The sequence below is a fragment of the Hypanus sabinus genome, chromosome X2 (assembly GCF_030144855.1).
Source record: "Hypanus sabinus isolate sHypSab1 chromosome X2, sHypSab1.hap1, whole genome shotgun sequence".
Taxonomy (NCBI): domain Eukaryota; kingdom Metazoa; phylum Chordata; class Chondrichthyes; order Myliobatiformes; family Dasyatidae; genus Hypanus; species Hypanus sabinus.
The window spans coordinates 12,470,985-13,047,700 of NC_082739.1; the positions used below are offsets into that span (position 1 = coordinate 12,470,985).

General features: G+C 40.8%; 10 protein-coding genes and 2 long non-coding RNA genes across 24 annotated transcripts in view; 7 read left to right on the top strand and 5 right to left on the bottom strand.

Moving 5' to 3' along the window:
• Positions 1-2,774: 2,774 nt before the first annotated feature.
• Positions 2,775-14,760, bottom strand: LOC132385288 (C-X-C chemokine receptor type 5). Its single transcript, XM_059957309.1, has 2 exons — positions 14,602-14,760; positions 2,775-5,357 (listed from the first exon to the last, which is right to left on the bottom strand). The coding sequence occupies exons 1-2, from the start codon at positions 14,629-14,631 to the stop codon at positions 4,308-4,310; spliced, it is 1,080 nt and encodes a 359-aa protein (XP_059813292.1). The 5' UTR covers positions 14,632-14,760; the 3' UTR covers positions 2,775-4,307.
• Positions 14,761-47,325: 32,565 nt separating this feature from the next.
• LOC132385146 (uncharacterized) lies at positions 47,326-52,455 on the bottom strand. Its single transcript, XR_009509095.1, has 3 exons — positions 51,912-52,455; positions 50,756-50,802; positions 47,326-48,539 (listed from the first exon to the last, which is right to left on the bottom strand). It is a non-coding gene; the product is annotated as an uncharacterized LOC132385146 (long non-coding RNA).
• A 106-nt stretch (positions 52,456-52,561) lies between these two features.
• Positions 52,562-91,942, top strand: ddx6 (DEAD (Asp-Glu-Ala-Asp) box helicase 6). 2 transcript variants are annotated; one of them, XM_059956960.1, is made up of 14 exons: positions 52,562-52,672; positions 58,925-59,425; positions 62,261-62,324; positions 63,298-63,402; positions 63,917-64,046; positions 65,360-65,506; positions 68,309-68,403; positions 76,830-76,952; positions 80,332-80,460; positions 81,040-81,156; positions 81,587-81,650; positions 84,407-84,508; positions 84,872-85,062; positions 86,992-91,942. In XM_059956960.1, exons 2-13 carry the CDS (start codon positions 59,217-59,219, stop codon positions 85,045-85,047), a joined length of 1,461 nt encoding a protein of 486 aa, XP_059812943.1. In that variant the 5' UTR covers positions 52,562-52,672; positions 58,925-59,216; the 3' UTR covers positions 85,048-85,062; positions 86,992-91,942. The 2 variants fall into 2 exon arrangements, with proteins under 2 accessions (XP_059812943.1, XP_059812942.1); XM_059956959.1 differs by having other exon boundaries at positions 52,602-52,708.
• Positions 91,943-98,061: 6,119 nt separating this feature from the next.
• treh (trehalase (brush-border membrane glycoprotein)) lies at positions 98,062-149,313 on the top strand. 4 transcript variants are annotated; one of them, XM_059956964.1, is made up of 16 exons: positions 98,063-98,357; positions 110,958-111,058; positions 113,260-113,407; positions 115,515-115,602; positions 116,836-116,936; positions 120,248-120,340; positions 124,039-124,155; positions 126,895-127,017; positions 127,823-127,872; positions 128,502-128,702; positions 130,157-130,383; positions 131,141-131,252; positions 135,238-135,350; positions 136,415-136,468; positions 140,545-140,772; positions 148,843-149,313. In XM_059956964.1, the coding sequence occupies exons 1-16, from the start codon at positions 98,272-98,274 to the stop codon at positions 148,984-148,986; spliced, it is 1,986 nt and encodes a 661-aa protein (XP_059812947.1). In that variant the 5' UTR covers positions 98,063-98,271; the 3' UTR covers positions 148,987-149,313. The 4 variants fall into 4 exon arrangements, with proteins under 4 accessions (XP_059812946.1, XP_059812947.1, XP_059812949.1 ...); XM_059956963.1 differs by lacking the exon at positions 148,843-149,313 and having other exon boundaries at positions 98,062-98,357; positions 140,545-141,262; XM_059956966.1 differs by lacking the exon at positions 148,843-149,313 and having other exon boundaries at positions 98,065-98,357; positions 140,541-140,766.
• Positions 149,314-150,879: 1,566 nt separating this feature from the next.
• hyou1 (hypoxia up-regulated 1) lies at positions 150,880-193,431 on the top strand. Its single transcript, XM_059956961.1, has 25 exons — positions 150,880-151,114; positions 156,366-156,455; positions 157,440-157,533; positions 157,616-157,694; positions 158,475-158,629; positions 158,972-159,048; positions 159,974-160,155; positions 160,851-160,966; positions 162,439-162,625; positions 162,978-163,112; positions 163,531-163,613; positions 164,913-165,045; positions 165,493-165,677; positions 168,997-169,135; positions 169,509-169,569; positions 170,553-170,635; positions 172,056-172,229; positions 172,684-172,862; positions 173,206-173,293; positions 175,417-175,539; positions 185,441-185,574; positions 185,977-186,061; positions 186,640-186,913; positions 187,344-187,463; positions 189,610-193,431. Exons 2-25 carry the CDS (start codon positions 156,383-156,385, stop codon positions 189,663-189,665), a joined length of 3,015 nt encoding a protein of 1,004 aa, XP_059812944.1. The 5' UTR covers positions 150,880-151,114; positions 156,366-156,382; the 3' UTR covers positions 189,666-193,431.
• LOC132385150 (uncharacterized) lies at positions 162,434-196,696 on the bottom strand. Its single transcript, XR_009509098.1, has 3 exons — positions 196,593-196,696; positions 162,649-162,720; positions 162,434-162,562 (listed from the first exon to the last, which is right to left on the bottom strand). It is a non-coding gene; the product is annotated as an uncharacterized LOC132385150 (long non-coding RNA).
• Positions 196,489-222,435, top strand: vps11 (VPS11 core subunit of CORVET and HOPS complexes). Its single transcript, XM_059956962.1, has 16 exons — positions 196,489-196,838; positions 197,611-197,759; positions 203,234-203,372; positions 203,706-203,869; positions 205,162-205,406; positions 206,383-206,584; positions 207,642-207,793; positions 208,528-208,714; positions 212,180-212,323; positions 213,064-213,261; positions 214,931-215,092; positions 215,742-215,881; positions 216,944-217,146; positions 220,602-220,773; positions 221,480-221,702; positions 222,179-222,435. Exons 1-16 carry the CDS (start codon positions 196,691-196,693, stop codon positions 222,344-222,346), a joined length of 2,796 nt encoding a protein of 931 aa, XP_059812945.1. The 5' UTR covers positions 196,489-196,690; the 3' UTR covers positions 222,347-222,435.
• A 6,854-nt stretch (positions 222,436-229,289) lies between these two features.
• On the top strand, positions 229,290-257,222 carry ift46 (intraflagellar transport 46 homolog (Chlamydomonas)). Of its 6 annotated transcripts, none has more exons than XM_059956968.1 (12): positions 229,290-229,425; positions 231,189-231,285; positions 236,227-236,315; positions 243,754-243,881; positions 245,907-245,981; positions 248,825-248,918; positions 249,254-249,382; positions 251,534-251,652; positions 253,567-253,633; positions 253,733-253,793; positions 255,761-255,846; positions 257,003-257,222. In XM_059956968.1, exons 1-12 carry the CDS (start codon positions 229,396-229,398, stop codon positions 257,093-257,095), a joined length of 1,068 nt encoding a protein of 355 aa, XP_059812951.1. In that variant the 5' UTR covers positions 229,290-229,395; the 3' UTR covers positions 257,096-257,222. The 6 variants fall into 6 exon arrangements, with proteins under 6 accessions (XP_059812951.1, XP_059812953.1, XP_059812956.1 ...); XM_059956970.1 differs by having other exon boundaries at positions 229,291-229,425; positions 243,769-243,881; XM_059956973.1 differs by having other exon boundaries at positions 229,404-229,542.
• A 147-nt stretch (positions 257,223-257,369) lies between these two features.
• LOC132385153 (hepatic and glial cell adhesion molecule-like) lies at positions 257,370-289,455 on the top strand. Of its 2 annotated transcripts, XM_059956975.1 has the most exons (7): positions 257,370-264,410; positions 272,450-272,555; positions 280,202-280,507; positions 281,090-281,353; positions 285,259-285,387; positions 287,344-287,378; positions 287,612-289,455. In XM_059956975.1, the coding sequence occupies exons 2-7, from the start codon at positions 272,492-272,494 to the stop codon at positions 287,771-287,773; spliced, it is 960 nt and encodes a 319-aa protein (XP_059812958.1). In that variant the 5' UTR covers positions 257,370-264,410; positions 272,450-272,491; the 3' UTR covers positions 287,774-289,455. The 2 variants fall into 2 exon arrangements, with proteins under 2 accessions (XP_059812958.1, XP_059812957.1); XM_059956974.1 differs by lacking the exon at positions 257,370-264,410 and having other exon boundaries at positions 271,976-272,555.
• A 163-nt stretch (positions 289,456-289,618) lies between these two features.
• Positions 289,619-317,334, bottom strand: ccdc153 (coiled-coil domain containing 153). Its single transcript, XM_059956976.1, has 7 exons — positions 317,254-317,334; positions 310,758-310,834; positions 307,165-307,230; positions 301,316-301,435; positions 296,073-296,165; positions 292,799-292,929; positions 289,619-289,892 (listed from the first exon to the last, which is right to left on the bottom strand). Exons 1-7 carry the CDS (start codon positions 317,265-317,267, stop codon positions 289,764-289,766), a joined length of 630 nt encoding a protein of 209 aa, XP_059812959.1. The 5' UTR covers positions 317,268-317,334; the 3' UTR covers positions 289,619-289,763.
• Positions 317,335-317,586: 252 nt separating this feature from the next.
• On the top strand, positions 317,587-467,716 carry cbl (Cbl proto-oncogene, E3 ubiquitin protein ligase). The gene is made up of 16 exons (XM_059956967.1): positions 317,587-317,745; positions 360,102-360,349; positions 396,260-396,406; positions 403,498-403,654; positions 422,314-422,435; positions 424,925-425,062; positions 428,627-428,714; positions 432,347-432,478; positions 439,709-439,909; positions 446,472-446,603; positions 452,710-453,090; positions 455,047-455,141; positions 457,363-457,524; positions 457,881-457,975; positions 458,417-458,611; positions 459,671-467,716. Exons 1-16 carry the CDS (start codon positions 317,590-317,592, stop codon positions 459,937-459,939), a joined length of 2,718 nt encoding a protein of 905 aa, XP_059812950.1. The 5' UTR covers positions 317,587-317,589; the 3' UTR covers positions 459,940-467,716.
• A 16,904-nt stretch (positions 467,717-484,620) lies between these two features.
• LOC132385156 (cell surface glycoprotein MUC18-like) overlaps positions 484,621-576,716 on the bottom strand; it is a 149,905-nt gene continuing 57,809 nt past the window's right edge. Inside the window, exons 2-16 of one of the 3 annotated variants that reach the window (XM_059956977.1) lie at positions 526,008-526,135; positions 519,202-519,415; positions 511,822-511,892; positions 510,556-510,652; positions 508,715-508,897; positions 504,502-504,623; positions 502,727-502,895; positions 498,337-498,461; positions 497,222-497,360; positions 496,479-496,600; positions 495,692-495,827; positions 495,289-495,327; positions 491,062-491,206; positions 490,050-490,167; positions 484,621-488,221 (exon numbers count right to left, since the gene is read on the bottom strand). In XM_059956977.1, the coding sequence (XP_059812960.1) occupies positions 488,189-488,221; positions 490,050-490,167; positions 491,062-491,206; positions 495,289-495,327; positions 495,692-495,827; positions 496,479-496,600; positions 497,222-497,360; positions 498,337-498,461; positions 502,727-502,895; positions 504,502-504,623; positions 508,715-508,897; positions 510,556-510,652; positions 511,822-511,892; positions 519,202-519,415; positions 526,008-526,135 (1,841 nt within the window). In that variant the 3' untranslated portion in view covers positions 484,621-488,188. Of the gene's footprint in view, positions 488,227-490,049; positions 490,168-491,061; positions 491,207-495,288; positions 495,328-495,691; positions 495,828-496,478; positions 496,601-497,221; positions 497,361-498,336; positions 498,462-502,726; positions 502,896-504,501; positions 504,624-508,714; positions 508,898-510,555; positions 510,653-511,821; positions 511,893-519,201; positions 519,416-526,007; positions 526,136-576,716 lie in introns of all 3 variants that reach the window. The other 2 variants (XM_059956978.1, XM_059956980.1) reach the window with 2 other exon arrangements.

Sequence of the window (576,716 nt, forward strand, 5' to 3'; positions counted from 1 at the left end):
ACTTGAATCATAAGACACCTCCTGCCCCATCTCTGAAATATTCTACATTCCCTCTTTGGCCTTACTAGCCATTCTAAAGTTATAAACTTAAAGTGTCTTGATCCCAAGACACTGCCTACAAACAAGAATACTAAGGCTGAAAAGATTAATTTATGAGGACAAATTGCATTGACTTGACCTCACTTCTTTGAGTAAATAAGATTGATTGTGTATGTCATTGTTTAAGATGATTAAAAGAAAATATAGAAATGAGATGTTATTTGCGCTTCTAAGATCAATTCGGTATGTCATTGTTCAAGATGATTAAAAGAAAATATTGAATAGATATGTTATTTGCGCTTATAGGAGGCACAACCATAAATCAGGAAACACATCGTCATACAGCGTACAAACAGTTGTGAAAATCTTGAACTTGTCAATACAAGGCATCAAATGCAAGCTTTAAAACTGCGACAATCTTTGTTAAGCAAAAGTTTAAAATATTACAAAATCAAGGCAGATAACAGGTAATAAACCATTATCCAATTGAATGCTTAAAACTGCTCAAGGATCTGAATATATTTCTCCTGTATGTTTGATAAGCAGAGGGAAGAGACACAGTCATCCCTGGGGTGCTATGCATTACTCTTGATTTTACTTAGAGATGAAGCACAGTAACAGGCCTGCACCACCCAATTACACCCACCCATGTGACCAATTAACAAATTAACTTGTATGTCTTTGGAATGTGGAAGGAAAGCGGACCACTCAGAGGAAATCCACATGATCACAAAGAGAAAGTACAAACTCTCTCAGATGGCGACAGTAAGTGATCCCAGGTCGAAGGTGCTGTAATAGTTTTACAGTAACCAGTATGCTACCATGCCGCACAGTCTTTCAGAATGACTCAGATCACTTGTAAATAGATTACACGTTCACAGTTCAGTGAGGAAGGTGTTGACCATTATCACAGTCCCATAGGGAGTAGTGGTGAAAAATACCCCTTGGTATTTTTTCCCCTGTGATAGACCAAGAAAATAATCCTATGGAGATGCTTTTTCACATCTGCTGGAGATAATTTCTTCTATAATCAGTATAAAGTTGGAATCAGTCAGAAAACAGAGCATTTATAAACACAAGAGGTTCTGCAAATGCTAGAAATCCAGAGTGACACACAGAAAATGCTGGAGGAACTCAGCAGGTCAGGCAGCAGAGTATATTTGTTTTCTTGTATAAAGAGGGAGGTTTAATTAGTAATCTCAGAGCTAAAGGATCTTCCCTGGAAGAATGAGCACAGCACTGAGTTTGATAGTGACATAATTATATCCAAAATTACATATTTAAATTTAACTAAAATCAATTTAATATAAATAAGAGAGCAAGTTGGCTGAAGTGGATTGAAAAAAGTAGGCTATAAAGAAATATTTAAAAGTTCTTAAAATTACTTTTCATTGCAAAATATTAGCTTCATTGCAAAACACAGTGATTAAAGAAATTAAAGTTGGTATTAAATCAAAAGTTGTCATATGATTTTGCAAAGTAGTGAGTCTAAGTATTGGTAGGATTTTTTTTAAAAGATGTTTTTCTGGCCATTTATCTTTTGGGAAATGTGGGCATCACTTCAACATTATCCATCCCCAACTACCCCAGACAGATAGCTTGCCAGACCACTTCAGACACACTTTAAAAGTCATCCATGTTGTTGTGGAGTCTCCCATAGACAGTGTAAGGATGGCAGATTTCCTCCCTCGACGACACTAGTGAAACGGGTGAATGGGTTGTTAGATGGAGACACGGAATGCAGGTGCTGGAATTTGAAGCAGCACACAAGTTGCTGACAGAACTCAAAGGATCAGGCAGTATCTATGGTGAGAATTGGGTAGTTTACATTTCAGGTCCAGATGGAGGGTCTTACCCAAAACATCGACTGTCCATTCCCTTCCACAGAAGCTTCCTGACCCGCTAAGTTCATCCCAAATCTTTTGGGTTGGACAGATTGTCAGTTATAGATATTTTAAAAAGAGTATGGAGGGAGTCATATAAGTATAAAAGAAAGCATGGAGGCAGAGGAATTTTGATGGAGAAAAAACTGAGATGCATAGCTGCTGCCTGGCCTGCTGTGTTCCACCAGCATTTTGTGTGTGTTGTTTGAGATGATTAACAGGCATTTTAATCAATATTCACAGCTGAGGACACAGAAACATTTCACATTTAGCAGGGCACTGAAGGGCTAATAAAAGTAATTAGTATTTATCATGAAATAGTGCAAGAAACACTAATGAGATATAAATCTAACAAATGCCCCGCTCCCGATAGCTTGTATGTTAGGGTTAAGATACTGGATGTATTGATTATGATCAAACAAAATTCATTGGATTCTAGAAAAGCTCGAGTGGAATGAAAAACTGTATCTATAGCACATGTATTCAAAAAGGGGGGGATGAAACAGGGAATCATGGGCCAGTCATCTTGGGACAATGCTTGCAAAAATGCTCAAGTTCTTTTTTCAGGAACTGGAGTAACAGGTTATTTAGAGAAAACTTAATTCTGCTGTTAACTTGCTTTTGTGAGAGGGAACATAATCAATGTTTGGACTTCAGCTTTCTTCTGTATTAATATCTTGAAGATTTAAAGAAAGAAACCAAATATAAAGTATTTAAATTTATTCACAATATACAGGTGGTAAAGTAATCTGCAAGGACATAGAAGTATTGACAGGTTATGTCACTGACCAGATAAAGTAGAATGTGAGGTTACCATTTTGATTGGAAGAATAAGAAAAAACATTTTTTAAAGGAGGAAAATATTTTCGAATTTCCTTTGTATATGGATGACAAGTCTATACAAAAATGCAGCAAGCAATTAGCAAAACTAATGGCAATGAAGTCTTTATTGCAAGATCTAGAATATAACAATAAGGAAGTCCTGGTACAACTGTAACATACCTTAGGGCAGACCACACCTGGTGAATTTTCTAAGCTTTATCATTTTATCAGGAAGTATGTAATGTAGTCCAACAAAGATTTGCAAGGTAGATTCCAAGTATGAAAGGACTATCACATGAAGAGAAATCACTGTCTCAAAAGGACATTTTATAAAAGTTCAGTATATTTATGGTATGTAGGTGTTGATGACAAGACCTACATCTATCACCCATTTCTAACTGTCCTAAAGAAAATAGAAGAGAGCTCTATTTGCTATTGAATAGAGAATATCTAGCGATGAAGAAAGAATGGTGAAATATTTCTAAGTGACGGAGGAGAACTTAATGGTGATGCTCACATTCACCTGTTGGGTCTTTCCATCCTCGTGGAATAGGCAGCAAGGTAGTCTAACAGCAAGGCAGCTAACAGAGTAGCAACACATTTTGCCGATGATACATAATTCCACCACGTAGGTCAAAATGGTGGGAGTGAAAGGGTAAATAGTAAATAAGGTTATGAGTCAAGCATACTGATGATCTTGGTGCCAGACTTCTTGAATGTTGTTAGAGGAACATTCATCCAGGTAAGTGGAGAGTCATAACAGTAATGCCATTCAGTGTCAAGGTTAAGTGCTTGGATTCTCTTTCATTGGAGATTTTAATTTCATTGTCACTGTGTTCATGCCTGAATACTACCAAGCTCTTAATTCACAGAAGCATATGCTGTTTCATTTTTGACAGTATTGTAAATTCAATTGAATAGTAATCAGTGCATAGCCCCACTTCTTAAACTATGAAAGTATAAAAGTAATTTGCCCCAAGGAACTCTTCGCCAATATCCAGCATCTGAGATGATTGACTTGAACAACCACATCCACCCTCCTTTAGTGCAAAATGCGACTTTCACTAATGAATCTCTATGCAAGCCACCGCCTCATCCTCGTATCTAGCAAAAACATCAATATCTGTTCAGTCCTGCTTGATAGTTACAATGCCAAAATAAAGAGTCGATGAAACAACAAAAAGAAACTGGGCTCTTCCTTCCTTTGCAGTTCTGATGAAAGGTCTCAGCCCAAAATGCCGACTTTCCATAGATGCTGCCTGACCTGCTGAGTTCTTCCAGTATTTTGTGTGTGTTACTCTGGATTTCCAGCATCTGCAGAATCTCTTGTGTTTTTGAAAATAACTTCCCTGGCTTTGTATTTCTAATTCCCCAAGCAACATTTTGTGTTTTTTATTACTTTATTAACTTGACTTTTCTTGATTTTTATAACCCTAACCCTAGAATTAAGTTGGCATCTATTTGCCAAAGATCAGCTCTTGCTACTTATTCCCATAACACTTAAAATATTGTGAAATATTTTCTATATAGCCCCGCACCCCTGCATTACCTTGTTTATGTTATTTAAAGAGTGGACCAGTAAGTAGTATTGTCAAAAACAGAGCTGCTCCTATTTCTCTCAGTTTGCTTCTTTTGAAGGTAGTTTACCAAAGTTGCTTGTCTGATGCAGCACAGTTCTCTGAGAACTTTCAAGATGTCACTCCTGAATTTTGCCCCAATAAACACATAAAGGACTGGGTTCAGGCAGCTGTGCATGAATCCGGTGCTCTCTGATACCATGATGGTAAACTTGAGGTTTTTGTAGAAGCTGCAATCTGTAGTAAACACATCCAGGTTGCGCAAAGTCTTTATGAATTTTGCCACGTTGTAGGGGGCCCAACAAATGCAAAACATCACAGTGACTATTACCACCATTTTAATGGCCTTGTGTCTCCCAAAGTTCTGGGTCTTGTACAATGTTTTGATTATCTTTGCATAGCAATAACACATGATTGTGAGTGGCAAGGTAAAGCCAATTCCATGGTATAAAAATTGTTCAGCCAGAAGCCAGTCATGGGCCCTAGCTGATATGTAGTTGCATTTGGTTTCATTTTCATTATTCGTAGAATCAATCTGTAAGAAAACTAAATTAGGAATTTGTAGAAAGAAACCTGTCACCCAAACAATGGAGCAGACCAGGTGGACATACTTGGCTCTGCGATTTTTATGTGTCTGAATTGCATAGACAATTGCCAAGTAGCGATCAATGCTGATGCATGCCAGCAATAGGCTGTTGCAAAAGAAATTGAGTTTGTGGATAGAAGTTAGAAGTTTGCAAAGGAATGTACCAAACAACCATCCAAAAATACCCTCAAGTGCAAAGAAGGGCAGGACCAGGACCAGGAGGAGGTCAGCGACTGCCAGGTGTAGTAAATAACTGTCAGTTGGAGATCTTGAATTCTTGTAACGCAACAATATCAGCAACACCAGACTGTTTCCAATGACCCCTAACAGGAAGACCAGGAAATAACATACTGGTACAATAATCTTATGGAAATACTGTGGAGTTTCATCTAATTCTGAACAGTAAGTATCGCCATAATCCATTGTGGTCCCATCATCTGTGTAGTTGAACTAAAAGGAATAAAAAGACACAAATAATGACATTTAAAATTGGTTCTGAAAGTATTTGGTTTATTAATCTGAATATCAAATAAATTATTGCACAAGTATTGCCTCATTCCCTTTTTCCTTGATTTGATTATTTAATGAGTAGTTCTACAGATGTACTGTGGAGAGCATTCTAACAGTGTGCATCACCGTCTGGTATGGGGAGGGTGAGGGAGGACTACTGCATAGGATCAAAGTAAGCTGCAGAGAGTTGTAAAATTAGTCAGCTCCATCTTGGGCACTAGCCTCTGTACTACAGTCAGGACATCTTCAAGGAGCAGTACCTCAGAAAGGTGACGCCCATCATTAAGGACCCCTCATCAACTGGGACATGCCCTCTTCTCATCGTTACCATCGGGAAGAAAGTACAGAAGCCTGAAGAGACACACTCAATGACTCAGAAACATCTTCTTGCCCTCTCCCATCTGATTTCTGAATGGACATTGAACCCATGATCATTACTTCACTACTTTTTTATTTCCATTTTTGCACTACTTATGTAACTACTTAATATACATATATATTTACTGTAATTCAGTTTTCTTTTCTCTATGTTTATCATGTACTGCTGCTGCAAAGTTAACAAATTTCACAACATATGCCAGTGATATTAAATCTGATTCTGATGAGAGGTTGTCTACATGAAATGTTAATTCTCCTTCACCCTTCATATAGGCTACCTGTTCTGCAAATACTTCCAAGTTTTTATGTTTTCATTTTTGTAAGTATCTCAGACCTCTTGGTTTGTGAGGTACTATTTTAGAGAAGAACAGGACAAATGGCCCTTGTGAATTTTAGTGAAGAAGGAGGCATTCAGTCAGTATTCCAAAATACAATCATTCTACTTACAAGTGCAACTGTGTAGAAGTTGAGTGAAAGTATGGTCAAGGCACCCACAAACCAAGAGCTTAATGTACCACCTGAATAGCAGTCCAAGTTTCTTAAAGCTACAGAATCACGTGCCCACAGAAGAAACATCCCATCTCTCTCCTTGCTCTTGCAGAAGCATGGCTCAAGGACAACATCCCGTGAAACCATCAATCTTCAAGCCATGACACTCAGGGACTTGTGCTGATATTATTTTGTAACTGTCATGCTATTGTAACTATATGAGCTGTGTATGTACTGTGATTTGCACCTTGGCCCGAGAGGAAAGCTGTCTTCTTTAGCTATATACATGTGTACTGTTGAATGACAATTAAACTTGAACTTGAAATCATTGCTCTTTGTAAGTGTACTCATGATTAGTTCCATCTTTAACTAAAATCCTGTAATTTTTTTTGTTCTCAAGAACTCCTCTTTGAAATGAATTACAGTATCATCTTCCAATGTCTAGATTATTCTAGATCGCAACAAATCTTGAATAAAAACAATAACTTGGTTTCTCCCCCTCCCCCCATATAAGAGTGAAGAGAAACCTGTTATCATCATGAAAATGTCTTTTAAGTGATGCTTTTACTTCTTCTGTTCTAAGATCTTTTGCAAAACCTATTCTCAAAACTGAAGTCTTTCGTCCTTGGTAACATACAGAGGAAAAAGCTCTCTGCCTTTGCATCCTTCCTTTTACACAATACTCCTCTTCATGATGTATGCCTAATTATTCATGATTAGGAACAAGAGAAAATCTGCAGATGCTGGAAATCTGAGCAACACACACACACTGCTGGAGGAACTGCTGAGTTCCTCCAGTATTTTGTGTGTGTTATTCATTATTAGGGTCTAGAACAACCACTTTGTCTATGTCATCCATGTTATCATTACAAGAACTGATAAATAATGTTTTTAAGCAAATTTTGTACTTGCTGGGCACTTTTATGGATTTGAATGCATTGACATAAAGACTTTGCATCTAGAAATGTCAAAATACTTTGTATATTATGTTACCCTTCATTAATCAACCTCTCATAATAGCCTTCATACTGTTCTGTGATAAGTTCATTCCAGTAAGTTTCTGCACTATCTATAACTTTGTTAAGTTTCTCATCCAGTCCAAATTTTATGATGGACAGCGCAGAGTTAAAGCTCGTAGAGATGCTGTAACACAACTCCAGCTATGGATACTGACTATGAGGAGTTTGTACTTTCTCGCTGTGATACAGGGTTTTCTTTGGATTCTCCTGTTTCGTGCACCAGACAAAATGTGTGCATACTACTAGGTGTCAACACGAGGAAATCTGCAGACTGTACTTCTTCCTATAGATGCTGCCTGGCCTGCTGTGTTCCACCAGCATTTTGTGTGTGACACTACTAGCTGTATTAGTCCCTTAAGGTTGTTTGTAACCGGGGGGGGGGGGGTAGTAATGGGGACAAGCTCCCACTATCTATTAAATGTTCCCAGTGGCATCAGCTTGCTCTCCATATCCAGGCTTGTGTATCCAGACAGCTAGTACGCAATATCCATGGTCAACTTTGACCAGATGAGGCCCTCACTCACTAGATGTATTGGCTGCAGCAAATTGTCCCTCATAAGTAGGAGCATAATAGAATCAGGGTGCAGTTGATGAGAATGTGGAGAGAATAAACTATGATTAACATCTGGCACAGATTTGGTGAGCCAATGATCCTCTTTCCATGGTCTATAAATCTGAGTTTCCTACCACATCCTATGGTTCACGCAACAGCGCCAACATGCAAGACACTACCGATCTTATCAAAAATGATTGTTTTTCCAGGATTAAGCTATAATTTGTGGAGAAGATTCACCATTTCAGGTCAGTATAGAGTAAGTACCTATGTCTGACCCTTAGAATATTCAAATAGATGGAAGCTAGTCAAGATTCAAGTCACCATGACTACTAAATTAGATTATGTTGGTCTCTGTTTGAACTTAATTTTCCTTCCTTAACAGTCTTCGCAGCAAAAATCTGTCAATGTCAGTTTGCTTTTGGGGTTAAGGGACAGAGTTGCATTGTCCTTTTATGTGAACTACATTTTCCAGGAAGAAACTTGAATAGCTTACCTTTACTTTCATGATTCCCAAGTTTTGGGTTGACCCCTGAAGACAAAGTTTCTTGGCTTAAGCATTTTAATTTGATTGGTTCTTTAATCTTCTATACTCATGAAAAAACATAGTCTGTGACATCAAAGATTCAAAGATTTGCCGGGTGGGGGTTGGAAAGATAATAAGTTCACCTTTTGTTATGATTCAAGAGATGTGGGCTTTGCCAGCTGAACCATATTTCATTGCCCATCTATAATTGCCTCTGAGGTGATGGTGAACTGCTCTCTTGAATGGCTGCAGTTCCTGAGGTGTCAGGATGCCCACGATGCTGTTGGAAGGGAGTTTCAAGACTTGAACTCAGCGATACACTTCAGGATGGTGTGGGGCTTTGAGAGCAACTTCCAGGTAGTGGTATGCCCATGCATTGCTTCTAACTGGTGGAGATCATGAGTTTGGAATGTGCTGTCTTGGTAAATTGCTGGAGTGTATCTGGTATAAACTGCAGTTTTGGTGGTGAAGTGAGTGAAAGGTTATGGGGATGGCATGCCTCTCAAGCAGGCTGCTATGGTGTTAAACTTCTTGAGTGTAGTTGAAGGAGCACTCATCCAGACAAGTGGGGAGTATTCTATTATAATCCTGATATGCTGTTGTTTCTTTTCACACCTGTGGCACATCGGGCGGCTTTTTTTGCTGTTTCCTTAACATTCAAATGCTTTTTTTTACGAGGCCAAGTTGCTAGCTCAATGGTGGAAAACATGCAAGGGGTGGCTGGATTCAAACCCGGGACTATTTGCTCAAAGTCCAAGCTAATGCCACTCCACCACCTGCCGGCAACCCTGACTTGAGCCTTGCAGAAACTGGACAGACTTTAGGGAGCTAGCAGGCCAGTTACATGCCACAGGGTTCTTGCTTACCTGTTCTGGGCACAGTCTAATCAAAAGATGCTATGGATTTAACTCTGGCATTGCTGGAGCCAACAGCGGTTGTATCAAACTTCACACAAGGAAACAGACAAACCACATTATCATCAGGTGTCTACTACGGACTTTAGAGGGAACGGAAACCATGCTATTGTCCCAAAGGACTGAAAAAAACTGTTCGAGATTCTAATTGAAATTAGCTGAACCAAAAATCTGCTATTTTAAGAGTTTCTAATTTGATAATGTTGTAGTTTTCAGACCTCTTGTTATTTGTTTCCTAAACCATCATTATGTGGAGTTGCTTTGGCATTTTGAAAATGATTTGTTGTAGTCATTAAAAGGGCCAAGTTTGAACATTTTGAGCCGTTGTGATCTCACACTGAAATTGCTTTCACCACAATATAGAATATATACTCCACCTGAGCTTCACAATATATGTAAATCAGTGGTTACAAAAGGAATATCATAGCAAGAATTCAACATTACTCCATGAAATGTTTTTGATATGGAATGGTTGAGGAACATTTGATTTACTGGTGAAAATACTAAATCAAAATGTTGAAGGAGATGTATGACTAAGGGGTATGCAGCACAGGGGCATTTGCTTGGGAATGATATAGGGCTTAAGAAGTCTGTAGAGCTCAAGGCTCTGAGTAAATACTACTAATGTTGTCTTCGCAAAGTCTTTCCAAAAACACTGGAAGGATTATTGAACTAATTCCAGTGTCCTCTCTCTGGTCAACATCCCTGTACTGTTCACTGCATTCAGTCAACTCTGTTGGACAGGCCATATCATTCACATGTCTGACACTAGACTTCTGGAAGAAATACCTTATTTTAAGCTCTGTCTCAGGATGAGATTACCAAATAATAGAGAGAAAGATTCAAGAATTAATCAAGATCCACAAATGATTAAAATATTAAATTCAAATTAAATTGCAAGTATTTTTTCCATTAGATAAAATTTTCAAATCATAATGGGTATATATATTTAAGCCAGGCTTAAATTGCATCTGGCTCCTTTCTGCATGTCACTGCAACTGCACTGAGGTCCATGGTGCATCTGCTAGTGAAGCAGGAGGCACAGTACATGCTGAAGTCTGGAATTAGCTGAGAGCTGGAGATTTCCTAACCACCAACTGTCGGTGAGGTTGGTCTGGCCCAATAATTTTTGGTGCTCAAAGACCACCAATATCACTACTAGCTGTAGTATTTTGGGTTCTTGAATGAGATCTTGTTGTAAGGTTTCAACCTTAAAACATCGACAATTCCTTTCCTCTCACAGATGCTGCTTGACCCGTTGAGTTCCTTCAACAGATTGCTTATTGCTTATCCATGCTCCCTACTCTCGATATCTCCCACCATTCTGTCAAATTTCAGCCAGATCATTGGGCCACACTGACCTCACCGACAGTTGGTGGTTTGGAAATCTCCAGCTCTCAGCTAATTCCAGACTTCAGCATGTACTGTGCCTCCTGCTTCACTAGCAGATGCACCATGGACCTCAGTGCAGTTGCAGTGACATGCAGAGAGGAGCCAGATGCAATTTGAACCTGGCCTCTCATCTTTATGCCCGTTTTAACTTTAGCATTTCATTGAATGGAAAAGATAATTACAAAAAAATTAATTTAATATATTAATTATTTGCAGATTTTAATGATTTTTTATTTATCTTACATTGTAGAAGTTAAAATTTAGTTATTTGAATTTTTAATAAATAACATAATTGTATCTCTATTATGGACATTTAACAAATGATTCAAAGGTCTTTAATGGAGGTGAGTGTGTAGGAGAATTAATGAGATGGCTGCAGACCATACCAGCTTAGACCAACCCCAACCACAAGTTGCAAACTCAAGTGATTGATAGTAGTCCCATGCCTAGACACTGTATAACAACCATCATATAACCTCCAGGCAGCTAACCATTGCATATACACTGACTACTTTATAAGGTACCCCTTATAAAATGGCCACTGAGTGTATAAGGTAAAGGTGAAACTGTCACTGGTTCACCTATACCGCCTGGCACTGAAGCTTGACTCTATAAAATAATTACCTTACTTTTGGTAGAGATAAGAAATAGTATAAGAATACTCTAAACTTTAGATTAGGGAACAGTTGTTGCAGGATGACCGGTTGATGTCAGATTGTAGTAAACAAACTTTGTTCTGAACGTAAATGTTGGATTCTGTGTGAAATCTTTCTGTCTTCAGTGAGCCTCAATGGTACAGCTTTGGTAGCAGCTGTGAGGTGTCAGGTTCCTTGGCCTTCCGCAAGCAGTAAAGGTAAGTGCGGGCAGGCTGACATTGTGCCTGATTGCTCTGTGCAGCCAGCTACTACAGACATAAACAAGCCTAATGCATTATGTTGAGTTCCATAAGGTATGTCTTCAGCTAACAATCTGTTATGAGGGACTTTTGCAAGTAACATCCTAAGAGGTAACAACCAAAGATCCAAACTCTCAAATGTCCCTTTAGTTACCTGTATTAATTCAAAATTTAAAAATTCAATCAGGTTCAGCAGGCATAATCTATTTTTATAAAAACCCATGTTGGCTCCCTCTGATCAACTGAGATGTTCAGCTACCTCATTTATAATTCCTGGTTTATCTCCATCATTTTTTTAAAAGTGAAGCAACTTGCTTAATTTTCCAGTTTACTGAACAATTCCAGAATTAAAACAAGGACCATTATGGTTACAGCATCTGCAAAATCATATCCAAATTCTTTAAAATTCTGGGTTAAACACTAACTAAAATAGTATACTTTGGACCCCAGCAGAGAAAAGGTTTTATTTTATAACTGATATGTGCAATGAGATAGGAGTAATTAGTGATCTGATAACAAAGGAAAAAAATCCTTTGGTAAGGTGGGATTAAAACATGACAGAATTTCATATTCAGTTTGAGAGTCATAAACTGATCTCTAAATCTAGGATCCAAAACTTAGATAAAGCTATTGCATTTGGCAGGAAAGAAGAAAGAATTAAAGTGACTTGGGGAATTAGTTTGAAAAGTATTGCAGTAGATATACAGTGGAAGATGTTTAAAGAAATATATAATTATGTTCAATAAAGATAAATGCAAAGTATAATGATTTAAAGTGTTCTTTATGATCCCCATTAGAGCAGAATTAGGCCATTCAGCCCATCAAGTCTGCACTGCCATTTGATCATAACTGATATATTTTCCCTCTCAACCCTATTGCCCTATCTTCTTCCCATAACCTTTGATGTCCTTACTAATCAAGAACAAATCAGCCTCCACTTTAAATATATCCAATGTCTTGGCCTTCACAGCTGTCTTTGGCAATAAATTCCACAGATTCACCACCCTAAATGTAGATAGGTTAGCTGAACCAGGTGGACTACATCCCAGCATTCTGAAAGAGGTAGTTGAAGAGATTGTGTAGGGATTAGTACTGATCTTTTAAGAATCACTAGATTCAGAATAGTTTCCTTAGGACTAGAAAATTGCAAATGCCATTGCACACTTAAAGAAAGGTGGGAGGCAAAAGGTAGGAGATTAATGTTTTCTCAGTATCTGCCATGTCCTTTCTCTAATGTAAATACTAATACAATACACTCTGTGGCCACTTTATTAGGTACACCTGCTCGTTAATGAAAATATCTAATCAGCCAATACTGTAGCAGCAACTCAATGCATAAAAGCATACAGACATGGTCAAGAGGTTCAGTTATTGTTCAGATCAAACATTAGCATGAGAAAGAAATGTGATCTAAGTGACTTTGTCTGTGGAATGATTGTTGGTGCCAGACAGGGTGGTTTGAGTACCTCAGAAATTGATCTCTTAGGATTTTCACACACAACAGTCTGTAGAGTTTGCAGAGAATGGTGTGAGAAACAAAAAACATCCAGTGAACGGCAGCTCTGTGGGTGAAAAGCCTTGTTAATAATAGAGGTCTGATGCGAATGGCCAGACTGATTCAAACTAACAGGAAGGTGACAGTAACTCAAATAACCACATGTTACAACAGTGGGGTGCAGAGGTACATCTCTGAACACACAGGACATCAGAGAACCTTGAAACAGATAGGCTACAGCAGCGGAAGACCACACCCAATTCCACTCCTGTGGCCACTTTATTAGCTACACTCCTGTATCTAATAAAGTGGTCACTGAGTGTACAGTGTACATGATTGCTTTACAGCACCAATAATCTCAAATTGGGGGTTGATCCTCGTCAATGTCTACAAGGAGTTTGTGCGTTTTCCTTGCGACTGTATGGGTTTCCTTTGGGTGCTCCAGCTTCCTCATACATTCCGAAGATCTATGTGAGTAGGTTAATGAGTTGTGAGCATGTTATCTTGGCACCAGAAGTGTGGTGACATTTGCAGGCAGCCCCTGGTGCGATCTCGGACTGTATCAGTCATTGATGCAAAATAACACATTTATTTCACTGTATGTTTCAATGTACATATGACAAATACTGCTAATCTTTTAATATAATCAATCAATATATTTTTAAAAGTAAGGTTTGCTGAAACTTAAAAAGCCAGTGTAGATATGTTTGGAGCATTTTGAGTAGGCTGAGTTGAAATAAGGGCAATCTTGGTGACAGAGTTGATATAAGATCAAAAGCTCATACCTGCAAAACAACATGCGATTTGTATTTGTACTGAAAAGGAGTTACATAATAATGTATAGATTCATCACACCTATCTAGCAGCGCAAATATATAATGTAAGGGATAGATTTGAATAATACAGTAGTGAACCAATACTGTAGTGAATCTGTGGAATCTGTTGCCATAGGCAGCTGTAGAAGCCAAGTCATTAAGTATATTTAAGACAGAGGTTGATAGATTCTTGATTAGTCAGGGCATGAAGAGATATGGGCAGAAGGCAAGAGATTGGGGCTGAGAGAGAAATCTGCCCATCTAAATTCCATTGAGTTGTTCCACTTGTATAAAAGTATATTAATATAGCCAGTTGGGGAGTTCAAATATGAACCTCTTACTACCAATGTTCCAACATACCAATCAAAATTTTAAAGTCTGGCATTTGATCAAATAACTGAATGGGGGATAAAACCATAAAGAATACACCATTCTGAAAAATATTTAGATCGTTAGTCGGTTACCAAAACCATCATCTCTTATCAAATAGAGAAAACAGTTACTTAAGTAAATTGCAGCTTGCAGAATCTAATCGTTTCACTTTGCATGTTACGACATCTAATGCTTTTGTTTCCCTTTTAAACCAGCTATACTGTAAGAATCGGGTTTGAAAGTTAAGATAAAAAGACAAGCAGAACTTTATTTTTCCACATCTTATTATGAATACCCTTCATCACAGCCCAGTAAAAGAAAACAAGGAATACTTACATCTTCAAGGGAAAGTTCAATATTCATCATTTTAGGCAGTTATATCAAAGCACACAGCTTTATTGTAGAGACGGTATGTTGCCAGTGAGTTTCATTAATATATTGATGGCACCTTTGAGCATGGAGAACTGCTACCCAAATGGTAAAAGCTAATAGCTGGTCTTTTTTTTTAACTCAATTGACATCCTTCCTGTTTGACAAATTTAAATACTGTGAATTTTTCCCTTTTCTATTCCTTGATTTACATAAAGTATGTATACTACAGCTAATCACCTCTGTCAGCAATTGATTAAGGCAGATAATACGACTTCAAACTATATCAAAACATTTTATTGCCAATGAGATTCTCCTGATAGCAGTAGCAGGTACGTAATGGAACTCATTGTTAACAACATGTTAACAATCTACTAAGAAAATAATTTTATAAAAAATTGGGCTGAATTAACAAAAGTAAGTGAAAGGAAATCCATGTTTGACAAATTTGAGAGAGATTTTTGAGCAATGACATGGATGAACCAGTTGATGTGTGTATGGATTTTCCAAAGGGCCTTTGATCAAGAGTATCAAAACAAATTATTAAATAAAATTATATTGGTTAATGAACAGAAAACCAATCAGGAATAAAGTGGTCATTTTTGGCTTGAGAAGCCGTGGCTGGTGGTGTGTTGCCGCAAGTAGTGCTGAGACCCAATCAGTTTCAATTACCTGTGTGCGGGAATTGTGCACAATGGAACTAAATTTACTAATGATACAAATCTAAATGGCAGTGTGAGCTCTGAAAAGAATGTAGAAAGTTTAGGACAGAGATAGGATAAATAAATAGGCACGGACAAAGCAACACACACAAAATGCTGCAGGAACTCAGCAGGTCAGGCAGCATCCATGGAAAAAAATACAGTTGATGTTTCAGGCCGAGGCCCTTCGTTAGGACTGGAGAAAAAAATAAAAGGAGTAGAGTTAGAAGCTGGGGGAGGGGAGAGAGAAACACAAGGTGATAGGTGAAACCTGGAAAGTTGGGGGGGATGAAGTAAAGAGCTGGGAAGTCGATCAGTGAAAGAGATACAGGGCTGGAGAAGGGGGAGTCTGATAGAAGAGGACAGAAGGCCATGGAAGAAAGAAAAAGGGGGGGGAGCACCAGAGGGAGTTGATGGGCAGGCAAGGAGATAAGGTGAGAGAGAGGAAAGGGGATGGGGAATGGTGAATGGTGGGGCATTACTGGAAGTTTGAGAAATTGATGTTCTTGCCATCAGGTTGGAGGCTACCCAAACAGAATATAAAGTGTTGTTCCTCCAACCTGAATGTGGCCTCATCGCGACAGTACAGGAGGCCATGGATTGACGTATCAGAATGGGAATGGGAAGTGGAATTAAAATAGGTGTCTACTGGGAGATCCCACTTCCCAAGGGCAAGACAGATAGAATACAATGTGGGGGAAATGTGAGGTTGGCCATTTTGATATTAAAAAAATAGAAGTGTTAAGTTTAATTTTAAATTATAAGAGATCCTATGTGGCCTGTAAGAAAATTGGTGAAAAAAATTGAGTCTTAATAACAAACACCAATAGAACTACTGGATTCTTATTAAAAAGCCATCTAGTTCGCTAATGTCCTTAAGGGCAAAGAATCTGATATTCTTATCCAGTATGGCCTATGTGTAGCTCTGAAAATGGCCTAGTTAGACACTTAGTTCATGGCAGTTAGGGATGGGTAATAAATGCAGGCATTGCCTGTTGATGTCCAGATCTTAAAAACGGAACATTAAAAATGGTCATTATTTTAGGAGTTGAATATAAGAGTGAAAACATCTTGCTCGTTATTTAAAGTGAGGTCACATCTGGAATACTGCATACAAGTATAGTTTGACTACAAATAGAAGAACATATTAGTGATAGAGGGAATGCAGTAACTATTCAGCAGATTGATTCCTGAGATTTTATATGAGGAGTGGCCTATGCTCTCTTGTGTTTAAAAGAATAAATGGAGGTTCTTAAAGGGCTTGACAGGATAGATCTGGGGAGAATATTTTCCCTGCATCAGCTGTTCCTTGCATCTGTAATCGGATCCTCGACCTCCTAACCGGAAGACCACAATCTGTGCAGATTGTGATATCCTCTTTGCTGACGATCCACACTGGTGCACCTCAGGGGTGTGTGCTTAGCCCACTGCTCTACTCTCTGTATACACATGACTGTGTGGCTAGGCATAGCTCAAATACCATCTACAAATTTGCTGACGTTACAACCATTGTTGGTAGAATCTCAGGTGGTGATGAGAGGGTGTACAGGAGTGAGATACGTCAACTAGTGGAATGATGCTGCAGTAACAACCTGGCACTTAATATCAGTAAGACGAAAGAGCTGATTGTGGACTTCAGGAAGGGTAAGACGAAGGAGCACATAACAATCCTCATAGAGGGATCAGAAGTGGAGAGAGTGAGCAGCTTCAAGTTCCTGGGTGTCAAGATCTCTGAGGATCTAACCCGGTCCCAACATATCGATGTAGTCATAAAGAGGGCAAGTCAGCAGCTATACTTTATTAGGAGTTTGAAGCAATTTGGCATGTCAGCAAATACACTCAAAATCTTCTATAGATGTACTGTGGAGAGCATTCTGACAGGCTGCATCACTGTCTGGTATGGAGGGGCTACTGCACAGGACCAAAAGAAGCTGCAGAAGGTTGTAAATCTAATCGACTCCATCTTGGGCACTAGCCTACAAAGTACCCAGGACATCTTTAGGGAGCGGTGTCTCAGAAAGGCAGCATCCATTATTAAGGACCTCCAACACCCAGAGCATGCCCTTTTCTCACTGTTACCATCAGGTAGAAGGTACAGAAGCCTGAAGGCACACACTCAGCGATTCAGGAACAGCTTCTTCCCTCTGCCATCTGATTCCTAAATGGACTTTGAAGCTTTGGACACTACCTCACTTTTTTAATATACAGTATATCCATTTTTGCGCATTTTAAATAATCTATTCAATATACGTAATTGATTTACTTGTTTATTTATTATTGTGTTTTTGTATTTATTATTATTTTTTTCTCTCTCTGCTATATTATTTATTACATTGAACTGCTGCTGCTAAGTTAACAAATTTCACGTCACATGCCGGTGATAATAAACCTGATTCTGATTCTGATGTTCAGAATGAAAGGTCATAGTCCTCAAAATTTTGGGTTGTCATATGCACAGAGATTATCAAAATGTTTCACTAGATTCTGGAATTGTCTACCTAAAAAGGCTGTAGATGCCCACTCCCTTAGAAGATTCAAGACAGACAACAGTATATTTTTAAATGTTAAGATCAATGGATAAGGGGTTAATCCAGTAAAGTGGTACGTGGGTAGAAGGTGGGTAGAACTTGAAACATCAGCCATCCATTTCCCTCTATAGTGTTATCTGAGCTGCTGAGTTCCTCCAGTGCTTTGGGTGTTGTTCCAGATTCCATTTTCTGCAACCTCTTGTGTCTATGGTTAGAAGAATTCATAGAAACATTTCGAATGTTCAAATGTTGAAAGGGTTGGACAGAGTAGATGTGGAATGGCTGTTTCCCTTGGTGGGTGAGTTCAGGACAAGAGGTCACAGTCTTAGAATTAGAGGGTACCCATGTAAAACAGAGGTGAGGAGAAATTTTTTTAGCCAGAGGGTCATGGATTTATGGAATTCATTGCCACTTACAGCTGTGGAGGCCCAATCATTTAAGGTTTTTAAGGAGGAGATTGACAGGTATCTGATCAGTCAGGGTATCAAGGGATATGGGGAAAAAAGCCGGAAATTGGAACTAGACAGGAGAATAGTTTAGCTCATGGTGGAGTGGCGGAGCGGACTCGATGGGCCGAATGGCCTACTTCTGCTCCTTTGTCTTGTGATCTTGTGAAAATTGTGATCTTATTAAATGGTAGAGCAAGCATTTATTTCACCTGCTCCTGTGCGTTGCTAATAAAACTCAAATAATCCATTTTCTTTTCAAATACCACAAATGAAAAAGGAGAAATTTACCCTACATTAAGGAAATACCTCATGATTAAACATTTGAGGTATGGGAAAAAAAACCGATAGCTTGACTGAATGTACACAGATGGGGACTATGTGGAACAGCCTGGTCAGAAAAATTGCAGAAGAGAAAGTGAAAATCGATTGGAAGTTGAAGAGAGAATTGGATAGTTGCCTGCCAGAATAACACTGGACAACAAAGATTTAGCTTCCTGAGTACTTTTGTTGTAGCTTGTGGTTTATGGGGAAAATTACCATGAAATTTCCCTATCATTCGCCATTGTTTTGAAATAACTGACAGCATATTGGTTATTTCCATTCATAATTTATGTCAGAATAACTGATGCCAAAATTAAGGAAGACTTTTTTCTTGGTCCACAAATCAAACAGATCATCAATAATAGGCAATTTGAAGAACTTCTAGTGGGACTGGAGAAAATCACAAGGAAAGTATTCAAGAATGTTGTGGAAAATTTTCTTGCAACTACAGAGCACCAATCTACATTCAGCTGGTTGACAACATGCTTCATGCATACAAAAGCATGAAGTGTAACATGTCACTAAAGATTCACTTTCTGTATTCCCATTTAGACTTCTTCCCCACAAATCTTGGCACTGTCAGTGATGACCATGGCGAAAGGTTTCACCAGGACATTGCAGTCATGGAGAAACAGTATCAGGGTAACTGGAATCCATCACTGCTGGCTGGTAATTGCTTCACATACTGAGTACAAATGAAAATTCTGAACAAAACATTTTTAGCTTAGTTGAACTATTGCAAAGTGTCAGCATCATTATGTAATTAAATGCAATATATTCAATAAAAGTTAATTTCTTGTTTCTCCAAATTCCTACGTGATACAAGTAGTCTGAAATTATATTTGTGTTCAGTTTCATGCAGTCTATCATAAATAAAAACAATTTCTGAGGAAGCAACACTTTTGGAAAAAAATTGTTGTTCAGTGTAATTGACTGAGAAATAATGAATAAACTAATAAAATGGGCAGACAAGCACACCAGGAGCAAAGATGCCAAAACCTGCACTACCTTGGATCGTTTGAGGTTATTATAGCCACCAGAACTCAGTGAATATCCAACTGAAAGATACTGTCCTAAAATGAAATCCAGAAAGGATGTTTTTGACAGTGCATTGATAAAAATTAGTGAGGGTTGACAGGGACATGCAAAATTTCTTTAGCCTCTTAAGGGAGTAGAAGCATTGATGAGCTTTCTTGACCATGGTTGTACCATGACAGGCTATTGGTGATGTTCACTCCTGGGAACTTGAAGCTCTTAACTTTCTCGACTTCAACACCATTGATGTAGAGGGAGCATTTGCACTACCCTGCTTCCTGAAATTAATGATCATCCCTTTTATTTTGCTGACAGTCAGAGAAAGCTTGTTCTCATGACACCACGTTACCAAGTTCTGAGTTCTCTAACTGGCTGCATCACTGTCTGGTATGGGGGATGGGAGTTGGCTACAACACAAGATCAAAAGAAGCTGCAGAAAGTTGTAAAGTCAGTCAGCTCCATCATGGGCACTAACCTCCATAGTATCCAAGACATCTTCAAGGAGCGTTGACTCAAAAAGACGGCATCCATCATTAAGATCTCCCATCACCCAGGTCATGCCTTGTTCTCGTTGTTACCATCAGGGAGGAGGTACAGAAGCCTGAAGGCACACACTCAACAATTTGGGAACAGCTTCTTCCCCTCTGCCAGCTGATTTCTGAATGGACATTGAACCCATCACTACTATTTTATTTCTATTTTTGCACTACTTATTTAATTTAACTACTTTATATATGTACACACAGATACTTACTGTAATTCACATTTTTTCTCTTATTATTTATTGCATTGTATTGCTATTATAAAGACAACTAATTTCACGGCATACACCAGTGATATTAAAGCTGATTCTGATTCCTTCCTGTACTCTGACTCATTGTTATTTGAGATACAGCTCACTGCAGCGGTATCATCTGCAAACTTGTAGGTGGAGTTGAAGCAGAATCTGGCAACACAATCATGAGTGTACAGGGTGCAGAGTAAGGGGATGAGGACTTAACCTTGTGGTGCCAGTGTTGAGGGCAATTGTGGCAGAGGCATTGCTGCCTATACTTACTGAACACAATTTGCTGGTCACAATCATTCCACAACTATTAAGCCCAATCAATCAAGAAGGCTATAAGGTTTAATGATGACAAAAAAAAATTCTAGAAATGTTCAGCAAGTCAGACAGCATCTGTGGAAGGAGAAAGAAAGTTAACATTTCAGACTAATGGGTCACAATGTCATGATATCTATTCAATTATCCTTTTTCAGTTGTTGTCTATTGTGGGTTACCTACAAAGGTTTCCTGCTTCAGATCTGAGGAGCATATATCAGGTGAGCAGACTAATTCCTCGATAAGAGAGAGAACTGGTCTAGATAAATGTGATGTCAGGCAAATGCCGGGTACCAGAAGTTTGAACTTGTCAACAGGGACTGCACTTAAAACCAAGACAATTTTCAGACAATCTTGATTAATTAATTGCAGGTCCTGATGAAGGGTCTCATATTGAAATGTTGACTGTTTACTCCCATCCATAGATGCTACCTGACCTGCTGAGTCCCTCCAGCACATTGTGTGTACAGCTCTAGATTTCCAGCATCTGCAGTACCTCTTGTGTCTTCAAATTGCTTTCTTGTAATACCAGCCAAAACTGGGTCAGTAACAAGGGCATGAGCTTATCTCCACAATAATATGCAACAAATTTTCTCAACTGAAAATGATATTGCCTGCAGTGCGCTGTGAGTGTACTCGTTGTATTTACAAGGCATGTACAATACTTCCAGCTTACATTGTTGCAGGACTTAACCTAATATACAGTACAGCATATTGTTTTAGTTTTCAGAGTTTCCTCAAGGTGGCAGGAAAGAGAGCACTGAACTACACACAGTCTGATATGACAAGGAGTCAGGGCCCATCTGCAGAGCAGGAGGAAGTGGCGGCACAGGCTACAATGGCAGAAAATCATCCTGCAGCACAAACCATTAAACAGCACTACTTCAGGTAACCGTAACACAAAAGAACAGATTAGATTGGAAAAGTGTGTTTCACAAGGGAGATGCCTGACACTGCTGGGCTGCAGTCAAAAAGATTCAAGTTTATTTAGCACATGTACATTAAAGCATAAATGTGTCATTTGCAATAACAATCGAGTCACCCGAGGGTGTGCTGGGGCAGCCCATAAGTGTTGTCACATGTTCTGGCATCAAAGTAACATGCTCACAATGCTCAACAGAACAATACAAAACACAAGCAGCAAATCAACAAGCCCAATTCCTCCCTCCCATCCACGCACGTACACAGGACCAGCCTTCAGCCATCAGCCTCCGTGAAGGTCAAACCCAGTCAGTGATGCTGACCAGTGAAGTCAGGTGAGCACCAAGATATAGAAGGAGAACTTACTCGGAAATTAGTACACATTATGATGAATCTGATCCAAAAGGCAGCGTTCTAAGATGCTGTGGAAATGTGAGGATCTAAATTTTGTGATAACACTATAAGATGCCAAGCATCAGACTGGCAGTCAATGTTTAATTCCTTGCAATTTACCTACTGTCTATTACTCAGAAATCATCGTTTGGAGAAGATACATCCAAAAGTGAGTTCCTTTTTCAGAGATGTTTTAGCAGCAGTAGGATTGAGTGTGGGCATCAAAAGTATGACTGTAGGTCGATTGTTGGGCAAATTGGGCTGCATTGTCAGAGGGTAGATGCAATTTTGAAAGAGGTTATTTCCTGATTAAGTGAAACAAAGACTATATGCAGCTGCCCCCTAAGGTTTTAAATCAGGATGTTGTTACTTACCCTTTAGACTTCATGGGATGGCTCTGTTATTTTGAATTGCTGTGATTCTAAATATCCATTAGAGTATTTTGCTGCAAGCATTTTTAAGTTGATCATTTGATTAGTCTCTGGAAGAGCTGCTAGGCATGAAGGTACTTAGTCTCTGAGATGAACTAACAATGTAGCGGGGGTTAAGTTAAAAAGGAAGGACACTGTATAGACAATGAGAAATAATATGAATATTTATCTAAGACTTCACAGTGATTATAATTGGCCTAATTCATTTGCCTTCTTTTATGAGCTGTTACAAAGTCAAGCTGAAATTAAGAACCAAGTTGAGAGCTTCAGCCTATTACTTAGCGGGAGCGGGGGGGGGGGGGAAGTATGTGTTCATTATATAAGTAACTTTATGGAAATCATTAGTAGTTGCAGTATGTTCAAATCATAAAATTTGCATGAATGTACTGAATTACATGTTCTAAAATGATTCCTTTGATCTTATCAAGGCTTACATGGCCAGTGCTTTGAGAATAAGGGGAGGAAGGGGTAAGTAATACAAGATTTCTGAGAATCTTTGGAGGATCAAATACTGCCTTATAGCACATTTATAAAGCCTGGCATACGGCTCTTACTGCTGAGGGTGTGTGGACTAAATGACTCTTTGCCCTTATCATCTTCTTGCCACAGCTGCTTGTTGTCATTCTGATGTGTGTCTTGGCTGCTAGTCCACCCTTGCTCCACTTTAGCAGACAACAGCTGAGCTTGTATGATGGTCAAATTATGCACTGTACAGCAAACCAAAGCAAAGAATGTAATCTAACTGCACAGTTCTATAGATCTACAGGCAATAAAAACCATGAGTGGCACGGTAGTGCAATAGCTTTATAGCGCTAGCAATAACCAATCGGGGTTCAACTCCTGCTGCTGTCTGTAAGAGTTTGTGCATTCTCTCAGTGACCACATGGGTTTCCTCCAAGTGCTCTGGTTTCCTCTCACATTCCAAAGACATAAAGTTAGGGTTAGTGAGTTATGGGCAATGGAAGTGTGGCAACACTTGCGGGCTGCCCCCAGTGTAATCCTTGTTGAGTTGATTTGACACAAACAACACATTTCACTGTATGTTTTGCTGTACATGTGACAAATAAATTTAATCTCTCATCTTTAAATCTCATTTGAGCAGCATTATTCCAATGTTCACTAAGCTCCTGGAGGCAGTTGTAGCTTGGGCATTTAATGTATATTTAGATGTGAATAAAGTGATCAGCCATTTGAGCAAATGACTCTCCAAAACCCCCAAAATCGGGCCTTTGGGCAGCTATGTAAGGATGAATGATTGATGGGAACTGCCAACATACCTAAAATTAACCTGCTGACTGATGGAGAAGTATAAGTCTAGACTTGTGGAGTAGAGAGTGTTGAATACCAGCCATTAACAAACTGTAAAATACATCATATAGACAGTATTGGACAAAATAATCCTGACAATGGAGTTCAAAGCGAGGATTAGCCTGACCTCAACTGTGAGAGCAATGCATGTATGTGCATGAGTCTGTACTGAAGATCTTATGAAGTCACAGGTGAGTACTGCCTTAGGCATAGATGTTAATCCTCTAAATCAGGGGTTCCCAACCTTTTTTTATGCCATAGACCAATACCATTCCTCCAAGAGGACCACAACCTTGTTGTTGGGTTTGGAGGCTTGCATGCCTCAATGATTCAGACAGCTCTGTTGGCTGGAGTCAAGGCTTTATGCTTTGGCTCTTGGTAGGGTCACCCATGTCAACCTGTTCAAAGGGTAGAAGCTAGACTAATAGTGGTCCACCAGTCCTCCAGGTTCAGGGGTTCAGCTCAGGGCTAACAACCCTGACTGGACAAACAAAATTGTTATGGAAACAGTAATGAAGAATCCTTCTACATCTAAGTGCGATGGTATTCCTGAATCTCCACTCAGGACTTGCATGGCTGACGGCAGTGAAAACTGAGAGGAAGCTACTGACACAATGAAGGAAGCCCTGAACACCGCCAGAGATTGAGGACCTTTGTTGCTGCCCTAAATGCCAGAGGCGTAATGGGCAGTAAGTAAGTACCAATACCATTAAGCAAGGGGTCCATGGATCCCAAGTTGGGATCCTCTGCTCTAAACCGTGGATGACAGCATGGCTCTCAGTGAAACCTTGATAGATAAGGTATTGACCTTTCATGTGCCTCCTGTGGTGTGATTATTGTGAGCATGCTGTAGTGTCTTTTTTTATACCTCTTATCATTCATGAAGTGAGTTGGCTATTGCATGCCAGCTTTGACCGCAGCAGATGCAAACAAAAGCCAGGTTTCTCTGTGACCTGTGAATACATGCAGTGTAACAGTCTGACCATCAATGGTGATTTAATGTAACTGGCCCATTAGATTAGATTAGATACAATTTTATTGTTGTTGTGCCGAGTACAGATACAAAGCCAACGAAATGCAGTTAGCATCTAACCAGAAATGCAAAGAATAGTGTTATTTACAAAATAACTGCGAATAAAAAGTAAATGCTACAGCACACAAATATAAAAGTACTGAGACAGTACAATATGGGTGGAATACTGCTTAGCGCTGTGATGTGAGGTTCAGCAGGGTCACAGCCTCAGGGAAGAAGCTCTTCCTGTGCCTGCTGGTGCAGGAGCGGATGCTCCTGTAGCACCTACTGGATGGGAGGAGAGTAAAAAGTCCATGGTTAGGGTGAGATGCATCCTTGATAATGCTTTTCGCCCTGCCCAGGCAGTGTTTATGGTAGATGTTCTCAATGGTGGGTAATTGAGTGCCGATAATCCGCTGGGCAGTTTTCACCACACGCTGGGGTGCTTTGAGATCCGATACGGGACAATGCCATACCACACTGAGATGCAGTTTGTGAGTATGCTCTCAATGGTACAGCGGTAAAGGTCCGTCAGTATCCTGGTGAGCTGGTGAGGTGAGCTGTCTTGATGCTCTGCAGGAAATAAAGGCACTGTTGTGCCTTTTTGATCAGAATGGAAGAGTTCAGGGACCAGGTGAGATCCTTGGAAATGTGGACACCAAGGAATTTGAAGCTTGATACACGCTCCACTACAGTTCCATTGATGTCGATGGGGACATGAGTGTGACAGCTCTGTTGATGTAGATGGGGACATGAGTGTGGCTCCTAGCATGACTGAAGTCCACAATGATCTCCTTGGTCTTCTGGGTGTTAAGGGCCAGGTTGTTGTCGGCACACCACACAGCCAGGTGCTGGACCTCATTCCTGTAGGCCGTCTCATCATCCCCTCTGATCAGGCCAACCACCATGGTGTCGTCTGCAAACCTGATTATGGAGTTAGAACCATGTACAGGAATGCAGTCATAGGTGAAAAGGGAGCATAGAAGAGGGCTCAGCACACAGCCTTAAGGCACACTGGTGCTCAGGGTGAGAGTAGAGGAGGAGAGGTTGTCTAACTTAACAGGTTGGGGTCTGTTAGTCAGAAAGTCCAAGGTCTAATTGCAGAGGAATGAGCTGATACCAAGCTGGTGAAGTTTAGCGATCAGCTTGGAGGGGATCACAGTATTGAATGCCGAACTAAAGTCAATGAACAGCATTCTGACGTAAGAGTTGGGGCTGTCCAGGTGGGTCAGGGCAGACTGAAGTGCCGTGGAGATGGCGTCCTCTGTTGACCTGTTGGTGCAATAGGCAAATTGATGGGGGTCCAGTGTAGTGGGCAGACAGGATTTCAGATGTGATGGAACCAGTCTCTCAGAGCACTTTGCAATAATGGGGGTGAGTGCAAATGGGCGGAAGTCATTCAGGCCCGTGGCAGTGGAATGCTTCAGCACTGGCACAATGGTGGCCAGGGACAGATTGAAAATGTCCGTGAAGACCCCAGCCAACTGCCCTGCACAGACTCTGAACACACGGCCAGGTATTCCATCCAGACCAGCTGCCTTCCCTACATTCACCCTGCTCAGGGTGGCGCACACATCAGAGGTGGAAAGTGAGAGAGGCAGTTCACCAGGTGGACGATCCACTTTGAGGGTGACTTCCTTGTTCCCTTAGTCAAAGCGAGCGTAGAAGTAATTGAGCTCATCAGGGAGGGAAGCAGAGCTGGGAGGGGGCACAGTACTAGGTGGTTTGAAATCTGTAATGACCTGTATGCCATGCCACATGTGCTGGGGGTCCAAGGAGTTGAAATGCTCCTTGATTCTCTGTTTGTATATGTGTTTAGCCTGAGGGATTCCCCTCCTCAGGTATCATTCTTCAAGATTCAAGATTGTTTAATACAGTAATTGTTACTCCAGATCCAATGTAGCATATAAAAAACACACTAAGATAAAGAACACGATAAAAAAAAGCTATAAAAACACAAGGTAGCTTATATACATAGATGGATTGTATGTACTGTAAATAAGGTGACACTAGGTACAGGAGAGTCTCTACATAAGACGACTGACAGGAAATGATAAAATAGTGGTGGTGAAGGATGTGGTGGGGTGGGTTAGTGGGTAAAGCTGTTGATTCGCCTTGCTGCTCAGGGAATGTAACTATTTTTGAGTCTATAGCCATTAGTGAGACTTGGTTGCAGGAGAGGCAGGGCTGGCAGCTCAGTATTCCAGGGTTCCATTGTTTTGGACATGATAGCGTGGGAGTGATTAATTGGGGAGGGGTGGTGTTACTAGTCAGGGAAAATGTCATGGCAGTGCTCAGGCAGGACAGACTGGAGAACTCACTAAGTGAGCCATTAAGGGTTAAACTGAGGAATAAGAAACGTCTGACCACTTTAATGGAGCCCAAATACCAGCTATTACTAGGGCTCAAGTGATTTTATAAAATTTGGGCTCAAATTTTCACACTTCTTCTTTGGGTCGTTACTGTTGGTGCCGTAAACAGTCCTTCGACATCGAGAAGGAACCCAAACTTGGCGTCAGTGTTGTGCAAACGAGCAAATCTTTCCTCCATTTCTCTGTGAAGACGATCGAGTGTTCCCTTCATGACTCTTACCATTTCCTTAGCTGTTAATCCAGCATCTCTCAGGTTCTCATCAGCCATTCATTTCTTTTGTCTCTGACATCTTTCAACTTCAATATTCCATTCTTCACAAAGACCGACTCCTTCTTCGAGTGACTCACTGACCAACATTTATCTTTCATCATAAAAATGATCTCGGAGGGCTTTCAAATCCAGGGCATCATCGTGGAAGTTCATTCTAGGATCCAGCAGCCTCTTTTGAATACAGTCAATGTGAATGAGTACTTTGTTCCAAAATTCTAGCAAAATCAGAAAATCGTAATTCAACATGTGGTTGAACAGCTGCCTTGCATCACTTCTTGTTTCACTGGTCTCGTTTTCATTGTCTATCATGTCCTGAAGAACTTGAAGTATCTCCTCAAGGTACTCGTTGATGGGCTTCACTGCTTCTGTCCTTGCACTCTACCTGGTTTCAGACTCTGACTTAACAACCACAGGCAAGTCGCTTTTGAGTTTTTCCCAGCACTGTGTTGAACAAGAGAAAAACACGTAGAGAGCTTCGATGGTTCCAAAAAAACAAGACCATCATTGTATCCTGCTTGGTTGCATGTACAGCCACCAAGTTGAGTGAGTGATTGTCGCAATTCACAAACACTGACAGGTTGTTTTTCTCACTTATTCTTTGATGAACACCACTTCTGTGTCCAGCCATCACAGCAGCGTTGTCATAGCACTGTGGACAAGCTTGAAGCTTCATTTCGTCCTTCTCTAGCTGTTTCAAGATGTCTTCAACCAAGCTTTCAGCATCCTTCTGGCTTATCTAGATAAAACCAAGGAAGGACTCTCCAACACAGACTGTTTTCCTCTCAAAATCAACTTCCACATACCTCACTACTTCTGACATCTGCTCACGGTGTGCCTGATCAGGAGTTGAGTTGAACATGAGACCATAGTACTTGGCTTTATGAATGCTTCTCAGTAAACTCTGGCAAACAGTGGATGCCATCATGTGGATGAATCCGTTCTGGATACCCAGTGAAAGATAAGACGTGGATCCAGGATAATTTTCCAAATGAGTGAGGTGTTCTTTTATGACAGGGTCAAAGATGGCCAGTAGTTTCAGTAAGCCAAGGAAATTTCCCACATTGGAGTCATCCTGTGGGATGTCATCCTTAAGTGACTCCCTGTGTCCTCGCAAAGCCAGATTCTGAGTTGCAAGGAATTTTATGCAGTGAAGGATTCTCATCAAGATATCATGCCACCTCTGCTTTTCCTTCTCAATCTGTGGCTAAAAAAAACAACATCAATAACTCCTCTATTTCCAGCTAAATTTCTTTCCATTTCTTTCCACTATGTGAAGCATTCCTGATAATTCTTGGCATTTTCATGAACATTAATCCTTTCAGGTGCTTTCCACTGGTTGAATCCACTTTCCTGCTCCAATGAGGATTGATGGTCTGACCAGGAATAGAGAAGACAACAGATACAAAATGCAAACTTTTTAGAAAGAAAATAGACCAGCCATGAGTGAGCCACTTCCTCACCACGACCATTTCCCAGTTTCCTCTTGAACCAAGTTTTGTTCATTGAGCGGTTATTTGTTGGTAGGAAAGGCCCCTCAACGTTCTGGAAATGCTTCAAACCCAGCAATATTATTTCTGTTCTCAATGTGTCAGGCAGAACTGCTTTTCCAGTATCCTTGTTGAACTTCAGAAGTCCAATGTCATGCTGTTCAATCACTTCTGGTATGACAGTTCGAAGCTCTTTGACACCATCCAGTTCACTAGGTTCAGTATCATCAAATTCAATCTCGTCAGGTAAAATCTCATCAATAAACTCCACATCACCACCACCACCATCGTCTTCCCCTCCTGTCATGTCCACGTTCTCTGTGGCAGCCTCACTCTTAATCTCGTCATACTTGGATTTATCTGACTTGACTTTCTCCTCAGCTTGTGATGCATTTGTACTTGATCCACCTTCGGATTCCAACAAACTTGTAGCAGGTGCAGGCGACTCCATGGAACGTGTCAAACTACTTGTTCTGGGCTTTTCAAAGAAGGGCATGAAGAACCTGCTCGACTTCTTGACTTCCTCTGCCTCCAACTTTCGTCTCTTCCGTCCTTCAGCTCCACTCTCCTTCTTCTTCGTGAAGAAACGTTTCATGGTCTTCTTACACAATGCTCTGAAATAAGGCTGTCCTCGTGATGATAATCAAAGACAGATCATACATCTGAAGAAAATTCTTTTTTCACTATCTGAGGATGGCTTGTCTGTCTTTAATAGAAACTGCTCAGTGGCGTCCCCCTTCAAGTGGTGCCCAGGGTAAGTGCCATACCTTCCATACCTTAGATATGTCACTGGATACTTGATCTAGTAAGGAATGAGACAGGGCAAGTGACTGAAGTTTGTGTAGGGGAACATTTTGCATCTAGTGAGATAGGACCAAAGTAAATATTGAAAAAGATTGGTCTGATTTGCTGGTTGTGCTTCTAAATTGGAGAAAGGCTAATTTTGATGGTATCAGAAATGATCTGGCAAGTGTGGATTGGGACAGGCTGTTTTCTGGCAAAGGTGTACTTGGTAAGTGGGAGGCCTTCAAAAGTGAAATTTTGAGAGTACAGTGTCTATATGTGCCTGTCAGAATAAAAGGCAAGGACAACAGGTTTAGGGAACCTTAGTTTTCAAGAGATATTGAGACCCCGGTTAAGAAAAAAAAGGAGGTCCATAGCAGGTATGGGCAGGTAGGAACAAATCATGTACTCAAGGAGTATAAGAAATCAGGAGATCTGAAAGAAGACATGAGGTTGCTCTAACAGACAAGGTGAAGGAGAATCTTAAGGGCTTCTGTAGATATGTTGAGAGCAAAAGGACTGCAAGGGACAAAATTGGTCCTCTGGAAGATCAGAATGGTAATCTATGCATGGAGCCAAAAGAGATAGGAGAGATCGTAAATGGATTTTTTGCATCTGTATTTACTCAGGAGTCTAAGGGTATAGACCCTACACAGAGTCTATAGGAGTGAGGCAAAGCAGCAGCGAGGTCATTGACTCTATAAGGATTACAGAGAAGATGTTTGCTGTCTTGAGGCAAATTAGGGTGGATAAATCTCAGACCCTGTGGGAGCCAAGTGCAGAAATTGCTTGAGACCTTGCAGAGATATTTAAGTCATCCTCAGCAACAGGTGAGGTATCAGATGATTGGAGAATAGCCGATGTTGTTCCACTTTTTAAAAAAGAATAAACCAGGAAATTATAGGCCTGACATCAGCAGTGGGAAGGTTATTGGAATGTATTCTGAGGGACCGGATATATGAATATTTCAATAGACATGGACTGATTAGGGATAATCAGCATGGCTTTGTGTCAGGTAGGTAATCTCTAACCGATTTTATAGAGTTTTTCTAGGAAGTTGTCAGGAAAATTGATGAAGGCAAGGCAGTGGATTTTGCCTACATGGACTTCAGCAAGGCATTTGGCAAGGTCCCGCATGTGAGGTTGGTCAAGAAGGTTCAGTCGCTTGACATTCAAGATGAGGTAGTAAATTGGATTAGATATTGACTTTGCAGGAGAAGCAAGAGGGTGGTAGTAGATAGTTGCATCTCTGACTGGAGGCCTGTGACTACTGGAGCGCCACGGGGATTGGTGCTGGGTCCATTGTTTGTCATCTATATCAACAATTTGGATGATAATATGGTTAACTGGATCAGCAAATTTGTGAATGATACCAAGCTTGGGGGTGTAGTAGATGGTGAGGAAGACTATCAAAGCTTACAGTGGGATCTGGACCAGCTGGAAAAATAGGTTGAAAAATGGCAGATGAAATTTAATGCAGACTAGTGCAAGATTTTGCACTTTGGGTGGACCAGCCAGGGTAGGTCTTACACAGTGAGCGGTACGGCACTAAGGAATGTGCTAGAACAGAAGGATACGTGACTCCCTTGTCCATCCCTCCATTTCCACTGATTTCCCTCCTGGCACTTACCCTTGCAAGTGGAACAAATGCTACACCTGCCCCTACACCTCCTCCCTTACCACCATTCAGGGCCCCAAACAGTCTCTCCAGGTGAGGCAACACCACCTGTGAATCTGTTGGGGTCATATACTGTGTTTGCGCTCCTGGTGTGGCCTCTTGTATATCGGTGAGACCTGACGTAAATTGGGAGACCGCTTCGCTGAGCATCTACGCTTTATCTGCCAGAACAAACGGGATCTCCCAATGGCCAATCATTTTAATTCCACTTCCCATTCCGATTCTGATATGTCCATCCATGGCCTCCTTCACTGCTGGTATAAGTCCACACTTAGGTTGGAGGAGCAACACTTTATATTCCATTTGAGTAGCCTTCAACCTGATGGCATGAACATAGATTTCTCAAACTTCTGGTAATACTTCCCCACCCTCTTGTCCCTCTCTCATATTACCTCCTTGCCTGCCCATCACCTCTCTCTGGTGCTCTTCCCCCTCTTCTTCTTTCTCCCATGGCCTTCTGTCTTTTTCATCAATCAACTTCCTAGTTCTTTGATTCATTCCTCCCCCTCCAAGTTTCACATATCCATGGCGTTTCTCTCTCTCTCTCTCTCTCTCTCTCTCTCTCTCTCTCTCTCTCTCTCTCTCTCCTCCCCTCCCCCCTTTCAAATCTACTCCTCAGCTTTTTTTCTCCAGTCCTGCCGAAGGGTTTCGGCTCAAAACGTCATCTGTACCTTTTTCCATAGATGCTGCCTGGCCTGCTCAGTTCCTGCAGCATTTTGTATGTGTTGCTCGGATTTTCAGTATCTGCAGATTTTCTCTTGTTTGAGGAAGGATATACTGGCTTTGGAAGCGCTGTAGTTTGATTCCATAGATGAGGTGATTAGACTATGAGGAGAGACTGAGTCACCAGGGACTGTCACAGGAATTCAGAAGAATGAGAGGAGATCTTATAGAAACATATAAAATTATGAAAGAGATAGATAACATAGAGGCAGGAAAGTTGTTTCCACTGGTAGGTGAGACTAGAACCAGGGGACATAGCCTCAAGATTTGGGGGAGTGGATTTAGGACAGAGATGAGGAGGAACTGCTTTTCCCAGAGGGTGGTGAATCTGTGGAATTCTCTGCCCAATGAAGCAGTGGAGGCTACCTCATTAAATATATTTAAGACAAGGTTGGATAGATTTTTGCATAGTAGGAGAATTAAGGGTTATAAGGAAAAGACAGGTAGGTGGAGATGAGTCCATGGCCAGATCATCCATGATCTTATTCAATGGCAGAGCAGGCTCAACAGGCCAGATGGCCAACTCCTGCTCCTAGTTCTTATGTTCTTCTGCTATGTTGAAGTTGTATGATACATTGGTGTGGCATAATTTGGAGTATTGGGTCCAGTTTGGTCACCTACATACAGGAATGATATCAATAAGATTGTAAGATTACTGAGTACAGAGAAAATTTACAAGGATGTTGCTGGGACTGGAGGACCTGAGTTATAAGGAAAGATTGAAGAGGTTAGAACTCTACTCCCAGGAACATAGAAGATTGAGATGAGATTTGATAGAGGTATACAAAATTATGAGGGGTCTAGGTCGGGTAAATGTAAGCAGGCTTTTTCCACTGAGGTTCGGTGAGACCACAAATAGAGGTAATGGGTTAAGGGTGAAAGCTGAAATGTTTAAGAGGAATATGAGAAGGAACTTCTTCACTCAGAGTGCGGTGAGAGTGTGGAATCAGCTGCCAGTGGAAGTGTTGGATGTGATTTCAATTTCAACATTTGACAGAAGTTTGGACGGGTACATGGATGGGAAGGTTATGGAAGGCTATGGTCCTATGCAGGTCAATGTAACTCGGCTGGTTAAATGGTTTGACACAGACTAGATGGGCTGGAGAGCCCATTATCATGCTGTAGTTTTCTATGACTCTATGGTGGTCTTGGCGTGGATGCTATGTAACCTCCTCCCCGATGGGAGTGGGACAAGCACTTGATGAGCAGGGCGAGTGGCATCCCTCATAATGTTTCTGGCCCTTTTCCGGCAACTTTTCTGTATCTATGTTTTTGTCGGTGGGTGGGCTGGTGCCTGTGATGCGTTGGGCAGTTTGACTACCCGTTGTTGAGCCTTCCTAACTACCACACTGCAGCTTCAGTACCCTGCAGTGACGCAGCATGCTAGGATGCTCTCCGCTACGCACCTGTAGAATGACGCGAGCATAGATGTTACAGTTCAATTCTCTTCAATCTCCTCAGAAATGAGAGGTTTTGATGAGCTTCTTTCATAGTGTTGGATATGTTCTGGGACCATGAGAGGTTGTGCAAGGTGTCCACTCCCAGGGGTTTGAAACTACTTGCAGTTTCCACTGTAAGGAGGATGTGAGTGGTGCGAGTTCTCCTGAAGTCGATAGCCATCTCCTTTGTCTACGTTCTTGACTTGTCATTGACAGTAAAATCTGAATCATTTGAGAGTGAATGATCAATACCATTTTTCAGATGTGCAGAAGTATCACTGATTTTGAATTTTGACATTATCTGACTGCTGAGAGTTAAGTTTGATGCTGGAAGAAGGCAAATATAAAAATCTTACCCAAATCAATGACTAGTGCTAAGACATTGTACAGTAACATCTCTACAATACTTATAATTTTCTCATTATGCAAACAATTTTTTGAAACATATAAGTTTTTAACTGCATCATAAAAGAGGAAAGAGGAGGGGAAATTCTTCAATGGGCACTGGGGGACTGAAGGTGCAGCTGCAACAGAGTGGTCATGATAATCCAGGGTATACAATAGTCCACAACGAAAGGAATGCAGAAAACTTGCATGCTTGTAAGGTAAAATATTTCAGAGGTGGAAAAGGCCAAAACCAAGTGATTTGTAATTTTAAAATTGAGGGCAAACCTTGAACTAGAGTAGGCTAATGTGTAATAAAAATTGAGAATGCTGAAATTTTTAGGTTAGATACTAGCTACAGAGAGCAAAGAAAATGAAGTAAAGATTTCTGTACAATTGTTCTCTTTACCCTTTTAAGACCAGTGTAAATATTGTAAATAATGAATCTCCAGTAGCACTATGAAATATAAATGTGGTTAACAAAGAATTGTGAGCTGGGTATACTCATTATATTACTGTCTGTAGGAAATTTAATTTCACAAAAATGCTCAAGAAAAAAATCATTTTGTCACCCCCTTGTGGATACACAGTTTTTTCACAGTTGAGAGAAATTAAGTATCTTAATTTACATAACATTTTTTGAAATACAAGAAGATGACTTAACATTAAATATTTTCTTTTTGCCCTCTTCCTTATCATACAATTCTTTTCCATGTCATAGGATGAGTTTATGTGGGTTATCCAGCAAATGATAAGGAGCTATAAAAGAGCTGTTTGCATTTTGAAGTATTCTCTTTGCACTAACCAGCTGAAATATAAAGCATCAACAAAGTAAAGCAGAACAAAACCTGAATAAAAGCAACTAATCATTAACTTGCATTGGAAAACAAGACTCTCCAATAACAAATACAGGTACACATACATACCCATATACATGCAGTGCCTGCTTGTAATTCCAAGCACATACTGCCATTTTGACATACATGACACCAGATAATGATCAAGGTGAAAAACTCAACAAATTTTCTCCTGATTGTCCTACAGTATGTTTCCCATTGTTATTCTTTTTCTTGTGCATGAGCAGTGAGTACAGTATTGGCAATTAAGTGTACTTTGTTACAGAACAATGCAAATCAGGAACTGTGTTTAAATTTGCAAATTCATTTCACATCTGATTAATAGGTGGGAATCTGAATATATTGATGATCAGCTGAACAGAAAGGTGATAAACAGAATTCAGTCCACAGAAGTGAGAGGTAATGCATTTGGAGAGAGCAAATATGCAAAGGAATACTTAATAATTGGCCCAATTCTGCACGCACCTTCTGTTGAGAAGGTGCCTGTGTTGTAAAGTTCCTATCCAATAAATCTGTTTCTTCTGCCAAAGTAAAGATCTTGTCCAAGACCTGTAGAATCATGGGAAATTATCAGACAGATTTAGCTTGCTGTGTATCTTCTCCACTTTTGATTAGTAATTAGATCTCAACTTATGTTACATGATAAAGTTCAAGTCATTATGGCTGACTTGTGAACAAGACAAACAACAATTTAAAAAGGGATACTTGTTCTTATCAATTCAGGAATGTGCAAAAACAGAAGCTATTATGGGTTTTTTCAATACACATCCCTCTTTGCATGGCAGTTCGTTGTTCTATTTGAGAGAAGTGAATGGTCTGAATTGCAACATTTGTTACAGAACCTCCAAGAGGACCACGACCTTGTCGTAGGGTGTCTTAGTGACCCAGAGAGCTTTGTTGGCTGGAGTCAGAGCTTTGGCTTTGGCTCTTGGAATGGTCACCCATGCCAAACAGGTCAAAGGGTAGAGGCCAGACTAAGAGTTGTCCGTTGCTCCTTCAGGTTTGGAGATTCAGCTCAGGGCTGACAGCCCTGACTGGTCAAAATAAAAATTGCTACGAAACAGCAATGTAGAATCCTTCTACATTTGTGTGTGACTGAGGACCCTGAACTACATCCGGGGCAAAATAGAGAGGATGATCAAGGACAGAGATAGAAGAACTTCATTGCTGCCCTAAACACCAGCAGTGTAACAGGCAGAGGGTAAATATTTATACAGAAATAAATGAGCCTGGAGCCAGATGTTAGGTAGGCAGATGCCAAGCTTGGGAGAGACTGAGAAGGTCAGAAATCTCAAAAATGATTCTTAGTATAAAGTAGGTAGGTTAGAGGGAATAGAGTGATTAATTGTGCCATCATGAGGCACTTACTGTATGAAAAGGGATTTACAGGATTTATAAGGCCCTCCAAAAATAAAGTAGAAAATGAAGATTTTGCAATATTGAGCAAAGTTTTCCATGATTAACTATCCAAACTTGCGGGTTGACTTTGTAGTAAGGAAGGCAAATGTAATATTAGCATCAATTTCGAAAGGACTAGAATATAAAAGCAAGGATGTAATTCTGAGGCTTTATAAGGCATTGGTCAGACTGTACTTGGAGTATTGTGAGTAGTTTTGGGCCTCATATCTAAGAAAGAATGTGTTAGCATTGGAGAGGGCCCAGAGGAGATTTGCGATAATAATCCCAGGAATGAAAGGGTTAACGAATGAGGAGCGTCTAATGGCTGTGGTCCTTTATTCACTCGAGTTTCAAAGACTGAGGGAATCTCATTGAAACCTACTGAATACTGAAAGACCTAGATCGAATGGACGTGGAGAGGATGTTTCCAATAGTGGGAGAGTCTAGGACTAGAGGGCACAGCATCAGAATAGAAAAATATCCCTTAAGAACAGAGGTGAGGAGGAATTTCTTTAGCCATTGAATCTGTGGAATTCATTGCCACAGATGGCTGTGGGTGCCATGTTATTAGGTATATTTAAAGCAAAAGTTGATTGGTACTTGATTAGTAAGGGCGACAAAGGTTACAGGGAGAAGGCAGGAGAATGGGGTTGAGAGAGAAATAAATCAGCCATGGGCTGAATGGCCTAATTCAGCTCCTACGATTTTTATGTGGGATTGTGACACATACAGCTGGAGCTGGCTAATCACCAGCATTGTGTATAATTTATTTCACCACTGAAATGATCTTTGGATAATTTGAAAATAATATGTGAATATCTATTTCCCTGCACTGATTTGCATAATGACACCGTTGTGTTTTAGCTTGACTGATCTGAGAGCCTACTGCCACACACGAGTTCCTCGTTTCTTCTAATGTCTTGAGTGTACTGAAGAGGAACTACTGAGATCAGATTAAAAAATGAACATTTCAACTAATTAATTGGCAAGTAAAGGCAACAAGAGTCTTAAGACTGTTGCTACAATCGTGACTTTTTATTTTCTAAATTAAGGATGAGACTGAGTCAGAAATCCTCAAAACTGTATTTATGCCTCACACACAGATTCTAATCTGTGGACGGGGTTGTTCACTCATTTATAGAACCCATCTAATGATTTGTCTCATTAGCTTACTAGCCAAGTGGTTAAGGTGGCAGCTGTGCCTCGGGAAATAGTTCTCTTGAATCAAATGACTGTAAATTTTAGTCTTGCTGTGGTGCCTTGAATTAATAATCCTGCATAATCAGAAATAATATATTTATCCTCTTTATAGTTGTTAAAATGAGGGTTCATACTGAAGAACTATTTCAAAGAGCATTAAAGTTATCCACCAACCTACTTATATATAAAATCATTTTCATACTACAGTAACTTGTTGTCTTTTATGTTATCAAGCTGAGTGCAATTTAAAACTAATTTATCACTCCAAATGCCATTTCCAATTCAGGTTATTTATTGTATGTGTTCTTTAATGTCTGTTTAATGTTTAAGGATGGACAGCAGAGTTTTTGCTGGCGATCAGACCAATAATCATCGTTCAAATCACTGGAAAAGTGCAGATTAACTAATTATCGAACTAATGTTTGTGTGACTTTGCTTGGAGTTGCCAATTCTATTTGAATAGCTTCCTCAAGTCCACTGCATCATTCTATTGTGAATCTTCTGAATCCCAGCATCATCACTATAGCAGCTCGGCCACCAGTTACCTTTATCCTAATTTCAGAAATGACTTCTCTAAATCTCTTCATCTTTGAATTTCTCCCTTTTTTGTGTCACTAAGTAAAATAGTTCATTTCTGACCATGCATTGAAACATAGAGTGAAATGAGTTGTTTTTGTGTCAACAACCAATAAAGCCCAAAGTTGTGCTGGGTGGCCTGCAAGAGTCACCATGCTTCCAGTGCCAACATTGTGTGCCCACGTCACTGGAGCCCAAGGGAAACCTACACAGTCATGGGAAGTACATAAAAAACTCCTTATAGGTGGCAGGAATTGGACCACAATCTTCTGATTATAAATGACACACTTCACTATAGTTTCAATGTACATGTGACAAATAAAGCCAATCCTTAATCTTTAATCTTCATCTGGTCACTTTATCCACACGTCCTAAAATGAAAACAATTAACACTGAAATACATGGCGGGCCAGGTAGCATCTCTGAGTGAGGAAAACAGACCTGATGTCAGGTCAAAGGCATGTCATCAGATTTGTAAGAAGGAAGGTATAACAGTTTTTTAGCATTTATACAAGTACAAAATTGGTATCTATTACTATGAAAGTGGTAATATGGTATTTAGAAATTAATAGCAAGAATTAGCAAATACATGAATTTGCTAATGAATACATGAATACAAAGGGAAATGATGTTTGACAAATTGCTGCAACTTTTTTGAGGTTGCAACTAGTAGAATAGATAGTTACTTACTGCCTGATATGCCGTTGGTGTTTAGTGCAGCAATGAAGGTCCTCCATTTCTGGCAGTGTTCAGGGCTTCCTTCACTGTGTCAGTAGCTTCCTCTCAGTTTTCACTGCTGTCAGCCATGCAAATCCTGGGTGGAGACTCAGGAATACCATCACACTCAGATGTAGAAGGATTCTTCATTGCTGTTTCCGTAACAGTTTTGTTTTACCAGTCAGGGTTGTTAGCCCTGAGCTGAACCCCCGAACCTGGAGAACTGGTGGACCACTCTTAGTTTGTCCTCTAGCCTTTGACCTGTTTGGCAAGGGTGACCCTACCATAAAGCCCTGACATCAGCAAACATAGTTCTCCGGGTCATTCAGGCACACAAGCCTCCAAACCACACCAAGGTTGTGGACATCTTGGAGGAGTAGAATAGATAAGGATGAATTAATGTGCTACATGTTGACTTTTAGGTATTTGATAATGTAACACACAAAAAAATTTTAAACACATTTAGAATATATGGTATTGGAGGTAATATACTGGAATAATTTATAGTTAGTTAATGGACAAAAAAAAACCCCATAGAGTGTGAATAAACAAGTTACTTCTGGGTTGGGAAGCAATGAATAATGAAGTGCTGCAGGAATTGCTGCTGGGCCCCAATCAGTATCAATGCTCTGGATGAGGGCTTTAAATCTATCCAAGTTTGCAGATGATCCAAAGCTGTTTGCAAGGAAGATCCGATAGACTTCAGGAAGATGAAAGTTAATAAGTAAGGATATAGTGGCAGGAATATAAAGTGGCGAAATGTGAAGTCATACACTTAGACAGGAAAAGTAGGAAAGTGGAGTATTTTTTTAAATGGCTGAAGAATGTTGTTGATGTTCGGGGAACCTGAGTTCCTTGAACATAAATTGCTCAGTTAACAGGGAGATAATGCAAACAATTAGAAAAGAAAAAGGTATGATGGCTTTTATTATAATAGGACTTGACTGTAAGAATGGAAACATATTGTTCCAAAACAATTGATTCCCCAGAGATCATATCTGAAAATGTTTTGAATTGGAAATAGTTTCCCTATATTCCAGATATTCTTTGATTAAGAATGATGTAGTAAAGGTTCACTAGTTTGATTCTTGGGATGGTACATTTGACACATAAAGAAGAGATTAAATAGGCTGAGTCCATGACTGGGACATCTAGAATCAGGTGACACAATCTAAAGTAAGAGGTCAGCCTCTGAGGATAGAGACTAGATGGTGAATGTGGAGGTTCAGTACATTAAGACAGACATCAATAGGTTTTTAGAAATTAGGAAATAAAGGGACATCGGGTTAGTGCAGGCACTAAGAGATCAGTAGCTTATTCTTCCAATTCTTATGTGCTTCAGAGACAAGGAAAGATGTAGGTGGTGAGCACAGTGGGTAAGGGAAAGAGAGAATGAAAAAAGAATTAATATGGGACTCATTTAGTTTGATTTACTCCTGTTAAATGTCTTTGGATATTCTACCACATTAGAGACACAACAATGGTATGCTGCTTAACATTACCCACAGAGTGCTGACTATAGTGTTATCAGTCTTCAGTCTGAACTGTAGCAGATGCATACTCACGACACTTTAAAAAAGACATCTGTTCATGCTGTGTGCTCGTGGCGGGAACCTAGTGCAAATGTCTACCCTCCATGCTATGGCTCACTGCTGTTCAAGGAATCTGGGTACTTGAGTGTAAACTTGTGCTCTTCAAGCAAGCACAGTTTAGTACGAAGAGGCTGCCTATGAGGGCTGATGTTGGGCAGGCTAGGATAAGCAATGTGCTCTTCAGAGCTGAGATAAGGAGCTTGCAGCTGCATCTGGCAAAAAGAATGAGAATCAGGTTTATTATTGCTGTCACATGTTGTGAAACTTGTTTTGTGGCAGCAGTACAATGCAATACATTAAAATACTTTAAATTGCAATAAGAATAGATAAAAATAAAAGAAATAATGCAAAAAGAAAGCAAAATAGTGAGGTCGTATTGATGGACTCATTAACCATTCAGAAATCTGATGGCAAAGGGGGGAAGAAGCTGTTCCTAAAATGTTGAGTGCATGTCTTCAGGCTCCTGTACCTCCTCTTTGAAGGTAACAATCAGAAGAGGGCATTCCTGTGTTGAGTCTGTACAACTGCATATCGATTAAATAAAAGCACTTATGTGAAGGGGAGGTTAACTGGTATATTCACTTTGCAGTGAAAGAGAGAACAACAGATCAATGCACATGGGTAAGTTATTAGTCAATAATTAGCGCGAAGGGGAGTCATTGCACTAAGAGAAATAGATCCATTATTACATTTCCTCTCCCTTTAGATTAATGTAACATAAAACTATTTGTAACAAAACAATCAATTTCCCTTCAACAAACCATATTCAAATAAGCATGCTTTCTCAATAACAGTCCACTACTAACTTAACTATACTAAGGATCCAGTCTTTTGGGTGGTGCTTTGTTTCTTTCAGGACAGCACTTTTGGACCTGTAGCATGGCATCAGGTTTGGCCAGTGTCTTGTCAAAGACAACTTTCACTGTTACAGGTGTCCTGTTGCTGTCAGAGACATGATCATCACTGAGAGGTAGGTCTAGTGGCTATAATGTGTCCGTCTTGTTGGATGCAGTTGACTTAGGTATGTTCCTCAGCTGAGCATCCAGATAATGGTCCACATAATGTCTCCATGTACAATCTCCAGCATCCACTGTATACATCAGCGGTCCAGTTCTTGTAGCTATCCTACCAGGCGTCCACTTGTCTTCTCAGTAATCACACGCTAGGACTTCCTGTCCAGCCTTGAAGCTCCTTGCTGATTTATTTGGCAACCAGATGAATTGCTTATTCTGTACTTCCCTCTGTAGATCTGGTTTCAGGAGGTCTATATGAGATCTCAGATTCCTGCTCATGAACAGGTGTTTGATTTGTCGTCACATGAACAGAGTTCCGATACACAAAAAGGAAGTTGTCCACCTTGTGCTGTAGAGGAACGTCCTCCTTGTCCATTGCTAAGACTTCTTGAAGGTTTGGACAAATCTTTCAGCCAACCCTTTTGTTGCTGGGTGGTGAGGAACTGACTTGAAATGTCTGATGCCATTTTTCTTCATGAACAGTCTGAATTCTTCTGACGTGTATTGTGGTCCGCTGTCACTCACAATTTGTTCTGGTAAGCCACTTCTGGAGAAGATTGTCCTCAGAGTGGAAACAAAATTGAGTTCCAAACTTGCCATCAGTTGTTGCAGGGCTTACATGCTATAATGGACAAGATGAAGTCTCACAGCATTGCAGACAATGGGACATCACATCCCTTCCTGATGAGCATAATACATTCTATGCCTATCACGATAGCTCTAATACAGCAGAACCTATAGTCAACATAAGGTCGGTCTTCCAGGTAGTGAACCTGTGGAAAGCATCTGTCCCAGAATGTAACCCTGGCTGTGTCCTTAGCCCTTGCACTGATCAACTGTTGAGAGTACCTCCTTGCTTCAATCTGGGATTTCTATCTGCTTTAAGAAGACCACTATCATCCTGGTACCTACCTAGGAAAAATAAGGTAACATGTCTTAATGATTACTGCCTGGTGACTACCATCATGAAGTGATTCAGAAGGCCAGTCATGCATGCATTAACTCCAGCCTTCCAGCCAACCTCAACCCATTCCAATTTACCTACCACCAAAGCAAGTCCACATCAGATGCCATCTCCCTGGCACTACACTCACAACTGTAATGCAGGATTTCAATATGCAAGGGGATTGGGAAAATCAGGTTGGTGTTGGATTGCAAAAGAGAGAATTTGTTGAATGACTATGAGATTGCAAATGTCACTCTACTCTTTAAGAAGGGAGGAAGGCAAAAGAAAGGAAATTATAGGCCAGTTAGCCTAACCTCAGTGGTTGGGAAAGCATTAGTCCAATATTAAGGACAAGGTTTCAGGGTACTTAGAGATTAATGATAAAATATGTCAAAGTCAGCATGGTTTCTGTGAAGGGAAATCTTGCCTGACAAATCTGTTAGAATTCTTCAAGGAAGTAACAAGCAGGGTAGACAAAGGAGAGGTAGTGGATGTCATTTACTTAGATTTTCAGAAGACATTTGATAAGGTGCTTCACATGAGGCTGCTTAACAAGATAAAATCCTATGGTGTTACAGGAAAGAGACTGGCCTGGTTAGCGGTATGGCTGACAGGCAGGAGACAGCAAGTGGGAATAAAGGGGAGCTTTTCTGGTTGGCTGCCCGTGACTAGTGGTGCTCCTCAGGGGTCAGTATTGGGACCACTACTTTTCACATTGTTTGTCAATGATTAAGAAAGTGGAATTGATAGCTTTGTGGCAAAGTTTGTGGATGATATGAAGGTAAGTGGAGGGGTAGGTAGTGCTGAGGAAGCAACACGATTGCAGAAGGATATAGACAAATTGGAAAAATGGGCAAAAAGTGGCAGATTGAATACTGTTGTAAAATGTATGATAATGCATTTTGGTTGAGGAACAATAGTGCGAACTATTATCTAAATGGGGCGAAAATTCAAACATCAGAGGTGCAAAGGGACTTAGGAGTCCTCTTACAAGATACCCAGAAGGTTAATTTACAGGTTCAGTCTGTGGTAAGAAGGCAAATGCAATGTTGGCATTTATTTCAAGGGGAATAGAATATAAAAGCAAGGAGATAATGCTGAGGCTTTGTAAGACACTAGTCAGGCCGCACTTGAAGTACTGTCAACAGCTTTGGGCCCCATATCTCAGAAAGGATGTGTTGTCATTGGAGGGAGTCCAGAGGAGGTCCATGCAGATGATTCTGGGAATGAATGGTTTAACATATGAGGAGCGTTTGACAGCTTTGGGCCTGTACTCACTGGAACCTAGAAGAATGTGTGGGGATCTCATTGAAACCTACCGAATGTTGAAAGGACTGGATAGGGTGGATGTAGAGAGGATGTTTCCTCTGGTAGGGGTATCCAGAACTAGAGGGCACAGCCTCAAAATTGAGGGGCAACCTTTTAGAACAGAAGTAAGGAGGAATTTTTTTTTAGCCAAAGGGTGGTGAATCTGTGAAATGCTCTGCCACAGACTGCGGTGGAGGCCAGGTCTGTGGGTATATTCAAAGCAGAAGTTGATAGATTCCTGATTGGTCAGGGCATCTAGGGATATGGTGAGAGGGCAGGTGTATGGAATTGAATGGGATCTACTATCAGCTATGATGAAATAGCAGAGAGGACTCAATGGGCTGAATGGCCTAATTCTGTTCCTATGTCTTATGGTCTACACTCTTCTCTGGAGCATCTGGAGATTAAAGACACCCATATCAGACTACTGTTTATTGACTATTTTTCCATCTTCAATACTAGAACTCCAAGTAAACTCATCACCAAACTCCTAGACCTGGGACTCAGCACTTCCTTTGCAATTGGATCCTTAACTTCCTGACCAACAGTCCACAGTCAGTAAGGATAGGCAGCAACACCTCCGCCACAGTTATCCTCAACACTGGTGCTCCACGACGTTGCATCCTCAGCCTCTTACTCTACCCCCTGTACACTCATGACTGCATGGCCAGATTCTGCTCTGACTCCAGCTCCAAGTTTCCAGATGATACCACTGTGGTGGGCTGAATCACAAATAACGATGAGATGGAGCACAGGAAGGAGATAGAGAGTCTGGTGATGTGGTGTCATGACAACAATCTTTCCCTCAATGTCAGCAAAGCAAAACAGCTGGTCATTGACTTCAGGAAGGAGTGTGGTGCACATGCTCATGTCTGCATCAACAGTGCTGAGATCCAGAGGATTGAGAGCTTCAAGTTCCTTGGACTGAGTATCACCAATAGCCGCTTCTCCCCGTCAATATTGACACAACAGCCAAGAAAGCTCACCAATGCCTGACCTTCACCAATTTTTATCAATATGCTATGGAAAGCATCCTATCTGGATGCATTCTGGTTTGGTATGGCAACTGTTCTGCTTGTGACTGCAATAAACTATAGAGAGGTGTGGACACAACTTAGAACATCATGGAAATCAGCCTCCCTTCCATGAGTCTATCGACATTTATTGCTCTTTTGGTAAAGCAGCCAGCAACTCTGGACATTCTTCTTGCTTCTCCTATCAAGCAAATGATACAAAAGCCTGAAAGCATATACCACCATGGTCAAGGACAGCTTACATAATAGGATTATTGCACAGCTCCTAGTATGATAAAGTGAACTCTTGACCTTACAATCTACCTTGTTACAACCTTGCATCTTATTGCCAATCTGCACTACACTTACTCTGTAACTGTAACATTTTATTCTGCACTCTATTATTGTTGCACTTTGTATTACCTCAATGCACTGTTGTAATGAATTGATATGTATGAACAGCAAGACAGGTTTTTCATTGTACCTCAGCCATAAACTATTTTTACCAATCTGTACACATATGGGCTGAATACTTACAGCCATAGAGTCAGTAGAAAAACATTCCCTTTAGCCCATGCTGAAACCATTTAAACTGCATACTCCCATTGTCCAGCACTGGGACCATAGCCCTCCATACCACTACCATCCATGTCCTGTACCTATTCATACTTCTCTTAAACATTGAAATTGAGCTTACATGTACCATTTGTGCTGGCAGCTCATTCCACGTGTTCACAACTCTCTGAGTGAAGAAGTTTCCTTTCATGTTCCCCTTAAACGTTTCACCTTTCACCTTTAACTCATGACCCCTGGTTGTAGTCCCACTGAACCTCAGTGGAAAAAGCCTGCTTGCATTTACCCTATCTAAACACCTCATAATTTTGTATATCTCTATCAAATCTCCCCTCAATCTTCTACATTCTAGGGAATAAAGTCCTAACCTATTCAATCTTTCCTAAGAACTCAGGTCCCCAAGTCCCAGCAAAATCCTTGTAAATTTTCTCTGCATTCTTTCAATCTTATTTACATCTTTCCTGTAGGTAGGTGACCAAAACTGCACACGATACTCCAAATTAGGCCTCACCAACTTCTTATCCAACTTCAACATAATATCCCATCACCTGTACTCAATACAGTGATTTATGAGGGCTAATGTGCCAAAAGCTTTCTTTACGACCCTATCTACCTGTGCTGCCACTTTCAATGAATTATGAATCTGTATTCCCAGATCCATTTGTTTTACCACATTCTTCAGTGCCTCAGGCTTGTTATTCAGATTGTCAGAGTGGCGTGGTACACATTGGTTGCTCTAGTATCACGTATACATGTACAGCTCAAATCTGAAAACATGAAAGGAGGCATCACTCTGTATTATTTTCAATCACAACCTGTTCAATTAATTCAGGCTCAGGTTTCTGAATAGATTCCTTGCTAGCCTCTGTCAATTACTGAGCATTTATAGAAACTTGACTTCTGTATGTCTGATAAACCAAGCTTATTTTTTGATGATCCATTTAAAATATTGGACAGATATATATTTGAGTTTCATTGTCATGGGGTTCCAATATGAGGATTGGAAATTAAAAAAAAAACAAAGTTTGAACCCTGTTTAGATATGGGTTCAGCAATGGGGAAAAAAGCAGCATAAAGATGATGAAGAAGAAAAAATACTCAAATTGGAGGGAAATGGTTGGTAGTTTCTCACAATGATCTCTGTTGGGATCTCAACAATTTAATATATTTATCAGTGCCTTAGATAAGAATAATGCAAAGATTGGTAGCATTGTAAAAAGAGTAGAAGGAAGCATAAAATTATAGAGATGCTGGCAAATTAAATATGAGTTTTGATAAGAATTTGATTGACTTTTTTGAAGAAGTAACCAAGAAGTTCGATGAAGGCAGGGTGATAGACATAATCCATATAGACTTCAATAAAGTATTTCATAAGCTTCCACATGGTAGATTGTAATTGAAGATAAGATAGTATGGGATTCAGAGAGAGTTAGCTAATTGCAATTTCTCTCTTTGCTCTGCTCTAGATCATCTGGACAACAGGAACATACATGACAGGCTGTTGTCTGTTGACTAGAGCTTAGCATTCAAGGCACTCATTCCATCCAAAATTATCAACAGGCTCTAAAACCTGGGCCTCTACCTTACGCTGCAAATCAATCCTTGACTTCCTCATTGACAGACCTCAGTCAGTGAGGACTAGTAAAAACATCTCTTCATCGCTGATTATCGAAACAGGTGGACTTAAAGGCTGTGCTTAGCCCCCTGCTATATAAGACCATAAGACATAGGAGCAGAATATACCCTATACACACATGACTGTGTGGTCAGATACAGCTCCAATGCTATATACATATTTACTAACTTGCCACTGTTGTTGGAGCAAACTGCAGGTAGTATTGAGTCAGCTTACAGCAGTGAGATAGGACACCTGGTTGAGTGGAGTTTCAACAACAGAATCAGATTCAGATTCACTATCACTGACATATGACATGAAACCTGTTGGTTTGCAGCAGCAATACAATTCAAAGACATAAAAATTGATAAATTATAAAAATAAATTATGCAAAAAAGGCAATAATGAGGTAGTGTTCATAGATCATTCAGATATTTAATGGGTGAGGGGAAGAAGCGGTTTCGGAATCATTGAGTGTAGATTTTCAGGCTCCTGTACTTCCTCCCCAATAGTAGTAATAAGAAGAGAGCATGTTTTGGATGGTGAGGGTCCTTAGTGATGGATGCTATTCTTGAAGATATCTGCAATGGTGGGAAGGGTATGCCCATAATGGAGCAGAGTGAGTCTATGACCCCCTGCAGCCTCTTGCAATCCTATGCATTAGAGCCTCCATACCAAACTGCAGTGCAACCAGTTAGAATGCTCCCTACTGTACATATATAGACATTTTTAAGTCTTTTGGTAATATACTGAATCTCCTCAAACTTCTTATGAGACAGAGCTTCTGGCATGCCTTCTTCATGATCGCATCCATGTATTGGACCCTGGACAGGTCCTCTGAGATGTTGACGCACAGGATCTTAAAGCTGCTCACACTTTCCAACACTGACCCTTCAATGCCCTGACTGATGAAGGTCAGTGTGCCGAAAGCCTACTTCACCATCCTGTCTATCTGCAATGCCATTTTCAGGGAACCACATACTTGTGCTGCACAGTCTCTCTGTTCTACAACAATCCTCAAAGACTCATCATTGCTGTAAAAGTCCTATCCTCATTTGTATTCCCAAAATATGAACACCTTACACGAATCTGAATTAAACCTGATTATTATGCCTCAGCCCATGTACCTGTCTAAGAGAAAATGGCTCAGGCAGGTACATTAACAACATGGGCCTGTTCAGCTGAAGGATTTGTTTCTGTGCTGTATGACTATGAAAAAAAATGGAAGCAAACATGAAGCAAAACATTAAAGAATATGAATTTTTTTAAACATGAAAAGGTGGGAATGGCGTTAACTAAATAGAAATTCCATGTACACAATCATTGAACTGGTACAAAAATGAAGAAGGGTATTGGCTAATGGAAACCAAGCATGAGGTTTTTGCTACAGCTCCACAAAATCCTTTTCAGATCACATGTGGGAGAAGTTAGCAACAGCTTCATCGTTTTGGATCACATGAAATGCAGAACCTCTCCACAAAAAAGTACATATAAATACCAAACATAATCGTAAGTATGAAGCTAATACATTTTAAGGGCGTTAGGAAATACAGAAGTGTTCGGAACATTCGGTTTAGAATGACAAAATAATTATCCTGGCTTGCTTTGCATGGAAGTGGGCAGAGCAATGCTTTAACTTTAACACGGGTGTTTTCATTGGTCCGTAACGCTGCTGTTGCTGGGGCCAGAGAGGAATTAGTCTCCGCTGATTGGTCCTGCACTCAGCCGTGCGCGAATGATGGCTCTGTTCACAGGCGAACTGCTGGTGTTGGAAACAAATAGGGATAATCGTTACATCGGAACTCTGTGGGAAGTGAGAAAGGGTGTGACGGCTCGGAACTCCCCGAGAAAAGGAGGGATTTATTACAGGGAAATATGGGACGTTTGAGTTGGGACGGAAGATGAAGGGATTTTTGTCACAGTGATTCACTTCTGCAAGGTTAGAGTTACTATCAACTTGTTCCAGACTATTTTTTCTTGCAATAATTATCAGATGATTCCTAGTGATGCTTTACCAACAATTTGAATAATCATAGTTAGCTAATTTTCCGTGCTGTCCGTGTTTTTCATGAACCTAGTGCTTGCAATGGGACCCGTTACTTGATTATTCTCGTTCTGTTATCAAATTACAGCAAATTTCAATTTAACTCTTCCCCCTTTAAGGTTCGTAATCTTCTCCTAGGTCATGATTCTATTACTGCCTCACATGCAGATATTTGCCATTCAAATATGCCTTACTCATATTTAATCGGTTCTCTTTAATAAACCGCATTTTCAATAGCCCAGGTGTTTTCTGTCTGTTACTATGTTGACCGCAGCATTATAACTGATGCTCAATCTCTGGAAACATTTGACATTAAAGATGTCTGCAGGTATATGCTATCCAGCCAAACGCCTCTCAAAATCTCGCAACCCATTGCAAACTCCCATGAAAATGGACCAATTCTCAACGTAACAGTCATAAACAGGATACTCAGGCAGTATACTAAATTTACTAAAAATTACAATGCGCATCGAACAATGTACAACTAGATTTGGATGACGTGTTCTATACCTCAGATTACTGAGGAATGCATCTTTCACTTTAAGTATGATCTAGTTGCCGGAGAGCCTGAAACAAGGAACATTAATTCACGTTTTGTCATATTTATGACAAGTTTTATGACAAAAAGCAAGTGATACAAACTTGCTTTTTCTAAAATTGTTAGGGAAAGGGGATAACTTATTTTCACTTCATTTTGAAGATGGTTGAGAGGAATATGGGATTTGCAGACTCTTCCACAAATATAGGCCAGCTGTTGCTGTGGTATAGAGACTGCTAGAAGAAGCTACTGATCCATCAGCAATCTCCACTCCTGATGGCATGGAGTTAATCGCATCCTGATCTACTTTGGTGGCAAAAGTCCTGACCTGCTTCCTTGCTGTCATCAGTTCAGGGTTAAACCCTCGTCGAAAATTTCTGGAAAGTTCATCCAGTCAAGGTTTCAATCCAAAACGTCAACAATACTTTTCCTCCCTCAGATCCTGCTTGAGTCATTGAGTTCTTCCAGCAGAGTAGTTTGTTACTAAGGAATGATGTTGACTGGCATTTTGAGACCAACTTTTACCTTTTGTAAATACACGGTTGCATCTCAATCTGCCTTTTCATGGCTCATCATTCATAAAATCCATGGGTATGTGTTCCACATTGAGACTTAAAAGAGCTTTTCAGAAGTCTGAGAATAGCATTAGGAAAAACAAATGGTTGAAGATGAAGGGCTCTCCCAAAATTCCCTAAAATGGTTGAATTACCTTGATGTTGCATGGAGGCTTACAAGCTACCAGTGATTCATGACAGTTAACATTTTCAGTATACTAAACATGATTGATCATTCATCCTAAGCATTGCAGGTGCTTATTTACCAGTTCTTGTTTTCTGTATTGTATACATCAAAGTTGCTCACTTACTGAACATAGATCAGTTTCTCAGCTCCTTCTGGCATTTAGTCAGTCATCAGGACCATCAAGCAGTATGCTATAGCAATTATAGAACTAATTTATGAACAGGAGAATAAGAGTTGTACATGTGCCTACAGTACCTAGATAAGGTAAAAAAATTTCAATGCTCCTCTGCTACCCACTTTGGTGGAATATGGAAGAAATGGTGTGTTAGATGAAATACATGCTACACATGGTACTAAATTTTCCTATTATCATTGACAAACGTAAGCATTGGTCCCCACAAAGCTGAACTTCTTGTATCAAATCATTTTCTGCTAGGTACAGGTAACCTGAACCTTCCCCACCAAAGGTTTTTGAACTCACTTCAAGAGTTGGTATCATTTTCATCCCATTACCATTTGGTTCTAAAAGAGATGGTTGTATTATTACAGACAGCGGAGGAAATGGCTCTAACCGTGTCAGAAAGTCTGAAAATGAGTTGCGACTCTGTCAAAGCCAAGTCAAAATCAAAGTAAATTTATTATCAAAGTCCCTTACCATATACTATTTTGAGATCCATTTTCTTGCAGGCATTCACAGTAGAGCTAAAGAAATACAATAGAATTTATGAAAAACTACACATATCAAAGACTAATAAACAAGCAATGCGCAAAAGAAGGCAAGTTATGGGAATAGAAATACTAAGAATATGAGCTGTAGGGTCCTTAAAAGTGAATCTGAAAGTTGTGGAATCAGTTCAGCATTGTGGTGAGAGAAGTTATCCACACCATTGTAGGAGCTTGAAGGTTCTAGGGTAGTGGATAGCAATATTCTTCAACCTCTTTTAATCACTGGGCCACACCATTAAAACACTTTTGAGATAGGATGAGATAATCTAAAGGAGAGAATGTTCATTTCATCCATCAGTATCCTGAACCAGCATGTATAACTTCTCTCACCTCAACACTGAACTGATGGACTCACTAACCAATGGACCCACTTTCAACTCATGTTCTCAATATTATTTATTTATTTATTTATTATTATTTGCTTTTTTTGTATTGCAATTTGTCTTTTTTTCACATTGGTTGTCAATCTTAGTGTGCAGTTTTTCATTGATTGCATTGTATTTTTTTGTTCTACTGTGAATGCCTGCAAGAAAATGAATCTCAGAAAGTGAATGGTGACATATACATACTTAGATAATAAAGTTACTTTGAACTAGTTTCACCTTTGAATATTGTACTGGAGACTGCAGTTCAGTTTGAGAATGGCTGTGTTCAATCAAGCAAAGCCTACTCTAGAACATGTAGTGTTACTGTAGAAACTCACAGTTCACACAACTTCAAATGATAATCACTTTTTTGAAGTATAATTACTGTGGTAATGCAGCTAACAGAGCATCCAATGTGTACAAACCAAACCACCTAGGAGAGCAATATGATAATGAACTGTGTTATATTTAGGAAAAAAATCTTTACATGGGGCTTTTTTGCCAAGAACATTTTACATGCATTTATGTAGTTCTGAAGTGTGGTCATGAAGGTAATAGAGGAAATGTGACAATCAATACGCACAAAACAAGTTCCCACAAATAATAATATGCTTACAAAACATTTTGAGGGTGTCATAATTAGCCCACACACCCAAGCATTCCTACAGGCAAATTCCCAAATTAACATCGAAACTCCCTCAAGAATTGCAATAGTTTTACCTTGGAAATTTCTTCCCAAGGCTGTAGAATGAGACTTGAATATAAAACTCAAAATCTTGAATAAGACTGGCGTGTTGTCCATTTAAGCAGACAGTGTACATGCACACAAGGAAAATACCCCAGAGGTTTTTTTAGATCTTTGTCACAGCACTGTCAAATCATTCCCATGCTGAGCATACAGGCTTTATGCTCAGACAACCTTAAAAGTGACTTGTTTATCAGGTATTTCCTCAAATGGAATGGACAATATGTACAAATTAAGTCTCCAACGCTTCGCAGACCTTAAAGTGGAACAACCAGGAGAGGGCGCGAACACAGAACAGTAAGGCAACTAACGACCAGAAGCAGAGAGGAGAAATAAACAGAATAAACAGAAACAAACCGCGCGGAAGAGGGGGGAGAATAAGACAGAGAAGGAGAGAAACACATAACTGAAAATAATAATAATACAATCTGGCCTTATCAGGGAAAAAGTCAGTACAGTATACATCTAGCTTGACGAAATGGCAGTCACGTGACATTCCCCGTTCTCCCTCCCCCCTGCACTAAACTTAAATTAAATTCGAAATTGCCTCCATTTTAGTATAGCTTGTAGTTAATTTGTGGAGTTTCGTGAGGTAACGATGGTTTTGTAACCGGGCGCGATGGCTTTAATAATTGATGTGATATATTCAATGCTCCCTTGATGACGTTAGGGGGGTTGAGGGAAAGACGCCATATTGGAATCGGGCAGAGCTGTGAGACAAAAAAAGAGAGTAAATGTAAGGCAAATCGGAGCGAAATCGCCGCCATCTCGGGTTTGTTTTTAAGTATTTTCTCTTAAATTCTTCTGATGAAGCATTAGGTCTAAGGATATGCCTTTATTTTTGAGAACAGCACTTCCCCGGCTTTTATTTATAAAGCTGCGTAGGAAGTTGATTATTTTTTCTTCTCTTCCGTTGGTGCAAGGCCCAAAAGTCTTTCGCGTTTTTTTAAATGCGTATTCAGTCGTGTTTTAAATGTCATTTTGTGTTTAAGGTTATTCCCAATGACGTTCTTCGTAGTTTTTTTTTGGTAAATACCTTAAAAATTATTGTTAATTTCTACTAAGTTTCTGTCCTGGGTACATGGTAGAGAAATGTTTGGGTTTGTGCCGTCTCCTTCCCTCCGAAGTGACAGGACACGTAAGGAAGCCCAGAGAGATGTGTTGTAAATATTGCCCCATTTACCCCGGGACTCTTCCCCACACCATAATCCCGGACATGCTTCGTTCTCTGTCCGTTTTCCAATAGAACTGGTTGTTTTTCTGTGTCTATATTTTCAACCGCGTTTCTGTTTACACTTTGAAGCTGTGTTTTCTAATCCAGTCTTAATTTCCGCCTCTGTCACCAATGTGACGTGTAATGTGTTTTGCGTATAAAATCGCCATTTTTAAAATAAACTTAATTGGAGGAGGTACTGTAGTTTGTAACTATTAATTGCTTAATTTTAAGCTATTGGGTAATTGTTTACTTTAAAGTAGGGTTAACGTAGCATGTAATAATTACGCTCTGCTTGGTATTCGCTATATATTTAATCATTTAAATTCGCATTCTTGAAGGATATAAGAAGTTTTACAATTTTAATCTCATTTATCAACGTTTGTTTTTATTGTAAAATATGCATTTTAACCAATGGATTCATGGGAATATATTGGAATGAAGTAATATAAACTTTATAAAATCTTACATGTAGTTATGTTGGGGAAGAAATGCCTCAATCAATTCCCTGTCTCCTTTTTGATTCCTCCTTTATAAAGTATGTATTTAGTCTGGGTGGCGTTTTAGTTTTGATGAAGATCCTCCTGTATTATTTTCTGTAGATTCTCATTCAAAATCAATTGTTTTTATTTCTTCCGTCTAATGTACAGTTTCAGTGTGGTGGGTGGGAGAAATTCATTAGAACTGGAGCCCTTCTGAAATTTGGTAGGTTGATTTTGTATGGTGATCATATGAACACTTATCAGTAGAACTTGCTGCAGTTGTTTTGATTGGCATTAATGAATTGTGCTTCCGTGCAGTAGAAGTTTAGAGCAGGTTTTTATAACGTTGAGTTTCTTCATAATTAAATTTGACAACTCAAACTTTTGTAAGACAAATATTTCGGTGGGTGAGTTAAGTGGCCAGTAGGAATCTTACAAAATACCTGCCAGTTATCCATTTTAAATGTCATTATGAATGCTGATTATATTGTGATGTAATAAGTTATAATGCGCCACTGTACCGTCTTCAAGGTAAAAAGATGAAGGGTTTTTTTAAAAATTCCCAATGAAAGGTCGATCTCTCTCTTCTTTCTCCCCCCCCCCCCCCTCCCCCGATGCTGTCGGCGGATGCTGCCAGAGCAAGGTTTAATCGACACGGATTATAGATTTGGACTCTAATTCGGGTTTAGGATGTGTTCTAGTTCCAGTTCTGGTCGCTCTTTTTCTTGTTACTATTAGGCGATTTTCTTTTTAAATCGGGACGGCCTCCAGAGAACGAACACACTGAGCTGAACTGTACTAAAACATATCTTTTGACACTGTTTTATATTCTCTGTTTTCCTTTTTTTTCCGTTGGTACGTTTTTTTGCGCGTGAAAGGGGATTGACGTTTTCTTTGAACGGGGTGGTTCTTTGTTTCGTCACTGAGGAAGACGAATTTCAGGGTTGTAATCTGCATATATTAATTTTTTTTGCATCTTTGGTATGAGTCGTCCAGCCTCTTTAAATGATTAGATCTGGAACGTCTGTCTAGATATGTCAATACACAGAAACATAGAAAATAGGTGCAGGAGTAGGCCCTTCTGCCCTTCGAGCTTGCACCGCCATTCAGTATGATCATGGCTGATCATCCAACTCAGAAACCTGTACCTGCTTTCTCTCCCTACCCCCTGACCCCTTTAGTTACACTTGTTTCTATATTGTCATTTGTTTCCATTTCAGCGATGCAGTCCTAATCACAATTTTCTAGTTGCCAGTATGGAGAAAACTTGTAAGAATGTACATTTGGGTGGAATGAAATTCTGTTTTTTTTGGAAAGTGTCACTTTCCAAAGTTGATTTCCTTGATTATACCTGAAAATGTATGGAGTTGAATATGCTTAGTGACTGATCTCTACAGTCCTCTTAAGCAGTTCCAAAAAATCATTGTTCTCTGGATGGAAATTCTTCTAATTTTTTTCTATAAAATGAAGTTTTAATTTCCACACTAAAATCAAAGTTCCGCCTGCATTGAAATACATCAGTGCAAAGTTCTTAACTGCACTGGTTTACCCATTTGACATTTTGTGTGCTTTAATTTAGAAAGATTGTAGAGTTGGTTTCAATAATTCAAATGTTTACATGCAGTAAGACCAACAAATGGGGAAGTAATTAAGTTTATTTAAGCATTTTTTTGGGCAATAATCGTAATCCAGTTGGATCTGATAGAATCAAATACCCTGTGTAATTTACTCTCTCACACTTATCTGGTTGTAAGTTTGTAGTTGCTAGCCTTTGAGCTTATTGCCATGAAAAAATGCTGGCTGGGAAAACTATAGCAAAGAAACATGATTAATGAAATCATGGGATCTTTGCAATCTGTTAATGTGCAGAATTCACTGGAATTCTCTACCAATGGTCCACACAGGGCAGTGTCTGAGCCCTGTATTTTGACTCAGAAGCTGGACTGCCCACTCTGGCCCACACAGGAAGCCTTTCCATGGTATGCCATGGTAATGATTTGTGTCAGATTCCTGGGATATCAGCATGCAACAGTAGCAAAGTTGGAGGTTTATGCAAAGGAGCAAAGGAAAATGCTTAATGGCTGTTTGTCTGACAGAAAGGCACTGCTCACATCCTGGAAAACCAACCTGACCACTAAACAAGCTACCACTGGTGTTACAGGCTACAACAGATAAAATGGATGTTAACTGAAAAGGAATCTAGCAGTAGTAGGCTCAACATTCTTTGGGATGAATTCAGAATCATTTACAGGGTGTGCAGTAAATTTGTTCCCAGTAAAATAATGAAATTGAAATCTAGATCCCTTAACTACGAAGTTTGTAGGTAGTATGATGAGGCAAGGTAGCAAGCTTTTGATAGAAATCGTGGAAGAGCATAGAAAGTGTTAACATTTTAAAAAGGAAATTAGGAAAGAGTTCTGAAAGAAATCTTGGCAAACGTGATTGAGAAAAATTTTTTAAAAATCTTTTTTAGTACATAACTGGTAATGTGCATGGCCAATTAGGGTTTCAAAGGAGATTATGGAAGATGTGTATCCAGTTTTTAATATTTTGTAATGGATTTTTGAGAAGGGGATTATCCTGCTTTGTCTTTAATTTCTCTTCAACTGTGATTATAATATTCACTTTAAAGGCAGTTTATCGCCTTCTGAAAAAGTGTAAATTGCCATACCCAGTTTGACTACATCACAGGCTTTAAAAAGAAAGGAAATAGCAGGGGCTAGCACTACATTTTTTAAACCTTTGTGGCTGCAGGATTTGTACAGAAAGATTAGTGGATTGATAGTATGATATTGTTTTTAAAAAGAAAAAACAAATAATTGCCTCCCAGTTGCTTTAAATTTGGCATATTATTGAAATCCATTCTAAGGAACGACATGCACCTTTATTTTGAAGAGGGCAGATCTGCAACGAAAACGATGTGCTTTATAAGTGAAGATCAATTTTAGTTTTTTGATGCCAAGGAGGGTAGATTGGAATTAGTGGTCTATGTGAATTTCAGCAAGGCTTTGAAGTGACCAATGTAGCAAGTTAGTAAACTATTGGCAATTGGTAGGAGTTAAAGAATAATACTTGATTTTGAGATCTTTTTTTAATATATCAATGAATTGGACAAAACAGTTGGTGCACAGTGAGGATGAAAGCTTTAGACTGCAGGAAAATTTAAATGATTTGTTTGGTTGCACAGAAAGGCAGCAAATGAAATTTAATCACAACCAGAATGAGTTAATGTATACAGGTGAAGCAAGGATGTTGAGTGATAGTGTCCAGTTTCCTTTGTTCCTTTATGTATAGAGATCCTGTTAATAAGGTAGGTAGTGGAAGGGGTATGCAGAAACTCAAGAAAATCTGCAGATGATGGAAATCCAGCCCAAAATGTGGACTGTACTTTTTTTTCCCCCCATAGATGCTGCCTGGCCTGCTGAGTTCCTCCAGCATTTTGTATGTATTGAAGGGGTATGCAGATTGCTTTCCTCGTATTTTGCCCTGCAGTTGTCAGTTTTCATTTTTGTTTGTTATAAATTGAATTCTATTTTTTGTCTGTTTTTGTCTATAATTTTCAGATAAATTGCTTGGAAACATTAATATTTATAAAGTTAATTTTAAAATGGAGATAGTTGGATATATTCTTGGGTCCTTTTAACTGCATTCGTGCTAATAATGTAATCTTATCTAACTTTGACATTGTGGATGTTCCAACAATCGATCAATGTTAAATCATAGACGCACTCACTGGTCTTTAAGCCTAACAATTTCTGACTACATTATGCAATATAACTTTGTTTTTTGATTGATTTGTGAGAAACCACAAGCTTGGTTAGAATAAGAGAGGCAAACTGAAGGAGGCTATAAAATCCCTTGTCTGACTTGTTATTCAATAAAATCATGGCTTATGACAATACAAAGATTGCAGATGCTAGAATCTCAAGCAGAAAATAAGCTGCTGAAGGAACTCAGTGGTTGAGCAGCATCTATGCAGGAACGGGAGTGCTCTGCCTTCCTATTGAAAATGGAAGCATAGTTCTCTGTCAGCTGAATGTCTGAAGTTGTCTCTAACAATCTCTTAATTGGACTAAAATTCAATTAATAACACTTTCAAATTTAAGATAAATTTCATTTTTAATTTTTTCTAAGTTAACTAAACATGTTTTAACTTAATTCAAAAATATATCAATTGAAACTTGCTCCTTTCCCTCGGGGCATGGAATAAGGACTGATCCTGCACCTGTTTAATCTGGTGCAGGTTTAGAGGACAGTCTAGGCCAATAATGCGGACTTGTATGGAAGTTCAGCATATCTTAATTAACTTGTGGTTTTCAGAAGTAATTTGGATTGATAGTCTGCTTACTGTAATCTAGATGTACTGTATTCATTAGTTACCTTGTTGATACGACTGACTGCTTTAAATACTGTTTCATAAATCGTGCTGACTTCCAGCTGATATTATGGTGACATGCCCTTTTGCCATTGAGGTGGATTCCAACAGATGCCAGGCTAAGCTTTTGACCACAATTTCTCCAGTATTTGGGATTATTTTAGTCTGCCTTTTGATGTTAATAACATTTTTTATATACTTTTGTTCAGTATTATTAGCCATATTACTTTGCCAGAAGCATGAATTGTGGAAAGAGAAAAGGCAGTTCTCTTCAACAGGCTTCTTTGACCACCAAAATGAACTCCTCATTTGGCATTTTATTGTTTCATTGTAATGTGATTATGTGCCTTTCTGATCAATGTTTTTAAAGAACTGCACAATTTTTTTTAAAGCTGAAGTAATTCCATTTGGGCAGCATCAGTGGAGGGAGAGTCGGTTGACAGATAACGTCAATAACTTTTCGTTAGAATTGTGTAGCTCAGATCCAGAAAAAAGTAAGGAAAAAGTGATTTGGTTAACAGATCTCTTCATTCCAGTTAGTTGCTGGGAGTGTTTGACAAGTGTCTGAGTACTATAACATATAATTTGTCCCATGTTTCGAAATAAACAGGGAAACTAATCGAAAGCATGAAATCCAAAATTCTGTCATTACTAATGCATTTGGACTCTGGCAGTGAGGAATTTGTTATCGAATGAATGAATTATGTCAGAATCTGGAGCAGTTGTGGAATTAATGTGAAAACTGATCATAATTTCCTGATGCATTGTGTTTATACATTCCTGATTTTGTGAAACTTTGTTCTTTTTAGTTTAAGCAACATTGTCAAAGATAGTTGAGAGGGTCCTTGTTGCCATTTAGTAGGTTTGAATGGTTGTGCAATCTTTTTTTAAAAAAAAATTGTTTTAATTACATTACAGGTGAAAGTGAATACATTCAAGACCTTTTTATGAAAAAGGATTTATGTGGCAGAATATTGTCTACTAAGCATCAGTGCAAGTGACTGCTTGACTTTTTAAAAAGACTCGTATGAGAGCTTGCTTTGATTGCAACAAGAGGACTCGTATACATTGAGCGAACTTTATCTCTTCATTTGAAGAGGTTTAAGCTATTACAGTTTCTGTATGAACATTGGGCTGTAAACTGAACCTGCATATTATATATATATATATATATATATATAAAAAATTTTGAAATATATATATATATAAAATGACCACAGCCAGGACGGAAAATCCCGTTATTATGGGTTTGTCTACTCAGAATGGGCAATTGAGGGGCCCACTGAAATCTAGTGCAATCCCAGGAGGGGTACCACCACAGCAAGTTGCACAGACCAACCAACAGCTACAGCAATTAAAGAATGCCAGCACACTTAATGGCACTCAGCAGCAAGCGCATACGACCAGCAGTACTATTAAGTAAGTATTTTAAACAAATCTTTGGAAGCTCAATATTCTGATAGTAAAGTTGTCAGATTATTGTTGGAGTTCAGGCTTCTGATATTTTGCATGAATTCAGAATGTTCTAATTATGTGCTTTTGCAGATTTTAATTATTGTAATAGAAATGTGTTTATCAATTTGCAACAGCAATGTATTACAAATATAATTGAAATAATGATCGGATCTGTTCTGCTCTTGGTATAGGGATAATTACTGGCTGTGTTATCAACAGACCCTTAATTTTAATAACCCCATTAGGAGGAGTATTGCACTGCTTGGCTTTTAGGCTGTAATTTTGCCTTTTGTTTTTGTCCCCTTTTTTTGTAAGTGTGATAATATTACTGGTGACAGGAGTGAATCTGCAGATGCCGGAGATAAATAAAAACACAAAATGTTGGCAGAACTCAGCAGGCCAGACAGCATCTATGGGAGGAGGGAGTGACGAGTCATCGCTGCCTCCTCCCATAGATGCTGTCTGGCCTGCTGAGTTCTGCCAACATTTTGTGTTAATATTACTGGTGACTTTCTCTTGGTATTCTTGCCCTTTTCAGAAGGCCATTTACTTGGTGTGTTTTTTGAACTTGTGTTTTTCTTAGAAGTTGAATTTTGTGTAACCGCCATCAAAACTTGGTCATCTCAGATTGATGGCTGGAGGAGATGTGTAGGAGGGTTCAGCTAAATGTTGCTTTTCTTTAACTTCACTGAGATAATTGAGCTTTAAACTGTGTGAAGCATTGCTTTCAGTATTACCTGATTTTCTTCAGTTGCAATGACCAGGTGTAATAAAGGTAGGTCTGAGAGAGCCAGCAGTCATTCTGAAATTTCCAGATGTGAGAAATGTGTGAAATCTCAATTTTTTATTCTATAAGCTTTTAAGTTGTAAAACAATTTGCTATGTTAAAACCATAATTTTCATCATTCCTTTGGGTTGCATTAATAATTCTCTTGATTTGCTGTAGTTTTGGGTGATTTTAGGAAGATTGCATGAATGTACTTTAGAAATGCTTTTACCAATGTAAAAGCTCATTGTGTGGCGACCCACTTTCTGTGCAGGCGAACCGGCTCACAAATAGCCAGCACGCGGGGGGAGACTTTGGTAATGCACCTCTGACGTCATTTCCGCCCGGAGAAGGCGGGCGCTAGGGATTAAATGCCAGTGCCGCGAAGTTTGAATAAACTAGTCTCGAAACGATTTACCGACTGCGTGTCGTTATTTCAGCGCTGTGTGCAGCACATCGCTACATTGGTGACCTCGACGGTCCAAACGGGATTTGGACCAAAGATGACCGACTCTTCATCTGTTCACGCAGTTTCGTTAAAACTGCCGACTTTCTGGACACTGCGACCAAGCGTGGTTTAGCCAAGCAGAAGCTACTGTTGCTTGATTTGTTAATGCAGTGGGAAATCCACAGAATTTAGAGCAGCGTTTTCCTTTTCTTATAACACTACTGTGACAGTATTAAACTTATATTATTACTGAAAGCATAATTGGGAGGTAGAGAAAAGACCTTCTTCTCTCTTCCCCCCCCCCCCCCATTAATTTATGGGTACACATCTTTTTGGCAAGATATGATGTGTGAAGGTGAATGGTGAAATATTGACCATGTGAAATGACAAAGGATATTGGATTAAATTGACCACAGGTGGAGAATTTGAGTCCAGGTCTTCTGGGTCCTCAAGTTCCTTTTGCATTTAAATAACCTAAACTTTCTATTCAATTTGTCTTGCCATCTTCTCTCTTTTGTATATATTTTAAAAAAAATACCCAGAACATTTAGAAATGTTTGAAAGGGTTATGGGTTTTTGAATTGGGTTATTCTTCTGAAGGAAGTGTAGGAATTTGGGATATAATGATACTCTTTCAGACTGGTAATTTCTTGTTAACTCTGTAACCTATTTGATGGTATGAGTTACATTTAATCATTTCTGAAATACTAAACCTTTTAATTTAGAATAAGAATTTTTGTCTTGTTTATTAGAATTTTTTTCCAAGCAACAAACTAACTTGCTTATGATCTACAGTATTATTTTCATTTTGAGACAACTAGTTGTTTATTTCATCCTAGTTAATCAATTTTAATTGAGGAAACGAGTTTGTGCCCAATTTATCTTTATCCAGTAGTCATTTTATTTTGACCCAAAAGAGAATTAAAGAAAAACTCCATCCTTTCATTCCAGCATTACAATTAAGTTCTGAGTGCAGTGATGCAATCTAGTCTCTGAAAAAGGGGGTGGGGGGAGACGTAACTGTTTTAAACCTAAAATAGTTAAACTGTATAAATGCTGCCTGACCTGAGTATTTTTAGTAATTTTTATGTGTTTATTTTGGACTCTTGCACAATTGTGAATAACCATTAGCTACTTCCAAACTTTTTAAAGACGAATTCCAGATTTTGAGCTCTTTCTTCCCCCCCCCCCCCCCCCCCCCAGTTTTCATTGTCACTGGCAAGGTTGACATTTGCCTATCCATGCCTTTGCGAAGGTGATAATGAATCACATCCTAAATCAACTTTGGTTAAGGAGTTCCAGCATTTAAATCCAAAGACAAAGCAAAGAATGACTTGGGATTTGCTGCATGCCTTGCTACCCCAAAACTTGGTAAAATAAAATAGCACATTTAATATTGGATTGGATTTTCTAAAACGATGGAAAAGGGAAATGAAGTTGCATTTTTGGTGCAGTTTTTTCTGACATAGTATCTGAAATTTGTAATAAGACAATCAATTGTAGATTTTTTTAAAGGCTTAATTTAGAACTATTTTGTGCAATAGTTGCCACTGTAATGTAAACATTTGTCTCTTGTTCACTGTAGACCAGGTGATGACTGGAAGAAAAGTTTAAAGTTGCCTCCAAAAGACAGGAGGATGAAAACTTCGGTAAGAAGAATCCTAGAAATCCAACCACTTTCAATATCACCTACTTCAAATTGTTCTTGGAATTAAACTGTGTTCTTCTTCTTGTCCTTTAGAAATCATCAGTCAGGATATAGTGAGCAGTACTTAAATTTCAAGATTTAAAAAAAATCCTCATCTTTGCCCCACCTGATAGACTTTCAAGATTAGTCTGAATCTATTTAAATTTGTTCCTCCTAGCCTAGCTGGAGGAATCATATACATGAATGTAAAAGCTGTATTTTGACTTAATTGCTGCTTTTGAAATGAAGTTACTATTATCAACTCTTGCCTTTCTCCAGAAGGATGATTTGGCTGCAGATTACTTGTGATTATAGGTGCTTCTTTGGCTTTGATCTTTGCAGCCAGTTTCCATGAATTTGGAATAGATGGTTACATTGGCTTAATCATTATCCACTTTTAGAGAATGTAGCATAAGATACAGTCTTCAGTTGATAATTAAGTGTAGAACCTTCCCATTGTGAATTGAGGAAGACTTGATAATTCGAAATGCAGACACTGTTTCAATTGGAGAATGAATTCAGAAAGTCAGAGTCCATACTGATGAATATCCAAAATATATGGGTGGCTTTAAAGTTGGGAAATGTCAATGGTGATCGTATTTTTATTTCTTTGTAAAATTAGTAGTTTGTTGACTGTGTCCAGTGTTCAGTCTGAAAATTCCCACTAAATTTGGCTGTACATTTTGTAGTGAAATGTACAGCAAAAAAAAAATTTTGAATTGGGCGATACCTATAAATTAATCTTTTAGAAACTTGTACCATTGTGATAACTGTGTTCTGTAAGAGTTTCACTTGCATGCTTTCCACAGTATCAAAGTGCTTTCCTTCACTCAAATTCTGTTTAACTTGCAGCCCACAAAGTTGTTTGAATAATTACATTTTTAAGAGTTGCAATTGTACTTTGCACATTGTCAGCTTTGTTCTTCAATACTTAGGATGTTACTGCCACAAAAGGAAATGAATTTGAAGATTATTGTTTGAAACGAGAGTTGCTGATGGGCATTTTTGAAATGGGTTGGGAGAAACCTTCTCCAATTCAGGTATGTGTGTGATCCACTTCATGTTGTACTTGCCATCATAAAAACGACTATTCAGTCCTTCAGAACATCACCTGCTAGAGAAGCAATTGCATTAGTCCTATTCCTTTCCTTCCCTGAATTCTGCAATTCATTTTATCTCACATTTCCATTATCTCTCCTGTTGATTCTTCTATTGTTATTAATTGGAAGTGCAAAGTAATTTGCTGTAGACAATTGGGTTACGAGTAGATCTTTGGAATGTAGTAGAAGACTTGCAAAGCTGGTATGGACAGCAGCGGAGATTGGGCCAAACCAAATCGCTGGTTGATATAACACCAACTGTTGTACCAGTGGTGCTAAATAATATTGTGATGTTGTACAGAAAACACAACCTCACTCATGCTAAGTGTGAGCATTTATGTTTTGAGTGTTCTTGTGTAAACTATTTCCCTATAAGTTTCATTAATTTTTTTTTAAGTGAGAACAGAAGTTCGAGCTTTTATTTGGCATAATATATTCTGAACTCGTTTCTCAGGAGGCAAGTATTCCTATTGCATTGTCTGGCAGAGATATATTGGCCAGAGCCAAAAACGGAACAGGTAAAAGTGGAGCCTACCTCATTCCATTACTTGAAAGGCTGGACCTGAAGAGAGACTGTATTCAAGGTTTGTGTAATTTCTGTTTTAATATTCAATTGTAGCTGAGTTCCCCAGCTTCAATACTTCCAGTGATCCCAGTTAATTCAGACAATAGAGAATAGGTAGGAAAACCACTGGGGTTGTCTTCCTCTGAGCAGTATTCACTTGTAAGACCATAAGATATAGGAGCAGAATTAGGCCATTTGGCCCATTAGATCTGCTCTGCCATTTCATCATGGCTGAGCCATTTTTCCTCTTAGCCCCAATCTCCTGCCTTCCCCTGGCTAATAACACTGTTAGAGAACAGGTACCCTCTGGGATGTGTGGCCAGAGTGAAGACTGTTGCAACATGTATGGCTTAGCTGACCAGGGAGAATGGAGAAAGATCAGGCAATCAATGGTTAGGGGAGCAAACATTGTAGAATTGATTCTTGGATGGTATGTTACCTCTTTGTGCCAGTTCTAATTAGGGATATTACTACAGAAAATTCTAGAGAAGGATGGAGGTGAACAGTCTGAAGTCGTGATCCATTTGACATATTCAGAAATGGTACGAGGTCCTGCTGGCATTCACAAAGAAGATGAGGGTCCAAACTGCAGAAATTAACAGTATCAGAATGAAAAGCAGAAATTATTCAGACCAAAAGACTGAGATAAATTCATAGTGAATGTGTTTAAATGCAAGAAGCAAATTAAAGATCAACTGCTGACAGTTAACCACACAAAATTGATGTGACAATAAGATCTGGCTAATAACTAGACAGAAATGGATTCAAAAGGTTCCTACACACACGGTATTCAATAAAGATAAATAAGGAATAAAGGACAGGGAACAACAGTTTTGATTATAAAAAAGGATTATTGCACTGCTGGAGTGATTATAACACTGGTTTCTAGAACTGTTTGTACTTCTGTTGTATCTACTTTTCATTGGGCTGGGGAAAGGTGCTCTACATAAAATATGAAGATTTAAGGCTCCGTTCCTCCTTGCGTAACAAGAAGCTTGTATTGAAAGGAAATTGTATTTGTGTAAAATCTTCCAACTAGCTAGGGAAAACCATGGATAAGCTTGAAACTTTTAACCTGGAAGCTTCGTTTTCCACCATGAAGCCGTGATTAATATCCATGATTGCTGAAAGCGGTGTAGAAAGATCCATGCATAAAGAACCAACATAGCACGACTTTTTACATAGGGCAACGCAAATCCTTGGAAGATGGCTGTTGGATAAGCTTGACTTTCTGCAAATAATTTGTTGCAATAGAATATTTTGATTTCTGCTATTTAAAATCTCCTGATGAAAATGTATTATGTTTTTTTTGCTTTCTTGTTCATTTTAAAGCTATGGTGATTGTGCCTACCCGAGAGCTGGCACTGCAAGTCAGTCAGATCTGTATACAAGTCAGCAAACACATGGGTGGTGTAAAAGTGATGGCTACCACAGGAGGAACAAATCTCCGGGATGACATCTTGAGACTCGATGAGACTGGTCAGTATATAGCTTGATGAATTGCAGTGCGGTCCCTAGTTAACAAATAGATTTTGGTTTTACAGGCATTCAAGTTGGAAAAATGCACGATTTACTAGATGTGGTAACAATATTTCACCATATTGTAATTAATGCAAACAAAAAATTGTTTTTTTTAAAAGGCAGAGAGAGGGGAGTAGTTCTGCTTCTTTTTGGAATGAGAATATGTTGCACTGTTAAATCTAATATGGGAATATGTTCATATGCAAGAGTGTCCATAAGTCAGGCTTTTGTAATCTTCAGATGATATGTAATGTATTTTTAAATGGCTGTTTTAAAAAAAAATTGTATAAACTTATCTTGTCTCTTGTACACTGGCTAGACTGGGATCCTGCTATCTAACCCACACTTTGGAAGACCTATGAAATGTGTCTCAATAAATGGATTATATCGTGGAAATGCAAGTATAGGAATTAGCGAAGTTCAAAAGCATTCTTTGTAAGATGAGTCTCATATGAGTTGGAATTGTTACAGGGATCAATTCTTGGTGATTTGCAAGTGAAGTTAGCATTAGGATTACTCAGTGAAGTTAATCGTTTATATTTGTTTATTGCATGGAAGTTTTTAAAAAAACATTTACACAACTTTTAAGATTCTTTCAGAGCATAGACTTGTTTTAAAAAATGTATATCATGTGTTGTTATTGTCTCAGTTCAAATTTTTCCTTGTAAGGCAATTTAAAATTTAGCAAATTAAATTTAATTTGCTAAATGATAAATATTAGAAGTTTTACATGCAGTGTAATTCCTTGAGTTTGTCATGAAAATAATGATGTTGATGGAATTGGGCACACTATCTGAAGTTGCCAGGAAATGGAAAAAGATCTTGACTGAAGAACTTGGCGTTTGTGACACTATTGACAGTTTTAGCAAAAGAAGGGGTTATCCACTTAAATTAATGACTTGCCTAGGTTAAAATTGTGGGCAGAAAAATACTGAAAGAATATTCTCATCCTATAACATTTGTTATAGACCCTGTGGCAGCTCTTCTGATAGCTATTCATTTTGTCCAAGTCCCTTGCTCTTTTTCCACAGCTCTACAGAATATTCTGCATTAAGCATTTAACTAGTGTTTGAAAAGTTACTGTTGAATCTGTTTCTACTACCATTGAAGCATTTCATTCCAGAACATAATCATCTATTGTATGAATTGTCCTTTGTTGTTGTGAAATGTCATTATTTCAATCAAAATCCCTCTTATGAACAACTTCATGAGTATTTCCTCTCCTCCCTATAATTCACTTTGTTGTAAACAGAATAATCTGAGATACTGTCTGTGATATCTTTAGGCACATTAATTTTTCTTGAGTAATGATGATTTTGATGCTGTTAATCTGTAGACAGCCATTTGACATTCTGTATAATCTGTGTTTATTCTTTGGTAAATTTATGGATTCTAAAAAGGCACATAAAACTGGTTAGTTGAGCAATCCACAACCCAGACTTCACTTTTGTGATTAGTGTACAGTCGGCCCACCGTATCCATGGGTGTTTGGTTCCGGGACATTCTCTGCACCCCCCCCCCCGCGTGGATGCTCAAGTCCCTTAAATAAAATGGCATAGTATTTGCATAAACCTACGCACATCTTCCCGTATACTTTAAATCATCTCTAGATTACTTATAATACCTAATGCAATGTAAATGCTATGTAAAATAGTTATACTGTATTTAGGGAATAATGACAAGAAAAAAAACTGTACGTGTTTAGTACAGACGCAACCATCATAGCTCTTCCACGAACCTGGAGCGGCAAAAGTGGCGAAAAGCAAAAATAGCATTCAGCATTTATTTTGCTGCAAGCCATTATAAAGGCAGCGCACACCTCAAGCAACAAGAGTGGCAAAAGCGAAAATAGCATTCAGCATTTGTTTTGCAGCAAGCCGTTCTAGAGGCAGCGCGCACTCTGAGCAGCGAGAGTGGCGAAAAGCGAAAATAGCGTTCAGCATTTGTTTTGCAGCAAGCCATTACAGAAGCAGCGCGCATTCTGAGCTTCGAGAGTGGCGAAAAGCGAAAATAGCGTTCAGCATTTGCTTTGCAGTGAGCCGTTATAGAGGCAGCGCGCACTCTGAGCAACGAGAGTGGCAAAAAGTGAAAATAGTGTTCAGCATTTGTTTTGCTCTCAGCAAAACACTCAGCATCTCAGCATCAAGCAACCATAGCTTTGAACTGTGAGATTTTTGCTGTGATTGACAACGCTGCAATGATTGCGGAAAAGTATGACCTTAATTTTGAAAGGGCACGTAGGTTTAGGGCAGGTTTGCATGATGTTTTGAGTGCTTACAAAGAACTGCATGATAGAAAAATGTGTGAACCTTCCAGTGTGTTCACTGTCTCCTGATTCTGGTAAGTGAAACTACACTGTACATACATTATATCTACTTCATATAGGCTGTATTATATCATTCCTGCTTTTACTATATGTTTAATGTTATATTAGGTTTTAGATGTTATTTGGTAGGTTATTTTTTGGGTCTGGGAGTGTTCAAAAACTTCTGGATAGCGGGGAAACCTGTACAATGGAAATGCTATGTAAATAGTTGTTACACTATTGTTTAAGGAATGAGAAGAAAGAGAACTTCCAGGGTTTTTTTCCTCAGTCCTGATCTGCAGTTGGTTAAATCCACAAATACGGAACACGTGGATATGGAGGGCCGACTGTACTGCAATTATATAGAACAAGACTGGGATGTTCATTTAATGTTTGTCTAAAGTTGTGAAGTGTGTTCTTCAGACTGTCGTTTAAAACTATTCTATTAAATGCAGTCCATGTGGTGATCGCAACACCTGGAAGAATCCTGGATTTGATTAAGAAAGGTTTGGCTAAAGTGGACAACGTACAGATGATTGTACTTGATGAGGTAATTTAACAAAAAGAAATGAGTTAAGTTGTGTTAGTATAACTAACATTCTAAAAGTAAACTTGAAACCGAAACAAAAATCCTAAATTCCATTTAATTTGAGTGAGGATGTATTTAATTCATCTAAAAGTTTCAATGCATTCTGACAATATCTTAAGGTTGCTTGTGTTTGGTTAAAGTTTACAGGTAGGATATTCCTATAGGTAAAATTATGTGCTAGAACTCTCTCAAGCAGCATTTGTGGTGAGAACTAGTTGATGTTTCATTCACTGAGCTTTCATTAGAATGGAAGATGAAAGAGTATTGACTTCAAACATTGTTTTATTTCAGATTTCTAGAACATAGAAAAGTGCAGCAGATTAGCAGGCCATTCGGCTCTCCAAATCTTTGCTGGACCATGTTGGCTAATGAAACTAATCCTATTTGCCTTCAAATGGCCTCCTATCCCTCTGTTCACTGCCTGTTTGTATCTAAGCACTCTTAAATGTTATTGTATTTGCTTCTGCCATCTCTTGTTGCAGCAAGTTCCAGACAGCTTACCCTTTGGATTTCTTTTAACAGTTGCTTCATCAGTTTCCCTTAAACATACCTCAACGTAAATATGTGCTGTAGTATTTTGCAGCATTGTCCCAAAGAAAACATCCAAGTTTGATCAGCCACTGCTTGTAACTAATGCACTCTTAATATAAGGCAATACTTGTGTTCATCTTTTCCAAAACCTTCACATCCTCCTTGTAATTTGGTAACCAGAACTACATAAAACCTCCACAACAAAATAGCTTAATCAAAGTACTCTGTTTTATACAACATTACTTGCTGTTTTTTTTTACTTTTATGCCATGAAGGGTGTGCTGCCTTTGCTACCCTACTCACTTTCAGAGCGATAGATTTGCACCCCAAATCCATCTGTATATCAATACAGTGCTGCTAAATATCCTGCAGTTTACTTCTTGCATTTCAATTTCTGAAATGCAATTCCTTGGCTGGATTAAATTCTCTCTGCCAATTTTCCAACTGATCTGATCCTATTGTATGATTTTGGTAATTTTACGTGCTGTCCACCACTCCCATCAATTTTGTCATCTGCGAAGTTACTATCTAACCACCACCACTACCCGCTCTCTTTGCCTAAGACTATTTTGGATACAACTTACTGGCTTATTGAATTGCATCGTCTGGACATTTGTCAAATGCTTTACTGAAGTCCATGCATCTAACTACCAAACCCTATCAACCCTCCCACAATCGTATCAATCATTTTCATGATCTCAAAACAAACATCAATTAAATTTGTGTAATAACACCTCTTCCTGTTGAAATGCTATGCTGACTCTTCCAAAAGTAAGTAATCTGCCCCCTTAAAGAATTAATTAATTAATTAATTCTCCGTTTACCAGCCGCTGAAGTAAGGCTTGCTGGCCTATAATTTGTTGGTTTGTCCTCGTTGTCATAGAGGAACAGCATTGGTTATTCTCAAGTTTTTCTGGCAGAGATCTCTGTCAAGGCCTTAGCAATCTTCTCCCCTCGCTTCCCTCAGTTTACTAGGGATAGATCCCATCAGACCCAGGGGACTTGCTTGGCTTTGCTTTTTCTTTCAAGGCACTCAATGCTAGTTTGTTAATGTCGATGTGCACTACAATATCAGTATCCTCCTTCATAATCTCACCACCATTCAAGTTTTTTCTCCTTGATGAATACTTGCGTAAAATATTCATTAAGCACCTTGCCTACTTTAACTCCATGGATAGGTTCCCTCCTTTTGCCTTTTCCTTAGCTGCTGTCAATTGTTCTGAATGTGCAGATAAAATGCCAGGTTCTCCTTAATCCTGTAGGCCAAGGACTACTTTGTGACCACTTTAAGCCTTCCTAATTATGTTTTCTTTCCTACTTTATTATTAGCGACATTGATTTTAGTTTTCCAAATGTTGCATATGTTTTTATTTTTTGACTAAACTTGCTATCTCTCATCATCCAAGCTTCCTGAACCATGCCATCTTTACCTTTCATCCTCACAGGAACATACTGGTCTAGAATGTTTCTTCTTTCAATTTTCCTGTTCCTGAATCCAAAGCCCTCCAAAAAAGACTCCCACATAATAAATGTAATTTTATCCTCCCAGCTGTCCCATATCTACTTTCCCCAGCTCCTGCCTAATACTGTTGTAGTTGACCATCCCCAAATTTATCACTTTCACCTGAGGATCTGTCTTGTCCTAATCCAAAAATATTTCAAAAGTTGGCCTCGTTGGTCTTTCAAAAACTTGACCTAGCTCATTCGCCACCATTTAATGCAGAGTACAGCCCCATCCCTTGGATTATTGATAATATTTTAAGAAATGTTCTGCATGTGCCCAACAGATTCTGCCCCCATCTAATCTTCAAGCATTAAGGGAATTGCTGTCAATATTGGGGGAAATTAAGTCATCCTCTAGAAATTCCTGTTGCTTTTGTTTCTTTCCATTCTCTGCCTGTATCTTTGTTCCCCTAACTGCCATTGGCTTTGGGGAGGCCTTCAGTATTACTTAGTGATTGCATCTTCCTATTCATGAATTCTACCTATATGACCTCACTGAATGAACCCTCCAAGATGTCCTCTCAGTGTGGCATTGACGTTCTCCCTAATCATTAATGCAAAATATTAATTACTTTTATAACCCTTTCTGTCACATTTTAAAATTTCTGTACATGAAACATTGTGCTACCAGTTCAACCAAATATCTGTAATGGCTACAAATTGCAGTTAAGTGTTCTAGCTTGGGCTCCAAACTCATCAGCCTTGCCAGATATTGCCTGCTGTGTTCATTATCCTGAACCTGCTTCTTTATGTTATTGGTCTTACTTGACTTAACATCTACCCTCTCCTCATCGTTCCACCTGGTGAGCTACTGCTCTGGTTCCCATCCTCCTGCTATAGTTAAACCCTCCCAAGTAGCATTAGCTGCAAAGACATTAGTGCTGCTTCAGTTGAGGTGCATGGAAAAAATGCCAATAATGTAATTGTGAAACATTCCCTTCTACATGAGCTCTTTAGCAGTGTACCATCTTCTATTTTTGGCCTTGCTAGCATGTTCTATGGGGAGTAATCCTCAGTTTACAACTCTGTTTGTCCTGCTTTTTGACTTATCTAATTTCCTATACAGGACCCTGTCTCTCTTCCTGCCTATGTCATTAGTATCAATGTGAACCCCAAGTTTTGGCTGCTCACCCTTTCCTTTCAGAATATCTTCTATGTTCTTAAAACATCCTTCTCCCTGGCAGCAGGGAGACTACACCATACTGGAGTCTCATTTGCTACCACAAAAATGCCTTTGTTCCAGCTGACAATAGGACATTTTATCACTGCTCGTCTAGACTTTGACCTTCCCTGCTGTACAGCAGCCAGTCATGGTGCCACTGGTGTGGCTGTTTGCTGCTGTTATCCTGAGAAACCAGTTCCTCTCCCACCCCACTGAGCATTCTAACTCTTATTTAATAGAGGGGAATAGCCACAAGGGACACATGCCTCCCCTCTCTTAGCCATCCCACATCTACTTGGCTGAATCTGCGGCTCCCTGAAAATCCTATCTGCTTTCTAGTTCCTATATGCTCCTCAGTCCAGCTATCCCTCCAACCCCTCTAAGTTCAAAGTAAACTTACTATCAAACTATGCATACATCACCATGTACTACCCTGAGATTCATTTTCTTGCAAGCATTCACAGTAGAACAAATTAGTACAATAGAATCAAATGAAAACCTACACAATGATGACCAATGTGCAAAAAAAAAACAGCAAATACAAAAAAGAAACAATAAATAATACTGAGAACATGTTGTAGAGACATTAAGAGTGGTTTGAGAGGAGCTGTAGTTGGCCACACTTCCAGCAAATAGTCATCAAGGATACTTTTGGGGAGCATCCACTCAGTGACTGCTATTTCTACCTTAAGTTAGTACTGACACGGAAGAAGAGATTTTTGCCTTAACCCGCCTTGTTACTGCTCAGCTTCCTTCATCAGAGCATTTGAACTTGGACTTCAAGCTAAGCACTTTGACCTCAAAGCATCAGTTTACAAAATGGTAGCTCCTACTTGGCTGTCTCGAGGTTTACAAGTAGGAAAAATACTTAGACATTGGCTTTAGAGCAATATCACGTTGCTTACAACAAAGTGGGCTCCCTAAGGTGGCTACCAAGGCTGTAACTTTTTATTAAGCAGTAGAAGCTTGAAGTTCATTAATTGGAGCTGGGTAACTTGGTGGTAGATTGTATCAGATGCTGGGCCTGGGCTTGCCACAATTTGGGAAAACCGATGAGATTGAAGCTAATAAATGTTATTTATCAGAATATAGTATATTGAAAATTGCAGATGCTGGAAATCTAAAAGCAAAATAGAAATTGCTATCATGGGTCTTCGATCTAATTTCTCCCATAGGTGCTGCCTGACTTGTACGTTTCCAGCCTTTTAAGTTTGTATTAAAATGGTACATTTGTGTTATTGTATGAGTTTGGATCATAGGATAGTAGCTATGGAATTTAGTTAATCTGGAGCAAAAAGCTAACAGTGGCAGTGGCGATCAAGCTTCTGAATTCCTCTAAACTTTTTTGTTTAAAAAGCAAAGAAAATTGTTTTTGATTCTCTATAGTTCCCGAGAGAAAGAAACATTTGCCAGTCCTATTGGTTTGTTTTAATACTTAACTCTGGAACCTGACCAATCAGTTATTAAATAACAGCTGCTTGGTTCAAGGGCAGTTGAGAATGGGTAATGCTGATCTTGTAATAGCATGGTTTGTAATCTCATGGTTATCTAACTTGTGTTCTACTACTCCAATAGAGGGATAATATAACATTTCTTCCAACTGTAATAATTGACTTCACGATAGTATGGAGTTTTTGGAAATTACCTCATCGTTTTCTTAAACTGCCTGCAATTATATAACTGTTAATATATCCAAAGTTATTTTGAGGTCTGTCTTAACACTCTAAATTATGCTATATGCTTCCACTACATCACTAGAACTTGTTCTGTAATGTGAGCATTGCACACAAAATGCAGGTAACATCTATGGAGAGGAATAAACAGTTGACGTTTCCCTTCAAGACTGGAAAGGCAGGGCAATGAAGCCAGAAAGAGAAAGTGAGGGCAAAGCGGAAGGTGTAAAAGCTGACAGGTGATGAGTGAAACAGGGGATGGGTGATGAAGTAAGAAGCTAGGAGATGAGTGGAAGAGATAAAGGGAGGGGGAGGAATCTGATGGGAGAATACAGTGGACCATGGAAGAAAGGGAAGGGACATCAGAAGGAGATGATGGGCAGGTGAGAAGAGGTGATAATGGGGATAATAGAGAACGGTGATAATGGAGAATGAATTTTTGATTTTTTTAACATAAGTGAAATTGGAAAGGGTGAAGACCGGTCTGAAGGTGTTAATTTGAATGCATGCAGTATACAGGAAAAGGTAGATGAACTTGTAGTGTGGTTAGAGATTGGGCAGGTATGTTGCTGTGGGCATGACTGAGATCTGGCTGAAAGAAGATCATTGGGAGCTTAACATCCAAGGATATACCTTGTATCATAAGGCAATGCAGGTAGGCAGAGGGAGTAGGGTGGCCCTGTTTTTAAAAAAATGGGAGCAAAGAAAAAGGATCCTTGTAGAGTTAAGAAACAGCAAGAATAAAAAGTCCCTGATAGCAGTTATATACAGGTGCCCAAACAGTTGCCAAGATGTGGGATATTAATTTCAAATGGAAATGTAATGAGGATAATCTTGTAGTTATGGGAGGATTTCAATATGTAGGTAGATTAGGAAAAATCAGGTTGATGCTGAATTCCAAGAAGGAATTTGTAGAATACCTACAAGATGGCTTTTAAGAGTAGCTTGTGGTTGAGCCCACAAAGTGAAAGGCAATTCTGGATTGGGTGTTGTGTAATGAGCCAGATTTGGTTAGGGAGTTTAAGGCAAAGGAATCCTTGGACAGTGATCATGTGTTTCACCCTTTGAGAGGGAGAAGCTAAAATCAGGTGTATTAGTATTACAATGGAGTAAAAAGAATTAGAAACATGAGAGAGGAGCTGGCCAAAGTTGATTGGAAGGGGCCACTAACAGGGTTGATGGCAGAACAGCCATGGCTGGAGTTTCTGGGAGCAATTCTGAATGTGCATATTAGATACATCCCAAAGAAGCATTCTAAAGACAGGGTGAAGCAACCATGGCTGATAAGGTATGTGTGTTTGATTTCCAAGTAAAAGAAGGGGCATATAATAGAGCAAAAATTAGTGGGAAGTTAGATGATTGGGAAGTTTTTAAAAACCAACGGAGGCAACCAAAAAAAGCTGAAGTGTGAAGTTAAGTTAGCCAAAAATATCCAGAGGATAGGAAAAGGTATTTTGGATACAAGAGTAAAGGTGAGGAGAAAGTACACATTAGACTGATGCTGGAAATGTAGTAATGGGGGAGGGTGCAAAGAAATGGTGGACAAACTTGAGTATTTTTAGTCTTCACTGTGGAAGATGGTATTAGCAGTGTGCCAGAAACTTGAGGTTCGGTGCAGAAGTGACTATAGTTGCTATTACTAAAGAGAAGTTATTTGAGAAGATGAAGGATCTGAAGGTAGATGAGTCACCTGAACCAGATGGACTCCACCCTGGGATCTGACAAGAGGTAGCTAAAAAGATTGTGAAGGCATTAGTAATGATCTTTCAAGAATCACTGGATTCTGGAATGGTTCCAGAAGACTAGAAAATTGTAAATGTCATTCCGCTCTTCAAGAAGGAGACAAAAGAAAGGAAATTGTAGGCCAGTTAGCCTGACTTCAATGGTTGGGAAGATGCTGGAGTTCAGCATTAAGTATGCAGTTTCAGGGTGTTGGAGGCGCATGATGAAATTGGTTAAAGTCTGTATGGTTTCCTTAAAGGAAAATTTGCCTGGCAAATCTGTTAGAATTATTTGAAGAAATAACACAGGATAGACAAAGAAGAGTCAGTGGATGTGGTTTACTTGGATTTTCAGAAGGCCTTTGATAGGGTGCTGCACATGAGACTGATTAACAAAATACAGGAAAGATACTAGCATGGTTAGAAGATTGGATGACTGGCAGGAGGCAGTAGGTCGGAATGAAGGGGGCCTATTCTAGTTGGTTGCCTGTGATAAGTGGTTTTCTGCAGGGGTCTGTAATGAGATTGCTACTTTTCACATTATGTCAGAGATTGGGATGATGGCTTTGTGGCCAAGCTTGCTGATGATGCAAAGATGGGTGGAGGGACAGGTAGTATTGAGAAAGTGGGGAGTCTGTAGGACTTGGGTAGATTAGGAGAATGGGCAAAGTGGTAGATGCAATATAGTGCAGGGAAGTATATAGTAATGGGCAAGGAGTAAAGCTGTAGACTAAATAGGGAGAAAATTCAGAAAATCAGAGGTGCAAAGTGACCTGGGAGTCCTGTGCAATTTGAGAGGATGAGACTATAAGAGCAAGGATGTCATGCTGAGACTTTTTAAGGCATTGGTTGGACAGTATTGTGAGCAGTTTTGGGCCCCTTGTCTAAAAGATGTGCTGGCATGGGAGAGGGTCCAGAAGAGGTTCATGAGATTGATTGTTGGAATGAAAGGATTAACTAACGAGTGACTCGGCCAAGTTTAGAAGAATTGGAGCAGATGGGGGTGGGGGGGGAGAGAAACCTATCGAAACCTATCGGACGTTGAAAGGCCTGGACAGTGAGAATGGAGAGGATGTTTCCAGTGGGGGAGTCAAAAGGTACAGCCTCAGAAAGAGGGCCATCCATTTAGAACAGATGAGAAGGAATTTATTTTAGCCAGAAGATAGTAAATCTTTGTAATTCATTGCCACAGACAGCTGTGGAGGACAAATCATTGAGTATATTTAAAGCAGAGGTTGATAGGTACTTCTTTAACCAGGGCCTCAAAGGTTACAGGGAGAAGACAGGAGAACTGGGTTGAGAGTTAACAAATGAATGGTGAATGGTGAACCAGACTATTTGCTGAGTGGTCTAATTCTTCTCTTGTGTCTAATAATCTAAAGAAAGAAGTGGGGGGGGGGTGGAATTTACCAGAAGTTAGATAAATCGATGTTCACACCATCAAGTTGGAGGGTACTTGACAAAAATGAGATATTGTTTCTCTAAACTGAGTCTGGCCTCATCATGGCAGTAGAGGAAGGTATGGGCCAATTCTTCTATTCTGCTCCATGGATGCTGTCTGACTTGCTGAGTTCCTCCAGCGCTTTTTGGTAAGTTGCTCAGGATTTCCAGCATCTGCAGAATCTTGTGTGTGTGTGTGTTTATTTATTTATATTAGTGACCACTTGCTAGCCAAACAGTATCTGTCAGTGGTCTGTTATACTTTGTTTTTAACTTTTTACCTAAATGCCTGGCTGTGTAATTCTGATCTGCAATAGTGGAAGTTTAACACTGGGTTTTCCTGGACTATTCATTTAGGCAGACAAACTACTGTCGCAGGACTTTGTACAGATGATGGAGGATATAATTTCTACATTACCAAGAACCAGACAGATCTTGCTTTACTCTGCCACGTTCCCACTCAGTGTACAGAAATTCATGGTAAGAATCTGTCACTTGTCTGTCTCAACAAAACTGGTTTTATGCTGGAGACACTCTGATCTTGCATGTGGATCTTCCATTCAGTTATGTAAACAATGCATTTGTAATATGTGGGAAGAGAGACAAAGCCATCTTGCTTGTCCCACCAGATGACTGATAAAACTTTGTCTACTTTAAGTGTATTCTCAATCTCTCTTCTGTGTAGTAAGTAGAAGTTACTTTGGGAAGAGATATTAACTTGCATTCTGTTCATGGTACTGAAAGAAGATTAGAACATAACACCTAGTATAGCACAGAAAGTGGCCCTTCAATTCTAGGAACATCATGCCAATTTAAACTGAGCATCTGTCTACTAATTTGTATCCCTCTGTTCCCTGCCGAGCCATGTGCCTTTTGAAATGCCTCAAACTTTGCTGTTGTATCTGCTTCCATTACTTGCCCTGGAAGAGTATTCCAGACACCTAAACCCCCTGGGATTTTGGTTTTGGGGGTGGGGGGGGGGGGGGGAGAGATCGTGAAAGACTTGCCAAGTTGATTTCCTTAAACTTTCCTCTCATCACATTTAACATTTCCATGCTGGGCAAAAGGCTATATACCCTGCTTCATAATTTCATATAATTTTAGTTGTGTTGCCCTTGGGCCTCTGATAATTCAGAGAAAATCCAAGTTTGTCCAAACTCAATTTGCTAATGCTCTCAAATCAGGCAACATACTGATGAACCTCTTCTGCACACAAGGTTTCAACATCTTTCCTATAATGTGGAAACAAGAACTGCACTATCTTCCAAATGTGGCTGAACAGAAGTTTTATACGTCTGCCATAGGAATACTTGACTTTCTGAATTGAATCTCCCAAGTTGCTGTGGATCCCATGTGGCTTAATCTACCTGATCATCCTATACTGAAGAACCATGTTTAAAGCTTTACTGAAGTCCATTTATGCATCCACTACCTTAACCTGATCTATCACCTTTGTCAAAATCAAAAATAACAAGTTTGCAAGGCATGACTTCCTACTAATCTGTTTTTCTGGGTCAGAGTAGATCCTATCCTTAAGAATCTTTCCCTCTTCTGTCCCTACCACTGATTACCAGCCTGCAGTTTTCTAGTTTCTCTATTGCCTGCCTTAAACTGAATAATGTACTTGCTATGGCTAGAGGAGAAAAAATTGCTGTTGGCTCCCAGCAGTCTACTCTCTTGCCTCTCTGACTAACCTGGGATAGATGCTACCAGGCATCAACTTTAACATTTTTCAAGCAACCCAGCACCACCACAATGCCCTGTATAGTTCTGTTGGCTAATCCAGGACCCAAGTTCATTTGCCTTGCTTATAATGCTCCTGAAATAAATGCACTTTGGCCCATAGCCCCACCATGTTCATTAACATAGCCCTGACTCATTTATTTGATCTGACCTCTACCTTCCTCCTCAATGTCTCCACACTGACAACTACTCTGGGTCCCACACCCCATGTTCCTCCCCTCTCTTTCCTCCCCTCCCCCCCCCCATGCTGTGCTATTATGCTTTTTTTAACCCTCTTGAGTAGCAAGAGCAAACCTTCCTAGAAGGATATTGCTGCTGCTTTGAATAGAACTCAATGATGCATGTACCTGAAGCCTTGTCTCGTGTGTAACTCTTGGTTCGCCTAATGGCTTAATATAGGGGATGATAGCCCCCGGCCCGGCCAAGCTTAAAAAAATCATCTCATTTGGGTGGATGCTTTGAGATGTGTCCCCTGTTACAAATCAGTACCACGAAATAACAAACAGTGCACTATGCGATTCAACAATTGAGCTTTATAATTCTTAATTTGACTATATGGTTAGTAAAGAAACAAAAAAAAAGGGCCCATTCTCATGAAACAGTTTAACGCGCAAACGTTGGAGCTCGCCGATAAGGCCATTCATTCACCATCGACCTCCGATCGTTGCTGATCTTTGGACCCCTGCTCCAAGCCCACTCTGGTGGTCTACCAACTCTCCATTCACTTCTTCTCTCCTCATCTCTCCCTCAAATCGCTGCTCCCAGACACACAAGAGAGAACAATATCCCACTCATTGGCTGACATGCCCTGTTATCTCTAGTTATAACTCAAACATTGCTGCTTCAAAGAAACCATTACCTTTGCAGTGGAACATTACAGAGAAGCCATTACATTAGCAGTGAAATCTTACAACGTGTTAACATGTGCAACAACATTAGCTGTACATTGCCTCATTAGCACATGACATGGAATAATTCTGTGGTTCTGCTTTCTGTCTAACTGCTTAAATTTTCCTTAACAGGAGGTTTTTACTCCTATGTTAGCACCAGTGTGTCCCACAACTTTGGCTGCTCACCTTCTTTCAGAATGTTCTGTGCCCTTGACTAAAGAGTCCCATCATATTGTTCAGCTAGTCCTCCCTCGACTGGCCCTGCTATACTAATCAGCCAGTTGCAGTGCCACTGATCTGGCTGCTGCTGTTATTTTCTTCAGCAAGGCTATTTTCAACTACCTATCTTCCCCCCCCCCCCCACCTCCAAAAACCAAGTGTTTATCCAACATCTTTGATTTTTTTTTTGAGTCACACACAAATTCTATGCTACTTGTCAGACTCCCACCTATCTGACCGGAAGTGTGATCATCTCCCTTAATCGTCTCTAACGCTCACTGCTTCCTGTATGCTCCTTGATGAGTCCAGCTGCTGTTCTGTCCAATTCACGTGATCGTCCAGAAGTAATAAACTACTGCTAACATTACTGCGTAGTCTACTTTTCACATCCATAATTGCACATTTGCACTAAATTTTGATATTTGAGATCAACTGATGTCTCAGACTATATGCTATTTCTGTCTGATTGCTATTTTTTTAAAGCCCTTTTCTGTGGGGTGGGAAATCTTGAAGGTATTTTGTGTGAAACTTATATGTACATCCTGCTTTTTACAAAAAATATTGTCAACATTCATGGCAGTTTTCTCTGTATTCTCTAAACTTATTGTATGTTTTTCTAAATGTCATAAAAGTTGTTTAAATATCTCAAAAGGAAATGTAAGTTGTTCAATACATAACATGCAAGTTCTTCATTAGCATTTAGTTTCTTGTCAAAATGTAACTATAAAAATGTGTTACTGATTTGTAGTTTAAGGGTAGTGAAGGATGTCCTTCAGCTAATTATCCTATTTTCTTCCTGTGTGCAAATAGTTGAATAAAGCTGCATGTTATGAGAACACTTCAAATCTGATGTAAGCAACTAAAAAAAGGTCTACCAGTGATTTTTAGTTTGATCAAGTTTCTGTTTTGTGTTAATGGCTTAAGACTCTTTCAAGCTCCATTATTGCATGATTCTTCTGACTTTAAGATCATCTCGAGCATGAAACACTATTTTCTCCTCTTGGCAGAATTCACATCTACAGAAACCATATGAAATTAACTTGATGGAAGAGCTGACATTGAAAGGTGTAACTCAGTACTATGCCTATGTTACAGAACGGCAGAAAGTGCACTGTCTCAACACGCTCTTTTCTAGGGTAAGTGGATTTAAGTGTTGGATTTTTAACATTTAAAAAGTAGTTTAAACTTTGGCTACATTGGTGATATAACATAGCAATAGGCCTTGTAGCTAAACATATTTTGGCTGAAATTGAAGTTTGGGTTCTAGGCATGAATGCCAAATGAAAGCTATTATCCAATACGTTATTTACGGCCTGTTCAAGGTGATTTTGTTTTAATGTAGGGCAGAGAAATCTGGTTTCATCATCGATAAGTGTTGCCTCTAACACACTTAGCAAAGCTTTTCCACCTGCAATCATATTCAAAATCGGATTTTTTTCTAAGTTCTTGCAGTGAATCAGTTATTAAATATGCTATGCATGAAATTGCTTGGTACAAGAAACTTCTGAGGTGATGTTGGCATTCTGTGCCCTCAGGTCTGGCAATGGTCTGTGTGTCTTTTGCCCCCTTTTTAAAGAGCATCATTGGCTGCATCTCCAGGTGATTATTAAATTGAAGAATGAGAGCTGAGAAAGTGAAAGAAGGCAGTCATCATTGAGGTTTTGTATTTGCAAAATCGTCTTAAATTGTACTAAGTTTTTTTTTATTACTTTCAGCTTCAGATTAACCAGTCAATTATATTCTGCAACTCTTCCCAGCGAGTAGAGCTGCTGGCCAAGAAAATCTCTCAGTTGGGTTATTCCTGCTTCTACATTCATGCTAAAATGAGGCAGGTGAGTTTAAAAAGTGCAGACAGAAGAAATTAATTAATTATCAATTCAGAGAAATAGATAAATTTTGCTGCTCGGTAATATTTGCTTAAATAATTGCTTGTCTCCAGTGTTGTCAGGAATTTGTGATATACCATTTTTGCATACTGTATGTTGTATCATCTTACGGTATAGAATGGAAGGAGAAATTAATTTCATTTAACAAAAGATGAGGGTGGGGTGGAAAACCTGGAACCCATTCAATTCAGAATTAAGTCCAAATTTTGGGTTTCATCTTTGCCCCTACTCCACACACACACACACACACGCACACTTTATTTTTGAATTGAATTACTTATTAAATGTACTGACAATGTAAGATATACACACAATCCTATGTGTTATAGAGTGGCGGTCATAAGCTAAATGGTGATTTGTCCGTTATTTTTGACAGGAACATCGTAACCGTGTGTTCCATGACTTTAGAAATGGAATGTGTCGCAATTTGGTTTGCACTGGTAGGTATTAATAGTTGTAGGTGTGCACTTTTTGGCAGGCCACTCTTTGTTTTTGTGAACCTGTATGCTTTAATATCATTCTACACGCACAATCAGATTTCATAGTTTCCCAACTGGAAGGGGAAAAGAGTCATATTTCTCTACATGCAATAAATACTGTTTGATCACCTTGGGTGTACCTGAAAATCTAGTTTGTAGGCCCTTCCTTATTCACTCCCAAACAATTAATCAATTTGGCATGTTATGCAGGTGGTGATAACAGATTCATTTTATACAAGTAAATTGAGGATGCAAGATATTGGTTATAAATTAGCTTTATTAAATTTTTGAAATCCATAAATAATTATATGACAGCAATTCTATGCAAGTAGTGTGGGTTGGAGACAAACAACTACCTACTCCAGTGATTTCCAGTTTTTTTTTAAAACTTGACTTTAAAATACATCTGTGTGATGTATATACAGTGCCTTGCAAATGTATTCAGAAACCATGGCTATTTTCAAATTTTGCTCTTGTATTCAAAATTTTAAAAATTTAAGTAGGATTTTTTAAACTAATCTATAAAATGTTGTGCATCATGTTAAATCAAAAGGAAAAACTCAAACCTGTCAACAATTTAATAATTTCAATTCACCTGATTGTTAATGTAGAAAATTTGGGGGGTCACCTGTTTTCAATGAATTCATAAGAATAAATACACCCCCCCTCAAAGGTCAAACAGCATTGGAGATTTTTCAACAGACCAAACCAAAATGAAGATAAAGTGCATTCAAGGCAAGTCAGTGAAATGATAATAGAGAAGCACAAACCAGGGGAAGGCTATAAGACCATCTCAAAGGCACTGAACCCGACCATCATGAAAAAGTGCGGAAACTATGAAAGCTACAGCCACACTGATGAGGTCAAGCTGCGCTCTAAACTTTTTTGCTGGAGAAGAATGGCACTCCTAAGAGGCTACTGTGATGCCAGCAGTCACTCTGGGCTAAAGATGAATTTCATGGCTCCACAATCTATGGCTTTCTACAAAAAGGGTATTTGTCAATGTGTGGCAAGGAAGAAGCCCTGGCAAAGCATATCCTTGCCTGTAAACACTTTGCAAAGTGTCACTTAGAAGCTGCTTTATATATGTGGAAGAAGGTCTTGTGTTCAGATGAGATTGAACTGGAACTTTTTGGCCTCAAAGTGAAGCAGTACATGTGATATAAATGTAATACTGTTCATCAGCCAGGTAACACCATCCCTGCTAAAGTATGGTGGAGGTAGCATAATGCTATTGGGATGCTTTTCAGCATCAGGGACTGGAAATCTGGTCAGGATTCCAAGGTTTCAAAGTTACATTTAAAGTCAGAAAAATGTATACAATACACATTCTGAAATGCTTTTTCTTTGCATCCATCCACCCACAAAAACAGAGGAGAGCCCCAAAGAATGAATGACAATTAAATGTTAGGACCCCAAAGTCTCACTCCTGCGCATAAGCAGCAGCCAGCAACAATCCCCCACCACACCAGCAAATTAAAAAAGCATTGGCACCTACCACCAAGCACTGGAGTGTGAGCAAAGCAACAGTAAATACAGACTTGCAGTTACCCCAAAGACTACATTGTTCACCCGGCATGGAGGTGTCTCCGTTTTCACAGTGACGGGAGGAGGCATAACAAACAACTTGCTGGTTTACGGTGTTAAAAATTCAGTTACATCGCCTTTTTTTTTAGCTCTGTGCCCAAAGATCTTGAGTCTGGGCACACAGCCGTAGATATTCAGACGGCACACAGGTCTCCTGCTGTGACACCAACCCTTGAACCACCCATCTCCAGAACCTCGAGACCCTAGGCCTCCAAAGCCAAGCTGGACTCTCAGGCCAAGCCCTTGGTGTGCCGAACAGCGGTCAGTTATGAAACCCCGAGAGCAGGTCCCATTCCCGCAAAGAACCGTAGTCAGCATGTGACTCCAGGTCGGGGTCTTCAAAAGAAACCCGAGAGGGAAAAATTGAGATATCAAAGATGGAATTACAGCTGTTTCCGTAGATTCAAGCAAAGGAGTTGCTGTTTTGCACCATCGTCGCTCCTCCTCCAATTGATGGGAAGATGAGTGCTGCTAAAGAGGCACCCTGGTGGATTTAAAAACCTGCTAACCTCTGCCAGAAAGCTTAAACTGGAGAAGAAGTTTGTCTTTCAACAGGTCAACGACCCAAAGCACACTACCAGATCAACCACTGAATGGTGTTCATTGAAGTAATTTGATGTCCTTGTGTGGCCCAGAGTCCTGAACTTGACCTCATTCAACATTTTGGGCAAGACCTCAAGATTGCCGTCCCCATTGCTCCCCAACTAACTTGAGCAATTTTGCAAGGAGGAATAACAAATCTTGCTCCATCTCATTGTGCAAAGCTAATTGGGGATTATCCAAAAATACTACTGGCTGTAATAGCTGCAGGAGTTGGTTCAACTAAGTACTAAGCAAAGTAGGATGAATACTTTTGAGCTGCTGACATTTCAGTTTTTCAGTTTTTAGTTCTTCATGCTTTACAATGCTCCCTGTTTTTTTGGGGGGGGGGGCGGGAAAGGAGCATGTGATTCACAAATAAAAATTCTCAGTTTAAATTGATCAAAATCCCTGGTTGTAATACTTAATTAGGTGGAGAAAGGGTTGGGGGCTGAATACTTTTACAGGGCACTGAAATAATGGATTAGATTCATTTTCCATGTGTGCCTACCACTTCTTTCCATTTCTTAGACTTTTCTTCCCCCCCCCAGATCTGTTCACTCGTGGTATTGATATCCAAGCTGTGAATGTTGTAATAAATTTTGATTTCCCAAAGATTGCGGAGACCTACCTACATCGCATTGGCAGATCAGGTGAGAATGTACCTTATTATTTTACTTCATAATTGCAGCTTGGCAATGCAGTAATTCTCAGGTTATCATGTACTCAGGACAACCCTTGACCATTGTCTTCTAGTGTCTGCATGTTGCCTTGTGGAATATTTATGTTTTGTGTGTACATGCAACACCCTGGTTCAGTAATGTGATTATAAAAATTGTGTAAATTCAGTATTTTCTGACATTGGTCATAATATTCCAACCTGTTGAATTAATTGCCACCAAAAGGAAAGCAAATTGAGTGGATTTTTTAATGTTCTTGTTCTTGGAGAAGAATGCTGAAATTCAACAATTGATTATTCATTACAATTTTTAAAAATGTTTATTTGTTGTTTTCAGGAAGGTTTGGTCATCTGGGCCTTGCCATCAATCTAATCACATATGATGACCGCTTTAATCTGAAAGCCATTGAGGAGCAGCTTGGAACAGAGATCAAGCCCATCCCTGGCAGCATTGATAAAAGTCTGTATGTTGCAGAATACCACAGTGAGCCAGATGGAGAGGATAAACAGTAACTTCAAACTAAATTGGTTAGTAACTAAATTGACAGCACCCACTCAGTAGTTATCAGACATTACACTATTAAGCAGCTTCATTTAAATTTGGAATTGATTGTTGAGTTGTGCACTCTGTTATTTGTCCCAATAATTATTAAGCTTCAAAAGTCTCTTGTGCCATCTGGGATCTGTATCTAAAGGAACAAGCTACAGATCTATTCTCCTTTCCTGTAAGAATTCCTGTTACTGTGGCAGATAAGATAACTTTATAGTCATCTTGTCTTTCTATTTTGGCTTGTCACACTTCAACCATGACTTTTTGCCTTGTTTTCCACTGCCCACTCAAGGTTTGTAAATTTTGCTCAGATCTCTACATTGCTTTGCTATCTTGGCCTTTGTACCAATTGACTAACAATTCTTCATGATTTGACACTTCATCTTAATTTGTAACTTGTCTTCCTAACCTTGCTTTTCCATGTAATCTCAATCCATACACACAGTCAATTCAGTGATCTTGGTAACTTCATTTTATGCTCGGGGTTATATTTCTGATCGATTCCTTGCATTGTTTCACCTTTCTCTTTCCAATTTGTATTTCTTTCAAAATTAGGCTAACATTTGTTGCCAACATCATATTCTTGAAGCTGCTGTTCTCTCAATCAAACTATTGCCTTTTTCTCTACTGAAAATTTCACACCTCTTTTCCAGTTCCAAAGACTGCAGATAACTGTATTTGACAAGACCATGGAATGCAGAGATAACTTAGAGTTTCCTCTGTTGCTAACAATTTGCTTCCTCTGCCACATCTGCAATAAGTTCCTTGAAGTCAATCATAAAAGATTTGAATCCATCTGATCAGCTGGTGTGTCCTTCTGACAAATATCCCATCACTTGCCTAAAGAACTTTTTCTTTCTCCCAATTCATGTTGCCTGGAAGACCCAACTCTTGTTCCCTAATCCTGCTGTCTATTGGTGATTGTGGTTGTGTTGCTAATGTTTTTCTGTGCCTCCTTCCTGAATTTCTGTCATGCTTCTCTTCACCACCCCCCCCCCCAAACAAAACATGCTGCATTGTATCCCTCCCTTCTCCAATTCTATCACAATGGTGGATTAATAGCTTGAAGCTGCTGTCTTTGCCTGGTGTTTTAATGAGCTTTGCAATTCAGATAGCTAATTGTAGGGGGGTGGGGTGGAGATGCCTCTACCAAAGGAGGTATAAGGCGCTCCTTCCCTCTACTAGCCTGCAGGTTACCCTTGAACAAGGCGTAGCACCTTACCAGGTTCATATGAAGCCATGGGAGCAGGTGGTGGATGGTCATATGAGCAGCTGGTGCATATCACAAGTCCTGGTTATGTGATCACTGATGCCAGGCAAACAATCTCTGAAGAGTACTGATAATGGCTGGAGTCACCCGTCTTGTACAGACACTACTCAGAAGAAGGCAATAAAAACAAAACTTCTGTAGAAAAAATGGTCAGGGAAAGACCATGCTCATCATGTCATACAACATAGCATATACTGAGCAAATTGTATTGAGTTTTTTAAGTGCTTAAACTGTATCTAGGTATTCTACGTATTTTTCTAATTCTGGTCAAGATGTTGACTTAAGTGGGACATTGCATTGCTGTAGGATTTGACACTCTTAAAGTTAAATGTGATGAACTGTGGCATTTACCAGTATTGTGAGGAAACTCTTCACCCTGCAAATGATGAATCTATGGAATTTTCCACCACAGAAAGTAGAAGCCAAAACACCAAGTATAGTAGATGATACATTTCTCATTGTTAAAGAGCATGGGAGAAGGAGAGAATGGTACTTCAGAGCTTGATTACCCAGTATTTGTATTGAATGGTGGAGCAAGCACAAATAATTGGCTCATTTCTTCTCTTAATAGTGATTACTTAAAATCATCATGTCATTCCCTTTTTGAAGAAGCTAACACTTGTTTTTGTATCCTCAGGCCAGATCACAGAATACAGAAACTGAAGATTATTTTTGCCTGTTCTGGAACACATCATTTCTTGGGATACCCTTCTCTTTTCTTTGTCTAAGACAACACCAAATCCCCATCCATTTTCCTTTGGCACAAAGTGTAGTTCCTGATTTGTGAAGGACCATTTCTTCCTAAGCTCAATAGTTTGCACTGTGTGCAGGGAGTGGACAACTATTGCACTAACTGGCACGGGAGATCTAGATTAAAGCAGCATTGAAGAGCTGAACTGAACAGTGAACAGCACACTTTGTTACCTGTTTTCTTTTCTTTCTTTTTTCTTTTACTCTTTTTTGTTTTTTGCTGAAGCCACTGACCAGGATATTCATCTGATGGCTTCTCAACTTCTCCCAGTGCATGTACTCGTCAGTCTTAGGCTACAAAGTTTTTATGGTATTTGTATAAAGTGCCTTAAGGTGATGCAGGACCATATAAATACCATCCCTACGTTACAGTCATCCATCATTTAGCGGGGGGGGGGGGGGGGTGTTTTGGGGGGGATGCAACTCAGACTTGTATGACATTAACTTCATCTGTTTCCATTGGTGAGAGTAAAATGGAATGTATTGGTGGGGGGGGAGTGAGTAATCTGGAAGATTTTAGATATTTTTAATTTTTGGAAGGGACTATTTTCTTGGAGAAGTTGAGCTGGAACTCCAGATGAGATGTCATCTTGATGTATATATGTTAAATATGTTGGGGCTAATTTTGTTGCATTTGCACTCAGAAGGAAAGCTTGCATTGTGCATTTTAATTTTGTTCATGGAGGTTGCCCAGAAGTCTCCAAGCATGACCCTAGCAGAACACTAAGAATCCTACACTTTCCCCATCCTCCACCTTTTAGACTTGAATGTAGACTGTTCTGCAGCAACTGCACTTGGACTCGAGGAAACTTCTATACACAGGCGTCCATTTTCCTTCTGACAGCAAGATGAAGTGTGTCCCACAAAAAGATTGATGTGTATACACTTGTAAACATGTAAATACGTTTTTTCTATCATCTTGTTACCTTTGATAAAATAATTAGTTACTGGGGCTGGAAGGAAATGGGTAACATGTTGCTGTGAACTAAAGCTGTGAAGGGCACTGTTGCATGCAGCACCAACATCATTGCTATTTTCTGTTAACTTGTGTAAATACATCAAGCAATCTATAGTTAGAAGTTGATAACATGCAACACAATCTCCATTTATGAATTGAAATGTTTGCATACAGCAACAAATCCTTTACTGACCTGATTGTGCTGAAGTGCTTAGTAATGAGGTTTTTACATTATTTCTTTTCCAGTGCCCCCTCTGTTCCGTTCACTTCCTTTGACTCCCCAAGGAAAAGGTACCATCTAGTTATGAAGCAGAAGCAAAAACAAAACAGCTTTTGACCTAATTTAAAAAAAAATTAGCCAGCTAAAATGCAAACCTAACAGAAGCCTTAAATTACTGGAAACCAAAAAAAAGGGGAGAAATGGGTGGAAAAATTGTACTGGTGACTACAGTACTTCTACTCATTTTGCCATCCATCCATTTGAGTCTTCAAGTGATCAGAACAACTAGTTTTTATTAGGGTATATGCATTGTATTTTTTTTTGTAACTATCATAATCTCCAACTTTATCTTTTGTCTTATCCAGTGAATTGGAATTCATGTTGATTATTGACTTGAAGGGAAACAAATAAGAAGCTCCCAATTACCAAATCCACTTTCTCTGCACTTTGTTACACTTTTGAAGAACTGGCTTTGTTTCATGCAGCAGCAAGGTTGTTTAATCACTCTTTTTTTTAAGATTAGAGCTTGGCACAGTTGAAAGCATAGAGAGATAGTATGAGGGGCTCGTTACTTTAATCCAATATGAGAATAAAAGTAATGTTCCCATTACTTAATGGAAGTCAGTTATGACATGCAGAAGTAGGTCCCTGCTGCACTTGACTTCCAGTTCTTGGATATGTTCATGAAGAAATATGTATATTTATGTTAGTTGCACCTACTGAATAAATCTAGGAGTTTATTTGGGCACAAAATTATCTATAATTTCACATCTTCCTTGCCCAGTCTGCCCATTATATCGGCCTCATCCTGTTCATAAAGCAAGTTTTATGCTAAGATTTGTCTAGATAACAATAGAACCATGCCTATAGAACTGTAAAAATGTTGATAGGATGCCATTGCATTTACTTTTGAACCCTTTTGAGTACTGGTAATGGTATTGTATCTAAAATGTTCAAGATTTTCCATGGGTGTTATGCTAATAGATCTATGACTATTTAAATATTCTTGGTGATCTGACTTGTACATTGAAGAACGTAGTTGGGTTTTTTCCCTGAACTTGAATAACTAATCTTTGCGTTGTTGCCTGTTGCTGTGCCCTTCACAGTGTACTGGTAGTTTGGCCTGATGTACAGGCAGTGTGAAGCAATGGGTCAGAAAATATTGTTAGTATCCTCCAGCCTGAGTAACAGCTGTCTCAGAGGCACCTGTATTTCTAACCAACTTCTGCACTTACAAACCATATTAATTTGTGTTTGAAATGCACAATCATTCTGGAAGAATCCTTTTCAGTTCTCAAGTTCTGCCTGTCAAAGGTTATTAAGCTGTTTGTTCCTGGCCCTATGGAATTTTCCACTAGCTGTGTGTTGAAGACCAGGGCAGAAAACAATGCTGTTTGGGCACTTTGAAAGGAATTCTCTTTAAAATTGAATCTACTGTTAATTGAAACTGGCAAACGCCCATGGGTCTATAAATCCTGGAGTTGACTTCTATGGAGTGTTGGATTGCTGGTGATTCATCCTTGTGAAATTCCAAATTAGTTAAGTTGTATGGTGGTGTCCCAATGGTGAACCATTGGATTCTTCACTTAATTCCCTTCTTTGAAATGAACATCCATTTCGCAAGTACTTGGGAATTGGTTTGAAAGAGTGCAGAAGTAGTTCAGGACTAGAATCCATTACTAAGTGTAATCCATACGTAAATAGGCACCTTGCACTGGGAGTGCAATAAACAATTTGTGCTTTGTATTGCCAACTATTTGTTACTGGTATTTTTAAGTTTTAACAAATTTGCCCCTGCATTTTGAAAAGTAAAATTCTAGATGTGTACAGGTGCCTCTCAGACAGACATCCACTTTGTTAATGTGCAAAAATTATAGGGTTTACAAGGTTTAAAATGCTGTAAGATAAGTCTCAGTAGCAGAAAGCTGTGTTAATGGAAAGACTTGAGCATGGGTACCAGCTGTGTAAACACCTCTAGTTCTACAGGTACTTCATTTTTAAAAACAGCTACTATTGTGGCACGTTGGTATTAGAGTGGGTGCAAGGAGAAATTGACCAAAAGTAGCATGTTGCTCTTGTACTGCGGCTTTCTTCATCCACAATTTAAAAAGAGGGGATTGTTCCACACACTTACTTCCCACCTTGTATATAAAATCAGATGGCAGTGTGCACATCAGATGCAAAGCTTGTGTTGGACTTTGAGCATATACACTGCCATCATTAACAAACAAGCCTGGTGCCATGGTTTAACAATCTCTTCTGAAGCACAGACAAGTTGGAAATGTGTAGTAGTATTAATGCTTGGAGCCCCCTTTTTAAGGGTTGGCACTTAACTGTACTATCTCCTTCATAGCTACAGGTGTTGGTGGCTATCAGGGGATAGAAGACCATGTCGGAGTATACAAACTTGTTTGATATAGGGAAAGATGCTTTGTTTCCATTGTTGAGTGTGTAATCAGATCTCCGCCTCAACAATGATTTTTTTTCTTATTTGTAAGCCAGGAAAAAGCAGTTAACAGCAGATGCTTAGGATAAACTGCTTTAAGAACTTAGTAGTTTACAGCTCTTTTTTTTTAAAGGTGTCTTCACTAAGTAGTCATCTTTAGAAGAATTGTTTAAAAGGGTTGTGCTGTATATACTAAATTCTTCAAAGCAGTGACTGGCTCAAGAATTTTATAATTTTTTTGGGAGGGTGGGACAACTTTTTAATGTTTATAGAATGAGATGAAAGCATCTTTCCCGTATTCTCCACAGAAATGTTTCTGATGTGTGAAGTCACAGTTTGGCTTGCAGTATCATCAATAAGCCCTTCACACATGAGGTGACAGTCATCTCATTCTATTTATATATGTGGATTGGGTGGGTGAATCTGCTGTTCTGAGGACTACATCTGCATAGAAAGTGAGCACTTTAGACCTGACATACCTGTAGTGTGATAAGTGAGGAAATTTCACAAGTCACTCTGGGTGACTTCATGTGGCCATCTGACAAAGACAGTTTGTTATTTACTCTAAAATGTTCAGTTGCTTTAATAATTGGGTGTCTTTTTTTTTCAGTTCTCTTCTTCCCCCCCCCCCCCCTCACTTTGAAGAGGTGATGGAGCTCTTTTCATTGTGCAGATGTTGTCCTTGGGAGGGTCTGGGGTTGGTCAGGGTCAAGAGTTACTGAAATAATTCCATATGCATATATATGGATTGTTACCAAAGGGTAAGGGGAGTTGTGAGTTTGGGTTTAAAAACAAATTTAAAAAAAAAAACCTGTTCCATTTCAGTGTTCAAGAAAAACTTGATGTTTCCCCAATTTGAACAAAGTTCCATAAAATGGTGTCTTAAATAAAAACATAAGTTAAACCTATTACAGTAAGGATACTGAAATGATAGGACTGTTAAGTGGTAACACATGAAAATGAATAGTGTTACAAGTTTGAAGCAGAGTCTACTTTAAAAACAATTGATTTGGTTTCCTATAATGAGTTAATTGGCTTTGAATGTTCCAGTGAAATAAAAATAACTTCACTTTTCAAACCAGAACTTTTCTTTAAAGCTGATGTTATATGGTTCGGTTGTGACGAGATATGGATGCTTATTCAGAAAGAGTTAATTGTTTAGAGAAAGCTACAGAGTTGTGTTTTCATTTCAATAAAAAGTCACTGGAATCTAATTGTGTATGTGTGATTTGATTGACATGCATAAAACTGAATAAGAAAACTTGTAATGCCTTGGTATGCAGTAGAAAATCAAGGTTTCAATGTTTGGCCTGTACGTTGGTGACAATCTGAGCATTTGAAGTGCTATTTACATTCATTGTGGATTTGAAAAGTAAGATCTATTTGAATCTCTGCCTGTTAATGAATAAGCTGAGACTCAGTCATACGATTGAATAACAAGTTGAAATGATTGGTAGTGACCTAATTCCTAATTCCTAATCAGGAACCAGCATGAAAGAAAAATGGGTTGAAATTGGGTCTATACATTTTTTTAACAGGTTCAAGTCATGTAATTTTTCAAAACAATTGTTTTCAACACTATTCCTCTTGACCCCACCACCAACAAAAAGTCTTAATTTTGAAAAAAAATTAATTGTAATTTTTACGTCATTATTCCTAACATATTAACCCTTGTTTTAACTTGCTATTATTGTGTAAATTGAAAAATATTCTTTGGTTTTATTTGTTTTTGTGTAGCTGTTGTTTAATTATGTGAATACCTTTCATGGGAGAATACAGCTAAGAGTATGATATGCAGACTTGTGCATAATTTGCAGAACATCTGGCGAAGGGAAGAAGTGTGTAAATCTCATTTTGTAGCACGACATCTGTTCTGAGGAGACTTATTTGAAATTGCAGGTCTTTATGACTCTTTGGAATCAGAAAGCTGCAAACAGTAATTGTTTACATTACGAAGCACAGCAAGTAGCTTAATGAGTGCTCAAAGCAAAGAATGTAGACCTGTCTCTTGCGATTAGTTGTGTCAATGGGAGCATTTGTCATGTAAAATGGATGAAGCAAGTCTGGTGGACTAAAACTTCATAAGTTTAAAGCCACCCTTTAATAATACCTGATACATATTCTATTTACCTATCTCTTGAACAAATTCACTTGTTATCCAAAGAATGAACCTGAACTAGCTGGAGGTTGTTGTCACTATAAATTACTGACACAATGTGTTCTTGAGTGTAGGAGTATACAGTCTGAATCAGGTCTTGCTGCAGGGTTCCTTGGATTGAAAAATTAAATACAGTAACATTATACTCCTGGGCTGCAGAAAAGATACAGGTGGAGAAACGACTTAACTTAAACCTAATGGCTTTTCTTGCTTGAGAATAGAGCTGCACCTTGGGTCAGTTCTCCAGTCATTTTTTTTTTAACAAAAATGAAAAAAATAGATTATTAAATGTCATTCCTTAAGATCCAGAAGGTTCTTTGGAAGTCAAAAATGAGGCATAGATCTTGTGATTATCATTTTGTTAGGTGTTCAAACAAGAAAATAATGAAGGAGTTGTGGTTGTCATGTATTTAAAAACTAGCTCAGACTAAACTATAGGACGTTCCATTGATAAGATTCAGTGGTGTGACAGACTTCAAGAAAAAATAAGAACTGGCAAAACTTCAATTACTGTAACTTAAGTGAATTTTTACAAACATGCAATTATATAAAAATATAAGCATTAATAAAAGTCGATCCACAAGGGGGGGAAAAAACAATTTCAATTTGGACTGTTCCAACATTCTCTCCCCCACTACCTTATTGCAAATCATACATTTAGAATCATTACAGCTGAAAATTGAGAAAAACTTGCAATACCTGTGTCATGTATATAACAATCAAATTATGAGGATAAAGGCTATTTGTACAACTGACAATTCTCTGATTAGGTATACTTTAGAGAGTTTAAGCAGCTTCATTAATGTTGGTCCTTGTACAACTGATTAATATGTAAATGAAAGGCACACTAGGGCAAATATTATGACTTGTAATATCAAGTAGCCCCAGCTTATGTTTGATCCATTCAATGAAATCCCATCCATCAGATTGTATTTTTTTAAGCTGCTGCCTTACAAATCTAATCGGTCAAATCAAGTGATGTCTTCACACATCAGGTGTGTGAGTATAACATTCTTTGCCTGTAATGCCTATAACTGGGCTCTTTCTCTTCCACCCCCCCCCCCCCCACCATTAATGATTTTAAGAGTTAATCTAATGCTGTATAATTTTGGAGAACAATTTTATGCATTACAACCATTTAAGTTGTTACTTTCTAGAAGGCATCAGTCTTGTCATTGGCTTCAGCTTTAGAAAGAGTAAACCGTTTGGCTGGTTTAATGATTTACTCACTATAGTGAGTGCACTCAGTGTAGGCCATGTTACTAGAATAACTAGTCAGACCTCAATGCTTGTTGTCTTTGTTATCACCTGAGCTCACTTGCAGTGGCTAACATGTATCAGCTTACTCTTTTACTTTTCATGCTGAGTTGGTAATCAACAGCACATGTTAAGGTCCTTCCTACAGAGTACTCTTGTGTGCTTTCTTGAACAGGCCCACTCACCAGGAATCTGGATGTGTCCTCCCATTGGATCAATCCAAGCAACAGAAACCTGTTGAGAAGCTGACTAAACAGCTTGTCATCCTTCAGTACACAAATACAAAGGAGAGCAAAATGATTGTTACTCTAGGTCCGGTGCAGTGTTTTTGTTAAAGTACAACATGCATAAAGAACACACTATAAAATCAACTGCTTAAAACAATACAAGTTTTATACATTGTACCATATATACATGTGACACTGCATAATGTGTATGTGGTGGGGGTGGTAGAGTGGGTTAATGGATGGAGGTGTTTATCAGCCTGACAGCTTGGGAGAAAACTTCACTGATGGGAGTGCAACAAACAGTCCATAAGCAGGGTAAGTGGAATCCTTCGTGACATTACTGGCATCTTTTTGTATACGTGTCCTTGATGGTGGGTAGACTGGTGCTAGTAATGGGCAGTTTTGACTAGCTGTTGTAGAGCCCCCTGTCGGCTGCAGTGCAATTTCTGTACCACAGTGATGCAGCTCTCCACTGCACATCTGTATAAGGTCGTGAGTTTAAATGGTTAACTGAACTGTCTGTTAATCAGCCTCTGAGATCAATAGCTTCAGGTAGTGACGTGGGTCACTCTGTTCCCACCTTAAATGGGCTTAATTTAGTCTTTGGTGGTGGTCTGATGCTACATAGTAAACCCTCTTTGTAGTACTTCGTTGTTGCTTGATGATCCTATTTATTAGTTCCACTTGTCCTGATGGATGTGGACAATGGAGGGACTATTCTATAGTCATTATTCAACATAATTCCTGGCAAACTCTTCCAGTGAAGTGTCCCCTTTGGTCAGAGTCAATGTGACATGGTAATCCCCTTCTAGGAATGTAGTTCTTGAGAGTTTCTGCCGTGTATGTGGTAATGATTTTTTTTTGTTGGAATAACTTCCATCCATCTTGAAAATGTGTCCGCTGTTACCAGTGCATCTGGGTATTCTTGGCACTTTGGTAAAGAAATGTAGTCCACTTGTAAATGTAAAAACGGACAAGGTAGGACAGGAGCACTTAATTGTAGCTTTTCCACTGCTTTAGGGTTCATTTTCTGGCATGTCTTAATTCTTTAAAATGTTTGCCAAGCTTGTGCTCTGAACTTTGGATTCCACCACCATTGCGAGAATCTTGATCTTTTCCACTCCAATATATCCCAGGATGCATATCTGCTGTGCCAGATAGGAAGCAGCATGGTTGGGGCTACCAGACTGTGACTAGTGTCATGTCTTCGTACTCTACAGTTTAACTTCCCACCATTCTCCATCAGAACCATTTCTCCTTAGAGCATTGAGCTTGCATTTCTCAAATATCCTATATGTTCTTTGGGATAGAGTTCAAATTTGTTTCCATAACTTTAGTTGTCAGGTTCACTTTATCATTTTGTCCACAAACATTTCCACAGCTTTCAATTGAGTTCACTTTTACTTTTCAATACAGTCACTTCTTACAGCAATTGTATAACATTAATTCTTGTACTAACCAGTCATTCTTGATTGCTGCTGGGGGGCAGAAGATCTAATGCTTTCCCAGTGTATATGATGAATAAATTCTTCCAGGCGAGTACAGATATTGATTATAACCGACATTTCAATGACAAACTCTGCCATCGTCCCTGATGAAGATGGCAGAGTTTTTCATCAAAACGTCGGTTTTAATTGATACCTGTACCCAGCTGGAAGCCCAAGAAGAATTTATTCATTCTTGATTGGAGTTCTGCACAGCTGTAAGAAATACCCTTTGCCTCTATAAATTTCCAAAGTAATGAACAATTCCAAAAAACGTCGTGAATCCATGTGGGTGTGGGCTGAGTTTCCTTCAGCCATCTTACAGGCTACAATCAAGGTTTTCAGTTTTTCCAGTTGTGTTAAGGTAACAGGAACCATACTTCCTGATGTCAGCACTTCAGTTTCAGAAACATTACCCATCCAGCCATTTGATCTTTCAACCTGTGTGCAGAATCGCAGGCTTATCTTTGTGATGGCTTGCATTTTCATGGCATGTTGCTATACTTGTACAGACATCTTGTCATAGTCTTCTATGTTCAATGGTAACAGTACAGTTTGATTCACTAGATTTGCTTGCTGGATGATGTCAAGTGCCCCAAGAGTAATAGACCATTTGGGCTACCATGCAGCCATTGAGAGGCTACTTGGAGGCCTTGGATAGCCTCCAACCTGATGGCATGAACATTGGCTTCACTAACTTCTGTTAATGCCCCCCTCCCCATCTTACCCTATCCCTGACATATTTAGTTTCTCCCCCCTCCCCATGATCCTTTCCCTTCTCCAGCTCTGTATCACTTTTGCCAATCACCTTTCCGGCTCTCAGCTTCACCCCACTCCCTCCAGTCTTCTCCTATCATTTCGCATTTCCCCCTCCCCCTCCAACTTCCAAATCTCTTATTATCTTTCCTTTCAGTTAGTCCTGACGAAGGGTCTCGGCCGGAAACGTCGACAGCGCTTCTCCATATAGATGCTGCCTGACCTGCTGTGTTCCACCAGCATTTTGTGTGTGTTGCTTGAGAAACCCTATTCATTTTAAGTAAGATGTGTACTGAATGACAACATTGGACATTCAAAACTTGATCAAGCAATACTGGAAACAACCAGGACTGCCAGATAGATGGCTTGTACTGCTCATAAACATGGACCCCATCCTAGTGCTATATTATCCATAGGTTTTAATGAGAATCTCTTGTTCTCTCAGCTGGTTGAGAATAGGCAAAATGCCTTGCATAGTGTCAAATCCATTCCAATTTGTTTTATTTTCAACATGACCATTTTGGCAACTTCTGGTTTCAGGCCATCCATAAAAGTTGACTTCAGTGGACTTTAGATACCTCTTTTATCTTCATTTGACATTGAAACTCCTGATTAGCTCAATCATGCTGTTCATAGCATTCCTTGTATTCAGAAACATACTCAGAATTCTTTACTTGCAGTTAGAGACTGGCTGGAGAAAGATAGCTATCGGGGTCTGTTCATCCAACAACTGCTTAATGGCGGTCCAACCAACATATATATTTTGCTCACTTCCCATGTCAGTGTCAACTCTACAGGTCAGCTGTTTGACTTGATGAGGAGAAAGCATTAGCCAGCATATGGATGTAGACTATATATGTTTTTAATGTGCTGGTATTCAGCCCAACACTTAAAAGCTTTTTTTTAATGAGAATGTGAAGTATCTTTGGACCATATTTTTTTTTCTGGTTCAGGTGGTTAGTGAGAAACCACCATTATAGGATCCAGCATTGTTCATACATGCTTTTTTTTTTGGTTTTTATTGGGGCAAGTCAAGACATGGTTGCCAACAATATTGTCCTATCATTGGGGACCCAAGTCACCCAAACCACAATCTATTCCAGCTGCTACCATCCAGGAAATGGTACCACAGCATAAAAGCCAGGACCAGCAGGCTCCGGGACAGCTTCTTCCACCAGGCCATCAGACTGATGAACTCACACTGATTTGGGGCTGTGATTGCTCATTTAGACAGAGACTTGGATTATTGCCTGATTATGAAGTGTATCCTAAGGAAGGGGGGCCAAGTACAAAACCACCTTTGAAATCTGTCCTGTGTTTTTGATACAGCTCCAATTTATCCCTGAACTCCATCCAGTGCTTTTCAATCTAATAACTGAGCTAGTGAGAACTCGTGTTAATGGACAAATTGCTCTTTAGACTTTAGTGTTCCTGTCATACTGATTTTGTAACTTGTCACTGTTCTTCATTTCCAAGCCAATTTGTCAGACAAGTTCCATAAAACACAGTCTCTATCAAGCAGCACTAGTAAACTTAACTTAAAAACAAAGCAGAGGAAAATAAAGTAGAGGCTATTATTTGGAACTCTGAACTTTGATTAAACTTCATTTCCTGTTTTTCTTTGAAATAACTTGGACTCTTATTTCCTGTCTCAGTTAATTATGGCTCTGAAGTCTTGGTGTTTAGTGGTGGCAACTATTTTATTATGTAAAAATGGATCCATGGAACTTCCTCCTCCTTGTGACAGGTAGGCATTTTAATTTTTGTCTATTAATGTAGTTGATATATAAGATATAGTTCAAAGCTGTCTCAGTAGATTTTAATGATAGACCATATGCCTCCTTGAGCCTTGCCCTGTTCTTGGTGGTTTCTATAACACTATATCCTTCTTTAACTAGATTTGACATTCTCAGTACATTAGGTATATATAATATGAAGAAATTCATCTTTGTTCCCTACCTGATATCTGCAGAGGCAAAGTTTAGATGGATTAGCAGAGAGAAGCTTTATTGTGCAGCAAGGTTGATCAAAACAGCCCTGAAAGTCTGAGACTGTTCTGCTGGAGCACATTCACAACCCCCCCCCCCCCCCCATTTATATATGATCAAGCAAAACATATCACTTTGTTTATTCAACCATTTCCCTGTGCCTTTGTATCAGAGGTGTTAATTTAATGAACGTTTCAATGCTTCTTGACCTCCAGCTGAGTAGTGAGGCTTTGTGCAGTATACGATCTTTCTGCAGCATGCCTGAAATTGCATTTTTACCAGAACCTAGGTACTTAGTCTTTTATATTGTGTAGCATTCTTCAAAGTTAATAACAAAATAATGGCTTCTTTTAAACTAGAACACAATAGATTGTGCAGATGCTGGAAATCCAGAGTAACACAAACTGCTGGAGGAACTCAACAGGTCAGGGAGCATCTATGGAGAAGGAATAAATGGTCGATGTTTTGGGTCAAGACCTTTTTATTAGGACTAGATAGGAAGGGGAAAGGAGCCAGAATAAGGAGGTGGGGGCAGGGGAAAGAGTACACACTGGAATGTGATGGGTGAAACCAGGTGAAGAGGAAGGTGGGTGGGACAGGGAGGATGAAGAGAGAAGTACGGAGGTGTTAGGTGGAAAAGGTAAGGGTAAACTTGAATTGTTTCATGAAATATTTAATTAAATAGTAAGGCGATCCCGTTTGTAAATAGAATACTGTCTTTGGCAAAAGTAAGCCCAGAACAAGCCAGGGAGAGACAGGGGATTGTGTGGCTTCAACTTGAGCTGAAGTGGAAATACCCTGCTGTCCACAATAGAAAAGAGAATTCCTGTCAATGTTGCACAGATGAGCAGTGCCAGGGCAAATACTGGGAACTTAAAAACAAAAACCTCAACAATGCATCATATAATGTCTAGTAAGTAAATGGTATGGACTAATTTAGGAACGTAAACATTAAATGTGGAAGCACAAGGCCAATTGTACCCTTGTGGCTACTTCGCTGTTCAGAAAGAATAGTTCTAATTTATTTTTGCTTCATCCTGTTCCTTAAAACATGTATCAAAAAAAAAATGCTGGAAATGAGCAGCATCTGTGCAAAGAGAACACTTTGACGTATCAAGTCAATGACTCTGGAATCGAGAGAACAAGTGTATGTTGCAGACAGATAGAAAAGCAGCTTCATCATCCAAGATCCTCACCACCCAGGCCGTGCTCTTTTCTCGCTGCTGCTATCGGGTAGAAGGTGCATAACTCACACCACCAGGTTCAAGACAATTACTACCCCTCAACCATCAGGCTCTTGAACAAACTTATTCAATTTCTGGTGTTTCCCACAACCAACAATCTCATTTTAATGACTCTTTATCTTGTTATTTCATGCTATTTCATTTCATGTTGTTTCATACTCAATATTTGTCGCTGTTTAATTATATCTGCATTTGCACAGTTTGTTCATTGATCCTGTTTACAGTTACTGTTCTATAGATTTGGTAAGTATGCCTGCAGGAAAAAGAATCTCATGTTTGGATGTGGTGACATGTTCTTTGTACTTTGAAACAAAATACCCTATAAAAGCTGTGAATTGCAGGAAATGTTAGGCAGATCAAGATTGTTTAAAGACATGTCCAGTACCCCAGTGTAAAGGAAAACAAAATTGTTACTCTGGATCGAAGGCCGCACAAAAAAGAACACCAAGATAAACAACCCTGCCTCTAGTCGTCCATGTGCGCACTATGTGCGTCAAGCTGCAGCTCCTTAGAGACCATGTTAGGGAACTGGAGATGCAGCTCAATGACCTTCGTCTGGTCAGGGAGAGTGAGAAGGTGATAGAAAGGAGCTATAGGCAGGTTGTCACACTGGGGCCTGGGGAGACAGCTAAGTGGGTAACAGTCAGGAGAGGGAAAGGGAAGAGTCAGGTACTAGAGAGTATCCCTGTGGCTGTCCCCCTTGACAATAAGTACTCCTGTTTGAGTACTGTTGGTGGGGGGGAGGGGATGGCCTACCTGGGGAAAGCAACAGTGGCAGCACCTCTGGCACAAAGTCTGTCCCTGTGGCTCAGAAGGGTAGGGAAGGGAAGAGGATGGCAGCAGTGATGGGGATCTCTATAGTTTGGGGGTCAGACAGGCGATTCTGTGGACACAGGAAAGAAACGTGCAGTTTTGCGTATTGATTTGCAACCTCATCCTATTACCGCAATTTTTGGATTACCAGCGATGGACTCTAATCAATTATCCCCTTCAGCTTGCCATTTGATTGCATTTGTTACATTAATAGCCAGAAGATCCATTTTATTTAAATAAAAAGATTCTAATCCCCCTACTACATTTCAATGGTTTTCCTAAACTATAACATGCTTAAACTTGGAAAAAATTAGGAGTTACACTATCGACCCTTCAGTTAAATTTGAAGAAACTTGGAGACTATTTATTCAACATTTCCATATGATGTAAGCTGACCTTTTCTGAATCCTTCTCAATAATTTTTTGTCCGTGTATAGAGGAGCGGAGTTAATGATGAATAACGATTTTAACTGATGAAACAAGGCAGCCCAGCTTTCGTTTTGTTTTTATTGTTTTTCTTGTAAAAATCTTTTTACTTTGAATCTTTTTCACGTTTAGTTACTAAGAGATTGGGAGGCTTAGATTACACGTTACTCAGAGTCTGTTTATGTATATGTTAACCGTTATTAATGTAATCCCAATCTCTTTGTATCACTGTCATTTTTTTCATTTATCTATTTGAAACAATAAAAAAGATTGATAAAGAAGGGAAAGAAATGCGGATGGTAGTTTGCCTCCCAGGTGCCAGGGTCTGGGATGTTTATGATCGTGTCCACGATATCTTGAAGTGGGAAGGAAAACAGCCAGAGGTCGTGGTACATATTGGTACCAACAACATAGGTAGCAAAAGGGAAGAGGTCCTAAAAAAACAGACTACAGGGAGTTAGGAAGGAAGTTGAGAATCAAGACCGCAAAGGTAGTCACCTCAGGATTACTGCCAGTGCCACCAGACAGTGAGTATAGGAATAGAGTGAGGTGGAGGATAAATGTGTGGCTGAGGATTTGGAGCAGGGGGCAGGGATTTAGATTTCTGGATCATTGGGATCTCTTTTGGGGCAGGTGTGACCTGTACAAAAAGGACGGGTTGCACTTGAATCTGAATATCCCGGCAGGGAGATTTGCTAAGGCTATTGGGGAGAGTTTAAACTAGAATGACTGGGGGGTAGGAACCAATATGAAGAGACAGAGGAAGGAGCAGTTGGCTCACAAATAGAGAAAGCTAGTAAACAGCATGAGAGGGAGGTTAGGCAGGTGATGGAGAAGGGATGCGCTCAGACTGATGCTTTGAGATGTGCCTATTTTAATGCAAGGAGTATCATTAACAAAGCGGATGACCTTCGAGCGTAGGCCAGTACTTGGAGCTATGATGTTGGCCATTACAGAGACTTGGATGGCTCAGGGGCAGGAATGGTTACTTAGAGTGTCAGGCTTTAGATGTTTTAGAAAGGACAGGGAGGGAGGCAAAATAAGTGGGGGTGTGGCACTGCTGATCAGAGATAATTTCATGGCTGCAGAGGAGGAAGTCCTGGAGGAATTGTCTACTGAGTCTCTGTGGGTGGAAGTTGGGAACAGGAAGGAGTCAATAACTCTACTGGGTGTTTTGTAGATCACCCAATCGTAACGGACATCAAGGAGCATGTAGGGAGACAGATTCTGGGAAGATGCAATATTAATAGGGTTGTTGTGGTTGGAGATTTTGATTTCCCCAATATTGATTGGCATCTCCCTAGAGTGAGGGGTTTAATGGGGTAGAGTTTGTTAGGTGTGTTCAGGAAGGTTTCTTGACACAATATGTGGATAAGCCTACAAGAGGAGAGGCTGTACTTGATCTGGAATTGAGAAATTAACCTGGTCAAGTGTCAAGTCTCTCAGTGGGAGAGCATTTTGGAGATGGTGATCACAATTCTATCTCCTTTACCATAGCATTGGCGAGGGACAGGAACAGACAAGTTAGGAAAGCATTTAACTGAAGTAAGGGCAAATATGAAGCTATCAGGCAGGAACTTGGAGACTTAAATTGGAAACAGATGTTCTCAGGGAAATGTATGAAAGAAATGTGGCAAATGTTCAGGGGATATTTGTGTGGAGTTCTGCACAGGTAGGTTCCAATGAGACAGGAAAAGGATGGTAGGGTACAGGAACTGTGGTGTACAAAGGCTGTTGTAAATCTAGTCAAGAAGAAAAGAAAAGCTAACAGAAGGTTCAAAAAAACTAGCTAATGTTAGAGATCTCAAAGGAGCTTAAGAATGAAATTAGGAGAGCCAGAAGGGGCCATGAGAAGGCCTTGGGAAGCAAGATTAAGGAATTCTACAAATATGTAAAGAGCAAGAGGATAGGACGTGAGAGAATAGGTCTAATCAAGTAAGACAGTGGGAAAGTGTGTATGGAACTGGAGGAGATAGCAGAGATAATGAATACTTCAGTATTCACTACGGAAAAGGATCTTGGCAATTGTGGGGATGACTTACAATGGACTGAAAAACTTCAGCATATAGACATCAAGAAAGAGGCTATGCTGGAGATTTTGGAAAGCGTCAAGTTGAATAAGTCACTGGGACTGGACGAGTTGTACCCCAGGCTACTGTGGGATGTGAGGGGGGAGATTGCTGAGCCTCTGGCAATGATCTTTGCATCATCAATGGGGACAGGAGCGGTTCCGGAGGATTGGAGGGTTGCGGATGTTGTTCCTTTATTCAAGAAAGGGAGCAGAGGTAGCCCAGGAAATTACAGACCAATGAGTCTTACCTCAGTGGTTGGTAAGTTGATGGAGAAGATCCTGAGAGGCAGGATTTATGAACATTTGGAGAGACACAATATGATCTGGAATAGTCAACATGGCTTTGACAAAGGCAGGTCGTGCCTCATGAGCCTGATTGAATTTTTTTGAGGATGTGACTAAACACATCGAAAGTAGAGCAGTAGATGTAGTGTATTGGATTTCAGCAAGGCATTTGACAAGGTACCCCATGCAAGGCTTATTGAGAAAGTAAGGAGGCATGGGATCCAAGGGGACATTGCTTTGTGGATCGAGAACTGGCTTGCCCACAGAAGGCAAAGAGTGGTTGTAGACGAGTCATATTCTGCATGGAGGTAGTGTAGTGAGGCACAACACACCAGTGTTGTGCCTCAGAGATCTGTTCTGGGACCTACTCTTCATGATTTTTATAAATGACCTGGATGAAGAAGTGGAGGGATGGGTTAGTAAGTTTGCTGACACAAATGGTGGTGTTGTGTACAGTGTGGAGGGCTGTCAGAAGTTATAGCAGGACATTGATAGGATGCAAAACTGGACTGAGAAGTGGCAGACGGAGTTCAACCCAGAAAAGTGTGAAGTGGTTTGGTTTGGTAGGTCAAATATGATGTCAGAGCATAGTATTAATGGTAAGACTCTTGGCTGTGTGGAGAATCAGAGGGATCTTGGGGTCTGTATCCATAGGACACTTAAAGCTGCTGCACAGGTTGAATATGTGGTTAAGAAGGTGTATAGTGCATTGGCCTTCATGCCTTCATCAACCGTGGGATTGAGTTCAAGAGCCGAGAGGTAATGTTGCAGCTGCGTAGAACCCTGGTCAGATCCCACATGGAGTACTGTGCTCAGTTCTGGTCGCCTCACTACAGGAAGGAAGTGCAAACCATAGAAAGGGTGCAGAGGAGATTTACAAGGATGTTTCCTGGATTGGGAAGCATGCCTTATGAGAATAGGTTGAGTGAACTTGGCCTTTCTTCCTTGGAGTGATGGAGGATGAGAGGTGACCTGATAGAGGTATACAGTATAAGATGTTGAGAGGCATTAATCGTGTGGACAGTCAGAGGCTTTTTCCCAGGGTTGAAATGGCTAACATGAGAGGGCACAGTTTTCAGGTGCTTGGAAGTAGGCACTGAGGAAATGTTGGGGTAAGTTTTTTTTTGTGTAGAGTGGTGAGTGTGTGGAATGGGGTGGAGGCAGATACGATAGGGTCTTTCAAGAAACTCCTGGCTGGATACATGGAGCTTAGAAAAACAGAGGGCTATGGGTAACCCTAGGTAATTTCTAAAGTAAGTACATGTTTGTGACAGCATTGTGGGCCAAAGGACCTGTATTGAGCTGTTTGTTTTAAAAAACACAATAAATATAAATGTATATGATAACTTGTATACATTCTATGTCCACAGATAGAAATTCATAAGATAACTACAATCATACATTGATTGTATGTCCATAAATTGCTGGTGGACACAGGAGTGTCTGTACATGAGGTGACTGACAGGAAATGATAAAGTGCTGGTGGTTGGGGACACGGAAATGTAGGTTATTGGGTAGGTTGTTGGTCAGCGTTACTGATTGGGAAAAGTAACTTTTTGAGTCTGGTGGTCCTGGTGTGGATGCTACGTAGCCTCTTCTCTGATGGGAGTGGGGCAAACAGTCCATGAGCAACATTCATTTTGGAAACTGGAACTAGATTAATACAACAGAACCTAGACCATAACTGGTTAATTGTGATACACATGTACATACATCTGAATTTGATTAAGCCCAGCATTCTGTAATGTGGCCAGAGAGCAAATGGAATTATAGTGAGTCTTGTTACAGCAATGGAGGAAGCCACAGATTAGTCAAATCCAGATTTGTGCAGCAGTGTGATAAACAACTAGAAGCTCAACTGGGCCTGCAGATTGAATGCAAGTGCTCCATAGAGTCACCCAATCTGAATGTGGTTTCTCCAGGGCGGAGGAAACTGCATTGTAAATACTGAATACAGTACAGTAGATTGGAGGAAGTGCAAATAAATTACTGCTTCACCTAAAAGTACCATTTGAATCCCTGGAAGATGGAAAGGGGTCAAAGGGCAGCTGGTTAAATGGGAAAGTTACCCTCTCATGAAGCCTAATGTCAACTTGAGGAACTGTATCTTGTCTTCTATCTGGTCAGGTTTCAGGCTTGGCAACAGGCCCTTGTGGCCCAATGAGTCCGCACTGCTCTATTACACACACATGGGTTAATAAATTCATTGGTCGCATGTATTTGGAATGTGGGAGGAAAACAGAGCTCCCAGAAGAGATCCACATGATCAGCGGGTGAACATACAAAACTCCTGACAGGCGGGGACTTCCGGTAAGATGGCGATTGCTTAGCTGCTCCGAACTTTTGTTCCGTTACTGTCGCTATCTTTGCACTAAATGTCTCCATTTTTTAAACCTTCGTTAGGAACTTTATTTGGTTTCTTTTACTTGCCTGTGAACACATCTACCTTACAATGTCTAGCAAGAGTTCTAAATCCAGGAGAAAGGAAGTTCCGGCTCTGTCGGCTGAGACCCTCGCTGCGCTGGAACAACACCGAGATGATATTTTAAAGGAATTTAGAACCGCTTTCAAACAGCTGGAAGCCAAACTGGATCGGATCAACGATAGAGTGGACGAACAAGCTGAACACTTATCTCGCATCGATTCGACTTCTGAAGATTTAGAAAGTCGTGTTCGATACTTGGAGACTCTCTGTTCCAGCCTAGAGGGAAAATATAGCAAACTCCTTTCCAAAATGGTGGACCTCAAAAATCGCAGCAGACGTTGTAACCTTCGAATTCTTAGGTTGCCAGAGGCCACCGAACAGGGATCAACCGTGAAGTTTTTTGCCGAGTTTCTCTGTGAGATATTCGGGAAAGATTTGCTTCCGCCTGAGCTCGAAAGGGCACACAGGGTCTACGTTCCCCCCGGAATTCTGGGCTCCCGCCCACAACCGGTAATTTTGTGCTTTCATCAATACCGGGTAAAACACCGTCTGATTATGGAGGCACGTCGCAGAGGTACTTTTACTTTCCAAAAACTCCTGACAGACAGTGGCAGAATTGAAAACTGGTCACTAGTGTTGTGATAGCGTTACATGAACTACTACTGTCCTGGGGTAACTCACTTTCTATTAGTATCAGAGTTAGCTGTTCTGCTATAACAATTACAATATTAACCCTGCTAAATTCATTTATAACATACCTCTGTTTCTTCTCTCTGCACTAGCACCATTTTATATGGCTGATTTCTGTAGTTCTAACCTGCATTTTGCAGCTCTTCCACACCCTTTTCAACTCTTACTGTCACATTCAATCCATTAACTAGATGACTTCAACAACTGCATAGCACTATAGGGGCCATATCAACAATATCTATCTTTATCCATCATTCCCTCACCCTCTCTACAACTTTTTCTTAAATTCTCAATTCCGGCAAAAATTCTTTGGCCTAAGTCATTGACTTCTTTTGTTTCCACAGATGTTTCCTGACCCGAGTTTTCCAGCATTTCCCTAGTGCAAATTTCCAGTATCCGCAATACTTTTTTAAAATTCAATTAGAACCTGGTTCAGGCTCTTCAGCAAATAATATCTGTACTGATCCCATCTCTTAGTTCTATTACTATTGTCCCTTCCAACGTAAATCAGTGATACTTCCCATGCTCTCAATCTCCTCAAACTTTCTGGCCCTGAATGCCTCATTTTCACAATGGATGTCCAGTCCCAATGCACTTCTGTCCCCCAACAAGCTGTTTCTTTCTCAATAAAAGAACCAGCTAATCCCTCTCCACCACCACCCTCTTCCTTCGGCAGAACTAGTCCTCACTCTCAATAATTTCTCCTTCGCCTCCCGCTTTCTCTAAACCCAAGGGATAGGCATGGGCATCCACATGGACCCCAGCAATACCTGCCTTTTTGTTGGCTCTGTAGAACAGTCCACGTTCCAAGCCTTCCCCAGTAATGTTCCCCAACTCTCCTGCTACACTGATGATTGCATTGATGTTGTTTTATGCACCCATGTTGAGCTCATCAATTTCATCTCCCTCCCCTTTCTTGATCTCTGTCTCCATCTTTAGAGACAAACTGTCTACCGACATCTTTTGTAATCCTACTGATTCCCACGGCTATCTGGATTATATCTTTTCCCTCCCTGTCTCCTGTAAAAATACTAATTTTTTTGTGTCAGTTCCTTTATCTCCACCGCATCTGTTGCCTGGATATGGTTTGCCTTTCCAGAGATGTCTTCCTCCTTCAAAGAATGGGGTTACACTTCCTCCACCATTAATGCAGCTCTCACCCACATCTCCATTTCCTGCACATCCGCGTTCACCCCATCTGTCCGCTGCTTTAATAGGTAGAGTTCCCGTCTTCCTGGCCTACCACCCCATGAGCCTTTGCATCCAACACATCATTCTTTGCAACTTTTATCATCTTCAGTGGGATCCTACCATCAAGCATATCTTGACCCTTCCAACTCTCTACTACTGCAGGCATCACTCCCTCCGTGGTTCCCTTGTCCATTTGTCCCTCCCCACTAATCTCCTACCCAGCACTTATCCCTGCAAGTGACAGAAATTCTACACCTGCCCATTCACCTCCATTCAAGGCCCCAAACACTCCTTCCAGGTGAGGCAATACTTCACCTGTGAATCTGTTGGGGACATTTACTGCATTCAGAGCTCCCAATGTGATCTCCTCTACATTGTTGAGACCTGTCATAAATTGGGGGAACACTTTGAGTACCTCTGCGCCATCTGCCCAAAGTGGTATTTCCCAGTGGCCAAACATTTTGCTTCCTGTCCCTGTTCCCATTCCAACATGTCAGTCCATAACCTCCTCTTTCGCCACTCTTGCCATAATGAGGCCACTCTCGGCGGGGGGGAGCAACATATTCTGTCTGGGTAGCCTCCAATCTGATGGCTTGAATATTGATTTCTCCTTGCGGTTTTAAAAAAAACCCTTCTCTTTTTCTATTCCCTACTCTGGTCTCTTAACTCTTCTCACCTGGGCATCACCTGCCCTTCCTTCCCTTTCTCCCATGGTCCACTCTCCTCTCCTATCAGCTTCCTCCTCCAGCCCTTTACCTTTCCCACCCACCTAGCTTCATCTACCTCCTCCTAGCTAGTCCACCTACTCCTCTCTCCCCCTTCCTTTCCAGACCTGATGAAGGGTCTCAGCCTGGAACTTCATCTGTTTATTCATTTGCATAGATGCTGCCTGCATCAATTCCTCCAGCATTTTGTGCATGTTGCTCTGGATTTCCAGCATCTGTAGAATCTTCTGTGTTTAATCCAGAGGTCTGTTTGTGTTACTCGTCAAAATTAACAACGTAACACTTTTCGCATTACTCTCCGTCTGCCCTTTCTTTTCCTATTTGCATCCTGTTTCTACATCTTCACAACTGTGGATTGGGGCAGCGAATTGTCTCGGTACAGTTACATTGGTTTGCTCTTTTATCCACTTTGTGTAATATACTGTATATATAATTATCATAAAACTCTAATTCAGCAAACTGACTTTGTAATGCTGGCACACTTGTTTAGTTCATGCTTTTTTTTAGACTTACACAGCAATATAATTTCCTAGTGAACGGCGTAAGGGGTGCAAGAATCAGAGGTCCAGTGAGTCAGAAGGGAGCTTGGGAAACCTTGTCTTGTTATCCAAATGCCAAATCAAATAATCAATAATTATTGTATTTTTGTCGTATACTATTAAGGCAATTACTGATATTTTTTACCCCTGCATCCATCTTCAAAAGAAAAATTAGAAGGGTTATTATTTCTGAAATCTGGTCTTTTCCATGTGTGCACTTCTAAAACAGATCAGAAGCAAGCTACAATTTGAATTTGAGCCAGCTGAACTATTTCATAGAATAATCACAAACTTGTGAATTTAAAGGTTAACTTTATTTGTCACCTGTACATTGAAACTTTAAAACACGCAGTGAAATGTAGTTATTGTTTGCATCATCTTTTGCAATGTGTTAGAGCCAGTCTGCAAACGTTGCCTTACTTTTGGTGCCAAAATAGCATGTCTACAACTTTCTAACATGTATGTCTTAATTTATCGATTTGAATATGGGAGAAACCCCACATGGGGAGACCGTACAACTTCCTCATAGGCAGAGACCGGAATTGAATCCCAATATTCTGAACACTGCTGCCATGCATTATGCCACCACTATGCTGGCATGCTGCCCATCTATGCTACTATGGTGCCAATTTCCTACTGAATACCTGCCATAGGAATGGTGTCGGGGTTCATCTAATTCTCTAATTTTGTAGTCTTTGTTATTGCCATACATTTGAGTTGATATTTAGACAGTGAAAACGATGTAGCCAATCATTCAGGTTGGGATTTGCATAAGAATATGAATACTGTGTTACGTGATGTCAGCATCTGATAACCTGTAGGCTAAAAGGTAAAGTTCCTCCCTGAGCGTTGTTTGGCGCATCGGGGGGAGGAGGGCAACCTTGCCCTTTCTTTAGCATTTGTCTGTTTTATGAGGCAGAGTTGCTCGCTTGACACTAGCACGAATGGAAAACGGACAGGAAGCCAGCTGGATTCAAACCCAGGACCTCTTGTTCCAAAGTCTGGGTGTGGTACCACCAGGCCACCTATAGACTAAGGCTCAAAAAGAAACACTAGTGCAGCCTGGTTTGAATAGAATCAACAAGTAGGAGCTTAATTCAGCAGCTGTGAGATGATGAGTGTTTGAAATTTCATGCTTGAGATGATCATCATTCTAGCTTTATCAGTGAGAATAAATAGTACTGTCTGTGGTGGTGGGGAGGAGATCTGTCTCTACCAAAAAGAGGTGCAAGGTGCTCCTTCCCTTTGCTAGCTGACAAGTGACCCTTGGGCAAGGTGTAGCACCTTATCAGGATCATGTGAAGCCGTGGGAGCAGATGGTGCATATCACAAGTCCTGGTTATGTGATCACTGACGCCAGGCCGACAGTCTCCGAAGAGTATTGATAATGGCTGGGCTCACCTGTCTTGTAAGATACTGCCCAGAAAAAGGCAATGGCAAATCACCTCTGCACAAGAATTTGCCAAGAACAATCATGGTCACGAGACAATGATCGCCACACAGTACGTAATAATAAGGATGATCATGACTGTAGTAGGAGAAGTAACACAAACTCTGGAAAAAAAAACGGTGTTGATGGGAATATGTCCATGATTGGGTAAATTGTACAGGTAGTCCGATTGATTGAGACTCTAGTACATTAAGCAGGGTATCCAAATGTAGCTATATCTTTGTTTTGTAAGCTGATTCATCTTTCTGTGGGCCAAATGACTGAGCAGAATTTTTACAGCAATGGCTTTAACTGATGTTTAAATGTTAGCTCTTAATTTCAATTTTTGTGTTAGCAAATGGGATTTTGGACAAGTTTAAAATGGCCTTGAGAGTCATTGAATGCAGCTATTTAGGATGTGCAAACAGGTGTACCTACTGCAGGATATAACTTGGTTTTGTTTTGAGAGTAAGCTCTGGACTACCAATGACTTCTGCAGTTTCTTGTTGTTTTTCCTCAAGCCATATCTATTGTACTGGAGAGCTTCTGGAACAAGTGCAGATGAACAGACTTTTTGATGACGACAAGTATTTTGTGGATATGAAGTTGAAGAAGAATCCAGGTACAAGTCACCACTTTTTGTAGCTTTCTGTTTCCTCTGTCAGTTTCTAATGAAATCTGCAAGTATAAATTCCATCAAGTTGCAACTTTCAAATGCAATTTACATAATGAATTCAGTTCCTTGCTTGATAAATAGCAGGGGTAATCATTATCCTTCAAGTGCTCTTCTACTAGGCAAGAAGGTAGCTGGAGTTCCTATGTTCTCCCGATTAGATCATGCTTCCCTTTTCATATTTAAAGTTATCTCTATCTCCATTACATTTAACAACTGAGGAGCCCTTGCCCTTGTCTCCAGAGAAAGGGAATTCCATTCAGTGATCTCCCTGTCTCAGCTTTTTAAAGGGGCTACACTTTGTTCTGTGCTTCTAATTTTTAGCTCTCGACTCGCCCTGAAAGTATTTACCTTCTAAATTCTCTTTTGAAACTTGTCTCAGTGAGTTTGATGTTAAGATACTTTATTTCTATTCACTGAATAGACTCAACTCAGAAATCAATTCATCAAGCCAATCTTTGCCTCCTAAGGCAATTATTTTCCTTTCCCAGAGAAAAGTACTAAAACTAAAAGTGCTATGCTTTCTCAATGTGAATTAATTATATTAAGAATTTATTTTTGTGTTCCACTTTTGCACAATTAAGACTGATATTACCTTTTGCCTTATTGCTTTTATAGCTACATGTAAACTTCCTGCAATGTGGTCCTTTTGAATATCAATGTTTTATCTTTTCCAAAAAAATTGTTTTCTATTTTTCCATCTGAAATTGTTAAACAAACACCTGATCCCTTTTTACATGGTTTAGTTTCCTTTGCCATCATTGTCCAGTGCTTGAGTGTTAGAAACTTTTGTAAAACCAACTCACAAGTGTCCTGTGCTCTCCAGCTCTCTCAAAATGCTGGAGGAACACAGCAAATCAAGCAGCATCTATGGAGACGAATAAGCAGGTGGGGATGAAGACTAGTTTTTATAAAATGATCTACTTGAAACATATTTTCACTGAGAAGCAATTATCCTTGGAAAAATGTACAAAAATGTTTTTTTTCCTTTGGAATCCTGGAAGGCTTTGTCCACTTTGTAGTCCAGATCCGAGGATTTGTGCTAGTGTAGTTTTAGAGATGACTGCAAGCTCCTTACAGCAGCCTTCATTCTCTAACTGATGAAGTACTAGCATTCCCTACCAAAAGCTCAACTTTAATTTACTAAATCTAAATGTGAAAGCTCTTATAGAAGACTTGTGTAGGAAGTTTGTCATTGCAAAAGTCCTAAGGCTGATATTGGGCTACTCTCAGTTGCCTTGGTGTGGTCACTCATCCAGCATTGCGATGTTCATTACTAAAAGGCACTTAATATAAATGGCTTTGCTCAAAATTTTGCCTAGTGTGCTTCCAAATCTTGTCCGTGACAATTCCTAAGTGATTATAAGAACAGTTTGTTTGTGGAGGGTATTAAATACAAATCCTATTTCATTTGTGCTTTCTCAATTAGATGATGAGCATTTTTCACCCGAGGGTCAAGTCCACTTGCAGCCTTTGCTTTTGTATTGGCTGTCTGAGCACAGGTCCACACATGGACTTTATAGCCTACTTGTCAGTGTGACTGAGTAACACACCAGAAATATTGTATGCATTATTTGTTTATTTAGATAAAGTGCAGAACAGACTGCGCCCAGCAACCTGTCAATTTAACCCTAGCCTAATCATGGGGACAATTTACAATGGCCAGTTAGCCTACCAACTGGTATGTCTTTGGACTGTGGGAGGAAACCAGAGCACCCGGAGGAAACCCATGTGGTCACAGGGAGAACGTACAGAGAGCAGCAAGAATTGAACCTGGGTCGCTGGCGCTGTACAGCGTTGTGCTAACCACTACGTTACCATGCCGCTATCATTTAATAGAAAGCTATATTAAAAATGTAAAAGGAAGTAACACATTGATAAGGTAATATTGATAAGTAACACTAAGTTATAGTGTGAGGAGGTTTGTATGTAGAGCATAAGTATTCATTGTAGATTACTTGTGAAGCTAATATATTTGTGATGCAAGTCTATGCATTTCTATATAACACTAATTAGCATCTACCTGTTGTTGTAATGTTATGCACACTAACACTTCACTCAGGTCAGGCCCACAGAATTAATAATTCAGTTTTTAAAATTTGAATGTAATTTGTGTTTTTTTTTCCTCTTCCCTCATTGAAAATGTAAAGACATCGTTTGGGAAGCTTTCCAAAACCTCACCACTGCCTCCCCTGTCAGGAAGCCAACGAAGCAGCAGCTGAGCAATTTTATCCAAGAATACTTTGACGCTCCCGGACAGGAGTTTGAGAAATGGATACCGGATGACTGGAGAGACAAGTGGGTACAAAGTAGTACAGTAATTTTTGCTTCCTGGCTCTGTATTACAGCTGTATCATTGAGTAACACAAAATGTAAATGATGAAGCAGGCATGAGGGCCAAGTATCCTATTTCTATATCCTAATGTGCCCAGTTTTGTCCATCAGATTGAATGCTTAAAAATAGCTCATTATGTTCTTTTAAGACCCATTTATTTCAACTGGTAGCACTTGTCTTTCTTATGAAGTTTTAATTTGAATCCTAACACAGCACATGAAAGTCAGAACAGCTACAGATGCTGGAAGTCTGACATAAAAATGGGAAACGCTGGAAACATTTAGGTTGGGTAGAACCATGAAAAAGGAAACAGTTAATGTTTCGGGTCTGAATCTCCATCAGAACTGTGAAAAGGAGAGAAGTTAGTTCTCAGTTGTGGGGTGGGAAAGGGTGGGTCAAACTAAAGGTATAGATCTGGATGAGACCAAATAAGTGAATGTTGTAATCAGATTGTCCTTCCCTTCCTCTGGTTTACTAGAAGGATTGTGGCATATTCCCAACAGGCCAAACTGGTGGCAAAAGAAATACGGAACCAAAATGATCACAGAAGTAGCAGTTCTGATACAGAAGAACAATGAGTCACCCAAAGTTAATTTAATATTAAGTCCAGATAATCTAGTTACATGTTCAACATGTAATAAAGGATTGCTGGACTGCTGAATATGCAATCCTTTAGTTCAGATGTTAATAAATTTGTAACTACAGTGCATTTTCACAGTCTGAACTTTGCAACTACTTAAACAGTGTTTTTTGAATTATAGTCACTATGGCATGTGATCAGCAAAATTCTATGAACACATGGCTGTTTTGATGTGGTTAAGGGTAAACGTTGACCAAATCATTGAGGAACTTCTCTGCTCTTCAAAATAACAGCAAGGAATTATTTACTTGCAGTTGAAATAGCCAGTAATGTTGTGGTTTGTTTGAAGTCACGGCTGTCTGTTCAGCTGACGTTTTGAAGAGCAGAAATGTTACAAAACAAAATTGATGTGTTCTCCCCAATGTCTGTGGGATCCTTGTGGCTTCAAAATGGCATTTGCTTCTGCTTAATTTGCAATCTATTGGAATAACATGAAATATTTCAATTTTTTGAAATGTGATAAGACACTATAAATCTGTACCTTGCGCAAGAGTCTGATATGAAATCAGTTTATAAAAAAAACCATATCAGTGAACCATAAGAAACTGTAACTGTTGTACTCTGAGGAGCAAAGGTGCACTGATACGTTGCTGAAATGAACTGGCACGTGGACTTCTACCCAGACATGTTATACTGCCATTTAGCAATCACGGTTAGCTTTGTACTGGCCTGTAATAAGATGTGACTCACTGCTATAAGGTTCAAGGTAAATTCATTATCAAAGTTACCATATATTACCTTGAGATTCATTTTCTGGCAGGCATTTAAAGGAAACAAATAGAATAGAATTTTTCAAAAGACTATACATGAACAAAGACTGACAAACAACCTGTGTACAATGTGGGTTTGCTATTTCTCTTTGAGCTGACTTCCATGGTTTTCTTTGTTTCTTGGCTATCTGGAGAAGATGAATCTCAGAACTGTATATGCCATACATACTTTGATTATAAATGAGCCTTTGAAATGAAATAAACATTGGAAATGTGAGTTGTAAAGAGTTCTTGAAAGTGAGTATGTAGATTGTAGGTTCATTTGTGGTGAATGAAGTCACCCACTGTGCTTCAGGAGCTGATGGTTGTAGGGTAACAACTGGAATAGATACGCAAAGGAATGAAAGAAGATAAAATGCAGGAATAAAGCTATTTGCCAATATATACATTAGTATTCTTGTGCTCATTAGTTTACATTAGTACCATGTAGGGTTTAAAATTCTCATTCTTGCTTGCTAAATGTATTCTGTGGCTTTGACTTTCGTTCCTCTCTTCAAATTCCAATTCTATAAGTCTAGGATCCAAATTTGGGGAAACCAATTCAATAAATGATAAAAAGGCCCTGAAGCCTTATAAATGAACATGAGAGAAGGTTGAGAAATTATGTTTGTAAATGTAGGTCATGAGTTTCACACTTTAATTAAAAATTCACTCTTGCAGGCCGCAAGTCCTCCAGAGGATTTCAGATGAGAATCTGCAAATTTGGGCTACAAAACTGCACACTTTATGGAAATCTCTTGGGAGAAAGGTAACATGGAGTCGTATTTACAGCTTGTTTGTGGGATTTCCTCTGAACAGACTGCAGAGGAAAAGAAGTAGACATCCAACAGAGTGATCCAACAGTCATTGGTACAAGAAGCATTCAAGCACCATTGCTCCCAAGCATATTGAAGGAATATCATACATCCTTCATGTGCCATATAAACTCCTGAGTTTCCTCCTGCTTGCAAGCTCTAGTAATCAACTTCCCACCCCACCCCTCACTCCAGTTCCTGGAGACAGTTGTCTTGTAACATTAAAGGAATTTAAGGCATTTTGCACATCTAGCCAGCAACATTATGCAGTGTGAGAGACAGCCCAATTCTTATAAAAATGAATTGCATAATTTAGGCATCTATTTGGATAAGTAATAGCCTGAACCTAAACACGGTTTTAAAATTAATTGGAACCCAGCAAAGCCAAATATTTGCTAGTTATCTAGCTCACTGGTACAAAGGGGTAACTCTGTCAATGATTCAATGCTTCAATTTATTATCAGAGTGCATACAGCATACAACCTGGAATTCTGACTCTTTGCAGACATCCACAAAAGAGAGAGAGGAAAAAATAAATTGACAGAAAACATTAGAACCCCAAACCTCCCTCCCATAAGCAGCAGAAAGTATCAGCCCAAGCAGCAGAAAGTATCAGCCCCCCCCCACCACCCATCACACAAGCAACAGCAAGCCCCCAAAGACAACAATCTATAGTCCATCAAAAACTACTGTTCATCCCAACACCTCAACAGGCCCACTCTCACTATATCGCTCCTGCAACAGCGAGAGAGGAGGAATGGATAAAGTTAGCTGCTTCGAGAGAAGTGAGAAGGAAGCTTATTAGAACGTAAGGGATTGGTAGTGTAGATAATGAGAGGTGTTCTGCATTCTAGAGTTTATCCTGAGATCGGAAGTAGGCACTTTAGGCTTGCGTGAGGAGAAAATTCTTCACAGTACTGAGAACTGAAGGTGGTTAGTGGTATATTAAAGGCTGATTGTTGTTTTTGCAGTAAATAATCAAGGTACACATGATTGGGTGGAAAACCTGGGTAAGAAGCAGTAATAGGCTTATTGTATGCTGAAGCAGATTCGCGGGCTTTATCTGTTCAACTTCCATTCTGTCATCTTGAGTAAATTGGGGTGATAATTTGGCTGGTGCAAGATCTGTTATTAGACTGAGGAGATGTCATTCCATCTGAATTTGAGTAAACTGTCAATCCTTTCAGATTAAGGCAGATGTACAGTCACACCCAGAGCTGTATTCCCAGATCTACGTGCCCAATCCAGTGGTTGTGCCAGGTGGTCGCTTCAGGGAATATTATTACTGGTAAGAACTCATGGGCATTTTCACTTTGCTTTTGGGCATTTCTGCAGGATACCCTGTATTTCTTTATTCTGTGACACATTTCCCCCCCTCCCTCTCAAAGACCTTCCTCATTCTTGTCTCGGTGGCATCAAATAGAGAAGCCACAGCTCAGTTTAGTCTCACCATGTCCCTGCTTGACACAATTACCTTGGAAACTGTCATTTTAGGGAGGCAAACATTAGCTTGATTTTCTGATCTTCATTCTATATATCATAGAATTCTGCTGCAAAGGTGTGCATTTGTAAGGGGTGGGTGGAGTATTGTATAGTGAGGAGGAAGGTTGGGTTGCCTGCTGATACTAATATTATGACACTGGAGCTGATATTCTACAAGAAGATAGGCATCCATATTTGTTTTGAGGTATTTCATTTTACCTCATATTTTCATTGAGCTAATTTGCCATCAAACGATACATGTACAATTCTGAAAAGTCCTGTTTGGAATAGCTACGGCTAACACAAAGATGCAAAATCAGTGATTACTGTAGAGTTGGGTTCTTATCACTGGATCTGCTGTTGCTCTTCACCGTTGTACAGGTATACCACTTGCTCACATTGCCTCTGAAGTGATGTTTGATTTGAACGACAGAAGACCAATTCAAAAGCAGGAATGTGTAAAGCACAGAGTGACTGCTCATCTTCATTCGTTATGTGCCATGTCTCATGACCATGATTGTTCTTGGCAAATTTTTTCCAACGGAAGTGGTTTGCCATTGCCCTCTTCTGGGCAGTGTCATTACAAAACAGGTGAACCCAGCCATTATCAATAATGTACAGTGGTCGCATAACCAGGACTTGTGATGTGCACCAGCTGCTCATGCAACCATGACTTCATGTGACCCTGAAGAGGGGGTTAAGCAGGTGCTACACCTTGCCTAAGGGTGACCTGCAGGCTAGCAGAGGGAAGGAGCACCCTACACCACCTCTGGTAGAGACACATCTCCACCCTGCCATCCTTAAAACTGCTTAATTGATTATGAACTACTTTAAAAGGGAGGTCAAGAAATGTTAATTCTTGTGCTTCTTTATTAATTGGGAAAAGTTCACTCTTATGTAAATTAAGTTTATAGCCAGAAAGCTGGCTAAACTGATCAAGAAGTGAGAACCAAGAAGTAGTTCATAATCAATTTACTTACCTTGGGATTACAGTCACAAGGAAGTTTAAAGATCTTTTTCGTGAAACTTTTGCCAATCTTTTATATACTACAAAACAGAGTCTGTCACAATGGTCACCTCTATCTATGTCTTTGGTAGGTCATATTAATGTTGTTAAAATGTATGTTCTCCCTAAATTTTTATATTTATTTCAATCAATTCCAATTTTTATTCCTAAATCTTTTTTTGATTCCTTAGACTCTATTATTTTGTCATATCTGTGGAAGAATAAGCGTTCTAGAATTAATAGAGTTTATCTCCAAAAATCTAAAAAAGAGGGTGGCATGGCCTTACCTAACTTTCATTTATATTATTATACGTTGTGCTAGCTTTTGGTCTTTTTTCCATGGCCAACCCGAGTGCCCTAATTGGGTGGCAATGGAGTTGAGTTCCACTAAAGATTTATCTATTTCTGCACTTCTTGGCTCTGTACTCCCTAGTAGTTTGTCCAGATTAATTGTTAATCCTCTTGTTAGACACACTTTGTGAATATGGGCTCAGTTTAGGAAATTTTATGGTTTCTATGGTTTTTCCTTTTCTAGTCCTATCTTACATAATCACCTTTTTTTTTACCTACTATGTATGATTCAACATTCCATGATTGGTATAGGAAGGGTATTAGACATTTTGAAGATCTTTTTATTAATAATCACTTCGCATCTTTTCAACAGCTCTCTGCTAAGTTCAATCTGCCTAATGCTCATTTTTTTAGATATCTCCAAATTAGACACTTTATTAATCCTTTAATTCCTAACTTCCCTGAAATGCCTGAGAAAAATGTTATGGATTTATTTCTTTCTATTAATCCACTGGGTAAAGGTTTAATATCATTTATTCATGACAAATTAGCATTCTTACGGCGTGCCCCTGTGGATAAAATTAGAATGGCTTGGGAGCATGATTTAAATAACTCTTTATCTGATGAGACTTGGGACGCGATTCTCAAATCGGTTAATTCAACCTCTCTTTGTGCTCGCCATTGCCTTTTACAGTTTAAGATTGTTCATAGAGCTCATATGTCTAAATCTAAATTATCTCGATTTTACCCTAGTATTAGTCCTCTTTGTGATAAATGTAAAAGGGGCGAGGCCTCTCTTATTCATATGTACTGGTTCTGTCCTAGCTTGGAGAAATTTTGGAAAGATGTCTTCATAACTTTATCTTATATTCTGAATCACCACTTAGAACCTAACCCTTTAATTGCTTTGTTTGGTTTTTTGGGTGAGACAGATTTACGTTTGTTCGACTAAGTGTCGAATATTATCTTTTGCTTCTGTCCTGGCGAGACATTTAATCCTCCTTAGATGGAGAGATGTTGCCCCGCCCACGCATGCTCAATGGCTTAATGATATTATGTCGTGCTTAGACCTTGAAAAAATTCATTATTCATTTTTTAATTCGGATATAAAGTTCCATAAGGTCTGGGGACCTTTTATTGAGTACTTTCATAACCTTCCTCTTAACTAAGGTTTTTTTTTCGGTCCCTTGCTTTCAGCTCTTTTTTTTGTAGTAGGCATTATTATCTTCTGTTTTTAAGTGTATTTACAGTTTTGGGGGTTTGAATGTCCTGATTTATATTCTCTATATTTGTGTTGTGGTTGGTCTGGAGTTCTTTTTGTTGCGGGGCTTGGGGAGGATACTAATTTTACATGTCTTCAATTTGGGTGCTTTCTCAATTATCTTTTTTGTATTATATTATTGTATGTTTATTTTTGCACTGTATTAATGTTCTTCATTTTGATTTGGGGTTTTTTTCTATCTGTAGTGATGTAGAAAATGCATAAAAAACTAATAAAAAAAATTTTAAAAAACAAAAAAAAAACTGCTTAATGATACTACCATTCCATTATAGCCTTGTGTTTAAAAATCATCGACCTGTGGCAAATATGGCAATAATTCTGTCAGAGCTGGAGCAGAAGTTCAGTTGTGGGAATGTACAAAGTTTCTCCTGAAATATCCATGCAAGTAGACAAGTTCAGTAGTTCTCTCATGATTGGGGAGTTTATGTACTGCAGCTTGCTTGTGTGTGTATGGAAACATTAGGCCGATCCTGTCTCATGTGGGAGTGTCAATACAGTGTTGGGTGTCCTGTACATTATTTATTTTTTTTCTCCTCAGGGATTCTTACTGGATAATAAAAGGACTTCTAATCTCCGAGATGAGTAAAACTGCTAAAGGAATGATTGAAAACTTTCTGCATCTCGTCCACAGGTAAAATGTGAGGGACAGTGTGCATGTTGTATTATCAGGAGAGGGGTACTCCTGTATCTTGCAATTTCAGAGGTGAGATGGAAGTGAAGGATATTGGCAAACACAATTAACCATCATTAAAATTGCAATAAATGCATTAACACAGAACAGAACAGCACAGGAGCAGGTTCTTTGGCCTACAATGTCTGTGCAGATCGTGATGCTAGCTTAAACCTGCAGTTGCTTGCAAGTGGTCTGTGACCCTCCATTCCCTGTCTTTCATGTGGCTTTCTAAATGCCTCAAATTTTCTTATGGTCACTGCTTCCATCACCAACACCTGGCACCATGTTCTAGGTACTTGCCTCACAAATCTCCTTTAAACTTTTCCTTCTCACCTTAAACCCAATAAATGGGCTAAGAAAGCTTGCAGTGGAATTTGGACCAGCTGGAAAAATGGATTAAGAATAACAGATGGAATGAAATGCAGACAAGTATAAGGCGTTGCACTTTGGGAGGATAAACCAAGGTTGGACTTGCACAGTGAATGACAGGGCATCAAAAAGGGTGGTATCTAGGAATACAGATTCTTTGAAAGTGGCATCATGGGTAGATCATGTCATAAAGGGAGCTTTTGGCATATTGGCCTTCATAACTAAAGTATTGCCTGCTGAGGTTGGGGTCTTGTATTGGAGTTGTGTAAGATATTGGATGGGCCAGATTTGCAGTATTGTGTGTATTTCTGGTCACCTAACTACAGGAAAGATATCAATAAAAGAACTTTAACAAGGATGTTGCGGGGACTTGAGGACTCAAGTTATAGGGAAAGGTTGAACAGATTGATTTTTTTTTCCCACTGGAGCCTTGGAGAATGGGGAGAGATTTGATCGAGGTATACAAAATTATGAGGGGTATAGATAGGGTAAGTGCAAGCAGACTTTTTCCACTGAGATTGGGTGAGACTAGAACTAAAGGTCATAGGTTAAGGGTGAAAGTGAAGTACTTAAAGGTCACCTGAGGGGGAATGTCACACAGAGGGTGGCAAGAGTGTGGAGCGAGCTGCCAGCAGAAGTGGTGGATGCGGGGTCGATTTCAACATTTAAGAGAAATTTGGATAGGTACATGGATGGGAGGGATATGGAGGGCTAGGGTCCAGGTGTGGGTCGATGGGACCGGGCAGAATAACAGTTCTGCGTGGACTAGATCAGGAGTTCCCAATCTGGGTCCACAGAACCTTGCTTAATGGTGATGGCCCACGGCATAAAAAATGTTGGGAACCCCTGGTGTAGATGAAGCAAAGAGGTTGCCTCTGGGCTATAGTTCTCTAGGACTCTGATCTTTAATATTTGACATTTCCACACTGGGAAAATGCATTGATGGAATTAATGTCTTTTTAGTAGGTTGGGGGAAAGCTGCATTGTATCAGGTATAGAACTTGAGGTGGGATAGAATGAGGACGTGCATTTCCTAAACCGAAATAAAATGGTTATTTCTCCAGCAGTTATGAGTGTCGATTTTTGAGTATAATCTTTCTTCAAATGAGTGTTCTGTAACCACCTCCACCTTCTGAGATTTTATTACCATCTCCAATACTACAAAGCTTAAGTTCTTTACTATCTGCTAGCTTTAATCTTGTGCACATTTCAGCTGTACTATTGGCATCCTTTGACCTAGAATTACCACCATAAAAGCCTTTAAAGGTGATCCTTGTAACCTACCTCAAATATTTGGTTTCTTTCCTTACTATCTGCTTTTGACCCTGTGTTAGATTTTGATTGATTGTACTCCAGCAAAGTGCCTTGTTTTTTTTACTTTTAAGTGCTCCACAAATGCACGTCACCTTGTTGCTGGGAGATTTTACTGTCCCTGACCTTTACCTCTTTTCAGCTATTTTTTCCCCATCCATTTTCTGTGTTTGATTTGACCTTTTTATTTTCTAAGTAGTTCAAAAGCATTTGCCAAGGATTTTGATTCACCACCCTCTGCACCCTCACCATGATCACCCTCTCTCCCCCCCGCCCCCACCAACCCCATTGGAACATTTAACTATGTTAAAGACGCAATTATAAATGCAAGCTAATTGTTGCCAAACAACACACACATGAAATTGTGGAGCAGCTGCAGGTCAGGAAGCAGCTATGGAAGTGAATAAACAGTCGATGTTTCAGGCTGAGACCAATCTTCAGGACTGAAAAGGAAGGGGGAAGATGCCAGAATAAGAAGGTGGGAGGGGAAGGAGACTAGCTTGGAAGGTGATGGGTGAAACCTGGTGAGTAGGAAAGATAAAGAGCTGGAAAAGGAATCCTATAGGTGAGGAGAGTGGGTCATAGGAAAAAAGGAGGGAGAGAACCTAGGGGTAAGTAATAGGCAGGTGAGGAGAGGTAAAAGGCCTCTGATGAGGACTCCGTGCATTATCCATAGGATAACCTGGGCTAAAATCAAAACTTCATTCGGTAAAATGAGATTAAACCTTTTTCCATCTTGGACTTCTTAGAAATTAGTATTTTGACATTTGACCCTTATATTTTTTCCAGTTCCAAGTTGTGTGCTTCCTCATTTGTACACGGCCTCGTTTTTACCTTCCTGTTTCTGCCAATCACGGGGACCACCATTAAACATTACAAACTCTGTCGAATAAGTCAAAATTCCTTGTCTTGTGTAGCTGGATCCTGGACATCCTGTCAGATTGCCAGCAGGTGGTAAAGAGTGGGCTCCCTCACCTCTGACCCTCAGCAGAGGTGTGCCCCTCAGGGTTGTGTACTAACACCCTCCTTTACTCATTGTATATCCATGACTGTGTCACCACCTGCAGCTCCAATCTGTTAATTAAATTTGCTGACAACACTACACTGATTGGCTTAATCTCAAATGATAACGAGGTGGCCAACAGGGAAGGAATCATCTCTTTGACACAGTAGTGTCAAGAAAACAACCTCTCCCTCAATGTCACAAAAACAAAGGAGCTGGTTGTGGATTACAGGAGGAATGGAGACAGGCTAACCCCCATAAGACATCAGTGGATCTGGGGTTGAGAGGATGAACAGTTTTAAGTTCCTAGGCATAAACATCACCCAGTATCTTGTGTGGTCTGTACATACTGGCTGTGTAGTGAAAAAAGCACAACAGCACCTCTTTCACCTCAAGACGGTTAAAGAAGTTTGGTATGGCCCCCCAATCCTAAGAACTTTCTACAGGGGCACAATTGAGAGCATCCTGACTGGCTGCATCACTGCCTGGTGTGGGAACTGTACCTCCCTCAATCACAGGATTCTACAGAGAGTGGTGCGGACAGCCAGCACATCTGTAGATGTGAACCTCCCACTATTCAAGACATTTACAAAGACAGGTGTGTAAAAAGTGCCTGAAGGATCATTGGAGACCCGAGTCACTCCAATCACAAATTGTTCCAGCTGCTACCTTCTGGGAAACGGTACCGCAGCATAATAGCCAGGACCAACAGGCTCTGGGACAGCTTCTTCCACCAGGCCATCAGACTGATAAACTCATGCTGCAGCAACTGTATTTCTATGTTATATTGACTATCCTGTTGTACATAATTATTATAAATTACTAGAATTGCACATTTAGATGGAGATGTAACATAAAGATTTTTACTCCTGTATATGAAGGATGTAAGTAATAAAGTCAATTCAATTAAATTAGGTTACAGGAAGAAGGAAACAAGTAGAAACATTTTACCTGTTGACTTTTTGTATTGAAGGTTTGGCTTCATCCCAAATGGAGGACGAGTGTATTATCAGCGCAGAAGCCAGCCACCATTCCTGACGTTAATGGTAGAGAGCTACATCCTTGCTACAAATGACACGGCCTTCTTGACGTGAGTTATTTGTCTGCTGCAAAGTGATATCTGCTTGAACTTCTAATGAGGGTTTATTACTTTCCACACTCTCACCATCCATTTCTGACCAAGAAGTATATTGGGAGTATTGAGGCAGCAAAAAAACTTCTCTACTTTTCCAGAACTATTGTCAACATACAATACTAGTGGGTTATTTTTCTCTTGACCCTTGTCATTGTCACTGATGCTCGTACACATAACTGGTTTTACAGTTGTCGAGTAAACAAAGTCACTGGAGAGATTCAGCTGGTAGATATGAAGTAGTGGTCTTTATTCAATGAAATGAGACACAGCAGGCATTGTATCGAGACCCCCTTCAGAAGAAGAGGCCTGCCTGACCCAACACTACATAACATTTTTTATGCTGAAGATCAAAGAACAATTCCATATTTACAATGCATCCACCTTTCTTTTTTTGAACTACTCACAACCTTCACACCTCCCACTTTGCACTCACACCACAGATGCACAAATTAATTTTAATCAGCTTTGTCTGGTCTTCCCATTAACTGTGATTCACAGCTCTTAGGAACCCATGTTCAGAGCTGCAATTTAAATTTAATCTACAGCCCATCTTCAGATTTTAAAGATTGGTGGCTGAAGTTATTTTCTATATACGCTAACCCCAAAAACGCCTTGACATTTACTTTTAAAGTTTATGATCTTTGGTGCATGTTCTGAGTTGTTGCTAATGTGCACTAACTAGCCATTGATCCCTGAATTCTGCTAGTTTGGTAACATCGTCTGGGTTTACCTCTAGATGTGGGTAACAAAAGTTTTGGGGCTCTTGCTATTGATCACTGATAAGTGACCCTGCAGGTAAGTGTTAAATAAAATATTGGTTCTTTTGCTTCTCAGAAGATGTAGTAGAAATGCAATTTGATTTTACTGAGAAAATGTAAAATGCATCTCTCAACAAGCCAGTATGGTCTGATTCTCACCAATTATTACTGCTTTGCAAAACAAGCATTTAATCTTGTATGGTTCATGGCATCGTAAATGTCTATATTATATGGAGAGGCTTTTTGGTCCATGATTGACCTTCTAGCTGAAAATAACTATAAATATCAATCCCACTTTCTGACTCTTAGACAACTGCCTAGTAGGTTCTGTCAAATGGAAATAAAATGCGGTAACGGTTTCTGCTTCCATTACCCTTTTCTGCTGATGTGTTTCTAGACTTCTACCACCCATTATTAACTGGAAAACAAAACAATCCTCCCCTAACCTGCTGTCCATTACATTAATTATGTGCCATTAAACTCTGCTAAGGGAGCTAGCTCCTTCCTGTTTACAGAATTGCTATCTAACCTGTTGTGTCCAAATTTTCTGGCAAGAACAATCCAGCCTGTTCCTTACCCATTACCCTATACATTTCAGATGTCTCCCTAGGTCCCATTTGAATGACATTAAATCTGTGCCCCCCCCCCCACCGCCGTATCCTGGATGTGTATTTTGGACCCTTACTGATGAGTGTTTTTAATAGGAGTTTATTGCATCACTTTTCATACTTTAGCCAATTGCCTTCATTTTCTGTCCCCTGGTTCTTTAGCCATCCACCAATTGTGAATAGATAATATTTTTCTCAATGCTCAGTCTCTACTTAACATGATTTTAAATATCTGTTAAAACTTCTGATAGCACTGTGGTGCCACAAAGAACAATCTCAGCTTTTCCAGTCTGTCCAGTCTGAAGTTTCTCATCCATGGTTTTTGTTTGCAAACCTCTTGTCCAAAGCCTTTCCAAAAGTGTGGTATCCAGTGCTAAACATAGTACCTCAGTTCTGGCAAAGATTGTTTTATAAAAGTGTGTCAGGACTACTTGCTCATGTAGTATGTACTCCTATTTATAACACCCAGGGTCCTGTATGTTGTTTTAGTCACTTTCTCAAACTGCTCTGGCACTTCCATTAAATATTGACACATACAGACATGCACCAACAAGAGCCGGGGATCTAACATCAAATCTTACTGAACTCTGTTTTAAACACAACCTTCCATTCACTAAAACATCTGTCAGTCACTACCTGGTGTTGAGCCAATTTGGGGTCTAACTTGCCACCTTTTGCTATGGATCCCAATGGGATTTTAATTTTCACGTGGCTCTTCATCAAGCATCAACATGTATACAACAGAGATCTTGCAGATGCTGGAGATCTTGAGCAACACATAACCCTGTTCTGATGAAGGGCCTCTGCCTGAAACATCGACTATTTATTCCTCTCCATAGATGCTGTCTGACTTGCTGAATATCCACATATGTTTTGTTACAAGCAACTGTTTATTCTGAATGAACAGTAACTTTTGTCATCCTTGACCATGAATAAAAGCTGTATAGTATTGGGCATTATTATCTTGCCCTGTTGGATAGACAAGCTTTTTAAAATTTTTAGCTTTTATTTGAAACAGTATGTGATACTAGGTGTCAGGTTGCATTAAAACCAAGTTTATTCTCAGTCCTTTTTATGGAAGGAAGTCTGTCATCTTTGCTTGGTTTGTGCCAATATTTAACAGCAATTCTGCATTGAAGTAGTTGTCTATTAACTACCCTATACTAGGGTTGGGTAAGAATGGTTGGTCCAGCCAGTGATGCATCAGTAACCATAATTATTCATCATTTACAGAAAAAAGTAATTGGATCAAGATTATTGTTGGTGTTGGTATCTATGATAGCTCCATGCCTTAAAGTAATAAGTTGTGTACCTTTTTTTTCAATTAGGGAATGCATTGATCTTTTGGACAAGGAGTATGACTACTGGATGAAGAATCGATCAGTGCCTGTCATCTTGGGCGATAAAACTCATTATCTGAATAACTATAATGTTGAAGCAGCTGGCCCCAGGTGGGTACAGTATCCATTACTTTTTATATCTCATACAATGTTCCTTTCATAAATATTACATACAGTACAGCAACTATGCATAAGATGGGAGCAGAATTGGGCTATTCAGCCCATTGAATCTGTTCTACTATTCATTATGGCTGGTTTATTTTGACCTCTCAACCCACTTCCTCTGCCTTATACCCATAACCTTTGTCATCCTTAGTAATCAAGAACTGTCAACCTCCCCTTTGAATATACCCAGTAATTTGGCCTCCACAGCTGTCTGTGGCAAGGAATTCCACAGATTCACCACCCTTTTGGCTAAAGCAATTCTCCCTCATCTGTTCTAAAAGGATATCCTTGTATTCTGAGGCTGTGCCCTCTGGTTCTAGACTCTTTTTCTACCCCCTTTTCCCTCCCCCCCCCCCCCAATTATTGGAAACATCCTCTCCATGTCCACCCTATCTAGGCCTTTCAATATTTGGTTGATTTCAATGAGATCCTCCTTCATTTGTCTAAACTCCAGTGAGTACAGGCCCAAACCCTTCATGTGCCAACCCTTTCATTCCAGGGATCATTCTTGTAAACCTCTGGACCCTCATCAGTGCCAGCATGGGTCTTTCAGCAGGCATTATTTATGTGAATTTCCTCCTTTCAGTGTTATAGGACAGCATGATTGTGCAAAAAGAAAATGTTACTGACTGGTGAGCCAATAAAAGCTGTACAGACAGACCAGCTACTTGGGATAGAACATTGACTGGAATACCTTTGTATTAATATTCTACTGTTGTTGAAAACTTGTTATTGTTCTTTCCAAAAACAGGCCTGAGTCCTTCAGCAAGGATGTAGCTTTAGGACGGAATCTAACAGAAGGCAAGTTTGTATATTCTTAAAAACAATATTCAAACTGGGTGAGACCAGAGCTACAGGTTGGGTGTTAAGGGTGAAAGCTGGAATGTTTGAGGAACATGAAGGGAACTTCTTCACTCAGAGGATGTTGTGAGTGTGAAACAAACTGCAGCATAAGTGGTAGGTGTGGGTTCGATTGGAACATTTAGAAGTTTGGATAAGTATATGGATGAGAGGGATGTGGTGGTGGGGTGGCTATGCAGATCGATGGGATAATGCAGAATAATAGTTTGGCAGTAACTGGATGGGTCGAAGGGCCAGTTTCAGTGGTGTACCTCTGATTCTATGCTCCATAGCTATATTCACTTGCCTACTGTATGCTGTTACCAGCACCATGGCTGTTCTATTAAATTATTAATGGATGAAATTATAATGTGATGTAAACATCATGGCAGTCACTGTATAGCTAGGATTTCTAACCCATCTATGGATACCCTAAAGTTTCAGTTGTATGTATACTTTCTGCAGTGACGCTGTAGATGGTCTTGAAGCCCAGCATCATCGTTTTAGGAACTGGGCTACTGTCTTAACAATAATGATTTGTTGTGAAGATTCTCACTGTTGAGATGATGTTGAGTGTTTGTCGCCCTCAGCTGCCAGGCAAGACCTGTGGGTGGAGCTGAAAACGGGAGCAGAGTCTGGCTGGGATTTCTCATCGCGCTGGTTCATTGACTCCAATGGAGAGAATAATGGAATGTTAAAAAACACAAAAACCAGGCAAATCGTTCCTGTTGACTTGAACTCCATCCTCTGCAGGAACGAGCGAATCTTGGCATTGTTTCATGAGCAGCTGGGTCAGTACCATAACTTACTTGGCAGAGAATTTTGTATTTAATTTTATTTAGAGATGCAGCACGGTAACAGTCCCTCTGGCCCAATGAGCCCACACGGCCAATTAACCTACTAACCTGTGCGTCTTTGGTCTGTAGGAGGAAACTGGAGCACCCAGAGGCAACCCACATGGTTACGGGGAGAACGTACAAGCTCTTTACTGTGGTGGTATTGAACCTGGGTCACTGACACTGTTGTAGCATTATGCTAACTGCTATGTTATAGTGCCATTCCTCATTTACTTCCCTTTATGATCAATAATGGTGTCTGATACTAGTTAACTGTGGTTTGTTGGATCTTGATGTGCTTGCTGTTATCTCATTCCAACTTAAAAATATTTCCCTGCATGTGTTGGATTCACATTATTTGGAGTATCTTTCCAAAGAGAGCAAACCTTGTGAATTTTGACACAGAAAGATGTTAATAAGGTGCAGAGCTAACTCAAATTTTACTGGTATGACCAGGGGAATGATCACAGCTCAAAGGCCTGAAATCAAATGTTGCTTTACATTTGCCCAATGAAGACTCTGCCCAAGGCTGAAAAGGTGTTGCCTGTTGTGTGCAGTGTATCTAACTCGGCACCTACAAAGGATGTGAAGTGAATCTGGGTGTTTTTGATTTCCCTATCCAGTACTGGGTTATTCCGTTTTTAAAGATGATCCCAGTGCCTCTGTGTGTTGAAAGGAGAATGGAATTGAAAGGCCTTGTTGTCTAATCCTTGTCTGGTCTCTCCAGTCATGTGTGGGAATTGTGAATCATAATGCCAAAGAAAACTTAAGATGCTGGAAATCTGAAATTTTAAAAAGTGCTGGAATGCAGAAGGTCAGTCAGCATCTATCATGTGGATAATCATTTTAATCAGCTTTCTCTCAATACAGATGCTACCTGACTTTTGTAGTGTATCCAGCATTAGCTACTTTATTGGGTATCTCAAATACTAGTCAATAAAACTAAGAGCTTTGAACATGTTGCAGAGGACTAATTTGCTTTGTGAAGGAGTACAAGGGATATTTGATGCCAGAGATGGTAATTCATTGAAAGCTATGCATGTTGTACTGTTTCAAATGTAGCATGTACTTAAACTCAGGAGATTCTACAGTTGTTGAAAATCTTGAGCAACACACAATGTTGGAGAAATTCAGCAGGTCAAGCAATCTCCATTAAGGGGGGTGTATAAACAGTTGACTTTTCAGGCTAAGACCCTTCCTTCAGGACTGGAAGAAGAGGCAGAAGCCAGAATAAGCTTAATTCACCGAGTTCCTCCAGCATTTTGTGTGTGTTTAGCAAGCTCAACTTCTCTGTATCTCCCATACCTGTGGTACTTGTGTGTGTCAGAATCTCACTATGACATCCCTTGATGTTCATGTACTCACCCCATTTTCATTCCCCTGCCAATGCACTTGTCTTTGTTTCCTAGGTAACTTTTCCAAAGCCCAGTTCTACAAGGAGGCCATGAACAAACGGATTGACGCTGTGCGTGAAGTTTTCTGGGACAATAAACAAGGAATTTGGTTTGATTACAACTTGATAAATCGCAGGAATAATGCTGCATTCTATGCTTCCAACTTGGCTCCTCTCTGGGCCAAGTGCATTCTTGAACAAGTACCGGGACAAACTGCAGAGGTGGTGGTCCGTTACCTTGAGGTATTCATACTCATTTGTTTACTGTAGGTGGTTAGAACGGGAGCAACAGCCTTTGGTCTTGAGTGATTAAATGCTACTGCTGACTACATTAAAACACAGGCATCTGAAAGATGGTTATTCACAGTTATCCGTTTTCTGAGGAATTCTAAATAATCAGTGACATGTCAGACCATGGACACTAGACTTTATTATTATTATTACTATTATTGGGATTCAGATGGACTGTTATGGGGCTGTTTGAGCAGAATGAAGGAGGTGTTGTGCGAGGTGGGTGAGATTGATTTAAGATTATTTTAAGATTAACTTTATTGTTACATGTGCATCAAAACATTTGTGTCAATGACTGACATAGTCTGAATGTGTGCTGAGGACAGCCTGCACTTTTGGCACCAACGTAACATGCCCACAACTTAATAACCCTAACCCATATATCTTTGGAAATCAGAGCACCTGGAGGACACCCATGTGGAAAACCATGAGAATGTACAAACTCCTTACAGACAACGGTGGGAATCGATCCCAACCTTATAGCTGACGCTGTAAAAGTATTATGCTAACTGCTGCACTACCATGCTGTGACTTTTTTTTTACAGTACCTTAGCTCATTTCAGTAGCAGCTGTCATAAAGGGTTGCAGAGTTGATGGTATTACTGGATATGGTTGTCTGTTTTGGGTTGAGCTAGGTCAGAATGTTTGGCATAGCCAGAAGCCATCCGTTGGCTGGTGGAAATAAACTGGACTCTGCTTTAACTTTCAGGAGCACCATCTCCTTGAGTATAGGAATGGAATTCCAACCTCTCTGGTGCAAAGTGGTGAGCAGTGGGACTACCCCAATGCCTGGCCACCTCTTCAGCAAATCATCATTGAAGGTAAAGCAAACTTTTATTGCAGCTTGGGAAAAAAAATTGTGACAGCTTCATTGAGCACCTTTGCTCCATCTGCCAGAAAGAGCGGATTCTCCCGGTGGTCATCCATTCCAGTTCTACTTCCCATTCCCATTCTGACATGCCAGTCAATGGCCTTCTCTATTGCCATGATGAGACCACACTAGGTTGGAGGAGCAACACCTCGTATTTCATCCATCCTGATAGCATGAACACTGATAGCTCAAACTTCCAGTAATTTCTCCTTCTCCCCCACTCTCCTTCACCATTCTCAATTCCTGTTTTCCTCTCACCTTGCCTCCTTACCTGCTCATCACCTCCCTCTGGTGCTCCTTCCCCTTCCCTTTCTTCCATGGCCTTCTGTCCTCTCCTATCAGATTCCCCCTTCTCCAGCCCTCTATCTCTTTCACCAATCAACTTCCCAGCTCTTTACTTCACCCCTCCCCCTCTCCCAGTTTCACCAATCACCTTGTACTTATCCCTCCCCTCCCCCCACCTTCTCACTCTGAATTCTCATTTTTTTCCCCTCCAGTCCTGCTGACGGGTCTCAGCCCAAAACATCGACTGTACTCTTCTCCATTGATGCTGCCTGGCCTGTTGAGTTCCTCCGGTATTGTGTGTGTGGCGCTTTGGATTTCTATCGTCTGCAGCTTTTCTTGTCTGTTTTATTTCAGCTGCCATTTTGTAATACAGGCCACTGGGAGTTTTTGTCAGTGACAATCCTTCTAGGTCAAACTGCCAAATATTTTCAGTTTTTAAAAATGCGGTAATGTTTGAACAATAATAGTACAGAAGTATAGTCACATTTGAACTCTGATAATACAGAATTAAACTTGTTTCATTCAGGGTTTTTTTTCTGATGAGCAATTAATTTGCAATGAATATGGAGGGTCACTGTGTTGCTTTGTCATGAAAAGCAAATACTCTTGAGGTTTGATCTGTTGGTGTCTGATTCTGATCCCTAGCGGGGCGTGTGTCTGTCGTCCCTCTGTCACTGGGATTATAAAGGAAGTCAGTACATGTGTGACTACAGAGGGCAGTAGTCACCATGACTCATTTAAAGACTGAATCAGTGCTGCAAGAATACCCTTGAATATCTTCCATGCAGCCATTGCCTGGATTAAATATTCCTGTTGTACACAAACACTTATTGCCAGCTCACCACTGCTATCAAGCACTGCCATTGCTTTTCTGACAGTTCAAAGTAAAGTTTATTGTCAATGTTACATGTATGTCACCATATAGAATGCTGAAATACATTTTCCTGGGGGCATACTCAGCAAATCTATAAAATAGTAGCTGTAACAGGATCAATGAAAGATCAACCAGAGTGCAGAAGACGACAAACTGTGCAAGTGCAAATATAAATACAAAGATTGTCTAACGTATACTTTGATAATAAATGTACTTTGAACTTGAACTTTGAACAAAAGATAATGAGATGAAGAGTCCTTAAAGTGACATCATTAGTTATGGGAACATTTCAATGATGGGGCAAGTGAAGGTGAGTGTAGTTATTCCCTTTTGTTCGCGAGCCCTGTCCTGTGCAGTCCTGTATACTTTTTTTAAAAAGTAGTTTCCTTCAAATAAATATCAGGAGAACCAAGTCCACTGCTTTGAATGTCATTCCCACTCTCACTAAGCCCTACTTACCAGAAATTTTGATCCCTAGGTCATTGTCGAGAGATGATCAGCAAAGTAGCATAGCAGCTAGCCTAAAGCTATGACAGCACCAGTGGCTCAGGTTCAATTCCGCTACTGTCTATAAGGAGTTTGTACATTCTCCTGTGACTGTGTGGGTCTCCTCTGGGTGCTCTGGCTTCTTGCCACGTTCCAAAGAAGTTTGGGTTAGAAATAACATCGGTTGTTTGTAGTTTCTATTGCCTGTTAACACATGTATTATTGTAGTGTGAATAGTCCTTAATTATGCAAATAAGTATTTGAATATGTACAAGGTTACTCTTTGGCCAATATCTATCTGCTAGTCAATTCTGTTTTAGACTGGCATTTCTTTGATCCAATTTCAAAACAGTTTAGTGACTGGGTCCATGCTGCTCTCCTTGAGAGGGTTCAAAGGAGGTTCACAGAGTCCTGGATTGAATGACATATGAAGTGTGCTTGTTGCTCTGGGCCTGAATTCACTAGAATTCAGAATGAGGGATGACCTCTTTGAAACCTATTGAATGGTGAAGGGCTTTATTAGAGTGGATGTGGAGAAGGTGTTTCCGATGGTGGGAGAGTCTAAGACCAGGGAACACAGTCTCTGAATAGAGGGGTGTCCTTTTAAAATAGTAGAGATGAGGAGAAATTTCTTTAGCCAGAGAATGTTGAATCCATGTAATTCTTTGCTACAGGCAGTTGCGAAGCAAAGTCATTTCGTATATTTAAGCCAGATGTTGATAGATTCGTGCTGGTCAGGGCATGAAGGGATATGGGGAGAAGGCAGGAGATGGGGGTGGGGGGCAAGAGAGGAAAATTGGATTGGCCATGATGAAATGGTGGAGCAGATGTGATGAGCCAAATGGCCTAATTCTGTTCCTATATCTTATGGTCTTGTGACTTGTGCACAAAACCGTTAAAGTGTGATTGAGTAATGAGTGCAAGTTATCAGTATCAGAGTCCAGTTAATTGGTGACAACATTGTGTTAATCAAAAGTGCAGGATGTGTGGTCACTTGATTCACAGGATGGTTGAACTTTGAGGTTGTAAAGAAATTGAATATTTTGGTAGCTGAAAAGCTGAGGTGAGGACAGAGATGGACATTGTTGAAGAGGTGGAAATAGGCAGCACTTGAAACATGAGTGTGACCAGAAACTTGAGGATTTGCAGATGCTGAAAATCTAGACCAACCCATACAGATGCTGCCTGACTTGAGTTCCTCCAGCACTTTATGGAAAATAATAAACAGTTGCTGTTTCATGCTTCTTCAGGACTGGAAAGGAAGGGGTAAGACACCAGAATTTTTAAAAAGTGTGGGGAGGGGAAGGGGGATTAGCTAGAAGGTGATAGGTGAAGTCAGGTGAGCGGTAAACGGGTGGAGAGTAAAGAATCTGATAGGAGAGTGGACCATGGGAGAAAGGGAAGGAGGAGGGGATAGGCAGATGAAGAGAAGAGGTAAGAGGCCAAAGGTAAGGGAGGAGAGAAGGGAGAGGGATTTTTTTTCTTAATCGGAAGGAGAAATCAATGTTCATACCATACCTAGATGGTGTTGCTCCCCCCAACCTGACAGTGACCTGATTGTGACAAAAGAGGAGGCCATGGACTGACATGTTGGAACTGGAATGGAGATAGGAATTAAAATGGTTGGCCACTGGGAAATTCCACTTTCTCCAGATCAACTGGAGGTGCTCAACAAAGCAGTTGGCCAATTTACATTGGGTCTCAATCTGGAGAGCACTGGACAGTCCCAAACAGTCGTTGGTTAGGCAACACTTCACGTGTGGATCTGTTGGAGTCATCCGTTATATCCTGTGCTCTCGAGTTCCTCCTACTGAGTTTCTCCAGCATTTTGTATGTGTTGCTATGGTTCAGCATGAAATGAGCCAAAGGTGGGATGGAATTAGTAACAGGGGTACTGAGTATTTGACAATGGACATTTTGGCTTTGGGTTTTTCAATATTTAATTGAAGAACCATACATAGCTTTCATTCTAAGGGGGACCATCCCTGTGGACTTGAAAATTAAAATGAAAATTACAACTGCAACTTTTGAAAAGGTGACTGAGAATCCAAGATGGCACAAAGCCCAAAGAATCATACATCAGATTTATAATCTTGGATTTTCAATAACTAATTTTGAAAAGTGAGGTAGATTAGAAGTTTGGCATAGATGGAGAAAGGATAGATGAGTTGTGGGGAAAATGTGTTAATTCTGTACTAAATTATTTGAACATGAATATGTGAAGCAAGGATCTTAAGCCAAATGATCTGGATGGCCATATGATAAACTTTTATCATTTTGAATTATTTAGGTTTGGCAAAGTCTGAATCAGAAAGGGGTCAGAGAATTGCATTTCAACAAGCCCAGAAGTGGATTCAATCAAACTGGGGTTTGTACAAGAAGCACCAAGCCATGTATGAGAAGGTGAGTTTGAGTTTTTCTTTAATTGAACAACCGAGTCTTGCCCTCAAAATGCCTATGTAGGGCAGGTATGCACACTGTTCCTCTTATTCAATGTGCTGTGGTATACCATTTTCGCTCTTCTCTGCTGGGTGCAGACTCCATTTCTGTCCCATGGCTCCTGATAGGTGCAAAATCAGATCTCCAAGTTCCGCAGTGTTCTGTCACAAAGAATGGAAAAATTGGACTGGGCAGATCTGTCTGAATCGTATCTTTTTGTTTGAATTTGGGTGGGGATGAGGTGCAGATAATCAGAAATCAGAATCTGGTTTATCATCAGTGGCATATGTCATGAAATTTGTTTCATGGCAGCAGTACAGTGGAAGCATTAAGAATCTCTGCAAATTACAAGCATAAATAGAGCAAAGGAATAACAAACTAGTGTTCAGGGACTCATAGACCCTTCAGAAATTTGATGGCAGGGAAAGGAAGCTGTTCCTAAGACATTAAATGTGGATCTTCAGGCTCTTGTACCATCTCTCCTGTAGTAATGAGAGGAAGGCATATCCCAGATGATGAGTGTCCTTGATGATGGATGCTGTCTTTTTGCAGTACCTCCTCTTGAAGATGTCCATGTGGCTATGATGGAATTGATTGACTTTACAGCCCTCTCCAGCCTCTCTTAATCTTGTGCATTAGACTCCATACCAGGCTATGATACAGCCAGAGAGAATGCTCCCCACCATACATAGAAATGTGCAAGAGGCTTTGGTGACATACTGAATCTCTTCAAAATCCTAATGAATTAGAGCTGCTGGTGTTCCTCATTCATGATTGCATCAATGTGTTGGGCCCAGGATAGATCCTCTGAGATGTTGACGTCCAGGAACTTGAAGCTGCTCACCCTTTCCACTGCTGACCCCTCTAAGGATTGGTGTGGTATGAGGAGTTTGGGTTATTTCCTGGATGACAATAATTCAATATAGTGTTAATTGCTGCAATTTCTGATGGCTCACTACACCAATCTAAGAAGTAAAGGAATATTGACTTTGCCATTGTCAGGCTCAATTTGTCTTTTTGTTTTTCAGTATGATGTGAATGGTGACAGTCAACCAGGTGGAGGTGGGGAATATGATGTACAGGTCAGTCAGCATTTTTTCTGAACTTCCTTCCTCGTTTTCAGCTTCTTTCAAAAAGCTGTTATGCTAAACAGCCTTTGCAAGAGCCAGTTGAGCAGCAGCTATGAGAAATACACGAACATGAGAAAGTCTGCAGATGCTGGAAATCCAAAGCAACTCACACAAAATGCTGGAGAAACTCAGCAGGTCAGACAGCATCTGTGGAAATGAATGAACAGTTGGCAAAGTAGAACTTCCTGGTGGCTAAACATTTGAATTCTGATTCCACTTCCTGTTCTAACATGTCAGTCCATGGCTGCCTGTTGTGCCAAGATGATGCCACCCTCAGGGTGGAAGAGCAACATGTTGTATTCTGTCTGGGTAGCCTCCATCCTGATGGCATGACCATTGATTCCTTGTGGTTTAAAGAAAATATTCCCCCCCCCACAATCCTTTATTCGTCACCCTGACCGCTTCTCACTTGCCTATTACTCCCTCCCTTTCTCCTACAGTCCACTCTCCTTTGCTATCAGATTCTTTCCTCTCCAGCCCTTGACCTTTCCCACCCACCTGACTTCACCTATCACCTTCTAGCTGTCCTCCCTTCCCCCCCCCCACCATTTTTATTCTGGTGTCTTCCCCCTTTTTAGTCCTGAAGAAGAGTCTCTGCCTGAAGATGCTGTCTGATCTGCTGAATTCCTCCAGCACTTTGTGTGTCGCTAATGCCTTATGAGAAATAAATGTTTAAAAATTTAAAAAAACTAGGACTGTTTAAGCCACAAGCAATATTGTCCAATGAAGAACATGTTAAATTACAAAAGACTACAAGCTTGGAGAATTTCTCTCTAATAGAACATCTAAAGATGTACTGGTTGGTAGGTTATTGGCCATTGTAAACTGTCCATATATGGTTTTCCATTCACAACTTAACATAGTATTATTGGCTCAGAGTTCAGACATATTAGTAATCTATTCTCCCTATTTTCCCCACAATTCCATTACTTCCTGCACGCAGTAAATTAGTGTTGAATTAACCTACCAAGCTGCACATCTTTAAGATGCCAGAGCATCGAGAGAAAAGTGGCACAATCACAGCAAAAACATGCAAATTCCATGCAGACAGCACCCAAGGCCATCATCAAATTTGAGCTGCTGGCGCAGTAAGGCAGCAGCTCTACTATCTGTGTGTGGTGAACTATGTGCCTGTCGGGACACGCCCCTGCTGACTGCTCCTGTGGCTCCTCCCACAGGCCCCTGTATAAAGGAGATCTGCGGCCTGACGCTCGGCCTCAGTCTCCAAGACATTGTATGATAGACACTCACTCCTGGTTCCTTCTTCCAGTCAATAAAAGCCGATATCTCGCCTTACGTCTCAGTGTGAGTTATTGATGGTGCATCAATTTTATTGACTGGAAGTTTTAAAACATGGAACCCGTTTTGCGTCCGGACCGGTTGGATTTGGACCCTCAAGACCCTGACGCAGCTCTCGCTTTTGAACACTGGCTTGCATGCTTCCAATCGTACTTGGCGGAGCTTCGTGCGACTGAACCCGCCGTTATGCACAGAATCCTACTCTCGAGGGTCTCCTCCAAAGTTTACTCCATTATCCGGGACCTGCCGACCTACGATGGGGCACTGGACGCCCTCAAAAGACAGTACCTGCGGCCGGTGAACACCGTCTACGCAAGACATCGTTTAGCTACCCGGCAACAGCGGCCTGGCGAATCGTGTGCTGAGTTTCTCCGAGCACTACAGACACTCATCCGACCTTGCGACTGCAAGACGCTCACGGCAGAACAGCATGCGGAGCTGCTGGTGCGAGACGCCTTTGTGACGGGACTGAGGTCAGTGTACATGCGCCAGCGGCTGCTGGAGAACTCGGATCTTACCTTAAGCTCGGCGATAGAGACGGCCAATGCTCTAAAAGCTGCGCTGCATAACGCCGACGCAGTCCAGTTGCGCGATTTCCCGCAGGTTCCGTGGACTCCTCAGACCCCGCCACCGCCGGCTCCCGGGAGCGAATTCGCCAACGCCGCCGCCAGTCGCGATTCCACGAGCTCCCAGACCCTGACCACGGCGGTGGCCCGTCAGAAGCCCGTGTGTTATTTCTGTGGCCAAAAGAAACATCCTCAACAACGCTGTCCAGCGCGAGAAGCGACCTGCTCCAGCTGCGGAAAGCGGGGCCACTTTGCCAAGGTCTGTAAGTCTCAACCTCGAGCGGAATGCAGCGCTGCGGGTGAAACATGGGGGCCGCCATCTTGCATGCCCGGATGTGGGCGGCCATCTTTGCCGGCGTCAGCACGCCCCGCCCCCGACCCTCCGATGCTTACCGGGTACCCCGAATGTGAGCGGCCATCTTTGTCGACGTCAGCACGCCCCGCCCCCGACCCTCGGATGCTGACCAGGTACCCCGGATGTGAGTGGCCATCTTTGTCGACGTCAGCATGCCCCGCCCCCGGCCCTCCGATGCTGACCGGGTCTCTGGCCACTGTAACCCTCGACCAAAGCGCCCCACACCAGCTTGCAAGGTCCATGATGGACATCCAGGTGGAGGGGCACTGGACTGGATGCCTGTTTGACACGGGCAGCACTGGGAGTTTTATTCACCCGGACACAGTGCAACGCTGCGGACTCGCAACGCGGCCGGTAAGTCGGAGGTTCCATTTGGCCTCTGGGTCGCAGTCCACAGACATCCGGGCGGGTTGTGTAGCGACATTGGTGGTGCAAGGCACAGAATATCGGAACTTTGAGCTGCTGGTCATGCCTAATCTGTGCGCACCTGTGCTATTGGGGCTGGACTTCCAGAGCCATCTCGAAAGTGTGACTATGGTATACGACGGTCCCTCTTCCCACCACTCTCAAGGCCCTCAGACGGTGCCTGGGTTTTTTTTTCCTATTCCGCCCAATGGGTCCCCCATTACGCAGACAAGGCTTGCCCCCTGGTCAAGTCTACCTCGTTTCCCCTCTCTGCTGAGGCCTGCGCGGCCTTCAACTGCATTAAAGCGGACATTGCCAAAGCTACGATGCATGCAGTGGACGAGACCGCTCCCTTCCAAGTGGAGTGTGATGCCTCCGATTTCGCTCTGGCTGCTACCCTCAATCAGGAAGGCAGACCAGTAGCATTCTTTTCTCGCACCCTCCAAGGCTCCGAAATTCGGCACTCCGCGGTGGAGAAAGAAGCCCAGGCCATAGTGGAGGCTGTTAGGCACTGGAGGCACTATCTTGTTGGCAAAAGGTTCACCGTGCTGACCGACCAGCGCTCGGTTGCGTTCCTGTTCAGCAACCAACAGCGGGGCAAGATCAAAAATGATAAGATTTTGCGGTGGAGGATAGAACTCTCCACCTACTCCTATGATATCCTGTACCGGCCTGGCAGACTCAATGAGCCCCCTGATGCCCTATCCCGGGGAACATGTGCTAGCACACAGCTCGACCAGCTGTACGCCCTTCATGCACAACTTTGCCATCCGGGGGTCACCCGATTTTACCATTTTGTGAAAGCTCGGAACCTGCCATACTCCCTGGAGGACATCAGGACGATGACCAGGGACTGCCAAATTTGCGCCGAGTGCAAACCGCACTTCTACCGTCCTGACACGGCACAACTTGTCAAGGCCACCCGCCCTTTTGAACGCCTGAGTGTTGACTTTAAGGGCCCCCTTCCCTCCACTGACCGCAATGTCTATTTTCTCAGTGTTATCGACGAGTTCTCACGGTTCCCCTTTGCCATCCCCTGCCCCGACACCACTGCCACGTCCGTCATAAAAGCCCTGCGCCAGCTCTTCACTCTGTTCGGGTATCCCTGCTATATCCACAGTGATAGAGGGTCCTCCTTTATGAGTGAGGAGCTGCGCCAGTACTTGCTAGCTAGGGGCATTGCTACCAGTCGGACCACGAGTTATAATCCCTGGGGTAATGGCCAGGTGGAGCAGGAGAATGCCACAGTGTGGAAGGCCACACTTTTAGCCCTCAAGTCAAAAGGGTTGCCGGTCTCTCGATGGCAGGAGGTCCTCCCTGAGGCACTGCACTCTATCCGCTCTCTGTTATGTACGTCCACCAATGCCACCCCTCACGAACGCCTATTCTCTTTTCCCAGGAAGTCTGTCACTGGGACCACCCTACCAGTTTGGCTGACGTCCCCGGGGCCAGTGCTGCTCCGGAAACATGTAAGGAGCAATAAGTACTCCCCGCTGGTGGAGAGGGTTCACCTTCTACATGCGAACCCCCAGTATGCTTACGTGGTCTTACCTGATGGGCGGGAGGACACGGTCTCCATCCGCGACCTGGCACCCGCAGGTGCAGCAGACCACTACCCTGAAGGCTCTCCGGTAACTATGAACCCTGCACCAGAGTTGACACCGTGCTCACCAGGCCCTACACAGACTCCTCACGACACTTGTATACCGGGCGTTTCGTACGCATTTATACCAGGCGCCTCGCACATGCATGAGGGATCACCGGCACCTAGTGGGCAAGAACACCCGCAACCCCCGTCCCCTGTGCAATCACCGATGTTGCCGGCATCTATGCGGTCACAGCCGGTGCTACGTAGATCGCAGCGACAGATTCGACCACCTGATAGACTTGACTTGTAAGAAACTTCGCCACATGAGGATTTTTTCAAACGAAGGGGGGGTGAATGTGGTGAACTATGTGCCTGTCGGGACACGCCCCTGCTGACTGCTCCTGTGGCTCCTCCCACAGGCCCCTGTATAAAGGAGATCTGCGGCCTGACGCTCGGCCTCAGTCTCCAAGACATTGTATGATAGACACTCACTCCTGGTTCCTTCTTCCAGTCAATAAAAGCCGATATCTCGCCTTGCGTCTCAGTGTGAGTTATTGATGGTGCATCACTGTGCCAGTACTTCACCGGAGGAATTCCATACAGAAAAGGCATTAGGCCCATCTGGCCTGTACAAGTCTTTTTCAAAGAGCTATTGTAGCCCTATTGCACCTTGCTCCTTCCCTGTGGAATTTCAGTTTACCAATTCACCTTGAAAATTGTTACGAACTTGCTTCTGTTTTAGCCAGATCATTCCAGTCTGTACAATTCCCTATTTACACCTCAACAAAAAAAATCCTCTTCCCTGCATTTATTAGTTATTTTGTTTCTGTGGTTGTTAGACCTTTTACTTGTAGAAATCCTTAATGATCCCCTATTAAATTTCTTCTTGCCTTTCTTCTTGCCATTTGGAGAACAAATCAAAAGTCTCGCTCTTCTGATATAATTCAATAAAATTTTCTTTACAGCACACCTTTCATTAGCATTGCTTAGCTGGGAGCCAGTGTGAGCTATTGAGTTCATGTCCAACAGGTGAATAGGATTCGATGCAAGTTACTAATTTGAATCAAAGTAAGATCTTCATGTTTTGATGTACAGAGGGTGGCCATTTGGTCCATTGACTATGCTAGCAAAACAAGGAACTTTTTGTCCCACTTCCCACTTTTTGACTTTGGCCAAGTTATGGCTCTTTGAGAGCTCATGCTGGTACCTGCTAGTACCTTTTGAAATGCATAGCTAGTGTGCTGTTTCCTCCTTTCAGACTATGACTTCTATCTCAGCTATGACTTGGGCTCTGGCTGACAAATACCTTCAAAATTCTAACTCTTTAGGTTTAAATTTGTGTCCTCTACTTATTTTCCCTGCCAATGGGGTAAAAGTCATCCTTTCTAGGCCCCTTATTATTTTGTTCACAATTTAATCTCCTCTCAGTCTCATCTTTTCCAAAGAAAATGATTATAGCTAGCCAGTTTTTGATTGCTTGTGTGGAGCTTGAGGGATCATTGCTTGACTGGAGAGTTGTGGATATTTGGAGAGAGCATGGGAAGGATTTTGCTCATAGCAGCACATGATGATGCGTTAGGTTTTGAAATAGGCAAGCACAATTATCTGTTGGATCTCTCAAATTACAGCTCTATGATTTATTTATTTATTTATTGAGATACAGTGCAGATACAGGCCCTTCGAGCTGCGCTTCCCAGCCTCAGTAAGGGGAACAATTAACCTACCAAGTGTGCATCCTTGAAATGCAGGAGGAGACCTATGTGGTCACAGGGAGAATGTATAAACTCATTACAGACGGTGGGAATTGAACCCAGGTCACCGGTACTGTACAGCACCGTGCTAACCACTACACTACCTTGCTGCCCCATCCACTGAATGATTGCAACATTTTCTTTTTATATCAGAAGCACTGTGTAGTGCAGACTAGATCCAGGGAAAGAAAAATTGATTTAATGTTTCTGATCAAAGACACTTTATCAGAATACAAATATTCTATTTCAATTCGAGATGTGTGTCAGTGACCAGGATGGAGTTTGTAACATAAACCAAAGCCTTAAGCTTAATAACTTATTAAAGCAAATATCTAACCATCCAGAACTGGATCAGTTAACACAAAAGTTAGTGGGAAGTTAGAAGACTGGGAAGGTTTTTAAATCCAACAGAAAGCAACTAAAACAAATCATAAAGTAAGAAAAGATTAAGTTATTGGTTAGCTTATGTTCATGCATAAAAGAGGATACCAAATGATACCCGAGGTGTCAAAGAGATGAAAGTGGATATCGGACCACTGGAAAATAACACTGGAGAGGTAGTAATTGGGGCAAAGAAATTATTAAGTATTTTGTGTCAGTCTTCACTGTGTAAGACAGCAGCAGTATGGCAGAAATTCAAGAGTGTCGGGGCAGAAGTGTGTGTAATTGCTATTATGAAGGAGAAGGTGTTGGGGAAACTGAGAGGTCTGAAGGTAGATAAGTCACCTGGACCAGATGGTCTTCACCCCAATGCTCTGAAAGAGGTAGCAGAAGAGACTGTGGAGGCATAAGGAATAATGTCAAGAATTGCTGGATTCTGGAATGTTTCTGGAGGATTAGAAAATCGCAAATGTTGCTCTGCTCCTAAAGTAGTGAGGGAGGCAGAAAAAAAGGAAATTATAGGCCAGTTAGCCTGACTTCAGTTTTTGGGAAGATGTTGGATCTATTATTAAGTTTGAGATTTCAGGGTACTTGAAGGCATGTGATAAAGTGATAAAGTCAGCATGGTTTCCTTAAGGGAAAATCTTGCCTGACAAATCTGCTGGAATTCTTTGAAGAAATAACAGGCAGGAGAGTCAGTGGATGATATTAACTTGGATTTGCAGAAGGCCTTTCACAAGGTGTCACATATGAAGCCACTTAGCAAGATGAGAGTCCATGGTATTGCAGTAAAGATATTAGCATGGGTGGAAGATTGGCTGACTGGCAAGAGGTGAAGAGCAGGATTTCTGGTTGGCTGCCGTAGACTAGTGGCATTCTGCAGGAGTCAGTATTAGGACCGCTTCTTTTCATGTTATGTCAATGATTTGGATGACAGAATTGATAGCTTTGTGGCCAAGTTTGCAGACTATACAAAGATGGGTGGAGGGGCAGGCAACATTGAGGAAGCAGGTAATCTGCAGACGGACTTGGGCAGATAGGGAGAATGGGCAAAGAATTACTTTTAGTGATTTTTTTTTATTATTTCGTGCACATCTTTTGGCGAATGCCATCTTCTTCCACATTAATCTTTTCAATTTAAAAAAAAATGTTCAATGAGTCAAACTAGGAAAGAAGGACTTTTGTTCTGCAGTTGTTCCATAACTGTTCAATACACATTTGATACTTGTTTGATCCTGAGGTGCCAGGCATCTGCACCAGTGGTGCGTCGCAGGTTTTTGCCAGTCAGTTTACAATTGACACTCGTGCGCTACGGAGTTGTGCTTTGTTCGTCCTTTGTGAACATTTGCAGTTTTGTACTTTTTCAAAAATTAAGCCTTGTTTTTACATTCAGTTACCCATCACAGTGCAAAAGAAAATCAGAAAGTGATAGTAAGCATGAATTCAATGAACAGTGGGGAAAATGGGGGGACGTCACGTGATGACGTAGGGTCGAGACTGGGATTCCAGCTCCCTCGCAAAAAGTAATGAAATAAGGTTTAAATGAAGAAGAGTTAACAAATATCTATAAGAAACTACTTATAAGCAACTCAGGATTATCTTTTGATATGGCTCCTAAACTGAAACAGAAGAAAGTTACTACTTCGAAGACTGCGTAAATCGGCGGGGAAAAAGGCCTAGCCGTCTTGGCGAAGCCTCGGACTCAAGTAGGATCTTCTCTCGACGAAGTGCATGGCACTTCTGATGTTGCGGGAAAAGAAGTTGCAGCAATGTCGGCGGTCTATAAGAAGAAACGGCAAGTACAACGCATGCGCGAAAGTATGCATGAACAGATGTTAACAAAACTACAAGCTTCAACTACGGTTGGAAGTGAAATTGAAAGTGAGTCGGAAGTTGAAACAGACTCTTTGGGAAATCCAGAAGAAAAGAAGGAAGAGATTAAAGGAGACACAAAAGATATCCTGATATATAATCAATGAATTAAAAGTTATAAAAACAGATATGGCGAATGAATTTAAAGCTGCAAGAACAGATATGGCGAATGAATTTAAAGCTATAAGAACAGATATAAGAAGCATACAGAATACACTTGACAATGTGGTGGAAGAACAAAAGAAGATGGATAATAAAGTTAGAGATGGAAGTAAAAATAGAAAACACGGAAAGAATAGAAAAGATAGAATACGATAAGCTTGCCTGGACAGCAGAAAGAAAACGGATGATGGAAAAAATGGATGCGCTTGAGAACTCTAGTAGACGAAATAATATTAAAATTGTTGGTCTTATGGAAGGTACAGAGGGAGAAAATCCAATAAAATTCTTTCAAGAATGGATTCCGGAAATTTTGGAAATGAAAGAAGGAACTCAAGTAATTGAAATTGAAAGAGCACATAGAGCTTTAAGACCATGACCTCAACAAGATCAAAATCCGAGATCAATTTTGATAAAATGTTTAAGGTATCAAAATAAAGAAATGATCTTGAAGGCAGCTACTCAAGGTGCTAAAAAGAGAAATGGGCCATTGATAGTAGAAGTGAAAAGAGTTTTTTTTTATCCAGACATAAGCTACAATCTGTTGAAGAGGTGGAAGGAATTTAATCCAGTGAAAAAATCTTTATGGGAAAAGGGCTATAAATTTTTATTGAGCTATCCAGCAAAATTGATAATTTTCCTGGATAATGGAGGAAGAAGATTCTTCGTTGACTACCGGAAAGTGGAGGAATTTGTACAAGAATTACCTGATGCCCATGAAGAGGACTAAAGAATTATAGAAATGAAGTGGACTAATGATGAAGACTGAAATAAGGTTGGACCTGATGGACATTTATAAGAGAAAAAAAACCGGTCGAGGAGTATTAATTGAGAGTAGAGTCATTAATTATTATTTTTTTCTTTTCTTTATTGATATTTTTTTTTGCGGGGGAGCTCCTGATCGATAGCTGCGAGTTTCACGTGTACAATCATGGCGATTGCCATGACCTGTAAAATGGGGGGGGGGGGATAATGTTGTGTTCTTTTTATTTGCAACATTAGTGGGGGGGTATTTTGTTTTTTTTTCTTGTGTATTAGTTATCTTTTTTCTATTTTTCTTCTTCTTTGCCTGGATGATTGGGGAGAGACTCATAGCAACATGGGGAATTCTAAAGAATTCCCAAGGTACTATGAATGATTAATTTACTTAATTTTTTAAGTTTTAATGTTAATGGAATTAATGGACCTGTGAAAAGAAAGAGTTTTAACATATATTAAGAAAATGAAAGGAGATATAGCTTTTTTTTTACAAGAAACACATTTAACAGAAACAGAACATAAGAAATTAAAGAGAGATTGGGTTACAAAAGATAGGATTAAATACATAGGCCCTTTGAAGATAAAATTATAGTAATTGGGGAAAGTAAAAAATAAATATCAAAATTATTTTGAACTCCATGGAGCATGTGTGGATCCTCCGATATACAGGCAATCTTTCTCTTCTTTCTTTAGATAAGGGTTAAGGGGGGGAGGGTTAATATTATCTTTCTTACTATTTTACTATTACATTTATTCTTTGTAATTTCTAAAATTTAATAAATAAAAATTAAAAAAAAAGAAAAACAGTGGGGAAAATGAGTTCTTGTTTATAGTGGGTCCGTCAGGAAAACCATTGTGCATTGTTTGTTGAAAACACTTTCTCACATAATAGAAGACAATCTTAATAGACACTATAAAACACAACATCAGACTGAAATAGAAGGAAAACTGAAGCTTGTGCTTGGGTCTGAGTTACGGAAAGAATATGTGATTAAGAAAAAGTAAGAAATCAAAAGAAGACAAAATATATTTTAAAAGTCTCATTAAGGTAAGTAATGTTAATATTGTTTTTATATTAAATCAATATCATGTAATAGTATGTCTATATTTACATATTTTTACAAGAATTGAATGGGGGTACAAGAGATGTATGGTGTATCTAAACTTGTGTGTGAGAAATTTGATGCATGGCGTGTAAAAGGTTGGCCACCCCTGGTGTAGACTATTTTCTAAACGGAGAAAATTCTAAAATCTGAGGTGCAAAAGCACTTGGGAGTCCTTCTGCAGGATTTCCTAAAGGTTGAGTTGGTGGTAAAGAAGACATATGTAATGTTAGCGTTCATTTTGAGAGGACCAGAATATATGATCAATGATGTGATGCTAGGGCTTTATAAGGCATTGGTCAGACTGCACTTGAAGTGTTGTGAGGTTTTGGGATCCTTGCCTAAGAAAAGATGGCCTGGCATTGGATAGGGTCCATAGGAGGTTCATGAGAATGATTTTGAGAATGAAAAGGTTAATGTATAAGGAGTGCTTGGCTCTGAGTCTACACTCGCTGGGGTTTAGAAGAATGAGGGGGGAATCTCATTAAAACCTATCAAATACTGAAAGGCTTAGATAGAGTGGATATACAGAGGATGTTTCGTATAGTGGGGGAGTCTAGGACCAAAGGGTACAGCCTCAGATTAGAAGGACGTCCCCTTTGAACAGAGATTGAGGAGGGATTTCTTCAGCCAGAGGGTGGTGAATCTATGGAATTCTTTGCCACAGATGGCTGTGGAAGCCAAGTGATTGAGTATATTTTAAAGAAGTTGTTAGGTTCTTTATTAGTAAGGGTGTCAAGGGTTACAGGGAGAAGGCAGGAGAATGGGGTTGAGAGGGAAAATTAATCAGCCATGATGGAATGGCAGAGCAGACTCGATGGGCTGAGTGGCCTAATTCTGCTCCTATGTAGTCTACATGTTGGAAGTTTGCCAATTTAGAGTATGTGAAGAAGTAAGAATAATTGTACCAAATATGGTGCAGAAAGTAGCCATTTGGCCTATTGAGTCATACTTGTTCATCTATTGCTATATTGTTCCATACCACTGCTTTTATTTCCTCTAAATCTCTGAAAATTCTCTCAGGGTGGCATGTTAGTGTAGTGGTTTGCAGAGCACTTTACAATACAGGCAACTTGGGTTCAATTCCCACTACTACCTGTAAGAAGTTTATATGTTCTCCCTGTTAACTGTGTGGGTATCTTTCCTCTGGGTGTTCTGGTTTCCTCCTACAGTCCTGATGCACCATCAATAACTCTCTGAGACGTGAGGTGAGATAAAGGCTTTTATTGGCTGGAAGAAAGAACAAGCAGCAATTGACCACCACACTACATCCTGGAGACTGAGGGCAGGGCTCAGGCTCCAATCGCCTTTATACCGGGGTCTGTGGGAGGAGCCACGGGAGCAGTCAGTGGGGGGTGGGGGGGGGGGCATGTCCAGACAGGTATATGTAGTTCACCACAAGTCCAAAGATCTACTGGTTGGTAGGTTAATCAGTCATTGTAAATAGTCCTGTAATTAGGGATTGATGTGCGATGTGGCCCAAAAGGCCATGCTGTATCTCAATAAATAAATAAAACCCCTTTTCAAAGAAGTTGATTCATTGCATGTAAAGGCAGTGAAAACATTAGATTCTAATTCCTAACTTCTGAGCTATTTTTGAAAAAACAAGCATTCCTTATTTGTATCCTTTATCCAATATTGGGAACAATTTCCTTCTGTTCACCTTACTGAAATCAACCTTTCAGTTATCCTTTCAACTTCTGCTCCAGGGAGAATTCCAGCCTCTACATGGGAGGAGGGAGAGGGGATTCTAGTAAATCTTTCCTGTGTTTCCCCCCCCCCCCCCCCAAGGCATTCACATAATTCCTAAAAATGCATTGGCCAGCTGAGTCCATCCCAACTATTTGGATAACTGAAGATGTGTTCACATATTTGTTTTAAAATCAAATCAAAATGTCTGTAGTTTATGCTTCTATTGCACATTAGGGATTAATTTAATTATTAGAAAACTTTCATCTCACTGATTCCTTAACACTCCATTTTTGAAGTGTGGGTGAGATCATTATAGCCATCACATGAGAAAGCTGAGAAAAGCCCTGATCTGTTCAAGTAATTGGATTCCTGTTTAACCTTGTTTTACATCCTCAGGTGGGATTCGGATGGACGAATGGAGTGGTTTTGCAGCTCTTGGATGAGTATGGAGACCAGCTCACATCAGGAGTGATGGAGTTGACTAGCTTCTCCTTCTGCACTTTATTCTCAATCTGTTTTCTGTTCCTTCAGCTCCAATAAAATGGGAATTATATATATATATATATATATATATTTAAAAAGAAGCCTTATTTTGATTTTGATTGTCAATCAGCAACAGATAGTTACAACTGGGTTTGGTCAAGGATTCAGCTTGGTTGCTGATAAATTTGATCAGTCACTCTGTTTCAATGTATGTGTGACAAATAAAGTTAATCTTTATCCTTCTATTAAAAATGTTAAATATGTTGTGCTGAACTTTAATTTGCTGGTGAAGTTGCTTTGTCTTGTCAAAAATTTCCTGAATTGTCTTTGAAATATTTGCAATTGTATGGAATAAGTGCATAAACAACAATAAGATTATCACAATGAATTGCCTAGTGTTCACTTTTTGTAAATATACAGTGCAAGGATACATGACTTTGTACTGTTGAAGGCCAAGTATGAACATTCTAGCTGTTCTAGATAATGCTATGTTAGACCTCAAGTAGTTCCTCAAGGTTGTTATAGCTGGGGCTGGTAATGGGGACAAGCTCCTACTACCTCTTTAATGCTCCCAATGGCATGTGCCTCAAATAGCCTCTGACAACCAAGCCCAGCTCCTGGCCTTCATGTGTTAATAAGCCCAGCAGAACTGTTTCTACTCACAGGAGAAGAGGCAAAGGCAGGTTACTGGTGCCTTTAAAACCAGTTGCTTTTGGCAGAGGGGGCTTGTCAGCCATGGTTAGCAGCTCATCTAGGACAAAGAAAACTCTGATCTCAAACTACCACTACTTAGTCATGGGGAAGGCTTTGGGAATAAGCCCCAAGGGAAAAATCTGGAGCGGGAGGCCTACATTGAATTCAATGCTGACTGGCAATTCCTGCATTGCTGCTGGTACCAAACTGCATCTGTCCCTACTGTTCCTTTGGGTTCAGAAGATGCATGGAGAGGGGGAGCTTGCGACATGGGTAACAGCTTGCTCTCCATATCGTACTGCCCGGGCTTGTGTAGCTAGACAGGTATGGTCAACTCTACCTGACGGAGGTCCTCAGACCTCAAGTTGTTAGTTGCTACAAACTGGTTCTGTGTTGTAGGAAGGGGAATGTTAGTGAGTGGTTTCCAAGGGAATGTGGTTTGGGGAGTGCACACACAAGCAGATGAAGGGGTTGAAGCTACTTATTACAGTTAGTCTGTCTTTAAACATGTGTCCCATTGATACTTGTATGGAAAATTGCAGCTGCAGTAGAAGAATAAAAAATAAATTTGGTTGATTCCAAACATTGCATGTGCAGCATCAATGCTGTATTTGTTTAGGTGAAGCAGTATTTGGACAATTGGGTTAGAAAATTCAGGAATGCTGGATTCAGCCAGTCAGGCAGCAACCATAGAGGGAATAAACAGTCGACATTTTGGATCCAGAGTCATTTTGTATGTGTTGCTCAAATTCGGTCTGGAGTAGTCATGTTTGTGTTTGCTTGTACTCGGGTCTCAATCTGCATGGTGCTGCTTCATTGTAGGGAGATAACGAATTTCTACGTCTGTAATCATAGTTTCTAGCCAAAATGCAGACAAGCAATTATAATTAATGAATGTTCATAGTCAAAAGACATTATGCACTATGGTTGCAATAACAGTTCCAGTGGTTGTACTACTGGTGAGAATTGGGTAACTATGGAGGGGGGGGGGGGGGAGAGGTGCTGAATATCTCAGATGAAGACAATACAAGAACCTTCACCGCCTCAACTTGTCAATGAATGAAAATACGACGAAATCTTATCCTCCATGCCGGCCTCCGTTTGTTGTTACAGACGTGGACCAGTCACCACGCTGTTGGACGAATCATTTTAATTGAGCGCTAGCCCCGCCTATAAGACGTGGCCCAATCAATAGGCACATTGATGCAGGCTCAGCGGTGACGTAAACCAATAGGAGATCGCCGCGTTCCTGCGGGGTGGTGCTTGCGAGCTGATCACGCCGGCGCTTCACGACGAGAAGCCGGTGTGAGGGAGTTGGAGCCGTGCGGCCAGAGGCTTGTTATCCGGCAAACGGTGAAACTGCCCGTGAGCCGTAAGAGAGTAGCAGATTGGCGCGATCTAGATCCGTCACTTAGTAGGCGGCAAACCCGTTTGGAGGCTCATTGCCCGAGTACCGGTACCGTGCGGCCTGAGGCTCCGTCCCGGATACCGGGTGAGTATTCGGTAATGAGTTTGCAGCTTTACTGCCTAGGGTGAGGAGCCGGAACTCGTCGGGTTCCTATTTGCTTCAGCTGGGCCGTAGTCAGCCCAGGCTTCCCGCGCTTGACATCTGGGGTTGCTTGGTGAACACAGGCCACCCCGACACGGCGTGTGTGTGTGCGCGCCCCTCGATTCGTCCACGTCACGTTGCTGCGAGACTCGGGAGGCAGAGGGTGAAGGTTTGTGTGTGTGTGTGTGGGCGGCCGCGGGGGGAAGCGAATGACTAGGGTAGCGGAACAGAAGAAGCAGGTGGAAGTGGGTGAAATTGTGAAAGCAGGGGAACCTGGTAGGGAATTTCATGTAGTTGGGTGGGAGGAAGGGTAATGGCTGGTTGAGGGATGGGGTGGATATGGGAAGCCGTGAGGGAACGGGGTAATTTGAAGGGTGGAGGTGGGAGGCTGTGGAGGAATGGGGTAGGTTGAGAGATGGAGAATAGGGTCGATTGAGAGATGGGGTGGGTGAAGGGGAATGAATGCCGGGTGGGGAGGGGGGTCGGGGTAGGACATGGAGTTGCTGGCCAGAACAGGTGGTTGTTGCCTGGAGGGTCTGTTTCCTTGCTATGTGATTGACACACTGTCATTTGTAAATATGAATGGTTTGGCCAGCGTGTCTATTTTCATGTCACTGATTTCTCAAAAATAGTAGTGGTCCTAGCACTGACTCCTAGAGTAAATCATGGTCTTTCCTCAGTCTAAACTAACCTTTCACTAAGGCTTTAGGCCCTTAAGCGCCTTCCTGTCTGTGCTGTCCTTTTTAATAAAGGAGGCACCAATTTTATTAATCAGACTTTCTTTACTGCAACATTAAACAACTCCATCTGGGTTTAGGAAATAAGTGCTGTCACCCTTTTGTAAATATGGGGTTTTTCTACAAATGAATTTCAATTCCCACCCACCCCTTGTCTCCAAGGTTTTAGCGTTCAGGTTAAATTGACCAACTCAATCAGATTTAGTATCACTGAGGATGTTATGAAATTTGTTTTGTGGCAGCAGTACAGAACAATACATAAATACTATAAGACCATAAGATATTGGAGCAGAATCAGGCCATTTGGCACACCCAGCCTGTTACACCACTTCATCACGGCCAATCCATTTCCCTTTCAGCCCCAATCTCCTGCCTTCTCCCCATAATCCTTTGGGTCCTGACTGATCAGGAATCTATCACCTCTGTCTTAAGTATGACAGGTGGTTGATAAGTTTGTGGCCTAAGGTAGAAGGAGTCAATTTTAGAAAACCTAGCATATTTATTTTTCACCCTCCCCTAGTGTTGCCACCATGTCCTCATGGACCTCCTTGGGTGATAAGCCCTTGAGACCGAGGTAGCAGATGACTGCACGAAGGCGGATGTTGTCCATTTTCTCAGACAGTGCTTACTTGCAATTTTCAATTATTTGGAAATGAAATACCACAAAAGTTACTTCAAACTTTCTGCCTCATGTGTATGTAACGAGAGCTGTATAACTCATCTCCTACCTTAGGCCACAAACTTATCAATCACATCTACCGTGGACCACTTTCTGGAGGTCCAAGATCCGTATACTCCACGACCGCTGGAACTAAGTGTGTAAATGTAAGAGGGGACTATGTTGAAAAACAAATGTGCTAGATTTTTAAAAATTGACTCCTACCCTTGGCCACAAACTTATCAATCACCCCTTGTATACCCAATGGCTTGGCCTCCATAGCTGCCTGTGGTGACGAATTCCACAGATTCACCACACTCTGGCTAAAAAAAAATCCTCATCTCTGTTCTAAATGGATGTCCCTTCTGAGCCCTCTGGTCTTAGACACCCCCACTATAGAAAACCTCCTCTTTGCATCCACTCTTTTGAGGCCTTTCAGCATTTGATAGATTTCAATGAGATTCCCCCTCATCATTCTGAATTCCAACAAGCACAGGCCCAGACCCATGAAATATGGTCTCCCTTTCATTATTTCTTACAATAAGAATTGTATGTAATTAAATAAGTAGTGCAAAAAGAGAGCAATTTAAAAAACCAAGCTGGTGATGGGATTGTTTGTCCATTCACCTTTTTCAGACAGGTGTATAATATGTCATTTCTTAGACTGAGAAAGGATAGGAAACTTAATTTGGGTTTCTGTAGTTTGGGATGCATACCACTTTATCTGGGTGACCAACCAGTTTTAGTGCTACTTGCTGCATCTGCTAACTTCGTGAGGTGGGTTTTGGAACAAGCCTTGGTACTGGGAAGGAAAAGTAGAAATGAGGAAAGAGTAAGCAGACAGATATACTGGAGATTAAGAATGCACGACATAACTGCCAGCTTCAGGTTAAATATCAGTGATGAAATTTATCTGTATGTACTCGATATGTAGATCAAAAGTGAAGGCAGCAGGTTCTTGGGCCTTGAATGGGTAGCTTGTTTCCATTGCTGCTCTTCTTGGCCACATGGGGTCAAGGATGACTTCTGTTTCAAATGTGAAGATTAACTGTGTAAGGAAGTATCAGGTTAGGCCATTCAGCCCCTTGATCTTGCTCTACCTTCATTGGTTTTCTGAACTAAACTAAATGGTGACTCTTTTTCCATTACTTTATGGATGGGTTGGTGGATCCCCTTTGAAGTAATATAGAACAGTTCAGCACAGTATAGACGCTTTGGCTAACAATATTGTGCTGACCTATTAACCTACTCCAAAGTCAGTCTAACACTTCCCTTCTGCATAGCCCTCCATTTTTATTTCATCTGTGTGCTTGTCTTTGAATGTCCTTTATGTGCTTACCACTACTCCTAGCAGCATGTTCCATGAACCCACAACTCTGTGTTTTAAAAAAATACCTCTGACATCTCCCCTTTTCTTTCCTCTAATCACTTTAAAATTATACCCTCTCATATTAGCCATTTCCACCCTGGGAAAAATGCACTGACTGTCTACAATATCAATGCCTTTTATCATTTTGTACACATCTATCACCTCTATCATCCCCCTTCGCTCCAAAGAGAAAAGCCCCAGTTTAATCATCCTTCATAAAATATGCTCCAATCCAGGCAGCACCTTGGTAAATCTCCTCTGGACCCTTTGTAAAGCTTCCATGTCATTCCTTTAATGAGGTGATCAGAACTGTGCACAGTACACCCAAGCAGCATGCACAAATTTTTGAAGGAACTCAGTAGATCAGGCAGCACATCTATAGAAATGAATAAACAGTCGATGTTTTGGGCCAAGACCCTTCATCAGGACTGGAAAGGAAAATGGGGGTGGGGTGGGGTAAGAGCCTGAATAAGCTGCGGTGGAGGGGAAGGCACACAGACTGGAAGATGAAAGTGAAACCAAGAGGGTGGAAAAGGTAAAGGGCTGGAGAAGTAAGACTGATGGGAAAGAAAAGGGGACCATGGGAGAAAGGGAAGGAGGAGGGGCACGAGGGGGAGGTGATAGGCAGGTGAGAAGAGCAGAGGTAAGGGGTGGGGTTGGACCAGAGTGGGGAATTGAAGAAGAGGGAGGGGGAAGATTGCGGAAAGTTAAAGAAATCAATGTTCATACCATCAGGTTGGAGACTACCCAGATTGAATATGAGGGGTTGCTCCTCCAACTTGAGAATGGCCTCTTGACAGTTGAGGCCATGGACCGACTTTTGGGAATTATGGGGACATCCAAAACAGATTTGTAGGTGAAGTGTTGCCTCGGCTGGAATGACTGTTTAGGGCCCTGAATGGAGCTTAGGGAGAAGGTGAATTGGCAGGTGTGGGTGGGGAGGAACGAATGGATACAGGAATCATGGAGGGAGCGATCCCTGTGAAAAGTATAGAGTGGGGGTGGGGAGGTAAAGATGTGTTTAGGTAGGGTTTCATTGAAGTTGGTGGAAGTTGCAGAGATGATGTGCTGGATGCGGAGGCTCAAGGGGTGGTAGATGAGGACAAGAGCAAGTCTATTCCTGTTAAGATGGGAGGAAGATGTGCTGAGGGTGGATGTTTGGAAAATGGAGCAGATGCAGGTGAGGGCAGTTTCAATAGTGAAGGAAGGGAAACTCCATTCTTTGCAGGACATGTCAGATGTACTGAGAAGGAGAGCCTCATCTTGGGAACAGATGCAGCAGAGACAAAGGATCTGAGAAAAGGAAATAGCATTTTTACAGGAGACAGGGTGAGAAGAGGCATAGTCGGGATAACTGTGGGAGTCAGTGTAATACAGAAAGAGTTGGGGAGTATTACAGGAAGATACTTGGAATATGAATTCGGGTCTCAGCCCAAACCATCGACTATTTTTTTTTCCATAGATGCTGCCTAACCTGCTGAGTTCCTCCAGCATTTTGTGTGTGTTACTCTGGTTGTTACTGTCTTTAGTAAAACAGTTATAGACAAATGTGTCTCCACAAAATCATCGAACAGTCTCCCTCAATCAGAAAGCCTGGATGAGCAATGAGATCTGCAATCTGCTGAGAGTCAGATCAGAGGCAAAGAGGATAACTTCACCCAGTTCTGTGGGCTCTGGATGATGAATCTGCATCAACTGGGTGAATTTATTTCCAAAACCAATATGATCTCTGACTAGCAAGTGCAGATCAAATACTTTGTGTCACAATGCTTTAGGTCCACTTCAAGGTTCAATATGTTGTGTGTTCAAAGATGATCTTCTGCACGCCACTGTTGCAGCACATATTTTTGAGTTACTGTCATCTCCCTCTAAGTTTGAAGGCGTCTGACCTTTCTCCTTTAACCTCTTTCATTAAGAAGGCATTTTCACCCACTAAACAGGTTACTGGATGTTTTTTGTTTTTGTACCACTCTCTGCAAATTCTACAAAGTTGTGTATGAAAATCCAAGAAAATCAGCAGTTTTGAACCACCCTGTCTGGCACCAACTATTATTCCATGACCAAAGTCACTTAGGACACATTTCTTCCCTATTCTGATGTTTGGGCTGAACAATAGCTCAACCTGTTGAGCATGTATGTGTCCTTTTTTGCATTGAGATACTGCCACACGATTGGCTAATTAGATATTTGCATTAATAAGCAGATGTACTTGTGTACCTAATAAAGTGGCCACTGAATGTTTCAATTCTTATGAATATTAAATTCTGCTTGTTCTGTTATTTATATGATGAGAGGTGTCCAATGTTTATGTTCTGTGTGTATGCAGAATGGAAGGTGAAAAGGTTTTGTATGACTACATGATCCATCAATATAAATTTAAGAAAATTTGTTCGTAAATTGTGAGTTTGATCCCCGACTTCCCTTCTGCAGGTGAACCTTTTTTAGCAATGAACAGAAAGATGGGGCTGCTGATCTGGGCTTCACTTTGCTTCACACTTGCTCACCTGGCCTTGCATGCAGGTATGTCTAACTTGGATTGAATTCATTCATTGTTGATGCATTTAATGACCATTACTGTGGTGATGCATCTTATGGAGTATGATTGAATTTCATGCAAAGTGCCATGGAGGTGTAATCTCTTGTGGGTGAGTGATGCTGTCATGAAATTCATCAAACAGACCTCTTGTACTTTTGAATGTAACCTGCACTTGGTTGAATAAGAATAGCACTCCTAGCATTTTAGCTTCACGCTATATGTATTTTTTTTGCTGTCAATAAGCTTAACACTAATTAAAGAATTTATTTAAACTAGAAATAATTTGGGAGTGATTGGTTGAAGCTGTGAATTCCATGCATGTTTAATATTTTGATGTTTCTGAGAGAGGCTTCTGTTGATTCAGTATGTAGATTGCTGCTATAAAGTAAAGGTGATTGTTAATGACTTGCTGCACAGCAGGTTATCAATGAAGTATTAACTCATAGTAGAGGCCAGATGTGGGACCCGTTTTGAGAAATGATTTGAAGAGCTTCAGCGTAAGATGTTTGAATGGAATGAAATGTGGAATAAGATTTGGTCTCGGTTCGCTCAAAGCTTTTGACTGAGTCATCCTAACGCAGTGTTTGCAGGCCAGTATGGAAATACTTGGTCCTGACTGTGCATGAAGGGATGAGTGTTGTTTTTGAACCCTGCTTATAAGTTACTGTTCAATTTTCTCCAGGTTATTTTAAAACAGTAACGTTGTCTTACAATTTTATGTTGGAACATAGACAAGTTCTCAATAACCTTGTAGCTATGAATTGTGTTCATGGGTATATCTGGTTGTCATTGACTAATGTGAAAAAGATTAGATACATTTGCAACTTCAACAATCTCCTCAATTGTGTCCCCCCCCCAATGAAGGTCAGTCTTCAAGAGGATGTTTATTGTTAAGGAATGTGAAAATGGATTCTTCTCTGCCTCTTCACTTGCTGTTGAATGTTTAACTGCCTTTATGCTCTATACAGAATCGGTTGCAGTGATGTCAGTTGACTTGGGCAGTGAATGGATGAAAATTGCCATTGTGAAACCAGGGGTTCCTATGGAGATCGTATTAAACAAGTATGTGCACCTAGCCTAATTTAACATCCAAGGACACCTGATTGGAACCTTAAAAGTACTGAGCTTTTGTATGTTGTTGCAGGGAGTCAAGAAGGAAAACTCCAGTTGCTGTTTCTTTAAAAGAAAATGAACGACTCTTTGGGGATAGTGCAGTGGCAATGGTGAGGTTTTGGTACATCGGATACTTAAATAAATAAAGATAAAATTGATCTATGTATATATAGAACAGAATGAGTGCTATGTTAACGTTCTGTTATCTCTTCTTGCCCTACACCCTGCTTGTGATAATGTGAAAGTTTTGTCTTATAGCTCCCTTGTATCTTGTATTCATGGATATTCTTCCATTGGAAGTGGGGATGGTGTTGATTAACTGTGAATGCTGATTCTGATAAAACAAAAAGAATGACTTTATTAGAATCCAAGCTAAATTGTTTCAATTCCTTATTTTTGTCACCCAAGCAGCTATTGTCTTTTATAAAAAAAAAGGTAATAGATACTGTATGTACCCAGTGGGTCAGGAAACATCTGTAGAAAGAGAAACAGTGTTAACATTTTCAGTTCAGCAAATCTTTTATCAGGGATGTGTTGAGTTTTTTGTTCCTTCAGCTTTCCAGCAATGCAATTTTTCTTTGGGCCTTATCTTCTGTTTTTGCCTCAGCCTTGTGAAAGAACGATAATGATTTTACATTTGTTACTGAGGCAGATATTTGCATACAAAATGGTGTGTATCTCCTTCCTATTTATGCTTTAGGCTTTGAATTGTTATGTTTCATGTTTTGCCCAAGGTCCTGATGAAGAGCTTAATAGATTTTTCATCTGTGCATTTCCTAAATTTTGTGCAGATAAGGTTTAGAGTTGATGTCTAATCAGTGAATGATTTGCAACTAGGGTGAATCAGTGTCGACTTAGAGTCTAAGATATCATTTTGTTGTGCTACACAGTCAGCGAAGAACCCAAAGGTTGTATTCCGCTACCTCCAGGATCTTCTGGGAAAGCAGCTGGAAAACCCACAGGTCAATCTATACAAGAAGCGTTTTCCTGAACATAGGCTGATGGCAGCCGAGCAGCGAGGAACCGTTCTGTACAAAGTGTCTGAGTAAGTATTCGCTCTATATTATTTAGTGAAGCGTTCCTCGCTGTAGATGCTCAGCAAAGTGACAAACTGCACCAGTTTGTTATAACATTATATTGTCTGTTTTATTCTGAACCTTTTAACGTTTTGCCCACTTCTGGGACTGATATTCCAAGCAGTTGCCTATAGCTAACACTATGGTTGTTGTTAAAAAGAATGCACCAACCTAGTTCTGAGGTGTGTTCGCATGATAAACAATCTAGATTGCCTGCTCAAACTTCATCTGGTCAGAAGTATCTGAGAGAATTTTTATTGGTGGTTTTATTGCTTTGAACTATTTCTCACAATATTTGTTTCTCTTCATAGTGAATTATTTTATTCCCCTGAGGAGATATTGGGGATGGTTCTGAATTACTCAAGAAGTTTGGCTCAAGATTTTGCAGGTTGGTTCAATTTTCTACAACTAAAATTATTTCCTTCCTTGGGTTGAGCAAGTACTGGATCATAAATGATCATCATGTTAATCCTGATGAAAGGTCATCAACCTGAAATTTTAACGCAGTTTTTCCCACCATACTTGCTATCTGAACTTTCCAGCATTTTCTGTTGTCCTTTCAGGTTTTCAGAATTTGTAGTCTTTTGTTCCTGGCTTATTCTATTGATTTAGCAACTGTATCTTGACGTGGATAAACAGTGGTGTGTTGCTACCAACGTACAGTCAAGATTACTGTTCAAGTTTTGCTTCCTGGTAATCTGATCATAATCCTAACTCCATCCCATTATAATTTTGTATACCATTCCAGGGAAAGTATTTTACAATAGAAATTATCATTGAAACATCAGTTAAAGTCGATACCTGTCCCCAGCTGGCACCTGGAGAAGAGTTCATTTGTTAACCTCATATTTGCCTGAGTTTAGCCTGTCTCTTCATGCCTTTTCTATTCATATACTTGTCCAAATGTCTTTTAAACATTGTAATTATATACCCAGCTCTACAGCTTCCTATCACTTCCATCTGTGCTTTGTTCCTGTGATTAGCTAGCTATGAAGATACACCTTACAAAAGTGAAACTTGGAATTTGATTCCTTTTCTAGTACTTTGAATAATGCATATATCTGTCAGGCGCCAATGTAACAGTGTTCACTGATCTCAATTGGATCAAACTAGTATCCCTGTTCAAGAAGAGTTCAGGAGTAATCCTGCCAAAGTATGTCATTAACAAACTAAATCACTAACCTGACTGAAGGAGCTGACATGTATGTTCATTGAGGATTGTAACAAAGTTTCTCCAGTAATTGGATCAATGCTTTTGAGATGCTAATTAGTTTTTATAGCTGATATTCTGTGGTGTACTCATTTTCTTGCAGAGCAGCCCATTAAGGACCTGGTGATCACTGTGCCTGTATATTTTAACCAAGCGGAAAGGAGAGCAGTCTTGCAAGCTGCTCGGATGGCAGGCCTCAAGGTCCTTCAACTCATCAATGATAACACAGCTGTGGCCCTGAATTATGGCGTTTTCCGGAGGAAGGATATTAATACCACAGCCCAGGTAGGTGGCATGCTAGTGACAACGCAGGATTAGATACAAGAGCAAAGCAAGAAAAATGTATTTTATTACTTATTTAGAGATACAGGCCCTTCCGACCCAACGAGCCAGCACCACCCAATTACACCCATGTGACCAATTAAACTACTAACCTGGTCTCATTGGAATTTAGGACACCAGAGCACTGAGAGGAAACCCACCCAGTCATGAAGAGAAGGTGCAGTGGTCTGAGGGATTAAAATCATGTTGCTGGCACTGTCGTGTTACATTGACAGCTATAATACTGAACTCTAGTTCTAATGAGTCTTCTGTGAACAAAGCTGATTTTCAGACTGGATGATAGAACCGATCTAGATAGTTGTATCATTGATGAACTGGCGTACAAGAAAGTTTAGGTATTTCAAACTAAAACGCAAAATTACTAAAAATTCAAATGAAATGGGAAGAGAAATAGCTAGCTGATTTTAGAAAAGAAGAACATGCTCAACAAACCTGGATTTTCTTTGTGAGGTGACTGAAAAGGTGAATGGAAAAATGTAATGTGCCACACATGGATTTTAAGAGGCCCTTTTGACAAGGTGTCTTGCAGGATATTATTGGGGACAGGGGTGATGGAGAATGAAGTGAACAGAACTACCTTTTGGATTTACTGTACTCTGCAAAGACAAGCCTAAGCCTGGCATCTAATGCTTTTTCAGAATGTGATGTTTTACGATATGGGTTCAAGCAGCACCACTGCCACCATTGTTACTTATGTGACAGCGAAGACAAAGGATTTAGGAACACAACCTCAGCTCCAAATCAGAGGGATTGGGTAAATATCTATTGTTAAAGCCTCTATTTTTGATGGTTATTGTATGTAATGCAGTGTGGGTTTTGTGTTAAGAGTGTTATTGTACAAAAATTTACTGAAGATACAGACTTTAATGAGGTTGATCATCAGAAGATGAAGGCCCTACTACTATCAAACACTTTAAAAACAGTCTAGTACTTATTTTATTTTTTATGGAGTAAAATGAAGTTATTCCTGAATTAAATATTGTGCAGTTGTCCACTTTTTAACCGGAGAAGTGGTAGTGGGAGGAAGGGTGGAGAAGAGACTGCAATGTGGAGTAGGTGACTTTGCTAACCTGACTCTTCTGTGAAAGTAGGAAACCTAAACCTTTGGACAGGTGGTCCTTTTAAACACAAGATGGGCTCAGATATATATACACTTGCATCAATTTAGCTTAATAGTTTTTAGGATTTCAACCTCTTAGATTTTCCATAGAATCATAAATTACAGGTGAAGTCATGGGTGTAGGCTACTTAGTTTGGAGTATTATCCTATTTCTGTTTTCCAGTTCCTTAGTGTGTTTTTTGTGTCTTGGGAATGACTTGGTAAAAGGATTGTGTTCAAACATCTCCCTGTATAAGTTGGGGGTGGGGGTGGGGGGGAGAGTCTTTCTTCATTGTTCAGCAACCTCCTCAACTTTGCACTCATCTTTATTGTTACTCGTCAGTGGGGTGCTATACACTGCTCACTTATCCCCATTTTAGTTATTAAACCCCTAGTGGCTCTAGTCTTTAAACTTTTCTGCTTTTTCATTTTTCTACATCAAATAGCTATCAGTTTTAGTAATTTAAGTTGATGCTATAAATGCAACTCCACAACAGAGTAGACGACACATTTCTGAGTAGGGGACTCGTTTCCCTATTAAGATCTAGGTCCAGAAAGTATCTGGTCTCAGTAGTGGTAACATAAATATATGTAGCAGTATGAAGTGGAATGGATTTTTTGGCACTTTATCAGTATATCTATATCAGCTAGTTGATTTCTTGATGGTCTTGGATGATTACAACAACAAGCTTGTGTTTATATAAAATTGCATACCAATTTCATTGTTTAATAGTTTGATGTGCTATGACGTACTTTGGAAATGTTACAATTGTAATGTGGCAGCTAATATGCCCATTAACAGCAAAGCAACTAGGTGCCGTGGTCCTATAATGTTAGTAATGGATAAGCATTATTTGGGATATGGCAAAAATATCCTGTTCTTTACATTGTTGTCATGGATATTTCCTTTTATATCCACTGTGGGAAATGCTAATCAGAGGGAGCAGTGGAGTGAAGAGCAGTAGATGGTGTTGGATTTGGCTCTGTATTCTCTCAAAATGTGAATATCTCCAGTGAAATGCTTCCTTAGTACCACTGAGAGTTGTAATTTATTTCACGATCTTCTGGCTTACTGGCCCATAAGTTGAAAATGGATTTTGTAGATTTCTTCATTCTTGTACCCTTAGTTTTAACCGAAATCTGGGTGGACTTGAAATGGAATTACGCCTGCGGGACCACCTTGCTGAACTCTTCAACGCACAAAAGAAGACATCCAAAGATGTCCGTCAACACCCAAGAGCAATGGCCAAACTGTGGAAAGAAGCAAATCGTTTGAAAACGGTGCTGAGTGCAAATATTGATCACATGGCACAGGTATATATTACTAGCTTTGCTACCTCTGGAAGGCTCGATGTACGTTCAGGACTTTACATCATCCACCTTTGAACTTCTGTACACTGTGCTGAAATCTGTTGGAGAAAGCCATTCAGATTTTTATGCTTGTTGGATAGATTTAAATCAATGTAAATCTGCATTCTCTATATTACCATCTGTGTGTGTGTGTCTCCTTTTGGATGTTTCCATTAAATATGCTTTCACCACCCTTTAAATATAACATAAACTGTAAAAACATTTCTCTTTATCTCATCTCTGGCTCTCTTGGCCAGTTACTTTAAATCAATCCAATAGCGACTGAACTTTTAACAAGTCTTCTGTTTTCTTGCAGATTGAGGGACTTCTTGATGACATTGACTTCAAGGCTAAAGTAACAAGACAAAAGTTTGAGGAACTATGTAGTGATCTGTTTGAGAAAGTTACAGACCCTGTACATCAGGCTTTAAAAACAGCTGAGATGCAAATGGTGAGTGCTTCCAAACAACCAGATGTGACCAGAGATCCTTCTCGTGCTTGTGTGATTTTCTGTAATTGGGGGTTTAACTTAGTTTTGCCATTTTCTTCAATGGTAACCTGCTTGACATTCTACCAATAGAATTTTTACATTTGCCACGTAACAAGTCTCAGGGATTTGAACTATTTATCCTTGCATAAGATATCTTATACTCAGTATTTAAAAAGCAGCTTGGAAATACAGTGACTTATTGTGGATTCCCTATAGGGCAGAGGTTCTCAACCTGCGGTCCATGTACCCTTCAGTTAATGGTAGGGGTCCACGGCATATTAAAAAGGTTGGGAACTCCTGCTATAGGGCACAGTGGCAGCTGAATTTCAAAAATAAATTTTCTGATGCTTCATTTTCTGAAAGATCTCCTCTCTTATAGGAAGAGATTGATCATGTAATTCTGGTGGGTGGAGCAACACGAGTTCCCAAAGTGCAGGACGTCTTGCTAAAAGCTGTTGGAAAGTAAGAGTTCTATTTTACTTTTAAATTCCAGTCTTGTCTTCATTTTTGTTCTCTTTTTGAATAATCTTACCTTAACAATTTCTTGTCAGTAAGGAAGAGGCAGAATGGATTTGTATTTGGTTGCCCAGGTTTGAGGTAGAAAGTGGATGATATCTACATGTAGTACCTGTGGACTTTAAAACTTAGAAAGACAATACTCATGTTAATAAAAATTAATGCCCTGTAATTTTGTACCCACTGCCATAACCCTTTATAGTCAAAGGCCTTAGGAAAGAATTGTGGCAAATTCTGTTTCTTTTTTTCCCAGGGCAGTTCATTATCCCAGTAGGTGCCTAGCTACAGTTTCTTGCATACATTGACTACTTGGGGTTGGAAAAGTGGTGCAATACTGAAATTTGTAGATTGCATTAAGTTTAAAAGATAGATTCTGTGGGGTATGTGCAAAATGTGTCTAATATTGGACATCACAGCTTAGGAAAGAAGTGAAGCAGCCTTTTTAAGATATGTAAGAGATTAGCTCCAGGGATGAATGATTTTGTTAGTGGTTAGATGAGAGAAACTGCAATTGAGAAAGGGAAGGGTGGGGGGATAAAAAAAGAAAAGCTTAAAAATTATCAAAAACAATTTAGCTGAATGGGAGACATTTTCACAAGGCTGAAGATTGATAACCATAGATTATTTTGATCCTTTTTTAACAAGCCAATTCCTGTACTGTTGAATCACTAGTTTCTTGGCTGTCTTTTTTGGGACTTGTAACTGATGTATCCATGCTGTTTAAATTGCTGTCCCTCAACCATGTATTTGAAGCACGAGTTATAGATTTTGCTACCCTCTGTTGAAACTTGACTTTGCTCTTATATGGCTCAGTTATAATTGTTTCTGCATAATTATTTTCCTAATTTTGAATTTTTAAATACCTTGCGTTGGCACACCCCATTCTTCTTTTAGCACTGAGCTTACTGCTGGTTTGTGGCATGCTGCCGAGTCTTGCTTGTCTCATCCTACATATGAAATATTTTGAACATCTTGTGGAAAGTGCCAAAAATCTCAGATTGGTGTGGTGCTTGAATGGGAAATAAAAATGAGATAAATTTCCTTGTAATGTTTTCCTCTTAAAGGAAAACTGCCATTTTTTTGGTCCTATTAACTTAGTTGTGTTTACTGTATAGAAATGAACCAGTCGTTTGAAGAGGATTTGCATTGCCACCAATTATGGAAAGTGGTTAAGGTGGATTTTGCTGTGGCTCTAAGGTATTTCTTGTTGTCTCAGTATCTAGTGTTTTGTTTCTCCTTTTACAGGAAGGAGTTGGGCAAGAATATAAATGCTGATGAGGCAGCGGCAATGGGAGCAGTCTATCAAGCTGCTGCTCTAAGCAAAGCCTTCAAGGTCAAACCATTCCTGATCCGTGATGCAGCTCTCTATCCTATTCAGGTAAATTTTATACTGCTTTATGTATAGTCATACTTGTTTGCTGAAGGTTACAGTTTCAATAATGCAAATGAGTCATAAATCAAACTAGAATTGGATATTGTCCAGTCTGTGCAATTAACTGGATTGGCTTGAATTGTGGTGGAGTGTAAAAGTTTGTTTGGAATATCTAAGGAAAAGTAGCTTGGAGTTTGTGCTTCTAGTGACTCTAGCTCTAAAGTCCATGGATGAAGGTGTACTGAGATCAGAAAGTAGGGAGGGTGTGATATCTGTAAATGTATTTTGGCCATGTGTCACTTTGAAGTTGGAAACACAGCAGTGTGAGAAAGCCATTATTCAAGAAATTTCTTTCCCATTTCTTAGTATTTTTCAAATAAAACAAAAAGCCCTTTGGCCCAGACCATAAAATTACTAGTCTAAACTTCCTCTTAATGTGTTTTACTTCTTTAGGTTGAATTTACCCGGTCAATTGAAGAAGATGGTGTGAAAAGCATTAAACACAACAAGCGTGTGCTATTCCAGAGAATGTCCCCATATCCGCAACGAAAGGTTATCACCTTCAATCGCTACACTGATGACTTTGAATTCTTTGTGAATTATGGGGATGTAAATTTCCTCAGTGAGCGTGATCTCAGGTAATGTTGAGAAGGAAAGGTGGTAATCATTTAAGATGGAAGTTTCACAAAGATATCCCTAATATTATCAAAGAATGTGGAAATGAAACAATATTCAGTCAAATCTGGCTGAATGCCCTTCAGCATGAAATACTTAAACTAATCCTGCTCTGTCTGTACCCATCCAGGTATTCAAGCAAATTGGTTCAACATCTGGTTGGACAAAAATGATTATCTTTCTAATGAAAGAATTATTCCATAAGGCATGGGAGTGGAATTGGGCCACTCGGCCCAATGAGTCTGCTCCACCATTCCATCACCAGTTTATTATCTCTCAACCCTTTCTGCTGCCTGCTTCCCGTAACCGTTGATGCCGTATCAAATCAAGAGCCAATCAACCACTGCTTTAAATATACCCAATGACTTTGCCATCTAGCAATGAATTCCACAGATTTACCACTTTCTGGCTAAAGAAATTCCTCCTCATCTCTTTTATAAAGGGATGTCCTATTCTGAGGCTGTGCCTTCTGGTCCCAGACTCCCCACAAAAGGAAACATCTTCTCCATGTCCACTCAATCTAGGCCTTTCAATATTCAATAGGTTTCAATGAAATCCCACCACCTTGTTCTTCAAAATTCCAGCATGTACAGGCCCTGAGACATCAAATGCTCCTCATATGTTAACCCTTTCATTCCTGGAATCATTGTCATGAACCTCTTCTGAACCCTCTCCAATGCCAGCACATCCTTTTAGATAAGGGCCCAAAACTGCTCTCAGTACTCTGTCAGTCTGACCAATGCCTTAAAAAGCCTCAGCATCACATTCTTTCTTTTATATTCTAGTCCTGTTGAAGTGAATGCTAATATTGCATATTCCAATTAAGTACCTCGAATATAATGAACCTTGATGCATTGATATATAAAGGTGTCCATGTTGACCAAAGAAGAGCTACTTATGATTCTCTCAATAATTTCCTCTACTTCTGGCAACTTTCTCCTCACCATCACATCCTTTCTGTTCTGGTGACCAGATGTGTACACTGTAGTTTAGTTTGACCTAACTTAGTGGTTTATACATTTTTTTGCACGACTTCAGCTTGTTTTCTATATCCCAATAAGTACCCCATAAACAGGAGTCCTACAGTAGAATTTTTATGTTTGCACTTTATCCCATTGTATGAAAAGTGCTCTGTAAATGCCTGCAGGAGGACGAATCTTAGTTGTATTCTTTATACTTTGACAATACATGTGCTTTGAATCTTTGAAGTAAATTAAATAAAATCTGGAAACAGTCAGCATGTCAGATAACATTTGAGGAAGTAACTTTCCAGGACAGTTTGTGAAGTGATCTGTTTCAGAGGGAAATAAATGTAAAAGCTGTAAAGTGCAAGTTAGAGATGTTAAAGAAAACCAAAACAAAAGGGGAATGTTGGAAATGCCCAGTAGATCTGTCAGTGTCTGCTGAGGGGGAAAAAAAAATTGAGTTAATATTGCCGATGGATCACCTTGCAATTGAGGTTCCCAGTTATGAAATAAACAGAAACCTGAGTACCAGAATATCTGTTCAACTTTGGAGGTTGTTGCTCAAGATCCCTCTTGTTCCTTTTGTATTTGGTATCCATGGTTTGCCCTGCAGAAGCACATTATTAAGTACTTTTCACAAAATTACATTGCTATTTTGCCCACTGATAGGTTGATGATATAGTGGCCTGCACCTTCCTTGCCTGTAATCAGCCACTCTGCAATTTTTGGTGTCTGCAAAACCTAATATTTTTCTTACCTGTAAATTGAAGCAAGTAGATTGAAAATGAACCTAGTACCAGCCCAGAAGGAACCCTTACAGTTTTCAATGACAATGTAATTCGACCATGAGCCCTTGGATCCAAAATTGGCTTAATAATACAACTTGCCGCATTCATAGAACAGAACAGTACAGCACAGAAACAGGACCTTTAGCCCACAGTGTTGTGCCAAGCCAATTAAATTAGTAATCAAATATCCAGCTAAACTAATGCCTTCTGCCTACACAATGTCCATATCCTTCCATTTCCCTCACATTCATATGCCTATCTAAACATATTTTAAAATTCTCTAATGTATCTGCTTCTACCAACACCCCATGCAGCGCATTCCAGGTACCCACCACAGTGTTTTTAAGGGAAAAAAAATACAACCTGCAAGCTTTCTTCTCACATCTCCTTTCAACTTGCTGCCTCTCACCGTAAATGCATACCTTCTGGTATTGGACATTTTAGCCCTGGGATAAAGATGCTATCTGTCTCCTCTATCTATTCCTCTCATAATCTTATAAATATTATCAGATCTCCCTCAGCCTCTGTCATTGCAGAGATAACCCAAGTTTGTTCAACCTCTCATTATAACACATTCCCTGTAAACCAGGCAGCATCCTGATAAACTACTGCTGCACCCTCTCCAAAGTCTCAATATCCTTCCTTATAATGGGGAGTCTAGAATTGTATGCAATACTCCAGATGTGGCCTAACTAGAGTTTTATATAGCTGCAACGTAACTTCCTGACTTTTGAAATCAGTGCCTCAACTAATAAAGCCAAGAATTTCATCAGCCTTCTTAACCACCCTGTCAATCTGTGTAGCCACTTTCAAGGAACTATGAACTTGGAGCCCAAAGTTCTTCTGTTAATCAATACGGTTCAAGGTCTTGACCTTAACAGTGTGCTGTTTCTTTACATTTGCCAGTCATCTATACTATCCATAGAACCACCAATCTTTAGATTGTTTCTTTGGATTCTATCTTTTCTAATAAATGAGGTATTGTATTTCATCTGAGTATCACATGGTTATTTGAACAGATATGGTAGAAATTTGCACATGTGACTCGCATACAAGGACCTAAATGGATTCTTCCATTTGATGTTAGCTGTTGGATATTGATTAGGTCAACATGAGAATTTACTGCTCCATTTTAACCTACTATAATTGGAATCTCATTGAAATGACATGTCAGTGATATTTTGCTCTTCTGAGTTCATGATCCAAGCTGTTGTAAGTTTTTAGCAAACTGAGCACATTGCTCTTACCTTTGTGGATGTCTAGATAAATAGATAGATACTTTATTGATCCCAAAGGAAAGTACAGTGTCGCAGTAACATTACAAGTGCACAGATATACAAATATTAGAAGAGATGTAATGAAGAATAAAAAGTAAGTTGCCTCAAACAGTCTAACAGGAGGGGGTCATCACTTCCCCGGCTATAGGTTGACTCATTATAGAGCCTAATGGCTGAGGGTAAGCATGACCTCATATAGTTAGTGATACACTAACAGAGTTCGATTATTCACCTCCTGTCTTTTTCATTCAGCATATTTGGATCTTTGAACTTGACTAAAGTTCAATTGAGTGGAGTTGGTTCAAGCTTCCAGAAGCATACAAATGCTGAATCTAAAGGTATTAAGGCCCATTTTAACATGGATGAAAGTGGAATACTGGCACTTGATAGAGTAAGTATGCACAAAGTCCTGTGTTTTATTCCCCCTCCTTTGTCAGTACTTGCTTGCCTACATGGGCCTATTTACAATTGTAGATACTTTATAAGGGTTATTTTGGATAAGTTTTGGTGATATAATTGATCCTATATATGTTTAATGGCTAGGGACATTCAAAAACTAAGGAAGTGAATATCAAATGTACTAAATGCTAAAACTCATGAATGCTTTGCAAATGACTATTAATAGTATTGGACCAGCAACAGTATAGGTTTTGGATTTTAGTAATCTGTTAAAATGGGGTTGATGAGCAGGATAATAGTTATTTACCCTCATTGGCTTGTTATATTGAGATTATTTGAACTTGTATCTTTTTTTTTTGGTGTAGGTAGAGGCTGTTTTTGAGACTCTGCAGGATGGAGAACCAGAGGAAGAGTCAACCTTGACCAGTGAGTATTCTAATCAGCATCAGTGATATCCCTGACCATTAAACATATATATCCTACATATATACAGTATGTGTTTATAGGTGGCTTTATACTTCAGATGGTAAATTGCTAAATTCAGGCTTGTGTTTCTTATTTGAGAAATTTTTTTTGTGAGGAATGGTGATAGATGACAAGGACAACTTCCATTCATATGTCCCCAAGCAGTCACAGGAACTATGACACAGTTGCAGAACTTGAGTCTAGATACAAGAAGAGAATGAAACATAAAGAAGAGTAGCTGTTGTTTTTTCTTCCCTACTGTCTTAAATACACGTTCCTTTTTTTTTATATATTCCCCACCTAATTTTGATACCTGTGAAGGAGCCCAGCAAACTACACAGTTCTGTTTTTTTTTAAAGAAAAGTTGTTGCAAAACTTCAAGGGTTCTTTACCTGCTTGAGCAACTAGAAGTGAGCAATAAAAAAGACCCTGTAATCTCTGTCCTAATCCCACATGTAAAACATCCACTTACAATATTCATGTGGCCCTTGCCCATTGTCCTGTACATTCAAGCTCTGTTCCCTCATGATGCCTATATTCTTTCCAGTTGGTGAATGAAAGATAAGAGGTCATCACAACTGCATTGGAGATTAATTCTGTACGGTTATAGCCAGTCTAAACTGGAGTAGTTTCTCAACTGGTGTTTCTTTTGTGTTTTAAAAAAAAAAAATTGTATGTCTAGTCACTATTCAGTCGTTGCTTGCTTTTGGAGGAGATTATGTATGGATGGGTTTGGTTCTTTGTGCTGTGTTCTACTGCTGAATGAACTAATAATTTTGTTCATGGCATTTAAAATTCCAACTGTAACCTTGCATAGTCATAGGAAGGGTCAGTGAGGTATGGTCACTTCAAAAGGCACAGCATTAAAAGATTTTCATTGTTGGAAAATTGCCCTGTTTCTGGTGTCAGTATACAATGTGCTTATTATCTGATCTCAACTGCAGAACTTGGAAACACCATTTCTAGTTTGTTTGGAGGTGGAAGCTCTGAAACAGATGGAAAGGAGAATCTGACAGAATCTGTGCAGGTAAGTGTACGCCTAAGCAAGTTTCTATCCATATACATAAAGATCAGAAGATTTTTGGTTTGCTTTCTGGTTTCTGTATCTTCCTGTTTTCAGCTGAGACAACTAGGCTAACAAGGGACATGGCAAAAATATCATCTGCGCCTGATCTCTGCTGAAAAGTGTGCGTGTCAAGTAAAGATGTGTTTAATGGTAGCTAGGTGATGTTCAAGTTTACAACCATATGAAAGCATTAGTTTAACATCCATATACTATACATCAGTTTGCCTCTGTGTCAGCAGGCAGAGAAAATATGGCAACATAAAATGATTGTCTATAATTTGCACATTAGTTACAGAACGTTTCTTCATTGTCCAAAGTATACGTTGAATTTTGTTAACTGGTACTACTTGATACTTCAAGATCTTTGTATCCACTTCCATTTACCTGACTCCGACTTGGTTGAAGCCATCATGTAAGTTCTTGCTATGGTTGGAGCAGTGCAAGAGGTAATGTATTCTTTCACCAGTTTTGGACTTCCCTATACTTCTGATAATCAATTGGAGGTCATTACCATCTCCCTCTCCATATTAATCAGCCTAGCTGCTTTTGTTGCTGGGGATGTTAGTTCAGTAGAAGATGTTGGCATTAGCTTGCTCATTCTAACAGTAGGTTTGGAAGATTTTGCAGAGGTAGAATTAGAGATACAGCACAGTGCTTTGAGGTGCCAGCTGTAAAAGGTCCATGTCTTTGAAACTTATAGGCGAGCAGAGGTTACTGCCACTGGGAACAATATGAACTTTTTAGGGTTTTCAGTTTTGATCTTTGCATGACCCTTCTTCAGACAGCCAGAGGCTAGACTGACACTGGAGGTGATGATGAATTTCATTGGCATGTCTTTTTGCTGAAATGCGGCCCCCAAGATGAGGAGCATGGTCTGTAATTTCAGAGTTTTATTATGGACCTTTCATAGAGGGGGAAAGTTGTGCAGTAGGTTCAGCTTGTTAATGGATCTGTGACTTGTGGGTGCTTGGTGTGAGGCCCATTCCCTTGGTGCTTCAGTGTATAAGTTGGAGCTTGGTTTTCTGAGTGTTTTCTAGTCTGAAAGCTTAGTGTATGCACTGCCAGTTAAAGTTTTAAGGTTGGTGAGACCTTGGTTCTGAAGTGGAATAGTTGGAGAATAATTATGGCATAAGCCACGTTGTGCATGCAGAACTGTGACACAGTGGTGACTTTGTTTATGGGAAGGCAAATAAGGCTGCACATGGCTGGAAGCCATTCATCGGCTAATAGCCTCCGGGAGATAAGCATTGAATTATCTGCAGCTGAATTATCTTCAGCTCCCCATCCATTCAGTTGCTGAGCATTTGACAGGCATTTGAAGATTAACTGTGAAGGACAGGAAAATATAATGTCGCTACTGAGATTTTATGGTTGTTGGCAGGATGAAGAGGAGATCACGAGTAAAAGTGAGAAAGAAGTTCCAGAGGAAATAGAGATTCCAGGTAAAGCAACACCCTCTGAACGGGATAGCAGCAACCCAGAGAAACAAGATGAAGAAAAAAACGGGAGAAAACCAGATGAGGTTGAAAAAGGAGAGAACAAATCTGAAACTCCAGTAAGAATGTGTTCTGCTCTGGGCTAGATATTGGCTCTGTTTTTCTTTTAGATATCAGAATTTTGTTGGGTTACTTCATGGCCCCTGGGCATTTCTCCAAATGACAGTTCTGTGTGAGGCAAGACAATAGATCTTGGTGGGCTATTCTTTCATATAAGCCTAGCTTCTGTTCTATTTTTGGTCTGTACTTGGATTCAAATTGTCCAGTACAACAACTAGAAGAGTGCCTCTTATTTCCACAACCAGTTATTTCCATCACTGTAGGAATGCAGTGATCTCTGGTGCATGTGTTCCCAGTGCTGAAATGTTTATGTAATTAGTATAGAAAGCTTTTTATCCTGTTGATTGGGGGTTTTGAAATCTGTTTTGAATATTGGCCCAATGTTTGTGTTTTTGCTATAAATGTACCTCTAATGTGGGTGATTGATTATGGGTTCCATTTTGTTTTGTACAGAATGTGCAAATGAATGCTGAGAAGGAGGAGGTGAAGGATCCGGAATTGAATAAAACTGAGGAGGTTAAAAAGCCAAAAGGACCCAAGAGGGTGAAGATTAGTGAGGATGTGACTGTTAATTTAGAAATAAAGGACTTGCTTGATTTGTCACAAGAGGAAATGAGTCAGTCACAAAAGAAGTAAGGACTATTTGTTGATTTTGCTGTTAAAAATCATTTTGCATCGGTGAGATAATGGGAACAATTTACAAATATACAAAGCATTCAAAACTGTAATTCCTGGCTGTATATTTCCTGGTTGAACATTAGAATCTTATTGCATTTTGAAAAATTCTAATGAGAGGTGTTTCCTTGGAGATTATTGTAATATGTCCGTTAACTGAGACCAGTCCTGCTTGGTCCTTGTCTCAGTTACAGATATACTGCACTATAAAAGCTGTCAACCCAGTTTAAGCTTCATGAACTTCAAGGCTGATTCCGTATTATTCTGCAGCCACTCACAGCTCCTGTATTTTATATCCAGGCTTCAGGATCTTACAGATCGGGATTTCCAGAAACAAGAACATGAAAAAGCAGCTAATTCATTAGAGGCTTTCATCTTTGAAACTCAGGTAAGTATAGTTCTTGATTGCATACAGGTAGTCCTGATTTATGTACAGATGTAATATCCACTATATTCAGCAGTTTTTATTTTAAAGGGACTGATCTGTGGTCAGCTATGTGGGACATGGTGACATGCTTCATGATCGGCCTGCATCTGAAGCCCAAGAAGATGGTAACTCTGATGCCAGTATAAGAATCACAGAACTAACTACATCAATTTGCAGTTTCCATGGTAGTCATTTATGCATCTAATTGTCTAGAATCAAACCTTAATTGGCAGGTGCCTCCCTTTTTCAAAAATCCATGGCCTTTGCCATAGCCTATGTTTCCTTGAATATGTCACAAGAATTCACCAAGCTTCAAGACTGCTAAGTTCCACTTCTATAATAGCGTAGTACCAGTAATTGTAAGTGGTTTGGGTTTTGTTTTACGCACGCTTATGTTTCAGACCTTGGTGCCACTGTCTTTTACATTTTTTTTCTGTAGCGGCCTCCATCAGTCAGAGTTGACCGTGGATATTGTGTCATAGCTGTACAGATACACAAGCCTGGGCAGTACGATATGGAGAGCAAGTTGTTACCCAAGTAGCAAGCTCCCCCTCTTCCCCCCCCCCCCCCCCCCCATGCATCTGATTAACCCAAAGGAACAGAAGAAATTCATACAGTTTGGTACCAGCAGTGTTGCAGGAGTTGCCAATCAGTGTTGAACTCAACGTAGGACTGCCGTAGGGACTCCAGCTCCGGATTTTTCTTCAGGGTTTACTCCCAAAGCCTCCCCCATGAGTGGGTATAGTGGCAAGGCAGTAGAGGTTTGAGATCAGAGTTTTCCTTCTCCGAGATGAGCTGCCATCCAGAGCTGATGAGCCCCATCTACCCGACGTGACTGGTTTTAAGGTGCCAGTAACCCACCTTGGTCCCTTCTGTCAGTAGAAACGTTTCTACTGGGCCTAGTAGTTAAGCCACGCACGAAGGCCAGGAGCTGGACTTGTTTGTCAGAGGCTATTTGAGGCACATATCATTGGGAGCATTTAATAGGTAGTACAAACAAGTTGGATGAACTCAGCAGGTCGGGCAGCATCCATTGAAATGAGCAGTCAACGTTTTGGGCCGAGACCCTTCGTCAGGACTGAAGAAGGAGGGGTCGGGGCCCTATAAAGAAGGGAGGAATTTAATAGGTAGTGGGAGCTTGTCCCCATTTCTACTCCCAGCTTTCATAACCTTAAGGATCCTACATAGCATTATTGTCAGCAGTATTATCAGTTAATCCTAGACTACAAATCATGAGTTGATGGTGTCTTGTGAATCTTTTAAAAATAATTAACGGTTTTGTAATTATAGTATGTCCTGTAAGTTGGACCTTGTAAGGAAAATGTTTAATTTTTTTTTAAAAAAAGGGTAGCTGGAAAAGGGGAAAGTAATGAGATTTAGTTGGGACAATTTACATTATAACTAATTGCAATAACAGTAATTGATTTCCTATTCAAGGTGCACTAATTCAACAAACTTGCAGAATAAATTTGAGAAAGTAAGCCAATATGTTACCAGAATGATAACACTAACTCCTTTAGTTTGACTTTGTATTGAATGGTACCGCGCTTTGTGTTTGGTAAGGTTTTAAAGACGTACTTTTAACAAGGAGGAGGTTCTAAACCTTAGAACTAATGTTGTACTAAGATTTAAATTTTCCAGCTAAAGGAAGTCTCTGACCTAAGGCTTGGTGGGATGGGAGAGCCGAGTTGCAGTGGCAGTAGCAGCAAGGGTGTTCATTGTTACACTGCCATAACCCTCTGTCCCATACCAGCTCTGTTCCAACTGTCCTCTATATCAACAAAGACCTGATGTCTTCTGTAGCTTTTAGAACCTTTCTGCAACTGAGATACCCCATTTGGATTTGATTTAATCCTGCGATAGCTAATTGCAATAATAGGTTTTTGTTTTAGGATTTCCAAAATTTATTTTACCTCATATGACCTTTAGTGTGCAATGAGTTGATCTGTATGAACAGTATGTAGGACAGGCTTTTCAAAGTTTTGCCTGCTGAATGTCGCCGTGGTTCACTGGTGCCATCTTTCCTTGATCACTGTACCTGTATGTGTGTGATACTAATGAACCAATACCAATTCCAATTCCAGGACAAGCTGTATCAGGAGGAATATCAGCTAGTCTCCACCCAAGATGAACGTGACCAAATCTCTGCCAAGCTTAGCGAGGCTTCCAACTGGCTGGATGAGGATGGATATACTGCTACCACTAAGGTTTAATATTATTTTCTTTAGTTGCTTTTACAGTCATAGAATACTACAGCATAGAAACAGGGCCTTGGCCCATCTCGTCCGTGCCAAACCATTAAACTGCCTGATCCCATTGACCTGCACCTGGACCATAACCCTCCATACACCTCCCATCCATGCACCCATCCAAATTTCTCTTAAGTGTTGAAATTGACCCTGCATCCATCATTTACACTGGCAGCTCATTCCAAACCCTCACCATTGTTGGAGTGAAGGTTACCCCTCCTGTTTCCCTTAAACATTTCACCCTTAACAAGGTGTACTCCCACCCAAACTCAATGGAAAAAGCCTGTTTGTATTTACTGCTCATGATTATGTGTATCTCGTTCAAATCTTCTCTCAATCTTCTACGTTCTTAGGAATAAATTTTGAACCTATTCAACCATTCCCTATGACACAGGTCTTCAAGTCCCAGCTATGTCCTTGTAAATTTCTTCTGCACTATTAAAATCTTTTTTACATCTTTCCTGTAGGTAGGTGACCAAAACTGCACGCAATACTCCAAATTAGACCTCAAAAACTTCATAACATTGCATCTCCTGTACTCAGTACTTTAATCTATGAAGGCCAATGTGCCAAAAGCTTTCTTTACGACCCTATCTACCTGTGATGCCATTTTCAAGGAATTATAGATCTGTATTCCCAGATCACTCTGTTCTACACTCCTCAGTGACTTACCCTGGTTGATCTTTCCAAAGTGGAATACCTCAGTCTTGTTGCATTAAATTTCACCTACCTGTTTTTAACCCATTTCCCCACCTGGTCCAGATTCTGCTGCAAGATTTTATAGTCTTCCTCGCTGTCCACTACACCCTCCTGCCACCCCAATCTTGATGTTATCTGTAAATTTGCTGATCCAGTTTACCACATTATTATCCAGATCATTGATGTGGATTACAAATGACAATGGACCCAGCACTGTTCCCTACAGCACACCACTGGTCACAAGCCACCAGTCAGAGAGGCAACCCATCTACTATTACTCTCTGGCTTCACTTGTGAAGCCAATGTCTAATCCAAATTACTACATCACCTTGAACTCTAAGTGACTGAACCTTGACCAACTTCCCATGTGAGACCTTGTTAAAGGTCTTGCTAAAGTCCATTTAGGAAACATCCACTACCTTGCCTTAATCAATTTTCTTGGTAACTTCCTTGAAAAACTTTACGATTGTGCATGGTAGGTTTTGTCTAACCAAAGACAGGCTGACTATCCCTAATCAGTCCATGTCTATCCAAATAAATGTATATCCAGTCCCTCAGAATACCTTCCAACAACTTTCCTACTACTGATGCTAGACTCACCAGTTTATACAGTACTGTGCAAAAGTCTTGGGCACCCTAGAATTTTTATGTGGTTTCAGATGGCATGGCCTTCACAGATCCCTGATCTCAACATCACAGAGGTTGTCTTGGGATTACCTGGTGAGACAGAAGCAAGCGAGACAGCCAGGTCTGAAGATGAACTGTGGCAAATTCTCCGAGATGCTTGGAACAACCTACCTGATAATTTTCTGAACAAACTGCACAACAGTGCATCCAAGAGAAATGATGCAGTTTTAAAGACAAAGGGTGGTCATTCCGAATATTGATGTGGTTTAGTTTTTTTTTACTTTTTATTGCTCTTTATATAGTGATTTTTTTGATTGATTTGAGTATTTTTTGAAAATATCTTTGTTTTACAGATTATTTTTTACATGTGCCTGACTTTTGCACAGTATTGTAATTTCCTGGCTTGTTTTTGGAGCCTTTCTTAAACAATGGAACAACATCAGATATCCTCCAGTCCTTTTGCCACCTCACTGATGGCTATGGATATTTTAAATATCTCTGCTACGACACCGTAATTTCTGCACTAGCCTCCCACAGGGTCTGAGGGAACACCTTGTCAGGGCATGGGGATTTATCCACCCTAATTCACCTGAAGACAGCTAACAGCTCCTCTTCTGTAATCTGTATAGGGTCTATGACCTTGCTGCTGCATTGCCTCACTTCTACAGACTCTGAGACTGTCTCCTGAGTAAATAAATACAGATGCAAAAAAGAATCAATTTTAGATCTTCCCCCATCTTTCTGCTCCGCACATAGTTGACCATGCTGATTTTCCAGAGGACCAATTTTTGTCCCTTGCTGTCCTTTTGCTTTTGGGATTCTCTTCCACCTTGTTTACCAGAGCAACCTAATGCCTTCTTTTGCCCTTCTGATTTCCTTGTTAAGTGTTCTCTTGTATTTCTTACAAACCTAATTTATTCCTACTTGCCTATATGTTGTGCACCTCTTTGTATTTTTTCCCCTAACCAGAGCCTTAATATCTTTTGAAAACCAAGGTTCCCAATACCTGCTACCCTTGCCCTTTATTCTGACAGGAACATAAAAACACTGTGCTCTCAAAATTTCACTTTCGAAGGCCTCCCACTTACCAAGTACATCTTTGCCAGAAAACAGCTTGTCCCAATCCACACTTGCCAAATCCTCTCTGATACCGTCAATATTGGCCTTACTCCAATTTAGAATCTTAACCCATGGACCAGGCCTAACTTTTTCCATATTTACTTTGAAACTAATGGCATTATGATTACTAGATGCAAAGTGTTCCCCTACACAAATTTCTGTCACCTGTCCTGTCTCATTCCCTCGTAGGAGATCAAGTATCACACATTGTTTCTTTGGAAATTCTATGCACTGAATAAGGAAACTTTCCTGAACACCTTTGACAAACTCTATCCCATCTAGTCCTTTCACAGTATTGGAATCCCAGTCAATATGTGGAAAGTTTAACAACCTTGTGTTTTTTTAACAGTCTGTGATCTCTCTACAAGTTTGTTCCACTAAACCCCACTGATTATTGGGTGGTCTATAATATAGCCCCATTAACATGGTCATACTTTTCTTATTCCTCAGTTCTACCCATAAAGCCTCACTAGACAAGTTCTCACCTCTGTCTTGACTGAGCACTGCTGCGACGTTTTCACTGACCAGTAGCACCGTCCCTCCCCCTCTAATCCTTCCCGCTCTGTCATGTCTGAAATAGCAGAACCCTGGAATATTGAGCTGCCAGTCCTGTCCCTCCTGCAAATGAGTCTCAGTGATACCATAATTCCATGTGTCAATCCATGCCCTGAGCTCATCTGCCTTTCCTACAATATTACTTGCATTGAAATATATGCAGCTCAGAACATTAGTCACACCATGCTCAATCTGTTGATTTTGACTGAGGTCTTAACGACTGTCTCCACAACCTCTCCACTGTCTCCATTATCTGGCCTTCTGGTTCCCATCCCCCAGCAACTCTAGTTTTAACCCCCCCACCCTCGTGCAGCACTAGCAAACCCTCCCGCTAGGATATTGGTCCCCTTCTAGTTCAGGGAAAACTGTCTCTTCAGTACAGGTTCCATCTTTCCTGGAAGAGAGCCCTATGATCCAAAAATTTGACGGCCTGCCTCCTGTACCATCTCCATAGCCACACATTAAACTGTGTGATCTTCCTACTTCTGGCCTCACTAGCATGTGGCATGGGTAGCAACCCTGAGTTCACAACCCTGGAGGTCCTACCCTTAACTTAGCATCTAATTACATGAACTCACTTTGCAGAACTTTGTCACACTTCCTACCTATGTCATTGGACCATGACGTGCTCACCCTCCCATTTAAGAACGCTGAGGACTCAACCCAAGATATCCTGGACCCTGACATCCGGGAGACAACATATCATCCAGGAATCTCGTTCTTGTCCACAGAGCCTCCTGTTCCCCTAATCACCAGAGCTCACCTCTTCTCTCTCCCCCCCCCCCCCCCCACCCCTTCCCCTTATAAGGAAGATTGAAATCAACGAGGACGAGAGCAGAAGCCGGTGATGGGAGGAGGGAGTGTTTCGCGCCGTTTACCTGCATATGAATGGACTCTCACTCCCCCTTGCTCACTGCTCCTGGACAAATTTGCCTACATACTGTATGAATGGTTTCTCTCTCCCTCTCGCTGGATGCTGCCGGAGGACGGTGCCAGAGTACATGAGTCTTGGGCAAGGTGTAATTGTCGCTGTTTGTGGATTGTAGTTCACATTATGGATGTGTCTCTGGTTGGCTCCTTTTTGTTGTTGTTGCTGTTTTGTGTGTTTTTGATGGGGTCGGACTAGCCTGCAGGATGTTGGATTGAAGTGAGCTGAGCTGAATCTGCCTGGATTCTTTCATGTCTTTGTGATTTGGTGTTTTGTATTCTGTTTTTTCACTCGTTCTGTTTTTCTGTGTTTTTCTTGCCATTTGCACGATTTGTTCTTTTATTTTGTGTGTTGGGGGTTTGACGTTTTGTCAGGGATGTAATGTACTTTGATAATAAATGTACTTTGAATCTTTGAATTCTTCCCTTCTGAGCCACAGAGCTAGTCTCACTACCAGAGACCCGACTGCTGTGACTTTCCTCTGCTAGATCATTCCCCCCAACTGTATCTAAAGCGATATACCTGTTGAGGGGGATGATACAGGGGTACTCTGCACTGGCTGTTAACTTCTTTTGCCCTCCTGACTGTCACCCAGTCTCCTGTGTCCTGCACCTGAAGTGTAACTGGCTCCCTCTGTCCAGTCTATTGCCTCCTCAGCCTCCCGAGTGATCCGGAGTTCATCCAGTCCTTAACGTGGAGTGTTAGAAGCTGCAGCTGGATGCACTTCTTGCAGGTGTGGTCGTCACGGACACATGGAGGTCTCCCTGCCTTCCTGCATCCTGCAAGAGGACCATTCAGCTATCCTGTCTGGTATCCAGCTATCCCGTCTGGTATCCCTACTGTTCTAACTGTGTAAATATAAAGAAGGGAAACAATAAATAACTGGGAAAGAAATTACCTACAGCTTTTTCGCTTTCTCTCACTCAAGCCTCGAAGAGCTAAAGCCTTTAAAAACCCCCATTCTCACATTCTCCTTTTCAACAATGGGTGCTCTGAAAATGGCCGCATGCTTGCCCCTGCCGTACATTAATTTGCTCTTGCCAATCAGTCTGGATCGCTGATTTTCCGTTGCTCAAAACAATGCAAATCAATGCCTTGCGTACTCAATCGGTGCACGTGAGTGAGCTGTGAGTTCTCATGCTTCCAATCTCTGATTGGCCGCTGCTCAAAATACTAAAGTGCCGCAAATCAATGCCTTATATACTCAGCTGGTGACCCTGAGTGAGCTATACCTTCTCTTTACTTTATTGTCACCAAACAATCATCACAGCTATATTTGATACTGCGCTTCGCGCTTCCTGAAGTACAAATCAAAGTAAATATAATAAAAATTTAAATTATAAATCATAATTAGAAAATAAGAAAAGGGGAAGTAAGGTAGTGCAAGTCAAGTCCGGATATTTGGAAGCTACGGCCCAAATCCGGGTCAGGATCTGTTCAGCAGTCTTATCACAGTTGGAAAGAAGCTGTTCCCAAATCTGGCCCAAATCAGATTACTGATTGGCTGCTGCTCAAGACACCAAACTGATGCGAATCAATGCCTTGCGTACTCAGTTGGAAAACCCAAGTGAGCTACGTTTTGCCATACTTCAGATCGCTAATTGGCCACTGGTCAAAAGGTGAAACTGCCGCAAATCAATGCTTTATGTACTTAATCAGCAAACCTGGGTGAGATGCGTCATGCTTCAGATTTCTGTTTTGCCACTGCTCAAAACACTGAAATGTCGCAAATCCATGCTTTGTGTACTCAGTTTGGCGCATATGTGTAAACTGCATATTGCCATAGTTTGGACTGCTAATTTGCCGCTGCTCAAAATACCGCACTACTGCGAATCGATGTCTTACGTACTCAATCTGTGACCCTGAGTGAGTTCTGTCTTCTCATGCATTGCATCTCTGACCACTGCTCAAAACCCTAAACTGCTGCAAATGAATGAGTATACAAGGCAATCGGCAAACCTGAATGAGTTAAGCCCTTTCACGCTTCGGGTTGCTGGTTGCTCCTGCTCAAGACACTGAACTGCTGCAAATTGATGTCTTGTGTACTCAGTTGGCAAACGTGAGCGGGCTGTGTTATCTCACTTCAGATTTCTGATTGGCCACTGCTCAAAATAACAAAATGCCTCAAATCGATGCCTTATGTGCTCAATTGGCAAACCTCAGCCAGTTATGCCATTCTCGTGCTTCAGGTCGCTGTTTGCTGCTGCTCAAAATGCTGAACTGCTGCAAATCAATGCGTTATTTACTCAATCAGCAAATGTGAGTGAGCTGCGTCGTGTCATTTCAGTTTTGCCGCTGCTCATAATGCTGAACTGCCGCAAATTGATGCCTTGTGTACTTAAATGGTGAACCCGAGTGAGTTCTGCCTTCTCGTGCTTCAGGTTGCTAATTTGCCACTGCTCAAAATGCTGAACTGCCACGAACTGATGCTTTATGTACTTGGTTTGTGAACCTGAATGGGTTGCGTCTTCGGAACACTGGCTGCTGTTCAGAAGTTGAAACTGCCGCAAATCAATGTCTATATATACTCAATTGGCGAACATGAGTGAGCCGCATCATCTCATACTTCCGATCGTTGATTGGCTGCTCAAAGCACCAAACTGGCATGAATTGATGCTTTATGCACTCAATCGGTGAATCTGAGTGAGTTACATCATGTCTCATGCTTCAGACTTGCTGTTTGCCGCTGCTCAAAACACTGAACTGCTGCAAGTCGATGCCATATGTACTCAGTCAGCGGACGTGGGTGAGCTGTGTCTTCTCATGCTTCCAATTGCTGTGATTGGCTGCTGCTCAAGACACTAAACTATCATGATTCAATGCCTGTGTACTCAATTGGTGAACCTGAGTGAACTACGTCTTCTCGCGCTTCGGATCTCTGACTGGGCACTGCTCAAAACACCAAACTAACGCAAATTGATGCCTTATGTACTCAGTCAGTGAACCCGAGTGAGCTATGTCTTTTCACGCTTCAGGTCGCTGATTGCCGCTGCTCAAAATACCAAATTGCCGCAAATCAATGCTATGTGTGCTCAATTATTGAACATGAGTGAGCTGTGTCATCTCACACCAAAGAGTTCTGGTTGGCTGCTGCTCAAAGCACCAAAATGCTGCAAATTGATACCATATGTACTCAATCAGCAAACGTGGGTGAGCTGTGTCTTCTCATGCTTCAGAATACTGATTGGTCGCCACTTAAAAGATGAAACTGCCGCAAATTGATGCCTTATGTACTCAAAATCTCCCACATCTCTTTTGTCTTCACTCATTACCATTCTGATCTTCCAGAGGACCAATTTTGTCCCTTGCAATCCTCTTGTTCTGAAGCTATCTACAGAAGCTCTTAGGATTCTCCTTCACCTTGTCTGCTAGAGCAACCTCGTGCCTTTTTTTTTAGCCCACCTGATTTCTTTCTTAAGTGTTCTCTTGCATTTCTTGTACTCAAGTACCCCATTTGTTCCTACCCACTTATACCTGTTATGCACCTCCACTTTTTTTTCTGAACCAGGGCCTCAATATCTCTTGGAAACCAAGGTTCCCTAAACCTGTTATCTTTACCTTTATTCTGATAGGTACATATAAACTCTGTACTCTCATAATTTCATTTTTGAAGGCCTCCCACTTACCAAGTTCACCTTTGCCAGAAAACAGCCTGTCCCAATCCACACTTGCCAGATCATTTCTGATACCATCAATATTGACTTTCCTCCAATTTAGAATTTCAACCCATGGACCAGACCTATCTTTTTCCATATTTACTTTGAAACTAATGGCATTATGATTACTAGATGCAAAGTGTTCCCCTACACAAACTTCTGTCACCTGCCTTGCCTAATTCCTTAATAGGAGATAAAGTATCACACATTCTGCCTTTGGGAATTCTATGTACTGATTAAGGAAACTTTCCTGAACACACTTAACAAACTCTCTCCCATCCAGCCGTCTTATAACGTGGGAGTCTTAGCCATATGTGGAAAATTAAAATCACCTATCACAACCATATGTTTCTTGCAACTGTCTGATCTCTCTACAAATTTGCTCCTCTAAATCCCATTGACTATAATATAATCTCATTAATGTGGTTATGTATTCCTTATTCCTCAGTTCTGCCCATAAAGCCTCACGAGGTGAGCTCTCCAGTCTGTCCTGTCTGAGCACTGCCATGACATTTTCCCTGTCTAATGATGCCCCCTTAATCCCTCCCACTCTATCAAGTCTAAAACAATGGAAGCCTGGAACATTGAGCAGCAGTCCTGCCCCTTCTGCAACCAAGTCTCACTAATGGCTACAATGTCATAATTCCACGTGCTGGTCCATGCCCTAAGCTCATCCACTGTTCGTGCAATACCCCTTGCATTGAAATATGCGCAGCTCAGAACATTAGTCCCATCATGCTCAACCTTTCGTTTCCTGAATACGTATGTAGGCCTCACAACATCTTTCTCCACAACCACTCCACTATCTGTTCCGGATTCCCATCCCTCTGCAACTCCAGTTTAAACCCCCACGATCCCATGCAGCACGAGCAAACCTTCCCAGAAGTATATTAGTCCCTCTCCAGTTCAGGTGCAAATGGTCCCTCTGTACAGGTTTCACTTTCCCTGGAAGAGGCCCCAATGATCCAAAAAATGAGGTCTTCCCTCCTGCACCAACTGCTTAGCCAAGTTTTAAACTTGTATGATCTTCCTATTTCTGGCCTCACAAACACCTGGTATGGGTAGCAATCTGACATCACAACCCTGGAAGTCCTGTCCTTTAACTTAGCACCTAACTCCCTGAACTCGCTTTGCAGGGCCTCGTCACCCATCCTATCTATGTCATTGGTACTGATGGGCCATGACCTCTGGTTGCTCACCCTCCCACTTAAGAATGTTGTGGACTCGATCCAAAATATCCCTGAATCTCATTCTCATCCACAGAACCTCCTTTTTGTTCCCCTGACCAACGAGTCCACTATCACTACAGCTTGTCTCTCCTCCCTTCTGAGCCATGGAGCCAGATTCAGCACCAGAAACCTGACCTCTGCTAGGTCATTTCCTCCCCCCACCCCAACAACAGTATGCAAAGCAGTATACATGTTGTTGAGAATGACCACTGGGGACTTTGCACTGTCTGCCTATCCCCTTTTCTCCCTTCCTGATGGCTGCCCACTTACCTGTGTTCGGCAGCTTGGGTGTAACTACCTCCCTGTATGTCCCTATCCATCACCCCTCAGCCTCCTGAATGATCTGGAGTTCATCCATTTCCAGCTTCAACTCCTTTAGAAGCTACAGCTGAATGCACCTCTTGTAGGTGTTGTCAGGGACACCAGAAGTCTCCCTGTCTTTCCACATCCCACAAGAGGAGCATTCAACTATCTTGCCTTAGAACCCTACTGCTCTAAACAATAACAAAGAAACAATGAAAAAATATCTCCCTCCTGCCTATGCCTTGATGAGCCAAAGCCGCAACTGTTCACACTAATGTTGGTCCATTCGCACAATGCCCACTCCACTGAAACCCAAGTTGTTATTGGATCTTGCCAAGTGCCTAATTATGCACAACTGAATGCCTCCTTAGGAATTGTACCAATTACCCCACTTGCTGCTTTTAAACGCTCCCTCAATGCAATCCAGTGCATATTCTAGTACTGTTATCTAATCCACCAACTGACAGTATTGATCCATAGAGTATTCATGCACATTGAGCAAAAACAAACGAGCAAGTGTGAGCCTGAATTCTGAACTACAGCTTCATTTAATCATGTTACCAAATTGTGAGTATAGTTTGGTGCCATCTCATAAGCAGAATGGTATTATTACTTTTGTATCTCAGATATGGTCTTGTTAATTATTCAACACTGAGGAACATTTGGTGTTGTACTTGGTTTGTAGATGGGGATATTATGCAGTATTGAGCAAAACCAGTAAAGTTGTTGTTTCCTGAATTTAGGAACTGAAAACAAAGCTTTCTGAGCTACGCAAACTGTGCAAGGAGCTCTTCTTTAAAGTAGAAGAGAGGAGAAAGTGGCCAGATCGCCTGGCTGCACTAGATAGCATGCTCAATCACTCTACCATCTTCTTGAAGTAAGTATTCAAGTGAGGCAGGGAACTGCACTAAACGATGCTTTCATTTCTGATCTTTTAATTGATCACAATTGGGGAATGGTTTCATTAGCCACCAAGCCTTAAAACCTGGCTTAACTTGCATTGGTGTGATCTGCTGTTGATTAGGGTATAGATAAATCATACTTTATCTCAGTTTCGTGTTCTCCATCCTAATATGCGGGCCATTGGATGATTTATTTCTATCCAGTTCTGATGTTGTATGTCCTGTCCTGTAGGATGTAGGTTGGCTCAAATTAACAGCAATTTCTGGGAATTAAATTTCTCAGGAATGAATCACACCAGCGAGTGGAGGTGGGTCAGTAGGGGAGGCAAAGGTTTTTTTTTGTTTGTTTTTGTTGACTGTAATTTTTGTGTCTTTAGGGGAGCGAGACTGTTACCCGAAGATGACCAGATTTTCACAGAAGTGGAATTAAGCTCTCTGGAAAAGGTTATCACAGAAACAACAGTAAGTGCAATTAAATCTCCATCTAGATACTGAATCTGCATTTTTAGCATCTTCAAAAAACGAGTTTAATTTATCCTGCATGACGTTGGTGGGATTGCTTAAATCCGCTACTTTTAGCTTTGTGCACCTGTCCCAAAATTTAGTTGTGGCTGAACATCCTGACTCCTGTTCTGCCAGCTAGATTAATAGGGTGTTTGATCTTGGGAAGAAGGGAGAGGACCAATGATATCAGGGCAAATAACCTTCTTGCTGTCCAGTGACTTTGATTAAAAACATATGGATGTAGATATCCAGTGAGGAGATACCAGACTCTGCTGATACATTCTGTAACTAACTAATTGCCTGTCAACACATCTTGTATTCATGCAAAGAGAATGATGACCAGTATGAGGCACCTGTCACATACCTGAAATTGTACTCAAAATGTGTTTGGAGAGGATCAGTATCTCAAACCATATTCCTTGAAATATCAGGAGAAGCTGTTTGGTGCATTGCTATTTTATGCTATTTCACATGCACTAAGACAAGCTATGAGATGGATTGCTCTGTTACACTTGATGTATTATTTCTTCATTCAGACATGGAAGAACACGACTGTAAAGGAGCAGAATAATCTGTCGTCTACAGAAATGCCCATCCTGCTTTCTAAAGACATAGAAGCAAAGCTGGCTCTCTTGGACCGAGAAGTCAAATACTTGCTTAACAAAGCCAAGTTTGCGAAACCTAAGCCCCGGAAAGAAAAGAACACCACAACACAAGAAGCGCAAAATGCAACGCAGGATGACAAGAATGCAACAGCTATTGATGGTGATAAGATTGTACCACCTGAGAAAAAAGCAGAGGAAGACACAGGTGACTTCACTGGAAAGTAGGGGAGGAGTGTTATTCAATCTCAATACTGAAAGGTCAGACCCTTGTTTAGGATCTCCCTGGGTTATGTGCAGAAGGGCCACAAATAACATTTAACCTCTGCTCCCACTAATTCGGCAGGTATGAGGTCTGAATCTATTTAGCATTAAAAGGGGAGAGCGTTAAGAGGAAAGAGAATTGAAAATAAATCTTATAGTTTAGTGGGAAATTAGCTTGAAATGCATATGAATTACTGAATTATGCTGTAGACCTATGGAAGTTATTGTTTCTGGCTCTATTGATCAGGAACTAGAGTAAGAATTAGCCCTGCAGAGAAAAGCAAAGAAAAATGTTTTGAACTTGTGGGATGTTAACCAGTTTAGTTTTGCACAGGCGGCAGTGATGTTCACTAATGGCAAATATTTCTTCTCAGCGGCCAATAAGGAAGAGGTAAAACCTGGTGAGGCTCCACCCATGGCAAGCCAAGCTCAAGAAACCAATTCTAAGGACGACACCACATTACCCGACCCAGTAGAAGTAGAATCTAGTGAAGGTGAGGATCAGTGAGTTTTTGTGACTCTTCACGTGTACCCGGGAGGATATCAGCACTCCTGCTGCACAGTTTCAGAGATAGTTAATTAAAATAATGCTAATGCTGGAATCAGAAATAAAGATTGCTCTTTAATATCAATATGCTCATGTGAATAGAAAATGATAACTCTTGAACTGGTCAGGAAGCAATTAAAGTTATATCAGAAGGTTCAACCTGAAACACTGTGTTTTTCTGTCCTCCATTACTTCCAAACTGCTTGTATGTTACCATTTCCTATTTTTCAAAAAATGTTCAATAGATAAATTTAATGTCAGAGAAATGTATACAATATACATCCTGAAATTCTTTTTCTTCGCAACCATCCACAAAAACAGAGGAGTGCCCCAAATAATGAATGACAGTTAAATGTTAGAACCCCAGAGCCTCCCAAACTCCCCCGCACCCATGCCTAAACAGCAGCAAAGCAATGACCCCCCCCCCCCCCACCGAGCACCCAAGCATGCAGCAAAGCATCAGTAAAGACACAGACTTGCAGTACCCCAAAGACTACTTGTTCACCTGGTAGTCAACGTCCCAGAGGCTCTCTCTCCCTAGTAAGGGAAAAAGTGTCCCCATTTCACAGCCAGAGGGGAGGCATAACAAACAATTCGCTGATTTATGGTGTTACGAGTGGGTTGCATCACTTTTTCCGAGCTCTGTGCCCAAAGAACTTGGGTCTCTGGGCACACAGCCAGCTTGCTGCCTCTGATCTTCTGTGTACCCCCACGACACATCAGGTGACCCGGAATCGGCCTGTCTCCAGAGTCACGAAAATCCAGCACCCTGAAGGCGCGCTAGTCTTCCAGCTGCAGCCTTGGCATATCGAAAACAGGCCGGCTGTGAGTCCCTGAGATTGGGTCCCATTTCTGCAAAGAACCGAAGTCAGCGTGTAACTCCAGGTCAGGGTCTTCAAAAGAACCTTGGTGGGAGGGGTGGGGTAGAGATATCAAAGATAGAAATAGAGCTGTTTCTGAAGATGCAAGCAAAGGAGTTGCCATTAGGCACAATCATCCTCCTAAGTTCCTATTGACCTTGATGTTGTGTTTGGATGGTTTACTTTATAAATTTCCACCAGAGTTTTGTTTGTTTATAGCAATGATGTGCATTGAGTGCTTATAATACAAAAGAGCTCTCCAGATATATCCTATGCCACCCTCCTTTTCCAAAATATTTTTCCAGTGGTTATTCATTGTAAGTTTATTATCAAAGTACATACCTGTCATTGTATACTACCCTGAGATTCATTTTCTTACAGGCATTCACAGTAGAACAAAGAAATACAAATAGAATCAAAGAAAAATTACACACAAAGACTGACAAACAACCAATGTGCAAAAGAAGACAAAAAGTGCAAATTAATTAATTGATTAAATAAATAAATAATGCTGAGAACATGAGCTGTAGTGTCCTTGAAACCAAGTCCATAGGTTATGGAATCAATTCAGTGAGGCAAGTGAAGTTACCCTCACTGGTTCAGGAGCCTGATGGTTGACGGGTAATAATTGTTCCTGAACCTGGTGGTGTGGGATCTAAGGCTCCTGTACCAACTTCCTGATGGCAGTAGCGAGAAGAATCATATTGGAATCGTATCGATGCAAAGGAAGATGGGTGGAGGTCATTCATCTCAGCCACAGGATATCTTTGCAGGTGTTCCTCAGTAATGTCCCCAGCTTAACAATCTTCAGCTTCATCAGTCACCTTCCTTCAACTAAAAGGTCAGAAGTAGGGATGTGCAACATTCACACAACTCAAAATGAAGTAGTAGTCCACATCCAAATGCAGCAAGACCTGGACAATCTCCAGGCATGAATGTCGCTTGTCACCTAAGGTAATGACAACACCCAACAGAGCAAAATCCAAGACCCTCTGTATATTCAATGGCATTACTATCACTGTATCCCCCGCTATCACTATTCTGGTGTTGTCATTGAGTCGCCATATACAAAGCAATTCCAGAAGCTATGCATGTTGCGGTGAGTTAACTCAACACATAACTACCAAAAGTCTATCCATCAATTTTGTCAATCTACTTTGCATTCTCTTATAAGTCACTTTATTTTTCATCTGAGCAGTACTGTGTGTACTTAATAATTTCATTTTTTTCCAGATACAGAGAAGAAACCAGAAAGCAAGTCAGACAAACATCCTCCTGATGAGTTGTAACCCCACCTGGGTCCTTCAGCAGCTCTATTTATATTACATTACTTTTTATGTAATGGACCACTTTGCCATAATTTAACAGACAATGAATTGTGATTGGAGCAGAGGTGTACATTTTTCTTTTATATAAAAAAAAGAACTGGATTTCCCTGTGACAGACTTTGTTGGAGAGTTTTACTTGTAATGCAGGTACAGTTCAAACAACAATTAGGGACACGTAGGAAGCAATGTATGCAGAATGGATGTTTGATGTTCAAAGGGATTTCAAAATGACCTGAGTTATTGGAAACTAGTGTGTATCTTGTTCTTGTTAATTTTGCTTCTTTTTCTCCTGCCTTTTTTTTAATGGTTTTAACTGAACCTATTGCACTGAATAGAATGTTAATTTTGCTTTAACTTGGAGTGGGATGTGGGTTTGGTATAAAACTGCATAAGTAAATCAAAAAGCAGCTTCCCTGGGATCTATTTTACTTGATAACATTTAAACAAAAATGAATGGCACCTCAAGCTGGCAAAATCTAACAATTTAATGTAGGTGAGGATAATGGCATTATTTAATACAGCTATGCTTCTGTCATTATCTAACCCATGGGGAGTATTTTTCTTGATGCTTCATAAACTGGCCTGATCTTTACAGTATTGTGTCCCAGGGTTCTTTCAGTGTGTCCCATATCAGCCAGTAGAATAGAATCAGAGCGGTAGTGCTGTCCTTTTCAACTTATGCACCTGGCCAATGATATGTTGATATCAATGCATTAACCCAGAATTATGCTGGGACATTTGATGCTTGTTGCATTCTTGGTGGGTAAAGGGAGTAAGACTGGCTCAGCTTCACTATTTGTTCTCAACCTTTGCGAATTGTTCTCTCCCCCCCCCTCCCCCCCCGTAATGTCCATCAAGTCACCTGAAGTTCCCAGTGTGTGATTGATTTTGTAATACCAGTTTGACTCGGAGACAAATCTCTTAACGTTAATCGTTTAAAATGAAGCCTGTTGCAACTACTTCCAGTATATGTTGCTATGTAGGTTTAAAAAACACCCTGGATTATCTATCTTGTTTGTTGTTCACTTCTAATTTGTATTGTAAAACAAGTTTGAATAGTGTACTTGTATGGATCTGATGTCAAGAAGCCCTGGGCTAATGGTCAACATCTGAATTTTTAGAACTGCCAGTCCAAGTTGTGGATTCATTGAAAGTCTACTTTATAGTACATGTAGCAATGGAAAGATTGTTTTGCTGCTGGAGTGCTGCCTTTTGCCAGCTCTGAATAGATATAATATGTTCCATTAAGCTGCTTTATTTGGTCAGTAACCTGTGTATGTGTTTCTGTTTTGTGTTCAGAAATTAATAATTTGAGGTTATTCAGAGTCTACTTTGAGGTCTGGCAACTGTTGTTAAGACAGGGAAAAGTTCACCAGCAGTACCCTGTCCATCACCTTTCCATTACAGAAGTTTGTTGTTTTCTTCAACTGCATCTAGTTTACTGAAGGAGAGTCACTGGAGGCTGGTCTCCTATTGCCCAACCAACGGTGTTGAAGCGTCTCCAATTTTACTGTAACCCGGTTTCCTCCTCCAAATTGATGGCCTGAAACCTAATCTCATTAGATGAGACTGGATGGTGGTACCACTACAGTGGGTTTGGACTAAGGTTCAGTGCTTCATCACTGTGTTGCAAGTTACATTTTGGGTGGATTTCCCTCATGCACTTGGCGTTGAATGAATAATTTCAAAAATTAAAAAAAATTAAAATTTGGCAGATCTCTCTGCACCAGTTGGTGCTGCCTTGTGGTATAACCTGAATGCGGGGAGTCAAAAGTAAATTGGGACCAGTTTGAGAATCTGCTGGCTGCCATTTCTGCAATGAATGTTCTAAAAACAGTTAGACTCACCAAGACACCTATATGTTTATCTGCACTGTTCCCTCTCAATAAAATGAATTTTATGAATTTATTAATAGCTGGTTACACATTGTACTTTCTGTTCATAACCAAGCTGTGAGGATACTTATCAGTGAGATTGTATAATACTCTGAACTTAGGTAGAGATGTTTGTTAGTCTTTGCTGAACCCCTTGTTCTTCTGGTGTGAGTTCATTATCCTCCTGGACATTTCTAACAGGAAATCATATCTTCGGTTATTTAATCTATAAGCCCCATACCCTGTACTGTACTTCACTGACAACATACCAGCTGATACTTTGTGTATCTCCAATTTTAGGATGTGTCACTTATACACTGTCTGGCAACTAAGGAGTTATTTGACAAAGTTGGACCGATCTTAGTTAAAATTACTAGTTTTCAAACCCATATGATCATCTACCTTTAAATAACCTTTTGCATTATGTTGAGTGTTTACGTGAACTTGTTTTGGGTTGGATATACACTTGCCAACTTGGATTAAGTTATATTTCAAATTAGGGTGAACTAATCTATTTTACGATAATGAATTCTTCTGTTTAAAAAAATCCCTAATATTTCTATAACTTTGCAGGGTTATGACCTCTTCCTTTGATATTTTGCTTGCAAATATCTGCCTATACACGTGCATTAATCAATTGTAATGGATTAGGACCATGACCCAACAGTGAACAAAGTGACTTGTTCCTGTCAACTTCAGTCTGGGTTAAACATAGCCCACCTATCCAAACTACAGTACCCGGAACAAGACTCTCATTGTTCTCCATCATTGGAAGTAATCAATTGCCTATTTTTATGCCCTTTCTTCCTGGCCTGGCTGAAGTTCATCGCACCTTGTGTGCTACGGACTACCGCTTGCATTAGAAGCCTGAGAGATGCAGATACTCTGTTTTAAACTGTACATGAATGTAAAATAGTTTGTATTAAAGGGGATTGTGGCTCTACAATGCAAGATGGAGAAATGGGGAGAATAGGGATATCATCTGCCCAGTATTGCATATTCTTTTGAAAGTATAGCATTGCAATTCTGTGCCAATTGAAAGAATCATCCTGTCCATTAGGAAAACTTGATGTTACTGAGATTTTTTTTTTGACAGCTTGCTTTCCCGGTGTTCCTCAACTATTGCGTATAACGGCTTCATTACTCTTCCCTTGATTACCCAACTCCACAGTTTTGATACTATGTGGAACAGTATTACTAATATTTAGGAAATTGGGCCTTTCAGCTTTTAAGAATTTTTATTCAGTCTGTCTATGGCTCTATGGATCAGGTGTCCAGATGACTTGAAGGAAAAAGTGTTTTAAGGTTGGAGTTGAATAAACTGGCTGATAGAATTTATACTGTATTTTTCTAGTAATGCGCAGAGCAATTTCAATACAAAGTTTGCCTAAAATATTTGAAACCTGAAATTATTGACCTCTTGTTTTCATCTAGCCACAGTGGGAGTGAAGAAATAGTTCAATCAGCAAACATACATTAAAAAAAATTTCATTTGCAGTACAAGGCCTCACTTTGTTCTGCCTGGGTCATTAGTTCATCCAGTGGAGGTCTGGTAGCACTTGGTATGCAGATTGTTATGGCTTGGGGCAGTATACACGTGTATTTTTAAATAGGTAATATGCATCTGAAAATTCTGGCAATAAGAGCTTTGGTTTAAACTTGCAACTTGCATAAACTTGTTTTATTATGTTAGTTTCTAAAGTTACTTGGTAAAATGTTTCAACAGCTCAGGGCAATTGCATTACTGAACCTAAAATCTGGCTAATATTATGCAATTTGCAGGAAGCATGCTGTACCAGTAGTTATTGATCTACAGTCTGATAGTTGGTTACAAATAAACTCTACTCACGTTGCTGGTGTATACTTGTTCTTTCTATTACCAATGCATAGCATTCATAAGATAAATGAGAAAAAATGATGTCAGAAGCTATGGTAAGAGAATTTCAAAGATGCACAACCCTTTTTAGAGAGGGTGCTTGGAAGGGTGGGAAATTCACTGTGTATTAAATGGCTGAGATTTTTAAAAATATAAACAGTGCCCTCCCCACCCCACAGTTACACATTTTCTCATTGGAAGAGCCTCTCTCACATCCACTGTGATTAGACTCCATGTATGTTTGAATCAAGTTCCCTAATACTCTTTTTAAAAACTCAGTAATGCATACTTCCCTCCAAGACAATTGGCCTATTCCAGTCCAGTAAACCTCTCGGCACTGCTTCCAAAATATTTGCTTTCTTTGGTGAAACCAAGACTGTTGCAAATGTGGTATTGACAATACCTGAACTAACCTGAGGAATAACCTGCCTACCTTTTCTAAAGGGTTCCTATAAAATGTGTTAGTTTTACCATGTATAGTATGTGATTCATTGATGTTAACTCAGATCCTTCTGTAATCTCTTGCCATTTTTTTATTATTTCCTTACCAAGAAAAAAACCCTCTTCCCATATTACAGTCCACTTGCAGATGTTTGCCTACTCACTTAAGGAAGCCAAAACAAAATCTGCAGTGAAACTCTGGTAATCCAGATTTTGCTCACTTTTTACTCACAGCAGCCCACTATTTTGCTCTTTCTTTAAATTCAGAGGGTTCCTTGGGAAATTTTAGTTCTCTATTCTGTTACATCTAAAATATTAAACCTCGGTATTAAAAGAAGCATTCTACAATCCAGACAATCTGCTATTCTGGTACTCATGAGATCCCAATTGTTCTGGATTAAAACTTGTAATGTCCTCAGTCACAATTTACTTTCCCTTCTATTTATGCCAAACTATTGCAGTGTAAAAATAAACAAAGGCCCCCACAGTGATCCCTCTAGAAACTTGTACTTTGCCATCAAGATGACAATCCATTCATTCCAACCCTTGTGTCCTGTTCCTTTGCAATATGTTTCTTACACCATGAGTTTTAAATTCTCACCACAGCCTTTTTTGGCAATACCTTATCCAGTGCCTTCTGACGATCTATACTACTTTATCCACAGTACATATTATTTCAAATGTAGTTTTCACAAAACCACTTTGACTCAGCCTGATTTTGAACTTAAAGTGAACACTTTAAATAGGTTCTAACATTTTCATTACAACAGTTGTTGAGTTAACTGGTTTGTTCTGTTATTTTTTTAACCTTCCTGTTTGATTTTTTTTAATTAAATCTACTACATTTTATTCTAATGGAACCAATTCATCTGGCTATCCTAAGGCATTGGAATGAAATTCAAAGTCCAGAGTTTGGTACCTGTTCCCCGTGAAATAATTTTCCATATTTCTTTTGTGCTTTTGAATTGTGGTTCAATTTATGTTCAGGGGACGAGATTCTTTTCTTATCATTGTTTCATGTAGAACAAGTATCCATATTAATGTGTTGCTCTGTGCCCCAAGGAAACTGGCTCATGTGCTGACCTAATCCTTTTCCTAATTTGCATGTTTGTAGAGAGTAATATGTAAACTAACTTATAGTAATTACTTAGAGGGGGGCAGTGAAAAGGGGACATCTACAGACAATGATAGTGTTTATTTTAATCAGTGTCAGCACCCAAGAATGCTAAGTTATTTTAAATCAATTACATTCTTCAGGTTCTTGGCCTAGGCTGGAAGATGTAAAGGTGAGAAGACTTGATTTTGTATCACAGTATTTTTCAAATGTCAGTTAGTGCAGTAGAGTGGTATCACCTAGGTTTTTCAGATTGGTATAAATGTCAGTTACAAGGGATGACTCAGCCATTCATCTTTAAACATCAGGAAACTGCAGATGCTGAAAATGTCTTTACCTAAAAAATCAGACAACATGCCTAGAGAAACAAATTTCATGTCACATGCTGGTGATAATAAATCTGATTCTGATTAGGGCCTTAGACTTGAATCGCAAATCCTGTTTTTCTCTCCCAATGTTAAAGAGCCGAGATGGATTGTCGGATTAGCATTTTGTTTCAGAGAGCACTTCCGACCAAAATGCATTTGCTTGGCATTTCACTTAATTGCCAGCTGATGGAATGAAGTATCGGTCCTTCCTGGATGACAAACACTGGACTTGTGTACAGTCTATACATATGAATGAACTGATTAGAATACATATGTTGGCTGCTGTAGGCATCTTCACGGAGCATTTTCATGTGCCTTCTCTCCGCACCCCCGCCCCACAACAATGAGGACTGCATCAAACTGAACAGAGCAGGGAAAGCTAAGCAGACTCGCTCTCTTGCTTCCAACGTGAAAATATTTGGGTACAAACACTTGTCAGGAAACGAACTGGTGAACTACATATACCTGTCTGGAGACGCCCCTCTGCTGACTGCTCCTGTGGCTCCTCCCACAGACCCCGGTATAAAGGCGATTGGGGCCTGGGCCCGGCCTCTCAGTCTCCAGGATGTAGTATCTCGCCTTTACATCTCAGAGAGAGTTATTGATGGTGCATCACGAACCTTGTCCTAACCCGGGGAGCTGTGCCTCTAACGTATCCGCTGTTAACATATCCTAGGATCGATCGAATGATTTAGCAATTCAACAGAGTAGGCCCTTCCAGTCCTTCGAGTCACAGCATCCTAACAAACCCCGCAACCTGATTAACTCCAACCTAATCACGAGATAATTTACAATGGCCAATTAACCTACCAAGTAGGTTTTAGTACGGTGGGAAGAAACGAGAGCACCCGGGGATATTTCATGCCACAAAGCCGTTTTTGAGGTTATGTAGAAGGGTCCAATCACAAACAAGAAAAAAATGCTGTAAATCCAAGCAACACACACAAAATGCTGAAGGAATTCAGCAGGCCAGATATCATCTGTGGGCGGGGGGAGGGGGGGATAATAGTTCAGTCTAAGTTTAGGATCTGAAACGTCGACTGTACTTTTTCAATAGATGCTGCCCGGTCTGCTGAGTTCCTCCAGCATCTTTTTGTGTTATGTAGAAGAGTCTCGGCTTGAAACGTCGACATCTATTTATTTCCATAGATGCGGCTGACCTGCTTATTTCCTCCAGCATTTTGTGTGTATTGCTGGTGGTCATGCAGAACATACCTGCGGAAAGTTCGGTTAATTAGAGGTTCCGAACTGAGGGCTAGGCCCCTTTAAGAAGAGTCAGGTGACACGAGGGACCGATCATGTGACGGCTTGAGATGGCGGCTTTTCTACAATGGAGGCGTTTCGTTTTCTTCGACAAGGAGCTATTGAAAGAGCCTGGGCAACCGGACCGGGAATTCCACTGCCCAGGAGACTCGGCTTTCAGTGTGTGCACGAGTGGCAGAGGCAGCCTGGTACTGGGGGATATCCTTTACATAGGCTGGGCGGAACTTGCCAGTCAGGCGCCGGTTCCCTGCTTTCTCGACTCGGCCCTGTCACGTTAAAGCCCAAGGTTTATATTTCTGCTCATGGTGTAGCTACTCAGATCCCCAGCCCTGACCATCGTGCGTTCTGTTATTGAATCCCACCTCTCCTTGAACTTATCCGATTTCTCCACCTTTTTCTCACCACCGTTCAACATCGCCTCCTCCAGCAAAAAGCTGATGTTGCTCTCTTTCGCTCAACATAATTCTCTGCCAAATGTGACTCGTATCCCAGAATTCGCGTTCAGTTCAGTGGCCTCGATTGCTGCTGATGTTTGTGGTGCTAGTTGCAGTCAGTTTTGAAAGGTTACTTGAAACTTTGAATACAGATCAGATTAATTCTGATTATCGATGCCTTCTTTGTAATAGTTATTACTGTAACCTGTCCCCGTTGGATTTCAGTGTATTTGGCGATATAGCACGGAATAGGACCGACTTCCCAACCACCGACAAACCTAAACTATAACCTAATCTCGGGACAATTTGCAATGACCAATTCACCTAGTATTAGGATTTTGGACCGTGGGAGGAAACGGAAGCACCCGGGAAGGGGGGACCATCCATTCCAGGGGGGAGGATGTACAAACTCCTTTCATTCGATGTAGGATTTGAATTCCGAACTCCGAAACGCCCCGAGCCTTAATAACTTCGCGCCAACCGATACGGTATAGTGGTTTTCCTAAGACTAAATTAGTCCCTTAACACTAGAATACATATTGAAGGGAATATCTGGTTCCTCACTCGGACTTTGCAGTTCACTTCCTTTCAGGCTTATAAGCTTCGAGTTACACACTTGTTTCAACTTAAACAGCATAGTATTCTTGTCTCAGTGGGAGAGGATGAACCAGGAATCAACCCTTTGGTAAGTGACCTAAAACTTGTTAGCCAGTAAGGCTGGTACTGAATGGCTCACTCCTGTGAAATCAATGGTGAACGATCAGGGCACTAGACCTATTTTCTGTCCCTTTGCTGACCAATTTGAAAATGATAATTGAGTAAAGAAAGTGGAACAGTTCAATTTACCTCAAAGAAAACAATTGATAAACCATTTAAAATGAAATTTACCCTTTCAAATTTTCTTTTTCTGGTGTTGTATTAAGTTCATTTCTGGAGATCTGGTTGTTTATCTCCAAGCAACACACACAAAATGCTGGAGGAACTCAGCAGGTCAGGCAGCATCTGTGGAAAAGAGTGAACAGTCGATGTTTCAGGCCAAGACCCGCCTGTTTCCAGATGACCTTGAGAAAGTGGGCTGTACACTTATAAATGAGGGAGGAACACAGGCTAGGTTGTGCGACAGTTGTGAAACTGGAAGATTTTTTGCGATGCTCAACAAAGTATATTCTAGGGCAATATGAGTGGGGGGAGCCAGCCTTGGAAAACTAAGGAAATAAGCGAAGGCATCAAGCTCATACAAAGTCGCCAAGAGTAGTGAGAAACTGGGAAAGCTTTTCTTTAAAAAAAAGTGAACAAAGAACCTCTAAGCAAGCAATAAGGGAAGGTGGATTATAAAAATAAAACTAGTACAAAATGTAAAACTTTTTATAATTACATAAAGCGGAAAAGGGTGGCTGAAGTGAACACGGGTCCTTTGGAAGGAGAGAATAATATGTAATTAATATTGGTGAAAGTGGAAATAGTTGAGGCCTTGAATGGCTTCACAGTACAGGATGCATCTATGACCTCGATATAATTGCTGTCACTAAAGTCATGATGCACAAACTAGTGGATCTAAATGTGTACAAATCCCTTGGTCCTGATGGGATGCATAAAAGAATTGGCAGAAGTGATAGCAGATGCATTTGTGATAATTTGCTAAAATTCTTTGGATTCTGGGCAGGTCCCAGTGGATATAGGCAAAAAGTGGGTAACTATAGGCCAGTTAGCTTTAACGTCCATAGTCAGTAAAATGTTTGAAGCTATCATTAAGGAAGAAGTAACAAGATATCTTGACAGAATTGATCCATCAGGCTGAGACAGCATAGATTCATTAAAGGCATGTCCTTACTGTTGAACAAACTAGAATTATTTGAGAATATAATGTGCACAGTGGATAGAGCATAACAGGTAGATGTATGTTTGGATTTCCAGAAGGTATTCAATAAGTTGCTGATCAAAGCACTTATCCGTCAGATGGCTGCATGGAGCCGGAAGTAATGCATAGAGGATTGATTAACCAATAGAAGGGTGAAAGTTGCGACAAAAGGGTTCTTTGCTGGTTGGTAGTTTGGTGAGCAGAGTGCTACGAAGGTCTGTGCTGGACCCACAACTGCTCAAAACATTAACAATTAGGAAGAGGACTAAGTGTAGCGTATCTCCGTTTGCAAATACTGTCGAAATGCAAATTGTGCAAAGGATGTGGAAAGTCTGCAGAGGGATATATTAAGTGAATGGACAAGGGTCTGCCAGATGAAGTACAACGTTGATAAATGCAAGGTCATTCACTTTGGAAGAGAAAATAAAAGATTATTATTTAAAAGATGAAAGCTTGCAGCTTGCTTTTGTATGGAAAGACTTTGGAGTGCTTATGCATGAATCACAAAAGGTTGGTTTGCAGGTACAACAGGTTATCAAGAAAGCAACACTCATTGCTTGGAGTGTTGTTCATAGAAAGTTTAAAATATGGAAGAAAACATCAAACTCGAATGGCTTAAGGACAGCAGAAACAGACAGATCAATTGTCTTTGTATGTGCCATGTCTTTGGAGATGAAAGCTGCCACTTTCTGGAACTGTTTTACAACATCCTCCATTTTGTGAGATAAAGTTGCTTGGATTTCTGTGTTTTAAAGTAAACACAATGTTGCTTCAGGTAATCTGGACTGGAGATCATTTACAAATAAGTTGTTTTTTGTGAGGTATTCCTTGATATAATATAACGTGCAGGTTTGTGAATTTTGTGGTCTGTGCCTGTCTGGAGCGAGTCAAGCTGGTTTCTGAAGAGAACCAAGAGCCATAAATTACCGATTGTCGCTTGCTGGGAAGAGGGCAATAAATGGATGCTGGCTTGGAGCAGAGCCAATAAAAAGGTGTTAAAGGTCAGACACATGATCTACAGCCAATGACACTGGAATGCAATATTTGAATTGTTAATGAATATAAAAGTGGACACTTCGATTACACGAGGAAATCTGCAGATGCTGGAAATTCAAACAACAACACACAAAATGGTGGTGGAACACAGCAGGCCAAGCAGCATCTATAGGGAGAAGCACTGTCGACATTTCGGGCCGAGACCCTTTGTCAGGACTAACCGAAAGGGATTACACTTCGATTACACTATCAGTGATAACTCTCTCAACCCACTCCAGGGTCTGGGAGAATAAAAGATGGCCAACGGAGATCCCCTATTACGGTGTTATAAATTGGGAAAGTGGTCTGGTCTGAGAGAGTATTGGTACAGAGGGAATAGTAGAATTTGTGTTTTAAGCTGTTGGCCCAGGGTCAACGTAGTTACATTGTTGTTTGTGCAGAGACAATAAGTTGTAAGCTTCCATTACTTGTGCGTTGTGTAGTGAGTTATAACTTAGTTCCGTTGACAATTGTTCAACAGGGCAATTGAATTTAAGAGTGGGCTGGGGGAATGCTGCAACTGTACAGGGTACTGGAAAGGCTGCATGTGGAGTACTGTGTGCAGTTTTGGACTGTCTACTTGAGGAAAGATGGAACAGTGCAGAGGAGGTTCACCCAAGTCAACTTTGGAGATGAGGGGGTTAGTATATAAGGAAGGATTGAGTGGCCTCATTGGAATTCAGAAGAATGAGGGGGATCTTATAGAAATATATTCATTAAATAAAATAGATAAGGTAGAGGCAGGAAATGTTTTCACCGGTAAGTGAGATTGCTGTATGGGTCAATTCCCTGTACAGTGGATAAAATGGATGACAAAAATATTAATGAACTCCAACCATACCATTGACTTTGGATGGGAAGTCATCACTGGCCTATGCTCCACTGGGAGCTAAGGGCCCAAGGAGAAAAAGAAGTGAGACTAAAGCTAGGGGACATGGCCTCAAGATTCAGGGAAGTAGATTTAGGACAGATGAGGAGAAACTGTTTTTCCCAGAGAGTAGTGAATCTGTGGAACTCTCTGCCCAGGGAAGCCATCTTGTTTAATTTAAAACATGGTTAGATAGATTTTTGCATAGCAGGGAAATAGAGGGTAATGGGGAAAAAAGGCAGGTAGGTGGAGCTAATTCTGTGGCTAGATCAGCCGTGATCTTATTGAGTGGCAGAACAGGCTCAACTGGCCAGCAGGCCAACTCCTACTGTTTTATCTGCTCTTAGTATGTGTGGATGTATCAATTTTTGCTTACAAGAGAAAATCTGCAGATGCTGGAAATCCGAGCAACACACACAAAATGCTGGAGCAACTCAGCAGGCCAGGCAGCATCTATGGAAAAAAGCAATCGACGTTTTGGGCCGAAACGCTTTGGCAGGACTGGAGAAAAAAGGCTGAGGAGTAGATTTAAAAGGTGGGTGGAGGGGAGAGAGAAACACCAAATGGAAACCTGAAGGAGGAGGGATGAAGTAAAGAGCTGGGAAGTTGATTGGTGAAAGAGACAGAAGGCATGGAAGAAAGGAAAAGGGGGAAGATCACCACAGGGAGGTGATGGGTGGGGAAGGAGATGAGGTGAGAGAGGAGAAAGGGGATGGGAGATTGTGAAGAGGGGTGGGGGGCATTACCAGAAGTTTGAGAAATTGATGTTCATGCTATTGGGTTGCAGGCTACCCAAGCAGAATATTACGTGTTGATCCTCCAGCCTAAGTGTGGCCTCATCACGACAGTGGAAGAGACTATAGATGGACATATCAGAATGGGAAGTGGAATTAAAATAGGTGGCCAGTGGGAGATACCGCTTGTTCTGGCAGATGGAGCTTAGGTGCTCAGCGAAGTGGTCTCCCAGTCTGTCAGTCTAAGCAATATACAGGAGGCCACACCGGGAGCACCGAACACAGTAAATGACCCCAACAGACTCACAAGTGAAGTGTCGCCTCACCTGGAAGGACTGTTTGGGGCCCTGAATGGTAGTGAGGGAGGAGGTGTAGGGGCAGATGTAGCACTTGTTCCACTTGCAAGGATAAGTGCCCGGAAGGACGAATGTTCAAGGGAGTTGCATAGGGAACGATTTCCCTGTGAAAAGCAGAAAGTGGAGGGGGGGGGGGGGGGTGGAGGGAAAGATGTGCTTGGTGGTGGGATCCCATTGGAGGTAGCAGAAGTTTCAGAGAATTATGTGCTGGACGTGGAGGCTGGTGGTTTTTGCTGTCTTTGTTGTCCGTGAGCATGTACTAATTGGGTCAGAGTAACCACAGGCACTGTGGATACTGGTTTATTTAAAAATATCAGCAGTGAATTAGTTTTATGTAGCTCTTTTAACATAAAATGTGCTCTACAAATTTAGAATATTTCTAAAAAGGACACTGCAACAAAGTTGAATGAAAATAAGAGCAACTTGAATAGTAGAGTGTGGTTCCCAGGTGACTGAAGGGAAACTAACTATTGATGCAATGAAGGTGAGGGGAAATGGAAATGATTTCAGTGTTTAGCAGCAGGTTATTAGAAAGGAAGACGTTACAGAGATTGGGAGCCTGACTCAAGAAATAAAGTAATTTACTTACTGCCCGTTATGGTGCTGGTGTTTAGGGCAGCAATGAAAGTTTTCTTCATTACTGTTTCCATAACAATTTTGTTTCACTGGTCAGGATTGTTAGCCCTGAGCTGAACCCCTGAACCTGGAGGATCCATGGACTATTTTTATTCTTTACTCTTTGATCTGTTTGGGACAGGTGACCCTACCAAGAGCCAAAGCACAAGGGCTTGATTCTAGCCAACATAACTCTCTGGGTCATTGAGGCACACAAGCCTCCAAACCCTATGACAAGGTTCTGGTCCTCTTGGAAGAACAAATAAGCAAGAAGAGAGTGAAAGGGTAAGAGATTGCAGATTTAAAGATGAATGACATATATGGGCATAGGGTCCAAATACAAATAGTTTGTAATAGGGGAGTCTGAACATGCCAGAATATTGATGGATAAAGGTTTCAGAAGCAAGGTAGAGGATTAAAGTTAAGTTTATATACACTCTTAGCTCTGGAGAGAATGTGGAGTTAATGGATCAGCTAAAATAGGACAAATTCTGAACTGTCAGTTCCGAGAGTGATCGGTAGTTGAGGACAGTCTTGGTATAGCAGAGTTCAAACAGTTGGATTTGATGGTGTTTTTGCATTTCTTGAGAACAATTCCATCTTGAACAGGGCTGCCAATTGGACTGAAGGCATGTAAATTGGTCAAATAAGCCAGTTCTTGCATCTGTTTTATTTTGTTTCTTTACATTGCAGGTGAAAGTCTGGAATCTGGAGAAGCGAGATGGCAGCGGAAATCCTCTCTGCACCAGGATATTTTCTGCAATTCCAGGAAATAAGCCTACAGAAGTCTCATGTCTCACTGTCCATGAAAACCTCAACCACATGGCAATCGGTAATTGCTAATGTCAGAAACAGAATTTACTTATTGTGCCCAGGACTTCCAATTCAGCAGTGGTCGGTGGAGTTCTGATCATTAGACAATGTATTTCCTCAACAAGGCATCTCTTACTGTATATCAATTCTTGCAAAAATGTCTTGTTTCTTTGGATTTGCCTTTTCTAAAGCTGCAACTTGTTTTTATTACATAAAGTTGCATGTAATTTACAGCACCTAAACAAGCCATTTGGTGAAACAGATTCACATTGGGGTTTATTCCTCATATATGTGTTTGTCTTTTCCTTTAATGCGACCATGTTGTTTACCTTAGCTGCTCTGTTTTCTGCAGGATTCACAGATGGTAGTGTTGTCCTGAAAAAAGGAGACATCACTCGTGACAGACACAGCAAAACTGATGTTATAGCAGAGGGAACCTACCCCATCACTGGTCTAGGGTTCCAGCAATCTGGTAAACAGACCCATCTCTTTGTGGTTACCACAGAGAATGTGAAGGTAGGTCTGATTTGGTTTGGTTGTGTGGATGGGAAATGTTTGTACTGTCTATTTAGCCAGACTAGAAATTCCTTTCCTCCACCATCACTATACAGAAGTCCACTGAAGCTATCACCTGACAGTAGTCTGGCACACTGTAGCTGCAAAACAGCTGTCATGTAAGACAGTGATAATAAATATGATTTTGATTCTGCTCTGTGGGTTAGTGAGGTATATACAAGCAAAATGATTGTCTGCCATGACAGGGAAACTGTTGAATTGAGTAATTAGTTGGTTGCATCATGGTCTGGAATGGAAACACCAATGCCCAGGAATGGAAAAGCCTCCAAAAAGCGGTGAATACAGCCCAGTCCACCACAGGCAAAGCCCTCCACAACATTTACAAGAAAGCATCATTGAGGACCATCATCCAGGCCATGCTCTTGCTACCATCAGGCAGGATGTACAGGCGTTTTGGGTGCCACATCACCAGATTCAGGAACAGTTATTACCCTCCAACATTAGGCTCCTGAACCAGTGTGGATAACTTCACTCACATTAATACCAATCTGTCTATAACTATCCTCAACCTATAGACTCACATTCATGGACTCTACAATTCGGCATTAGTCATTTCTTTTTTAAAAAAAAATCATTTGCACAGATTGTCTTTTGCACATTGGTTTGTCAGATTTTGTCGTTTATTATTTTTCATAAAATCTTGTATTTCTTTATTTTCTCATAAATGCCTGCATGAAAGCAAATCTCAAGGTAGTATATTGTGACATATATGTCATTTGCTTTGAACTCTGAATTTTAATTTAATACATGGCATGGAAGGATCTGATTCCTGTCTGTCATGTTCACATTGTGTGTTCATGGTGTGACATTGATACCTGCAGACCAGCAAAGAGTAAATTATCCAGTGGTGTCACTGCTCCAAGTATTTATACAGATACAGCTCCTGGAGTGATCATGCATGACACGTCAGACTCAGACTGTTCCACGTTAATGCAATTGCGACAAGGGCTAATCATCAGTTTGCAACTTGTGGTGTTCGATGGTCTTCTGTTGTTTTAATAGGCTCTATTGGATTCCTTTGTTTTGTGGCTGTCTGAAAGGAGATGAATTTCAAGGTTGTATAAAGAATACATACTTTGATAATAAATGTACCTTTGAACTTTGAAATCAGCTACTGTGCTTCCCATTTGTCGCCCAGTATTTGTATATAAAATGCTTCAAGTTGGACTGAGGCTGCAAAACTGCTATACGAGTCCAAGTGTTTCATGGTCTCACTTTGTATTTACTTTCAGTCGTACAATGTTTCAATGAAAGATTTCCCTGCAGTGGAGCTCGATAACCATGGCTGCAGTCTGCACTGCTCTGCCCTATGTGACCCTTCGCAAGACAACCAGCTGATAGTTGCAGGGGATGACTGTGTGTATCTCTACCAGCCTGACGAGCGTGGGCCTTGCTTTGCTTTTGAGGGGCAGAAGCAGATCGTTCACTGGTACCGTGGCTATCTCATCATTGTCTCAAAGGACAAGAAGGCATCCAAGTATGAAAGTTGTTTTGTATCCATATGGGGGGGCTATTATTACTGAAATGGACAGTCAGCAAATGCTTAAAAGAAAAACTAGCAGTGCATCCCCGGGTAATGAACAAGTTATGATTTTACCAATGACCGTGAATGGATTTTGTCTGCAAGTTGGAAGATATTGTAAGCTGGAACAGTTATGTTTGATCTATAACATGGTACAGGAAAGCTTTGTGATGGAGAGAGAGAAAAGTTGTTATCTCTGTGAGCTGGTTCATTAACCAGAGTGTAGAAGTTTAAAATAATGTGCCAAGACCTAAAGATAAGATAGGAAATCTTCTCATTCTGTGACTTGCCAAGTTCTAGAAAGCTTTACCTGAAAAGGTAGTGGAGATGAATTCCATCAATCATTTTAAAAGGGAATTGATAGGGAGTTGAGGATGAAGAACTAACTGTGTTTTGGCAAAAAATAGCAGATGAGAAAATAAGTACATTAATCTTTTGCAAGCAGCTAGCACAGATATGGCTGCATAAAGTCCTGTGCTCAACAGATGAATGGCTGTTGAACCAGGCCTTAATGTTATTTTTCAGTTCTGTGCCAAACATCAGTTACTGAATCTTTAAAGTTCAGTTTTTAATATGGTACTTTAACATATTGAACATTCTTATGGAGCTGCTTGTACTGAATGTCCAACCAGTAGTTTTAAAAAAAAAAGTCACCACGACACCACCACCTTAAGATGGAACTGTACTTGGGGAATACATGCTGCTTTGGTCACCATTGCCCTCACTCAGAGAATGGAGTAATTAAGGTTATGGGTTCATGCTTCAATCTGCCATTTAAACACATTACATATCAGTTAGGAGTATGATTCTGATCAAAGAGAAAATAAATTGCAAATGTTTTGTTTTAAGTGATATTGTTTTGTTCACTTGATGATGTGACTACCAAACTGCCCTTGCTATATCTCAATCCTCAGTACTTTATTTTTCCCAGGACAGACTTTGTTTCTGGTGACAGCCAGTCTTCTGAGAAGCAGATACTGACTATCTATGACCTGGATAACAAGTTCATTGCATACACAGCGGCATTTGATGATATTGTTGATGTACTGGCAGAGTGGGGTTCCCTCTATGTGCTGACTAGTGATCGGAAGATCAGTATTCTGCAGGAGAAGGACACGCAGACAAAACTGGAGGTATTTGTGTTACATTTTTCATGTGGTCAGTGGAAGACAAACAGGAATGAACAACAAAATGTTATAATTTCAAAATTCACCCTATTGTGGGCACAACTTGTTCCACTGCACTGTCTGAGTTGGGATCCCATGATTGTGGTCCTCTTAGAGGTCACTTCTATAAAAGATAGCAAATTTCACCTGGCTCCAATGTCCCACTGACAATTCAACTTCTATTCTCCCAAAATCTGAGCACTAGAGTAATGGGATTGTATTTTTAAAATGTATTAAAATAATGAAAATATTTAACAGTTTAGTTAAACATAAATGTGAATTACTCTAGATAACCTTGAATTAAATTAATCTAAAAATCAGAATTGAAGATGTGTGATTGGCTTATTCATTTGTGTAAATCTTATGAGATTTCTGTGGTAATCTGAAACGATGCAATTTCTGTTCTATATATGAGGATAACTAGACAGTGGTGGGCTTCAGGTGCTGCTCAGATATTGTGACCAGGGATGCCTCCAGCAATTTTCAGTGTCATGTAATTCAGCTGGGCATTGATTGCATATTTTCTATTAATTGCCTGTTTGTTTGGGCTTTAGGAATGGAAATGTTTAAATTGGCAGCTAATAGTAATGATTTGGCCATAATAGCCGAGAAATATCTTCATTCCCATGGAGATTTTGCTTCCTTGCATTTGAAGAGTCTAAAATCTTCAGATCTCTGTGCTTTCCTGTTCTGGTCTTTGATAGTTATTTATTTTCACCACTCCCCTATTGGTAGCTGTACCTTCAGCTGACAAATTTCTTCCTTAAACATCTTGACCTCTTTCCCCTAAGGCACTCCTTCAACCTTACTTCTTCACCTAAGCTTCTGTTACCTTCCCTACTATCTCTTAATGTCATTTTTTGTTCAATAACGCACTTGTAAAGTATCACAGGATGTTTTGCTATGTTAAAGCTCATATATAAAGGGAAAGCTCATATATATTAATTACACTTGCAGACTACCTTGTTTTTTTTTTAAATTAATGTTTACATTACACAAATTGATAATCTTCTCTGTTTGACAGATGTTGTTTAAGAAGAACCTGTTTGTAATGGCAATCAATCTGGCAAAAAGCCAACATTTGGATAATGATGGGTTAGCAGAAATCTTTCGACAGTATGGTGATCACCTGTATGTGAAAGGAGATCATGATGGGGCCATACAGCAGTACATCCGGTATGTGATTAGATTTACTTATCTAGGCTTCCGGACACTCCTGGATCCTTGGAAATTGGGAGTTACTTAACGATCCATCAATATGCAGACCTTGTCACAGTCTTTAAACATCATCCATTATCAGTACAGAATTTTGAAAAGAAAAGAAAAAGAACCACTTTTGGTATCTTACTGAGTGAGAGCTCTTACTTGGAATGACCCCTGGGCTAGACAGGGAATATCTTGAATACTATCATGTGATTCTTTCTAAACAGAACAGGCAAGATCAAACCTGATTTTGATGTCATTAAAACGTGAGTAGGCTGTAGATGCAAGCTATCTTTTGGAGGTAATTTGTGATAAATGGAGGTGGAAGTTACCGCAGGGCTGATAGTGCATGTGAAGAAGTAATCCAGCTGCATTACCACAGGGATAAATGAGCTGGTGACTCTCACACCAGCGTGCTGGTTGGAATCTGCCTGCACATTTTAGATCACTGGGATTCTTGGCTCAGCCTATAGACCAAGTGAGTGAGTCGATGATTCCAGATTCCGAGCTGTTCTTTCCTGCTGAACTTGACTTTGCTACCTGCCTCTTCCTCCCTGCCACAGCCTTGTCCCTACCCATTCAGCCAAGTGCAGCCATGCCTTTGACATTGGGAGGAACTAATCACGTAGTCACAACGTTATAAGCAACCTAATTGTTTCAGACTGACTGTTCTGCTATAGCAGTAAACCTTTTCCCACTGTCCGTAGGACAATCGGGAAGTTGGAGCCATCCTATGTAATACGAAAGTTCCTGGATGCACAGCGAATCCACAATCTAACAGCGTATCTGCAGGCCTTGCACCGGCAGTCACTGGCCAATGAGGACCATACAACTCTTCTCCTCAACTGTTACACGAAACTAAAGGATAGCTCCAAACTGGAGGAGTTCATTAAGGTAACCATCAGCCCTTCCTCTCTCTCCTTGCCAGCTCCTGTCAGTCCCATGTCAGAAGCTCTCAAACCATTTCCTCTCAATGGTGTCATATCAACACTCAGAATTTCATCAGATGGAGTTGGGGAAGAGTTGTTGGGCTTAGTACAAAGGACTGCCTATCAATACAGTAGTGTTGCAGTTAGAACAATGCTTTATGGTACTGGCTGTAATCGGGGTTCAATTTCCACCGTGTCTCTAAGGAGTTTCTACTTCCTCCCTGTGACCGCATGCATTTCCTCCAGGTGTTTCGATTTCCTCCCACGTTCCAAAGATATTTGAGTTAGGGTTAGTGATTTCTGGGCATGCTATGCTGGCGTCGATAGCATGATGAGACTTGTAGGCTGCTCCAAGTGCGTCCTTGACGCATACGATGCAACTCACTGTTTCAGTGTTTCAATATTCTATATGTGAGACAAATAAAACAAACCTTTTTTAAAAAATATTTTTTATAATATCAGTGAAGGTATTGCAATTATCAGATTCCACTGACTACTTATTGGTCTCACTTTTGCTTTCACTACCATCCGCCTAAAAATAAAACACAAGCTGCCAACTGATTTTTAAGTATTTTTGGTATATTAAGGCAGCTTGAGATAAGCAGTCTGGGTTTGAAAGTTTAGTGCTGAGTGAGAACGATAAAAAGTAAGAAATGACATTAAGAATTGACTATTTGTCCCTTGACCCTGGCCTAGCATACAACACAATCACAGCTGATTTTCTACTTTAATGATTTATTGCCCTATCCCTGTATACCCTGATTCCTCATATATACAAATCCATCATTCTCAGTTTCAAGTAAAATCAATGACACATTCTCTGCTGTACAAAATTCACCACCCTTGGAATGAAGCTATTTCTTCTTCCTTCAGTCCAAAATGACTTCCCCCTTCTTTTCAGATTGCAACACTCAATTCCAGACGGCCTATTTAAGGGAAGTGTCTGTATTTTTGCTGTAAAAATCAGTAAGATTTTCTAACCTTCAATGAAACCATTTCTTATTGTCACAAACTCTGAAGAATAGAGGCCTGACCTGTTCGATCTCTGTTCTTACAACAGACATGTCAGAGCATAATCAGTTGAGCAAAACTTTGCTGTCATCAGCTATAATAAACCTATCGAGTATCAGGTTAGGAGACCCAAACTGTTTTACCAAGGCCCAGTATAATAATAGACCAACATCTTTAATCTTGTTTTATAATTGTATGCCATTTAAAGCCGAGTGCTTAATTTTCACTGGCTTGTTTACAAGGACACCAACCACCACCTGAAAATCAACTTCCCAGAGTCTCACCATGGGAAAAGTACACACCGTATCTGGTTTTTTTTGTATCCAATGTGGATAACATCTCATCTTATTTCATTATGCTACCCCACCTGTCCTGTTGTCCACTCAATAAGCTTGTCTAAATCTTCATGATCCTCACCACAGGTCAGGTTCCTCTTAGCTTTGTGCTATCAGCAATGTTAGAAATGTTTCATTTGATCACTCAGCCACTTCATTGATGTAGATTGTGAATAGTTGGAGTCCAAATGCTAATCACTGTGCTACCTCATTAGTCACAACAGCCGACCCAAGAAAGGTACATTAATTCCCATGCGTTGTTTTCTATCTGTTAGCCAACCATCAATCTGCAACTGTATATTACCCTCACATCCACATATTCTAACCTTGCTCAACAAATTCATTGACATTGATAACCTTCTGTAAATCCAAATGATCCACAACCCCTCCCCATTTACTGCACTGGATATATACACAAGAAGTTCAGTAGATTTGTCAAACATCACTTTCTTTTACCAAATTTGTTAACTCTTCTGAATCATGTCATTATGTTTTAAATGTACTGATCTCATATTCCTTGGTTTAGATTCCAGCATTTTTCTATCTAGCAATGTCAGCTAATTCTGTGTTTTCTCTCTTGCTCCTTTCTTAAATAGTGGAATCACATTTGCTGTGGAGCAGACTTGATGGGCTGAATGGCCAATTTCTGCTCCTGTCTTTAGGAGCTATTCCAGATTCTCCTGAATTTTGAAAGATCAGACTAGAACATCCACTACCTCCAGAATCATTGCTCTCAGAATTTGTGTTGTAGATAGAAGAGTCCTTGAGATTTCTCAATTTTCAGGCATGTTGACTTCAGTGCATACTAATGTCAGGTACTTTCAGTAATATCAGTTTCTCCTCCTTCCTCATTTGCACTGAACCTGGTATTTCTGAGAGTGGATGGAGCCCGTTGGAAATCGCTTAGAGAATGGGTACACAAGTGTGAAGTTTTTGGTGCATTGTAGCTCTTCCTTCAGAAAGGGGTTTACATAAGAACATAAGAATTAGGGGCAGGAGGAGGCCATCCAGCCCATCGAGCCTGCTACGCCATTCAATAAGATCATGGCTGATCTGACCACAGACTCATCTCCACCTACCTGCCTTTTCCCCATAACCCTTCATTCCCTGACTATGCAAAAATCTATCCAACCTCGTCTTAAATATTTTACTGAGGTAGCTTCCACTGCTTCATTGGGCAGAGGTTTTTCCCCCATGACCTGGTCAGTATTGCTCCAATATCGCTTAGAAGAAGACATATTTTCTGGAAATTAATATATTAATATATATATATTAAAACATATTAATACTGAAATTAATGGGATCTTGTTTTAGACAAATTACACTTGTTTTATCACCATTGAAACTAAGTGGTATTTGAAGTACAGGATCATTTTGCTTACAAATCCCAGACTTTGTCAGTGATGTTTTAATATACCTGATATAATTTTAAAAATTAATTTATATAGATAGATACTTTATTCATCCCCAAGGGGAAATTCAACATTTTTCCAGTGTCCCATACACTTATTGTAGCAAAACTAATTACATACAGTATTTAACTCAGTATAAATATGATATGCATCTAAAAATCACCCTCCCAAAAAGCATTAATAAATAGCTTTTAAAAAGTTCTTAAATAGTTTACTAAAGTGCATTGAGTGGTAACTTAAGCTCAGTCCTAACCCCGGCACTTTAACATGTCTTGCCCCTGGTGGTTGAATTGTAGAGCCAAATGGCGTTGGGGAGTAATGATCTCTTCATCCTGTCTGAGGAGCATTGCATTGACAGCAACCTGCCGCTGAAGCTGCTTCTCTGTCTCTGGATGGTGCTGTGCAGAGGATGTTCAGGCATTTTGTGTTCTATATGTAAATATATACTGCAGAAAACATTCTTAAAAACAATTACTTATTGTAGTTACCTAATATTTGGATCTGACAGTGCATGAATACTCATGATCCATTTTGGTAGGAATCCTGAATGCATGACTAATTGGATTTTGAAGTTGTGTTGTTTAAACAGTTGTGAAACAAGAATTTAAGCAGCACTGACTGAGGGGAATTGACCTCTGACAGTTAATTTTCCTGCATCTTTGTTCATGCCAGACCAGCGAGAGCGAGGTACATTTTGACATTGAAACTGCCATCAGGGTCCTTCGTCAGGCTGGTTACTACAATCATGCCGTCTACCTGGCTGATAAGCACTGCCATCATGAGTGGTACCTCAAAATACAGCTCGAGGATATCAAGGTAATCTTTTGTCAACGTTCGGCTGCTTTTCCACAATGTTCTTGAGAAGGCTGAAATACAAAAAAGTTTGCTCCATTTGTATAGAGCCTTGGTTTTCTGGAGTTACAACTTAAGTCATTGGATTTGTACGTGAGAAAAGATGTATCGGCCGGGATATGCATGCAGTGCAGATTCACCAGAATTATATTAGAGTTTAGAAAGTGAAATAGAAGATGAACCTTGCCTTGATTACTTATTGAAGTGCTTAAAATGTCAATCAGATAAAATATGGTGTTCTGTTTTACCATTATTTTAAAAAGTAGATACAAATAAGCTATTGCTGGGGGGGAAGGGGTGGTCATTAAGGCAAGGGGATGCGATCTTAAAATTTTTTTGACAGACCGTTTGGTAGTATAAGCAGGAACTGTAGTGGATATCTGCACCAGAAGTCATTGCTTTTGATGGCTGTGATTAGTTGGAGCTTTAAAGACTAAATTGGAATATATATTTTTCTTGGATGGAGTACTGAGGAAAGTGGGTAAATGAAGTGGAGGTTCAGATCAATGGTAGTGTTATGGTTAGCAGGATGCTATTACAGCTTAGGGTATAAGAGTTGAAGTTCATATTCAATGTCTTCTGTAATAAACTGTATTTTCTTACTCTGTGTGTATGGGTTTCCTCTGGGTGCTCCAGTTTTCCCCCCACAGCCCAAAGATATAGAGATTTATACCTTAATTGGATTTCAAAACCTGTATTCACAGAACTACCAACAAGCCCTCTGTTACATTGGGAAACTGCCCTTTGACCAAGCAGAAAGGAACATGAAGAAATATGGGAAAACTCTGATGCATCATGTTCCAAATGAGACCACTGAGCTATTGAAGATCCTCTGTACGGACTACCGACCCAGCAATGAGCCTCCAGCGGAGAGAGAATCCAGCAGCAGATATGAGTATAAGGTAAGGCGCTGGCAGTCTCCTCACATCGTCCTTTTTTATTTACTATTGTGCATTAGGTCAGTTGACCCTTCATTCACAAGACAACTCAAAAGATTCAAAGTGGATATGTTATCAAACAATGTATAAATTATATACCTTGAAATTTGTCTGCTTTTAGGCAGCCATAAAGCAAGAAGACCAAAGTCCATTGCCAGAGAAAGAGAAGAAAACACACACCATGCAAACACTAGAAGCAAGCCAACAGTATCCAGAACCAGACTGATAGGGCCCAAGCCAAGCCTCGGTCCCCAGTTAATTACATCCAATGATTTTCCGATCCCTTACTCTTTACTGGTTACCTTTTTTCCCCTTCATGCGTTAATTTACTTCCCTTTGAAAACTGCTGTTCAATCTACTCCCAAACACTATTTTGGATAAGGTATCTTGATTCACAAGTTGTTTTGTAAAGAGAAAAAAATCATCTTTCCTTGTTTCACTGCTGTCTATTTGTCAAGGTTTCTGCCAGTGGAAACAATTTCTCCCTATTCACTCTTAGGAGAAATCACAAAATTGGAGCATCTGTATTAACTGGCCCCACTAACCTTTCTTGCTTTAAGGAGAACAGCTCCTTTTGATGTTTTTTTCCCAATCTTTCTAAAAACCTGAGAATTCTTTGCATCTTGTACCATGCTCCTATATTCTCAAGTTAATTTATTGTCATAGACATGCGTGCATATTGTATGATTGTTGTGAAAATTATATTTTTTGCTGCACAGCACAATGCATTGAAAACCTGGCAAATGTAAGTTGACTTTCTTCCAAGGTTTTGATATTTTTCTTAAAGTAGTCACTGTAATACAGCTGGTGCCTAACATTAATTTTTAATAACTTTCATATAAATAGGTAAATTTTGTCTTGTGTACAGTCAAAAAACCTGGTTTTGCATGCCATCCATACATATTTCATTGTAACAGAGCACTGAGGGTAGTACCAAGGGGAAGACAGCTAAGAATAAAGTTGCAAAGAAAGTGCAGCCAGGCAATAAGGTGCAAGGTCATAATGGCACAGATTATGAGGTAAAGAGTCCATTTTATCGTACTAGGTGATCATTCATTAGTCTTGTAACAGTTGGATGGAAGCTGTCCTTGAACCTAATGTGGGTGCTTTCAGGCTTTTGTATATTCTGACGAGTGGGCAGGGGAAGAGGAGAAAATGTCTGGGGTGGGTGTGGTCTTTTATTATGTTGGCTACTTTGCGGAGGCAGTGAAAAGTGCAGACAGAGTCCTTGGAGGGGAGGTTTGTTTCTGTAATGTTCTGAGCTATATCATAACTCTATGCAGTTTCTTGTGATCCCAGGCAGAGCAGTTGCCATATAATCTGCAATGCATCCAGACTGGAAGCTTTCTGTGGTGTATCTATTAAAAACTGGTGGAAGTCAAAAGATGCCAAATTTATTTAGCCTCCTGAAGAGATAGTGACACAAGTCTGCTTTCTTGGCTGTGACATTTGCATTATTGGATCAGAGCAGGTTATTGGTGATGTTTACTTCTTGACCTTGACATTGTTGATGCAAACAGGAGCATGTAAACTGCCTCCCTTCCTGAAGTGAATGATCAGTTCATTTGTTTTATTGACATCGAGGGAAAGATTGCTTTCAATCTGTTTTGCCTTGTTTTTTTTCTTATTTTAGGCAAATTCTGAGGAATTTATCCCAATCTTTGCCAACAATTCACGTGAACTGAAGTTGTTCCTAGAGCACATGATTCGGGTGCAGAACAACTCTCCACAGGGTGTGTATGACACATTGCTTGAGCTCAGATTACAAGACTGGGCTCATGAGGAGAACGTGAAGGTCAGAACTGTTTCCTTTTACTCTTATTCATATTTTTTCAGTTTCCATCTGTATTTCTTCTCCTAGTGCAAACGTACCTAGGAGAAAGGGTTCTTGGTTTCCTGTAACAATGTATCCGGTTTCATCTCTAACACCCCAAAATGCTCCAGAGTAGTATTTGCATGTCTAGGCAACTGTAGGTAGAAACTATCGATTTACTGGGGACATGACCTATTTCTCTCTAACCATGTGCTGTATATGACTATGTCCCATAATTACAGACTAGGTTGGGACCCTGGATGGCAAACTTGTCTTAGTTCATAACCAATACTGCTTCTGTGGGTTTCCTCCCACAGTCCAAAGACAAATTGGATTGGTTAATTGGTCATTGTAACTTGTCCTGTGATTGGGTTAGGGTTAATTGGGGGTGGGGGGTTGTTGAGGCACCGAGGCTAGAAGGGCCTACTCTGTGTTGCAAAATTAGTAGATAATCCTACCACTGAAAAATATTGGATAATTACAATAATCAATAGGGATGATGCAGTAGGAGGACAGGTTACACTTGACATGAATGTACATACAACTTGTTAACGTTAATGCTTGAGCATCTATTTACTACGATCAAGTACTATATATTAACTCAGTAAATTTCATTATACTTCCCTATCAGGCAAAGAAACAACTTCAGGAAGAAGCAATGGGCCTGTTGAAGAGTGGATTATTTAAAACTGTATTTGACAAGGCCCTGGTACTGTGTCAGATGCACAATTTCAAAGATGGAGTGTTGTACCTCTACGAGCAAGGGCGACTGTAAGAATAAAATTGTTTGATCCTGAATAGTCACGACATCCTGTCAATTATGAAATTGATTTCTGTTGTCTTATACTTTACAATTGCTAGGCACAGGTTAATTGAGTGCAGATATTTATCTAGGTTGTACACAGTCAATAAAAAATTAAGAATTTGAAAGTTTGTTGCAAAAGAGCAAGAAAACAACAGGTTTGCTAGTCGCTAATGAGAAAATTTGCCTCAAAATAATGTAAGTTTGTAAAATGTGGAATATGTTTTGATTGAAGTATTTAGAGTAAATAAGTTTGGATATGCATTTTAAAAAAAATTACTTTCATTGCATCTTAAGCCTGGTTAAAAGGCCTTAGAAAAGGCTTTTGGTTAAGTTGTAGATTTTAAATATGTGCCTTAAAAGAGGGGAGAGAGACACTGGGAGGTTTCTGAGGAAAAAGTCCAGCAGTTCGTATCTGGGCTGAGTTTATCAAGAAATAACAGTGAAGAGGAGTGGGGTTGGTTTGACATGGATTGGGGGGTGGGGGGGGGGAATAGTGCGATGAGATTAGAATGGAAAGAATGCCAAACTTTGAGGTTTGCAGGGCTGTAGGAGATTAAAAAGTAAGATTGCCAACTTCAAAAAAATTACATAAACCAAATTCCTGGAGTGTGATAGGCATGAGGCCTTTGGAAATGGATAGGATGTTTTAGCTGTTTCACCTCTCAGATTGTGGGTTCACATCCTACACCAGGGTTATGAGTGTAAATCCTAGGCTAGCAGCACTCGAGTGTGTTCTTTAAGATGACCTGATAATCCCTCTCAGTTAGGTTAGAGAAAATCTATGAATGGATTTCTTCCCCTGTATTTGGCCAATATTTGTCCATCAATCATAATCAACATCAGTAAAACAGATTGTCTGGAAAATTCCTTGTTGCTCTTCTGGGAATCTTGAGTGGAAGATGGATTTTCCCATGTTGCAACAGTGACTAAATTTCATGGAGGCTTTTGGCAAAGGCTTTGAAAGTTTGTGTATATATTTGCTTCATATGTTTCTCTATTCCTTACAACAAGCCCATTCTGTGACCCAGGTATCAACAGATAATGCATTACCACATGCAGAATGACGAGTATGCCAAAGTGATTGAGACCTGTGAGCGGTATGGTGAGCAGGAAGCCTGCCTTTGGGAACAAGCACTTGGATACTTTGCACGAAAGGAAGAGGATTGTAAAGAATACATCATGAGTGTTCTGAGGCACATCGACAGGAACAACCTCATGCCCCCTTTGCTGGGTAAGGATGCTTTTTATAATTACAGTAACCTTTGATAACAGCATATGATACCCTCTCCCCCCCCCCCCCCCAACCTACTGCTGCAATCCAAGGACAGACCTACACACAAACAACACTGTGGATAAATTAATTTTTTAGTAGGTTAGGTCATCTAGCTTCAAAGCAAAGTCTCAGAGTCCCCCATTCAGACTAGTGAAAGGCAGGTTCAACTATCTAATATGAGCTCTTCCGGTAAGATGGCAGTGCGCTTGGATCTACGGGGTCAACCAAAGGTGTTATTGTCTTTTTTAGTTATATGTATTGCGATTGCAAAACCTTGCTGGGCATTAAGAACTTAAGGAGTACTGCAGCACTACCCCATCACTGAGTTGCTCATTGGCAGAGGAGCTGGAAGATGTGGACCGTGATGCTGCCTGTGACATGAAGGAGTGCAGTCTCACAGCGAGTGATTGTCTTAGTCACTTCTCTTGTGATCGCAAGACCCTGTTGTATATTAGTGGTGTGGAATTGCAAGTCCAATTCATTGCCTTACTGGTGCATGGCAGGGGAGCTGCATAGTGTGGGGACTAGGCCTCGAGCCATGGTGTCACCAGTTTATAGTCACCCAGGGAGTGGTGTCAGCGTCGGGCACTCCACCGGAGTGCTGCAGGCAATGTAGTGTGGTGTCGGTGCTGCCCCCGGTGTTCACTCACCAGAAGGCAAGTGTATTATGTTTGACTGCAGACTGCTGCAACGTTCAGGGACTTGGACTATTTTTTTTTATGTGATTGTATTTTACTGCTATCTTATATGTGCTATAAGTGCCTGGTGCTATAAGTGCCTGGTGCTATGTGTGACTGTGTTTTGCACCTTGGCCCTGGAGTAACCCTGTTTCATTTGGTTGTATTCATGTATGGTTGAATGACAATTAAACAAACTTAAAAGAGCTCTGTTAGGCTTAAAGCCATTAAAATAGCTGATTTATCTGTGAAGTGGCCTCACTTTCTTCTTTATCAAGTGCAAGTAATAAACTATCCTGCATTCAACTCAAGTATGTTCACTTAAGAAAGTGGTGTGTACTAGATCATAGACAGGAACAGATTGGTACTAGGACCCTTACTATGTGTTATATACATTAATGATTTGAATATGAACAGAGAAGGTATGATTAGTAAGCTTACAGGTGGCACTAAAATTAGTGGTGGTATTGATAGGAGGAGAGATGATGGGAAGATGATTGGTATGTTATCTAAAATTTTGACCAACTTCTATAGATGTGTGATGGAGAGTATATTGACTGGTTTCATCGCAGCCCGGTATTGAAGGAAGCACTGATGTTATCGTGTGGAAAAAACTACAAAAAGTAGTGGATACAGCCCAGTCCATCACGGGTAAAGCCCTCCCCCACCATTGAGCACATTTACACAGAATGGTGTTGCAGGAAAGCAGTATCCATCACGAACCCCCACCATCCAGGCCATTGTTCTCTTCTCACTATTGCAATGGGGAAGGAGGTACAGGAGCCTCAGGACCCACACCACCAGATTCAAGAGCAGCTATTACCCCTCAACCATCAGGCTCTTGAAAGATTTGTTTTTGTGCTGAATTATTCTATGGTTTTATAACACAAGAAAATTGGAATACGAGGCTCCTCGGGTCTCAGTCTTGCCCTGGCCTTCAATACATTCATGGATGATCCACTCCAGGACTCAGCCATTCTTTTGTGAGACTTCCCCCCCCCATTGCCCTCAATTCCATAATCTTTTAAAAACCTGTTGCCTCCTCCATAAATAGCTCCATATTCTTAACCTCCACAACCATCTGGGTAAGAAAATAACAGATATTCAACACCCAGTGTTTTAAATGGCCAACCCTTGTAACTGTGTTCCCTCATTCAAGATTCTCCCACTAGTGGAACGTTTTAGCATAGGTGACGTGCTATGTCACTTAGGATCTAGTATGTTTCAAAAAGATCACCACTTATTCTTCTGAACAAGCAAAACAAGTGAAATTTCTTTAGTCATTCATTTTAAGACAACCGCTTCATTCCAGGAAATGGTTACATGAATTTCTTCTGTTCTATTTCCAATGCTAGTATGTTTGTCCTTAAATAAAGGGACCAGAATTGTACACAGTACTCCACGTGTGACCTCACCAACACCCTGTATAATACTTTTCTATTTCTAAAGTTCAATTTCTTTGCAAGAAAGACCAGTATTCTACTTGCTCTACCTGCCTGCTAACTTTTTGTGATTTGTGCGCTTGAACACCCAGATCTATCTTGACTCCACCCATTTACAAGCACTTTCCATGTAGATTATATCTGCTCTTGATTTCTCTTAAAATGACTTCCTATCTTCTTACACTCACTCAACTTGTCAATATCATGTTGCAGAATGCAAAATTTCATTGCAACATGCCCTCTCACCTACAATACTATAACATTTCCATTTAGCCTATTGAAATTCTGCTGACTTTCTGAAATTCTGAAAGCTTTCAGGCCTAATCCCTTGCGCTTTTATCATAGCCTTTGAAACCTTTGAAGGATATAAGTTTAGAAGAAAAATATTCAAAAGTACATTTAATGTCAAAGAAATATATACAATATACATCCTAAAGTGCTTTGTCTTCACAAACATCCACAAAAAACAGAGGTGTGCCCCAAGGAATGAATGACAGTTAAATGTTAAAACCCCCAAAGTTTCCCCCCACCTCCAGCTCCCCTCCCTCCGGCGGCAGCGGTTGTTGGCGGCAGCCAGCAACGATCCCCTCTCACCCCTCCGGCAAAAATAAGCATTGGCACCCGCCACTGAGCAGTCAAGCGTGAGCAAAGCAACAGCAAAAACACACATTTGCGGGACTCCAAAGACTATTTGTTCACTTGGTATTTGACATATCACAGGCTGTCTCTCTCTCTCTCTCTGTCTCTCTCTAATAAGGGAAAAAGAGGTGTCTCTGTTTCACAGCGTGAGGGGAGACATAACAAACCACTCACTGGTTTATGATGTTAAAAGTCTGTTGCATCACTTTTTCTGAGCTCCATGGCCAAAGATCTCAGGTCTCTGGGCACACAGCCTTAGATCTTCCAACTCCCACGACACGCCAATCCCAATCATCGACCTCTGATATCCCCGTCTCCAGGGCCACAAAATTTCGCACCTCCGAAGGCGTGTGAAGCTCTTAGGCCACGCCCTCGGCTTGCTGAACAATGCCCAGTTATGAAACCTCGAGAGCGGGTCCCATTCCCGCAAAGAACCATAGTCAGCGTGTGACTCCAGGTCGGGGTCTTCACAAAAACCCTGAAAGGGAAAAATAGAGATATCAAAGATGGAAATAGAGCTGTTTCTGAAGATGCAAGCAAATGAGTTGCTGTTAGGTGCCATTCACTTTCTTAAGCTATCATAATTCTACTTTATGTGCAAAGGTTTTGTTTTGACTTCATCAATTGGAACCGTTTCCTGACTTTTTTTTCGCAGTTGTGCAGACTTTGGCTCATAACTCCACAGCCACACTCTCGGTTATTAAGGATTACCTCATTAACAAGTTGCAGCAGGAGAGTGACCATATTGCAGAAGACGAGCGAAGGATCAAACAGTACAGAGATGAAACCAAGAAGATCCAAGAAGAGATTGAAGAACTAGAGACCAGGTAAACAAATACTAGAGATCTGAAACATCATATAAGCCAGATAGTGGCATCTGCACCAGACTTTGTGGCGTGGTCCTGGGTTTGAATTTGGCTGACTCCTTGCACGCTTTCGAGTGAGCAACTTGGCCTCATGAAAACAGACAAATGCTAAATGAAATAGTAAGGTTGCCGCTCGATGTGCCACAAGGCACGGAGTGGAACAACATGAAACATCCAATATTCCTTAATTCAACAATATATGATGGAGCATCTGACCAAATCAAAATTAAATTGAAATGGATCTAAACATATCACAATTTATGTGCTCTTAACTTATTCTTTAATATTTGGCACATTCGAACAGTGGTGTTGATGTTTTACAGATTTTTGGTACAATAGTTTTTTTTAGTAGTGTCGGATTGAGTTTTACCAAAGTTAGAAGTATTCCATCCCCCAAATATTGAAATCCTCTGCTGCTTCTGCACTTATTGTGTACACAATCTAACTCTTTTCATTCTCTCTTCCTTGTTCTTATTCTTTCCTTTCCCCACATTGAATGCTTAAATATTTGCATTCAATGTATAATAGTATAATATATGTATAATAAATAAATAAATATATATATATATATATATATATTATATATAATAGTCAAACTTTGTGTTGATATCAGTAGTATCATGAGCTTTAATTTTAATGCAGGGAGTAACAGTTTTTCTCTTAATAGTGCGAAGACTTTCCAGAAATCCAAATGCAGCATGTGCAACAGCCCCCTGGAACTTCCCTCTGTCCACTTCCTCTGTGGACACTCTTTTCACCAGCATTGCTTTGAGAGTTACGCAGAACATGACTCTGAATGCCCGACCTGTATGCCAGAAAACCATAAAGTTATGGACATGATCCGAGCACAGGAGCAGAAGCAGGATCTTCATGAGAAGTTTCAGCACCAGGTAATAGGAATGTATCACTTGATGGTTGCGAGTTAACGGAAGATTTTTTTTAATGGGTCACAGGAATGAAATGTCTGAAGATTTGGGGTAATGGGATTGCATTAAGGCAAGCAATGGGTCTGAAACTTTGAGACAAGGTTGAGGGGTTTGCTGACATGCTGCTTGACTATGGGAGCCATTGCAGTTTATCCAGATACCTGACCAGCAGCTGTGCAGGAGTCAGAGGTTTTAATAATCAATCTTGAGAACTCTGGCTGCCTTATTTTCTGCTACCTCCCTTGGCCTCAGGCTGATGTGTTGGTGTTGCATCCCAACTGATTCGGCAGCAGTCAGACTCTGACTGAGATTTGCCAGGATGCCTACAATCGATGCTCTATACTGATGGAGCCTTTACCATCAATTATGTTTGACTGATCCTTTTACATTATATTGCCTCTGTTTATAAGAACTATAACATTCTGATGTTTGCTTCCCAGTTGAAATGTTCAAAGGATGGATTCTCAGTCATCGCCGACTATTTTGGACGTGGAGTCTTCAATAAATTGACGTTAATCACAGACGCCTTCCCAGGCAGAGGAGCCACTGCAAACATTGATGCTGGACTGCAGAGAGACTTGTTGATGCACACGAAAAGATCAACCTAAATAGACCCCAAGACCTCAGGGTCATCAAATTCCTTTTTTTTTGTGTCTAACTTTTGCTGTAATATTAAAGTTCAATAAGCTGATGGGTACAGGAATGAGATGGATGTGAATGAATAACCTTGCACAGCATTCATGAACATTGTGCATGTGTCGAGTAATTTAATGCAACTATCTTGGCTAGGTCTTGAGGCCTGGTGCATGAGACTGTAGTGAGAATCCTCAGACTGACCAGTTACCTTGCTGGTTAATGCAGTGAAGTTGCCTGCAATTCATTGCTTTATCCTTCTAAACACAATGGGATGGAGTTACCAAAAGCAGCTTTTCCAATGGCTCATTGAGGTAACAGAGATTCATTAGATGAAGGTCAATTCACAGAGTAGAATCAGACAATATTTACGGGGTATGTAAATGAGCAAGTAGAAGTACTGCAAATCTCAATGTGAAGAGAAGTAATTCTTTCAGGTGATGTGACACTTCACTTGTCTGTTGGGGTCATCTACTGTATCTGGTGCTCCTAGTGTGGCCTCCAGTATACCGGTGAGACCCGACGCAGATTGGGAGACCACCTTGCTGAGCATGTATGCTCCTGCCAGAAAAAGCAGGATCTCCTGGTAGCCATCCATTTTAATTCTTCCCATTCCAATTCTGACGTGCAAGTCCATGGCTGCTGCAATGAGGCCACACTCAATTTGGAGGATTAATACCTTGTATTCTGCCTGGGTAGCCTTCAGCCTGATGGCATGAGTATCAATTTCTCAAACTTCTAGTAATTGTGCCCCCTCCACCATTCCCCATTCCTGTTTCCCTCTCCTTATCTCCTTAACTGCTCATCACCTCCCTCTGCACCTCTTCCTCTTTCTTCTACCCTCTCCTGTTAGATATCCCCTTGTTCGCCAATCATCTTCCCACATCACTCCCCCTCTCCTGGTTTCACCTATCGCCTGCCACCTTGTGCTTCTTCCTCCCCTCCCCCCCCCCCCCACCACCTCATTCTGACTTCTTTTCCAGTCCTGTCCTGAAGAAGGGTCTCGGGCCAAAATATTTTGATAGATGCTAGCTGACCTGCTGAGTTCCTCCAGCATTTTGTGTATTTGGCCTTGGATTTCCAGTATCTGCAGATTTTCTCGTGTTTGCAATTCTACTACTGCACTGTGAAGTCTCTTCCAGGGATGCCTACCCTGAAGAAGTTTAAATTTTCTCTTCGGAGTTCAGTGAAACCCTCTCTGTGATATCTGCTGCCCTCCAGCTCTTTGACCATGTGCTTACCCAGACCCGCTACCACAACAACATGTCCTTCCTGGGAATGTGTCTCTGCTGCTATCTTGTGCCATATCACTTCCAGATCTGTTTTCAAGCTTCTCAATTTGGACCCTCTGAGGACCTGGGTACTCACATTCAATTGCCTGCTTCTCCTGCTGTGTTCTATGTACCACACTTTCCGCCATGAGGAGCTACCTCGGTATGTTGGGGGAGTCCAGAACCAGAGGCCACAGTTTAAGAATAAGGGGTAGGCCATTTAGAACAGAGTTGAGGAAAAACTTTTTCACCCAGAGAGTTGTGGATCTGTGGAATGCTCTGCCTCAGAAGGCAGTGGAGGCCAATTCTCTGGATGCTTTCAAGAAAGAGATAGAGCTCTTAAAAATAGCGGAGTCAAGGGATATGGGGAGAAGGCAGGAACGGGGTACTGATTGTGGATGATCAGCCACGATCATATTGAATGGTGGTGCTGGCTCGAAGGGCTGAATGGCCTACTCTTGCACCTATTGTCTATTACCTATCATAGTTGCTGCCACATCTCCGGGATTCTCTCTGCCGCCTGCAACGGATGTGTCTGATACTTTATCTTCCGTCGGTCAGCGCTTTTAATCGCCAGTTCTTGGCCTTTCTCGCGTCCAACAAGGATCGGAAGATTATGCATCTACAGACTGCTGAACTGGCTGCCGACCTTGTTGGTTCCAGCAATTCCAATGTGGGTTCCAACAACCCCAGACACCTTCAAAGTTCCTATTGCACAACCTCAAGCTTCGACTCCACCCTGGAGCTTGATCAACAGTACACGCTGCCGCTGGAACTCCAGTCTCCCCTTTCCCCACCACCACTCTGCAATCCCGTGTCTCTCAGCTCCCATGGCCAGCTCTTGGGTCCTCGGAGACTCCATCTTCCTCTCACCCCACCTTCCCTAAAAAGCCCAACCCTCCCCTTTCCTCTAACACCACCACACTCTTCCACTTTCTGATCTTAGCTCTCATCCATGCTGGGTTTTCACTATTACCTCTGCCCTTCCCCTCTCTGCGGCAGAATGTTCTGTTCTCAGTAGAGGCTTCATTTTTGTCCCCCTGCCCCATTCAGTGAGTTCAATGCCTGCAATGACGCTGAGCTCTTCTTCCACTGTCTCTGACTTCATGCCTACTTCCATGGCAAGGACTCTCCTACCAGCACAAGGTGACCCCCTTCTCCCATCTTCAACCCTCCACCTCTTTCTGGACACCCCGCTCTGGTCTTCTGCCTGCTCTGGATCCTTTTATTGTTAACTGCCGATGAGTCATCAACCATCTCGACTCTAATGCTTCTTCTGAACACATTGCTGTCCACTCTCTGCATTCATTGAACCCGCAGTAAGGAGGCTGCTGTAGTAGTCTGGTGGACTGACCTCCACCTTGTTGAGGCCAAATGACAACTCTGATACCAACTCTTACCCTCGAACAGGACCCCACTAAGGAACACCAGGCCATTGCCTTCTGCACCATCAGCGACTTTTATCAACTCTGGGGATCTCCCATCCATTGCCACTAACCTCATAGCTCCCTTACCTCCCACCTAAGATCCATAAACCTGCCAGTCCAGGTAGACCCATTGTTTCTGCTTGTTCTTGCCCCACCAAACTTGTATGCAGATATCTTGACTTTTATCCCCCGTAGTTCAGTCCTTTCCTACCTACATTTGTGATACTTTACACACTCTTGATCTTTTCAATGACTTCAACTTCACTATGGATGTCCAGTTCCTAAACACCTCCATTCCCTATCAGGAGGGCCTTAAAGCTCTCTGCTTCTTTCTGGATAGCAGACCTTCACTGCCACTCACCTCCTTCTGACAGAGCTGGTCCTCACTCTTGTCTCCTCCCACTTCCTTCAAACAAAAGGTGTAGACATGGGTCTCAGCTATGCCTGCCTTTTCATCGGCTACGTGGAACATTCCATGTTCCAAGCCTACACTGGTATTGCTTCCCAGCTCTTACTACACTGCATTGGGGCTGCTTCCTGCACCCATGCTGAGTTCGCTGACTTCATCAACTTTGCCTCCAACTTCCACCCCGCCCTCAAATTTACCTGGTCCATTTCTGCCACCTTCCACCCCTTTCTCAATCTCTCTCTATCTCACTGGACGCAGTCTATCTACTGATATCTTTTATAAACCCACTGATTCTCGCAGCTGACTGGACTTACCAACCTATCACCTGTAAAAATGCCATCCCCTTCTCTCAGCTTCTCTGTCTGTGCCGCATCTGCTCAGCATGAGGCTTTTCATTCCAGACGAATGAGATTGTCTCCTCCTTCAAAGAAAGGGGCTTTCCTTCCTCCTCCACCAACGCTGCCCTCAACCGCATCTCGTCCATTTCATACACATCTGCCCTCGCCCCATCCTTCTGCCACGCCAGGGACAGGGATCCTGTTGTCCTCACCTACCACCCCACTGACCTCTGTATCTGCCATATAATTTTCCATAACTTCCACCATTTCCAACAGGATCCCACCAAGCAGGACATCTTCCCCCCTTTCCCCCCCCCACCCCTTTTACACTTACTGCAGGGATCACTCTCTATGTGACTCCCTTGTCCACTCATCCCTCCCCACTGATCTCACTCCTAGCACTTAACCTTGCAAGCGGAATAAGTTCTACATCCATCCCTACACCACCTCCCTCAATATCATTCAGGGCCCCAAACAGTCCTTCCAGGTGAGACGACACTTCACCAGCGAGTTTGTTGGGGTCATCTACTGTGTCGGGTGCTCCCAGTGTGGCCTCCTGTATATCAGTAAGACCAGATGTAATAGGGATTGGGAGACTGCTTCACTGAGCACCTATGCTTTGTCTACCAGAAAAGAAAGGGATCTATTGGTTTCAATTCCACTTCCCATTCCCATGGCCTCTTCTCCTGCCGCAACGAGGCCACGCTTAAACAGGAAGAGCAACACCATGTATTCAGTCTGAATAGCCTCCAACCTGATGGCAAGAACATCAATTTCTCAAACTTCCTGTAATACCCCCCCAACCCCCATTCCTGTTCCCCCTCTCACCTTATCTCCTTGACTTTTCATCTTTTGTCCAATCCTGATGAAAGGTCTTGGCCCGAAACATTGACTGTTTATTCATTTCTGTAGATGCCTCTTGACGTGATAGGTTCCTCCAGCATTGTGATTTTTTTCCCCCTTGGATTTCCAGCATCTGCAGGTTTTCTCATTTTGAGAAGTGATTCTTTATCGTCTTCATCGTCTCATTTATAACTTTACAGGCGTTGCTTGTACCCGTATAGTTCAGGACCAGGAAAAGCACAGTTACCCTGCACATTATTCAGTTATTCCAGCCTGCATTGTAACAACAATAAAGCCTTGAACTTTATTTTTCTAAATATTAGGTACAGCTTTGGGAGATTGTGATGTTGAGTCAGTGGTTGACTGACTTCAGTGATATGGTCCACATCATGGGACATGATACAAAATGGTCAAGTGTTGGGTCTGTGTGCAGCATTGACATATTTGTCTCAGCATAGCTATCAATAAACATTGTGACTGAAGTAGGATCTGCTTTCTCTGAAATCTCAACAAACATTTACCCACGTGTTGAAGATGTGTGGTGTTCCCTTTACATGGAAAGCACAGGATAGTGTTTATTTATGAGCAACTTGGCTAGTCCAACGACTGCATGTAATTGGGCCTCAAGATTTGCATTAAATATGAGCAGAATAGCTGTTTTTCCCCCAAGTAAAACACTTTTAGCCATATTTCTTTTGTAATATTTAAGGATTAATTTTCCTCCTTTACCCTGAGTTTGGAGCAAGATCCTCTTTCCCAAACTGTGGCTACTTGTATACAGTATCTGTGTATCTGTTTAAAATGGCTTGATAGACCACAGTTTTATTGGCTATTTGTGTGCAATGTTGGAATCAAGCTGGCTTCAGGTTTTTGTGGCAAGTGATTGCTGTTTATGAGGACATTAACCTGCTTCTTGAATAACCTTGGCAATTGACTAGAACACCAGAGAAACTCCTTAAGATTGTAGCTCTGAATTATTGCACATAGCACTTCATGCTAAAGCTTCCCCTTCTTTCTAACCATTTGTTAACCTCCTGAAATAGAGGCACAGGATCCCAACACCCTCATCAAGCAGAGCAGAAAGTTTGGGTTGCCGGAAAAAAGTTGCTGTGAATTGTTGTGTTGTCTCTCTCCATTTCAGTTCATCTACCTTAAATACCTAATACTAGCCATATTATGGGCAGAAAGAAGGGACTAACATATTAGTCATTTGCTGTGTTTGTTGCATAAGTAACAAGCTGTTTTATAATTCATGTGGCTAGTATGTGTTGGAGGCTAGTTTCACATGATGAACTACTTAACCATCCTTGTTAGACACTCACTCCACTGGCTCTTGCTGTCCTTCTTCCCACTCCTGCCTTTTCTGCTGCTCCTGTCCTGTCTGCATCACAGTGATTAATTGTGCTTGGCTGATAATATAGGATTTCAAGTTGTAAATAAAGTATATTCTGTAATCGTTTTACTTGAATAAATGTATTACCTACATAAATGTCTAAAAAGCAAATGATCTAATCCATCTAGCCAATACAATAATTATTTTATGCATTTGTCAGCAGTGTTACGGAAAGTAGGATTGACAACAATCTGGGTTTTAAGACCTTTGTTCTAAGTCTCATTATGGCTGAAATATGGATAATGGTGCTGAATTCCAAGGCAAATGCTTGATGTGAAAGCAGCATTATGGGTTTTTCTTAAATGCCATGGACCCCTACCATTAACTGAGGAGTCTGTGGACCCCAGCTTGGGAATATCTGGGCTAATGTCTATTCACTATCTGTTGCCAGTCAATATCATTGCTATCATAGAATGCCCAAAAATCAACATGAGGGACTTGTCATTGACCAGAAACTTAACCTCCAAGAGCAGTAGTAGTAGTGGTCTCAAGAACGGCTTTGAGAAAAGTATCCTGTGGCAAGGCACATTAGAAATACAATGACACTTCCTCCACACTTATGTAATTGGAGCTAAACTCCATTCAAGTGCAGCCTGCTTGATTAGTACTGGGTGGGCCTGTATTGTGCTGTAGGTTTTCTTTGTTTCTACTGGATACAGAGCCCCCTCCATCACAATTGCAGTATAATCCACTGCTGCCAAGGTTTCTTCAGCAGCATCTCCCTGATCTACGGCAACTGGCGTCTGGAAAGACCCAGGTGCATAGGCATGACAACGACTAAATTTCTCCTCAAAGTTAAGCAACAGAGCAGCCTGGAAATCGATTGTTGCTGGGTCTAATTTCTGCTGTCCTTTTATCAGTTGCACTGAAGTATTCACCGCTGTTCGGGCTTCTATGTAAAAGACTGGAGGGGGAAAGTTCTCTCAGACAGAATTTCTACTGGGAAATGAAATTAAAAACTTTGAAAATGTCTTGTTGAAAAAATATCCATGAAATTCTGGAACACCAAGGGTAAAGTGCAATGATAAAATTAAATAGAAGAAAAGCCATATTCATGGCCCTTATATTGAAAGAGATAAATAAGGAGAGGGAGATCAGATACATGGAATTCGGGGTGGTGTGGTTTAAAACGGGATTGCTAGCAGCTGGTATAAATTCGATGGGCCGAATGGTTTCTTCATCGTAAGGATATGCGCAAAACAACGGCAGTTTCTGCGACCTTTTGTGTCTACAACGATGCACTGGTTTAAGGCCCAATCCTCCGACCGCCTTTGACTGGTTATTGGAGCTGAGTTCACGTAGGCGCACCCAGTTCTCGCGGCCTTTTGTCGGGCAGTGAGTTCATGGCGGAGTCGGATTCTGAGGGAGCGAAGGTAACCATAGCAACGCGGCCTAGTTTTGAAGAAGCCGGATAAAGGCAGTTCCGCAGTTCGATGACGAGCTTTAGCTGTTACCCGGCACAATGGACCTAAGTGGCGGCCCTGTGTACCGTGAGTGAGCCTCCCCTAGCTTAGCGCTGCCCTGTCCGAGGTGGCGGTGTGTGGCGCAGGGTAGGCGGCTGGGAGTGATGAGGGGCCGTAATCAGGTAAACGGTTTTCTGGGTGGGGAGGATTTACTCTCCTGAAGTGGTTCAGATTAATCTCCACGAAGAAAACTATATCTGACGAAGGTGGTAGTGGCCACTGAATATGGCAAGATTTTGCACACAGCAGTGAGATGAGGGGCTGGCTCTAGGCAGAAAGTTGGCTAAGGACATCGTACTAGACACAAAATGGTGTTCCTATAGAAACCGTGTTGGTCTTAACTTGAGGTTTGTGGGGAGAATGATTGCAAAATAGAACTTGTCGTTGACTGCATGCTGCTATTGTAGAAATAGTGCCATTGTCACTGAACCAAATGACAGTAGTGTTACAGGATCTTTGTCATACATAGTGAGCAGAGGGGTCATGGGTATGCTTAACGGTTTTGCGCAAAAGGATGGCCGTATCTCAGAGTGCAACACTCTGTCGAAACTGCACTGGATAGTGAACTTGGGTTATGTGTTCTGAGAGTGGAACTCAAATCTACAACTTTCTCACTCTGAGCTGACAGTCAAAGTAGGCACTTAGAAACAATAAAGAGAGAGGCCAGTTTATTTTCTTCGGAGTTTAGTACCTGAAAATGCAAGAGGCAGAATCAATCATTGTTTTTAAAAGCAAAATGGATTAATATTTTTTAAAAATCCAATTTGATTGGCACTCTTTGTTTCCTCACCAACCCATAATGGCTTTGATACATTTTATCTTCAAGATATATTGTTATTCACCATCCTCCACCCCCAGCCTGCATCCTTCATTACAAAGAAAGACCAGTGGAAGAAAGCAACACCATCTGCAGTTTTCCCTCCAAGTCTCTCATCTTTCTTACTGTTATTCATTGCTGCATTGAAGTTCTGAAACTCTTGACCCAACAGAATGTGGGAGAAACTTTTGTTCCTTCACCAGAAGACCTGTACTAGCTCAGGAAGATTGTTCACCACCATCTCAACAAGAGCAGTTAGAGAAGGAGGAATAAACATCCTGCATAATGAATAAATTTTAAAATAGAAGAAAATAGGACTGAAACAAGTGTTTATTTCTCATAGTACCTTTTCTCAACAAACATCTCTAAGGCACATAAATTGCTTATTTGCATCTGTGAGTCAACATAACAAAGTGTGACCAAGATTGTGTCCCATTTTACAATATACTTTGTGTTGATGAAAAAAAATATTTTTTATAGCAGAATATACTGATGTAGCAAGGCTGATAAATATGTCCAGTTGATGGTGTTCACATATTTGAGGTGCACCTAAATGTTGTAAATCTGCTGGTACACTTTATTTCTTCCTATGGCCTACTAAGATTTCTCATGCACCGACACACCTGCAGAAACTATTGGCTGGATTTTCAACTGTTGAGGCCAAGTCTAGGGATTCAAAATCGTACGTTATCACATAATGTTGATCAGGAATGGAAACGCATGTGAATTCTATCTCCCCTTCCTCTAAATACTTTAATCACCGTTTCTTTTGTAACTGCAGCATAAAATTAATTTGCATCAACATAATTAATGGTGCAATTTGTTACTTTAAAACAATTTTAAAACCTGTTTTCAGACAAAGCTTGTTACTAACCAGCCATATGATGAAAGTCTGGATGTGAATGATTCTGAAGAAGTAGCAAGCATCTACACCCCATCCCCAAGGCAGCCTGGTAAGTAAGGGTGAATAGTAGCTTGTGATAAATAGGAATAATTATATAAAGGAGGACAAAAAGATTGGGAATATGTACACTAGAATGTTACATATGTGGCCAGAAAATTGCACATGTCATAATGAGTATAATTGATGTGAGAAACCACCAGAGAAAGGTCACGAGGTCAGATATCAATATTTGCAGTTGAATGATTTATTCACTTATCAAGTGCTTACAGTATATAAATAAATGCAAAATGCTATTTATCAAGGTATAAAGCCTAATTCTATTCTTTCTTAATCTCAATATTGTACAGACCAACTTTTATTGAATGGGAATCCCCAGAGACTGGAAATGTAGCTGAGCTTCCCTTATTTGTCCCAGTTGGACTGAGCTTAACCATTTCCCGTGTTTGTCATTCACTAATAATAGCACAAGAGAACAGCCTCTTCAGCCTGCAATATTGTGCCAAGCTAATTAAGTTCATGATGCTTAATTACACTAATCCCTTTTAGACCATAAGATATAGGAGCAAAATTAGGCCATGTGGCAAATAATTCCACAGATTCACCACTCCCAGCTAAAGAAATTCCTCCTCATCTCCATTCTGAAAGGACGTCCTTCTATTCTGAGGCTGTGTTCTAGTCCTAGACTCCCCCACCATAGGAAACATACTCTGCACATCCACTCTAATAAGGCCTTTCACCATTCATTAGGTTTCAATGAGGACACCCCTTATTCTGAATTCCAATGAATACAACCCCAGAGCCATCAAAACACTCTTCATGTGACATTCTTCTTAAAATGAATGCTAACATTGCATTTGCCTTCCTCGCCACAGACTCAACCTGCAAATTAACCATTAGGGAATCCTGCACAAGGACTTTCAAGTCCCTTTGCACCTCAGATTTTTTGTATTAGAAAATAGTCAATCCTTTCATTTCTTCTACTATTGTGCATGACCATACACTTCCCGACACTGTATTCCATTTGCCATTTCTTTGTCTATTCTCCTAACCTGTCTAAGTCCTTCTTTAGCATCTCTCCTTCCTCTAAACTACCTGCCCCTCCATCTTTTGCCTGCATGTGGTCCATATTCCTATCTACAGTTGAAGTCAGAAGTTTACATACACATTAGCCAAATACATTTAAACTCAGTTTTTCACAATTCCTGACATTTAATCCTAGAAAATGACGTCAAGTCTGGTTCATCCGTTCCAAACGCCTGAAGGTACCATGTTCATCCGTACAAACAATAGTACGCAAGTATAAACACCATGGGACCACACAGCTGTCATCCTGCTCAGGAAGGAGACGCATTCTGTCTTCCAGAGATGAACGTACTTTGGTGCAAAAAGTGCAAATCAATCCCAGAACAACAGCAAAGGACCTTGTGAAGATGCTGGAGGAAACAGGTAGACAAGTATCTATATCCACAGTAAAACGAGTCCTATATCGACATAACCTGAAAGGCTGCTCAGCAAGGAAGAAGCCACTGCTCCAAAACCACCATAAAAAAGCCAGACTACAGTTTTCAAGTATATATGGGGACAAAGATCTTACTTTTTGGAGAAATGTTCTCTGGTCTAATGAAACAAAAATTGAACTGTTTGGCCATAATGACCATCGTTATGTTTGGAGGAAAAAGGGTGAGGCTTGCAAGCCAAAGAGCACATCCCAACCGTGAAGTATGGGGGTGGCAGCATCATGTTGTGGGGATGCTTTGCTGCAAGAGGGACTGGTGCACTTCACAAAATCGATGGCATCATGAGGAAGGAAAATTATGTGGATATATTGAAGCAACATCTCAAGATATCAGCTAGGAAGGTAAAGCTCAGTCGCAAATGGGTCTTTCAAATAGACATTGACTCCAAGCATACCTCCAAAGTTGTGCCAAAATTGCTTAAGGACAACAAAGTCAAGTATTGGAGTGGCCATCACAAAGCCCTGACCTCAATCCGATAGAAAATTTATGGGCAGAACTGAAAAAGCGTGTGCAAGCAAGGAGGCCTACAAATCTGACTCAGTTACACCAATTCTGTCTGGAGGAATGGAATAAAATTCCAGCAACTTACTGTGAGAAGCTTGTGGAAAGCTACCCAAAACGTTTGACCCAAGTTAAACAATTTAAAGGCAACAAATGCTACCAAACACAAACAAAATGTATGTAAACTTCTGACCCACTGGGAAAGTGATGAAAGAAATAAAAGCTGAAATAAATCATTCTCTGTACTATTATTCTGACATTTCACATTCTTAAAATAAAGTAGTGATCATAACTGACCTAAGACAGGGAATGTTTTCTATGATTAAATGTCAGGAATTGTGAAAAACTGAATTTAAATGTATTTGGCTAAGGTGTATGTAAACTTCTGACTTCAACTGTAAGAGCTTTTTAAACACCTCTACCATATCTGCTTACACCACCCAGTGCATTCCAGGCACTCACCAAGTTTGTGTGAATAAAAATTGCCACACATTACTACTTTGAACTTTTTTCCTCTCATCTTAAATGCTTAACCTTTAATATTTTAACCATGAGGGAAAAGGCACTGGCTCTTTGTCTCTCATTATTTTATGAACTTTTATTGGATCTCTCTTTTAGACTCCACTGCTCCCATGAAAAAAAAAATCGAGATTATTTAACCTTTCCTTTCCAGAGTATACCAAGCTGAGTTGAAGTTTGAAAGTACATGCTACTTTGGACCTAGGAATACCAAGACACTCAGATCATCAAGTATTTTACACTGAGACCCAGCAGATTTTGCTGCAATGATGAATTCCTCTTGTTAAGGTCACTCGATGACTATTGAGCTTTTCCTCTTTTTTTTGTTCTTTAAAAGCAGCTGCTTGATATTTCAATTTGCTTCAGTGATCTTGCAGTTATAAGATCTTGGAGCTGAAACACAGGTTGCTTCCAGAAAAGGCCTCACCACTACAAATTTGGGTAGTATTTAATTCCAGTTTTAATTGAAGCTTTTATCCAATTCTGTTAAATATATCAAGAAGAAAGTAGCTCTGCCTCACAGATTTTTATGACTGAAGCTTGGATAGAGGCTGTAACTCATCTAATATCATTGGCTTTTCATTTTGTTCAGCTTATGCAGGATTTCTAGTTGCAGTAACAATAGATTTTCACTGGTATTCTGAAAGCATTAATCTATTTCCATCCTCCTTAAATGTTTTTAATACAATACTGATCAATCATTCCAGCCTCAGGACATCACTGCAGAAGTCCCTGAGGCCCAATCTTCTTGAGCTACTTCATAATTTCTTTCAATATCGTAAGATCAAAAGTGATAGTGCTCTGTTCCATTCACAACTCATCAGAAAATGAAGCAGCTGCCTGCAGTAAGATCGAGACAATATTCAGATTCAGACGTACAGGCTAACAACTATCGCATGACGGAATTAGTAGGTAATGTGCATCTCCAACGAGGGTAGTCATCTGGCCTTGACTGCCATCAAGGCCCCCACCATCAATATTCTTAAAGTCATCATTGACCAGAAATTCAACTGGAGAAGCTACCATAAGAAGTAGATCAGAGATTATCATATTTGTCTTTATCTTTAGTCACTCCAAAGCCTTTCCAGCATTTGCAAGTAGAAGTCAGGAATTTGATGAAATACCCTGCACTTGCCTGAATGGGTGCAGTGCCAACAATTCTTGAGAAGCTCAACAGCAGCAAGGACAAAGCAAGTTGAAAGGACACCCTGCCCAAACACCTGACACATTCATTTTCACTCTCACAAACATGCAGTGGCTACGACCAAAAACTTGCTGTTCCGATGTTATAATTTTCCGTGGGCTTGGATAAGTGACATGGAAGATTGTAACATTGGAACAGCGAGTTGCTGATTCTACTCTTGTTACAGGAATGACCTCTCTCTCGCTTGCTAGAGAGAGAGAGCCTGTCTGAGATACCAAAGTGCTGGTTTGTGGACTGTAGTTTGATGGACTCTGGTGTTTCTGCTGTTCCTTGCATGGTGGGTGGATGGGGGAGGGGGGCTGTTGGGAGGGTTTGGTGCTTCTGCTGGCACAGGTGGGGGGGGGGGAAACGATGTTTTTTGCTGCTACTTGTACGGGGATACAGGGAGCTTTGGGGCTTTGTTCTGTGGAGTTTCTTTGTTTCATGGATGTCTATGAAGAGGACGAATACATACTGTGGATATATAGTGGATACGTACTCCGATGTTAAATGTACTTTGAAACTTTTATACTGTACAAAATGCTCTTCTCAAACAATGAGAATGGGAATGGGTGCATGGGAACTCCACCACCTACAGGTTTGTCACACACCATTCTGATTTGGAAATGTATCATTAGTCCATCATAGCTGGGTCTAAATGTTGGAACTCTGACCCCAACAGCATTGTGGCAACACTTCTGTTAAGAGGAAGTCAGCAGTTCAAGAAGGCAACACTGCCTTTTCTTGACTGCAATTAGGGATGAACAATAAATGCAAACTTTATCAGTTATGCCAATATCCTGATACTGCATTAAAATAATTAAGACTACTTAATGTGGTCTTTTATTCTTTCACAGTCATAGATCTTTTTCTCTTTACAGCAACAGAACTATTGTTTAAGAGATAAGGGAGCTAGGGCTTTACTCTTTGGACAGAAGGAGGATGAGAGGAGACATGATAGAGGTGTACAAGATATTAAGAGGAATAGACAGAGTGGACAGCCAGTCCCTTTTCCCCAGGGCACCACTGCTCAATGCAAGAGGACATGGCTTTAAGGTAAGGGGAGGGAAGTTCAAGGGGGATATTAGAGGAAGGTTTCTCACTCAGAGAGTGGTTGGTGCTTGGAATGTATATGGAGGAATTTAAGATGAGGTTATATGGGAGGCAGGGTTTGAGGGTCGGCACAACATTGTGGGCCGAAGGGCCAGTAATGTGCTGTACTGTTCTATGTTCTGTGTTCTATACTCTGATATTTCCTATTTGCTTTCAGGTGGCCCCAGGTTAAACTACTCCCAGACCAGAATCATGGCAGATGATAGCAGCGATGAATATGAGGAAGAAAATCATAGTAAATTGGAGGTAACACGTTCATCTGCATTTGTACATGATTATTTCTAGACTATGCTGTCAGGTACACAAAAACATCAATGTTAAAGGAATGTAGTGCTTTGTAACTCCCAACCCTTTGTTCACATAAATGAGTATTACAACCAGGGATTTTGAACAATTTAACTGAGAATTTTTATTTGTGAATCACATGGTCATTTTTTTTTTACAGTAGAGCCCTAAAAACAGGGGAACTTGTAAAGCTTGAAAAACTGCAGTTCTAAAGTATTCATCTCCCTTTGCTCACTACTTAGTTGAACCACCTTTCACAGCTATTACAGCCAGTAGTCTTTGAAGATAAGTCTCAACTAACCTGGCACAGCTTGAGCAGTTTTGCAAGTAGGAATGGGCAAACCTTGCTCCATCACGTTGTGCAAAGCTAATAGAAACTTATCCCAAAAGACTACTGGCTGTAATAGCTGCAAGAAGTGGTTCAACTAAGTACTAAGCAAAGAGGGATGAATACTTTGGAGCTGCTGACATTTCAGTTTGAGAATTTTTAGTTTTTCATGCTTTATAATTACCCTGAAATTTGAGAAGGAGGAGCTAATGTCAGTTGTATCAGTATTACAGAGACATGAGAGAGGAATTGGCCAGAATTGGTTGGAAAAGAACATGGGCAGGGATGACAGCAGAGCAGCAACAGCTGGAATTTCTGGAAGCAATTCGGAAGGCACAGGATATATATATCCCAAAGAGGAAGCAATATTTTAAACAAAAGATGACACAACCATGGCTAACAAGAAAAGTCAAAGCCAACATAAAAGCCATAAAGCAAAAATTTGTGGGAAGTGAGGGGATTGGGAAGCTTTTAAGAACCAGCAGAAGGCAACTAAAAAGTCATTAAGAAGGCAAAGATGGAATACGAAAGTAGGCTAGCCAATAATATAAAAGAGGATACTAAAAGTTTCTTCAGATACATAAAGTGTATGTGACCCTCAGGTTTGGCTAGCGGCTTAATCTAGGGGAAGACAGCCTCTGGCCCAACCAGACTTGAAATATTGTTTGGATGGATGCTGCATTATGTGTTCCCCTGTTACAAATAAATACCATGAAGTAAACAATCGTCTGGTCATTCTTCATCGATTCCCCCCCCCCCCGGGAATCGACTCCCAACCCCATTCCAAGTCCATCCTGTACTCGATGACTTCCCCGTTCTGGCATCCTCTCTCTCCATCTTCCGCCGAACAAAAGACTGCAAATACTTTCTTTCAGGCACTCAAGAAGAAACAACTTGCCTCTCATTGGATGGGACACATTCCAAAGCCCTGTTATCTCTAGTCATAACCCAAACACTGCTGTTACAGAGAAACCATTACATTAGCATGAAACGTTACAGAAAGGCCATTACATTAGCAGTGAAACCTTACAGCGCGTTACACTCTCCCCCCCCCCCCCCACCAAAACCGAATTTAGTTATGTTCTCATGACGTTGAGTTAATTCGCCAATCCTTCCTGCAAAGCACAAAGTCCAACCCAGGTGTAAAAGGCAGTGACATAGCTCCCCAAAACGGAAGGGATCACACTCTGTTCCCCCGGTGCTACGTAGGCCAGCCTATCTGGTGGTCTCCTAATTTTCTGAGACCCCTGTTCCCCCTCATCTAACTCTTTAGGTTCTGACACTACTGGGGATACTTCTGGTCTACCTGGTGAGGCCTCCTCTGGCTTATCACTCGTGCCCACTTGCAACACTGACCCCTCTGTCCTGTGGCCAAGCTCTGCTTCAACCCTTGCAGGGTCCCATTGCAACCCAGAATGTCCACAGATAGCCCCCCAACTTCACCTGACTCAGTGGGAGAAGCGCTGGAAGTCTCTTCGTCAGTCATTGGGGAGTTAGCAAAAGGCAGCATATACCACACATACAGGTCCTCATCCTCCTAATCAGTATTCATCTTGGGGGTGGGAACTGGCTTAACCTCTCCTGCTTTTGGCCCTGCAGTCATTTAGCATTTCCGCAGAGTCCTCTTAGTAGATGCAGGCTTCATGTTGAGCTTTGGGTCTACCTGCACCTCTTGTCCCGGGGCAGCAGATGGTTCCAGTGGAGAATTTTGACAGGCTCATTCCCATCGTCTGGTTTCACCCAGAAAACTGGTAGGTTTGGCATCTGACTCTCCACCACATAGGGCATATTCGCTCAGAGGTCAGCCATTTTGTGTTTCTCAGGTAGCCCCAAATTCCTTATGAGGACTCGGTCTCCTGGCAGGAGTTGGGAGAGCCTCACTTTTGATCATACCTCCTTGATTCTGCCTGGCAGCTGCGACCTCAGCTAATTCATAAGCCTTTTTCAGCTCCCTTCTCATATCAGACACATACTTCAGATAAGTCTTCAGTGGTAAGTCACCCTTATCAGTCCCAAAACAAGGTCAATGGGCAACCTTGCCTTGTGCCCAAACATCAGGTAGTATGGTGAGTACCCAGTTGTTCCATTTCGGGTGCAGTTATAACTGTGGACCAGATGTCCAATATGTTGACTCCACCTGCTCTTCTTGCATGCTCTTCTCCCGAGCATGTCTAGCAAGGTCCAATTAAACCTCTCGGGCTGGGGATCACCCTGTGGATGATAGGGCGTGGTCCTGACTTCTCGACTCCAAGCATGCCCATGCCAAGCATGGATCTGCTCTCGAAATCCCTTCCCCGATCTGCTTGGGGAGGCTATAATTGAAATACTTCTCCCATAACACTCTGGCCACTGTGGATGCCCTCTGGTCTTTGGTAGGAAAAGCCCGCGCATATCTAGTGCAGTGGTCTGTGATGACTAAGACATTTGCCGTGTTGCTGGCATCGGATTCTGTTGACAGGAAATCCATACACACCAGGTCCAGGGGCCCTGCACTCTGTAAGTGGGACAAGGGAACAAATACAAATACTTTATTGTCACCAAACAATTGATACTAGAGCGTACAATCATCACAGTGATATTTGTTTCTGCGCTTCGTGCTCCCTGAAGTACAAATCGAAGTAAATATAATAAAAATTCAAATTATAAATCATAATTAGAAAATAGAAAAGGGAAAGTACAGTAGTGCAAGTCAGGTCCAGATATTTGGAAGGTACGGCCCAGATCCGGGTCAGGATCTGTTCAGCAGTCTTATCACAGTTGAAAAGAAGCTGTTCCCAAATCTGGCCGTACGTATCTTCATGCTCCTGAACCTTCTCCCGGAGGGAAGTGGGACAAAAAGTGTGTTGGCTTGGTGGGACTTATCCTTGATTATCCTGGCAGCACTGCCCGCGTAAGTAGCGCCCTCCGCCGTATGCATCAAATGCACAACTTGTAGTATCCTTCGACCTCCGACTTCATTCGGGGCCAGTAAAACCAGTCTCTTGAGCAATCCATTGGTCTTTTCAACCCCCAAATGTCCAGAATCATCATGAAGTGACTTCAACACAATCCTCCGATACTTCTTCAGCAGAACCAGCTGACAACGCTGAGGTTGGTCCGGGGGTGATGTGACCCGGTATAGGATCTGGTTCTGCAACTCCAACCGAGGCCGATCTCTCAGTAATGGAGGCACCGCCGCATGTTTTGTCTTCTCTGCCTGAGCTAAGTCTCCCTTTCTGACCGCTGACCAAATGATACCAATGCCCAGGCCGCCTCGCTGAGCTGCTGCTACTTCCCCAGAACTCAATTCCGGCAGGTGATTTGTCTTCAGAGCAGTCAGGTTACAGTAAACTTGGGGAATGGCGTCATCAGAAGCTCCCAATTGATCCACCACTCGATCCTGCCCCTCTGCCTTCACGGTGTTGACTAACTGACACATGGCCTTCACCCCTGGCTCAGGAATGCTCTCCTACTCTACGTCCCTGTCCAGTCCCTCATGTACCTATCAAGACAAAGCATCAGTATCAATGTTCCTGTTTCTCAGCCAGTACTTCAGGCTGGAATCATAGGCACTTAATGCCACCAACCACTGATGGCCTGTGGCATTCAGTTTCCTCGAGGTCAGGATATAAGTTAAAAGGTTGTTGTCCATCTTCACCTCAAACTTGGCCCCATAGAGGTGGTCACTCAGTTTATCCACCACCACCCATTTCAATGCCAGAAATACCAACTTGTGGGTGGGATAGTTTTTCTCAGAGGGCGACAGACTCAAGCTGACAAACGCGACGGGTCTCAACCCAGTGCCCTGATCCTGATACAGCCCTTGTGGCTAGCATCCATGTGCAGTACGTATGGCAGTCAGGGGTCCATAGAAGCCAGCACCGGTACCTGGGTCAGCAGCTCCTTCAGTGACTGAAAGGCCTCTTCACATTTTGCATCCCACCTTGGTCCAAAGGGCTCCGCCGGGCTAAGATACTCTCCAACCTCTTGTCCTTTTCTCCCTCTCTCTCTTCCTCAAGGGAGAGTCACCACACAGAAGCTGATTCAACGGGTGACTCACTTTCACACAGCTCTTCACAAACCGATAGTAACCACAGAACCCGAGGAATGAGCACAGAGTGCTCACAGTCTGGGGTCTTGGCCAAGTGTTCACTGCCTCTATATAAACCGGATCTATAGCTACTCCATCCCATGAGAATATGTGCCCAACGTAGCTAACAGACATTTTGCAGAACTGGCATTTGTCCAGGGAAAGTTTTAACCCTTCAGCTTTCAGGCAGCCCAGCACCTTCAATAGCCTCGCTTCATGTTCTTCCAAGATGGATCCAAACACTATGAGCTCATCCAGATACACCAATACCTCACGCAAGATCATATCCCTCACTGTCTTCTCCATGACCCACTGAAAGGTTGCAGGGGCTCCTGAGCGTTACATGTAAAAGAGAGGTGAGAATCAATATTGGACCGCTGAGAAATGATGCTGCAGAGGTAGTAATGGGGGATAATGAAATAGCAGACGAAATGAATAAGTATTTTGCATCAGTCTTCACTGTGGAAGACACTAGCAGTATGGTGGGAGTTACGTGTGTCAGGGGTCATGAGGTGTGTGAAGTTATCATAACTAGAGAAGAGGTTCTTGGGGATATTGAAAGGTCTGAAGATAGATAAGTCACCTGGACCAGATGGTGTACACCCAAGAGTTCTGAAAGAGGTGGCAGATTAGATAATTGAGGCATTAGTAATGATCTCTCAAGAATCACCCGATTCTGGAATGATTTGGGAAGACTGGAAAATTGCAAATGTCACTCCACTCTTTGAGAAGGGAAGGAGACAGAAGAAGGGAACTGTAGGCCAGTTCATCTGACCTCAGTGGTTTGGAAGATATTGGAGTCAACTCTTCAGAATGAGGTCTCAAGGTACTTGGAGGCCTATGATAAAATAGGCCATAGTCAGCATGGTTTCCTCAAGAGAAAATCTTGCCTGACAAATCTGTAGAAATTCTTTGAAGAAGTAACAAGCAGGATAGACAAAGGAGAATTAGTTGATGTTGTGTTCTTAGACTTTCAGAAGGCCTTTGACAAGCTGCTACATATGAAGCTGCTTGACAAGCTACGAGCCCATGGTATTGCAGGAAAGATTGTAGCATGAATAAAGCAGTGGCTAATTGGGAGGAGGCAAAGAGTGGGAATAAAGGGAGCCTTTTCTGACTGGCTGCCAGTGACTAGTGGTGTTCCATAGGGGTCTGTGTTGGGACCGATTCTTTTTATGTTATATGTCAATGATTTGGATAATGAAATTGATGGCTTTGTTGCAAAGTTTGCAGACAATATGAAGATAGGTGGAGAGGCAGGTAGTTTTGAGGAAATAGAAGGGCTGTGGAAGGACTTAGACAGTTTAGGAGAATGGTAAATAAATGGCAGATGGAATACAGTGTTGGGAAGTGTATGGTCATGCATTTTGATAGAAGAAATAAAAGGGTTGACTATTTTCTAAATGGAGAGAGTACAAAGGGACTTGGGAATCCTTGTGCAGGATTCCATGAAGGTTAATTTGTAGGTTGAGTCTGAGGTGAGGAAGGCAAATACAATGTTAGCATTCATTTCAAGAAGAATAGAATATAAAAGCAAAGATGTAATGTTGAAACTTTATAAAACACTGGTAAGGCCTCACTTGGAGTATTGTGAGTAGGTTTGCACCCCTTATCTTAGAAATGATGTGCTGAAACTGGAGAGGGTTCAAAGGAGGTTCACAAAAATGATTCCAGGATTGAATGGCTTGTCATATGAAGAGTGTTTGGTGCCTCTGGGCCTGTATTCACTACAATTCAGAAGAATGAGGGATGACCTATTTGAAACCTATCAAATGGTGAAAGGCCTTGATAGAATGGATGTGGAGAGGCTGTTTCCTATGATGGGAGCGTCTAAGACCAGAGGACGTAGCCCAGAATAGAGGGATGAACTTTTAGAACGGATACATGGACGAATTTCTTTAGCCAGAGAGTGTTGAATTTGTGGTATTCTTTGCCACAGGCAGCTGTGGAGGCCAAGCCTTTATGTATATTTAAGGCAGAGGTTAATAGATTCTTGATTGGTCAGGGCATGAAGTGATATGGGGAGATGACAGGAGATTGGGGCTGAGAGGAAAATTGGATCAGCCATGATGAAATGGCAGAGCAGACTCAGATGGGCCAGATGGCCTAATTCTGCTTCTACATCTTATGGTGTTACGGTCAATTTTGAAATTCTCCAGTGCAAGAAAACCACATGCAGGAGGTGGAAACAACATTTTTCTTGTAGCAACCTTTGGCCTTTCCAGGACTTCACAAAGAACTTTGTAGCCAATGAATCAGTCTTCCTGTCATTGTTTGTTGATTCAAGCACTTTCTTCTGTCATTGTCATTATGGACTTCACCAAAGAATTTGACTTATTAAAAGCATGAGGAGCTGGGCCATCTTGTCCATTAATATTCTAAACTCTATTCTGTGTTAACTGTACTAAACTGGGATTGTGTTAGGGGTTCCTTTGATTAGCACCATGTAATTTAGAGAAAAATAGAAGTCCAACAGGATTCCGACTCTTAACCTCGGTTTGGCCTTATTGTGCTGCAAATGTTGCTTACATGTATGGACATTAGGATTGGGGATCGCTGATATTTGGCTCTTACTTCTGCAATCAAGCTGCCTTCTAATATGCTGCTGTCACAATTTGAAAATCATCAATTGAGTGCAGTATCAAAGAATATCACCTTCAAAACAACCCCATGGAAAGATTCTTTTTTTGTCTTCCCCTGCTCAATAGAAAAGAGAAGCTGCCAAATGGCACAAAATCCCTCAAGAAATACTGTAACGTGCCACTAAGAATGAAGGTGCATAGGCTTGGCATCAAGAAGTCCTGTACCATCTCCCATGCCTTCACACCCTCCTCCCCCCCACCCAAACAAAAGGGCCTTAGCAAATTTTAGCTTTGACTCAAATTCCTGTACAGTATTTTAGAGAGGGTGAAGCTGAGTATATCTCATTTTTCTGTAATTAATATACACTTCAGTACTTAACAGCACAAACAGCCAAGTTATTTCTTCTTGAACATGGGCAGTCTTGTATCAAACAGGAGGAAAAGAAAGACTCAAAGTCCCTGCAGCAGGGGTTTATTGATGATGAGGAGGAAGATGAAGATTCAGATGACACAGAATCTGAAGATGAACATGGAGCACCACCAGAAGGGTGAGTCAGACTAGAAGTAAAACAGAAATTAAAGTCAAAGTTGTTTCCTTCATAACTGCTTATGAAATCTCAAGGCAAATCACTGATCAATGTTGATCTAAGATATATTTTCTACCAAAGAAAATTGAGGAATTGATAAGATTTATGGGAGAAGATTAAAAAGGTATTGTGGAAAGTATTAAGCAGGAATGGAGTAATCAGAGACAGCAACTTCTAGAGGGTGGCAGGTAGATTGGTAAGTGACTGTTCTGCTAAAAATGACAGAAAAGAATAAGGATACACACACAAGACTGTAGTCAGAGTACATGTGAATGTGGCAGAAGCTCAACTATTGGAGACTTCATTTAGGGAAGACGAATATTTTAAGCTCAGGAAAGAAGTGGGATCAGTGTAGACCAGAAAGTATTGGCTGAGAAATTTTTTAGGTGTGACAGGCTGTGTCTCATATCAGTCAGTATTTATAGATTTTGTAAAAGGTCCTGCCACTGACGCTGTTCCATGCTTGTGGGCATTTGAGTTCATTGGGAAAATGGGGCTACTATTTGTTATTGCTACAGGCAGCACTACTGAAGATATTACTTACTGAGGAATTTGCTTAATTAACACTTATTACATTTTAATTCCTACTGCTGATTTAGTTAAATTTCATTTGGCTGTTCATACTATTCACAATTGGTTTATTTTTTTCATATTTGCATTCTAATATTTTTATCTCACAGTCCATATAGTGGTAAATTGCAGTCAAGTCTATAAATCTGGAAGTCATTATGGGTCTACAGTGAAGCCTTTGCTGTCAAAGCTATTGGTTACTGCTGTTAATATTCACAGAGAAAGAGACTACTATTGTATTCTTATTTTCTACTGTCACTATTTCCAGTGATGTATCTTTATTTACAATTTCACTAGAAATAGTAGTTTAAAAAACAACTCAGTGCCACTCCCATGTTAGTAGCACATTTGTCTATCCAACTATCTGATCAGCATGTTATTAACAGTAAAGTTAACCTGATTAAAATAACTAGCTATTGCCATCTTCTCAATTTTGTTTTATTATTACCACTAACCATGTTGTTAGCCGACTTCATTTTTAATGTGTACCTTTACCTGGCACGTGTCCATGATAACGGGCAAATCCCAGAGCCCAGTGGTTAAGGGTGATATGATTGAGGATTTTAGCATATTAAAGTGAACTGGCAGTGCAGAGATATTCAATTTTCTATGCTGGAAGACATGTTCTTAAAAACATTTCTAATTGCAACTGGTAGAAATTTGGAATTTTTGTTTTCAAAAGCAATTGATGCAAGAACAATTTTAAACAATTTTAACCATAGGACTGATAGAATTTTTGATAACCAAAAGGTATGGGATAAAAGATAAACTACATTCGGTCATAGATCGGCCTTGATCTCATTTCATAGTGGAAAAGGCTCACAGAGCTGAACAGTCTGCTCCTGCACTGCTTCATCACTTGCAGGTGGATTGGTAGGATTTGTGTCTATAAATATGTCACTAAACTACAAGTCAATAGACTATTTATACTAGTTAAAAGTGTTAATTATGTGGAAAAATTAGCCCTCATTTAACAAAAGCATTTAATGCTACATTCTGATCAGGTGTTTAAAGACATTTCCTCAATCACCTGTTTTCTGAGTTCTGTCTTAATGGGAGAAGTGTAGTGGTGTGCTACACGCAGCGCTAAAATAACGACACGGAGTAGGTAAACTGCAATTAAAGATGATTTTATTCAAACTTCACAGCCTTGCTTTTAAAGCCTCCCTCATCCTGCCCTCCCTGGGCATGGATGCTCCAAGGGACACGTACTCACAGACCCCCGCAGGCTTTTCTCCCTTTGTTGGGGACCTGGCCTTTGTGCCTGCACGCTGGCTATTTGTGAGCCGGTTCGAGTGTGCTAGGAAGTGGGTCGCCACAGAAGCTTCATTGTGGTATCTTTCTTCTTTGATGAAGTTATGTGATGTCATGAATGATTAAATCATTGTCTATAATACTAATTTATTTCTCTTTTAGTGCATATGACCCTGCAGATTATGAACACCTCAACACTTCTACTGAAATAAAGGAGCTGTTTCAGTATATCACACGGTAACAATCTGCAAATAATTTATTCAATTTAAGCATGTGTGACTCTGGAGATGTTTTTATATTCTATATTAGTCTTCACTGAAGACTCTTCCACCCTTCTGTTTTTTTTCCGCAACAGCTGTCAGGCAGAAGTTGGGCTGGTAAATATAGATGCAGCTCCTTGTATTCATGTAAAGTGAATTTCCAATGCCTACTCAATTTGGCAGCAACAAATGGTTGACCTACCATGTACCTATATAGCATGTATCTAACACACTAAAAGACAATACTACATTTTCTTCATTTGCTGAATACCTCTTCAACATGTTCCTCATTATCTTCTTACTTGCATTATATGTTGCTAGCATCCTCTATAGATGGCTGTTGTGTACCTCTGCAGCATGTACCGTAGATTCCGGACTACAGAGCGCACCTGATTAAAAGCCGCACGCTCTAATTTTAGAAAGAAAATCAATTTTGTACTTGTACAGGCCGCACCGGATTTTAAGCCGCAGGTGTCCCACGTTGTAATATGAGATATTTACACAGAAAGATATTACATGTGAGGATTTTTTAACTTTTAATTAAATCCGTATGGTAACATAAACAAATATATATTGCAAATGCTTTTTTTCGAACAGTGCCTGTAACACAGCTACTTTTAAATATACATACGTATCGGTAACACACAAATTACGTTGCGTATACTTTTTTACTGAACAGTGCACGAACAACATTCCAATATCTCCTTAACGACTGGTAAAAAAAATATATATACTGCAGCCTACCAGGAAAAGTTATTGATTGCCTTCTTCATCTTCCTCCTGCGCACTAAAACCATCAAAGTCCTCTTCTTCAGTGTTCGAATTAAATAAAACCTCAGGATCTCGTCATTCACTTCAGTCTCTTTGTTGTCACTCTCACTTGAGTGCACACGGTCCTCTTCATCACGCAGCAGTCCAGCCTTTCGAAACCCGCTGGTGATGGTGGATGTTGTGACATGGCTCCACGCATTTAGGATCCACTGGCAGACTTGAGTTAAAGATGCTCTTCGGATGCGTCCTGTTTTGGTAAAGGATTTCTTGCCGCTCGTCATCCAAGCCTCCCACTCAACGCGCAGCGCCACTTTAAATGCCCGGTTCATGCTGATGTCCAGTGGCTGCAAATACTTCATGGTGCCCCCAGGAATCACAGCTGGAATTGAGTTTGTACTCTTGATGGCAGCTTTCACTGAACTTTCATTGTCAGCCGCTTAAAAAATCACCATCGGTGGAAGCTTTAGTCCGGATGCTGTGCAGCTCAGAACACAAGTAAAATGCGTTCTCTCATGGCTACTTGTTTTCAGTGTGATGGACGAGTCGCCTTTTTTATTAACAGTCCGAGTGAGAGGCAGGTCAAACGTCAAAGGTACTTCATCCATATTTATGATATCATCTGGCCCGATGGAATTCTCCGCTATCTTTGTTTGAGTGAATGTGCGGAAGTTAGCAAGCTTTTCCTCGTGGTCGGGAGGAAGCTGCTGACACAGAGTCGTACGTACCCTGACGGACAGGCCTTTTCGTCTCATAAATCTAAAACACCACGATGGCCCACCTCTGAAATCTTCGATTTTCATTTTGGTGGCGATTGCTTTAGCCTTCAGTCTGATCTGCACGGTGGAAACACCGCGGCCGCCTGCTCACTGTGTGTTAACCCAGTCTTCAAGAAAGTTTTCAAGTTCGGGCCATCTGCTATGATTACCTCTGAAAGCTTTTGTAGTCTTTTTGCATTGACTCAGTTCTTCACGCTGGCGTCTCCACCATCTCAACATCGATTCATTTATGCCAAGATTATGTGCAGCAGCTCGATTTCCTTTTTCAACCGCCAGATTGATCGCCTTTAACTTAAAAGCTGCATCATATGCTTTTCTTCGAGTGTTTTCCATGTTGATGAGGGTGAGTACAAATGACTGATTTACAATCATTTAATTGTGAAAGTGCGCTTGATTTATCGTACAATTTCATTGGACCTCTGTGAACTACTCATCAATTTTATTGGTCTACTGTTACGAGGCAAAATGTTTTTGGCGGCATGAAAAAAAAAACATGCATTAGCTGCACCGTGGTATAGGCCGCAGTGTTGCCGCAGTGTTCAAAGCGTGGGAAAAAAGTAGCAGCTTATAGTCCGGAATTAACGGTACTTAACTTGCTGTGTATAAATTGTTCACCTGCTAAAATTTGCACTACTCAGAGACTGTTTCCTTCATCAAGTGGGAATAATGATCATCTTTAGTAAGCCATGCATCTCTCAGAAGCCAATAAAAAGTTTTACCCTTGTTAACTTTAGTTTTCCTTAGCTTCTGTATAGGTATTTCCTCACAAATTAGACTTCTAACTCTTGGTTTCTATCGATCTCCTAGCATTAAAGGAAAATTGAACGGATCACGTACACAACCATTGCAATTAGCAATTGCTTAACGAGATGTATAAGGAGAATGCCATTATCAAAATTAACATAATAATTTACAGATACAGGCAATTTGCCTTAACTTATCTGTGCAAGTGCTTATGCCCACACAATCTCTACCAGATCTACTTCACTTAACCTTATAATTCCTCTTCTTTTATATACAAGACTTACAAGAACACTACCAGGAAAGATTTATCAGGTTGTAGCTTTTTCCTTTTATGTGATAGAGATCACTGGATATGGAACAGAAAGAAATTCATGCAAAGCAGAAACATCTACACAGATTCATTAAACTAATTGCATATTTTGTGCTACTTAGATTTTATACACTGTTTCACATTTATTGAACTCCCTCTTAAATACATTTCTGTTAAAGAAATCTTAGAAGTGATTTTGAGTTTGTTCATGTTTTACAGGTATACTCCACAGTCTATTGAGCTGGATCACAAACTGAAGCCGTTCATTCCTGATTTCATTCCTTCTGTGGGAGATATTGATGCTTTTTTGAAGGTCAATAAGTAAAATGTTAATTGTATTAAAATGCATACCTTTCTCCTTTATTCTTGCTTTTCTAAGTTCATTATAACTTTTGATATTTCATTTATCCCAGCTATTTTCTTTGCTTGAAATTTAATTTTTATTTATTCTGAAACACAGCAATCAAAAAAAGAACATGCTAGTTAACATATTAACATAGTTACAGAACCCAGTTAAAGTTGGCTGTGTTCACCTATGGGGAACTATTTATTAAATTGTTTATTGGCCTTACTTCACCAGCACACATATAGCAATTAATACAACTTATTTGTGAACATTATTGCTGTTATTTTCCTTGTGAATTGTAGGTGCCACGTCCTGATGGGAAACTTGACAATCTGGGCCTAATCCCGTTAGATGAACCTTGTGCAAAGCAGTCTGACCCAACTGTACTTTCGCTCTGGTTGACAGAGAATTCAAAACAGCACAGTATCACGGTAAGCAGAGAGGCACAGTATGAGTGCTTTATCGGGAGCTTGAGCTACAATAGAGCCACTGATTAGCACAGTGTTCTCTCTATAAATTCATAAATTGTAATATCTAATTGACCTTTGTAACGTAATGAGCATTGCAGTTCTAAAGTCTTAACCAGTTTTGAATCTAGAGACAGTGATTTTAACAACAGAAAAAAGAGAAGACTCACTTTTGGTTTTTAACTGCCCCAAAACATGTTGAAGCATTGATTCATTGAAACTTTCAGAACTGACTGTTTAATTTTTTGAGGCATTATAATTAAGAATTAAGTATTCAGATAGGTAGCTGGAGCTAAGGTACAGAGCAGCCATGAAATTGAACAACTGAAAGAGTCCCAGAGACTTGATGACCTTCCCCCTAAAAATGGTCTCTTATGTGTACAAATTGGCTACACATTGTCTACATTACGATGGTTACTTAAGGTAATTCATTGGTTGTAGGTGCTTTCAGATGTCCTAGTTGGAACGGGAAAGGGCCTACGTAAACCCAAGTCTTTCCACTGCAACACGAGCTCCTCTTGGTTAGAAAAATGATATCAGAAGATGCTGTCATCTGTTTGATACTGTCTGGAATTTAAATGTAATTAAAAGTATTAGGTCTTATTGACATTACGGGGAATTACAGGAACAATATGATTATATTGTTCAATGTCTTCAATGCCAAATGAGCGCAGGATGTGACAGATTCAATTGACTACCAGATATTTTGATTTGAATGTGGTCATTTGGCTGAGGTATAAGACCATAAGACAGAGGAGCAGAATGAGGCCACTCAGCTCATCGAGTCTGCTCCACCATTCCATCATGGCTGATTTATTTTCCCTCTCAACCGCATTCTCCTGCCTTCTCCCCAAGACCTTTGATGCCCCGGCTAATCAACAATCCATCAACCTCTACTTTAAATATACCCCACACATTTGGCCTCCACAACCGTCCATGGCAGATTCACCACCCTCTGGCAAAAGAAATTTCTCCTCATTTCTGTTCTAAATGAACGTCCCTCCAGGTGTACAGAAACAAGTTGATTCAGCATTGTGTATCAGATAATGTTCATAAATGCTTCTGGGAAAACAAATGTTATAAAATTTGACACCAATCTGCCTGAAGTGAAACTTTGATAAGTTATAATTCAGACATGTAGGTAGGATCTTTTTGAATGGAGGAGAGATTCAGTGAAAAAATTCTACAGCTTAATTACTAAGCAGCTGTGTAAATGGCTGCCAATGGTGGAGTGATTTAAATGTGGATATGCTGTGGCTAGAATTGGAGGAAGCAAAGATTTTGCAGGGCTGGTAAGATGCAGAGCTACGGAGATGGAGACAGACAGGACAATGAATTGATTCAAACACAAAGTCAAGAATTTTAAATTTGAGATATTGATTAGTGACTTGCAGAGGAAAAGAGGTTTTAAAAACTGTCAAACAATTGTATTTGTAGCTGAATCCAAAATGTACTGGAATTAGTTCAATGTTCAGGTATCACATCCTTACCTTTAAAGTGTCTTTATGATTATGTTAAAGTTTATTTCACTACAGCATCTTTTCTTAATCTAACTGCAAGTGATGTCTTAGATATTTTTCTTACAAGCGCAAGACCCTGTTGGACACTGGTAATGTAAAATACTGCAAGTACCTGTTTATTTGACGAGACCAACAGCAAGGGAACTGCATGGCTTCGGGTGCAGCAAGGACTAGGCCTCGTGCCTTGGATTTGCCTGTTGCAGCAGTCCAGGAGGGGAGACACTGGAGGCAGTATGGTGTGATGTCCATGCTGGAAATGGGGGCTGGCCCCTCCACTCGGGCTGCCCTCCAATGTTCACTCAGTGGATGACGAGCTAGACTGCGTGTGTGCATACATTCATCTGCAGACTGCTGAGAACTGCTTGTTCTTGCCGATAACACCATCAATTTACAGGACATGTCACTTCGGAACTTGGGCTATATTTTTTGTGTGACTGTATGTTTACTGCTATCTTATATGTGCTATATGTGCCTTGTGCTGTGTGTGACCATTGTTGCTGTGTTTTGAACCTTGGCCCCAGAGAAATGCTACTTCATTTGGCTGTATTCATGGGTATTCATTTATGGTTGAATGACAATTAAATTTAACTTACAGCAGTTGAAGGTGAAAAGTCTGGAAAATGTAGAGAATAATCCAAAGGTTCTAGACAACTGGATAGAAAGCATCAGTGAGCTGCACCGTTCCAAACCACCTGCTAATGTGCACTATACCAAGTGAGTTGTGTCTGTCCTTTTGTCATATCACTTCCTGTCTGTCCCTTCCGTTGGTTTCAGTATTTCATATGTTCAGGCTCCAAGCAGTTCAGTTATGACTGTTCAGTTATGTCAGTTCACCATGTGTCTCTATAGAAAAACTTTATGCTGTGGCTACCCCTGCTCTGTGTAATTTCTGTTCTGCTAAAGGATGCTTTTATTACTTGTTAGAATAAAACAATGATCTAGTTGATTGTGTGGGTCTTCTGGAAGTCTCAAAAATTATATTTTTTCAAGTACTTTCCATAAAACTTTTAATAATCCAAACAATTATAATGCACTTACTGTGAAACAATAGCAAAGTCTGAAGAAAAAATACATTTCATTGCTTGTTGGTGATCCTTTCCCTTTCAGATTGTAAATAACAGATTCTACCATTATACATTTTAGAAATAATTTAGCATTTTCCACAGCTAACATCCATCCTATTTGTATTATTACAACCTCAGGACTATTAGGTTTCTTTATAATTTAGTATGGCTAAATGTACCTAGAAAAACTAAATGTTCTTTGTTATTTACAAGTTCACTTCACATTCCAGCTTTTTATCACAAAACTCATGAAACTTATCTTGTTTCCTAAATGGAATTTCAGAAAATATCAAAATATACTCCTGATCATTCTCACTAGCTGCAGTTTACTGCCCTTCAGCTATCATGTTGAAGTATATAACCCTTTCCTTACCTTAAGGTATGTCTTATTTACATATACAATTATTGTGAATTCTGTGCATTTTAGTGACTTTGTGGGAGAGGAAGGAAGGAATGAGTCCTGCCAGTTATCTTACAACTCTTCCCAGTCCACCAGTTAACTTGGACTCCCACTCCTCTATTTTCACCACCTCACCTCTCCACTCCATACTGATTTAGGGTTTAAGACTCTAAATATCAGTATGTGCTTCCCCCCCCCCCCCCACCAAACTGCCACAGTTCAACTCACTGAATTCATCCAGCAGATTGTTGTTATGAAAATATTTTTCCTACATGAGAATTACTTAGGTCCGTTATTACCTTAAAAGCCTGAGGTTTCATGTGTGCTCTTCGCATTTTAAAGAATAGATTTAATTATTCTTTCATTTGACATTTTGACACTTGTTATAGCTTAAATTGATTTGTTTTCCATAATTACAATTGAATATATATTAAATATACTTTTTTCAGGCAAAGCATCGCTATTTTTTGTAAGTTGGCCACTAAACTGCAACATGAACCCAGATATTGACCATACACTGTCTTTTAACCTATAATTAACCCTCATTTGTCAAAAATATTTCCTTTGTACCCTATTATCAATCAATCATAAAACTCTAAATGTCAATATGTTCTTTAGATGCACCCGTCGCTGTAAGCCATCTGATTTTTTTTTAGACGTTTACAGAAGTGTTTGCCAGGTGGTAGGTGAGTTGCATTGCACAAAAAGGAAGGAGTCCTCCAGATTCATTACAGAGTCTCGTGATTCCAGCCTAAGCAGTGGATTGCTGCATTTAGCTTCAATACTGAGTTAACAAGGGGGAAACTGAGTCTGACATTTGTTCCTGGTTACTACCCACTGGTGATTTGGTGGGGACAGTACCTGTGGAATGAACTGTATCGAATCAATTGTGAGAATCTGGCAAGTGCATGTGTGGCCAGTTGATCATCTGGTGAATCGATTGGGCCTCCTACATACAGAAGGATCTCTCTTTTTGCACAGGCTTTCAAGTGTGCATATTTTTCATCTGGGCAAACCCCATTAATCACTCCAGCACTGCAAGTTGCCCGGTGTGTAATGTGACTAACATGACTCAGTAAGAACATTGAATCCTACTACTCTGTTGTCATTTTTGTTCACATTTTATAGCTGTGGTTGATGCACTCTTTCCTCCAATATCTTTAGGCCAATGCCTGATATTGAGTCACTCATGCAGGAGTGGCCGCCAGAGTTTGAGGAGCTGCTGGGGAAGGTGAGTCTGTCCCATTAGAACTGTAAATCATGCATCAATTATTGGTATTATTGGTGTGAAACAGTTCTCAATGACTGAATTACCTTTCTTTCAACATAGGTGAGCCTGCCCACTGCAGAAATGAACTGTGACCTGCCCCAGTACATTGATATGATCTGTGGTAAGCACTAACCATTGCATTCCAGAGTGACTTGTAAAAGTAAACACAAGCAACCTGTACAGGTACAGTGGTTGCCCTACCTATCCCATGAAAATAGGTGAAAATGGGGGACACCTCCCTCTCCCTTGCCAGAGAGAGAGAGAACCTGTGGGTTGTTGAATTCGGATGGAATGTGAAACTTCTGGGGTAACTGCAAGGTCTGTGTCTTTGCTATCACTTAGCGCACACTTGGGCTTGGTAATTGTACCGATGCGCATTTAATTTTGCTGGTGGGGGAAGGGGGGAGTTGGGTACTTTGGGGTTCTCACGTTTAACTGTCGTTCATTCTTTTGGGCATTTCTCCATTTTCCTGGATGTTTTACAAAGAAAAAGCATTTCAGGACGTATATTGTATACATTTCTCTGACATTAAACTTGACATTTGAAGCTTTGAACCCAAAACAAGGAGATCAATTACTATATTCTGTGCCAAGTTTTTTCATTTAATTGTTTGACTCTGTAGCTTTCACTCCATCAATATCACAGTGCTGGAGTTAACAGAAAGTGCTGTAAAAAGTCAGCAGGTTCTGCAGTATCTGTGATGAGAGAGACAGTTAATTTTCAGGTCTGACTCTTCATCAAATTTGTTTCTTTCTCCTTAGCTGCTGCCTGATTTTCTGACTATTTCCAACATTTTTGTTTTTTTTTATATTTCTTATTTCAATTATAGTGTTTGGAATATTGTAATCAGCCTTACTGTTTCCAGGTGTAGGAGAAGAATGATCAATAGGTTTCAATACGTACATTTAATGTCAGAGAAATGTATAAAATATACATCCTGAAATTTTTTTTTCTTCACAAGCATCCACGAAGAGGAGTGCCCCAAGGAATGAATGACAGTTAAATGTTAAAACCCCGAAGTCCCCACCAGCTCCACCCCTCACACACAAGCAGCAGCAAAGCGACGATCTCCCCCCTACCCCAGCAAAAAAAGCATCTGCGCTCTCCGACGAGCACTTAAGCGTGCAGCAAATCATCACTAAAGACAGACGTGCAATACCCTAAGGACTACTCGTTCACCCAGTAATTCAACATACCACAGGCTCTCTCTTTCTCCCTAATAAGGGAAAAAGAGGTGTCCCCATTTCACAGCAAGAGGGGAGGCATAACCGTCAACTCACTGATTTATAGTGTTAAAAGTCTGTTGCATTGCTTTTAACGAGCTCTGTGCCCAAAGAACTCTGGTCTCTGGGCACACAGCAAGCAGCCAGTTTGCTGCTTTCGATCTTTCGTGTACTCCCGCAACACATCAGGCGGCAGCACCGGTCTCGGGTCCGCCCGCCTCCAGAGCCACAAAAATCCGGCACCCAGAAGGCACATTCGTCTTCCAAGCTGCATCTTTGGCATATTGAAAAGCGGCCGGTTGTGAGTCCCTGAGAGCAGGTCCTATTTCCGCAAAGAACTGAAGTCGGCGTGTAACTCCAAGTCAAGGTCTTCAAAAGAACTCTGAAAAGGAAAAAAAAGATCTATTAAAGATAGAAATAGAGCTGTTTCTGAAGATGCAAGCAAAGGAGTCACCGTTAGGTGCTATCATCCTAAGCTCCACCCTGGAAAATTATTAATAAGAATCATTATCCTGTATACCAGTTCGTTTGGACATCTGCTGTTTTGACAGCCCAAATCTGTATGCTATAGACCTGTCCACTGTCTTGTACAGAGGACATACACAATGTTATACAAACATTTGAGCAGGCTGTACTGTTAACAGTGTCAGTTAATTATCATGAGAAATATCAGTCATACCCATTTAATCAGGTTGTTCTCAATATTATAAGCATAAGCTCCTTGAAAGTTATCAGGCTGATTGGTTGCCAACCTAGGATTTTGGTACAAAGACTCCTTAAATAACTGTTCTTTTAAAAATATTTTATTTTGTCTTTCTACCTAAACCACTCCCCCCCCCACCCCTCCATCCACAACCTCTACAGCAATTCTGGATATCCCCATATACAAGGACCACATTCAATCCTTGCATGTGCTTTTCACCCTCTATTCAGAGTTCAAAAACTCACAGGTAAGAGATGGCAAGATAAGGAATGAACAATAAGCTTCAGTGCCTTTGAAAAATGTACCTTCCTTTTACTCTCATAATTCTTGTTTCTACCTTTCTCTATTGGTTATCTCCTCTGAACAAGATTACATTTTGCTGAAAGTGAATCAGTTTTGGCTCTGTGGGTAACTCTGTCACCTCTTATTCAGCTGGTTCTGGGGTCAGGTTCCACTTTAGGGTCTTAAACAGAAAATCCAGACTGGTACTCAGTACGGTAATGAGGGAGAGTGTAGCATTGCAGTGGCAACTTTAAGATGACATTTTAGACCAAGGCTCTGTCGGCCCTCGCGGACAGATGCTAGATTCCACAGTTAATAACCTATAAAAGTTGGCCTGTCCAGTGTTTGTTCTGTAATTTGACTTAAAGATAATTATTTAATTGTTCTGTTACTGCTGCTGTTGTATTTCCACATACATACATTGCCTTCTATATTTCCTACAATAGTGACCACATTTCATAAGTTCATTATTTGCTATAAAGCATATTAAATGTCTTTGGGCAGTAAAGTTACTACTATACACTGGAAGTTCTCTGAAGTCATAATTGTACAGGATGGAAGCAGGCCCTTCAGCCAAACTCATGCATATCTATCAACATGACTATCTATGATAATCCCATTTTCCTGTATTTGGCCAATATCCTTCTACTCCTTAGTACGGCGTGCCTGTCCAAATGTGTTTTAGATGCTGTGATTTTCCCTGCCTGTACTGCCTCCTCTGGCAGCTTGTTCCATATAACTCACCAACTTCTTTGTGGGGAGAAACTTACAAAAATGTTTCTTTCTGAATTGGTTCTTAAATCCTCAGTGCCTATATGACAGTTAGTGCTGTTACACTCAATTTCAAACTGTAATTCGATATGTTCTGGAACATAACTGAGTACTGTGGTTCATCACATTTACACGTTTCTGTTGCTTGTTTTAATATGGAATCTAATTCCCTAACGCTTTCTTAATATTTGCTGCTCCTAAAAAAAATCATCTCATTTGGAGTGACTTGAATTTACTTTGGATTATAGATTTTTTTTCTGACATACATTTTGCCCATAATGTTACAGTGGTCAGTGGTGTTATTCCAAGCATTTGGTATCCATTCAACAGTTCTCACTTTCTGTTTGCAGCACTTCAAAGCTCTTCCAGAAAGAAACAAAGTGAGCAGCTCTGGGGAGCCCCCATCCCACAATGCAGATGTGGATACAATAACATTTGACTAAGTAGCAGCTCTGAGCAAATAACCCTTAGGAAACTTGAGAGCTTATTTTAATTCTTTAAAATATCTGTGTTGTTTTATTTTTCTATTTATTGTGTGCATCTTCCTAATAAATATTATTCTGAATAATATTTTTCATCATTCATGTATTAAATCTTTTGCAACTGGATAAATCAAATCAAGAAGTTTTGGGGAAAAAATGACGAACTGCTAGGTTTGAATGTATATTTAACTTTTCTTAAAAATATACTTGCTTTTATTTAAAAAAGCAGGTGAACAGCAGGAATCCTGCTTTAGTGACTTAGCACTAATTTTTCCTCACAGTTCCTGTTGATGAAGATTTCAGAGAAAAATTCCATTCTGATAAAATGATTTTCAAGGGATGAGAGTGATCGGAAAACTTTTCCCTTCCACCTGATTCCCACACACCAATAGCCTCCCCAACTTTTCACTACCCCTTTGACCTACATGAAGATGCAATGACAACACCTCCCTTCTGAGCTTTCCACTGAATTAGCACTTATTGTGCATTCTAGCAGTTGGTAAATAAGGAACACCAAGAATGTAATTACCAGCATCTAACCTAATTCTATACTTAAATAGTTTAAAGTCTTCTTGTTATCCCTCACCTAGCAAGTTCAGCTTATGCAGTCCTTTCATAACTCTGATTTAATCATATCTTAAAATCAAATCTTTTCAAAATTGAATAGCTGCTTACAGTTTCAATCAGTCCAGACAACTGAGTGTCTTTAAAGCAGATACCATGCAACCAGACTTTGTATATCCAGTAATAATCCAATATTTCTATCGTTGACCTAAAACCAATATATTATAATTTAAATGATATAAGGAGATGGAGTGGGTCGATTAAAGCACCAAGGAAGATTGAAATCAAAGAGGGAGTTGCAGAAGGCAACCGAGTGTTTAGTGCCACATACCAACCTCTCACCCTCTGCTGCCGGAGAAGGTGTCTGTGCTGGTCTCTCACTTGCTGCTCCCGAGGGAAGGTCCTCGTGGGCAAATGATCTCTCTCTCCCTCTGCTGTTGGCAGATGGTGCCAGAGCAAGATTTAATCGACTTGGGTTGTAGATTTGGACTGTAATTCAGATTTAGGATGTGTTCTAGTTTCCAGTTCTCCCATAAAGCTGCGACTGGTGAAACACCCGGGCAACAGTTGTTGTACGTGCAGTCTCTCCCATCTCGGCCACTGAAGCTTGAAACTCCTCCAGAGTTGTCATAGGTCTCTTGGTGGCCTCCCTGTCTAGTCCCATTCTTGCATGGTCACTCAGTTTTTGAAGATGGCCTGCTCTGGGCAGATTTACAGCTGTGCCATATTCTTTCCATTTCTTGATAATTAACTTAACTGTACTCCAAGGGAACTGACTTGGAAATGTTCTTGTATCCATCTCCTTACCTGTGCTTTTCAATAACCTTTTCGCGGAGTTGCATGGAGTGTTCTTTTGTCTTCATGGTGTAGTTTTTGCCAGGAAACTGACTCACCAGCAGTTGGACCTTCCAGACACAGGTGTGTTTTTGCTACAATTAATTGAAACACCGTGACTGCACACAGGTGATCTCCATTTAACTAATTGTGTGACTTTGAAAACCCATTGGCTGCACCAGTGATGCCTTGGTTTCATATTAAAGGGGGTGAATATTTATGCAATCAATTATTTTGTGTTTTATATTTGTAATTAATTTAGATCACTTTGTAGAGTTGTTTTTCACTTTGACATGAAAGAGTACTTTTCTGTCAATCATTGTTTAAAAAAAGCCAAATTAAATCCACTGTTATTCAATGTTGTAAAATAATAATACATGAAAAGTGGTGAAAACATAAAAGGTGAATACCTTTTATAGGCACTATACCTAATAAAGTGGTCGCTGAGTGTTAAATATAAATTCCAACTATTTGTTCTCATAACTTGTCAATGAGATAGACAGGCAAAGACATACAAATTGCTCACTCTATAAGCATGCAGTTAATGTCTCTTTGTCAATGTTTCTAAAATAGATCACACTAAAATTTATAGATTGTGACAATAACTTTATTTTAGAAGTATTTAATTGTGAAGTGCCCTGGGCTATGTAAGATTCAATAGAATTTGAATTTGTAATCACTTATTAGTTCAACTCTCCAGATCAGTAGCCAGTTTCAAAGACTCTACCATAACCAGCTATAGTTAAATTACAGACTGTTCAGCGGCAGACAGATCATGAGCAGGTGTGTTTGAGTCAGCCAGTACCTGAAAATAACCAAGATTTCAGAGAAACATGGATAATTTTATAAAATGGTGTTGAAAGAATCACAAGCAGTATATGAATTGACTAATGAAGTATATTAAGCAATATTTTAAAGATAAAGCATTGCAGGTGATACTGCTGCTGTCTTCAGTTGTTTGGATAGATGAGTGTGATCACCAACAGGCATATTTGCAGTAAGTGTAAGCATTTCAAAAAACATCAGCTTGGAGTTGCTGAGCTTCTGAGGAAGTGTGAGCATTATGTAGCGTCAGGGAGGGATAAGAATTATCTGAATTATTTAAACATAGAAGGGCCTTCGGCTCACAATGTTGTGCTGATGTTTTAACATACTCTGAGACCAATATAACCTGTCCCTCCTACATAGCTCTCCATTTTTCTTTCATTCATGTGCCTCGAAAAGTGTCTCTTAAATATCCCTAATGTATCTGCCTGTACCACTAACCCTGGCAGTGCATTCCACACACTTACCACTCTTTGTGAAAAAAATACATATTCCTCTGACATCACCCCCTATACTTACTTAACTCAGCAGATCAGGCAACATCTACGGAAATGAATAAACAGCCAACTCCTGAAGAAGGGTCTCAGCCTGAAACCTCGACTGTTTATTCATTCCCATAGATGCCACCTGACCTGTTGAGTTCCTCCAGCATTTTGTGTGTGTTGCTTTGGATTTTTACAAGCTGCAGAATTTCTCGTTATGCCTTAAAATTATGCAGCCTCCTATTAGCCATTTCTGGTCTGGGAAATGGTCTCTGGCTGTCCACTTGATCTATGCCTTATCATATTGTACACCTCAATCAAGTTACCTCTCACCCTCTTTTTCTCCAAAGGGTATCCTCCTAAGACATGCTCTCTAATTCAGGCAGCATCCTGGTAAATCTCAGTACCCTCTGTAAAACTTCCATATCCTTCCTTAATGTAGGCGACCAGAAGTGAACATGATATTTCAAGTGTGGTCTAACCAGATTTTCATGGAGCTGCAACATTACATCACAGCTCAAACTCAATCCCCTGAATAATGAAAGCCAGCACACCATATGCTGCCTTAATCACCTGATCAACTTGCATGGCAACTTTGAGGGATATCAGGATATGGACCCTAAGAGGTCCATATAAAAATATAAGGGTAAATATCTTTGAATCCTGTTAGGAACCACAAGCAAATTGTCATAACCTGATCAGAACAAATAATTAAATGCATAAGTCTAAGAGTGGTGAAGAAGGAAGGAACATTGGTCAGTGCTACACTGGTATCAGTACTTGGGGACAGGAGTACAACTTTGATGAGATCAGCTCCTTCATCCAAGCTGAGTACCAGAGATTCAAATAACCAAACTTTAAATTAAAAAAAGGAAGAGGAAGCAGCATTGAGGTGAGGTAAAATTTTACGTTAAAAAGTGATCAACTAGTTGAGTTGTGTCATTACAACAACTTTGCCCTCTACATCAGTAAGACTAAGGAATTGATTATGGACTTCAGGAAGAGGAAGTCGAAGAAACACACCAGTCCTCATCAAGGGATCAGCAGTGGAAAGGGTGAGCAGTTTCAAGTTCCAGGGTGTCAGCATCTCTGAATATCTATCCTGAGACCAGCATTGTGATGCAATTGCAAAGAAGGCACGAGTGACCATATTTCATCAAGAGTTTGAAGAGACTTGGTATATCATGAAAGTCTCACCAATTTCTACAGATGTACCATGGAGAGCATTCTAACTGATTGCATCACCACCTGGTATGGGGTGGGAAGTCACCGCACAGGATCAGAAAAGGCTGCAGAAGGTTGCAAACTCAGCCAGCTCCATCATGGGCACCTTCTTCCCCAGCATTGAGGACCTCTTAATAAGGCGATGCTTCAAAAAGGTGGCATCCATCATTAAGGACCCCCAGCACCCAGTGCATGCCCTCTTCTCATTGCTACCATCAAAGTGGAGGTACTGGAGCCTGAAGACACACACTCAACATTTTCAGAACAGCCTCTTCCCCACTGCCATCAGATTTCTGAATGGACAATGAACCCATGTGCACTACCTCACTATTTTTATTTTCCTTTTTTGCACTACTTATTTTGTTTAAAATATATATTTCTTATTGTAAAATAATTTTTATTATGTAGTGCAGTGTACTGCCACAAAACAATGTATTTCATGATATATCCCAGTAATATTAATTCTGATTCTGAGAAGCAAGTCATGGATACTACATCAACTACTAACATCAAAATTGCAGATATATTCCCAGCTACAGTTCAACACCATGGTACAGGAGAGGGTCCATATTTGCCAAAATGCTAATACACAAAAGGCTCCAGACACATGCATGTTCAATCAAACCTGATAGAAAAGCAAATAAAAAAAAATGCAAACACTAATGTGTGTACAGTACTGGGAATGAAAGAAGTTCAGATTTCATGGTAACATTTATGTGCTGAGTCCATGAGAATGGAGATGCAAAAATAGGATATTGGAGAGTGTGTGTAGTATATAGTACATTAATATTCAGAAAAGTTTATGTAAATCACTTGATCTCAATGCAAAATACCCAAGAGAACTGTGAGAAAGATTGTGAGTTTTGTTACCAGTTTGAAGTGCATCTTTAAATTATGAAAAGTCAACATAGAACATGAAACTCTCAATATGCCCAGACATAGATGCTATGTCAACATCTGTTGAGTCTTTTAAGATCAATTCACTGTGGACTTATACACTGAGGAGTTCAAGAGAATAAGCCTGCAACTAACATCCACAAAGCAGAGGTCCTTTGTCAACATGCTCCAACAGCACCACATTGCCCACCCTACCCCACCCCAACAGCCCCTCCCAAAGGTAAGGATTCACAATGACACAACAGACATCAATGGTAAAATCCACTCCACCTTCAATGTACCAAAGCAGTCTTTGCCACTTGAGGAGATGTTTGAGCTCTGTTGATCAGCAGTAATCCCAATCTCTACAGGAATATGAACTGCCTAGAGCAGGGCAACTCAAAAGAACTGGATGGAAATGTACTTCCAATACAGTCTCCATAAAACATTGCAATTACTTGGAAAGATGAGTAAACTAATGAGTAACTCTTCGATCTGACCAACATCAAGGTTCTAATTACATTCAGCCCATCTCATTGAGCAGGCTCTGTAATCTGAATCCCTACTTCAGAACCCTGAAATAGACACTGCAGGCTCTGTAAATGTAAGTAATTTCTAGGAGCATATCAAAAACACTTAAAGAATGTTCTCAAATCTCTCTTGAAAAGATGTCTCATCCTCTCTGATTGAGGTTACTCATGACAACTCAGAATTGAGAAGGAGATTTGGGAATGCACTGATCAACCTTTGGCCTCTTCAGTGGAGTTTGTGATGGTCATGTGAAATTGGGAGCAATCAACTTATTCATGCGATCGAAGACCTCTTACCCCATCCATGGCAGAATATGCAGATCCTGTACAAGTCCCAGCAGCTTTACCAGCATAGAGGTGAGCCAGAACAGTTTAAATTTGTTTGCAGGTTAGAATGTGTTAGGAGTAAATAAAAGGAAGGTAGGCTATAGCAGAGTTGCCATTTTGGCTGCTTTCCAGTCTGATGTGCTTACCTCAATGCAGGGGTATTAGAGGTAAGACACGGCCCTGATCAGTGCATGAAAGTATGACATGGTTTTGCAAGGGACAGGACTGGCAGCTCAACATTCAAGATTTTGATGTTTCAGACATGACAAAGGAATTGGAGATGAAGGAGTTGCATCTTTGATCAAAGATAACATTGCAACTGCACTCAGATGGAATACTGGGGGGTCTCATCACTAAGCCAATATGGGAGGCATAGATAGGGTGATGATGATGATGATGACGTTGACTCAGGCCTGAGAGGCCGGCGTTGGGCATTTTCATGCCTTACAAGGCGCGGAACGAAAGACTGTGGTGTGCCACTCCTCAAACAGACATTTCGCAGTATTTTACTTTATTTTACGAGATCGAGCTCAACGCTCAACCCTGCACAGATGGAAAGCATACTCGAGAACGGCACGACTGGATTCGAACTCGGGAACCTCCATTCCGGAGTCCGGCGCTGATGTCACTACGCCACCAGACGACTTAGATAGGGTAGATAGTCAGAAACTTGATCTCAGGCTAGAAATATCCAATGCTAGAGGTGAAAGGGGGCAGTTTTAAAGGACATTTGAGGAGCAAGTTTTTATTCACACAGAGGATGTTGGGTGCCTGGAACATGCTACTGGAGGTGGTGGTGTAAGCAGGTACAATAGTGGCATTCAAGATTTACTGAAACAGGTACGTGAATATGCAGAAGGTGAAGGGGTATGGAGCATGTGCAGGCATAAGGGATTAGTTTAATTTGACATCATAATTGGCACAGAGGTTATGGGCCAAAGGGCCTGTTCCTCCACTGTTCTATGATATTCCAGCCACCTCAGAGCTAAGAGAAATGGAGGTGAAGCAAGTCATTCCTATCTCCAAAGACTTGCACCATGTTAGGTAACCTGCAAAATCTTACCATGTATACTATCAAGCATTTATATACATAGATGGAAGAAGAGTTTGTCAAACATATGAAATAGATTTTTTAAAAATCTAATGAGAAACGAGGGTTGTCTGTATCTAGAAATGGTGGGGAGTGGGAAGAAAAAAGCTTGGAACTGAGAAGGAGGAGCTGTAGTTTTTTTTTAAGTGTTTGCATGTAAGATTTCTATTCGAACAAACAGGAAATAATGTCTTTCATCTCTGCTTTGCACTAGAAATGATGCACTATCCAGCTCGTAACTCCAGCCTGCAAATTATGCTGATGTTAGCATTTGCATAACAAGAATTAGGTAAAATGCATTGCACATTTTATTTCAGAAAGATACTGAGAGCAAAGCCAAAGTATTGCAAACGCTGGAAGCCTGGAATACAAATAGATTGATAGAAAATAGGTCAGATAGCTTCTGCAGAGAAAATAAAGCAGTTCATGTTTCACCTTTTGAGTTGTGAATGAGGTTCAGCACTCTTCAGTTGTAACTCTGGCTACATGGTGTGACTTGGTTTTCAGGACGCTGTGAGAAGTTGGTAAGTAGTGTGGGTTACGAGTGAATGGGTGGCATTGAGGAACATAGAAGAGGGATGAGGCAAGTTGAGGGATAGGAGAGTAGTTGTGATTGTGAGGAGAGGGATCAAGGAATATGGGAATGGGTGTAACTGAAGGAAATGGGAAGAAGGAGGCTGGGTGTTAATTTTTTTTCAATTCTTATAGCATTTATTTGAGCACAAGGACAGATATCAGAAAACAGGTGGCCAACTCAGCATTTCAAGGGACCTTCATATGTGTTGCCACATTCCTTTCTGCCAGCACCAACGTAGGTTTTAGCTGTACCACAAGCTTCCTTTATTGTTTCGTTCCATTTGTGGTCTTCCAGAAACTTTTTTCCTCTCCAATAGACCATGTTGTTCTAGCCTATGCTTTTGTTCATTCTTCTTGGCGTAATCCAAGGAATTGTAGACCATATCAAATCCCATTGTTTTTCCACCAATGACCTGCATTCTGATCCCAGAAACTAACATAGTGTCCAACATTGTTTTGTAGATTTTTGCCAACTGTTCCCTGATTTCTGTTTTGGGGACTGTAGGTTCTGATCATCACTGCATCACTCGTCAAAGACATTGTACTAGTAGGGCTCTTTGAGATTTTTGTTTTTCTTGATGTAGTACCCGATCTAGACCAATGTTTGAATAATAATTACGGTAGGTAAGTACTAATGGAGCTTGGCCAGAATCTCAGGAGTGTAGGTTGGTTAAATTACAGGATTAGTGATCCAGAGAGATAAGCTCGGATCCTGGCATGAAAATGAGAGAGTATTATATTAGTTATACCGTGTATAATAACTAGTTTTGGTAATGGTTATACCGTTAAATCCATTAGTTTCACTGATGTGCTTTATGAAAGAAAACCTGCCATTCTCTCCTGTTCTGACTTTTCTGTGACTTCACAATGTGGTCAATCTGCTCTCTGCAGGCTGTTCAGTTTAAATCATTTAACTATAGGCAATAAATGTTTAACACATAATGAATTATTAAGAAGAATGTATTTTGAGAAAGATTTCAATGTTACGTTTTATATAATTTTAGAAATTTAGAAGGTTTAGAAGTACAGTATTTTAAAATAGTAATCTTTAGCTTGGATTTGTTTTGCATAAAGCTACTTCAAACAAAAACCTTTGTGTTGTATATTTAATATGTAACACTTACCCTGTCAGAAATATATCAATAATATTTGAGTAATATTGTAAATATGTTGTTCAAATAAGCATTCTTTGTTGTTTAAATATTCATTATAAGCTATATGTAAAAGTACATGAATTGCAAATGTCATGACGCTAGCTCATGATATGTATGCACCTCGCTTAAAGTAAAACAAAACTAAGATACGTTATTCCCGGCTCAGTGTTTTTGCTTTCAATGTTTAATGTTTTGGAGTTACAAAACATATGTAACAGTGGCGCTGAGGAAGTTTAAGGTGAATCAAGATGACTACCTATCTCTTGAAATGCAGCAAGACATTTCAGTTTTTAAAAAGCGCAGCCAAGAAACTGTTAAGTAACAAAACAATGCTGGATGTGCTTCTTTGTGTTTAAAAAAAAGACAGAAAACAGACAAATTCATGGGTTCATAAAAATACTGTATGGTAATAATCATATTTTTTTAAAAGAGCAAAAATGGCTGGCTACATTGGAAAGATTGACACATTCAATTGTACAAGAGTTAACTGGATTTTGTATACTGAATGGATTGAACAGTATTTTAAAGCAAAAGGAATAGCCAATGAGAAATAAGTACCAATTTTGCTGAGTGCATTGGATTTAAAGGCTTACAGTTTCCTTAGAAGTTTAACTTCTCTAACCAAACCAGCCAAAATGAGTTTTGCTGATATTGTGGAAGTAATGCAGGAACACTTAGAACTGAAACTATTGTTGATTGTGGAATACTTTAGGTTTCATAAGTGAATCAGAAGGAAAGGGAGTCCATTTCCATGTTTGTAGCTGAATTGAAGATATTGTCTGAGCATTGTCAGTTCAATGATGGATAATGATACACTGAGAGATTGTTTAGTTTGTGGAATCTTACAATAAAGCATTCAAAAATGGCTGCACAGTGAAGCACAACTGCTGTTGAAATTGCTGTATCAATGGAAATAGCAGGCAGAGGCAGAACTGGCTTGCAGTCAGGAATGAGAGTGAGCATGAATAAAATTGCAACATCTAATCAGAGATCTGCCTGGCCGAACAAATTGCATTACCGCTGTGGCAGCAGCTCACATACACCAGACCAATTCAGATTTAAAGGTGAAATTTGCAGAAAATGCTACAAAGTAGGACGTTTACAAAAAGCATGTTGGGTAGAAAAAATAAATGAACTGCACAGGAAAGTGAAAAAAGATTAAAAAGTTGAGTTGCAGTTTCAAAAAGACCACGAATCTGCAAGCTGTTGATGAAAAATCTAATAATGATGACAGTGACACAGGACTGAGGTGCCTTGAGATTTACAATTGTGAAAACTAACATGAGACAAGCTATATGGCTCATACCAGAAGTGAATGCCAAATTAATTAAAATGGAATTAGACACTGGTTCAGCTATTTCAGTCATTCCAGAAAATGAGTTTGAATGGCATTTCAAAGATACTGAACTAAAGCCTGTAGATAATCAACAAAGTAAGAACTTATACTGGGGAAAGGTAATTCCTGTAGGAATGACATTTGTAACTGTGAAACAACCAATAAACCACATTGAGATTTTATGTGATAAAAATAGGACCAGCATTATAAAGATATGACCGGTTGAAACAACTATAACTTGATTGATGATCCATCCACAATTTGCATGTCACATTTCCTGTATTACAGGAAATACAGAGATTTTCTGTAAATCTTGAGTCAATTAAAACTGACTTAAGAAAGGATAAACAGGAGAGAATCTGAAGATGCTAGAAATCCAGGCACCACACACAAAATGCTGGAGGAATTCAGCAGGTCAAGCAGCATCTATGGAGAAGAGTACAGTCAACGTTTTGGGCCCACACCTTCATCAGAATGTTACTCCCCACAACATGTTTTTGCTTTCAACTAGTTTAATATTTTGGAGTTACAAAACATAACACTTTGCACCAAATTGTGTTATACACTCAGTAAAACATACTATGTAGAGGGTATGAGTGACATCCTAGAAATTGTCGTCAGTCAGCATTTGGAAGGGAGGAAGGAACTCAGAAAATTTATATTCACCAGGACAGCAGCACTAAGTAAACTGGGCTAACCGTCAACCTCAATGCTTAAAAGTTTTGGACTGTGAGATAATTATTGCATTAATTTTAATTCTTCAAAGGAACCTGAGTTTGGGGAAGGTTTCAGTAGATTGGAAAGTCACAAATGTAATTTTTTTTATTGAAAAAGTAAGGGAGAAACGTTGCAATGGGACTGTTAGAAGCTATTTTTAAAGAGATACTGTGTCAAAGGTTATTGCAGAAAATAAAAACTTATGATGTTGGAAGTAATTGTTGTGAATAGAAAATTGGCTGGTAAACAGAAAGCAGAGTAGCCATAACTGCATAATTGCTTCTTGTAGTGAGTGGCTTGCCATAGTGGTAGGACTTCAACTTTTATTAATGTACATAAGCTAATTATACAGATGAAATCACCCAATGTATGGTTGGTAAATTTATTGCTGACACAAAGGTAGATAGGAAAGGAAGTTCAAAGAAGACATTGCAACACAATAGAGATGGTCTAAGTGTGAGCAAGCCTGAACAACAAAGTATGAAGCAAGACTGGTGGTAATGGTGTGTGTAAATGTTAGCAGAAAAAAATAACATGAGGCGTATTATCTAAATGGTTAGAAACTGCAAAGCTGTGTGGTGTAGAAGGATTTAGATACTCATGTGAATAATTTGCAATATGCAGTATCCAGGTATTGCAAGTAATTAGGAAAATTAACAGGATTTTATCTGTTAATGCAAGGAGAAACTAAACAGAAAAATAGGGAGGCGGAGCACTGATGAGACTACTTCAAGCACTACTCAATAATGTTGCAAAAGTCTCTGCTGAATTTGGATTGCTGATAAATGGCAAAAAGACCAAAGTTATGGTGATAAGCAAAACTGCAATTCAAGCAGACATCTACAGCGGAAACGACAAGATCGAACAAGGGTCCTCCTTTATATACGTTGGTACAGAACTAAATGACACAAATGAATGCAGCAAGGAAATAAGGCGAAGGCTAGCAATGGCACGCACAAACACCACCAAACTCTGGAACATCTGGAAAGATAGATCTGTGAGCACTGACACCAAGATATACCTCCTGAAGAGTCTCGTCTGGCCAGTAACACTATATAGCTGTGAAACATGGAACCTAAAAGCAGCTGATGAAAAGAAGTTGACAGCATTTGAGATGTGGACATACAGACGGATCCTCAGGGTATCATACATTGAAAGGAGATCCAACAATTTCATCCTAGAAAAGATTGGCATGAAACCAATACTTCTGGAAACCGTTATCCAAAGGAAACTTCGTTATTTTGGACACATCTCAAGAACTGATGACACACTGGAATGCACTGTGCTTGAAGGAAGAGTAGAAGGAAGCCGCTCCCGAGGCAGACAGAGAACAACCTGTATCGACAACGTCAAGAAATGGACCAGCCAACTGCCAGAGATGCAAGAGGATGGACTGCTGACAGATCGCAGTGGAAGGAAGTGGTCACCAAGGCTCTGACAGAGTATGGCATGTGATGAAGATAATGATCCTCTGGGGTATTACCTCAGATATTACCTCTGGGGTAATATACAGCACTGATCTCATTATTTAAGGAAGGATTAAAATACATTGGAAACAGTTTAGAGAAGATTTACTGGACTGACAACTGGAACCTGTGGTTGCCTTATGTGGAAAGGTTGGACAGAATGGGATTGTATCGGCTAGAGTTCAGAAAAATAAAGGGAAACAACTGAAGCTTATAAAATCCTGAGGGGTTTTGACATAGTGGATGTGGAGGGGATGTTTTCCCCTGTGGGAGATTCTAAAAGTAGATTTATTGTTTTAAAATGAATTTGATGCAAGAGACTACAGATGCTGGAATATGGAGCAAAAACAAAAATTACTGGAAGAACTCTGTGGGTTAATCAGCATTTGCGGAAAAAGGACTGTCGATATTTTCGGTCAAGACCCTGCATCAGAACTCATCTTTTAGAGGAAAGAAAGTGGACAAGTAAAGGATTAAACTAAACTAATACTTAGGTGAGTGGTCATGGAGGTTAGATCAGAGTCTTAGGAGAGGAAATGGGTTAAGTCTCAGGACATGGACTTCCAAGAGCAATGAGCTCAGATCCTGGCATGACAGCAAAGGCATATACTAACTAGTTAATTAAGTATAGTCTAGAATTAAGAGAGTAGTCCTGGTAATGGCAACATAATAAAAACCCATTAGACTGAACTGATAATTCTTTAAGAAAGAAAACCTGCTATTCTCTCTTGGTCTGAAATTATTTGTGTCCTCACAACTTGGTCAAACTGCTCTCTGCAATGGCTTGGCAGGTTGCTCAGTTTAAATCATTTAGTGATAGGCAGTAAATGTTTAATATGTTGCTGGCACCCACATTCCACAATGGATAGAGGAGTAAGTGTCTTTTAACAGAGATTTCAATATAAATACTTTTAAATAACTTGAGAAAGAAAGGCTTGGATTTGCAGTATTTTAAAATAGTTCCTTTTTTTCTGACGAGGAATTTCTAACTCAATCTTGATGCAGGGTCTCAACACAAAATATTGTCTATTCCTTTGTCCCCACAAATACTGCCTGACCCATTGAGTTCCTCCAGCCCTTTGTTTTTTGCCTCTGGCAAAGATTATGCAAATTACATGCTTTCAAAGGGTAACGAATCTTTGGAACTCTCTCCATAAAGGCTAGTGGAAATGAAGTCTGGATATTTTGAAGACAGAAAGTGATGGAGTTTCAATAATCAAAGGGGTGAATTGTTACTGGGAGCAGTGAGAAAAAGGTATGGGTTGTTCTCTCTAATGCATCAAAGGCTGGGGAAAACTTGATCGAGGTTTTCAAAATTAGGACATATATAGGTAGGGTGGAAAGTCAGAATCTTTTCCCCAGGGTAGAAATGTCAAACACTAGAGGACATGCTTTTAAGGTAGAGGGGAGAAGTTTAAAGGTGACTTGAGGGGCAAGCTTTTTTTTATGCAGAGTGGTAGGTGGCTGAAATAGGCTACTAGGGTAATAGTAAAAGCAAAGCGTTTGGTGCAGAGGCTTTTAGATAGACACATGAATGTGAGGGGAATGGAGAGATACATAGGAGGAGGACATTTAGTATAAATTGGCATCAAGATTGGCACAACATCGTGGGCCAAATGGTCTGTCCAGTGCTATACTGTTCTATGGTCTATAAATGTAGATTGAGGTTACAATAGATTAGCCATGATCTTATTGAGTGGCAGAGCAGATTCAAGGCACTGAGTGGTCTACACACACTGTATTTGTCGATGTTCGTAGGTTTGCATATTGCTTACAAAGTACTCACAATAGCGACAGGTCATTTAGCCTGGGTGATGGGGTCCTTAATGATGCTGGATTTGTACTACATCTAATGTCATCTTTGCCTCAAACATATTCTTTAATTTCTTTTTCTCTCATGTGTGTATTTAACCAACTCAAGTACAACTTTGATATTTGCTTCAGCTGCTCCCTTCTAAATGACTAAATGAGTTCCTCACTCTAACATTCATTGAGTAAAATTATTTGCTGTTTAATTTATTAGTTGTTATTTGATATTGAAGGTCCTTGGCCAATGTTTATCTTAAGTGGAAATACTTTTATGAGTTTGCTGTCAAATATTTTCATGATCTTATAATCTTCTAATTGGTGACCCTTCCGCTCCTCAGCCTTCCTTTATTCAGAAAATGCTAAAATATTCACAACAATTACCTCCTACCTAAACCATAAGGAAAAGCCCTTAATTCCTGGGATAAACTTAGAAATTTCTTTTGCATCTTTACTTGATTCCCTACTTTTTTTATCATATGGTGATGAGAACTGCTCAAAGCATGCAAGATATGGTCTAACTATTCTCAATACATTTAATGTCAATTATTAGCTACGAAGTTCCTTTAGCAATGTATTCTTGTGTTTTATCTGTGCAACCAATGTTACTATTTATTCTGCACATCAGAATCAGGTTTAATACCACTGACATATGTCATGAAATATGTTGTTTTGTGGCAGCAGCACATTGCAATACATAATAAAAAACTATAAATTACAATTTTATATACTGTGTGTGTATATATATAAATTAAGTTATGCAAAAAGAGAGCAAAAAAACAAAAAAAAATTAGTAAGCTAGTGTGCTTTTGTTCATTGTCCATTCAGAAATCTGATTCAGAAGCTGTTCCTGAAATATTAAGTGTGTGTCTTCAGGCTCCTGTACAGCCTCCTTGACAGTAGCAACAAGAAGAGGGCACGTCCTGGGTGATGGGGTCCTTAATTATAGATTCCGCCTTTTTGAGGCATCGTCTTTTGAAGATGTCTTCGATGCTAAGGAGGCTAGGTCCTCTGGTGGAGCTGACTGAGTTAGCAACTTTCTGCAGCTTTTTCCGATCCTGTGCAGTGGCACCTCCACACCAGATGTAATGCATCTGAATGTATTTTTCTGATAGTTTTGTACTTAACTCCTGTTGGGGTACATGAAAAGTGAGTGAGTGTGTGTGTGCATGTGAGTGCGTGCGTGCGTGCACGTGCACGACTGTTGGACATATTATCTCCAAATGTACTATTAACTTGCAAACTGATTTGATAAAGAATGTAATGCTCCACAGAAATACCTCCACTTGCTGATTTTCATGATATTGTCCACTCTACAACAAACTGCTGCTGCAAAAGCAAGATTCTGCGGGTGCATTAATGTGAAATGCCTCTCACGAAAGCTAAATGTCAAACTTGTTTTTTTTCTCCACACTGTTTAACCTGCTTTGAACTTCCTGTACTTTTTATTTTTATTTTTGCTGATTTATTTTTGATTTTTGTTCACTTCTGACATGTTTTTTTTCCAGTTTGATTAGGAATTCTTCCTTTGGGATGGGCAAATCAGAGCCATGCAGTTTTCAAAGGGATTTTTGACTTTATACTTAAGCTTGATGCTTGGAGTGCTGCAGAAAGGTAAGGGTTAATTGACTTGCATTCACTTAAGGACATTGCATTCAAAAGACTGTAGGACAGAAACTTCCCATTTTATTCAATGAAAACAATTCATAACAAGGAAAAAAAAGCGTTAGAGGAAATAGACTTCTTAAATTATAACATTGACTCTTTTTGGCAACAGTTTACACCCCTGTGCAAAAGAGTTGCAAGTGAGAACAACTGTTTCACCACAGAAAATATCAAATTGTAAAGTAAGTTAGCAGAAAACAACACCATTAGTGCACTGTGGTCATGGAGACAGGAGAAAATTGGAACCTTAGAGTACTCTGCATGAAGGGTAGAGCCAGCAGATTCAATGGTAACTTTATAAAGAAAAAAAGACCTGAAGGAGAAACATCTGCAGAGTTTTGGAGAACTGGGATAAGGGACAGTTGATAGCTTTGCCAAGGAGCCTGTATGGAATGGCTTCCTCTTCTGAGCTTGAAAAGTTTGAGTTCCCACTAATCTCCAAGTCATGTTACATCTTTTAAGCAAAGTGATTATGAATTAATAACGCCAACTTGCACTTAGGTTTGAAACTATCTCATGAACCTAAAAGGAAATATCACCAAATGTTAATGCTTCCTGGTAAGCTGTAACTTGTCTACTGAGCACTCTCATAATTGGGATACTACAAAGTACATTTATCAAATTTTACTTTATAGATTCTGTGTCCATCTCCTGAATAAATACAGATGCAAAAAAATCAATTTAAGATCTCTCTCATCTCGTTTGGCTCCATGCATAGATTACGATTTTGATCTGCCAGAGGACCAATTTTGTCCCGCGCAATCTTTTTGCTCTGAACATATGTGTAGACTCCCTTAGGATTTTCCTTCATCTTGTCTGCTAAGGCAATCTCATGCCTTCTTTTAGCTCTCCTGATTTATTTCTTAAGTATTCTCTTTCATTTATTATACCCCATAAGTACCTCATTTGATCTTACCTGCCTATACTGCTATGCGCCCCTTTTTCTCTTAACCAGGACCTCAATATCTTATGAAAACCAAAGTTCTCTAAATCTATTATCTTTAATTCTGACATTTAGAAGCATTTAGAAGCTTTGTACTCTCAAAATTTCACTTTTGAAAGCCTCTTGCCAAGTACACTTTTCCCATCCAGCCCTTTTACAGTGTGGGAGTCCCAGTCAATATGTGGAAGAGTTAAAATCGCCTACTATAGCAACCTTATGTTTCTTGCAACAGTCTGCAATCTCTAAATCACACATACTTTTGGGTGGTCTATAATATAGCCCCATTAATGTGGTAATACTTTCTTATTCCTCAGTTCCACCCATATAGCCTCACTAGACGAGTTCTGCAGTCTGTCCTGACAGAGCACTGCTGTGACAATTTCCCTGACTGGTAATTCCAACCCTCCCCCTTTAATCTTTCCCGCTGTGTTGCATCTAAAACAACAGAATCCTGGAATATTGAGCTGTCAGTCTTGCCCCTCCTGCAACCAAGTCTTACTAATGGCTACAATGTCATAATTCCATGTGCTGATCAATGCCCTAAGCCAGGGTCGGCAACCTTTACCACAGAAAGAGCCATTTGGACCCATTTCCCACAGAAAAGAAAACACTGGGAGCCACAAAACCTGTTTGACATTTAAAATGAAATAACACTGCCTACAACGTTTTTTTTTGCCTTTATGCTATATATAAACAAACTATAATGTGTTGCATTTATGAAATCGATGAACTCCTGCAGAGAAAACGAAATTACATTTCTGCATGCAACAAAAACATTTTGAACTCCGAAAAAAAGACGTTGGGTTGAAGGTTACTTTTAAGTAAAATACTCAATGTCTATTTGAGTCCTTCTTGTATTTATGAAAAACGCCGAACTTAAATTTTCCGCCAGCAGCAAACCAAAAATAACGTCAGCCAGCTGTCAAGCTGAAAAATAAAAGGACTATTTCACTGAACAATGAAAAAATATGAATATACATAAAATAATAGGCAATTAAAATATTTATCATACTTGGTTAATTGGATTTCTGCTCCTGGACCTCAGCGCACAGCGTCTGCATGTCAGGGCTGTATGACGTCACCTTCATCTTTACACAGGATCGCAAGCTGTCATCTGTGAGGCGTGCGCGATGTTTGTTTTTAATAAAGTTCATGTTGGAGAACACCTGCTCACATACATATGTGGATCCAAAGATCGACAGGACTCCAAGCGCATACTTTTTAATGTTTACATAAATGTCGGGGATAGCATTCCATGTTTCAAACACAAGTTTGTCCGGTTTGGGGAGGTTTTCAATATCACTCCATTTGTGATTCTGAGCAAGAACGGCCTTCTGACGGGCACCATCTTCAACGTCTGCTGTCAAGCGTCTAAACTTGGACATCCATATGTCTTTGTCGGCTATGTCGGCCAGTTCCATCTCAAGATCAGGTTGACTCACACCTGCCAATGCAGTCGTATTCAGTAGGGATGAATCGATGCTTAGGGGAGTGACCAGGAAGGATAATGTGTTTTTTTCCTCTCTGAACTCACAGAAGTGTTTCCCAAACGATGTTTGCATTGCGATGATTGCAGAATGTAAATACTCCGAATTTATCATGTCGTGAGCTTGTTTGAACTCTCTCAAATTGGGGAAGTGAGACAATGTACCTTTCTGTAAATCTCTGACAAGCACTGTCAACTTGCGCTCGAATGCTAAAACATCCTCCAACATGTGCAGGGCTGTGTGTCCTTTCCCCTGAAGAGCTGTGTTCAGCGTGTTCAGGTGCGCTGTCATGAAGTGTTGCTTTTCCAGCCACTCTGGCTGTTACAGCTCAGGAAAGGTGAGCCCTTTGTTGCCCAAGAAAGTTTTCACTTCTTCCAGACACACGACAAAGCATTTCAGCACCTCCCCTCTGCACAGCCACCGGACTTTGCTGTGCAGCAGGAGATCAGAATATGCGCTTTCCAGCTCGTCCAGTAACAAATGGAATTGACGGTGATTTAAACATTTTGCCATTATTTTATTGACAATCTGAATGACAACATCCATTACTTCTGTGCATTCCGGAGGAAATGTTTGAGTGCACAGAGCCTCTTGGTGCAAGATGCAGTGAAAAGTCAGCAGCTTTCTGTCCAGCGACTTCTGCAGTAAAGCCACAAATCCCTTGTGCGCTCTTGTCATACTTGGTGCCCCATCGGTAGCTACTGACACCAGGTGGGTGGTCTTTATTCCTTTGGCTCTTAAACAATTCAAGACAGCCTCACAGATGTTCTCCCCCCGTGTTTGGCCTTTTAGAGGTATCAACTCAATCATTTCTTCCTGTGGCCCGGCAGAGTTTACATACCGGCAGAACAGCGCTATTTGTTCAATATCACCTTTGTCTTTAGACTCATCACAGGCAATCGAGTAGGCCACAGCTAAATTGATGTCTTTAATTTGCTGTCTTGTGATGTCTTCTGCCATTTTTCTGGTTCTGTCTTTGACAGTCTTTGCAGAGAGGGGCATATCCCTGATTTTCTGCACAGTTTCACTCTTGTTTTTAAAGTCCGTGAATAGATGTTCTGAAATCTTAATGAAAGATTCTTTTATATATTCACCATCTGTAAACTGCTTCCCATGCCTGACTATTTCCTGAGCGGCAACAAAACTAGCATTTGTAGTTGATTTTCCAGACTTCATCCACTTCTTGAAATGATTTTTGCTCAGATCAACCTTCTGCATCAGTTCCAAAACGGCTTTTTTTCTCTCATTTCCATCCGGATATTTTTGAGCAAAGGCTGCGTGTTTATTCTGGAAATGTCTTGCGACTTTTGACTTTTTATTGTTTGCTAGTTTCTCATTGCATATTAAGCATACCGGTAAACCAGTCTCGTCAGCAGTGAAAGCAAATGAATCTGCCCACGTATCATTAAACATTCTGTTTTCTTCAGTCACTTTTCTTTTTTTTAGAATTCTCCATAGTTAGCCTACCTTGGATCGAAAAATTAAAGAAATCGCGCACTGGCGGGAGTCAGGCATTGGCAGTGGTGACGTATATTAATAGCGACATAAAACACGTTTTATTTAGATTGTACAAGATCACCATAATCTTCAAATATAGAATTACATTTCAAAAACTAACAAACTAACATAAAATACATTTTAATTAAATACTTAACATTTATTTTCCAAAGCCACAGGGAGCCGCAGCACAGAGAGGAAAGAGTCGCATGCGGCTCCGGAGCCGTGGGTTGCCGACCCCTGCCCTAAGCCCATCTGCTTTCCTATAATACTGTTTGCAATGAAATATATGCAGCTCACGACTCTAGTCACACCAAACTCAACCTTTCGATTCCTGACTTTGAGATCTTAACAGCATGTCTCCTCAGCCTCTGCACTATCTTTTCTGGCACATTGGTTCCTATCCCCATGTAACTCTAGTTTTAAACCCAACAGTAAAGCACTAGCAAACCTTCCTACTAGTATATTAGTCCCCCTCCAGTTCAGGTGCTAACCATTTCTTCTGTACAGGTCCCACCTTCCCTGGAAGAGAGCCCAATGATCCAAAAATCTGAAGCCCTCCCTCCTACACCAACTCCTTAGCCACATGTTAAACTGTATGATTTTCCTATTTCTGGCCTCACTAGCAGGTGGCATGGATAGCAAACTTGAGATCAGAATCCTGGAGGTCCTGTCCTCTGACTTAGCACTTAACTCCCTGAACTCACTTTGCAGAACCTCGTCACTCTTCTTACCTTTATCATTGGACCATGACCTTCAACTGCTCATTTTCCCACTTAAGAATGCTGAGGACTTGATTTGAGATGTCCTGGATCCTGGCACCTGGGAGGCAACATACCATCTGGCAATCTCATTCTCATCCTCAAAATCTCATTTCCGTTCCCCTAACTAACGAATCCCCTTTCACCACAGCTCACCTCTTCTCTCCACTTCCTTTCAGAGTCACAGAGCCAGACTCAGTGCCAGAGACCTGAGCACTGTGACTTTCTTATGTTAGGTCATTTCCCTCTTCCCCCCTCCCCCACACCCAGCAGTATCCAAAGTGGTATACCTGTTGTTAAGAGGGATGGCTACAGGGATACTTTGCACTGTCTGTTAAACCCTTTCCCCTTCCCGACTGTCACCCAGTCTCCTGTGTCCTGCACCTTGGGTGTAACTATATCTCTATATGTCCGACATATCACCGCCCTCCCCCACAGTCTTCTGAATGATCCGAAGTTCATCCAGTTCTAGTTCCAACTCCTTAATGTGGAGTGTTAGAAGCTGCAGCTGGATGCTCTTCTTGCAGATGGAGTCTTCAGGGACCTGCCTTCCTGCATCCTGCAAGAGGAGCATTCAACTATCCTGCCTGGCATCCCTACTGTTCTAACTGTGCAAATATAAAGAAGGAAACAATAAATAAACTGGAAAAAAATCTACCAACAGCTTTTTTGCCTTCTCTCACTCAAGCCTCTCCTTGCTGAAGCCTCGAAAAACTAAAGCTTCAAATAACCACTCTAACACTGTCCACTCCAACAGTGGCGCTCCACTAACCCCTGCCTTATTTTTATTTGTTCTTGCCAATCACTTCTGATCACTGATTGGCTACTGCGCAAAACACCAAACTGCTGCAAATCGAAACTTTATTTACTCAGTTGCCGAACCTGAGTGAGCTATGTCTTCACACGCTTCAGAATCCTGAATGGCTGCTGCTCAAAACACTAAACTGCAGTGAATTGATACCTTATGTACTCAATTGGTGAATGCTGATTGGTCACTGCTCAAAAGATGTTCTTTTTTCCTTAAAAAAAGGAAGTCAAAAACCCAGTGTGCTGAAGAAAAAGCAAATTGTGCAAGCAATCAAGTTCATGAACGTGATTCCACGGCCATGAAGCCAGTCATCACTGCAGCCAATTCAGGAGCCCATTATTTGCAGGCCAGAGCCTCAGTTCAGCACAAAGACGAGTAAAGCTCACGGAGCAGCAAGTTGAACTGGCCCATCCTTCACCTCCAGCCCCAACACCATGACCTTTTCAATCTGGCCCGGCACTTAAATCATCCAAACCTCGGGTTGTGCCTTGCTCTCAGACCCAAGCTCTACCACTTCGATACACTCTCAGGCCCAGACCATGCTGCCACAATTTGGCCTGAACTCGACCTTTCCAATTTGGCCTGGTGCTTAAATTGTTCAAACTTCTGGTCTTTCCTTGTTCTCGGGCCTCACCGCCTCGACTGTACCTCACCTCCACTCGCATTGACTCAGTTCTGCAGCATTGAATCGCCTCAACTCCACTCCAGCAATGGTCAAACGTTGGCCTGTTCCTTGCCCTCGGCATCAGAAGGGCTGCCTCGATTTAGCCTGTACACACCATGTCACAACCATCCTGCAACCTCAAGACTTCAGTTCACTCTGCAAGAAGTGCCAGGTAACACTGGTGGTTCAAAGGCTCAACTCCTAAAGGGAAGTTACAGGCTACTGGTGGCAGTGATCGTTATCCAGAAAAATTGTGATTAATACTGTAATTTATAGTTTTGTTTGTTTTGCTTGTGCCATCTTAAATCAGAAATTTTTCTGATTTGTATCTGTTTATTTCAGACAGATAGCTAGGGGTGGGGTATTCATGTAGTATGGAAGCTCCATCTGGGCTAGTCTCTGTAGGTACTATTCAGGCAGCACCATCCAAAACTGTAACTTCTACCTCCAAGAAGAGCAAAGGCAGCAGGCACATGGGAACCACACTACCTATACATTTTCCCTTGCAGTCCACACAACCCTGACCTTTTGACATTCCTTTCTTGCCAGTGGGACTCCCTACCAAGTGCATTGAGGGAGTGCCTTCACCAGAAGGAAGGCAGCTGTTCAGGTGCTCAGCACCAACTTCTTCAGACCACTTTGGCCTGGGCAATGGACACCAGCCTTTCCAGTGATGTCCACATCACAAGTAATGAATTGAGTAAACTCCACTTGGAGCAAGCCAACAGTATGGCATGAATTTCTCACAAACTGAAGTCAGACTTACACTAAATTCAAATCATAGGCACACATAGGTGAGGTATATGAAAATTAACTTTGTGCAGCAGCAGCACACTACATTACAATCATGACAAACATAAGTTAATATAAACTTAAATTAACATAAACTATACATAGCATGCAAGCCAAATTATAGATATGGATATTAGTGCAAGTAGAGTAAGGAAATATAGTCTGAGGTCATTTTTGGGTTTTTCAGGTGGTTTCAAGACCTGATGGCAGTGGGGAAGAAGCTGTTGTTGAAACTTGAGGTGTGGCTCTTCAGGCTCCTGTACCACCTGTGGGTGGTCGCATCAAGGAGAGGGCATGGCCCAGATGGTACGGATCCTTGATAATGGATGATGTTGCCCTCCTGAAACATCACCTCTTGAAGATGTCCTGACTGCTGGATAGGATGGGTGCTCACAAGTATCAAACATCCTAATGTTCCTGGGTGAAGGGTGTCGAGAGCACGCCCACTGCACCATATAACCCTTGAAAACATGGGAAGCAGAAGCAGGACTAGGTTCTTTGACCCCTCATATCTGCGTCTCCACTCAATGAGATAATGGCTGATGTTATGTCCGAGCATCAGTTTCCTGCAGGAACCTCATACCTCTAGCTTCCTTGAATATCTCATTTCTTTTGTTTTAATATGTGTTTAATTCTCTTTCAGCATCTACAAGTCTAGTGACTGGATTCCTGAATCAACCCATCTATCTTGCAGTGGAAGATACAATGAATTATTCAAGCCCAGTGCAAACCATCAGCTGGAAGATAGGATCAGTGAAGATAGTCGAATACATTTCACTCGATCCACCAAAAGTCTTTCCTCAATTTGAGTCACGTGTGACTTACTTTTCAGAAAACAACTCGCTGTTCATTCACCAGCTGAGTCTTCAGGATGAAGGTCATTACATTATAACAACATCGTTAACATCTGGAACAGAATCTCATTCATCCATCAACCTGATGGTGCTAGGTCAGTTCATAACATTTTATTAACAAATTTAGCTAAATGAAGGTGGGAGAAATCAGTTAGCATCAGCACTTAATCTTCCTTGATAAAATATGATTAAAGTTCTCTGTGTTCTGTGACTTACAATCCTATACATAATAACAGAAGTAAATTCCACAACCTCTAGCATTTATTGTGCTTTGTGTCATCGTCTAGATGGAGTTTTCCCAGTGAATTTTGATAATGTGTCCCATCTGGAAAGTAATTCAAGCAATTTCCACCCAATGATGTGAGATAGTCATGCTTAATTCCCCAGTGAAAGGTACAGGAGATTGATTTTCCCACTCTTAAATTGGTAAGGAACCAGATATAGATTTGCTATGATATTCATTCTCCAACCATTGATGGACATTGGACAGCATCAGTGATTTTTCCATCAAGACCCATGGTTGAGATCAGGAGAAGCAATATCCTAAGATTGCTTGATAGCAGACAAAAGTGATCACTATAAATTTGAACCCAGTGATCCATCAATTAGTTCCTTTCCCCTTGTATTTACTCAATTCTAGTGAACTCTGCCTTACATGAACTGTGCTTTTGATTTAGTTCCAGTTTCACAGCCCAACATTACCGTACAGATTGAAAAATTACCCTCTCCAACGTTGACCATGAACTGTACAGTCAAAAATGGCTCTGATCCCCAATTCTCCTGGATAAAGGACAACAAAATCCTTGTGACTAACCAACATCGAATGTCAACTGACAACCACAGTTTACGGATCACCAACATAAAGAACTCAGACTGTGGAATTTACACCTGCTTTGTCCAAAACCCAGTCAACAGAGTGGAAAAACAACAACTGATCTCAGGTAAAGAAAAAGAACAAGCCTTTGTTTATATGGCACCTTCTACTACTTCAAGACACCTGAAAGCTCACTGTTGTTGCTTCCTTTAAAAAATAATTGCTATTGTCATTTTAGAATGCAGTGGTCAATCTACATTAAACAAGTTCCTGCAAATTGTGTTAGAAAATGTGTTACAAACTATGTTAGAATATTTTGGCCCACTTGTGTGCTGGTTGAGTGGTAAACATTTTTCAAGTCACCAGTAAGAACTCTCCTTTTCTTGAATTTCGCTATGAAATCCTTTGCATACTCAAAGGACACCAGATCAGGCAGTGAACTCCTTCTTTATACTGCGGTTTAGTAGTGTTTACTTCAGATTGTAAGATGATAGACTAGAAGGTTATCTTAACCTCTCAAAAAAGAAGGTTGTTTTTGGAAATTGGGTGAGCGAGGAGATTTGAGGCAAAAGTCTTTTTACACATAGAGTTGTTGATATTTGGAATCTGGTGCTAGGGGAAGAGGTGGTCAGATATAATCACTATAATCAACACAAAACTAAAATAAGCAAACCACTGAAGGGTGCAGGTCTACTGTGGGCATATGAGATTAGGGTAGATAGGCAGAGATGTAGTGTGCTTAAAGTCCTGTTTCTATACTATACAACTCCATGCTGTATTTGTCAGAGGAATTTTTGTCCTCTCTGGCACTTTTTTTTCTGAAATAAGGTCCCTCAGAGGGTATTAACAGTAGTGCAATAGGCAAAATGTGCCCTTGGTGAGATTTTCAGTCTCATTGGACTGAAAAGCTCTTCTTATTTACTCAAAGAAATAAAATACTAAATCAAGGTTTAGTATAATTGTTTCTCTTATTGTATTTAAAAGGGGAACACTCAAACTGAACCCTGTGTCTTTGACGAGATCTCTGATTTCCTATGGACGCTGATGAAGCCTCTCACATTTTGAGGATAGGTCATGTTCACAGTCAGCTTCCTGTCTCAGAATCAATTCAACCTGCTGTAGCTGATCCCTGCCATATCTTAAAGTTTGCTGCTCACTGCTGGGTTAGGGCCATTACCCAAATTCAACTGCATGAGAAAGAGGATCACATCTACTTCTCCCTCAGCTCACCAGGCAGAAAGTTATGGCACTGATGCTCAGGCAGAAATGTACTTGGCAATTGTCTGCCAGAAGAACCTTTCTGTATCCCCGGAGAGTCTCCATTGCCCCTTGCAAAACGAACATGTCTTCTGAGCATGGCTCATTATCATGTCCAGATCACCACAGCATCATTCATTTGGTCACTACACCCTTTCTCGTATACCACATTATAGACTTTAAGAGCTGTCTGGAGTGGGTGTATCTGTTGGGCTGTGCTGAGAAATGTGAGAACTCTCAACATATCAATAAGGGATGTATTAAGGAGCTGGAGTTGCAGCTTGGTGACCTTTGACTCATACAGCAGAATGAGGAGGTGATTGATAGGAGCTGCAGAGAGGTGGTCACCCCAGTTTGCAGGAGAAAGGTAACTGGGTGACTGTCAAGAGGAGGGGAAATGCACAGCCAGAGCAGAGTATACCTGTGGCAGTTCCCCTCAAGTATATAACTTTAGATATTATTGAGGGGAATGACCTACCAGGAGTGCCAAAGTGACTGGGTCTCCGACACAGAGTCTGCTGCTGTGGCTCAGAAGAACAGAGACATTAAGAGGAATGCAGTGTTGATAGGAGGTTCTTTACTCAAAGGAACAGAGACAAGGTTCTGTGAGCATGATAAAGACACCCGGATGGGATGTTGCCTCCCTGGTGTCAAGATCAGGGATGTCTCAGATCAGGTCCTTGGCATTCTCAAGAATAAAGGTGAGCAGCTGGAAGTCTTGGTGCATACTGGCACCAATGACATAGGTAGACAAGGGGAGGAGGTCCTGAAGAGCGATTTTAGGGAGCTACATAGAAAACTGGGAAACAGGACCTCCAGAGTAGTAATCTCTGGATTGCTGCCTGTGCCATGTGCCAGTGAGGGTAAGAATATAGTGATTTGGCAGGTGAATGCAAGGCTGAGGAACTGATGCAGGGGGCAAGGGTTCAGATTTAAGGATCATTGGGATCTCTTCTGGGGAAGGTATGACTATAACAAAACGGATGAGTTACACTTGAACCCGAGGGTAGGTTGGCTAGAGTTGTTCAGGTGGGTTTAAACTAATTTGGCAGGGAAACGGGAGCCAGAATGATGGTGCTGAAGATGAGGTAGTTGGTTTACAAACAGAGGCAGTGTGTAGTGAGACTCTTAACAAGGAGAGGCTGATGATCGGCCAAAATTGCAGTCAACAGGATGAGTTGCAACATAAAAGGAGGCTAAAAGCAAAAAGGGTGAATACAGGACTAAAGGTGTTATATTTGAATGTGTGCAGTATATGGAATAAGATCGATGAATTTGTAGCACAGTTACAGATTAGCAAGTACAATGTTGTAGGCATCACTGAATCATGGCTGAAAGAAGATTATCGCTGGGAGCTTAATGTCCAAGGATACACATTGTATTGTTAGGACAGGCAGGAAGGCAGATGGGGGTGGTGTTGCTCTGTTGGTATAAAAAATAAATTAAATCATGAGAAAGAGGTGACATAGGGTCAGAAGTTGTTGAATCATTGTGGATAGAGCTAAGGAACTGTAAGGGTAAAAAGAGCCTGATGGGAGTTGTATACAGACCCCCCCAAACAGCAGTAAGGATGTGGTCTACAAATTACAACAGCAGATAGAAAATTGCACGCCCAAAGGACAATGTTACACTAGTCGTGGGGGATTTCAATATACAGATGGATTGGGAAAATCAGGTTGGTGCAGGATTCGGGAATTTCTAGAATGCCTACAAGGTGGCTTTTTAGAGCAGCTCCTGTTTGAGCCTTCTAGGGGATCAGATATTCTGGATTGTGTGTTATGCTATGAACTGTAATTGATTAGGAAGCTTAAGGTGAAAGAACACTTAGGGGAAAGTGATTATAATATGATTGAGTTCGCCCTGAAATTTGAGAAGGAGAAGGTAAGGTCAGATGTATCCGTGTTACAGTGGAGTAAAGGGAATTACAGAAACATGAGAGAGGAGTTGGCCAGAATTGATTGGAAAAGAACACTGGCATGGATGATGGCAGAGCAGCAATGGCTAGAATTTCTGAAACCAATTCAGAAGGCACAGGATATATACATCCCAAAGTGGAGGAAGTATCTTAAAAGCACTGGTGAGGCCTCACTTTGCATATTGTGAGCAGGTTTGGGCCCCTTATGTGCTGAAGGATGTGCTGAAATTGAAGAGGGTTCAAAGAAGGTTCATGAAAATAATTCTGCGGCTAAATGGTTTATCATATGAAGAATGTTTGATGTCTCTGGGCCTGTATTCACTGGAATTCAGAAGAATGAGAGGAGCCCTCAAATGGTGAAAGGCCTTATTAGAGTGGATGTGGAAAAGATGTTTCCTATGGTGGGAGAGTCTAAGACCAGAGGACACAGCCTCAGAATAGAGGGGCATTTTTTAGAATGGAAACGAAGAGGAATTACTTTGGCCAGAGAGAGGTAAATCTGTGGAAGTCATTGCCACAGGCTGCTGTGGAGGCCAAGTTTTTCCTTATATTTAACGTAGAGGTTGATAGATTCTTGATTGGTCAGGGCATGAAGGGATATGGGGAGAAAGCAGGAGATTGGGGCTGAGAGGAAAATTGGATCAGCCATGATGGAATGGCAGAACAGACTCAATAGAGCAAATGGCCTAATTCTGCTCCTATATCTTATGGTCTTATAGACGCTGTGCTACATTATACAAATTTAGCCCCTGCTCATTATGGGACTTCTATAAACAGCATTTTAAGGTTTACATTAATTTATATTTGCAGAGTTTTTGCTTGGGAGCAATTTGTAACTTCGTTTGTTTTCTAATACCCAGCCGAACATTTCCAGGAATGTTTGCATCCATTATCTTGGGTTCCGGTTCTGTTCACCACTCTGGCAGTACTTTGTGTGGTCGGAATCCTTGCTGTTGTCTTCACGGTCAAGAGGTTCAAAGGAAGGCAGGGTAAGGCCATTAACCATATCAAGTTGGTCAGTGAGTCACTCATTACACTGCAGGAGATGTATCAAAGCACGATGAGTGAGCCAGTAGATTCCTTCTTCCAGGAATGAATGTGTGAGCAAGCGATCTGCTAAATCCTGGATAATGTCCAGGATAGTAAGGAAGGTAAATACAATTTTAGTTTTAACTTCACAAGGACTAAAACATAAATGCAATGATACAATGATGAGGCTTTATAAGGGATTGCTCAGATCACATCTGGAAAATTGTGAGCATATTTTGGCCTTGTCTCTAAGAAAGGATGTGCTGTCATTGAAAAGGGTCCAGAGGAGGTTTACAAGGCCTCAATAGAGTGGACATAGAGAGGATGTTTCCTATAGTGTGAGGGTCTAGGACCAGAGGACACAGCTTCAGAGTAAAAGGATGTCCCTTTAGAACAGAAATGAGGAGGAATTTCTTTAGCCAGAGGATGGTGAATCTGTGGAAGTCATTGCCCAAGGGTGAACTGCAGGCTAGTGGAGGGAAGAAGCACCTTACACTTTCTCCTGTAGAGACGTATCTCAACCCAGTCACCTTACTACAATTAGCTGTCAGAGTTGCAAAGCTTGTTAAAACACCAGGCAAAAACAGCAGCTTCAAACTATAAATCCACCCATTGCTCTTTTTGTCTACTCTGATTCAGCAGATGCTGGAAATGTTGAGCAACAGACACAACTTACTTACTGCCCTTTATGCCGTTGGCATTTCGGGCAGCAATGAAGATCCTCTATCTCTGGTGGTGTTCAGAGCTTCCTTCATTGTGTCAGTAGCTTCCTCTCAGTTTTCACTATCAGCCATGCAAGCCCCAGTTGGAGACTCAGGAATAGCGTTGCACACAGATGTAGAAGGATTCTTGTTAGCCCTGAGCTGAACCCTCAAGCTGGGAGGACTGGTGGACCACTCTTAGTCTGGCCTCTACCCTTTGACCTGTTTGGCATGGGTGACCCTGCCAAGAGCTAAAGCATAAAGCCCTGACTCCAGACAACACAGCTCTCTGGATCATTGGGGTACACAAGCCTCTAAACCCAATGACAAGATTGTGGTTCTCTATGAGGAACACACACAAAGTGCTGGAGGGAATCAGCAAGTCAGGCAGCATCTATGGAGAGGAAAAAATAAGTAGACATTTCAGGCCAAGACCCTTCATCATGACCAGAGGAAAGGTCTCATCCCGAAATGTCAGTTGTTTATTCCTCTCCATAGATGCTGCCTGACTCACTGAGTTCCTCCAGCATTTTGAGTGTGTTGTCTATTTCCTTGCCTTTCTGTGGCTGAGGGTAATGGCATAAATGACCACAAAGTAACTGGAAACCCTTGGGAAGATCGCTACAGTCACCCCTTTCCCCATTCCTGCACTCTGTTGAGGGAGATGAGAACGAAAGAACTTTCATGTCTACAGAATATTGCACAACATCTGGATTTTAAATTAAGTGTGTTAGTTGTGCTGTAGTTAGAGGTAAGGTGGAAGGCTCAATAGACAATCTGCACACAGCAGAGTCCTACAGGAAACGTAATCATGACCTCACCATCTGATCTGGTGATGGTGACCAAGAGATTAGTAAGCAGAACTCCTCACACTTCTCTGAATGGTGCCATGGGGTTTTATTCGCATTCAGAGAGGGCTAACAGTGCCTTGGTTTAAAATTTCACCTGTTAAGTCAGTACCTCCAGTGTTCAGCTCTAACAGGGGTATCAGTTTGGATTTTATGCTCCAGATTCTGTCATGAGACTTGAATCCACAATCACACACAACTCAGACAAGGAATAACTGATGCTTCTTCACTCTGAATAATAGCGGAAGTGAGTGAGAGTAAAGCCTGCAATCTGATTTAGTTATTGCTCATATTCTGCAGGAAGGTAGGAACGATTGAAATAATTTCTATTTAAGATGAGTTTAAATATTGTCCTTTTGCATTACAGAGGATGATGTCCAACATGAACAAGGAAAAGACAATGTGAGTAGGAATTAAAGTTGTGCTTCAAGGAACAAATTATTAAGTTGGAAATAACTTTACATATTTGTGTACTGAACTAAAGTATTATGAATATTCACAAGAGGACTGAGTATTCATGTTAAAACAGATTGCTTAATCCTGCCAGGCTTGTTTAAATTATAGTTGGGTGTTTAAGTTAACCCTGATCCACTGAGTTTAAATGTGTACTCAGTAGTTTTCAATCTATTTTTCAGATGCCTGATGTTGGGGAGGAGTCCCAGGATGCCCAGTACTCCAATCTGCTTCTGGACAACACCCATGGTAATAAACAGGAGGTTAATTCCACTTACTGCATCATTGGAGCACCCCCTGTGAGCCCTGTTGAAACTGAAGGACACTGTTCATTTCATCTTTGAACTTGATGCTTCTCAGTTCACTGAGCAGAACTGACTGGAAAGAGCCTGAAGTGAGGGTTTACAAAGACAAACAGATTTACTGAAACTCGTTAGGCTGTCCTGTGGGGAATGAAACTGCTAAAGAATGGAAAGCATTGGGTACAAAGGCACGAGTCTCCCAAATGTAGGCTCAGCCTCCTTCATCACTGCTGATTAGGGAGCAGCAGATCTGGATCTATTCTCTCTATCCTCCACAAACAGCAAGGAGAGATGCTAAGTTCTTCATCTGCTTAATGAAACAATCTTCAGAGGAGGGAAAAAGGGTGGTAATTATCTCCAGTTCTCAGCTCTGCCTGGAGATAGTCTGAGGAACATAAAGGCCCGGAAACTGTTGGAATGGATTTCTGCTCTCTTCCCCTCAACCCCCCTCATATTCCCCCCACTGGAAATTCCAACAAATAAAGATTAATCAACTTTAACAGAAAGCATTACTAAGGTGCTTTACACCAGATTGCGATATGCCAGAGATGTTGACAACCAATCAAATATCTTTATGTACAGTCACAGTTATAACGAGAAGTAACAGCCGATTTACAAAGTGCGAGATCTCTATATATATAATGATCAGATAATTTGCAATGATTTGGTTGAGATGATTCATGTCAGGTGTTCATGTGGTTTGACTCGCACATATTCTGTATATATCAATCTGATTTTGTTTGAGCTACTCCAATTGTTGGCTATAATTATAACCCAATGACCTTTGGGGTGCTACCATAGTTGATGTCATCTATGAATGGAGTGTTCAATCATTCTGCTTTTGGGAAAAAAGGGTTAGGAACAGAAAATGATAAGATAAACAGTGTAACAATGTGTGATCATATTACTGTGAATGTGTTTTTAATACCACTATGATGGGCAATAATTATTAATGAGTTTGTGCAGTGTGTAGGTGTGTTCATTGCTGAATGTTTGTGTCTGAGTCCATAAGCAAGTGTAGTTTACAAATAGGGAAGAACTTTGGTGTCCAATGGCAAGTTTTGTTAGCATGCATTTGTGAGTTGTTAAATTGTGTGTGCATTCATAAGTTATACAGAACAGAAAGAAGGCCTTTGTCCTGAACTTCCATGCCAACCAAGATGCCCATTTATGCTGAACCCATTTGCCTGCATTTGTCTCATATCTCACGAAACCTTTCCTCTCCATGTATCTGTCCAAATGCTTTTTAAACATTGTAATTTTACCTGCCTCTCCTACTTCATTCGACAGCTTGTTCCATGCATCTAGCAGACTATGTGAACCTTGTCCCTCATATCCCCTTTAAATCTTTCCCCTCTCACCTTAAACCTATCCCGTCTAGTTTTAGTCATTCTTACCATGGGAAACAGACTCTCTATCCACCCTATGCCTCTCAAAATTTTATACAGACATATCATGTTTTCTTTCAAGCTCTCACTCCAGGGAAACCAGATACAGCCTATCCAATTTTTCCTGATAACTCAAGCCCTCCAATCCGGGTGATATCATTGTGAACTTTCTCTGCACACCCTCTAACTTAAGCACATCCTTCCTACAGCATGTTGACCAGAACTGCACACAATACTTCAGAAGCGTCCTCCGCAACATTTTGTATGACTGTGTGTTTCTGCTCATGAGTTTGTGTGAAGCTGAATGGCAGAGTCAGAGCTGGTTACATGTCCTCTCAGTGCAAAATTGGAAGGGAAAACCATAAAAATATTTCTGAACTTTACATTTACACTTGATGGTGAGGATAATGAGGATTATTCCAGCATTTAGAAGGTTTAAGAATTCAGACAATGCCTTGCCTTAGACAGAAAATTCAGCTCCGAACCAAAAATGTAAAGAGGTTAAAAATAGTATTTTTATTATCTCAAAAAAAAACAGGAACTTTTAGATTTACAGTCAATTATCTAACAGAAGGCACTGGGAATTGGAAAGGTTTGAATGGAGATGAAGGCACTCAGATAATCTCTCTCATGCCACCCATGCATTAAATGTCCAGTGGATTGAGCCCAAATTCAAGCAGTTTCTTCTTGTGCTCTGCGTGTAAGTTTGTTGCTGCTTTCTCCCACTGCAGCCTAGCCTTCTTCAGCTCATTCAGCAGCAGGTCCAGGCTACTCTGTACCAAAGGGGAGGAAGAGAACAGTCAGGAGACTCACCGTTTGCAAGCTACCAATCTTACAATTGTCCAGGGAAAGGAAGGTAAATGTTTATCAACCATTTCTAGAGTTCAAATTTCTAAAGCTTTCAGATTTTTAAAGGGAAGAAGAGACTGGTAGATAAAGAGCCCCAAAGTTGAAAGAACAAATTAAAAGAACTGTGACATTGACCTTGTAGAACCACATTCAGCTCTAACAGTTGGTATCGATTTCAAAGTAGAGATCTGCTCTTGTTTGTTTTCATGTGCCCCTGCCCTACTCCGGCCCCTGTATCACTGAGTACTCCATCCCTCACCTGTTTCCCATTATTACCTGTATTGTTGCCACCTGTGTCTCATTGTGCTCCACCTATCACTTGCCTTTCTGTTTATTGCTCAGTGTATTTCAGTCCTGTGTTTTCACCTGTTTGTTACCAGATTGTGCCAGTGAGTTTTCTTGAGCCTTTCCAGCATTCATATCTAAACTCTGTCCTTCTGAGTATCGACCCTGCCTGTTTGTTGACCCTGATTTCACTTGTTTATCTTGATTGTTCTGGTTTTTTGACTCTGCCTGTTTCCTGATTCCATTTTTGGATTTCTCTGGATTTTTTGATCTCCGCCTGACAGAATTTGACACCGACTTTGTTGCCCTTTAGATTTGTTACTCAATAAACATCACAATGTGCACAGTACTTGGTCTGTGATTGGGTCCCTGCTTCAGCGTCCTGACAAATTCAAGAAGGGAAATAGAGATAATCCTAGAAACTATAGACCCATGTGGTAGAGATGTTACTGGAGAGGATTCTTAGGGATAAGATTTATAAGCAGTTGGAAAACCATGGCCTAATTATGGACAGTCAACATGGCTTTGTGTGGGGCAAATCACCTTTTACTAACTTGTTTGATTTTTTTTTGAGGAGGTGACCAAGGAGATTGATGAACGTAGACATACATGGCAGTTGTTCACATAGATTTCAGTAAGGTGTTTGATAAAGGTCTTCTTGGGAGGCTCATCCAGAAGATTAAAATGCATGGAATCCATAATGAATTGGCCATTTGGATTCAGAATTGCCTTACCCGTAGAAAGAGGGTAGTGGTTGAAGGGACAAATTCTGGCTGGAGATCTATGACTAGAAGTGTTCCCAGCAATCCGTATTGGTATCTCTGCTGTTTGTGGTAATATATAAATGACCTGGATTAAAATGTAGTTGGTTGGGTTAGTAAGTTCATGGATGATATGAAGATTGGTGGTGGTCTGGATAGTGTGGAAGATTGCCAAAGGATACAGCAGGATGTAGATCATTTGCAAAAATAGGCGGAGAAATTGCAAAGGGAGTTTAATCTGGCCAAATCTGAGTTATGCACTTTGGGAGATCAATTATAAAGGGGCAGTACACTGTTAATGACAAGACCCTTAATAGTGTTGATGTGCAGTTTGATCTAGGGGTCCAAGTCCATAGCTCCTTGAAAGTGGCTCCACAAGTTGGATGTTTAAAAAAAAAAGGATGCTTGTCTTTATTAGTCGAGAAATAGAGTTCCAGAGACAGGAAGTTATGGTTCATCTTTATAAATCTCTAGTTATGCCACATCCAGCGTATTGCAGTCAGTTCTGGTGGCTCATTAAAGGAAAAAAAGTTAGATTTTAAAGAGGATGCAGAAAAGGTTTATCAGGATGCTAGATTAGAGGGCATGTGCTGTGGTGAGAGGTTTGACAAACTTGGGCTTGTTTTCTCTGAACCTGATAGAAGTTTGTGAGATTATTTGAGACAGACAGTGGGTATCTTTCTCCCAGGATCAAAATGTCTAATACTAGAAGCCAAGAAAATAAGATTAGGTGGGGGTGTTCAAAGGAAATATCCAAGGCAAGTTTTATTACACAAAGTGACGGTGCTTTGAGTGTGCTGCCTGTGGTGGTGATGGAGGTAAATACGACAGGGGTCTTAAGAGAGGCACATGGCTGTGCAGAAAATGAACGGATATAGACATTATAGAAGAGATCAGTTTACTTAGGCATTTAATTACTAGTTTAATTAGTTTGGTACAATGTCTACTCCTGTGCTGTACTGTACTGTTGTATCTTTCTACCTGGCAAAGACCAAAATCAGAGACTATAAATAAAGAGCAATAAATTTTAAAGTGAATTCAGGAGAACCTTCAATACCCAATGGGTGAAGAGAATATAACATTCACTATCTCAAGGGAGAGTTAAGATAAATGACATTAAGAATGCTAGATAAAACATAAGAATGAATATGCTGACAGGTTGAGATGAGGAGGGGTGGGAGGAGCACAGCATGGAGCATTGATTGGTTAAGTCAGAAGGTCTGTGTCTAAGCTTTACATCTTATATGAGGAAGTTGCTCCATGTATCATACATCTTGATCTTCTATACCTTACTCTGGGTGTTTAGAGTTCAGTCACTGTGACAAAAGGCAACATAATGAGATATCAATGTTATAACCACAGATCACTCCAAAGCTATCTACAGCCAGTAAGTACTAAGAAAACATGGCCAAGAATTTCAAACTCCAGAGACGTAAGGCCAGATAACCTATTCTGATATTGGTTAAAGAGGTTTCCCATACTTTTGATTGAAATGGAATCATTAAGTATTGTATATCGCTCTAAAAAGTATGGGCAGGTCACCTGATGCAAATGATAGAGCAATTGGCTGGACAGTACTGCCACAGTACAATATTGGGAGCATCAGATTGGACTTTGTACTTGAAGTTCTGCAGTGGGATTTGAACACAGTCATATGGGTTCAAAATAAGAGTGTTGTCTATTGTGCCATCATTATAATGCATTTAATTTCTAGCAATATCATCTGTTAAACAAGCATGTGTCAGTCTGTTCGTAACATCTTGTGGGTTGTCAATGATACTCACATGGAGGATGGCCTCATATTCAGTTTCCATGTTGTTAATTTTCATCTGGAGCTCTTTGATGGTGGAATCTTTCTCCTTGATGATTTGCACTTTCTCCTCCTGTGTCTTCACTAGCTGTTGCTGACACAAAGCTGACATGAAGTTACAGCAGTGAATTAGCGCCTATGAATAGCTCACAATTCGAAGCCCACCCTGGTCAGTTATCTACTGTGATAATACATTCTGTTGCCTCAACACATTCAACCATGACTGCAACCCAACTCAACATAGTAACTTCAGCACAGCTCTATTACAACCCAGAACAGTGATCTCAGTGAAACCTTGCAGAGGTTCCTACACATTAAAGGAAAATTAGCATGTATAGAGTGCCATAACATATTTCATGGTCCTAGGCTAACCCCCTGCTTTACCACTAATGAAGTACTTAGGAGTGTTGTTGCTGTTGTGATATTGGAAGTATGGCAGCCATCACAATTCTGTATCACCACTGCAATCCAACAGAACCTCACCAAGCCCTACTTGGTATCTACAGGTACCACAGTTAGTTATACTCAGACATCATCTACTTACTCATTAAAATCACTATTTATCATGTTTACAACAATGAATTGATATATACACCAAAACTTTTACTGGCTCAGAAATTGGATTGATGAATATCTGTTTTTTATGCACGGCTGAGACAAAAGTCAATCTAACCTAGTGCAGATTACACCAGTGATCATTTCTGAATAAAACTGTGTGCATGTAAGTTCAGACCGGACACTACTCACATTTATGCACCCAATGTTCTTCAAGAGTGAGACGCACCACCTAATGATGTCACAGTCCATTTTCTCCCTTTGTGTTTTAAATTCATTTTTTGGAATCTAGGCATCATTAATTGGCGATCCCTAACTATCCTTGAAAAAGGCAGCTTGCTAGGCTACTTCAGAGACTATTTATGAGACAGCCATATGGGATGGAGTTACATAAAAGCCAGATTGAGTCAGGACAACTGATTTTCTCCCCTTAAGGATATCAGGTTTTTAAACAACAATCCAGTAGTTTTTGTGGTTAATATTTCTAAGTCCAGTTCCAATTTTTTACCAAAGGTTTCTCTGAATTCCAAACTATTAACTGAATTTAAATTCCAGTTGTTGTGGTGGGATTTGAACTCAGACCTCTGGATTGTTATTTAAGGTCTTTGAATTACTGGTTGTATGATTTAATTGTTGCATCACCCTTGCTGATATTAACTGGAGCTGACAGATGCAACTTAATCCTTTGTGTTTAGGTATAGAACAAACAAATGGATGTTGCTCTTCTTTGCTGCTATTTTAAAGGACACTGCTGACAGAGGGAGGCCAGCTGGTGACAATTTAGACTCATCACATGCTACTTAAACACTTCCAAAGTCCCACAAACAGCAAGTGTTTTCTCCAGCATAATGCTGAGGTTTTCAGTCCATGGATGCTCCTGTCGTGATAGCTGACTATACATGATCAGCAAAATTTATCATGAGGCCATTAGTGTCACTGTGGAAACCCAAGCGGAATGAGTGCCTCAGCAGCTAAATGTAGTGGACAAAACATCTTGATGATAATGTAGCAGCTCAAATGACAGTGATAAGGTCTATTGTTGAAAAAAAATCGAAAAGAATGTAGTGGTTACAATGAAGTTTTGAGTAGGCATATCTGGCAGATTGTTTGGTGGCCTGCGGTTCATTTTAGAGACAGAATGATCTCCACTATTGGAATCAAGCAACAGATTCATGAGAGTCCCCTTCTTGTACAGCTGACCTCCTTCCCATTCTTCACTGTTTTTGTTTAAATGAGAACAAGGAGGGAACATTGAGGAACCTTTTTACTAACAACCCTTGGGAGATGGGACTTCTGAGTGAGATAATGAAAAGAATAGAATGTCATTCGAGGACAGTATGTGTGCACGTGTGCTTGCTTGCATATTTTTGGCAGTATCAACATTGAAATTGTCAAAATCTAGCAGACAATGGACCTGGTAAATGGGATTAGCATCAAAGGTGCTTAATGGTCAATGTAGAAGTGGCAGCTTAAGAGTAATGTTATATGTTGAGTGATTCTATAATTCTGCTGTAGCATTGTTCCATAATACAAGGATTCTCACCCTCTCCAAACATTGCCACTTCCTGCCAGATTATTCTGAAGATGCCCTGCACATAACCCAAAATCCCTGACCACCATTCGTACCCCAAGAACAAAAGGCATTCTTCCTGGTTACTTCGGACTTCAGTGTCATGTGAGGCAAATCTTGGTGCTCACTCCTCTCTGGTGTGCATTGTTGTTCTCCAGCTGCCATAGGAATTAAGCTTTTAAAGGCCAACACCAAGGGTTGAGGCTTTACGAGGCATTGGTCAGACTGCACTTGGAGTTCTGTAAGTAGTTTTGGGCCCTTTATCTTAGAAGAATAGTGCAGGCATAAGAGAGGGTCCAGAGGAGGTTCTCAAGAATGATCCCAGGAATGAAAGGTTTAATGTATAAGGAGCTTTTGATGGCTCTGGCCCTGTACTCACTGAAGTTTAGAAGAATGAGTGGGGATATCATTGAAACTTATCTGATATCGAAAGGCCTTGATAAAATGAATGTAGAGAGAATGTTTTCTATAGTTGGGAAGTCTAGGATAGAGGGCACAGCATCAGAATAGAGGCACGTCCATTTAGAATGGAGATGAGGAGGAACTTATTCAGCCATATGGTGGTGAATCTGTGGAATTCATTGCCACAGCTGGCTGTGGAGGCTAGGTCGTTGGGTATATTTAAAGCAGAGGTTGATAGGTTCTTGATTGGTAAGGGTGTCAAATGTTTATGAGGAGAAGGCAAGAGAATGGGGTTGAGAGGGATGGTCAACCATGACCATCAACCATGATGGAATGGTGGAGAAAACTTGATGGGCTGAATGGCCTAATACTGCTCCTATGTCTTATGGTCATAAGGACACCCTTCTGTACTAGTGGTCAGAGGCTCTAAATGAGTGTGATCCTATTGGGAATCTCAAAGGTTCTGTGTGAACACAATTCTGGGTGTAAATCAGCCTAATCCTGTTTCAAATGACATTTTTATCAATTGTAACATGTTTATCAGGGGACTTGAGTGATATTTGTATTAAATTCAATGATTATTTAATGCACCAAAAATTTCTTGGCTACTATATATCCACATACAAATGTGCCACAGTTACACAGCATTCACTCATTCTCTCACTGTCCCACTGTTTTACTGTCTGTGTAATTCTCCTTGTTGATTCCACCTAGAACTCACTGAGCTGCTGCTGCAGATGACCGACCTCAATCTCCAGCTGATGGACTCGAAGGTCCAGTTCTGACCGCATTGTCTTGTACTGACGGGTCATATCTGGAAGTTGGAGAGAATGGCAGTGATTAAGCAGGAAGCCTTTACTCAATATCTACATAATTTCTCAGAAGGTCAATTCATCCCCATCAGTTCTCCACCACACACTCCAGGAGGTGTGCAGTAGTCACTGAAACTCTAAACCTGTTGAAATCAAGTGGCATGCAGGAATACTGGAGGGGGAATGAGGAGAGATGTTGGGAGGGGGATGGAGGTGGGTTGCTGAATACTGGACAGGAGGGGGGTTATCTCTTTCACCTCCAGTTGAACTTTGAGTTCTCCATTTTGCATAGACTGTATACTCCTGGTTTAAATCTACAACTTGCAGAACGATCAACCAAAATCTAAACCCATCAAGCAGCTAAAACAGAAATAGAATCAGGAGTATGCTATTCTTCCCCTTGTGCTTGTTCTGTCATTCAGTATGATCATTGTTAATCTTATACATCACTTCCACTTTCCTACACTAATCTCATATCTCTTAATAGCTAAAAAACTGAGGTGTCTTGGTGAGGAATTCCAAAGGCTTGCCATCCTCTGGATGATGAAATTTCTTCCCCTTGGCCTTCAATGGGCGACCCTTATTCTGAGACTGTGATGTACTGTTCTAGATACTCCATCTGTGAAAAATTGCTACCTCTTACGTCGGCTTATGGAGCCTCTCCTCTTATAGGCTTATGTAGATAAGCCTACAAGAGGAGAGGCTGTACTTGATCTGGTATTGGGAAATGAACCTGGACAGGTGTCAGATCTCTCAGTGGGAGAGCGTTTTGGAGATAGTGATCACAACTCTAGTTCATTTACCATAGCATTGGAGAGGGACAGGAACAGACAAGTTAAGAAAGCGTTTAACTGGAGTAAGGGGAAATATGAGGCTATCAGGCAGGAACTTGGAAGCATAAATTTGAAACAGATGTTCTCAGGGAAATGTACGAAAGTAATGTGGCAAATGTTCAGGGGATATTAGCATGGGGTTTTGCATAGGTACGTTCCAGTGAGACAGGAAAAGGATGGTAGGGTACAGGAACCGTGGTGTACAAAGGCTGTTGTAAGTCTAGTCAAGAAGAGAAGAAAAGCTTACGAAAGGTTCAAAAAGCTAGGTAATGATAGAGAGCTATAAGATTATAAGGCTACCAGGAAGGAGCTCAAGAAAGAAATTAGGAAGGCCAGAGGGGGCCATGAGAAGGCTTTGACGGACAGGATTTAGGAAAACCACAAGGCATTCTACAAGTATGTGAAAAGCAAGAGGATGAGGCCTAAGAGAATAGGACCAATCAAGTGTGACAATGGAAAAGTGTGTATGGAACTGGAGGAGATAGCTAATGAATATTTTGCTTCAGTATTCACTACAGAAAAGGATCTTTGTGATTGTAGGGATAACTTACAGCGGACTGAAAAGCTTGAGCATGTAGATATTAAGAAAGAGGATGGAAAAGCATGAAGTTGGATAAGTCACTGGGACCGGAAGAGATGTACCCCAGGCTACTGTGGTAGGTGAGGGAGGAGATTGCTGAGCCTGCTGAGCCTCTGGCGATGATCTTCGCATCATCAAATGGGATGGGAGAGGTTCTGGAGGATTGGAAGGTTGCGGATGTTGTTCCATTATTCAAGAAAGGAAGTAGAGATAGCCCAGGAAATTATAGACCAGTGAGTCTTACTTCAGTGGTTGGTAAGTTGATGGAGAAGATCCTGAGAGGCAGGATTTATGAACATTTGGAAGGGCATAATATGATTAGGAATAGTCAGCATGGCTTTGTGAAAGGCAGGTCATGCCTTACAAGCCTGATTGAATTTTTGAAGGATGTGACTAAACGCATTGATGATGGTAGAGCAGTAGATGTAGTGTATATGGATTTCAACAAGGCATTTGACAAGGTACCCCATGCAAGGCTTATTGAGAAAGTAAGGAGGCATGGGATCCAAGGGAAAATTGCTTTGTGGATCCAGAACTGGTTTGCCTATAGAAGGCAAAGAGTGGTTGTTGACGGGTCATATTCTGCATGGAGGTCAGTCACCAGTGGTGTACCTCAGGGATCTGTTCTGGGACCTACTCTTCGTGATTTTTATAAATGAATAAATTTGCTGATGACACAAAGGTTGGAGGTGTTGTCGACAGTGTGGTAGGCTGTCAGAGGTTACAGTGGGACATTGATAGGATGCAAAAAATGGGCTGAGAAGTGGCAGATGGAGTTCAACACAGTTAAGTGTGAGGTGGTTCATTTTGGTAGGTCAAATATGATGACAGTGTAAGTATTAATGGTAAGATTCTTGGCAGTGTGGAGGATCAGAGGAATCTTTGGGTCTGAGTCCATTGGACACTCAAAGCTGCTGTGCAGGTTGACTCTGTGGTTAAGAAAGCATACGGTGCATTGGCCTTCATCAATCGTGGGATTGAGTTTAGGAGCCGAGGGTTAATGTTGCAGCTATATAGGACCCTGGTCAGACCCCACTTGGGTCTGTGACCCCACTTGGGGTCAGGTACAGAACTGTGCTCAGTTCTGGTTGCCTCACTATTGGAAGGATGTGGAAGCCATAGAAAGGGTGCAGAGGAGATTTACAAGGATGTTGCCTGGATTGGGGAGCATGCCTTACGAGAATAGGTTGAGTGAACTCGGCCTTTTTTTCTTGCAGCAATGGAGGATGAGAGGTGGCCTGATAGAGGTGTATAAGATGATGAGAGGCATTGATCATGTGGATAGTCAGAGGCTTTTTCCCAGGGCTGAAATGGCTAGCATGAGAGGGCACGGTTTTAAGGTGCTTGGAAGTAGGTACAGAGGAGATATCAGGGGTAAGTTTTTTTGTGCAGAGAGTGGTGAATATGTGGAATGGGCTGCTGGCAACGGTGGTGAAGGCGGATACAATAGGGTCTTTTAAGAGAGCCATCATTCCTCTTGTATACAACGCATCTTGCAGTAAATGCCAACATATTGCTTGCTTTCCTAATTACCTGCTGTACCTGCCTATTAGCTTCCAGTGATTTGTGTACAAGGACTTCTGGTCCCTTGTGTACGTTTCAGTTCCTTATTGTTTAAAAGATACTCCACCTCTCCATTTCTGCCAAAGTAGGTGACCTCATATTAGTTCACATTGTATTCCATCTGACATGTACATATCTATTCATTTAGTCTGCCTATATCATGCTGAAATTTTTCCATATCCTCCTCACAGTGTTCCCTGACACTTGATGGTATCAAACTAGAAACTGATAGGTGAGCAAGTCTGGGGGAACACATGGTCAAAGAGTCAGAGAGCCAAAGAGATCACAGAGGGGAAGAAGTGAGAAAGGGTTTCACTGAACTCAGACCCTGTTTTCACCCATCCTCCTGTCCAGCAAATATGAACATATCTCATCCAATTCATTGACACATGTTGTGAACAACAGGAATCTCTGTACCAATCCATGCATATCCTCATAGGTTAAAGACAACCAACTCCAAAAAAAAATGTTCAATTTATTCTGATTCTAAGTTTTTCCTGTCCGTTACTCAATCTTCAAACCACACCATTATATCTCATCTGCAATCACTGGTGCTCTGACCTTTTTTTTTATCTTACGTGATCTTATTGAAGGCCTAAAAGTCCAAATACTACACATGAACTCGTTTGTTACAACCTAAAATAACGCTAACAGAGTTGTTTAACATGACTTACCTTTCATGAATCCATGTTGCTCCTACTCAGTCCCATTAATACTTATAAACTGTCCAGTTACCACTTCTTTAATAATAAAATCCAGCATTTTCCTCACTACTGATGTCAAACTAACTGGTTCATAGTAATTCAAACAAAGCACAAGAGGAACTCAGCAGGTCAGGCAGCATCCATGGAAATGAATAAACAGTGAATGTTTCAGGCCGAGACCCTTCTTCAGGAGCGGAAAGAAAGGGGGAAGAAGCTAGAGTAAGAAGGTGGGGAAGGGGAAGGAGTACAAGCTGGATGGTGATAGATGAGCGAATCTGGGTAAGCACATGGTCAAAGAGTCAGAGAGCAGAAGAGATCACAGAAAGGAAGCAGTGAGAGAGGGTCTCATGAACTCAAACCTTGTTTTCACCCATCCTCCTCCTTAGTTTTCTCTTTCTCTCCTTTCTGTATAGTTATTTCTGGAGTCCTACAATATAGCTACTCCTAGAGGACAATAATCTACTCATACCAATGACCTATTTTCTTTGTAATTTCTCAGTACTGCCAAACTGATTTTACATCTTGATTTTCCAAGCCAAGGTCATTTTATCTCAAGTGTGTTAATCCTTTCTCATCAGAGATATTTTACCTTTTTTCCCTAATCTAAACCATTCTTCCGCATTGTCATGCTCCATGGAATTCAGTATCCAGCCTTACTCCCTTTGCAATCACATCACTGTGATGGCTATCAGATCATACCATTTTAGGTCTATTTGTTCCATTATACTGATTTAGAGTCAAAGTAATTTTCACATAGAAAGCCTACCAAGTCCATGATAGCTCTTGCAAAACAGTCAGTTCCATTCTCCACATTTGCCCACTGCTCTGCAAATACTTTAGGCACCTAATCAATTTCATTTTGTAATCACTGATCATCTTCATTTCTATCATCCTCATAGGCAGCAATTTCCAGATTACTTTCTTGCATGACAGAAGTTCTTCCTCATATCTTCCATGAATCTCCTACGGAAGCACTTAAATCTGTATCCCTCGATGTGTAATGGGGGACAGCTCTCTTCAACAACCTTATTTTAACCTGTCAAAATCTTGTACACCTCAAAAAAAATTGTTTCCTAAAGGAGAGTAGTGAATTCCATTTGCTTGCTGACTGTATAAAATTAATTATAATTAAATAATCATCTGAATTTCTTGTGCTTGAACTATCTCTCAAGTCTATTTCATCCAAGTAGCTATTTTCCCTTTGCATAGTTGGATTGCTAGTCAGTCTTTGTGGCTGATTCCGATTCTGGATGACAGAAGGGGGTAGAGATGAAGGAACCTCCTCTCTGTTTCAGGTTTCTGAGGCTGTGTTGCGTTTTACACTGGCCAGCACATATCTGCTAATTTGGTGCAGACCTGAGTCACATTCTGGCAATGCTCATGTTTCTCTTCAGATTCAATTCAATACCACATCAGAGACACATTCCCCAACTCTAAGCATGAATTCTATCTCACGTACATTGTTTCTTTACCTGAATGAATCGATTTCTTAATGGCCTGCTCTTCTTTCAAGTCATTCTTGAGAACCTGTAGCTTCACCTTCCATTCCTCCTTGACCAGCAAGGCCTGTCTTGCACTGTCCCTCCGCAGAACTGGGGTTTAGAAGACAAGAAATCATTGTCGTCATAAGACACATCAAAACTGTGGCGGTCAGAGACTTCCCTCCCAACCTGTGCAAATTGGCTGCAGTACGTACCATCTACAAAATCCACTGTAGTTACTTCCCCTTCCCCAAATCCTTGACCTCTACTTCCTAGAAATGGTAAGCATCTGGGAGCACCTGCAGGTTCCCCTGACTCGGAAACATATTTTGACAGACATACTTTATTGATCCCGACTGGGGATCGATTTATTTTATAAATTGATAAATCTAGGTCTACATACTGGAACTCCCTTCCCAATGGCAGTGTGGAAACAGTTTCAGCAGAAGATTTGCAACAGATTCCGAAGGAAGCTCATTTAGGGATGGGCAATAAATGTTGGCCTTGCCAGCAATGCTGACATCTCAAAAATGAAAAAGAAAATTAGCCATTTGGCTTCATGATTTACATTCTGCCTTTTAATAAGATTGTGGCCTATCTATTACCTCAGCTGCACTTTTCTTTACTAACTCCATGTTATTTGATTCATTAACATACAACAGTTTATCAATCACTTAAATGTATGCAGTGACTAAGCTTCCATAGTGATTTTCAAAGGTTCACTACGCTTTGGCTGAAGGAATCTCTTCCCATCTTAACACTATGGCCAACTTTATTCTGAGGCAGTGAACCCTTATTCTAGGCATTCCAGCCAAAGGAAACATTTCCCTGCATCTGTCCTGTTAAGCCCCATATGACAGTTTATGTTTGAGTGAGATTCCATGTTATTCTAATAAACTCTAAACTGTATAGACTCACTCAGCTTAACCTTCCCCCCAAAAGATAAACACTCTCCCCTGTAATCAATCTGATGAATCTTCATTATCCTCCTTCTACCTCACGTACATCCTTCCTTAGGTAGGGAGATCATACCTGTTACGCAATATTCCAGGTGTACTCAAGTCATTGTCCTTTTTAATTTCAATAAGACATTGTTACTCTTGTACGCAATGAAGACCAATGTACCATTTGATTTCATAGAGTCATAGAACACTATAACATAGAAACAGGCCCTTCAGCCCTTCTGATCTGTGCTGAACTATAAATCTGTCTAGTCCCATTGATCTGCAACTAGACCATACCCCTCCCATCCACATACTTATCCAATTTTCTCTTAAATGTTGAAATGAATCCTGAATCCACACTTCTGCTGGCAGCTCGTTCCACACTCTCACTACCCTCTGAGTGAAGACATCCCCCCTCATGTTTCCCTTAAATCTTTCACTTTTCACCCTTAACCCATGAACTCTAGTTCTACTCTCACCCAACCTCAGTGGAAAAAGCTTGCTTGCATTTACTCTATCTTTACACCTCATAATTTTGTATGCCCCCCCTCATTCTCCTATGCTCTAGGGAATATTCAACCTTTCCCTATCACTCAGGTCTTTAAGTCCTGGCAACATTCTTGAAAATGTTCTCTGTACTTTTTCAATTTTATTGATATCTTTCCTGTAGGTAGGTGACTAGACAGCACACATAACTCCAAATTAGGCCTCACCTACGTGCTATATAACTTCAACATAACATCTCGACTCCTGTGCTCGATACAGTGATTTATGAAGGCCTATATGCCAAAAGCTCTCTTTATGACCCTATCTACTGTGAACCCACTTTCAAAGAATTATGGATCTGTATTCCCAGATTTCTCTGTTCTACTGTACTCCTCAGTGCCCTACCACTCACTGTCTAAGCCCTGCCCTGGTTGGTCCACAATGTCCACAAAGTGCAACACCTCACACTTGTCTGCATTAAATTCCATCTGCCATTTTTAAGCCCATTTTTCCAGTTGGTCCAGATCCCACTGCAAGCTTTGATAGCCTTCCGCGCTGTCCACATGCACTAGCCCCCAACCTTGGTGTCATCTGCAAATTTGCTGATTCAGTTTACTACATTATCATTCAGTTATTTGATATAGGTGACAAACACCAATGGATCCAGCACCAATCCCTGTGGCACTCCACTAGTCATAGGCCTCCAGTCAGAGAGGCAACCATCTACTACCACTCAATGACTTCTTCCACAAAGCCAATGTCAAATCAAATTTACTGCTTGAATGCCAAGCGACTGAATATTCTTGGCAAACCTTCCATGCGGGACCTTGTCAAAGGCCTTGCTAAAGTTGATGTACACAACATCCACTGCCCTGTCTTCATCAACTTTCATGGTAACTGCTTTAAAAAACTATAAGTTTGGTTAGACATGACTTACCTTGCACAGAGCCATGCTGACTATCCCTAATCAGTCCCTGTCTATCCAAATACTTATATATCTAAGTCCCATAGAATATCTTCCAATAACTTCCCCACGACTGATGTCAGGCTCACAGGCCTTTTATCTGTTGGCTTATTTTTAGAGCCTCTCTTAAACAACAGAACAACATTAGCTATCCTTGCTAGGGACCCTGCAATTTCTGTACTAGCCTCCTACAGGGTCTGAGGGAACACCTTGTTAGGCCCTGGAGATTTATCCACCCTAATTTGCCTCAAGACAGCAAGCACCTTCTCCTCCGTAATCTGTGTAGGATCCATGACCTCACTGCTTTTTTGCCTCGCTCCCATAGACTCCGTGTCCATTGCCTGAGCAAATACAGAAGCAAGAAATCCACTTAAGCACTCTCCCCATCTCTTTTGGCTCCACACATAGATTACCATTCTGATCTTCCAGAGGACCAATTTTGTCCCTTGCAAACCTTTTGCTCTCAACATACCTGTAGAATCCCTTGAGATTCTCCTTCACTTTATCTGCTAGAGAAACCTCAAGCCCTCTTTTTGTTGTTCTGAAGTGTTCTCTTGCATTCTTTACACTCAAGTACCTCATTTGTCCCTACCTGCCTATACCTGCTTCTTCTTCTTACCAAGGCCTCAACATCTCTCAAAAACCAAGGTTCCCTAAACCTGTTACCCTTGACTTTTATCCTGACAGGAACATACAAACTCTGTATTCTCAAAATTTCACTTTTGAAGGCCTCCTACTTGCCAAGCACACCTTTGCCAGAAAACAACCAATCCTAATCTACACTTGCTGGGTCCTTTCTGATACCAACAAAATTGCCCTTACTCCATTTTAGAATCTCAACCCAAACACCAGACCTGTTCTTTTCCATAATTAACTTGAAACTAACTGTATGGTTTCCTTAAAGGAAAATCTTGCTTGATGAACCTGTTGGAATTCTTTGAGGAGATTACACGTAGGATAGATAAAGGAGATGCAGTGGATATTGTATATTGGACTTTCAGAAGGCCTTTGATGAGGTGCCACACATGTGGCTGCTTACCAAGTTAGGAGCCCATGGAATTACAGAAAAGTTACTAATATGGTTAGAGCATTGGCTGATTGGTAGGAGGCAGCGAGTGGGAATAAAAGGATCCTTTTCTGGTTGGCTGCCAATGAGTAGTGGTGTTTCACAGGGTTGGAACCACTTCTTTTTATGCTGTATATCAATGATTTAGATGATGGAATAGATGGCTTTGTTGCCAAGTTTTCAGATGATACAAAGATTGTTGGAGGGGCAGGTAGTGTTGAGGAAACAGGTAGCCTGCCGAAGGACTTAGACAGATTAGGAGAATGGGCAAGAAAGCGGCAAATGAAATACAATGTTGGAAAATGCATGGTCATGCACTTTGGTAGTAGAAATAAATGAGTAGACTATTTTCTAAACAGGGAGAAAATCTGAGTTGCAAAGGAACTTAGGAGACTGTGCAGAACAACCTAAAGGTTAATTTGCAGTAGAGTCAGTAGTGAGAAAGGCTAATTCATTTCAAGAGGTCTAGAATATAAGAGCGGGGATGTGATGGTGAGGCTTTATAAGGCACTGGTGAGGCCTCGCCTTGAGTATTGTGAACAGTTTTGGGCTCCTTATCTTAGAAAAGATGTGCTGGCATTGGAGAGGGTTCAGAGGAGGTTCAGAAGGATGATTCCGGGAGTAAAAGGGTTATCATACGAGGAACGTTTGATGGCTCTGGGTCTGTACTCACTGGAATTTAGAAGAATGAGGGGGGGATCTCATTGAAACCTTTTGAATGTTGAAAGGCCTAGACAGAGTATATATGGAAAGGATGTTTCCCATGATAGGTGAGTCTAGGACAAGGGGGCACAGCCTCAGGATAGAGGAACGTCTATTTAAAACAGAAATGCAGAGAAATTTCTTTAGCCAGAGGGTGTGAATTTGTGGAATTTGTTACCACAGGCAGCTGTGGAGGCTAGGATGTTGGGTGTATTTAAAACGGGGGTTGATAGGTTCTTGATTAGTCAGGGTGTGAAAGGTTATGGGGACAAGGCACGAGATTGGGGTTAAGGAGGGGAAAAAAGGATCAGTCAAGATTGAATAGCAGAACAGACTCGACAGGCCACATGGCCTAATTCTGCTCCTATGTCTTATGGTCTATGGGACTAGATGCAAAGTGCTTCCCTACATAAACTTATGTCACCTACCCTGTCTCATTCTCCAATAGGAGATCTAGTATCACACTCCCTCTAGTTGGGACCTCTATGTACTGATGAAAGAAACTTTCCTGAACACATTTGACAAACTCTATCCCATCTAGCCCTTTTACAGCATGGGAGTTACAGTCAATATGTGGAAAGTTAAAATCACCTACTATAATAACCTTATGTTTCTTGCAATAGTCTGCGATCTCTCTACAAATTTGCTCCTCTAAATCACGTTGACTAATAGGGGGTCTACAATATAATCCGATTGATGTTGTCATCCCTTTCTTATTCCTTAGTTCCACCCATATAGCCTCCTCACTAGTCAAGCTCTCTGGTCCGTCCTGTCAGAGCACTGCCATGACATTTTCTCTGACTCGTAACACCACCCCTCCCCCTTTTATCCCTCCCGCTCTGTCATGTCTAAAACAACAGAACCCTGGAACACTGAACATGGTCTGTTAGAAGCTGCAGCTGGATGCACTTCATGTGAAAAGGATCCTATCTGTATGACTCACAGCTTGATACGGCAACTGTTCTGCCTGAGACTAAGAAACTACTGGGAATTATGGACATAATTCACTACATTATGGAAACCAGCCTCCCCTCCATGGACTCTGTCTAGACTTCTCACTGCCTCAGTAAAGCAACCGGCATAATCAAAGACCCCATCCACCCTGTGCATTCTCTCTTCTATTGGGCTAAAGGTACCGCCAGGCTCAAGAACAGTTTCTATCCCACTGTTGTAAGACCACTGAAAGGGCCCCTTGTACGATAAGATAGACTCTTGACTGTATAATTGTCACAGCTTTGCACCTTATTGTCTGCTAGCACTGCACTTTCTCTGTAACTGTGATATATTCTGGATTCTGTTATTGCTTTTGTGATGATCTGTATGGATGGCATTGCAAAACAAAGCTTTCCACTGTACTTTGGCAATAAAAACTAATTTAACAATTCCCTAATTTGATAAAGACTTTAAAGTGTCTCCTTGCATTAATATGAAGAGTAACATCCAATCGACAATTCGGCAGCCCAGCATCACCAAACACACAAACATGTTGGATTATTGGAGTTTTGTATCTGCTTTTAACCGGGACTTTGCAAAACTGACAGGCTGGTGGTAATGTCGAGTGTTAGTGGCACCACTGACAGGCACTATACAATTTCAGCTCCTTATTTCTACTCCATCTCTCCAAGAATTAATACATTTAGGATAACTTCATTTTAAATACTGTATTATTCTCTCTTACCTAACTGGTTTTTTAGTGATTCCACTTGATGTACAGTTTGTTTGTATTTCTCTTCAATGTTGTCTCCTTTGATACGAGGAATAGTTGGGGGTTGGGATGGGACAGAGTCCAGGAATTGGAAGAGATTTGCCAAACAAGGAGGCAGCGAGACAAAGAAGAGCATTAATAGATTTACTTGATAAAATTGTCCTTATTTTCAAATTAACTCAGTCTGAGGTATTCTTTTGCCTGTCCCAGGATCAGATTACAGAGCACAGCTATTTCCTGAGGAACAGAATTACAGTGTTTGCAGAACTGAAGCAACCCACACTGGTCAAAGCAGCTGTTTATACAATTGCAAGGCTCCCAACCTAATTACCCTTTCCCCAAAATGTCCCTATACCTTTATCTAACATGTGCTTCAAATCTCCTTTTAAATGTTGCAATGTTTTTTTCTTAAACTGTTCCACATGGCAGCAAGTTCTACTTTTACTGCTTGTATCTTTGCTTTTTTGAGGAGATCCATGAACGAGTGAGGGGTTTTACATTTATCTTTCTAACATTTTATTGACAAATTACACCTAAAAACTAAATTCAGATTCTCAAGCTACCCATTGACAGAATCTGACTGTGTAATCCAATGCAAAATTCTGTAAACGGTGGATATCTGAAAAAAAACCTGAAAATATTGGATTAGTGAGGCAAGGCGGCATCTGTGGGCAATAGAAAAGTATGACTTGAAAAGTTAATGTACCATTAACTGTCCATTTTCTGTTTCGACCAACACACACACACAAGTATTGGAGGAAATCAGCAAGTGAGGCAGCATCATTGGAGGGATAAACAGGTGATTTTTCAGTCTGAGACCCTTCATCAGGAGTCCTGCAGAATCTCTTGTGTTTATGATTTTCTATTTTTCACTGACATGCCCAGTTCAGTGCTATTACTGCAACTCCAACTTATGTTAAACACCCACTGTTCACCATATTCCCCCTACACCTACCCTGGTTTCACAGACTATAGATTCCATGGGTCTCAGCCGGCTATTGATACTGCATCTAATAGGGCAGAAGGAGGAGTGGTGGGTAGAGGAATGCACTCGTCTCGACCCATGTTGAATTATAGAAAAGAAGGCTCAAATTAATCATTTACCTGCAGCAAAGGAAATAGCTTTACTTCACATCACTGATCAATTCCTGCTGTGTTTAAAAGTATGTGTCAGCCAGGGTTAGAGGTAAATGAATCTCGCACATTGTTTAAGAAATAAAATTGATTTCACTGCTGTTTGAGAAATAAAATTTGGAAACAGCTTCTCTCCCAGGCCATAAGAATACTGAACTCCCTGCCGCCACCCAGGACTCAGCACACATGAAACACCAATAGCAGAGAAACGATCTCCATCCTGGCACTTATCTTTGCAAACGGAACAAGTGCTACACCTGCCCTTACACTTCCTCCCTCACCACCATTCAGGGCCCCAAACAGTCCTTCCAGGTGAGGTGACACTTCACCTGTGAGTCGGCTGGTGTGGTATACTGTGTCCGGTGCTCCCAGTGTGGCCTTTTATATATTGGCGAGACCCGACGCAGACTGGGAGACCGTTTCACTGAACACCTACGCTCAGTCCGCAGAAAAAGCAGGATCTCCCAGTGGCCACACATTTTAATTCCATGTCCCATTCCCATTCTGATATGTCTATCCATGGCGTCCTCTACTGTCAAGATGAAGCCAAACTCAGGTTGGAGGAACAACACCTTATATACTGGCTGGGTAGCCTCCAACCTGATGGCATGAACATTGACTTCTCTAACTTCCGTTAATGCCCCTCCTCCCCTTCTTATCCCATCCCTGATATATTTAGTTTTTTTTCCCCCTCCCTCTTTTTTCTTTCTCTGCCCATCTGCCTGTTCTCCATCTCCCTCTGGTGCTCCCCTCCCCCTTTCTTTCTCTCTAGGCCTCCCATCCCATGATCCTTTCCCTTCTCCAGCTGTGTATCCCTTTTGCCAATCACCTTTCCAGCTCTTAGCTTCACCCCACCCCCTCTGGTCTTCTATCATTTCGAATTTTCCCCTCCCCCTCCTACTTTCAAATCTCTTACTATCTTTCCTTTCAGTTAGTCCTGACGAAGGGTCTCGGCCTGAAATGTCGACAGTGCTTCTCCCTATAGATGCTGCCTGGCCTGTTGTGTTCCACCAGCATTTTGTGTGTGTTGCCAGTAGTGTTATACTGTTTACTTTTTAACTTGTGTCACAAATGCATCTTATTTGTTAATTTACTAGTGATAATATTACTTTAGATAGATAGATACTTTATTGATCCTAAAGGCCGTTACAGTGTCACAGTAACATTACAAGTGCACAAATATTAGAGGAAACAATTTTTTAAAAATGTACAGATTTACAAGTCAAAGATGACAAGATTTACAAAATTTCTAAGTTCACACTGAGAAGATGGTAGTGCAAGAATTACCATTATATCATACAGTAATGGGTGCACATTCACACCATCCAGATAAGAAGTGATGTTAGTATTGTACAGTATTGCACAGTGTCCACAATGGCAGGATGTGGTAAACAGAGGTAAATAACAGTCTCACAGGAGTGGGGTCATCACTTCCCTGGCTATAGGTTGATTCATTATAGAGCCTAATAGCTGAGGGTAAGAATTACCTCATACGGGCTCTTTGGAGCAGCACAGTTGCCTTAGTCTATCACTGAACGTGCAGTGTTGTGTGTGTGAGATATATGTATTGTGTTGTGCATCTTAGTCCAAAGGTACAAGGATTTGTTTGCCGGTATGGTTGAATGACAATAAACTTGAACTTATTAACTTCAGTAATTTTCTTTTCAATTCTTTTCTTCCCTGTGTTAAGCTCATGGTTAGCCCCCGATCCTGCTACGGTCAGTTCCACCGTCAGGTCTATGGGCAGTAGCAGCAGAACAACATAAAAACTTTGGGTGAGTACAGAGGCAGCACAGAGATGAAAAAAAATAGGAGCAATAACATCTCTACTATCCTCATCCCAATAGCTTTAGAGTCATTTAATATCCAAAAATATCAACCACTCTGAGTGTTGATGAAGTGTCTTAACCTAAAACATTAACTATTTACTCCCCTCCATAATGCTGCCTGACCAGCTGAGCATTTTGTGTGCATTTCTCAAGACCTCCAGCACCTGCAGAATGCAATAAAATGCAATATGCAATAAAAGACTGAGGTTCCACAGTCCTCTGGGGTAGACAATTCTAAAGACCACAGAGTAAAGGCATTTTTTTCTCTTTCCAATCCTAAATAAACTACTTCTTATGTTGAGATTGTGACCTCTGGTTACAGGCTCCTCGGCCAGGGGAACATCTTTCCCACAACTATCCTAACATGCCCGTGAAGTATTTTATACACTTAGTTAGGTCAGTGGATATCATTGTGGTATAGCAAATCTGTTTGGATTTAAAACACATTATCAGTGAGAACATGTTAGAAAACAGTACGAATTGGAAAAAAAAGCAAAGATTATCTTAAAACTATAATCAATACGAACTGAATTCATATTTCTGCTGTGCTTTGGAATGTGTGTGAAAGGGAAAAAAGAAGTTATCATTTGCTTCACTCATTACCTTCAGTTGCTTTCTTCTTCCCTTTTTTTGCCTTTCCCTTATTCTTCGGTGGCATTTTCCTAGGAATGTCCAAAAGCCTGCAAATAAACAGTGAAGGAATCTGAGTGGCAAGTAGATCATTAGTCAATGATGACCACAAAATTCAGCACATCCATGTTTAAGTATATGTTTGACACTGAACTAAGCCTAGCTTGCCCCTCTGAATTTGGAAGTCATGTATTCAAATCCCACTCCAGTCAATGGAGCATTAAAAACTAGCTAAATGTTCCTGGGGGGAGGCTGCATATTTGGAGGAGTTGAACATCACACAAATATTAAAACTAAAGTCTGTTGCCCTCTAATATAATAGGTTAATATAATGATCACACAACCACTTAAAGAGTGTCCAGGGAAATGTCAGTTTTTTCAGAAATTACTGATCAGCTGAGAATTATAAATTTACTCATAAGTGCTTTCTTTGTGCAAACCAGTTGCCACAATTTCAATAATGACTTCAAACAGAAGTGCTTACATTATCCCAATGTGGATGTCCTGAGGCTGTGAAAGGTGATATATAAATGTATCATTTTAAAATAAAATGTGTTTCAGTGGCCACTGTCTTCTGCTGATGGTCTGAATAATGAGGCCCTTCGTTGGTCGCAGTCGACCATGGATATTGTGTCCTAGCTGTCTACGTGATAGCCAGCCAGGGCAGTATGATTTGGAGAGTAAACTGTTGCCCATGTAGTATGTTCCCCCTCTCCACGCAGCTGATGAGTCCAAAGGGACGGTAGAGACTGATACAGTTTGGTACCAGCAGCATCACAGGAGTTGCCAGTCAGTTGCCAAACTCAATGTAGGACTGCCTTAGGGACTCCAGCTCCAGATTTTTCCCTCGGGGTTTACTCCCAAAACCTTCCCCATGAGTGGGTGTAGCCGCAAGGCAGCGGAGGTTTGAGATCAGAGATGTCCTTCTCCTTGATGAGCTGCCAAACAGTTGATGAGCTCCATATGCCCAAAGTAAGGCGCCAGTAGAAAAGTCAGTAGAAAAGGTTCCACTGGGCTTAGAAGCTGAGTAACAGATGAAGGCCAGGAGCTGGACTTGTTTTTCAGAGGCTATTTGAGGCGCACATCATTGAGAGCATTTAATAGGTAGTGGGAGCTTGTCCCCATTACCACCCTTAACTATAACAACCTTAAGGATCTGAGTCCTGCTGTTAAAGGACAGTAGCATAGTAGTTAAGTTCTGGTACGTAAGGGTCTGGACATTAGTTCTGGAGATGTGAGCTTAAACCTCATTCCAAAGTAGTAGAATTTAAATTCAAACAATTGGTTTAATCGTAACCATTAAACTACCAAGTTGTTACGTTGATCTCCGAACTGAATCTACCAAAGGTATTAAAGCACCACTTGTTCTTGGAAGGAAAGTGGCCATCCTCGCTTGCCCTTTTCTATGTATAACTACACATATGATCAAAGTAGTTCACTCTGAACCTAGTATTTAGTTTTGGTGCGTGCCATAACGATTAACCATGAATAGAATATGCTCCACACGTTCAAATAAAACGCAGCAAGCATTGAACAAAGAGGAAATAGCAGGGCAAAAAAGCAGATAGATTAAAATAAAAGTTTTTAGCCTTTGTTTTCACTGTCCACATACATTTGTTAGGGAAAAACATATAAAAATGAAAATGTAATATATTAGAGAATTATAGAGAGAATCGAAACAACCACGTTTTTTGAAGTTATAAAAGACTTTTTATAGCATAGCATCGATATTTCAACAATTATAAAATAAATATTTACAACAATACAGCCAGTGGGATCGATATGACTCTACACTGATCAGAACCGGTTGCTCCAAGGATGGTTTTGCCGGGATTCGGATATGGAGCAACAGATTTACAGCGGCAATCCCCCCCCCCCCGCCTAACTGAGCGTGACGTTTTGATTGACATGTGAATACATCATTCAGCAGTTGTACCTGAATGTCATTCAAACCAGTGTAACCCATCAGTGGAGTGCAAGGGAGGGGATTCAGTATCAATGTTTGATGTTGCTAAGCAGCACAAGCGCTTGTTGCCAGGATACTGTACCCTGACTCAAGCAACTGGTCGTCGGCCATCTTTGAGACTGGCGGATAAAGCAGAATTTCTCAGGCGTCGGTCGCCTCCGTAGTCAGAATCAGAATCAGATTTAATATCATCGGCATATGTCGTGAAATTGGTTAACTTTACGGCAGCAGTACGATGATAAATGATACATGATAAATATAGAGAAGGAACTGAGTTACGTTAAACAAATATTAAATAGTTAAATTAAGATAAACAGTCAAAATAACGTAAATAAAATAAGTAGTCAGGTAGTGTTCATGGGTTCAATGTCCATTTCGGAATCGGATGGCGGGGGAAGAAGCTGTTCCTGAATCGCTGAGTGTGTGGATTCAGGCTTCTGTACCTCCTCCCTGATTGTAACAGTGTGAAGAGGGTGTCCTGGGTGGTGGGGATCTGTAATAATGGACGCCGCCTTCGTAAGGCATTGCTCCTTGAAGATGTCTTGGGTACAATGGAGGCTGGTACCCATGATAAAGCTGACCAATTTTACAAGTTTCTGCAATTTATTTCGATCTTGTGTCCCCCCACCCCTCCAGATGGTGATGCTGCCAGTCAGAATGCTCTCCACAGTGCATCTGCAGAAGTTTTCGAGTGTTTTAGTTGACAAACCAAATCTCCTCAAACTCTAAATGAAATTTAGCTGCTCTCTTGCCTTCTTTATAGTTGCATTGATATGTTGTGTCTAGAAACGCAAACACGAGAAAATCTGGAGATGCTGGAAATTCAAGCAACATACACACAATGCTGGTGGAATGCAGCAGGCCAGGCAGCATCTATAGGGAGAAGTACAGTTGACGTTTTGGGCCGAGACCCTTTATCAGGACTAACTGAAAGAAAAGATAGTAAGAAATTTGAAAGGGGGAGGGGGAAATCCAAAATGATAGGAGAAGACAGGAGGGGGAGGGATGAAGCTAAGAGCTGGAAAGATGATTGGCAAAAGGGATACAGAGCTGGAGAAGGGAAAGGATCATGGGACGGGAGGCCTAGGGAGAAAGAAAGGGGGAGGGGAGCACCAGAGGGAGATGGAGAACAGGCAAGGTGTGATTGTGAGAGGGACAGAGAGAGGAAAGAAGAAAGGGGGGGGGAAGAGAGAGATAAATAAATAAATAGATAAATAAGGGATGGGTTAAGAAGAGGAGTGAGACATTAACGGAAGTTACAGAAATCAATATTCATGTCATCAGGTTGGAGGCTACCCAGCTTATTCTATTCTATTCCCCTTGAAATAAATGCCAACTTTGTATTTGCCTTCTTTACCACAGAATTCTGTCCCTATTTAAATAATAGTCTTCACTATTGTTCCTTTTACCAAAATGCATTATCTTACATTTCCCAACACTGTATTCCATCTGCCACTTTTTTGCCCATTCTTCCAATTTGACCAGGTCTTGCTGCAATTACACTGCTTCTTCAGCAATACCTACCCCGCCCCCACCTATCTTCATATCATCTGCAAACTTTCAGTCTGCAAAATTTAGACTTCTGTGGGATTATGGCATCAGCTGGTTATCTGTGAAGTCTTGGCATCAGTTGGAGATCTGTGGGGACCTGGCATCCACTCTCAGGTGGCATAGTCCCTTTCATACTTCGTCCACCTGCCTTACTCTGGTGGATCTGAAGGTCATTTTATGTTTCTGGTTCACCAAAATGAACCTCCCTTCTGGAGAACAAGTCCAATTTTAAGTCTATTTGCTTTATGTGGATGTATTTAGAGGATGTACCAGGTGTATCTCCTATTACTGTGAATGGATATCCAAATGCTGAACTGCTTTTGACATCCTTTTATTAAAAGAATTCATGACCCTCTAAGAAAGAAATTTGATTTTATCTTAACTTTAATTGCATGGAGGGGAGGTTATTTTAAAATGTTGATCCACCATTCTAAATTCTCATGCAAGAGCAAACATCTAATCCACCTTCAACCTGTAATTGTGTGTTCAGTCCAGACCTTTTCTTCTCTTCCACAATGCTGTCCAGCCTTCCCTCATAACACAACCCACCCATTTCAGTCATTAGTCTAGTAAACCTTCTCTGAACTGCTTCCACAATGTTAACGCCTTGCCTTAAATAGGGAGACCAATCCTCTAAGCAGTACTTTGAATGTACTCTCACCAGTGCTCTGGATACATGATGCATAATATCCTTACTTTGCATTCTGTTAGCTGATCTTTATACTGACTGTACCTACATACTAGCCTTTTGCTAGTCCTACATAAGTACACCCAGATCTGCTCTTAATTGACTTTTCCTTTGGAGATGGTGAATGTCAGATATTCCTGCATTATTCTCTATTTGTCAATTCTTGCCCATTCTTAATCTACTTCTTCACACATTTAATCCTTCTTTGTCTAATCATGCAGATTCCATTGCTATTTCTCATTGCTTATTTATGACCCATTGTGAGCCAATGACTCATTTATTTTCATTATGTTTCACTGAATGCGAATACATCCTCTTGCACTTCCTCTTCGGAAGCTGCCTAATATTTCTTATGAAATTATATATTGGTGATTGGGTTAACTGTCTATTTTGTTTTCTTCCACGCTCTATCCAAATTTATGTTGAAATATATCGCAATATTAATATCCAAGCATTTAATTCATCCATTTCTCCAACACTCTTACTTTGTATATGGCCTATTTTGTTGCACTTTATATGCTTTACTTTGCTACCAGGAGGGACCACTGTGGTTAGATATTCAAGATTGTTTAATGTCATTTCCAGTACACATGTGTAAAGGAGAACAAAATAATTGTTACTTCAGATCCGGTGCACAACAAAAAAAACCCACAATAAGATAAAGAACACAATAATTATAAAAAATAAAAAATACAATAAATAGAAATACATATGATGACATATATTGTACATCAATTGTTTGTATGTCCATAAAGTGACACTAGGCACAGGAGTACCTGTACATGAGGTGACTGATAGAAAATGATAAAGTAGTGGTGGTTGGGGGTGTAGAGGGTGGGTTAGCCTTACTCTTTGGGGAAAGTAACCATTTTTGAGTCTGATGATCCTGGCGTGGATGCTACGTAGCCGCCTCCCTGATGGGAGTGGGACAAGCACTCCACGAGCAGGGCGAGTGGCATCCCTCATGATGTTTCTGGCCCTCTTCCAGCACCTTTTCTATGTCTATGTTTTTGACAGTGGGTAGGCTGGTGCAGTTTGAGCCTTCCTGACCACCAGACTGCAGCTTCCGTACCCTGCAGTGACGCAGCAGGCGAGGATGCTCTCCACTACTCATCTGTAGAATGACGCGAGCATAGATGTAGACAATCCAGCTCTCTTCAGCCTCCTCAGAAAGTAGACATACTGATGAGCTTTCCTGATTATATAGGATGTGTTCTGGGACCATGAGAGGTTGTGCGAAATGTGCACTCCCAGGAGTTTGGAACTGCTCATCGTTTCCACCGCTGTGCCGTCGGTGTAAAGAGGAGTGTGAGTGGTGGATTTGAGAGACAGCATATTTTATACTAATTAATATCTTGTGATCAATGCACACAGAAAATCAGGAGAAAATATTGCCTCAGTAGAAGGCAATAACACAATGTTGGCTGGAGTCAGGGTTTTATATGCTTTGGCTCTTGCTGGGGTCACCGAAGCCAAACAGGTCAAAGGGTAGAGAACCAGAGGTCCACTGGTCCTCCAGGTTCGGGGGTTCAGCTCAGGGCTAACAACCCTGACTGGTAAAACAAAATTGTTACAGAAATACCAATGAAGAATCCTTCTACATCTGAGTGCAACGCTGTTCCTGAGTCTCCACCCAGGATTTGCATGGCCGATAGTAGTGAAAACTGAGTAGTGACGACAGGATGAAGGAAGCCAGAGATGGAGGACCTTCATTGCTGCCCTAAATGGCAGTGGCCTAACAGGCATGTGATTGAGTGAGAATTGGGTTAAAATATAAAATGGCATGCACTCAATGTATCACAATACAAAAGCAGATGATTTAGACGGTCTCTTTATCCCATTTAAGAAGGAGAAATTTCAAGATTCCCTGTATTGACAAGGTGGTGAAAGACATAAAGCAATGACCACACTTCAACATTGGCTGTAAAGTACTTCTCTACCTTTCCGTTCGTTTGCATACATGGAAAGAAAAGCTTATTTTGTAAATTTTGCCATTCAAAGCAAAATGGATCTCGATTCTTCATTTCCCTCCATAGATGCGCCTGATCTGCTGATTTACTTCTGCATTGTGTTGATTCCGACTTCCAGCATCTGCAGCCTCTCTTGTGAAAACGCAGATACATCTCATTACAGGTGCTGGCTCGCCTGCTGCCAATCACCTGTATTCGTAATGATATTTGCTCCTTTCTCCTCCCTCTTTTGCTTTTGTTCTCATGTGAATAGCGACCTGCCAGCGCCAGCATCAATGATGAAGGTTGCCTTACCAGCTAACTCGCATGCGCACTTCACCCTCTTCTGTTGTCCCTTCGCGGTCCTCTTTCCTCTTCCTCTGGGTGACCTCTGACCCCGGCGGCGGTCGCGCGCGGAGGGCGGGACGAGCGAAGGGAGAGAAAAAAAACGAGAAGCAAATTTCAGTGGCGATTCCGCTTTTTAGAAATTAAAATAATGCGAGTAGGGCGACGAAGATCGAGCGAGCGGCGCTTTTCGTGAAGTATATCGGCCATCTAATCCTCACGGGCATTGTTCTCTCGTTTCGCCTCCGCTTAAAAAAGTTACAAAAATTATATTTTGTAAATTATAATTTCTTCCAATTCTTGTTGATGGCGGCGGCAGCGGCGCGGGGCAGTAACCTGAGAAAAGCGGGCGGCTTCATTGGGCTGGTGAAGGACGCCTTCCAGCCCCACCAACACCAGCACCAACAGGCGGGCGTTGTGGACAAGAGAGCTGTGGAGAAATGCTGGAAATTAATGGATAAGGTGCGGGAGCTGAGAGGTGGAACATTGGTCACGGTTTGGGGAGGGTGGTGGTGGTGTTGGAATATGAGTGGATGGTCCTGGGGTGGTGGAGTGGAGGGGGGAACTGGGATATGGGGTGAGAGAGGTTGGGGGAGCGGGAGGGGGATGGTGGGGAGAGGGACCAGACAGCGGGGAGGGGGAGAGGGACCGGGCAGCGAGGTGGGGGAGAGAGTGGGGAGAGGGACCAGACAGCGGGGAGGGGGAGAGAGTGGGGAGAGGGACCGGGCAGCGAGGTGGGGGAGAGAGTGGGGAGAGGGACCAGACAGCGGGGAGGGGGAGAGAGTGGGGAGAGGGACCGGGCAGCGAGGTGGGGGAGAGAGTGGGGAGAGGGACCGGGCAGCGAGGTGGGGGAGAGAGTGGGGAGAGGGACCGGGCAGCGAGGTGGGGGAGAGAGTGGGGAGAGGGACCGGGCAGCGAGGTGGGGGAGAGAGTGGGGAGAGGGACCAGACAGCGAGGAGGGGGAGAGAGTGGGGAGAGGGACCGGGCAGCGAGGTGGGGGAGAGAGTGGGGAGAGGGACCAGACAGCGGGGAGGGGGAGAGAGTGGGGAGAGGGACCGGGCAGCGAGGTGGGGGAGAGAGTGGGGAGAGGGACCGGGCAGCGAGGTGGGGGAGAGAGTGGGGAGAGGGACCAGACAGCGGGGAGGGGGAGAGAGTGGGGAGAGGGACCGGGCAGCGAGGTGGGGGAGAGAGTGGGGAGAGGGACCAGACAGCGGGGAGGGGGAGAGAGTGGGGAGAGGGACCGGGCAGCGAGGTGGGGGAGAGAGTGGGGAGAGGGACCGGGCAGCGAGGTGGGGGAGAGAGTGGGGAGAGGGACCAGACAGCGGGGAGGGGGAGAGAGTGGGGAGAGGGACCGGGCAGCGAGGTGGGGGAGAGAGTGGGGAGAGGGACCGGGCAGCGAGGTGGGGGAGAGAGTGGGGAGAGGGACCAGACAGCGGGGAGGGGGAGAGAGTGGGGAGAGGGACCGGGCAGCGAGGTGGGGGAGAGAGTGGGGAGAGGGACCAGACAGCGAGGAGGGGGAGAGAGTGGGGAGAGGGACCGGGCAGCGAGGTGGGGGAGAGAGTGGGGAGAGGGACCGGGCAGCGAGGTGGGGGAGAGAGTGGGGAGAGGGACCGGGCAGCGAGGTGGGGGAGAGAGTGGGGAGAGGGACCGGGCAGCGAGGTGGGGGAGAGAGTGGGGAGAGGGACCAGACAGCGAGGAGGGGGAGAGAGTGGGGAGAGGGACCGGGCAGCGAGGTGGGGGAGAGAGTGGGGAGAGGGACCAGACAGCGGGGAGGGGGAGAGAGTGGGGAGAGGGACCGGGCAGCGAGGTGGGGGAGAGAGTGGGGAGAGGGACCGGGCAGCGAGGTGGGGGAGAGAGTGGGGAGAGGGACCAGACAGCGGGGAGGGGGAGAGAGTGGGGAGAGGGACCGGGCAGCGAGGTGGGGGAGAGAGTGGGGAGAGGGACCAGACAGCGGGGAGGGGGAGAGAGTGGGGAGAGGGACCGGGCAGCGAGGTGGGGGAGAGAGTGGGGAGAGGGACCGGGCAGCGAGGTGGGGGAGAGAGTGGGGAGAGGGACCAGACAGCGGGGAGGGGGAGAGAGTGGGGAGAGGGACCGGGCAGCGAGGTGGGGGAGAGAGTGGGGAGAGGGACCAGACAGCGGGGAGGGGGAGAGAGTGGGGAGAGGGACCGGGCAGCGAGGTGGGGGAGAGAGTGGGGAGAGGGACCGGGCAGCGAGGTGGGGGAGAGAGTGGGGAGAGGGACCGGGCAGCGAGGTGGGGGAGAGAGTGGGGAGAGGGACCGGGCAGCGAGGTGGGGGAGAGAGTGGGGAGAGGGACCGGGCAGCGAGGTGGGGGAGAGAGTGGGGAGAGGGACCAGACAGCGGGGAGGGGGAGAGAGTGGTGAGAGGGACCGGGCAGCGGGGAGGGGGAGAGAGTGGTGAGAGGGACCGGGCAGCGAGGTGGGGGAGAGAGTGGGGAGAGGGACCGGGCAGCGAGGTGGGGGAGAGAGTGGGGAGAGGGACCGGGCAGCGAGGTGGGGGAGAGAGTGGGGAGAGGGACCAGACAGCGAGGAGGGGGAGAGAGTGGGGAGAGGGACCGGGCAGCGAGGTGGGGGAGAGAGTGGGGAGAGGGACCAGACAGCGGGGAGGGGGAGAGAGTGGGGAGAGGGACCGGGCAGCGAGGTGGGGGAGAGAGTGGGGAGAGGGACCGGGCAGCGAGGTGGGGGAGAGAGTGGGGAGAGGGACCAGACAGCGGGGAGGGGGAGAGAGTGGGGAGAGGGACCGGGCAGCGAGGTGGGGGAGAGAGTGGGGAGAGGGACCAGACAGCGGGGAGGGGGAGAGAGTGGGGAGAGGGACTGGGCAGCGAGGTGGGGGAGAGAGTGGGGAGAGGGACCGGGCAGCGAGGTGGGGGAGAGAGTGGGGAGAGGGACCAGACAGCGGGGAGGGGGAGAGAGTGGGGAGAGGGACCGGGCAGCGAGGTGGGGGAGAGAGTGGGGAGAGGGACCGGGCAGCGAGGTGGGGGAGAGAGTGGGGAGAGGGACCAGACAGCGGGGAGGGGGAGAGAGTGGGGAGAGGGACCGGGCAGCGAGGTGGGGGAGAGAGTGGGGAGAGGGACCAGACAGCGAGGAGGGGGAGAGAGTGGGGAGAGGGACCGGGCAGCGAGGTGGGGGAGAGAGTGGGGAGAGGGACCGGGCAGCGAGGTGGGGGAGAGAGTGGGGAGAGGGACCGGGCAGCGAGGTGGGGGAGAGAGTGGGGAGAGGGACCGGGCAGCGAGGTGGGGGAGAGAGTGGGGAGAGGGACCAGACAGCGAGGAGGGGGAGAGAGTGGGGAGAGGGACCGGGCAGCGAGGTGGGGGAGAGAGTGGGGAGAGGGACCAGACAGCGGGGAGGGGGAGAGAGTGGGGAGAGGGACCGGGCAGCGAGGTGGGGGAGAGAGTGGGGAGAGGGACCGGGCAGCGAGGTGGGGGAGAGAGTGGGGAGAGGGACCAGACAGCGGGGAGGGGGAGAGAGTGGGGAGAGGGACCGGGCAGCGAGGTGGGGGAGAGAGTGGGGAGAGGGACCAGACAGCGGGGAGGGGGAGAGAGTGGGGAGAGGGACCGGGCAGCGAGGTGGGGGAGAGAGTGGGGAGAGGGACCGGGCAGCGAGGTGGGGGAGAGAGTGGGGAGAGGGACCAGACAGCGGGGAGGGGGAGAGAGTGGGGAGAGGGACCGGGCAGCGAGGTGGGGGAGAGAGTGGGGAGAGGGACCAGACAGCGGGGAGGGGGAGAGAGTGGGGAGAGGGACCGGGCAGCGAGGTGGGGGAGAGAGTGGGGAGAGGGACCGGGCAGCGAGGTGGGGGAGAGAGTGGGGAGAGGGACCGGGCAGCGAGGTGGGGGAGAGAGTGGGGAGAGGGACCGGGCAGCGAGGTGGGGGAGAGAGTGGGGAGAGGGACCGGGCAGCGAGGTGGGGGAGAGAGTGGGGAGAGGGACCAGACAGCGGGGAGGGGGAGAGAGTGGTGAGAGGGACCGGGCAGCGGGGAGGGGGAGAGAGTGGTGAGAGGGACCGGGCAGCGAGGTGGGGGAGAGAGTGGGGAGAGGGACCAGACAGCGGGGAGGGGGAGAGAGTGGGGAGAGGGACCGGGCAGCGAGGTGGGGGAGAGAGTGGGGAGAGGGACCAGACAGCGGGGAGGGGGAGAGAGTGGGGAGAGGGACCAGACAGCGAGGTGGGGGAGAGAGTGGGGAGAGGGACCGGGCAGCGGGGAGGGGGAGAGAGTGGTGAGAGGGACCGGGCAGCGAGGTGGGGGAGAGAGTGGGGAGAGGGACCGGGCAGCGGGGAGGGGGAGAGAGTGGTGAGAGGGACCAGACAGCGAGGTGGGGGAGAGAGTGGGGAGAGGGACCAGACAGCGGGGAGGGGGAGAGAGTGGGGAGAGGGACCGGGCAGCGAGGTGGGGGAGAGAGTGGGGAGAGGGACCAGACAGCGGGGAGGGGGAGAGAGTGGGGAGAGGGACCGGGCAGCGAGGTGGGGGAGAGAGTGGGGAGAGGGACCGGGCAGCGAGGTGGGGGAGAGAGTGGGGAGAGGGACCGGGCAGCGAGGTGGGGGAGAGAGTGGGGAGAGGGACCGGGCAGCGAGGTGGGGGAGAGAGTGGGGAGAGGGACCGGGCAGCGAGGTGGGGGAGAGAGTGGGGAGAGGGACCAGACAGCGGGGAGGGGGAGAGAGTGGTGAGAGGGACCGGGCAGCGAGGTGGGGGAGAGAGTGGGGAGAGGGACCGGGCAGCGGGGGGTGGGAGTGGGGAGAGAGACCAGGCAGCGAGGAGGGTGGGGAGAGTTACTGGGTGGTGGGGAGAGGTACCAGACAGCGGGGTGAGGGTGGGGAGAGGGACTGGGCAGTGGGGGTGGGGGGTGAGTGGAGGGAGGAGTAGGGAGAGTGGGGGTTGAGGGGAAGGATGAGCGGGGAGGGGAGGGAGAGTTGTGGGGTTAGGGGAGCAGTGGGGAAAGTTCAAGGTTGGGAGGTGGGAGAGCCTTTGGAAGACACTTTGGGGTGGGTGGGGGAGAGACTTTGGGGGAGAAATATGCCGGGGGAGTTGTGGGGAAAGATGCTGAGGGGAGGAGAAATTGGGGAGGGAGGGAGGCTGGCCAGTGTGGCTGGGGATATCTGGTTTGAGGGGTGGGGGGGTGGAATGAAAAGTGGAACTGAAGGTTAGTAGAGAGACCTGGAGACAGGGCTCTAAATATGAGATGAGGAATCGTGAATTACGAATGGGGACGAGGAGATAGGTTGGAGTGGACAGGAGAGGGAGGACATCAGGTACTGGGGTAGGCCTGGGTATGGATAATTTGTGGGGTGCAATAAAGAACAATAGAATGGTTGTTTCCTCTTGGTAAGACTTAGAATTGAGTGAGATGATCGGTAATTGACAACCAGCAGACCATAACCTTAACTGAGTTCTCTCTAGAGTTCTGCCTATAATGGGATTGACCATAACCATTTTCCTTGCTGGGGGAGGTCTCTTGGGCATGTTGCTCCATGATGATGTCTTCCCTTGTCTGGGGATTTGCATCGATTTCCAAGATTATAACAAGAACTGATTAACACACATGGTTAATTCCCCTCCCCCTTCACCTTTCCCATTTCCTTCTCTTACCTTGTCTCCTTACCTGCCCATCGCCTCCCTCTGGTGCTCCTCCTCTTTCCCTTTCTTCCATGGTCTTCTGTCCTCTCCTATCAGATTCCCCCTTCTCCAGCCCTTCATCTCCTTTGCCAATCAACTTCCCAGCTCTTTACTTCAACCACTCCTCCCTCGAAGTTTCACCTATTATCTGCCACTCTCTACTACTTCCTCACCTCCCCTACCTTCTGATTTTGACTTCTGAAGAAGGGTCTCAACCTGAAACATTGACTGTTTGTTCATTTCCATAGATGTTGTCTGCCCTGCTGAGTTCCTCCAGCATTTTGTGTGTGTTGCTTTTGTTTTTATAGCTGAATGGTAGATTAATGTACAACAGACTAGGTGGGGATTATAACTGCAGTAATGTGTTATAGTTATTATTGTTGATCCAGTCTAGTGTAGGTAAATAAAATTTGTTAATCAGTTTGTATTTGTGTCCATTAAAGTTGTGAATTTTGGAATTATTGCTAAGTTTTAAATTGGTATGAAAGATGGGCAAAACTGGCATGTTTGCCTGCTGAGTCTTATTGCAATGATGTCTTAATGTTGCTAGTCTTTCTCATTTGCAGGTGGGAGTATGTGCAATACTTGATGGGCTTTCAGTCAGTCTTGCTCTATAACATACTATTGTAGAAACATTCTTACATGTAAGGTACAGGTTATTTCAGTGCCTGTAATTGTTCTTCCAGTTATCACATTTATTTGGAGTATAACGTGTCAGTAGTAAATTTTGTAGTGTTAAACAATTCCTTACTTTGACTTGTGTCCAGCTCTTTAACTTAATAACACCATACATTAAGTTAGATGCTAATGTTTCTCCTTAATTCTTTGACTCCCAAAAGCATGTATTGACATGTGAATTGACTTGTCTGTGCATTGTTGATTTAACTTGGTCACAGTAGTAACTGAAGAAAATTTCTGCCTCTCATTTTAGAACCTTTGTAGCAATAGTTGAATGAACAGTATAAATCTAGTTTCAAATATTCTGTCAGTAGAGCTTATAAAGTTTTATGAAATACCAATTATGCACAAATAGAAGTATAAGATTTTCTCTTTTTAAAATGTTTTGAAACTGAATCTAAATATTGCATAAAATGTGTTGAAGAAAGGTGTTTTAGATAGGCAGTTTTGAGTTACAAAGACAAAGAAAGCAACCGATAGAAAACTTAAACAAAAATGCAGATGCTGAAAATCTGATATTAAAACACAAAATGTTAAAAATACATGGCAAGTCAGCATTTGTTTCCAGGAGTGATCTTAGACTAACCCTGGGGAAAATTAAACCCTTGAATTTTTTTCCCCAGTAAACCTGGCAGTAAGTATGTATGTACGATTCTATAAGTAGTAATATGTATGTTTATAATCTTGATAGCTAAATATTGGCTAATATGCTTGGGAGAATATCTTTTGAAATGTTAATTTAGCCAGTAGTGAACTGTAACAACTGTGGTGTTTATGCTGCACATGAGCATCCTTCTTTTCATTTTACCTTATCATCACATCCTATTCCTCCTTCATGTAAGTATTTATTAAAATCTGAATCAGAAGCAGATTTAATATCACCGGCATACATTGTGAAATTTGTTAACTTAGTGGCAGCGGTACAATGCAATACATGACAACGTAGAACAAAAAAATAGGTAGATCAATTATAGGAACTGTGTGTAATATAGTGCAAAACCAGAAATAATATATTAAAAAAGTGAGGTAGTGTTCATGGGTTAAATGTCGATTCAGAAATCGGATGGCAGAGGGGAAGAAGCTGTTCCTGAATCGTTGAGTGTGTGCCTTCAGGCTTCTGGTAACAATGAGAAGAGGGCATGTCTTGGGTGCTGGGGGTCCTTAACAATGGATGCCGGCTTTCTGAGCACTGCTCTTTGAAGATGTCTTGGATACAACAGAGGCTAGTACCCAAGATGGAGCTGACTAATTTTACAGCTTTCTGTAGCTTTTGATCCTGTGCAGCAGCTCCCCCATGTCAGATGGTGATGCAGCCAATCAGAGTGCTCTTCACGGTACATCTGTAGAAATTTTCGAGTGTTTTAGGTGACAAACCAAATCTCCTCAAACTCCTAATGAAATGTAGCCGCTGTCTTGACTTCTTTATAGCTGCGTCGATATGTTGGGACCAGGTTAGATCCGTAGAGATCTTGACACTCAGGAACTTGAAAATTGCTCATTCTCTCCACTGTCTAGATTCTCTTCAAATATTTCCTGAAATGCTTTACTCTAAAACAATAGCCTGAAGTCTTCTATCTCTGTCTGATGGAAAGACAGTATTGACTTATTGTAAAAGATGGTATTTGTGGCATCTAACTCCTGCAGTGAGGCTCTAGGTAGATTGGATTTGTGTGCCTGGAATGGGACATGAATTCCCAAACTATCTGAGTTGCTGCTGAAAGTTAGTTTGAATGGCTCTGGCAGTTGGGGGGGGGAATGTATTTAATTAAATAAATCTGGACTTCCAAAAAGTGGTTGGCAGAAATACTAATGGTGAAATTACTAAGTATCATAACAGTTTATATCATTCAGTAATGTCCTTCAGGGAAAGAAACATACCATTTTTGCCTGGTCTGTTTCATATGTTACACTAAATTCCACCAAAGTTGTTGCCTCAAACCTTCTCTGAAATGACCAGGCAAGTAATTTAGTTCAAAGGGCCATTTGCTCAAGGTGTCCAGATTCTATTTGCGTTATATGTTATTATATCAATTATTAGGTTTAAATAGGATCAAATTTGAGAAGCAGTTTGAAATTTTGAATCTTTTGTAACCCATGAAAGGATGTTACTGTACATTCAAGCTCTTGTGAAAAGTTTGTGCAAATATGTGTCCACTTTCAGGTCATTGATGCAGTTGCTTGTTATAACTAAATGCAAGATTTAAGGATGCTGGGGGGGGGGGGGGGGTTAAGTAGTAGAATGGAAAATTCTAAACTGAAACTCTTTGAAATTTGCATGTGCTTCCTTCGTTTTGGTTTCCCTCAAGTGCTTCATTTTCATCCTGCATCTCCAAAATGAGCAACCTTGTAGTTTAATTGGCTACTGTAAATTGCCCTTCGTGTTGGAGGTGGTGGAATCTAGGGAGAAGTCACGCCAATGTAAGGAGAATGGATTGCAGGAAATTTAGTGGGATACTAGTATTATAGGGTTGCTGAATGCATAGCATCAACAATAGCTGGCATAGCTTTCAGTGTCATGTGTTATTGTGGGGGGCATAAAAGTAAAATTCATTTTGTATCTAATGCCATGTAATAGAGTTAATGTTTTGTTTTCTTAAAGTGGGGAAAAGAAAAGCTGTGAAACCACTAAGATGCATCATTTTATCTGTGCTACTGCCTTATGTTCTTTTATTAGCAGGTTACTAGGTATGAAATGCCCAATTTACAAAAACATTCCCATAATGTTTATTTTTCTGTGATGTAATTGTCTGTGTGCATGCGGATAGGTGATAATGTGTCGTCATTTGATATATTTTTTAAAAAAGTCACATAACTATTAGGTATGACTGTCATTCCTTAGAGTTAATAGCTGTGTGAGGCTAAGTGGATAAATAGGTCTGCACTTGGCCTCCTAATTGCCTCATTGCAGAAAAAAGGGTTTTTCCTCTGTTTTGCAACACACACGAAATGCTGGGGAACTCAACAGGCTAGGCAGCATCTATGGAGAAGAGTACAGTCGATGTTCCGGGCTGAGACCCTTCGGCAGCCCTGGCGAAGGTTCTTGGCCAGAATTGTTGACTGTACACTTTTTCCATAGATGATGCCTGGCCTGCTGAGTTCCTCCAGCATTTTGTACTTGTTGCTTGGATTTCCAGCATCTGCAGATTTTCTCTTCTCTCTTTTTCCCAGTTTAAAATTTTTTTTTTAGTGTCAGTCATCCTGTAAAGCATTTTAGGAGATTTAACGGCTTTATGGGTGTTATTATAAACAATTTGTTTTTTTTTGGTTTAATTGTATGGTTTGTAAATTGAGCTAATTTTGCTCTTCATGTGGTCTTAACAATTCATAGTATGGAGAAGTTACTAACCCTGTGGCACAATATCCCAGTAAGATCATGTATAAAATGTGCTGTTCTCACTTCTCAGTTCATGGGAGTCATGTGTCAATGTGCAAGCTGGTTTCCTGCTATATACAGTACATGATGCGTAAACTTGGCAAAATGTCCATTTAGCATGACTGCAATTCTTTAAGAGTTTAGACTCACCTGATATATGAATTGCCCCAAAACTCTGGTATCGTTATACAACCTATGCATAAATCTGCATTTTATTTTTAACTTTATTGGTCAGGTAATTCCTGTTGGTCCAATCTGCAATATGCTGCAGAGTCTCAGTTTGTGTTTTTGGAAGGAAATATGTGGTTTAGTCTTGTCATTACACTTTAAAAAGTTCATTTTAAACACAAGCAGTTCCGAATCAAGTGTTCATATATCATCAGAAATTGCAAATAAATGTGTTCTAAACTGACTCATTAGTTTTTGCTGCCATTTTATTTTACATCTAAAGAAAGTGAAAATCAGCGTAGGATAGGGTAAGAATGGCTACTTTCAATTTGGGTGGCTTTACACTTTTGACCAATATTTTCTTTGCAGTTTTTCTACCAGCTTATGACTTGTGTTAATGGAAGCAATAGATAGAGATATCAATGAAAGTGCTATTAATTATTTCAGTGGTTATGTTTCTGAATTGGTAATCCAGAGAATAAATTCAAATCCTTCTGTAAAAAGTTTGAGAATCTGACTTGGTTAAACATCTACAAAATAAACCACGTGCAGTAAAAATACAAGTGGTCAATAATATAGTTCAAGGAAAGAAATAAGTTAGTCTTACAGCATGGAAATGGGCCCTTCAGTCCAACCAGTTCATCTTGACCAAGGTTCCCATCTAGACTAGTCCCATTTGCGTGCTTTTTGGCACACATCCTTCTAAACCTTTCCTATCCATTTACCTGTCCAAGTATATTTTAAATGTTAATGTTCCTGCCTCAATCTCATTCTTTGTCAGCTCAGTAGTATTGATTACTCTGGATGAAATCTTTGTCCATCATGTCCCTATTAAGTATCTTCCTTCTCACCTTATACCTATGCTCTGCAGTTCTAAACTTTCCCAACTCTGGGAGAAAGACTGTGTACATTCCCTATCTGTACCACTCATGATTTTTGTATAACTTTGTAAGATCACCTCTCATTTTTCTATGCTTCAATGAAAAATAAGTTTCAACCTATTCTACCTCTCCGCAACTCAGTCAGTTGAAGCCTAGCAACATCCTTGTAAATCTCCTCTGTACTCTTTCCAGTTCAATGTCATCTTTCCTATAGCAGGAAGACCAAAACTGAACTCCAAATCCAGCTTCACTAATGTCTTGTACAGCTGCAACATTACATTCCGACCTCAATACTGAGAGTCCCCTGATTGGTGAAGTCCAACATAGCAAAAACTTTCTTTACTACTCAATCCACTTATAATGCCACTTTCTGGGAAGCATGTATTTGCAGAACAGAGGGACCTCTGGATTCTACCCCCAAAGCCTATCATTAGCTGTGAAATTCCTACCCTGATTTGTCTTCCCAAATGCATCCACCTTGTACTTATCTGAACTAAACTCCATTTGCCATTCCTTGATACATTTACCTAGCTGATCAAGATCCCTCTGTAAATCCTGGTAATCATCTATGACATCACCTAATTTAGTGTTATCTGCAAACCTGCCATTTCTAATACATTCTCATCCAAATCACTGATGTAGATGACAAGCAGCAATGGGTCTAGCACTGGGCCCTACTAAGGAACACTACTGGCCATGGGCCTCCAGTCTGAAAAACAACCACATACTATCGCTCTCTGCTTCCTGCTAATAAGCCAAACGTGCATGCATTTAGCTACAAACAAGAGAAGGTCTGCAGATGCTGGAAATCCAAGCAGTGCGCACACAAAATCTATAGATGCTGCCTGACCTGCTGAGTTCCTCTGGCATTTTAAGTGTGTTGCATCCATTTAGTTCTCCCTGGATCCCATGTGATCTCATTTTGCAGAGCAGCCTACCCTGATCAAAGGCCTGCTGGTCAGTATTGACTACGGCTACCGCCTGCCTTGATTGAGCTTGTTGGTTACTTTTGGAAAAAAAATTATATCAAATTTGTGAGGCATGATCTCCCATGCACAAAGTCATACTGACTATCACTAATTAACTCTGATCTTTCCAAACGCTTGTATATCTTGTCACAAATGTCAGGCTTACTGATTATTGTTCCCAAGTTTTCCTTTGCACCTGTTCTTTATTAAAGGGACAACATTTGCTATCCTCCTGTCTTCTGGTATTTCACCTGTTGCTAATGCATAGATCTTAGCCAGAGCTTCTGCAGTTTCTTCCCCTATCTTTGGATGGTATTCTTGGATATTCCTGTTCAAGCCATGAAAATATATCTACACTAGCAAACATGAGGAAATCTGCAGATGCTGGAAATTCATACAACAACACACACAAAATGCTGGTGGAACACAGCAGGCCAAGCAGCATCTATAGGAGAAGCACTGTCAACGTTTTGGTCCTGACGAAGGGTCTTGGCCCGAAACATCGACAGTGCTTCTCCTATAGATACTGCCTGGCCTGCTGTGTTCCACCAGCATTTTGAGTGTGCTGTTGTTTAAAATATATCTACATATGTTTATTACATCCAGTGCTTCCTCTGTAATGCGGACTATCCCCAAAACATTCCAATTATCTCAAGGTCCAAAGTTTTCATATCTTTCTCCATGATAAAAAATGAGAGAAATATTCATTGAGGAACTCTCATCATCTGTGGCTCCACACAATGATGTTAATTTTGTTTTTTAAGGGACCTTATTTTCTCTCTAGTTACTCCTTTTTCCTTAATGTAGTTAGAAAATCTTTTTGGATTCTCAGTCTTAGCCAAAGCTATCACATGTCCCCCTTTTGCCCTTCTGATTTGCTTCTTGAGTGTACTCCTATATCCCCTATATCTGTCCAGGGATTCACAATCCCAGCTGCCTCTACCTGACCTATGCCTCCTTTTCTTGAGCAGAGCATCGATCCCTTGTCATCTATACACCTGCCAGCTTGCCCTTCAACTCTTAACAATGTGCAGATCCTGAACACTCTACCTCACTTTTAAAAGCCATTCAATTGCCAGCTGTCTCTTTGCCTGCAAAAAAAAAACTTCTCCAATAACTTTAGCAAGTTCCTGGTTATTGTTATGTGATGTGAATCTTAACAAGTGACAGGGTTCTGACAATATAGCAGAGGTGGCAGTGATCTATAAAAATGCAAGAAAATGGAGAAGGATAAGGCCATGTATCACATCTAGCCTAGCTTCCATTTAATAAAATTGACCTGATTTTGTATTCAACTTTACTTTTCTACCAGATTCCCATAATTATTTAATCCTTATTTGTTCAAAAACATTTCTCTCATCCTTAAGTGTTTTATAAGATCATTTCTCATTTTGCTAAACTTGAAAAAGGAAAGACCCAATATCTTCATGTGGCAACCCCTTCATTCAAATATTCATTGAACCTTCACTGTTTGCCTCAATGGTAGTGTAAGCCATTGTAAGTAAGGAGACCCTAGCAGTTTTCCAGGTGTAGTTCCTTCCAGTACTGTTTTAGAAAAACTTCCTTATTCGTACTTTTGAAACTCCTTAGGATATACAGTTGCAAGAAAGTTTCTGAACCCTTTGCACATATGTTGTTTTCTGCATTAATTACTCATAAAATGTGGTCTGATCTTCATCAAAGTCACAATAATAGACACACTCTGCCCAAACGAAAAACAAACAATTGTACTTTTCATGTCTTTATTGAATACATTGTTCAATCATTCACAGTCCAGGATGGAAAAAGTATATGACCCTTTGTTTTTAAATAACTTGTAGAACCTCCTTTAGCAGCAATAACCTCCACTAGATATTTCCTGTAGCTGCTGATCGGACTTGCACAATTGCAAGGAAGAACTTCAGACCATTCCTCCATGCAAAACCGTTTCAGTTCATCAATATTTTTAGATCCCTTGCATGAACAGCCCTCTTCAGCTCATGTCACAGCATCTCTGTTGGGTTAAGGTCTGGGCTGTGACTTGGCCATTCCAAAACAATTTTTTTTCTTTTTAAACCATTCTGTTGTTGATTAACTCTTGTGTTTCAGATCATCAACTTGTTGCATCATCCAATTTCTATTAAGCTTCAAGTGACTGACTGCTACCCTGAACATTCTCCTGTAAAATGTTTTGATACAATTTTGAGTTCATTGTTCCTCAATGATTACAAGCTTTCCAGGCTCTGAGGCAGCAAAGCAGCCCCAAATCATGATGCTCTTTCCACTGTGCTTCATGGGTTTTGGTGTTGGTGTGCAGTGCCCTTTTTCTCCAAGCATAGTGATGTGCATTTCTGCCAAAAAGTTCAACTTTTGTCTCATCTGTCCACAGAACATTGTCCTAGAAGTGCTGTGGAACATCCAGGTGGTCCTTTGCAAACTTGAGACGTGCAGCAATGTGTTTTTTTCCTTCATTTTCAGATAATTTCTCTTACTGTGGACTGATGAACACACAGGTCTTTAGAAATGCTTTTGTAACCTTTTCCAGCTTCATACATCTCTGCAATTCTTCTAAGGACCTCTGAAAGCTGTTTTGATCGAGGCTTGGTGCATATAAACAGATCTAACTTGAGAAGAGCAGGCTCTGCCAGTAACCTGACTTTGTGTGCCTTTTTTATAGGGCAGGCACCTCTACAACCCATATCTCCAATCTTATCTTACTGATTGGAACACCTTACTCCAAATAGTAATTAATGCAGAAAAACAGGTAATTGCAAAGGGTTCACAAACTTTTTCTTGTAACTGTATAAGTGCTTTCCTTTCTCTCTACTCCATGATAAGGGAATGGCAACATGTTTCTGTTGGATAGGCAGCTAGAACAATCTTGTGAAACATGAGAAATATCTTCCTAACAATGGGCTCTTTAACCAGCACTTTTGCCATTGCTAGATTGTGTTTTTAATTTTGGGGGAAGGGGAGGTGAGTGTGTCGGATGGGATTTAATAGCACAGAGGAGTCATTTGACTTCTGGGAGAATAATTGAAATCAGCACTATCATACATTCCTTCTACATCTGACCAATTTCTATTACAGTAGCATAATAGTTAATTTATTGCACCAGCAGGTAGTGTTCTGGACTCTTGATTCAAATACTTAAATTGAACTCCACCATAGCATTTAGAGAATTTAAGTTCAGGTATTTTTAAATCTGCAAGTTAGATCAAGATAGTATCAGGAAAGGTGACCAAGTAATGCATTCAGGGGTGAAATGACACCATCCTTGCCCACTTTGATTTATATGATCCAACATTGTAGCTAATCAGAGATGGACAATAAATGCTAGTATTGCTAGTGGCATCCATATTTATTGAAAGAATAATAAAAACCGTCAGGAGAAGACATAAGATTGTCAATGAAAAGACCTGTTCAGAGTCTATTTTAGGAGCTAATTTATCAGATGGAGGTTCAGTCAGTGCTTTATGTAACTATTTGCCATGTAGATGAATTGGGTATTTCTTCTTTTAAAACTGAAAATGTAGTGCTTTTTTATTCCTGTTTTGAAATGTTTTATCGTCTGTCCAAATGTATTGGCACTTTGATTACAAATTGTTGGAATCAATAACTTATATTAAATTTTAGATTAGATTTATCTTTCCAAATAGTTTTTTCTTCATCATGCAGTTCCAAGTGTAGATATATTAGTCTTGCATGTGGCCACATCAATGTGATTTAGCTTTTTCTGTTCTGGTTCTTGTGAACATTTTGGATGTTGGTCGAGCCATTTATTTCTGCTTATTTAGTGATTCTCCCTATTTTTTCCCCTCCACCCCACCCAAATTACATTCCCCATTATTAAGCTTTGCCTTGTTTTTTTTTCTTGGGCAAAAAAAAATCTTTTAGCACTCGCTGTTTTCTCTAGTTTCTGTCATCATCCCAAGTGATGTACTCTGAATATCCTGGCAGCCTACCTTTTTGCCTCATTCTGTTCTCTTTGTGCCCTTTGTGAAAGCTGAAAGATAATTTTGTCAATATTCATCATGTGCCACTCAATATTCCCAGCTTTAATGTTTTAAACTCTCAACAGCCTTCTGTATTTCAATACAGTTTCCATGTGTACTTTTGAGCAAGCTGATTAATAAGCTTTTGCATTTGATTGAATACAAAACAAAAGCTATATTTTCATAGCACACATCTGATGTGCTTCTCATCATTGTAATATGGGAGTGGTGAATGTTAACTAATGTAGAAGCAGCAACTCCCACAAGTAGTAATATGTAATCTGATAAAGATTTAATACTGTTGTTTAAAGGACTTGGGACTATACAGCAGAGTATAGGCCCTACGGCTCATGATGTTGTGCTGACCTTTAAATTTACTCCAAAATCAATCTAACGTTTCCCTCACGCATAACTGCATTTTTTTTATCATCTGCCTAAGAGTTCCTTAAAGGTTCTCAATATATTTGCCTCTGCCACCATCCCTTTGCAGTGCATTCCACACACTTGCTTCTCTCTATGGAAATAAAACTTACAACTGACATTCTCGCAATATTTCACTCCACTCCAATCACCTTAAAATTATGTGCTTAGCTAGTTGCGCCCTGGGAAAAAGGTGCTGGTTATCCACACTATGCCTCTTGTAATCTTATACACCTCTATGAAGTTACTCTCATCCTCAACTCCAAAGAGAAAAGCCCTAGCTTGTTCAACCTTTCATCATAAGACATGCTCTCTAATCCAGGCCACATGATAAATCTCCTCTGCACCCTCTCTAAAATTTCCACATCGTTCCTATAATGACATCAGAACTGAACACAATACTTTAAGTGTGGTCTAACTGGAGTTTCATAGAGCTACATTACCTCACAGCTATTAAACTCAATCCCCTGACTAATGAAGGCAAAAGCACCGTATGCCGCCTTAACCACCCTATAAACTTGCATGATAACACAGAGATCTATGAGCGTAGACCTCAGGGTCCCTCTCTTCGTCCACACTGCTAAGAATTCTATCTTTAACCTTGTACTCTGCTTTTAAATTTGACCTTCCAAAGTGCATCACCTCACAATTTACTGGAGTGAATTCCATAAGCCACTTTTCTGCCCAACTCTCCATCCTGTCTAAATCCTGTTGTAACCTACAGCAGCCTTCTACATTATCCACAACATTAACTAGTGTTATCTGAAAGTTTGCTAACCCACCCCTGAACTTCCTCTTTCAAGTAATTTCACAATCACAAAGAGCAGGGCTCCCTGAATGGATGCAGAACATCAAAGGCAGGATACACTTCACCTACTACTATCCTCTGCCATGTGGGTAACCACACAGACAAGTTTGCATGGATGCTGTGCTGCTTGACTTTCTGAATGAGCCGACCTTGGGGAACCTTGTTGAATCCATATACACCACATCCACTTTGAACTGAAATGTTAACTATTTTTTTTCCACTGATGCTGCCTGATCTGTTGTTTTTCCAACATTTTCTATTTTTAATTCAACTTTCAGTGCAGTTTTTAAAGTTTTCATCTAAAAAATGGCACTTTGACAATGTGTTCCCTCAGTGTTGCAGTGGAGTGTCAGTGTAAATGCCTGGGCTCAAGCTCCTGGTTGGAAATGTTGTAAATTGAGCCATAGCTGATATAAATTGTTGAAACTTGATAATCACAGCATTGGCCTTATGCAAACTGCCATGCAAGGTAATCCATGCCTGTATATGGTATATTGGTTTATTATTTCCCATGTTTGGCCACCTTGTTTTGTTAATGTATCAGGAGTGTTCAATTTCAGATGCTGACCACATAGTATATGTTCACCAGAATGTTACAACTGCTAAAAGGATCGAGAGGTTGCGGTATGGCCCTGTATTCTTGTGAGGTTTTAGAAATTTGAGCTTGTGAGGCAAAGAATCACTCTCACTTGTCTATTCTTGTGTTAAGCAGAAGGGAGTAAAGCCTATTTCTCATGTTAGTCATGGTCCACACACTCCCCATTTGTGAGCAATATATTTGGAGCAGGAGTTCCCAACCTTTTTTATGCCATGGACCCCAGGTTGGGAACCCTGATTTAGAGGCAGCTTCTTCATTGAATGCATAGTCACATAATTATCAACACTGAGGAGCAAATAAACAATTATGTTGATAATGGTGACTAACTGGTAAGACCCATGTCTGTGGTCTCCTGATTATTGTCCTGATTTCTTCCAGAGATTTCTGTTAAATGGGAACAGGGCTGTAACTGACCTCTTAACTTTGTGTATGTTAGTGCAGATGTTGCTTAGTCCAGCATTTCCCTGAATTTTTGGCATCTTTTCCCAGGCTCACTTGTGTGCAAGATCTACGTTTTTACTACTCTCATATTGTTAGCCTATTATTTTACAGTGCATGAGTTTTCTCAAAGTCCTTAATTTCTGGGTAGAAGGCCATTATGTTGAACTGCATCCCCAGATATAACTAGTGTCACAGGTTCAACAGAATTACCATCACAAACCTAAGGACATATCTGCAATCCATTATTGATAAACTAGAAGTTACCTTGGAATAGCAGGTATATACTGTATTACTGCTGTTCCATACACATATATGGGTTAATTCTTTGTGCTGATCCAATCTACACAGCAAGTCTATCACCAACATAATTCAGTTTTCTCACAACAAGATATGAAAATGTTAAAATGAATTGTTGAAGTACTTGTGGAAAAAAATCTGTCTCTATTGGAGTGTGTTCAAAATTGGAATTGCTCCATTTATAAAGGGAGGGAACCAAAGTCAGGAGGGTAACTTTTCTACCCACAAGATTGAAGGAACCTTGTGCTCTTCCTCAAAGGCTGTAGATGATTAGGGAATTTGAAAGTAAGCTTGGTTTATTGGATAATGTAGAGTTAAAGTGCTTAAATGTTGAGATACAGAACATCAGTGATCTAAGTAAATGGCTGAGCAGCTTGGAGAAATTGAGCCTGTTTCTAAAATAATTGGCTTCAGAAAGGGGAACTTTTTTCTGTGATGTAGCAGCTCAGGTTCAAGTTACTGGACTATTGTTTTACTTATGAGGGGTGATTGATAAGTTCACGACCTAAGGTAGAAGGAGTCAATTTTAGAAAACCTAGCACATTTATTTTTCAACATAGCCCCTCATACATTTACACACTTAGTCCAGTGGTCGTGGAGCATATGGATCTTGGACCTCCAGAAAGTGTCCACAGCAGGGGTGATTGATAAGTTCGTGGCCTAAGGTAGAAGGGGATGTTATTAACTTCAAACTTACTGCATAATCACTCAAAGAGTTGAACTGCATGTGCATGTAACGAGAGCTGTATAACTCATCTCCTTCTACCTTAGGCCACGAACTTATCAATCACCCGATGAGTTATTAACTTCAAACTTTTTGCATAATCACTCGGAGTTGAACTGCATGTGCATGTAACAAAACCCTTTGGCAGGACTCTTAGTGTTTTATTTTTATACCTGAGTAGGTCTATAATGCAAAGTGATACACTGTGGCAAACAACAATTTAGATTAAATAGCTCTGGTCTTAAAGGAATGATGAAACAAAACCATGTGTATGTAGCGAAGGGTCTCAGCCCGAAATGTCAACTGTACTTATTCCCATAGATGCTGCCTGGCTTGCTGAGTTCCTCCATCATTTGTGTGTATTGCTTGGACTTCCAGCATCTGCAGATTTTCTCTTGTTTGAGGATGATGATGCACTGCAAGAAAATGTAGGCTGGCAAGAAGGCAGGCAGCAGGTGACCTTAATAAATGAAATGCAGCCTGGTTACAGTATACCCTGATGAACCTTACAATATTGGTTAGGTGTGTGCTCTGATGAAACATTTTGGTTTGGCCTATTGCATGCTGGCTTGGTACTTTGTGTAGGACAGGATGGTATAAAATATAGAAATTAGAACACTACAGCTCAGGAACAGGACCTCTTAGTGAAACATGAAACAGATCAATAGCATGTTTTGGATTGTAATTTTTGTTGCAATGGTTGGATTTGGACTGGGTTTATTAGTGCTTTGCATTATAGACCTGCTCAGGTGTAAAAATAAAGTGATACACTCTGGCAAACAACAATTTAGATTAAATAGCTCTGCTTTCAAAGGAATGATGAAACAAAACCACGTGTATGTAGTGGTAGAACATTTTGAGATAGTGGTTAGTAAAACCAAATGAATTTATGAGTAGAAGTACAAAATGAATTTGTATAAACATTATTTAGATTAGTTCTGGGCTGTTGTATCTAATTTGGGTGATCTTTTTAATCATGTTAAAACTCAAGAGGGTACAGAAGAGTTTATTAAAATTGTTTGATGTGTTACAGATGAGGAATTTTAGGCATAGGATTAAAATGGGCAACCTGTGTTTGCTATCCTTAGAGCAAAGAGGTTGAGAATAGTTTTGATAGATTGTCAATGATTTTGATAGGATGAATAGGGGAAGATTATCTTACCAAAGACTAGATGCATATATTTAAGGTTTGGAATATGAGAGGTGTGATGAAAACTCTTAGCCCAGATAGTGATGATGATCTGGGACTTGCTGCCTATAAAGGTGGTGGGGTAGAGAAAATCTGTCATTTTGAAAGGGAAGTCAACAGGCACTTCCTAGTTTTCCAACTATCTAATGTCTTTAAATTTCTTGACTTGGTTGATATATTTTGGGTTGTATTCTCCATCTCAATAATGTGTGTATTTAAACATTTATGATTATAATAATATTCCCTGTTTCTCTATATCAGAAACTATTCTTAAATCATTCTTCACTGCCTTTTTCACTCTCACTGTTGATGAGACTTTCCATCCTTGACCTCTGCGCTTCTTTGTCCTTGCCTGCTAGCCAACCCTCCCTAAATGTACCCTGCCCAATGATTAGACGAGACCTGATTAAATGTCTTCACCCAAACAGTTAATCTAGAATTTACTGCCTGGATGGTAGTGAAATTAGAAATCCTTGTCACACTTATAGAATTCCTGAGGTAGAAATTGAGATATTAAATAAGTTGATACACTGTGTAGGAGTATCACATGGTTGTGTACATAGATTTGTGTGTTTGGTGATATTCATTGCTCTTGCACATACTTTGAAAAGACATGCATATAGAGCAATTTTGTTATAATCATATTTTCAATGCTTTGAATACTGACTGTACAGTGAATATGATAACTGAAGCAAAATACTGTAAGAAGACTGTATCCTGGGTTGACACAAGGGCTATTGAGCATTTTGACCATAATATCCAAAGATGAAAAAATGAACAAACCAGTATGTTCTATGTTTTGTAATCAACAGAAAAAAATTGAATAAACCATTGTTTCATTTGACATGGAATACGGGATTTTATTTTCATGTAATGTATTCTCTCTTGCATGTTCATCAACTTTCCCTTGTGCCATCAGCCACCTTCAATGGAATTGAATTACAGTGGTGATATATTAATAACCAACATGTCTTTGGGATGAGGCAGGAAACTGTAGCACTGTAGAGAAACACTTATGTTGTGTGGAAAGTGGATACTCCATGCAGGTCAGAGTCGAACCCAGAACTGTGAAGCACCACTGCTGCATGCAATCCCACATGCTGTGTAATATTCTTCTAATGCTCTTAATTCACCTCAAATTGGTCCCACAATCTCTAAGTTTTATTGTACAACTGTGTTGGTCCTTACATTTGGATTTTCAAAATGATTTGTACTTTATCCTTGTTTGAATTTTACACATTTGGCCCATAAATTGAATTCCCTTGCCATTATGATTTGCTACAAGCATTAAATCTCTGCATCCAATCAAGTGTCATCCACAGCATGGTTGAAAGTGATTCCACTTGGATATGAACATGGAAAGTAAGTCTAGCAAATTTTTCTCTTAGTTGTACAAGCTCAGAATATCTGTGGCAGATTACATCACCTGTGCCAACCTGCCAACCAACCAACCAACTAGTGGGTGTATTCAAGGACATTTTCAACCTCTCACTGCCAAAGGTGGAAGTTCCCACTTGCTTCAAAAAGGCAACAATTATACCAGTGCCTAAGAAGAATAATGTGAGCTACCCTAATGATTATTGCCCGGTAGCACTCACGTCGACAGTGATGAAATGCTTTGAGAGGTTGGTCATGACTGGACTGAACTCCTGGCTCAGCAAGGACCTGGACCCATGCAATTTGCGTGTCGCCACAATAAATCAACGGCAGATGCAAAGTCAATGGCTTTCCACATGGCTTTAGGCCAGCTGGACAACACAAACACCTATGTTAAGATGCTTTTCATCGACTATAGCTCAGCATTTAATATCATCATTCCCACGATCCTGATTGGGAAGTTGCAGAATCTGGGCCTCTGTACCTCCCTATGCAATTGGATTCTCAACTTCCTAACCAGAAGACCACAATTTGTGTGGATTGGTGATAACATATCCTCCTCACTGACGATCAACACTGGTGCACCTCAAGGGTATGTGCTTAGCCCACTGCTCTTTATACATGTGACTGTGTGGCTAGGCATAGCTTAAACACCATCTATAAATTTGCTAACAATACAACCATTGTTAGTAGAATCTCTGGTGGTGATGAAAGGGTGTACAGGAATGAGATATGCCAACTAGTGGAGTGGTGCTGCAGCAACAACCTGGTACTCAACGTCAATAAGACCAAAGAGCTGATTTGTGGACTTAAGGAAGGGTAAGAGGAAGGAGTATACGAAGGTCTCGGCCCGAAACGTCGACATGCTTCTCCCTATAGATGCTGCCTAGCCTGCTGTGTTCTACCAGCATTTTGTGTGTGTTGAGTATATACCAATCCTCAAAGAGGGATCAGAAGTGGAGAGAGTGAGCAGTTTCAAGTTCCTGGGTGTCAAGATCTCTGAGAATCTAACCTGGTCCCAACATATTGATGCAGTTATAAAGAAGGCAAGACAGCGGCTATACTTCATTAGGAGTTTGAAGAGATTTGGCATGTCAACAAATACACTTCTTTGGATGTGCTACTGAGAGCATTCTGAGAGGCTGCATCACCGTCTGGTATGGTGGGGTGGGGGCTACTGCACAGGACCGAAAGAAGCTGCAGAGGGTTGTAAATCGAGTCAGCTCCATCTTGGGTACGAGCCTACAAAGTACCTAGGATATCATCAGGGAGCGGTGTCTCAGAAAGGCAGTGTCCATTATTAAGGACTTCCAGCACCTGGGGAAAGCCCTTTTCTCACTATTACCATAGGGTAGGAGGTACAGAAGCCTGAAGGCACGTAGTCAGCAATTCAGGAACAGCTTCTTCCCCTCTGCCATCTGATTCCTAAATGGACATTGAACCCTTAGACACTACCTCACTTTTTTTAATATACAGTATTTGTTTTTGCATGTTTTTTAATCTATTCAATATATGTATACTGTATAAAGTATAATTTATTTATTTATTTATTTCTCTTCTATATTATGTATTGCGTTGAACTGCTGCTGCTGAGTTAACAAATTTCACATCAAATGCCAGTTATACTGAACCTGATTCTGATTCTTGAAACATGGTAAAGAATATGGATTGAGCCCGTAGCTTTCACATTGTGGTTTTTAGTATTGCACCAGATGATGCATTTATCCATCATGTGATGGTATTCCACAGTCATATCAATGATACTTGCAGTTGCAGATTAGTGCTAGTAGCTTTTTTGATGGGTGAGGCATGTTTATTATTCCTAACCAAGATTGGGGGTGTTACCATTGGCATCAGATTATTACTATGTAACACTTGTGTTGCCTCACAGTACAATCTTATCTGAAGAAATAAATGTTAAAATCCATGTGAAACAAGAGCAAAACTTGACCATCCATAGTATCTGGAATAACTTTGCAACAAATGGAACAATAGAACTATTAATGTGTGCATTGGAAATAGTATCATAATGCCATCAGTGGACCATATTTCTGTATACTGGAAATTAAGCTATAGCTCAAGCTAATAACTAATTATTTAAAATTTCATTGAAGCAAAAATGTGTTCAAAGTAAATGTTCGAGTCTTTGTAATTCACTTTGATAACTTTTGAGATTTCTTGCAAAGCTCTTGTATGCTAGCAACTTCTCTTGTATTGATTAGTACCACCTTAGTGAGACAGAAATGTTTAGGTGTGTCCAGGAATGATTCCTGACACACTATATGAGCGGGCTGTCTAGCAGAGAGGTCTTGTTCGATCTCACACTAGGCAATATAGACTTCTCAGTGAGCAAGCATTTGAGAGATAGTGACCTCATGTCCTGATCTTTAGCATAAAAGCATAGAATATAGGTGCAGGAGTAGGCCATTCGGCCCTTTGAGCCTGCACCGTCATTCAGTATGATCATGGCTGATCATCCAACTCAGAACCCTGTACCTGCTTTCTTTCCATACCCCCTGATCCCTTTAGCCACAAGGGCCATATCTAACTTCCTCTTAAATATAGCCAATGAACCGGCCTCAACTGTTTCCTGTGGCAGAGAATTCCACAGATTCACCACTCTCTGTGTGAAGAAGTTTTTCCTCATCTCGGTCCTAAAAGGCTTCCCCTTTATCCTTAAACTGTGACCCCTCGTTCTGGATTTCCTCAACGTCGGAAACAATCTTCCTGCATCTAGTCTGTCCAATCCCTTTAGAATTTTATACGTTTCAATAAGATCCCCCCTCAATCTTCTAAATTCCAGCAAGTGTAAGCCTAGTCGATCCAGTCTTTCTTCATATGAAAGTCCTGCCATCCCAGGGATCAATTTGGTGAACCTTCTCTGTACTCCCTCTATGACAAGAATGTCTTTCCTTATAGCTATGGATAAAGATATGATCAGATAATATTTAATTGGGAGAGAGCTAATTATGCAGTTAAGCAGGAACTTGGGAGCATAAATTGGAAACCAGTGTTTCTGGGAAATGCACAGCAGAAATATGGGGCTGTTTAAGGACCACTTCCACGGGTTTCTAGATGGATATGTCACACTGAGACAGGAAAAGAATAGTGGGATGAAGGAATCATGGTTGATGAGATGTAAAATATTTAGTCAAGAAGAAAAAGAAAGCCTACTTGATGTTTAGGAAGCAAAAATCAGATAGTGCTCTTGAGAATTACAAATTAGCTTGGAAGGAGTTTAAAGGAATTAAGAGTGTTAGAAGGTGACATCAGAAGTTGGATCAAGAAAAACCCCAAGGCATACTACTCTTATGAGATGAGCAGGAGGATGACTAGAGGTGAGGGTAGGACTGCTCAGGGACAAGGGAGAGAATGTGTCTGGAGGAAGAACAGTTAGGGAAGGTTCTTGATGAATACTTCAGTGTTTAGTGGGGAGAGGGACTTTGAACATGAGGTTGGCATAGAACAGGTTAATGTGCTCAAACATGTTGAGGTTAAGAAAAATATAGTGTTGCATTGTCTGAAAAATCATTATAATAGTTATGATATCCAGGGCCGGATGGGATATACCACTGGTTATGATGGGAAGTGAGGGAAGAGATTGCTGGGGTGTTGATGACCTGTACATCTTCCCTGGCCACAGGAGTAATGCCAGAGGATTGGAGGATGGCAAAAGTTTCACTGTTCAAGAAAGGTAATGGGGCAATCCTGGGAATTACAGACCAGTGAGGCTTGGTAAGCTATTGGATAGGATTCTTAGGGACATGATTTACAAGCAATTGGAGAAGCATAGTCTTATTTGGGATAGTGAACATAGTGTGTGAAAGACACACTATGTTCACATGAACCTGATTGAGTTTTTTGAGAAGGTGGCAAAACAAATTGAACGTAGAGCAGTGGGTTTGATGCATATGGATTATAGTAAGGTGTTTGACAAAGTAAGCTTATTCAAAAAGACAGGAAGCATGGACTTGGCTACACAGATTCAGAATTGACTTGCCTACAAAGCAGAAGGTGAGAGTAGATGTGTATTGTGCCTGAAGATCCATGACTGCAATGTTCTGCATGGATCTGTCTGGGACCCCTTCACTTTGTGATTGTGAAACTACTTGGATGAGGAAGTGCAGGGGTGGGTTAGTAAATTGGCAGATGACACAAGTTAATGTTGTGGATAATATAGAGGGCTTTGGACCTGCATCTCAAGATACCTTTGCATACCAGTGCTCCTAGGGGTGCTGCTATTTACTGAATAATTTCCTCTTGCATTAGACCTCCCAAAATGCAACTGCTCTCACTAAGCTGGATTAAACTCCATCTTCAATTTCTTTGCCCATATTTCCAGCTGATCTGTATCCAGTTGTATTCTTTGATAATGTATTCTTCCTTGCTATCCATAACTCCAATTTCAATGTTATCTGTAAACTTGCTATTCAGGCCACCAACATTTTTATCCAAATCATTAATACATACTTCAAATAACAGGGTCCTTGCAGTATTCCCTGTGGAATGCCACCAGTCACAGACCTTCAGTAAAAGAAAACATCTCTCTCCTGCTCCTGTTGGTCTTCTCTGACTGACTTGGTATTCGACTTTATTTACCAACTCATTGTGAATCCTAACTATGAACCTTAGTTGTAACCAGTAAACATATTGACTGATTTTCAAAATTAGGTATCTTTGATTAAAATTCAGATTGTAGCATGATGTGCCTACAAATAATAATAATAAACCTGGTAAATGTAAGGATTTGGATGAGAGAAAAAATTTGATTCTGTTAATCTGGTCTGTAATTTTTTTTTGAAGGAGGAATAATGATCCTTGAGTTATCAGGGAACTTTTTAAAGTTTGCTGCTGTTTTTAAATGTACAGTCAAAAGTATGAATATTTGGGATTGAGTGTTAGATTGTTCTGTGGCACAACAGCCCTTGGTCAACTAGAATTCAAGATTTAAATTGCATAGTGCAGCACAATTAAAGCTTGAACAGTTGAGATAGTTAAAATGTGGAAGAATTTCCTCTCGGCTCTAAAAGCATTAATGTGGTGGAAGGCTAATTCATTTATAATCCGTGGAGTCTATGTTCAGTAATGCAAATCTCTCAAATTATACCCAGAAACCTTTGTCTGGATTATCAGTGCCCAGGGCTGTTATTAACATGGAACATTCTGTAACTAAAGTAAATAGATGTTCAGTTGAGCCTGTTAGCATTTTGTATGAGTAATAGAACATCTTATAATTTGATACATGACCTCCTGCTGAGACACTGTGTTGGGCTTACAAAAATTAACATTTTTAAGCAGAAAGTGGAATAGTTAATATAACAAAATATTTAATAAGCCCCATGAATCCCTGTAGTGCTAAAGGCATCGTATAAATATGAATTGGTGAAAATGATTTCTCAAGCCATTGATTTTAGGCTAGCCTTGCAATTGGAGATGAGAAATGTCATATTCCAATATCATTTACAATGCCTTTTAAAAGTATTCAGCCCCCAACCCTTTGTTCACATAAATGAATATTGCAACCAAGGATTTTGATCAATTTAACTGCGAATTTTTATTTATGAATCATTTTTTCACAGTAGAGCCCAAAAAATGGAAAATTGTAAACGTGAAAAACTAAAGATTCAAAAATTGAAATGTCAGTAGTTCAAGAAGTATTTATTTCCCTTTGCTCAGTACTTAGTTGAACCATCTATTGCAGTTGTTAGCCATTAGTCTTCATGCAAAGCTGGAGGGGCTTTTCCAATGTGATGGAGCAAGATTTGCCTATTCCTCCTTGCAAAATGACTCAAACTGTGTCAGGTTAGTTGAACAGTGGTGGACAGCGATCTTCAGGTCTTGCCAAAGATGTTGAATCAGATTAAGGTCAGGACTCTGGATCACTCAAGGACATCAATTTTCTTCATTTGAAGCTACTTCATGGTTGCTTTGGGTTGTCCTGCTGAAAGACAAACTTTCTCTCCAGTGTAGGTTTTCTGGCAGAGGCTAGCAGGTTTTTATCCAGAATCTCTGTATTTAGCAGCATTCATCTTCCCATCAATCCTGACCAGATTTCCAGTCCATGCTGCTGAAAAGCATCCCCATAGCACACTGTTACCTCCACCGTGTTTTGCAGTTGGGATGGTGTTACCTGGCTGATGTCCAGTATCAGATTTATGCCATGTGTTGAGCCCAAAAAGTAGTACTTTAGTCTCATCTGACCACAAGACCTTCCACATTTTTGCAGTATCTTCTAAGTGATATTTTGCAAAGTATTTTCTTTTTTAGTCAGGGCTTCTTTCTTGCCACTCTTCCATAAGTACCCTTAATCCTCTCTTGTTTGGCTGTATTCATATATGTTTGAATGACAAACTTGAATTGAATTGGAATTGTATCGAATTGTGCAAGGCCTTGGAGATTGGCTCCATCTCCAGTTACAGTCACTGACTTCTGCAGCTCACTCAATGACTGTTGGCATCTCAGTAGCTCGACAAGTGCTGTTCTTCTCCAGTGACTAATTTTAGAGGCAAGCCCTGAGTGTGGCTGTGGTTTCATATTGTTTCCATTTTCCCATGATGGATTGCATGGAGCACAGAGGTATAGTACTTTGCAAAAGTCTTAGGCACATATATATATAGTTCGGGTGCCTAAGACTTTTGCACAGTACTGTATTTGTCAACATGGAGTGGAAAGAGAGTTTTAAAATCTGGCAGGAGCAAAGGATGTTGGGAATGGTGAGGGTGGAGCACCGCAGGATATGTGTGGGACAGGTGGCAGAAGAGGGGTGCTGGACTGGGGTGAGGGAGGTGGTGTGAGTGCAGACACACCCAGCACTGAGCCACCAGGCAAGGTCATTTGATTCCAAACAGTTGGTTTAGTTATCATTACAAAATGTCTTTCTCATGCTTCCTGCTCCTTTTCCCTTCTCTTTTTTCCCCAACCGTTCCCCTCTCCCTGCCCCCTTGCTACTCCATTCACAATAGAGACCCATATCAGAATCAGGTTTATCACTCAGATATGTCTTTTTTTTTGCAGAAGTACAGTGCAATACATAAGATTACTGTTGTACTCTGCAAAAGTCTTAGGCACCTTAGCTATATATACAGTTGCAAGAAAAGGTTTCTGAACCCTTTGCAATTAACCTGGTTTTCTGCATTAATTACTCGTAAAATACAGACTGATCGTCATCTAAGTCACAATAAACACAATCTGCCTAAATAACATACAAACATTGTGCTTCTCGTCATTACTGAGTACACCATTTAAACAATCACAGTTTAGGTTGAAAGAAGTATGTGAACCTCTGGGTTAATACCTTCTACAAAAGCTATTTGGAGTCAGGTGTTCCAATCAATGAGATGAGATTGGAGGTGTGGGTTGCAGAGGTGCCCTGCTCTATTTTTTTTTAAAAAAAGGTTACTGGCAGAGCCTGCTCTTCTCAAGAAAGATCTGTTTATGTGCACCAAGCCTCGATCAAAACAACTTTCAGAGGACTTTAGAAGAATTGCAGAGGCGCATGAATCTGGAAAAGGTTACAAAAGCATTTCTAAAGACCTGTATGTTCATCAGTCCACAGTAAGAGAAATTATCTGAAAACGGAGGAAATTCAGTATTGTTGCTACTCTCCTTAGGAGTGGGTGTCCTGCAAAGATCACACCAAGAGCACAACATGCAATGCTGAAGGAGATGAAAAAGAACCCAAGGATAACAGCAAGAGACCTGCATAAATCTCTAGAACTTGCTAAAGTCTCTGTTCATGTCTCCACGATAAGAAAAAGAGTGACCAAGAAGGTGTTCGTGGAAGGACATCACGGAGGAAACCATTGCTCTCCCAAAGAAAAGACACATTGCTGCACGTCTCAAGTTTGCAAAGGACCACCTGGATGTTCCACAGCACTTCTGGGACAATGTTCTGTGGACAGATGAGACAAAAATTGATCTTTTTGGCAGAAATGCACACCACTATGCTTGGAGAAAAAGGGCACTGCACACCAACACGAAAATGTCATCCTAACTGTGAAGGATGGTGGAAGGAGCATCATGGTCTGGGGCTGCTTTGCTGCCTCAGGACCTGGAAAGTTTGCAGTTGTTGAGGGAACAATGAATTCAAAATTGTATTACAGGAGAATATTAGGGTAGCGGTCCATCACCTGAGGCTTAATAGAAGTTGGATGATGCAACAAGTTGATGGTCTGAAAGACAAAAGTAAACCAACAACACTATGGTTTGAAAAGCAGAAAATTTGTGTTTTGGAATCGCCACATCAAAGTCCAGATCTTAACCCAACACAGATGTTGTGGCATGAACTGAAGAGGGCTGTTCATGCAAGGGATCCCAAAAATATTGATGAACTAAAATGGTTCTGCATGGAGGAATGGTCTAAAGTTCCTCCTTGCTGTTGTGCAAGTCTGATCAGCAGCTAAAGGAAATGTTTGGTAGAGATTATTGCTGCTAAAGGAGGCTCTACCAGTTATTAAAAACAAGGGGTCACATACATTTTCCATCCTGGACTGTGAATGATTAATGTATTCAGTGAAGACATGAAAAGTACAATTGTTTGTTTTTCATTTAGGCAGAGTGTTTGTCTATTATTGTGACTTTGAAGATCAGACCACATTTTATGAGTAATTAATGCAGAAAAACAGGTAATTGCAAAGGGTTCACAAACTTTTTCTTGTAGTTGTATGTGCCTAACACTTTTGCACAATACTGTATGTTCAGTGCCTTTAAGATGGCATTGTATCCTTTGTGCTTTGTTATGATTTCTCTGATTTGACTTGAAAGCTCTTTTATCTTCATTTTGATTTGGTCTGTTAAATCTACCATATTCTTGGAACTTACCTTCCCCGCCCCCGGTATTTATTCTTATGAATTTGTTGAAAACAGGTCGTCCTTCAATTTTTTACATCAACAAACTGGGTGAGTTGGTAAGGTAGTAGAGTATATTACACCTGCGAAAAGTACTAATTACCAAGGGAATTAATATTTTTTCAGCCTCACAATTTTGGTTTTTGATTTTTAGTAAATTGTTTACAGTTTTTTTGATTTGTCCTGATGCACATTACTTTGTAGATTAGCTCAAAATCCTTCAAAATTTCAAATTTAGAGAATGATACTAAAATGCGCAAGTAGTTGTAGGGTCTGAATATATTACAACAGCTAGAGGACTGGTAAAAATAAAACATTTGGGATAATGGGGCATTTTTCTACTGGCTGGCTGAAGCTAGTGGTGTGCTTTGAATCTGGCAGGGATCTGCAGTCCATTCTGGTGACTCAGACGAAGGGCCTGGGTATATTATAGCCAAATTTGCAGGAGTTGTATAGAGGATAGTCTGCAAAGTGATATAACTAGTTTAAATGAACAAAAACTGTATTGATAATTAGTCATGCCAGTATTGTGCTCACATTCACACATCACATTCAATGCAAATTTCTAGAGTTAGGAATTAAATACACATTAAATGTGACTCGCCACATCCAGTGCTGCAAAGTGGCTCACTTACAGAAACTAATGGTATGCTTGGTCATAATGTAATCACTTTTGCAAAATTATCAGTGACATCAGTAATTGAGAAGGCAGGTGAATGGGGGGAATCAGCCATAAGGAAATGGAGTGCACCGTGGGCTGAATGGTCTAATTCTGCTCCTATGTCATATAGGCTTAAACAGTTTGTTTATTTATGGTAGCATCTTTTGCTACAATAAACTATAAGAACAAAAGAAAGCAGTGAGCAGCCTGCCCCTTTCCTTTCGTAATGTCATACTGATTGGATCTTGGCCTTGAGTCTACTTTCCAACCTGTTCTGTTGGTGAGTGACACAGACCAAAAATTGTTTTTGATAGGATTGTGTTTAATGGCAAAGGACTTGCTACTGCAATGAGAAATAGCAGAAAAGAAAATCTGAATTTGATCAGTCCGGAAAGAACAAAGAATATTGTCTAGTGTAAAACACGTTTTTTTTATCCTTATTGTTTGGAACTTGTCATGTATTTTGTTGTTAGAGGAATTGTTTGGAAAAAAAAATTCACCAAGTGACAGTGAAGATATTGCAACTTTGGCAGTGACACCATTAGATCCAATAGAAATGTTGCCAGTGACTACATAGTGGTCTCTTTTTAAATGGTTGCCTGCTTCTAATGTGCCCCGTATGTAATGCTTAAACTAAGAGCATTTACTCAAATGGCAATATAGTGAGAAATCATTTGTGGAGCTAATTGTGGCAAGACATGGGAAATAGATGAAGATGAGAGGGCGTACAGGAACAAGCTATACTAGCTAGTTGAGTGGTTTCACAGCAACAACCTTACACTCAATGTCAGTAAGACGAAAGCTGATTGAGGACTTCAGGAAGGGTAAGACGAGGGAACACAAACACATAGAGGGATCAGAAGTGGTGAGAGTGAGTAATGTCAAGTTTTTGGGTGTCAAGACCTCTGAGGATCTAGCCTGCTTCCAACATATCAAAGCAGCTACAATGACGGCAAGACAGCGGATATATTTCATTAGGAGTTTGAAGGCATTTGGTTTGTCAACTAAGACACTTAAACTTCTACAAATGTACTGTGGGGAGCATTCTGACAGGCTTCTTCACTGTCTGGTATGGGCGGGGTGGGGCTACTGCACAGGGGACCGAATGAACCCATGAACACTACATCACTTTTTTCTTTTTTTTCTTCCTTTTAAATCTTTTTATTAGTTTTAAACAAACATAAATGAAACATGAATACAAAATGTTTGAGAGTACATAATTAATAGTTTAAATAGACATTCAGATATGTAATAATAAAAATATATAACCTTATAACCTCTCAAACCCAGAACAATAATGAACAAAGAAGTAAAAAGAAAAAAAAGGAAAAAAAAACCCAAAAAAGAGAAAAAAAAAACAAAAAAAAAACACTAACCAACATGGGCCATTGAATAATATTAAGTACATATACAGTAGTGCCAATAACTCCGAACCTCCATCCAATTAATTAAGGATAATATAAGTAAGGTTTAGGAAAAGACAATTCAACTCATGAAAATGTTGAATAAAAGGTCTCCAAGTTTCTTCAAATTTAACTGAAGGATCAAAAACCACACTTCTAATTTTTTCTGAACTCAAACAAGAAATAGTTTGAGAAAACCACTGAAATACAGTTGGAGGATTAATTTCTTTCCAATTCAATAAAATAGATCTTCTAGCCATTAATGTAACAAATGCAATCATTCATTTCACTTTTTTAATAGAAATTATTTTTTAATCTATTCAATGTGTATATGTGCTTACTGTAATTTATTTACTTAAATATAGAAAGAAAAATATGTATTGCATTGTACTACTGCTAAGTTAACAAATTTCACGTCACATGCTAGTGATAGTAAATATGATTCTGAATCCAGTTCTTAATTTAGTTCTATTCTGTTTACAATATGAGTAGAAGCTGGGACTTCTCAGTAGCTGGAATCATTTTTTACAAATTCTGTTCTCTGGTGTTATTGAGGGTTCCTCACGTGATTGGAAACAGTGGGTACTAGTAGCTGATGTAGATCTAAATTTGAAAAGTAAATTAAAAGTATCTGTGTCTCTGTTATTTATTGTGGGGCGTACCCACAATGATTTTAGATTAATCCAAATTGGTCAGTCTCTGAGGTGTAGTCAGTGTTGTAATGTGTGAAAAGGTGGATGCATGTGTGATAATTGTATTTCCACTGAATTTATTCTTTCCGATGTGATGAAGGCAATTTATATGAAGCTGATTCCTTTTTATTTATGGAGCTGTAATGTTATCATTTAATAAGGTTTCTTCTTCTGTATAATTTTAAACATTATTTTGCTAACACAATGTAGTTTGCCATTTGGGGAAAAATGTAATTTAAATTGCAGCATGGAGTTCATTAGGTTTAACAGCTCTTGCAGGTGGCAATCAGTTAGGAAGACCTTTAGTTAAAGATAGTTTTTAATATAAAAATAGACAAATTATATACAGGCAGTCCCTGGGTTATGTATGAGTTCTGTTCCTGAGTCCGTCTTTAAGTCGGATTTGTACATAAGTCGGAACAGGTACATCCAGTATTATTTAGTGTTAGTTAGTCAAACGTTTGTCTTAGTATATAGTGTATATTTTACCTTTCTATGCATATGAAACACTTAAGAAACGTATGTATTCCAATAATTAAACCACTGCGTTGCGTTGTAGTAATTGTAGCTTTCATCAGGGCATGGCCTTTCACATGCTCCATTATTCTCATTTTATCTTTTATCCTTTAAAATTGTTCGGTTTGTTGACTGACTGTAGCCTAATGCTTTTCCAATGACTGATGGCGTTTCACCTCTTTCCAAATGTTTTATTATTTCCACTTTATTTTCAATCATGATTGCTTCCCGTCAATGGAGCAGAAACACTGTGGGTGGCGGGTCCCGAGCTCCACTGGGTCCTAAGGACCACCGCACTGAGACAGGTTAAATGGGACAAGTGGGGGCTATGCTGGGTTTGGATATTTGATCCACAATATTCTGCAGTGTTTGTTTTTTTACGAGGTTGAGTTGTGAGCTCGACATCAAACTGGCACGGATGGTACGGGAGTCGCTGGATCAACATCAACCCGGCACGGGAGCGATTTGTCACTGGATTGAACTCGGAAACCTCTGTTTTCGAGCCCGGCGCTGATGTCATGGCACCACCAGCTGACTGGAATGGGGGGGGGGGGGGCGCAGTCAGGGTGAATCTTACTAAGAAAATTTTAAGCCAAATACAAAGTTAAACACTCAACACTGTCAACGGCAATGACTTAAAATGGCGGACGGCATTCTGCTTCTGTTCGTAAGTACGAGTTGTCTGTAAGTCGGAAGTTAGTAACTCGGGGACTACCTGTAGGGTGGGACTGTATCTGTAATGTAGCAAATTCTAGTCTCTCTAACAAAGGAAGAATGCACTTTCAATTGAGAGAATGCAATGAAGGATCACCAGTCTGTTTCCTAGAATGAGGAGAGAATTGTTCTTCGAGGTGTGCTTAAGCAGATGGCCTATAGTTCCCAGATGTTTGAAAGATGAGAGGTGTTTTCATTGACAATAAAATTCTTATAGGGTTTATCAGAGTAGATACAGGAATGTTGTTTCCCCTGGCTGGGGTGTGTAAAACTAGGAATCCAAATTTCAAAATGGGTGTTTGTCATTAAGAGCTGAGATGGGAAGACATGTCATCACTTAGAATGGGGAGTCATTGGAATTGTCAACTCAGGACACCTATAAAAATTCAGTTGCTGACTGAGATTTTTGGATATTAAGAAATTGAGGGCTATATGGGCAGATGCTGTAAAGTGATGTGGAGATTAAAGATCAACCATAATCTTGTTGAATGAAGAAGCAGGAGTGAGGATCAAATGACTGTTATTTCTTATGTTCTGTCAGTTATTATTTTATCTTCAAAATAGCAGATGCCTTGATCTCTTGTAACCTTCCTAATTCCACTTCAGCTACAACTCAGATGCAATTGCTTAAGCTCTTTCTAGATGTACTGCTGACTCATTCAGTTGTCAGGTTCACTTCCCTTATGCTGAGTAGGGAAGTTAAAAAATAGAAGTGTAACTTTGTTCTCCTGTTCTTAACCTCAGTAACTTCTCCTCCTTCCCACTTCCCTAACGGGATAAGGTCTTGTTTAGTATTTGTTTCTCTAAACAAAAGTTCAATAGTTGTAACATTTTTCTCCCCTTTTTCTCACAAAACAAGCTGCAACCTCTTCCAAATTTTCTTGCTTCAATATGTATCCTGGAGTACCAATCCATGTGTTTCGTCACTATAGATTTCACTTAAGGTTGCAGATAGAAATGTATTGACAAGCCAATTCATTAGGTAATCATGTGGAGCGGTCTTTATGCTTGAACCACTTCTGTCTCCACCCAGCAACTCTTGACAGTTTTTAAGTAATTGTGTGAACTGATAGAAGTAGATCACATCGCCTGTCTATTCCACCTTCATGATTGCCTCTCAGCTCTCAAAATTAAGGTGATATTGGGAACAATTTTAGCAACATGACTGTTTGGATTGCTTTACAAAGACCAGGCAGGAAATCAAATTATGGCTAAATAGCATCCTCTTGTCTGATCTTGAATCAGTTCAGTGAACTTAATGAGTTAGAAAAGGGAAGGAATGCATTTTGGAAGGGGGAAATGGAGAGGATATAGACGAAGAAGGTTAAACTTAGAAAGAATTGGGTCTATGAATTAGAATAGGGAATAAAAGAAATTCCATTTAAAGAAAATACTTTAAAAAGTTTGAAAAAAGCAATGAATATCTATTTGAAACAAATTGCATCTAGAGAAAGAAATGCCTTTTTCAGAGAATTCATGAAGACTGGGACCCTTGGTCCAACAATCTGCTGTGGGAATTCAGGGCATTTAGCTTACTGGCCACATCTGGGCCTTTGGAAGTTACTTTGTGATTTGACCTGGATTTCTGACATGATTGCAGTGGCAAGGCAGCCAAGGAGAAGTTCTAGTTCACTGATCGGAAAGCTGGTTCTGCTTTGTGCGTATTTTGTGGTCTATATTTCCTCTGCCAAACTCATGGAACTATGCACTAAAACTTGATTGTTCTAAAATCAGAAAATGTCTGAAACACCTGGCAAGTTGGATGCATTTGTGGAGAAACAGCTAGACTTCAGGTTGATCATGTGTTGGGGTCATTGATCTGAAATGTTCTGATTTTCCTTTCATAGTTGTTAAATGATTTGAAGGGTGTTTCCTGTATTTTTTTGTTTTACTATCGTCTAGCATTTACTGTTTATTTTGCTTTTGTATACTTTTGTAAGTTGGCTGAAGTAAGGGGGTAGATTTTCACAATCCTGAGTTTTTTCAGTCAAGACAATATATGGAAATGGGACAAGGTTGTTTGGCTTCTCGTTCCTTCTCAAAGCTGACATTTTTTTTTCAGTACCAGTTTTGTGCATATCTTTCAGTTCCAAAATCTATTAATTTTTCACTTGCAGGCAGATCCATTGCATATCAGAATCAGGTTTATTATCACTGGCATGTGACATGAAATTTGTTAACTTAGCAGCAGCAGTTCGATGCAATACATAATCTAGCAGAGATAGAAAAATAAATAAAACAAAACATAATAAATAAACAAATCATTACGTATATTGAATAGATTTTAAAAAGTTCAAAAACAGAAATACTGTATTTTTTTTTAAACTGAGGTAGTGTCCAAAAGCTTCGATGTCCATTTAGGAATCAGATGGCAGAGGGGAAGATTTGGCCCTATATGTATAGTAAATTGAGAAAACATTTTTAGTAAGATATGGGTTGTTTTGGAATCTTTTAAAGATTGCTTTGCAATCAGATAGTTGTTTGGTTGCAAAGAAAGATGAAGCAAAAGTTAACATGACTATCTGGTGTAAGAGAAAGGGAACGGAAGCATTCTTCCAGATTTTCTTTTAGAAAGCACATTTCCCTTAGAAACAGTATTAAGACTGATTTACATTTCAGGTTAATCAACAGACATTAATGTAGTAAGTTTTCCTGCTTCTGTGCTGTAATGTTCTATGGTTCTGAAATCTAGATACTGTGGCGACCCATTTCCTGGTGCATCCGAACCGACTCACAATTAGATAGCCTACGGGGGTTTGCGAGCACAGAGCTTTGGAGCCTCTGCGCCATGGGGGGCCGGTTGAGGGAGGCTTAAAAAGTGAGGCTGAAGTTTTCGAATAAAGTTTTTTCCTTCGACTGCAGTTACCGACTCCGTGTCGTAATTTTAGCGCTGCGTGTAGCACACCGCTACAATTGGTGACCCTGACGGTCCAAACGATTTTTGGACCAGAAATGACCGACGCCGCCTCTGTTCATGCGGTTTCATTGAAACTGCCGGGTTTCTGGACACAGCGCCCGGACCTATGGTTCCAGCAAGCCGAAGCCCAATTCCACGTTCGCCAGACACCCAGAAGACACCCGCTACTACTACGTGGTGAGCTCCCTCGACCAGGACACAGCGGCCCAGGTCGCGGAGTTCGTACAGTCGCCCCCGGCAGACGGCAAGTACACGGAATTCAAAGCCCTGCTCCTCAGGACTTTCGGACTCTCACGGCGCGAGCGGGCTGCCCGTTTACTGCACCTGGATGGCTTGGGCGACAGACCTCCATCGGCTTTAATGAATGAGATGTTGTCTCTGGCCGATGGACACACATGCCTCATGTTTGAGCAGGCATTCCTGGAGCAGCTGCCCGAGGTCATACGCCTGCTGCTATCCGACGCGGATTTCAGTGACCCCCGGAAGGTGGCAGCCCGGGCGGACTTGCTGTGGAATGCCAAAAAGGTGAGCGGGGCGTCCATCGCACAGATCTCCCAGCCACGCTCCCGGCAGCAAACCAGTCCAGGCCCAATGAACACTGGTGCTTCTACCACCAGCGGTGGGGCGCAGAAGCCCGCCGTTGTCGCCCGCCCTGCAAGTTCCCGGGAAACGCCAGGGCCAGCCGCCGCTGATGGCTACGGCGGCTGGCCATCGGGATAGCCTCCTGTATGTGTGGGATAGAAGGTCGGGACGCCGGTTTTTGGTCGATACTGGGGCTGAGATCAGCGTTTTACCTCCGACGAGTTACGACACCCGCAGCAGGGCACCGGGTCCCCCCCCGAGGGCCGTGAATGGCAGCACAGTAAGGACCTATGGCACCCGTCAGGTGCAGCTACAGTTCGGCTCCAGCCAGTTCACGTGGGACTTCACACTGGCCGCCGTAGCCCAACCGCTTCTGGGTGCGGATTTTTTGCGGGCTCACAGCCTACTGGTCGACCTGCCCAGGAAGAGACTGGTACACGCCGAGACCTTTCAGACGTTCTCCCTGGGTGCAGCCCAGTTGCCAGCCCCTCACCTCGGCTCCATCACGCTGTCCGACAACGACTTCACCAGGGTCCTGGCGGAGTTCCCATCGGTTCTGGCACCGCAGTTCACAGCGGCCATGCCTAGGCACGGCGTACAGCACCACATCCCGACCCAGGGACCACCCCTCCACGCCCGCGCTCGGCGGCTTCCCCCGGACAAGCTCCGACTGGCAAAGGAGGAGTTCCAGAGGATGGAGGAATTGGGGATCATCCGGCGGTCCGACAGCCCATGGGCCTCCCCCCTGCACATGGTGCCCAAAGCGACGGGGGGCTGGAGACCGTGCGGCGACTACCGCAGGCTGAACGAGGCTACCACACCGGACCGCTACCCTGTGCCGCACATTCAGGACTTTGCAGCAAACCTGCACGGCGCACGGATCTTCTCCAAGGTAGATCTCGTCCGAGGGTACCATCAAATCCCGATGCATCCTGACGACGTCCCCAAAACGGCTGTCATCACCCTTTTCGGCCTTTTCGAGTTCCTCCGCATGCCGTTCGGCCTGAAGAATGCCGCACCGACGTTCCAGCGGTTAATGGACGCGGTGGGACGGGACCTGGACTTCGCGTTCATCTATTTGGATGACATCCTCATAGCCAGTAGCAGTCGTCAGGAGCATCTGTCCCACCTCCGTTAACTTTGCGCCCGACTGAGTGAGTACGGTCTTACAATCAACCCCGCCAAATGCCAGTTCGGACTCGATACCATTGACTTCCTGGGCCACAGGATTACTAAAGACGGGGCAACCCCTCTGCCCGCTAAGGTAGATGCGGTCCGCCTCTTTCCCCGACCCACCACGATCAAAGGCCTTCAGGAATTCGTAGGTATGGTCAATTTCTACCGCCGCTTCCTCCCTTCAGCTGCCCGGATCATGCGCCCCCTGTTCGCCCTGATGTCGAGTCCGAGCAAGGACATTACCTGAGACGAGGAGTCCGCCGCCGCTTTCGTTCAAACGAAGGAAGCTTTGGCGGACGCCGTAATGCTAGTACATCCCAGAATGGACGCCCCTACCGCCCTCACAGTGGACGCATCAAACACGGCAGTCGGTGGGGTGCTGGAGCAACTCATCGCAGGTCGCTGGCAACCCCTGGCGTTTTTCAGCAAACACCTGCGACCACCCGAGCTTAAGTACAGTGCTTTCGACCGGGAACTGTTGGCGCTCTACCTGGCAGTCCGGCATTTCAGGTACTTCCTAGAAGGTCGGCCCTTCACCGCGTTCACAGACCACAAACCGCTTACCTTTGCGTTTACGAAAGCGTCCGACCCCTGGTCGTCCCGCCAGCAACGCCACCTGTCCTACATCTCTGAATACACGATGGATGTCCGGCACGTCTCAGGTAAGGACAATGTCGTGGCGGATGCGCTCTCTTGCCCTACCGTTCATGCCCTTTCCCAAGGGGTAGACTTTGAGGCACTGGCAGAGGCGCAGCAGGCGGATGAGGAGATTCCGAGTTACAGGACCGCAGTCTCCGGTCTGCAGCTCCAGGACCTCCCCGTGGGCCCAGGTGAGAGGACCCTACTCTGTGACGTCGCCACCGGCCAGCCCCGTCCGGTCGTCCCGACAGCATGGCGGCGCCGCGTTTTCGACTCCATTCATAACTTGGCGCATCCCTCCATCCGGACAACTGTCCGGATGGTTTCCAGCAGGTTCGTTTGGCATGGACTCCGCAAACAGGTCAGTGAATGAGCCAAAACGTGCATGCACTGCCAGATGGCCAAGGTGCAGCGGCACACCAAAGCCCCACCGCAGCAGTTCCATCCCGCCCACCGGCGTTTCGACCACATTCATGTGGATATCGTGGGCCCCCTGCCAGTGTCGCGCGGAGTGCGTTACCTCCTGACTATCGTGGACCAGTTCACAAGATGGCCAGAGGCTGTCCCGCTCACCGACACCACCTCTGAATCTTGCGCCCGAGCCCTGATCGCCACCTGGATATCTCGCTTTGGTGTACCAGCCCACATTACCTCCGACAGAGGCGCCCAGTTCACCTCCAGCCTGTGGTCAGCTATGGCCAGCCTTTTGGGGACTCAGCTGCACCACACAACTGCCTACCACCCACAGTCGAACGGGCTAGTGGAGCGTTTCCACCGTCACCTGAAGTCGGCCCTCATGGCCCGCCTGCGAGGAGCCAACTGGGCGGACGAGCTTCCCTGGGTCCTACTCGGCATCTGCACAGCGCCCAAGGACGACCTGCACGCCTCGTCGGCTGAGTTGGTATACGGCGCGCCCCTGGTCGTCCCTGGGGAGTTCCTACCAGCCCCAAGGGGGCAAGAGGAAGAACCCGCAGCAGTCCTGGGCAGACTACGCGAGAAGCTCGGTAACCTGGCCCCCATACCCACTTCACAGCACGGGCGGCACCCGACCTGCGTACCCAAAGACCTACAGAACTGTAAGTCTGTGTTTGTACGAAGGGGCGGGCATCGGCCACCGCTGCAGCGGCCATACGAGGGGCCGTTTATGGTGCTCCAGAACAATGGGTCCACGTTCGTGCTGGACGTTGGGGGGAAAGAGGAGGTTTTCACGGTGGACCGCCTCAAACCGGCCCATGTGGACCTGGCGCAACCGGCCGAGTTTCCGGCGCCTCGGCGCAGAGGCCGACTTCCCAAGCAGGTTCTGGCCCAGACTGTGGACATTGGGGGGTGAATCGCCGGTTCTGGGGGGGGGTTATGTGGCGACCCATTTCCTGGCGCATCCGAACCGACTCACAATTAGATAGCCTACGGGGGTTTGCGAGCACAGAGCCTTGGAGCCTCTGCGCCATGGGGGGCCGGTTGAGGGAGGCTTAAAAAGTGAGGCTGAAGTTTTCGAATAAAGTTTTTTCCTTCGACTGCAGTTACCGACTCCGTGTCGTAATTTTAGCGCTGCGTGTAGCACACCGCTACAATACTTCAAAAGTAGTTACACACTATATTAAATGCATGTTCTTAACAGCAAATACGAGGAAATCTGCAGATGCTGGAAATTCAAACAACAACATACACAAAATGCTGGTGGAACACAGCAGGCCAGGCAGCATCTATAGGGAGAAGCGCTGTACACTGTGTCCGGTGCTCCCAGTGTGGCCTTTTATATATTGGTGAGACCCGATGCAGACTGGGAGACCGTTTCGCTGAACACCTACGCTTGGTCCGCCAGAAAAAGCAGGATCTCCCAGTGGCCACACATTTTAATTCCATGTCCCATTCCCATTCTGATATGTCTATCCATGGCCTCCTCTATTGTCAAAATGAATCCAAACTCAGGTTGGAGGAACAGCACCTGATATACCGGCTGGGTAGCCTCCAACCTGATGGCATGAACATTGACTTCTCTAACTTCCGTTAATGCCTCTTCTCCCCTTCTTACCCCATCCCTGACATATTTAGTTGTTTGCCTGTTCTCCATCTCCCTCTGGTGCTCCCCCCCCCCTTTCTTTCTCCTGAGGCCTCCCGTCCCATGATCCTTTCCCTTCTCCAGCTCTGTATCACTTTCGCCAATCACCTTCCCAGCTCTTGGCTTCATCCCACCCCCTCCGGTCTTCTCCTATCATTTTGCATTTCCCCTTCCCCCCCAGTACTTTCAAATCTCTTACTATCGTTCCTTTCGGTTAGTCCTGACGAAGGGTCTCGACCCGAAACGTCGACAGCGCTTTTCCTTATAGAAGCTGCCTGGCCTGCTGTGTTCCACCAGCACTTTGTGTGTGTTGTTTCTTAACAGCAAGATTGGTGAGAAATCATACCTTTCTCTGGAACTGTTAAAATTCTCAAGCACTGGAGAATATCAGAGTATTTCCTCAGTTTATACCTGCAAGTATTTAGAGATGATATCCAGGGAAGGAAGCTAATCCTATTTCAAACCAAAAGTGGACGATGACTGGGGGGGAGGGGGGCGTGAAAATAAATTTAGATAGAAATAGCTAAATACAATTTGCAGAAGAGGTAAGGAGAATAATTTGGAAGATGTTAAGAAAATAGAAGCAATCAATGCTAACTTAATACATGTACTTTGTAAGTACATGGTACATTTGTAAAAGGATGGATATTTTAAAAACAATGATTGTCTATGACAAAACACCAACAATAATAATTGAATTTCCTCTGGGACAAGTTAAAAGTTTAAAATGATTTCAAATAAATTATTTCACTTGAAAAAATAACAGTCATTGTTCATTACTACTTAAAGAAACCATTATTGACTTGGTTTTTTGATAGCTTTTTGAACATGTACTTCAGATTTTGTCTTCCTGAATGTGACTTGGAAAAAAGCGCAGGATAACAGAAAACGTGTTCCATGCAAATGTATCTCAATTTTGATTGTTGTTCCGGCTCTCACTGTAAAATAAAACTTGTGTACTATTGGTTGACTTAAGTGAATAATTGCTTTTGTTTAGAGAGGACTTCTTTGTAAATACTTCTGATTTGATTTTCATTTCCTTTTGTCCTATTTCTATTTACACATTTATTTGTTCATTTTTAACTCTCTGTGTAGGTGGTCAGACTGTGTCAGAATCCCAAAGTAGGACTGAAAAACAGCCCTCCGTATATTCTTGATCTCCTGCCTGACACTTATCAGCATCTGCGTCTGATCCTGAATCGATATGAGGGGAAAATGGAAGCCCTTGGAGAGAATGAATACTTCAGGGTCTTCATGGAAAATCTCCTTAAGAAGACTAAACAAACCATTAGCCTTTTCAAGGAAGGGAAAGAGAAAATGTATGAGGAAACATCACAGCCAAGGTAGGAATGGATTGTTTTGTTCTAGTTTTAATTAGTGGTGCTAATAATTCTCGGGGTTGTGTCTGTATTTTGGTTTTTGCATAGTTCATGTAAATTGTGAGGGATAGTTTAAGGTATAAAATTTCTAAGTGAAATGTCACAGCCATTTTGTTCACACGTTTGTATAAGCAGTTCTACTTTTAATATTTTGGCACCTTGCTTCAAGTGTGGCAAACAAAGTTTTTTTTTCATATTATACTCATCTCTCCCTTTTGTAAGAGGCCTGTCAGATTATTTCTGTTTAACAGCTGGGAATATGTGATGAATACAGGTTGTGTGAATTGGCATGTTCAACTACTGCAGGTTTGCAATGCAAAAGCTGATCCTTGGTCAGACATGCAAACTCTACTGCCTCACTTTGTGCATTTCTTGTAACCATACTTGTTAAATCTGAAAGACCAATTGTTTTGAAGGTCTGGATTCTGCACGCAATGTCAGTGGCAACTGGGTTTTCTATGCAGATCACAGGACCTCTTACTTGGCCTGATGATCTGTTATCAGCTTGGTGTTGTCAAGGCCTTAACAGTTTTTGAATGCTATCATGAGGCCATACTTTCGAATGAGAGCAAATATTCGTTATGTCCCATAATGTACCATTTGATGTGATGTACCCCTAGTCTCATTTGCATTTCAGTCCTGTGGCAACCTTATGGTCCCTTGTATATGAAAAATCTATTTGTCTCTGCCCTAAAAATATTCAAACACTCTGCTTCCAATGCCTTTTTGATATAAAGAATGTCAGATTATGCCCACAGGAAAAAGAATCTCGGGGTTCTATGTGGTGAAGTGTATGTACTCTGATAAATTTTCACTTTGAACTTGAGGAATAGTATGAATAATTGCACCTTAAACCCATATAATAAAAATGTCTTTTCCACATTTCCCCTTATGCGCCCCTCAGTGTTGTATGTGTTTTCATTGAAGCCCCCTCTTTCAAACTCCAGTAGGTACAAGTATAATCTTTCTGACTTTTCCTCATAAACCAACCTGCCTGTTTCAAGCATTGTCATTTTAAAAAAAACACAGAATTGCTTCCAAGCATTAACATCCTTCATTAGATAAAGAGACCAATACCGGTCATGGTGCACTAGATATGGTCTAGTCAATGCCCTCTGTAACTTGAAGCATAAACTCCCTAGCAGTTAACATTGACATTCTGTTAAGCTTGGCTAATTGCTTGCTCAGCTGCTCATTAACCTCTTGCAAAACATGCACATGATACCTGAATCCCATCTGCATCATTTATCATTTAGTTTTTTTTTTGCCAAATGGAAATCCTACATTTATCTACACTGCTTTATTTTTCAAGGTGTTCTAGACCATCAACTTTCATTTTCTACAAAAGCCTTTTACAAGGCAACATCTTATCAAATCATCAAGATAGCTTTATGAAACTGTTATTTTTATTTAGCAATTGTGCATTGCAGAGCCAAACAGAAGCATTCTGCTTTATCGAGTTAAATGTTGTTGGAGAGTCCATGGTTTAATTGAGAGGACAGCCCTAATCAGTCCTCACCTCATGCTCCACTGTTTGAGTCATTGCTAAAAGCAGGATGGAGTAGAAATACTCTGAGCTAAGGGACCAGATGCGTGGATGGCTGGCAGATACCTTGCCATCCCATTCATTTTTGTGAGGTCGCTGAGCTTGTTTTATAAGTAGGCAGGTTTTTCCCATTTATTTCCAGATTTTAAAGTGTTTTTATAAAATATTTTATGATTCCTTTATTTGAATCCATTTAAATTGATTTTAACAGTCTCTGACTATTCAACTGTTTTGTCAAGCACAGTTTACTTTTATAGTAATACAGGACATGAAATGATGGCAGACATAAGCCATAAGAAAAATTCTAGAAATATCTCTCCTTGTAGGAGGCTAACTGGTGTTTTATCAACTGAGATATTTGTAATTTTTTAAACTTGGGATTATTGAGTCTTTCATTATGAATATGTAGGTAATTAGAATATAAAAATGAGTGTGATAATTAGTGTTTATTATTGATAACATTAAATATTTTTGCTTGAGAAGACTCCAATTTTTGGTGATTATACTATCATAGAAAGAAGGCAGAACAGGAAGTATTTTTATTTTTTAAAAGTCAGTCATCCTGCAGTGCATTGCATTTTTTTTAACAGTAATTGTGGAGCCATTTATTTTAGGACAGGAAAACAATTTTTGGTGGCTGCAGAGGGGGAGGGGAAAGGAAGCTTAGTTTCAAAATTACCTCATCTTTTCTATTTGAAGCTTAATTTTAATTGATGTTGTGCATTGGGTTTCCTTTGCACAAATATACTGGAAATCATAAGATTGGGGTGCTTGTCCATTGCCAAATGATTTTGTTACTGCATTAACTGTCTGAGAATCGTATGCTGGCCATGTAGCTTGTTTCAAAATGGATCACTCTTCAGAAAAATGTACAGATTTTAAAATGAACCCCCCTGTAAATTGCTATATTGATCTTTTGCAGTTTAAAGAATGGATGAGATCCATTGAGTACAGCCCCATTTTTTTGAGAAACCCCATTTATCTCATTGTTTCTAATCCCATATTGAGATTGTTGTGGATGGTTCAGATGAAGCATACTGAAAATTTTCACTTTGTTTACAGTTATGTTTTTGAATTGAATTTTAAATTGAATTGAACTTTATTCCTTAATTGAAACTGACAATTGTATGATTACCTGGAGAGACGGAAGCAAGCAAGATTGTCAAAGTCTGCAGAAGAACTGTGGCAAGTTCTCCAATATGCTTGGAACCACCTACCAGCTGATTTTCTTTTTAAACTGCATGACAGTGTACCTAAGAGAATTGATGCAGTTTTAAAGGCAAAATGCGGTCACACCAAATACTGATTTGATTTTGTTTTTTAAAACCATTTACTGCTCTTTACAGTATTTTTTGATATTTAGAAAGCATATTTTTGAAAGCATCTTTGCTTTGCAGAATTTTTTTACATGTGCCTAAGACTTTTGCACAGTATTGCATATAAGCCACCAGAAGCTTACCCAGCAAAGTGTTTGCATTTTGTGTACTTACAGTGTGATAAATTGATCTTAGATAAATTTCCTCAGTGGTTTGTGCTTTGTTCCTGTTGTAGAGCAGTTTTTAAGTAGTAACTTCAGGGTCCATGACAGTTCAAGTCTGCTTTGCATTGTATTCTATTTCAACGATCTTTGAGGCAGTCCTGTAATAGTTTTCTTTACATGTCTGTACTCCTTGCAGAATTAATTTTCCCAATCTATTTAGAAGATGTTTGTAGATCAGATTAAAATAAACTGGTGTATTTTGAAGTTATAATCACTGAGCCCAACTGGTTAATGCCGATGTTTGGGTGTTCAAGAATGAATACAACCTTCAACTTCTCAATGCTTCCTTTAAGTTCTGTTGTGATTTCAAATGTAATACATGTTCATAACTTTAGCTACAAAATTTTTGCACTCTGTTAGTTATTTTATATTTTGTTCTCCGGAGTTGCTAATTTCTACTGGATTTTTTTTTCTTCATATTGTTTACTGCCCTCACAAGGTGATGGATCTTTGCTTCACAGTCCTTGTACTTGTGATACTTTTATGATAGATAAGAATTGTTATTGCAAAGGAGGGTCTGCTGTAGGACTTTGTGGTCAATAATATGAACTAGTTGGAATAATTCATCATCCAAGTACTTCATAAACGTTCCTTTCTTGCCAAAAATGGCTACTTGATTATTACTGTTCAGTTTTGAAATTTTCCAATATTGTTCAAACAATTTGGCTATAAATATGCTAAATTTAAGGATCTTGTTTATTAATTTAATCATGACATCTTTTACAATTTGGTCCCAGTTTTAAGATGGCGCTACTTAAGACGGGTGACAGCTTACTGGCAGTTCATAAAGCAAGAAATAGAACAAAATACTTTATTAATAACACATTTTCTGTGGAAAATTGTGGTAAACGATTACAGCAAATGATGAAGAGGCGACCGAAGGTGTGGCTGACTCGAGGGTCAAGGCATGTTTGAGGAGAAGTGGTTGGAGTGAGATTGAGACAGAGTAGGGGCACGCAAAGAAGAGAAAAATTGGAGCAGAGGAATTTTGGATCCTGCCCATCTAAACTGAAAGCGAGGTCGGTTTGATCTAACCGCCAGGTTGATTTGGAATGGTTGAGTATGGGCCGAAATGTGGCGGAAAGGTCTAGGCCCAGAGCGTATCAAAGCGATAGGGCCCAGGTCTTAGTGTGAGGAACAACCTGGTGTTTGGATGATTTAAACACCGGACTGGATGGATTGAAAAGGCAGGGTGTCGGGAGCAGAGGTGAGGGTTGGGCCAGTTCTACTCTCTGCACAGTGATGTTTGCGCTGCTCTTTGCATCGCTAAGGCTGTGGTCTTCCTCTAGCTGCTCCAGGCTTCATGTCTGTGAGCTCTGTGACATTTTGCTCTGAAGTGTGATGAACTAAAGCTGAGCTTCTGGGCCTGCTCTGTGCTTTGTGTCTGGACTCACTTTTGTTCTGAATGTTGTTGCTTGCTTTTATTGTTTGCACAATTTATGTGTTTTTCTTTTTCTCTCTGTGCATTGTGTTTGTTGGTCTTTTTAAAATGGATTCTTTCAGGTTATGGCTGTCTGTAAGCAGATGAATCTCAAAGTTTTATAACTTGTACGTACTTTGATAATGTACTTTGAACACATTTGATTCTGGTCCTGTTATTTCTAGAATAATTTAGTAAATTTTATTCTTTTACACCTGTAACTTGTTTTTCTTTCAGTTGCTGAGTGCTTCCTGTTTAAATAAAAATACTATTAATGTAATTTTTGGTAAATTTAAACCTATTTTATGCTGACACTAGATCAAAGGCGGCAGTTTGTGCAATATAGGGACTTAATGTTGCTGTTAATGGCACTTTTAGTCAGAATCGCTTGGATTTTTGTTAGCTTTTAGCATAAGGCTATGTTAAAGAAAACTGCAAGTGTAACCAGTGTGTTTTTAAGTATGGTACCACTGTTTTGAGTTGATAGATGCCAAAAAGTGCAGTAGCAATCTTGTGGTTTCATTTGCAGTCATGTTTCCTTTGTACATATTCTTTTAGCTTTTGCATATTTTTTGTTCTTGTTTTATCTCCCAGTTGCATCTGCGACTTCATTGGAGTTGAATTAGTGTTCATAACATTGTAAATATTTTTTTGCAATGCATCATGGATGAATAGGATTGAAATTGCCTCAGAGGCAGAGGACCAGTGAACTGTTGATTTTCAGACTGAGAAGTATGCAACAGTGTTCCTCAGTAGTTGATGTATGGAACACTGCCCTGTCCCATACGATAATGCATGGGTTCCCAACCCATGATCCATAGACCCTTTAATGGTATTGTTCATGGCATTACAAAAAAGGTTGGGAACCCCCGATCTAATGACTTAGATTTGAGTGTACAGTTTGTTTCAAGTTTGTTGATGAAAAACAACTTGGAAATGTGATAGACTAATAAAAGTAGCAGCTGGCATCGGGTTGTGTCCGTGAATGGTAACATTTGTATAATAGCTGCTGTCTGTGGTCCGAACTTATACCAGGTTAATCAGGGTTTGGGTAGTTGAGACAAAAGCAGAAAATGCTAAGGCACTTGGGAAAGGCAGCATGTATGAATAGGGAAACAGTCAATTATTTTTCTTCAGATTTCCAGTTATTGCTCCAGGTGAAAGCAGCTTTGGGGAAACGTGGCCTTATAATACTGCTCATGAACTAGGAAGAGCTGGAAAGATTCACCCCAACTTCCAAAGCACCTTCTTTTCCTAGGATTGGAGATGCAAACATCTTGTAGACTCTTACCTGCCTCGAGAGCAGGGATTCCCAACCTGGGGTCCATGGTCCATGACATTTTAAAAAAGTTGGGAACCCCTCTTCGAGCAAAGGATTAAGGTCAATCTCATAGCTGCTGCAATTCCTCGCTGGAATGTGCCCTATGGCAGGTTACTTTTTTTATGAAGATTTTGATTAAGAGAAATGAGACAATAATGGAAAGTATTATAAAATTTAAAAGAAATTACAATGAGGCTGCAAGGTTAATAATTCATATTTAGTGCCGGAGAGGTGGATTAGTAATAATAAAGATATATCACATTATTTGAATAATTCACTTAAATTGAATATTAAGTCTTGTATTTCCTAAATTAAATATTCAGTCTTGTATATCACTTGGAGGATAATTGGTTCCTTAAGGTTACCGTATCTGGGGGTGGGGTAGAGGGGATAAGCTCCCACTACCAATTAAATGCTCCCAATGGCATACATCTCCAATAGCCTCTGACAACCAAGTCCAACTCCTGGCCTTTGCAACATGGTTTAGCTACTAAACCCAGCAAAACCATTTCTATGGACAGGAGAAGAGGCAAAGGTGGGTCACTGGTGCCTTAAAGCCAGTCGCTTCGGGCAGATGGAGCTTATCAGCTGTGGTTGGCAGCTCACCTAGGAGAAGGAAAACTCTGATCTCAGGCCTTCACTGTTGTGCAGCTCTGCCCATTCATGGGGAAGAGTTCAGGAGTAAGCCCGGTGGGGGGGGGGGGGGGGGGTGGGAATCTGGAGCTAGAATCTGTAAGGCAGTCCTCTGTTGAGTTCAACACTCTCTGGCAACTTCTGTGATGCCACTGGTGCCAAGCTGTATCAGACTCTGCTGTTCCTTTGCATTTATCAGCTGCCTGGAGAGGAGGAGCTTGCTACATGGGCAACAGCTTACTCTCTATATATCCTACTGCCCTGGCTTGCGTATCACATAGACAGCTGGGATGCAGTATCCATGGTCTACCCCAACCAATGGAGGGCCTCAGAGGATAATTGGGTGTGGGGCGTATCTAAATTGCAACGGATTATGGCTAAATTTTGGACAAGACAGATTTATGGAAGAATATTATTTAGTTTTATTAATGCTAGTAACTTGCAAAAATCTGTATATTAATTTTGAGAAGAAGAGCAGTTTAGACCTCAAAGACTTGCTGTATGAATTATGAACAGGAGAAATCTCCTGAACTATTCTGTTCCATTTTATAAGAGCACAGGTAATTTAATTGTAACCTCAGCTCTGCAGTTCTGTTTTAGTGATACTGTCTTATCCTATAACATTGTTCATCAGGTATCTGTCTCTACCTTGAAGCTATTCAAAAGTTTTGCTTTCACTGTAATTTTTGAGGAATAGAGTTTCAAAGAGCCACGATCACCTTGCAGAAAAAAATATTCACTTCATCTGTGACTCAACAGCTGATTCTTTATTTGCAACTAGTAACATCTGATCTCTAGACTCTCCCTCCCAAGGAAGCATTTTCCATATACCCACCTCTCAGGATCTTGTTTCAGCCAAATCCCCCTAATTCTAAATTCTAGCCTTGCTGTCTAACCTTTCATTATAAGGTAATTTACCCATTCTACATCATTTAGTCAACTTTTGATTGGCTTCCAATATACTTGCATCCTTCTCCAAAGAGACCACTACTGTACACATTGTTTCAGACTTGATCTTACCAATGCTCTATTAAACAGAAACACAATTTTCGTACTTGTGTATTCAATTCTCCAAGCAATAAACAATAACATTCTGTTAAGCTTTGCTAAATACTTGGTGAGATCATACTAGCCTTTTGCGAAATAGAACAGTAGATCCCTCTGCACGTCAGAATACTGCTGTTTCACACCATATGGATAGATCATAGTCTTATAGCATGGAAACAGGCCTTTTGGCCTGATTTAGTTTTAACTTTTGATGAAATAGGACATCTCATATTTTCCACAATGTACTTCATTTGTCAGATCTTTTCCCACTCATTTAACTTATTTCATCTTGTAGTCTCCTGATATCCTATTTGCAGTTTGCATGCAACTTTGTCACTAGCAAATTTACAAATTCTTGATGCCTTCTGTTGCTTAAATTGCTAATATCCCCAGCACCAATCTCTTTTAGCACAACATTCATTTACATCCCATTTGCCTGTTTCTTCCTATTCTGGATTTTCTGCCTCTATCTTTGACTTAAAATAAGTTAACAATGAACATCCATTACTGTACTTCCACTTTACTTCCTGTAAGGAATTAATTCTATTTCTCAGTTTGTCTATTGGTTGTTTTTTGTGCACTAGTAAAACTGTTTACTTGGATGCCCCTGTTATGACTCCAATCTGGTCCAGACACTTCACCATCAACATTTATTACACCTCAAGTACTCTACCACATTAATAGTTTCCAATTTCCTGACTGACTTATTTTTGCCATGGACATGCAAACCCTCTGCATCTCTATCCTATACCAGTGTGGTTTGAGGGCCCTCTGCTACTTGAATATAAAGTGTATTACTTTCCCCTCCTGTTACACTTGTTTGACTGACTGAAATCATTGTCTCTCTCTGCAACTCCTCTTTCCGGATCAAAGATGAATCTATGGAATTCATGTGGTTCCATGTGATGTCCATCTTTTTATGAATATGCAGCTTAGTCTTTTTCAGTCCTACTCTATAGTACTGCTTTCTGTATTTGTCCAGGACTTGGAACATTTTATTTTTGTTGATTTCTATTTTGCTTTCTCCCTCAAATGGGTCTCCCTTGATTCTTGCAAGATTACAGCCCCATTGAAGAAAACCCACCTCCCCAGGGTCTTATGTCCTATAGCTATTATGACATTTCCTTCTTGTAAGGGCCTCAGACAAAGATTTGACATGCCTGTGCCTCTGAGATGTCCATCTTCCTTTCTGAGCTATGCATTCCCTTTTGTGGTTAACAGAGCCTTTGACCTAGTCTTGGATATTTGTCACAACTCTACTCTTGTCCCATTATCCTGGTCTTCATTTACAATCTTACTGGACTTTGGATTGTCCTTTATTATATCTGCAGCCTTCAAAGAGATTACATCACAATGCACAAATTCCTGTTTCCTTTGTGACTCTGTGGTCCATTCTTCCATCTGCACCAACCTCTTCCTGTTTCTTGGTGGTTTCCCATGCAACCTCAGAAGCTGCAAGACCAATCCACGTAAAACTTCTCTTCCCATCACCCAAGGCCAATCATCTATGTGAAGCAGCACCTGTACTTCTGCATTCTGAGCTCACTATGATTACCTTCACTTCAGAAAGAAACAAATGCATATTGGGGGAGTGCAGAACAGGTAGTCTGTAAAGGGTAACCCTGGGCTTTCAGGTACCTGTCACTGGTATTCTGCATCCCACTCCCATGCTGACCTGTTTGTGGCCTCCTGCATTGTTCTAATGGAGTAGGTCTCCTGTTTGGGCATTCTGTAGTGGCCTGGCCTCTGTCGAATTCAGCAGTTTAAATGTTCATTCGAATCAGCATTGCTGTAAGTCATGTCTCAGTAATATTGGCTCAAGATTTTCTCTCTGAACGCTGCCTGATTGAGATATTTCCTTCAACTTGCCTTCCCCACTCCCCCTCTAGTTGAGGAGGTGAACAATGGAATTCTATACCTACTTATCAACAAAGAGAAGTTCTTACATGTTTTAGGAGGTTTAAAAATGGATATGTCTGCAGAGCCCAATGAGAGGTGTATCACAGGATGTAAAGATGATGATTGCAGGGGCCTTTACAAGTTTTTAAATCTTTGGCTATGAGTAAGGTATCATGTGACTAGAGGATAGGAAATGTCTTTGTTCAAGAGGGATAGTGTGTCTTCCATTAAGCCATGCACAAAATAATTGTGAAATATTCCTATGTTAAATTCTGCCATCTCTCTTGACAAGAGGTCCACGTTGTCCTTGTTAACTGTTTACATGCTTATAGAAGTTATTTAAGTCAGCTTTTACCATCTATTATTACATTCTTGGTTTGTGTTAGCTGCTTGGCTGTCCTTTGCACAGTTGAAAATGTTGCAAGTCATCAGATCTGCAACTTTTCGGCCCCTTGCTGAATTACTTTGGATTTTGTGAAGAAGGTAGTTTTTGCAACGTGTTAGATTTTGTTAATTATTAAGTATTGCCTCTCCACCCCCATACTTCTCATTGTATTCTCTAAATCAACCACAGCCAGCAGTCTTCTGACACATTTATACTTTTCTCTAAACTTTAAAGTAGAACAGATCCTATTGTAAGCATAAACAGTTCCAGATTTAAAGCATCGATTAGCCTCATCAGTACATTCCAAGACTTGATCTTAAATAGCAAGTCTTCTAGAAATCTAACAATTTTTGTGCAAAGTTCTTTTTCAATTGGTAATGATTTCTAATTTTGCATTTATTTGAACTGATTGGCTGTGTACAGTTTCCAATTCCTTGTTTCAAACAACAACAGATTTTGATTTACAATACTGAAAGACCAAATATACTCTAATTCAAATATCCATTATATTGTGTAGTACTCTGAAGTGCAATATTTTTCAGTTGTGGGTAAATTAACTTTGAAATAGGACTTCCTCTTTTCCCAGACCAAAAAAACAGTGAAGCTCTTTTATATGAACATCATGTATTTTGGTTTAACTGACTTTTGTTAGATTACCTTCTGCAGTGGGATGGAATGCTGCACTTTCATCTGTCTTTGTTCTAGTTTGTCTAATTTTGACTACTTTTAGCACAATTCAGGATTGTTAGTCTGGCAACAGTAAACACCTGAATCTATTTGTGACTTAATTCAGGAACATTCTAAGTTCCTTCATGGGACATAATCAAACTTCATGTTCAAAGCTAATGGGGGTGACTAAAGTCTAGTTAAGTGGAGCTTCAAAAAAACTTTTATAGGAGAAAGAAGCTGAGGGTAATTTCTTCTGTTTAGGATTTTTGTAACTAAAAGCATGATCATTACTGTAAAGTGATTAAAATTCTTGGATACAAGGTCAAAATTAAAAAATTATAGAGCTGAGGACATTAAAGATGGATGGTAGTAAGGCCATGGAGGAATGAAAATTGACACTTGTCACAGAAGTTCACACTATGAAACTCCAGAGTTCATCTATTTATGTGACAGATTGGAACAGTTGCAGAAAGAGATGAATTGTCCACTGGTGCAGGGGGAGTTGGGTTCAGGCACAAATTAGTAAACATTTAGGTCCAGTAAAATTTCCCTTAATTTCTTATAATTTGCCTTACCAACTTGATTCGAATACTGGCTTCCAAAATCAAGCTTTCCAATCTGCTATTTCTCACCACCTTAAATAGCTGTAGAAAGCAATGTAGCCTTCAACTTGTACTGCCTTCTTACTAAGTAAATCTACATTTGTAATCCCTGACTCAACTATAAATTTCTTTAACCCTTTTTTTTCCTAAGCTTGTTTCATTGTATCCTGTCATCTGTTTTTATTTGGTTGGCAATATTGTACATTATTTTGGAGCTCCCTTTATAAATGCCTTTTAAATTTAAAAAAAATCATCAAAAGCCATCCATAACTACACTCTTGAGGTATTCAACCTCATTCCTTTCTAGTTCAGTACTCATTCTTTCTTTTTATCCCTTTACTATTTAGATATATTTCAAGTTAAAGATGTATAAATGAAAATTTGTAGCTCTACTACTTAGTAAAGTAATTTGCAACAATTTCTTTATATCTACTGAAATTATGCTAGCAGTAGATATTTGAGGGTAATCCCCTTGACTAAAGATAGAGATTCTTGTACATGTAATTCAAGTTTACCCCAGTTAATCTGCAAACAAAAAGGATTCTGTAAACAGTATCATAGAAATCTCATCTTATTAGCAGTCACTGTTCTGGTGCAATTGAACATCTTACAATTAAATGCCAGTTACATTACCTGCTTAGGAAGTTTATGATTGTGTTCATCACTGCTGTCTCTTTTCCCCCCCCTCCCCCCCACCTCACCAAGTGTGAAAGCCACTGATGTGCTGGTAGAGTTTACAGTATCATCAGCTGCCTACAAAACAAGCATCTGGGCAGTCCCTTCATAATTGCAGGAGACTTCACTCATGTTAACCTGCCGGATATTTTACTAAATTTCACCACACGTCACCATAACCACTAGGGGGAACGAACAGACTCGACCATGTTTATACAAACAGACTCTGTACTTACAAAGACATCTCACAACTTCATTTTGGCCTCCGACCACATCTCCATAATGTTAATCCCAGCATACTGACCCCTGCCCCACCACCCACCAATGCTCTAAGCAACCTTAATGCATGCTTTGATGCCTGCATCTCCCAGGTGAGCAGCCACTGTCTGTAACAGCAGCGGACGTGAGAAGGACTCTGTAAAGAGTCAACCCCTGTGAGGCGAACGGACCAGACAGCGTCCCAGGCAGAGTGCTCATTGAATGTGCACACCAGCTCACTGACATCTTCAATGCATCACACGTCTAGGCTGCGGTCCCCACGTGCTTCAAGTTGGACATTATCATCTCTGTACGCCAATCATGAAGTGCTTTGAACAGCTGGTAATGGCACATACAGAAACCTCTGTTCCTGCCACATCGGACATTCGCCAATATGCTTACTGACAGAACTACTCTACAACATGGCATCTGTCATGCACCTGGCTGTGACACACCTGGAAAACGAGGACACTGATGTCAGAATGCTGTTTCTGGATTTCAGTTCTGCATTCAACACGATTGCCCCACAGACCTTGATGAACAAACTCCTATTTCTTGGTCTAAATACACCGCTGACCACCATGCAGCTGGGTGTTGGACTTCCTAACCAGCAGACTTTAGAGTCAGGATGAATAACTGCTCTTCCCCTCCCCAGTGTCCTCAACAGGGGTGCTCCCCAGGGCTGTGTGCTGAACCCATTGCTGTCCACTGCACGGTCAAAACCCGATTAATCACGTTGTCAAGTTTGCTGATGACATGACAACGGTGGGGCTCATCACTAACAATGATGAGACGGCCTATAGAGCAGAGGTATAAGAGCTCGAGGCCTGGCACCAGGCAAATAACCTCTTCCTCAATGTCAGCTAGACAAAGGAGATTGTTATCGACTTGAGGAGAACTCGCACCATTCACCCCTCCCTCCCTCCCTTTTTGCATCAGTGACACAGCAGTGGAAACGATGAGCAGTTCCAACTCCTGGGAGTGCACATTTCGCACAACCTCTCATGGTCCCAGAACACATCCTATATAATCAGGAAAGCTAATCAGTATGTCTACTTTCTGAGGAGGCTGAAGAGAGCTGGATTGTCTACATCTATGCTCGCGTCATTCTACAGATGAGTAGCGGAGAGCATCCTCGCCTGCTGCGTCACTGCAGGGTACGGAAGCTGCAGTCTGGTGGTCAGGAAGGCTCAACAACGGGTAGTCAAACTGCACCAGCCTACCCACTGTCAAAAACATAGACATAGAAAAGGTGCTGGAAGAGGGCCAGAAACATTATGAGGGATGCCACTCGCCCTGCTCGTGGAGTGCTTGTCCCACTCCCATCAGGGATAGTTACTTTCCCCAAGCAGTAAGTCTAATTAGCACCTTGACCCATTAACCCACCCCTCCACACCCCCACAACCACGACATTATCATTTTTTGTCAGTCACCTAATGTACAGAAACTCCTGAGCCTAGCATCACTTTACGGGCATACAATCAATCTATGTATATAAGCTATCTTATGGATTTATATTTATTGTGATTTTTAAAAAATTAGTGTTTAACATTAAACAATCTTGAAATGAAGGTTTGATAACTCATTGTGCAGAAACGACATGTTTATAAAGTGGCTTCTACTCATCCTGTATCCACCTGGTGTATACTTTTTTAGCGGCCTCAAATTATACTTTTATCTGTCTTAATTGATGAAATTATAATGCGGTTTGCCTGCATTACCAGTTAACTTAGTGCTAGTGCAAACAGGTGCTTGAGCTCATTTGCAGTTTGAGGAAATGCTGAGAGAATTTCGCAGAATTATCTTCTGTAGTTAAAATTGCATCCTGGTGTATAATTTGCATTTTGAAACCGAGGCCATATCAAATAAAACTCACTTTTCCTGTTGCTGAACTTCTTTATTTTCTGGCTTTTTAAAATATTTCTTAAAGTTTTGTTTAGTACCTGGAATTGCTTTGAATAATGCAAGTTAAAATGGGAACTTGTATCCACTAATTAAACAGATGTTGGTGATATAAATCTGATGCTTGTTTTGTCCTCTGTGGTGTACTTTAGAATGTGTTGAGTGTATCCCAAAGCTGAGGTTGTTAGAAAATTTAGTTTGAGTATTTTAAGAGTAGATATCTTCTATTGTCAGCATCTATTTAAAACACTAAAAATTAAATTCCTTTAAGCACATGAAACCCAGAAGATAACAGAATGGCTGCTGTTTTTGGATGTTGCATTAAGTCTCATTGGTAGAATGTAGACGATAGAGTATGGAGGGGGTGGGTGTAAGTTTTAAAACATATGATAACTGTGGAATCACATGGTCACATTATGGACTGCAGATAGTTGCAATAATTATTGAGTATTGGTTTGATTTTCTAAGTTGTACTCCATTTGTCATGAATGACTACAGTGAAGGTCGTGTTCCCAGTCAGCAACTGCTGTATATATCTATTATATTCTGGTAACCTTTTGAAAGGAGAATTTGATTGATGATCCTGTCTTTTAATCATAAACTTACGAACGAGAAGAAACCCATGTTCTTGTCAGAAAAAAGTTAGGCAAATGTCACTTCCTTACACGATCTGTAGACTTGTATTTTATAATACTCTATGTTTTAAAATGTGTTATGGTATTTTTAATCTTCTGTCTTCATCCTTTCTGGCAGCACGTTTTGGATACTGCCATTTTTTTTGAGCATATTTCAACTTTCCTTCAATGTTTAAGTTTTTATCTTTGCTATGAGATAGTCTTCCAGTTCATCCTCTCATAGATCAATACATCTCAATTGAATCTGTTTACTTATCTAAAGAAGAAAGAATCCAGTCTGATCGCACTCTCCACATATCCAAACTTCTTTAGTTCTGGCAATCTTATGAATCTCCCATGTAAACTCTGCAATGCTGTCATATCCATCCTTTTAATGTGGTGGTTAGAATCATACGCAAGACTGACTACTACTGCAACTTAACTGGTGGTTTGCTCAGCTCCAGCTTGACCTTCCTGACCTTGTATTTTGTTCCTTGTCAAAAAAATAGCAAGTATCTGGTGCGATGTCTTAGCATTTCAAACATCTGTGTATTGCTTTGCCTTGTTTCCTTCCACAAATGTAATCACTTAATATTTGCCATATTTTTTTCTTTTGCACATTGGTTGTTGTCAGCTTTTGTGTGTAGTTTTTCATTGATTCTGTTGTATTTCTTTGTTTTACTGTGAATGCCTGCAAGAACATCACCTGACTGTGCAGGTGATGCCTCCCTCCCAGATGCGCTGAATAACTTCTACGCCCAGTTTGAGGCAACTCTTCCAACTTCTCAAGTTCTCAAGAACTCTGTACTTTTTGTTTCTGTGATATCAGGGTAGCTGAAATCCCTACCCTATTACTGCCCAATTATTTCTCCACTCTTCTGAAACTTACCCTTTTTTGGTCTTCTATCTTCCTCTGACAGTTTGAGGGGTCTCATGTTGCCTTTCCTGTTTTGCTGAAAATAGCAGTTATAGTATCAGACTGAGAATAATCTGTCGTTGTTTCAATTGTTGTCCATATTACGGACCTGTATTTGTAAGTTTGTTTTGAAGACCCTATACTGCTTTCAAAGTCTTTATTTACCTATAAAGTAAACAAAGACTAAAGTAAGGGTTCTTCAGTGTCTTTAGGTTGGGGATGTATAATTCAACTTTAAATTTCCCTCCTAATTTCATTTGCACAAAACTACACTACTTGAAATTTAAATTTGGGTGCATTTATTTGATGTTTCATTTTCAGACAGCTCAGTACCATGTTTGAGATTGTTATAAATAGTGATTAGTATGGGAACAAAAACAAGCACTCAGGTTTGTTGGGTTGTGTTTGGGTTGAATTTTAATTTTCACCCCAAGCATATTTCTAGTTCTTCTGCTCACTGAGCTTCCTGCTTTGACAACACACACACACACACACACACACACACACACACACACACACACACACACACACACACACACACACACACACACACACACACACACACACACACACACACACACACACACACACACACACACACACACACACACACACACACACACACACACACACACACACACACACACACACACACACACACACACACACACACACACACACACACACACACACACACACACACACACACACACACACACACACACACACACACACACACACCTCTCTCCCTCTCTCCCTCTCTCCCTCTCTCCCTCTCTCCCTCTCTCCCTCTCTCCCTCTCTCCCTCTCTCCCTCTCTCCCTCTCTCCCTCTCTCCCTCTCTCCCTCTCTCCCTCTCTCCCTCTCTCCCTCTCTCCCTCTCTCCCTCTCTCCCTCTCTCCCTCTCTCCCTCTCTCCCTCTCTCCCTCGCAAGTTCTTTCAGTGTCACTGGAATTTGCTTCAAATGCAACCATTCAGGAACCAGCTCTTTCCCTTAATTGTTTTTAAATGAAAGCCACTGTAGTAAAAGATTTGTGTATAAAGCCTGAGCCACAGAGTTGAGAAGATAATAGCAAGTTCTGGATGAATGTGGATTTCTCTTTTAGCTGTTTCCCATAGATATCTTCGATAAACCAATTCTTTAAAAACAAAATTACCTGGGTTATGACCAAGCTCTCAGGTTCTGCTTCATATTGATTTGCGCACATAGTCTGAACTCCAACCATTTTTGTGAAGGTGCTTCCCCTCAGAGCTATGAAACTGAATTCCTTGAAATACATACATAATTCTCTCTGACTAAAGAATTAAATTGAATTTGTATTGTGACTTTAGTGTCCTAATGATTGAGTGTTCTTTATAGCTAGGTGATTAGTTTTGAAATATAGTTGAACAAAGCAACCAAATTGCACACTCCACGGTCACACACTAAAAAAGATAACAGCTTGTTTTTAATTTTGATGCTATTAAAGAAATAAAACTGCCTGATCTACACCTCGTGTACCTTAATGAAATTTTATGCATCTACTTTTTCATTCCTTGAAAGACAACACCGAAACTAACCACCATTTTCTGAATGCATAATTGAAGTCCCTGCTTATAAGTGGCACCAATGACATGAGACTTTAATGAAAAAAATTGAATTCTGGAGTGAGGTGTGAATGATTGCCCTTGATATTAAGGCCACATTTGATCAAGTGTGTCACAGAGTAACTTTGAAACTGAAGTTGGTGTGTCTCAAGGCATAAACATTTCCAGTAGTTGGATTCATACCTTGGACAAATCAGCCCAAGTCTATATAAGACCATAAGACAGAGGAGCAGAATTAGGCCATCAGGCCCATCGAGTCTCCTCTGCCATTCAATCACGGCTGATCCTTTACTCTTCTCCTCCTCAACCCCAGTTCCCTGCCTTCTCCCCATAACCTTTGATGCATGTCCAGTCAAGAACCTATTAATCTCTTGCTTTAAATACACCCAATGACCCTCCACAGTTGCATATGGCCACAAATTCACCACGCTTTGGCTAAAGAAATTTCTCTGCATCTCTGTTTTGAAAGGGTGCCTCTCTATTCTGACGCAGTGCCCTCTTGTCCTTTCCACATCTACTCTGTCTAGTCCTTTCAACATCTGAAAGGTGTTAATGAGATCCCCCCTAATTCTTCTGTATTCTAGTGAGCACAGACGCAGAGCCATCAAACTCTCCTTGTATGATAACCCTTTCATTCCTGGAATGGTCCTTATGAACCTCCTCTGGACCCTGTCCAGTTCCACACACCTTTTCTAAGATGAGGGGCCCAAAACTGTTCACAATACTCATGGTGAGACCTCACCAGTGCCTTATAAAGCCTCAGCATCACATCCTTGCTCTTGTATTCTAGACCTCTTGAAATGAATGCTAATATGGCATTTGTCTTCCTCACCACTGACTCTACCTGCAAGTTGATCTTTAGGGTGTTCTGCACAAGGACTCCTAAGTCCCTTTGCATCTCAGATTTTTGGATTTTCTCACTGTTTAGAAAACAGTCTGTACATTTATTTCTACTACCAAAGTGCATGACCATGCATTTTCCAAAATTGTACTTAATTTGCCACCTTCTAAGTCCTTCTGTGTCCTACCTGTTTCCTCAACACTACCTGTCCCTCCACCAATCTGAAAACTTGGCAACAAAGCCATCTATTCCATCATCTAAATCATTTATATACAGTGTAAAAAGAAGTGGTCTCAACACCAACCCCTGCGGAACACCACTAGTCACCGGCAGCCAACCAGAAAAGGATCTTTTTATTCCCACTCGCTGCCTCCTACCAGTCAGCCAATGCATTAACCATCTTAGTAACTTTCCTGTAATTCCATGGGTAAGCAGCCACATGTGTGGCACCTCGTCTTGCTACATGCATATGTGTGCGTGTAGCAAGACCAATGCAATATTTGCATATGAGCTGATAGATGGCAAGTATCATTTGTGCCATGCAAGTAGCAGATGGAGGATGAGAGGTGACCTGATAGAGGTGTACAAGATGATGAGAAGCATTGATTGTGTGGATAGCCAGAGGCTTTTTCCCAGGTCTGAAAAGGCTAACATGTGGGGGCATAGTTTTAAGGTGCTTGGAGGTAGGTACAAGGGGAATGTCAGAGGTAGGTTTTCTTTACAGAGTTGTGGGTGTATGGAATACACTGTCATTGACGGTGGTAGAGGCAGATACAATAGGGTCTTTTAAGAGACTCTTGGATAGGTACATGGAGATGAGAAAAATAGTGGGCTATGTAGTAGGGAAATTCTAGGCAGTTTCTATAATAGGTTACATGCTCAGCACAACATTGTGGGCTGAAGGGCTTGTAATGTGCTGTAAATTTCTATGATCAACAAGAGAATTCAAATAGCTGCCTTTGACATTCAAAGACATTGCCATATCCTAGTTCCTCACTATCAGCATCCTGAAATAATAATTAACTGGAAACTTAATTGAATTATCAAGTAGATACCACGACTGCGAAAATGGGTCCAAGTTTTGAATATCTTGCAGTGAGCAACTTGTTCTACAAATATTCATTATTTTGAAATTTAATGCCATTGAGTGTTAAATGATTCGGACCTATGATTTTTTTCTTAACTGGAAATAGTTAAGTTCTCTTTGTCATCTTGGGAATTTACCTAAATGAAGTATGTTGATGTGACATACTTGGAAAAGTATTAGATTATTTTACTGTACATTTAATCTGTTAAAATAGAATGTTTCTTCAGATCACTATTTGTATAATTCAGGAAAAGTAGCTTTGAAGATGAAGAAGCCCCTGTTTAGAATTCTCTAAGTTCCTAATCTTAGGATACTGTTTAAATAGTAGAAAGGAGGTTAATAGAGACAGGCTGGCTATGAACAAACTAGTTTAGAGCATGACTTTGGTGTTGCTGATAATGGGAATTTATCTAATTTTTGCTATGCTTGTAATTTTTTTTTTGGCTCTATTCAGCTAAATCCTCATTTCCTCCTCACACAACTGTGAAGCATGCTTTGTCAAGTGTACTCCTAACGTGCCATTGCATGCCTGAAATCTGATAGTTTCCTATTTGGCATCTTCAAAAATTTTTGTAAGTAACTGCATTTGTACTACTGCAAAGGCTTTGTGTGCGGTTTCCCCAATGTCTCTTGTTCAACTGGAGAGCAATATACAATTCCCCGTTCAAAGGAAGAAGAGTTCTTTTTGGAGTAAATTCAGTCATGTGCTTGAGAATATTTCACTCCAGAGTGCAATTTTTATCCTATTGGTGAGAAGTTGTATTTTTTCTATTAGGGTTGGGTTCAGAGTCCATCACATGAGAGGTAACAATACAAGTTTGTCGGTGAGGGTGTTTAGTATTTATGCTATGTTCATGTCAGGGTGCATGAATTTTAAGCTATCCATTACAGAGTTAAACAAGTTCTTGTTCAGCATTTAATGCTCACCTAAAGATAAAGGTTACCTTTATTTGTCGCATGTACATTGGTAAATTAAAATATAAAGTGAAATGCATCTTTTGTTTCAAATCAAATCAGCAAGGACTTGCTGGGGCAGCATGGAAGTGTCTCCACACTTATGACGCTAACATAGAATGCCCACGACTTGCTGACCCTGTGGGAATGTGGGAATTAACTGGAGCACCTAGAGCAGGGGTTCCTAACGTTTTTTTTTTAATGCCATGGACCAATACCATTAAGCAAAGGGTCCACAGACCCCAGGTTGGGATCCCTTAACTAAAGGAAACCAATATGATCATGGGAAGAAGGTACAATCTCCTTGTAGTCAATGGCGGAAATCAAACCGTCATATGGTGATTGCTGACGCTGTAATATTATGCTAACTGCTAAGTTACCAAACCTAGATGGTAGTGTCATTGGCTCTATATTGGAGCTTGGCTTGTCACCGCACACTCTTAACAAATTTCTACACATATATTGTTGACCATATCTTGATATCTGGTATGGCAGTTCAAATGTACAGGAACGTAAGCTGCAGAGAGTAGTGCACTCTGCCCAATGCATTACAGGCGCATCACTCTACACTATTGGTAGAATCTACAGGAAGCACTGCCTGAAGAAGGCAACATCTACCATTCAAAGATCCTCACTATCCTGGCCATGCCATCTTTTCACAGCTACCATTGGGCAGGAGGTGCAGAAACTTCCTGGTTAAGGAAAATATAGTTCCTTTCAGCCATTTGGTTCCTGAACCATCTGGCAAAACCTTAATCACTACAGTTTAATAATATTATGATCATCTTGATCACTGCACTAAAATAGATTTTTTGTTCTAATTGTTTTTTCTTGTAAAAATTGTGTATACTTATATTTGTCTTCCTTGTGAATACTGCTTGTATGACAGTAGACTCACTTGATCTAAATTATTTTTCCATGACTGATTTTGCTTTCCCATACACTCAGGCCCTTGATGCTGAGGATGTGTTCCATGGAGGTGAAGTGCTATGTAAATTAGCACCACGCAGGGTCATTATAATATTACGTAAATGGATGTGTGCCTGATTTTAAAAAAAAGTTAGAGATGTATGATATTATTTTACGTGTACACAGTAATTTGTGAGCAACAAATATGCAACTAGGCCTAACCTGTACATTAGTGGAGCAGCAGCATCAACGGAGGGAAGTGGGTGGTGGTTACATCTTTGTGAAGGGACCAGGCTGTGGGTCCTCCACCAACTTGGGCTGCTTCTTCAAGTAGGTATCAAGATTTGACTGCCTTTTCTTAAGTTTCCTCTCATGAAGCAGTTCTCGGTAGCAGGAAATCATGCCGAGAACACCTCTTTTGCCTTATTGCTTTGCTCCCAGTCAGGATCATTATCGATGAACTGGTCCATGATTTGTGCGATTGTGGTGGTGCCAGTGCTGAGGAATTTTGTGGTGAGGTTTTGTGCTGATGTTTTCTCTTCTCTGTGTCCTCAGATTCACCCCGGATGTGTTGCTGTGCCAATTCTCAAAGCTCTTTATTAATAATGCTCTCACCATGAGAATGCAGTAACTCTTCAACATTGCCATTATTAACATCATCTAATCCCACCTCACTGGTCAGTTCAACGATGTTTTGGATGACTGGTTCTGCCTGAAATCCTAGGATGTCGTTGCATGCTTTTGGCCATAGCTTCTTCCACGCTGTATTCATACAGTTTGAAGTTGCTTCATCCCTGACTGCTCTGATATTGTCTACAGCTTTCATGACGTAGGTTTTCCAAAATTGCCTGATAGATTTTGTCTTGACATTTTTGTTTCTTCTACAAATGTGTCTTGAATGTGTGACGAAGGTAGTAGGCTTTAAAATTCGATATTGTTACTTGATCCATTGGTTGGAGTAATGAAGTACCGTTGGGTGGAAGGTAAACCACTTCTACAGGAATGCAGGCCCAAAGCATATCAAGGTTCTCAGGGTAGCCTGGGGCATTATCAAGCACCAACAATGCTTTGGGTTCAAGGTCATGCTCCTCACAATACCGCTTCACTGCTGGACAAAAATGTGAAACAAACCAATTTTGGAAAACTTCAATTGTCACCCAGGTTTTCTTGTTTGATTTCCAAATCACTGGTACACTTGACTTTAAAATGCCTTTCATTGCTTGTGATGCTTAGCATTGCCTCCTTTGCAGACTTGACCCCAGGTGCATGTTTCTCTTCTCAGGAGATGAAAATACGAGAAGGCATTCTTTTCTAAAATAGGCCTGTTTCATCCACATTGAAGACAAGCTTGGGAGGATAATTGTCCTTTTCTATTTTGCCTTTCAGTGTTGCAGGAAAATCCTGGGCTGCCTTGCTGTATGTACTAGCCACTTCACCAGAGATACGTATGCTATGGAAGTTACTGCACTGTCTAAATCTATCAAATCAGCCTCTGCTGGCTGTGAATGTTACTGATGATCTTTCTTGAATATGATTGAAAATGCTTCTATGATATATATGTACGTCTGAAATGCATCTTGTGGAAATGTTTGATGATGAACTTCAATTTTAAAAAAATTACAAAAAAAAAGAAAATGCTGCTTGCTTTTTCCATTATTATCAGCTGGCTTAGGGGCATGTTTCGTTGTGTTTAGTCATCCACCCATATATTTAGTCTATTTCCCATTTTTTTTACAAGCAAATGGCTCCTTAAATGAGTCACCTTCGTTGATGATAACTTTGAGGTCATTGTTGCAGAAGCTTTTGTCTTATCTGAATGTTTATAATTGTTCTGATTGTCATTGTAGCCAGTTTCAAAGAGGCGTCAACATTAACCTGATGCTCACCTGCTTCCAAACACTGTATCATTTGCAGTTTCACATCCATGCTAATACTTTCCCTCGACATCTTATATGTACTACCCTCACTGGAAGTTGCAGGCCGTAAAACCAGACAATTGGTGGGGGAGCAAGAACATTTTCACACGTTGGGGAGGCAGAGAGTGAATAAATACGTGATTGGCTATGAGTGGCTCAGAGCAAATGTAAAGTACTCTTATTAGCTGATTGAATGTTTACTGTAATGGCTGCCACTCTTGAAGTTTTAAGTATTGCTTGGGATAAATATGTCATTTTTTTGGAAGAATTTCAATAAGGAATTGGATAACTGCATTGTAATGAATCAGTTATGTGGGGTCTGAGTGTACTGGCAAAATCCTTTTCAACTCAAAAAGAACCAAGGTAATTGATCTTGCTGTATCCCTTGGATTGCTTATTAGATAACTGTTTTATATGTTTAGCATTTTTAAGCTAAAACTTCAGTTTTAACCTTGATTTTGAGAATTGTGTGGTTGGTGGGTGGATGGGGTAGGAGATTAGACTAAACACCCACTGACCTGTGATAACTCAATTTTCTCCCAGCATATTTCATCTTTGCTAACTATCAAGCAGTTGGAGATTCTTGATACAGCTATTAAAAGAGAAGGTTCAGTTGTTGGAATGAAATACGCAAGTGCTTAGGATTACACTTACTGGCTATTTCTTTGCTTCCTCAGCGGAAACACATGTTCTCTGATTTTCCAGACCCATTAAGTGCAACATTGCATCTTTGAAGAACTGCTCATGTGAAATGCACTGTCCTTGTTCTTTCTCAATGTCGAAAATGAATGCGATTTACTTCATTTTCAGTTTTTCTTCACTTACCTGAATAACTTAATGTAGCAGTTTTGTCCTAAATTGCCCATTGGATTTAATTTTGACACAATTGATGAGCCTTGCATCAGGTCAGGATAGTATGATGTTTTTCACTGTGCTAAATCAAAAGAATGTGGATAAGATTCAAAGTCTGAACTGATATAATCAGATATGCTCTGGCCAAAAGATTGTTTTACTATAGTTTAATAAAATTAAGACAATATTGTCTTTGACTAATTACTATTTACATCACCATCTGGTATGGAGGTGCCAATGCACAAGATAGGGGAAAAAGCTGCAGTGGGTTGTAAACTTAGACAGTTCCATCTTTGGCATTAACCTCCCCACCATCAAGTACATCTTTAATAGGCAATGCCTCAAGAAGACAGCATTCATCATTAAGCACCCTCACCATCCAGGATATGGCCTCTTATTGCTGTCATCTGTGGAGGAGATACAGGATACTGAAGATGCACACTCAGCATTTTAGTTAGTGTCTTACCCCTCCAACATCCATGAACTCTAACTCACTTTTTGCTGTCTTTTTGTACTACTTATATTTTCATATTTCTTACTGAACTTATTTTATATTTTTTGTATCATTGTACCACTGCTGCAAAACAACACATTTCATGACATGCCAGTGATATAAAACCAGATTCTAATTCTGTCCTTAATGCTGTAAATATAGCAAGCTTATGTTGAGGTTCCTAGAATAACTTTATCAATTCGTGTCAGTTTCCGTGTTTACTATTGTTTATTAACCTGTTCAAGTTCTCACAACTGCTAGCTCAACTCAGCAGCCATCAGTTAAAGGGGTAGGCTGCAATGTAATAGCACTCTTCCAGCTACAAGGAAGTGTTGATGATTGATGAGTGACATGGCAATAATGGAAAGGGAAGATAACACAAATCAGAGCAAACTTGCAAGTGATAGTGAAGATCAGTACTCTTGGAAGCCTGTTGTTTAGTCAAGTGAGGCATGGAAAGACTCTTAAGACTGCAACTAGCTGCTTCTGCAGGAGGTTGCCAAGGTGGCCTCTAAAATCCATGAGTACAGTCAATTAATATCTGCACTTTGGAGATGGTGGCAATACAGTCCCAATGTGTACTTTGCCATCACATGTTGCCTGAATGAAAAGTAATGTTTGCAGGGAGGTACAAACTATGACATGGCAAAGCTCAGCAACAGCAGCCTGGGATAATCCTGAAGCTAATGAGTGGAAAATGCCCATGCAATTGGCCTCTATCGGCAAATATTCCTTGCTCATCTATGCTTATACTTGACATTTCAGGAGAACATGGAACTTTTTTTTGGGTGGGGGGGAAGAAGCAATTTGACTTTTGCCACCATAAGTACTATGGGTTCAGGAAAAGGAGGCCATCAATCTGCTTTGAGGTTAATCATGGCTAGAATTAACTCCTGCTGCCACAATAGGTCTAAAGTGGATGCAATCTCACTGGCTGTCCATTCAGCCTTGGACCACCTGGACAACAGCAATACCTACATTTCAGGCTGCTGTTTATTGGTTATAGCTCAGCATTCAACGTAATCATATCCTCAGTACTAAACAGCAAGCTCCAAAATCTGGGCCTCTGTACCTCCCTCTGCAGCTAGATTCTTAACTTACTCATTGGGAGACCACAGTTGGTGTGGATCAGAGAAAGTATCTCTTCCTTGCTGGTAACCAACACTGGCACACCTTAAGGATGCATGCTTAGCCCACTGTTATACTCTCTGTGCACCCATAACTGTATAGCTTGGCACAGCATAAAATTGATCTATAAATTTCCTGATGATACTACTATTGTTGGCAGAATCTCGGATGGTGACAAGGAGGCATATGAAAGTGAGATAGAATAGCTGGTTGAATGGTGTTGCAACAACCTTGCACTCAACATCACAGATTAAGAAATTGATTGTGGACTTCAGGAAAGGGGAGTTGAGGAAACACATACCAGTCCTTATCAAGGGATCAGCAGTGGAAAAGGTGAGCACTTTCAGGTTTCTGGGTGTCAGCATTGATGCAATTATGCAGAAGGCACGCCATAGCGGCTATATTTCATTAAGATGTTGAGGCTCTAGCAAATTTCTACAGATGTACCGTGGAGAACATTCTAACTGATTGCATCACTGTGTGGTGAGGAGGGTCCACTGCACGGAATCGGAAAAAGCTACAGAGGATTGTAAACTTAGCTAGCTCCATCATGGGCTCTAGCCTCCTTGGCATCAAGAAAATCTTCAAAAGCCGCTGCTTCAAAAAGGTGGCATGCATTGTTTTTTTTTCTTTTTCTTTTAAAATAAATTGATTTATTTATTAAGTTTTAGAAAATTACAAAGAATAAATGTGATGATAAAATAGTGAGAAAAATAATATATTAACCCTCCCCACTCCCCTTAACCCTCCCCCCCCTTAACAATTATCTAAAGAAAGGAAAAAAAGAGAGAAAGATTGCCTGGATATCGGAGGATCCCCACATGCTCCATGGAGTTCAAAATAATTTTAATATTTTTACTTTCCCCAATTACTTTATAATTTTATCTTCAAAGGACCTATGTATTTAATCCTATCTTTTGTAGGTATGGGAGCCAAATTTTCAAAAATATATCATATTCATTTCTTAGATTGTATGTAATTTTTTCAAGTGGAATACAACTATGTATTTCATTATTCCAACGATCCATAGTTAAATATAAATCAGATTTCCAAGTAACTGCGATAACTTTTTTGGCTACAGCCAATGCAATTTTTATAAATTTTTTTCTGATACTTATTCAATTTAAGTTTCGGTATTGTCCCTTCAATGTCTCCTAATAAAAATAATATTGGACTATGTGGGAGTTGTACTCCAGTAATTTGTTCCAATAAAAGTCTTAGATTTATCCAAAATGGTTGCATTTTAAAACAAGACCAAGTAGAATGTAAAAAAGTACCAATTTCTTGATTACATCGAAAACATTGGTCAGACATATTTGAATTTAATCTATTTATTTTCTGTGGTGTTATATATAATTGATGTAAAAATTATGTTGTATTAATCTTTGAATATTTATTGTATTTCTCATACTATCATAACATAATCTTGACCAGTTTTTTCCATCAATTTTAACATTCAAATTAGATTCCCATTTTTGTCTTGATTTATGAATTGGCATGCATTGTTAAGAACCCTCACCACCCAAGACATGTCTTCTTATTACTGCCATTAGGGAGGAGGTTTTGGAGCCTGAAGACATACATTCAGCATATTAAGAAGAGCTTCTTTCCTTCCACCATCAAATTTCTGCACTGCCACAGTTGCTCAATAACAAAAGGGTGGGTAGCTTGGGCTGAAATTCATTCCTTCTGCAGTTTACTTGTGACCTCATTTCTTTACTGTATGGAGCTGCTTCATTTTCAGTGGTCATGGATTTCTGTGATATGGGGAGGATGTTACATTTTTTTTTCCAAGAAGACCTTGCAAATGCCTTCGAATTGTTTTCCTGGGAAAATCTCTCACTTGTTGATGTGACATCATCAGTGAGCAACTGAGTGATGTTTCTGCCAAGTGCTCACATTTATATCGGTCTGACTTGTTGGTCACCTTGACTGGTGATGAAATGTTTGCGGCCTAACCTCCAGGCTCGGTGAACAACCCTACAAACATAGTCCAATGTCCAGAGTAATCTTAACCGATTCCCTTTGAGGAAGAAGCCCTGACATTTGATTTGGCATGTATGTGATACTGATTCCAACCAATATCGGTAATTTGGTTTAAATTATATCGCAAACTAACTAGAGGTAGACATTTTAAAACTGTCATTGTTTACATTTGGAGAATAATTGGGAAAACCAATTGTGTATTTAATACTTAAGTAACATTTGAGTAATACTGTAAATATATTTAAGGATTCTTTGTTTCTTTAAAAAATTACGGGTTTTATGTAGAAATACGTGTATGGTACAAGTTTCCCCTGCAATCCGAAGGTAGAGCATTCTTATGAAACTGTTTGTAAGCCAAAATGTCATAAAGCTAGGAAACGATTACCATTAATATACATGGGAAAAATTTTTAAGTGTTCCCAGACCCAAAAAATAACCTACCAAATAACACATAAAACCTAAAATAACACTAACATATTGTAAAAGCAGGAATGATATGATAAATATACAGCCTATATAAAGTAGAAATATTGTATGTACGGTGTAGTTTCACTTATCAAAATCGGGAAGACAGCGAGCCAAAATCGATTTAGAGAAAAAAAATCGGCACGTATATGCATGTGCACACAACTGCCCGCACAAGGCTTCACGGTCATGGTAGTCTTCCTTGGGGTAAATACACGTATAAAGCGGGCGTCTTTTTTTCATAAAAGCGAAAATCCTCTTTGGTTAGCGAAAACAGGAACTAATGTAGGTCTTTCGTAACAGCAAGCTGTCATAAAGCGAACATTCGAAAAACGGGGGCCTCCTATATATGTCATGTGCATCCTCACTAAAAATAATAACAAAGTAGACACGTTATTCTCAGGCTCCATGTTTTTCTTTTGATTAGCTTTATGTTTTGGAATTTGGAAGTTCTAGTTTGACAAGGGAAGAAAGATTGTGAAAGAGAGGGAATATGCATATATTGCTGAAGAACATGTTTCCTGTCGACATCAGTTACCTTTGTTCCATATAACGAAAGTACTACTTGGTGGTTGGTTTAATGTTGTTGTTTGGTTTCAGATTCCTGAATTATAATTCCCTGGGAACATGACAAACAAATGGAATGAAAAGCATGTGTTTTCCATATTGTGCATCTTAGCATTAAGGTGCGATAAACTTATGAAATTTCTGTATGAGTTTCAACTCCAGCTTTTGTAGTGTGCACACTTAATCAGAAAAACAGCTGCAAGCATTATTATTTTGTACTCCTCAAGCTTCTGAAGACCTCTTGGGGATTTGGGGATTAATCTGCAATTTGGAAACAGAATACTAAAGTAGTGATCTTTACTTGTTATTGAACTGGGCATATTTCCCTATTTCTGCTTTCTGCAGTTCTAGTCTCTGAATGTGGTTATGTTGTGCTTGACAAGTTCTTTCTGTAGTTTAGATTATTTAATGTATGCCTAGCTCCATTAAGCTTTGTAATATGTTAAAAGCATAATGAAAAGAGAAGACTAAGTATGGACGAGATATTTTGTATTTTCAATAATACTGCTGTTGAGTGAGTGGTAGCAGTTGGAACCCAAATGATTGACATTAGTTCTTAATCTTCACTTTAAGCTATAAAAATGAAGTTCAATACAGTAAGTAGAATATTTGCTCATTGTTAATCATTAATGAAATTTCAACACTGCTTTCAACACTGCACTGATGCAGCTTGAGGTTTTATTTCAATAAATTGTGTTGAAGGGTTATGAAGTGCAATGCTTGGGTGAAGATGTTGCATGATCTCTAATTTTTTTTCCCCCCTGATCAAGGCCAAACCTGAGCCCGATTGCCTTGAAAATGTGAATTCATTATATTGGATTAAATAAAATATATCTCTTTCATGCCAGAAACTTCATCTAGATAAATTAGGGCTCAGAAAACTATTCTGGTATATTTTATGCTTTTCTTTCTAGGACTAATATGGTATCCCTTGTGCTTCAGATTCTGATTCATTTATTATCACATGTATGTTGAAATGTACAGTGAAATATATCATTTGTGTTGACAACCAGCACAACTCATTGATGTGCTGGGAGCAGCCTACAAGTGTTACACATTCCAATGTCAACATAGCATGCCCACCATGTTCAAATCAATACAAGCAGCAGCAACAACAACACAATAGCTAAGCAAGCCCCTTTCCCATACACGCACGCCCGCCCACCTCCGGGCCTCTGACCACCAGTCCTTGGCCTCAGACTTTCAGACTTCTGGCCTCCAACATTACTTGTTATTTGGTAAAATTCCCAATATCAAGTGCTATTCCCTTTCAAAATTAAATGCTATTTTAGTTATAATATCAGACTATCCACTCTTCCTCTAAGTTATTAACTGCTTTGTCACAATGCCTCAGATGCCTTCAGCTACGTTAAAACAAATAAAAACAAATACTGTAATGTGTTCCTCACATGAAGCAATAGTGTAGGTAGTCACAGGCAAATATGTATCGCAAAAGCCAACTGCTGTGCTTTACTTTCATCAAAGATGAGATCAGATCATTTAGTAAAGGTCCAGAGCAGAATTTGGAACGTTGCCCTATTTGGAGCAAATCATTTTTTGTGTATAGCTATATCTGCAGATTCAGATTTTCAGCAAATTCTCCACATTGTTTTGACTTTGAGACTGAAAGGTATTGTCTCTTGAAATGTGATTGCTTATTCATCAGCAAAACAATTGCTTCAAACCAGGTGTAAATTGAGTGGAAGTAATGGCATTTACAGTTGAATTGTACAAACAAATCCACATATTTGTAGTCCTTATCAATGTGCCTGCATAGATAATCATAATATTGAAGCTTCACACTTTCGGCCACCTTTGTTTGGCAGACTGAATTTCAAAGTGGTTGTCTGGTTGTCGTGTAAGCTCTGAAAGTAGGATGAACTTTAAACTTTTTAAAATAAATTTTGAGCACCCATCATTGACAAGTGCATTGTTACCACTAATAAGCAGCAGCTCTTAGCTGAGCTTGGGTGGGAATGTAGGTGGCATGGTTTGCAGGTGATATAAAAATTGGTGGTGTAGTGGACGATAAAGCAGGTTATCTGAGGTTACCATGGGTTATTGATTGACTGGAAAAGTGAGCAAAGGAATGTTAGATGGAATTTAATTTAAAGGCAAATGGCAGCATTCAACACAGGTACTTAGGGTGGTGAAGAACAGATAGGGTGTGTTTGGTACGCTTATCTTCATTGGCTGTGGCATTGAATACAAGGGTTGAGATATTATCCTTTGGTTATACAGAAGGTTAATGTGACTGGACCAAGTCTTGTGTGCGGTTCCAGTTGCCACACTTAGGAAGTGTGAGTTTGAGCTAGAAAGTGTACAGAAGGGGTTCTCAAGGGTGTTGCCTGGGCTGGAAGGCTTATGCTATAAAGAGAGATTGGATAGGCTGGGGCTGTTTTCCTTGGAGCCAAGAAGGCTGAGGGATTCCTTAGAGGTTTATAAAATTATGAGGGGAATAAGGTAGATATTCGGCATTTATCCCCGGTGTAGGGGCACCTGTAAAGCTAATGGGTTTAAGATGAGAGGAGGAAGAATTTACCCTCACCTTTAAAAATGCGAGTTCTTTTTAAATTAACCATCAGATATAGCCAATTATTCTCCAAGATACTATTCTAAAAATTGCATCCCATTCTTACGGCAGCTTGTATATACCAATTTCTGCTTTAAGTTTACAAGGTAGTAACTTTGTTTTACAGACGCAAAACCACCTGCTGTTCATTCAAGAAGCATGTGATGTGAATTTCTCAATTGCCAACCATGTGACAATAGCTGGTATTTGCATACTGAACTCTTGTATGTAGTTCTATGCAAGTTGCAATAATGCTGAATTATTGAATTATTAAGTGTATTTAGTGATGCTGCTGTTTTTACCATATGCCACACAACCAGTGTGAGTTCATTGCTTGAAACAGAAAACAGGAAGGAAATAGCTTGACTTGAGCATAGTCCAATTTGGGAGGGGTGGTGAAGTGAAGGGTTGCTGGTCAAGGAAACAGTGCCTGGGTTTATTACAGAGGGATGGTATAGCATGGGAGTTATTCTACATGTTTATAGTGGAATTCAATTGTGTGTTATGCTAAATTGCCAAACTAGGCAATGAGTGCTCTGAAATTATGATGCAAAATGCATTCTGTTCTACTCAACACTGAAGGATAGCTTCCTTGTTATAGTCCATGGACACGTTCACAATGAAAAAAGTTATGAACAATAAATTTAACTCAAAGCCATGGTGAGGCTGTTATCTTTCAGAAGTGCAGTTTCTCCTACCATCCTGGAGGCACTGTCATTCTGATGCAAACCACAGCAATATAGGAAAATAATTGTGAATTATATTATCTCAGGCGATGCAGAAAAAAGGTTATTTCCTTAAAAAAAATAGTTAAAGACATAGCTAGTTAAAATGACCATGGCATAAAATGGGAAATGATGTACTAAGCACAGACAAAATGAAGAAAATAGGAATATAGGTAATCTTCTAATTCGAGATTTAAAGATGTTAAATGTTCTCCTGGTTGGTAGATGCATCCTACTGGTCACTGCAAGATAAATTTTACTTTCAGTCGGGAACCGCTAAGGAGATCTTTTTAAATGCTTGGCAGGTTGAAATGACTACTGTATATGCTGCCTGGCCTGCTGTGTTCTACTAGCATTTTGTGTGTGTTGTTGTTTGAATTTCCAGCATCTGCAGATTTCCTCGTGTTTGCACTGTATAGTGATTCTCTTTTGACTATCTTCTGGAAGTTGTGATAGAGATAAAAGATATGCTTTGTACTTTAGATAAAATAGTTGCAATAATCTGGACAGTGACTTGAAGTACCTGAATCTAACAGTGCCTTTAAGCTTGTTGGAGTACTGTTGAAGTCTCAAAGGAGGTAGCGTGGCCAAATAATGTATGTTCACTTCAAGCAGCAGCTAAAGTAGTATTATTTCTGATATACATTAGTGCTTTGCTGCTTTTTTTCAATGTGTATTTTATAAACTTAATACTAACAGCAAAAATGCCTTTTTTATTTCTAGCTAGTTGATATTGAATTTCCAATAAATCCTAATGCTTCTTTTTTTTGGGTGAATTTTAGTTTCTTTGTAATATGCAATTTACAAACTAAATTTGATCTACCTTACCAATTGTTAGAAATAGCAGTTGTTATGCTTCATTAGATTTTCCATATTGAAAACGTAGTTGCATGACAGTAGGTTTCATTTTTAATCTGATATCACAGCTCTATCACTTACGTATGGATATTTTTGTAACACCACCTTAGAGTTGTCTAACACCAGAAGGCAAGGGTTTTAAAGTTCAGGGTACATTGTTTTGAAGGGATTTAAGGAAGAAATTTTCACCCAGAGAATGGTTGGAATCTTGCCTGAGAGAATGGTGAAGTCTCACAAAATTTAACTATTTAGTCAGGCATTTGAACTGTCAAGGGATCAGCTGGTATGAGTATTTGAAGTCCTCTTTAACCTCTCCCAACTCCATTCAAAGCCACCCACCTGCTTCAACTACGGGGCCGTGCCTAATGACTACCACCAGTGATCCTGACATCGATCATCATGAAGTGCTTCATGGTCAAGGCACAGAACAGTTCCAGCCTTCTACGCAACCTCAACCCACTACAATTCACCTACTACTGAAATAGGTCCATGGTAGATGCCATCTACACCCACCTCTGGAACATTTGGATAACAAAGACATCCATGTGAGACTTGTACTTATTGACTGGAGCTCCACCTTCAATGCCATAACTCCAAACAAATTTATCTCTGAACTCTACACCTCCCTCTGCAACTGGATCCTGATCCAAGCATAAGCATAGGCTGCAACACCTTTGCCACAATTATCCTCAACACTGGTGCTCAACAAGGCTGTCTCCTTAGCCCCTTGCTTTACTTCCTATACACTTATAACTGGGTGACCAGAATGATTTCGAGTTTCATCATTGACTTAAGGGAGCTTCAAGTTTCTAAGTATAAATATCACCATTATCTTGTCTTGGTCCAGCCACATAGCACTATGACCAAGAATACAGACTGGGGCCCTTATTCCTCAGAAGGCTAAAGAACTTCAACATGATCTTGATGACCCTCAACAATTATTATAGATGCATTACAGCAACTACTCTGCCCAAAATCAAAGAAATTGAAATGAATTGTGAACTCAGCTCAATCTATCATGAAAATTAGCTTCCCCTCTTACTCTGTCTGCACTTCCTGCTGCCTCGGGGAAAGCATCCAACATAATCAACGACTCCTCCCATCCTGGTCATTTTCCTTTCGCCCCTGGTCCATTGGACAGAAGATATCATAGCTTGAAAATCTGCACCACCAAGCTGAAGACCAGCTTCTATCCAGCTGTTGTAAGACTCTTGAATAGACCTTGTACTGTAATAGTGAACTATTGATCTCTCAATCTGCTTCATCATGGCCCTTGCATGTTGTAACTCTGCACTTTCTCTGTAACACTATTCTACTTTTCTCTTTGTACCATCTCAATATGCCCATGTTTAGACTGATCTATCTGGATGGCAAGCAAAACAAAGCTTTTCGCTGTATCTTGATACATGTGACAATAATAAACCAATTATTCCATACCTAATAGAAATTACTTGCTAAGTGTTGGAAGGTGGGATCGGCAATGGTAGGTACTTGAGCCTGTTTCTGTCCTGTGTGATTCTTTATATTGAATAGTGCGAGGGTTTGTGAAGCCATTTAAAATAATAATTAATTTGCTCTTTGATAGAATGCATTGTCCATAAAACTATGAAATCCATTTCAAGTGGACATAATCAGGCAAAGCTCAGAACGTATCCATATGGGCCTCCAGGTTGTAAATGAATTCCTGCAGTTTCTTGAGAATTTTCTTGGATGTGTTTTATCTGGTCAATGCTTATTAATTTTTATGGTTGCACAGGTACTCTTTATTCATCCTGGTATTTTGACTAAAGTGGGTAAAGTTGTTCAAGATTGTACTATTCGTATAATGGCCCTTGTTGTAGAAGTGCACATGTTCAGCAGAAGGGCTGTTGATACAAGCTGTCACTCAGCTGCTCCTTTCATATTCTCTAAAATGTAATTATTTTGAATAAAAGCAAACTTTTAATTTATAGTAATGCAGTCATTAGGCTTAATCAACAGTGAAGTTACCCATTCATCATTGTTCTTCAGGGAATATTATTTCTATACAGCTGAAATAGCTTTTGTGCAAACAAAAGAATCTAATAGCATAATATCTGTAAAGTCATCCACTTCCCCTAAAATGGGAAGACTTCTGCTCAGTGTTGTAAGAGATGATATGTATAAGCCAGGGTACATAAAGAAATTAAAATTACTGCATTGAGCGGCATGTTACTGTGGTCAGCAATCGAAAGCCTTTCTCTGAATGTTCTATTTATGCTGTGATAATATGTAGAAAGCAATGCATGTCATTCCTGGTGATATGTGACTAGACTGTGGATGGTTTGGTTCAGTCAGTTTATTGAATATGCACTGTTTATTCTTTCAGGGCTCATTTTATAACAAAGCTGCATGTCTGTGTCAAGCTGAAATCTATCTGCATAATACAAAATGAGAAATTGTGATTGTTCAGTGAGCTTGAAATATTTATTTCCGGTTCCAATGTGTAACTTCCTAATATGGCATTCAAATTTAGTATATTCTTTATTCTGCCCAAAAGTTTAGTTAGTTAAAAGAATTAGAGAGGAAAGAGAGGAAGTCCATCACTGGTTTTAATGTGCTTAACAGTATAAGATACACAAATTAAGCTCAAAATCGAAATACTGCATGTCTGAAAAACATTATTTGTGAAGAGAGAGAATGTTATCACTTCAGATTGTCCTGAATCATTGAAGTTTTCTCTCTTCACATGTCCAATCAAATCAGCTTAGTGTTTCCAGCATTTTATGTTTTTTTTTAAGTTTGAAATTAATTCTACAGAGTACAACAAATTACTTTTTAAAGTGCCGTTGATTCAGATAAATGCGTAATGGAATCCAAATTGAAGCCAAGCAACTGAATATTTTTGTGTAAGCAGACAAAACTACTATAATGAAATGGGATGGTAATCAAAATATATTTGTTGCTTCAACCTTTTTATTCAACAGTAATAACATGAATCTAAGTTCCTCCCTCTGATTAGCCACTATGGTTGCTGTTAATACTGCATTTGCAGCATTTCTTATGAGCTTGACCTCCTCTTTGGTTCTTAGCCCTTTACTACTTTCCTGTCCGACAGTGAACTTAATTCTGGTGTCGGGCCAAAATAGTAAAGGAAGCTCTCTGATACAATACAGCTTAGTCTGTGCTGTTAGCCAGCTTCAGGAGTGCTGGTGATCGCAATTCTACGAAAGGCTTCGGCATCTAAATTTAAGAAGTTAAAATTGGTTAAGATGTGATTTTGCTGACTCTGGATACTGAAGGCGTATATGAGTGAAGACAAGTTTGGACAATCTTGTGATGAGATCATCAGATGAATAACCAAATATACTTATTTATTTAGAAGTTGTTTCTAAATAATCCATATTATCATTAAGAGGACAATAGGTTAAAAAATTCTAATAACTGTTTACATGTTAACAATAAATTTGCCATATTAGCCTTTAATTGTTAATAAGAAAAAGTGGTTTTAAATATAATTGTCTCGAGAATGTACTTATTCTCATTACAGACGACATTTGACCAAGCTGTCACTCATATTCAGTCACATGTTGGCAGAACTGAAAGCTATATTCCAAAATGGCATATTCATGGGGGATACTTTCAGGATCACAAAAGCAGATGCAGCAGATTTCTGGAGGAAAGCTTATGGAGAAAAGTAAGTTATTTAATTCTACTTTTGATATGATTTTCAGCATCATGATAACATTGATTTTTTTCCCCCCATTAAACAGGATGTCATGTTTCAAATTACTAATGAATTTTGTCATGAGCAGTCTCAGCAGACAGGTTGCTATTGAACTTGAACTCAGGTTATTGTATGTTTTGGTTCCTTAACATTTTATTTTAGGATGATTTCTCTTTATTTTTAGTTTTTCTCCAGTTTCACTTACTTTCCCCAAAAATCTCAATTCTTGCTCTCCATGCTGCAACATAGAGATTAGCCTTGCATCCTGATAATTCAGCACCAAATAGTCTGACCACATTTTAATTTTAAAGATTCCTGTTGTAGTTTGTCAAATCCAGATACTATTCATACACCAAATCCCATATTTCAATTGTCAAACTGAAGATGCATGTTTTACATTTCTTCTCTTTGTCATTTATTAGTTTATGCTATTGATCTAGTGCAGACGAATTCTGTCTTTCCTGTCCTGTCCCATTCATCTATTTCAGCCTTCATCAAAACACTTAGTTCTTTCTACCTATTTTTCCTGTTCTAAAATATGCTCTCATGTTGCTTCCCTCCACTCATGCGGACTTTCATGCTACCTTTTTACCTAGCTCGTCTTGAGTATACACTTCACTGCTGTCATGCCTCAGTAGCCTATAATATACAACTGAGCTAAACACCATGTTTATAATCCTACCAAAATCAGAATCACTTCACTGTCATTTGTCCATTTCCTTACTCAAGTTTATTGAAGCCCAAAGTGGTTCCAATGATACTTAAATTTCTTGTTACAAAACCCCACAAATCTATCTGTAATCCTCCTGTGCATTTGGGTAATCAGAAAAATATATGTCATCTAAAAGTAATGGTTAAAACTAACTCTGGAATACTGTAACCTTGATCTTTGGAGTTTCCGTGTGCAATGTTACAGTTTCATCTGTTGACTGTAACCTTCACCTCATTGTATTAAAAATTGTGACGAAGGCCATGTAAAGCAGCTGAATAGTCAGCTGTTAGTTCCTGGGCTATACAATCATAAAAAAATTGGGGATTAGTATGTCACGAAAGACACTTGGAAATTTCTAGAGTTACTGTAGAGAGCATTCTAACTGGTTGCATCACCACCTGGTATGGAGGGGCCTTTGCACAGGATCGGAAAATGCTGCTGAAAGTTGTCCATTGTGTGCACTAGCCTTCCCGGCGTCCAGGGCACCTAAAGGTGATACCTCAAAAAGCTGGAATCCAAGATTAAGGACCCCTAATCATCTAAAACATGCCCTCTTCTCATAGCTTCCATCAAGGAGGAAGTACAGGAGCATGAAGTTATCAACTCAACATTTTAGGAATAGCTTCTTTCCCTCTGCTGTCAGATTTCTGAATGGGCATGAACACTACCTCACTCTTTTCCCCCCCCCTCTCTTTTTGCACTACTTTAATTAAATTTTCTTTTTAAATATATACTTCACGTAATTTATAGTTTTTATTATTATCCTGCTGACTCAAAACATCACATTTCACAGCTTACGCCAGTAATATTAAACCTGATGCTGATTCTGAAAGTTGCTTATTTTTCTGGGGTTTTGATAATTTTGTGTTCAGAGTATGTGGGCAGCGGGCGACTCATCCCTCTTGTGTTGCTTGATCTTGAGATTCAGTGTCATGCAACCCTGCAACTTTGATCTGGCCCACGACTTCATTAACCAGGTCCAACACTTGCCTTTATTGGATCTTGCTCCTCTTTACACAAGTCATCGGGTTTGTGGTGGTGTGGCCAGGGTTAATCGGGGTGTGCCCCCTTGGACTTTAGGATTAGGTTTGAGGGTGGGGCTGATGGATGTTAATGTGGTTTTTAAAAATTTATTTTTATATATATGTATATAGAAGAGAGAACATTGGTGCTGGGTGAGGTCTTTGATTATGCAGGCTGCTTTACTGAGTCAGCGAGAAGAGCAGAGAGAGTCCATGGAGGCTTGTATTTGTGATGTGCTGAGCAATGTCCACAACTCTGCAGTTTCTTGCAGTTATGGGCAGGGGAGATGCCAGCCCAAGCTGTGATACATCTGCATGGGATCCTTTCCATGGTGCATCAATTAAAAATTGGTGCAGGTCAAAGAGGATGTTTCAAATTTCTTTAGCTTCCTGAGAAATTAGAGGTGTTGGTGAACTTTATTGGCTGTGGTATCAATGTGGTGGACCAGGCCAGGCTATTGGTAGTCCCTCTTAGGAACATGAAGCTCTTGATTTCAGTACTGTTGAAGTCAGCAGCTTATGCACTGTCCCCCTACCTGAAGACAATGCTCAGTTCTTTTGTTTAGCTGACATTGAGGGAAGGTTGTTATAATGACACCACATTATTGAGCTCTTTCTCCTTCCTGTACTCTGGCTCATCTTTGCGATATGGTCCACTGCAGTGGTATCATTTGCAAACTTGCAGATGGAGTTAAAGCACAATCTGGCCATGTGCTAAAGGTACATAGACTGGGGAGCTGAGGATGCAGCAATGTGTTAAGAGCGCACCAGTGTTGAGAATAATCATGGCAGAGATGTTGGTACCTATCCTTACTGATTGTGGTCGGTTGGTCAGGAAGTCAGAGATTCAGTTGCTAAGGAAAATTTTGAGTCTCAAGTCTAGGAATTTGGAGATGAGTTATGGGAAGTCCTGGTGTGGAGTCAGGAGATATGAGATATGTGTGGTGTCCTGAGTGGATATTTTGATCACCAAGAGGAAGATGGGATGGGTGGGGAGATAGAAAAGGCATAACCAATCGTCTGGAACATGTGTATCAAGAAAGAAAGTTAAAGATATGGATCCATATTAAAGTGGTCAAATCCCCAGAGATTGAAATCAATTATCTGAGTTTATAAGATTTAGATGTTTCTAAAGGGATAGGGAGAAAGGTAAAAAGAGGATTGGGGGGAAGGCAGTGCTAACCAGGGATAGTATTACAGCTGCAGAATGGAGGCCCTCTTGGAGGGGGACATCCAATGAGTCAGTACAGGTGGACATCAAAAAACAGGAAGGGAGTATCTTTCTCTGGACCCGCAGGAGCAACAGAGATACTAGAGAAGCAGATAAATTGGCAGATTTGGAAAGGTGCAAAAATAATAGGGTTGGTCTCGCGAGTGACTTCAACTTCCCTAATATTGACCGATACCTTTATAGAACAAAAGGTATAGATGAGCAGAGTTTAAGTGTGCAGAGTATGTGGAATGGCTGACGAGAGGAGAGGCCATACTCGATCTAGTACTAGGCAATGAACTTGGTCAGATGACAAAGCTCTTGGTGGGTGAGCATTTCAGGGTGCTCAGAAGTGTTGTCATATTTTGGAGTGAATTCTTCTCACTGCAGTGTAAGAGAAAAATGTATTGGGCAAGGGCGAAAGGAGATATCGGGGTCATACAGAAATGCAACACCTGCAAATCATTAGAAAGGAACCAATTAAAGGAAATGTCAGTTTTATACAGAGAGACTCTGGGCAAAAAATCAAATTAGTCTGGTTTGATCTGAATGGGACAATGTATCTGGTAATTGGATTAATTTGCAGTTTTCAGTGTAAAATCATTCATCAGATACTGTTTGCAGGCTTAAAGGACAGCTTGTGAAAGGTGCTGCTCTCTCACACACAGACACAGAGACTCTGTCTCTCTGTCTCAAAAAGTAAACAGTCAATGTTTTGGGCTGAAATTGTTCATCAGGACCTGAAGTCCTGAAGAAAGGTCCCAGTCTGAAATGTTGACTGTTTATTAATTTCTATAGATGCTGACTGACCTGCTGAGCTCCTTCAGCATTTTGTATGTGTTGCTTTGGATTTCCAGCATCTGCGGATTTCCTCTTGGCAGTGAAGAGTTGTTTGCATTAATAACAGTCCAGAAGTGTCATCACACATTCTGCCATCAATGCTTGACAGAACAACACAGAACACAACAAGTAACAAAACAACAAAAGCAAATATAAGCCTCTCTCCCACCCGCCCACACTCACACAGGGGCAAGCTTCTGGGTCTCTTGTTTCCATGCTTTGGCCATTGGGCTTTGACTTCAATTTCCGGATTAGCCAATGACAGGAGCCTGAACTCCAGGCTCAATCTCTGGGTTTACTGACTCACCAACCTTCTTGCCTCCTGCTCACATAGGTATCTGATTCTGGGACCCACTGACATGACAGAGGCCAACATCCACCCATCCACATTACTGGCCTTCAAATGCAGAACAGAGGCATAGACCGTGGATGTTACACCTCTATTTCAGCATTTTAGCCTATAAAATTGACCACTGCGGGGCATACTGAGAAAACAAAATTGAGCTTGCTTTCAAATAAGAACACTGCTAGAGCTAGAAGAATTAAAAAAAATAGGAAGGGTACTGGGATGCAAGCAAATATAGATGGGTACCCCATCACAACAGATATATCACCTGCCATTTATGCGAAGTGCAGAGACAATAAGGTGAAGCCATGCTGGACTGACACCAGAAGGCAGTGGTGACTTGATATACACCAAGCTTCTGGGTTATTTAAGCCCAAATTAGAAGAGGAAATATGCATGGCTGAAGCAGATATAGTAATGGAAACATCTGGAGATCTCCTTAGGATCATATAAGATACTAAAGTTGAAAACAGGTAGATGGTGACCGGGGATTTAGTTGAAATCAGTGGTTAAGGAATGGAATTTGTGTAGGAGATCATTGTTAAGCAGAAACACTACAGCTTGACAACAGGCCTCAGGAGAACCCCAACCAGTTGGACAAGATCTGGAAGAGTAATCTGTTGACCTTACTTGGAAAGCTTCATGCCAAAGTAAAGAATACAGAGGCCAGGCAGTTATTTTCAATGTTTGTTTTCTTTTTGCTTGTTTTCAAGGATGCAGCATATGAGACATATGCAGTGTTGATTGGAATCATGTTCAGACTCGTATTATGTGACCAGCTGCACTGCTACGCATTATTTAATGTGGAACATTCTCAAATGATTTTACATATATTAAAAAACCAGTAAGAATGCTCCTTAACACTTTAGGTTTTACTTTTAATTGAAGTATCTTTGTTACTTTCCATTACTATTTTCTGTATCTTAGAAAAGATGCTGAGTCACTCCTGGAGATGATCTTGGGGTTATATAAAGATGTCAAAATTGCAAACAAGTATAGATGTTTATCAGAAGATCAGTTGGAGTTGATGTCCAGGAAATGGAATTTTTGAAGCATATCAAAGACATTTACATATTTCTTTTTAGATTTCTGTTCATGCAGTAGTACTAGTTAGAGGCATTCTAATGAGGGGTGAAGAGAGATGCATCTAGAAACTTCCACTTTCTTTGAGGGACAGCATCAGATGGATCCTTGGAAGACTAAAGTTAACTACACAAGAACAGAAAATATTGCTAATGATTTTCTAGCAATAATTGAATGGACAAGAGTGGAACCTTGCATGTGGGGCTTTATTCAGCTCAAAGACTGGAGAAATATTAGAGGTGGATGCTTTTATTGACTATGAGAGGGGCCACAGATGAGATGTTATGGACTTGATCTGTTGCTCACCTGTGCCATAATTGCTATTCTGTGTCTGAATTTTGAGTAAAATGTTCATGAATTTAGAAGGCTAGAGTGTTAAGTTAGCAGCATGTCAATAGTGCTGTTGCTGCTGCAAACTAAGAGTTCAAGTGTTTCATGATAAGATCATCAAGTAGTTGAAAATGCTGCACAGATGTGTAATTTGTGTGTAGAATAGGCAAAGAAAGTCAAAATTTAGAAAGCACACCTGTCACTGTTATGTTTATTTTAAAGAAAAGTCTTTGAATTTTGGATACCAGATGTACATGATATTGCTTGTACTGTCACATGTGTGTTTGAAGCATTAAAATTTAAAAATTTTGAACTATCTGATAGGCCTGTTGATGATTTTTGAAGAGTTTTGTGGCATCTGGTTTCATCTCAGCTGCCCAGGATGCTCGTGGCTCTGGTATCTGCAGGCTTCAGTGTGCACCAGTTTCATAGTTGGCATCTCTTTTGTGCATTTCAGTGATGATCCATAATGCACAGTGTTAACTCCAGTGACCTAATTGGTGTTGAATGTCTGTTTATCCATTGTAATTTTAGCTTTGGCCATCCTTTATATAAAATATTTTTGTCCTTTATTCTCCATTAGCGAAGCATTGGCTTCACGTATATTGGTTATTCCCTTATATTTTTCCCAAGTTGCATTTTATGTGTAAACTGACACTATGATTGTCGGTTGGCTGTGGACACTATCTGTGCCATTTTAGGTGCTGCCCCAGATGCACCTTTTGAGCAGATATTTAGATGTCAGCTGGTTAGAACTGTAAATCAGTGTGTACTTTCTGCCCTTAATTTGGAGATGGAAAATTCCATTTGTAATTTTGCAGTTGGTACCTTCATCAAGATGAGCTAAATCAGGACTGAATGTTAATTGAACATACAACTTTGTGTTTCAATCTAATCTGTGTTTTAAAAAAAATTATGACAGTCTAATGTAAGCTAGAATTTGGGTTTATTGTGATCAGTAATTTTCTTGTATAATGAACTATGAATTTTATTAACATTACTGTCAAAAATTACAATTTTTGCAGAGAAAAGCGGATTGTCCGTAAGGAGAATGCCACATTGCACTTGAATGTTTAAAGATTTATATAGTGAACTAAATGGTGGTATATACTTTGAAACAAGTTTATATAAGAAATTTAACAGCCCATGAATTTCTTTTCTCCCATGGTCCCTTTTGAGTTTCTTAATTTAAACTGCTGTTAGTAGCATGTGCACCTCCAACATATTATTTTGTGGCTTTACAATCTCAGTAATTCTTGGAAGGTAGGGAACTGTAGTTACAATGGCACTTGCACCTTCAATAAATATAAAACACATAATATAGGTTGCTAAAGCAACCATAAAGTAGATTGATAGATGCCACTGAAAAGGACAATTAACATTATTGAATGTTATAAATGAAAATAGGAGATGCATTGGATTGAAGTTATAGCTTGTCAACAACCTTCTTTGTTCTGTACCATTCCATTTGGTAATTTGTATGCTGACTGATCTGCCTGTGTCTTCTCTCTGTGTCAGGACCATTATTCACTGGAAGGTTTTTCGACAAGCCTTGCATGATGTTCATCCAATCACCTCTGGTCTGGAGGCAATGGCCTTGAAATCTACCATTGACCTGACATGTAATGACTTCATCTCTGTTTTTGAATTTGACATTTTCACCCGACTTTTTCAGGCAAGTACATAATTTTGTGACAAAGTATGAAATGTCTAATCGTTTGGTAACTTGATGGTAAATGCACTGAAACACTTTATCATTCTGCTCAAAAGCTTGCATGTCTAATTATCAGGATATCAGTTTGAATGTGGCATTTAGCTCTAACATACATGGATTAATAAAAGTTGAAGAAAAAAGCTACTGGACGGTTACTGAAAATTACCTGTGGCCTCCAGTGGAAGATGTATATGGATCCAATGAGAACAGGGTCCGGTTTGTTATCCCCATAATGTTGCTCATTGCTCACTCAAGGTAAGGCATCTGTGAGATTTTTGCTGAAATTTGATACTAAGTGGGCATGCAAATACAAGGCTCTTAACTGAATAAAATTAAAGGTTTAAATTTTGAAATTAGATGGCTGAGTGAGAAGAAAAGCCTTGAAATGGTTTATTTTCTTTGATAATTGTTATGACTGGGCATTTACCCCATCAAATTCATGCAGAGTAATCTGATCCTCCCCCTTATTTCTGTGAAAACTATTCTTTGTCAAATTTCCATGGATAGCCCCTGATTCTGCTACTATCTACCTACATTAGGAGTAATTTGTATTAGCATGTGTACAATCAGTCTTTTGGGGTATGAGTGGAACCCAAAGTACCTGGTGGAAATTCACGGTTGGAGGAAGAACACACAGACTCTACAGAGACAGTGTTGTAGTTCAGAATTGTGTCCAGGTTGCTGGAGCAGTAATACACCAGGTTGACCTGCAGTCCCACTATACCAGTTCTTCATTCTCGTGTATAAAATATGAAATGTTTTTCCAAAAGGTTTTTTTCCCTCTCAGTAATTTCTAGTATATGTAGATAGAAATGGTTTTCCCAGCAGGTTGATATATGTGCCTCCATAATAAGTGTTTGTTTGTGCTTGTAAAGATTATTAGTTGAGCATATACACTTTATTAGGTACACCTGTATACCTCGTTAATGCAAATATATAATTGGCCAAACACGTGGCAGCAACTCAATGCAAGAAAGTATGCTGACATGGTCAAAAGGTTCATTTGTTGTTCAGACCAAACATCAGAATGGGGAAGAAATGTGATCTAAGTAACTTTCATCATGGAATGATTGTTGGTGCCATATAGAGTGATTTGAGTATCTCTGAAATTGTTGATCTCCTGTGATTTTCATGCATAATAGTCTGAAGTTTACAGAGAAAAACATCCAGTAAGTGGCAGTTCTGTGGGCGAAAACGCGTCGTTAATGAGAGAGGTCAGAGGCAAATGGCCAGGCTGGTTCAAGCTGACAGGAGGGCGACAGTAACTCAAATAACCACGTGTTACAGCAGTGATGTGCAGAAGAGCACCTCTGAATGCAGAACACACCGAACCTTGAAGTGGATGGGCTACAGCAGCAGACCAAAAACATATTTGGTGGCTACTATATTAAGCAGAGGAGGTACCTAATAAGGTGGCTATTGATTGTATACAGGCAATAGGGTTCTTGCTTTTGAATTGTAAACTATTTTACTACTATAAAATTGCAACATTAGCACAAGAATCATGAGTCCCATTGTGCCACAGTCATCATTCATCAACAGTACTTAAGAATTCATGCCAATTGCCTACTCAAAAATAGATACTATTCTAAATTTTTAATAGTGTGAAAATCGACAGATTCACCAATATTTTGTGCAGTATTGTTGATAAGTAAAAGGAAATTTATTAAGATTGTATCAGGTCTGAAAACAACAGAAAAAGAATGAGCTGCTGCTGTTGAGAAACAAAAATAAACTAGTAACCTGTTAGCCTTTTAAGGCTCACTTCTATGGTAGCTCCCTTCCGATCTCCCTTCACAACAACATTACTACATATGTAAATTTAAAAATTGCTGACTGCTATGAGCACATCTGGATTTTTCAGAATTTGTTTGATCATCTCTGAGTGGACAGTTACATGATTAGCCATGCAGTCTTTGAAAGGTAACCATTGTCATTACTTGAATACGCTTTCTACATCTGTATCTCTGGTTAATGGAGATGTACCAATTGTTGCAAATATAGCAAAATGTCACTGGTCCAGTTTTGTTTGATCATTATAGTTCACACCAATATGAATCATAGTCTACTTTCATTATAACAATCAAGTTACAGATTTGAGATCCAAGGTTAAAGCACCACAGTTTTGATCATGTGTTTCTGCTTAAACTTTTGATCTTGCTGCTGTTGGAAATTGTGACATTCTGAGTTCATATTTTATTTGGTGGTCAGTAATAACTTTGAACTGCCTGCTAATCTGAAACCATGTTGGCAAAATCTAAAGTCAATTAAAAGGCCACAGTTTTAACATTCCCCTGCAAGTCAATTTTCTCAGGCAGCAGTGGCTGAAAAGGGCTTGCATTCTTGATAATTTATGGCAGTAGTTTCAAACTTTTTTTGGGTTACTGCCCCCTTGGCACCCAGACCACATACTCAGCGACCCCCTCTCCCTTTCTGGCCATCACATAAAAACTATAAAGAATTTTGATTTACAGTGCAGTGAAAGAAAATAGTAACTGCAAATTCAAAGCAGTGATAAATAAGATTTCTTTAATTACAGTAAAAATTTTCTTCAACAGGTTTAGAGTATATATTAGCATTCCAACTATTCGCTACTTTGTTTTTTCACTATTCAATGAGATAGTTGGGCTTGGTGCAGTAATATCAGCTTCCCAATATCAGGCTGAATGTCACTCAGTCTCAGATCCCCAAGTTCAGTAATTTGCGGTCTGTTTCATTGCTTTGAAAGAAGTTAGGCAACTACACTGAAACGATGCTGCACTAAATATCATGTCAGAAAGGTAGTAATGAACATCTTGACCTTTTCCACAGTGCAGGATAGCATTCAGAAATTTATTTCTGTAACAGAAAGTCTTTGTTTTTTTTTGAATCTTAGCTTCAGCTCAGTCATTTCAGACCTTCAGATTTTGTTCCATCTTCCCTGAATATTATGTAGAAAGTGTTCTCGGGTATTTCACATGGTTAAATCTTTTGTTGAAATATTGTTTTTTCCTGTATTCTGACCCTTGTATTAGCTGAAAAAATTGTGCCAGTGTGCAGTATGTAATTATGACAGCAATTCAAACCCATACTTTTTGTTGGCATATTGCCAGTAAGGTATGACTCACTTGGATGATCCACTGTTTATCTAGATCTTTGAATATGAATCAACTTGATAAATATACATTATAATAGGTAAAATGACATTCATTATAAATGAGTGGAGCAGTGCTCAGTTTATAATTTTTCCACTACAGTTAAAAGACTGAGTTCAGATACTACTTTCAGGAGTTGAGCACAAAAGCAAGACCAACATTCACACTGTAATATGGAGAAAATGCTATATTAGACCACAAGACCAAAAGAGATAGGAGCAGAATTAGGCCATTTGGCCTATTGAGTCTGCTCCATTATTTCATGGCTGATCTATTATTCCCCTCAACCCCAATCTCCTACCATCTCCCTGTATCCATTCATGCCTTGACCAATCAAGAATCCATCAAACTCTTGCCTTAAATATTCGTAATAAAAACTTGGCCTCCACAGCTGCCTGTGACAAGAATTCCACAGTATCCCCATTCCCTGGCTGAAGAAATTCTTCATTTCCATTATAAAATGGCACCCCTCTATTCTCAGGTTGTATCCTTTGGTGTTAGACTCTCCCACCATAAGAAACATCCTCTCCACATTGACTCTAATAAGACCTTCGCCATTTGATAGGTTTCAATTAGATCACCGCTCATTCTTCTGAATTCTAGTGAATACAAGCCTAGAGCCATCAAACAATCTTCATATGACAAACCATTCAATTTTGGAATCATTTTCGTGAACCTCCTTTAAACACTCTTCAGTGTCAGCACATCCTTTTTAAGATAAAGGGCCCAAAATTGCTCTCAGTACTCCCAAATGAGGGCTCACCAGTGCTTTGTAAAGCCTCTGCATAAAATCCATGCTTTTATATTCGAGTCCTCTTGAAATGAATTTGCCTTCCTGCACAAGGACTTCCAAGTCCCTTTGCACCTCAGATTTTTGAATTTTCTCTCCATTTAAAAAAATAGTCTACCCTTTCATTTCTTCTGCCAAAATGAATGACTATACACTTCCCAACACTGTAGTCTCTCTACTTCCTCAAAACTACCTGCCTCTTCACCTATCTTCATATCATTTGCAAACTTTGGAACAAAGCCATCAATTCCATCATATAATGTTTTTTTAAAAAAAAGTCCCAACACAGACCCCTGTGGAATAGCCAGTCAGAAAAGGCTCCCTTTATTCTCACTCTTTGCTTCCTGCCAATCAGCCACTGCATTATCCATGCTGGTATCTTTCCTGTAATATCATGGCCTCTAAACTGAAACTTACAGCACAATACAGGCCCTTCAGCCCACAAGGTTATGCCAAACATGTCCCTACCTTAGAAATTACTAGGCTTACCTATAGCCCTCTATTTTACTAAGCTCCATGTACCTATCTAAAAGCCTCTTAAAAGACCCTATCATATCCGCCTCAACCACCCTTGCCAGCAGCCTATTCCACGCACTCACCACTCTAAGTAAAAAAAAAGCAGTCTCGTGTGGCACCTTATCAAAGGCCTTCTGGAAATCCAAGTACACAACATCACCTGATTCTTTGTCCTGCTTGTTATTTCTTCAAAGAGTTCCAACAGATTTGTCAGGCAAGATTTTCCTGAGGAAACCATGCTGACTATGGCCTATTTTATCACATGCCTCCAAGTACCCTGAAACCACATCCTTAATTCTAACATCCTCCCAGCCACCAAGGTCAGACTAACTGGCCTGAAATTTCCTTTCTTCTGCCTCTCTCCCTTCTTGAAGAGCAGAGTAAGATTTGCAATTTTCCAGTCTTCCCAAACCATTCTAGAATCTAGTGATTTTTGAAGGATCATTACTAAAGCCTCCATGATCTTTTCAGCCACTTCTTTCAGAACCTTGGGTTGGAAAGCATTTGGTCCAGGTGACTTAACTACCTTCAGACCTTTCAGTTTCTCAAGATTGAAGACATGCAAAGTACTTACTCAGTGCATCCTATTACTTATTCATAGGCATTCTAGAAATTCCCCCTCTTGCAATCTAGCACCAACCTGAATTTCCCAATCTACCTTCATATTGAAATCCCCCCCCCCCATTAACATTGCCCTTTTGACATGCACTTTATCTCCTGTTGTAACTTGTAGACCACATCCTTACTACTGATTAGAGGTCTGTATATAACTCCCATTAGGGCCTTTTTACCCTTGTAGTTCCTTAGCTCTACCCACAACTATCCAACACTTTTCAAACCTATGTCACCTCTTTCTAATGATTTGATTTCATTTTTTTAAATTTACCAACAGAGCTATGCTATATCCTATCTGCCCTCCTGCCTATCCTCTCAATAGAAAATGTATCCCAGCCATGATTTGGTGATGCATACATTATACATGCCAATCTGTAACTGTGCTGCAAGTTCATCTACCTTATCTGTATACTGCATGATTTCAAATACAAAACCTTCAGTCCTGTATTCACCCCTTTCAATTTTTGTCTGTATTTTACATTGCAACTCATCCTGTTGACTGCAATTTTGTCCTGTATTCAACTTTTCATTGCTAGGAGTCTCATTACAGATAGCCTTTGTTTGTAAACCAGCTACTTCATCCTTGGCACTATCATTCTGGTTCCCATTCCCCTGCCAAATTAGTTGAAACCCTCCCAAACAATTGTAGTAAACCTGCCCGCAAAGATATAGGAGCTCCTCTGGTTTAAATGTAACCGGTCCCTTTTGTACAGGGATCCCAATGATACACAAATCTGAACTCTTACCCCCTACATCAGTTCCTCAGCTATGCATTCAACTACCAAATCACTATATTCTTACCCTCACTGGCACATGGCACAGGCAGCAATCCAGAGATTACTACTCTGGAGGTCCTGTTTCCCAGTTTTCTATGTAGCTCCCTAAAATCGCTCTTCAGGACCTCCTCCCCTTGTCTACCTATGTCATTGGTGCCAGTATGCACCAAGACTTCCAGCTGCTCACCTTTATTCTTGAGAATGCCAAGGACCCGATCTGAGACATCCCTGATCTTGACACCAGGGAGGCAACATCCCATCCGGGTGTCTTTATCATGCTCACAGAACCTTGTCTCTGTTCCTTTGAGTAAAGAACCTCCTATCAACACTGCATTCCTCTTAATGTCTCTGTTCTTCTGAGCCACAGCAGCAGACTCTGTGTCGGAGACCCAGTCACTTTGGCACTCCTGGTAGGTCATTCCCCTCAATAATATCTAAAGTTATATACTTGAGGGGAACTGCCACAGGTATACTCTGCTCTGACTGTGCATTTCCCCTCCTCTTGACAGTCACCCAGTTACCTGTCTCCTGCAAACTGGGGTGACCACCTCTCTGCAGCTCCTATCAATCACCTCCTCATTCTGCTGTATGAGTCAAAGGTCACCAAGCTGCAACTCCAGCTCCTTAATATACATGTTCTATCAAAAGCTGCAGCTTGGTGCACCTGGTGCAGATGTGTTTCTCCGGGAGAGTGCAGGTCTCCCAGACTTCCAACATCCCACACAATACAAAATACTGCTCCTGGAGCTATTCTCACAACACGATTATGCCCTAGCAGACAAGGAATGAACACATAAGAACAAAAAGAGAAAATTGCTAGGTACTTTACCTGATCCTGCCTAGGCCTGATGAGCCAAAGACACTAAAGACTGGCACACTCAAAAGAATGGCTGTATTAGTTTTATTCACCCTTTCTAATGAATCCCTTTCTGTTGATTGGTTGCTGCACAACTCTTCTGCAAAGCTCTGTTTCAAACCTTGATCGCAGACTTAATTGAAAAAGATTGCTCTTTTAACGCAGTCTATGTTGATTCGTCATTGCACAACTCAGAATCTGCCACTTAAACCATGATCCCACTCCTAATTGAAAAGGTAGCTGTTTTTACGCACTCCATCTCTGCTGATTGGTTGCCACATAACTCGGAGAATCTGTCGCAAAGCTGCCGTTTAAACCATGATTGTAGACTAATTGAAAATATAGCTGTTTTTACACTCTGTTGAATGGTCGCTGCACAACTCAAATCTGCCGTTCGAAACTTGATCGCAGCCCTAATTGAAAAGGTAGCTGTTTTTACGCCCTCCCTCTCTGCTGGTTGGTCGCCACACAACTCAGAATCTGCCGCAAAGCTCTGCTGTCTAAACCATGGTCGCAGACTAATTGAAAAGGTAGCTGTTTTTATGCAATTTCTCTCTGTTGATTGGAACTCAGAATCTGCCGCAAAGCTCTGCTGTCTAAACCATGGTCGCAGACTAATTGAAAAGGTAGCTGTTTTTATGCAATTTCTCTCTGTTGATTGGTCACAGCACAACTCAGAATCTGCCGCAAAGCTCTGCTGTCTAAACCATGGTCGCAGACTAATTGAAAAGGTAGCTGTTTTTATGCAATTTCTCTCTGTTGATTGGTCACAGCACAACTCAGAATCTGCCGCAAAGCTCTGCTGTCTAAACCATGGTCGCAGACTAATTGAAAAGGTAGCTGTTTTTATGCAATTTCTCTCTGTTGATTGGTCACAGCACAACTCATAATCTGCCGCAAAGCTCTGCTGTCTAAACCATGGTCGCAGACTAATTGAAAAGGTAGCTGTTTTTATGCAATTTCTCTCTGTTGATTGGTCACAGCACAACTCATAATCTGCCGCAAAGCTCTGCTGTCTAAACCATGGTTGTAGCCCTAATTGAAAAGGTAGCTGTTTTTATGCAATGTTGATTGGTCACAGCACAACTCATAATCTGCCGCAAAGCTCTGCCGTCTAAACCATGGTTGCAGCCCTAATTGAAAAGGTAGCTTTTTTAACGCACTCTCTCGCTGTTGATTGGTTGCCACATAACTCGGAGAATCTACCGCAAAGCTCTGCTGTTTAAACCGCGATCGTAGACTAATTGAAAAAGTAGCTATTTTTACGCACTCTTGCTGTTAATTGGGCACAGCACAACTCAGAGCATCTGCCGCAAAGCTCTGCCATTTAAACCATGATTTCAGCCCTAATTTTACGCACTCTCTGTTGATTGGTCGCAGCACAACTCATAATCTGCCGTTAAGCTTTGCTGTCTAAACTATGGTCACCAGCCCTAATTGAAAAGGTAGCACTCTGTTAATTGGTCGCAGCACAACTCGTAATCTGTTGCAAAGCTCTGCCGTCTGTAAACCAATGTCGCAGCCCTAATTGAAAAGGTGGCTGTTTTAACGCACTCCCTCTTTGTTGATTGGTCACTACATAACTCCGAGAAACTGACGCAAAACTCTGCTGTTAATACCTTGGGGTTGCTGTAGCCTGAAAGAGGTATTAAACCAAGGCTGTACATTTGCTAATACGAACATAATAAAGCATCTCTCAGGATTATTTTGAAGAAGACCAGAGAAGCCTGGTCTGGGCAATTGTCTTTTCATTGAATACAAGGTGTTTTGGGATGTGCTGAGGTAAAAGGTTCTATATAAATCTAAGTCTGTCTTTCTCCAGAAGCATCTCACGTGGCATGGTTGAAATCTAATACTATATGCAAGTTTGAGTGACTTAATGCAATAGTCATGTTAAGAGTGGTTCTGTATGGGAATGAAATGATACAAAAAATATAGCAGATTTTTTACTAGATATCTGGATTGTTTTGTCTGAGCCAAATATATTACTTTTTTTTTCAAACTAATTACTGCGAAACCCTTGAAATTTAAACATTTATCTCCATGAAAGTGTCTCAATATCATGCAATATCACACAAGAATATTTATTTAAATATTTGTCTTTCATTTTCTAAATGTGTTGTTTTGGCTATTTTCTGTTTCTCACTTGTCGTGATAATTCCTCACAAAATCAGGTGTATCAATTAACATCAAGGAGTGAATGTGGTACATACATTAATGACAGATGACTTTTCCATTTTCTGGTTATTATTGAACAGATCTTGTTAGCATAGTTTTCCTGTGATTAGGTTGATGGCTAAAACTCCGTGACTCTGGATTATTGAGAAAATATCAGGTACTGAGTGATCACTTTCCCTCCCAAAACCTGCTGTTGATTCCATTTCATGGAATAAGATCAGTTTCTCTCCCATTCCCCTTTGCCCTCATTTACTTGCCTGCTCGCTCTGTGACCAAAAGTCCACTTCCTGGTTATGCATTCGATCCTATGTTTAAGGTTCATGTTGATAGTATGAAACCGGATTATTCCATTTGACTTGTGTACTCATTAGAGCATTTTCTGCAATTAAGACCTGGTGTAAATTGAAATTGTACAAGTTGTACTTCACATTGTAGAAGCTTGAGCTACTGTCACCATAAATGGTAAGAGAAATATAGTTTAATATACTATTAGAGTTTATTCTTTTAATTTCTTTTGCATGAGTGGAAATTGTATCAATAATTTCTAATTTCCTCTGTTCTCGTTATTGATCAGAAGAATTTTCTGCTCGCTTTATCCTTTTGACCCTGTCTCACTAAAAGAGTGTAGATTAAGTCACTGGAGTGACGTGAAATTGTAAAATTATGTGGTGTTTCCTATGAATGGATTGTGTTATCCATACATGGAAAGTGTACACATAAGGATTTATATTTGTTGGAAAATATGACTGGGACCTAACAATGTACTTCAGTATGATAAGTTGTGTACAGAGCTTTTTAAAAATGGAGTATAACCTGACACATACATATCAAATAACTGCAATTAAGTAGAATAATTACACTTTCAAAAGATAATTACAGTAAGATAATCATATCTTAATTAAATCTTCATTGTAGGCTAAGTATATCTTTTTACAATTTTTTTCCCACTATTCTGTTCGAACTGCAAAAGAATAAGAATAAAATGAATAGTCGGATAAGCGCTACCATGAGGAAATCTGTAGATGCTGGAAATTCAGGCAACACACACAAAATGCTGGTGGAACGCAGCAGGCTAGGCAGCATCTATAGGAAGAAGTACAGCCAATGTTTTGGGCCAAGACCCTTTGTCAGGACTAACTAAAAGAAGAGATAATAAGAGATTTGAGGGGGAGACCTGAAATGATAGGAGAACACTGGAGGGAGAGGGATGAAGCTAAGAGCTGGAAAGTTGATTGGCAAAAGGGATACAGAGCTGGAGAAGGGAGAACATCATGGGATAGGAGGCCGAGGGAGAAAGAAAAGGGGGGGAGGGGAGCACCAGAGGGAGATGGCGAGCAGGCAAGGAGTGATTGTGAGAGGGACAGAGAGAAAAAAGAGAGAAACGAAGAAAAAAGGGGGGTGGATAAATAAGGGATAGGGTAAGAAGGGGAGGAAGGGCATTGAGGGAAGTTAGAGAAGTCAATGTTCATGCCATCAGGTTGGAGGCTACCCAGCCGGAATATAAGGTGTTGTTTCTCCAACCTGAGTGTGGTTTCATCTTGACAGTAGAGGGAGGCCATGGATAGACATATCAGAATGAGAATGGGACGTGGAATTAAAATGTGTGGCCACTGGGAGATCCTGCTTTCTCTGGCGGACAGAGCGTAGGTGTTTAGCAAAATGGTCTCTCAGTCTGCGTTGGGTCTCACCAATATATAGAAGGCTGCACCGGATGCGGTATACAGTATATGTTGGTGAGATCCGATGCAGACTGGGAGACAGTTTCGCTAAACACCTACGCTCTATCCGCCAGAGAAAGCAGGATCTCCCAGTGGCCACACATTTTAATTCCACGTCCCATTCCCATTCTGATATGTCTATCCATGGCCTCCTCTACTGTCAAGATGAAGCCACATTCAGGTTGGAGGAACAACACCTTGTATTCTGTCTGGGTAGCCTCAAACCTGATGGCATGAACATTGACTTCTCTAACTTCCGTTAATGCCCCACTCCCCTTCTTATCCCATCCCTTATTTATTTCCCCTTTTTTCTTTTTCTGTCTGTCCCTTTTACAATCACTCCTTGCCTGCTCTCCATCTCCCTCTGCTGCTCCCCTCCCCCTTTCATTCTCCCGAGGCCTCCCATCCCATGATCCTCTCCCTTCTCCAGCTGGGTTTCCCTTTTTCCAATCAACTTTCCAGCTGTTAGCTTCATCCCTCCCCCTCCTGTCTTCTATCATTTCGGGTCTCCTCCTTCCACTTTCAAATCTCTTACTATCTCTTTCATTTAGCCCTGACAAAGGGTTTTGGCCTGAAACGTCGACTGTACTTTTTCCTATAGATGTTGCCTGGCCTGCTGCGTTTCATCAGCATTTTGTGTGTGTGTTGCTACATCTACCCCTACCCCACAATCCTCATTGCCATTTAGGACCCTAAGCAGTCCTTCCAGGTGAGGCGACACTTCACCTGCAAGTCTGTCAGGTTTGTCTATGGTATCCAGTGCTCCTAGTGTTGCCTCTTTCACATTGGGTTGGAGGACATTGACATGGATTGGAGGACTTCTTCGAGCATCTTTGTTTTGTCTGTCTCAAAAAGCAGGATTTTCCGGTGGTGTCCCATTTCAATTCGACTTCCTATTCCCATTCCAACATGTTGGTCCATAGCCTCCTTTACTTTTGTGATGTGGTCACACTCAGGTTGGAGGAGCAACACCTCATTCCGTCTGGATAGCTGCCAACCTGATGGCATTAACAGGGATTTCTCTAACTTCCAGTAATCTCTCCCCATTCATGCTTTTTTCATTCCATTTTCTGCTCATCTCTTGTCCTCTAATGCCTAAACCCATTAGAAGAAAGTTGGAATGTTGCATTCTCTTAGCTATTATCCTGCACTCCCAATAGATATCTGATCTTTGTTTTGGCAGGCTGTAAAGTCAAATGATTGTTGTGGACATTTGCTGACATCTGTGACTGATCAGCATTTTCCTTTAATTGAATTTGACTGCATTCAGTCAGTAACTTCAAATGAGACATCTTTTTTGAGGAAATCCAGAAGTTTCAAACTGTAACCTCTGTATGTACTTGTATAACAATCATAGGTCTGGTGGAAGGGAATGCTCAGAGCTAAAAATATTTTGGTGATGTACATGTGTTGACATGTTGAGCAGCTCTTAAACTTTGAGCTCAATGCTCATAACTTGATTAAGTACTTTAAAGTCTGTCTACCTGTTACTTTACAAAACATTGTTTCTGCAGTTTAAATTACCTCATTTTAAATTGGGTCTCTCATCAACCATGTCAATAGTCTAGTTCAGAACGGGGTTCCCAGCATCTACAGTAATAAAGTGATCACAGGCTACAGAATAATAAATATTAAGGTAATGACTGATAATAGATTAGGCGTCAAGTTTATAATGCATGACTGGATATTTTTATCAGAATTTAATTACATATACACAATATTTGCTGGTCCATAGAAGTTAAATTTGAATGATCTGAGTAGTTTCAACCTCCGGTTTGAATAATTTCAAAAATTAATACTTTGCGGTACACTTCTGATTACATTTCAGATTAATTTAAATGTTCGTACAAAGACTAATCCTGAATCGACTATGTACCACTAACTATAAATTCAACTCTAACTGAAAAATTTTTCTCTAACAAAATCATTTGAACCCCTCAGCCTTCAGGTATTGTTGTTAATTGGTGTCATTCTGCTTATTGCACTAAATTTATTTGGGGAATTCTGCAGTGGTGTCCTTGCTGGTCACTAATGCTATTAATGTTAAAAATGTTTCCTTTCTTGTTTGCCAGGATATCCTGAATTGTCTTTGTTTGCAGTGTAATGGAAATAGAATGAGGATCAAATGTATGGATTAATAAAATTTTGAAGTTTTCAGTGCTCGTAATTTCAGGGAATGGTACTGCATATGTTATCTGGGTCATTTATCAAGTAAGGTGAATTCCTCAGCCTGTAGAAGTAGTGATGGAAAATGTGGAATTGCGAGACAATATGCAAATTGATTGGCAGTAAATCTAATTTGGTTAATATCTGGGGGAAAAAAAAGTAAGATCACCAAATTACAAGCATTAAGGTAGCTTTTTAGTGTTGACATTTCTACATTTAATTCTGTACGAAGAGAAAGCGAGGAGAATTTCAAGTGGAATCTTAAATTTGAGCTGATAATTTCTTTTAGTATTCTTGACTCCACTGAGACTTAACTGACTCCAATCTGTTCAATTAAATAAATGCTACTGTTCTGAATAAAAGTGAACTGTAGTAGTAAAGCAAAAAACTTGGTTGCTATCATTGCTTTTTGAGTTCTTGCTGTGTGCAAATTGGCTTCAGTGGTTTTTGCCTTGCAATAGAGATGAAATTGAGGTTGTAAGAGATATATTTTTCTATTGATCTCTATTTTATACAAGAAAATCTTTGGCAAAACTAGTTTTACATTTGGTATTTTGTCAAATATATTAGAACAATTTACGTACAGTGAGCTTGATTTTTAAAATGTGTGATGTGCAGGTCAACAAAAGGGACTTTATGAGCATTTCTACTGCAGCCAAATGTTTCAGGATTTTGCAATTCTGTTACCACCTACAGATTTTGTAGCTGCTGTTCTACCCCCACCTCTTCTCAGACACTTTTTCACTTTTAGCAGTCTCGACAGTCAAGTTCTTTCTTCCATTTTTATTTATCTTTTGTTTAATCTTTTTCAAGTAGGTCTTTGCCCCAGAGTGTCAATGGAAGCAGGCACTTCATAAGAGTCATACAACACAAACAGTCCCACTGTGACCATGCCTGCAATCAAATATCTATCTACCAGCACTTCTGCTTGGTTATTCCGATCCGGCTATTTAAAATGTTGAGAGAATCTGCCTCCAAAGATTCTTACAGTTGATAGCACAGGAAGCCAAGGTACTGAAAATAACATGGAAAATACTTGTCTCTATTAACACTGGCACAGAATATAAGATAGAGAAAGTTATGGTACAATGTTATAAATTGCTGGTTGGGCCACAGATGAAATACTGTGTCTGGAAGGACAAGATTGTACTAAAAAGAGTGCAAAAGAAATTCACCAGGATGCAACTTGGGATGGAGTATTTAATTTGAGGGTTCAATTGGTTTTCCTTGGAGCAATGAGTCTTGATAGAAGGATGCTAAATTGAGGGGTATAGATTTGGTAGATAATAGGAACATTTATTTTTCCTGTGGCAGAGATGATTAAAACTAGGGGTATTGGTTTAGTGTGAAAGGTTAAGATCCACTTTATCACCTATGCAGTGGGGAAAAGTTGGGGAGGGGTGCCAGAGTAAGTTTAGAAGATGACTGTTTCAGGCAGCCATCAAAAAGGCAGGAATGGCTGGGGTCCACGTGAGCGCTGATGGTTTTGCCTTTAATTTGTAGAAAGTGAAACGAATCAAGTGAAGTTGTTGAAAGCAAGCTGAAGTTCTGCTAGGAAGATGAGAACGCTAAGGGTTGGATCTTTGTTCCAGAAAGATGCTAAGGGCCCTTTGGTCTTCCTGACAGAGATGGAGCTGTACAGAGACCAGAAATCTATAGTAATGGATTGTCCTTGTCTGTGGATGCCTGGAGCCCATCCTAACACAGGGTCTTTATCCAAAGTGTTGTCCATCTCTGCTTTCATAGATGCTGTATGATCCACTGAGTTTCTCCATCAATTTGTTTTGTTTTGCTACATATTCCAGCATCTGCTGTATTTGTGTCTAAATACCATCTGCTGTGCTCTACCTATCTTACCACCGATCAACACCATGATCATAACAACTTGTACATCTGCCATAATGGAACCATTAATAAAGAATGAGATGGAAAAGCAGCTGATAAGAACAGGCACAATAGCAGAAAGATGGCATGGGTTCAGAAAGGGGAAATCATGTTTTACTAATGAGCTGGAGCTCTATGAAGAGGCAACTAAAATTTATGATAACAATAGTGGTTGATTTCATTTACTTGGACTTTCAGAAGGCTTCTGATAAGTTACTCCACAAGAGGTTAATAATCAAGTTATAGGAGGTAGGGATTTCAGGGTAAGGGTACAGAATTGGCTCAAAAACGAAGTGAGTTATGGTGGGAGGATCATTTTCACACCCAGAAGATGCTAAAAGCGGGGTTCCACAGGGATCGTTTTGGATCTGCTGCTGTTTTTAATTTACATGATTTGGATAAGCACATAAGTGCACTCGTAAGGTTTGTTGATGACACAACTAGGGGGATGGGTTGATGACATTCAGGCAGCAGAGTCAATACAGTTAGATCGAAACAAAATCCAGATGTGGCAGATAAATGGCAGATGAAATTTAATGTAAGAAAATGTAAACTAATACATATAGGAAGTAGAAATATTAGATATAAATATACAATGGGGGGTTTTTGAGTTAGAAAGTGCACTGTATGAGAGGGATTTGGATGTCTTGGTAGACTCATCACTAGACAATGCACAGAAGCAATCAGGAAGGCTAATAGAATATTGGGCTATATAATGTGCTCAGTGGAGTTCAAGTCTAGAGACGTTCTCCTTTAACTGTATAATGAGCTTGTGAGGCCACACCTTGAATACTGTGTGCAAGTTTAGTCTTCATATTTTGTGAGGGGTGCAAAGGCATTGGAGGGAGTTCAGAGACTGGCAATGAGACTCCTACCAGGTCTGCATGATATGAGCTATGAAGGAAGATTGAAAGAGTTAAATCTTTTTAGCCTAAGTAGACGTAGAATGAGAGGAGACATGATAGAAGTGTTCAAAATCATTAAGGGTGTAAGTAAGGTGGATACCAGCTGCTACTTCAAAATTAATCCATCATCGAGGGCATGGGGGCTGTAGATGGAGACTGGTTGAAGGGAGATTTCAGACTAACATCAGGAAGCATTTCTTTACACAGCGAGTTGTCAACACATGGAACAAACTACCTAGTTGTATAGTTGAGAGGAGTACCTTAGAGACTTTCAAATGTAAACTTGATAGTTATTTCAATGCACTGAGTAGGAATTTGGCAAGCTTTGTTGGGCAGAATGGCCTGTTCTTGTCAAAAACTTTCTGATGTTCTAATTAATCTTTTGTATATTTTGTGCATAACACCATCTGGGGTGTAAGCTTACTGACCAGTATTTTGCAGGACCAAAAGGGCAGGATCATAAAGAGTGCTGCACTGGAGGTTTTTTTTCCCCAATCTAGAAGTTCAAAATTTAAAAAAAAATAAAAATGTATATTTGTGTGTGTATGTATGTAAATCTGGGGGGGGGGGGGGGGGGTGTACATATTTTAAGTGCCTGAGCTGAAAATTAGCTGGGGGGAAAAGAAGTGTTTTGAACCTGGAATATTTCTATTAAAAGTTATTTGTTTTCAGACGCCCTTTTGACAAAGGAAAGTCTGGTTGCTTAGAAACAATTTTGGGATGTAATCTTTGAATTGATCAAAAGGATCATTGCTGTTAGGGATTTGCATGACTTCACAGAGTTGACGAAAGGTTAGTTAATTTATATGGGATATCACAAAACATACACTACATAAAATAATTAACTTGATATTTTGTTACAAAATGTGCATTTCTAGTGCTTATCACAACATCTGAATGATTCAAGTTCTTTTGAAGTGAAATCCTTTGCAATATATGTTACTGCGATTACAATTTGAGGTGAAGCGGAATATTTATCAAATGAGGTTCTGTAATTGGAGGTCAGCAGCTAAAATAAAATTCCGGGAAATAAAATCAGTGTGGTCATAGTTTCACATACCAGATACATCAGATAATGTATGAAGATCAATGTACAAGAATAATATATTCAAAAGCAAATTACAGTAAATGGTAGGTAGATGGCAAAAGTACTAAGACAGTATTTAGAGAGACAAAACATTGATATTTACTGTTGCTGTTTTTTTTATCAGAATGGGAATAGTTGCAGAAAATGCATCTAAAATACAATGAAAGTGAGGGGCTAAGGGAAAAAAGGGAAGGAGGTTTCAGAGTCAAAGACGGGTGATTAAATAATCGTGGCGAGATTTCACTGTAATTGTGCAAACGTCATTTTGGAGAAGGTTTGAATGTGGCATGAATGGTAGAAATCTGAAATAAAATTGCTGATTGGTATTTTGAACTGTTTAAATTGAGAAGGCTGCAATGCGACTTACTCAGTAGGTAAGTACTGTCAGATTACACCTTTGACCCTGTTGACTTTACTAGGTCTCCTTGGTGTCATGCATGTATAAATGCTACTATGTAATTGAATGCAGCTATTCCTCTGCCATTCAGCTTCAATGCCCTAATTTGGGACAATGTTGTAGCCAAGTGGTACTGGCGGTGCCCAAGCACTGCTAATTAATGGCACTATTGATTTTGAGTAGTTATGAGTAGTTCGCTTGTTCACTGCATGAGTGTGAAATTCCAATATCCTAAAAGCAAAAAAAGTCTTGCAATTTCTGATTAAAGGTATCACAGCTCGAAAATTTGGAAACTCTGCTTGAGAAATGGAATTTGTGGGACATGAGCAAATCAGCTTTAATGTGCAAGGCCACAGGGTCCCAGTTCAACCCTGGGTCTTTGGTAAATTTACACAGCTCATCAGGAACAGAAAATTATGTTTCTAAAAACTGAAAAGCAAATTGGTAATATATGGATTGGGTTTCTTCACTGTACATAAAGCTGTTATATATGAGAAAATGAAGAATGGAAGATTTGTAATAGAGTTAGAAGCATTGATTTCAAATAAGTGTTTAAGCCAATATATTTCACTGCTTGGTATATCCTCATCAGTGGGTTCTATTAAGTTGAATTTTCTATCATAATTACTTCAATAAACATCAAGCTAATTAGGTCAGCATTTTTCTAAATCAAGATAAAATGAGGTGAGAATAAACAATTGTAATTATTGCTGGCGTTATGTCCAGCATATTAAATCTAGTCTGACTTCTGAGTTTTAGTTCCACTCCGACCTTAAGGACAGTTGAGTGAAGTGTAGCCCTATTTATCTTGCATATGATTCAGATTTTTCAGCAGTTAATGGACCTGTGTAACTTGTAAATGAACTATTTAGAAGTTTTAAGCAATCACTTTTTTAACATCATTATCGAAGACGGTAGGTAGATTGGTGCTATTTTAAGTCTGAATCAAAACTATTAACATCACAATGGTATCTTCCAGATTGTCAAGTAGAAATTAAAGCAGTTGATTTATGTAAGGCTAGCATTTATCACTTGGACCAGAATTTGAAGTCACTATTGTTTTATGCAAATATTATTTGCAAGTTGTAGTCTGAGTGTCGTTCTTTTTTAACTTTTGTGAATTGCAATAGGTGGTCCTCAAGAAGGTGCCATCCATCATTAAGAATCTTCTCTATCCAAAACGTGCCCTCTTCTCGTCAGGAAGGACGTACAAGAGCTTGAACACCCAATTAAGAATAGCTTCTTCCTTTCTGTCATTAGATTTTTCAACCGTCCATGAACACGACCTCATTATTCCTTTTTTATGCTATTGATTTAATTTGTAATTTATATTCATTTTATGTTTTGCACTGTATTGCTGCTGCAAAACAACTAACTTCACATTATATGAAGCAATGATAATAAATCTGAATCTGAAGCAACTGTTTTTCTCTCTTTGCCAGTTCTCAAAAAGGATATTTGAGCTGTAATGTTAATTCTATTTTGCCCTCTACAGATGCAGCCCAACCTGAGCATTTCTGGCATTTATTTAGGCTATAATTTTTTAGTTTTCAAATGCAGAAAATCCACTGGGCTTACCATGTGTTTCTGTTCCATAGCCATGGTCATCATTGCTCAGGAACTGGAACTCATTAGCTGTTACTCATCCAGGTTACATGGCCTTCTTAACTTATGATGAGGTAAAAGCAAGACTCCAGAAGTTCATCCATAAACCTGGGAGGTAAGGAAATTAAGAGTTAAGTTATTGAGCATAAAGAATGGCTCCAGAGCTGGAATGGGGCAGATTTATCTTGTAATTGCATTGTGTTTTGGATAATTTATCCTTCCTGTACCACAGAGGTCATATGACTGGTTAAAAGTTTAAAATATTTTTTAAAATGTATTTCACAGGTGGTGTTAACAGATATACTGTGATGAGGGGGGGGGGCGCAAACTATTTTATGTGCATGGTAAATTTGTTATGTAGACCTGGTTGAAATTGCTCAGATGCCACAAGAATTCCATGTTCCCATCTACTGCAGTGCTAATTTTGATGGCATCAAACAGGAACTCTGGAAATTTGATTGAGAGAGGCTGTTAAGGATTTTCTGGCAAATGGGAGGCTTTTCAAAAGAAGTAGGACAAGTTCAGGACTGGCTTGTTTCTGTTAGAGTAAAGGGCAGTTTGGCAGGATGAGGGAACCTTGGTTGATAATGGATATTGAGACTGGTTAGGAAAGAGGAGGCATATGTCAGGTTTATGCTGCTGGGATCTGATGAGTCCCTTGAGTATAAGGGTTCAAGGAGTGCATTTATGGAAATCAGGAGGGCAAAAAGGCACCATGAGATAACCCTGGAAGAAAAGATAAACAAGAATTGTAGAAGATTCTATAAGTAGGTCCACTTAAGAATCTGTATGATAATCTGTACAATCTCACCTGTTCCCTCAATACCACCTCTTTAGCCAAGAAAGCACAGCAGCTTCTTCAATTCCTGAGATTTCTTCTCTCCTCCCCCCCCCCCCCCCCCAACCTCTGTTCTAAACAATTTTTACAGGAGCACCATTGAGTGTCCTGACCAGCTGCATAACCATCTGATATGGAATTTGCAAGGCATCTGACCGCAAGACCCTACTAAGGGTTGCGAGGACTGCTGAGAGAATCATCAGGGTTTCCCTTCCAACCTTCTGAGAGATTTATCAGGAGCGCTCACTGCGTGCATGGAGCCCTTAGCATTCTCACTGGTCACTCCCATCTGTCCAACAATCTTTTTGACCCCCTACTGTAGCATTAGTGCAAGGACTGTTAGGATGGGAAACAGCTTTTCCCTCCAGGCTGTGAGATTACTAAACTCCCTACCACTACCCAGGTCTTACCATGTATGAAGTGCCAGTAGAGTATATTGTTTACTTGTATTGTAAATGCACCCTATTATTTGTGATAATAATTTACTTGTACTGTGTGGAGCACCTTGGTCCAGAGGAACGTTTTCATTTAGCGGTATAAATGTGTCAGGTTGAATGACAATAAGCTTGAACTTAAGTTGAAACCAGAGGAAATGGGTGATATCTTCAACTCCTTTCCATTACTTACTGTGGAGAAGGGCATTAGAGAGTTCAGGGAGGTAACAGTGATATTCTGGAGCACATCACATTCTGGAGGAAATGGTGTTTGAGGTCTTGAAGGTGGATAAATCCCTGGGGCCTGACCAGTTTATCCTAGAATGTCATGGGAAGCAAAGGAGGAGATTGCTGGGGCTTTGACCGATAAATTTGTATCTTTTGTTAGCCTCAAGTGAGATACTAGGAAACTAGAGGATAGCTTATGTTTTGCTGTTAATTAAGAAGTCAGCAGGGATAAGCCAGAGAATTAAAGGCCGTTGAACCTGGCAGTAGTGTTGGGAAAGTTATAACAAGGGACTCTGAAGTCAGGATTTATTTGCATTTGAAAAGGATAGGAATGATTAAGGATAGCATGACTTTTCACTTAGGAAATTCTGTCTCATGAATTTGGTTGAGTTGTTTTTGAAGAAGTGACCAAGTAGGTTAACTAGAACAGGGTGGTAGAAATTGTCCACATAGACAACACTGAACTCATTCCACAACCAATGGACTCATTTTCAAGGGTTCTGTGTCATGTTCTTGATATTTATTGCTTATTTATAAATATTTTATTTTTTTCTTTGTATTTGCAGTTTGTTGTCTTTTGCATATTCGTTGTTTGTCCACCTTTGTTATGTGTGGTTTTTCATTAATTCTATTGTGTTCATTTATTTACTGGGAATGCCCTAAGGAAAATGAATCTCAGGGTAGTATATGGTGACGTATATTTACTTTGATAATTTACTTTGAATTTTGAATTAATACCTGGCAATAATTAAGTTCAGCATCAACCAGGGCAAGCAGCTTCTTGATGTGCACCTCATCCACCACTATAAACATTCATTCCATTACACCCTCAAAATGGTCATAGTGCATTTTACAGACATTATACACTATGATTACTCACCCAAACTGTTTTTGTAGCACCCCCCCCCCCCCCCCCAAGACTGCTTTCTCTTCTACTCAAAGCCATTTTGTCATCCATGTTTCCCAATTCTCATGTAAGGTGTTTTGAAACATCATCCATTTTCCCCCTCTATATCTGAACTGAGTGTTTCCACATCTCTTGTTTTTGCCTGAGTTAATGTGGCTTCATTCTAATTATTGTGTGCTCTTTTTTTTTCCTTTCAGCTACATATTTCGATTGAGCTGCACCAGGCTTGGCCAGTGGGCAATTGGCTATGTCACTGCAGATGGTAACATTCTCCAAACTATCCCTCATAACAAGCCCCTCTTTCAGGCGCTCATCGATGGATTCCGTGAGGGCTTGTAAGTTTATAGATCACCTTGCCATTACTAAATAATTCAGTTATCTGTACAGAACTAACTGCTTCACTTTAGATTGTACTTTTAACTTTTATTTAAAATTGAAGTACTTCAAGACAGCTTTTCAACTTGAATGCTTTTAACCTTCAACTGAAATTTAGTTTGTGCTACTGGGAATACTATGATACTGTCTTTATATATGATGACACTTAATTAATAAAATTTAAATATCCATTCCCCATTCTAGCTCCCCTCTTACCTCTTCTCTTTTTCTTGCCTGCCCATCACCTCCCTCTGGTGCCTTTCCTCTCCTTTCTCCTGTGGTCCATTCTCTTATCCGATTCCTTCTTTTCCCATCCTGATGAAGGGTCTTGGCCTGAAATGTCGATTGTTTATTCCTCTCCCTAGATGCTGCCTTACCTGCTGAGTTCCTCCTCCATTTTGTGTGTATTGCTCTGGATTTCCAGCATCTGTAGAATCTATTGTGTTTTACATATCTCAATTACTTTTGGATATGAGCCTTTATGATATTTATCATCTTTAACGCTTTTTTTAAAAAAAAGTCCATCAAATTTGAGAGAAGGTAGTAAATGGAAGTTCTAGTGATGCACTCTAGTATTCTTGGAGTACAGTATATTCAGTGAAAATTTATAATCATTGTTTACCTTTGAAATACTCAAAAGGATTATCTAATATTACATTGCTCAGTTTTTCAAAAGACGCAAGTTATGTTTTTATTTGAACAATTAAACAAAGAAATTCTTTTAATTTGTATAGGACGTTTTGTTCCTCCCTCTAGAATACTTTAGTGTTATGCAATTAAGTACTTTTTCATTTTCATAGGAAATTGTTAGCATGTCCAGTATAGATTCGTGATCATACAGACATACCATTTATGTGTTATCATAATTTTATTACTGTAAGGAAATCTTGTCTAGTTTGGTTCTCCTCCTATTGGTTGACAATGTATGTGGTAATTGTAAAAATGTGGTAATTATAAAAATTGCAATTAAAAGTAGATTGGATTGTTGTTAACTATACCTTTTCAGGGTAATTATTTTCAGCCATTTCAGTTGAGGATCCTTGTAAGGGGAATAATTTGAACAATCCTATAGTTTCTTCTCATCCTAATGGAAAACTAAAAATTCAGCTTTTATTGCAGAAGTAATCATCTAAAAAGGTAGGAGCAAAACATGCATAATACAGATTTCTTGGCACAATTGTTGTGAGGAGTGGAGTCCCTGCTTTCAGATGGTGAGAAGTCTAAATGTAGTTTCCACAGATGATTGAAGACATACAGTGGCATGCAAAAGTTTGGGCACCCCGGTCAAAATTTCTGTTACTGTGAATAGCTAAGTGAGTAAAAGATGACCTGATTTCCAAAAAGCATAAAGTTAAATATGACACATTTTAATATTTTAAGCAAGATTACTTTTTTATTTCCATCTTTCATAGTTTCAAAATAACAGAAAAAGAAAAGGGCCCAAAGCAAAAGTTTGGGCACCCTGCATAGTCAGTACTTAATAACACCCTCTTTGGCAAATATCACAGCTTGTAAACGCTTTCTGAAGCCAACTAAGAGTCTTTCAACTCTTGGGAGATTTTCGCCAATTCTTCCTTACAAAAGGCTTCTAATTCTGAGAGATTCTTGGGCCGTCTTGCATGCACTGCTCTTTTGAGGTCTATCCACACATTTTTGATGATGATTAGGATAGGGGACTGTGAGGGCCATGGGAAAACCTTCAGCTTGCGCCTCTTGAGGTAGTCCATTGTGGATTTTGATGTGTGTTTAGGATCATTATCCTGTTGTAGAAGCCATCCTCTTTTCATCTTCAGCTTTTTTATAGACGGTGTGATGTTTGCTTCCAGAATTTGCTGGTATTTAATTGAATTCATTCTTCCCTCTACCGGTGAAATGTTCCCTGTGCCACTGTCTGCAGCATGATCGATCCACCCCTGTGCTGAACAGTTGAAGAGGTGTTCTTTTCATGAAATTCTACGTCCTTTTTTTTTCCAAACATACTTTTGCTCATTGCAGCCAAAAAGTTCTATTTTAACTTGATCAGTCCACAGGATTTGTTTCCAAAATGCATCAGGCTTGTTTAGATGTACCTTTGCAAACTTCTGACGCTGAATTTTGTGGTGAGGATGCAAGAAAGGTTTCCTTCTGATGACTCTTCATTTAAGGTCATATTTGTGCAGGTGTTGCTGCACAGTAGAACAGTGCACCACCACTCCAGAGTCTGCTGAATCTTCCTGAAGGTCTTTTGCAGTCAAACGGGGGTTTGGATTTGCCTTTCTAGCAATCCTACGAGCAGTTCTCTTGGAAAGTTTTCTTGGTCTTCCAGACCTCAACTTGACCTCTACTGTTCCTATTAACTGCCATTTCTTAATTACATTACGAACTGAGGAAATGGCTACCTGAAAATGCTTTGGTAACTTCTTATAGCCTTCTCCTGCTTTGTGGGCATCATTTATTTCAATTTTGAGTGCTAGACAGCTGCTTAGAGGAGCCCATGGCTGCTGATTTTTGGGACAAGGTTTGATTGCCCTAACAAGCTAATTAAGGTCTGAGACCTTGGTAAAAGTTATCTGAGAGCTCAAATCTCTTGGGGTGCCCAAACTTTTGCATGGTGCTCCTTTCCTCTTTTTTCCACTCTAAAATTGTACAAAACAAAAATAATACACTATTCTTGCTTAAAATATTGAAAAGAATGTTTCATCTTTAACTTTGACTTTTGGAGATCTGTTCATGTTCTACTCTCAACTATTCACAGCAACAGAAATTTTGACTGGGGTGCCCAGACTTTTGCATGTCACTATACATCTCTTGGGATCACCAGATCTCACTTTGAAACTTGTGGTAAAGTATAACTTGTGAGATTTCAATTATTGTCCAATCTGAAGTTACAGGAAATTTAAAGGAGCTTTTGGAAAAAACAAATCTAGAATTCAATGATCTCTTTTAGAAATCAAATTATTAAGACACTTCAGACATTCATTATTCATGGTTGTTTATAATTTGGAGTGTTTTCCTTTTATTGTTGCATTGATTCCACCAGGTTTGAATTCTCTGTGGTGCTGTTCCTATTATTCAAGTTTTTATACATTAATAAACTTAATAGAGTTTTTACAAGTCTCAAAAATCGAAGATAATTTGCATATAAGCCTCATCTTCTGCATGTAATCGTTGCTTGTGCTGCTGTCATAAATTAGCTTTATACACTTGGAACTATTGTATTCATTTCTCTGAATCCTTTGTCGTATTTCAAAATACTCATAGAAGTAGGGTGTACTAATACATAGTCCCTCGTCTTCCAACTAATATTTATGATATGCTGAAATAATGGCTTAAACTACAATAAAATTTAAATCTTACTTTTCATTCAGTCTTCCAATTTGACATGACCCATTGAAAGAGCAATTATACTGGAATGAAGAAGTAGAGATTCCTCAGAATGTGGGAGTACCATACTAGTAATTCAGAAATACATGTAAAATATGTTGTTTGTATAGTGTTGAGACAAAATATTTCACCTGCTTGTTCGAATTCACTATTTTTCTTAGTTACCTGTTTCCTGATGGACGTAGTCAGAATCCAGATCTGACTGGTTTGTGTGAGCCAACACCACATGATCATATCAAAGTAACACAGGTATGGTGCGGAGTCTATTTACTGCTCTCTGGGAAGTTCAGTATTGCTTCAGACTTTTTTTAAATTTTGCTGTCTCATGTTGCCCATTCTCTGGTTCATGTTTCAACAAAATGAGTTTATAAGTACAATTTTATCTGTTTTCCTTGATGCTCTCTAGGCAAATTAATAGTTCAAATCTCTCCATTTCTGTGACTCATTCCAAATACAATGGATTCTGGTTAATTGGGACACATTGGGACCAGTGCATGTTGGCCCAGTTAAGTGGCTGCCCCAATTAATCTGGTTTCATGGAAATAATCAAAAAGGTATATAAAAGATAAATTACTGTTTAACTGAGTAACAATTTATTTATTTTAAATGATACCTCATGACTTTCTGAATGAACCTGCCATGGGAAACATTTGTCTAAAACCTTGCTAATGTCCCTGTTTTTACTGTGTATTGTACCAGCAGTTACGGTCGAAATGACAATTAAAAAGCAACTTGACTTGACCGTACACCACATCCACTGCTTTATCTTCATTAGTATGTTTTGTCACTTCCTTGAAAAAGTTGATCAGGCTTGTGAGACGTGAACTATCCGTTACAAAGCCATGCTGACTATCCTTTAAGACAGTGCTTCTCCAAATGCCCACAAGTCCTGTCTCTAAGTATCCTCTCTATTTGAAAAACAATGGTGCAAGACTCACTGATCTGTCATTCCCAGGATTATCCCTATTATCTTTCTTGACCAAAGGCACAATAATTGCCATCCTCCAATCCTCTAGTAACTCTCTTGTGGCCAAGGAGGAAGCAAAGAATATTGTCATTGCCCCAGCAATCTCTTCCCTTGCTTCTATTGTAACTTGGGGAATAACCTGTTTGGTCCTAGGGACTTGTCTATCCTTAATGCTTTTCAGTAGCTCAAACTGCTTTCTTAACCTCAACGTACTTAAGCACATTAGCCTATTCAATGTTGACTGTGCATTCCTCAAGGTCCTTCTCACTGGTGCACACTAACGCAAAATATTTATTAAGGATTGCCTCTACCTTCTGTGCCTGCAGGTGCATTTCTTCCTTTATCCCTGAACAGTCCTACCCTCACACTAGTCATCATCCTGTTCTTCACATATGTGTAGAATGTCTTGGAAGATCCAGAAGGGGACTTGATGAGATTTAAGGAAAACTTCAAGTCCCTTCTCAAGCTCCTACCCAGCTTCCTTATTAGCTTTCAAGAGCTCTAGTCTGCTTTATGTTTCTGTATCTTATACTTCCTCCTTCCCCTTGACTAAATGTTTCTGCTCTCTTTTGAACCCTGGTTCCTTCACAGTACCATCCTTTCCCTATCTCAGTGGAGCAAACCTATCCCCATACAAGTGCTCCCTAAACAATCTCCACGCTTCTGCTGTGCAATCTTCCCTGAGAACACCTCCCAGTTTACACTCCCAAGTTACTGCCTAACACCACTGTAATTAGTCCTCCTATCCTTGTCCATGGCTGTGCTGTAGGTCAGGGAGTTGTTTCATTTTACTTGTATTTACTCTACATCTTTTAAAATGTATATTAGATTCTTCTAAGATACTCTTCTGTAATCCATAACATAATGAAAAGGAACTCATTTTGCTACCCCATCTTTGTGTTTCACAGCAGGCCACATCATAGGGATTCTGTGCACTATCCATACTGTGTGCACATTTGATGTCATCTTGTGGGTTATATAGTTAATTCATAGTTCAGTCTTGTATCTTTTATCTTTTGTGATTACACCTGAAATACCATTAGCACTTTTATGGCTTTGGTACCATAAATGCATATCAAATAAATTTGTATGTGCAAAATACTCTGCTTTCCCAGAGGATTTGCTGTACTTCCAAGTACTGTTATCTTTTTAATCTAAACGTATTTATTCCATTTGCCATTATTTAGTTCTTGCCTGTTGCTATCAGTATTCCTTTCCCACTTTAGCCATGGCTTAATTTGTAGCAAGCATTCTGTATCCAGGAATGTGAAATCAACTCCCTCACCAGTGGCTACTTTATTTGGTTTCTCTTTTACCTAATAAACTGGTCACTGAGTGTATGTTTACGGTCTTCTGCTGCTGGTGCCCATCCACTTCCAGGTTCGATGTGTTGTGCATTCAGAGATGTTCTTGTGCACACCACTGTTGAAACACAGTGAGTTTGAGTTACTGTCACCTTTGTCAACTTGAACTAGTCTGGCCATTCTCCTCTGACCTTTTAACAGTCTTTCCACAGTCAAAGCCACTAAAGTCACTTCCCCATTCTGATGTTTGGTCTGAACAACAACTGAACCTCTTAACCATGTCTGCATGCTTTTATGCATTGAGTTGCTGCTACAAGATTGTCTGATTAATGAGCCAATCATTAATGTACAAGTCTACCTAATGTGGCCACTGACTGTATATCTGTGTAATACTTAAGGAATACTGCACCCTTAGAAGTGTAGTCTTTTGTCTGTGATGTTAAGCCAAAACCTTATCTGCTTATTAAGTAATCTTGAATGATTTGAAGAAGAATGCTATAACTATTCCTGGTAATTGAATAAATTTTAATTCTTGAATTAACTTAAAATATAGATTATATATTAACATTTTCCACATGATTTCATCAACTGTACTTCAAATTGGTTGTAAGTTGCTTTGTGATGTCCTGTGATCATGAGCACTGTATAAATATATTTTATTTTTCTAAATTGCTGAATATGCTTCACATCATATGTAAGTTTCAAATTCCAGTTCCACTTTCAAAAGCATTAACGTACATGTTGAGTGCGAGTCAAATAGTACAGAACTAAGCATATTGGACACCACTACCCTCTTTCACCCACTCTGAAACACTGAGAGCTGCTTTTAAAGTATAATATTGCTTAATGTGTAATGATTTGATATTGGTGAACGTAAATTGTCGCTTAATTTTGAGGGATAGATGTTTAAACATGAACTTCACTGCTTTGCATTACAAGATAGTAAGCTAATTAATAATTTATTACTACCACATATTCAATATTTAAAATGAGCTTGTAGTCTTAGTATTCATGTCCAAGGAAGTAAAAGTGAATGCTCTTTCATGAGAAGTGCATTTCTTGAGTGAAGTGCAGTTCCATTTGTATCCTCCGTGTTTGTATTTGTACTTGTATGATGCTTCATATTCGACGTTTTCATGCACTAAAAAGGCAAAAGGAAATATTTTTGAAAGCAAAATAACATAATATTGCCAAGCTTGGAGATGGGTGATTCTGAAATACTGAGTTAGCTCAGTTGCCTGGTTAGTGAAGAAACTGCTGTTTAGATCCAAATTCAGTCTGATAATGATGACTATTATTATTAACCTTCATTCCCAAACTGAATAGGATGAAATAAGCAGATTTTCCATGTCTAATTGGTGTTCACCAGCCCTCTGGGAAATGTGATAATTGGCAATTACTAATGTTTTCTCAATTATTGCCTAACCTCAGTAAACAGCCTTGGATGTGAATAACAGATGTTTGCAAAAACAGTATCAGGGTGGTTGACATTTCTAGAACTTCATCAAAAGTGAATGAGTGTCTTAAAGGCAGGAGGAAGAGCAAATAATAGAATAATTGCAGTACTGATTTTCAATACCAATTTTCTTTTCTTGTTTTCTCCTCTGCAGGAGCAATATGAACTTTACTGTGAGATGGGCTCCACATTTCAGCTGTGCAAGATCTGTGCAGAAAATGACAAGGATGTGAAAATTGAACCCTGTGGTCACCTAATGTGCACTTCCTGTCTTACAGCCTGGCAGGTAGGAGGGAATGAGTTGTAGCAAGCTCTCCTTGAAGTTGTTCTGTTGTCTTACTGTGCAGGCAGGTTTTAATACAGACAGGATGTGTTTTGTAAATCTCAGTGAAAATCCATTTGTCATCAACAAATCGTTGATAAACATTTAGAAAATCATAAGGAATTAAAAGTTTTTCAGTTAAAATCCTCTATCCTAAACATTCATTTCCTCCATTACCAGCAGAAGCTGGCTGTAATGTACACCATCTGGAAAACCCGCCATTGCAACTAAGCATAGAAATTTATCTCTGAAAAATGGGCAGCATTGGATCAGCTGTGATTTATATGCAGATAGTAGTATTTAATTTTACTGATTGCTCTTCATGTAAGAAGGGCTGAAATCTTTCAAGTCTACATTATACCACTCTCCAAAATGCATTTCTATGCCACATTCTTTTAAATGTATTTTTTCTAATTAGTATAGAGTGAATATAAGAAATAACATAGTTTAGCAATTTTTTTGTTGTATGTTAAACCACGCTAAACCAGGACCAGACATGCCTTTCACAAAATTACAGTGAAGGACTACGTGAGTGTTTGATAGTAAAAACAGCATGTTATAAATAACCTTTGGAATAACGAGAGTGAGATCTGTACAAGAGCAGGAACCATTGAAAAGAGCAAGTCTTGTGTGTGAGTTTCACTCTGGAGTAGTGTGGGCAAGACCTGGGCGAGAATGGGAAATATTGAAAAGCTGAGTCGTGTGAGTTTTACTTGGGCCAATTAGCAGTGAGGTTTAAGTAGAGTGGCCTTTGTTGGAGTAGGTGGAGCTAGAGTGAGGGACTGAGGTTTTGGCCCTAAAGGGTTCCACAAGAAAAGGTGAAACCAAGGTCCCAGAGCAGCCATCATGTGAGTAGGCCAATGTTGGAGTCTGAGGCATTGGCTCAAGAGACTTTTGCCAGAAGGCACAGGTCAGTAGCAGGTAAGAACAGGGGGTTCCAAAAGATAGTGCCAGAAGAGCTCGGCACTTGAGCTTGCCCAGCAGGTCTAAGATTGCTGCTCCCTGGAAGGGTAAGTGTGGGGCCTCTTGGAAGGATGAGCAACCAAACCATGGCACTGTGTTTCAGGGGGCCATTGAAGAGGGGTGAGAAAAGAAAAAATGTAATTGTAATTGGGGATAGTATATCAGAATCAGGTTTAATATTACTGGCATATGTTGTGAAATTTGTTGTTTTGGGCAGTAGCATATTGTAATACATAATTTAAAAAGCTATTAATTAGAATACAAAACATATTTTAAAACAGATTAAATAAGTAGTGCAAAAAAAGATTAAGGTAGCGTACATGGATTCATTGTCCATTCAGAAATTTGATGGCAGAAGGGAAGAAACTGTTCCTAAAGCATTGACTGAGAGTCTTCAGGCTCCTGTATATCCTTAATTATAACAATGAGAAGAAGGCATGTCCTGGGTGATGGAGGTCCTTAATGATGCCACCTTTTTGAGGCATTGCATTTTGGAGATGTCCTCGATGGTGCCTATGATGGAACTGGCTGAGTCTACAACCCTTGGCAGGTTTTTCCAATCCTGAGCAGTGGCCCCTCCATATTAGATGGTAATGCAACCATTTAAGTGCTCTCCATGGTACATCTGCAGAAATTTGCAAGCGTCTTTGGTGTCACGCCAAGGCTCCCCAAACTCCTGATGGAAATTAGCTGCTGGTGTGCCTTCTTCGTAATTGCTTCATTATGTTGGTCCCAGGATGGATGTTCAGAAATGTTGACACCCAACAACCTGAAACCGCTCACCCTTTCCATTGCAGATCCCTCAGTGAGGGCTGGTGTGTTTCCCATGGCTTCCACTTCCTGAAATCCACAATCAATTCTTTGTTCCAACAGATGTTAAGTGCTTGGTGGTTGTTACGAGTTTACTCAACCAGATGATCTATCTCACTCCTGTATGCCTCCTCGTCACCATCTGAAATTGTCACAACAATAGTTGTGTCATCGGCAAATTTATAGATGATGTTTAAGCTGTGCCTAGCCATACAGTCATGGGTGTAGAGAGAGTAGAGCAGTAGATGAAGTATATATTCTCATTGTGTCAGTGTTGATTGTCAGAGAAGAGGAGATGTTATTTCCAATCTGCACTGACTTGGTCTCCTGATGAGGAAGTCAAGGATCCAGTTGCAGAAGGAGATACAGAACCCAGGTTTTGGAGCTTGTTGATTAGTGCTGAAGGTACGATGGTGTTGAATGTTGAGCTATAATCAATAACCAGCAGCCTGGTACAGGTATTGCTATTAACCAGTTGGTCCAAGGCCAAGTGGAGAGCCAGTGAGATTGCATCTGTTGTAGAATTATTGAAGCGATTGGTGAATTGCGGTGAGTTCAAGCCCTTGCTTTGGCAGAAGATGATTCTAGCCATAACCAGCCTCTCAGAAGGCCCTTTATCAAAAGTGTGAGTGCAACTGGGTGATAGTTGTTGAGGCAGCTCACTCTGCTTTTGGGCACTGGTATGATTGTTGCCCTTTTGAAGCAGGTGGGAACTTCTGACTGAAGCAGTGAGAGATTTAAGATGTACTTAAAACATTCCCCCTAGCTGGTTGCAGAGGTACACCAGGGCCTGACGGCTTGCGAGGGTTCACCCTCTCAAAAGATGTTCTGATGTCAGCCTCCAAGATGGACATCACAGGGTCACCAGATGCTGCAGGGATTCTCTCAGGTGTAGTTTTATTCTCTCTTTCAAAGAATGCATAAAAGGAATGGAGCTCATCTGGCAGTGAAACATCAGTCATTCATGATGTTAGGTATAGTCAGGGGAATGGTCTCAGTTTTCTATTGCAAGGATCGAGAGTCCCAGAGGCTGTGTTGCCTACCTGGTGCCCAGGTTTGAGACATCTCATTGACCTCCAGAGGAATTTGGAGTGGGAGGGGAAAGATCCTGTTTCCATGGTCCATATGGGTAAGAATGATGTTGGAAGAGCTAAAAAAAAAAAAGGGTTCTGGTGAGGGAATTTGAGCAGGTAGGGACTAAATTAAAATACAGAACCAAAAAAGATGATCTCTGGATTGTTAACAGAGTATGTGCAAATTGGCATTGGGTTAATACAATCGGAGAGCTCAATGTGTGGCTCAAAGATTTGGGGTGGGAGAAGTGGGTTTGAATTTGTGGGACATTGACACCAATATTAGGAAAAAAGGGAGCTATTCCAGTGGGACAGGCTCCATCTGAATCATACTGGTAAATCACATAATTCGGGCTGTGGATAGGGCTTTAAACTAATTAATGGGGGATGAGTTCAATAGCTTAGAAAAGAATGAATAAAGTAAAAGGGAAGAATATTGAACTTCAGGCAACATGGAGACAGAATTGAAAAGAAGGATAGTCAATACTGGACTGAAGGTGTTATAATTGGATGCATGCATTATACGAAATAAGGGGGATGATCTTGTAACACATTTAGAAATTGGCAGATACGATGTGGGTGTCACTAAGTCATGGTTGAAGAAAGATCACAACTGCGAGTTTAACATCCAATGATGCACATTGTATCAAAAGGACCAGCAGGTGGGTCAGGTGGCTTTGTTGGTTCAAAAAAATTTTTAAATCAAATCCTTAGAAGTGACATAGGATCAGAAGTTGCAGCATCTTTGAGTAAAGTTAAGGAACTGCAAGGGTAAAAAGATCTTGATGGAACTTGTATACTGGCCTCTGAACAATAACCAGGATTTGGGGTATAAATTACAACATGAGATAGAAAAGGCATATAAAAAGGGCTATGTTACAGTGGTCATGGGGAATTTCAATATGCAGGTAGATCGGAAAGATCAGGTTGGCACCGGATCCCAAAGAGTGAATTTGTAGATGTAGAGCAGCTTGTGGTTAAGTCCACTAGAGAAAAGGCATGTTGTGTAATGAACCAGATATTTTGAGGGAGCTTATGAAAAAGGAACCCTTGGGAGGCAGTGATCATAATGCGCTAATATTCACCCTGCAGTTTGAGGGGAGAAGGTAAAGTTGGATGTATTGGTATTGTAGTTGGGTAAAAGTAACCACAGAGGCATGAGAGAAGAATGGGTCAAGCAGCAATGGCTGGAGTTCTGGGAGTAATTTGGTTGATGAAGGATCAGTTCATCCCAAAGAAGAAAAGCATTCTAAAGGGAAGATGAATGAGGATGTCAGAAGTCAAAGGCAGCATAAAAGTAGGCATACACTATAGCAAAATTAGTGGGAAGCTAGATATCTGAAGTAATGAGAGAAAAGATGAAATGTGAAGGTAAGCTAACCAATAATAGAGGTTTTCAGCTATATAAAGAGTAAAAAAGAGGTAAGTGTGGATATTGGACGGCTTGAAAATGGTGCTGGTGGGGCAGTAATGTGGAACAAAGAAAAGGTGGACAATCGGAATAAGTGTTTTGCATTTGTCTTCACTATGGAAAACACGAGTAGCCTGCCAGAAATTTGGGTGTGTCGGGAGCAGAAGTGAGTGTAGTTGTTATTATTAAGGGAAGGTACTTGGGGAGCTGAAGCGTCTGAAGGCAAATAAGTCACCTGGACTAGATGGGGTACACCTCAGGGTTCTGAAAGAGGTAGCTAAAGAGATTGTTCTTGAGGACTGGAAAATCGAAAATGACGATCCAGCCTTTAGGAAGGAATTGACACAAAATGCAGGAAATTATAGGCCAGTGAGCCTGACTTGAGTGGTTGGCAGGATAGAGTCCATTATTAAGGATGAGGTTTTGGGGTACTTGGAGGCACGCAATAAAATAGGTTGAAGTCATTAACATTGGATGGTACTCTGCTAATGTAAAGAGCATACAATTATAAAATGATGCAAAATCACAGTAAGAATTGCAGGTTTTGGTGGTTTCTGTGCTTTCATAGTTTAGTTTCCTTTATCAAGAATATCTGGTTTTGTTTTTTGCCTACTTAAGGTTCAATTTGTCCTGCAACTCAGCATCCATTAAATTTGTGGGGTTTTTTTTAAGGTTAGTACTGCGTCAGGAAACTCTGCTGGCCGATGGTTTAACTGGATTTTAGATCAGGGAATGTCTAACCTCTAGAATGACCAGAATCCTATTTCTCAACTTGCAGTTAAGATGGAGTTGAGCTCCGGTCTCGATCGAAATGGTGGTTCAGACTTAGTTGTTTTTTTTTTTGTTATTGGGGATCGTTTTGGGGACAGAAGAGAGGTTAGAGGTCAGATTAGGGTATAGGGACAGGGATGTGTAGGAGTTAGAGGTCAAGCCTCTACTCTGAACTCCGTGTTGGAAGTCCAACGCTGTGGATGGGTGATGAAAGCCACCTGCAGACCAGGCCTCTGCTCTGCGTTCCAAGTCCAATGATGTGAACAGGGCACACAGGATATCTGCAGTATGGGCCTCTGCTATGTGCTCAAAGGGGCATTATTTAAGGAAACCATGTTGACTTTGGCCTATTTTACCATGTGCCTCCAAGTACCCTGAAACTTCATCCTTTACAGTTGACTCCAGCATCTTCCCAACCACTGAGATCAGGTTAACTGGCCTATAATTTCCTTTCTTCTGCTCCCCTCCCTTTTTGAAGAGTGGAGTGACCTTTGCAATTTTCCAGTCCATCAGAACCATGTCAGAATTTAGTGATTCTGGAAAGGTCTTTAATGCCTCCACAATCTCTTCAGCCACCTCTTTTAAAACTCTGGGGTATAGTCCATCTGATCTAACTGACTTGCATCTTCAGACCTTTCAGCTTCCCAAGCAACCTCTCCCTAGTAATAGCAACTACACTCATTTCTGCCCCGACACTCGAATTTCTGGCATACTGCTAGTGTCTTCCATGGTGAAGGCTGACACAAAAGACTTGCTCAGTTCATCTGCCATTCCCTTGTCTCCCATTATTATTTCTCAAGTGTTATTTTCCAGTAGTCCACAACTCAGTGATGCCCACATTATATCTACCAATCCCTAACTGTGCTACAAAATCTGCTTTATTCTGTATACTGTGTGCATTCAAATATAACACCTTCAGTCCTCTATTAGTCACCCTTTCCAATTTTGTCCCACATTATACTGCAACTTATCTCACTGACTGCAATTTTGAACCTGTCCTTTTTGTTCTGGTTATACCTTCCTCAGAAGAGGTTCCAATGATCTAGAAATCTGTAACTCTGCCCCCCCCCCCCCGCACCAATTTCTCAGCTATGCATTCATCTGCCAAATCATCCTATTCTTACACTCACTGGATTGGTGCCTGTGCCACACACCAGAGAATAGTACCCTGGAGGTCCTGCTGTTCAGCTTTCCACCTAGTTTCCTAAATTCTTTCTTCAGAGCCTCCTCCCTTTTCTATTGTGTCCACAGAATCTCATGTCTACTCTTCTAAATATGGAATCTCCTTCACTACTGCAGTCCTTTTCTCCACCCCCCCCCCACCCCCCGCTTCTGAGCCACAGTGCCACAGACCCAGTCACAGCAGCTCCCCCATGTTGGTTGTTAACAGAAGTGATGCATGTTATTAAATCTAAATCAAAATATGAATCTGAAATTGATGACTGCTCAATAAAGCCACAAGTTAACAAATCAAATCTCATTGTCCATTTATTAGAACATTTTTCTAAAAAATCTGAGCTATAGTTTGAAATTTTTAATGATAAATCATATCACACCATCTCATAGAAGAAGCTTGAGATCAAATAAGGATTTTTTTTTAACGGGGAAAAAAATCTGTAAGGTTGTTCTCCCCATGACTGTGTTTCCTCCCACAGTGCAAAGGTGTACAGGTTAATTGGTCACATGGACATAATTGGATGGTGTGGTTTTGTTGGGCAGGATGGGCCTGCTTCCGTGCTTGTATCTTTTTAAAAAAAAACTTAATACCGGGTTTATGTATAAGAGTTACTGAAGGTCAAGTTGCATAATTCCACTGGGCACTAGCTGTTCTGGTTGCCATACAGTTTCTAGATAGGAGTTGTATGAAATTATAGATTTGTAAGACTTGTATCCGGAGAAAAGATACATTAGCAATTAAATGCCAATAGAAATAAACCTGTTTCTCATGTCATGAATTAAGAACATTACATATTTAAAGTAGTTTGGGTGTGTTTACCTCTATGGTGTATTTGCTCATATCCTATTTGTAATACATTTCTGTTGCATAGTCATATCTATTTGTATTAATACTTTGGGTATAGCTCCATGATACTGCCTCAGTGCCTTTGCACTGGTTGTCCCTTCACAGTTGACAACAGCTGATTAAATTCCATGTGCTTTATTTAGGAATCCGAAGGTCAAGGATGTCCATTTTGTCGTTGTGAGATAAAAGGCACTGAACCAATTGTTGTGGACCCTTTTGACCCGAAAGATGGGCCAGGTCAAACCCGGCTGGGAATGGAAACAATGTTATCTCCAAATTTTGAGGATGAAGACGATGACCGCAGTGATGAATTGTTTATGATGAACAAGCTGGCAAATGCAAAGGTAACTTAAAGACTAAGGTGTGATTATTTTTTTAAAAACACATTCCAGGACCTATAGTGGATTGAAGATTTATTGGTCAAGGGCCAGTGTATATATAAGTTACTGGTCTCCACTTCAAAAAGAGTATAGTCTATAGGCTATGATTTTCAATTACGTATGCTTTAATGGGCTTTTAGATTGAAATGCAAGTAAGTGTTACCAGTTTGTAGAAATCTAACTGCAAATAGTATAGGAATCCGGAAATGCAATACTACAAGGTGAGATCTGCTTTAACAAGCGTCGTGGATTAGTAAAAATTGATTACTTGCATGCAATTTTCTCTACGCTCCTGAACTGTTAGAAATAATGAGGAAAATCTTTTTGTAACTTTGAATTTTATTATTGTACCATCCAGTGTCACAACTTGAAAGTCAAATAAATTGAACAATAATTATGCTTTAAACATAATGTTCCCCAGACCCCACAAAGAAGTAAATTTATTTGGATGTCTTTGTGTTTTTCTGGATCATGTTCTTTCTGAAGTAGATATTTCAATATCTTAAATATGCATTCAAATTATAAAGTACTATTTTTCTATTAGTTTGCTATGGAGCACAACAATCTGGATATAGAATTCAGCAACAATCTATAACAATCAGCTGCAGTGACCTTTGATAATCTGAGAAGACAAAATATAATCTTATTGACAGTAAATAAAAAAGATTTGTTGTAAACTCCTTCCAGATTACTTATTGCCAGACAAAGTGAATAAACTTCAGCAACCATCCCAGACTAATGATGCCAGAATTGAGCTCTGTATTGCACTCATTCAGACAAATTGGTCAGGCCACATTGTTCTCAGTCCAATGCCAAGGACACTATTGGAAGCTCTGTCATTGGAGATAATGTAAAGATTCAGGACGCTATCATTAAAGAAGAAATAGGCATCTGGAAAGCAATGGATCCATCATGCAGATACAGGATGGATTCAGCAAAGGCAGGTCCTGTTTGACAAACTTACTAGTGTTCTTTGAGGATATAACGAATGCAGTGGATAAAGGGGAACAGCTGGACATTATTTACTTGGATTTCCAGAAGGTGTTTGATAAGGTGCCACATAAAAGACTTACCCATAAGATAAAGGATGTATAGAGTTGGGGGTGATATATTAGCATGGCTAGAGGATTGGTTAACCAATAGAAAGCAGAGAATCAGGATACATAGGTGTTTCAGTGGTGAGTGGTGTGCCACGGGGGTTGGTGCTGGGCCTGCAACTGTTCACAATATACATTACTGATCTGGAAAGGGGACCAAGTGTACTGTATCTAAGTTTGTTGATGACATTAAATTGAGTGGAAAAGAAAATTGCAGAGGATGAGAAGAGTGCAGAGCGATGGAGAAGTTAAGTGAGTGGGCAAGGGTCTGATGGGAGTACAATGTTGCTAAGTTCAGGGTCATCCACTTTGGAAGGAAAAATGAAAGAGCAGATTATTATGTAAATAGTAGAGATTGCAGCATGCTGCTGTGCAGAAGGACTTGGGAGTGTTTGTGCACGAGTCACAAAAGGTTGGTTTGCAGGTGCAGCAGGCCATCAAGAAGGCAATTGGACTGTTGGCCTTCATTGCTAGAGAGATTGAATTTAAGAGCAGGGAGGTTACGTTGCAACTGTACAGGGTACTGGTGATGTCGCATCTAGAGTACTGTGTGTAGTTCTTGTCTCCTTACTTGAAGGATATACTGGCTTTGGAGGTGGTGCAGAGGAGGTTCGCCAGGTTGATTCCAGAGATAAGGGGATTAGACAATGAGAAGAGATTGAGCCACCTGGGATGGTACTCACTGGAATTCAGAAGAATGAGAGGAGATCTTATAGAAACATATAAAATTATGAAAGGGAGAGGTAAAATAGAGGCAGGAAAGTTGTTTCCACTGGTTCATGAGACTAGAACTAGGGGACATAGACTCAAGATTTGAGAGAAGTAAGTTTAGGATGGAGATGAGGAGCTGCTTTTCCAAAATAGTGGTGAATCTGTGGAATTCTCTGCCCAATGAAGCAGTGGAGGCTATCCCAGTAAAGATACCTTAAGACAAGGTTGGATAGATTTTTGCATAGTCGGGGAATTAAGGGTTATGGGGAAAAGGCAGTTCGGTGGAGATGAGTCCATGGCCAATCAGCCATGATCTTATTCAATGGTGGAGCAAGCTCGACAGGGCAGATGGCCTACTCCTGCTCCTATTTCTTAGGTGCTTATGAATGTTATTAAAACCACCTTGAAAAACAGAATGTCGTCTTGAACTTCTGGAAATCCCTGGCCCAAAACCTTGCAGAATGGAGTAGTTGTTTTTGGGATGGCACTGTAAATCTTGAGTTTGTGAATTGGGTACATGGAGCCCAGCCTAAGTGATAGAAGGAGTGGACCACATCACAAACTATCCACCCATTGATCTTGTCAGGCACCACCCAGCCCAACTGTGAGTCCTACATTGTCCTCGTTAGTCATTTTTATAGCTACAGAGTTAAAGAAGAAAGTCACCCTTGATCCAGAGCAACTGCCTGAGTAGTAAATTTAAGAAACTGACTTTGAAGATTTGGTGCCTATTTTAACAGGTCTTTATACTTGGATCTATGTGGTGGTGATATATTAGTTTAATTTGTTCTGCTGGTTGGGACTGAGAGAATTTTGGCTTTGTTCTCTGGAATGCACACTTTTAATATGTTTAATCTTTCATTGCTCTACACTGCTTTAAAAACACACACAAAAGAGTGGTGCTTCAAATATGGGAGTTTTCTTCTGCTGAATGATTCAACTAATTAGTTCATTTTAGACACTGCTGCATTGCAGCCCAGTGCACAGGAATTGTCCTTGGTGCCCTTTCAATACTTTAACCCTCAGCATCTGTTGTTTAGCATTATTAAAGCAGATATTCTGTTTGTTTTTTTGCTATTTGAGAAATACTGCTGTGGTCAAGTTGCTTGTTTGCCATTTTGCAATGGCAACTAAAGTATAAATACAAGCGTATAACATCAGATGTAAATTTGGCATATTAATAACTTCTAAACAAATGCAGCAGCTTTTTATAATATAATTGAGCAGGTGGACATTCTATCTTGATCCCAGTGATATTTATGTCCAGGAAGATGTGGTACAAACATTTCATAACCCCACTACCACCACCTACTGTACAGGATGAGTGATTGCTGACTGGTGCTGATGTAATCTTCTGATTGAACAAGTGCGGGGGGGGGGGGGGGGGCGCAGTGAGAGATGAAATATTTGGGAAGTTGTAATTAATAGCTTATTTTGTGCTTATCCAAACAGTGAAAATTTAATGTATGCTTCCAAGTTATGTACATGATTCAAAAGAAAATACAGAACGTTGACAATGCAAACAATTGGTGTAATTTATGCTGCAGGATTAAGATTTTTGTTCTCTAAATTTTATGAAGTAGTCGAGGTAAAACAAAACATATATCCACATATTTTAAGGCATTTTGCAGGCGGAATGTGTGCCAAGTCAACTGTTGATGTCAGGTGTGGATTTATACTTTGAACATTTTGTCTTCAAACTTTTCAAGTAATCACACCTCTGTTAATTTGCATCTTCGTGAAATTAATTTTTACCTTCGTGAAAAATGAAAATATGAAATGATTATCTGAACTGTTTGAATTTAAATCTTGTCAGCTACCTAGAGCACAAAATCATGGTTTCACAGTTCAAAGTCAATATATCATTACTTGAGATTTGTTTACTTGCAGGCATACACAGTAAATCCAAGAAACACTATAGAATCAATGAACGACCATACCGAGCAGGACAAACAACCAATGTGCAAAAGCCAACAAACTGCAAATGCAAAACAAAATAATAATAATAAATGAGCAATCAGTATCGAGAACATTAGATGAAGAGTCCTTGAAAGTGAGTTCATAGGTAGTGGGAGTAGTTCAGTGATGGGGTGAATGAAGTTATCCTTCCACCCCCCCTCCTCTCTCCCCCCCCCCCCCCCCCGGTTCAAGAGGCTGATGATAGACTGGTAATAATTGTTCCTGAACCTGGTGGTGTGGGTCCTGAGGCTCCTTCCTGTTCCATCTTCCTGATGGCAGCAACGAGAAGAGAGCATGGCCTGGTTGTGGGGGGAGGGGGGGTCCTCGATGGATGCTGTTTTTCTGTGACAAAGTTCCGTGCAAATGTGCTCAATGGTGTGGAGGGCTTTTTGTTGGATTTTCAGTTCATCAGCATCAGTGTTTCCATACCAAGCTGTGTTTGCAACTTTGATAAATGTCTTCAGTAACTTGGGTGTTGGGGTGCCACAATTGACTTCAGTGTTCCTTGGGTAGGGAGGAGAATATTCAGCCCATGTTTCTGCAGCTGATTGCTATCTGTTAAATATTGCTGAAAAGGGTGTTGTATATTGTAAAAGGGTGGTTACAGGATTGAAAACTTACAGCTGTGCAGTATAGTACTTAAAGAACTGAAGGACTAATCTACAAGGAGTACAAAACCTGAGTCTTTTCATTTTTCTGCCTAACTAATAAAAGGATTTGTATGCCATTTGAGAGGTAAAATATGTTTTGATTTTTCTTGGAGATACCACTTGGATTCTAATTAATGGAACTGTATTTGCTTTTAAAATGTGCAGTCTAAAGGGAAACGTAGGAATGATTTTAAATATAATTTTATGCATACTGAATATTTCAGTATTTTGATTTTTTTTTGACAAACTAAATTTTTGTTTGGAGTTAAAATTCTAAATTCAAATTTAAACTGGCCTCCAAGGATTCTGAAACTTTGTTTCCTCAGTTGACTTATAATGGCTCACTGCTGCCCTCTACTGAGGAGGAAGTGTAAAGGTTGATGTACCCTGCCACAATAGAGCACTCTCATCTGAATGCCAATTCAATTGAAGTTAATTAGTAGCATTTAGCAGGAAATGGGAAACAGATATGTAATGATGCATGTTATGAAAATAATCAAGTATGCAACAGTCTTGATCATTGTTTTTCAAAAGGTTAATTTAAAAAAACTTTCATACTATAGTGATCTCTTTTAAAGCAGAACTTGAATATTTTTGTGTCTTTGAAACACTTGAATCTGTCTCTCCTAGCAAAAGAAAAGCAGATAGTGAGTTGCATGAGTTGATTATCTTTACTGTTGCATTTCAGCTTTAGAAATTGAATATCGAATAATTCTTAAACAATAGAGCCCATTAGCTGTTTGTTCTCTAAATCTACATGAGCAAAGAACTGTTGATAATTGTTGTGAATTAAAGTAAAACATCTTGCATCCCTTTTATGGAAAACATCGTTTTACAGCTCAAATTTCAAAGTAAACTTGTTATCAAAGTGTATATATGTCGCCATATATAACCGTGATTCATTTTCATGCAGGCATTTGCAATAAATACAAAGAAACACAATAGAATTGATGAAAAACTGCGCACAAGACAGGCAAACAACCAATGTACAAAAGGCAACAAACTGCGCAAATACAATACATAAATATTGATAACATGAAGTGTTGTGGGAACAGTGCAGTGTTGGGGTGGGTCGATATCCTCTCCAATTCAAGAACCTGATGGTTATGGGGTAATAACTGTTCCTGAACCTGGTGGTGAGTCCTGAGGCTCCTTTATCTACTGTACCTTCCTGATGGCAGCATTGAGAAGAGAGCACAGCCTGAATGGTGAGGGTACTTGATGGATGCTGCTTCCTGCAACAGAGCTCAATGGTGTGGAGGGCTTTATTCATGATGGGCCTAGCTGTGTCCACTATATTTTTGTAAGCTTTTCCATTTCAAGGGCTTCTTAAGCCAGACGGTTGTAAACACAGAAGATTCTTTGGAAGAAAATAGATTTTAACACTATAGCTCCTTTCTTCATTGCCAAGTTACATATTGTTGTATTCTGATTCTATGACAGTGTAAACCTGTAGTTTCTTTCCTCTGTTGACATCAAGGTAGTTTTTTGCATTTTTTCGGCATCAACGCAAAGGCAGTTTCTTCTGCATATCAAGATACTGGAATTCTGCCTATATGTGGATGATTGTGATTATTTACACTCCTAGCTGCTTATGCTGAGTAACAGATTTTGTTGGGGGTACTTCAAATATTATTAAAAGATTTTTAAATTCTGGAATTTGAAATGGAAGAGAATTTATTTTGTTATACTATGAATTTTTCGTCCTGTTTTCTCTGTCCTTTGTTTATCCTTTGCTCCAGTGTTTGAGTTTTATTTTCCTCTTTGGTTCCTCTTTTAAGGTTCCACCTGGATTTGAGTTGGTCTCAACATCTAGGTTTTCAGGGTGAACCCTGATGATAAGTTGTTAAATATTTCCCAGTTGTCAGCCTTGAGCCTGGTGTTCCTGCCAATGGCAGTAGATTTTTTTATATGTTGAGAGAGAACATTTAGCTATTAGGTTCAAGATGCTTTGATAGCTTCCTTTCATCAATTTATTGTTTGTTTTATACGGTGAAGTAATAGTTCTTGTGGATTCTGATTTTAATTTGAAGCAAACATTCTGCAGTAGAGATTTTACCCAATGTTTGTGTGATCGTATTAACTACATTGCAATTTATTTCCCTTCAGATTGAACGACCACCATCTCCAGTCACTCCAGCTCCGAATTCTGCACTTCCACCTGTTCCTCCTCGTTTAGACCTGCTGCAGCACCGATCACCAACTGTGTCCAGTGCACCTAGTCCTTGTGTCTCACCCAAGGTAAGGAGCTATTTCAGTAGAATGACATTGTTATGTTTACTTGTACAAGTTCCCTGCATCTCTGATGTCTTCTTGTAATGTTCTGGGGAACCAGTGTAATGAGTTCTTAATCTTGATTTGGTTGCTAGTAGGTGCTTTAAGTAGATGGAGATCATTAACGGGTATAATGTACAGATTTGATATACCAATATAGTCTTAATTGTCCAGTGTTTTGCATGATTAAATTGGATGTGGCAAAGGGGGGGGGCGGGGGGAAAGGAGCATCATCTCCAATCCCATCAACTACAATTCTGGAAGAAACAATACTTAAAATGTAGAAAACAATAGTAGGCTATTTGTCCCTTTGAGACAACCATGCCATTCAATATTAATGTATTTGAACATATGTATTCAGTACCCTGTTCTTACTGCTTACTTGCGTAACTCTAGGGACTTGATCATAGAAAATAGGTGGGTATGAAGATTAGAATGATTTGTCAATCAGAAGTAATTCCAGTAGGGAATTTCTGTGATTAAAAATGGAACTTGTAATCTTGAGGAATAGCTGAAATTAATAAACTAGTGCTTTAATGAGAAGAAAAATAAATGAAAGAGAAAGCGAGGGGAGATTTTGTGGATAGCATTCATAAAGATTCTCTGTAACAAAGGAATAGACAAAGGTTGAATAGTTTGTCTGTGCTCACTGCCTCCTTTTTTTGTATATCAGTTTCCTGTCTTTTAGCATTGGAATGTAGATTGATAATTTTGTTTCTCTAATTTTTGCTAACCTCTTCTGTGCATGTGTATCAAGCTCCATTTGGAAGCCCACTGATGCTCACTTTAATAGTAATCAGAAAGTCAGATGTGCCCTATAAGCCTTGTGAGTATATCAGGAACAAGTGGATGACAGGGAAAGAATGGGCTCCCATAGGGACAAAAGGAGTATTCTACACGTGGAGCCAGGTGATATGGGCAAGGTTTTTAATTGGTGGGAAGAGTGTTACATAATATAACAGAAATTTTGATAAATCCCCTCCCCATTCAGGTTGCTGTGAGAACCAAGAAAGTAGCTGGAGTACTGATGGAGGTTTTTGTATCTTTGTTAGCTACAAGAGTTGTCTGAAGACAGGAAGATAGCTAATGTTTTTTAAAAACACAACAGGGATAAGTCAAGAAACTAATTACAGGCTGGTTGACTTATCAGTAATAGGGAAATTATTGGAGTTAGTTTTCAGAGATAGCATTGATGTATTCTTGGAAAGTAGGGGCTGATCAGGGATGTTCAGCATTGCTTTGTGTAGAGTAAATATGCCGCACTAACTTTGGTTACCTTTTCGATGAGGTAACTAAGAAGATGGAAGGCAAAGTGGTAAATAATTATATGGACATTAGTAACCCATTTGACAGATTCTACATGGTTGGCTGGCCTAGAACGTTAATTCACAAGGGGTTCAAGGTGCACTGGCTAGTTGAATCTAAAATTAGCTTAGTAATGGGAAGCAATGGATCATAGTGTAAAGATGTTTTTCTAATCGGAAGTCTATTATCAGTGGTGTACCAAGTGGATTGGTGCTGGGAATCTTGATGTTTGTGATATTTATTAACAACCTGGATGTGGGTGTAGGAGGTATGATTAGTAATTCTGTGGTGACACAAAAGGTAGTAACCAAGTGTGTAAGTTGTCCAAGGCTACAGCAAAATATTGAATTGACTTTGTTACTTAACATCCTTCACATACATGAGTAAAAAATCTTTACGTTACGTCTAAGTGTGCAATTTTTAGTAATTTGTAATAAATAGTATGTACAACAGGACAGACAATATAACATAGAAAAATACAATTGTATCAGCATAAATGAATTAGTCTGATGGGCCTGGTTGAAGCTGTCCGGAGCCTGTTGGTCCTGGCTTTTATACTGCAGTACCGTTTCCCAGATGGTAACAGCCACAACAGTTTGTGGTTGGGGTGACTCGGTCCCCAATGATTCTTCGGGCCCTTTTTTTTTTCACACCCATCTTTGTAAATGTTGTGAATAGTGGGAAGTTCACATACGCTGGGCTGTTTGCACTACTCTGCAGAATCCTGCAGTTGAGGGAAGTACAGTTCCCATACCAGACAGTGATGCAGCCAGTCAGGATGCTCTCAATTGTGCCCCTGTAGGAAGTTCTTGGGATTGGGGAGCCCATACTTCAACCGTCTGAGGTGAAAGAGGCTTTTCTCATCACACAGCCGGTATGTACAGACCATGTGAGATCCTCGGTGATGTGTATGATGAGGAACTTAAAGCTGTTCACCCTCTCAACCCCAGATCCATTTATGTCAATATAGATCAGATGGAAAGCTCGGCAGAATATTGGTGAAGGCAATCTAATCGTAACAAGTGTGAGGTGATGGGATTCTGGGGAGTCAGAGGTAGGGCATATGCAGTAAATGGCAAGGCAACTAAAATGTTGAACAGAAGGAACTTTGGGTTCAACTCTAGTTTTTCTGAAACTGGCAAAACTGATAAATATGCTAATGAAGGAGGCTTACGGTAGTTTGCCTTCCTAGGTCAGGGCACAGGATATAAAACTTGCCACGATATGCAGCAACTTTATAAAATACTGGTTATATTGCACTTGTCGTTCTGATCACAGTACTTCAGGGAGGATATGGCTGCATAGGAGAGAATGCAGAGCAGATTCACCAAGATTTGCATGGATTTGAAGACTTGAGTTATGGAGAAAGATTGGGCAAGCTAGGTATGTTTTCCTTGGAGTGAAGGAACCTAATTAGAGGTGTATAAAATTTATGTGGTAAGGGTAGGGTAGGTGGTAAAAGTATTAAAAACAAGAGGGACGAAGGGTTTCGGCCCGAAACATCGACAGCGCTTCTCCCTATAGTTGCTGCCTGGCCTGCTGTGTTCCACCAGCATTTTGTGTGTGTTGTTGTTTGAATTTCCAGCATCTGCCAATTTCCTTGTGTTTGCTCAAAAACGAGGGAGTAGGTTTTAAATGGGTGGAAGGAGTTGCACATTAGGGGCATTTAAGAAACTCTTAGAAACATGGTTGATAGAAAAATGGAGGGCAATGTAGGAGGGAAGGGATTCGTACAGAAAGTTAAAAGGTTGGCACAATATCATGGGCTGTAGTGCTGTAGTGTTCTATATTCTATCTTCTAAGTTTTTTTTTCCCCAAAAGAGTGGTTAATATATTTTGTACATATTGTTCAGAGAAATGAGCAAGGCATATGAGGATATAAATCTAGTGCAGTCAAATGAGGTGAATGTAGGTAGGCATAAAGGTTAACATGGGCATTGGTAGGCAAAACAGCGTCTTTATGACATAGCTAACTCTATGGTTCTTAGCATCTTTTTTTTTCTTCCTTTGAAAAAGAATGCTTGTATTTGCAATCAAAAGGAATTGATAAATGTGGAGCTTTTATTTAAAAAAATAATTTTTAAAAAAATGCAGATTTATCTGTTCCTGAGTGGAAATGATCAGGTCCTGAGGATTTTTCTCCAAGTTCTTGTTAGATTAAATCTGCTGTTCTCAATGCTCAGATGCATGTACCATGAATACATTATCTTACTCCTCTATGAAAGCACATAAAAATACATCAAGCAGTTTTATTGTTATTAAATTAGTAAGTAGCAATTTGGTACCTCGGACTTCTTTCTTAACTCTAAGAGAGAAAGATGTTGGGAGATGAGGAGTTTGGAGTTTCAAGGACTGTCCAGGAGAAATGATACAAATTAGAATGAAGTGGGAATTAAGTTTACACTTTGAAATGAAAAAGTTATAACAAAAAAAAATGATGAATGAACTGGAGCTTGGGAACAGAAATGGAAATGCAAAGGAGAATTATCCATGATGACTTCAGTTGTTCAGGAAAATGAGGGTTTATTTGAGTTGGTGAACTATCCTTGCATCGGTCCAGTAATACTGAAGAGACACCAGGGAAACTAACAAGAATTCCAAAATGATTGATTTTTTTTTTAAAGGAAATTATGTGTTGGGTTAGCTTTTTTGGGAGATCTTTGAAAGGAAGCAATTGTAGGAGTACCACTGATTATACACTAATAAAAATTTAAAGAAAAAAAAGACAGAGGTCCCATCAAAGGACGAATTGATTAACGTAAAAAGAAGCTCCCTTAAAAGAAATGAACAAGATGATTTTTATTATCTGCTGAAGGTAATGGAGTAAAGAATACCAAAGGAGAAGAGATACATTACCAAGAGGAATATGACTTGAATACTGGCAATCTGGAGCGTTGATAAATCCATTCCAGAATTGTGACACATTGTTATCATTAAGTTACAAGATAATGATGGTCATTGTTCTGTTTTAAATTGATGTCAGTTGGCAAGATTTTTATCAAAACGGATTGGGGAAGTTGTGGTGAGGATGTGTATGTCGAAACAATGGGTTTAACGGCTGATGACCTTTTTAGCATGTAATAATGAAAAATACAAAACTGCCATATGTTTTGAGCTGCAACTTGCCACTTACTATCAGAATAAGTGTCATGAGTCTGATGTCTACATCAAATATTGAAGGAAATTGGAAAATGGAAATTCCTGTATATTTTGTATAAACTTCACCATTTCTCGTTTTGCAGCTGTACATAAGATTTAGTGTCTAATAAAAAGTATTATTATAAAAGACCCCCCCGACCCCCTCGGAAGTTTTCAGGTTTTATTGTTTTGCAGCATTGAATCACAGTGAATTTAATTTGGCTTTTTGACACTGATCAACAGAAAAGACATTTTTGTGTCAAAGTGAAAACAATTTTCTGCACATTGGTCTAAATTTATTACAATTATAAACACAAAACAAATGATTACATAATTACTCACCCCCTCCAAATCAGTATTTAGTAGATGCACCTTTGACAGCAAATATAGCCTTGAGTCTGTGTGGATAGATTTCAATCAGCTTTGTACATCTGAACATTTTCCCCCATTCTTCTTTACAAAACTGCTCAAGCTACATCAGATTGCATGGGGATCATGAATGAACAGCCCTTTTCAAGTCCAGCCACAAACTCTGAATTGGATTCTAACTTAGTCACTCCAGGACATTAACTTTGTTTTTTAAGCCATTCCTGTGTAGCTTTGGCTTTATGCTTGAGGGCATCGTCATGATAGAAAATAAATCTTCTCCCAAGTTGCAGTTCTCTTGCACACTGCATCAGATTTTCCTTAAGGATTCCCCTTTATTTTGCTGCATTTGTTTTACCCCCTACCTTCACAAGTCTTCCAGGGCCTGCTTCAGGGAAGCATCCCCACAGTATGATGTAGCCACCACCATGTTTCAAGGCAAGGATGGTGTGCTTTTGATGATATGTAGTGTTTAGTCTTTTAGCCAAAAATGTTCAACTGTGGTTTCATCAGACCATAGAACCTCCTTCCAGCTGACTTTAGAGTCTCCCACATGCCTTCTGGCAAACTCTAGCCAAGATTTCATGTGATTTTTTTTTCCCAACAGTGGCTTCCTCTTTGCCATTGTCCCTTAAAGCTGTGACTGGTGAAGCACCTGGGCAACAGTTGTATGCGCAGTCTCTCCCATCTCAGCCACTGAAGCTTGTAACTCCTCCAGAGTTGTCATAGGTCTCTTGGTGGCCTCCCTCACTAGTCCTTTCTTGCACAGTCACTCAGTTTTTGAGGACGGCCAGCTCTAGGCAGATATACAGCTGTGCCATATTCTTTCCATTTCTTGTATCCATTTCCTGACTTGTGCTTTTCTATAACCTTTTCATGGAGTTGCTTGGCCTGTTCTTTTGTCTTCATGGTGTAGTTTTTGCCAGGATACCGACTCACCAGCAGTTGGACCTTCCAGGTACAGGTGTATTTTTACTACAATTAGTTGAAACACCTTGACTGCATACAGGTGATCTCAGTGATGATGTAATGTCATTTTAAAGGAGGTAGATGCTTATGCAATCAATTATTTTGTATTTTTATATTTCTAATTAATTTAGATCACCTTGTAGAGATCTGTTTTCACTTTGACATGAAAGAGTTTTTCTGTTGATCAGGGTCAACTTTATTAACATCCAGTATGGCCAGTATTTGTGTGTTTCTAAATTAAAGTACATTTAATTATTCAAGGGATATCTTTTTGTTTTACATTGTTCCCACACAGGCTTCATCTAGTGGCTCACATAAGCAGGATAAGCCTTTACCGGTTCCTCCATTGCATCGAGATCTTCCGCCTCCACCACCTGAGCGACATCCATCTGCAAACATGGATTCTCGTATGCAGAGGCGCCCTTTACCAAGCACGCCAAATGACCTCCCCACAAGAGATAAGCTACCTCTTGCGCCACCTACCCGACCTGGAGAACCCTGGCACTCACGATCTCAGGCAACTAAACCATCTGTCCAGACCCTTAACCTTGGAGACAGGTGGACAGGCCGAGAATTGTCCAACAGACATTCTTTGCCTCTACCACTGACATCTCAGATGGACACTAGGATGGAGGCAGTTAGGCATAGCAGCTCACTTGGGCTTGATAGTCCTGTGGTAAGGAGTCATTATTTTTTTCGTTACTGTTGGATATTTCATACCCAAGTGGTGGGATCACTACCAGACAGCATCTTAAATAATTGCATGTCCAGAATCTTTGTTCTTTGCTTCACCTTTAATTTTTTTTTTTTCACTTAACCTTTAATATTCTAACAAATAATCCAACTCTCTGTCCACTTCTTCTTTTCATAATTTGATAGAAGAAATAATTTTGTCAGTAGCAGCTATGAATCCTTTAATTTTAATTGAAGTGATTTGGAGCTTAAATTTAACAAAACGTTGATTTAAGGAGTGCCGTGAAATTGAAGGAGACATCTTAGAATTTCTAAGTGGATTGAATAAAATGTGGAAGAGAGGGCAATGGGCATTGATGTTTATCACAGGTGTATGGGCAAAACCATCCAACAGATCTTAAGCATGTCCATTTGATATAGAACAGTATTCTGCAAAAAAAAACCCAGGACAGCTGAATGCAGAGGGGCCCCATGATCAAATTGTGCTCTGGTTTTAGTCAATGTGTCTTGAGCATTTTCCTGCATATTTATCTCAACCCATCCTCCTGCCACCATAACACCTTACCTTACCATTCTCATGAGTCTCCCTACCCAGCACACCATTCTCTGTAACTTGAATCATTACCTCCTTCTGGTGCTCTTCCCATTCTTCCATGGTCCACTGTTTTTCTCCTATGAGGTTCCTCCTACTTACTTCAGCACTTTATCTCTTCTATCTATTAACTCCCAGCTTTTTACTTCACCTCTCCCCAACCCACCTACCTAACCCCTTGCTTGGTTTTGCTTATCACCTGCCCACTTGCATTCCTTCCCCTCTCTTTCCCTCACCCCCACCCTCTTATTATTCTGGCTGCTTTCCCCTTCCTTTTCAGTCCTGATGAAAGGTCTTGGCCTGAAACTTCAACTGTTTATTCCCCTCCATAGATGCTGCAATTTGCTGAGTTGCTCCAGCATTTTGTGTGTGTTGCTCAAGATTTCTAGAATCTTTTGTTTATGATTTGTGCTCTTACCGATTCTGGTAACCAAAGCGCAAGGGTGATATTTCATTACTAATGTTGAGAACCACAAGCCATGGCGCCAAGCTAAGTTCTGAGCAAAGGTGGGGTATGTTTGAGTTTTACTGGAGGCATTGTTGAAGTAATCTTATAAATGTCAGATGGTAAACAATTGGGAAAAGATCTAGAAAATTATATTATAAGTTGAATTATTTATTTAAAAAAAAATTAGACTGAAAAAAAATCTGTAGCATGAACTTTCAGACAAATGATTAAATAAACTGAGTTTTCAAGTTGGAGCTACCTCTCCCCTGAAGCTGATGCAATAAGGTAAAAGTGGGGCACTGTTATAAAAAGTAATAGTTTTTATTTAAATATTTTACTGAATAATTCTGGAAAAGGGATGATGTTCTTATATATATAAAAAAAAGAATCTCAAGTCTGCAGCATATGACGTGGGGTCCTCTACTTAATCTCTCGAATCTTTGAAAGACAGTTAGGTTCTACTGTAATTCTTCCTAAACGTGGATAGATACACTGCATGTAATTGACTTTGCTATGATTATCTTGATTTTTTTTTAAGGTTTGTTAGCTTGAGGTCCATTAACTGCAAAAACATAAATTAAAGTTACCAATATAAAAACATAGGTTTACAAGACAATTTAATGGTAATACATCACCAATAAAGTGCAAGCCACAGACTTGTGTTCAATCTCTCTCTCATGAGAGAAGTTATCAAAGACTGAGTAAAAGAAAACAGAATATACTTGTAAGTCTACTTATAGATGTACTTTATAATGTGTTAAGGGCTTTAAAAGATTCCGCATCATAAATGGGAATGGAAAAACTACCTCATAGTTACCTCATACATAAAATATTCCAATATATCTAACCTCCTGTAAAGTGAAGCTCACCCAAACCACCTAATCTTCTAATTATTGCAGGCTTTCAGTGGTGCAATGAATGATGTTTCGGAGTACGACAACTCCAAAGTGAAACCCTCTGCGTCAGCGAATGCTATTTATTCTCTTGCTACAAGGTAATTGCAGCCTTCAATTGATGATTATTGCTGCCTGTCACTCATTGGTTTGCAGTATTTGTATAAATTGTGTGAATAAATAATACCTTTTTTAATGCACTGACATCCTTTTGCATATTATTTCAAAATCAGGTTTAATATCACCAGCATATGTTGTGAAGTTTGTTAATTTAGTGGCAGCAGTACAATGTAATCCATGATAACACAGGAAAAAATTGTATGTAGATGTTAATATTGCTTTTCTTCATCTCCAATAGAAAGCACCTTAAGCTTGTATATAATGTATTAAAAAGCATGAGCCAGAAACTTGCTTGTGTGCTTTCTTGTGGTATAACTCCACACAAAAAAAGTGAAGGGTTGGCAAATTTGTACATGTTGTGGTGTTTCTCTGTGGGTGCTGGTACTTTGACCATTTGGCAGTGCTGTTTAAAGATAGAACATATTTTACTGTTGAGTCCAACCCTATCCATGTCAGATAGCTAAATCTTTATTGCTTCCCATCTGGAAGTAGGACCTTCAGTTGACTTTATTATCCTTGCTGTTAGTTTGTTGTGTTTTTTTTATATAAAGAGTTTAAGTATTGATTTTTTTTTCATTCCACCTTGATGTCATTCTGGCATCTGACACTTTGAGCTAGGGCATTGTATTTTTTAGGTATCTGTCAACCTAATTTATAAATATTCCATTTTGTTTGGAAGATGTTTCTGTTCACTGTATTCTTGCAATGTTCTGATTTCAGTGTTCTCGGTTGCATCTTTTCTGCTTGAAAGAACCTCAAATACAAAACTTATTCACGTGAAAGCTTTTTGAAACTTGGGCTTAAAGGCTATCATTTAAGAAAGCCACTTGTGTAATGTACTGGATTCAGGTTTATTATTTCTGATATATGTCAGGAAATTTGTTATTTTGAGACAGCAGTACAGTGCAAGACATAACAATTACCAGAAGTTACAATAAATAGTGCAGAAAAAAGAGGAATGAGCAGGTAGTGTTCATGGACTGTTCGGAAATCTGATCCTAAAACTGTTCCTAAAACATTGAGTGTGGGTCTGCAGGCTTCTTTACCTCCTCCCCAATGCTAGTAATGAGAAGAGGGCATGACCTGGATGGTGAAGCTCCTTAATGAAAGATGCTGCTTCTTGAGGCACCACCTCTTGAAGTTCTACTCTTGTAGACTGAAATTTTCTCCTGTAAGCAACTCTTCATAGCTACTGTAACACTGTCATTATAACATCTGTGGCTACGTTTGGCATCAAGTCATTTGGAATGCCTCAAGTGTTTTTAAATTCTATATTGACTGCTTGTTCAATTGTGCAACAGAAATTAAATTCTACTAAGTACTTTCATTCAAAGACAGTTAAAGTTTGACCATGTGTGAGACACATAAATGGTGCTTAATAAAGTTGGGTCATAATTACTTGGAGTGAAGTGGGTATGTAAAGTTCCTTGTATAGTTGTGTTAATGGGAATCATAGCGCTGGATCTGATGCACAGCTTTTGGGTAACTATTAAATAGCTATTTTATAATTAAAGGACAAATCCACTAAAATCTATTAAAAGGTGCTTATGGTAACATTTTGTAGCAAAATTTTATTTCTTATGTCTTGATATTAACTTTGATGTTTATATAGTATCCCACTTTAGACTTCAGTTTAATCTACCAAGCTAATACATACCTTTTGACTTTATGTCCATTGCACACTTCAGAATCAATTTCTGATTACAGTGTAAGTTGGGAACCCAATGACATCTGGATACTGAGCTCCTGTAGCTTTCATTGTAGTGCATTGTACAGTAGAATTAAATTTGTTACCATTCAGGATGAGATCTAGTTCAGAGGGAAAGGCCTGATAAACTGAATTTTGTCTCTTCTGTGAGGAAAAACCCAATATCTACAGCAGTAAATCCAAATGAGTTCAGTTCGGTAACAGATGTTTTGGTCTGGGGAAAGCTTCCTAAGAACTACCTTTTGTGCAATGTAGAAAACTCCCAATAGTTTAGATTCTCAGAGAAAATTTAAATCTTTGTTAAATAAGTCACACAATCCTTTTGCAGCTGTTTTAATCACTGTGATAACAACACAATGTTATGATATACTTTTTTGCGATATAATGGTACTATTTGTGATGGATTTCATGTAGGTTATGTTGATACAGTGTTTAATTTTGTACAAATAGATCAGGACATCTTGAACCTATTTTAACTTTGACTCTGCTTTCAGGCCTCTGCCAAAGCCATCTGCACCAGAGGAACGTTCAGAGAGTAGTGATGAGGATATTGATTACATGACTCCATCTTCATTGCCTGTACATGCTCCTCTCTGTGCAACCACCTCCTTAGATTCCAGACCTCCGCTGCAAGCACAGAGCAGCCACAATACAGAGTAAGAAAATTATTTTAATTGAACATTTTTATTTAATGCAGCTAGTCTGCTTAGATTCAAATTCCTAATCTGAACCAGATTAAAAGTAATCACAGTTGTGTTCATCTGTTATTGAGGGCAATATGAGGCAACTTCTGGAATATGTTAGTGATTTGTCATAAGTAGTATGGTTACGTAGAATTATATGGTGATGACTCTTTTGTAATACATGGGTGCTTTCTGAAGTTTCTGTCTGAATTTACTAAAATATGCTTTTATGTTGAGTTTATCAATTGTGGGCTTGATGAAAAACATCAGTCGAGAAACCATTTCTTATTACTAATTGCTATTAATGTTTCTTTGTATGTTTTAATTAGAACATTGACTGAATCTGACCCATTGAGACTAATGTGCGAATCCATGTTTTCATCATCTCAGGCCGCAAATGTAGATTTGCCACAATTTGTGTCAGGTAAGTTGCTTCTATGCACAAAAAGAAATGCTGGAAATGCTCAGTAGTCCAGGAAGCACCTTTGGTATTTGGCCAGCTTTTCTCTCTCTATAAAAATGGTCTTATTTGCTGGGCAGAAGTTCTAGCCCTCTATTTTGAATCTTTACATCTTTGTTGTCCTTATTCTGTCTGTAACTGCTCTCATCTTTTTGCCATTTTTCCATTTTCCCCTCTGCCTCCACTAAGCCATAGACCAGATGACTTGGATTCGTATGCGACAGCAGATGCTAGAAATTAGAGCAAGAAGTTTCCGATGTTTACTATTTTTATTTCTAATATGGTGCCATCTTTCTTCTTTTTAATTTTTCTCTACAGGTTTACACATTCTGCACTTAAAGCTAGTTCTCAGACCAGATTTCTGAAAATTCTTTTGTCATTCACTCAGTTGTTAATTATTTATAGACAATGGTGATTCTGCCATCAGCGACGGGGCTGAGAGAGATGATAGTGAAGATGATGATGCATATGATTTCCCAAAACCACCTGTGCCACTTCCTCCAGCTCGCCGCACTCTCTCTGATGTCTCATATGCCACTTCAGGATTTGCTAGTGCATCTGCTGAACAGAATCTACCTGGCCCCAATATACATACAGGAGGTGATACTTATTTCATTTGGTTTAAAAGTAAATGTACTAATAATACTGTCAATTGTCACTCTTAAAATATGGTTATGGATTTGTTCAGAGTGGTGTCTAGCTTCTTGAGTGTCGTAATTACACCTAAAGCTATAGCTATTGGAACCAAAGAAAACCCACCTCCAGTCAGCACAGCATTCTTGTGGCTAATTCTATTTAGTGTGAGTTTCTAGATCTTTCTAGGGTACTAATATAATTGTTTAAAGTGAAGCTGTTTTGTGGAGGATGGCTATTACTTGCTATTTATCCAGGTTTTTTTGCATTCAAGAATGGGCTTTTTCAGCATAGAATGAGTATAAATAGAGGTTAATATTGTAATCAATTGGCAATTGTCCATTTTTGATTTTGTTTGGAAGATGGATTAATTTTTGAAGAAGCTGCAAAAATAGATGGGTCCACAATTTTTTTTGGAGTATATTCGAAGGCGATGTTCTGATTTGATATTAAGGTTCGTATTATAATGAGAGGCAATAGTTATACATTCTGTTTTGTGGCTTTTAAATTGCATTTTTCAACTTCCTTTCACCATGTTACTTTTGCATCTGTTATGTTTTGGCGTTTGTCTCATAACATGTTTTATTCACCAACCCAGAAGAACAGCCATGAATTTCAAAAAGTACAAAATCGATGACACCACGTGTCATTTTAAAGAGTCGGTAGATTGTGACATGCAAGAAAGATGGTACTAAGTTTAAGATCTTGTGAATGCTTGAATTATAAGTGGGAATTGTAAAACATTTTGATTGTAATACCTTGAAATAGGGTTGAAGAGAAGTAGAAACAATAACATAATTGCATAGATCTAATAGCATAGATTTAAATTGAATATTTTTGAAGAGGAATACTTACATTAAATCCTTGTTTCCTCTGCTAAATTTTGCTGCTTAGCTGTTATGAGGGATAGTTACAGCCTTTAAGCCAGCGTGAATTGATATCATCAGAAAAGAATATAATTTGAGAATTGTAAAATAAGTGAATTTCGAATTGTTTCATTAACTTCTTACTGCACTTAAATTTCAGATTCACCTGCACCTGAAAGACCTCCCAAACCATTACCTCGCAGAATCAACTCGGAACGTAAATTCAGTCCTAATCGAACAAACAGCTGCAATATGTTGCTGCAGCAACAGCAGACTCTGTCAGCTGAGATCAACAGCCTCTTGAGCCAGGGCTATTCGTATCAGGATATACAAAAGGCATTGCTTATTGCACAAAATAACGTGGAAATGGCAAAAAGTATTCTTCGTGAGTTTGTGTCTGTTCATTCCCCTGCACACATTGCAACGTAACCACCCCTCAGGACACTGACTTCGGCAAGTCAGCGCTCACGGGTTCTGTCTGATATGAGCTTCGGCTTGAGTGACACCGTGCCTCATGTAACCCTGCCGCCTCATCATTTTGAATAATCAGGTCTGTGCAATTACTGATACACTGAAGGACGGTAGCTCCCTGCCTTTTTCCATTCCAGCTGTGGGCTTTTTTAAGAAAATTTATATTTGAAGTTATCACAAGATAATTGGCCTTGACAAAGTTGCATTCTTAAGGGCAGTCATCACTTAGCAAGAAATATTGTAAATGTAAAGAAAAACTTACCTCAATTGGTTCATTCTTTTAATTATAATAAATATTTTGAATATAATGTGAATTCCCTTAAATTCAAGAAGCAGATGCACATCATGCATGGATGTTACTACTTTCCTGCAAACTGTAGCACAAGTCTGAAGTATGCACTATACATGGAATGTATGATATTCAAAGATTTATTAATTAACTGCAACAAGCCTGTCTCTGAGTGCACGTGTTGTAAATTAAGTTTGAAGTGCTATAATAGTTGGGATTTTGAGGTCATGGTCCAGAGTAAAGTGCTTTAAAAATGGGGCCTTACTTGCTGTTGTTGGTAAATGCATGCCACTGAGATGTGCAATTACTGTTGTGGAACTAGGTTAGCACTTGTATCAGCCTGCCAATCAGAAAAAGGGGTCTATTTTTGTACAAACAGATATCGTTTGCACAAAACAAGAAATGATTACCAAGTTGTATTTATGTAGTTATTTGCATCTAATAATTGGATTCCAAATTTATAGCTCTTTTTTTAAAAAAAAAGTAAAACCTTGGCCACTGGTGCAAAATCTTGCAGGAGTTAAATCAGTAAAATGGGTTTCCCTGTACACTTGTATTCTGTATTTTCACTTTTTGAAATACTTCTGCATAACATGTGACTTGAATATAAAAGTTAAAACATGGCAAAAGGATTGCAATTTACTGCAATGTGACCACTTGTACACTAGCACTGGACAGATTTTAAAACAGTTTTTGATTTATGCATTGCCAATCCCTATTTAAATCATTTCAGGTTTATAATGAAAAGAATCCTTTTTGCTTAAAATAAGACTGTTTATAACTTTCGTACTGTGGTGCATTCATTGAAAATCAGGGATAAAAGATTGCAGCTTGATCCACAAAAGGGTATTCTAATACATTAATAATTTCTTTATAACATTCAACTTAAATGCAGAAAATCCCAGAGATACTTGACAGATCAGGCCACATCACTGAAGAGAGCACCAAGTATTAGATTGATGCTCGTTTTGATGAAACTTCTAATCTATATTTTGCCCATTTAAATTTTCTTTTTCTCCACAGATGTTGCCTGGCATGAATATTGCTAGGATTTTTTAAATATTTGGTTCACGTTTCTAACATCTGACCTTTTTGATTTTTGGCACATAAGCTTTTAACAAAAAAAAACTTGCAATTCCAAATGTGTACTTTCCCCCAGTTAATTTGTTAAAACGTTTTTTCATTGGATTGTGATTCTAACTAATATTTTTAAAATCCATCACAAGAGTCCTTAATATTTCAATTTAAAATTGTCTACACCAAGATTGCATGGGAGCAGCAATTGGTTGCAATTCCCTGGTCCAGGAAAAGGAGCAGGAAATGTGATTGGATCAAGAGCAGTTTTGGTTAATTTCATTGGTCTTCTGTGCAAGTTGAACATTATTTACTTCAGTGTGCAGTTCAATAGCTCCTGATGACTAGATTCCACTCAAGTGTTAGAGGGTAGTTTTGTTTTGAGCAATATATTCCATCTAGTGTAGAAGTGTGCTTTTAATTCAAAACCTAACAAAGTCAAGATTAATAACTTAAACTACCACAGCAGTGAAATAACGACAGCTCTGCTGGTGTACAGCTCATTTTTCCTCACCCGTGTACTATTTACAGTTGGAGGTAATGATGGATATAATTTTTAATTCAACTCAACAAATAAGTATAGCTTAGTCTGTGTGGAGAACCTTTCAGGAATATGTGTGATGATGCTACTTTGAAATTTATATTTAGTACAAAAAGGAAATTGACAAAGGGAAATTGCATGACAAGTCATGATCTGTTTAAAGTCCTGAAACACACCAGTTTCCTCGCCTTCCAACTTCAGAGCATAATCCAATAAAAACAGATTTCTCGTGTACAATTGTTTAAGCAGATTCAGAGATCCTGATGAAATGTAAAATATTAACCTTGTTTGTCATGCCACACATGCTGCCGAGCCTATTAAGAATTTCAAAATTCTGTTTTTAAGTTTAAATTCCCAGAATCTGCAGTTTTTGAGTTGATAAAGTTGCCACTACCATGGGTTGTGTCTAGAAATCGCAATAATTTTCAGTTGCCTTCTTTACTTTCGAACCCTGTCATCCCCACTTCAAACACCCCACACCACACTCTCCTGCCCCTCCAGCTCTTGCAAGATCTATAGACAAATATGATTTTTTACTTCTGTGGGACTCATCTGGCCATTCACTTCATGCAATAGGATAGTGCTATTTAATACTTCACACAGAAAATTCCTTACAATAACTTTTGTTTATATTTCAGTGTCCCTAGTATATTTATGGATTAAGGATAACGATAACACAAGGACTAAGTATTGAAATAAGAAAATTCAGGAAGTTCTTTTAACTTCAAATTTGCATAGTTACGACCAATGCCAGGTGGAAATTCTGATTTAGGTATTAACCTCAAATTGTATGTTATTGGTTTGACATCTGCTTGTTAGACTTGGATGGCATCTAACTCGCAATAAGCAGATTTCCTCTTTTTTAAAAGTTTAACAACTTTTTCAGTCCATGCTCGCAAAAACTAATTATTTTTCAGTGCCATTCATACCAAGTTCACTATGGGTTTTGCCTCCCAGTCCTTTTTTGGTATTGCATTCCACAGGGTGCCTATATCTCATGTTAGTCAAAACCGCTCTTGCAGGTAAACACCATGTTACATCCTGTGCTCACATCATTTAGTAACTGCCATATCAGTCTTGGCATGCACCATCTTGTCAAATCTATATTTGACAGAAAGACAGCAATGGCATGATATTTATTTGTTATGTTACACCTGATACATTTTTCATTAATGCTTGAGGACAATACCTCATGTCATGTTTATGAAAACCATTAAAAGTTATTACAGTACTCATACATTAACCTAGTAGTGAGATATTCCACTGTAACCTCTCACAAATCCCAAATGTCCTACCACTGCCAGTCTTAAAACAGTTATCACTATATCTGGGGTAACTACTAGAAATGTCCATACTCCGAAGGTCGCTAACTATCTAAAACCTTAAGAACCTCTAAAATTAAAGCTCATGCAGGCTCTCCAAAAGGTTTAAAAATGACAAAATTAGTTAATAAGATCCTCTCTCTCCTAGGGTTGGTAATATTGGTCTTGTTCTCCCTATTAGCATCTCCCCTATTACTGCTGTTTAATGGAAAGGTTAAACATAAAAATAAACCGTATACAATTCTAACTGAATTCTACAATCCTGAGTTCTAATTGATTAACCCAATCTTCCACTTGTAAGCTTAAGGACTTTCTTCTGAGACTGACTGACTGTTCCTTCAATTGAAGTTTCAATTTGTCTGATTTGTAGCCATGATGTTTTTTGAAACTTGATTAAAGAAGAATATTTATCTTAATAAATACAATTATTGTCTGTAGTTGGGAATGGAAAGTTGGCTATGATCTGCTTATCCATTTCCAGAACAGTATGTGTAGCCTAAGTATCTTGGTTGATGTCAGGTAGGATTGAACACTGGATGAATGTGTATGTCTGGCCAATTTAATTGATGAAATGTAAAGTATAACAAAAATGTACTTATTTTTATAGCCTAGTCATCTTGTAAATTTTAAACCAGTTTTTTTCTTAGATAGATAATTGTTTAGATTAAGTAATAATTTCTTCTTTAAAATCACTGTATGTTGAGTGGTTCATGAATCTTAAGATTGCCAGGTATATCTTACTGAAGGAGTTGCATATTGGGTATATTGAGCCACAGTTGGGAGAGTGGGAAATGGTAGTTGTCAAAATTGATGATTTTGTTACTGAGTAATCACAAAGCATGACTTTTAGCTTGTTGTTTACCTTGGTTGCAGCATTTTGTGTTGGTTAGATTTGTTTGTTCATTCATATTTAGTGAATTCCTTTAATGATTGGACTTCCATTCGCCTGAAACATTGATAGAAGGATGTGAGTGTTGCAATTGTTTGGCTGTAATTAAATTTCATTAAACTATTAACCAGAGTTGTGCAGTTTTGGCTTGTCAGGTTATATGCAACTTGTGAAATATAATAACTTTTCAGGTCATGGTGCCGAATATAGTGCTGTTCAGGAAGATTTAAAGGGCAGTGATGTGTGATCCTTGATTCACTATTCCCAGAGGGAGAAAAAGGTTTTTGGTTTGTATCCTCCTAATTTGTGAAGAATTGATTGTGTGTCTTCAAGCTATTCTGTTAGAGTTTATTTGAAGACTTCAGCAGCAATCTCAGTTTTTATCGTACTTTTAATTTAATAATATGTTGTTTAAAATTCTTAATATTCTCCCTTGCAGCTACTGCTTGGAACCAGACCCACATATTTCCTTAAAGAACAATATAAATTATGTGGCACTCTGGTGATTTTTCTTCCCAATTCAAATTTGTCAGGTGTGGCTATATAAACTGACCAAAATATCAGGCAAATTAAATGGAAGCACTCTAACCTTGATATCAAATTGAGTCAGAAAACTGGGCAACTCAAGATGAAGCATGTTGCATCGTTCTACTGACCTATGTGATGGGTCCTTCCATTTGCAGATTTTATGTTTGAACTGAATAGGAACCTGGGTGAGGTATTATTTAAAGTTGCTTATTCTAACTTAGGAATTTAGCCAATGGAAATTGAACAGGAAATTCAGCTAAGGGGGAGCAGAGTAACCTGAACCAGTGATTAAACCTAGTGATTTATTAGCAGCAAAGGGGTTTAGAAATATGTCATCTTTTACAGCTTGGAGTGCACTATGTGCTGATGTTCACTTTGAATAACTAGTTACTACTTAACTCGATGAACATTCATTATTGAGAATTATGTATTTTGACAATTAATGAGTAAAAAATGTTTTAAAGGATTATATAATTGACAAGTTTAACCAGAAGAAATATTCATGGGAAAGCAAAATGGCTATCTGTCCAAGCTGTAAGATAGTATTACAACATAAAACTAGTTATTGATCACGAGATTTGATTTTTTTTAACCCGATCACTGGATGTATACAGTCTGGCTTCACGTAGGCCACATTAGCTGTATCATCCTCTTCAGTCTCGTTCCATTTACCGAATCTAATCTTGGAAGAATCATGTCTGGTTACTCAGTTTTTTTGCAGAACCTTTTGGGGGGGAGAAGTACACAAGGTTTTTTTTTCCTGAAGGTGATGCATTGTTCTTAAAAATACAGATTTAACTATCATCACTGGATTTAAAATTTGTGAAATGTTGTATTAGAAGTTTTGCAGTTTGAAGCTATGAAATCTAACCTGAATTCTTCAAAGGTGAAAGGAGGTTAATATCTGCTGAATCTAGTTAAAGGCAGAACTGAATTCCCTTACAGTCAAACAGCTACCCACTGCCTGTTAATTATTGGGATATATAATGTAGTTCAGTTTGTACTGTTCTGTGTAGCTCAAACTTTAAAATTAATGCACTCACCCAGTTTACAAACTAAGCACATTTTCACATGCAAGATATGAAATTGAGGCTTGAGATTATCTGTAAATTAAGAATTTTTGTTTCTAGGTTGATAGGTGTTCAGCTAACTTCATGTGATATTTTCAGATTATCAGGTCATTTTTAAATTTCAAGAACTTGTTTTTTAAATGAATAATGGAGCCCTTTGTCTTCTGAGCACTGAGTTTTTAGTGGCAACCATGGATTCTATTTTCATCCAAAGTCTGCTTTTGGAATTTTGCCTTTGCTTATCTTAATTTCAAAAATGGGTGGCAAAATATACCCTCTTACTTTTTATTTTTTTTAAAATCTCTTGAGAGCATCTTTTCATGTTTCCCCTGTGAAATCTAGTTTTCTCAGGACTTCAGGCAGAGTTATAGTCCTATGGTGGATGTGACCCAGAAATGATAGCAGAGTGCATGAATCAGATTATTTGCTTCAAGTTGATTGAATCCTTTTATAATCTGCTTAAAATGGTTCATTTTTTTAAAAAAAAAAATGAATATTCTCTTCTCAAAAAGGTTTGATCTGCAAATTTTGGTCAGTTTTGATTCACAATAGCATGATGACTTTTGGGCTCACTGTTGATGTTGGTGGATGCTGCCAGTGCAGAATCAAGTTGCAGGGAAATCCTCCTCATGAAGTAAGTAAGGCATGAATAATGTAGCACCTCATCTCTCCCGAAGAAATGTCTCTGTTTGGTGTTTTACTTCGAAGTACACTGACTTAAATAATTACAACGTGTGCTTTGCATGAAAGAATCAACAAAATGTAATGAAATGAATGGCCAATTACTATAGTTTTAGTTGAAAGAATCAGGAAACAGGACCAAGTCCTTGTTTTGTAAGGAGTGTTCTGGATCATTAGCATCCTTATGAGCAAGTGGGGCCTTTTGTTTCATCTGGAGGGTGAGATTACCTGCAATAGAAGAGTTTCCCGTACTATATTGGCTCTGGCCTCTTGTATTAGGTGAGAATCCATAAAGAGCCTTGAGCTAAGCATGCAACCAACTGAGCCGAATTGATCAAATCGTTGAATTTTACGAGATTGGCTTAATTTTTAAGATGTGTTAGCAGTAAATGACATCTGAACAGTCACTGATGAGCTCTTGTTATGGAATTTAAAGTATTCCATTTAATGTATAGAAAATAGAATCGTTCATCCGACGAAAATTGCATTAATCTGAGATCCACAAAAATAAGGGGAGAAGTGGTGAGCCCAGATTTGAACTTACTGATAGCATGACTGTTTCCTGTAAGTTGAATAGAGGACTATGGTTTGTATGTGATGTGGCCTGAATAATTAGGATGTAGACTTCACAAATAGAGTATCATGTTGTTCTGTATGCCCCAGTCTGATTTTGGCATTGTTGGATCTGATGTCTATAGTAATTGCAAACTTGACATTTGAAGATAAGTGTAGGAGACGCGTGTATGAAGACAGCGCAGCCACACATAACTTTAGCAGGGAGCTACCCAAAGCTAACATGTTTTTGAATGGCTCTCAATATTAACCCTTTGAGTACTCAACAGCTTTCCAAATATGCACTTGCTTTGCCTCATAGCCTCTGAGAAAATTATGTAAATTTCATATGTTCAATGTTATAAATGTAGAAATGTACAGAACTGAAGGACATTAAGTCATGGTATTTTTAAATACTATAACCTTAAGATTATAATTTTGGTGAAAATGCTACTGTGAGAGGTGACTCCAATACTTTTGATATGATGGAAGTTGAGTCTCACCATTAAGCCCACACTGGTCAGTCTTAGTGTCTATTTCGAGCAATGTGTCCATTTCCTGAGATTAATTTTTTATTCTGCACTGATGTAGGATGATCTTTTACTTTGTTCAGGGTTTTGTGCTTGCAATATGTAATTTTTTTAAAACTCCTAACCTCATTGCAGATTTGGAAAGTTTTGTGCAATTAATTTATATTCATTTAAGTGCTCTGACTGTTGATAAGTGTTTTAAGAAATGGTAAATGAAAAGTGCTATTGTGAAAAATGTATTAAAGATGTGCTGAACTCACATTTGTATAGTGTTTATTTATTGATGGTTTATATACTGTATAATAGAAGTGGAGGTGGGGAAAGGGGTTACAAATATCAACAACTCTGGCAAAATAGAGTTTGCATATAGAAACAAACGTGATTTGCCTGTTAGATTCTGTGTCACCTCCAATTATCTTTCTCTAAGAATTATGGATCAGTTCCTCTCCTCAACTTGTTCATCCTTCTGATTTTTTTTTTTGCCTGCTGTCTCTCTATTTTAAGCTTTTTTTTTTCTGTTTTGCTTATTGCCATATTCACTCCCAAGGTACCACATCCGTTGTTTCTCTTAAACCAGGGGTTCCCAACCTGGGGTCCACAAACTCCTCCATTAATGGTAAGGCTCTATGGCAATAAAAAAGGGTTGGGATCTTCTGTCTGAAACTTTAATTGCATGCAGACCCTTGTGCACGTTTTTTCAGGATCCACTATTGATAAAGACATGAGAACTATAATTAATGAAATGACTGAGTAATTGAACAATTGCATACTTGTATTTGCAGAAAATGATAACATCCTCTAGAAAACTGGAGAGCCAAGAGTCTGCTTTAAGTAATGCAACACACACAAAATGCAGGTGGAACGCAGCAGGTCAGGCAGCATCTATTAGGGAGAAGCACTGTCGACGTTTCGGACCGAGACCCTTCGTCAGGAGTCTGCTTTAATTGATTATTAGAAAAATAGCGTAGGTAATGAAAGACTGCTGAGTTAAAAGATGAGAAATTGCAGGGACCTGATTGCAAAGGTTTTGCTAGAAGTGGCTATTAAGGTATTGAATGATATTATTTTCCTCTAAAATTCAATAGATTCTGGAATTGCTCCTGAGGATTGAAGGGTTGCAAATGCAATGCCATTGTATAGGGAAGGATATAGAAAGCAGGGGAATATGTTAGTCTGACAAATAATAGGGAAGATGCTGGTTGAATATGGTCAACATGGATTAAGGGAACTCGTATTTGACTTGAGTACTCAAAGGAATTTCAGTCAATACCTAGTAGAGTAAGTTGAGGGGAAACAGTCCTACAGCAGCTTGGTGAACAAGGTTACAGCAATGTACCAATATACACTGAGAATTGGTTAACAGGCAGAAAACAGCAAACGGATAAATGAGTCATTCTAGCTGGCAGATTGTGAGGTACTCTCGATTACAATGGGGATTTATTCTTTAGGTCCCAGTTATTCACAATCTATTTGTGATTTGATCAAAGGACCTAGCACATAAATAATGAATATAAAGTACAATATGAAGGAGAAAACATGAATGCAATGTTTTTAAATCGTAAGAAACAGAAATATTTTTATTCTACACTAGTTGCTACTAACTGAAAGCTTGCAGGGAATATTTGCTATATTGTTTATATAATTTGTTGTATTTCCCTTGGAGCAAGACTTTAAGATCTTTTAGTATTAAATAGTGAACTAAACCTGGAGGTATTGTCAACAATTTTGATCTTGTATAAAGGAATATATTTCTTGAAAGTGCAATGAAGTGTCACCAGACTGGATTCTGGGAAGTTGGGTTTGTCAAGAGACATTTGAGTCGACCAGACTTGTTTCTATAGAATTTAGAAACATTTTGAGACTTGCAAAAATTTTCAAGATTCATTGAAGTAGGTGCAATGAGAATGCTTAATGTAGAGGTTATAAATTTTTGGAATTCTAACACGTTTTGTACACCCAAAATGTTAACTTGCCTCTTCTCTAAATTGAGTGTATATTGATAACTGCTGAGCATTTCTAGCATTTTCATATTCTTTGAAACTAGAGAGAGGAGGCTGTTTAATTTGGGATTCAAAACAGAATCTAGCTTGTAAACAGTGAAAGTTCCGACATTCATGAGACTGCTTGGCATATATGTAATTTTGAACTTTAATAATCAGTGCTGTTCTTGGGTTGAAAAAATACATGAGAAATGACAATTTTAATTTTGTTGATTTGTTGGAGGAGGAGCTGCTGATGTTTCTTAAGTCCCATAAAATTCACTACAGGTATGTTGGTACCGCAATTATTAAATATATAGTTATATTCAAAACTGAAATTAAATTCTTGTCTTTCTAGCTGACCACAGCATATGTAAAGGTTAATATTTACTGTAAACTGTATCTGATCTGTACAGAGCATGCAGTCAAGTTGGGTATAAGGAAGGATTAATGTGACTTGTTAAATGTACTTTTTGCCTGATGAGTATGTTCTATGGGGCAAGATACTGATAGTGAACTATGATATTTATTGACATTCTTGTTAGAATTTGAAGACTTAAGTTGGGTATATAGTAGTGGGATCATATTTCTTTGCATCCTATTGATGCTTGGCCATGATCTTGAGATGCCAAGCTTGTATTTAGATGCTTGCATGCAGGTCAATAATTGGTCTGCAGAGAGTCAGTTTTGTCCTAGGTTTTAATGTGAGTGTTTATTTTTGATGGCTTGAAATGAATAATAGTCATCAAATACAGCAAAAGAATCCACTATTTCACGTCTACCTGTACTAAGCCCACTTGGCTATGTTAATTCTATATCCCTCTATGCCTTGCTTATTCAAGTACCTGGTCAGATGTGTTTTAAATCTTGTCACCTCCCAGTATGGTAGCTCATTCTAGATACTAATTACACTTCGTGTGAAAATTTTACTCCTTTGGGTCTTTGTTAATTTTCCTCCCTTTCACCTTAAGCCTATGCTGTCTAGTTTTACATGTCTACCATGAGAAACGGATCCTTTATTCAAAGTGCTATTCCTGAACCCACCTTGTATTCAAGGATATTGTATGGTGTCAGATGAGACTTTATATTTAACCTTCATTTCTTTATTGTTGAATTCTCTGTATTGAGATCAAAAGCACACTCCCAGATTCTTTTGACTTTCTGTGAGACTAACCAAGAGAAAATAACTTGGGGAAAAGCCCCATGCCAGTGTTCTTCTCCGTATGAGCTACTTGGTCTAATACCACTGTCTGAATTGAACTTCATGATCTTTTATTGAAAGGATTATTAAAAGTTACCTTAAAAATGCTCAGTGGGTGTTTGTAGTTGATAGTTGCCCATTATGTTTGCATGACATCAGAAAAATCCTTGAACGTCCACTGCCCTTCAATACTTAACATTGAACATCCATTTTTCCATCCAGCTTTTTCAACCAGCAGGAAATTCAATGCATGTGTAATAATAAGCCACAAGGGTTTCCATGACACCCTCCACCCTTAAATATAAGGTTATGACTTCATTAAAAACTCAATGACTCTGTACCTCAATATGAAGATGATAAAATTGTAACTATTAGAACAAACTGGCCTGCACCTTGTAGAGCTTTGATCTGAAATGTCGACATTTCTTATCTTTCCACAGACATTGCTTGATCCGCTGTATTCATTCAGCAGTTTTTTTTGTGCCAGATTCCATTATCTGTAGCTTTCATATTAGGCCCTCCTCTATACTCTCTGTAGCCAGCAGAGGGAGGTAGCAGATTGCAAATTAAACTTGAAGTATTGTGAGCAGTTTTGGGTGCCTTATTTAAGAAAGGATATACTGACATTGGAAAGGGTTCAGAGCAGGCTCACAAGAATGATTCCAGGAATGAAAGGGTTATTGTATTGTAGCATTTTGTGAATAAAACGTGAGAATTGTTTTATGTGTTTAACAAAAGCTGTGGTCTTTCCATTACGATCAAAACCAAAAGCAATTGCCTTACACTGACGTCATTACGTCAGACACAGTCTCTTAAAGTGAACACCACTCAATGATGGTGTTTGTGAATTATGTAGAACAATTTCTATTATAAACAATGTGTCATCTGTCTCCCATTACATTACTCTACAGTATGAGGAGCATTTGATGGCTCTGGATCTGTACTCACTAGAATTTAGAAGAATGAGGACAGATTTGATTGAAACCTATTGAATGTTGAAAGGCCTAGATAATGGTTGTGGAGAATATGTTTTCTGTAGTGGGGGAGTTGAGGACCAGAGGGCACAGCCTCAGAACAGAGGACTGACCATTTAGAATGGAGATGAGGAATTTCTTTAGCCAGGAGGTGGTGAATCTGTAGAACTCATTACCACAGATGGCTGTGGAGGCCAAGTCATTGGGTGTATTTAAGGCGGAGGTTGATAGATTCTTGATTAGTCAGGACATGAAAGGTTATGGGGAGAAGGCAAGAGAATGGGATTGTGAGGGAAAATGGATCAGCTGTGATAAAATGATGAAGCAGATTTGATGAGCCAAATGGCCTAATTCTACTCCTGTGTATTATGGTCTTGCATTTCAATGTCTTGCTATTTGGATGCCTGTCTTAAAATGGTAATTGTCTGTTACTCCAGCACTTTGGCAGCAAGCTCTAGATTACATTTTCTTTCTCTTTGTGACATTAAAATTTGCCCCTCCCCTTTTTAAAATTCCTTCTTACCTTGAACCAGTATCCTCTTGATTTTGATGCTGCTATCACAGGAAGAAGATTCTGACTATCTGCCTTATCTGTGTTTTGTATCTTTTTTTTTTACCTTCATCATCCTTTGTTCCAGGGAAAACAAGCCCGGGCTATCCAATCTTTGCATAACTCAAAAACTCTGAATTCAAACATCATCCTGATGAATCTACTCTATTATCTCTAGTGTAGCCATATTCTTTCTATTATGTGATGTTCAGAACTACATGTAGTAGTACTTCTAATCAGTATTTTGCAAAGCTGCAACATAATCCAACTTTTATGTTCTACACCCCAATCGCTGATGGAAAGCATGCACTGTGACTTCAGCACCACAATATCTATCTGTGCTGCTGCCTTCAGGAAACTACAGATTGAATCCTAAAGTCCCTTTGTTCATCAGCATTGCTTAGTACCCTACCATTTACTGCAAAAGATGACATTTTGTGAGTGGATTGGAGGTAGAGATGAGTGTTGTCCTCATTGAAGGATAGGAAACAGTTCAGTGCCCGCTGTACAGGTAGGAGGACTGCAAAGATACAGTTGAAGTAATTGTATTTGGAGGGTGAAAGCCACTTAGAATGGTGTCCATGATAAGAATAATTGAGATGGGGTGGAGTGCAGCAATTACCGGAGTGGTTTTTGTGAAATTGGTGAACTTTTAAGCAACACACAGAAAATGTTGGAGGAACTCAGTTGGCCAGGCAGCATCTATGGAGAGGAGTAACCAGTTGATGATTCAGGCTGATACTCTTCATCAGGACTGGAAAGAAAAGGCGCAGAAGCCAGAGGTGGGTAAGGGATGGGAGATGATGGGTGGAAGTGGTAAGTGGATGAAAAATAAGGAATCTACTAGGAAAGGAAAGGGCCATGGGGGGAAAAAAGAGGAACCAGATGGGAAGGAGAAGAGAAGGGGTGAGAGGGGAACCAGAATGGGGAATAGAAAAAGAAGGGAGGGGGAGAAATTACCAGAAGTTAGAGCAGATTTCACACACATGCATGAAACTCTTGCATTGGTGATATTTTAAGGTGTTCCTTTCCCTGGACCCTTCTGTTAACAGACCTAGGACTAACAAAAACCTTTAGCTAATGCCTTAGTGTTCTAAAGAAAAACATCAGCCTGTCTGCATTCCCGTCTTTGTCTCTGTCAAAACTGGGACTAAGTGTCACTTCCTATTAAATACGGGATTTTTTAAAAGGCAATATGATGGCAGAAAAGTGGCTACTTTCCCTAGAACAAAAAATGATGCTCTCCAGATGAATCCTTGTCTGTCAACCTTTCAGGAATCTGATGCAAATCACTCTGTTTAACAACCGAGTGAAACACATTGAGACAGGCTGTGTAATGAGGTTCAAGTGTGTAGGCTCCAGCTGCATAGTCTGTTTTCCCTCTAATTCCACCTGTCAACAGTTCTGACTGCCACTTCTGCTGCATGGAGTTCCTGTGTCAACATCTCGCTATCTGGGATGTAACTGTGATACCAGTTAATGGGTTGCAGCTCTTAACAGCAGCTGTTTCATACACAATTGAAATTCATTTGTTATTTTAAATGTTAGAAGCTACAAACATTATACTTTGATTTTTATATTCCCATGATAACTGCAGTTTCCAAATAAGTTGATTTAATCCAGAAAATTTTATTTTTATAAAAATGACGCAACTCACTACTTTCAAGTCTCAGAACACCATGGTTTTGCTACTTTGATACCTACAATTCTCCAGTCCAGGCATCATCCTAGTGAATCTCTTCTGTATTCTCTCCAGCATAACCATGTCCTTCCTATTGTGTCACGATCAGCACTGCACACAATATTTATATTTTGTAAAGCTGCAGCGTAATGATCTAACTTTTACATTCTCTTTATATTCTGATGTTTCAGTATTTATGCTATTCATAAAAAGAATACTCCTATGAAAGTCTGGGGTGAATGTTACTTATTCTTGGAGAAAGGACTTGCATCCCAGCCTGAATTTCTTTTCATTCAATGTCCACATCTGTTTACTGGCTTTCGAAAGCAATCCATTGACAGACTTCAACTTATTCAAGAACATTGCTGCTAGAGCTTTAACTAAAATCAGAACAAGGGAACATATCATTCTCATCCTAGCTACTCTGCATTGGCTTCCTGTATCTTTCAGAATTGATTTTAAAGTTCTCTTGCCTGTTTTTAAAGTTCAATGGTCTGGGATCAGAGTCCATCATAGAATCGCTTTCATCTTGTACCCCTGCTCAGTAATCAGAATCAGGTTTATTATCACTGGCATGTGATGTGAAATTTGTTAACTTAGCAGCAGCAGTTCAATTCAATACATAATATAGAAAAAAAACAAAATATAATAACAATTAAGTAACTCATTTACAGGATACGTATATTGAATAGCTTAAATCGTGCAAAAAAAAAAGATACTATATATTTAATAAAGTGAGGTAGTGTCCAAGAGTTTAATGTCCATTTAGGAATCGGATGGCAGAGGGGAAGAAGCTGTTTCTGAATCGCTGAATGTGTGCCTTCAGGCTTCTGTACCTCCTACCTGATGGTAACAGTGAGAAAAGGGCATGCCCTGGGTGCTAGAGGTCATTAATAATGGATGCTGCCTTTCTGAGACACCACTCCTTGAAGATGTCCTGGGTACTTTGTACTTTGTACTTAGTACCCAAGATGGAGCTGACTAAATTTACAAGCCTCTGCAGCTTCTTTCAGTCCTGTGCAGCAACCCCACCTTCCCCCCCACCCCCCACCCCACCTCAAATACCAGACAGTGATGCAGCTTGTCAGAATGCTGTCTATGGTACATCTATAGAAGTTTTTGAGTGTATTTGTGGATATACAAAATCTCTTCAAACACCTAATGAAGTATAGCCACTGTCTTGCCTTTATAACTGCAGTGATATATTGGGACCAGGTTAGGTCCTCTGAGATCTTGACACCCAGGAACTTGAAACTGCTCACTCTCTCCACTTCTGATCCTTCTGAGGATTGGTATGTGGTCCTTTGTCTTACCCTTTCGGATGTCCACAATCAGATCTTTAGTCTTACTGATGTTGAGTGCCAGGTTGTTGCTGCAACATCACTCCACTAGTTGGCATATCTCACTCCTGTACACCCTCTCGTCACCACCTGAGATTCTATCAACAATGGTTGTATTGTCAGCAAAGCGTGGGTTTTGCTTTGTAGGAAGTAATGTCTTGCAAACACTGCCAGCATTGTGCATCTGATGTTGCTTCCAACCTCGTTTAAAATTGTCTCTTCGCCCTTGAAATAGCCCTCCACAAATCTGGTTTTCTGGTACAGGCCTGGGTCACCAGACTTGAGTACCACAGACCTAGCCTTCAGCAGATGATATACCTCCTGTTTTATCCACAGATTTTGGTTTGGGAATGTACAGTAAGTCTTTGTAGGCACACACTCATCCACACAGGTTTTAATGAAGTTGGTAACAACTGCAGCATTCTCATCCAGGTTCGAAGATGAATCCTTGAAATACAGTCCAGTCCACCGATTCAAGCAGTCCTGTAGATGCTCCTGTGCTTTCCTTGTCCATACCTTGGTCCTCACTACTGGTACTGCCGCCTTCAGTCTCTGCTTATACTCGGGGAGTAGAAGTACAGCCAGCTGATCAGACTTCCTGAAGTGAAGGCGTGGAATAGCATGGTAGGCATTCTTGACGGTAGTGTAGCAATGGTCTAGTGTGTTGTTTCCTCTAGTATTGCAAGTGATCTGTTGGATGGTATAACAACATGAAAGATTTCTGCCTTGTCGCCAGACTTGATTTAGAATTACTGAATCTGTCAACAGTTCTTTACATCCTTTCATACTCTTGTGGCATATTTTCTGCTCTTTAAGTATATTGTGGTTATCTGAGTGGTGATTAGTTGCAAGATACATGTTATAATTTTATATATAATCTATTAACAAGCACTAGGATGATATTTTGATTGGTCATTTGTGATTTCTCCTTTTGGGTAAGAGATGTTCTACATTCTGTCAAAAGTCCAGGCATATTTTCAGGATTTTAAGGAAATTGTTGATATGCTGTATATTACTAGGTACTATTATTACCATTTGCACTTTCCCGTATTAGAAACAACACAAGAATTGGCCATCTGTCCCTGAGTCTGCTCTGGTCTTCATCAAGATCATGGCTGATCTTCTGCTTGTAAGGTCAGAATAATTGTGATGAGAGGAGCTAGGTTGTTCTCCCCCACCCCCTCCCTTTCTGGTTCAGTAATACTGAGCTCAACATCAGCAAATTTGTTGGCAGCTCAATCAATACCTTGTGGTTGGATCCCAGGCAGTAGTGACAAATAGAATTGGTCCAGACCATTTCACCCAATTGCTGATTCAGAATGGAGAAATTCTGCTGTTAATGGTTCCCCCCCCCCCCCCAATCAAATAGCCGGGAAGCACTTGGTATTTAATTCATGAAATCATGAACAATCATTTGGGCAAAGGTGTGGAAGAAACAGGTTGTAAATAAGGAAACATCATGGAGAGGAGAAGAAACAGCAAAGGAAAGCATTGAACCCCTAGAGAAGAGATTGACAAAGTGCTGTTATAACAAGCTGCTCAGTGTGTTGTGTTATTAGTTGTTTTTTGTAAGTGAGTTCTTGCTTGAATAACATCCTTATTTGATGTATTTCATGCAACATTCTCCTATGCGTATGAGGCTGGTGAGAATACTGAAGCCTGTTTTGCTAAACTACTGAAGTTTAATTCCGCATTCGTTAAAAGGGCTTCAACATAATAACAAAAATAAATTCAGGAGTAGGCCATTCATTCCAACTAGCCTATTTGGCCATTCAATATGATCACTGCAGATCAGCCACAAGCCACTTCAATGTCTTGCAAAAAATTATCTACAGTACTTTTTAAATGCAATGCTCTAGGATGGAGAACTCCATAAATTTGCCACTCTTCGCAAGAAGAGCTTCATATCTATCTCAGTTTAAATGATTGCCCCCTAATCGACCTGTTCCATGTTCTCCTAAATGTGGAATGTTCTGGATATCCATCCTGTTATATCCATGAGGGTCTAATGTGTATGTTTCTATTACATCATCTCTCATTCCTGAAGTCCAACTTGCGTGGGCTGCTTCTAAAACAGTCTAAAGTGTCTATTTTGCTCCAGGCAATTGTTACCTTTAAATTTCCATAGTTACTAATGTAGACCACCAACACTGTTCTTAACTATTCCCTCTAAGTCACTTCCTCTAATTTCCAATCTCTGCAGCATTAGATGGCAGAGGAAAGGCCTTGAGCCTTGTGTGCAACAGGAACTCAGAGCTGCTGTTTAATAGGACAAGCAAATGTTGCAATGGGTCATGTGTTGGGAATCCTTGGCCTTGAATGTCAAACAGCAGTTGTTGTAGGATGAAATGCTTGAATAACTTTACAATAAACTATAGAAAATTGAAATCTTACCTGAGTGTATTGAGTTTTCTTTATGAAAAAGCAGTCCCTTGGTATAACAGAACAGTATTGTTCTTTCACTAACTACCTGAATCAGAGCAACAGCTGGATGATGATCTTTGGACCCGGTTAGCTGTGTGGATTGTGTTTTAATGGTGTTTGAATGGCTTTAGCTGAGTTCACAATTATGTTAGCAGCTGGTAAGGAAAACTTCACTGAAATGTTTGAATGCAATGAAGTTGATGCCTTCCACTGTCTCAGAAGGTTGTGTGGAATCTGACAGAATGTTGAGTGAAATCACATGCCTGTGACTTGTTTTGAGTACAGCTTTAACTGGTATGGTGACAAGTGTTCTGCTGCAGTCTGAGTAACCATAAGTGGTAAATTGCAGGGCTGGAATGAGGTGCAGTGTATAAAACCTAACATTTCACCATCAGGTCTGAGATCCCAGGATCCAATTTAACATGAAGAATTTGAACTCTATAGAAAATACAGGAATAGAACTGTACTAATAATTCTGTACTGTTTACAGCCTCCCCCTTATTTGTATCCTAATTCTATATTCCTGCCCTGTTCCTAAAATAATCCATCTTTCCTTCCATCACCTGTTCTGAAATCCTCATGTGACTCTGGTTATCACTAACCTTGACACATTTGACATTCTCACATTCCTTGGTGTAAACTAGCGTTTTTCATGAAGGTTCCAGCTAATGTGAAGGTCACTTGTTCTAGTAAGTTATTTTCCAAATATTCAAGAACTTCCTTTTCCCATAATACCTTGCCACAATCCAAAGGAAGTTGTCCAATTCAACAATTTAAAAAATTGTTTCCTACCAGAGTTTCTCCTTCAGCTGCAAGTCCTGGACTGTTGGTTTGGCTATTGGTCCAACCCTTGTCCAACTCTAAACTGAGCCACAGCTACTGAACTTATTACAGTCGCGTGTTCTCCTTGTGTCTTTGTCTCTGGGTACATCCATTTTGCTCTTCCCTCATTCTCAGAAGTCATGGACCATACTATATAGAAACAGTCCTTTGGTCTACTTAGTCCACAATGACAATCAATTGCCCACTTACACTCATCCCATTGTATTCTCCCCAGTTCACCTCAACTTGTTTCCCCCTCTAACTCCAACCTCCCCACCGCTGCCACAAGGCTTTACCACTCACCTATACACTGGTAAGCTATTTACCAAACAGTAGATAGGTAGGTAACTGACTTACTAACCCTCACATTGTTTTAGAATGTTGGAGGAAACCCACAGATCATAGGGAGAGCCTGCAAACTCCACATGGTGCAGAAGGCATGGATGATCCCAGGTTGCTGGAGCTGTGAGTCAACAGCTCTATTAGCTGTGTCCCTGTGTTGTCTGCTTTTTCTGATATTCTCTTGATCTTGCTGTTCTGCTTTCTGTGTACGCTGCAGAGTTCCCTCACCTTGTCAGTTTGCCAGTTCTTTGTTTAAATGTTCAACAGTTCAATGTTGTTGCCTCCATTCCTTGGAGCCTTGTTTCTGAAACCCTTGTGATTTTCCGGCAACTGTGTTAATACACTTTTAATGTTTAATCAGAAGCCCTGAAGTACAAGTGAGAAGAGATAAACAAGGCACTATTTAAATTCTCCCCTTTAAAGTTTTCATCCAAAATAAAGCAGGAATTTGCTCCTTGCCTTAATGTGTGTCTCTCAACTATAACAGCACTGTGAGATGAGGGAGAGTGCTAGATACAAATGTGGCCAAGATCAAGTTTCCTGAGCTCTAGGAGGGAATTTATTATTGTTGAAATTTTAGAGTAGGTTACTGCTTTTGAGCAGTGATTAAATGTCTTTTGTTAGTGAATTCAATGCCAATCATACAGCACAGAAATAAGTCCTTTAGCCCATTTGAGTCCATGTTGACCATCAAACATGTATAAATCTGATACTAATTCCTATTTTATCCTCCCCATATTCCTGTCGACCAGCAGGAGGGCCTTTTTAAAGTGGCCAATTATCCTACCAACCTGCATATATTTGGTATGTGGGAGTAACCAGAGTACCTGGGGAAAACACAGAACATGCAGTCTCCATACAGATACAGAGATTGAACCCAGGTCAATGGAGCTAAGAAGCAGCAGCTGTGCCACGTCTTCTGAATCTAGATCCATTTTGTATGGGGTGATGCTGGATTAACATCAGTGACTTGATTACCAACAGTGCTGGGAAAGAAGTTATTGAGTATGAAGGAGCTGATGGAAAAGGTTATAATCCTCACTGACCAGGCCATTGTTTAGGCCCAAGAACAATGAACTGTAACATCCAGCAACTTAAAATTGAAAATTAGGAAGTTATACACAAATAGCAAATCAAACTTGATAAATATCACTTCAGTTGATTTGGAACTTTCATAAGCACAACAGTTTCCACAGATGCTGGAAATTTTCAGCAATATACTCAATGTTTGAGGAGCTCAGCAAGCCAGACAGCATCTATGGAGGGGAAGAAATAGTTGGTATTTCTGGCTGAGACCCTTCATCGAGACTGGAAAGGAAGGGAGCAGAAGCCAGAATAAGAAGGTGCAGGGATGGGAAAGGAGTACAAATTGGTAGCTGATTGATGGCACTAGGTGAGTGGGGAGGTGGGGGAGCAGGAATTAAGTAAGAAGCTGAGAGGGAATAGTTGGAGGAGCTAAAGGGCTAAAGTAGGAATCCAATAAGAGGACAGTGGACCATGGAAGAAAGGGAAGGAGGAGGGAATCTAAAGGAAGGTGATTGGCAAGTGAGAAGAGAGAGGGGCGAGCTAGAATGGGAAATGAAAACAAAGGTGGGAGACGGAGAAATTAACACCCACCCACCATCCCCCTCACCTGGCCTCATCAATCAGTTGCCAATTTGCACTCCATACCCCCCCCCCCCCCCCACCAGCTTATTCTGGCTTCCACTCCTTCCTTTCCTGTCCAGATGGGAGTCTAAGCCTGAATTGTTGACTGTTTGTTCCCCTACGTAGATGCTGCCTGACCTGCTGAGCTCCTGCAGCATTTTGTGTGTGTTTTCACTTCTGGCTGTGAAAGAAGCCCAGCATCAACCTATTTATCACTCAGTAAACACTAGATAATATAATAATAAATTAAGTTATCTCTAAGTAAAATAAACATATTGAAGGATTAGTTCCTTGATATTCATCCTCTAGATTACATCTCTGGCAGAAATATTCCTTTGGCCTATGCTTTTGGAATGAAATCTTCTGTGCTGGATAAAATCCCTGACATTCGTCCCAGAACTGATTTGAGCAACACTCTGCAGTGCAGCTCCAAGACTGATCCTGAATCTCTGGTACTGCAGGAATGAAGTTTGCAAGGAATGTTCAAGAATATTTCTCATGCATTGGCAGCATCTGATGCCACAGCAAAATTGTAAAATATCTTCAGCATTTACAGCTGCAATCCCCTGACTTATTGGGTTCCTTCCACCAATGCTTTCAGTAAAACGGGACTTTTTAAAATATAGGGATGGACTTACTCCTGAGGAGATTAAAGGTAGATTGGATTCCAAGCCACTGTCTTCCCTCCTGATGATTGGACATTTTCTGAGCTGTGGTAGTTTCACAGAGACCACAGATGTGTTACTCAACCAATATTCTTACAACTAAAGGTCAAGAAACACAAGATGGAATCCCAGCGTGAGCCACTGTGGAATTTAAAGTTATTTTAAAACTTGTCACCATGTTGTGTTTAATTAAGAGTAATGGTGTCTGTGCAGTTACCAGCTTGTCCTAAAAACCTGTCTAGTTCACTAATGTTTGTGAAAGTAAGCCTGTTATCTGTCTAGTCAATGTGGAACTTCACTCCCATCACAATTGGTTAACACATCTACTTTCTGATTTGGCCAATTTCAGAGCCATTAGGGCAGGATGATAAATAGTGGAATATAAGCAGAAAATGCTGGAAATGCTCAACAGATCAGGTAGTATTTGTAGAGAAGGGTTTGGTTAGTGCAATGTTTTGCAACATCAATGATTGGGGTTCAATTCCTGCCACTGTTTCAAAGAAATTTGTATGTTCTCCCTGCAAACACATGGGTTTCCTCTGGGTTCTCTAGATTCCTCTCGCATTCCAAAGATGTATTGGTTAGCGTTAGTGTGTGTGGAGCATGCTATGCTGACACTTGAAGGCTGGTGACCCTTGTGGGCTTCCCCCAGCACATCCTCGAATTGTAATGGTTGTTGATGCAAATGATGCATTTCACTATTTTTTGATGTTTCAATGTACGCGTGACAAATAAAGCTAATAATCTCTGTGGTTGAAAGTGTTAACTGTTTCTCCCCACAGATGCTGCCAGAGCTACTGCATATTTCCAATGTTTTCTGTGTGTATTTCATATTTTATTTTAATAATGTGGAACCTTTCCTGTGATGCCCTTGTCCCAAGGCTGAATTTTTTTTAAAAAAGTGGGGCTGCTGGAGAAGACAGACAAATAAAGTGGAGAATTTGTCTTCTCTGTGTAACACTGAATTGAAAACAAAGTTTTGTCTATGATGGAATTCCTTTTGTCTTTTCCTGTGTAATACACTTTCACATAAACAATAGGATAGCTTAAATAAAAGTGCTGAACAAATTTTGGTAATAACAACAGCCCCTATGAAAGGTTATTCAAACAGACTTGATGTTAGCCAAATTTGGTTGGTAATAATCAAATTGTTTAGAATGAAAATAAATCAAGATTGAACATGGAAGGAAAAAGCTGTGAGGTCCTGGGAATAGATGGGGGGATGTTTTGTTGAATTTCATTGTTTGTTCACCAGTCTAAATCCTGAGGGGATTGTCCTACCACAGGCAGCTACAGTGACTGGATCCTTATTCTTTGGAGTTTAGAAGAAAGAGGAGTTATATGTTTGAACATAAACTCAGTGGCCACTTTATTAGGCACTTTGTGTGTGTGTATGTGAGAGAGAGAGAGAGAGAGAGTGAGTTTAATCTGGGCTCTTCTACCTCTGGAGCCCATCCGCTTCAAGATTCAATGTGTTGTGTGTTCAGAGATGCTCTTCTGGACGCCACTGTTGTAACGTGTGATTATCTGAGTTGCAGCCACCCTCCTATCAGCTTGTTCATCTGGCCATTCTCCTCTGATCTCTTATTAACAAGACATTTTCTTCTACAGAACTTCCTGCCTTCACTAGACACAGGATGTTTTTTGTTTCTTACACCATTCCCTGTAAACTCTAGAAACTGTTGTGTGTGGAAAATCACAGGAGATCAGCAGTTTCTGAGATACTCAAACCACCCCATCAGGTACCAACAATCATTCCATGGTCAAAGTCACTTAGATCACACTTCTTCCCTATTCTGATGTTCGGTCTGAACAACAACTGAACCTCTTAACCATGCCTGCTTGCTTTTTTAGCATTGAGTTGCTGCCACATGATTGATGATTAGATATCTGCATTAATGAGCAAGTGTACTCGGTGAAGAGTAGTTGAGGCCTGGGACAAATTAACTGTGACTGTACTGAATGGTGGGACAGGTGGCCAACTTTTGCCATTTTTGTTTGACATTCTGAAATTGGTAGATAGTATCCTAAAATGTATATCACAAGTGAAACTGCCACTGAGACAGTAGATAGGGTAATCAATAAGGTATGGCAAGAAGTATAAAAATTTAGCTCTCCTTCAACTTGATGCAAAAGTTTTATAATTCAGTTTTAAGAAATTAATGCTAATGACTGTTCAATAGAAGTAACCTTTGGTTAGACCTGGTTTGGGATTAAAACATATTTGAATTTTTGCTTATTTAATTCTTGCTTCTCCATCCCTTGAAACCAAGAGACTCTATCTTTGGAAAAATTATTCTGCTGCCAAAAGGCAGGGGTTTCTACGACTTGAGCGGCTGCTGAACATTTTAGGAAGAAAGAATCCCATTCAGCTCTGGGACTGTAAGTTCAGGCGAAATTCCTTTGGAACCAACTCAGATGACTCCACAGATGAACGAGTGCTTTGTAAGAAAATTAAGGCAAGATTTCTCTCCCTCATAAGCAAAGATGCAGTTAATTAGAACACACAACTTTTTAAAAAGAGATAACCTGATTATATTGAACTTCAATTACAAAAAAGTATATTTTTGGCTTTCTTCACAACCATTGCTTCTTGCCAGTTGTCATTCTGCAGGTTTTACCATCTCCTGTGTAAAAAGTCCTTTCTCTGATTGGGGGATTACAGGAGGCGAGGCTGTGAGTGTGGTGGTCAGGTTGTATTTAAATCCAAGCCCATTTTCTAGTTTCATCTGGCACCACGTGTTTTGTGGTAAAGGTCATTTGATTGAGATCACTATTGCAATAACACGTTAGTTGCACACAAAGGAAACTTGTATTTTGACAGAAGAGGCTGTAGTTTCCTTCAAAGTACAGATTTAATATGATTTTGCTGATAGTGAATGCACTATAACCAAAATACCCCATGTAATGCATATAATGTTACCCAATCCATCATCTTATAACCAATTTGTATTAGGGAAATGTTATGGAATATCAAACAGTACAGTACAGGCCCTTCAGCTCATGATATTGTGCTGATCTATTAACCACCTCCTAGCCCAATCTAATGTTTCAATCCCACGTAGTCCTCCATTTCCTTTTCATCCATGTGCCATTATAGCAGAGCTACTGGTATTCGTGTTTGATATTAATCCCTTTAAATGACACAAAATACTCTTACTTTTGTTCTGACAACTTTTCTTTTAACCCACCCCATGCCTCCCTTCCCATGCATCTCCCAAGTCAATTTGGGACACTTCTGCAAAAGCTCAGTTTCATTCTTAGTGACGTTGATGTCACATCCAGTTCTGCTGATAATGCACTGGAGTTGAGAAACTTTCCTCTCTCAGTAGTTTGGAAAAGTAGGCAAGTAGTTAAAACCAATGTGACAGAAAAGTAGAAATGTGCTTATTCAATTCTCTCTCCACCCCCCCCCCCCCCCGGTTGATTTACAATTTGTTATATGCATGTATGACAAGGGAACTGCATATGTTCAAGGATCTCTTGAGTGGTTTTATTCAAAGGAATGCTCTAATAGACTGCAGAATGCTACAACCCATTGGGAATTTGCAACAATATTTATTTGGCATTTTTCATCACAAAACAAACATTTTTTTTTACAGTTACAGTGGATTTAAATCTCAGTTGTGTGTTTGATCCCAAATGCAAGTTCCATACTTGCAGAGAAACATTAAACTATACAGGGCAGAGGAACTTGCACATGTCCACTCATGATTAAAGGTGATGTCGCCCGTGGAGAGCAGAGCCTACTCCAAACCTAATAATAGACTTGCCTTGGTTGTGTTCAATACTAACCAATCTATAAACAATTCTATGTAGAGTCGTGGAGAATTGCAGCACAGAAACAAGGCCTTTAGCCCACCCAAGCTATGCCAACCACTAAGCCCCCATTTTTACACTAATCTTATTTTATTCTCTCCAGGTTCTACCACTCATCTATACATCAGAGACCATATACAGCAGCCAATAAACTACCAATCTGCAGAGTTTTGGGATGTGAGAGGAAACAGGGAGAACATGCAAACTCCACACATACAGCCCTGGACATGATGATTAAACCCTGCTCCCTGGAGGCAGCAGCTCTGCTTGCTGCACCACCGTGGTGTCCAGTGATTTAATCTTGCTCTTCTGCCTCAGTCATGGAATGAGATTTTCTCTACACACAGCTGTATAAACATTTGGGTCTATAACAACTGCATAGTTTGTGCAGAGTGTGTTGTATGGTTGGGTGATTTAATTCCTATAGTTACCTGAGTTTTGGTTCTACCATCCTCCACTGAAAGCTCTCAGGAAGTGATGATAAAAGCCACTTCAGGTACAACGGTTGGGGGGGGGGGGGGGGGTGGTTTGCAGCATCTTAAACATGCCGAGAATGCCTCATTCATTGTGACAGCCAGCTGCCCAAGAACAGAAACCGAGTTGCTTCATTGACTCCAAGGTTGAACACATGCCCAGAACACACACAAAAATTAATCATTCATATAGTTTCTAACAATCAGGAGTAACCCTTTTACTTCTAATGAACCTCTGTTAATCTATTATTTCTTTGCAGCAGTTTAAACCAATACAATATAATTCTAGCTACTTATACATAAAAGCTTCTTCAGTGTTTTAGCAGTATTAAGTAAGTTTCAACACAACTAACAAACCAAAGTAAGTTTTTTTAAAAAAGCGAGGCATAGAATGTGTTAACATTTTTTACAGATTCCTTTGTGAATTAGTCAGATGGAGGGAAGCTGCAATATGGCTGTGTAACAATGAAGAGTATTTCATTGTTGCTCGTAAAGAGTATTTCTCTATATTGTTCCTATATTTATCCTCAACTTTTCAAATCCAGGATGGAATTCCTAACAGTCTGACTGGAGGCACAGAGGGACAGACTATATAGATGTAATCTTCATTTGAGCGCTTTGCAGAAGTTTCTCCATTGATTGTGGCCATGAAGAACCTGTGCAGCAATATCATTGTTCAGTGTTATTGTTGCATGACATTTTGCAGGTACTGGGCAGGAAGTGAAGTGCAGTCCAGTGGGGGTGATTGCAAATCAGGTCAGCAGGAGCTGTGGTCAGTGTCAAAATTTACACAACAAGCAACTCTTCACCAAGACCGTCAGCTAATCAAAACCAACATTGGGAAAAGTCAAGACATATACAGCTTTCAAGAGAAAAAGACCTTTCAATGAAACTCTTCGGCTCTTCCTTCTCTAACGTATGCTCCTGATCATCTATCTTCATCAACTAAAGTAGTTCTGGCACTTAACTATTTGGGCAGAAATCCCCTGTGCACCAGCTGATAATACTTGATTTCCTCTTCTGGCCACTCAGAATGAGGCTGTGATCACTTATAGATTTATTATATTGCCTCTCTCGTCAAAGGGAGCCACAAGGTAGAGTCATGTATTTGGAGAATGTGATGCACTCCCAACTATTATTTAAGCAGTTAAGGTCAAATGACTACTTTCAGTGTTGCTGACTAGCAAAGGCTGGGCCTGCAAAAGGCAACAAGAGGATTCACTAAAGTTTATTCTTGTCAAATCTATATACGACAAACTCTTCACAAGCTAAGACAGGAACACGATGCACATGAAGTGTAGGGCCTCCAAGCAAGTGGACAGAAATTGCTACTTGTCCTCATCTGAACTAATGATCTGCAGGAATGTGTCCTACAAGTAATTAATAAACGAGAGCCCTACATTGTACTCCATGTCTTCTGCTCGTTTATAGTGAAGACAAACACTTTCCAGCAATTCTTGTACTGCCGCATCAGACAGCTGTATTCTGCCCATTGGACTTACTGTAACATATACAAAAATAACATTCAGAGTCCTAACCAAGAGTAAGAGATCACTTGTTAATTAAATGTTACAATTAATAAACAGGTTATGTTTGAAGGAAGTATGTGAAGTGGCAAAGGAATACAGACCCTGGATGTATAGAAACACAGAACCTCTTGATTCACACAAGACCTGCCACTCAACAGAAATATGGACCCTGTGCTGGTGATGACATTAGTAATGATTTGCGTTCGTGACTGAATGAAGTTGGTGATGAGATCATTCTCATTTCAATTTTGCACTTCAATCAAGTCTCAAATCATGATATGCAGAATTTTAATTTGGAGATAATGCCAAAAATTGCCCACCAAAGTGGATTTAATTTGAAGTCTTTGGGCAGTAGACTTCAGACTCAATGAGTGATTGATGTTTCAATAGAGAGCGCTTCCCTGTGAAACACAATCACAGCTGATAAATATGCAAAAGGATTCCTAATCTAATGTCAAAGTTTATTTCTACAAAGCAATGTGGGACTAATTAGTCAACTAGAAATCCTTTTCCATCAATAAATCTGTCCCTATTGCTCTGTATCACCAACTGGAACTACTGTAACTTAGCTTGGCAGTAATATGCAAGGGACTAGTTTAAAATCCTGAATCAAGCTCTTAATCATGATTTGTTGGTGGAGGTTGGGCATATTGATTTGAAAAGAAGAAATAGAATAAAATGCACTGACATCATCTCTGAACATTAATCCCTTAATGAGTGACTAAGTTATATGGTAATTCAGCCCAACTCATGAGTTATGTGGAAAATAAAAATATTTGTCTGTTACAGATTGGAATTCCAGGAAGAGGACAGGCCGAGTTCTAAAAATAACCTTTCAATGGCAGATATTAGAATCTAGATATTTCTTTATAATTCCAATTCTTCATCCTTAATTTCCAATTGATTTAATTTGAAGGGATTTGAATGAATTATGTAAAGAGGTAAGCACATTTTCTTTGTAAACATCTTGGAGAACTGTTGAGATCAGGTGTTTTTGCACATTGTAACTGCTGGTGTGACAAAGCAATAATGCAGAGACATTTACATCCAAAGGTAGATTCTATTGATGGAAATTAAACAAAATGTCAGGATCCTGGTTGATAGTTTAGATTGAAAGGCCATGTGTTTCTTTCAGTAAGGTGTTCTGCTGTTTCCAGTGAAGGAAAGTCTCCAGTATTGGTTGGAATTGCTTCAGTGTAGGAGCATATGCAGCATTCGTAAAGGCAAGAGGATTTCAAGATATCTGTGCGGTCAGGCACAAGCTGGAAGCACTGATTACTTCTCTTCACTCCGAAAGTCTGCATCTTCCTTCTTCTCCCTTCACTCCAGTAAAATAAGGGAAAACAATATCAATGTATGAATTGAGTGTGGCTCCTAGATTACTATAAGCATACAATTGTCTGGTGAAATATGGACATAGCTCCTTAAATTTAATTAGATCACTGTGACTGATCTGTACCTTCATTCTATTTTAATATTTTTAATCTATGCTTTCTTAGCCAACAAAAAAGAAACTTGTGGTGAGTTCTCATAATTCCCTAGAGAGCTGTGGCATTGGGTTTATTTTCTCTCTATCATATCCACGCCAGTCTCTGACCTAACCTCTCCACCTACCAGCTCTGCTGGTCTGAGTTCTTTATATATACAGCCAAGTATATTTTATATCTAGCAGGGTTACCCTACTGCTGTCTGTGGTCCCCTCAGTTAATGGTAGGGGTCCATGGCATTAAAAAGAGGTTGGAAACCCCTGATATACAGTGAGTGTTTCTGTCTCTGCCACTCTTGACTGAAAAAAATACCCCTTGTGTTCCTTTTACTCCAATTTTTACCAATGACTTTCACTCCATCCCTTGTGGGTTCTCACTCTTCTGCTGTGGGAAGTAGCCTAAACAGGAGAAAGATCCTCTCATAATCAAGTCACCCCTCAGCTTTCACTTCCAAAGAAAACCAACCCAGTTTATTCAAGTTTTCCCCAGAATGAAGTTTTCCACTTTCAACATCCTCAAATCTCCTCTGCACCCTCTCCAATATAATCCTATATTTCCTGCAATGTGGTGACCAAAACTGTAGGCAAGCGATGGTCTAACCAGTGATGTACATATACATCACTTCCAATGTTACATATTTCATGTATTTATACAGCCACTTTATTAAACTGTCTTCCTACTTTTGAAGGACCTTTGGACACAAACTCCAAGATCCCTTTGTTGCTCCATACCACTAAATAGCTTCCATTTCTTCAGAACCATACAGCTTGGAAGCAGATCCTTCAGCCCATCAAGTCTGTGCTGACCCACAGATAAGTATTTACACTAAACTTGTTATTTTGTTTCCCTAGTTTATAAGAGCTCAGGCTTAAACCCTGTGAGGCTGCAGCTGTGCCAATTACATTGCCCTTTGTTGGATGTGTGCTTGCCTGCTTCACAATTCTCTGGAATAAGTTCCTTTCATCACTTCTCTGCTGAAATGAGCAGACCATTTCAATCTCCCTGCAGTGTAAGGCCTTTCTACAGTCAATTTTTGTACCTAGAAACCTCTTCATCACGCCCCTACATTGGCTCTTGGATACCAAGGGCAGTGTGCATCCCCTTCCACTAACTTGCACCGTGGAATCAAAACTGGCACAAATTCTGAGGATTCATCAAAGGAAAAAACCTTATAGGTGTAATCAGTTCTTCAGACCAAGCCACAAGGTTGCTATTTCTACTTTCCAGACACTATATAAACAACAAGATGTCTAAGTAAGCCTCTTATTGTCTAGCTACTTCCATCTTTATTGATTAGTCTTCTGATAATTACAACATAGGTACTGATAGTGCATGCACCAGTACACCAAAGGAGGAATAATTAAATGCACTGGCAGACTGGGTACTTGCATCTGTAAGGATATGGATCTGAGAAGAGTACACACACTTGCCCGCAGCTCTAGTTCTAGACTGGGTTCATGTGTCTCCTCCCTGTTACTGAGCTTGAGCACATAAGCAAGTACATGCATCTGCCCAACATTGAGCTAATGTGCCACTGAAGAGTGAAAATACACGTGTGTGTATTGATGCAGAGTGATCATGGCTATCTTCTAGATTGTAAACTCCCACACACTTTTACCAGCACAGTTCAAAACAATGCTTCGCAGGAAATTGACCAACCTGATAGTTGGGTGGCTTCTTCTCTCCATTGACTCCTTGCAGAAGCACCGTTTCCTCTGGAACCTTCTGGTCATTCTTCGCTTCCACCACAATGTTCTCATGAGCTTCAGGTTGTGTGCTAAGCAAGCCAAACAGTACTTAAGTTACTTCACAGTGGCTGGCCAACATCACCAAAGCCAAACCAAGATAACAGCATTGGCCAGAGTCACAGACATAAAATATTCTGCATGTTTTAGGACATAGACAACTGGAATCAGAACCAGGTTTATTATTACTGACATATGTCGTGAAATCTTGTTTTGTGGCAGCAGTACAGAGCAATATGTAAAAAAATATATAAATTACAATAAGAAATATAAAAATAAATGAATAAATAGTGTGGAAAGAGAACAAAATAGAGAGGTTGTCTTCATGGACCATTCAGAAATCTGATGGCAGAGGGGAAGGAGCTCAACTATCTGACCAAATTTGGCTGTGTGCATGGAAAACACATCACCCTAGGTTAGTCAGCAATAGTTTATTCAGGATACCTATCAATCCTGCTACACCAAACCCCGTATGTACTGCCCTGGGTTTGAGTTTCCATTCATCCCCACAGATATCCTACTGGGGTAGTTAGCCCGCCTCGAGACCAGAGGCCAGGGACAGATGGCCCTTTCTCAGATTGAAACCTGGAGCAGGCGGCCAGTGTCCCGAGGACAGATGGTGAGTTTCCTGGCTGGAACACATTTAGTCGCTTGGTCCTTCTAAGAAATTGCATAAGTCACACGGCATAAGCCATAAACATATTCTGTGCTGTGATTGATGGATTTTTTAGTAGCTGGTGCTCCCTGGATAATTGGGAATTGACTAAATGCAGAATTATACATACAGAGTGAGATTTGGACATATCCAAACATACACAAACATGTATTTTCTTTCATTCTCTCTCTCTCACACACACACACTCTTATTTTCTCCTGGTATCCAGATGCACTTATGCATGCACACTAATGATAACAGGAAGGCTCACATGCTTTGTTTGCCTGAGCGGCCACAGGGTATCTTTCCTTTTTTATAGAGAAAATAGAGGACAGCACCCAGGATGGCAATAAGTAGAATGCACACAATGATGACGACGATCACCACTCCACCACTGCTCTTTGCGTGAGATATATCTAGATCAACAGAAAGAATGGTTAAGGCAATAGAAACAGCTTGAATGGCCTATTTTTCACAAATTTCTATTTGTGAATCACATGTACTGCCCAAGGACTGGAGCAGTCACAGTGGGATCCCTGGTCTTTTTATATGTACTGCCCAGTGTCGGAGATGGAACTCATCAGTTCATCCTTGCACAGGTAACTCTGTGCCACTGCAGGTTGCTCTGTTGCAAATTAAAATGTACCCACCTGAAAAACTAAAGTCTGAAGGCACCCAAAGATGACCTTGAAGCTTTTGGGTAGGAATTCATCCCACTGATTTCTAAGGCTGTGAATAATATTCAGAGACTTAAAAGTCTATCATACACCATAATGTTTCTATGAACTGTGCGGTAAAGGATTGAACCAGGAACCCAAACTACACCATTTATGAAGTTTAGGATTTTGCTGTTCGGTCTTCTCTGGAGGTGCTTGACATGCAGTAGACATGGAGGAAGGCAAAAGAAAGGAAATTATAGGCCAATTAGCCTGAACTCAGTGGCTGGTAAAGTGTTGAAGTCCATTATTAAGGTTGAGGTTTTGGGGTACTTGAAGATTAATGATAAAATAAGTCAAAGTCAGTATAGTTTCTGTAAAGGGAAATCTTGTCTAACAGATTTGTCAGAGTTCTTCGAGGAAGTAACAAGCAGAGTGGACAAAGGAGAGACATTTAATGTCATTTACTTATAGAAGGCATTTGCTAAGATGCCACATATGAGGCTGGTTAACAAGATAAAGTCCTATGGCATTACAGGAAAGAGACTGGCATGGATAGAGGAATGGCTGACAGGCAGGAGGCAGTGAGTGGGAATAAAGAGGGCCTTTTCTGATTGGCTGCCAGTGACTAGTGGTGTTCCTCAGGGGTCAGTATTGGGACCACTACTTCTCACATTGTTTGTCAATGATTTAGACAGCAGTGTTGACGGCTTTGTGGCAAAGTTTGTGGATGATACAAAGATAGGTGGAGGGGTAGGTGTGCTGAGGAAGCAATGTGATTTCAGCAGGACTTAGACAAATTGGAAGAAAGGGCAAAAAAGTGGCAGATGGAACACAGTATTGGGAAATGTATGATAATGCATTTTGGTAAAAAGAACAATTGTGCAAACTATTATCTAAAAAGGGAGAAAATTCAAACATCAGAGGTGCAGAGGGACTTAGGATTCCTCGTGCAAGACTCCTAGAAAGTTAATTTACAGGTTAAAGAAGGCAAACGTAATGTTGGCATTTATTTCAAAGGAAATAGAATAGAAAAACAAGGAGATAATGTAGAAGCTTTATAAGACACTAGTCAGGCTGCACTTGGAGTACTGTCAACAGATTTGAGCCCCATATCTCAGAAAAGATGTGTTGTCATTGGAGAGAGTCCAGAGGAGGTTCACGAGGATGACTCCAGGATTGAGGAGTGTTTAGCAGCTTTGGGTCTGTACTCACTGGAATTTAGAAGAATGTGGGGGGATCTCATTGAAACCTATTGAATGTTGAAAGGAATAGATAAGGTGGATGTGGAGAGGATGTACCCTCTGGTGGGGGTATCCAGGACTAGAGGGCACAGCCTCAAAATTGAGGGGTGACCTTTTAGAACAGAGGTAAGGAGGATTTTTTTTTAGCTAGTGAGTAGTGATTCTGTGGAATGCTGTGCCATAGACTGCAGTAGAGGTCAAGTCCATGGGTATAAAGCAGAAGCTGATAGTTTCCTGATTGGTCAAGGCATCAAAGGATATAGTGAGAAGGCAGGTGTATAGGGTTGAGTGGGATCTGGGATCAGCCATGATGGAATGGTAGAGCAGACTTGACGGGCTGAATGGCCTAATTCTGCTCCTATGCCTTATGGTCTATAAAGGAATGATTTCAGGAAAAAAATCTTAAGAATTTAGAAGAATAGCAAGAGAATGCTTTTTGAATTCCTTGGTAGTCTGGGTCATGAGTTTCCTAATTAAAAATAAGCACAGAGCAAAATGCCAACGTTCCATGCATAATCAGATTCCTCCAGCTGAGAATGTCAGCTCTTCCGCCTTTACGGTACTGCTGTACTGAGGTAATCAATTGCTGCATTATTTCTGGCTGAATGAGGCCGTGTCTTCCAACAGAGTGCAATCTGCAACAGCAGTGAATGACAATATCATGAAGAGGGAACAACAAAGGTGCCAATCAATACATTTTTCAAATGAACCAGGAATCACAACGTGAGCTGTAGAAAACACGAGTGTAGAGTGAATGTGCTCAGTAACAAGTACCAGATACAGAAACGGGATGGCAAGCAAGCAACCTTTTTATTATTAGTGCGGCAGTTGATCTGATATACCTGCTGGACCTGCAGGTCAATAGGATTTTGGCCTGAAGCTAAATGACACTGCATTTTTACTGATGCAAAGTGCATTTTACTCGCAGTATGTGTGGATACTATTCAAACATGTCAATGGACATAACACTGAACTCAGAATTAAGAGACTCTTAGATAGACAAATGGATGAAAGACAAAAAAAATGAAGTGTTATGGGCTGCGTAGGAGGGAAGGGTAAGATTGATCTTGGAGTAGGTCAGTACAACATAATGGGCCGAAGGGTCTGCACCATGCTGTATGTTCTATATTCCCCCTTACACCATAATTAATATTCATTAGCTTTTCATTGTCATCACAATGGATCCTTAAAAAAGTTTATAAACTAGTTTAAAAGGTAGGCATCCACCATAATACAAAGCAATGCTGCATATGAAACCAATCCAATGATCCGGCCTTCTCCCTAACTCTCCTGGTCTGTGCATATAACATTAATTGTACTCAGTAAATCACAGATCTTCACCTTCGGTCCCCTGCCCTCCACCTCCAACCTTCCTGGACATCGTGCTCCTCATCAATACCCTGCTGCATAGCTGAGAGTCCTTTCGAGGGAGATTGTCTAAACTTGAAATAAGTTTTTTTTTGGCAAAGAGACTGCCACCAAATATGGACATGACCCAAAGATTTCCAGCTGTATGTAAATAACTGGATCATTGGAAATGTAGATGTTGCTCATGCGACCCATTTCTGAATTACTAAATTTTAAGACAATCACACAGAAGGAGGTTCTGGAAATAAATCAGAAAACATTGGAAATACTCAGGTTGTGTACTTTCTTTTTCTTTCTCTGCAGATGCTTCCTGATGTGATTATTTCCAATGCCTTGTTTCTATTTCAAGAAAATCACATTTGCAGGAAATGTGGAATCACAGAATAATACATCATGGAATAAAGCAACTTGGCTCGTTGTGCCGCACTGCATCTTTGGAACTGATGGACAATTAAATCCACTCCTTTGGTATCTATCCAAATCTTTTGAATTTTATTAATATATCTGCTGTCACCACCATCCTTCTATACAGCATAGAAATAGGCCCTTTTGGCCCATTATTCCAAATTAAGCCTATCCCTGCTTGCTCATGGTCTTCCATTCCCTGTCTGTGCATGTGCCTCTTAAACATTACTATCGTATCTGCTTCCACTACCTCTTCTGGCACTGCCTTCCTGGCGTCCACCACGCTCTGTATAAAAATCTTGCCCTCTAGATTTCCTTTGAACTCCCCCCTCTTGCCCTCCTTTGTGGTGTTCAACATCTTCCCTTAGGGAACAAGTCTTCGACAGCTCTCATAATTTCATATTTATTTAAAGATAAAGCTTGCAACAGGCCCTTCCGGCCCAGTGAACTGCACTGCCCGGCGACCCACATGTTTAACCCTAGCCCAGGACAACTTACAATGACTAATTAATCTAATTGGGACATCTTTGGACTGTGCTCACGGGACGGTGGAATTGAACTTCAAACTCCAAGATCCTGAGCTGTGATAGCATTGGGCTATCACAGCGGTTGTGTCATCCTTGTGTCATCTCTGGTTCTTTTGACAATTGCTTAATTCTGCATTATTCACCATTTGTCGGTCCTTTGGCCACTGCAGTTTCTCTTACTTCCACGGTCAAAATCATTCACGTATTTGAGTCTCTGTTAGCCTGCTTTGTTTCATAAAGAACCTACACTTATCAGAGTCAAGACTGTATGAACTGATCTCAAGTAATTAATTCTTACCAACAGTCGAAGGTCCAGTCGTGGAAACTGCCACTGAGGCTGCAAAGTAAGAGGGAGTCATCAGGAGAAAGCATCATGAATAGAAACAGTTCCCGCTCTACATTGTCATTCGTGTGCTACCTGCTTTAAAATGTGAGTGTGGCTTTTGGTAGGAACAGAATAGGATGTGTAGCAAAGCTTCTATGATTGCACAGTATCTCTACAATAGTTGCCTAGGCTTATACACGAAGTACAGCCATATAAGGAAGGCTGTGGTGAGTGGCAATACCTGGAACTGTATCCTATCACAGCTAGAACATTAGGAGAGGAAGGCAAAAAACTGCACAGGGTACTTTTGGGAGGAGGGCTTCACTTAGTGCTAGCTCTTCAATCTACTTTTGGACAGCGAGTATCATATCCTCACCTCCTTGCACAGTGAAGTTGTGAGCCTTGCTGCCATGTATATTGACACCACTGCACGTCAGTGTCAGCTGCTCCACTGTGAGTGGAAGAATCAGTTCACTAACAACGTAGTTCTTTTGACGATGATTCTTTAATGTCTATGCAAAGAGAAACAAAAACACAAACTTATAGTACAAACCAAAATGAGTAACAGTGATAGCAAAGAAAACAACTTGGTGTCCTTTTAAGTTTCCTTTTCAAAGTTCTTAATGAATCTATATTGTCAGAATCCACTGTTTGAAATATGTTTGACAATGACAAATGAAAAGTAACATCATTTCTACATAGTACTGTTATTTTAACAGTTTACGATCTAAATAATGATGTGTACACCAAGTCTAATGAGGATTTCAAAATATAGCATCCAATGGCATCTGTTCTTACAACTGTCTAGCTGCTGCCAAGCCAATGTGAGACGTTTTGTTTCCTGTAACAACATCTCACTGCTCTCAGGTTGTAAAAAAAATCATTTGCTCCTTCATTTGGTAGTAAAGATAATCACATACTTTTTTTTTATTATGGTGGGGTTTAAAGGATCGATTGAGAGGCAGCACGGCATGCAGTGTGCCAGCAATTTTTTTTTAACGTTCCATAGGTTTGCCACCCCTAGATAAACCTTAGTAGTCAGACATAAATCCCTTCCCCACTACACCAGAGGCTTGTTCATTCTTCGACAGGCTTTGATTTATATTAATTCACTGTCTTTTCCAGGTAATTGTATCAAGTGGACTTGTTCACTATTTACATACCGGCTTCTTTTCTGCATTACATGTAACCTTTGGCAATGGATAACCTTTGAACACACATGTCAGGTTCACATGGGGTCCATTTCTCTGGAACATCTTCTTGGTGCAGTTCACTTGAGGTGGCCCTGCAAAAAGAAATACTCAGGGGTTCACGCCTTGGGCTGCTGAATCAACACGCCAAATGTTATACTCCCCAAGTCCTTCATGTTGAAAGACATTTTCTTAGCACCAGCATCTTGCAGCACCTAAGCCATTCTATACATGCAAGGGTAAATAGAGGGAGTATAGTAGGATTTGAACCAGAGTTATCCAGCCAAGTTTGCGTTGTCCCTATCTGTATTCGATCTCATTCCTTTACCAGCAGAAAATGGACCATAATCAGAAGAGTTTAGGATGTGTTGGGTATTAAATTGAGAGTGAATAATATCAGAATTTTCCAGGAAGGGGTATGGACCCTATCAGAGTCAAGCAGAATGTATTAGAAACAGACCTCCATCTCCATGCTGTCCACTGTACCCCATTTATCAGCATTTGCTTTGTAGCATTCTAAGCCTTGGCAATTTAAGTCTGGGCCCAGTTACTTCTCACAGGTGGTGAGAGCACATGCCTCCACCACCTCCTCATTCCAGACTGCAGCCACTTTCTGCGTGAAAAAAATTCCCTTTCAGATTCCCTCCAAACTTCCCACCTCTCAAATTAACTCTGTAGAATATGCTGTGGTGATTTTGCAGACAGGATGTTCATACCTTTCACCACAATGCTGATGGTTTTTTGCTGGTTTAGGTTCGGAATGCCCGGAATTGTGGCTTTGCAGCTGTAGTTTCCAGCATCATCAAATGTAACTACCGGCAGTTTGAGCAGAGTTCCAGAGCTAACTGTTGTCTTCTGAAACAGAATGATAATGTAACAGAATGATTCAGAAATTCTGCAAAGTTAAGAACTTTAAATATTAAAGGATTGTAATATATCATGGCAATAATAAATGGGATTAAAATTTGATACATTTACTGGGATTTAAAAGCCTATATTCTGGGATATATTGAACCTTCTTCAGTTGCTGTAGTACACTGGATTATAGAATAGATGCCCTGGTTATAAAGTGAGAAATGTATGCCGACACTTGGGGTCATAGAGAGCAAGGGAAAAGGAATCATGCATGATATCAGAGCAAGAGAAATTGCTGAACTCTTATTGTGGACAGATAGAAAATCAAGTTGTGATTCTGAGGAATCAGAATGGATTTAATTAAAGCAAATTACATTTGACAAATCTGTCAAGCTTGCAGCTTCAATATGCTGGCTGGATAACAGTAGATAAAATAGATTCCTGTTCAGAGTGTGGGCTCCTGGAATAGCCTGCTAATTTAGCATGTACTGAGGGGTGAATATTAGAACGTAATCAGGGTATAGCAGGGTATAAATAAATAGGCCATTTTCAGGATGGCAATGCCTAATCAATGTGAATTAACTGTTTGTGTGTGTTTGCAAGGGAGAGTATGAAACTCCCACAAAATGTGACACTATCCCTCTGCATCTTTGATTCTCTCCCTCTTCCATCATTCACATTTTCTGACCTCCTCCTACCTCTTCCCACAGACTCGCTTTAGCCTTGCCCACTTCTGTTCACATCTCTATCTCCTAACTCTGTCCATTCTCCAGCTTTGCCACACTGATCTACACCATCCCAAAACACATTTCCAGAATCAATAGCTTATGAGTGTATTTAACTACTCCTTAAACTGTTACATCAAATGCTAAAAGAGACAAGATTTAGTATCGACATATAAATGGTATAAATGGCTCTAAATTCTTGGCAACTTTGGAACTAACAATGAGCATCATCTTAGAGGCTTCATTCATACCTTATGTTTTGTCCAGATCACAGATGCCTGTTGGGATGCCTCCATTTCACAAGATATATTTATATTTCTGTCACCGTCTGTGAAAATGTATGGAGCTTCTGGCTTCAATACAATGGGATCCAGATCTGTTTGAAAGGAGCATAAGAAGGAGAGAAGGTCTCTGTCTATTTTTTTGTGATTAAACTGTTGTCATCTCTTAATTGACAGGTGAATCAAGAATCTCATATTTCATTATACAACCAATGTGTTTGACTCTAATTCAGCTAATAGAACAGATATCAATAGACAATAGGTGCAGAAGTAGACCATTCGGCCCTTCGAACCTGCACCGCCATTTTGAGATCATGGCTGATCAACTACTATCAATACCCGGTTCCTGCCTTGTCCCCATATCCCTTGATTCCCCTATCTATAAGGTACCTATCTAGCTCCTTCTTAAAAGCATCCAGAGAATTGGCCTCCACTACCTTCCAAGGCAGTGCATTCCAGACCCCCACAACTCTCTGGGAGAAGAAGCTTTTCCTTATCTCTGTCCTAAATGACCTACCCCTTATTCTCAAACCATGCCCTCTGGTACTGGACTCTCCCAGCATCTGGAACATATTTCCTGCCTCTATCTTGTCCAATCCCTTAATAATCTCATATGTTTCAATCAGATTCCCTCTCAATCTCCTTAATTCCAGCGTGTACAAGCCCAGTCTCTCTAACCTCTTTGCATAAGACAGTCCAGACATCCCAGGAATTAACCTCGTGAATCTATGCTGCACTTCCTCTACAGCCAGGATGTCCTTCCTTAACCCTGGAGACCAAAACTATACACAATACTCCAGGTGTGGTCTCACCAGGGCTCTGTACAAATGCAAGAGGATTTCCTTGCTCTTGTACTCAATTCCCTTTGTAATAAAGGCCAACATTCCATTAGCCTTCTTCACTGCCTGCTGCACTTGCACATTCACCTTCAGTGACTGATGAACAAGGACTCCTAGATCTCTTTGTATTTCTCCCTTACCTAACTCTACACCGTTCAGATAATAATCTGCCTTCCTGTTCTTACTCCCAAAGTGGATAACCTCACACTTATTCACATTAAACGTCATCTGCCAAGTATCTGCCCACTCACCCAGCCTATCCAAGTCACCCTGAATTCTCCTAACATCCTCATCACGTGTCACCCTGCCACCCAGCTTAGTATCATCAGCAAATTTGCTGATGTTATTCTCAATGCCTTCATTGAGGGGATCTGATTGAAACATATAAGATTATTAAGGGATTGGACAAGATAGAGGCAGGAAATATGTTCCAGATGCTGGGAGAGTCCAGTACCAGAGGGCATGGTTTGAGAATAAGGGGTAGGTCATTTAGGACAGAGTTAAGGAAAAACTTCTTCTCCCAGAGAGTTGTGGGGGTCTGGAATGCACTGCCTCGGAAGGCAGTGGAGGCCAATTCTCTGGATGCTTTCAAGAAGGAGCTAGATAGGTATCTTATGGATAGGGGAATCAAGGGATATGGGGACAAGGCAGGAACCGGGTAATGATAGTAGTTGATCAGCCATGATCTCAAAATGGCGGTGCAGGCTCGAAGGGCTGAATGGTCTACTTCTGCATCTATTGTCTATTCATCCAAATCGTTGACGTAAATTGTAAACAGCCGTGGTCCCAATATCCTTGGTACACTCTCGATGCTGGGGAGGCTAGTGCCCATGATGGAAAAAGCTGAGTTTGTAACCCTCTGCAGCTTTATCCAGTCCTGTGCAGTCGTCCCCCCCCCCACCCCCACAGACAGTAACACAAACAAATTAGATTGCTCTCCACAGTACACCTGTAGACATTTGCTAGTGTCTTTGGTGATATACCAAATCTCCTCAAGCTGTAAATGCATCAATATGTTGGGCCCAGGATACATCTTCAGAGATGTTGACACTTGAAACTGCTCACCCTTTCCATTGCTAATCACTTGATGAGGACTGGTGTGTGTTCCCTCGACTTCCCCTCCCTGAAGTCCACAATCAATTCTTTGGTCTTACTGGTGTAGAGTGCAAGGTTGTTGTTTTGACGCCACTCAACCAGCTGATCTAACTCATTCCTGTACACCACCTCATCACCACCTGAAATTCTGCCAACAACAGTTGTGTCGTCAGCAAATTTATAGATGGTGTTTGAGAGAAAGGGAGAAGACATTGGCTTTAGGAATTTGGGTATGAGTGTATCACTTGATTAGGAATAACTCTTGGGGAGAGGGGGAACAGGGAGGGCAAAGAGATGCTATGAGATAGACCTAGCAGGTAAGTTTAAGGAAAATCCCAAGAGGTTCTCTAGCTAAATAAGGAGTAGAAGGATGGTTAGGGAGATAGTAGTTCTCCTTATTATCAGCAGGGCTGCTTGTATCTCAAGCCACAGGAGATAGGAGAATATTCATATTACCAGAGAGGAGGTATTTGCAGCATTACAACACAATCAGGTGAATTAATTCTCAGGGCTTGACCAAATGTATACTTGGGACTTTGTGGGAGGGGAAAGCCTTGTGGAGACATTTGCTTCATCATTAGCCACTGGTGAACTTACCAAGGAATGGAAAGTGCTAATGCTGGTCCCTGTTTATGAAGTGTAGCAAGGACAAACCAGGGAACTGTAGACCAGTCAACCCGACATCTGTAGTAGAGAAGTTACTGGAGAGAATTCTACGGGGCAGGATCTACCAGCATTTGGATAGATAGTCTTATTATAAGGAGTTAGCATAGTTTTGTGGATGGGGTGGCATGTTAGTGTAGTGATTAGTGAAATGCTTTACAGCAGCAGCAGTCACTGAAAAGGGTTCGATTCCCACCGCTGTTTGTAAGGAGTTTGTATATTCTCACCATAATCACGTAGGTTTCTTTCAGGTGCTCTGGTTTCCTCCCACGTTCCAAAAACATAGGAAGTAGAGGATGGTGATTGAAGGTTGTTTCTCAGAATGGAGGCCGGTGACACAGGTCGGTGCTGGAACCCTTGTTATTTATTATTTATTTTAATGATTTGGATGTAAATGTACAAGCCTCGATCAGCAAGTTTGTGGATGATCAAAATTAGGAGCTGTTATTGATTGTAAAGAAGGCTACGATAGATTTCAGGGGGATCTTAATCAGTTAGGGAAGTAGCTGAGGAGCGGCAAATGGATTTCAATACAGGTAGGTGTGAGCTGATGCATTTTGGAAAGTCAAAGGAGTAATTGACTTAGGCTATGAATGGTAGGGTACTGGGAGTGAAATGGAACAGAGGAACATACGAGTTCAATTGCTTAGTTTATTGAAAGCAGCATCACAGATAGACAGGATGGTGAAAAATGCATTTAGTATGCTGGTATTCATCAATCAGGTTTTTGTGTGTAGGAGATGGGACATTACTGTATGTTGCAGTTGTACAAGTCATTGGTGAAACCACACTTGGAGTACTGTGTACAGTTTTGTTCACCCTGTTAAAGGAAGGATGTGGCTAAACTGCAAAAGAGTGCAGGAAAGATTTACAAGGATGTCGCCAGGACAAGAGGGCCTGAGTTATAGGGACAGTTTGGACAGGTTACATTTTATTTCTTGACACACAAGAAAATGAAGGGCGACCTTATAGAAATGTCAAAAAATTATGAGAGCATGGAGAAGATGGATGGTAACAGGTTAGGGGAATCCAAAGCTGGGGAAACAGATTTAGTGTGAGAGGGGAAAGAGTTATAAGGGACTTAAGAGGCAACATTTTTCATGCAGAGGGTGGTGAGTATATGGAATGAACTGCTTGAGAAAATGTTGAGGCAGGTACAACAGTATCATATAAGAAGCACTTGGTCAGTTTATGGGCCAAATACGGGGAATTGAAGCACTGTGATCACCATGGGCTTGGGCCATAGAGCCTATATTTGATCTGTATTGCTCTCTGATTCAATTATTCCAATGCATCAGCAAGGTAGATTTTCACTATCCCAGCACACACTACACCCTCCACTGCTCCCATCCACTCCAAAGGCTCAAAAAGATTCAAAGGTTAACTTATTATTTAAATATGTATGCAGTATACAACTCTGAGATTCTTCTTCTCCAGATAGTCACCAAATAAAGAAAACCATAGAAGCCATTTAAAGGAAAACATCAAACCCTAACCCCTTCCCACAAAAATGGCAACATGATCATCAAAACCCCCTGGGCAAAAAAAATTTGCACAATGGCAACAACAGCATCAAGCCCTTCCCCCACGCAGAAAAACAAATTGTGCAAACTGCAAGAACATCAAACCCCAAACCCTCTTCCCCCTCACTTTGAATCCACTTGGGAAGACATGTTACTTATAAAACAGACACACCAATGGTTACAGTTCAGTGTTTTTGGGTGAGAATGCGGTGGAAAAGAGGAGTGAAAGTATATACCTACAATTGACTATTAGTGTCCTGTTGTTAGTGATTTCTTCTGTTGTCTCAAGGTCCAGAACTCTGCAGCCATAAACACCACTGTCATTTCGGGTAAGTCCTGTAAAATTTACTGTGTTTTGCAAGATGGTTATCCAAGGAGGTTCATTTTGAATGTCCTCAGTCTTTCCTTCCTGTTTATTAGAAGGGAAGTCAAGTTTTTTTAATTGATTTTCATTCTATCTAATTAGCCTGAGAATGCTTAGAATGCTTAAATGTTTAAAGGCATTGCAGTGTCAGGAACACAGGCTTGACCATTCATTTGGGATGTAGTCCATTGAAATCATTTCTATAGGGTCTGCCTCTTACCCTGTGAGGAACTTGTGTGTCAAACTGTGGGCTGCTGAAATTGGGTAGAACATACAAGGAAGTGTGATATTTAAGGGAAATGAACAGTAATGCATGACAATTATTAAATGTTATTTAACCTCAGCTTCTGCTTGCTTAATATTGAATACAGTGATCTCAAAAAAGGCACATTTCCACTTCTCCAACAGAGTAATGTTCTTTCACCCAATAAACATGAAGCAACACTTTTGGAATAAAGCTGAAACCAGGTACAATATTATACAATAATGCACAATTAAATTTGTATTTTAATCTATACTTAATTACTCAACCTTGTAGTTCTACGTGGTTATTACAAATTCACACAGTGGTTCAGGTGGTATTGATGCAAGGCTTCGAACAGTCTGGACAGTTCAGCATTAGGGTGGCAGCTAATTACCCAGTCATGTAATCCAGAGTGTGAGGATAATAGCTGTCCCCTTGTGTTCTAAACTCGATTCATCCATAACTTTTACGCTTGTGATTCTTCAGTCTCTCTGAAGAGAGGCTGAGAAAGTGCCAGGTTAAACTAGACTAGATACAAATCATTAGAATAATTTATTTTTAGTGTGAGTATGATTGCAATCATTTAGGCCAATCAGCATCACTTGTACAAAATAATGAATATACCCTAGTTATCTACACCAGTGATTTACCTTGCTACACAAGCTATACTAATTTCAGTCTTTTAACAGTCTGCCAGCCTTTGCTGATTATGTTTATTTGTATTGTTTGTTATTTCTCGGTCCTAAAGGATTAGTGATATACAGTATGTGGGCAGCACGGTAGTGTAACACTATTACAGTGCCATCAACCCGGGTTCAAATCCCACCGCTGTCTTAAGGAGTTTCATAAACATCAGAAAATCTGTAGATGCTGGAAATCCAAAGCGACACACACAAAATGCTGAGGAATCTGTAAGGAGCTTGTATGTTCTCCCTGTGACAGTGTGGGTTTCCTCCAGATGCTCCAGTTTCCTCTCACATTCCAAAAACGCACCAGTTAGCAGGTTAATTGGTCACATGGGTATAACTGGGTGGTGCAGACTCATTGGGCCAGCATAAATCTCTGTTACCCTGCTGTATCTCTAAATGTTATTAACTGTTGCAGTCTTGAGAGGGAACGATATCAATAGTCATATCACCTCAATTTTAATTGGCCACTGTCTGAATACCTTTTGAGCCCTGAGTGATCACAATGACTCATTTCAAATTAATGCTTAATTCAATCTTTTACATCAAAGAAATGCTCTAAAGGCCGTGTAAGTAGAACCTGTGGTACAGTGTTGGGTGCTGCTCCCACCCAGCTCCAGGATTTTTTTTCTCTAAAAACAAACCATTCTGTTGAGCTTCTGAGCTGTTCTACTTACAGATTAAGAATAACAAACACAATTGTCCTCATAATGCTCCTCACCCGCTCTCTGAAAAAGGTATAGTCAACACTAGAAGAGCCATCGGCTTGGCACTCCATGCTCACGTTCTCCATCTCTCTCACCACACTGGGATGAATCAGTATTTCCACATTCTCTGTTGGATCTAGTGAGGAACAAAAGGAAATAGGGACTAGAATACAGTACTCACTGTAATAAAATACTGATACTGAGCATTATGATGCAACAAATAAATTTGACTCGTAAGGAAGGCATTCATTTCACTGGAATATGTTTCATTTATCCTCTGGAACTTCTGCCATCTCCAAAGAGATCCTGTCATTAAACATATATTTACCTCCCCTCCCCCAGCTTTCCACAGGAATTGCTCCCTCCGCAATTTCCTTGTTTACTCGTCCCTCCCCACTAACCTCCCTCTAGGTGCTTATCCCTGCAGGTGGCCTAAGTGCTACACCAGCCCTTACACCTCCTCCCTCACCTCCATTCAGGGCCCCAGACAGTCCTTCCAGGTGAGGCAACACTTCACCTGTGAGTCGGCTGCGGTTGTCTATTGTGTCCAGTGCTCCTGCCGTGGCCTCCTCTACACTGGTGAGTCCCGTCATAAGTTGTGAGATCACTTTGTCGAGCACCTTCACTCCATCTGCCAAAAGCAGAACTTCCTGGTGGCCAAACATTTTAATTCCAATTCCCATTCCCATTCTGACATATTGGTCCATGGCCTCCTCTTGTACAAAGATGAGGCCACCCTCAAGGTGGAGGAGCAACACCTTATATTTCACCTGGGTACCCTCCAACCTGATGGCATAAATATCGATTTCTCCTTCCAGTAAAAAAATTCTCTCCCCCCGACCTCTCACCTCTTCTCACCTGCCTATCACTCACTCCATTTCCCTTTTTCCTACGGTCCACTCTCCTCTCCTATCAGTTTTCGTCTCCTCCGGCCCTTGACCTTTCCCACCCACTTGGCTTCACCCATCACCTTCCAGCCAGCCTCCTCTCCTTCCCCCCACCTTTTTATTCTGATATCATCCTTCTTCCTTCTCAGTCATGAAGAAGGGTCTTGGTCCAAAATGTCGACTGTTTATTCATTTCCACAGATGCTGCCTGACCTGCTGGGTTCCTCCAGCGTTTTGTGGGTGTTGCTGTTTCATTTATTCACTTGTTCCAGTTGGATCAGAAATTATTACTAACAATTCATTAGGGACCAGCTGACATAAAGTACCTCGCACTTTATATCAACCTATCAATCTTCAAGCCATGCCACTCAGGGACTTGTGTTAATATTATTTTGTGACTCTATGTGTTAGCCCCAGAGGAACGATGTTTCACTTAGCTGTCTACATGTGTATGGTTGAATGGCAATAAACTTGAATTTGAAAAACAATGCATTTCTTAGTACATTCGTACTTCCTCCTCTGGACTGCATTTAAGAGATTTTAGAACATAGTTTCAAGTATTATCTGTGGAATGTTCTGATTTAACATTGGGAAACTTAAAATCAGCATTTATTGAGGCACATAATTATTGTCTGATGATTCAGTAACTCCTCCAATGGCCATAAAATTCAGCCTATTTTTGCACATTAACTTCTTTATGTGACATTGAATTTAGTGTACAGTCACACAGAAAGAAATTTAGATGTAAAGTGGTCTGAATTAAGTACCTAGAATGTAGACCAAACAGAAATAGCACAATACTGCTTTCTGCCACAAGATGGATGCCACTTAAGAAAATTCATCAATGACCTAAGGCTTAACCTGTGCCATGTCAGCAGATTGTGCTTCAGCCCTACTGTGTATTTAAATGATACTCACTGGGGCTGAATTTCTGGACAGCAGAGGGATCTTATAAGCTGTGGCAGATGAAGCCATATGTAGTACAATCAGTCACTAAAGAGATACCTTGATCAAACCTTTTAAGCTATAACATAATTTATAATTGCAAAATAATTCATGTCCTCTGCCTTGGAAACAGAAAAGAAACTTGCCAGACGTGATGGCAATTACAGACCTTGGCCGCAGGCTCTACTGTAAGGCAGATAAACGTCTGAACTGGAATATAAAGATAAACTTCTGAACCTCTGAGCCAGACTTGCCCATTTAGGGCCAAAGCATAGCCTTGCAACCAAGCAGCACAGACCATCGAGTGATAGGGGTCCAGTGTCATACTGCTTAGTGACGTGCATACCATTCAGCCAGGCCATGAGGACCTCTCGAAGGTGTGAACAGAAACCTAGTTGGCCAAATGGAGAGAGGAGTAAATGTATCTTGCTGTAACTGGCAAGTTGTTATGAAGTGTAATGTGCTGAGCTTCTACTTTTCATGGCATGTCTACCCTGTGTTTGTATACCAATGACAACAAGCTTGAACTTGAGAGTATGAGTGGTTTGCCACAGAGATCAGCGTTGAGACCTCAACACTTTTCAGTTTCTCTGAAACTGTAAAGCTCAGTTCAAAGTTGAAAGTAAATTCATTATCAAAGTCCATACGTATACGTCACAATATACCGCACTACATTCTACATGCCATTTTCTTTTTACCACCTCAATGTAAATACATAGGACGTGATCTGTCTGGATGGCATGCATAACAAACTCTTTTCACTGTATGTGGCAACAGTAAGCCAGTATCAATTTATGTATATGATTTGGATGAAAGTACTGAAAACACTAAGATAGTTAGGAAAACAAATTGTGAAAAGGACAGAAAGAGGGTTCAAAAGGTATAGAAATAGGTCAAGTGAATGCACTAAGATCCAGCAAATAGAATATATTGTTGAAATTTATGGAATTGTCCATTTTGACAGGAAAGATTAAGAAGTATTTAATCTAAATGGTGAGAAATTGCAGAGTTCGGCTATCTGGAGGGATCTGAATCTACTAGCGCATGGGTTCGTCATCGTGTACTGTGTCGTATGACGTGGGTGATCACAGTCTTTCCATCACCACAATCGTTCTTTGCAAGTTTTTCTACAGAAGTGATTTGTTAGTCTTCTTCTGGGCAGTGTCTTTACAAGACGAGTGACCCCAGTCATTATCAATTACTTGCCAGGCATCAGTGGTCACATAACCAGGGCTTGTGTTATGCACCAGCTGCTCATACGACCATCCACCACCTGCTACCATGGCTTCAAGTGACCCTGATCGGGGGCTAAGCAGGTGCTACACCTTGTCCAAGGGTGACCTTCAGGCCAGTGGAGGGAATGAGCGCCTTACACCTCCTTTGGTAGAGACATATCTCCATCCGTCCACCCATATGGGGGTATATGGATACAGCAAATAATTTCAGAAAGCTAACAGAATATTATTGTTTATTGCTTGGAAAAATGAATATGCAAGTAGTGAGGTTATGCTTCAGTTCTATAAGGCACCAATGAAATAAAATCTGGTATATGGTCTCTTTATTTAATAAAGGGTGAAAATATGATGCAAGCAGTTTACCAGACTAATAGAGGGGAAAAATTGAAATGTCTAATGAAGAAAGGATAAACGAGTTGTATTTGTATCTGCTTAGAAGGGTGAGAGGAGACTCACCCTTCTAAGACAAGATCCTAAAACAAGATCCTGAGGAGCTGATATGGAGAAGATGTTTTCTCTCGAGGTAGAATCTAAAAATTGGAATCACAATTTTAAAATTGAGGTCACCTCCAGATCTGGCTTGATACTTTTTCTCTTAAAGGGTTATGAGTCTCTGGAACCCTCTTCCTCAAAGGCAGTCTTCCAATTTTTAAGGGAAAGGTAGATAGCTTATCTGATTGATTCCTATATATCACTAGTAATTTTCAACTCTTTGTTGAAAGAATCTATGACATCACAAGGAAAGTGCGCCAGTGTCTTTACAAAATTTGTGAGAGCATTCGGTGACATACCAAATATCTTCAACCTCCTAACAAAGTACAGGGGTTCATCTGCCTTCTTCATAAATGCATCAGTATGTTGGACCCAGGTTAGATCCCTGTGACGTTGACATCCGGGAACTTAAAGCTGCTCACCCTTTCCGCTGTTGACTCTGCGATGAAGTCCAGTGTGTACTTTCCTGACCTCCCCATTGTGATGTTCCTTGGTCTTGCTGACATTGAGTGTTGGTCTCTGCAACATTGTGCTGTTTTGTACTTGTCATCGTACTGTTAGTATTTATTATGACTGTGTGCTTATAGCTATGGCTTTGTGAGCAGGTAAAGGCAATATTACACTAACTCCAGGTTTAGATCTTCTCTGTGATGCTCATCAATACTCACATAAGATTGAGAATTTGATCTTGTCAGACTCCATCATCTTGTCCACTCTGTGTGGCATCCTGTAGCTCACCTCACAGTAAAACATAGAATCTTTGTCCTCTTTTTTAGGCAGGTAATGAAGTTCACTACTGATCGTTTTAAGGCCGTTGGCTTCTTGTATTGACTGAACTATTGCGAACATCTCTAAAGAAAAATATACATTGGGAGAGAGATTAAGTGTCTGTCATGGTTAAACTCATCAGAATCAGGTTTAATATCACTGGCATATGTCATGAAATTGGTTAATGAAATACATGATAAACATAGAGAAAAAACTGAATTATAGTAAGTATATATACAGTGCCCATAAAAAAAATTCAAAACCCCCCGGAAGTTTTCATGTTTTATTGTTTTGCTGTGAACATATTGGCTTTAGATTTTCCTAAATTGCAACAGTGACCAAGTGTCAACAAGTACTTTAGACAGGAAGTGCTGAAAGACACCAGAAAATTCCAGTTTTCTAATGGTGAGCACTGAAATTTGTAATGTGCTTGAGAAAGAAACCTCATTAACATGAGTCAATTAGCTACTTTTCAAGAACAGGCCGTCCCCGGGTTACGTACAAGTTCCGTTCCTGAGTCCGTCTTTAAGTCGGATTTGTATGTAAGTTGGAACAAGTACACCTGGTATTATTTAGCGTCAGTTCGTCAAACGTTTGTCTTAGTATATAGTATATATTTTACCTTTCTATGCATAAAAAACACTTAAGAAACTATGTATTCCAATAATTAAACCACTACTTTGCTTAGTAATAATTGTAGCTTTCATCGGGGCAGGCCCTTTCACATGCTCCATTATTCTCACTTTATCCTTTAAAATTGTTCTGATCGTTGACCGACTGTAGCCTTTTCCAATGACCGATGGCGTTTCACCTCTTTCCAAACGCTTTATTATTTCCACTTAATTTTCTATCGCGATTGCTTCCTGTCAATGGAACAGAAACACTGCAGGCGGCGGGTCCTGAGCTGCGCCGGTTCTCGAGGTCCGCTGGGTCCTACGGACCACCGCACTGAGACAGGCTAAATGGGACAAGTGGGGGCTGTGCTGGATTTGGGTATTTGATCCTCCACAATAATCCACGTGGTTATTTAAACTGGAGGTGGCAGTGTTTTTTTTACGAAGTCGAGTTGTGAGCTCGACATCAACCCAGCACGGGAGTGGTCTGTCACCACCAGCAGATCGGAACGGGGGGGGGGGGGGTGCAGCTGGGGTCAGGGTGAATCTTACTAAGAAAATTTTAAGCCAAATACAAAGTTAAACACTCAACATAGTGTCAATGGCAATGACTTGAAATGGCGGATGGCGTCGCGATCTGACTTAAAATGGCAGACGGCGTTCTCCTTCCTTGGTTTGTAAGTACGAGTTGTCCATAAGCCGGATGTTTGTAACTCGGGGACTACCTGTATTCATTTATCTTAATTAAGTGGAAACTCTGCTGCTACCAAGACAGAATAGGGTTTGCTTGAGATTCATTCATCAATCCTGGCCACATATTTGACAGTATCCAAAATAAGAAGACCAACCAGCTGATACTTTATTTAAATAAATGATCTGCTTCTTCAGTTGCTTCTCACCTGTGAACTAGTTATCTCCAGATATGCATGCACCTTGTTCAAACCTTTACAGTAGCATGGAAACCCCACATGTACAACTGCACACACCTGATTCGGTTTCAAACCCCCAATGGTGATTGTAGATTTAGCAATTCAATGCAGCTTATTTCTTCACTATTTGCAGGTCGCATGTCCCAGAGATGGTTGTGGTAGGAAAGGGGATGAGAAGAGGCATAAAATGTTACGTACTTTCCTTTGTTTCATCTGTGAGATGCAGAGGCGTGCGGTCTTTGTACCAGGTGATATTAGGAGCAGGGTAACCATTCCTTGTGACACAACTGGCAACCTAATAGAGACACAGATATTCCATGATCAATAGAAAAAAAAATCAGACTGTTTAGAAATTTACCAATATGCACAAAATGTCCTTAAATTTCCAGCTGCTTTGAAATGAGCATAATTGCATGCTCTCTCTAGCTTTCTACCACAAACTTTATGTGGATACAAGAACAATCTTCTGGGTTTGCACATAGGCACAAAGGATTGAACTTCAGTCAGCGAGTAGCTGAAACAACAAGCAAACCGAGTTAATAGACAGCAGCCCCAATTTTATTACACTTTAATGCAAATTACAGACTTCTGCATTGGACCAGATGTCCCTACAAAGGGCTGTGAGAATGGCTGAGAGGATCATAGGAGTCTCCCTACCATCCATCAGGGACATTTATCAGGAGCGTTGTGCACACAGGGCCCTTAGTATTATTTGGGATCCCTCCTATCCATCCAGCATCCTCTTTGACTTTCTGCCATCAGGCAGGAGACTCCGATGCATAAAAACAAGAACTGTCAGGATGGGAAACAGTTTCCCCCCTCAGGCCATTAGACTTATTAAGTTCCTGCTGCATCACATTCAAAGTGTCACCGGTTAACCTGTTCTGTACCTTACAAAATTTAATTTATGCACTTTAGTTTGTTTATTTATGTGTAATTCATCTGTAAATTTTATCCTTACTTTCCTAAGTTATTGTGTGTCATGTGCACTACTGTGCTTTACATCCAGGTCTGGAGAAATGCTGTCTCATTTGGCAGTATACATGTACTGTATATAGTTAAATGACAATAAACTTCATTTAAGTATTTCACCATTTTGTTTTCAAAAATATGATGGCCTGCTATCTACTTGCGACACATAACTTGACTAAACTATATTCCTTAAAACAGATGCTCAAAATTTGTGGGGTTAGGATTATAGGAACAGGTATTCATCTACTTAGCTCCTTACAGTACTAACATTCAATGATACTATTGCTGATTTGTGATAAATCTGTGTCAGTTAATGACAAAACTCAAGACTCTGTGGAAAGAAAGGTCTCTTTTTATAATGGTACTGAAAGAGAACCTGTACTGAAGTTTGCTTTTAAACTCAAAGGGATGTGAATACCTCTGAAATTACTTTGCACAATAAAAATGTCTAAATATAAACACAACTAAGTGCCAGCCATTAGCCTTCCATACCTCCTCTGGTCTTGAGGCCATTACTGATATGGTTTTTTCAATTTTTGTTATCTCAGGCACGTCTGGTGCACCTGCCAAAAGAATCAGTAAATGTTGGTTACACAGAAGCAAACATTACAGCTAAATACAGCTGTATCAACCTTAATGCAGCTATAAAAAATGAAGCTTTGCTCTTGAAAACCAAAGCAAAAATTGCAGCAGCTAAAAATCTGAAGTAAAAATAGAAAGTGCTGCAAGCAGTAAGCAGGTCGGGCAGCATCTACACAAAGAGGAAAACAGTTAACGTTTCAGAGCATTGGTCCTGAAATATTAACTTTGCTTTCCTTTTCACAGATGCTGCCTGACCTGCTAAGTATTTCCAACAATTTTTGTTTTCATGAAAGCTTATATATGAACTGTTTACAACCAACCAGCCACAAGAAAGCAGTTGTAAAGTCTGTAGGGGGTTTCCCCAGGTTGCAACAGGCTTCTGATCCTGAGTTGGACAATCAAGGTCAGGGGGTGCGCAAAAAGAGCTACCCTTCAGTCAGGGCCATGGTCAAGTTTTAAAAGGCAGAGCTTTGCGGCAGTTTCCATGAGTTGAGGAGCGACCAATCAGCAAGAGGCAGTGCGTAAAAAGAGTTGCCTTTCAAACAGGGCTGCGATCAAGATTTAAAAGGCAGAGCTTTGCGGCAGTTTTCTCTGAGTTGAGGAGCCACCAATCAGCAAGAGTCGGTGCATAAAAAGAGCTACCTTTTAGTCACGACTGCAAACAAAATTTAAAAGGCAGAGCTTTGCGGCAGTTTTGTCCGAGTTGAGGAGCGACCAATCAGCAAGAGGCTGTGCATAAAAAGAGCTACCTTTCAAACAGGGCCCGCGATCAAGATTTAAAAGGCAGAGTTTTGCAGCTGTTGCTCTGAATTAAGGAGCAACCAATCAGGAAGAGGCATTAGAAAGGCAAATAAAAATTACACAAGTGCAAGCAGAGCAGCCATTGTTGTGAGTGTTTTGAGTGGCTTGGCCCATCAGGCTTGGGTGAGGTAAAAATATCTGGTAAGTTTCTCTCTTCCTGTTCTAATTTCTTCATCCTGATCTGTTAGGCCATTGTAGTTTAGTGAAAATGGGCTCCTGAGCCAGTGTTTTCCACACTGTGTGACATGTGGGAATTTTGGGAGACCTGCACTCTCCCGGAGAAACACATCTGCACCAGGTGCACCAAGCTGCAGCTTTTGATAGAACATGTATATTAAGGAGCTGGAGTTGCAGCTTGGTGACCTTTGACTCATACAGCAGAATGAGGAGGTGATTGATAGGAGCTACAGAGAGGTGGTCACCCCAGATTGCAGGAGACAGGTAACTGGGTGACTGTCAAGAGGAGGGGAAATGCACAGCCAGAGCAGAGTATACCTGTGGTAGTTCCCCTCAAGTATATAACTTTAGATACTATTGAGAGGAACGACCTACCGGGAGTGCCAAAGTGACTGGGTCTCCGACACAGAGTCTGCTGCTGTGGCTTAGAAGAACAGAGACGTGAAGAGGAATGCTGTGTTGATAGGAGGTTCTTTACTCAGAGGAACAGAGACAAGGTTCTATGTGCATGATAAAGACACTCAGATGAGATGTTGCCTCCCTGGTGTCAGGATCAGGGATGTCTCAGATTGGGTCCATGGCATTCTCAAGGAGCAGCCAGAAATCCTGGTGCATATTGGTACCAATGACGTAGGTAGACAAGGTGAGGAGGTCCTGACGAGAGATTTCAGGGAGCTAGGTAGAAAGCTAAGAAGCAAGTCCTCCAGGGTAGCAATCTCTGGATTGCTGCCTGTGCTACGTACCACTGAGCATGGCTGAGGAACAGGTGCAGGGGGTAGGGGTTCAGATTTATAGAACATAGAATAGTACAGCGTAGTACAGGCCCTTCAGCCCACTATGTTGTGCTGACCCTTAAACCCTGCCTCCCATATAACCCCACCCCCCCAACCTTAAATTCCTCCATATACCTGTCTAATAGTCTCTTAAACTTCACTAGTGTATCTGCCTCCACCACTGACTCAGGCAGTGCATTCCACGTACCAACCACTCTCTGAGTGAAAAACCTTCCTCTAATATCCCCCTTGAACTTTCCTCCCCTTACCTTCAAGCCATGTCCTCTTGCATTGAGCAGTGGTGCCCTGGGGAAGAGGCGCTGGCTGTCCACTCCACCTGTTCCTCTTAATATCTTGTACACCTCAATCATGTCTCCTGTCATCCTCCTTCCCTCCAGAGAGTAAAGCCCTAGCTCCCTTAATCTCTGATCATATTGCGTATTCTCTAAACCAGGCAGCATCCTGGTAAATCTCCTCTGTACCCTTTCCAATGCTTCCACATCCTTCCTATAGTGAGGCAACCAGAACTGGACACAGTACTCCAAGTGTGGCCTAACAAGAGGTTTATTGAGCTGCATCATTACCCTGCGACTCTTAAACTCTATCCCTCGACTTATGAAAGCTAACACTCCATAAGCTTTCTTAACTACCCTATCTACCTGTGAGACAACTTTCAGGGATCTGTGGACATGTACCCCCAGATCCCTCTGCTCCTCCACACTCCCAAGTATCCTGCCATTTACTTTGTACTCTGCCTTGGAGTTTGTCCTTCCAAAGTGTACCACCTCACACTTCTCTGGGTTGAACTCCATCAGCCACTTCTCAGCCCACTTCTGCATCCTATCAATGTCTCCCTGAAATCTTCAACAATCCTCAACACTATCCACAACACCACCAACCTTTGTGTCGTCTGCAAACTTGCCAACCCACCCTTCTACCCCCACATCCAGGTTGTTAATAAAAATCACGAAAAGTAGAGGTCCCAGAACCGATCCTTGTGGGACACCACTAGTCACAACCCTCCAATCCAAATGTATTCCCTCCACCACGACCCTCTGCTTTACGCAGGCAAAACAATTCTGAATCCACCTGACCAAACTTCCCTGGATCCCATGCCTTCTGACTTTCTGAATAAGCCTACCGTACCTTGTCAAATGCCTTACTAAAATCCATGTAGATCACTGCATCCACATCCACCTCATCTATATGCCTGGTCACCTCCTCAAAGAACTCTATCAGGCTTGTTAGACACGATCTGCCCTTCACAAAGCCTTGCTGACTGATCCTGATCAGTCTCTAAATGCCCATAGATTCTATCTCTAAGAATCTTTTCCAACAGCTTTCCCACCACAGACGTAAGGCTGACTGGTCTATAATTACTCAGACAATCCCTACTACCTTTTTTGAACAAGGGGACAACATTCACCTCCCTCCAATCCTCCGGTACCATTCCCGTGGATAACGAGGACATAAAGATCCTAGCCAGAGGCTCAGCAATCTCTTCCCACGCCTCGTGGAGCAGCCTGGGGAATATTCCGTCAGGCCCCGGGGACTTCTCCGTCCTAATGTATTTTAACAACTCCCACACCTCCTCTCCCTTAATATCAATGTGCTCCAGAACAACAACCTCACTCATATTGTCCTCACCGTCATCAAGTTCCCACTCATTTATGGATCATTGGGATCTCTTCTGGAGAAGGTATGACCTCTACAATCAGGACGAGTTACACTTGAACCCAAGGGGGTCCAATATGTGTGTGGGCAGGTAGTTGGTTTACAAACAAAGGTAGTGAGACTACTAGCGAGGAGATGCTGATGATAGGGCAAAATTGCAGTCAACAGGATGAGTTGCAGTGTAAACTCCAGACAAAATCAAAGGGTGAATACAGGATTGAAGGTGTTATATTTGAATGTGTGCAGTATATGGAATAAGGTAGATGAATTTGTAACAGATTGGCAAGTATGATGTTGAAGGCATCACTGAATCATGGTTGGAAGAAGATTAAAGGTTAAAGTCTAAAGATACACATACCAAAAGGATAGGCAGAAAGACAGAGGGGGGCAGTGCAGCTCTGTTGGTAAGAAATGAAATTAAATCATTAGAAAGAGGTGACATAGGGTCGGAAGGTGTTGAGTAATTGTGGATAGAGCTGTAAGGGTAAAACGACCCTGATAGGAGTTGTATACAGACCCCCAAACAGTAGTAAGCATGCTCAAAAGGCAACATTACAATAGTCATGGGGAATTTCAATATACAGGTAGATTGGGAAAATCAGGTTGGTGTTGGATCCCAAGAGGGGGATTTTCTAGAATATCTACAAGATGGCTTTTTGAGCAGCTCATGGTTGAGACCACTAAGGGATCTGCTCTTCTGGACTGGGTGATGTGCAATGAACCAGAATTGATAAAAGAATTTAAGGTAAAAGAACCCTTAGGGGAAAGTGACCATAATACGATTGAATTCATCCTAAAATTTGAGAAGGAGAAGCTAAAGTCAGATGTATCAGTATTACAGTGGAGTAAAGGGAATCACAGAGGCACGAGAGAGGAGTTGGCCAGAATTGATTGGAAAGGAACACTGGCAGGGATGATGGCAGAGCAGCAATGGCTGGAATTTCTGGAAGCAATTCAGAAGATACAAGATAGATATATCCCAATAAGGAAGAAGTATTCTAAAGGCAAAATGACACAATTGTGGCTAACAAGAGAAGTCAAAGCCAAAGAGAGGGCATACAATATAGCAAAAATTACTGGGAACAGAGGATTGGAAAGCTTTTAAAAACCAACAGAAGGCAATTAAAAAGGTCATTAAGAAGGTAAACATGGAATATGAAAGTAGGCTAACCAATAATATTAGAGAGGATACCAAAAGTTTCTTCAGATACAGCTATGAAGGCCAAGACTTTGGCAGAAGTTGGGTTCTCGTTTAGTCAGGGCATGGAGGGACACTGGGAGAAGGCAGGAGATTGGGGATGAGAGGAAAATTGGATCAGCCATGATGAAATGGCAGAGCAGACTTGATAGGCCAAATGACCTAATTCTGCTCCTATAATCTTATGGTCTTATGATCTAAAGCCATTCATAAAAATATAGCCAAATTCCCACATAGCAGGTGGTATCTGCACAGATTGATTGTCCCATAGGAATAGATAATCTGGGGAAAACATTTTAAATCTCGTTTTGCAGTTGTTTTATAAAATTTATAACAACAAAATTAGCCTGAGCCAATCTTGGGTTAATAATGATACTTATTTAAAAGATTTTACTGTAGACAAGGTGTTTGTAAAAGGACTCTGCTGCCGTCCTGCAGGATGTGTCTCAAGTGAGGATCTGTAAAATGGATATCAGTGTGTCAAATAGAATATAATCTTGTTAGGTTTAATGGGACAAAATTCCACTTAGTTTCAAGAACAGTTGCCTGCAGCCCCACAGAAGGTGGCAAATCCATAAGATCTGAAGAAATAAAAGCAGAATTAGGCCATTCAGCCTACTGTCAGCTCCACCATTCCATCATGGCTGATTTATTATTCCTCTCAACCCCATTCTTCTGCCTTTTCCCCACAAACTTTGACATACTTACTAGTTAAGGACCAATCAACGTCTATTTTGAATATACCCATTGACTTGGTCTCTCCACAGCAAACTATGGCAATTAATTTCATAGATTGATTCACCCTCTGGCTAAATTGATTCACCCCCTCATCTCCATTCTAAAGGGACTTCATGCTTTCCGAGGCTGAGCACTCTGCACTGATACTCGCTATAGGAAACATCCTCTCCATATCCACTCTATCTGGGCCTTCAATATTTGATGTTTCAATGAGATTCCCACTCATTCTTCTAAGCTCCAGTGAATACAGGCCTAAAGCCATCAAACTTTCCTTGTATGTTAACACTTTCATTCCCAGGATTATTCTTGTGAATGTCCTCTGGACCCTCTCCAATGCCAATGCACCCTTTCATTGATAAAAGGCTGAAAACTGCTCACAATACTCTAACCACAGTCTGACCAGTGCCTTATTAAGCCTCAGCATTACATCCTTGCTGTCATATTCCAGTCCTCTCAAAATGAATGCTGACATTGCATTTGACTGTGTTACCATTGACTCAACTACCAAGTTAACCTTTAGGGAATCCTGCATGAGGACTCCCAAGTCCCTTTGCACTTTCAATTTCTGAATTCGCTTCTCATTTCCATCCCACTGATCTTCCAAATGCTGGTTTGTATGTAAGGGCTGTACATAGAAACCCTACAGCACAATACAGGCCCTTCAGCCCACAAAACTATGTCAAACTTGTCCTTATCTGAGAAATTACCTAGGATTACCCATAGCCCTCTATTTTTCTGAGCTCCATGTACCTGTCCAGGAGTCTCTTAAAAGACCCTGTCATATCCGGCTCCACCACCATCGCTGGCAGCCCATTCCATGCAATCACCACTCTCTGAGTAAAAATAAACTTGCTCCTGACATCTCCTCTGTACCTGCTTCTGTGCACCTTAAAACTGTGCCCTCTCGTGCTAGCCATTCCAGCCCTGGGAAAAAGCCTCTGACTATCCACATGATCAATACCTCTCATCATCTTATACACCTGTACGTAAGTGTTCATGACATTGGGAGGATTTGTACTTTAAAAAAAACTGGGAAAAAAAACACCAAGGATAAAAATGTTAAGCATGCAATTGTTAATGTCCAGAAGAATGGTGTCTTCACGTTGTGTTCAGTACAACACTGCTTTGTATTTAAAAGGTGCATGTCTTCATAGACAAAGCCTGGTAAGGATTTTGTAAGCAAGAATAGTGGAAGCAGTGTCAACACAAGAGAAGTTAGATGAATATCTGAAAGGACAAAAGTTCAGGTCAATCATAAAATAGTAAGAACATGAGTGGTTCAAAGCCTGTACAAGTATGATGGGCCGAATGATCTCTTATGTGATGTATTAATCTATGTGGGTGCTTCATAAGGTGTTGGTCAGACTGCACTTGGAGTATTGTGAACAATTTTGTACCCCATGTTTAAGCAACAATGTGCTGGCACTGGAGAACTCCAGAGGGGATTTACGAGAATTATCCTGGGGATGAAAGGATTAACAAATGAGGAGCATTTGATGGCTCTGGGCCTGTACTCACTGGAGTTTATAAGAATGAGGCAGGATCTTCATGATACCTACCAAATATTGAAAGGCCTAGATAGAGTGGGTGTGGAGAGAATGTTTCCAATAGTGGGAGAGGGACCAGAGGGCACAGACTCAGAAGAGAGAGACGTGCATTTAGTACAGAGGTGAGAAGGAATTTCTTTAGTCAAAGTGTGGTGAATCTGTGGAATTCTTTACCACAGACAGCTGTGGAGGTCAAGTTATTGGGTATACTGAAAAGAGAGGTTGATAGGTTTTTGATTAGTAAGGGCATCAAAGGTTATGCAGAAAAAACAGAAGAATGGGGTAATAAATCAGCCATGATTGAATATCAAATAAGACTTGAGGGGCTGAGTGGCTGATACTGCTCCTATGTCGTATGATGCTATGATGCTAACAAACTCACCAAAGACGTAGAGCTTTGTTACAGCTTCTCCATTGCCTGCAGGACCTGCACTAACTTGGCAGAGGAATTCCTGTTCATCCTGAAGCCTGACGGGATCAATGGTCAGGGTGTAGTTCTCGTCTACTCTGATTCGATCAGTGTAGTCGGTCAAATTGTCAGTAACCTTACTATCCATGTCTTGATAATAGATTCGTTTGCGCTCATTCTTCTTCACCTGAAAGTAGACAGAAGGTTGAGATTTTGAAAGAAGTTGGTTGCAATTATTTTCCCCAAGCTATCAACAACTCCACCCATTAACTTACCCCACATCAGCCACTCTCTGCACAGCCCCTCAGCACCCTTCATCCCACACTGCACAGCCACGTTATGCTTACACTCCACACACCATACCAGTACTGACACACTGTTTTCATATGCCTCTTGCCAAGGGTCACTTTATCAGTTTTGAGCAGCAGCCAATCAGAGATCCAAAGCGTGAGAAGACGTAACTCTCTCGGATTTGCCGACTGAGTATGTAAGGCATTGATTTGCAGCAGTTTGGTGTTTCAAGCAGCGGCCAGTCAGAGATGCAACGCCTGAGAAGCTATAGCTCACTCAGGGCCACCGAATGAGTACATAAGGCATCAATTTGTGGCGGTTCAGCGTTTTGAGCAGAGGCAAATTAGCGACCCAAAGCATGAGATGACGTGACATAATTCACTGAGGTTTGCCGAATGATTACAGAAGGTATCAACTCATGGCAGTTTGGTGTTTTGAGCAACGGACAACCAGCGATCGAAGCGTGAGAAGACGCAGCTTACACATGTGCACTGAACTGAGTACACAAGGCATGGATTTGCGACATTTGAGCAGTGGCAAAACGGAAATCTGAAGCATGACGCATCTCACCCAGGTTTGCTGATTAAGTACATAAAGCATTGATTTGCGGCAGTTTCACCTTTTGACCAGTGGCCAATTAGCGATCTGAAGTATGGCAAAACGTAGCTCACTTGGGTTTTCCAACTGAGTACGCAAGGCAGTGATTCGCATCAGTTTGGTGTCTTGAGCAGCAGCCAATCTGAAGCGTGAGAAGGTGTAGCTCACTCAGGGTCACCAGCTGAGTATATAAGGCATTGATTTGCGGCACTTTGGTATTTTGAGCAGCGGCCAATCAGAGATTGGAAGCATGAGAACTCACAGCTCACTCACGTGCACCGATTGAGTACGCAAGGCATTGATTTGCATTGTTTTGAGCAACGGAAAATCAGCGATCCAGATTGATTGGCAAGAGCAAATTAATGTACGGCAGGGGCAAGCGTGCGGCCATTTTCAGAGCACCCATTGTTGAAAAGGAGAGTGTGAGAATGGGGGTTTTTAAAGGCTTTAGCTCTTCGAGGCTTGAAGAAAGCGAAAAAGCTGTAGGTAGATATCTTTCCCGGTTATTTATTGTTTCCCTTCTTTATATTTACACAGTTAGAACAGTAGGGATACCAGACGGGATAGCTGAATGGTCCTCTTGCAGGATGCAGGAAGGCAGGGAGACCTCCATGTGTCCGTGACGACCACACCTGCAAGAAGTGCATCCAGCTGCAGCTTCTAACACTCCACGTTAAGGACTGGATGAACTCCAGATCACTCGGGAGGCTGAGGAGGCAATAGACTGGACAGAGGGAGCCAGTTACACTTCAGGTGCAGGACACAGGAGACTGGGTGACAGTCAGGAGGGCAAAAGAAGTTAACAGCCAGTGCAGAGTACCCCTGTATCATCCCCCTCAACAGGTATATCGCTTTAGATACAGTTGGGGGGAATGATCTAGCAGAGGAAAGTCACAGCAGTCGGGTCTCTGGTAGTGAGACTAGCTCTGTGGCTCAGAAGGGAAGAATTCAAAGATTCAAAGTATATTTATTATCAAAGTACATTACATCCCTGACAAAACGTCAAACCCCCAACACACAAAATAAAAGAACAAATCGTGCAAATGGCAAGAAAAACACAGAAAAACAGAACGAGTGAAAAAACAGAATACAAAACACCAAATCACAAAGACATGAAAGAATCCAGGCAGATTCAGCTCAGCTCACTTCAATCCAACGCCGCGTCTCTCACTATCCTGCAGGCTAGTCCGACCCCATCAAAAACACACAAAACAGCAACAACAACAAAAAGGAGCCAACCAGAGACACATCCATAATATGAACTACAATCCACAAACAGCGACAATTACACCTTGCCCAAGACTCATGTACTCTGGCACCGTCCTCCGGCAGCATCCAGCGAGAGGGAGAGAGAAACCATTCATACAGTATGTAGGCAAATTTGTCCAGGAGCAGTGAGCAAGGGGGAGTGAGAGTCCATTCATATGCAGGTAAACGGCGCGAAACACTCCCTCCTCCCATCACCGGCTTCTGCTCTCGTCCTCGTTGATTTCAATCTTCCTTATAAGGGGAAGGGGTGGGGGGGGGGGGGGGAGAGAGAAGAGGTGAGCTCTGGTGATTAGGGGAACAGGAGGCTCTGTGGACAAGAACGAGATTCCTGGATGATATGTTGTCTCCCGGATGTCAGGGTCCAGGATATCTTGGGTTGAGTCCTCAGCGTTCTTAAATGGGAGGGTGAGCACGTCATGGTCCAATGACATAGGTAGGAAGTGTGACAAAGTTCTGCAAAGTGAGTTCATGTAATTAGATGCTAAGTTAAGGGTAGGACCTCCAGGGTTGTGACCTCAGGGTTGCTACCCATGCCACATGCTAGTGAGGCCAGAAGTAGGAAGATCACACAGTTTAATGTGTGGCTATGGAGATGGTACAGGAGGGAGGCCGTCAAATTTTTGGATCATAGGGCTCTCTTCCAGGAAAGATGGAACCTGTACTGAAGAGACAGTTTTCCCTGAACTAGAAGGGGACCAATATCCTAGCGGGAGGGTTTGCTAGTGCTGCACGGGGGTGGGGGGGTTTAAAACTAGAGTTGCTGGGGGATGGGAACCAGAAGGCCAGATAATGGAGACAGTGGAGAGGTTGTGGAGACAGTCGTTAAGACCTCAGTCAAAATCAACAGATTGAGCATGGTGTGACTAATGTTCTGAGCTGCATATATTTCAATGCAAGTAATATTGTAGGAAAGGCAGATGAGCTCAGGGCATGGATCAACACATGGAATTATGGTATCACTGAGACTCATTTGCAGGAGGGACAGGACTGGCAGCTCAATATTCCAGGGTTCTGCTATTTCAGACATGACAGAGCGGGAAGGATTAGAGGGGGAGGGATGGTGCTACTGGTCAGTGAAAACGTCGCAGCAGTGCTCAGTCAAGACAGAGGTGAGAACTTGTCTAGTGAGGCTTTATGGGTAGAACTGAGGAATAAGAAAGCATTGACCATGTTAATGGGGCTATATTATAGGCCACCCAATAACCAGTGGGGTTTAGTGGAACAAACTTGTAGAGAGATCACAGACTGTTTAAAGAAAACATACGATTGTTATAGTAGGTGATTTTGACTTTCCACATGTTGACTGAGACTCCCATACTGTAAAGGGACTAGATGGGATAGAGTTTGTCTAAGGTGTTCAAAAAAGTTTCCTTAATCAGTACATAGAATTCCCAAACAGGAGTGTGTGATTCTTGATCTCCTATTAAGGAATTAGACAGGGCAGGTGACAGAAGTTTGTGTAGGGCAACACTTTGCATCAAGTAATCGTAATGCCATTAGTTTCAAAGTAAATATGGAAAAAGATAGGTCTGGTCCATGGGTTAAGATTCTAAATTGGAGAAAGTACAAGTTTGATGGTATCAGAAAGGATATGGCAAGTGTGGATTGGGACAGACTGTTTTCTGGCAAAGGTGTACTTGGTAAGTGGGAGGCCTTCAAAAGTGAAATTTTGAGAGTACAGAGTTTGTATGTTCCTGTCAGAATAAAAGGTAAAGGTAACAGGTTTAAGGAACCTTGGTTTTCAAGAGATATTGAGATCCTGGTTCAGAAAAAAAATGTTGTTGCATAGCAGTCAGGGACAAATGAGGTACTTGAGTATAAGAAATGCAGGGAACACTTAAAAAATAAACCAGGAGGACTGAAAATCATGAAGTTGCTCTAGCAGACAAAGTGATGGAGAATCCTAAGGGATTCTACAGATATTTTAAGAGCAAAAGTATTGCAAGGGACAAAATTGGTTCCCTAGAAGATTAGAATGGTAATCTGTGTGTGGAGACAAAAGAGATGGGGAGACCTTCAATGGAATTTACTTGGGAGACAGACACAGAATCTATAGAAGTAAATTAAAGCAGCAACTAGGTCATGGACCCTATACGGATTACAGATTATACTGGAAGAGGTGTTTGCTGTCTTGAGGCAAATTAGGGTGGATAAATCCCCAGGGCCTGAAAAAGTGTTCTCTTGGACCCTGTGGTGTTGTACTTCGGTAGGACCAACCAGGGTAGGCCTTACACAGTGAATGATGGGGCACTGAGGAGTGTGGTAGAACAAAGGGATCTGGGAGTACAGGTCCATACTTCAATGAAAGTGGCAGCACTGGTAGATAGGGTCATAAAGAAAGCTTTTGGCATATTGGCCTTCATAAATCAAAGTATTGAGCACAGGAAATGGTATGTTATGTTGAAGGTGTATATAACAGAGGTGAGGCCTAATTTGGAGTATCGTGTGCAGTTTTGGTCACCTACCTGCAGGAAAGATGTAAATAGGTTTGAAAGAATACAGAGAAAATTTACAAGGATGTTGCCGGGACTGGAGGATCTGTGTTATAGGGAAAGGTTGAATAGGTTAGGATTTTATTCTCTAAAACATAGAAGATTAGGGGGAGATTTGATAGAGGTATACAAATTTATGTGGGGTATAGACTGGGTAACCACAAGCAGACTTTTTCCACTGAGGTTGGGTGGAACTACAACTAGAGGTCATGGGTCAAGGGTGAAAGGTGAAAAATTTAAGGGGTACGTGAGGGGAAACATCTTCACTCAGAGAGTTGTGAGAGTGTGGAATGAGCTGCCAGAGGAAGTGGTGCACACTAGCTCGATTTCAATTTTTAAGAGAAGTTTGGATGGGTACATGGATAGTAGGGGTATGGAGGGCTGTGATCCAGGTGCAGGGAGTAGGCAGTCTAAATGGTTCAGCGCTGGTTAGATGGGCCGAAAGGCATGTTTCTGTACTGTAATTTTATATGACTCTGTATTTTTCCTGTCAGAGTCACCTTGTGTACAGACACTCCTGTACCTAGTGTCAACTTAAGTACATATAAGCTAATCCTATGGATATACAGTCACATTCAACAATTACTCATACATTGGGTTTTATATGATTGCTTTTATATTTATTGTGTTTTAGGCTTTTTTTTCATCTGAATCAGATTTGGAGTAACAATCATTTTATCTCCGTATACTGAAGAAAGACAAACTTGAATTCTGGTTTTGAATCTTGACTTCCTATTCCAAAACCATGGGTATTGTCAGCATATCTATGGCCACCTGCAGTATACAGGGCAGAGGTGCATAAGACAGCTAGCGACTTTTTCGCAAAGTGGAAATGGCTAATACGAGGAGGCATAATTTTAAGGTGATTGGAGGAACGTTTAAGGGGGGATGTCTGTGGCAGGCATTTTCACACAGTGGTGGGTGCATGGAATATACTGTCAGGGGTGGTGCTAGAGGCAAATACATTAGGGACATCTAGATAGGCATGTGGATGATTGGGGAAAATGGAGAGCTATGTGGAGGGAAGGGTTAGATTGATTTTGGTGTAGGTTAAAAGGTCAGCGCAAGATCATGGGCTGAAGTGCCTGTACTGGTCAATATTCCACTCCAATGATATACTCCAGGATTGTATTATTGGGTATTTTCAGTCGCTTGGCATTCAAGATGAGGGAGTAAACTGGATTAGACATTGGCTTTGTGGGAGAAACCAGAGAGTGGTAGTAAATGGCTGCCTCTCTGGCTGGAGGCCTGTGACTATATCTATTCAATGCTACGGATAAATTTTTTTTATCGTGTCGCACCAGACAGTCGGCCATTCTTGTCTGGGCACATGGTGTCAGGATTGGTCTCCTTTTGGACTAACTGGGTCACGGTATGAACGTTCCTGACTCAACCCTTGTATTTTTCCTGAGGCCGAGTGGCTAGCTCGGCGCTCAACCCGGCACGGATGGAAAGCGTGCTCGCGGAGTGGCCCGACTTGGATTCGAATTCGGGAGCCTTCGCTCCACAGTCTGGCGCTGATGCCATTGTGCCATCTGGATAATAATGTGGTTAACTGCATCAGCAAGTCTGTGGATGTCACAATGATTGGGGCTGTAGTGGATATCTATAAGAAGCTTTCAAAGCCTTCAGTTTCAGCATCATAAATAAACGATTTTTAAAACATTCCTGTAAAATATACCTTTAACAATTGATGGATTGAAGTAAATTTTGCAATGTCTCTGAATGTTAAGGAGCTCTCCAGCACAATCAGAAACAAGAATCCAGTCTGTAACAGAGTGGTGGGCCCCACCCTGCCATTACCACAGGAACAAGAAGGCCAATCTGCTACATAGCAGCTGAACGCATTATCTAGGGTCAGTCAGTCACACAGGAACAAAGCTGCACTATCAGATAGTCACTCAGTCACAGGTCCTTGAGGCATGGTGTCCATTGTTGTGGGGTCAGTCACTGACAGTGATAGGGGATTAGTAATTCACATGGTAGTCAGTAATGCCTCCATGATCAAGGCATGTAAACCATAGGTCCCATTACTATCAGTGTGGGTAATATTGTGGGATAGTCGGGCACACAATGACAGAATGCTTTCTGATAGGATCAGCTGTCATCGAGCAAGATGTTTCTACTCACAACAAACCACTGAACATATCGTATTGTGTCTGGGGTGGAAATCTCTGGAACACATGGAATGCTGATGGGTTTCTCGATCTCTGCCTCCAGTACAGGTGGTGTATGAACGTGAACAGTGGCAATTATCCCTGTGAACAAAAAGCAAAGACATTAGCTACAACTCTCAACGTCTCCTGCTCTGTAAGTGAAGTGTGTCTGTGCTGGGGAACAGTTTCAACACACGGCATGTACTTCAGAAAGTTTTAAATTTGGAGTTCAAAGTATAATTATTATCAAAGTACATATATGGCACCATATGCTACCCTGAGGTTCATTTTCTTGTGGGCATTCATATAAAATAAAAAGAAAACAACAGAATCAATGAAAAGCCACACATGACAGAAACTGGCAAATGACCAATGTGAAAAGACAACAAACTGTGCAAATACAAAAAGAAAATAAGATAATAAATGCATACATAAATAAATAAATAGATAAACAAACAAACAAGCAAGCAATAAAACTGAGAACATCAGTTGTAGAGTCCTTAAAATTGAGTCCATAGGTTGTGGAATCAGTTCAGTGATGGGGTGAGAGAAGTTATCCCCTCTGGTTCAAAAGCCTGATGGTTGAAGGGTAATAACCAATTCCTGTTTTTGAATAGCTCGCAGACAGGAAGAGTTGATTCACAGAGTCAGAATATCAAAAAGACTGTAGATGCTGTAATCTGAAATAAAACCAGAAAGTACTGGAAACACTCATCCAGTCGGGCAGCGTCTGTGGAAAGAGAAGTGGAGCTGACAATGATTCATATCAGAGATCCTTCATCAGAATAATGGGAATGTGTCAGATAGAAACTGGCCACCTGGTACGGGATAACCAAAAAAAATCACAGACACCTGTTGATTCAGGAGTGAATTATTCAGTTCTGTTCAATTCTTTAATACAAAATGTAGCACACTTGTGCACTGTAAGTCATTGAGTAAATATACTGGGTTTTGTATGGTAACAATTTTCTTATTAAATAGCAGGAACAGAAACCAACTGCTGTTAGAATGAAGTGATTTAACAGAGCAGCCAGCTCATGTTGGTTTAATAAGGAATTAGTGCCAAACACATCACCAGCTACCATTTGATAATCGTGTGTCACAACTCACACTAATTATAAACCACCTCTAATCTCAGCCTCTTCCTCCTCTCACTATAAACTAGAACTCACTCGAAAGCTCTTCTCTGTTCCTTGTGTCACCTCCTTCACTCCTCTCGTCAATCTCGTCAAATATAACTGTGTTATATTTGGTAGCTGCACCATACCTTAATAGATAAGCCTGACAAAGCTTCCTCTGTCTGTAAACAAACATCGTAACGATGTTACTCACACTAAAACCCATGTACTTCATTACAATATTTACGATTACACTTTATTTTATTTAGAGATACCGCTGTACGCAGAACAGGCCCTTCAGCCCAATGAGCCACAACACCCAGCAACCCATTGATTTAACCCTTGCCTAATCACAGGTCAATTTACCTTTGGACTGAGTGAGGAAACTGGTGCACTCATAGGTAACCCACACATTCCATCCACGGGGAGGACGCCGAGACTCCTTTCCGAAGACATTGGAATTAAACTCTGAGTGAGCTTCACAGTCTGCCTGAACCCCAACAGGATTGTTAGTGCAACACTATTACAGCTTGGGGCTGTAATCATGAAGTGAAATGAACATTTCATGATTTGTTTTATAAATTAATGATCCCTCACGAGGAGGACGTACAGACTCCTTACAGATGGCACCGGAATTAAACTCTGAACTCCAGAAACCCCCAAGCTGTAATAGCGCTGCGCCAAATATCATGATGTCGCAATGACGACATTAACGAACAGCTCCTTATGCCCGCTCTGATGTCCTTAGGCATAATTTGAAAAATCACAAAAAGGCAGATGCTGGAAATCTGACATATATCAGAAATAAATGGCATTTTCTGTTTTTAATTAACAATTTATCCATTTGTTTACTGCTGAGTTCAGCCACTAATTGACACCTCATCTAACCTGGTATCCTACTCAGAGCTGTGGAAGAAAACACAGCTTTAAGGAATGACGTGTGTAGTTCCTGTATCTCAACCTCCAACAAAGGCTGTTGACTGTAACAGCTAGGAGCATAAATCTATCTCTGTAGATTATTTGTGTTTCTCATTGTTGAGATTTCATAACTCTAATGGGCCAAATATCTTGTTTTTAATAAGTATGCTCAATTGCTATAAAGTGCATGTCGGGCAAAAAATGGAGCAGCATTCCCAATACTCAGTGCTGATTTCAGTCCACTGAGAATAATCACTTGGGTGCAGAATTTTAAACTCCAATTGCCTTCAGTAAAAGATAGAGAAAGATAAATAAATTTTAAAATCTCAGACAATGTGGAGAGGAAAATGACATGACAACAACTTTTCCCTCAATGTCAGCAAGACAAAAGAGCTGACTGTAGACTTCAGAAAGGGGGTGGTCCACATGCTCCTGTTTACGTAAATGGTGTTGAGGTCAAAAAGGGTGAGAGCTTCAGGTTCCTGGGAGTGTACATCACCAACAGCTGCCCTGGTCCAACCACACAGACACCTCGCCAGTAAAGCTCACTAATGCCTCTACTTCCTCAGGAAGCTAAAGAAATTTGACGTCACAAGTAGGAGAAAATCTGCAGATGCTGGAAATCCAAGCAACACACATAAAATGCTGGAGGAACTCAGCAGGCCAGGCAGCATCTATGGAAAAGAGTACAGTCAACATTTCAGGCCGAGACCTTTCATCCTGACGGCCTGGCCGGCTGAGTTCCTCCAGCATTTGGTGTGTAATACAGAATTTGGCATGTCCCCTTTGACCTTCACCAATTTTTATCGATGCACCAAGAAAACATCCTATCAGGGATAGATAGCAACCTAGTGTGGCAAATGTTCTGTACATTACTGAAAGAAATTACAGAAAGTTATGGACCCAGCTCAGCACATCAGGTAAACCAGCCTCCCTTCCATGGACTCAATGTAAACTTCTTGCTGTATCAGTAAAGCAACCAGCATAATCAAAGACCCCACCCACTCCAGACATTCTCTCTTCTCCCCTCTCCCATCGGGCAGAAGATACAAAATCCTGAAAGCACCAGGCTCAAGGACAGCCTCTACCCCGCTGTCATCAGACTCTTAAACGGACCTCTTATATGATAGGATAGACTCTTGACCTCACAGTCTACTTCTCACTTCTCTACTTCTCATTGTCTATCAGCACCTCACCTTCTCTGTAGCTGTCACACTTTATTCTGCATTCTGTTATTGTTTTACCTTGTTCTACCTCAATGCACTGTGTAATGATTTGATCTATATGAACACTGCATCTTGGTACATAGAACATTACAGCACAGAAACAGGCCTTTTGGCCCTTTTTGGCTGTGCTGAGCCATTTTTCTGCCTAGTCCCACTGACCTGCACCTGGACCATTTCCCTCCATACACCTCTCATCCATGTACCTGTCCAAGTTTTTCTTAAGTGCTAAAAGTGAACCCGCATTTACCACTTCATCTGGCAGCTCATTCCACACTCCCACCACTCTCTGTGTGAAGAAGCCCCCCCCCAATGTTCCCTTTAAACTTTTCCCCCTTCACCCTTAACCCATGTCCTCTGGATTTTTTCTCCCCTAGCCTCAGTGGGAAAAGCCTGCTTGCATTCACTGTATCTACACCCATCATAATTTTATATACCACATATGGCAATAATAAACCAATTCAAATTCCAGATAACAACACCTGCAGTTTTGGACTTCCAAACAGAAGCAGACTGATCACTCCATGCTGATGTATACCACAAGATTAGACTTACAACAACATTAGCAGAAAACTGGCATTGGTACTGACAGGCTCTCACACGGGGGCAGATGACGTAGGCTGGAGCAGGAGAAAGTAGCACTTAATTTTGAAATAAAAGGAAGAAATTATGTGCATTTATATCTCCATTTAAAGCCTTGGAAAACCCAAAGCAGCTCCAGCTCCTTAAGGAACTCTGAAGCAAAAAAAAAATCGGGCTGCTAGAGGAAGTCAGCAAATCAGGTAGCAGGGAAATGGACAGTCAGTGTTTCAGATTGAGACCCTTCATCTGGACCAGACTCCAGCGTCTACAGTCTCTTGTGTCTACAAGGAAATTGATCATTGCTTTTTTGTGAGTCATTTGTGAGGAAACAACTCGTTTCACTGTATGTGATAAATAAACCTGAATCTGAATTATTTTGTTTTCAGCAAGCTCCCAGCCACAGGGATACTGGTCCAATAACCTGTTTCAGTGATGGTAAAGATCTCCACTGTTCTTTTTCAGAATAAGGAAATGGCAGGCTTTAGTCTGGCTGGGAGCAGCCAGGCATTGGTGTAACACTTCTGATAGTGCAAGCGACGCTCAGTGCTGAACACCAGAGAGTGAAATCAACTTGATTTATTTCTCAAGCAGATAAAGAAGCACGTTAGTCACTCAGTGCTCTCCAATCTTTTAGTTTGTAAATTATTTAAAATCGCTAAACAGATTTAAAGAAAGGAAGGGTTGGACAGAAATGAAAATTTAAAGAAGATTAAATCAATTATCTAGATGGAGTTGGAGTTGGGTTGCTAAACTAATCACAGACACACATACATAGATGGATACACACACACACACACGGACATGAATACAGACACAGACACAAACGCACACAACCAATCTGTACTGCCGAATCCAGATGTTACCAATTAAGGACATTTGGTACCAGTTGTAGGAACGCATGCCTGACTCCCCCCTCCCAAAGCTGTTCTCCATTTGGGGCTTGACAGGAGTTTCTAAGTGGGCTTCACAGTCTGTCTAGAAAAAAAATTAGCCTTCACATATTTGGCAGTAAACTCTCAATAGCTGCATTCATGCTGTTTATCCTCACTGGCTGGCAATCAGCTGACCCACTTGCAGCATCAAACATGTGTAAGTTGGTGTTAAGGTTAAAATTAGGCTTTGGCAAAGGGACCTGTTAACCGCTTCACTATCCAAAACCAAACAAAACCTACAGGATAAAGTTAATGAGTAACCAGTAATGAAACATTCCCCATACAATGAGAAGTCTTTATAATACTGAGACACAAACACGAGAAAATCTGCTGATGCTGGGAGTCCAAAGCAACACTCACAAAATGCTGGAGGAACTCAGCAGGTCAGGCAGCATCTGTAGAAAAGAGTAAACAGCCAACATTTTGGACCAAGACCTGTAATCAGGAGTGGAAAGGAGGGGGAGAAGTCAGAGAAAGAAGGTGGCGAGAAAGAAGGAAGAAGTACAAGGTGGTAGGGTTAGGGTTAGGTGAAATGGGGAGGGGGAGGAGTGAAGTAAAGAGCTGGGAAGTTGATTGGTGAAAAAGATAAAAGGCCAGAGAAGGGGAAATCTGATAGGAGAGAAGAGGCAGCCATGGAATAAAGGAGGAGCACCAAAGGGAGGTGATGAGTAGGTAAGGAGATAAGGAGAGAGAGGAAACAGGAATGGGGAATGGTGAAGGGGGAGCAGGGGCAACTACTTGCAGTCCGAGAAATTGCTGCCTATGCCATCAGGTTGGAGGCTACCCAGATGGAATGTAAGATGTTGCTCCTCCAACCTGATAGTGGCATTATTATAAGTAGATTGTAAGAACATTTCAGTGATGGGGCAAGTGAAGTTGAAATGTTCCCACATCGATTCACTTTCAAGGACTCTTTATGTTCCTGATATTTATTGTTTATTTAGTTATTACTATTATTTCTTTCTTGCAATATATATCAAAAAATGTAAATTATAATAAGGTGCATTATCTAAAAAGAAGAAAATTAAACTAAGTGCTGAAAGTAAGAGCAAAATTAGTGATGTAGTGTTCATGGTTTGGTTCATTGTTTGTTCAGAAATCTGATGGCAGAGGGGAAGAAGCTGTTCCTGAAACATTGAGTATGTGCCTTCAGGCTCCTGTACCTCCTTCTTCTTGGTAGCAATGAGAAAACAGCATGACATGGGTGATGGGGGTCTTAATGATGGATGCCATCTTTTCGAGGCATCACCTTTTGAAGATGTCCTCAATACTGGGGAGGCTAGTGCCCAGGGTGGAGCTGCCAGAGTTTACAACTTTCTGCAGCCTTTTCCGATCTGCATCATTGTTCATAACAGATGCACCCACTGAGGTTTTTTTTCCACTGAGGCTGGGTGAGAATAGAACCAGAGGTTATGGGTTCAGGGTGAAAGGGGAATATGAGAGGGAACTTCTTCCCTCATCGTGTGGTGAGAATATGGAAGAGCTTCCAGCAGAAGTGTGTGTTTGATTTCAACATTTAAGAGAAGTTGAGATAGGTTCATGGATGGTGGGGGGGGGGGGGGGGGTGAGGGTATGGAGGGTTATGGTCCAGGTGCAAGTTGATGGGACTAGGCAGAATAATAGTTCAACATGGACTAGATGGGCCAAAGGGCCTGTTTCTGTACTGTAGTATTCTATGACTCTATGACATCCAATTGATAAAAATCAGGAGCAGAACCCAGGCTGGTCAGAGATGCTGGGAGTGGGTCAACAGCTGCACAAGTTGAATGCAGCTAACTCACAGACCATTCCTTCACTGATCCTTCTGATGATTCTGCGCTGTTTCAATGTCAGACTGGAAGATGAATACCCAGGCTTCACACTCCATTCACATCAGAGTGCACTGTGTAATGAAAGAGTTGGAAGGCATACTCAGCCACTGAACAATTGGTTCAAGATGCATTAGATGTGGAAGTATAAGAAATAAGGTGGATGATCTTGTTGCACTATTTCAGATTGCCAGTATGGTGTTGTGGCCATCATTGAATCGTGGCTGAAGGATGGTTGTAGCTGTGGGTTGAATGTCCGAGGTTACACGTTATATTAGAGGGATAGGAAAGCAGACAGAGGGGGAGTCGTGGATCTGCTGTAAAGAATGGCATCAAGTCAGTTGAAAGATGTGACATAGGATCAGAGGATGTTGAATCCTTGTGGGTTGAGTTAAGAAACTGCAAGGGTAAAAGGACCCTGATGGTACTTATATGCAGGCCTCCCAACAGTGGCTGGGATGTGGACTTCAGATTACAATGGGAAATAGAAAAGGTGAGCAAAAGGGCAATGTTATGATAGTCAGGGGAGATTTTAACATGCAGGTTGATTGGGAAAATCAGGTTGGTAAAGGATCTCAAGAGATTGAGTTTGTTGAATGCCTAAGAGATAGCTTTTTAGAGCAGTTTGTCATTGAGCCTACTGGGGGATCAGCCATACTGGATTGGGTGTTATGTAATGAACCAGAGGCAATTAGGGAGCTTAAGTAAAGGAACCCTTAGGAACCAGTGATCACAATATGACTGAGTTCAACTTGAAATTTCATAGGGAGAAAGTAAAGTCTGACATACTGTAGCAGTATTTCAGTGGAAATTACAGTAGTCTGAAAGAGGAGTTGGCCAAAGTAAACTGGAAGAAGCTGCTGGCAGGGATGTCAGCGGAGCAGCAATGGTGTGCGTTTCTGGGGAAAATGAAGAAGGTGCAGGACATGTGTATTCCAAAAATGAAGAAATACTCAAATGGTAAAATAGTACAACAGTGGCTGACAAGGGAAGTCAAAGCTATTGTAAAAGCAAAAGAGAGGACATACAACAAAGCAAAAATTAGTGGGAAGAGAGAGGATTGGGAAGTTTTTAAAAACCTACATAGAGCAACTAAAAGAATCATGAAATATGAAAGCAAACTAGCAAATAATATCAAAGTGGAGCATAAAAGTTTTTTCAAGCATGTAAAACATAAGAGAGATGAGAGTGGATATAGGACCAATAGAAAATGAGGCAGCAGAAATAATGACGGGGGACAAGGAGATGGCAGATGAACTAAATGAGTGTTTTGCATCAGTCTTCACTGTGGAAGACACTAACAGTGTGCCAGATGTTGACGGGTGTGAGGGAAGAGAAGTGGGTGCAGTTGCTATTACAAGAGAGAAGGTCCTCCAAAAGCTGAAAGACCTAAAGGTACACAAGCCACCCGGACCAGATGAACTGCACCCTAGGGTTCTCAAAGAGGTAGCAGTAGTGATTGTGGAGGCATTAGTAATGATCTTTCAAAAATCATTGGACTCTGGCATGGTGCCAGAGGACTGGAAAATTGCAAATGTCACTCCACTCTTTAAGAAGGGAGGAAGGCAGCAGAAAGGAAATTATAGACCAGTTAGCTGACCTCAGTGGTTGGGAAGATGTTGGAGTCAATTATTAAGGATGAGCTGATGGAGTATTTGGTGACACAGGACAAGATAGTAGAAAGTCAGCATGGTTTCCTTCAGGGAAAATCCTGCCTGATGAACCTGTTGGAATTCTTTGAGGAGATTACAAGTAGGATAGATAAAGGGGATGCAGTGGATGTTGTATATTTAGAATTTCAGAAGGCCTTTGACAAGTTGCCACACATGAGGCTGCTTCCCAAGTAAAGAGCCTGTGGTATTACAGGAAAGTTACTAACATGGTTAGAGCATTGGCTGATTGGAAGAAGACAGCAAGTGGGAATAAAAGGATCCTTTTCTGGTTGGCTGCCAGTGACTAGTGGTGTTCCACAGGGGTCGGTGTTGGGATCACTTCTTTTTTTGCTGTGTATAAATGATTTAGATGATGAAATAGTTGGCTTTGTTGCCAAGTTTACAGATAATACGAAGATTGGTGGAGGAGCAGGTAGTGTTGAGGAAACAGGTAGGATGCAGAAGGACTTAGACAGATTAGAAGAAAGGGCAAGAAAGCGGCAAATGAAATACAATATTGGAAAATGCATGGTCATGCACTTTGGTAGTAGAAATAAATGTGCAGACTATTTTCTAAATAGGGAGAAAATCCAAAAATCTGAGATGCAAAGGGACTTGAGAGTCCTTGTGCAAAACACCCTAAAGGTTACCTTGCAGGTTGAGTCAGTGGTGAGAAAGGCAGGTCAGGAATACAACAGCATTGCTGAGGCTTTATAAGGCACTGGTGAGGTCTCACCTTGAGTATTATGAACAGTTTTGGGCTCCTTATCTTAGAAAAGATGTGCTGGCATTGGAGAGGGTGCAGAGGAGGTTCAGAAGGATGATTCCAGGAATGAAAGGGTTATCATACGAGGAACGTTTGATGGCTCTGGGTCTGTACTCACTGGAATTTAGATGGATGAGGGGGGGATCTCATTGAAACCTTTTGTATGTTGAAAGGACTTAGACAGAGTAGATGTGGAAAGGACAAGAGGGCACAGCGTCAGGATAGAGGGGCACCCTTTCAAAACAGAGATGCAGAGAAATTTCTTTAGCCAAAGGGTGGTGAATTTGTGGAATTTGTTGCCACGTGCAGCCAGGTCGTTGGTTGTGTTTAAGGCAGAGCTTGATAGGTTCCTGATTGGACATGGTAGCAAAGGTTACAGGGAGAAGGCTGGGAAATGGGGTTGAGGAGGAGGCAAAAGGAAGAGCCATGATTGAATGGTGAAGCAGACTCAATGGGCCAGGTGGCCTAATTCTGCTCCCATGTCTTATGGTCTTCTGGTCTTATGGAAGCAAGCTTCATCCAGCTGTAGTCTGCAGTGGGCCTGAATATCTGACTCAGGTTCCTGGGCTTTCAGAAGAAACAATCCATCTGGGCATATTTGGTATAAGAGCAGGTCTACTCTCCCACTGCCACCACCTACTCTCTCCTCAAGCTGAAAGGTAGCTGGACCCGCCAAGTCGCTCACCAATTGCAACCTTCTGCCTGCCTGTTCTCTCACTGGGCCACAGGCTGAGGAATACCCAGCCCTTTCAGCCAGCAGGTGACCTTCACCACTCTGCTATTTCAACAAACTCATGAGAGGGAATTGAGTCAGCAAGGATCTTTTGGCATTAAGATAGTTAGTCCAAATTTCTGTCTGTTTTAGTGGAGATAAACTGGATAGGATGCTTATGGGAATGTGAAGAGGGTAAGGGGTATGTGTAGAAGGGGTGGGTGAGGGGTAAGTGTAGCAAAATATGTAGACAGGACCAGTGGGAGGATACGTTATTGGGGAAGTAGCTAAGATAAGATTTCAGATAGCAGGTGGCAACCACAAAGAAAAGGGAACCTGTGACCACAAGACAATGTGTTTGGCAAAGTATTTTGAGCTATATACCTATTTTGAGTGTTTTGCTTGTGCCCATACCCATTCCGAGTATTACGCTTGCGTCTATGCTTATTCCGAGTATTTTGCGTGCTTAGCTATGCATTGCGGATGCATTGGTAATCATTTTCCAATGTTCCTTAGATTCAGGATCAGTTCCTGAGGATTGGAGAATGGCTAATGTTATCCCACTTTTTAAGAAAGGAGGGAGGGAGAAAACAGAGAACTATCGACCCGTCAGCCTGACATTGGTGGTGGGAAAGATGCTAGAGTCCATTATTAAGGATGAAATAGTGGCATATCTAGATAGCAGTGATAGGATTGGGCCGAGCCAGCATGGATTTACCAAGGGTAAATCATGCTTGACTAATCTGTTGGAGTTTTTCGAGGATGTAACCAGGAAGTTAGACGGGGGAGATCCAGTGGATGTAGTGTACCTCGATTTTCAGAAGGCATTTGATAAGGTCCCACATAGAAGATTGGTGGGTAATATCAAAGCTCGGCATCGGGGGGAAGACATTGACATGGATAAAACTGGTTGGCAGATAGAAAGCAAAGGGTAGTGGTGAATGGGTGTTTCTCGGAATGGCAGGTGGTGACTAGTGGGGTGCCACAGGGCTCAGTATTGGGACCACAGCTGTTTACAATTTACGTCAATGATTTGGATGAAGGCATTGAAAATAACATCAGCAAATTTGCTGATGACACTAAGCTGGGTGGCAGTGTGACATGTGATGAGGATGTTAGGAGAATTCAGGGTGACTTGAATAGGCTGGGTGAGTGGGCAGATACTTGGCAGATGACGTTTAATGTGAATAAGTGTGAGGTTATCCACTTTGGGAGTAAGAACAGGAAGGCAGATTATTATCTGAGCGGTGTAGAGTTAGGTAAGGGAGAAATACAAAGAGATCTAGGAGTCCTTGTTCATCAGTCACTGAAGGTGAATGAGCAAGTGCAGCAGGCAGTGAAGAAGGCTAATGGAATGTTGGCCTTTATTACAAAGGGAATTGAGTACAAGAGCAAGGAAGTCCTCTTGCATTTGTACAGGGCCCTGGTGAGACCACACCTGGAGTATTGTGTACAGTTTTGGTCTCCAGGGTTAAGGAAGGACATCCTGGCTGTAGAGGAAGTGCAGCATAGATTCACGAGGTTAATTCCTGGGATGTCTGGACTGTCTTACACAGAGAGGTTAGAGAGACTGGGCTTGTACACACTGGAATTAAGGAGATTGAGAGGGGATCTGATTGAAACATATAAGATTATTAAGGGATTGGACAAGATAGAGGCAGGAAATATGTTCCAGATGCTGGGAGAGTCCAGTACCAGAGGGCATGGTTTGAGAATAAGGGGTAGGTCATTTAGGACAGAGTTAGGGAAAAACTTCTTCTCCCAGAGAGTTGTGGGGGTCTGGAATGCACTGCCTCAGAAGGTAGTGGAGGCCAATTCTCTGGATGCTTTCAAGAAGGAGCTAGATAGGTATTTATGGATAGGGGAATCAAGGGATATGGGGACAAGGCAGGAACCGGGTATTGATAGTAGTTGATCAGCCATGATCTCAAAATGGCGGTGCAGGCTCAAAGGGCCGAATGGTCTACTTCTGCACCTATTGTCTATTGTCTATAGCCAATCAATTGATGAATTCGAATCGGTAACCATATTTGCAAATGTAGTACCCTGCTTTTGGGTATAAGTATGACCTCTGTGAACCGACAAATTGGGAGTTGGCTACCTTACGCCCGGAGTGCGTGGGGCTGTGAACTCTTCTCTGAATAAAAACCGTTTCAGAGGTAATTTCGTGTCTCTGGTGTTTTTCCTCAACTGAGCAGGTTAATAATTTCAGGTTGACACTTAAATATGTTCACTGACGAGATCCAGTATGAGAAGCACAGAAATATTTTAAAAAGATGCTGTGTGTCAGTCTGCATGTAATGTAGGAAAATGTTTCATTCACTGTAGAGGATAATAAAGGCATATAGACATGACTAGGGAGGGGCAGTTTCCAGGGAATTAATTGGGCATGGGCAAAGAGAGGTGTAGGCGATTTAGCAGAAAATCAGGTCAGCATGGACTACATGGGCTGAAGGGCCTGTTTCTGTACTGTAGTATTCTATGACTCTATGACATCCAATTGATAAAAATCAGGAGCAGAACCCAGGCTGGTCAGAGATGCTGGGAGTGGGTCAACAGCTGCACAAGTTGAATGCAGCTAACTCACAGACCATTCCTTCACTGATCCTTCTGATGATTCTGCGCTGTTTCAATGTCAGACTGGAAGATGAATACCCAGGCTTCACACTCCATTCACATCAGAGTGCACTGTGTAATGAAAGAGTTGGAAGGCATACTCAGCCACTGAACAATTGGTTCAAGATGCATTAGATGTGGAAGTATAAGAAATAAGGTGGATGATCTTGTTGCACTATTTCAGATTGCCAGTATGGTGTTGTGGCCATCATTGAATCGTGGCTGAAGGATGGTTGTAGCTGTGGGTTGAATGTCCGAGGTTACACGTTATATTAGAGGGATAGGAAAGCAGACAGAGGGGGAGTCGTGGATCTGCTGTAAAGAATGGCATCAAGTCAGTTGAAAGATGTGACATAGGATCAGAGGATGTTGAATCCTTGTGGGTTGAGTTAAGAAACTGCAAGGGTAAAAGGACCCTGATGGTACTTATATGCAGGCCTCCCAACAGTGGCTGGGATGTGGACTTCAGATTACAATGGGAAATAGAAAAGGTGAGCAAAAGGGCAATGTTATGATAGTCAGGGGAGATTTTAACATGCAGGTTGATTGGGAAAATCAGGTTGGTAAAGGATCTCAAGAGATTGAGTTTGTTGAATGCCTAAGAGATAGCTTTTTAGAGCAGTTTGTCATTGAGCCTACTGGGGGATCAGCCATACTGGATTGGGTGTTATGTAATGAACCAGAGGCAATTAGGGAGCTTAAGTAAAGGAACCCTTAGGAACCAGTGATCACAATATGACTGAGTTCAACTTGAAATTTCATAGGGAGAAAGTAAAGTCTGACATACTGTAGCAGTATTTCAGTGGAAATTACAGTAGTCTGAAAGAGGAGTTGGCCAAAGTAAACTGGAAGAAGCTGCTGGCAGGGATGTCAGCGGAGCAGCAATGGTGTGCGTTTCTGGGGAAAATGAAGAAGGTGCAGGACATGTGTATTCCAAAAATGAAGAAATACTCAAATGGTAAAATAGTACAACAGTGGCTGACAAGGGAAGTCAAAGCTATTGTAAAAGCAAAAGAGAGGACATACAACAAAGCAAAAATTAGTGGGAAGAGAGAGGATTGGGAAGTTTTTAAAAACCTACATAGAGCAACTAAAAGAATCATGAAATATGAAAGCAAACTAGCAAATAATATCAAAGTGGAGCATAAAAGTTTTTTCAAGCATGTAAAACATAAGAGAGATGAGAGTGGATATAGGACCAATAGAAAATGAGGCAGCAGAAATAATGACGGGGGACAAGGAGATGGCAGATGAACTAAATGAGTGTTTTGCATCAGTCTTCACTGTGGAAGACACTAACAGTGTGCCAGATGTTGACGGGTGTGAGGGAAGAGAAGTGGGTGCAGTTGCTATTACAAGAGAGAAGGTCCTCCAAAAGCTGAAAGACCTAAAGGTACACAAGCCACCCGGACCAGATGAACTGCACCCTAGGGTTCTCAAAGAGGTAGCAGTAGTGATTGTGGAGGCATTAGTAATGATCTTTCAAAAATCATTGGACTCTGGCATGGTGCCAGAGGACTGGAAAATTGCAAATGTCACTCCACTCTTTAAGAAGGGAGGAAGGCAGCAGAAAGGAAATTATAGACCAGTTAGCTGACCTCAGTGGTTGGGAAGATGTTGGAGTCAATTATTAAGGATGAGCTGATGGAGTATTTGGTGACACAGGACAAGATAGTAGAAAGTCAGCATGGTTTCCTTCAGGGAAAATCCTGCCTGATGAACCTGTTGGAATTCTTTGAGGAGATTACAAGTAGGATAGATAAAGGGGATGCAGTGGATGTTGTATATTTAGAATTTCAGAAGGCCTTTGACAAGGTGCCACACATGAGGCTGCTTCCCAAGTAAAGAGCCTGTGGTATTACAGGAAAGTTACTAACATGGTTAGAGCATTGGCTGATTGGAAGAAGACAGCAAGTGGGAATAAAAGGATCCTTTTCTGGTTGGCTGCCAGTGACTAGTGGTGTTCCACAGGGGTCGGTGTTGGGATCACTTCTTTTTTTGCTGTGTATAAATGATTTAGATGATGAAATAGTTGGCTTTGTTGCCAAGTTTACAGATAATACGAAGATTGGTGGAGGAGCAGGTAGTGTTGAGGAAACAGGTAGGATGCAGAAGGACTTAGACAGATTAGAAGAATGGGCAAGAAAGCGGCAAATGAAATACAATATTGGAAAATGCATGGTCATGCACTTTGGTAGTAGAAATAAATGTGCAGACTATTTTCTAAATAGGGAGAAAATCCAAAAATCTGAGATGCAAAGGGACTTGAGAGTCCTTGTGCAAAACACCCTAAAGGTTACCTTGCAGGTTGAGTCAGTGGTGAGAAAGGCAGGTCAGGAATACAACAGCATTGCTGAGGCTTTATAAGGCACTGGTGAGGTCTCACCTTGAGTATTATGAACAGTTTTGGGCTCCTTATCTTAGAAAAGATGTGCTGGCATTGGAGAGGGTGCAGAGGAGGTTCAGAAGGATGATTCCAGGAATGAAAGGGTTATCATACGAGGAACGTTTGATGGCTCTGGGTCTGTACTCACTGGAATTTAGATGGATGAGGGGGGGATCTCATTGAAACCTTTTGTATGTTGAAAGGACTTAGACAGAGTAGATGTGGAAAGGACAAGAGGGCACAGCGTCAGGATAGAGGGGCACCCTTTCAAAACAGAGATGCAGAGAAATTTCTTTAGCCAAAGGGTGGTGAATTTGTGGAATTTGTTGCCACGTGCAGCCAGGTCGTTGGTTGTGTTTAAGGCAGAGCTTGATAGGTTCCTGATTGGACATGGTAGCAAAGGTTACAGGGAGAAGGCTGGGAAATGGGGTTGAGGAGGAGGCAAAAGGAAGAGCCATGATTGAATGGTGAAGCAGACTCAATGGGCCAGGTGGCCTAATTCTGCTCCCATGTCTTATGGTCTTCTGGTCTTATGGAAGCAAGCTTCATCCAGCTGTAGTCTGCAGTGGGCCTGAATATCTGACTCAGGTTCCTGGGCTTTCAGAAGAAACAATCCATCTGGGCATATTTGGTATAAGAGCAGGTCTACTCTCCCACTGCCACCACCTACTCTCTCCTCAAGCTGAAAGGTAGCTGGACCCGCCAAGTCGCTCACCAATTGCAACCTTCTGCCTGCCTGTTCTCTCACTGGGCCACAGGCTGAGGAATACCCAGCCCTTTCAGCCAGCAGGTGACCTTCACCACTCTGCTATTTCAACAAACTCATGAGAGGGAATTGAGTCAGCAAGGATCTTTTGGCATTAAGATAGTTAGTCCAAATTTCTGTCTGTTTTAGTGGAGATAAACTGGATAGGATGCTTATGGGAATGTGAAGAGGGTAAGGGGTATGTGTAGAAGGGGTGGGTGAGGGGTAAGTGTAGCAAAATATGTAGACAGGACCAGTGGGAGGATACGTTATTGGGGAAGTAGCTAAGATAAGATTTCAGATAGCAGGTGGCAACCACAAAGAAAAGGGAACCTGTGACCACAAGACAATGTGTTTGGCAAAGTATTTTGAGCTATATACCTATTTTGAGTGTTTTGCTTGTGCCCATACCCATTCCGAGTATTACGCTTGCGTCTATGCTTATTCCGAGTATTTTGCGTGCTTAGCTATGCATTGCGGATGCATTGGTAATCATTTTCCAATGTTCCTTAGATTCAGGATCAGTTCCTGAGGATTGGAGAATGGCTAATGTTATCCCACTTTTTAAGAAAGGAGGGAGGGAGAAAACAGAGAACTATCGACCCGTCAGCCTGACATTGGTGGTGGGAAAGATGCTAGAGTCCATTATTAAGGATGAAATAGTGGCATATCTAGATAGCAGTGATAGGATTGGGCCGAGCCAGCATGGATTTACCAAGGGTAAATCATGCTTGACTAATCTGTTGGAGTTTTTCGAGGATGTAACCAGGAAGTTAGACGGGGGAGATCCAGTGGATGTAGTGTACCTCGATTTTCAGAAGGCATTTGATAAGGTCCCACATAGAAGATTGGTGGGTAATATCAAAGCTCGGCATCGGGGGGAAGACATTGACATGGATAAAACTGGTTGGCAGATAGAAAGCAAAGGGTAGTGGTGAATGGGTGTTTCTCGGAATGGCAGGTGGTGACTAGTGGGGTGCCACAGGGCTCAGTATTGGGACCACAGCTGTTTACAATTTACGTCAATGATTTGGATGAAGGCATTGAAAATAACATCAGCAAATTTGCTGATGACACTAAGCTGGGTGGCAGTGTGACATGTGATGAGGATGTTAGGAGAATTCAGGGTGACTTGAATAGGCTGGGTGAGTGGGCAGATACTTGGCAGATGACGTTTAATGTGAATAAGTGTGAGGTTATCCACTTTGGGAGTAAGAACAGGAAGGCAGATTATTATCTGAGCGGTGTAGAGTTAGGTAAGGGAGAAATACAAAGAGATCTAGGAGTCCTTGTTCATCAGTCACTGAAGGTGAATGAGCAAGTGCAGCAGGCAGTGAAGAAGGCTAATGGAATGTTGGCCTTTATTACAAAGGGAATTGAGTACAAGAGCAAGGAAGTCCTCTTGCATTTGTACAGGGCCCTGGTGAGACCACACCTGGAGTATTGTGTACAGTTTTGGTCTCCAGGGTTAAGGAAGGACATCCTGGCTGTAGAGGAAGTGCAGCATAGATTCACGAGGTTAATTCCTGGGATGTCTGGACTGTCTTACACAGAGAGGTTAGAGAGACTGGGCTTATACACACTGGAATTAAGGAGATTGAGAGGGGATCTGATTGAAACATATAAGATTATTAAGGGATTGGACAAGATAGAGGCAGGAAATATGTTCCAGATGCTGGGAGAGTCCAGTACCAGAGGGCATGGTTTGAGAATAAGGGGTAGGTCATTTAGGACAGAGTTAGGGAAAAACTTCTTCTCCCAGAGAGTTGTGGGGGTCTGGAATGCACTGCCTCAGAAGGTAGTGGAGGCCAATTCTCTGGATGCTTTCAAGAAGGAGCTAGATAGGTATTTATGGATAGGGGAATCAAGGGATATGGGGACAAGGCAGGAACCGGGTATTGATAGTAGTTGATCAGCCATGATCTCAAAATGGCGGTGCAGGCTCAAAGGGCCGAATGGTCTACTTCTGCACCTATTGTCTATTGTCTATAGCCAATCAATTGATGAATTCGAATCGGTAACCATATTTGCAAATGTAGTACCCTGCTTTTGGGTATAAGTATGACCTCTGTGAACCGACAAATTGGGAGTTGGCTACCTTACGCCCGGAGTGCGTGGGGCTGTGAACTCTTCTCTGAATAAAAACCGTTTCAGAGGTAATTTCGTGTCTCTGGTGTTTTTCCTCAACTGAGCAGGTTAATAATTTCAGGTTGACACTTAAATATGTTCACTGACGAGATCCAGTATGAGAAGCACAGAAATATTTTAAAAAGATGCTGTGTGTCAGTCTGCATGTAATGTAGGAAAATGTTTCATTTACTGTAGAGGATAATAAAGGCATATAGACATGACTAGGGAGGGGCAGTTTCCAGGGAATTAATTGGGCATGGGCAAAGAGAGGTGTAGGCGATTTAGCAGAAAATCAGGTCAGCATGGACTACATGGGCTGAAGGGCCTGTTTCTGTACTGTAGTGCTCTATGACTCTTGACTCAACTTTCATCCAAAGTAGAGGCACAGTGCATAAAATGTCCACTTCACCACTAACGGCAAGGCTGAAAATACCCAGCGTGGTTTTATGGAATGGAGGGTTGTGTATACTCCCTGCTTAGTGTCACCACCGAGTTGGCATTGTGATCGCTTGTTTGATTAATTGCACCCTGTTGGGACTTAAATCTGCAGATCCAGCAGAAGTGTACACAGAAATATATACTTGACATGTTGTACAATGCTGTGTGTTTCCAGCATTGGGCTAACTGAGGCTTGCTGAGGGTTCTCAAATACAGTCCTTGTTCATGCTCTTACTGACACGAATCCTGAGAACTGTCCTCTAACTTGTGAGAAATAATTCAAATAAATGTAATATTTCACACCATCAGCTGACAACATCCAGACTCAATTCCAGTAAAGTTGAGCCTGACAGTCTCCTCTCACCATACTACACACAAACCCAGCAAAGCAGGACAGAGCAGAGTAAGCAAGACTCAAGTGGCCACTGGCAGACTGGATTTAGTGATCAGATGCCCATGTTATTGCTCTGTAACTCAGCAGTGATCACAGCAATATACACCGCCTTAAGCACTAGTGTTTCAATAGTCTCTTGTCTCACAGCTTCAGCCACCTAGCTTCCATCCTGACTTCTACGGCTGTCCATGTGGAGTTTGCAGGATCTCCCTGTGACTGTGCGAGATTCCTCCAGGTGCTCTGGTCTCCTCCCACATCCCAAAGACATCCTGGTTAGTTAATTAACCAGAATTAGAATCAGAATCAGGTTTAATATCACAGGTAAATGTTGTGAAATTTGTTGTTTTGCAGCAGCAGTATATTGCAATACATAATAATTAAAACATTATAATAAGTAAATATGTATTCAAAATTAAATTAAATATGTAGTGCAAAAAGAGAGGGGGAACAAGTGAGGTAGTGTTCATGGGTTCATTGTCCATTCAGAAATCTGATGGCGGAGGGGAAGAAGCTGTTCCTAAAACATTGAGTGTGTCTTCATGATCCTGTAACTCCTCCTTGATGGTAGTAACGAGAAGAGGACATGTCCTGGGTGATGAGGTTCCTTTGTGATGGATGCTGCCTTTTTGAGGCATCGCTCCTTGAAGATGTCCTGGATACTGGGAAGGCTCGTGCCCATGACAGAGCTGGCTGAGTTCACAACTTCCTATTTCCGATCCTGTGCAGTGGCCCCTCCACAGCAGACGGTGACGCAACCAGTAAATTGCCCCTAGTGTGTTGGTGAGTGGTAAAATCTGGAGGGGATGCGGAGTTGTGGGAAGAATAAGTGCGTTTAAATGGGTGTTTGATGGTCAGTAAGGACACAGTGGACAAAATGCCTATTTCTGTGTAAAATAATTCTACCGAAAAATATTCCAAAACAGAAAGGCGAAAATGCCCAGCACAATCAGAAAACCAGAAGCAGATCCTTTGTTCCTCACAGTGACCCTGAAACTGCAGATCAACAGAAGGGGTCATTGAGAACTTAGTTTAATGATCCCAAACCAGAATAAAACAGGAAATTGGGGGGCCTTGGGAGTGATATTGCTGGCTATTATACAGTAAGATTAGAACTGAGACTTGTTTTACAAACATAGAAAGTTAGTAAAAATAAGATGTACATTAATTACACTGTAAAGCTGCCTCTCAGATCGGCTGTTGATGCTTTCATTAGGTGCTTGAACCACAGGGGGCCAAAAGAGTGCAAGGTTTATGAAAGCACAACTCCTAAGCTATTCCTGGCAAAATCAGAGGCCCACACTGCCAGTAGACAGAAGAAGAGGCTGTGCAGATGCTGGAATCTGAAATCTGCTTAGAGGAACTCAGCGGGTCGAGCAGCATCTGTGGGAGGAAAGGAATTATTGGCGTTTTGTGTCAAGATGATCAGAAATGTTTTGACCTGAAACACTGACAGTCCCTTTCCTTCCACTGACACTGCTCAATCCGCTGACACGCTACTTGCATACTGACAGCAGGGCCATCGTGGAAATCACGGCAAGTCAGGTGAGCCCAGGGTAACTTTGGGAATGTCACTTATTTGTGGAATCCTATGAGCCTAAAGTAGAAAGAAAAAGTGATTCTTCCCCCACCCTGCCCCAACAGGGCCAGGAAATTTCTGGAAACACATCTCCTCCCCTTTGAAGATTCAGCTTTATCCATCTGGTTCAAGAGTTGGTGCCCATCTCAGACAAAAGAAAATTTTAGAAGGCAGGGGTGGACAGGATAAAAACTCTTTAAACTAACTCTTTGAAACTGCAGTTAGTGTCAGGGAGACACCTGTCCAGGATGGTCAGTGGTCCTCACTCCACGGTCTTGGACCTGATTTGGGAGAGATCCAAACACCAGGACCTAACACCAGGGAATTTTGTGCTTCTATTTTGGCTGCAGCCTCCAGTTGCCATGTTGTCCATTTCCCAGGGTACAGAGCGATGACATCAAAAATTATGGCTAGCCTGGGGATTCTGGGCATGGGCACAACAAACTTGGATGTCTCTATGGAAAAATAGGCATTCTGTATCATTTGTATGGAACAAACAACATTCCTATCAAATATGGAATGTCCTGTACAATACAGGACTGTTGTTAACCTGAAAAGGGCCCTTGATTCCTAAAATTCTCCATGATCACCTCAGGGTTTGTTATCCTAACTGCTGCATTGAAATGGTGGAAAGCAAACAGTTCTTTTCCTGTTTAGAGCTTGTTATTCAAGAAAGCACTAGATATTGGAAAGTACATCTGTGATTTACTCTCTGCCCCCAGTTGGGATTTGTTTCCCTCTGCCCTCTGAAGCAATTTGCCCTCATCACATTCTTAGTTAAAATTCACCCCAGAACATCAGTGCACTCTTCACCGTGAAACACCACACCACCAGGCTGAAGAACGGTTATTCCCTACAATCATCAGGCTCCTGAACCAGTGTGGATAACTTCATACACCTCAACACTGAACTGATTCCACAACTCATTTTCAAGGACTCTCCAACTCATATTTCCAGTATTATTTATTTACATTTAAAAATTTATTATTGGCATGATTTGTCCTCTTTAGCACATTGAATGTTTGTCAGTCTTTGTTATGTGTAGTTTTCCATAAATTCTATTGTATTTCTTTATTTTCCTGTAAAAGCCTGCAAGAAAATTATCTCAAGCTAGTATATGGTAACATATAGTCTCTGTACTTTGATAATAAATTTACTTTGAACTTTGAATTCCTTTTCCTAACCCTGTAAGTCACCTGCATCTGCCCCTCTACCCCCACAATGCCCTCTCCATCTCCCGTAGCCAGCCTGTCTTCCCCAGTCCTCATCTGTAAGCACTTCTTCTGCCCCCTCTCCTCTCCTCTGCAGTGTCCACACTCAGACTGTGAGACCAGCTCATTTCTGTGCCGTGACATCACTCAACAGGCTCAAACTCTTCTTTGTCTTGAGCAGGAAGTGGAATATTAGCACTAATCACAAGGGCCTGGTGTCCAATCAATCTCTGCTTTGTAAACGCAGCTGCATCTGTTTGATCCTCCTTGAAATCTATTCAGAGTCCCCTTTCACAATGTTTTAACAGGATGCAGCCGTGCTCATTTCAACATAGTATTGCTTGCACTGCAGTGTCCAGGGTGTGAGTGGCACCCTACACACCACCCCCTGAGGATAAGTACACAGAAAAGCAACCCATGTGGACAAGTATCACATAATATTTTTGCAAGTTGCACAACACTTGCAGCCTTGATATCTCACTTTGGGAGTGAGGCCGTCATACTAATCAGGAAGGATAATAACTTTCTGACATTAGTGAGCATGTGCTATAATGAGAGTTTGCACAAACCTGGGTGGTTTTTACTGGAACGGCACAGGTGGTGGGGAGACCTGTTGGAGGTTTATAGGATTATGAGAGGCATAGATCGAGTAGACAAGACAGTATCTTTTAGCCAGGGCTGGCATGTCTTGTACTAGAGGGCATGCACTTGAGGTGAGAGGGGCCAAGTTCAAAGGAAATGTGCAGGGCAAGATTTTTTACGTGAAGAGTGGTGGGTGCCCCGGGGTGGTGGTGGATTTAAAGAGGATACAGGTGTTCAAGAGGTTTTTAGACAGACACCTGAATGTGCAGAAAATGGAAGGGTAGGCTGAAGGGACTAGTTGGGCACTTGATTCCTATTTTAATGAACTTGTGACAACATTGTGGGCTATTCCTGTGCTGCACTCTTCTATCGTCTATCTGGCTTCTACCTCTTGAAACGACCCACAGGTGTTTCATTACATTCTCCTTTCAATTTACAATTATAAAACAGCAGATTTGAAAATGAAAATAAGTAAGGTGCAAAGAATAGAGGCAAAGTGAGGGGAAATATGATTTCCTCTTGAGTTGTTGATCTTCACTAAGGCAGCATTTGTTCCATTGCAATTGTGTTATCAAGGAGCTTAATATCCACGTGTTTTTCCAGGGGCCCTAATCGTACAAGATGCTCCTTCGCTAAAGCAAAGTTTCATTCAGCTTAACCAAGAGGGCAATGTTAATTGCAACCCTTTATTGTAACCCAGCTAAGTGAGAGAGAGATGTGCTACTGATTCCAGGTGGAATGTTAGGAGTTCACCTGCAGTGACCGCATTGTAAAACCAAGGTTACGCAAATCACGGTAGAGAAGACAGCAGATGTTCACAGACCAACCTTCAAGCCATCATCGATGGTTTCTTTGATGCATTGGAGAGAGGGTTAGCCTTACACTCAATGCCCACAGGACAAAGGTCCTTTACAAACCCACTCCCGTAACACCACATTGCCATCTGACAAAAATGATTCATGGTGAGATCCTGGAAAACATGAAAAATTTCCCATGTTTCAGGACCCATTTCTAAGTGAAGGTGGACATTAGTGATAAAATTCACCATTGCTTTCAATGCATCAATGCAGCCTTTAATTGTTTGCGAAAAAGGGTATTTGAACGTCAAGGTTTTGGACCTGGCACAAAACACCTGGCTCAGTATCCTGCAGCAGAAATCTTAAGGCATGGGAAATGGTCAATGTTGTCCCTGCAAAGTGTTCAACAATAAATATATAAGTGAGGCAGGGTGTTTTTTTTAAACAAATAGAACATTTATTAAACACTGAAAAACAAACCCCCAAAAGTAAACAAATGACTTACGCAACCGGAAATCAGCTGCTGTGCGGCAGCTTAAACAGTTCTTAAAGCGATGTTGCAAACACAGTTCTTCAAAGTAGTACTGCAAAAGTTCAAAATGCTTACAGTTCATTAAAGGAGAGACTTTTTTTTAGACAATTTAAATTCTCTTTCATGTCGTGTTGTTGTGGTTCCCAGTCGAACTATACTTTTCCTGGAGAATTTGCGAAGATGGAAAATGAAAAGGCTGAAAGGCACTGACCTTTCCTTCACAAAACTGTACCCAACCCTTTCTGCTATTATTTGCAGGGGTTACCATGGGCACAGCCAATGAATTCCTTCCGAATGAGGATCAAACAGGGTCGAACCTGTTTCACCGTTGAAATCGACTTTCCTCAATCTTTTAACTCCCAAACTCTGATCTTCACTCTCCACTGACTTTTAACTGGCAGTATTATAAAGAAACTGCCGGCAATGACCTTTTTAAACTTTAGGCATTAAATAAAACTCCACCTTTCAACTAAACTGCATCATAATATTGGACCACGCAGTGGCATGGAGTCAAAATGGCAAATCCAGCCACGAACTGCCCCTCCTCACAGGGAGGGGTCCTCCTTTTATACTCTGTGTAAATAAAAACTGTCACATGACCTCTACTGGCAGAAAAATGACATCACCCCACCATCACAAGACCACTATCTTAAGTCCAGTATAGCTTCAACACCACTGTCACGTGACAAGTACAAGATACCCACGGATACGTAACACAGTTACAAACTTTGAACTGCTGCCCTCATTGGGATCAGAACAATGAGAACAACACAGAGATCAAACCTAGGAAACATAGAAACATGGAAAACCTACAGCACAATACAGGCCCTTCAGCCCACAAAGCTGTGCTGAACATGTCCCTACCTTAGAAATTACTAGGGTTACTCATAGCCCTCTATTTTTCTAAGCTCCGTGTACCTATCGAATCCACCTCCACCATCATCACTGGCAGCCCATTCCACACACTCACCACTCTCTGAGTAAAAAACTTACTGACATCTCCTCTGTACCTACTTCCAAGCACCTTAAAACTGTGCCCTCTCATGCTAGCCATTTCAGCCCTGGGGAAAAGCCTCTGACTATCCACACGATCAACGCCTCTCATCATCTTGTACACCTCTATCAGGTCACCTCTCATCCTCCGTTGCTCCAAGGAGAAAAGGCCAAGTTCACTCAACCTGTTTTCGTAAGGCATGCTCCCTAATCCAGGCAACATCCTTGTAAATCTCCTCTGCACCCTTTCTATGGCTTTCACATCCTTCCTGTAGTGAGGTGACCAGAACTCAGCACAGTACTCCAAGTGGGGTCTGACCAGGGTCCTATATAGCTGCAACATTACCTCTCGGCTCTTGAACTCAATCCCACGGTTGATGAAGGCATGAAGGCTAATGCACCGTACACCTTCTTAACCACACATTCAACCTGTGCAGCAGCTTTGAGTGTTCTATGGATACAGACCCCAAGATCCCTCTGATTCTCCACACAGCCAGGAGTCTTACCATTAAAACTATATTATGCCATCATATCTGACCTACCAAAATGAACCACCTCACACTTATCTGGGTTGAACGCCATCTGCCACTTCTCAGCCCATTTTTGCATCCTATCAATATCCTTCTGTAACCTCTGACAGCCCTCCACACTATACACAACACCTCCAACCTTAGTATCATCAGCAAACGTACTAACCTATCTCTCCATTTCCTCATCCAGGTCATTTATAAAAAAATCACGAAGAGAAAGGGTCCCAGAACAGATCCCCAAGGCACACCACTGGTCACCGACCTCCATGCAGAATATGACCCGTCTACAACCACTCTTTGGCTTCTGTGGGCAAGCCAGTTCTGGATCCACAAAGCAATGTCTCCTTGGATCCCATGCCTCCTTACTTTCTCAATAAGCCTTGTATGGGGTACCTTGTCAAATGCCTTGCTGAAATCCATATACAGTTGGCCCTCCTTATCTACGAATTCAACCAACCGTGAATCGCAAAAACCCAGAAGTGCTCTTCCAGCACATGTTCGAGCATGTGCAGACTTTTTTTTTCTTGTCATTATTCCCTAAACAATGCAGTATAACAACTATTTCAGATAGCATTTACATTGTATTAGGTATTATAAGTAATCTAGAGATGATTTAAAGTATACAGGAGGATGTGTATGAGTTATCGTGGATCGGGATCAAAAAATATCGAAAGTTCTCTTACTATGTAAGTCGGAACAGGTACATCCGGTTTTATTTAGCGTCAGTTAGTCAAATGTGTGTCTTAGTATATAGTATATATTTTACCTTTCTATGCATATAAAACACTTAAGAACGTATGTTTCAGCGCTGGGTTCGGGAACGGAAGTTCCCGAGTTCGATCCAGTGACAGACCGAGTGCGCTCTCCACCGTGCCGGGTTGATGTGGAGGATCAGAAACCCAAAACCCCAAAACCCAATAATTAAACCACTGTGTTGCTGAGTGATAATTGTAGCTTTCATCGGGGCAGAGCCTTTCTCACTTTATCCTTTAAAATTATTCCAATTGTTGACCAACGTAGCCTAACGCTTTTCCAATGACCGATGGCGTTTCACCTCTTTCTGATTGCTTTATTATTTCCACTTTATTTTCAATTGTGTTCGTGATTATTTTCACGAACAGAAACATTGCAGATTCAGATCTCTGCCTAATGTCCACCGCACTGAGACAGGTTAAATAAGGTCTGGGGGTTCCGCTGGGTCCTAAAGTCCACTGCATCGAAACAGGTTAAATAAGGGACTTGAGCATCCGCGAATTTTGGTATCCGCGAGGGGTCCTGGAACCAATCCCCCGAAGATAAGGAGGGCCCAACTGTACGCTACATCTACTGCTCTACCTTCATCAACGTGTTTAGTCACATCCTCAAAAAATTCAATCAGGCTCATAAGGCATAACCTGCCCTTGACAAAGCCATGCTGACTATTCCCAATCATATTATGTCTCTCCAAATGTTCATAAATCCTGCCTCTCAGGATCTTCTCCATCAACTTACCAACCCCTGAGGTAAGACTCACTGGTCTATGATTTCCTGGTCTATTTGTACTCCCTTTCTTGAATAAGGGAATAACATCCACAACCCTCCAGTCCTCTGGAACCTCTCCCGTCCCCATTGGTGATGCAAAGATCATCGCCAGAGGCTCAGAAATCTCCATCAACTTACCAACTACTGAAGTAAGACTCCATTGTTTCTCACAACTTTATAATAAACACTTGGTCAGGCCCCAGGAATTTCTGCAACTTTATACACTTCAAGACCACCACCACTTCTTCTATGTTGACATGTTTCAGGACAACATCATTCTCTTCCCTGAACCCATTTGCTTCTGTGACCTTCTCCACAGTAAATCGAGACAGGAGATATCCATTTAAGATCTTGACCATCTCCCATGGTTCCATGCATATTCAGCCATACTGATCAGTCATTGATGTGGAGAAAGGTCATGTTTTTGAGTGTGATTGGCTTATAATAAAGTGACACTTAAGCACTCTTAATTACTACAAGACAGCTACTAATTAGCTGTGAGTCACCTTTGAATCACGACTTGTGGGTTCAAGTCCCACGCTAAACCATAAGACAAAGGAGCAGAATTAGGTCATTTGGCTTATCAAGGAGATGCCATAGGCAGTGTGGCACAGCAGTGTCCGTACTGGGTTGGGGGCTGGCCGCTCTCCTCAGTACTGCCCCCTGGTGTTTGCTCATTAGAAGACAAGTTGGATAATATCCCATGCACCTTCAGAACATGAAACTCAGGGACTTGCAGCTACATTATTTTGTGACTGTATGTTCAAAGCTATCATAATTATATGTACTATACATGCTGTGTGCTGAGTGTGAGTGTTGGTACTGTGTTTTGCAACTTGGCCATGGAGCAACAGTGTTTCATTTGGCTGTATTCAAGTGTATGGTTGAACGACAATTGAACTTGAGTCTGCTCTGCTCAGGAGTTGATTTTGAACCACAATGCCTGGTCAGAGGTGGGTGGACCAGGAATTAGAGGCCCACCAGGACCTGGTAGTGGTATAAACATTAGAGATGCAATGCTCTAATATAAGTGTTACTACTTGATCAAAGATTTTGTCACAATGATGGAATGGAATGTTGAAGCGACCTGCATTGGTGTTGGTATCGGTATATTAATGCCACATGTACCAATACAGTAAAAAGCTTGTCTTGTATACTGCTTATACAGATCAGATCATTTCACAGTGCATTGAACTAACAATGCAGAATAATGTGTAAAAGCTCCTGAAATAGTGCAGTGCAGGTGTATCACCAAAGACACTCGCAAATTTCTATAGATATACCGTGGAAGGCATTCTAACTGGTTGCATCACCATCTGGTATGGGGGTGGGGGGGGGGTGGCTACTGCACAGGATCGAAGTAAGCTGTTGAGAGTTGTAAACTCTACCAGCTCCATCATGGGAACTAGCCTCTGTAGCTTATCCAGGACATCTTCAAGGAGCAATGCCTCAAAAAGGCAACATCCATCAGAAGGATCCCCATCACCCAGGACATGCCCTGTTCTCATTGCTACCATCAGAGAGAAGGTACAGAAGACTGAAGGCACACGCTCAGCGATTCAGGACAGCTTCTTCCCCTCTGCCATCCAATCCCTAAATGGACATTGAACCCATGATCATGACCTCACTACTTCTTTATTATTATGTATCACATTGCACTGTTACTGCAAAAACAACAAATTTCATGACATATGCTGGTGATATTAAACCTGATTCTGATTCTGAACAATAAAATACAGGATCATAGCACGGTAGATTGTGAGGCCAAAGAGATTATCTTATCATACAAGAGATCCATTCAAGAGTCCAATCTTCACGAATGGAAGAGATGACAGAATGCGAAATATGGAGAAGTGTCTGACACAATTTATATCTGAGAGAAGCTTTACTGAGAAGCAGATTATCTGGCCATTATAGCATTACTGTTCGCAGAAATTTGCAGAGCACAAGTTTGGCCGCTTAATTTGCTCCAGTTCAACAGGACCAACGCTTCAGAAGTACCTCAGTCTGTAAAGTATTTTGGGATTTCCTCTAAACAGTGAAAAAAAGCTATACTGCTTCTGACATTTTAGCAGAATACAATGTAAATGGATAAGAATACAATTGCACTGCGGTGTGTTTTGAAATCTGGGTGTATTCTGCAGGATTGTGTTATGACCAGTATACAAACATGGTTCTGGAGCCTGTTACCGGCTTGTGGCATCACATGACCCATTTATTCCTGAACGGACAGGAGCCTCAAGATCAGAGGAAGGAATATAAATAGGGAAAAGCCCAGTCTACTAATCTCTTGACTAAAAACAGCTCAGGAAGGAATCAATGAAACACTAAACTGGCCTGACCTCACCAGTTTAAAATATCAGCAGGAAACGGGGCCTCTGCCTCTTGCCCTCTGCTTGTAAAATAACGAGAGCACTAATGAAAGGCTCATTATTTACTCTCAATCTGTTATAAGTATCTCAGCAAATTGGCAGAGACATAAAGATGTTAAAAACCTCACATTTAATGTGAAAAAGAATGATCATTTACAAGTCACTCAGATCTGTAAACTCCTACGAGCCCTTTTTCTACCCCATCTGAAGTTAAACAATAAGAATTTAGACAAAAACTAATCCAGGTGTGTTTAATAGAGCCAGAGATTACTGCAGTCCAAATGACACATCAACCAACAGAGTTTGAACTTATTCGGAAGCTGGGAATGTTCATCATTATGTTTATTTCTAGTGCACTTTACAAAGACAGGAATCAATTTATGTGCAGTTTTAGAAATTGCACCTTGCTTACAGAGAATGACCTTGGAGAGATTGGGACTGTGAACTGTGAGGTATTTACATTGCAAACACGAGGAAATCTGCAGATGCTGGAAATTCAAACAGCAACACACACAAAATGCCGGTGGAACACAGCAGGCTAGGCAGCATCTATAGGGAGAAGCGATGTTGACATTTTGGGCCGAGACCCTTCGTCAGGACTAACCGAAAGGAAAGATAGTAAGTAAGGGATGGGGTAAGAAGGGGAGGCTATCCATGGCCTCCTCTACTGTCAAAATGAATCCAAACTCAGGTTGGAAGAACAACACCTTATATACCGGCTGGGTAGCCTCCAACCTGATGGCATGAACACTGACTTCTCTAACTTCCATTAATGCCCCTCCTCCCCTTCTTACCCCATCCCTGACATATTTAGTTGTTTGCCTGTTTTCCATCTCCCTCTGGTGCTCCCCCACTTTCGTTCTCCCGAGGCCTCCCGTCCCATGATCCTTTCCCTTCTCCAGCTCTGTGTCACTTTCGCCAATCACCTTTCCAGCTCTTAGCCTCATCCCACCCCCTCCGGTCTTCTCCTATCATTTTGCATTTCCCCCTCCCCCCACTACTTTCAAATCTCTTACTATCTTTTCTTTCGGTTAGTCCTGACGAAGTGTCTCGGCCCAAAATGGCAACAGCACTTCTCCTTATAGATGCTGCCTGGCCTGCTGTGATCCACCAGCATTTTGTGTATGTAGGTATTTACATTAGTGTTTTTAAACTCTAATTAGTATTTTAATGTAATGTTATCAATGATTCGGCGTTAAATACATTATATCACAGCAGTGATGACAATGCATTGCCTAACCATTTATACTTATTAAGTTCAACAATTCGAGATCACCACTACAGCAACTCTTTTTTCCTCTCACAGCAGCTGTCAGTTATGTCATTTGCATCTTCTCTAGGCCCATTTGTTGTTTTTTGATCCCATTTCTATCCTCCAACTCCTTTTGTCATTTAACTTCTTCAGCCCCTCTTTTGTTCTTTCCACCTCCACCACCCCCCACCCACCCTGCCTTTGTTCTTGTTTAAAACTGACCATGTCTCTTGCATTTTCCAGGCTCGTGAAACGTTAAAACCTTTTCCCTTGTTCTTCAAAATTCAACACTGGTTGAGCCCCCAAGTTGGAGCAGTCTTTCACTAATTCTATTATGGTTATTATTCTCTTATGAATTTACTGAGTACACCTGCAAGAAAATGAATCTCAGGGTAGCATTTGGTGACATATATGTACTTTGATGATAAAGCTTACTTTGAACACGACTTCCAACGTGACTTGCTTAATATTTTCAGTATTTTCATTTCAATGGTTTTGAAAGATCTACAAGATCGAAATGGAAATCCTTTTAATATTCTAACTATATGTTATTGCAGTGACTGAGAGGTGAAGACAGCACCCAATTACCATCCACAAAAAAAACATTTAAACTTGTTTTAAATGACTGTTCGTTTCCCTCTATTCGTGCTGGCTGACCCACTGAGCACCCCTAGCTTTTAGTATGTTGCTTTAAATGAGTTTTAATCACACTGACTAATTTCAACAGTGTTCTAGGAAAGTGTTAGTTTATCAAGCTACTTTCTCACAATATATTTATTTCCAGTTCATTAATCACCCCTTGGGTTTGAGCCAGGGCTAATCTATAATAATCAGCCATACCGTGGTCAGAAGGAAAAGTGAAGGGTGAGTGTAATTCCATCCTCCTCTGACGATCATCACTTAACAAAGTAGTGTTGCAGGTCAAACTCTGCTCTTGCCTAGAGCACAGACGCAAATCAGCAACAATTCAGAATCAGAATCAGGTTTATCATCACTGACATATGTCGTGAAACTTGTTCTGCGGCAGCAGTACAGGGCAATACGTAATTTCTATGAACTACAGTATGAAAATATGAGCATAAATAAATAGTGCAAAATTGTAAGGTAGCTCCCATGGGTTCAGAAATCTGAAGGAAAGGAGCTGTTCTAATTACCCCAGCAGCACACACTGTGACGAGACTGCAACAGAGGATAATGAAAAACCAAAGGTTCAAGTTGGAAGCCCTCGTAAAGATCACTGGAGCTGTTACACTTGGACATTTCTGGTTCTCCTGCTTCGAAAGCCATGGAGACAAGAGAATGGTAAAATGCAGAAGAGTATGATGTAGCAAAAGGTAGCCATGGGGATCTCCTATACAGATACAGGTTGAGTGACCCTTATCCGAAATGTTTGGAGCTGGAAGTGTTGTAGTGATGTGCTACACACACCGCTGAAATAGTGACACGCAGTCGGTAAGTCGTTTTGAGACTAGTTTATTCAAACTTGGCGGCGCTGGCATTTAATCCCTAGTGCCCGCCCTCTCCGGGCGGGAATGACTTCGGTGGGGCATTACCAAAGTCTCTCCCCACGCGCTGGCTATCTGTGAACCGGTTTACCTGCACAGAAAGTGGGTCGCCACATAACCCCCTCCCCCCCAGAACCGGCGATACACCCCCCAATGTCCACAGTCTGGATCAGCCTCTGTTTGGGAGGTCTGCTTCTGCGCCGCGGTGCCTGAACCTTGACCGACTGCACCAAGTCCACATGGGCTGGTTTGAGTCGGTCCACCATGAAAACCTCCTCTCTCCGCCCAATGTCCAGAATGTACGTGGACCCGTTGTTGTTGATCACCTTGAACGGCCCCTTGTACGGCCACTATAGCAGTGCTCGGTGTCCGCCCCTTTGTACAAACACAAACTTACAGTTCTGCAGGTCTTTGGGTACATGGGTCGGGGTCCGTCTGTGCTGCGAAGTCGGTACGGGGGCCAGGTTGCCGGGCCTTTCGCGTAGTCTGTCCAGGACTGCTGCGGGTTCTTCCTCGCCCCTTTGGGGCTGGTATGAACTCTCCCGGGACGGCCAGTGGGGCCAACTCGGCTGACGAGGCGTGCAGATCATCTTTGGGCGCTGTGCGAATTCCAAGCAGGACCCAGGGAAACTCGGCCACCCAGTTAGGTCCTCTCAGGCGGGCCATGAGAGGTGACTTCAAGTGACTTCAAGACACCAACTTCAAGTGACGGTGGAAGCGTTCCACCAGTCCGTTTGACTGTGGGTGGTAGGCAGTAGTGTGGTGTAGCTGCATTCCCAACAGGCTGGCCACAGGCTGGAGGTGAACTGGGCGCCTCTGTCGGAAGTAATGTGGGCTGGTACCCCGAAGCATACTACACAGGTTGCGATCAGAGTTCGGGTGCAGGAATCGGCAGATGTGTCGGTGAGCGGGACCGCCTCTGGCCACCTCGTGAACCAGTCTACCACTGTTAGGAGGTACCGCGCTCCTCGGGACACAAGATCCACGATATCCACGTGAATGTGGTCGAACCTGGTGGGTGGGTTCGAACTGCTGCGGCGGGGCTTTGGTGTGCCGCTGCACCTTGGCTGTTTGGCACTGCGCGCACATTCTGGCCCATTCACTGACCTGCTTGTGAAGTCCGTGCCACACAAACTTGCTGGAGACCAGCCGGACGGTTGACCTGACAGATGGGTGTGCCCAACCGTGTATGGAGTCGAAAACTCGCCACCTCCAGGCTGCCGGGACGATGGGGTGAGGTTGGCCGGTAGCCACGTCGCACAGGAGGGTCCTCTCACATGGGCCTACAAGAAAGTCCTGCAGCTGCAAACCTGAGATTGCGGTCCTGTAGCTGGGCATCTCGTCGTCTGCCTGCTGCGCCTCTGCCAGTGCTGCATAGTCCACCCCCGGGACAGGGCCTGGACAGCTGGTCTGGAGAGTGCGTCTGCCACGACGTTGTCCTTTCCCAAGACATGCTGGATGTCCATCGTGTACAAGGAGATGTAGGACAGATGTCGCTGTTGGCGAGCCGACCAGGGATCGGACACCTTCGTGAACTCGAAGGCCAACGGTTTGTGGTCCGTGAACATGGTGAACAGCCTGCCTTCTAAGGAGTACCTGAAATGCCGGATTACCAGATACAGTGCCAACAGCTTCCGGTCGAAAGCACTGTACTTGTGTTCGGGTGGTCGTAGGTGCTTGCTGAAGAATGCCAGGGGTTGCCAGCGCCCCTCGATGAGCTGCTCCAGCACCCCACCGACTGCTGTGTCGGATGCGTCCACCGTGAGTGCAGTCGGAACGTCTGTTCTGGGGTGCACCAGCATCACGGCATCTGCCAAGGCTTCCTTGGCTTTAACGAAAGCCTCGTCCCAAGTAAAGTCCTTGCCTTTACCCGACATCAGGGTGTACAAAGGGCGCATGATACGGGCTGCTGAGGGGAGGAAACGGTGGTAGAAGTTCACCATATCAACGAACTCCTGCAGGCCTTTGACCGTGTTGGGCCGGGCAAAGTGGCAGGTCGCGTCTACCTTGGCAGGCAGAGGTGTTGCCCTTCTTTGGTAATCCTGTGGCCCAGGAAGTCGATGCTATCGAGACCAAACTGGCATCTGGCCGGGTTGATCGTGAGGCCGAAATCACTCAGGCGAGAGTAGAGCTGGAGGAGGTGGGACAGATGCTCCTGACGACAACTGCTGGCTATAAGGATGTCGTCCAAATAGATGAACACAAAGTCCAGGTCGCGTCCCACCGCTTCCATTAGCCGCTCGAACGTCTGTGCGGCATTCTTCAGGCTGAACAGCATTCGGAGGAACTCGAACAGGCCGAACGGGGTGATGAGTGCTGTTTTGGGGATGACTTCAGGGTGCACTGGGATTTGATGGTATCCCTGGACGAGGTCTACTTTGGAAAAGATTCCTGCCCCGTGCAGGTTTGCTGCAAAGTCCTGTATGTGCGGCATGGGGTGGCGGTCTGGAGTTGTAGCCTCGTTCAGTCTGCGGTAGTCGCCGCATGGTCTCCAACCCCCGGCTGCTTTGGGCACCATGTGCAGGGGGAGGCCCATGGGCTGTCAGACCTCCGTACGATCCCCAATTCCTCCCTCCTCTTGAACTCCTCCTTCGCCAGGCGGAGCTTTTCCGGGAGGAGCCTTCGTGCACGGGCATGGAGGGGTGGTCCCTGGGTCGGGATGTGGTGCTGTACCCAGTGTCTGGGTATGGCTGCTGTGAGCTGTGGTGCCAGAATCGATGGAAAGTTTGCCAGGATTCTGGTGAATTCGTTGTCCGACAGTGTGATGGAGTCCAGGTGTGGGGCCGGCAACTTGGCTTCACCCAGGGAGAACGTCCAGAAAGTCTCGGCATGTACCAGTCTTTTCCCTTGCAAGTCGACCAGCAGGCTGTGAGCTCGCAAGTCTGCCCTCAGGAGTGTTTGGGCCACCGCGGCCAGTGTGAAGTCCCGCATGAACCAGCTGGTGTCGAACTGCAGCTGCACTGTGTGGGTGCCATTGGTCCGTATCTTGCTGCCGTTTGCAGCCCTCAGGGTGGCTCCTGGCTTCCTGTTGCGGGTGTTGTACCCCGTCGGGGGTAAGATGCTGATCTCCACTCCGGTGTCGACCAGGAAGTGGCGTCCCGACTGTTTGTCCCAAACGTACAAGAGGCTGTCCTGGTGGCCAGCCGCTATAGTCATTAGCGGCAGCTGGCCCTTGCAGGGCAGGCGACAACGGCGGGCTTTTGTGCCCCACCACTGGTGGTAGAAACACCACTGTTCACTGGCCTCCACACCCCTGCCTCTGTGTTGTGTGCGCCCCTCTGCCGGGCCTGGTCTGGTCCGCTGTTGGGCGCGTGGCCTGGTAATCTGTCCGACGGACACCAGGCTCTCCCTCTTGGCTTTCCACAGCACGTCTGCCCGGGCCGCCACCTTCCGGGGGTCGCTGAAATCTGCGTCGGCCAGCAGCAGATGTATGTCCATGTGCAGTTGCTCTAGGAAGCCTTGCTCAAACATGTGCCAGGGCTTGTGTCCGTCAGCCAGGGCCAACATCTCGTTCATCAATGCTGACGGCAGGCTGTCTCCCAAACCATCCAGGTGAAGCAGGCGGGCACCTCGCTCACGCCATGAGAGGCCAAAGGTCCCAATGAGCAGCGCCTTGAATGCTTCATATTTGCCTTCTTCTGGGGGCGACTGTATGAAATCCACAACCTGGGCGGCCGTCTCCTGGTCAAGGGCGCTCACCACGTGGTAGTAACGCGTGGAATCAGAGGATATCTGCTGAATCTGGAACTGGGCTTCTGCTTGGCTAAACCACACGCGTGGTCACAGCGTCCAGAAAGTCGGCAGTTTTAACGAAACTGCGTGAACAGGTGGAGTCGGTCATCTTTCGTCCAAATCCCGTTTGGACCGTCGAGGTCAGCAATGTAGCGATGTGCTGCACACAGTGCTGAAATAACGACACGCAGTCGGTAAATCGTTTCGAGACTAGTTTATTCAAACTGGCATTTGATCCCTAGCGCCCGCCCTCTCCGGGTGGAAATGATGTCAGAGGTGTATTACCAAAGTCGAGCCGGTTCGCCTGCGCAGAAAGTGGGTCGCCACAGTGTTTGGATTTTGGAATATATAATGAGATAGCTTGCGAACGCCATCATTTCACTCTCTGAATTTATGTGCTACCAGGAAGCGATCTTTGTCTTACACTTGTTCATCACACATATGTACTTAGCAGTAAAAATTATTACAGACCATTAATATAATGAAAATAGAATATGTACAGGGTAACAACAGCAGCATCGGGAGAACACCTGAATCAGCTGTTCAACAGCAACAAGCAATGGCAGGCTTTCAGTCTCCACCTATGATGCCATGTTTTCAATAGAAAGGTTACGGTACACTGTATTTGTATGTTACTTTTTTAGTTTTATGTAAGGAATAAAACAATCAGCATTGTAGATTTATTCTGGTGTTAAGATTTTGATCAGTAATGATCTTGGCAAACTCATCAATGAATTTCTCTGTAGCTTCGTGATCAGCAGACGCTTCATCTTTAAACTTTTTTAAATCTTTAAAAATTTAATGCCGTGCCTGGTCTTAAATTTCTGTACCCAGCCTGTTGAGTATTTATAATTACCTTCAATCTTCCGTTCATCGTGATAGACCCTTTGCTTGTTTTGTGATCAGCATACCGTTAAGCGGCACACGTTCACTCTGATGCTGACAAATCCACTCTTTCAATACACAATTGAAATCTTCATTTTTCATGTTATGCAGTGTTTTTCTATTCTTCATTAACTTCTGTTCATTACATATGAGAGGTCACATTTCAGAACTGCCCGGGAGCCTTAGCAGCACCTTGTGGAATTTTCCAGTTGACATCATGTCAGCGCTGAGAAATTTGTAATTCAGAGATTTTCAGATTTTGAAATTTCAGATAAGGGGTACTCAACCGGTAGTATTTAATTAGTACGGAGACTCTCCTCCTAGGGCAAGCCCTCAGGCTCGGGGATGACTTACTTCAACTCCAGAACCCAGACTCTGCACAGGTTTAGAAGATATCAAGCCCCTTCCGCTGTTGATGCTGAGCTGCAGAAGCATGGATTTGAGATGCCATTCCAAATGAACTTCCTGTATTTTGTGTAGACACGAGCGTGGGATTCCCAGTAGTCTGTTGGGATGTTACAAACAGGCTTCCCGGAGAATCTTGAAGTCTCCTCTGTCTGTTGGGAATGAGGCCTGAGGCAGGAGTGGGTTTGTGGATGCCAAGAGATCTACTTCTCTTCCTTTTTTCTATGTTCGTGTGTCTGTCCCTGAATCCATAGGATACTAAACAGTAGAGACTACATTTGCCCAGGAGACCATGAGCTCTGTGGTCTCACCTTCCAAACATTCTTTTCCTCAGACAGTCAATGCTAAGAATGTCCCTGATTCCACCCCACAGCACACCATCCAGTCCAGTCTCATGCCAGCCCATACCAATGGGTCTGGAGAACACTGTATTCTTGAGTGTGCCTGGACTTGCTCAGTGATGTAAGATATTTGGCAGATGCTGGAAATCTCGAGCAACAGACACAAAATGCGAGTGGAACTCGGCAAGCCGGACATCATCTAAGGAGGGAAACATTGAAGAGTCTTGCTCCGGAATGTTAACTGTCTGACCTGCTGAGTTCCTACAGCATTGTGTGTGGGTTTATGTGGTTGCTTGATTGATTCAGAGAAAACCTTCTGTGTCAGACAAGCCTGGTCTCATGTTGCTGAGAAGTGTTCAAGTAAAGCAAGTGTTGGACTGCATCAGGGACACGTGCCATATTGATATAGAGAGACTCAGATGACTGTACAATGGCTTCATGTAAATAATGCTGTGACCAGCACCAAGATTAAGCTAAGTACATGAGAGGTTCCTGTGTTGGCACCATGAGGAGAGCACAGGACACACACACACACACACTACAGGAACCACTATCTTGGCCCCCGCTATAGGAAGGATGTTGAGGGATTGGAGAGGGTGCAGAAGAGGTTTACCAGGATGCTGCCTGGTTTAGACGCATGTGTTATCACGAGAGGCCGGATAAACTTGGTTTGTTTTCTCTGGAGCGTCAGAGGCTGAAGGGAGATTTGATAGAGGTTACAGGATTATGAGAGGCACAGATAGAGTGGACAGAGAGTATCTCTTTCCCAGGGTTGAAATGTCTAATACCAGAGGGCATGCAGAGAGGGTGAGAGGGGGTAGGTTCGAGGAGGATGTGAGGGCAAGTTTTTTTACTCAGAGAGTGCTGGATGCCTGGAATGCGCTGTCTGGTAGGGTGGCAGAGGCAAATACATCAGAGGCTTTTAAGAGACGTTTGGATAGGCACATGGATGTGAGTAAATGGAGGGATATGGAGATTGTATAGGTAAGTGGGATCAGTGTTTGGGTGTTTTGCTTTTTAGCTGGTTCAGCACAAAATTGTGGGCTGAATGGCCTGTTCCTGTGCTCTACTCTTCTATGCTGTCAGTAAAAAACTGGGGCAGAGATTCAAGGCAAGTTATAGTGAAAGTCACAGTTCAATTTTCATCACTACAATTGGATGTGGACTGACTTTAGTTTCAAAACCATTCGTGAGTCTAGAGCAGGAATCTTAGCTTTAATTTTAAAAAGCTTTCTGTCTGATAATACTCTGAACATTAAACAATGCTCCAGAGACAAATCCTTTAACAAAAGGGCTTAGTTCTGCTGTTCTGGGATCCAAGAGACATTCCAACATCTGCTACTTAGCAGCTGTGATACCCAAAGAATGTTAAACCATGCCTTGGAAATTTAAAACTGCACTTTGTGCTTTCACCTTCTGAACCTCCCCCACCTACATTCATTAAATGAACATTGTTTTGTTTTATCAGGGACTTTACAACAATAAGTGTCTTTTACCAGGTCATATCATGAAGGACACTAATTTATCAGCAGTGAGGGTGGTCTTGGTTTTGAGTTTACAATAGATGCAGGTCTTGTCGATGCCACCATTTACACTGTGTGAATAAAAATGAAGTTTCCCGTGAAGTGAACATTTGAGGGCATGTGAACAGTCTGAGATAGGACTTAGCTGAGAATGTGGGGACCAAGAGATGGTTGCAAATTTGATGAAATATCATCTTCCCTGAGAGGGGAATTCAGTAATCTGGAGCTTTCTGGAGAGAGAATCCCAAGGAGGAGGAGTTAGGGTTCAAGATTCAGATTTAGTTCAAAGTTCCTCAGTGCTTTTCCTTTGCAAGATCCTCTGGAGTTAATATGGAGAGGATTTGGTAGTAGTCAGCCCAGCAGTCAATCAGGGGGTAATGTACACAAAATTCTGGAGGAACTCGGCAAGTCTGCGTCTATGGAGAGGAATAAACAGTTAACATTTGGGTGGAGGACTGGAAGAAGGGGGCTGAACATCCGACTGCACGTGCTTACGACCCAGTCTGTTAACATTGAGCATACGCTGCAGAACAGAATTGTAGTAGTTCTGGGACCTCTGAGCACAGGAGCAGGAGAAACTAGCCAATGTCATGGAGTCTTTGAAAATAAAGATTACATTTTTAAAGTTGATGCTTTACTGGGCTGAGAGCAGATGGTAAATAAGGAAGCACTGGTAAATTAGGTGTGAATTGGGATCCAGACAACAGAGATTTGTAGGAGTTCATCTAAACATGGATAATGATAACAGGACAGAGGCATTGGAATATATTTGAATCTGTTCTGATACATTGTGAGAGGTGTTTAAGTGAACTTGGTCTTATCAACTAAGTTAACAAATTGGGCTGTATGTCAAATATATTTTTCAGTACATAATTACCAGTAGAATATTAGAGCCATTGACCACTGCAAGACACTTTCCATACATATTAATTGTTCAATTTACCCACTGCCTCAAGCAGCTAACATGATAGATTTCCTTGTCAGCTGGTGCTGTCCGGTTACACACAAATTCCTGAGGCCGTTCAACACCAAACCTCTTTCAAATCCCAAACACCAGGGGGTTTAAGGCCTGCCTCTGCACACACCTGCCTCCAATAAATACTCCACTTGACAGACATACTGTCTGCTTCCATAGCAACCACTATCTAAAATCTGTGCAAAAATCAAAGCTCTTACTCTATTGCTGAGCAATCCAGAGACACAGGTGGCAGGTGTGATCTGGAGGAGAGGGAGAACAGAAACAAGTGTGCCAGCTACAAATTTAAATGTCAATTGATCCAGCTTCTGTTCCGCATTTGTAACTTGTCATTTGGAATCTATTTGGACAGTTTGATTTTCCTGCTCCTCTTTTTAGCTGCAGGTCTGGAATCCTTGAGATTTCCAGCGGGTAGAGTCGGCATTCTGGGCCCAGGCTGCCTCCCGTGTCCTGATGTCGAGTCTCAGCTTGAAACATCAACATGTTACCAACCATGTCCCATAGGCAGCTGAGCCTTAAAGCCCATGCTTCTATCTCTCCTTTCACTTCCAGATCTTTCTTTGCTCCTGCAAGGAGATGGTACCATTTCTGCTTGATGCGGCAAGGAGTAAGAGCCTGGGGGCTCGCTTAGCCAAGAGGATTGGTTAAATTCCAGAAGTGTGGTACTGCCAATAAAAATAGCGGCTTGACCCAAAATGGCTTCTCCAGTGCTAAACCAGCACATTCCTGGCCAGGTGCCAAGGAGCCCATTCCCTTCAGGATTCCAAACATCCAAATGAACAGCAGAGAAGCTGATTGACTGGAGCAGATTTGGATATCCTGTGAGAGCAGAGGGAATTCAGAGAACTCCTTCACCAAATGTCGAGTCCAACTGTGTCACGCAAAAGTAGGGCTACAGAGAGTATTAAGGGATCTGCACAGTCACTTTAGGACATGCAGCAGCCCAAAAAAAGAAACCTCTGAAAAACATCAAAAGCAACTTTTCAGGACACGACGGTGGTGTAGTAGTTAGCGCGATGCTATTACAGCTCGGGGCATCCGGAGTTCAGAGTTCAATTGTGTCGCCATTCTGTAAGGAGTCTCAAAATGTCCTCCCCGTGGTATGCGTGGGTTTTTTGTGGGTCCTTCAGTTTCCTCCCACAGTCCAAAGATGTACTGGGTAGGTTAGTTGGTCTTTGCAAATTGTCCCGTGATTAGGTCAGGGTTAATGGGGTATGTTGGGGGTTGCAGGGGCCAACTCTGCACTGTACACCAAGTAAATAAATAAATTGACTTAAAATAAACATATCTACTGCTGCTTATCTCACAGGGTCCAGTGAATCAGCATTGGGCACATAGCTATCTATCTATAGCAATCTATATGAAGTAATGTTGCAGCTCTATAAAACTCTGGTTCGTCCACATTTGGAGTATTGTGTTCAGTTTTGGTCACCTCATTATCGGAAGGACGTGGAAGCTTCAGAGAGGGTGTAGAATGTTGCCCTGGGTTAGAGAGCATGATTTATGAGGAAAGGCTGAGCAAGCTATGGCTTTTCTCTCTGAAATGAAGGAGAATTAGAGGTGATTTGTTAAGATGATAACAGGCACTGATAGAGTAGAGAGCCAGTAACTTTTTCCCAGGGCAGAAATAGCTAATATGAGAGGGCATAACCTGAAGGTGACTGAAGGAAAGAATGGGGGAGATGTAAGAGGTACGTTTTTTTTTTACACAGTGAGTGATGGATGCAAGGGATGATCTGCCGGGGTGGTGGTAGAGGCAGATACATCACAGGGAGATTTAAGAGACTCTTAAATAGATTGCACATAGATGAAAGAAAATTGAGGACTATGTGGGAGGAAAGTGTTAATTGTGGAGTAAGTTAAAAGGTCAGCACAACATTGTGGGCTGAAGGGCATGTGCTGTTCTATGAATAATCTAGATAAAAGGACAAAGTGTGTCAACATGCAAGTTTACTGATGCATAAAACTAGGTGGGATATTGATTTGACCAAGGGACATAATAGGTTAAGTGAGCAGGCAAAGATGCGGTAACTGGAATTCGACATGAAAAATAATGTAAGCCTATTCATTTCAAAAAGAAAACTAAGACAGGCTGGTAAGAAAATGGTAAATGTTGGTTCAGAGGAGGATCTGTGTCTGCAGGTTCATAAAGCACAAAGTTAACATACAGATACAATCAGTAAAGGCAGTTACTTGTGCCTTTATTGCAGGCTTATATGACCAGAGATGCCCTGGTATAATTGTATGAGGTTCTAGTCAAAGTAATATCTAATGTACATATATGTTATCATAAGCTATCTTGAGATTCATTTTCTTGCAGACATTTACAGGAAAGTAAAGAAATAGAACAGGATTTACAGTCAGACCACACCTAAAGCAAAGCGAGAGGTTTTGGGCTCCATATCGAAGGAACCCTCCGAAGGAGTTCAGTTTGAGTTCACTGGGTTGATCCCTGGAATGAGTGGGTTGTCTTATTGAGAAGGATTGGGCAGGATCTGAGGCTGCTGGCAAGTCTGCAGCTGGGTCAATGAGACTGCATGAGTGGCAAGTGCTAGCCAGACATACCACCCTGTGAGCCAGATGTCATGCATCATGGATCGACCTCATCAGTTTTTTTCCCTTGAAATAAATATCCTTTCCCCGAACTCTGAACCGTGACTGACAAGCACATTATACCCACAGCTGGCCCTGCTTTTCACGTTAATGCTACATTTAACAGTTTTCATGAAATGGTTCTCACGCGTAGGCAGAGAAGCAGCCTGGAGTTGGTACTGGGACAGAACACGAGTCAGTTTCTTCGCTGGATGATAATATGAGGGCAGCACGGTTAGCACAATTCCGCTGCCACCTGTCAGGAGTTTGTGGGTTTCCTCCAGCTGCTCCAGTTTCCTCCCACATTCCAAAGATGTACAGGGTAGTGGGATAATTGGTTATATGGGTGTAATTGGGCAGCACAGGCTCATTGGGCTGGAAGGGCCTGTTACCAGGCTATAAATGTCTCCAAATAAAGAAAGAAAGATGCATAAAAGAGTTAAAGTTTAAGAAGACACCTATCTACTATCAGGTTGGTTCTCTTCTCAACTCAATACTGCACACTTCAGTCCTGGTGAAGGGTCTCGGCCCAAAACGTCGACTGTTCACTCTTTTCTATAGATGCTGCCTGACCTGCTGAGCTCCTCCAGCGTTTTGTGTGTGTTGCTTTGGATTTCTAGCATCTTTCTCAAGTGTTCTTTCAAGTAAATGAGCACACCTCAATGTCCACAAGTTGACTTTTTAACAAGATCTTGTGCCATGAAGAGGCTGTTTCTTCAGGTGAGCAGACTAAACAATGCTGGACTATCTGCCTCCTACAACAGCTACAGCTCTTGTGTTTTCTAGAGTATCCCCATTTCATCACATCGACAGGCAGCGTAGAGGATTTGTTCTTTAATTTCAGAAAGTTCCTTTTTTTTCCCACACCAATGTCAATTTTGTCATCAAGAATATAGCCCAATTTTAGCTGCTTCTTCTTCATGCGCCTTGCGTGTTACACGCTTGGGCGATCATGGCTCTTCACATCAAACGATCCCTCACAGCATCAATGATACCTCACACATTTAGATTTATTAGTTCTTTCGCAGTGTCCATATATTTTCTTTTTTGCCTTCCCCTTCCGCGTTTCCCAGGCATACAGCCTTGTAATGTAAGGCATTCCATTTCTCCCTTTCTGATGACATGACCCAGGAATTTAAGTTTCCTCTCATTTAATGATCTCATTAAAGATCTTTTTATATGGGCACATTGGAGAACTGTCTCATTAGTTACCCTATCTCTATATGGTAATTTCAGCATTCTCCTAAGAAACCACATTTCTGTTGCTTCTAAGTTTCTTTGGAGTTCTGGTGTTATAGTCCATGTTTCAAAAGCATACAGCAAGATTGATCAAATGTAACATTTTAGTAGCCTAAGCCTTGTTGTCATAGAAATGCGTCTGTTAGTAAAAATGGGTTTCATTTTGTGGAAGTTGTTTTTGGCAATGGCAATTCTTTTTATTTCTACTTTACTTCTAGCACCTTGTGATATAAAGCTACCAAGGTAATTAAAGCTGGTCTTTTGTTCAATCTCTTGGTTACCGATGTACAATTGACAGTTGGAAGTATCCTGCTGTTTTGATATTACCATACATTTGTTTTTTTTACAATTTGATGGTTAGACCAAAATCTGCACTTGTTTGTACTACTTTGTCTAGGAGGATCTGCAGGTCTTCTGCAGCACTTGCTATTAAGGGTGGTATCGTCTGCATATCTTATATTGTTGATGTTAACACCTCCAATTTTTACCCCATCTAGGTCTTCTATTTCTCTGAGAATCATTTCACTATAGTTATTAAATAATTCTGGTGAGGCAACGCATCCCTGTCTAACTCCTCTTTGAATTTTAGTCCAACTGCTTATATTATCATCAATTTTTACCGCCGCCGTTTGATTCCAATATAAATTTTGAAGCAGTTGTCCGTCCCTTCCATCAATGTTTAGTTTAGCGAGAATCATGTTGCACCTTGTTGAATGCTTTAGTGAAATCAATAAAACATAAAAAGACATCATTTTGATATTCAATTGCCCTTTCTGAAAGCATTCGTAGTATGAAAATTGCATTCCTAGTTCCTCTATCCTCAATAAACCCATATTGGAGTTTAGAAGTTTCTAGCCTTAACTTGCTTTTAATTCGACTCAGAACAATTCTTAACAAAATCTTTATTATGGGACTCAAGACTGATTGTTCGATAATTTTCGCAGTCAATAGTTGCAGGAATTTTTGGCAGAGTTATAAATACTGATTTCAAGAGATTTCAGGCAATACACCATTAAACAGTTCAAAAAGAATATCTATGCCCAGATCTTCTAGGGCTTGTATCATTTCCACTGAAATTTCATCAGGTCCAGTGGCTTTACCATGTTTCATGCTTTTCATTGCTTTAGCTATTTCTTCTTTGGTAATAGGTGGGCCAGAATTAGGGTGTTTAATATCTGGGGGTTCCCCTCTATTATCTTCAAAAAGCTGCTCGATATACTGAATCCACCTCTCACATACTTTATCGGATCTGTTAGTACGGATCTGTCTGCTGATCTTATACATCCTGTAGAGGGGATTTTCTCAATTCCAGTAACTTCCTTAATCTTCTTGTGCATTTCATTGCTGTTGTTAATATGGCCTTCTACTTCATTGCATTTTTGATTCAGCCATTCTTCCTTTGCAATATTGTACAATTGTCTGGTCTGTCTGTCTAGCTCTCTGTATTGCACTTCATTATTCTTCACGAACCTTCTTTGTTCTATCAGATCTAGAACTTCTTGGGTTATCCACCCCTTGTTGGTGTGTTGCATTTCTTGTACTGGGATTATCTCCTCTGCTGATTGCTGTACAGCATATATAAATCTGTCCCAAACAGGTGTTGTTTCATTTTCATTGAGGTGTTCTTCTGCAGCTGTTTTGAATTGTTGCTTAAGTATGCTATCCTTTTTAAGTTCTCCCAACATATACTTCTTTCTCTTTTTTCCATGTTTCAGCTTCTTTAATTTTGTTTTGATGGTAGCTATTACTGGATGGTGATCTGAACCACAGTCCGCTCCTGGGTGGGCTTTAGAATTTGTGATATTATTTCTGAAGTGTTTATTGATGGTAATGAAATCTATTTGATTCCTTGTTCTATCTCCAGGGCTAATCCAAGTACACAATCTACGTGGATGGTTTTTATACCGAGTACTGGTGATCACTTGGTTGTTTCTGACACACCAATCAGTAAACCTTTCTCCATTTTCATTTTTCTCCCCTAATCCAAAGGGTCCTATGATGTTGTCAACCCTTTTCTGAGCTGCTTTTAGTTAAATTAAGGGGTAACCCTTTTAATATTAGCATAATCCAAGCCTATGTGCCAACAAATGATGTGGATGAAGAGGATATCAACAAGTTTTATGATGATCTCGATAGTGCTTATGAGCAATGTAAATCTTATGATATAAAACTAGTCATGGAGACTTTAACTCCAACTTTAGCAGATTAATGTATTCAGACAAATATAAATATCTAATAATAAGCAACCAATTTGCAGACATATATAGAAAAATTGGAACATATTAGTCCATCTTAGAAAGTCTAACCACAATATCAGAATCAATTTATATTTCAACATTAACTGCCATTTTCAGAATGTGTTCCTTTAACTTTAAAGGCGTACAATTCTATACCTTGTAAAGGGCTCTACAAGGGGGAGTCAAGCTAGATTTCTGAAATGTACACTTCTTTTACATCTTAATATAACTTAATATAGTGAAGACATTTAAGGGTTGGCAAGGTTGTGGGAAAGGAATTTTTTTGAATTGAGCTGCCAAAATAGCCAAGATCTGGTAAAATAGAGGACTTCCTAAATGGCACCACTTCTCTCAGTGCAGACATTATAGAGAGTTAATGTGCTTATATTAGAGGTCAATCACACTGTTGCAAAATCAGTACAAGCATTAAGCCACGGGTTCCCAACCTGGGGTCCACTGCCCCCTCGGTTAATGGTACAGGACCATGGCATAAAAAAAGGTTGGGAGCCTTTGTACTAAGCGAAGGCTGATGGCACAGCCACTTGTATTAGTTTCCGAGAAAATATTAACGTATCAGGTTCAAAGCAAAAATTGTAAATGTAGGCAGCATCTATGAAGAGAAGTGCCCTTTCATCACAATTATCTTCATGAAACGTCCGCACACTGAAGAAACTTTCAGGAAATTATTCATTTTCACTCTCTAAAGGAGCCTCAGGATTCACACCACCAGGTTCAAGAAGTTACTACCCCTCAACCATCAGGCTTTTGAACAAAGGGGATAACGACACTCATTTCAGGGCTCTTTCTTCTCTTGTTATTTCATGCTCGTTATTTATTGCTATTTATTTATATCTGTATTTTCACAGTTTGTTGTCCATTGATCCTGTTTACAGTTACTGTTCTATAGATTTGCTAAGTATGCCTGCAGAAAAAGAATCTCAGGGCTGTATGTGGTGTCATGCATGTACTCTGCTAATACTTTGAATGTCTCCATTCTGCCATTCCCACCACACTACCAAAACCCAGAAAGTGCCTGAGAGCTTGTTTCTTCCTGGGATCTCACACAATCTGAGATCACAAATAACACAAGTTGTCCAGGGGAACCAAAACTTCTCAATGCAATGTGTTCACGAACAGAAAAGATTCATCATTTCTGGAATTCATAGAGTTACACAGCACAGAAACAGGTCCTTCAGCACAACCTGTCCCATTTCTCTGTGTTTGGCCCATATCCCTCTAAACATATCCTATCTATGTACCTGTTCAAAACATTTAATGGGACCTGCCTCCAACACTTCCTCTAGCAGCTTGTATCAGATACCCAGCATCTTCTGTGAAGAGCCTGTCCCTCAGATCTCTTTAAATTTTACCCCCTCACATTAAATCTATGCCTCCAGTTTTAGCCTCCCCTACTCTAAGAAAAAGGCTGTCACTCTCTAACCTATCAATATCTCTCATAATTTTATAAGCCTCTGTATCCCTCAGCTTCCTTCACTCCAGGGAGAAGAGTCCTAGTCTATCCAGTCTTTTAACACAAGCCCTCCAGTGCCAGTGAATCTCTGTAAATCTCGAAGGCTGGAAGCTTCAGGACCCAGTCGTGTGGCAAGATACCTGCTCAGCAGCATGTCAGAGGGTTGCCTGTATGGTGATCAGTGAGAAACTTATTTAATCCACCCTCTTTTTGGCATGAATTTAAGTACAGGAAGTCACTGATCATAAACACAAGAGATTCTGCAGTTGTTGGAAATTCAGAACAACACACACAAAATGCTGGAGGAACTCAGCAGATTCAGCAGCATCTGTGGAAATGAATAAGTGGTTGAGGTTTTGGGCCAAGAACCTTCACCAGAATAAAAAGGTGGGTAGGGAGGGGAAAGAGACTGGCTGGAAGGTGATAGGTGAAGCCAGGTGGGTGGGAAGAACAAAGGGCTGAAGAAGAAGGAATCTGATAGGAGGGGAGAGTGGACCATGGGAGAAAGGGAAGGTGGAGGTGCACCAGGGGGAGGTGATAGGCTGGCGAGGTGAAAAAAAAACACCAGAAGGAGAAATTGATGTTCATGCCATCAGGTTGGAGGCTACTGAGACAGAATATGAGGTGTTGTTCCTCTAACCTGAGAGTGGCCTCATCGTGGCGAAAGAGGAGGCCATGGACCGATATGTTGGAACGGGAAAGGGGAAAGGAATTAAAATATTGGGCCACTGGGAAGCTCTGCTTTTGGTTGATGGAGCAGAGGTGCTTGACAAAGCGGTCCCCCAAATAGCTGCCTGTACAATGATGTGAACTTAAGATAAAACAGAATGACATAAATATTGAAGAGATTAGTTAGGAAATGACATCCTGGGCAGAAGAAAGTCAAAATCAAGTTTATTGTCATATGCACAAGCACACATAAAAACAAAAAACTATTCAGATTTTTTGCAAGAAAGAATACAAGTAGAATGAAAAAGAAAACATATTTTGCAGTGCAAAGTGGTTGAAGTTGCTCAAGCTAGGCTGAGGTAGCGATTAGTGTAAAGCAGGCTGGTTCCAAAACCGAAAAATTGAAGGAAAGTAGTTTTCACAATCATTACAGATCATCAGGATTTCTCAACAGTTGGACTTCAATGACTGTGTGTTAAGGAGCTTTTTCAGAAGTCCTATTGCAAAATATTATAAAATACGAAAATGGTTGAAAAACATTTATATCCATATCCTCTAGTCCACAGCGCAAAACCAGATTAATAAACAAGAGATAAATAGTAGGAATTTATCTTCAAAGTTACTCAGCATATTTTCAATTAAGAACTGTGGTCACTGAATATAAACAATCTGAGAATGCAGATAAATTACACAACTTGGATGCCAAGGAACTATTCTGGAGCTCTTACTGTGTGAAACCCGTCTCCTGGTGCTTTACAACTCAATTCCTTTCCCACCTCCCACCAATTTCTTCATTCTTATTAGTAGCATCTCACGGAGAGTGAATAGGCATCAACAGGCTCGTTCCCAGGAGTTCATGCAAAGCTAACTTGAAGCCACAAGGAACAAAAGTCATCTTCCACTCTTGCAATGCAGCTCTTCAAAGGAGTTTGGATGGCAATGAATAATGCAGCACTGTCCTTGTTGCATCGTCTTTGTGGTGCTGCATGAAAAACAATAGCAAAACCTGTAAGACTAGACAGACCTGAACAGAAATGAAAGACGGAGAAAGATACATCAGAAAGGACATTAAAAGAGACTGAGTGTAACCATTGACAGCGTTGATGCTTCCAATTCAGAGGGTAATGTATCTTAATTTCCATTCTAGAAACATTAGGGCAGAAATCTGGGTTGAGTGCTGGTGGGAGTGGTGCAAATGAACACAGTTTGGAGATCTTATCTGTCAAATGAAATGTTAAACTCAAGTTAAATTTAGGCTTTTAAAAATAAGCCCTGAAGAATCCTGTGGTACTATTTCAAGGAAGAACATACTAATTGTCAACATTTATCCCTCAATGGTATCCCTGAAACAGATTATCTGGCCATTCTCACAATGCTCAGGAGGGACCATGATACATAAACTTGTTGTCCTGTCTCCTACATTAAAACAATCACTTCACCTCAAAAGTACTTTAAAAGCTGAAAGATGTTCTGGGATTTCCCAAATAATTGTAAAAGGTGCTACTTTAATGCAAGTCTTTGCCGTCAGACAGAAAGTGTGCAAGCTTTCTAGTCCTAGATGAAAACAGACAGTGCTGAAAAGGTCAGATAGCATTTAATTCTTTTGTTTATTTAAAGATTAAAGATTGACCTTTGTCATCACATGTAGATCAAAACTTCAAGACAGTCAACTACATCATTTGCATGAACGACCAACGCAGCCTACAAGTATTGCCGTGCTTCAGACACCAACTCACTAACCCTAACCTGCACATCTTTGAGGTATGGGAGGAAACTAGAGGAAACACATGCAGGCATGGGGAGAACATGCACATTCCCATTCGGATATGTCCATACATGGTCTCCTCCACTGCCATGATGAGGCCAAACTTCGGTTGGAGGAACAACATCTCATATACAGTCTCCAGCCCCTTGGTATGAACATCCAATTCTCCAACTCCGGTAATTTCCTCCCTCTCCCTTCCCCCATCCCACCTCTCCCTTCCCCCATCCCACCTTCACTCTGTCTCCTCTTCTAGCTGCCTATCACCTCTCATGACTCTGCCTTCTTCTACTACCCATAGTGCTTTCCCGAGATTCCTTCTTCACCTCTCCTGCCTGTCCCCTCCCCGCTTCCCCTCCCCCACCCCTTGATCTTTCCTCTGATTGGTTTTCCACCCTCCCCCACCTTCTTTATAGGGCCCCTGCCCCCTCCTTCTTTAGTCCTAACGAAGGGTCTCAACCCAAAGTGTTGACTGCTTCTTTCAACGGATGCTGCCCAACCTGCTGAGTTCATCCAGCTTTTTTGTACGTCTTGATGCAAACTCCTTACAGACAGTGGTGGAATTGAATCTGGGTTGCTGGCGCTGATATATTAACTGCAACAGGGTTAACGATTCAGGTCGTTGACTGAACCATGAATCCTGTATCTATCTCCACAGGTGGTTTCAACAGACTAATTAGACTGAAGGCAAGGAACATGGTTGTTTTTGATCATAATCTCACTGAGAAGAAACAATCTGGACAACTGCATCCACATGCCCCTCCCTCCTACTGAGTGCAATTGAAAAGCAAAGTTCTGGATGATCTCGAAAATAATGATCTTGGGAATAAAAAGATTAGTGGATGAGGAGTGTTTAATGGTGCTGGGCCTGTACTTGCTGAAGTTTAGAAGAATCGGGGGGGGGGGGGTATCTCACTGAAACCTATTGAACATTGAAAGACCTAGATAGACAGAATGTGGAGAGGATGTTTCGACAAGAATGGACAGCCTCAGCATAGAAGGACGTCCCTTTAGAATAGAGATGAGGAGGAATTTCTTCAGTCAGAGGGTGGAGAATCTGTGGAGTTCATTGCCATGGATGGCTGTGGAGGCCAATTTATTGGTATATTTAAAGTAGAGGTTGACAGGTTCTTGATTAGTAAGGGCATCAAAGGTAATGGGGAGAAGACAAGAGAACGGGGTTGAGAGAGATAATAAATCAGCCATGATGGAATAGCGGTGCAGCCACAATGGGTCAAAAGGCCTAATTCTCCTTCTATGTTTTATGGGCTTATGCTGAATGTTTCTTCAACAACATATATCTCGATATATTAAAATCATGTCAACATCTTTCCCTCATCTCTTTCCAGACACCTCAAAGCCATTGACCTCATCATCTACCTCAATCTTGACGTCCATATTTATACACAGAGTCAATGAGAGAGCTCATTCGAAAGAAAACAAAATTTACAATAAAAGTGCCAAACCTAGGTGCACAGATAGCTAAACCTGAATCAAAATATCAACATATGGTTCTAATTAGACATGAAAATGTTAATGCTTACTTCTTTTGTTCCTTGC

What these genes read in the sequence shown, in the direction of transcription:
- LOC132385288 (XM_059957309.1), bottom strand. Translation starts at nt 14,631, where the DNA reads ATGATGAATATTGAACTTTCCCTTGAAGAT. An exon ending in TTGAACTTTCCCTTGAAGAT is followed by an intron (nt 5,358 to 14,601) that starts GTAAGTATTCCT and finishes TATTCCTTTTAG; the next exon opens with TTCAACTACACAGATGATGG.
- ddx6 (XM_059956960.1), top strand. Translation starts at nt 59,217, where the DNA reads ATGACCACAGCCAGGACGGAAAATCCCGTTATTATGGGTTTGTCTACT. An exon ending in GAAGAGAGACTGTATTCAAG is followed by an intron (nt 64,047 to 65,359) that starts GTTTGTGTAATT and finishes TTCATTTTAAAG; the next exon opens with CTATGGTGATTGTGCCTACC. An exon ending in TCGCAATTTGGTTTGCACTG is followed by an intron (nt 81,651 to 84,406) that starts GTAGGTATTAAT and finishes TCCCCCCCCCAG; the next exon opens with ATCTGTTCACTCGTGGTATT.
- treh (XM_059956963.1), top strand. Translation starts at nt 98,272, where the DNA reads ATGGCTCTGAAGTCTTGGTGTTTAGTGGTGGCAACTATTTTATTATGT. An exon ending in AATGACACGGCCTTCTTGAC is followed by an intron (nt 124,156 to 126,894) that starts GTGAGTTATTTG and finishes TTTTTCAATTAG; the next exon opens with GGAATGCATTGATCTTTTGG. An exon ending in AGGACGGAATCTAACAGAAG is followed by an intron (nt 127,873 to 128,501) that starts GCAAGTTTGTAT and finishes TGTCGCCCTCAG; the next exon opens with CTGCCAGGCAAGACCTGTGG.
- hyou1 (XM_059956961.1), top strand. Translation starts at nt 156,383, where the DNA reads ATGAACAGAAAGATGGGGCTGCTGATCTGGGCTTCACTTTGCTTCACA. An exon ending in TCACCTGGCCTTGCATGCAG is followed by an intron (nt 156,456 to 157,439) that starts GTATGTCTAACT and finishes TGCTCTATACAG; the next exon opens with AATCGGTTGCAGTGATGTCA. An exon ending in GGAAGAGTCAACCTTGACCA is followed by an intron (nt 169,570 to 170,552) that starts GTGAGTATTCTA and finishes TCTCAACTGCAG; the next exon opens with AACTTGGAAACACCATTTCT.
- vps11 (XM_059956962.1), top strand. Translation starts at nt 196,691, where the DNA reads ATGGCGGCTTTTCTACAATGGAGGCGTTTCGTTTTCTTCGACAAGGAG. An exon ending in AACTGGAGGAGTTCATTAAG is followed by an intron (nt 208,715 to 212,179) that starts GTAACCATCAGC and finishes TGTTCATGCCAG; the next exon opens with ACCAGCGAGAGCGAGGTACA. An exon ending in ATTGAAGAACTAGAGACCAG is followed by an intron (nt 220,774 to 221,479) that starts GTAAACAAATAC and finishes TTCTCTTAATAG; the next exon opens with TGCGAAGACTTTCCAGAAAT.
- ift46 (XM_059956968.1), top strand. Translation starts at nt 229,396, where the DNA reads ATGGCGGAGTCGGATTCTGAGGGAGCGAAG. An exon ending in CCCATCCCCAAGGCAGCCTG is followed by an intron (nt 231,286 to 236,226) that starts GTAAGTAAGGGT and finishes ATTTGCTTTCAG; the next exon opens with GTGGCCCCAGGTTAAACTAC. An exon ending in CATGGAGCACCACCAGAAGG is followed by an intron (nt 243,882 to 245,906) that starts GTGAGTCAGACT and finishes TTTCTCTTTTAG; the next exon opens with TGCATATGACCCTGCAGATT.
- LOC132385153 (XM_059956975.1), top strand. Translation starts at nt 272,492, where the DNA reads ATGCAGTTTTCAAAGGGATTTTTGACTTTATACTTAAGCTTGATGCTT. An exon ending in GCTTGGAGTGCTGCAGAAAG is followed by an intron (nt 272,556 to 280,201) that starts GTAAGGGTTAAT and finishes ATTCTCTTTCAG; the next exon opens with CATCTACAAGTCTAGTGACT. An exon ending in CATCAACCTGATGGTGCTAG is followed by an intron (nt 280,508 to 281,089) that starts GTCAGTTCATAA and finishes CTTTTGATTTAG; the next exon opens with TTCCAGTTTCACAGCCCAAC.
- ccdc153 (XM_059956976.1), bottom strand. An exon ending in ATCACTAAAAAACCAGTTAG is followed by an intron (nt 301,436 to 307,164) that starts GTAAGAGAGAAT and finishes TCTAAACCCCAG; the next exon opens with TTCTGCGGAGGGACAGTGCA. An exon ending in TCATCTGCAGCAGCAGCTCA is followed by an intron (nt 292,930 to 296,072) that starts GTGAGTTCTAGG and finishes ACTTCATGTCAG; the next exon opens with CTTTGTGTCAGCAACAGCTA.
- cbl (XM_059956967.1), top strand. Translation starts at nt 317,590, where the DNA reads ATGGCGGCGGCAGCGGCGCGGGGCAGTAACCTGAGAAAAGCGGGCGGC. An exon ending in GATGGATTCCGTGAGGGCTT is followed by an intron (nt 425,063 to 428,626) that starts GTAAGTTTATAG and finishes TATTTTTCTTAG; the next exon opens with TTACCTGTTTCCTGATGGAC. An exon ending in GTCCTTGTGTCTCACCCAAG is followed by an intron (nt 446,604 to 452,709) that starts GTAAGGAGCTAT and finishes GTTCCCACACAG; the next exon opens with GCTTCATCTAGTGGCTCACA.